We start from the raw sequence: 576,716 nt of genomic DNA on the forward strand, positions 1-576,716 counted from the left end.
GTCTGGCTTGGTTTTGTTCGGTTTAGTATATTCATGGTGTTTTGTGTGGACCATTACTCAGTTACTTGCTGTCATCCTCACTTTTTCTTCATGTTCTTAACTGTTTGTATAGAGGAAGATACTTATTAGCATTAGAAAACATCTGTCTTGGAAACTTGGTATTAATAGCATTTATCTGGAAACCTGGGAAATAAGCGCTGTCTTATTTTACTCTAAGTTGAGGTACTGTTCTAAAATGATTCATTTTAGTCGTTCTACGAACTATACAGTTTTGAAAAAACAAAAAGGAAATAGAAGGAAGTTGAATATTTTGCATTTTGAAATCTTGTCATGATTTGGTAATATTTAATGCTTGTTTATCATGTGGAGCTAGAGACTATTTTCTAAATATTGGTTGGCTGTACAGTGGACAAGAGTCCCTCAGTCTGGGGAAAATAATTTAACTCTACAGTCTGAAGTATTTGGTATCTCTGAAAATGAAATATCTTCTCTGCATATACTTTACTTGTAGAATTAGGTCAAATTCCAATATAATTTTTGAAGTATAAGTCAGAGTAACTTTGATGACTTCAGTCTGGAGACCTGAAAAGTTCTAGTACTTATATAATTTCATGTTTTCTACTGTCATCAACATGACAGCCTTCCCAAAATTTGTATGGATGACAGAATTATATCCCCAGTTACTTCCCCCAAAATGATATTGATCAACTTAATAGATTTTGACACTACGCCCAGAATTTTATTTAATAAATAATTTTCCTACTTTCTAAGGGTTTTTTTGTCTTGAATTTACATAGTTCCTATAACAAGCCTATTTGATTAAAAGCACTATTAAGTATGTTTAAGAATGAATGGAACAAAATTCAAGCAATTCATCATTTTCAATTCCACAAGCCAATATTGGTAAGTATAGAATAGCTCTGACTGTCCTTTACTGAGATATGGGTATTTTTTCAAAGCATAATGCCTGTCCAACCTGGAAAACAGCCACAGGATATGTAATAAAAATTCCATTCACTGGTATTGTTGTAGCTATCATGCTTAATAGGAGTTTGTAGAGGTTGTTGACTGTTCTGTCTAGAGTTCTTCCAGACAGTAAATTATAAGTTTGCCATATCTCTCTCTAAATGACCTTGTTACATTTGCATTTTTTTCACTAATTGTGACTAGATATTTTTTTTCCAGGTAGATATTCCTGAACTCAGACACCAAATGGAACCACAACCTTTAGGGATGAGTATCTGCATACTCAGGTGTGTGGTCCACAAACTCAGAGAAGGCAAATCGCTGTCTTTTCATCCTCACTGTTTTGTCTAGTGTAACCAAGCCACGTGCACCCATTCCATTCTGTGCTTGTGGGTTTTCTCTGAATGGTGTCAGGATTCAAAACTAAAAGATTTCTAAGAGATGGACAGACACAGACAGATAATTATGTCTGTGGTGGCTTAACCTCCATGATTCTATAATATTACAAAATGACAAACAAATAATTACAAAATAATAAATAAAATGGACAGAGAGGTTGTTAAAATACTTCACGAAACAGGTAAAAAATATAAGTACTACTCCCTGTCCTGACAATCTGTATTTTCACTGAAGAACTGCAGCATAGAGAATCATGCTCAATTGCAGACACAACCTGGTTAAAAGTAAGTTCCTTCTTCCATGAATATATATAGGCAGGCTGTCTTCTATTCTTGTAAATAAAAAAAAAGCCAGTGATTGGTTTACTGGCCCTGAATCCTAGCAGCATGGGCTACATTCCCACTGACTAGCATCTGACTCATATTCTCTGGCTTCTACGTGGAGTTTGATTTTCAGTTCTTAGAGACTGTGCTGCCACAATTCAGGTGTTTTTGTAGCATGAGACAAAATGTGTCTCTTTTGCCTCTCTGAGGTAGCAGCATCTGAGTGTACAAAGCTTGCTGGACAGTGCTCAAGGATAATGAAGGGCTGAAGAAAGTAAACCTAAAGCAGCACTGTTCACACAGCATATTGGAAACAGACTCCGGCACATGCTCTTTCCTGGACTGTTCCTGGGCATAATCTCAGAGAGTGCTGGTTGGCACAAACCAAAACAATGTCAGGAGCTAAGGAGAATGAAGGATTAATGACACCGTACTCAATCTCATGTCTTAACCCAGATCTGCTTTCCACCATAGACAAAGCCACAGGCTCTGAAGAAGACCTTCTGCAGCAGAGGAAACAAATGTGGGCTTCTAACGCTATCTAAGATACAGTTTTCCCAGACTGCTACAGCTGCACGGCTAACGAACCATTGGAAAGCAGCTGTTTTGTTGCTAGTGATGAAGACTTATATTGTTGTTGCCAACTGGCAAGTCTTATTTCAAGAAAGTACCTGAAACTAAGTATGGTTTCCAGATAAAGTAGATTTCCAACTGTAGCATAACTCCGATGCATATAGTTTGTGCTTAGACAAAAGCCAAGAGACATGTTAATCAAGAGAAATATAGTGTCATGTGTTTGGGAAAACACATGAACATCACTGCAAAGTAAGGCCAAGTTGCAGCACAGGATTCTGAGAACTTCCAGCGTTCTTACTCTTTGATTTTGCCAACAATGAAGCAAACACGAGGATGCTTTTGACCACCTTTGTTTTGTGACTCTCTCTTTTCTTTCCCAGCTGAGGGCAAAACCCGGTATACAAACCATGTGACTACAAAGAAATTCAAATATGCTTTCAGCATTTGGTGCTGGAACACGTGTTTGAGAGGCTGAAAGAAAAATGGCACTCAATTCAGAAGATAAAATGCAGATATTACAAATCTTGCACAGAACTACAAGTTCACCCCAGGATATCATGTCTACAAAACTAAAGAAAAGTATTTTGCATGCTAAAGTTCACTGTTGTTGAAGCTCTCTTTCACCAGTTCACAGAAGGGGTCTTTCCTGAGCAGTATGGAGCTAAGGTCAAGGAAAATTAAGATGCTGAACAAGAAACATCTAAGCCATATGTGATGGTTATAATGAGTAATCGATTGCTAATGCTTGTACTGTTTATGGATTGTGAAATGCCTTGGGACATGTTTTAATGATATGTTACAGGGTACTGAAATGCCTGTTGTGCTTATTTTTTAGACTCCTGGGGTGAAAGGACTGCCAATCTGCAAGGGTTACGGTATGCTAAATTAATTTTATAGATTGTGTTAGATTGGTAAAGGTCAATTCATTTAGCAAATAAAATATCAGTTAATTGTATCTCTGAACTTGCTCATTAGGGGCATGGTGTGCCATTTAGTTGGTCATGTAAATTACGTGAGCTTCTGTGTGTCTGTGCATATTTTAATAAAAACCTTTTGCAGATTAATGGCTTCTTCTTCCTTCCATTTAAAGCACTGAGAACATGTGCTTAAACATGATGTTGTGGTTTGAATCTTGTTTTCCCCCAGAGGCTAAGAAAAGTGGTAGACCCCGAGGGGTGGAAACCCCTGGTAGTTTTGAAGTTCTGCCCAATGGGCGCTCCTGCAAAAATGTCAATATCCCACAAGCTCACCGGAAGAGATGAGTTGTAGTTTTGATGGAGAGGTGGCCATGTTGTAGAGCCACGAGGAAGGGGCTCTGAGCCCCTCGGGCCCTCTGGGGCCTCCCAGCCCCTGGCTGGGGCGGGGATTGCAGAGACTTGGAACAGTCTTAGACTGGACTAAGCATTTGTAGTATGCCGGGAGATGTTTTCTCCATGGGCACAGAGCAGCAGCCAGCACTGACTAGAGAAACAGTGGCAGAGAGCCAGGCAGGAGATAAGGACCTGAACTGAAGGAGCAGCATGCAGCAACATGCAGCACCAGAGAAAGGACTCCTGGAAGGAGAACCGGGAAAAAGAGAGCCAGCAGCCTGAGAGACAGAGTTCTGGGGGTAAGACTGTACCAGATCCCCAAAACTCCTTTGAGATCCCTCTGAGAAAAGAGGGAGATGGACTCCTATTTTGGAGAGCAGTTTTAGACATGCAGCACCAGAGAGAGAGAGAGAGGAGCTAAGAAGCTCAAAAGATGTCCTGGAGCTGGACCGGGACGGCCAGATGAAATGCAGGGGGAGTTGACCTTGGCTCGCCCCCCTTGCACTGCTGCCACAGTGGCAACCTGAGAGCAGGGCACAGAGGCCCTGCAAGGAGCTGAATCTCCTGGAGATACCAGACCGTCACGAGGACCCCCCTGTGTCTTCGTGATATGACGTGGTGATACGACCTTGTCTGGGGTTACGAAGCCCACGGAAGACCCCTCGGTTGGAGGCGATGGGGCCGAGAGAGAGGCTTGAATACCTCCCTCGTGAGTGCTGGCAGAAAGCCAGCTATCAGCTGCTGCATGTGGAGAAGACAGACAGACTGCTGCCTCAGAAGATGCTGCTGCTTAAGGACTGGAAGGGATCTGTCCTTCTTTCCCTCCTGGACTTTTATTTGGAGGGGAGAAGAGATCTGATCCACTGTAAATACTATATGTCATGGTAGAGATAGTTTGTGATCATGTGTATAATGTGATGTTATAGTTATTTGTACAGTCATTGTAATATATTCCCTTTTCCCCACTTTGAGTCTGGTGTGTTTTGTCTGGAAAAACCCATCTCACATTAGGTTGAGATGTGGGAGGGGGAATGGAACTAGGGAATTGGATTTTGGGGCTATCTCAAACCATGACACATGGTAACTTAGGAAAATCGTGATGACAAGTAAATGTACTTCAATCACTAAATGAGGTTCAACTTGTAATTCAAAAATGAATATGAATTTATCTTTCATAGAGAGAGAGAATGATTTCCCGGTAGATCAGTACCGAATTCAGTAGAAATGGAAATTTTCTGTTTTGCCGGGTGTGTTTGACTTAATTATTCTTCACCTCTTTCCCAACACTGGATTTCCAGCAACACCCATCCCAAGGTGATCACTCTCCACAAAAAAATAAACTGGAAAAAGCACAATCCAAGTACTAAATGTACTGCCACTTCCTAAAAGTAACATCCTTAATGCATCGTAGGCCATTTGGGAATTGTTGTCCACGATCGGATGCTGGGAGTACTGTCAATCACATCTTCAAATTGCACAAATATGAGGCTTTGTTGGATTGCTGGTTTAAGGTTTTGTCCTTCACGATTGTCCATTTGGCACTGTTACCCAAACCTCTGAATGCTCGGCTTAGTGAGATTGCATTACGAATTGTTCTGTTACTGAAGCCAAAATTATGGTGCTTGGCTTATTCTCTTCTTCTGCTCACCAAAGTATAAGATTCCCTTTCTGTGCAATTATCTGTGCAGGAATGCATCCTTAGCTTCCTATAACTGGTGTTAACTGGCCATCAGTAATCGGCAGGTTCTTGCTGGTACTGTGTAGGAAAAAATGGGGCTTTAATGCTGAATAGGGCTTTCTAAAATGCCATCCTTCTTCCAGTAAGTAGATGGACATAGGTCAGAAGACACAGAATCTAGGAACTGCAGGGATGATAAGGGCTGGGGTTGTCCGTCCTTGAGGCCATCACTTTCATCTTAATGACAATCTTATTGCAATCTGAACATGTACAGAAGTGAGAGAGTGGCATGTACTTGAGACTTGAGGAAAAAGCCCAGGACAGAGCCTGAAACATCATTGCTACATTATTGGCATATTTTAAGTGGAATCCAGGCTATTCCTGTGAGAGGTGACTTTGAAGAGGAAAAGAAGCACACAAAACCTTGCAGATAAATTCTTTAAAGAGGTAACTCTAGCAAGTCCCAGGACTTTGGTCTCCTGAGCTTGAAGGGGTGAAGAGATGCATGCAGTCAAAAGTTATTTTTTTAACCTGAACACTAACCCTTTTGATATGTAAATATTTATTACTCTCTTTGTGTTAGATAATTTGAATTCCCTTCTGATGTGGTGAACATTATTTTGTCCACAGTTCTGGGAATTACAGCTGGAATCAATTCACTTTATATAAGAGAAAGGAATCTCTCCATCCTGCAGCCCAGTCTGCTGTCAGGAGTCAACTGTATACAGAAAGAGCCTCAGATCCCTAATTTGTATTTGTGAGAGTAACTTGATGGTTTGGAACCAAAGAATGGTAAAACTTATTTAGGATTGCATCACTACAAAACTTCTGTGAGTATGAGCAAAATCAGTACAGGTATTGCTCTGTGTTTCACACCATTTAGAGAGCCTCAAATCAGAGATGACCCTCAGTCTCTGTATTTAGCATGGTATTCCAACTGTTTTAATATCTCACAGACAGAAAGAGGATGACTAATTCAAGAACCTTCTTTTATTAATGATCTAGATGTTTAATCAGCAGTTGTTTATTTCATCCACCTTTCAGCTATTTAAAAATATTCTTCTTGCTTATCTTTGAAGTTCCTTGTTTACCCCTCACTGTGTGTGACAAGTTTTGACCTACTATGCTAATTTAATTTTGTTTTTCAAGTCTATGGAATGAGAACAGACCTGAAAGCTGATTTTCACTGTATTTTTATATTCTCATGACTGAGAGGTAATCAGCCAGATTCTTCTAGAAGCTCTGGAAGTTGTAGTACTGTCAGCAGAAAGCAGACGGAGCACCGCTGTGCCTCAGAGCATGCAGAGTCCTCACATGGGCTACACCGTGATGGTCTGTAAGTGCTGCATAAGGCAGCTTGACAATCCCTCCACTGCGCTCTCCTGATGTGAATTGCCTTGTTAGAAGTTTGAAATACAGTCATGATATCACCAAACAGCACTGCATATATACCAAGACAATCTTAATAAAGCTTATATTACTAGTCACTGGAGGTAAGAAAGCCTTCAGCTGATGTTTTAACTGCATTTGTTTGGTGAGGAGTAATCAATTATTGCTGCTATGAAGCATGAATATTTTATGGGTGGTGATATTTGTTAAAAATGAAAGTTTGGAAGATTTGGAGTAGCAAGGGGAGAGTTAATGTCAGGGTTTGTAGTGTTGAAACATAAATCAGGTATTTCTTGATGTAAATAAATGGAACAACGCTAACTTTCCCCAGTGAAATGAATCTTACTGACAGTATGACTCTTCTGCTGGTATTCATTATGCTGTGGGATGGAAATATAACTGTTTTGTTTTTTTAAAAAAATTGCTATCTGAAAACCGGGTATTTTGCTGATTGTAACAAATTGCCCATTATGCAGATGATTGACAGGTTTTAATAACGCCGACATCTGAAGTATGCTAATTAGACATATATCAGCAGTACTCTTATATCAGAATTGCAACATTTGTTTAATTCTACCTTGCATGGCAGTGGAATATGCTTGAACACAGAAATATTTTTCAATTTTAGAAGAAAGCATTCAAGCATTAACCTTTAGGGTATCAATCATTATCTGTGATTAATGACCAACTTGTAATAAACAGCTCAAAACATAGACAAAATTAATGTTGTAGCCAAATATCAGAAAAAAAAAATTGTCTGAGCAGCTGTGTTTCTAAATCAATTGTCACCTAAATTGTCACATAATCCATGTGATATTACGAAGGAGATGTTTTGCTCAAAAGAGGATTCAGGGATAAGTACACTATACTGTTAAACTGGAACTGGCCTTCACCTATGAGGATTTCTTTCTTATGCTGACAAGTAGTAGGTCTGCTGGTGAACCTATGCTGAAGTGTTTTCTTTTTTCTATGGATGACAGTTCAGACACTAGGCATTCCTGAAAGACAAAAAGAAACCCAGGATGCAAAGTCCTCATTGCTTATATGACATTTTAATTGAGATAAGCATGATGATACAGAATACTGCCATGTTTTTGGGGTTTTTTTTCTAAGTAAACAGGGAGCAGAAAAGTAAATTTCACCTGATTTCACAGTTTCCCCGAGAATCAGACTAGGGAGAAAGCAGCTGATGCAACTGAAGAACGTGCAAGATTTCTAAAACTCTGCAGTTGACATTAGTTCACTTTCTTCCTTCTCTAAACCTCAACTAACATAGTTGAGTTCCTTTTTGTTGGAAACAAAATACAGAGGGTAATTTTCTTCGGTACAGATGGAAATCTGCCAGAACTTTGAGTTATGTGACTAAGATTCTAGAAAATCATCTTCAAAATCTGAGAAATGTACATTTGTTTCCAGAGCTCATAATTTATATGAATGCCACCATCAAGGAATAAACATAATAAATCACATGCAGGCTCACATGACAGGAAAGCTACTAAGCTGGGCTACTGCCTAGGAATGAGTTCCAGCAGCACCTTGTTACAAACTATTACTTCAGCCACACTGAGCTTCCTTGCGGTGCTGACAGTGAAAAGTACGAAGAAAAGTGTTATATGGAGCAAGACTGACATTAAGAATAAGCCATGTTACGCCCTCCAGTTAGCACCTTCTTAGAGGTATTGGGTTACAGTTTCAGAATTATTTCCACAAGCACAGAAATAGTAAATGTTTTCCTTATAATAAAATAGTCCATAACAGTACCATCATTCCATGGGCTGCAAATTAAATAAGGCATGCTGTCAACAAGGCCTACAGTGTGGTTGGACACATAGTGTGAAAGATATTGCTGTGGCCGTGTTACCTGAAACAGGAAGGTCTATACCACCAGTGAAGCGCTTCCTCACGGGTAGTTAAACTCTGTATGCTACTGTTGCACAAAGTTAATTTGTGCGGCTTGAACTACCGATCAATAATTTTTCCATTAACTTTGCAGTAATGAAAGGTACTGGAGTGAAACTATTGATATATTTGAAAGCTAATTCCCAAATAATAGTTTTGGAAAGGATTTTGGCTGACATTATTTATCGTCTATGAGAAGGTTTAAAGTTTCCAATATTTTAAGTTGCCTGTAGAAGTTACAAAGCAAAACAAGTCCCTCAACCTTTAGTGATATTCAGCCATACTAGTTTCTAAGTCTTTCTTCATTGTGATTCCCATCTGACTGGGTGTTCTCTTTATCTTTTATGATTTTCTTTGACTGGTAAATGTGTAGATTTTGATTATGTGTGAACCAACATGAAAATACCTATTATCTACATGTAATCAGAGCAAAACAGTAAATGTGCCATTTCTCAGATTCCTAAAAAGGGATCAGATTATTGTCTCTTAGAAGAGATCCAAGACCTGATCCTGAATTGCTTGTCCAAATCTTCCACTGATTTCAGAGAGTTTGAGGACTACAAGAAAAAAATGGATGAACAGCCCTAAAAAGACATTATCTCTGTGTTGTCAGGGTTCCTAGTGGTTTACTCATGATGACTTTTCTTTCTGGCTGCTAGTTTTGTCCCACCAAACAGAACAAAAAGTCTCACTTATCCAATACATACAAGTTTTTCATCAGTCTGTAAAACACAAACCACAAATCTTGACTCCTTCCCACACTCAGATACAGATGACAAGCAAGACTCATCTTTGGTTCCGCTTCCACAGGACAAAGGGTAAACTCTCCACTGGTCTAAAAAAAGGTTATTTACATATTTCTCTGTTTAGTCCAATCTGTACAATATGGTCACCTCCATCTTTTTTCCTTTTCTTATGAATTCTCATGAATTCTCTTATGATTCTCTCATCAACTGAGAGAATCACCTTCAGCAAGATACAGCCCACCTTAAAAAAGTCTCTGGCAAAAAGACACTACCAATGGTGGCTGTCCCTAAGCTTTTCCCTGCTTCAGGAACTGGGACAGTCCTTTTAATTCCTATCCAAAGGTCACAGCACAACTGTTAGCTAATTCCCGAAGATTAAAAATTCAGGACTTTCCCAGATTTGGTAAAATCAAATCATATTTCAGGATTGAGAAGAATGAATTCAACTGTTAAGATGCACGTCTAATTTTCAAACTGCAACAATTGTAAAGGTCTTTTACCAAAATCCATTTATATAATGGGAAACAAAAAGAACAGTTGTTGAATTAATAACCTTTGCCCCTGGATTTTAGCTGAATCTGAATTTCCATTTAATATATGGAATGTCCCACATCTCAGGACAAAAATACATAATACAAAAAGAAAAAATTATCATGAGCAAAAGGCAGCATGCAAGGTAATCTCTGCATGTATCTTTCTCAAGAAGACATAAAAATATTGGAAAAGAAGAAGACCATGTTGGAAATTGTTGAAAAAGAAGGTGATTTCCAGAAATGAGAAATCAAATGCCCGAGATCTGTTGCTAGTAACAGTGCATTGCAGAAGTTCATGTGCAAGTTACCCATTTCACTAAGCTGCAGTGGGCTTCTCAAAGTTGGCAAATGGTTTCTTCATAAAGAATGACAGGAGTATGGGGGGGCAGGGGCAAAGGGCAGTAGTTAAGAATATGAGGCACTTATTCTTGGCTTAAAATAAAGACAACACAAAACATGGTGTGCTGGGATCTGACTCATTGCCCTTTTTCAAATTTCAGGAACAGACATCTAAAATAACATCTGAAAGCACCTTACTGAGATACTGGAGGGAGCCTAACCCTGTCTATCTGCAAACTAATATAAAAATCCTTGTTATCTGTTCTCCACAGACCACTTATATTAGTCATTTACGAGTAGTGTTCCTAAGGTCCATTGCATGTTCTTTTAAATATGAGGTCCTAGATAAGAAAAACTGCTGCAAGGAGGCACTGAAGTGTGCAGTCTGACCTGACCTTCACCTACTTCAAGTGCAAAACAGAAAAGTATGTACAAGTAACAGTTAGACAGACATCTTGATGTTTTTTCTTTCCCCATCCCTGTCTTGGATACCACTACCTAAACAAGTGTCTGGATCTAATGTAACTGTATTATACACAGAGCAAAAGTCTCAGAAAAAGCATCTAAACAATTGTATTCGTTTATAACATACCTGATACTTGTATAGCCTGCAATGTGTACATGCACACAAGCAGACACAGAGCAATGACATACATGATTGCTAGCTGGTTCCCATCTATAACTTGCTGTTTGTCCATGCAGTTGTTTTAACTATGAGCAACACCACAGTGATGGTTCTGAAACTTTAGAGCAATGTGCCATCTAGTGACATTGCAGATTATCCTGAAAACCAAACTCAGATTCTGCCATTTTATCTAAAGTAGAAATTGCTGACTCTTGCCACAGGAGACTTATGTTTTCAGGTTTTTACTTGGTGTGCAGGAGAAGCTGTGGACTCTTTAGTCCTGAATTTCCATACAAACCTGTCTATTTTGAGAGAGCACTTGTTTAGCAATGGACAACTCTGTAGCTGCTTTTTCCATCATCTCAAGTTACGTTTAACACCCACATTCTTAGAAAATCCTGCTTTATAGTGGTGCAAGAATCTCACAGGTATTTATGAGGGTATGTCAGATGTGCAGCCCTGAAAGCTGTGCACTTGCAGTCCAGAAAGCCAGCTGGGCTGCAGCAAAAGCAGTGTGGGCAGCAGGTAGAGGGAGGTTATTCTCCCCCTCTACTCTCTTCTGGTGACCCCCTACCTGGAGTGTTGTATCCAGTTCTGGGGTCCCCTGCACAGGACAGATACTGACCTGTTGAAATGAGTCCAGAGGAGGATCACCAAGATGATTAGAGGAATGGAGTATCTCCTTTATGCAGAAAGGCTAAGAGAATTGGGATTGTTCAACCTGAAGAAGAGAAAGCTTCGGGGAGACCTTATAACAGCCTTCCAGTACCTAAAGGGGTCCTAAAAGAGAGCTGGAGAAGGACTTTTTGCATGGGTATGTAGTGATAGGATGAGTAGGGGATGGTCTTAAGATAAAGGAGAGTAGGTTTAGATTAGATATTAGAATGAAATTTTTTACCATGAGAGTGGTGAGGCACTGGAACAGGTTGCCCAGAGAAGTTGTTGATGCTCCATCCCTGGAAGTGTTCAAGGTCAAGTTGGATGGAGCTCTGAGCAACCCAGTCTAGTGGAAGGTATCCCCAGTGTCCCATGGCAAGGGGGTTGGAACTAGATGATCTTTAAGGTCCCTTCCAACTCAAGTCATTCTATGGTTCTCTGACTCTATGATTCTATATTAGAGTCCTTTCCTTTTCTCCTCTTTTTCCTGTCTGCAGTTAGAACAGCTTGATTCGTTTATAATGGTGTTCATTTATATTTGAAAATGTCCTGTTGCCAGGAAGTTGGTGCAGAAAAAGCAGATGAGGAAAGAGAGATTAATACTGTATTCTGAAAAATGTCCTTAATTTAAATATTAGCAAGAGGTGATCATTCAGCAGAGCAATATCATCATCTGCACTGCAGCCATATCTGAAAGACAGTGAAAAGATACCAGGAAGCTGACACAAGTCCATGAGTTTAATTTTGCATTTTTATGACTCGCATGAAACTTTGTTTTAAATAAAACATTTATCAACATAGTTATATATATGAGTTATATATATGTTAAACTTATATACATATATAGATCATATATATGTGTGTGTGTGTGTTCATTTAAAAATAAACACCTGACAAATGACCGTCTAAATAAAGATGAATGACTCACATGAATTCTTGAGTGGAGGTTTCTAGTGATGAAGGCAAGAGTGAGAGTCAGAACATAGTAGTTCAAGGTGCATACCAGTACAAGACAGTTGATGTGGGTCAAAACTGGGATGATACAACACTGGAAAAACGGAATCAACTGTTCTCAGTTGTCTTGTAAGCTGAAGATAATTCCTACTAAAACTTTTTTTTTAATTGAAAAATGAAAATGCTACAAAATAGAGCAGGATCAGAAGAGCTGAGCCAAGCTAAGAGGTACCTGGGAAGCTCAAAAGAGAAACAGATAGTTAATAAGAGAAACAATTACCAGAGAAGCAATAACCAGTCAGTTCTGGTAATCAAAGTGGTCACTATCACTATTACAGCAACACGGTTGTCATTCTAGATGCTGTTTTGCCTAAAGAATAAATTCATTCATCTCAGTTAAGGTCAAAGTCATGTTCTAGAGGCAAGACGTGTACAGTAGTGACCATTACAACTGTTTCTGCCGACACAAAGGTTTTGAGGTGATTAGTGAGTTTGGTTACCTCTAATTTTGGAATACAAACACTCTAGTTTACAGGATGTGCAGGCCCAACTGATACCTGAATGTACTTTGGCCTTGCCATTTTTGAAAATTCACCATGGATCTATATAGCTACTTTTTTAAAATTATTATTATTGTTACGGAGGGCAGTGTACTGATCAGTTCCATTTAATATGCAAGTTTTCCTACAACCTAAATTTAGCTTTGAATACACTAAAAAATCCTCTCTTTTTATATACATTGTCCTTTAAGTCATGTGTCCAATACAAACAGCAAGAGAATTTGTAAATTCACAAGTAATTCTAAAATGATAATAAATAGTAGCTTTAAAAATGGACCTGATGAACTGATGGATCTCTATAACAAACTTCATGGGCCAGACTAGCCTGATTTGTCTGCTTTTTGCTATCATTTCTCAGTTGATACTATCAAACTTCAAATAAAAAAAGGTGCAGAGTGCTGTTTGGAATGACAAGCAATGCCAGTTTCAAGTCTGCAGTTAGATAAGCAATAGATCAGAAGCAAAACTGCTCTCTCACAAGCTTTCATGGGTACAAAATTCATAAAGAAATATTGTTTCATCTTCTGAGTTGAAGTTTCTACACAGAGGATGTTTAGCAGTGAAGATACACAAAGATATTTATAGTCTACAGAGGCACAGTTTTCCCTTCCAAGGATGATTTGGGGCACTAAAAGGGCACTGTATTGACTCAGTCTCTAGTCTGAATACTTCGGATCACCTACTTCAGTCACAGAATGCACAGCTTTACAGACAGGCCCGCGGAAATTCATTTATTCCAGAGCCACAAGAAGAAAAATAGGCAGAAGTGGTCATGATAACACAGTGTTTATCAAGTGTGCAGTACACCATGGCTTCTTATAGGGCTGTGAAGGTCCAGGTCAGCATGAAATCCTCTCTTCCTGCTCTGTGACAGTCTAGAGCTAGCAGTTAGCCAGAGCTATGGGCTCAGCCAGGTCTTTTGCTGGGACTTGGACACAGTGACAGACCAGTCCCTTCCTCGGACCTGATTCACTTTCTCTCAAGGTGTAATAGGATGGAACCGAGTGATAACAGCAAGTTACTAAACTTGATGCAAGCAGTATGCAGTGGTATAACTCATCATAGCTGGTATCTCTCCTAGGAAGGAATTAGATCTGTGAAAATGTACAGCTGCAGGGGAATTTCAGACATTACTGCAGAAAAGAGCAAATATAACAGTGAAAGAGTTGTTCAACCTGCTATGTATCTTTATGCAGATAGACAACAGAGAAGGTCAGATTTGCCTCTATTATCTTTGTTTTCCTTTGGGTAACATCTTTTTCAATAGCAGAGGTCCAGGTAATAACAGCACTCTTTTGTGTTAATATGATTGTAATATCTGCATTTCCAGTAAAGCTGTGGCTCAATTTGTAGTTCTTCAGTTTACAATGCTCCACAAGCTGAAGTAATGCACTCCAAGAAGCATCCTAAGACGCTGAGGGCAACTTGTATGAGGTTGGTGAGATCCTGCTCAGGTTACCCCACATGATTTCTCTTAGCTAAACCTATGAAACTACCGATGCTGTACTGAAGAAAGAGCAGAGGTACCATTGAGTTCACCCGAACACTAATGGAAAAAGTTGGAGTCATTTGTATGTCTGATGCATTTTGGGTAGCTCCCTGCTAGCACAGAGAAAGATAATGATAATGGCTACAGACTGAGCCAGGGCAAGTGCATCAGTAAGGATGAGGGAAAGTCACATAGTGGAGGAGCCTAACTCCACCAATGCACACAGGATTGGAGTATCCCTGACTTGATGACATTTGAGTTTTAGTGCATGTTGCTACACAAACAGCAACTTTAATGGCTCTTATATGCAAGACCTCTTTTAAAGTATTTTGATATCTATTTAAGTCAAGCAAAACAATTTTATAGTCTTTAAAAGCCCAGAACTATCCAGTTGCCAATTGCTAAACCAGGCTGAATCTCTCACTGTATCAGGCTTGATTTTTATAAATAATTATGTGTGAATGTATATAGGACAAAGCACAGTCAGGTCATCTGCCACATAGCTCGATGGCTTGTGTCACACACTGGCTGATTTGAAGGCTGACAGGTGTCGTTTTTGTGAAAGAAAGAAGGAGCAAAAGAGAGAGATGGGGAGCAGGGAAGAAGCATTATTGTGGAGGTCTAAAATCTCCACATTCTTTTCTAGTTAATGTTTATTTTTCTATTCTTCTCAACAATGTGTGATTTCAACACCTCCCAGGTGCTCATTCAGCAGCAGAGCTAGTGCATCTCATGTGTGTAAGACTTGGGTGCTGGCTTTTCTGAGCTCTTTGGTGAGAAATGAGAGCTTGTGTTGGTGAAATGCCCATTATGGAGGGGACAGACACCTGTCAGCTACTGCCACAGACTGCTGACTCCCTCATTTAAGTTACAATGAGTGTTTGAGTTCTAGATATGTTTGTGTTGCAAGGGAAAAAAGTGTAGAAACAGTTGGATAAATATACAAGTATTAAAGAATTCTGTCTGTCTATTTATTCTTTCCCAAGACAACAGCACCTTATTTGGCCACCTGGCGATGTGTAGGGGGTGAGCAAAAGAGTTACTTGCTGGAATTGGGAGAGAAAACTTTCTAGAAGAAATAGCTTCTGAGCAGCGGTAATAGATGGCATAGAAACAAAAAAATCTGAGCATCTGCACTTCTTTTCTAAGGCTTCTCCTCTTTCTGGACTGGGAATGATCAAGAAGCAAGAGACAGCAAAATGTCTATTCCAGGAATCCCAACAACCATTGTCTCAGAGTCTGTACATGGTAAGTAGCCAGGATAACATTACAAATGTTTAGAAAAAGCTCAGTATGGATGTGGGCTGACACAGGTAACATTTGCAGTTGATAGAGTGTAGTGCAGGCACTCAGTCTAGAATAATTGAGTGGATTTTCAGCAGTTCTAATTACCCATATGCCTTGTAATGGAGTGGCAGTGAAGGGCAAACAGGAAAACGTGGCAATGTGAACCCTTGGTTTAAGTACTGGAAGGTAAATCAATATAATCCAAATCTTCCTAATCACTTTGTACTTCAGCTGTGAGCCTCAACATAGTCTCTGGAGATGAGCAGGAGTTACAGGGAAACAAAAAGTGAAGGAAGCTGAAAAATTGCAATTTCTTTGGATCTGAAATGATGATTTCATATCGTATCTGAAATAATGCTTTTAGACATGATCTCACATGTTTTCTCTTAACCACATATGCCATATTTCACATGTCTGTCTATGTAATAAAAATCAGGAGCTTTAAATCACTAAATTGTTACCATTTAAAGTGTGGTGAATGCATTTCACCCCCAGACGTCAGTCACGTGTGAAATGAGTTTGATATGTTCACTTTCTTTTCACAGCTACAAGAAGTCTTGGTTCCTTCCTTAATACCAAAGTATATATGTATGTATGGTTTGCAATCCTATCTCACATTCCAAATTATCATCAAAGCTCATTGGCAAAGCTGGAGTGAATTGCTTATAAAAACATTGCTTCCAAAATGTTACTGGTTGTTATAAGTGTTTTTTTCACTTCAAATTCCTCCTATTAATGAAAAGAATTCATCAAGATAAAGCAAATAGCTATATGCAATGTAAAAAGGAAGCAATATGAAAGAAGGGAGAGGTCCCCTATTCCTCAAGAGATCAATCCTTATTTGCACAATCTGAAGAAACTGGCAGAAATTCCGTGTATATGGAAAGCAGAACTAAATACAAACCAGAGTAAGTTATTGTTTTGTCAATTCACCTTGCATGCCCAAAATAAGCAGCAACAGACACGAGTTATTTTTTATGTCAGCCATTTACATAGCCTCACAATTAATTACCTATGTCTGAACTGCTATATTTGGTTGTGCAGTTGAGATAGGAGAGTTGAAATTTAGCAGGAGCTATTGCAGATGCACTGTGAATCAGGAGGTAGTTTTAATGCCACTGGAGAAAAACCATGTTGTAGTTTGAACTTTAATTTGATATCATTAACTGTATTCTATGACTAATGCTGAAATCCTAAGGGCTGTTTCTCATGGCCTCAAGCTTAATTCCCTAGTGATCAACTAGCAGGTTATATTCTGTCTGCCATTCCTCAAGCGTGCATGGGAAATGTAAATGTTACAATGGTAGATTCAGTCCTTTGGTTGTCTGATGGAAAATGTCTAAGGAGTTACAATGAAAAAAACCCGCAGCTCTCTTACAAACCACTTATCACATTCTTTTCTTCAAGCTCAGGAAAGTGTCATGAGAAGATGAGACAACAAAAAAAGTACCCTGTAGGTGATGAGAGCACAGCACTCAAAGTCAGATAGTGAGCTTCCTTGTGTCACATTGTTCTGAAGTGTAAATGTGAATAGCAGAAATCAAAGGCCACTAATATCAAGATTATAACATTAAGTATCAAATAGGAGAAAGAGGTAACTGTCTCAGTTTTATTGCTCTGATAGCAAAGGTTCCCCTACAAGGTGAAGGGAAGCCAGACTAGGAGTGTGACACAGTACTCTCATCTTCTCATATAAAATGATATCCCTCATTTGCAGAATGCTAAGAGCAGATAGTCCTGCTGACAAGCCACCGTCTATCTAGAACCATTATAGATGGGCTGAAATGTGAAAGAAATACCAGAGCTTATGGTTCAATTGAGTCTAAAAACAAAATGGTTGAGGCAGAGACAAAATCAGTATTAATTGCTGGTGTTCCTTTAGAAGGCTAGAGATGATGTTGTTTTACATGCTTTACCTTTTCATTTCATGGACAGTAAGTATCCTGCCTGCAGCAGACTTCTTTCAAGACTTTCCAGTTCAAATTCCTCCCTCCTCCACCTCTCTGAAGTGCACAAAACCACGGCAACCTGCAGTACTGGGAGTTTTGTTATATGACCTTGCTGGTGACTGCCAGCCTTCCTCCTGCCCACAGCAAAGCCTGACCTTTGCTACAGCTATTTTTCCCTGAGACAGATTTGCTTTAGTCCTCACTAGCTGGTAGTTTACAGGAGCTGACTCTCCACAGCTGCACTGAAACCAAGACAAGTTGTTGTTCAGTCCTTGTAAGCATCTGGCTGTAGCAATAATAATAATAATGGCATTATTTAAGTACTTAATGCACAATCTCTTCCTCCGTTCCACTGCTGAGATTACATAGCACAAATTGCTTATTTATAGTAAGTTATTAAAGCTATCTGAGCTAATTTAAATTAATTCTGCTTGGTCATTCCTCATCTAATAGCTATTTTTCATCACTGCTCAGGTAACTCACAGTCCTGGCAGCAGTCAAATGTGGTAGTCTAACCTTTTCATTTACATAACTTTTTGAAAGCTCAGTTATAGCTCAGTGATTTGCCCTTTGATGTAAATAATAATGCATGTTGCTGAGACCATGACAAATCTGGAACCCAAGACAAGTACCAAGTAGCATTTTGCAGCAAAGGGTTAGCTTCTCAGCATAAGCATTTAATTACACTGCTCAGCACAGCTGACATTTATTAATTAATTCTTATTGATGGTCCCCTGGAAAACATAGAGAATTAGGGAATAAGTACCGGCACAAAAACATCAAGTTAAAATATTTCTTTTGCTTCCTGTGTGGTGTCAGTGGGATGAAGTCTCTCTGACTGTACTTATGTAATGGATGCAGTGAGAGAAGAAATGGTTTGAACAAGAGAAGCACTTATCCTGAGAAAGCTCTGTTTGGGCTTTCTTAGAAGTGACTGACCAGAGAAGCTGCCAGCAACCAGAGAGGCAATGAGAAATAAGGATTTAAGCTGCAAGAAAACACAGAGCCTGAACTGCTGGCAAATGTATCACATAAAAACAACTTTCAAACAGATGAAATGTGTCAAATAAGTGAGGCTCATTGTGGTCAACTCCATAAGAAGATTCGCTTTATACAGCAGATGACAAAGTGAGGAAAGCCCTAGATGCTCATGATTGATCTCAGACTCATAACAAAATAGTAAAAAGTCAGATATTTTTGGGCATGTCAAGTGATAGAAGATGCAGAAGGGAGTGCAACATAGCACTCAAACCTGACCTTCTTCAGAGAGAAAGTGCCATGTCCCAGAAGCTGTCTGCGCCACTGCACACCTTCGTGGCTTCTGCTCTTTTCCTATGTGAATGGAATCAAAACCAGTGGGCCATACAGCTTCTTGAGATGTCTCTGTCATTTATTTATTTAGTTTAGGAGCAAAACAATAACTAATTCATTCAATTTCATTTTAAACATAGAGGCCAGCCTGGCAAACCTGCTCTGAGCTGTCAATATTTGAACACAATTGGAGAGGCAGCGAACTTAAAGGATTCATTGTATAGGATAGAGGAATTCTTGGTTTGTTAAACAATTCCAAAATGTTTATTCTTGACAAGAGAAGCTACTTTTCTGACTCTGTGGAAAGGTTCAGGGACCACCACGCAGTTGGCAGACATATCCAGAATTTGAGGACTGCAGAATTAAGTTACATGCACCTCTATTCTGTGGATAAGCATTGATTTATCTTGGACTCTGCTTTTAGAAACAACTCTTTAAAAACCCAAATGGAAAGACATGATCCTGCTTTGCTCTTTGGAAAGCTGCTTGATAATAAAAGAAAAATAACTAATTTCTGTTTTGCTAAACTATGGCTTAAACGAAAGAAAACCAGCCAAGGAAAGTTCTCCTGAATGTTAAGACAGGAATGTTTAAGACAGGTTTGGCTTTTAGTCATAAGTTCCATCCATTACAAAACACAAGAATCATTAATTATTGTAGACCCAGGTAAAAATACAGTATGTTGAGGAAGATACAGATTCAGTGAAAATCTGGTCAAACTCAACCACATTGTGACAGAGATGGGAAGATTTGCTGGCATACTGTGAAATAGTGTTTTATTGTGCACTCATCCTGCAGCTATTGTGCTTCAGCACTAGAGAGCAGCTGCTTGATATTCCTTCCTACTGAATATCTGCCTCTTGACAGTTCTGACATGAGAACTTTACTTAAAAAAAAAAATAGAAAATTTGAAGGGCAGAAGGATTTTATATTTGGGGAATAAAATTATTTTTGCCAGGCTACATAGAAAGGGCTATCTCCATGCAGGGAATACTCAAGATACCTTTCCATTAATTTTTCTCCAATTACTTCCTGTAATTAAATTCTGACTGGTTGTTAGCACTCAAACAGCTCAGTTAATAAACCTTCTTGCTCAAAGTTCAGAGTCCAGATTTCCGATTTTTAAATCAATTTCCCAGCTATTTTCCCTGTTTGACTCCAAGTGATTGCATCTTGGCTCCTCCCTTTGTTGGCTTTATTTGTAGGGAAAAAAATGTGTTTGAGCCAAACCCCCTGCGCTTCTTGATTCTGTGGATCTATTCACTTAACATTCCAGCTTTAGCAACACCTGACTGATTCTGGTATCTCATTGTAGTGATGACCCTTTCCTCCTCTTGTTTTTGAACCCATTCAAGGGATTGCATAAAGCCCCCTGAATCATTTTTTTTAGTTGCTTCAAGCAACCCTATGTTAGCTTCCCCTGTCCTAGGAAACAGATGTAAGCATTTACTCAAACTTTCAGAAGTGTTCAAAATGTAATGAGCAAGATCAGCACCTTCTTTTTACCCTATAAATTAGATATAGAGGAAGTCTTGCTTTCCAGAGCCCTTGCTGCTACTTCCCTCTTCTTCTGTGTCTCCTGGAAAGGCTGGAAGGACTGCCTGTGTCCCATAAGCAACAAGCCCAAAGCCCCTCTGGCTGCCTTCATTGTCCCTGTGCCCAAGGTCTGATGAACTGCAGAAGTTGCTCGGTCAACTGCTGTCTCCTGCAGTCCTCACTGTTCCTGAGTTAGAAAATTAATGAGTTAGGAAAGCCCAGCCAAAACCAGGACAATGTCATCTTACCTGAGTCCTCCTAGGTGAGGAGAAAGTCTCCTCTGGACATCCTGATTTACCATCCAGGCAATCAACTTCTGCAGAAATCTCTGAAACTGAATTTCTTTGCACCATGACATATTAGTAGAAACCCAGATTGGGAAAGTTGTAGCTGGATTTGCAGGTTTGTCTGAAAATTTGATAGAGGTTGGTCCTCTAAATAATCAAAATAATCAAAGCTTTATTTCCCTCCATTCTTTTGGGAAACCTAAATTCTTTAAAAAAACATTTAGGGGAATTTTATTCAAACCCATTCCCCCCTTTTATTTATTTGAGGAATTTCTAGTACTGATGGTAATGCACTTTGAAAAGCTTTGATTCCAGTGAGACAGTGCATTATTTGCTGTACCTTGGTTCAGCAGGACTACCAGCTTTCCTTAGAAGTTCTGCTGCTATGCACAGCATCACTGCTTTATTATCCACTCATCAGACTTCAGTGCACTGGTTTCTATCAGAGACTATATCAGTGAGACAAATCTAGTATATCCCATGGTGAAATAATCTCACAGTAAGGGGAGGGAGAACTTGATTATCTTGAAATGACCACTGTCTCTCCTGCCTTTGGTTTCTTCTTTGATAGGAATGTTAAAAAAACTTGTACAGAATGTGAGATTATCCACTTAGCTCTGTCCTTCAGGACTCTTAAGTAAAACGAAAGCTTGCAATCCTTTTATCATTAACTTTATATAATTCAGTGGTAGCTGTGACAAAGAAATTAGGAAACTTGTCCACTTTCCAAAGGAAGGCAGATTTAATGGACCCTGTGGCCTTTCTCAGGATAACAACTAACACTTGAATTCTTGGTAAAATGGCAGCTTAACTAGAAAACTTTAGAGGCTTCAGATTATTTTTTTTTCTTTCAGATGTATTCATGTGCTCAACAAGGTCCATCATCATATTTTTCTTTTTTTCTGAAATGCTGACAGGCAGGTGAATTGCTTTAAATCTTTTCTGAACAGTAGGTACTCTAAATACCAGAATCATTTTTGCTGTCATGATCCTGTGGACATTTAACATATATGAACAAAACACATAGAATCAGTAACTGAGGCTCTAGACCAGAGTGTTTCTACAGAACCCTCTAGAAACACCTGGGGTTTACAGCTGTGTACTGTCCTACAGGAAAACTGCTTTGTGACTATCTTTCATATACTGCTGATAGTTTTTGGACAAGTGAACAAAATACACTTGAGTAGATGCCTTTCACTCTGGGCTTCCACAAACATATAGAAAAGGAATCTGTACACTAGAAAACTAAAACAAATGGCTACATCAGTGCTTCTGCAGTGCTCCAAAACTAGCAGGAAATCTAAAGCCCCAAGTACCAGTGGCTGAAAATGTCTATTGATATGATCTCTCTTAGTCCATTAAATCTTAAGATTAAAAAAATTGGACACTTTTGAATATATGCACATAAATCAAAATAATTTGCATGGAGAATTAGAGCCATTCAAGCACAGGCAGACCATACAAATTCAAATAAAACTGTGTGGTGGTTTGAAAAACCTTTTCTCTAAGGTTGTAATGGTTTGCCCCACTGATAATACTGGACCAATCAATAGTCCACGTGCGCCCTGTGGAAATTACATACCCACAGAAACGGAAGAGAAGGTGGTGAAGATAGTGTAGAAGAAGGGTAGCCATGATCTGAGCCAGGAGGAGGCAGGGGGCCAGTGAGCCCCTCTGGGGGCCAAGGGCCCCAGCTGAGGCTACGGGAGACCCAGTATAGTGTCAAAGTTGGACCGGGTCCTGTAATCAAGAGCTAGAAAAGTTTCCTTACTGTCAGCAGCAGCAGAAGACACTGAAAGCGGCAGCGGAGCAGTCCTGAACAGAGGCAGTGATGGCTAAAAGCCAAAACGTAGCCAGTAGCAATGAGATAATGTGAAGCTGGCTGAAAGACGCAGAGATGTTCCTGCAGGAGGGAGAGCTGGCAACAAAACAGAGGCAAACTCAACAGAGCTGGTTTGGGGTAAGACTGTATTATTTTCCCAAAACCAGAGACTCTCTGAAGAGAAGGGGTGGACTTCCAAACCCTTAGGGAGTCCTGAAATGCAGCAGCAGCTAGAGAGAGGGAGAAAGGAGCTGAAAACCCGGAGTTTGTCCTGAGAGCTGAGCCCCGACGGAATGTGGAGGAGGTGGCTGTGCCCTCTGCTGCTGCTGTTGCTGTTTCTATCAAGCTGTCGAGCTGAGACAGAGCAAAAGAGCGTTGGTAAGACTGAACTGAAAGCTGCCTTTAGTGTTCTAACCCAAGAGGAGTGAAGATCTACAAGGAAATCCCCCGAAGGCTCGGGCTCGGGGTTGAAATTTCCGCAAAGTAAGAACAAAAATCCTGACTGCCATACTTAAATCTGCTGCCTCAGGAAAATGAGGACACTAACCAGTGCCACAAAAACTGAAATGAAGGAACTGTGGCCTGAGAAGTGACAGAAAGTCTTTTTTCTTCTTGGACTTTTACTGAAGAAGAGGAGAAATTTAATTTAATGTAAATATATATGTGGGTGTAAATAAACCTTTGAAAATATTTTCCCTTTCCCCCAATAACGAATGGTTGTGTTTTGTCTGAAAACTCTCCACATGGGGTAAAAAAGATATCAAGTCCATACCATCACTAAACCCTCTCACAGGGGCAAACTGTGGGAGGGGGGGGCTTGAACTCAGAAATTAGATTCTTGGGAGTTTCAAACTGCCACAAACTGATACACATCACTGTATCCAGTGGTGTATAGAAATAGGGCCAAACCTGAAAAAGGAATTTTCAGGAGACATGGAAATTCAGAAATATGTACAGCACTAAGGGTTGTGTATGTGACAATTTCATGGTTAACAGAAAGAAGAAACAATCCCACAATGCTGAGATAGCCTCCTGCTCCAACTGACTGCTGGGGACGCTGCCAAGACCAGCTAGCTAATACAGCTCTCTGGGATAGGTACCCACAGCTCACCAGCTCCAAACATGTCAGGAAGGTGCTCTGAGGAAACAGAAGGAGAACTGAGCAAAACTGATCTGGCTGGAAAGACACAGGTCTCTGGCTTGGTCACAGTCACTTGAGAGTTGGGGATAACTTTGATATTAAAAAATGGGCACTGTCAGATCAAATGGTGCACTATTAGTGCCATCAGGCTGTGCCACTTACTGAGATTTCAGTCATGGTAAAGCCTTGCCTCAGCACTTCATAGAGAGGAAACAAGATTTTTCTAAGTCTGTTTTCCCATCTATAAGACCAGAATGAAGTATTTGCTCATAGAAATTTCATAACAGCATGAATATTTGTGAAATGCTTGATGGATTTCAGAAGAAAAGCACCACTGGAAGGTAAAATCTTGTAACTGTTTCTTTGGCTTCAATATTGCAGTGAAAGCGTGCAAGCAATATTGATGTTTATAAAATTATCTGGGCCAATCCTCAGCACTGCTGCCTAGGAGGCTCTGGCTAGTGGTAAGACCAGTTCATGCATTTGCAGTGATTCTCCAAAACTCATTTAGTGTCAAGCTTTTTACTGTGTCTCCCTGGAGAAAATCCTTAATTAGAAATTTCCTTTAGATATGCTTTTTATCATACCTATTGCTTTATGGATTCTTTTTCCTACTATCCCATGCTTGCCATTTGTTGACTCACTGCATTTTAAGCAGCAAGACAAGTTCCCGCATGTTTCCTCATCTGGAGAAATTTAAATATCAATTAAAAGAAATCATTGATGTCAGCCAGGATTTTTTCCTATTAATTTTAAAATCATTGCCTTTGCAATGTCAGGCTAAAGCTTATAATGAACTAATTTTAAAATACTTGTGCTGGGGGCAGCTTTTCTGAATTTTACATAACTGCATATAAGTGGAAATCAAAATGTAGTGACCTGGGTTTGCACTCAGCCAAGCAAGTACATCACTTCAGATACATGAACCTTCCCATTGACTTCAAGGAGATCAGCTCTGCTTAACTTGTAATTCAGTGCTGGAGTGCTAAGGAACAAATGTCTAATTTTATTGAGCAGTTTTCTTCTAGTGACATAAAATCCACATGTTTCCCAAAGCAAATCACTTCATCATTAAAAAGGAAGTGATGTCTTTCTTTATTCATGTCACTTCTAACTGTGAAAATTTTTTTCCTCTCCTATGAGAAAAGGCTAAGATAATTGGGATTGTTCAGCCTGGAGAAGAGAAGGCTCCAGGGTAACCTAAATTGCAGCCTTTTGGTGCCTGAAGGGAGTCTACAAGAAAGATGGAGAGAGACTTTTTACAAGGACGTGTAGTGATAGGACAAGGGGGAATGGCTTTAAATTTAAGATAGTAGATTTAGATTAAATGTTGGGAAGAAATTCTTCACTGTGAGGGTGGTGAGGCCCTGGAAGCTGAGGTTGCTCAGAGTAGTTGTGGATGCCTCATCCCTGGGAGTGTTCAAGGCCAGGCTGGATGGGGCTTGGAGCAACCTGGTCTAGGGGAAGGTGTCCCTGGTGTCCCATGGTTGGACCTAAATGATCTTTAAGGTCCCTTCCAACCCAAACCATTCTGTAATTCTATGATTCTATTCTATGATATGGCCGAAGTTAGGAATTTAGATACTCAAACACCTTGGAAGCCTAAAAACACATTCTAAAAATTCTAAGTAACAAATGCTGCTTGCACCAAAGAGTAAACCCTGCTCATGCAGCTTGAAACACGGCACCAAAGGTCTATAGTCCTGGTGGTAATGCTAGGGCTGAGATAAGGCATTGCATTGTGTTTCAAATTTGGTATCTGAACTTCTGCTGCTCTCAGAGCAATACCTTTGGCAAAGCATAGATGTGATTCGCAGTATAAGCCAGCATTTTTAAACATGTAAAGGTGTTGGAGAGGAGCTATATTTGAGGAGGTTGTACATTTGGAAAATCAACTCAAAGAATCATTAAAGCAACACTTACCTCAGACTTGAGATGGGAAGAAAGCAACTAGTAAGGTGTTAAGAATATTGCGCAAGTTGCATTTTAAAAAGCTGATTTTTATAAACTACCATTTTATCAGCTGTCCATCATACTGGCAGCAGCAATGACATGAGGAGCCTGGTTTGTGTATAACCTTGCATATTTGGAAACAAAGAATGAACATGGCTATGCAGCACTTGAGTTCCCAAGTGTGCTGGTAATAAGATTACAATACTGCACACCTGCATCTTTAGTCAGTTACCTAAATTTCATCTGTGAGGTGCAAAAATGATTTTAGGAAAACAGCATAAAATAAACTGCACTGGAGGATATGAAATTGTTTGGGGGTTTTCATTCCACTGTATGGAAAACACTGTCTATTGTTTCAGTCAGTTTATTTGAGAAACTCCAGCTACTCTGCAGAGTGATTATCAGCACATGCAATAACTCCCCCTTATTTCCAGCTGCCATCCCCGGCCAAGCAGCAGGGTGGCTGTAGTCTCTCACACCTGAGGCATACCTTGGAGCAGGCAGCGTGTTTTCCTGCACAGCTTCCCAACAGCTCCAAAAACACCATTCTCGTGGTCAAATTCTTGTGTGCCACCTGCATCTTCCAACTCTCCTTAACACTAAAGTTGACTTAACTGCATGGTTCAGTAACACCTACTGCCCTGGCTGGGGACACAGTGTTCCCTTCCCACTCCCCTTGACTTCTGTTCATCTGTCATTTGCTTTCTTTCTGAAGATTTTCAAAATGTTTGCTTAGCTTTTTGCACTTCACTGAGCCTCCTAATCTAAGAATGTCTGTTGAGAATATAGTATTCTGCCTGCTCATTTATGTCATACCAGGAAAAACCATTTATGACATTTTCTCCAATATCTTTATTAAGGTATTTAATTTCTTAATACTTTTAAAACCTCCTGAGTTTTATCTGGAGTCATTTCCCTCATCTCTTAATAAAATCAGTCATGGATAACTTGAAGCATAACTCCCATCCATGTCTGTATTACTTCCTCAAGGAATTTTTCTCAACTTATAAGTCACCTCAGAAGTCATGCTGTGAATGAAATGCGAAGTCACCTGGTAACTTTTTTTAAGTTTATATATAAACCTTATTCTTTATGCCTGGCTTCATACAGGTGCATGTGTGCATGGATAGACATATAGAACACAGAAAACTCACGTTACCCATTTTTTAAAAAAAGTCCTTGTTATTAATTCATCTTTTTCTGTTAGGATCACAGTTTGATTGAAAGATAAGTTATGCTGCTAAATTGTTATTTTTTATAAAAAATATTTATAAAAATATATTTTTAATATAAAGATCTCCAGATTCCTGATAGTACTTTTAGCTACTCTATAGTAGCAGAACATCTTATAAACACGTGTATTAGTTTTTAAAACAAGTTTAAAATGCTAGCCCTAAGGAACTGATATGACTAGAGCAACAGAACTTAGTAAGAATACATTAACTGGTAAATGAAAATGTAGGGGTTATCCCTGAAATGAACAAATCTCTGTCCCCTCACTCCACCACTAAGGCCTCAGTGTTTGAATAATTTTTTCAAGTATTACTTGAAAATGTTGCCCTATGCTGCCATGAGGTTATTTATCACCTAAAAGCACCAATTTTAATATAGCTTCCCTAAAAACAGTAACTGCTTGTGAAGCTGTCAGCAAGATAAAGTGAGCATTGGGTTTAGTTTTCCGCTATTTACCCTGGTCTTGTTGGAACAGCAGGCTTCCAGTTTTCTTATCCTGTTTTAAAGTATTTCCAGGGCTGCATTATCCCATTTGTTTGCTAAATGCATCCTTTCCTCCAGATATATATGAATACTGAGAAAAGAATTTGAAAAGGAAATGCCTTGCTTCCCACCAGTGCTCTGTTGGCTGTCACTTGCAGGAACAGCACTGGCTAAGGCTTAGCAAGTTGAAAACAAAAATTGTTTTTACAAGATTACTGAGCTATTGCAGCTGGAAATGTTCTTCAGCATTAGGCTGTTCTTGGGCAATATTGCCAAAACAGATACTGTTGGATGTATTTAATATTCGGCAAGCATGGCTGAACTACTAGTGAAGGACTGCAACCCTGTCAGCATTTAAGATGTGCTGTATTTGAAGTCAAAGGTGACATTCTTGGACTTTAAAAAGTCTGGTTATTCATCAAGACAAAGCTAAGCAACTTGTATGGTGAGCGGCTAAGTTTCTTCCTTGTAATTCACTTCAGATACAAAAGACACGGTGGTATAAAATCTTGGCACATAGCAAGTGTTCTCCTTTTACTGTGCACACCATTTCACTGACTACTTCGCGCATTCCTGCAAACCCTTTCTTTTCATGACTTCATGTCAAAGCAGTAATTATTCACCTTTTTCATGCTTAGAATCTTTCCAGTTCAAATTACAAAGGTCTTCCAAAGGTCACTGGCTGAAATTCAGTTTTTGGTATGAAGCAGCATTCTCTTCTGAGACCGAAGTATCAGCTGGTTAGGTATAATGTACATGATTGTGAAACACCATCGTGGTGTTTTCAGGTCAGGCACCCAGATTACACCCTTTATTTCTCTATGCTACAGCCAGATGTGAGTGTCATGAGCAGTAGTTGTTAGGGGTAGAATTAGAGCAGTGCATGTGGCTAAGGGAAGAACCAAGAGTGCTGAGTAGAAAAGGCTTGAACTCTGCTTTCTCTGTGTCCCAGCAGGCCAGCATCACTTGCTGGCAACTAAAGGAAGCGGAGGACTGATGCAATTTGGCTGGACTTCGTAAAGACTTCTGTATAACAACTCTGCTTAAGCTTGGCTCCAAGCAGAGTAGTCAGATATTGTATGGGAAGGGCTACACTATTGCTTACAGAAATGTTAGTCTGCTGTGCATTCCCCTATCCTCTGCAAAGACAGAGGCAACAAGTGAGGAAACAATGGCAGACAACGAAGCTGGGGAATATGAAAAAATTCTGTGCAAGTGAAAAGCCCTTGTAACTTTTTCATGACTTTGACTATACTAAACTGGCATCTCTGAACATCAGTAAAAATCTCCTGCCCCTCCAGAGCTGAGTGTTACTGAATGTTACTGTGTGCCACTAGTGCAGTCTTAATGCCATCAGACTAGGGATACAAAGGAAAAACAGGGGCACAGAAGCAAGATCTGAGCTGGCTGCTGCCAAGCCATAGCAAAGCTCAGCAACACTGAAATGCGTAACCTAGGAAGAAATTCTTGGAGCTTTATACTAAACTCATGGTTTTGTTCCTGCATGAAGCTAGCTATAAAGAGGCAATTTGGCATCTTGTGGGAAAAGTATGCATAGAGTCAAAGCTGGGACAGAACAAAAAAAGGCACTAGTCTGGAGCCAAATGATAATGTTCAATAAAGTTTTACAATATATGAAGCAAAGGGAAAGCAGTCTGATAACCATCTACCGTTGCACCTGGCAGATGGATTAAAACTCATTTACTTTCATTCTACAAAGAGAAACAGAGTCACTGTTTGGTGACTGCCATAGTGGATTATTTTTGCCTCTAGCTTTGCACACAAAAATCAATTCAAGTGTGGAAATGAATCTGAGTACAGGAAAGTGAGCCAATACTGTCAGCACAGAATAACTGATGCAGCAGCAGCAATAACAGAACTTTTTCCAGAGAAAAGCTATTTATGAAAAAAGTAATTTCCCATTTCAGTAAAGGCAAGTTAGACTGCAGAAAGATCATGTGAACTTCCCAGCTCTCAATTACATATTCACACATTTGTAAAGTTCCAGAAACACTTTATTTAAAAATGGAGTTGTAAATGCATATAACAAAATAACATACATAATAAATGTAACAAAAATAAATAAGGAGAACATGTTCATACAAAATAAGAACAGAGTAATGCAAAATGCTTATTACAGAACACAAAGGTATAAATGCCTGAAAGAACACAAACAGAATCTCGTATGAAGAGCCTGCACCTTTAATCCTTCCTAGCCATCCCCTGCTTTCCACTTGAATTTGCAGAAAAATTATGTTCCCAAGCATTAAAAAAAGAAGGAAATATGGTGATGGTTTGGTACACTCGGTTTTCAACACTTAGCTCTAATTTCCATTTATTTTTGCCCTTCAGCACCTTCAAAAAGTTTTCCCGTAGCCTCTGTAAACCAGTGTCATTCAGGCTCCCAGTTAGCTGGAGTAGAGCATATTGAGTCATACATGAAGACTGTTTGCTTTTATTTTTTTTTTAAAGAAAATACGAAATCCATTATACAACAGATTAGTGGTTTTGTTTTTACAACTCTACAAAAAAAGTTTTTGCATTTTTATTAACTGGTCCAACTTTTACTGATTTCCGAAAGCCTGTACAATTTAAAAGTGTACAGAAAGTAGGTTTTTTTAAAAACAAATGTCATATAGGATTATTGCTGAAATATTAAAGACCATTTCATAAAAGCTGCAAAACTGTATCTTTAACCTTAATATATAGAGACTGATGCAAACATAAGAAAATTCCAGTCTATTAGTTACATTTAACAGAAAAAACATTCCTCCAAATTACAGTGTTCTGGAAATACAAAGTAATTTACTTTTATTCTTACTATTATTTCCGAATGTTAAGTTACTGGGACAACTGATAAGGAAAATAGGCTTATATAGGAAACTTTAAATAGACTTGCTTTTCAGCGGTATAAGCAAAATGTCCATGTTAGCAGTCGTCTTCCAGAATCCTTTTAAATATGTAAGACAGGGACAGCTTTACTAGCAAAACTACAGGAAAATATACAGAAGCAAATAAAATCATTTGCTTGGGAGTGTATCTATTGATTAAGCAAATCATGACAACTCTTATTTCCAAGTCCCCTAAAGAAAATTTTACACCTCATGATCATTCCAAATAAACAGTAATTTCTTCTGTAAGCTTATGCTGCATTTGGATTGGTGAGAGCCCATTTGCCTCAACATACTTTAACGTGTCCCACATTGCTGAGTGTTTAAATTTATTTCCTAGTTTCAACAAATATTTGGACAGAAATGAGATACGAAATACTTCTACTGTCATTAACATCAAAAAGACATTTGAAGATCAAAAAGTGCCAAATAGTCCTTTCAGAAAGTGGATTAAAACACTGTAATGATAATACAAGGACAGTATTATCAGTTTTCTATGTACACCAAAACACTGCTTGCTGTTTAATGATATTGATATGTTCACCTACCACTCCCAGCAAATCTTAGTGCAAACATAATATGTGAACTCATTTGTAAACCCCAAGACAATTTACGCAGCAACAAGGTTATATAAATCACAGAACTGTTTGAGATTTTCCAGTATATGAGAATGAATGCTTTCTGAAATCTGTCTTACTTTTGCAGTAATGTGTCATTGTAGTCAAAGATAATGTTTCCTATATAAATCATCCAATTCAGAATCAAATGTAACTGTTCAACAGTTCTGTATAAGTTTTAGTGGAGGAAGTCCATTCATTAGAGCAGCTTGGCAAAGAGATTTGGGGTTTCCATAACATTAAATGTTAGACCACTTGCATGGCTTTTAAAAAGAAATAAATCTATTAAGGGAAAACTGCTGATATAGTAATTCTTTTGCAAAGCACACAACCACAAAGGGCAAACCTGCCACAATCTGCTTTCCTACACTGGTATCTATGCATAACTTTATGATTTGAAAAGGATTTGTGTGACAATCAAAGCATCACAATTAAAGAAAACTGGTTTAATAAAACAACTGCTGTTTGACCAAGCCTTTTTTTTAATTATAAAAACCAATATTATAATTTTTCCTTGATTTCTAAACATTCCACATGAAAGGTTTTTGTATCAAACACCGAGATGTCACTCACGCAGGGTGGCATCTTCCTCTTCCCCGTCTGGGTTAAACCTATTGAAATGTATGCTGAAATCTGCCTCAGATTCAGCATTTTCAAATTCAGGTGCAACAGGGACGGTGGCAGGTCGAACAGCCCGAGCTTCGGGCTGGCAGTTTGGCTGCGCTTGAGCGCGGGTACCTTGGGAAACAGGACTGGACTTCGGCTTCGGCTGAGCTGGTAAGATGGGGCTGGCGAATCCCAAGTTGCTCAAAGCATCCAGGGTACCATCAGGGTCAATCATAGCATTAATTGCTAAGCAACAAGAAAAAATGAAAAGGATAGGGAAGAAACCATAAAAAATATGATTTTCTGTTACTATACAAATACCGGAATCCTTTTCTCACACTTTTCTTTTTATGATGGCAGACGTGAGTTTTTATGTGTGCTGTCCATGACAAAGCAGGGGCATATCCAACATAGATATAAACTAATCAGTCAGTTAGTATCTATTTAGTCAGTTTATATGGTTTTTTCTCCTAATGTTACCATTATATTATTCTTTGTTCCAAGCCACCCCCTGGAAATAGCCATAGTTGTTAATTCCATGAATGGATGAAATTTGTATAAAAGAGCAGTCATCTATCCATAGTGGGAGCAAACTGAAACAATCTAGTACCATTTAATTTTATTATACTACTAACATATTTGTCACATTTAACAGAACTTCTCTTTTTTATTTCCAAAATTGTACTAACATCTATTTGAACACCACTGCATACACAAGGAAACAATCTGGCCTCCTTTATTTATGTTCTCTAAACACAATATAATTTCTAATGAACTGACATTTTTTAATTATAGTTGAGCATGAAACAAAAACTAATTTGTTTCTAAAGGTGGTTAATGATTCCTCCTGAAACATTCTTTTTTAAAACATGTTTTACAAAAGATTAAATCTGAATACTACAAAAAACAAATATAGGAAATTTACAACTAACATAATAAGGATAAGCATGGACCACTAATCCATTTGACCACCACTGTTACTAAAAAATAAACTAAGTATAAACAATACACAACCTCTAAGTATAAACAAGACTGCAACCTCTTTTTAAAAAATACTCAGTTTTTAAGTTGATTTTGATAAATGGAATATATGTCTAATTAGCAGACCTTTTAAGCAAAACATACTTCTTTCCACTTTACATATAGATAAGACCTTATATGTGAAAAGCGAAATAACTTTTTGATTTTGTAGTCTGCGGGTTCCATAGTTACAACAATTGGATTTTGCAGTGTGAAGGGAAGATGCCAAGAGCCAATTCTAAATTTTCATTTCATCATAATGGAGACAGTTGTGGGGTTTTTTGAGATTTCCTACAGATTACGGTCTCAGTGCATGCCTTATACTGAATTGTGCTACACATGGGGGTATTACTGATGTGCAGAGCCTATTTCATAAAGCCTAATCTCAGGATTCTCTATCACCTACTCTTCAATATTTACAGAAATATTTCTATTAAGAATGTTTCACAAATAATTACTTTGGGATTCTTAAGACTACGCAATTCTTAGTCGAGCCTTTTCTCATCATATAAAAAGATACGATCAAAAAACCAGTGATGTTTGTTTACCAAATGTGCCAGCAATTATATGATATTAATGTATGTAACTGATACTGTGAACATATTTTAATATATCGCAGTAACTTTATTTCATGGTATAGATATACACATATATATTTAACAAATTTGAAGTAAGGAACCACAGAAGAGAAAAAAGATTTGTACCTTGCAGCTGTTTCTCGACTCGTTTCAGTTCCTGTAAGATTGATGATATTTCCTAGAGGAGAAATGATCATGTTTCATTATGGAGAAAGAGACTATCAGTAGTGAAAAATGCCACTCCTCAAGCTTTGCAATTGCAATACGCTATTTGGGTTGACCCTCCTGGCATCAAGAACACCCTTACTGGTGGTGACCCAGTCAAGTCTCCCACAGGTCCTGGGTGGCAGCCCATGAAGCTGGAGAGCCATGTCTCACTCAGAATCTAGAGCTCCTCCACACTGGCTGCCTGCTATGGTCCATAAAACCCCACCCTGTCCCTTGCTCATCTGGCTGTGCCACCTCTGCTCAAGCACAGACTTACAGATACCATGGTTCTGTAGCAACTGGGCACAGCAACAGCAAACTTTTAAAGGAAAGTCACAGGATAAACCCACTATTAAATGGAATCAAGTGACTTATAACCTTGCTCAGATGAGAGTCAGAAAGTGAGATGACTGCATCAGGATTCTGTCTGCAACATTCTATCTGTCCCCTTTGCCCACAAGACCCTGTACAGCACATCAGTGTTGGGGCCTCAGCACTCGTTTGCCTTAGAGCCTTTTCTCCACTGTGCTGCACTACTTGTTAACACAGATGTAGCCACAGCAATGAACTCAGAAACAAAGCAAATGTACTGTACCTTAAACTACAGAATCACAGAATATCCAGAGTTGGAAGGGACCCATCAGGATCATCGAGTCCAACTCCTGGCCCTGCACAGAGCACCCCAAGAATCATACCCTGTGCCTGAGAGTATTGTCTGAACACTTGATATCCGACAGGTTTGGTGCCATGACCACTTCCCTGTGCCATGTAAATCCTACAACTGAAGGATCCTACACTGAATAATAGTGTTAATCCAACTACTGAGGAGAGCTGTCAGTGGTATTCTAAAGCTGAGAATTTTCAAAGGCACTGATTTCAGAAAACCATTTAACCCATTTCAGGAAGCCATTTTGTACTAAGTACTGTGATTTTTGTGTGTGGCAAAGAGATCGATTATCTTGAATTTTACACAGTCATTATGTTTAAGAAGATTCCACATCTGGGCTGGACATCAATGTTCCAAGGATAAAACAAACATCAGTTATAACTGTCCTCCCTTAAAATTTAATAATCATCTGTGGTAGAAATAAGCACTGCATTTGAACAATATATTGCTCTGAAAACTGAGTAGAAACTTGAAAATCATAAACAAAAAAACACCCCGAAGAACCCATTCACTTTCAAACAATGTGAGATGCTTTAATTAATTGAAAAAAATTTGTAGAATGATGAACTTAGGAATAAATATACAACAAACATTTTTTCTTTTTTAAAGAATCAACTGAACCCCCATATTCAGGACAAAAGACTAAATTCGGATCTTATGCTGGACAAGGATAAGAGAAACTCCTTATATTATAATATTTCTAGAATTAGAAACTTCCATGAGGAACCTGCTTAATTAAACTTTAAAAAAATTTAAAAAACCCTATCAGTGAATCTATTAAATTATAACACTGCATTACTAATGATTGCTCTTAATAAATGTACCATTCTGCAGAATTACAGGCCAAGCTTTCCATACTTCCAGGAAAAATCAATCTGGAGGAGTTTAATAACTCACGATGAGCTAACAGAAAAGTGCTAGCCTGTTCAATGCCAGAGGAAATGTATAATTTGACTTCTGCGCAGTCCAGTACAAAGTATGTGAGTAGTTTCCTCTCCCACCTTTCCCTCAGAAAAAAAACCTGCTTCTGTAAGCTGACATTCTTAACAGCATGGTACTGCAGATGGATAATGTAACTAGACTCACTGCCTGCTCTCACATTCAAGGATGTTTTTCAAATGCTACACTCTGTGTTCAGAAGTAAAGGAGAAGTATACTAAGAAATAACACGTGCTCCATCCCCTCACACTGTCACACAGTCTGGTCATGAAATGGCCTGAATTAGGCAGGTATATGAATCAGCTGGAGCTGTAGTGGGTGCCCTATGGTTATCGCTTCCAGACAAAATCAAGAGGATTATTTTTCATTGAGGAGTCCTTTTATTGCCATGCGTCTATGGATTATTTTCATCACGTAGCAAAACACAACAATTTCTCTAAATATTAACAATCAGTGTTAATAGTATTAAGTATTAATGATAAGTAGGTAAAGTAGTTTTTAGACTGTAAAACAAGTTAATTTGAAAGCAATCTAACATTAAAACTAATGGTTGTTACCTTTTGTTAAACAAATGTACTGATGGTCTATACATAGTCTGAATCCCTTTGACTGCATTCTTTATCTGAGAATTTCCCCTGAACAATTCCTTGTTTCTTTATAAGACAGTAAATCTTAGTAATTATTAAAGCAGATTAGGTTTATTCTTGAAATATATGTGGTGTCTAAATAAAACCTTTTAAAATTTTTGTCCTTATGTCACTGAAAACAACACATTCCTCTACTGATTATTTAGATGTTAGATAAGCAGCATAATCAGTCCTAGAAAAGAACTATTCATACCATGCTTGATGTTTTCACAATAGGAACTTCACTTTCAGCTCGCAACTTGTTTTCAATTTCTTCCCAATTTCTATCTTTGTCTTTAAATAATATTCTAGAAGAAAGAAATTTAAGAACACTGTTTAAAAAAACCAAAACACACCCACAAATTAAAACTGAAAGATTAGATAATACAATACGAGAAAGTGGCATAGGGAGCACTGAATAAAAGTAAAATCTGAAATATTGAAACCTGACAGAATCCAATCATACAGTTTAAATTTTCAGGGAAGCATATAGGGTTTCAGCAAAATCATTCTTATTGACATTAAAATGGCAGTTCTGTAGCTAAACACTTGCTTATGGAGTTGAAAAGACATAGATGTTTCTTTCCTCCAGCACGGAGACATTTCTTAAAAAATGCAACTATATTACTGTAGTCAGATAATTCCCCTTTAATACTGCATTTTATAACAACTGCAAAACAAAAGGTAAATAAATGCATCTTTTACATTTCTATTTTATAATAATTTAATACAAAATAAAACCACTTCAGGAAATTAAAAAAATACATTTCACAGAAGAAGTTTTTATTGAAAAGTCTCAACACATAAATTTTATATATATATATATATATATATACATATATATATATGTTTTAGTAGTATGAGTATCACTTGTAGTACATGTTTAAAGAAGTATTTTATATTTGTAAAACCTCAAAGCATACTGTGAGATTTCCTTCTTTAATGTTTTGCTTCCCTGCTTGACAAATAGTTTTTGTTTGCATTGTCATATCACAAATATAATTTAAACTGTCTACACTGGTGCAATTGGAAAAAAAACAAACAAAATAAAAACAGATATTTAAGGTCTGGTATGTGACACCATGATGACATAGAGGAGTCCAAATCCACTTCTTCTCGAATTGGTATTTCAAACAAATAGCTGCAGTAAAACTGCTAAGCAAACAAAACAACCAATTTCAATCATGACCAAAAGTAGTACATTTTAAAGAAATTATTTGTGTAAGTATGTCTCTGAAGAAAAAATTTTTAAGGTGGAAGTTCATGAAATATTTAATCTCATAAAGACTAAGAATTTGAAAGAAAGCTGGGAGACTTGGTACTGCATTTCTGTTCACCTTTCTTCAGTTATTCATACCCTATGGAAAATTCTACTCTCTATTATTATCATCCTGTCAAGAAAGTCTAATTTTGCAAAATATTTACTACCCTGCCTTATTTTATCAGTACACAGATGTCCAGAGACAGCCTATCCAGAAGGTGCTTTAACTCTTCTTCTCTCTTTGAGGTCTTCACTCACTGCTGCTTCAGAACGGGTTTATGTCGGAGGTTTCGCTGAGAGGAAGTGCTACTTTGATGACACAGTGTCATGGGATTGAGGCAAATGACCACTTCTGCCAAGTGACTTGGGTGTATTCAAGTAAGTCAGTTCATTCAAGGGTAAAGATTAATACGCACTTTTTTAGGGGGAAGGAAAAAAATAAAATTATAAGTAATCAAAACCACAGCAAAGAAAACATGAAACCCTTTACGGTCTCAAATAGAGTCATCATCTTTTATAAAAGTTCATCATCAGAGGTCTGGCAAAATTCTCTTATGTTCCTGAAGGGAGTGCAAAACCTTTCAAAGATGTACAACTGCAAACCTGGATACCAGAAAGTCCAATTACAAGGGAAAATTTAGGATTTGCCTGTCACTGAGAAGTTCAAATAAACATGTTAATTAAAAAAAGGCATCAACACACACTGGAAATTAGCAGGAACATAGAAAATAAGGCTTTATTTAGCAGTAAACAACACTAGAAAAAAACCAATATAAGCTATTGTGACATTGTCTGATTTTTCATTTACCTTCTTGCCATGTTATTTTAAAATAATTCTGTCTTGATTCATTGTGATTAGTGCCTTTGCTTGTGTATGTGGTGTTCTCAGTCTTACTCTTTTAGAGATAATGTTCTTACTCCTCTTTTACAATTTGAAAACCTTTCATTTCATAGGTCAATTTATTAAAAAAAGAGGAAAAAAATGAAAGCAGTAATTAAAAATTCTGAAACTGTTATTACTTTGACTACAAAGTGGGAAGGCCAATTTGTTTTTACTATAAATTTAGGAAGCCTATTTGCTTTTTACTTCATCTTTCTGAATTCTTCATTTAGTTCATTTTAACTTCCTGGGGGATCTTAATCTCTTGTCTGCTTTGACCTCTCTAACAGTATTCTTCAAGTTAAAAGAACATATTTATAAATGCCTGCTGCCTTCTGCTCTTGCTTTCCCCTACCTTCTGAGGCAAGTCTTACTTGATTGTGCTCAATCCTCATTTTTCTTTCACAGCACTTTGCAGGATGCACAGCAAACTGCAGAGACCAAACAGTACCTTCACTGACCTGAATGCTTTGCCTAGATTTTGCCTGACTAAAGAGGCACTTGCCTGCTACACGCCAGTAATGCTGCATTCACATTGCAGAGCACTGATAAAACCATGCAGGTCCTCTCACTGAGAAACCTACTTACCTCTTCCCTTCGTAATCTTTGCAAATTTTCTGCAAACTCATTGTAACATATAAAAGCACAAATACAGGCTAGGTAGAGAATGGATTGATAGTAGCCCTAAGGAGAAGGGCTTCGGGTGCTGGTGGATGAGATGCTGGACATGACCCAGCAATGTGCACTCTCAGTCCAGAAGGACAAATGTGTCCTTGGTTGTATCAAAAGCAGCATGGTCAGCAGGTCGAGGAAGAGGATTCTCCCTCCTACTCCGCTCTGGTGAGAACCCACCTGCAGTGCTGCATCCAGCTCTGGGGTCCCCATCACAGGAAGGACATTGACCTTTTGGAGCAAGCCCAGAGCAGGGCCACCAAGATGCTCAGAGAGCTGGAGCACCTCTCTTACGAAAGACAGGTTGAGAGAGTTGGGATTGTTCAGCCTGGAGAAGAGAAGACTCCGGGGAGACCTTGGAGCAGCCTCCTAGTACCTAAGGGGAGCCTGCTAGAGAGCTGGGTAGGGACTTTTTATAAGTGCATGTAGTGATAAGACAATGGAGAATGGTTTCAAACTGAAAGCAAGTAGGATTGGATTAGACTAGATATTAGGAAGAAATTCTTTACTATGAGGGTGGTGAGGTACTGGAACAGGTTTGCCCAGAGAACTTGTGGATGCCTCATCCCTGGAAGTGTTCAAGGCCAGGTTAGATGGGCCTTTGAGCAACCTCATCTGATGTGCTTGACCATCAAGTGTCCTTGACCACAGCAGAGGGGTTTGACCTAAATGACCTTCAAGGTCCCTTCCAACCCAAACCATTCTGTGATTGTATGAAAAGGCAGAAAAGCAAACAAACTGCTTATCTGCTTCCTGAGAATCCTCCACAGTAATCTGTTAGCAAAGAAGGAGTTATAGGATACCTGGCAAGAATGTTGCAGAATTTTAAAATATAATGCAGTTTTGGGTATACTAGGAAGTAAGAACCTGATTATACAGGTTGAAAAACAATTACAGAAAGGTAACTTAGCAATATCCAACCTATGACCTTATCCTGAAGAAAATTACAAATATGCAGAGAAATTGGTGAAAGGAAAGAACCGGGCACTTGAATCTGGTTCAGTCTGTACCCCATGCTAGTACTTGGGAAAAAAAAAACAGTTTGGCCAGCAATGGGAGGATCTAGCTGAGGAATACAGTGTCCAAAGCTTCTCTCAAGCTCATTTCTTAATACTAGGTAGGAACGATGACAGAACTCAGTGGAACTTAGAGCATTACCTATAAATTAGAAACAGCAATGGTAGTGGGGAAGCAGGGAAGAAACTAGTCAAGCAAAAAGATATATTTCATTTTGTCCTCCTACTCATTTATTTTCATGACTGACTTTAGCTCATTTTAATTTCTGATAGATCTGCTTGTCAAGAATCACTGACAATATTTATGTTCTTAATACTTTAGCCAAAGTGAAATTGGTCTTTCAACAGAGCTAACTTTTGCAACTAAAATATGACAGAAAGAAGAGTGTTCACTCTCACAGGATGCATGTCTTTCTCCATTTGGCCCAGATAGAAAGGATGCAATTTTTCAATATATGTGATGCAATTTGTAAGGACTACAATTGCTTTATATTATCTGTGCTCTCCGCTGATAGGTTTACATTGGTAACAAGAAAATTTGAGAAAGGACTTGTAAAACACAGTCAGGCTTGCTGGCTTACTCTTACTGGTGCCTCTAAAACTTTCTCCTCTCCTTTCAGGTTCAAATATTCTGGAAAAAGCCACAACTGCTAGCCTGGTAAATCCTGATGATTCTCATTGTAACTATTCTGAGCAGATATGTTAACTGGCTTAACTCCAGTAAAAACAAAAGAAGCACACCAGTTGGCTGAACTCATGAACACCAAAACAAAGCTAAGGTGAAAATCTGTAATAGGTACCAGCTGCCTTATATGCTCCCTAAAAAACAATTCTAAAACTAATACTGTTTATCTAATTCAAAATACTAATGAAATTATGAATAACATGATGTTATTCAAAATCATTCTGAGTATCAGAAAAAGGAAGTTCTGAACACAGCCCTGAGGAATATACTAAATAATTCCTTATTAATGAAAGTTTACTGCATTTTTATAGAAATAAACCATTCCACTGTTTTCAAATATACATAAAATATTTGTAGGTATGCTTATATTTATAACATCATACATGACCACACCATTATTACATTCATTACAATGTGGCTGACTTATCTTTTAAGCTCAGAAAATTACATCAGAAATGTGTTAGACTTGAATTTAATGTTACCAGTTAGCCATCAGTAAAAAACAGCACACAAAATGCCTTAGAACAGAAATAATAAGAATGGGTTACAGGTTTTTAAAGAATTGATTCTTCACTCAGTGATATTCTTCCTACTAGAAATAGTAGGACTAGAAATGGCAGATAAGCTACAGTTTTTACCAATTTATATAATAAATTTTTTTCTTCTTGATTTCTATGGTCAGATCTTCTTTAGTATTCACATGAGAATACAATCTTCAGATATGTTGTTATTTTGCTGCTTTTACTATTAGCATTGCCCTATGCTGAAATAAGCTTGTGATTTGATGTTTAATCTGTCACTCATGTAATATTTCAATATCTGACACTTCCTTGAAAAACTGATTAATTACAGACCTAGCATTTTCCCACATTCAGAAAATTATGCATGAAGATCAGCCAAATGACTTTGTATTTAGAATTTTCTTTTATTCTTGCCAACCAAAGTGGTCACCAAGTTGTTGTACGCTCACACATTTAAGTTAAATTGAACTGTTGATAGAGCAATATGTTACCGTTTTTGACATGTCTACACTTTCTCTTAGCTACTATGAAATCATATGAAGGAATCTAACTATCTAAGCAGGAATTTTCAATTAAAAATGACAGGTGGCTACATCTGTTGCTTTAGATTTAGAAGTCGATAGTGACTACATCGTTGGTTTTCAAGAACGATTTCAAGTTGTTTTTCAGAACGATTTACTGAAACTGCCCCATTTGTTCTTTCTTCCTAAAATGCGGAGTCCCTACAAGAACTTGGCAAACACACAGGGATCAATTTTACAGTTCAGCAACATTTTAACCGTATCTTTTAAGGAAGGAAGTTTTACAAGACTTGCATAGAGGCCATGTAATTTTTGCATGGCATCTGCATATACTGTAACAGCTCCTCTGCTGGAAGTATGATGGATGTTGTTCTGTCCATGCAAACTTTGCTGATATTTCTCATCATATAATGTGAAATAAACAAAAGGAATAATGGAAAAAGAATTAATTCCAAATCTTTCTGAATGCTAAAAAAGCCACAGGTAACATTGCTTTTTTAAAAGACAAGTTGCTACTAAGTGTATTTGCTCTATTATACATTACTCTTTTACTAGTGGGAATATTAAAGAGAGTAGATATTTTCAGCAATAACAATAATTTTTAAAAACCCACCTGATTTTGCCAGCTGTTTTGTCTATGGATTGTCTTATCTTGCGAGAAAACTGGAAGACTGAGGACAACAGCAAACTGTCCCCCATAACCTGCAATAAGATTTTAATAAAAAAGGATATTATTAGTTTAATGGGAATTAAATACAAACAATTCCATATATTTTGGTATCTTTAACATTAAAAACCCATACTTGTGTTTTAATTAGTATCATATACAATCATATTTGAACATTTTGCAAATAAAATAATATACAGTATTTTCCAATATTAATGCCACCTGCTACTGGTAGGAAAGAAAGAATAGTGTCTAGAATATTAAGTGGGGGGATAATTGTCAAAGCTTAAAATAGACACATTACTGGAGAGAATCCTGTTGTGTACTCACTTCATCTCTGCTCCAAGTCCTTCTCCGGGTAATTGTCGGGGGATCGAGGGCATCTGTTAGCTGAGGTCTAGCATCACTAGGCCGACCATTCCCCTCTGGTGGTTTCGAATGCACTACTGGAGGGATTTTTCTGAAATTGAGACTTTCATCAAATACGCGGTCCACCAACTGGGGGATAAAAGAAAAACGCATTTTATGAAATCTGCTGGGTACCTGCAAAAATCAGATTACTATTTTCTCCTCCTGCAACAGTTTACAAGCTGCCTATCAAATAAAAATCATACTGTTGTCTGGTACAGTACAAAATGACGCATCTCTTATGTAAGAATATCTCGTAAAAATGAATTTTTAGTTTGTTTTTTTTAAATATGAGACATACAAGGCACATTTAGACTACTCACAGAGACTTTGCTTATAGGTAGGTAACATAATAGTTGCCTATAAACTGCTACTAAATAATTTATTCCTTTGATCAATGGATATATCTGTGGAATTAAGTAGAGTTCTCTGAAATGTAAGGTTTTTCTGCAGATTAGTCCTAGTGTTACAGAAAGACCTATACTACCTGAAGGAGATACTGCCATCTGCAGTATGTACACAATGTACCATATTTATTAAAGAGGAGAATAGTTATTTAGTAATATAAAAATGGAAGTGATCTAACTGGTTCTGATAAAATGAGCACTTTGTTTCCTCAAAGTTTAGCCATAGTCCACGAGAATTAAAACCAAAATCTATGTGAGTATATTTATGATTTTTCTGACCACCTGACTCACGGATTTCTCATTACTGTTTATATCTTTTTTTCCACAGAAAAAGACAGTATTAAACTAACTACAGTAAACTAATGTATTAACCAAACTTTATGCACACGAAAATGAATAAAACACATTTTGAAAGGAATACTATGAAGAAAAAATGCAGTAAACATTTACAACACATTACTATGGTGAATTGTAACATAGTAGAAAGTGATGATTTAAATTCAGATTAACATGTGTACCAGCATTAGACCTGTGATGGTTACTAGAACAAGTTAGTCAATATATTCATAGAACAGCACAGCAGAGATAGTCAAAGAATATAAGACTTATTAGAAGCATAATGCAAACTTACTTCAGGGTAGTTTTTGACAATGTTATTAAGAAAGAAGATGATACCTAAGTATTTCAGTGTTCAGAAGATGAAAGTTTTATGTCACCTGTGAAAAGAGTGACTTTTTTGTTTTTAATAGCTATGCAAAGAATTAAATATAGACATTTATATATATTTGAACATATACACTAGTATCTTTAAATGCACTTAGATACTATACAATGGTATCTAAGGCTACAGACAAGTAAGAAGCATAACTACCTTGTTCCTATGTTTTGTGGAAAAAAAGAGACAGACAGATAGTATGCATCCTTTTGACAAGTTGTGTTCATAGAATACCTTCTGGGTTGTTTGTTGAAACAAAGGAACTTTAAATAAAAAAAAAATGTAGAGATCATGCACACGGGTTGAGTGGAAATAACTAAAAAGCTATGCAAAAATGCTAAAAGCAAAAGAAATAAAGAAAAGGAAGAACCTTATGCATTTCTCCATGAAGATCTCCTACCTCTTCTCTAGTGTCTATGGCAGAGCCAGGGGTGGTGGCAGCAGTGCTTACTGTGGTACTGGGGGCAGTGCCTGATGAAGTCACTGAATCTATCTCTCCTGCTACATCGTTGATTTCCCGTGCGATGAGAGCCAGATCTTGACTGATCCTAGTAATAAAGAGAGTGTTACATTCTCCCCTACAAATACTTTTGGGCCAGTAGAGCCCAACCTTGGTAGCCTTTTAGGTTTTGAGTTCCAGTTCCTTACAACTGTGCTATGAAAATGTGAAAGTTTATTTGTAGAACCACACAAGAAAATTTTAACTGAAGCTTGTAACAGCATGCCTCTCTAGAGGAAGAAGGTAGAAGGCAATCTCAAAAGACAGATCATCTTTGTTTTCTTTCTAGGATTCACAGGCAGACGTGTACACAGTATATCTAAGGCAGTGGATGCACTGTAAATATTGCACAGACCTGCATACATGCAGTAAATCTGAAACATTCAGACAGTGTTTAGTTTATACCTTAGTTTACCTGCTTGCAAAAACATATTTTCAAGACCGCTGATTATCTAGCAGCCCTGCAGCTTGCTCATGTGTCTGAAATTCCAGACCAACACCCTAAGTCCTCAAATTTTATCAAGACAAGTTTTCCAGTGGGAAAAACAGAACATATTCGTAAAAACCTTGGCACTACAAAAATACATCTGAATTCTCAGTCAAAGATTCCTTTTCCTTTCTTCTGATTCACCACTTTAAAAAAAATAGCTTTGCTTAGTATTCTGCTCAGCACAGGGAAGAAGCTTGGCTAGCTCAACTTGTGCTACTCCTCCACAGGACACCCCAAAAGGAGGAGGGAACAAGAAAAAAACTCTCACAAAGCAAAAGCTAAAAACCCTTACTAACTATGGCACCCTGAATCTCCAGCTTGGATCACACAGTTCAGAAGACCTAGAATTCAGAGCAGACTGCCAAGTGATCCCCTTTGACACTTCTGGCTGAGAGGACTGAAGGCACAGGAGTCGACAGTGCTACTTCTGCATCGCCACGAGGTGAATTGCACCACCCACCACTCAAGCAGAAGGAGCAGCACAGCCATGTAACAGTGACACACATCAGGTTGGACAGAGATGGATTGTTCAAGGGGAGCTTCCTTCTGCTCTTTATTTTCACTTTGTCTTCAAGTCAAAAAGAACGGACACCACTGACCTAGAGATAGTTTAAGACTAAGTGAGCAGAATTTCAACTTCAAAGGCAAACATAACTAGAGAAATTTCCAGTCAAATTCCTACACTGTATTTTGTGGCTAAACATCAGCAATATGCAATGAAGTGAAACTTTGTGTAGCTTAGGTACATATATAGTTGAGATACGGCTGTAGAAGATTATCTGGCAATTACCCATGACAACTCAAGATAGTATTTCTGATTTTAAACTATCAAAGACTGAAACAGTAAAGCATAAAACAAGTCAATTGTTCATTTAAATAAATTAAAATATGATAAGAACCTATTACTAATTAATTTAACCTAATTACTACATCTTTTGGGTCAATTTTAATTTATATTTCATGTTCTTATATATACATACCATTAAAAATCCAATATTCTAAGTAGTAGAGATACTAAAACACCTAATTCCTTTGTTTCACACAATCATCTAACTATCTCCTTAAAGACAGAAATTGCTAATAATCAGATTTGAATTTCTGGGACAAATTCTGGTATTTAATGAATAGTTGTAAAGAAAATAAAACCCAGGAGATTTCAATTATTACCAAATCCTCCTGAAGAGAAATGTTATTAAACACCATAATAAAAAGTAGAATCAATCAAGACTTAACTCTTCACAGAAATCAGCAATGCTTCAACATGCCACAACCACTTCATTTGAGTTCTTCCCAAGCAATGAATATTACATAAAATGTCAGATATTTATATAAAAATGAATTTAAAATGAATCCTGAGAGTATCAGAATAAACAACTCTAACATGGATGGCAAGTAACTTGGTAGACAATTATCATAGTCAAACATCAGTGCAGTGAACAAAATCTGGAATTATTTTCAATGTGACAGTAAGCTATAGTCAGTACTCAATTAAGTGTCTGCATAGAAACAATACAGGGCACTAAACAAAAACCACTGTGAAAAAGAAAACTAGAAACCAGTTGTGAATAGTCTGACTTTTCAAAAATGAAGTGTTCAAGTAATTCTACATTAACTTTTAGAAACAGAAAGTATTGGTTAAGGAGTATGCTTTGTGTAATCAGGGACAAGAGATTTAGGCTTTAGGTACATGCTTTTACTCTGCTGCAACTGTAGGTTGCCTTGCAGATTTTTACTGCTTCCTGCATCACACCTAGCAATCACAAAAGGCAAATCAATTTATTCGCAGAGGCAAAACTAAAATAAACCTCAAATTCCCTAACCCTCTCAACGTGCTCCACTAAATATTGCTATTAGATTCACTCAGTGAGCAGACTCACGCAGCTACACAGCTACATAGGGAACAGACTCAGTTTTCAACGCACTGGAAAAGGTGAGAACATGGAGCTTGGGATGGGGAGAGCATGACTACCTTTTCAAAAGCCTGGAACTCTAGTTCTTATTTAACTGTAGGGAAAGAATACCCAATATCAGAAAAAAGAAACAGGAATACTTCTAAGATATCTGTAATAGTGCTGAACTGCTGGATTACCAAGAACATTTTTATGCTTAGTCTACTATGTTACACTTCCTATACTGAGTCAGTTGATTTTGTAACAATACTTTAACATCCTTAAATAAAATATATGTGAAGCTCCTGTTATTCCGAAGGTGTATACTCCCTCCATGTCAAAGTGGCTTTAAATCAAATTTACTTATTCCATTAAGTTTTTCTAAACATCTCTCTCAATTTTTCAATTTTATTAACATCTGTAAATTTGGAAGTCTGTGAAAAGTGCAAATTGGTCAGTCAAAGAAGACCAGTTAAAACACAATATGATGGTAACATGGATGCAATGAAATGTTTGTCATACAGTCTCTACAGTACTTTCTGCTGCACATGTATTTTATGAAATGCTTACCCTTACACCTGCCTAATAGAATCAGTTATTCAACAACAAAAAAATAAATCAAACAACTTAAATGAGAGCATGTAATCATCTATTCATTTTTTGAAAACTTTAAATAGAGTTGAAGGGATTCTGATCACAGAGGCTGATCTGAGGGCTGGGATGGAAAAAATCTCCACGGTAGACAACAACAGAGAATATGGTTAGCAAGGCAAAAGGAGCGGAGACAAAAAATCTTATAAAGGACAGAAGTTAAAATTAAAGTCAGAGGAGCAATAACGTGAATCATTACAAAGATATATGGAGGCACAGAAAAGATCAACTAGTGACCTACAGCAGTGGGGCTCAGCAGAGGCTAACCAAGAAAACTGGTATTGGAATCAGTGATGATAGCTGACAGTAATCTGGAATTTCTCAAATGCTGATTGCTAGTTTTCTTAACATTAAATAAGCTTATTTAAAGCAGTTTGTGTGAAATTTCTATATAAACTTGGCAATACTCATTCGAGTCTCTCACTACTTCCACTGAAAATAAAGCTGAAGAGGTAGGGTAACAAAAGGTACACAGCCTTCAAAACAAATTTAAAACCAGTATATCAATGCAGAAAATGGTAAGAATCCCAAGGGAAAAAAAAGCCCTGCAAACCTAACCATCAAGTGAGTTTAGACCGAATCATCAACTACTTCCAGTGTCAATCTCTCCCAGATAAGCAAAACGTACCAAGAAGTTTCACTGAAGTAGAGGTTCATCAGTACTTCTTATAAGGAGGAAGTAATACGCTATGGCTATCAGTTGTTTTTCCCCACATACACACAGTCCTCCCTATAACAATCTCTAACTTTAGATTACTAAAAAGAAAGAGATGTTTTAGGAAGATGATTTTGAAGATGTTTATTTCATGATTTATCTAGATACTATGAAACTTCCTTAGGTATCTTTTGTGTGCCTCTCTGGGCCTCTATATCTTCCCTTTGCACAGATCACACTAGAAAAACAAATGTTGAAAAATATACCAAGAAGAGGAAACAAAAAATAATTAATCACACCAAGTAAAACACCTCCATGGCATTAAGCAAATACTCCACAGTATTAAGAATAATCTTAAAAGGAAAACACTTTTCCTGTTTAGGTTTCCAAATTAAGTTTTTTGAAAAGTTTCGTAACCTGAACACTGACATCGAAGTATTAAATAATATTTACATACTTATTTAGTTTTATTTATTTTGTGCAAGTCATCAGAAGTTTTCACTGCATGAGTGTTGCATGATATGGGAATAACTGGTTACAAGAATGCAGAACTACCTGTTCCTTGGTTCAATTGAAGCAGAGTTGATATTAGCAATAACAGAGGAATTAATATACTAATCTCAGATGCTGGCAACAAAAAAAAAATTACTTTTTGATGAATCCACGACTTGTATCAGAGAGTATCTAACATGAAATAATATTTAGATAAATCAAAAATTAAAATGAGAAAATGGTCTTTTACATTGCCAAAATCACTTTTTTTCTCTCTCTGTCACTTGTGCATTGATCTAAAATTTTACCTCAATATGAATGTAAAGGTAGTACAAAATCACATATACTTCAGCTTCAGGAAACACACTAAGTACCTCTGCAAGTCCAACTAATGCAACTGAAAGTTCATCTTCTGGGACTGGGCTATCTTAAGTCAGAAATTACTATAATTTTCCATTAAAAAGAAATGTGCTGGTAACATGAGTGTTCTGTCTGCCAGTCTCTCATAAGAAGAATTTTAAATTACTCATTCGGTTAGTGAGTGAAAGCAGTAAGTAGAGTGATATAGAATAGAAAATTCATTAGCTCAGCTCTCCTTTATATGCACCTGCATAACTGGTTGGGCACAATTCTTCGTTATTTTAGAGGCATGCCTTTAAAACCAACCTTGCTATCTCTTCTCGGTGAGCTGTCCAGTCACGGATGTAGTCTTCCTGTTCCTTTATTCTGTGCTTGAATGTATTGCTACTTTGAGCTGCTGTCCCAGAGCTCTGCAGTCGTGTGGTTTTCAGGGCTGGAGAGGTACGTAGACGGGTATGTTTAGGGGAATTACGGTTTGATCCGAATTCATCTTCTGAGGTGGAAGCATAATCTGTAGGAAAGCGCCTCCATCTTGCACTTACTAAATTAGTTTAATTGTTAAAAAAGAAATATTATTGCATCTTAAATAAGAAAAAACAAGATTATTTCAGTAACATCACAAAAATGTACAACTATTCATTATCAATCCCCAAATACCTCACAAAAGGTTTATTTACTACATCTTAAAAAGAAAGCTACAAAATTTGTGTTAAATAATAAATACTGATTAATAAAAACACAAAACTGATGCTCTTTGTATAATGATGAGTAAAGTAAGATGTAAAAGTCAGTAACTGTATATAAGCTCAAGCAAACTATTACAAAACAAGGGCCCAATTCATTAACATTAAAGTATATAGTCAAATTGCACTTTTTCTGCAGATTTTTTCCCAAATTTCATTCCAGGTGTATGTGATACACAAAAAAAAAATGAAGAGACATGAAGGAAGGATGGAGCCGGCACCAAGACTGGGATGTATGCTTACATAAGGAAAGCATAAAACTCATAGATGGTGATAAGGTCTTTTCCAACCTTAATGATTCTATGATTATGTCTTTAGTATGGAAATAAAATATGTAAAATTAATATTGTGTTAAAAAAATCAGCTGCACATCTATAAAAAAGGAAGACTCAGAGCGAAAAGCTTCCTTTATTGAAAAGTTCATAGGTATGAAAATACCTATTCTGCAAGTCACATCCTAGAATTATTTTTCAAGAGTTCTTGTGTTTGGTTTTTTTTTTCTTTTCCAATCTGACAATTATTCCCTTTTTAAGCAACAGCCTAAAGACTTCTACATGTAGCACATAAAAGCATTATACAGCTGTGCTGCTGAAGACAGCCTGTAGTACAGGAGAACTGAAATTAAGTTGGAAGCTTTTGTCCCCCTATGAATTACTGAAGCTAAGAAAATGCATTTCAGATATGCTATCCTCAAACATTCTCTGCAGGATGAGATACCATTAAGTGCAAAGGAATCCTCATCATCACAATCTTCTAAATTATTGCAGAGGATTTAGTCCCCCAAACTCATTGACATTCATGAGGCTCTGGAAATACTGTAGAAAATTAAAAAAATGTCTGATCACCTCTTGGTAATTTAAAAATAATACATGCAAATGACATATATTGTTTTTACTATTATAAAATACAAGAAATAATACTGATTTCTCCTGAAACATCTAAAAAAATATTATAAAGGAAGTATACATGAATATGAATTTAAGTAACAAATAATGAAAGTAATTTTTACTTGAGAAAAGATCTGTGTAATGCAGATTACAGTATGTAGAATATAACATCGGTGTATAAGCTTACATCTCTTCCCTCATATAAAGAATGCATTTTTAATTGCTGGAAATAAAAATGTGCTTGTGTAATTTTTTTTTAGGTTTAAATGTGGGCTTCAAATCATGTCCAGTTGTACTTTTTAAAAAAATATTCTAATTTTATTGAAGCAAGTAAAAATGTCTCTCCAATCATTTACTGACCTCTTTTTAGAGGTTTCAAAGTTGTTTGATCTTAGGGAAATAAATATAAGCAGAAAAAGCACATTTCCCCACCAACAGCATGCAAGCAATGTGTGACCGAAGTCCAAAGAACTCTATGAGTTGGGCCCACATTTTATCATCCATTTTTGTTTAAATTTTTTGTCCTGGTTCAAATTATATATATCAAAATAAATATAAAATTTATCTTAAAATCTCTCAAGTGAGCTAGTCCAGCAACTCAGCACTGTACAATGAGCATATGTAATAATATATTTAAAAACTAAAAAATTGAATGAGAAGTGAAATATCAGAAACAGATTTGATTTCTAGTACTCTACCACTGTAAGTTTCAACATCAGGATCTGGGTCTGGGAGAAGCTTGGATTTCTCTGTGTACAAAATAGTGTTTTATCATGTTAATTAGTTTTAAAACATTCAGTTTAGAAGCATTTGCTTAAATAAAATATATTGATGAGATTAGTCTTAGGTCCTCTTTTCCACCCACACTTTTTTAGGAAAAGATTATACATTCAATAAAAAATAAAGAATTTTGTAAAGGCTTAAACATTTCAGAGATACTAACTGAAATGGCATCCATAACAATTGTGTACATAGTATCATAAAAACCCTCTCCATTTTTTAAGACCAATAAATTTTAAGGCCTTAAAATGTTGGTTTTCAAATCATCAATGGGTATTATCAACGGGTTTCTCCTTATTATGAAGAAAACGTTATTGTAGGCCTAGCAGTAAGAATTTCAAGGTTTTATAATTCATAACAAGCAATATCCAAGCACTTTTCCCAGTAAGGTAGCTATACATTTGCAAATATATGCTTTTAACACTATCTATAAATTATGCAGCTTTTAACACTATCTATAAATTATGCAGCCCTGAAAGGTCATTGTAGTTTATGCAGATTCTGAAAGCTATTGTGCAATTACATATCTCAGACACCAAAGACAGTGAATATCGGTACCACTAACTAGAAAATCCTTCAAAACCCTGTCTAAAATAATCAGCATACAAACATAATTTAGTGACTACTCTGTGAGGGGCATAATGTCCTGACAACACATTAAGCTGGCAAGTCTCGTGATTTGGACACCATACTCTCACTTTTAAGATCTGAGGATAAACTTGATTGAATATGTTCCTTAAAAAAATATTCTACTCTCATTGGCACATTGCCTTCTCAAGGTTTATCCGTTTCAAAGATCCTGAAATTTGGTGCTCAGTAGTGCAATAATACTAAAATGTGCTTAATAAGTGTTGTTTTCTCTCCATTACCAAACCTTCCCCCCCCCCCCCCCCCCAGTTATCTCAATAGCTTTGATCAACCTATCTGCCAGCCATCTGCAATCACAGTCAGGTCAGTAAGCCAGCAGAGCTGCTAAACACAACTAGTTGCTCAAGGTGTCTCTGTTCTTACTTGATGTTTAATTTGACAGTGCAGCTTATCAGTTTTGCACTAGGTCTGATCCTGCTGTTTGTTATCCTAGTACATAGCTCCTTCTGTAACACCATCTTCAATTTTCCTTAGTTGTTGTGAAAATAGGTCTTTGGTCTTCTCTGGTTTTATTGATCAAACTCTACTGTTTGATCAGACCTTTCATTGCTTGTGGTATAAAATTACTAATTCTGCTTCACGTGTCTTCCCAGTGTTGTTAGTTATCAAGCCTCCCACCACAGAAACACCCTGGTAATTACTTTAATGCTGGCAATTCTCATCCAAGATGTTCCATTTACTTGTTTGTCCTTTCATATAAAAGTAATCAATACTTCACTGCATCAAATCAGATTTTTGAAATTACAGACTTGCTGACAGTTTTGACAATTTTAATGCTATTATGTTGCAATTCATCCATATGAAGTACAAGACAATAAAAAAACGCCCAGTGAATATATGTTTTTCTTGCCCTCTATTTACAGGCATGTATGTCTGAACATTGACTTGGGAAGTGCAGAAATAACTTTCTCTTTTTAGGCTGGATTTAAGAAGGCATCAGTGTTCAGTGATCTGCAATGTGGTAATAATGTTAGCTGACTTCTGATGAGATAACCCAGAAGAAACATACTTAACACCTTGATAGCAACCAGTCTTCTGGTAAAAGAAACAAAGCTCTAAACCTTATATTAGTAACAATCATTCATTTTCCAGTCTTTCTATGTCCAAGGAGAGAAGAAAATATATCTCTGTTATGCCTCGATTAAATGTGCCTCAAGTAAAACACATTTAAACAGTTGAGGTACTTTTGTCAAGCACTTCATTGGTACTTTCCAAAACTGCTAAAATTAAGTGAATTCTTGACTTTTCTAAAAATAAAATTAAATTCAGGAATTAAATAATTTGGATCAAAAAGGTTCTGCTGTGTTCTACTTTTATATATTGCATACAAGTAACACATTCTACCCAAAGATGATTTGAATACATTAATCTAAGGATAAAATTATAAATAATATCATCAATAACTTGATGCGCTGGTAGTTATTAGCATCATATAGCTAAGGGGAAAATGCAGACATACTAAGTAGTGGTCAATATATCATAGGTGATGTATATATATACACTCCTCTATACACTGGAAGATTACACCACATTCAAAGCAATTCAGATTTTCCTAAAGTATAATCTAAATAAACCAGTAAAAAAAATTACACAGTAAGGTTACTGATACAGACAAAATCCAAAACTCTTAATCCTAAACAGTAGTAATAATAGTTTTTACTTACATAGTAACAAGACTTGATTGATTTGTTAAGCTATGATTTTCTTTCGAAAGTATCTGACTGCTTTATTAATGGCTTTCTGATTTTGGCCTTTACATTGATAAGCTTCTCCCTGATCTTAATATATATTAACTGAAAAATTTTTTTACGATAGAAGTTATTCCTACTGTAGATTTTCTAAGCACAGTTTTTTTAAAATACCTAGCTTATTATGTTGGGGTAGCTCATGAGAAGATGGCATCTTTTCTTTCTTGAAAACAGAGTATTGTGTACAAGCTGCAGTAAACTTTGAGTGTGTAATGCAAGTAAATGAAATGAACATTAAGCAAAGATGACTGTGATAGACTAGTAGACTGGGAAGAGGAAGATACACCCACTCCCCTTAAAAGAAGCAGTAAACCACTTCAATGCAGCAACCTTTAAAAAGTTTAGGAAGCTGGCAAGACTTCACATGGACACAAAACTCAAAATCTATATACAGTTTTGTGAAAAACAAAAGAAGCAGTGAATTGACAACATCCAGGTTTTACCTTTTCAAAAATCAGCAAAATCACAATGTGAACAAGTATTAAGTATTAAAGTAAACATACAGAAGTCTTAACTGACACTCTTCCCTGACCTAACATTGCCACCTTTCAGGCAGCACATATAAATTCAAAACCTCAATTAAAATTGAAAATACGCTACTTTTCCAATTATATCTTACAAGGAAAGACCAAGTTTTTCTTTGAAGTTTAACCTTTCTTTTTTGTACCTTTCTAGACACCTGTCATCGTAGCAAACAGATTCAACTTTACAGTTCAGCAAACACCTCATTTGTATCTCAGTAGAAATTTCTATTCAGCTAATAAATGACACAGCCAAAAGATACCTGCCTGGGGAATACACACTGCTAATAATCCTAACAAGGTCCATTTGTGATATACCAGCAACAAAAGGACAGCAGAAGTGTGGGAATTTAGTATTACAGTTGTTTATATCAACTCTGAGTGGGATGCAGTAAGAGAGACTATAAAATCTCAGTATCAACACACAGCACTGGAAGCTACTCCATTTATTCTGTTCTTTCTTAGACTGTGGATTGGCTGCAAATACAGTAAAGTTGGTAGTATGACAATTCTAAAAGCAAGTAGACAACTATTTTAGATATTCATTCCATGTTAAAGTTCACTTATTTATAATTAACACATTTCAATTTTGGTTGATTTAATATTGCTGCTGAAAAAACCTACCAGCTTTTTACACTGCTTCCACTTAAGAGTGTTGACTTCTAACAGAACAGTAGGTTAAAATTCATTGATTGTACAGATTTTTTCCTTCCACACATAAGGTAACATTATAGTAAAGGAACCACCACACCAAAGAAGACCAATACGATTTGGAAATCATGATAAAATCATAAACTGCCATGATTCGGAACACAGAATGGGAAATAATCCAAGGCAAGGCAAACATTTCAAAAGAAATTACTTAGTTTTATGATATTTAGTTAGGTAGTGCATAATTTTTTCAACTAGTTCCTTCATTGTTATTATTCTTATAAAAAAATCTCACTTTTGTAGTTCTGATTGCATACTTACAAGCCTACCTTACAAATAAGTACTATATCTTCTAGGTAGTAAATAGTGCTTCTGACCTTTTGAAAATCTACTACTAAGACTTGAGCAAAGAGATCTCTGCTCTGTTTTTGCAGTAAAGCAAATTAGTACCGACACATCTGACTGCCCCAATGCATTAACTGGTTTCAAGATGAAAAATATCCAAAGACTTAAAAGATTACAATTTCTTGTCTTTACGATTTTCAGTGAGAAACCTCCCCAAGCCATGAAAAAGAAGCCTCTTACTCCAAAGAGTGCATCAACTGAAACTCAACAAATGTTTCATAAGAACTCTTTCTTAAATCTTTTTTTTTTTTAAATCCACATACTAAAAGCATCTAGTATTGTATAAAATTATTTCAAATAATCTCACGTACCTGAGGGAGAATTATGTGCTGAAGCCAAGGATTTGGATTTTGAATCCGAAAGTCGAGAAATGCTATTGGCTCGAGTTCTAGCAGAAACTTTACCGCCATCTCCTCCTGCTAGCAACCTTGAACCACTTCTGATAATAGCTTCTGGGGTACGAGATGAGGCAGTGCTTCTAGTTATTGTTGCTTCAGAATCACTACGTGCTGATAAAGAGCCAAGTCGATTTCTGCGAGGTTGAGCAAGTAAGTCTATTCTGGAAATATTTCTCCTCCCTGATGGAGGTTTTGACGTAGAACTTGTAGTGGACACTTCGGAAGCCACTGAAGCCTTATCGGCATCAGCAAGCTCGCTATCTGAGACTTCACCAAGCCGTGCTCTGCGCAAGAGAGAAGTCCTTGTGGGACGAGGTCTTGGAAGAGTGGTAGATTTACTAGATTGACCAAGTGCAACAGGAGAGCTTTTTGACTTAGTTGACTTTCCTTCCATCTTGGAATGTAAAAGTTCATCTGCTGAGGCAAAAGGAACTCTTCCATGTGATTTGCCAGAGTAGGTTTCCTGGTCAGATGATAAGATATCAGAAATAGCAGAATGAGGTACACTAGATGTTTGGTCATCATCTGTTAAATCTACTGATGGTTGTCTCATTCTTCCACTGGACTGCACAGTTTTGCGAGCATCAGCTCTAGACCCACCATCTGAAGATCGACTTTTAGTTTTCTTTTCCATCTTTTCCCTGGCACTTGCTGTAGAAGATTTTAAAACATCCTTTGAAGGGGAACCAGTGGAACATCTATCTTTATATAAGGTTGTAAAGCTCTTCCGCTTCTGCGTGGATTTTCTTTCAGTGTCACCAGTAACGAGACTGATTGTGCTGGCTGTATCGACATCTGATTCTGGTGATATGGAATTATCTCTGTTATAACTAGGAGTGTCAGGACCTTCATCAGTTTTATTTTCTTCACGCAATTTAGCTTCAAGGAAAGCCATCACAGCTTCTGTGTCTTTTAAAATGAGTGTTGTATCTAGACTGGAATCAGTGTCCATTGAATCACTTCTGTCACGTATCCTGTTTGCAGATACTAAAGGGGCAGCAGATCCACTTTGCTTATTAATGTGAGGAATAAGTTCTATAGGTATATTTGTGCTAGGCTTATCTATTGTAAAGCTCCCTTGTCTCACTAACGGTTTTGAAGATTCCTTTTTTTCTCCTCCAGGTGTTTTAGGGCTGTGTCCTCTAATAATTTCCTCATTTTTTCTTCTTCTGCCCTCAATCTGTGCCAACTTAATTTCTGCTTTATCTGTAACATGTCCAGGAGGATTGTCTTGATTATCCAAAGTTTTAGGTGACGTAACAGTCTCCTCCCTACCTTTCTCAACCTGATTTACAGCAGATTTTGTAGAGGATAATTTTGTGGGTGTCCAGTGTCCTTGTTCCTTTCTTTCTTGTTGTTGAATTTTTGCTAAAGCTTGTTTCACCACAGAAGTTTCTCTGCCAGTTTCAACTCTCTCTTTACTGGAAGAGCTGGGAAAAGAAAAAACTTTGTCTCCATTAGCTCTGGGTGAAAGACCATTCATTGTTCTGGTTGACTTTGCATCTGAGGTATGACCTGGAGTTTCTTTCTCCTGAAGTTCAGTGTCTTGCTTTTCACCTATTTCTGACCTCTGATGAGATGTAGCTTTTGATTTTGAGTTTTCATTCACTTTCTCCTCTTTGGGAAGCTGAGGAAGTGTCCTCCTCTTTCGCTCACCTTGGCTGGTCATAGAAGCAGCTGAACCAGCGCTTCTAACAGAAATACCAGACTCACTGATGTCTGTGTCTAAAAATGAAAGAGAAAAAAAATCTGATAGGACATTCAATAGCAAGGTAAATAGATTAAATTTTTAAGACTGTGTAAGACTAATGCACCAACATAAAACAGAACTGAAAAAAGTCACCAGTCTATCCTGCTGTTCTACGACAGGATCAATTATACTTAGACAAACACAGGTTTAAAAACATTTAACAAACTCTTTTACCCACCTGTGTAAACTAAGTTTTTATGATCTCACAGTAGGTTAAAATAGGTACATAAGAAATCACTGTTACATTAGCATACCATTACAAGAGGAAGTAGAAAGCAAGTCTTACATTCCTAAACACCTTCAGGACCAAATCTAGCAAACACCTTCAAATCTTCTTCCTCCCTACTTGCCTGTTCTACAGCTCACAGCCTTGTCTCATGGAGAGACTACATCCTCTCCCTGTGAGACCTCCCCTCAGGCAAGAGGCTACAGTGCTGGGAGATACTCAGCAATACTGAAAAGCCCTACTCATGAACAAAGAACTTACTCTGGTTGAGAGAGAAAAAAAATGCTTTTAACCCAAACAAGACACTTTAGTATAGAAATATATAGAAAATGTATAAAAAGTATCAAAAGAATGTAATACTACCGCTAAAGAACTTTCACTGATGCTGAATAACCCTGTTTTAGTAACCAAACTTTATTTTTCTGCAGATGACTGTGCCCTCCTTGCTCATTTAACAAACACAGCAGTTGTGCTGTCAGAAACAATCAGAGATAATATGAATTTCTCTATGAATTGCTCTTACTTTGAATACTTGGATAGAAAAAATTCTTTTTGCAGTTAATTTGCCAGCTGTAGCAATATAATGTCACACACTTATAAACACACATCTGTCAATTCACTTTTTGCCAGGAGAGATCTATGAACAACTGCCCTGCATATCCTGTTGGGATCTTCCTATCATGGCTTGCCACCAACATTGGATGTTCAAGGAATATAAACTGGAGTACAGGGCTTCCCTCTCTGGAAGAATTCTCCAAGCAATTAACTGAATATCAAAAATCACACTGTATGTATAGCTGCTACTTTCTATCTGTGTTCTTCAATCTATCTTTTCTCTTTGCACAGTGTCACATCTTTGATGAAAAATGCAAAATTACTCACACATTTTTTTCTATAATCCATGTTAGGATATTGGTTTTGAGAAGAAGGAGGTATTTCTGAAATCTAAGCAAGGTTTTCTAATGCCTGGACTGTTTTTTTCTTGAAAATTATGAAAAAGTGAAAGTTCAATGAAAATCAATATGATTGCTATCTGTGAAGACTGACTTCTCTCAGACATACCCATCTGATCAAATATTTTATATACACATATAGGTATGTAACTTGCCTCTTGGTGAACTTCAAACAGCCTTTAGTAAAAAAAATGTGTGGAGTTGTTCAGCATTCTATTTGGCTACTAAGGTTTCTAAAGAAGATACAGGCATCCATCTAAGTCAACAAGACATTTTGTGAAGTGGTCTTCTGACATACATATCAAATTTTACTTTTGTTACACCTTTGGTGCTTGAATGCTTTCTTTATCTCTCCTTAAGTATTTTAGAATTTTTGCAGTATGTGTATGTGCTACACAGTAGTTGCTTCACTTTATGTCATAAAGTTCTTATAATGGTAAAAGAAACCCTCATCTCTCCAAAGAAGATCCTAGTTAGTGTCCCATCTGAAAGTGACAGTTTAAAACAATATGGAAAACAAAAGACCACCAAAGCCCCCAATTATTCCACCCAAAGGATCAGTCTCAGTAGCTATGATTTTAAGTGCCCTGTATGTACATCCAATCCTCCCAAACAGTGCAAAATTTGCTTTTGATTTCCATTATTCTATGTATATCAGATAATTTAATTTTTCTCCTTTCCATCTCCTTTGACTTTCACTATCCTAGGCAAAATTCAACGGTTATGAGGGGAGGAAAAGCTACGATACAAGCAGCAGTTACTGGTGAGAATTCTTTCATGCACTGACACAGAGGCTTGCATTATGCAACATCCAAAGCAGAACTTCTTTGCAAAACTTCTCCCAAAGATGATCTTAACCTCTAAAGTGAAACTGGGAGGAAGAAAAAAAGCAGAGAAGTAACGTAAGGTAAGCAACTCCTTTGTAGTCAAGAGTGTAGATGTTAAAAACCAAACTGCTTAAAAATCAGAAATGTGAATAGGTAAACTATGGAGATACATAGCCTGAACATCTGGTGCTACAAGAAAGGGAGATAAAGTTGTTCATTGCTAAGGTTTCTGGCATTTTCAAAAAACACAGAAGGTTTTCTTACTTCCAAGGAAGGATACTACGCTTCAGCTGAACACTGGTCTCTCATGTTGAATTGTTTAATAGTCATTATACTAAAGTATAATTTGGGGCCAGTACCAAGAAAGATGTAAGGAAAGAAACATACTATGCAGACCAACCCCAACCGTAGTCAAGTGAAAGTTTCTCTAATATTAAAGAGTTTTTAACTTTCCTTTTTCAGTAACATTCAGTGTAATCCTGGCACTCATCTGCGATGCCAGACAACACTACCGCTGAGCTTGTTTTTACACTGTTTCTGCTAAGAACTTCAGGTGAAGATGTGGTATTAAGAGTAAGAAAGCTGCTTAAGTAGTGTACATAATCACTTTTTTCTCCCTTTCTTAGGTTTCTTCAGCAGAAATATGACAAGAACAGTTTTTAATACCATTTTCTAATGGAGCAGGCACAGATGACTCCAATCTCATGTCATCTTCATCATGACGTGTGTGATTAGCAGCCAAACTGGCCCACTGCGATACCCAACGTTTACCTCCAGGATTAGTAGAACCTTCCTAAGGAAGAAAAAAAACCAGAAGAAAATTACAACAGTTTGATAAAAAGCATGCCATTCTTTCCAGGTTTTTCCTGAATAAATATGTCAGACACTATTTTCCTGGAGGAAGCTGAAAAAATAGTTTACCTCCATAAATTTTAGAGTTCCCAGCTCTAGAATGGCAAACAAACAAACAAAATCTATATAGTTGCAGAATCAGTACCAAATAAACAACAGTTCCTAGTGCAGTGAACTTTTAAACATCAGAACCTATACAAAATATATCAGAACATTCGCTAGTTCTAAGATCAGGTTATTTCAGTCCTCAGCTCAGAAGTGCAGGAAAAAAACGTGGGGTGTGGGGGTGCATTAAAAAATTAAAAATGTGCTTCAGGAAGACAAGAAAGTGACATTTTACCAGTTTAGAAGACCCTTCTGTCCAGATGAAATATTGTATTTACTTCATTATAGAAAGACTGCCTTAAGGACTGAAAGAGTAAGGTAACTTATGAAGGAAAGGAAAGGAAGCTCAGATTATTTGTTTGGTCTAAACAAAAAAAAGAAGCAAAGACTAGATTTAAACCATCCTTCTGGCTAACAGTGAAGTCACTGTCATTAGTATCTGATAATTTTTTTTGCAGTTAAACTAGAAAGAAAATTAATTTACTTTCTTGCTGGTAAGCCTTTTGAAACCTTGAAAATTTTTTAAATGTAAAAAAGTATAAAATTAAACCATCTTCTTGTGTTCTTATATAATTTTTTTCAAAAACTGATTTTCTAAATATAATGTAACATTACTGTGTTATCAAATATATTAGTCTGTCTTGCTTATATCTCCAAATAAAGACATCTGGCAACTGCCAATGCATATATATCTGCACATGCACGCACACACACACACACACACACGGGCTGTACACTATCAAAGGCTTTACAGAAATTTACATAGTCTAATTTATTGTACTCAAAAGACAAAGTACTGCAAATGACAGAAATCACTGCCTATAGTTCCAAAGGAGTTACATAACCATAAGCAGGCCAAATGAGCAATAAAAGAGATGGGAAAGCTGTGGAGATACAAGTAACTTGCTTAATAAAGACACTTGTAGGAGCTGTTCCAAAGGTCAGCTGGAGCTCTGCTGCCTCTTCAAATCTTCACACTTCTATTCAAAATGCTGATTTTTGCCTAATGCCTTGGTTGCTCTGGGTCTTTGACCAGGAACAAACTCTATATATTTTATAAAATTTATTTAGCAAAAATGGAATGGTGAACAATGTCACCTAGTGTATAATAACTTCTTTCAAATTAAAAGTTACTTAGACTTTTGAAAAACTTGAATTTAGGATCTTGAATTACTCCTGATTAATGCAAACAAGTGCAACATCATGAATCTCTTCCACAATATTATGAATGTAGTAAATCAGAGATGGACCAAGTTATTTGTTTGAACTATTATACAAATTTCCACGTTTTGAATTAATTAGACACAACAAATGAAAAGGAAATACAGTCTCTAAATATCCCACTTCTAAGAAGTAATATAGCAAAATGTTACAAAATTCAAGTCTAATAAAAGCAAAGGAAGGCAATTCAATGTTTGTTATTTATGGGCATTCCTGAACACAATGCAAGGAAAAGGGTGTCAGGAAGAACACTAGAAAAACCCTGTGCATGCAGCATTTATGCACTGACAACTACTGCTGAAACCTGATTTTTCTTTCTTATCTCTAAACTTTCTTTTCTCTATTTCCTGTCGGTACTAGTGAACTTCCATCTTTAATAAAACAATTAACTACAGCCAAATCCAAACATGATAGACATCCCAATTGTCTTTGGTATAGAAAACTCCAACTAGTTCCTTCTGTACCACCTAACCAATTTCAGAGATAGATGTGTCAGAAATGTGAATTCTACTTCAAAATGGGGAAAAATATTAAAGACTTCACAGACTAACTATAGTAAAGCAACATGATAAATTAGTTTTCTCTGAATGTAATTACACTGCCCAAAATGGTTTCTACATTGCAGTGAATGTAAATGTGTGCTTTGCTAACTCCCCACATATACAACAAAGCTATGAACAACATAGCTATGAAAATCAGTTTCTTCTGATAGTAGTTTAAGCACATCAAAAAAGTGTGGTTTATAAAACACACATCTAAAAAGTCACATATAGTTATCCTAATGCTCTTCCTATAATCCATATTAATTTGCACCTTACAGGCTCTCAAGTAAGCATTCCTTGAAATCTTCTCTTGAGTAACAAAAAGAATTTCCTTGGCTTTCAGAAAAGCTGAGTTTACATATCAGCCACCATCCTTTTAACTTCAGGTTAAATCTGCTTTCCCTTATGCTTATTGCACACATAAAATCAACAGGAGTAATAAATCTTTAGAAAATGTACTGACGGATTTCTGTGGACTGATTATTCAGCCTGAAGACTTAGGGTTTCAGGCTCCACATCTGAAAAAAATCCACAGCACACACATTATACCTGGAAGCATCTCTAATATTTGGCATTTCAAAGTAGAATAATATTCTTTTAAAAATAAATTTCAACTAGCTGAAATTAATGAAATTTAAAAAAAAAAATGTAAAGATGTCTTTTCAGATACATAACTCCAGTCAGTTGAAGTTGTAAGAATTGTATTATGTCACCTTTTCAAAAACTGAAGTGCTGTCTTGAAAGCAGTTCTTTTAGTCCCTCCCTACTCCACCTGCTCCAGAACTATATTCCTCCAGGGGTGATGATCTTTTTACAAATTTCCATACATGCTTTATTTAAAGCCAGTGTCTTCAATTTGTTCCTGGAACAACACTGACACCTATCTCAAACAGTTCTATTTCCTTCTGTTACATTTACTCCATTTATATATCAAACCCCAGCAACTGTACCCATCTCTGCTTTGCTAGACTAAATGAACAGCATTCATCTGTTCTTGTAAGGTAAAGCTCCATTCCCTTAATAATCTGAGTAGACTTCTTTGTTCCTTCTCTAGACTTGTATTCACTGTTCTTAACCAAGAATAGTAACAATTCCAGTGCTATTATTACAGAAGAAGCTTCACCATGGCAATAATACTGCTCTTTTGTATTAACAATACATTTCCCAAGCATCCAAAGGTCCTATTTGCCTTTTCACAGCCATATGGTATTGATGACACATCATCCTACATCTCAGTATAGCATCTAAGTTCAAACAAAAAAGTATCAAACTTCAAACTGAATGGTTTGCTCTACAGAAGGACAGGAAATTAGTGTAATTAGACACAACAAATGAAAAGGAAATACAGTCTCTAAATATCCCACTTCTAAGAAGTAATATAGCAAACATTTACATGAATGAACTTATTCAATATTCAGAATGTCAGCAGTACTATTTAGTTTATCTTCAGTGGGAAAGACATGAAATGGGCATTTGAAACTGCAACAGAAACATTGTAGTCAGTGTCACTGACGATCCTGGAGATGAAGAACCAGATTTCTAACTGTGCTTTGGTCTTACAAAATAATAAAAAAACAAACAAACAAAAAAACCACAAACCAAACAAAAAACAGAAGCACATCAAAGACAATGTTGATAAACCATTATTTAAGAGCTGTGGTTAGACAACTGACCACTGAAAATTAAAGGAAGCTGGATGGATAAATGATAGCCCAAATGCCTACAGTATTTTAATTTATCAAGCTCACATAGTAAGAATAAATAATAATAACAACAACAACAACAGTAATACTCTCTTTGTTCTCTACCTTATTTAATTTTTGTTGTTAAATCACACTTACCTTGGTTGGCAAGTGGCAGCTTATAATATAGAAAATAAAAACATTTAAATATTTTAAATAGATGGATTTAGTACTTTTATTGCCTATATCTAATCATCGAAAAGGCAAGAACCAGAGTATTCAGTCTCAATCCAATTGTGTCATGACATTCAGTCTGCATTTTATTTAGTCTTATGACAAACACTACTCCAAAGTACTAAAGATTGTCACATCAAAGGAAAAGCTGAGAATTTCTTTAATAAGAAAAGCAGTTTCTAGGTCTTTTCCAAGCATGTTATTCATGATACTTCACAAGCTCTGTAAAGTTAAGATATTTAAGTTCAGAATAAATTTTCAACCCCCAAAGTGACTCTAGGTGAACCTGCCCTACCTTGGCCATCTTTTCCATCTTCCTTAATTGAAATTTCTTAAATTTCTATTCTTTGTTTTTTCTATGTCAATCACGTTCTGGCTTCACCTCATTCTGCTAAACAATCTACAAGCATAACTGTGATGGGCAGCTGGAATAAGGTCCACCCACAATCTGAGTGGACGCAAGACTGGAACACTGAGCTACCCTGACCGTACCTGACTGTTTAGTCAAGATCTTCAATTAGGTTTATTAACTTATGATCTGCAGCTCAGTAATGCAATAAGTCTTCCAAAACCCACAAGCAGAAAAGTTTGTATATGAGAACATGACACCCACATACTTTACAAATCAAACACATTTGCTTCTCCCTTTCCTAATGACAAAACAAACTGAGAGCAAGTTTTGGCAGTAAGACTTTAGATACAACAATCTTCTCTCAGTAGTTATCCTCATGATTGTTTTTCCATTATTTTCCTACAAAACACAACTCTAATTTTTTGAACTAGCTTCTTTTACTTCTACCTATCTATCAACCAACTTCTATTTTTAACTTTCTCTCACAAGCCTTTCTTCCACCTTCATCTGTCCTTGACTCTTCTTACGCTAATCCTTGCTATATCCACATTGCTTATGTCGGTTTTCCTCCTTGACTTACTAAATAATTTTCATTTTTCCCCACATCATCATAACTTGTAATAGTATTTTAAATTATGCTAATAACCTATTCTATTGTAATATACAAAGACCTTTTAATGCAGCCACAGTAATAAAATGGCATAATTCTTGTAATTTCAACCTAAATCAAAGTGAGTTTTAGTATGTCGTTGCCAACCTGTCCTGTGATTGCAGAAGAAGTCTCAGTCCTCTAAAATCAAAGCCTGTTATTTGCAAAATATGACACCTGGAGATCCCTATTACGTTTATAAAATATATCATATATTCTTCTGCTTATGAAATTATAAAAGTCGAAAAATATCAATACTCTTGAAAACTGATATGGCAGAAAAGAGCTGAATGCTGCAAAAGGCATAAAAAAAGGAGAGAAAGAATGTGATTGCAGATTTGTGTAAAGTAGCAAGGTGAAAGGTAAAGTTTGGCAATTTTTCCACTTGATATGCCTATGCTATATGGTAATAATTGACAAAGTAATAATCTTAGGGAAACTAGTCAAAGACACTCCTCTAGACTTCGTGTCTCAAGACTTCACAGTAACTAGAATACAACCACGATAAACCACACCTTCTCTAGGAGAAGCAGATTTGTAGATACTAAAATCAGTGTATTTGCACAGCAGGCACACTACGTCATACTTTCAGCTCCTGATACATTTTAAAAAAATGTTTAATTATAAAGTTTGCTAATTTATAGGATCATACTTCAGAAACAGTCTCCCAAGGGAAGTAGAAGTTAGTGTGATGTGCTTCATTACTGTTATCAGATTAATTCTGCTCCAGTGTGATCCTGTTCTGTTCCAGACAGATTTCAAGTTACAGTTTAGCCATCACAATGATATCAGAATGTCTCCCAAGATTTCAATATGAAATATCATTAATATCTAGCCTGTGTGCATATTCTGAGCCATATATAAAGCCAGGCATTTTTCTCTGCTTAATCTTTCACTAACTGATTAAATTATACTGCTTCTAAAGCAACTAATATAAGTGACTTGTTATGAGTGGCATCTCACTGAAGAAAAACTGTGAACATAAAAACCTGAAGCCCTCTGGCTTCAGAAAAAGAATCTGAAAAGTATTATCCACCATTTTTTCCTAGCTGACTTTGTATCACACATTAAATGCATACATCTTATTTCTGAATTTTAGTATAATTACTTTTTTTTGGGCTATAAAACATAATAAGCTTTCCTCAGTTCTGTTGCATAATTTACAAGTAGCATATACTGTGCCAATGTATGTTGCAAGGAAACTCCTGCAACACTGGTGTTAGTACACATGGAAAGGTAGCAAAGTTTAAAACACCTTCACAATGTAACGTGCCTTCTCTGATGGAGAAGTTTTGATAATGCAATAAAGGCCAAAGAAAAATAAAATACTTATAGATCTGAGCCAATGTTTTCCAGGCAAGATTTTGTTTGCTGTTTAACACTTACTGGTCAGTTCTTAGTGCTCTCTCTTATTGGAAGAAAAAAGAAGACCGTCAAAAATTAAATTCTACCTCTGTGTCAAGAAATCCAGTTGTACTCAGTGGTCTTTTTTCTTCCAGCACTACTGTAGCAGAATTTATAGCCCAATCTTTTACTAAATCTTTCTGGTTCTCGTTGATAACAGGCCTATTATAATCCTGGCTGTCATCCACTCCAAATACCTGAAAATGAAACAACATTACATTCATTAACCCAATACCATCCTGATACAATGTTCAATGTTAATGGATGGATGGTGGCATGCTGAAGAGTGAACTTAAGTAGGTTTTGTTGTATTATGCTTATCTGTCTTGGTGAATTCTAAAAATTAAATATCAGAAATATCTACAGTAATTAAAAAAAAAGAGTGGAAGTCTATATTAACACCATGAAAATTCAAGGAACTGCTAGTTGGAATGGTCAGATATGAAAAAATGACACTTTAATGAAAGAAACAAAGGGTAAAAGCAAAATCATTAAAAAAAACCATTTTACCAATTAAGGAAAAAAACAATACTGGAACCACAAAATTTCCAATTTTTGCTATTACCTAGTGAAAACAAGAAATACAAATGCTTACATCTGCTACTAATATACTTATTGAATTATTTCTCTAATACAAACAAAATTTCAGTTTTTCATTTGTTAGGGACTTAGCAGATGTTAGAAGTCCACCAGGCCTCATGAACCATGTAGACTCATCTCATTCAATATATGACTTGCCACAGTTCTTTTACTACACTGTTTCCTAATGATGCTTATATTAATCCCTTCCACTTATGACAAAAATAATTTTCCCATGACATTTTAAAACCGTTGTTCAGGAAAAAAATATTGTAGAAAAATGTTATTACAACGGCAATTTAGTAATAAGGACTTAAACAGGAGAGCCAGAATACTATCTGTCAAATTTCTTGTGAGTCACAGATACTAAGGAACATGATTTCAGAATTGATGTATACTTCAGAGATATTTCAGAGAATTTTGTATCTTGGAAACATGTAATTTATAAAATTTTTAAATTTCTGCCTAACAAATTCACTACTCTACTACCAAGGACTTAGACATTAAAAAAAATTTACAGAATAAAATGAACCTCCCACACACATTAAAACTGGAAACTAAAAAGAAACTGTTAACACAGAAAATTGCTTTGTCTTATAGAAAGACAAAGAGAGGGAAAGAAGGAAATGATCTTCACAGATGTTATCCTCCTGTAAAAAATACTACTAGGGCAAAAGAGAAAAAGAAGTTCAGAATTATTTTTTCCCCAAAAGTGTTCTGTAATTCATGTTTGCACAGGAAAGTTTGAGCACTGGTCTACTACAAGGTTAGTGTGTTTAAAAATGGATTCACCACTAGATGGCCACAAACTATAATGTTAGTTTCTGAGAAGCAGACAAAGGAAAAAATAATAATTAAGCACCCTGTCATTCAAATGCTTAATTGTCCAGAAAGACTCTGCTATAGCATTTATACATTTATACCTGAAGAAGCTTTCTCAAATGCATTTGTATTTCACTCTCACAAAAAAAAGCCTGCTTTTCTGCCATTTTACACTGCAGGCATGCTCTCCAATTTTCAATTTATACAAAAATTATGTCTGGATACACTTAATTAGAAAATGCTTAAGAGTACTTAAAAAATGTTTATTTACTTTTTTTTAAAAAAGAATGATATGAAAATTTTTTTATTTAATGATATGATTTGCACAGTTGTAGCAATTTTTGAAGATGCAAACCAATTATCATCCACTGACTCTTTTCTTTTACTATATCACTATTCTGCAGACACTTTCTTTGTGTAGCACAGTTCCACTGATTACAAATTTTACATGTTCTTTTAAATGAAAGGAAATTCTGTTTTTATTGCATAAGCACCTGAAGGAAAATATTAATTCCACACTTCCATATCTAATCAGGGCTACAGGAGCAAATTGCTGCCTGTAAATTGCTTCTTATTATCTGACAGCACATTGATTTACCATTGCAAATTTCTTTACTTGTATCACAAGTAACAGCATCTAATGCAAATTTCTTGTATCACAAGTAACAGCATCTAATGCAAATTTCTTGTATCACAAGTAACAGCATCTAATGCTTCTTTCTTTCAATCTTACTTTTTCTGATACTGAACTCCTGTTTAAGCAAATTGGGTTATTCTTCTGATATTACTGAAATTACAGCAAAACCAAATCTGAATGTTGCCTATTTTTTTTCTGTGAAAGATAATATGGGTAGCAACAAGGCCCATATAATAGATTTACCTCCTAATAGTACCACTAATCAGAAAAGGTAAACAAAATATTTGGGGACAGTATTATTAGACAGGGAAAACATTCGATAAATGTGTATCATTCTGGAAAGTTAAAAGTTTTCTGCCCTGCTTTGCCCAATCATTTATTTTAATGAAATTATATTTTAGCAGGAAGATTACATTACTTCATCCTGAATACTTCAAGTTTCATGAAGTTACAAAACAAAAAAAACCAGGATGACAATTTTCACAGAATCTCTGTAAGCTGACTGATGGAAAAATCTAGACACAGCACCAAGTTGCACCATTACACGGGGTTCCTGCAGGGTCCTGCCACATTTATAATGGTAGAATAGTCAGAAATATGGTATAAATTGTGGTGGTGGTATTTAAAAATGACTATTTTATTGTTATGAAGCATGGAACAATTTCCATTGCAAATCAGGACATTTTGAATGGCAAGGGAATGACAACAACACTTGCTGTAAAAAGTCAAGCCCCATCTAGGAAATGTAGTCAAAATAATTTTGTTTAACCTGCAATCCAGTTGACCTCTTAAGTAAATGGATTAAACAGGTGACAGACTGCATTGGTTTGGTTCCTTCAGTACAAGAGAGACACTGTCTAACCAGAAGAGCTCAGCAGGGACCACCAAGATTGTCAAGACTAGAGCCCTTTACCCGTGGGGAAGAGTCTGGGGAAGCTGGGCTTTAATCAGTTTGGAGAAGGGAAGGTTTTGGGGTTCCCTAATAGCAGCCCCCCGTACCCATGAGGAGTGTATCAAGATGGCAGCCAGGCTCTTCACAGTGGTGCATGGCAGGAAGACATGGGATAACTCGAATAAGTTGAAACAAGCAAGGTTCAGACAGGACAGCCAAGCAAGGTTGCCTAGTCTTTGCCACTGTAGGCTGTGAAGCCCCAAATGGATAAATCCTGGGCAACCTGTCACTCAAAGGTGACTTTACTTTGAGCAGGGGTTTGAACTAGAAATCTCCTAAAGTCTTTTCCAGCTTATGTGATTCTATGATCCTTAATAACAGTGATCTTACATAATAACTTAGCATCTCAGGTCTTTTAGTGCAGAGAGCCAGTACTGAGAGAGCCCCAAATATCATAAATCAGCAGGGAAAAGGGGAGTTCCTAACAGATACTTTTCAATTTCAAAACAGGGAACAGTAAACCCTCCAAAGATCCCCTTTTACATTCTGTGGTTCAACCAGTAAAACAAAGGAACAAAACACTAGGCTAAAACTATAGCAACTCCCTGGTGGTAAAACTATAGCACCATCCTGTTACTGGAATGCAAAGTTGGCCTGAAAAATACAGAGGCAAAGTAAAAATAACTGATGGCAAAATAACTGCACCTTAATGAAGATATACATAAATTCCATCACTTTATGTCAGCAATAGTTTTTCCAATAGTCTGAGAATAAAACTTTATCTCTATAGGCCAGTAATTTTTAAAATTATTTATCGAACCGCAAACAAGAATTAACAAAACCTATGTAAATCAACACAAACAAGATGCAATCATTGCAAAAAGCACTGGCATATTTTTGGAGACAGCATGAGCTACAGGACCAAGTCTGAGCACATGGCTTGCCCTGTTTGGCAAGGGCTAGTTTTGTAGAAAGCAGAGTAATCTGTTTTGGCAGGCCATACACACCTCCCCTGCAAAAACAGATCATGACTCAGAACTCACCTGCTTGTCACCATAGATGAAACACAGCTCTCACACAAGCTAGCTTTAGTGATAGGGATTGTCTCTCCCTTCCCCCACTCCCCTGCCCCCCAGTGAATTAATACTTTTTGTAGCATAGATGAACTATACTTGAGGTGAATATAATGATTTTAGAACTATCAAAAGTGATGATTCTTTAAAACTACAGAGGGCTTTTTTCTCTCTCAGTATATGGAATACCTTCTAGAAACTAAAATAAAAACTGGTCAGAAAAAAATAATGGCAACTATTTTTCTGAATCAAAAATACAATGGGTTAGTTAAAAAAAACCCACACCCAAACTCCCACTTGATGTTTTCCTTACATGCTTTTAAAAAGTTCTTGACTAAGAAAACTTTTTCCAGTTGTATCTCATTCACATGCCTTTCAAAGTTCATAATGCCTAGACTTTATACTTACTTTAATTTTAAACTATTTCATGGCTTATAATTATTCAGTACTTAATGAAAACAGACCTAGTTCCTCATCCAAATCATTACTGAAGATACTGATATCAATGGGAAAAAAAAAGTCATATTTGAGACTTCTAACAGATATGTTCACTCGGTTTTATAGCAAATTATGTATATTAGAATGGGGATTCTACTGTTCTCCACACATACTGACTACACAAAACATTAGAAAGCATTTCTAAGAGCATGAACACAAACTAGTAGCACAAATTTTATTCAAAATACGTATCTGAAGAATCCTATTTAGTTTTAAAATTTTGAGTTACTAAAGTTTCCCCAATAGTCTTACTGCAGTAGCCTTAATGTGAAGGATATGCAGTAATTTCTAATAATATTAATAAAATCACAGAAACCCAACAAATAAATGAGATTCTAGATGCAATTCAGAGAGCTTTAACTAGGAACCTATTTATTAATGATGTTATTTGAAAACTAAAATTATTTCAATAATTCTTTTTCTATTCTTTCAGATCCTAAGGACAGACACAATCTGGAAACATATATTTGAAACAGATATGATTTACATTATATTAATGCTATCAATTTCAGTGCAGGCAATCTGTATAAAAGGAACAGAATAAAACCTAAGGACAAAAAGTGTACAAAAGGGAATTCAAAGATGAACAGTTAAAAAAGAAAAATAAATCAAAGCAGAGCACAGGTAATGGACAAGGGGCTACACTGCACAGTGCATTAATGAAAGGATCATGGCAAAATAAAACAAGGAACAAGTGACTAAATTTGAAATAAGGTATTTGTCATTGTAAAGTAATGAGAATGTGAATTATGATAGCAGTTATGATTCATAACTTTTTAGGTGAAAGGAAGATGATGAGTACATTTGATTGTCAGAGAAGTCAAAAGTAGATTTCAGAAACTGAGGTGTGAACTGATACAGTCAGACAAGTAAGAAACAAACTTAAAAAAAAAAGGGCTAAAAGTATGGGTTTGGAAATACAAGCAGAATTTGAGTGTACTAAGAAAGAAGAAGAAATTGTAAATATGCCACACTCAGAGGATTATTGATTGATTGATGGGAAAAGAGGATTCCAGAGAGCAAGGAAATTGAAGAGGCTTCAGATCCATATCGCAGATCATCTTGGCAATCTTGCACTTAGTGTTGAGACTGAGTTCCTGATAATTCTTCCAAAGAAGGCAGTTCAGACATTCATAATATACAGCAAATTGGTTGTTAAAAGTAGAGTTATTGATCATACAGAAAAAAGGCAAACATTTTTTCCCATCTTTCAGAAAGCGCGATAAGAGTACAGTACCTCAGCTCACTTTGTGTTTAGCTACTGTATGAACTGTGTTTAACCAAGCTGCTTCTCAGGAGTCTGATTTTAATAGTTTTCACTTGTTCTTGGCAGTTATCCTGGCCATCCCAGGCAAAAAGACCGTGTTCTGTGCAGGGCATATCTCATGAATAGCCATGGATTTTCACAGAAGCTGTTTATGCCATTTTAACTACATATTGAAGTTATAGAATCAGATGCAAGATGCTCTGGTATAAAAAAAGCTACATAAGCAAATGAAAAGGATCAGTGTGCCAAGTCTAAGAACTTCCTCTTAACAGACACTAGTTACATATTTACATGCATATATATTTTGTCCCTGTTTGCTACAGTGAAGAATTAATTTTCTTTTCGATTCCAAATTCAAAAGGAGACAATAAGTTTAGAGACTACAAAACTCCTCATAAGAAAAAAAATTATAAATATCCTCTGAACTCTTGACAAAATGTATATGCTCAGATGATTTGACAGACTTCAACTGTTCTATGGCTTTTTAGCATTATATTCATAAAACACACCGACTCTGCAGACAAGACATTCTGTGGGGCTAAAAGGCATTTCTTTCTAGATGAAACTGCTAAAGCAATGCTAACATCAATTAAGCCCAGAGGGTGTAAAAAGACAGAAGACCTGCAAGTCATTTTCTGAAAATTGATATATCTATCTTAGTTCCTTAAACAGTCATTGAAACATGCTGAGATTTTTTTTCTCCTAACTTACTCCTTGCCCATTGATTATTTTCAGTAGTTTTTCCATTTACAATACTGAAAAAAAATTGCCAAGAGGAGTCCATAACATGTATGTTAACTCCATAACAAGAGGAGTTATAATAAAATAACAATCTCCAGGATTATTGATAAAATTTTAACAGAGGAGACAAGATCTGGCATAGAAGCTTTATGAACACTTAAAGCAACAACAAAAATCATTCAAAAGTACACACTCCTTGAAAAACACATCAGCCAGCACTATAATACAGTATGAATAGATATATCCTGGGAGCAAAAAGAATAAGGAGAATCCATTTTATTATATTCATATTTCAGAATAATTTCCATTCTTACTCCAATTAAAAAAAAAGTCAAATCAAACTGAAATAAGTATCATTATGAACAGAAAGACAGAGTAAATAAAATTGGAAAACCTGCTGTCTACAGTGAACACCAACAGTTTTCCCTCCAAAAGTATTATTCCAAATTTTTAAAGGGGAAAAAAAAATCTCTCTCCAGATTGAGTCAATAAAGTAAGATCTTATGTATACTCATTGCATAGTACATAATCAAATAGAATTCAAGATGATAGCCTGCACACTAAAAACAAGGTCATTACTATTATGGTCTATCTATATAAACAAAGACTTTAAACATCTAAAATATGGACTCTGGATTGAAAAGAAAGTGATTAAATGGCCACAGTAAGTCTTTTTGAAGATGGCAGAAGGATGGATTGAGGTTTCATTTTGATACATTTTTTCAAGTCTTACTTCTGCTTGGGAATCAGTATGTTGAATTTGTGATCTAAAATTACTTTGCTGATAAAAAAATTATCTATCAGGAAATCTAAATGAATATAATATAATTGAAGCAAAAAATTTGGGGACCAAAGAAAACTTCATCTAAGCCAAATGTTTCCATATGCATATGAGCTGCTATAACATTCTAGATTCCCTGGTTAGCTAGGCTGATGGGACTTGAAACATAGATATAGCCTCAATTCTATTCCTTCCCTTCCTCCACATGCATAGAAGAGTTTAACTCTGCTACAGTAAGTTGTACAAAATACTTTCATTTTTAAATACCCTAAAATGAAACTGGCTGAAGAAGAAAGACAACAAAAAACCTTACACAAAACAAACAAAAAAAGACCCCTTCATGAAAATCCTCAGGGAACTTGTAAAAAAATCATTGAGTGGCTTTTATTTATTTCAATAGCCTCAAAGTATTTAATATTCCAAACACATCCAGAATTATTTGCACATTCATTTATTAATATTTATTACTGGAAGTACTTCGCTTTATTGAAAAAGAAAAGTCATTAGCATGATAATTTGGTCTCTTTATATCAACAAAAAAGGAAGATGAACCACAGAAGCACCATTCTTAATTCTTTCATCCACTGACAGACTTACCTTTTCTGTGGGCCATAAAGATTTTTTTAACATGATATGACAGCTGAGAACAACTTTCTTCTAATAAATTTATTTCAAAAACATAAAATGGATAGAAAATTTACAGCTCAGAGCTAAATAGAGAGCAATTGCTAAGTGTTAACAAAAGAAAGCACTGCACCTGTCTAAAGAGCAAAATGGCTGGATGTAGAGGAAAAATAAATCCTTTGACTGTGCCCCATTTACTCATGTATTTTATGTGGTAACAGTAACACTGAAAACATGTTCTAAACCAAGTCAAGATGCTGAATTTGTTTTATTTTGCACTTAGTTGCAACAATAAGACCCTTATTCTGCTAGAAAGAGTTGTGGCTTTCTGAAGCTATACAGTAGAGGATATTGTATGCCTGGTATGTTCAAGGTGGTCTTTGTGGTATATAAGAGCAGCTTGTCTTCTCTACACACTGATGAAATTGCTCTCAGCTGTAATTTTAAAAAGAGCTCTGCATGCATAAAAAGAGAGACATCATCTATTATTTTTTTCTCATTATTAACATATTTATTTTCTAAACCGTAGCCTACTAACCAATTCATACTTCTCCATGAATTTAAGTGACCCGGATGCAGAAATATCACTGGCTAATGAAAGGACTTTTAGGAAACAAGGTTTATTGCTATTTTTTAAGTGTTCTCTATCTATAAAGAACATTAAGACACAACCATACATGTTGTTTTAATGTTTACAACTGCAAACTACCTGTATACATACTCTATTTTTTTTTAATTAAAATATTTTTTTTTTTTAAATTCTTGCAAATTTGAAAGTTGTGTAAGACACAAGCGTAATATTTTTGGAATCTTACATTTTAGGTAAGTGACAGACACTCACCCCAAGACAGTCATCACTGCAAATATACGATTACTCCTCTCTGTTAAGGAAGAGTAACAAAATTAAAAAGCTTTTGTCTGTTACTTATGAAATGTCTTCCTCTTTCTTTCTCATAATTCCTCTTTCTCACATTCTCTTCTCAAAAGTCAGGCTTTTAAGTGGTTGAGAAGTAAAGATGGTATCATTTGCTATCCTACATTTCTGCTGTAGTGACAATACTTTTTTTCTTAGAGACTGAAAGAATAGAAGAGGAAGAAATGGATCCATAGCAATCTAAATGAAATCAAGATGCTGAATAAGCAGGACAGCATAGTTTTTGATTTTTCAAAATCAGTTCCCACAAACATCTATTTTTCTTGAGACTATTTCCTAGAATCTTTAATAAAAGGTTATTTTAATTAAGTGAAAATAGTACTTTTGAAGGAAATGGTATAGCTCAACATGAAGGTTTTTCCCCCCCTTTGTTTAGAATTACATAGATATATGGGTTTTTTCCATTTATTTTCAGAGAATTTTAGCTTTAATTTCCTGCATGCCTCTCTTGGATTTTTAACTCAAAGAAGCATTAATAATCCCACCTTCATTTTTGACAAGTTAACACTACTCATGCATTAGTGGTTCTCTCTTACGTTCCTTTCTAGAGAAAAGAGCAGACTCTGCCTACAGAAGTAAGGCTAAGGCTAGGGTTTCCCAAGTGAATGAGTCACACTTGGAAGTAATCTTTGGATATTTTGGTCACTCATCCTATCCTCCAATAAAAGGGAAAAAATACTCAAACCCAGAAGTACTTTATTCCATTGGAAATTCTTTAGGTGAATCAGATCTTAGCACAATTCTAATGTAAGTTGCTACTGACAAGACTGCACTATTTGTGCAAATGTTTTAGAAAGTCATCCTTGTTATTTGTACTGCATTTTCACCCCAGTCCTAGCAAACTAAACTCTTGAATTTCAACTGAACTTTTAACCAAACAGACACTCTTAAATGAGACTCAACTGAGCAGGCATGGTAACAGTTCAGAAAAAGGACTGATTTGCCAACAATGAAAGAGCAGTTATAATGGAATTATTTTTAAAATGTATATCAATAATTCTTGTAAAACCTCAATAAAGAAGCACAGGAGTCAACAGGCTAACAAAAGTCTCTCTTTTATAACTCACTTATGTCCCTTTGGCAAAGTAAGAGTACCCAAGGCATTAGCAATTTAAAACAGGAGGGAAATAAAGCTGAGCTCAACAAGAGGAAGAAATTTTGGCTTCCATTTGGTTTTGATTTTCTTCATTGGCTGTTTTTCTGCACTTCATAAAAATAATACCATACTTCTTTCATATTACCAAATCAAATATGAATTGCATAGCAAGCCTCTTTGAACTGGGTGTAAAATACACTGTTCATAATTCTTCAGTACAGACATGAAATGAAAAGATATGGAAGACCTCGAAGAAAAAACATCTCTGCTTTACTTCATAATAAATCTTTAATTCCTAGTGGTGACACTTTTTAAGTTAGCAGTAAGGGGCATTTATGATATCCAAAAGCTTTTTATACAACACTCAGAATATTAACCAATACTTTACTACCATCCCTAACCCTTAAATTCACCTCCTGTTCCTGAACCTCTCCTCTAACAGGAGAGATTTGTTTCAAACAAAAAACTGCTGATATCCTGAATGCATACTGAAGGTCATCGATAATTTGAAATCTTACTAAATGTTAAACAGTATTAACACTTTTATAAAGTAAATAAATTGTCTATTTCCAAATGGTTTGGAAATTTTTTTCTGGTTTCCAAATAAACTTTTTGAACAACTATGCTTAGCTAAAACCTGACTTACAAATTTTCTGATGCAATTTAATTGAAGATTTATAACTTAAGAATTATATGTAGAAATTTGTAGTCGCTAAGTCAAAGCAATGATGTTCTTTAATATTCACTTACTTCATCTGGAATGCTTGTACTTATCAGTTGTTTCTTGAATACTGACTCAAAGAAGTCAAAAGTTTCCTTTTCAGAATCCATAAAAGGCAAAATCATTAGCAATTTATTGAAAGCAATACCCTTTACTTTAATCCCCCTCCCAAACGCTGCATACACACCCATTATAAAATAAAACCACCTATAATAAAATTTCTCATTTCCCCACTACATCACAATTTTTCTACAAAATCAAACCACTGAAATTTTGCAGAAAATAATTTTCAACATTAGCCAAAGTTAATTCTAAATGTATTAATGTATTTGTTAAGCTATGAAAAAGTTTAGACACGCAAAACAAATCCTTAGTTAATTCTAAGACAAGTAAGTGAAGAATTTCCTGTTAAATTAGCAAAAAACTAGCCTAGAATTGGATGCAGACATTCTACAACAACGGATTATTTAGGAAAACACAACAAAACCTGAAAAAAATCCATCTCAAGAGTCATTTGAAGGCAAACGATCAAAGATAGTTTCTCCTATGCATATCTTCCTGTAGAATCTGAAGAAAGAGCTACTCGCAGTTATATAACACAGATATTTTAATGACACATACTATTTGTATTGTTACTTATATTTCTATTGTTACCAATAACCAAACTAGGAGATTTACATTGCTGTCATATAAACACTTCTGGAAAATGAGAGCATTTTTATACTTACTCTTTATAATGGACACCAAAATTTAAGTTCCTAAAATTATTGAATATACTTTTTTATAAGTATAAAAAACATTTACAACATATGTCTATACAATAATTTGAATAGAACCAATTTATATACTGAAAAATATAGAGACCATAGGCTTTTAAGAACAAGTGACTATTTCCACAGGGAGATACAAATTCATACCTAACAACCCTCATAAAAATACCAGTTAAATGATTTTGTTGCCTAGTATTCTTACAGTATTTAAATCTTCTAAAAACACAGTAAAACTACCAAACTAAGAGAAGAGCACTATCAGACAAGAAAAATTTTTAGCAAATGCATGCTGCTGCTCTTATGACATTCTTTATTTCATCATTATAGACTGGTTTAAAAACTTGTGTTATTGCAGTAGCTTTAATAAGTAGTAGACTGCTGCCCACTTATCACATAACCCTTTACCATCAGTATACATTTTAGGTTTCTCACCTTGTCAATCATTTTACGGGCTTCCATTTCTTCAGAATTGGGATTTTCCAACTCAATAGTGTAAGTACCTTTGTCACTCTGGTCATCCTCATTGTCCTTTTCAGTAGCGACAGAAATATGCTGGCTTTTCAACTTTTTGTCCATCTCCTGGTTCTGATTAGGCCTATGGCCAAGACTTCCCGAACTCCTTAACAACACAGCTTGTAAGGCAGGTAATGCAGCAGAGGGTTCTTCTGATTTTTGTTTTAGAAGTTTGGCATGAACACCATGTACTGCTCTGTGATGTGATGAGCTGGTTTGCACAGATGAAGGGACTGCTTTCTCTCCTGATGTAGGTTTCACTTTTTCAGCTCGTGTGTGAGGTGTTGGAGATGGAGATTCTGGGCACAGAGCTCCTACATTCTGAGAAAAAGAGTAAGAACGTCTCTTTCGAGGATGGTCTTCATCAAAAAACTCAATCATAAAGGCAGTCTGACTCAAACTGCCTTGCTCTTGCTGCTTTTCTGTGGAATGGACTTTCTGGTGTGACTTTTTCAGCTCTGTATGATGATGTCTTAAGTGCTCTTCAAGTGCTGCCCGTTTACTGTAATGCCGGTGTGCACCAATATTTTCTGAATCACTTTGTGTACCATCATCATGCTTATTCCCTACAAGTAAAGCAAAAGAACATATAGCACAATGAAACAAAGAAAGACCCAACCCAACATATACAAAAAAACTCAAGCAGAAAACTAGAAAGGAAACGATTTCAAATTGGACTTCTCTTTCAACTCCAACAGCTTTCAGTACAAATTTCTCAGCAAATTTTGTACAGTTCCTGGAAAGGCAGTCAGTTTGCTGCAAGTCTAACAATGAAACACATTAGAAGCTGACCAGTAACAGGAGTGCATTTGAATTACCGTTTTCACCAATATTCTCATCTGTGAATGCTTATCATTGATACACAAAAGTCAGTATTTTACCAGCTGTAGAACAGCATGTTTTCAAATCATATTAACTTTGTTACACAGTGTGTTGATTACAAATGACTACTGACACATTCTAGGCAGGGTCAAGAGGAAAAAGAAAACCTTAAAATAGCCCTTCTGGCAGCGGAAATAAAACATTGAGAGCCACAGTTCATATTGTTGGATTCCTCCCACATTTACCATAGTTTATCATGAGAAATGTCTACTCAAAACTGAATTCCTTATTACACTTCCCAAGAAGAATAAGTTTTTCCATCATTCACCCCACTCAGTACCTGACATATGCATGTAAAATGGTTATTACTTATTCATTTCACAAACTACTGTGAGATTTATGAATAAGGATTATTTAATAAAACATGTATACTCCTATGAATACACTTTGCAATGATACCTGAAAAGGTAAGCATGGAAGGCTGGAACGTTGTAAGTCACATTTAACACACAGCAACTTCATGTACAATGACAGTGTCTACGCTCCTAAGTCTTTAGCTTAGTTCCTGGAAAGGAACAGTTTCTCATTCTTTGAGCTCTTCTGGATCAAATCTTGCTCATGCATATATAGAATGTACAATTTGTAAATTTTTTTTATTCTCAAGAGGATAGCTTTTTTATGTCTTCTCACTTAAAACAGTTAAGATACACAGCTACTATTCAGTTAAATAGTAATTATATATTGGCAAATAGGAATTATATATTGGCTAATCTTACTTATGAGAATAATAGCACTAAAAACACAGCTGAAATCCCAACTTACATTCCTGTTTTCTAGTTTTTTGAACAGTGCCTACAAAAATTATGGGATGCTTCATATACTTCCAAATAATAATAGTAAACAAAATTAATACCACAGTGAAAGCCATATAATATAATTTTACTACTGGGACTTTATTACAGAATATTGTAAGAAAAAGCTGAGGACAAAAAACCAGTAAGTTTTGTTTTGTTTTGTTTTTTAAATCGAACTTTCAGAGCAGTTAGGTATATTCTTTACTGAAAAATACAAGCAATGAGTGAGAATACAAGCAGCTCATAAAAGATTACGAAATTCACATATTTACTATGGCCATATGCACCCCATAACTTACACCTCTTTCAGATGAAAATTAATCAGACTTTGAGAAGCTTCTGCCAGGAAAAGGATTATAAACAAAGCCTCCTTCCTATTTATCCAGGTGTCATGGCTAATATTTTAAAGAATGTTCATGAATACAATACAGTACCATGAAGACCAAAGAATTCTGTTCTGTGACATACTCTGGAAGAAATAATAAACTATTATTTTAACGCTAGCACATTAATATAATTCTGTTTTCAGAAATTTTTTTAGGTTAATTTGGAAGAGTCAGCCTTAAAAAAGCAGACTTTTGATGAGTAAAAGAAAGCATCTTGTACCAAGTCCTAGTTAGTTTAAGAGCTAGACATGATAATGTTGTAAAATCAAGGAAAATGGGAACTGAAGGGTTAACCCACTGAAATTGAAAACAGAAAATAAGAGACTTGAAAAAATTCTTCAGCAGTTTTCATTTTGAAAGTTCAAATGGCACTGCAGTCTTCATCTGAACACTGAAATTACTTTATTCTCTATTCTGCTAAGTGGTATTCAAAAGAAAATACACTTATCATATTTAACATCTGATTTAATTTTATTTGAAATGTCACTGTCTGCAGTAAATGAACATTTATAATCACTTGGAACTGCATTCAAGAGCAGCACTCTTATAAATACAATATTCCACAAGCTTAGTATAAAAATTGAAGCTCTCGGTTTATTTCAGATTTCTGCCTCAAACTTGACTTCATCAAATACGATCCATTTAAGCAGAGTAACTTCATGATGTATTCTTTGCCATAAATGATTTTCTTAGAGCATATGAATATTCACAGAACATAGGCTATTGAAAGAGTTGCTAAAAGCATAAATTGAACTTCAGAGCTTTGATTCTAAAAAGCAATTCAGCTTTTTAAAGTAATGCATGGGAAAAACTGAAATAAAATTTAACTAAGGTTTGGATTTTTTCCTTTTAATTTTCAAGATCAGTGTTTTAAATAGTTGATGCTTTCAGCTGTACTAGAACATCTCCAACTATTATACTCACTGTAAGAGGATTTAGTGTTTGGTTTCTTATCCTCTTTTTAAGACTTAATACTGCAATAAAATTCCCCAGCCCAGATCCTTGTGCACATGTGGAGTACTCGTCATTTCAACTGAACTCCGCAAGGGCTCAGGGATCCTCTCACTGGCTGCTGGTGAGGAATCGTTGCTTTCAGAAGCAAGCATAGCTGGAATCATTCACTTTACCTTTCAGCCTCTTCAAGTACACTGGAACGTCACTCTTAATACTTTTGGAGTCCTCCTCTGTTGGTTCCCATATCATTCTGGGAGGATTGTTCTGTGCTAGCCAATCTGCTACTTTGCTCTCTGCAGCCATCATCACTGTTTGAAGCCCAGGCAGGTCCTGACCACTGGAGGAAGAAGGTTTTTTTGACTTGTGACGCTGTTCCGATGTGAATTTTGTCACGTGATCTTTGATCTTCACTTTTCCAGGAGTGTTGTCGTCAAATTCAATGGTAAAGGAAGCATGCCCTGTGGCTGCTGCATGGGAGCTTTGGGTGTCTTTTGTTGGAATTTCATGAATAGTGCTCTCTGCTACCTGTGAAGCTTGCTGGAATTCTTTGGTAGGGATTTCAAAATAACTTGGCTCCCTACAGAAAGGATAAAGTTCTTCACTTGCAGATGCAGACTGCTCCTCAGCTTGCTTGGCATCTGTGCTGCCTCCTATTAAGAAAAATAAGAAAATAGATTTCACAATACTTGGGAACTCCAGGTTCTTCAAGAATTTTCTGAACTCCTGTAAAGGCCACTTGGGTAATTTCTGGAATAAACAGTAAGATTGTGTAGAAGACTGAGCAAGGTAGTTCTGGAAAAACAATTCCAGAATTATAAATAAAAAGTTTTAAGGAAAAGACAGTTCAAACTTTACCGGTAAGGCATATAAAGTGGCAAAAATCTCACCTAGAATTTGTCAGAGTGCACTCCAAATATTTTTAAAAGATGCAAAGGTCAGATGAGTTATTTGAACGTGGCAAACAGATAAATCACATCAGATAAATAGTTGAGTTTATCATTATCGCAATTCCAAACTACTGGAGAAAAAAATCAAATCAAGGTGCCCTAAAACAAGTGCTACTGGTCTGGCTTCCATCTCCTGCAGTGGATAGCTAGTATAATTTTGTTTGGTAAAATTCTTCAGAAAAACAATTCACACATTGATGAAAAATAAATATTAATTTTGGTTTGAAAAGTTTAACACTGATAAGCACGGGAAAGTGTTTTGGAATTCAAACACTTATGTTTCTACAAGGGATAAAACCAAAGAATAGAGCTAAATCCTGCTGTCATCTGCTCTTATTTTACTTGTTTCCTAAATTTGTACATGAACAGAAAAAGAAACAATAGCTGGAAACATGCATAATGTTACCAAGCCATGTTCTCAATGGCTAAAGAAAGCAGAATGTGGAAAAAGCACAGGGTAGTAATTCCAAGTTCCACTGTATAGCTGAACTGAACAAAGGTTAACGCTTCCTGTAGTTGCAGTAAAGTTACCAATGTTCCTTTAAGAAAGCACGCCTTCTGGTTGCATTTCATGAACGAGTAAGCCAGCCAAAATATCTAGTATAGAGATGTGATAAAAGCAACACAAGCTGGAGATGTCAGTAGCAATCCAGGTTAGATTGCAATGAAAGAATTCTGAATAGCTCCTATGTGATTTATCATGGACCACATTAAGACGTATAAGAAATCATTTCAGGTTGCCAAGTAAAGAAATAAGACTGCAATTAATAGATTTCTGGCGCTAAAAATAGCCACACTATATCAGCTGAGACAGTTAATATTTTTCTATGAAACTATTGTGCAATAAGGGAGCAACACAAACCTTTATACTGAAGTCAGGAGTTTAAGTGGTAAAGGATGTAGGATGTTGTAATGCACTTATGCTGTTCCTCACAAACACGGGCATTTTGTGAGGATTTAGAAAAAGGTTAAAAATAAAAAAAATAACAAGGATGGCAATTTGATGTAGAGAAATATACTTTTTAAGTGAAAGAATAATAGCTGGAAAAGTTAAAAAAATAATGATGTTATGGAGAGGAAACAAAAATAGTACACATTCTTTATTATTGCCATGTTTGGATACCAACTGGATAAAATACCTCTGATGCAGGTAACATAGCTTTTTTAATTAATTTTTTCTAATAACAGCTGTTGGAAACACAAAAGACATTCATAATTCAGACAGGTTTTTCTATTGTGCTTTTGCATTCTTAGAATTTCCTAGCTAACGCTTTTCACTGCACTATCAGCTACCTTATGTCTGTGGGGCAGTTTTCAGACACTGACAGTACCTCACTACTCCTCTCCCTGGGAAACAGAATGTCTTTTAAGTACCCTTCCTGAATACAATTATGCTGCCAGACACACAATATAGAATGAATCGATTTTATTGATGGAAAGTCCATTAAAAAAGCTTCTGTGTTTATACAGAAAATGTACAGAAATGAACAAAAATCACACCTTGCAGCTCCTAGATTTTAGGTAAAGTACCATCCCTCTCCATTTGTTTTATTTAGCTAACAAGCTGGAATGGATCAAGCTCTAGCAGGATCAAATCTAGAGCCCGGATCCTTACAATATGAAACACTGTGAATGAACAGGAGAGTAATCTAATCCACCACAGAGCCGATTCATAGATATCTTATTTTTTCCCCTGCCATGGTTCTACTCAGACTTTGAGTCTACAATTTCATACAACTCCAATTTAATTCCAATTCCAAATTAAGCAAGTGTTCAGTGCTCCTTCAAAAGATAACTGCTAATATAGCGTGTTTTGAGAAATATTTCTACTTTTGGGCAAGGCAGCAGCAACCTACTGGCCACACAAAAAACATTATTTTTCAGTAAATATTAAACAGAGGTTCATAAACATCTTTTGAAAATCACAAGATTTTAGCCATCTGCATCGGATGTATGGCAATGAGGGGATCTCTAACACTGGTTTATCAGCATTAATGAAGAATTTCATGAAAAAATTTTCCATGTGAAACTTGCCTGCACCAAATTTAACACCTGAAATCAGTTTATACTACGATGACATGCACCGTATTTGATTCCAATATTTTTAATTAAACAGATGCTAGAATACAGTTTGAATCTAAATTACGACAGTTTAATCAAAAGAAGTGAGAAAGTGAACTACAACTAAATTGTAAATTTTACTAAACTAGAAAAGTTCTTAGAAATTATTTAAAGAAAAATACGCAAAGTTAATTTTAAGTACTTAAAAATCCTATTTTCAGTCTGAAGTACTTGCATTTTTAGAAGAGTTAAATACATCAGAATTGATTAGGAATAAGGAATAAGGAACTGAAAACAATGAGGAAAACAAAAAACTAATACAGATCCTAATCTGAACCACCCTTCAGTATTTTTCACCCAAATTCTAAATGCAAGTCCTTACAGCTTTCTAAATATTACAGAGAGTGATCTATAAAATAGCCTTACCTTTGAAATCCTACCATAAAATGTCATCTGCCAAGATGAAGGAAATTATATATTAAATAAATACAGACAACTTTAAGAGAAAACCCTTAAGCAAATACTGAAGATAGCAGTAATCACAGCTCTATAATATTTTAAACAGAATAAGTAGAGTATCTGTACAGCAAAAAAAGCAATTGCATGGAACTGGAAATGTATTTTGGGAAAATGAGGGGACAGCTAGGTTGTGAACTGCAATCTCTTTAGGGACTGAAGAGATTTCTGAACTGGCAAGAGTGAAAGGAAAGAGACAGAAAAAAGTAGCAGGATATCTGTTCATAGAGATCTCTCTAAAAAGACAACTGTGCAACTCTTTCTACAAGGCAAGTAAGGAAGCAATACTGGTAGCTGCTACACAGGTGTAGTCAGACTATTATTGAAACAATGAGTTTGTGTGAGACTAGGAGGGAAACTGTGTAATATTTGAGAAATCATAGGCTTAACCAAAGGGAGATTCAGGGAGATCCTTTACTAGAGAACACGTCTTATGAGGAAAGGCTGAGAGAGCTGAGTTTATTTAATCTCAAGAAGAGGAGGCTCAGGGGGGACCTCATTGCTCTCTACAAACACCTAAAAGGAAGGTTGTACTGAGGTGGGGAGTGGTGTCCTCTACTGTTCCTGCAGTGAGAGGACCAGAGGAAACAGCTGTACGCTGAGACTGGGGAGATCCATATTAGATATTAGAAAAAAAAAATTTCACAGTGTGGACAGGCATTGGAATAGGTTTCCTAGGGAGATGGTGGAGTCACCACCCCTGAAGGTGTTCAAGAAGCATCTGGATCTGGAGCTGGGTGATTTGGTTTAGTGGTTTAGGGGTTACAGTGGTAGTGCTGGGTGGATGATGGGATTGGATGATCTTGAAGGTCTCTTCCAATCTTGAAAATTTGATTTGATTCTATTCTACTCTATCCTAATCAGAGATGATCATCAGCAATATTCACTTTGTGACATTAGCAGAGCTGATTACAATTTGTAGGACTTTCAGGTTTTTTTAAGTCTTATTTCTCAAGTTACACAAGTAGTCAGAATCTGAAAATTTTACTTGCCAACCTGGACAAGAAATATCATAGGTGTCCATGCCATTCAACATAAACTATCAGATATGCAAAAAACTGCCTGTGTATATGAATATATTATCATCTGCAAAAAAGGAAACCTCAGAAAATATTTTTCACAGTCTTCAGATTTTTAGTAGTGCTCTTCTCTTTCTGCCTTAAAAATACAATTTTAAGAATAAAACTTGTAAAAGAAAATGATCTGGAATTCACAGAGCATTTATTGAAAAAATGTCTGTAAACCTGAAGCAATATATTTATTTGCAATAGGTATAAGAAGCAGCCAAGATACCGTATGTACACAAAATCCCAAAATATTTTTAATGTTAGCTTTTTATTTGGCACTGTGCAATGATATGTGTAATGAAAAGAAGCTGAATTTAGTGCTTTCAAGTGCTTAACAGAATTGCTTTTTTTCCCCTTTCTCTTTCTCTTCATATTTTTCTTTCTATTTCCCACTTATCATTCAGGTTCTTTTTTTTTTTTGCTTTAAGGCTGAATCACATTTTTTACTTTTCAGTTAAAGACAAGATTGAAACAAATACATATAATGATTCACATGGTATTAAATAAGATCTTTGTCTTTTAATGTTGTCATAACCAGTCTTATGAAACAATATCAAAATCGGTCTCTCAAAATAAAAATATAAAACAGCATTGTATATTAATTCCCACCTCTCATTATAAATCACTTAACTACCTGCTTTAAAGCAGCTGAAGTGAAAAAAAGGCAGAACTAATTTTACTTAAATATACTGGTGTGACAGCTCTAAAAGGTTCTATAAGCTCCCCATGACATACCACACAGATTTGCTGCTAGAGCTTTGCAAAGCAAGCCTTACATATGCAGCATTTGCAGGTACTCCATGTCAAAACTCAGCAAAATTCTAGAGCAAACTTCTAGAAACTTTACTGTTAACACTAGTGATTAAACATCACACATTACAGTGTGTGTAATCTCCTACACACACTGATTACACTGATATTTCTAAAATAACTCTCAGCCTGCTTTATCTGAAAATGACGCTATTTCTTAAATGTAAGGAATGTTTAATCTGACATATTGTTATGTAACACTGAAATTAAAAGAATACTTCATGTCAAAATGGAAAAAATTACTGCAGATTATTAGGAGTCTGCTTAAAAACTTACTTTTCTCTTCTTAGATTTCTGATAAAGAAATCAGCTACTACTGAGATCAGCACAGAATGTAGTTTTTGCTTTTCCAAGAAGTGAGAGTATAACACATGGCAATAATAATAATTACTCACCCAATAAACTTGCCAATAACATGAACATTTAACAGCTGCAGCATAAAGTCACACCAGAGGTGTGACTTCATTTTAATATGGACTAGTAGATCTATGGATCATTAAATTATAGTAACATGCATGCCAAAAAACTTTTTTCTTTTTAAAGTTTTTCAGGCTATTCTGTTCTGTTTCCAAATAATTTTCATTAGTGAGTTTCTGTTGGGATAGAAATACAGTAACATTGAAATAATCTTATTAACTTGAGACTGTAAAGATTAATTGTCTATAGTTGGCTTAGCAGAAACAAATCTCCCACTTCTATCTCCTCATTAAACCTTGCCCCATCTCTTAGAATTCATGACTATATATATTTGCTTATATTTTAAAAATAACTAAACATGACAGTCTTCTGAAGTTCCTAATTTTCTTTTGTACAAGTGTTTCTTTATAATGATTTCCTATCATTACAATGATCTACATTATAAAACCTAAGTACATGAAGAAAAAACATACTAACTTGTTGACAATAAGTTAGTTTTCATGGCATGTAATTGTAGGTCAAAGGGGCCCAAAAAGCTTATGACTTTATTCCAAAATTGCATGAAAACATTCAAAAAATCTTTTGCCTGCTTCTACACAGACGTTTTGTTCTGAGATTGAGGAAGTGTGTCCATAGAAGCAAATGTCAACTCTTATCAGGTTTGCCTTCTCAGACTCTCTGCCAACACTGTTAAAAAATACCTATACCAGCAACAACCAGACTAGTGGAACATACAACTAATGTCTACTCAGAGATTAAGTGATCAAGATAAATAAATCATTTGTCTATAAAAGTGACTTTAGTTCTACATCCTGGCAAATTAAATGGCTTTACAAAAATACCAGGTTTTGGATTTTTCCCAGCAGTGTCTTCCTATACCATTCCACATAATGCTTTTGTTTAGTATGTGCTTACTCAAGCTGAATTTCATTCTTACAGATTTATGAGTCTTTCAGTTTCAGAAAACAAAAGCTATTCCTACACTCCACTTAGACCAATACTATTCAGAGGAGATAAATTCATGATGAAACAAAAACAAACATAAAAGGGATTTGCAATATTAAAAAAAAAATTGTATTTACCAAGAAGGCTTTGGGCCCAAATTTAATTTTTATAGCATATACACATATATATATATGGAAAATAAACAAATTGAAATAATTTAGAAAACATTAATCCATTTTCTCTGTTCATCATTTAACTTATGCTGACTTAGCTAAGGCAAATCATGTCAAAAATACCCCCAAGGGTCTGTCTAGAACAAACTTATTTTTGTCTACTATTGAAACAGATGGTATCTTTGTGATTAGTTTGAGAGGAAGCCGGAATCTTATTTTTCTTGGACCTCAAGAACTAAGACAGAAGCATTGATCACTTACTGAAAAATCTCTTGATAACATAAATACAAGAGCATGCAAACCATTTGAAATATTGCTTCCGAAAAAGCAATTTAAAATTATAAAAATAATAGATACATTACTATATAGAAGCTGGAATCTTGTGTCATACCTTCTTAATGGCATGGCATTGCATCAAAACCACAGACTTTGGGATAATACTTTTTAATAATCCCATATTTAATGAGGGCAAACAATATGCCTGTTTTTGTAGATAGATACACGTGAGTAAGAAAAACTTGATGAATTCTTACTTTTGTTATATTAGTTTGCTACAGACATCTAAGCAATAAAACCACAGATACTGCAGATTTTACCATCCCTGTTTTGGCATGTACAACAAGATACTTAGTCAAAGGTTTCATAGCCAAAAGTTAATGCTTCCCTGCACTCCGGAAAGCAAGGAAAATCACATGGCTAGCAAGTGTATCAATGACATGACTCAAAGGCAAAAACTTAATTCTTTTTCTTTGTAAATGATGGCATACACACTTTTCCTTTTTGTTGCCAAAAATGGAAGTGGAAAAACATCCAGCAGTCATTGTCTCTCATTATTACTGCCATTAGGAACAAAATTTCTATTCCTTAGGAATGCTCAGAAGTGTTTGAAGAGCACTTTCTAGACAGATTTGAGCTGTAAAGCTATAAATTATTAATGTAGGATATTAAACCTGTAGTTAAAAAGCCCCCACAGGAGCACACAATAGCATACTCTACTCAAGGTGAGTACAGTAGATGTTTATCCTCAAAAAAACAACCAAATAAGAAAATGTTCTATAACTATACTGCATTATGATGCAGTTCTTTTATATGTGAAAAAAATTGTTTAAGTTGTGCAAAAATGGTCACTAATGTAAATTATTTCCTCTGGTTTCCTTCTACCAGTCGTAATGTTAAAGGACTTACTTTACTGTCTGAGTCATGACAGCTTTGGAATATTATGAAAAAGGTCACTAAAGGTCATGACAAAAAGTTAATTCCAAAGACCTTGACTTCACTACATTGAAATATTCATTTAGTTTGATTTTAGATTTTAGACTTTGCTTCAATTTCTGCAAAACATGATTGATGATAACCATGGCAATTACTATGACAGGAAGAGAAAAATTCTCTCCTCAGTTAAAGTACTTTAAAAAACTGCAAACTTAAAAACTGTTGGACCCTGAATGCATGTCTAAAGAGCTACACAAACATAGTTGAATTTTGTCCTAACTTGAGTAAGTTTTAAGGTTGATCTCTTTATTAGAATAGCAGCCACTTTATTTATATGCCTGACGATAGATAAAAGCCTAATTATAGACACAGAGATTGAAGTTTTGGCAATACAAACTGTGTCTAGACAAGCTAACGAATTAAGGGGTCTGTATTATGGGGAAATAAACATCACTAGTTTAACTTCAGACTATACAAATCTTCACTGCAAGAATTATGAAATGCAATTCCCACTAATACAGCACTGTTGAATTACAGAAGATAATGTTAGCACAGATCACCTTATATAGCTAAAAGTCAAACATAAATATAAACCAGCACCATTTATTCTCAGAAACTATTTTGATAAAATATTCCTATGCATATAAAATGACAGATATGGATTAAACTGAAAAAGAAGACATTAGATCAGGCAATGTTATTTGCTATACCTACTATAGAAAATTTTATTATATACTAGAAAACTGACACGCTATATGTGAAATTGGTCTCTGGAAATCCAGTTTCTCACAAAATGTTTTTAAACTAACTTAAAATTTACTTAAAAACTAACTTAAAATTTTTAAGGTTTTCATCTTCCACACTATGAAACTTCCGAACATTAATACATGTTTAGGTCCCTACTTAGGAATATATGCAGTATATATAAATAATAAAGACAAAAAATCCACACAAAAATAAGACAACACTTACCTGAAGCCCCTGCCTCATGCGTTTTTTCTTCATGCTTGCTATCTGGTTTACAGACACTTTTATCATCAGCTTCATCGTCACCCCACCAGGCTGGTTGTCCATACAACGGTGTCCCACGAGGCATGGCAGAAAGATCTATAAAATTAGCCCAAAGCAGAGGAAATTACTCTTCTGTTTACTTGAGATATTTAGGTTAAAGTAACATGAAGAGAAAGTAATTTGCTTGGATCATTTGTCCTGCAAGTTGAAGTGAAATGGTTGCATGCATTTGCCTAAATACAAAACAAACTTGGAGGCTGGATAACTGATCTGGGTTCTAAATATAAAAGCTTACTAACGACCTGATCAAAACTTCTGGCACAAATGTTTCAGCAAAGGCAGCTGACATCTCTTATTGTCACCCTGATATATCTGTAAACATTATTTCTTCTTTCAGTTTGAAGTCATAAGGATAGCAGTACATTCCTAAAAGCTGTTTGCTACTATTTCTGTGAGAAGATTCTCATTCTTACCCACACTGACCTTTCAATGAAATCTGAACGCACTGCATGAAAAACTGATCAAATTTTGCAATGTTGCCAAGGTTCCAAATTGCTGACAGCTACTACACAGTGCTGAAAGTTACCTTGTGTGTAAAACATTACTGAGCACAACCAGGTTTAAAGGTTGGGGGTTTTTTAAAGGTATTAGTTAATTATAGTACAATTAAAAGTGCTGTTTCTGATATAGAATGTATACACATGATTAAATATATTTAAATGCAAAGATTAAATAAGAAAAAAACCTGATATAATGAAGATTTCTACTCTGATGATAAATTGACTGGATTAGGTTTGATCTGATCTCTTGGAAGAACATTTAACTCTATAGAGATTTAGCTATTCTAGCATTGCACAGATGTTCTGAATATACTTCAGAGAGTCTTTATATAAAAAACCATGATCTTTTCAAATCTTGCTTAGGAGTTTGTCTGTTAATTTAGCTATTATGAATTTCAGGGGTTTTTTCAATGTTTTATACACTTGCATTCCAAAGATGCTTTCATAGCCATGCCAAAAGTTTCAATATGATTGACATTAGGTACTTCTGCTTTTGAACAACATTATACTTTAGTCAATACTCAGTTGTTTTTAAGAACTTAATGGTTGTCCAGAGACTTTGTGGATGACCCATCCCTGGAAGTGTTCAAGGACAGTTTGGATGGGGCTTTGAGCAACCTGATCTGGTGAAAGGTGTCTGCACCCATGGCAGGGGAGTGCAACTAAATGATCTTGAAGATGCCCTCCAACCCAAACCATTCTATGATTCTACACCTGTGCGCTGAATTAGCAATAGTAGACAGCTATGCATATATATAGCAACAGTGAGAGAATCAACCCCAAAAAAACTTGTGAGAATTGCACTCAAATATAAATCACTATCATTAAGTTTGACTGTTATTTTTGGAAGAGTGAAAAGAAAAACAGAAGATGAGAAAAAACCCACTGTGCTACTTTATGTAGCCTTAATATGATGCTAGATCAGCCAACAAAGCAAACAGGTTAATTAGTTATACCACAGAATCTTATGTGTGGGGAAGAGAATTTTTTCAAGTGTATCTTCTAGAAGAGTAGATTAAACCTAAAAAAACTGCACAGCCTTGACATAAGAAATGAGACCTAGACAGTTCCATAATAAAGAAACAACAGCACTTGATTCCTTTCTTATTCTTGTGGTTATCTCCACTACATTTCAACCAGCCTCACACTGAAGTTCATCACAGAATGAGAGAATGGTTTGGGTTGGAAGGGACCTGCCATGGGCAGGGATAGGTTGCTCACAGCCTCATCCAACCTGGCCTTGAAAACTGAGATGGATGGGGCATCCACAAACTCTCTGTGCAACCTGTTCCAGTGGCTCAACACTCTCCCAGTAAAATATTTCTTCCAAACATCTAATCAAAATTTCCCCTCTCTAAGTTTAAAATCATTCCCCCTTGTCTTATCACTATCTGCCTGTGTAAAATTTGCTCTCCCTCTTTTTTATAAGTCCCCTTTAGGTAATGGAAGGCTGCTATAAGGTCTCTTCAAAGCCTTTTTTTCTCTAGGCTGAACAACTCCATCTTTCTCAACCTGTCTGCTCTGATCATTTCTGTGGCTCTTCTCTGCACTTGCTCCAACAGGTCCATGTCCTTCTTATATTGGGGGCCCCTGAGCTGGACACAGTACAACCCACACAGAATTAAGACGCCTGCAGAAGAGTCACCATGACACATTACACAAATATGAAAGATGAAGTAGAAACAAGACTGAAGCTACAGCAGTTACAAATTTTTAAACCACAACAGACCGCTTAGGTTCTATCCTGATGCATGCTACTAACTATAAAACAAACACACAAAACTCCCATCCATTTAAAAAGAAAAACAAAAGAAACCAAACCAACCAACTGAACAAAATGGTAGGTGGTAGAAAGTACAAACTGTTTCTGAACAAATACTTTCAGTTAAACTGTAAAAATTAGCAATTTTCTGCCACAAATCCTGTAAGTTTGTGATTTTGGGAAAGAGACATGTAAAAATCTTATAAATGCTGATTAAATCTCTCTTTAAAAGTTTATGTGGATGTTACTGTAAAAAAGGCAGAAATTCAATTCCAAAACTTCTTATTTTAAGTCTGTTTAAAATTTCACATGTGTAAATTTTACTATCTACAGATTTTCACAAGCATCCTACCAAAGCAAATTAACATCCTTTCCAAGTTTTTGTGCTTCTGCAGCTAAGAAATGAACCTTACCCATTGATTTTTCTTCAGATTTCAGTGCTTCTGTAGTTTTGTGGTGCACTTCAGCTGTGGAGTCTGTTACCTTGGACTCCGGGCTTTTGGAGCTGCTTTGCTTCGATCCTTCTGCCTCTGAAGACTTTTGGGATAACTGGAGTTGGCTTGTGAATTTTTCATGCTACATGATGTTAAATAGAGAAAAAAACCCACAAATCCTCAAGAAGTGGGAAAACAACACCTATATTACTAATAACTACACAATGACAGAAGAACATCCAGGAACTGCACATTGTTACCTTAAGTGCTTCTTCAGGGACTCTCATCTCTCCCCTGACAACAGTAAAAAGATTAGTATGTAGGAAATGATAAGGAAAATACTGAAAAATTTATGAATTCACAAGAGGATTTTACCGAAAAGAAAGTTGTGCAGACTATTCTGCCACTGGAATGGTGACAGCTTTTACAAATATGTCACTGTTAGGACTATCATGCACTATCATACTCATCAAAGTAAATGCACGATGAAATTATTTACTACTTGTAAACAGAACACTGACTGGATACCTTAATGTTGTAATAATGTAAATAATTTTTTCATTCTGTACTTTGTTGAATAATTACTAGTAACCTTCTCTGCTCATACACAACTGCATATGATATAAATATTTGTCTATTTGCCTCAAAGAAAATTAATATTTCTTAGCAACACAGAAGATACGCATTAGACTTTAAACTGCAATTGGAAGTTGAGGTTTCTTGCAGTGAGAGACAATGAAATGTACTTTATCAACAGTTCAGACCAAGATACAGTTTTCTAGACTCTGAGATTTTTTCTAATATAGGCATTTTTGTAGTTATGAGAGATAAATATTTCAAAGTTCCTTCTCAAGTAGCATGAGAACCCTTCACTTAACACAACCATAGTTTTAACAAGAAAAGTGTGTCCTGACACTGCATTTCATGGCAAGGATATCATATCCAAATCTCAATTTATCTTCTAACTTCAGAGTGATGTATGTCTGTTCTGGAATCCTTACATCATTCACAAATGTCTACAGAAAAAAAATGAGGAGAGAAAAAAATACTGTTAAATTCCAAAATAATAAAATAACATCAGTTAAATAATTTTATAAGAAAGTTTTCAGCACCACAAATTTTCTACTGGTGATTTGGCAGGGAATTATAAGGTTAAATTGCCATCTGTCTTACAAAATATGACAAAAGAAAGGTTAAACACCAACTGCTAACCAGGTTGCTGACACTACACCACCCTTGAAAAGTTTCTTCCAAGTTTAATCTTGTTAACAATATTTAGTAAATTGTTGATTAATGTTCCCTCAAATTAGCATCTCTACTTATAATTTTTCTTGCAGTCTCTTTTTTCAACCCCAATTAGCTGTCAGAATTGATTGATCACTATATTTGTATGGCATTTTGCATTGGATATGAGAGTTCTGAGGTAGCTTATTTCTAATCACTGTCAAAGGACTTAAAGAAAACATGGACCCAGTTAGTGCATCTGAGTAACTCCAAAAATCAGCTACAAGAATTCAATATATTGCAACTCTTAAAAGAGTAGATATAATAATATTTGTAAGCAAAAATAACATTACTATAACAGCTAGCAGTAAAGCAGAGCAAATTTCATAGCCTTGACAATACCTAGTGAAAATTCAGGTACTGTACAATAAATAATCCTCCCCTCCTTGAAATCACATAGTTGGAGAAAGCTTTCAGTGATTTGGAGAAGGACTTATGTACCTGAAGGTTTGCCCAATTTCACCAGTCATATCAGTTGGTTGTTACAGGCACTACAGATTATCCATCACTGTGATTTCAAGGTCCAGATTAAACAGAACAGTGAAAAACAACAAGGAATTTGAAAAAATTATGGTGGTATAGATTTCAAGAGAACACCTGAGATATAGAATGACTAATTACAGAGGCAGCAAGGACAAATAATACACATTCAAGTCAAAATGGATCTCAGATACAATTCGGAAGAGTCGGAAAACAATTTCATCTCCGTGGGAAAAAAATTAACTGAACATAAGTAGGGCTTAAAATTAGATTATTCAAACCCTAAAGAAAATTGCAGAAAGTCACCTACATAAAAGTCTGAATCAGGCACAAGCCTTTGTAAAGGACCAGGGGGAAAAATGGTTTATTCCTTCATCAGAACTGTCCCGTGTCTTTAAGGACTGATTTACCAGCTTAGGAAGGCAGGCTGTCAGCACCAGGCCAACTACCCAGGTTGAGAACATCAGCAACACTCGAAACTGCTTGTGGTCACTTCAGATACCAGAAATTAAGGATGATGACACACTAAGGTAGGAGTGGGCATCAGGACCTGAGTGTGCTCTTCTCACAACTTGCGCTTTTGCCATTGGAGGGGATCCTTAAATCTTTAGTTAGAGACTTCTACAAGAACTTGCCACCTCACAAAGGCAGATCTCAAAACGACCCTTCTGCTTATCCCAGGTCATATCACTGCTTCTACTACTCTCCAAATGAGGCTGATTCACTACTATGAAAGCGAATTGTTTCTTAAACTGAATTTGTTACCTTCAGAGAAAACTGAATTGTGTCAATATCTTATGGGTTCACTCAGTGAGAGAGAAATATAAAAGGGTAAAGACAAGTTTTGTATAGCAGAATAGAATATTAAGCTCTCAATTAAACAAATTAGAGATCAAGCTACAAAAAAACCCGCAATCAAAACAGTAAATGTAACTCTGTATAATATTTAAGTCATTTTTGGAGATACAGATCCTTGAAGAATCTTTATAGAGTGGGAGATGACAAAAAACTTCTGCACAGCACTTTCGTTAAACTACTCCTCAAGGCTCAATTCAAATCTGCATTAAGAAGCTATAATTTACACTCTAAGCTACTCTCCCCAACATTCTCCCCTGGTTTTCTTGAAATCTTCCCCCTTCTTTTACCTGAAAAGAATGCAACAACTGGACTTATAAGAACACAGTATCTTCCTGGTAAGAAATGTGAATAATTAGGTATATGTCAAAAGTTTCTTTTTCCTCGGTGTGACTTCCTTCATCTTATTTTAATATATAAAATGAAGCTTTAATTTAGGGCAGATTTAAGGCAAATATAATTGTGGATTGGCTGATATGAGACTGTGTGTTATTTTATGAATTATTTATCAGTTTTATATTTTCCCATAACTGACAAAAAATGTACAGCTCATTTTTACTTTTCATAACAACTACATGTTAATACTACAGATAGGACATTAAATATCCAGAGTGCCTTTCTAAGGCATGTCTACTACTGATTTGTGCCAGTTTTGGGGACTCAAAATAATGCAACTCCACGGGATCACCCAACTTAAGAATTCTAAAACAACATGTACATGTTTCTAAAGAATGAAGCAACTGAAATATGCCATTTTATAAGCACTTTGAAATTAGGGATGCACACACACACAAGAAAAGCTTAAATAATTAAACAAGCCAAGAATCTGAATCTTTCAATGGTTGTCTTTCTCATGCAAATCTAGTATTAAATGAAGTCTGGAAAAACAGAAACAATGTCCTTCCCCAAAACAGTAAAAGGAAATTTTATTTCCTTTTGCTAAAGGAAAATAATGCCCATTTCATTACTAAGAAATTACCTACTTCATAGAAAATATTTTCCACAGGAATAAGAATAAAAAGTACAACTATCTACTGGTTTGCAAGCATGAGTAGTGTTTAATGCATATTTATTTCACTTTAACACTTTGAGAGCCCAGGGCAAATACCCATGTGAAGACTATCTTCAAGGCAACCTGAATTTTAGCGAACCAACAAAACTTAGGTCATCTTGCAGACACACATGTATATATGTATGTATGCACTTTTCCTCCCTGGTCAGAGTTCTGAAATTGCACATGCAGTATACTCAACTCAGAGAACTCTGAAGACAGTGTGTGCAGTCCACTGACACCCCCATGACTGAGTCGATGGTATACAACAACCAAGTCTCATTTCCTTTGCCACTGGAGCTTTAAGATCTCACCACATGCTTTGGGATGCAAAACAGAAGCCAGCTTGAGAAAGCTAGTTACAATGTAAATAAGGAATCTGTTTCCCCCTTTTTCCCCTGTTAAATCACTCCATACACATCTTTATATATTCACATGATTTCTAAAGCTTTATTCTTCAAATAATGAGAGTCAAATGTCTTTAGGCCTTCTAAAGTTTGACAAGCTTTTCACAGTGCAGTCCTGAAACATCAGTGTGAAATGACTTTGCTATCCTGTAAATACTCCTGGAAAGAATGTTATTCAACAGGGCCATGGATGTTAATTATTTCTTCTGATAAATTTTTGAGTTCATAAGTCAAAGGAGAAAATACAGTTGATTTCTGTTGATACTAATGAAATAGCAGATTACATCTTAGCAACTGTACACATTTTCTTCAGAAAAGAGGAATTCCTTCATCGTTTTTGTATAAAATAGAAGAAAAATAAGATTGTCTAGAATAAGTCATGATAGACTATCAGAAATAACATTTTATTTCAAGTAAATCTGATTAAAATTTTAGTTTTGCTTTATTTTCAAATCTAGATGTCTAGGACAAAAATATCTAGATCTAGAAGCCCAGGATAAAGACTGCTGTAGCCTTTTCACTGAACTGACTGTGAATCAACCATGCATACAAAAATATTCAGGTATTAGGGCATCAGGTGCAATTACAGTCCAGCTAGTGAAGTTGGTTAAGACTCATAACACTCAAAACAAACGCATTGGTAGCAGCCATCTCCCCTTAAACTCTGAATTATCTTGAGTGCCTAAAGTGCATTACACCAGGAATGGACTAGTCCTGTATACTAAGAAAATCTTATCTTTTGATGAAGTATACAAAATAAGAAAAGGTAGAAGTTGCCGAAGCACTAGACGAGGCATTTGGCTGTGGTGTCCTCAGTGGAAACAGTAGACAGACTAAAAGAATTACTGCCTAGTTAGCAGTTCACTGCATGGTATTGAGGCATTGCATACGCTGTTCTGTCACACAGTTAATTATGGAGTTACAGAAATAATTACTGTGTTTTCTCTTTTAACCTGAAACCGGGTAGGCAGAGGTATGTAAGAAAACCATAGAGGGAAAGCGATAGTAAGGAAAGCACTGTGAAGACAAAGAGCAAGGACTGAACTCTTAAGACTTAATATTCTTTGTCCTAAAACTGTGGGAAGAAAGAGTTCCTTTGATGTCTCTGAGTAAACAGTTAAAGAGTAACTGAAGTTTCACCTCAAACTTGAGAATGAATCAGATCAAGCGAAGCAAATCACAAAAAATATGTATGAAGGTCTTTTAAAATATATTTATTAAATTCCAGTTTTGTGACAAGGCAACAAAAATCTGAAGTTATGCCTATTGACTACAGGAGTTAGAGAATTAGGGAATAAAATCAAATGGTTCAGCAAAAAATCTCTATGTGCTGAATTTATTTTTCATCATTGCCTTGATACAGTGCACCAACTTTGAAAACACAGAGGTATATTAAATATTTAAGGACCAAAGCCTTTGTATGTCTACAACTGTTCAAAGGATATAGCCCTTCAGATTACAGTGGTTTCACATGGAGCTGAGACTCTGACTCCTTGGAAGGCTGCGTTAGTTACCTTAAAGTACAGAAAAGCTAATAGAGACAGACTGACAGGAATTTTATTTTGAAACGCACTTCAAGATGAAAGCACAGTAACTTGAGATTTCTTCATCTATTTTTTTTAAGTATTTGAAAAAGCTATTCGCTATCATTAACTTTCTAAATATTCATTCGAATAAACAATCACAGATGAACTCATGATTTTATTCTGTACACATTCATGACACAGCAAAACATTTAAAGTTAACAACCACAACTAGTGCAAATGAACAGCTCATAAAGAAGTATCTAAAAGGCTACAAAAATATGACAAAGTTACTATATTTTAATTATCTATTGTAATATCAAAAACTTTTATAAAAAGTGATGCTTACCTAGACTGTGGTATACACAATTCCTAGAAAATCTTTAAAATGTAAAATGCCATATGAAACTTTACTTTGCTCATAAAGTTTTTTTTTTCCTGTATTAGTTTGTAATCACTTGACAGAAATTAATCATAGATATTTTTAACCAAAATTACTAAATTACTGAAAAACTAAATAGAGAATTAGTTAAATAGGTTTACATACAACACATACAATGGTTATTGCATATGTAATTTTTTTCCTACATGAAGTACAGTTTAATACTCTTTTCTGTATTATAACAGAAGAAAAAGGAGTAGTATATGAAATAAAACCCATATACTAATGAGACATTTTAGAGATTAAATTTTTTTTTAAACCCATTTGTTTAAATGGTTTTTTTAAGCATATCCAAGATTTTAAATATGTTCAAGATTTTTTTTTCTACAATTCTGAAATACATAAGTATAACATATTCTTTGTTACTGTTCCCATTTTTTTTCCTACTGCCAAGACCCCCTTATTAATGGACTTAACTGCAGTCCTTTAAAAAACATGCAGTGGAAAAACCCTGCAAAGACTACATTTTCCTTCTGAATGTTCCCCCATTTCCAATCTTGCATTAAAAAGATATTAATGTACAATTAATAATTGCTTGAAGAAATTTCAAATAAAACATACAGGAGACCCAGGGAGCTACCAATTTCTGATGTTAACTTACCCCATTCAAGCTGCCCAAATCCTTCACCAAGTGTTCATCCGTAGAGGCATCATAGTTAAGTACAGCATGTTGCTTGTCCACACTCCGTGACTAAATATATATATAAAAAAATAAGGTATGAAGCAAATAGCATTAATGGCTATTTCTTAGAGCAGTGTGATTATTTTCTTTGTACATAGTACATTTATTGAAATTATATAAAAAGTTAGTTGCACATATGAAAAAAGTCACTCTCCAACCCAACTCTGGGTACCCACAGCAGAATCCTAAAATTATTTCAGAATAATTATTTTGTCAGTGTTCTCCAAATACAAGTCAGATCCAGCTATATCTTATCCAAAGATTTTTTTTTCCCAGTTCACCATAGTACCATCAAGTGTTTAATCTAACATCATCATCATCACCTTTATTTCTCTCTCTCAACTACATGCATCTTTCAAAACATGACTATGATTCTAGGGTGTTGCTGTTCTCTCTGAAACACACCATTTCCTGTCACACATCTGGGATAATTACTATAATGTACAAGCATTCAAATTGCTTCTCCTTGATCTCAGTTTCCTGAGCCAATCAGTGATAGCCTCTTCACTAAACATCGGAGCAGTTCCTGAATTACTATTCCCATCAGTTCTGACTCTCCATCCCTTCTTAAGCACTTCAGTATCTATTTATTTAATGAATTCTTTATTTTGCATCCAAACATCAACTCACAGATGAGGAACAATCCTTGTTACCATTTCCTCTAAGAAACAGTTAAGTCCCTCATTCAGCACTTGCTCGTGGCCAAGTGTTGGCAGCCTCAGCTGCTGATGGCAAGCAAGGAAGAGGTGGGGCTGGATGTATGCTTCCTTCACGCATGCATTTGTTGGCACCTTGACATCTACAACAGTTCCCAAGTGAATGGAGCCCACAGCTCATCATCTACAGCTGTACACACTTGATCTCAGTTTGTTTGCCAGTAATTCTGCTAGTGCAGTGTCCCGACATGATGGCATAGCTTCCAACAGCATTCTTTCTAGTTTCAGGTTTGCATCTTCTATCCTTGCTACTCAACTCATTGTTCTATAATATTGCACAGAGAATGGTACATTTCTGTCTAAGACTTCTGTAATTGTTTCTGTACCAGCACCTGTGGTGTGTCAGTTCTAGGAGTCCCAGGTTGCCAGGGCATGAGCCAGTTCAAGGCATCAGAACACACAATTAGTACTCACAAGGAAATGTTTTCACCTTCTCATAATTCCATGTTTATCACCTCATTCCTTCTCCACATCTTCAGACCTCCTATTACTTTCCTTATTTGTTTTCAATTTACTTCCTCATTCTTCCTTTCCATGCCATCTTATGACTGCTCTGCTTTCTCCTCAAAGAAACAAAATCAGTCCTCTTCTGCTTACACTTACTATTTTAGACTTTTCATTTGAGCCAATTTGCTCTGCATTCTTGAGCGGTATGATGGGGCAATGGGGGGGGAAGCAGGATATCAAGGGAGAGGGGAGAATCAAGAAAGAGACAGACAAATGAACAAGTTCCCTGCCAATATGAGCTGCACTAATATACTACATCAGTTGAGTGTTTTTAATGGCATATGAAGATATGGCAGTATAGTTCATTTTCTACTAACTTAGTAACCTTTCAAGTGAAAACAAGTTAGCTCAATACAACCAAATTCACTGGTGTGGGTGTTCTCCTGAGCCTACAATGTCAAGCAAAGATTACACTTTTCCACACTAAAGTGATGCAGCAATACATCAAGAATTACCCTGTTGCTACCTGGGCTCTTGAAAAAAAATCTGAACTTCTTTCAGTGTCGTTCTTCAAATACAGACTGCATTAATAGTAATTTATTTTCTTAACCTTATGTGCTATGTCCTCTTAAAAATACTTCAAAATGGAAATGACAAAAAAAGATCCCCAAAGCTTCATGATACTTTGTCACATCATCTGAAATGTTAAGAATAATTACTCAAGTCTGTGGCTTTTAGAGAAACACTTGAAATTCTGTAGAACTTCTCGGGCTGAGATTACTTGCACATAATTGGACACATTTTTATTAATTGCAGCTGATCTTTACAGGTGCAAAGACTGTGCAAATCTTTTAAATGCCATTTTTCCTTTGGATTTGTTCCTGCAGCCTTCCATTCAAATTTAAGGACTATCAGAATTACTTCTTATAAGACTGTGGTGCTTTGGCTGGCAGCTAAGTACCACACAGCTGCTCACTCACTCTTCCCTCCCCCCACTGGGATGTGGGATAGAACAGGAAGAGCAAAAGCAAAAAAGCTCATGGGTCAAGTTTAAGCAGCGAAAGAAACAGGAAGAGGAAGGAAATAAAACAAACCAAGTGATGCAAAGGCAATCACTCACCACCTCCCACAGGCAGCCCAATGTCCAGACAGTATTTGAGTAGTGGGTACCTTCCCCAGAGCCCCTCTCCCTCAGTTTTTATTGAGAAGCACAACATTATATGGCACGGAACATCCCTTGGGTCAGTTTAGGTCAGCTGTCCTCACTGTGTTGCCTCTCCACTTCTCGTGCATCCCCCCACACCTAAGACACTGGAACACGTTGCCCAGGGAAGCTGTGGATACCTGATCCCTGAAAGTGTTCAAGGCCAGGTTGGATGGGGCTCTGAGCAACCTGGTCTAATGGAAGGTGTCCCTGCCCATGGTACAGGGGTTGGAATGAGATGATCTTTAAAGTCCCTTCCAACTCAAACCATTCTCTGATTAGGAGGAACAGAGCAAGAGAAAATGCCTTAAAACTGTGCACACATTGTTCAGCAATAGCTAAAGTATTGGTGTGTTATCAACAGTCACAAATACAAAACACAGTACTGCCTAAGGGCTTCTATAAGAAACAGCCCAGCCAGATACAGTACAAAGATTTATATATGACTGCAGAATGATAAAAATCACAGAATAACTGTGTTAAGACACTCTTCAATTCAATCCAGACTAGTAATAAAATATTCAGAATACAGAAAATAAATGTAGTCTTCTTTGCAAATAATTACAATATTGTGAATAATGTAGATATTTTTATTTCTTGGAGGTGATTTCCCCATCAAGATGCAAAATTTCCAAACATAATGGTGAAAGAAAATGCGTTATTTATCCACAAGCTAGCTGCACTGGAGCAGTTAGTTAAACACAAAGACTTCTCACTATGTTTGAACATATTTACAAAATAACACATTTAAAGCAAATCTGTATTCCCAGATGTGAACAAAACCTCTTTGAACAACAGTGTTAGGTACAGATCTGAGGTCTATCAAGCATGCAATGGAGTTGAAATGCTTTTTATTAAGGCTTTTATAACATGTTTTCTCTAAAGCAATTATGAATAAAAGCATTAAATTTTGCTTTCTTTATCATGCATTGTCCACATGTTTTGCAGTATGAGAACAACTAAGTTGTCAAGAGTGGAAAGGAAGGTCCTACACAAAGAGCTATACATACAGAACAAGAACACATTATTAGCTTCTCTTTTGGTGGGTTCCTCCCCCTGAAGCACTGTGTGGTGTTACAGTCATGCTGGCATGTAGACCTAACATAATAGCAGGCTAAAGAGAATATTCTTGGAAATCACCAGGCCCTTGATTCTTTTTACTAACTCTGAAGTCAATACACAACAAATAACATTTGTAAATAACTTAAATCTATTCATAATATTAATCAAACAGGCAGCTACCTTTGAAGGTAAAGCTCTGTAACACAAAAGAATAAATGCTTCACTCTAAGGACTAATCAACTACAGATGGCATAGCAGAGAGAGAAGAAAGAAAACAGTTCCTTATTCAGAGACAACAACCCTTTAAAACAAGTTACTAGTAAAATAGAAGTATTTTTTTATTATACCCTACTCAGCAAGAACCAGTGGGGTGAGGTTTTTTGGTTGCTTTTCTTGTGTTGTTATTTTGGATGTTGGTGGGTTTCCCTTTGTGTTCGTCATTTGTTTGGGGTTTTTTAATATTTCCCACATAAATCACCAAGACATCATCCTGCCTGTCTTTAAAGAGAAATCAAGAGTATTTTCAACTGCTTTCTAACATCATCAATAAAACCTCTGGATGCCTTCTGAGGCTGAGTGTCAAATGCAGTTTACTAGAGATATTACATTCTGAGTAATACACATAAAATTAGGTCTCCAGGCACTTCATTTGCAAGTAAGATTCTAATTTGGCCATTAATGGCTGCATACGCAACTTTTGGGAACAAAAAATTCAAAAGAAAGTATTTTATTGAAGGGCTGGAAGGGTTGAGAATATTAGTTTTGAAGTTCAATCTTCTTAAGGGTTCTACAGAAAACAAAGAAAAGAATTTAAGAAGAAACTCCCAAAATGTTACCATTAACCATTTTAAAAACATATTTTAGAAAAAGGCAGCTCAGAGGACAGCTTTGATAGGGCAAAGTGCATGCAACACAGTACATAACAACACAGTTATACACATCTAAAGTTCTGCATAGTGATCCTCAAAGTTGAGGAAGCTACTAAAGTATAAAGCTGTTTTAACTTGTATATTTACAATTCCACTGAAACTGAGTCATTCAACTTCCTTAGGATAGAGAAATACCCGTCTCCACTAATTTCATTTTCCTTTGTATAACACAATCAGGGCACAGGGATAGAGTTACATCAGATCAAGTGACTAAATTAGATTACAAGTTGCAGAAAAATAGGGCTCTTTTCAAAAGCATCCAGAACACTTAACATTGTTACTTTTTATGGAACACTGTACTTTCTGAACTGATCATATTGTGAAATTTATTTCATCTTCCATTCTGAGTAGATGACTTGAAGAAAATGTGATTCTCTGCACTTCAACAGTAACTGTGTGGTCGATGGCAATATATTTAAACTAAATTTTATTCTATGGACAGAAAAAAAATCACAGAAACAACTGCTCCCACAACATCTGGGGAAATTATTTATCAAAAGGAATACATGAAATTGGTGCATTAAGTTCACAATTTGAGCAGTTGCACGTGGAAGGCTGATGCAATTACCTGTAACATCAGCTCACAGTCATCTCTTCCAACAAAAATCATTTCTCGTGGCAGCCTATGCCGGGTGCCTCCACTGCTCACCAAAAACCAGGATGTTAAGCTCATTTTCTGCTTAGCTGATAAATCCCTGGCACAGTTACGTCATCCTGCAGTGAGAAAGAAAGAGAGACAGAGAAATTCATTTTAGTTATTTTTAGCTACAGATTCTGCTCAGCAAACACTGTGAGCAGAATACAAAAAGCCTCTGAAAATACAGCATTCTCAGTAACATGTACCAAATCCAGCAATCACAGGAAGCGGCAGGCTTCAGATTTACATACTCTCAGGCTGCTTCATGCAAGTAGGCAAATTTAATTGGTAACCTTCTGCAAAAGGAACAAGCAGCTAGCTAATGCCAAAGTCATATGTCAAGTTGTCAGAAAGCTTTTAGCATTTGACTGCTTATTATCAAGATAATTGCTACATTAATGCTTTACTACCACAATCAATAAACAACGTGGCAAACATTCACAAAATACAGCAACTAACTTGCATCTGTGTCATTACATTTTCCTGTAAAAAAGAACAACCTCATCTGGTTTTAAACTCAAGTCCTCTGTACAGCACCAAATGAAAGTTTAAATTAAAGGAACTTTTGCTTCTTATTAACCTCAGATTTTCTCAATAAAACTCTTGGAAATTTAACAGTGCACATCTAGTATTGCAAACAAAGCAGAGGAAAATTAAGAAATCAGAAGTTATCTTGAAGTGACAAATCTGAAAAAAGCACTCCTATAGAACTTCACCTTAATTTTCCATTAAAAAACTCAACACACTATATACTTACACGTAAAATAAAATGCATAACAAAACAAAAATTGAAAACCAGATAAAATCTTTCATGGAAAACTTCTTCACACAGTATGACCTACTTGAAACTGGACAAAAATATGATTAAAAGCTCTCTTCAGAGTATTTCAATGGCTGATAGTTGGAAAAACTTTTAAGAAGTATTCCAAATGTCTCTTAAAGGAAATGCAAGTCAAAGCAATTATTTCATTCATTCATAACCACTCTGTACTCATTAAAAGAGAGGTTAAAGAAAATCAAAAGCAACCAGCCTAGATTTCTTGCAGTACCAAAGAGCTGGCATTTCTCTTCTCTTTTATTTATATGTCATTTAGTGAATTTATGCAAGGTTAACAAATGTACCGTAAGTAGACATAAGCCTGTAGTGGACTTGAACACAATGTGTATAATAACAAGAATTCAGCGAGGTCCCCAAAATCGAGACTAACATGGAAGCAGTGACTAAGATAACACTGTTGTGTTAGACCAACTACAATCAAGAAGAGACACAAGTTACTAAAACTTATAAAAAGGACTAAGTCAAAACTGCATGTGAAATGACAAAGCGGATATTTACAAAAGAGTGAGTCAAAAGCACACCATGGCAGGTGCTAAAATGTACCAGCAGAGCTGTCAACAGAATTAAAAAAAAATATTGCAATTCACATAGAAGAATTTAGAATGATTTAATGTGCTAAAGAGTTACTTAATAAAAAAGTAAATACGCATTGCAATAGTGTTCCCTTCTATAATGATACCTATGATAGGATTATCTTTCCACAACTGTATCACAACACATTCTTCAAGTGAAACTTATGTCTACTTATTGTTATCCAACTCAACTAAGGAAGTGATATAGCATCTCTAAAATACTTTATTCCTTGAAACTATAAAGATTAAAAATTACATCTACAATAAGAACTTGCTGAAATAAAATTTAAAGAGATCTAGTTATCAAATAAGTGTTTTAATAATTAAAAGTTTATTCGGCACCTTTAAAGGAATTAATATTTGTATTTTTAATTTTATCTAGTTTAAAACAAGAAGATAAACTGGGTCAATCAAATGACATTTTTCCATTTCCTTTAAGAAAGGAAAAGGAAGTATCAAAAATGGCCAGCCTAGGTTCCAGCTTTTAACAAGTAAATTAAACGGATGTTTGACAGCAAGCATGCTGTTCAATATCAAAGCTCCTCACTGTGTTTATATTTGACTACCTTTTAAAATCTCCCATCTGTTTACCGTAACAACATTTGTACCATTTAGCCTTCCTGCTCTAATTGGAATTTCATATGAAAACCTCCAAGAAGATATAAATAAATTAGAAAACTAGAAAAATTTCTTGGTCAAAGACTATGTTTTAGTTTACACAGGTAGACTGTCTATAAAGGAGAAAAACTATTTTTATTTATAAAACAGACAAGTAGGTCAATAACTAGAGCTAGGGAAAAAAACCCCAAACCCAAACTTCCCACAAATGATAAAGCCTGACAACAAACAGAGTAAATTAAGCTATCCGAAATAATTTTAAAAAATGTATTATACAGAGCAATCATTGCCACATAGCTTGGCAGCACATTTGTAGTTAAAAGCCCATCACCATTTCTATCGAACTTAATAATGTTGTTCTTTTCAAACAGTGCTGTCTCAACTGCGATGAACCATCAACCCAGATACATATTTTATTTTAAAGTATACTTTAGAATAAACCAATGCCTTTGATCAAAGCTATGCTGAAATCTGCATAGCAAAACTGGCTGAAAACAGGATACAGTAGCAACAGTTGCTTAATATCAGAACAAAAAAAGTGCATTAAAAATTGGATATGAAAGTGCACACTTATGAGTAATATAGACAGTATACGGAGAAGTACATTGCACCCCAAAAACTTAATGGAAGCTTACAGCATTTTGAATACACTACTGTGTTAAGTACTCCAGTTGTAGTAGTCTGAACAACACAAAGATGAAAGATGCTTCACTCATTAGGAGATACAAAATGAAATTACTATATGACAGATGCAAAATCATCAGAAGAAGTGGCTCTTTCCACAGTGCTAATTTATGTCATGATAATTCTCCCAGTGAAATGTTACGGATACTAAAAGGTTACACAGGGTTCAAAAAGCAATTTTTTTCTTCCATGAGTGTTTATTATTATGCCTGGTAAATGCACTGACCCCACTAATAGCTCAGGAAGAGCATGTGCTGTGTATTTTGAGAGGCTGGGAATATGCTCTAGTGAGGTTTCACTATCATCCCACTAAATAACCTCTCTTCCTTACCTACCCTTTGTTTACGCATAACGGGATACTGCGGATACTGTCCCAGATGGACTTGTCTTACTCCAGGACAGACTACAGCTTTCAGAGGAAGTATTTACCGAAAATATTTCTACCCTGGAAAAAGCGAATTTTAAATGTTTTATTGAAGCATTTTGTTTTACTAGTCTTTCCTAAAATGTCAGTATTGTCTGGTAATCTTCAAGCAAACTAGAAAATATTTCATCAAGACTCAATCATTCAAAGCAATACTCCATTCTAGATACCTGGAACTTATTTGCTGAGACATCTATTGCAGCTGCAAAGTATTTCCTTTTCTGTAGAAAAAACAGCATTTTATAGTGAAGGACTAAGGATTTCAAAAGGCAGTAACCAGTGTGTAAGAATGTGGGTAATAAGTCATTTGAAGCAGATGATGCAGCAAGAGGAAAATTGGCTGCATCATCCCTGTAAATATAATTCACGCCTAAGAACTGAGGCCCTGCATTATGTGGCCAAAAGATGGGTGTAACCAATTTCAAATGTTCAGAGAAACACTGTCAAGATTATAGTTTTGATACAGTCATGTTATTGTAAATACAAGTCCTTAATGATCTCACATTTGAGTAATCTACAGTTTATGTTTTTTTATTTGCCTGTAACTGAAAATAGTTCCAACTAAACTATTAGCAAATACTGAGGATCCAGGCCTAGAGAGAAACAAAAACCTACGCTTAAAATTTAAATTAAACGTAATATATGTCTGAAATTCCAACTTTTAAGCACTGCAGTCCTCCAAATAAAGGCTGAAAATAGTTTTATTTTAATGGTACACAATTATCCTATTACTGTACAACAAATATTAATAACATTAAAAAAGCCCTGCATCAAGCTGACACACAACAGTGACAAAGTTGGAAGTCCTATGTTTCCAATTATTTGCCCTTGTAAGTTCCTGTTTCCAGCCGCTACAATATTTGCTAAAATTTAGTTTATCTTCTCATACAATTGCCTAGTATATTTGGGGAAATTTCTGAAGAAATGACCGAAACATTTCTATAACAAGGTTAGAGTAAAATATTCTATGTTGCTACCTTTAAAAAATATTAGCAGTACCTCATGTATGTAAATTGGTAATTGAAATGTGGCAGGAGGCCTTAGTATCAATGTGTACCTTGTACTATTGCTCTTGCACAAATCTATCGAAATGCAGACAAACAACAGGCTTTGGAAAGCTTTCCATGTGTGTATCACTTCAATAAGGACAGATGTAAATTCTCTCAATATATCTGCCTACATAGATGTAGTTGAACAAAATTTTGCAGCATGCTGTTTTTAAAGTTATAGTGCCAGTCAGACCCAAAAATAGGGCATCTTTCCCCACCACTCCCAATTCATCTGCTGTTGAACACAAACATGAGAATAGAAGACCCAGAAGAAGAAAACAGCACCACATCTGACAAGACACTTGAGTCGGAGTTAGGCAGACTCTGGAATGAGGAATCAAGAAAGGTAAATGTCAGAGGTAAGCCATGATAAGGGAGAAATCAGAATCAACAGCATTAATGGAGCCAGTAATGACTGGAGGAGACCTGAAGTTGAAACAGGTAATCAAAGAAATGCTGTCAGCAAACACCACCCCCTGGAAAAGTGCCTACCATGACTACTTTACTGATTATTGAATGTAATAAAATATACCCATGCCAGCAGTTCTAATTTTGACTGAAATAGAGAAATCCTTGCCAAAGGAAGAAAAGACCAATCTGAAAGTAACTTCAACCCTGAGAAGATTACTGTATCCATATAATTGATATTAAAAAGTAATTTATAAATATAATTGATTTCAACCTAGGAAATTCTAAGTGGAACACAGCACAATATTGTCTACTCTAGAAAACACTCTGAAGTGGGGTAGTATCACAAAGTGTTCCATGTGCAATCATAACTAACCTACTTACATGCATTAGAAAATAACCTTTAACTACATCACCACATATTTTAATCAGGACTCTATCGTACTCAGGTTAAAACAAAGACCTTAACAGTCAGTTAATCAGTGTGGGGTTTTTTTCCTCTCTTCATCAATTGATTAGCCTGTGTCTTGTTTACTGCACATCACTAAAAACCTTTTGTGAATTATTAACTTCCTACTGACTTCATCTGCCATGCTCATCACCACCACATGAGAATTTCATTAACATTTATGGTAAAATCTCCACAAGTAGCTGTACAGAGGGTTTTATATAAATGGGGAACTGTAGAGAGCACATTTTAACACTAAAGTATCCTAGTCTTGAATATTTAAGTTCCCAAACCATCAGCATTTCATCTTAAAGTACCTAGTTTTACACAACACTATCGGTGTTCAAATGGTCTCATTTATTCCTGGTACAACTCTGAACACCTAATTCTTTTGCAAGTAAGGTTAAAGACACATGTAGAGTGGCTAGAAAATTAAAACCACTTTTCCAGTGTAAGGGTAGATGGCTCCTCTGCCATCATATGACTATAAATACAAGAAAATAAGTCATGATCTAGTATAGCTTCTAAATGTTTAGCCATTAAACTATCCTTGGTGCTTTCACAATTCTCTGATCCTTTCACTGATCACATCGCTTTCAGCCCTGAAATGGAGACAGGGGTCTCCACAGACAACAGTGGAGGAATTCTCTCCAATTCCTATGGCTAGTACATCAAGTGAATTCATTAATAAAGAGAATATCTTGTGCAGGGTAAAAAACCACCCCCACCCCCTCCCAAAAAAATGTGCAGGGCTGAAAAACCTTTCATTGGGAGTTGGAATTCAATCTACATAAGCCATACTTCATGCCACAGTAGTGTGCAATGTTGCTCCCCAAAACCCTTACATAAAAAAACACCCATCTAAATTTAAATTGTTTAGGTTAATGATCAATAAAAATATTTCTGGAAGAATTTATAGACCTTTTGTACACACTCACAATGTACTTCACAAGCTGAAACAAGAAAAACTACAGTGTTGGCCAATGCTTGCCAAGCGACATGGGATACAGCTATAAAAGTATAGCACAGTGAAAAGACACTTCCTGAAGTAATGTTTTGGTTGAGTGAAGTTGTATCAAGTTGTCAAGGGACAATACTTTTCTCTTTGAGGCTTGGTTAATGTCACAACATGGTTAGTGTCATAACAACATCCACAAAGGTAAATCAACATATTCCTTTAAAAGGTTGTTTAAAAAAAAAAGTTAAAGGAAGCATAAGTAAGGTAAATTATGCTTAAAACCATTAAAACTCTTCATCAATATGAGAAGATGATCTCACGTACTTAGGAAAAATGACAAATACGATTCCAGATTTTCAGCAATTGTACAACAAGCCAGAATTGTTATTTTCAAATATTTCACTGACTGGAAAATTCACTCGATCACATCTCTCTAGAAACATTCAAATGCTATATACAGGTCTGAACAAGGAGTTGTTTCCATTTACACTGATATAAAGAAATACTGATATTAGTTATAAACTTCATTAAAATTTTATGCAATTATTTGAGAGCTACACTGACACAACAGAGTAGAACTGAATGGCCAGCATGCAAATGGGTAAAGTGGAAGAAAACAGGTAACCCAAGTGAAAGAAAATTCAATTTAACTTCCTTGCTCAAATAGGGAAGAAGAGTACAATCAGGATGACTGTCCTTATCACTAAACCAAAACATCTTACAAAAATCTCAGTTGCCCTTAATCTGTTGGCTTCTCTTCTAAACTTACTACAGTTTAGCTGACAGGGCAACTGAATGACAGCCTTAGGTATTCATTCTGCTCCTGAAGTATTTGACCTGTTCCACCTCAGTTGAAATATCCAAATTTACCCACCATTTCTTGAAAAACAGATAAGAAAATCATACTGAAGCCTTATACGGCGTTTAAAGTGTCATTTTCAGTGTACACTGAAAGATGTAGCCATGACTAAAGTCTACAGAAAAAGGGAACCACTAAGAGCAAAGAAACCTTCTTATAAACTACTCTTGCACTTAACTCTGCAAAACCATTCTCTTCTACCTTCTTTGCCACTCCATGCTTTTAGTCTTTTTGTTGTTGTTGTTGTACCTAGAGATGGAGGAGGAGAAAAGGCAAAATAAGAATATGTAAATTTCCTTGAATCTTAGTCTGAAAAATCACCTTTTGTTTACAGAGAGGGAAAACTGCTCACTTGCAATGTCTGCTAAATCCAGTATTATACTAGGATTTTTTTAAAAGCTATTTCAAGCTTGAGAAGAAGAAAAAATAGATATTATTCAACAGATGAGAAACAAAAAACAGAGTAAAAAATTGCCTTTATAAAGCATCAGGAGATCAAGCTAAGTCATGCCCCTTGCTTCTTTTAGTACACATCCTACATAGGTAGATAAGCACATTATCTATACTGACTACCATAAAAGACTAACTAAAACAACAAGAGTTGTAGAGTTGTACCAAATCAATAAAGCTACAGCAGTGTATTTCTCAGGCAGTCTGTGGCTAGGAGAAAAAGCGTGAGTGGAAAAAACCCTCAAAAACCCAAACTAAAAAAAAGGCAGGAGAGAGACATACAGCCACACCTTCTGCTTTACAGTGGTGCAACTGGAGGGTACAGTCTGTCCATCTAGCCCTAGGATCAGATTATCACAGCAGACTCCTCAGCATCATTTGAGGGAAGAATCATTTATTCCTTATATTTTAATTACAATAAAATTGTAATTAAATAAATAATAATAATGTAATTAAAATAAAATCCTTCTAGATGTGAATGCTACTAAGGATAGAGAGATATTTTCCTCCTGCATTTAAGGAAATTAAAATCTCTACAGAAGGGACCCAGATACTCTTCTTGCCCTACAGGTCACCCCATACATCTGATGGAATGACAAGAGAGCAGCTCAGGAGGCAGTTGCCCTCCGTCATGCAGCAAATCTGTCCTGTAATGGTGCTGCAGCTCTGGAGCTGCACAAGCATCCTCTCCCTCTGGTCCAGGTCAGAATTAGATCCATGTCTATTTTATTGCTGTGACACACAGGAATAGCTGTCAGAACAGCCACTGAAATAGACTCCTTTTTCTGCCAACAGTGCAGTTGCACTGAAAGTTGCTTTGGGGTTCTGCTTTTTAGGGACAATGACTTAAGAAACCTTATCCTACTCTGTTTTTGATGTAATAATGACTAAAAAAAAAAAGCCTGAGATCTTGTCCTTTGCTATTATATAAATATTGACATACAAATAATGCAAAGAAAGGTACAAAAAATAAGGCTTACTTGATGGCTATCAATCATTTCAGCGCCACAGTATGCAAAAAGATACAGTCCACTGACTATTATCTGCTGCTGTTATTTCAAGAGGGCTCCAGTGATACAGCCAGGAACAGCCTGAGGAGTATCAAGAAGGATCACCAAGCCCTGGGAGCAGTGGTAAGGCACTCAAGCACAGGCAGTTTTTACATCAATCTTCCCAGTTAAAGGGAAGGGTTTGAAAGGGCCAGCTGAATCTGGAAAATCAATAACTGGTGCCACAGCCAGAGGTTTGGCTGCTTAAGACCATGGGACTCCCTTTGAGAAACCTGGTCTGCTGGGGTCCATCTGTTAGAAAAGGAGAAGAACATCTTTGGGCATAGGTTTGCCAAGAAGGTGAAGAAGCCTTTGAACTACAGTTTCCAGGAAGGCATCACAGAGACGTGGTGAGATGGCTTCTCTGACTGCAGTGTTGGAATGGAAGAATATAGGCTCTTTAGGAACAACAGGCCAGGCAGACAAGGAGTCTCAATGACCAGAACAGAGCTCCACCTGGGGATGGATGAGGAGCTGACTAAGAGCTTATGGGTCAGGATTAAACGGAGGGCAGGGTTAGGTGACATTTTAGTGGGGATCGGCTACAGGTAGACCAGGAAGACTGTGGAGATGGGGCTTCTACAGACAGACAGGAGCGTCCTCACATTCAGAAGTCCTGGTCCTCACCCTGGTATCTGTTCGAGGGATAACACAGCAGGGCATAAGCAATCCAAGAGGTTCCTAGAATGCACTGATGATAACTTCCATCTCCAACTGACAGAGGAGCCAAGAAGAAGAGGTCGTACGGTGGATTTTGTTCTCACCAACAAGGAGGAGCTAGTGGGAAATGTAAAGCTCGAGGACAGTCTTGGCTTCAGGGACTCCATGGAGGAGTTTGAGATCCTTAGGGCAGCAAGAAGGGTGGACAGCAAACTCACTATCCTGGACTTCAGGAGAGCAGACTGTGGCCTCTTCAGGGATCTATTCCTTAGATTACCATAGGATACAGCCCCAAAGAGAAGACAGGCCTAAGAAAGCTCATTAGTATTCAAGGATCACCTCCTCCAAGCTCAGAAGTGATGCATCCCAACAAAGAGGAAGTCAGGCAAAAATGCCAGGAGGCCCATGGATGAAAAAGAAGTTCCTGGAAAAATTCAAATACAAAAAGGAAGCCTACAGAGGGTTGAAGTGAGGACAAGTAGCCTGGCAGGAATACTGTATGAGCAGCCAGCGATCAGGTTAGGAAAACTAACACCCTGATAGAATAATCTGGGCAGGGATGTCAAGGGCAACAAAAAAAGTTTCTATAGCTATGCTGAGATAAAAGAAAAACTAGAGAAAACTTAGGCCCTCTCCAGACAGAAAAAAAGGTTACCTGGCATATGGAGATGGCTGAGGCACTCAAGAACTTATTTGCCTCATTCTTCACCAGCAAGTGCTCCAGCAATACTGCCCAAGTCACAGAAGACAATGATGGGGACTGGGAGAATGAAGAACCACCTACTGTACAAGAAGATCAGGTTCAGATCTAAAGAACCTGAAGGTGCACAAGTCCATTGGATCTGAAGAAAGATATCAGCAAGTCCTGAGGAAGCTGGCAGGTGAAGCAGCTAAGCCACTATCCAAAAAACCCCCACCAAACCAAAACCACTAAAACAGAAACCCCAACCAATCTAAAAGCTATCAAGGAGGAAAAGAAACCAAACACCACAATTCCTAGCAGAAGCTAGGAGATCACATTGTATTAAGAACAGCAGATTGAAACAAAGCCTTTGCCAACTTGACAAAAAATAACATACTGTGTTATCTTTACAGAGAATACTGTTAAATAAGCAAATTCTTAAGACTGATTAGAAAACTTTGCACGAGACTGGTACTGTACTTGAATATAGTCCTACGTAGCAATCGTAAGCCTTTTTAGTTTTAAGTTATCCTGTTTAAACAGTAAAAGCATACTCTGTTATTGGCCACTAGGACAAAGCCATTAAGACTTTAAAAAATGTTCCTATTTTATCCTTTGGTAACAGACAGTAAGGATATTTTGCATTTATTAAAGAAGCAGACAGCTCATTTTGCATTCCTAATCTTTACAACCATAGTCAAAAAATCATTTATCATGAATTTTGTTTTCTGCAGCCTTACTACACTGAACGGCAGTACTTTTCAAAAGCTGCTTTCAATAAACAGCTAAAATAAAGGCTAATGACTGCTTATAAGAGTAGCTTAATTTATGTACAAACAATCAAGTGTTCAATTTTGTCCATCACTTTCATTCAGATTAAGGAATTGTGTAAAAGAAACTATTTTGAAGTTTGCCTATTTGACCATGACCAAAGGAGGTCATCTATCAAGAGATTAACATATCAAATATGCTATTAAAACAGCACATCTTATAAGTAGCCTTTAGAAATGATCGTGGCAAGCAGGCCAAAGAAACAATAACCAAACTGTCTTTGGGAAAAAGCTTCCTGTAATGAAAGCTACAGAAATACTTCCTTCCACCCCCACTCCATATCAGACTATACTACTGCCAAGATAAGCAAACAGGGAAATAAATAAATAAATAAATGCAAATCAGGCATTGCATTCAGGCAGAATGCAACCTTAAAAGAAGGAGTTATCCTGCTCTTACACTTCCTATTCTCACTGCCTCCATCGTGGCACATTCCAAGTGATTTTGTAGGCTGTGCGTGATGAGGAGGTTTTATTTGCATTGGCCAAGTGCTGACCACAGCCCTGAGCACTACTGAAAAGACAAAAAGCACTTTGCAAATACAACTGGACCTCCTAACCTCCCAAGGGTGGTGATTTCACTTTCTGCAAAATTGTGAAATATATGGGGTTTAGTCCATGACTCAAGATTAAATTACATTCAAGGCAATGCAAATTTTTTCTTCCTTAACATAAGGAATTATTTATTTTGTGGGTATGAAGATGAGCAAAGAAAAGCATCTACTGAAGTAATTTTAACATCTATCTTTCCACTTTCAATGCAATTTTACTTCCTGACAGAATACATAAGTACACAGGACATGAAAGTGGAAGTGATAAAGGACAGTTCTTGATATCAGTGTTACTGATCTCCACATCCATTCATAGTACTACAGATATACAAATTCAAAAAGGTAGTCAGTAACTATTCTTTGCGACATCTCCACTGTAACATGCAAAACATATTTATCATGCCAATGCAGGCTCCACACAAAATATTTGATACATTCTATCCTCTCCCTTATGGAATGCTTTGGAACTTTTTACAATTACCCTCAACAGCCAAGTCCGCAGATGTATTTTTCTTGGAAATACACTGAGTTGTTTGTTCCAAGATCAGTAACAAAAGCACTCCAGTAAAAAAAGAAAAGAAAAAAAAAAAAGAAAAAGAAAAAAAAGTTGGATGTACTTATTTTACAAAGCAACCAAAGGCTCAAAATTTTGCCTTAAAGTTGTAAGAGATGATTGCTCTAGGCAATCTTTACTGTCTGAAGTGCATGCACAAAGCGTAAAAACAATATAAAAGCTCACTGAAGCTGTGTCATAATTATGTTGATCTACATGGGTATTCTAAAAGTATTTAATATCAGGACAAGCTTAAAACCAAAATTCTTCAAAAACTTGTACGGTAGCTGTGATATAAAGAGATCAGATTTTTTATTCAGCATTTGTCCAACTCAGACAAAAACATAGGACTTGATTTTTAAGATCTATTCCTCTTCCTTGAGATTCACATAAAAATAGAGTAGAACAAGGTTTAAAATGCCTTACATTTTAATTATTTGTTTGGTTCTTTAATAAGAGCCCAAGTCATTCAAAAGAAATCTAGTCTGGAATAAGGAACTTCTTCAATGTCTGTGTCCTCCCATCTCTTTCCTTCCCATGAAATGAAACTGAAAGGTAACAAATGTAACAGAAACACCTTCTCAATGTATGATCACACGAAAACACCTACCAAAAGAAAGTATTAAGAATTTGGCAAGACAGAAAGCAGGATAAAGCATTTGCATAAATGACATGAATACCCTTGGTTTTAATGATTAATACTACTTATTGCCAAGATTTTAAACCAGCCTGTAATTAGTGTCTGGCAAATGGCTTTCCCGCAGAGAAGCTGTTCCACATCTGCTTGTGCTGCCTACTCACTCCTTTCCTGTATGCAGCCAACAAATGGTAATATAGCTACTAGCATGGTAAGTCTTAATTCTCTTTCTTCTACTATCTCTTCTTTACTAAATGTGGTCAAACAGCTTGTGAATTGTAGTATAAACTTTCAGAATTAACACATAGAGTGAATATGTAGCTTGACATATTTATGCAAGGACTTGTAGATTACAACCCCTCAGCTAAATCACAATGAGAAACTCTCACTGCTAAGTAAGTAGACTATTTTCACATGGACCTTTATAAGTTGGTTTAAGAATGACTGGGGATACAAACTTAATTTTGTACTTCAGTGTAAGTTTTGCAGAATGCTACAATAAAAATCTGGTTAACTTCAGAATACTTGGAGACCACCACAAAATGCTTTTATTAGTATCATATGATAGATATTTTTAAAGGCTATTAAATGAATGCAAGAGTGTCTTTCAACAGACAAATATCTCGAATTCCCACCTCGTTCTGTGGGAGGAAATCCATATTTTCCTTTGTAAGTTCAATAATTTTGTTGTCTTAAAAAAAAAAAAATAAAAGGAAGAGATGTGAAAGGGGAGGCTCAATGGGAAGAGCTCCAAACTCTACACACAATTCTCCAGGCACTGAACCAAACATGAGGAAGTGGTATTGTAACCCCATCCACAAAAGGGGATCAGGTCATCCCTTTTTGCCTGCACTTCAGTGAACAAGCTAGGGGGCTTGGATTTTGATTATTTTAAGAACTACCCACAATTACTACACAAGTTACTCACTTTATGTCTCCAACAAAAAGATGTCACTGGAAACTTAGTTAAGCTCACTCAATAAAAAGCAAAAGGTATATTTAAGCAACACTGACCATGCTGCTGCAATAGAGAAATAACCTTCTGGTTTACCAAAAATATTTTAAATCATTTTGAGATGGAACTAAATATGGACAAAAGCATAAGAAGTTGATTAAGACAGATCATTATGAGTTCCCTTTTCAAAGGCTGGAACAATGCACATCCTGAGTTCTTTAAATTACTCTGTGTTTCACAGAATCTCAGAATGAGTAAGGTTGGAAGGGACCACAGTGGTCAAGCAGGGTCATCCTAGACCACACAGCACAGGATTGTGTCCAGACAGTTCTTGAATATCTCCAGTGAAAAAGACTCCACAACCTCTCTGGGCAATCTGTTCTAGTGAGTGGTCACCTGCACAGTAAAAACATTCTGCTTCATGTTATGGTGTTGTTCCTGTGCATTGGGGTTTTTTTAACTGTACCTTCTACCTCACAGATAGCAATTAAAGCTCTTACTGAAACCACTTTTAGTTCCCCAAGGAAGTGATGCTTACAGCCTACTGGCTGACCTGTTCTCACGTTTCCTTTGTGCTCTCTCTGGCCTAGCAGGACATTTGCCACCCAGGTTATTTTTCCCACTGAATATTGCTGGTTCCCAAGCAAGCGCACAAGGGTGAGTACATGTGCACGTTGAGGTTTGGTACAGTTTGGGACACAGGATACATCTGTAAGAAACTAGACATTATTTGTTCTCCTGCATATGTTTTTCTCTCCCTTTTATCTTAATAGAACTGCTTTACTTTGAATCAAAAGCAAAGCGCTTTCCCAATGCTGGGGAAATTCAGAAGTGGTTTTTTCCCCTCAGCCTTGGATGTACAAGCCATGTACTATTACAAGCTAGAGGAAGGAGAGAGAAAATACAAACATATTCCCTGTACTTGATCCCCAAGATGAACAGGTTGAGCACCATCCCATCCAGGCACATGAACATTTTTAACAGTGCATTGTTGTGGCATTGAGAGTATAAACACACAAGCACCATAATGGATTAAAGAGATGTATCAATAATGGTCCAACCACGTCTGCCAATACTGTCACAAAAGTGGAGCTCTACAGTTAGAAACAGCTGCTCTAGAACGTACCAGAAACTACCCATCTACAAATTTTTTTGCAGACAGAAAGGCAGATGAAAAATGACAGAATACTGAATAATCATGACAAAACAATTATCCTTTATTATTTGTATTTTAATTCTGAGTAGTTACAAAAGCTCTATGAACAACAGAGCTCCAAAGACTGGGTTTTATTCAAATTTTATCCTCAACTTCAAAGTGCTTTTCAGATGTTTTTGCAAGTTTGCTGAGAGTGACAAAAAACACATCTTATTTTCAAATTCTCCACAGCTTTTAATATCGGAAAAGTTGATAAAATTCTAGTGTATCCAGAATTTATGATAGTGAAGCAGTCTCTGACCAAGTTCTACTAGCTGAAAAGAGGAAGTCGGCAGCTGAATTAAATTTAAAGTCTAAATATAGGAGCGGTATGGGATGTGAAATTCATAGTGTGGCACGTCTTCCTTATTAGCAGCTCCTGCATACACACTTGAATTGCAGCAAATGTCTAATAGCCTACTTTGTGTGAAGTACCTTGTGTTCCCTGCATGTGCCACACAGCAGGATTTACTTTGCAAAGTTAATACATACAACACTTATACACAGACTACCCTGTCATAAGTTGCTTGCATGTCCAGAACTTCACTGTATTGATTTATTCTCAACCGTAGTGTTGAAGACTCAACTGACAGGCAAATGAGCAGTTTTAAGCCTCATCATATAAATGCTAAAGTGAAGAAGCTGCATTTCCACATCAGCCAAAGCCAGTTTCTCTGCTGTCAGGATCCCAAACCTCTTGCACTGCCCCCACCACAAAGTCACGACTCCTCCCTTTGCCTTGGCTGCAGGACACACGTGGCTGTGCAGCTGAGTGGGGCTATTTCAGTGTTCAACTAGTGACAGAATAACTCTTGTACTCTTCTCCACTCCCATAAACAAATGAATGGTGCCCAGAAGTTACACAGCTATCTAGCACCAAAATAAAAGGAGTGGGGCTGTGCAGTTAGGGGTGGGAGAAAAGGGAAGAACAGGGCAGGACCAGGCCAGCAGCCAGGTCTGCTTAGGCTGCTACAAGAACACACAGTAATTACACCAAATCCATCTAAGTCTTACAGGGTTTCTTATATTTAGACAAGTCTACAGTAACTGTAAGGACTACTAATATAGAATCACTGAATGGTTTGGGTTGGAAGGGACCTTAAAGACAATCTAGTTCCAATCCTGCTGCCATGGACAGGGACACCTTCCACATTGCTCAGGGCCACATCCAGCCTGGTCTTGAACACTTCCAGGGAGAGGGAATCCACAACTTCTCTGGGCAACCAGTTTCAGCGCTTCACCACAATTATTATTCAAATATAAAGTAGTTTTTCATATTTATCCATTACAGACTAAAACTATATACTTCATAAAAAGTTTCAGTGTGTATATTTATTCTATTTTTCACTTGCCTCAACTGTGTTTTATAACACACCCCAATCCAATGATCTAATCTTTAGCCTCTCCCTTCATGATGCATTACTGTAGTCTGTCTTCTATATCTGATTTAGATTAGTGACCCCAAATGTAAACAAGTATCTTAAATAGAAAGAAAGGAAGAATTCCTATGGAAATAACTATACAAATAAAACAATACACGGACATTATTGAATAATTTTTTTTGGTCAATGGCATCGTCCCTCAAAAACCACAATAGACAAAAATAGCAAAGCATAATGCTTTTCTTGGTTTTGGAGAGAAACTGCACCAAAGGAAAGACTCACAAAATCCAGGAACTCAAGGATCTTAATCTTCTAAAACTAGTCTCCTCCCATAATGCTGTTTGAATTAATTTTATTAATTGTACTAAAAATAACATTATGGTTTATTTTGGGAGGTTTTGGTTGTTTTTTTACTAAATTAAAGGTTTCTATTTGCCTCAACTGGACAAGGAATGACTCAGGACTTCCTGGTTCATTCTCATGTCTTAATGGGTCAACTTTTTTTTTCCTGACACCATACAAAAGACTTTACTATATGCTCTAAGCTGCCCAGATAACAACAAAAAGAATTCATCTTGTCAGACATTTAAGTAAATACCCAGTAATATTAATGAAACCAACTGAAAATGGCTGTTGTGTGGGGTACATAAAAGAGGTAAGTAAAATTTGAGATCATAAAAGCAACAACAGAAGCTACAGCAAAAAAAACCTCCTGACTTCTTAACAAACTAGAACTCAAAGCATGATGAAAAAAAAACTCTTTTAAACATTTCAACTATGTGCAGGTTTGAAAGGTGATTGCTGGATAATTTAGTTCTTAGTTCTGCTACAAATGCTGACCTCCTCAAAGCAAGTAAGCAGGCAGCACTCTGAAACAATCTACATGCAATGACAATCCTCCAAGAGTTCAACACAAACCAAATTCTGGAATATCAGTCTGCTCTAAGGGGGAAGTTGACTGTTGCTATTTGCAGTTTCAACAACACAACACCTAACACGTTTAACTTTGACAGTTGAAGGTGCCAGAAAGTATGCTAAAGAAAATGCAATCAGGCCACAAAAATGGAGAAAAGCAAAGGGATGTGTTTGTTTAAGGAATGGTAAAAAAAATACACATGCAGTATGCAAGATAATTATCTGTGATTTAGAAGTTGCAAACACTGGAGAAAGAAATATTTTAGGAAATAAAAAAGAGAGTATTGGTTAATGATAAGCAATAAACTTCCTACAGCAAGCTAAAGAATATAATTATATAGAGAATTATATTGGGCCTTGCATCATTATGTATCAACAGATCCTGTCATACACACAAGTCACCTGTAGTATCTGAAGATCCACTGACTGCACTGAGACCTGGGGCAGCCAGAAATTCACCCATACTTAAGGAAGCCAAAAATAAAATTCTGAATGAGAAAAAGAGACAATGAAACAAATGGTACAAACATTCAGCACAAATTGGCAAAGCATGATTAATGAAACCAGCAATGTTTTCTGCAATGGCTACCTTTTTTCAAATATTGTTACTGCCAAACTTAGAAAAAAAAAATTTGTGATATTTCTGGACTTTCAAGTGATTGACTCTTTCTATGTCCAAGCTTAAGTTCAGCCTGATATTTTTTTTGTGTGTAAATGTAGTTTTCCATTACTCACTCTTGGTGTTCTTTTTTTTAGTTTTGTTTTGGGAAGGGTTTTCTTTTAAATATTTACTCTTTTTTGCAATACTCCTACTGACTATATCCAACTACTCCTTTTCACTAATTCCAGCATTGTGCCAGCAACATTATCTTTCTTACTGTTCTCCAACTAGGACGAAAACTGAAGAGAACAAAACCACACAGTACTGTTTACAAAAGAAGAAAAAAATGTTAAAAATAAAAGCATGTTCATCAGAAGCCTCTCTGTAGCTCCCCACAAAAGAAGTGGAGACAATTCCCTATATCAGGAATCTGTTTTCAACAGATGAAAAATGTCCATATGCTTCCACTCTTCAACTGACATTACAGATCTTGATGAGTTTATGCCTCTTTCGGATATGCTACATAAAATGTATCTGTAGGATCGATATTGGTCATGCAACTGCAACTCTCAAAAGAGCACTGAGCAAGAAAAAGTTACACATAGGATTCCCTGCAATATATTAGGAGTGCAGCTGGTCTGAAAATAATCATAGAATGGTTTGGGTTGGAAAGGACTTTAAAAATCATTTAGTTTCAAACTCCCACCACGGGCAGTGACATCTTTCACCAGACCAGGTTGCTCAGATTCCCTCCAGCCTGGCCTTGAACACTGCCAGGGTTGGGGCAGCTACAGCTTCTCTGGGCTCACCACCCTCACAGTAAAGAATTTTTTCCGAATATCTAATCTAAACCTACTCTCTTTCAGTTTCAATTCCATTCCCTCTTGTCCTGTCAAGAGATAACAAGGTGTATTTAGTAGCAGATTAATTAGGATTCGATTAATTAAAAATATGCTACTGAATTTGTGATCAAAATGGTAACAGACAAAAATAAAAACATTCACTAACAAATAGGCATGAATTATGGCATACTTAGAATTAATTAATCTCACTAAGGTTGCTAAAGATTCAAGTTAGTGTAGACTTCATAGAAATAAAGGCTCTACCCAATTATCACCAGTATGGCCTAATAAAATAATTGGTATGATGTTTAAACAACTATGAGAGCGTGATGACTGAGCAGCATTTAGAAGAAAAACAGCTTTTGAAAAACACCTTTTATTATGTCTACCAACAGGAACTGTGATAGTAAACAAAACAAAAAATGACCACAGAGGGCAGTACCTTCTGTAACATGAAAAAAAATGCAGTGGTTCCATAATTCTTATGTCAACCGGTTGCCATCATTCTTCAAAACTCTGCTAATCCAAAAGCTAAACAATAAGTTCTCAGTGGTTCCTCCAAGGCTTCCTGAATAACTTCTGCTTAAAATTTAAAAAAATATTTGTAATGGCCAGTTTCACAGGCAGCTTAAAGCTAAAATTCAAAATGTGGTTTTGACTTGTGAATCACCTCAAAAAGTCATTCCTAAAGGAAGGGTTTCACCCTCACTTTACATGACTATCCCCTTTAGAAGCCAAGTACAATAAAAAGAATGGGGAGATGAATGAGCGAAAGTATAATCATCATTAATCTCACAAAACTGGGGCAGCATTTTTGTAATAACAAAAATATGTAGAAAAATCAAGATTTTACTTATAAATTAAGCTGATCTATTGCTGAACATGAATAAAAAATGAGGCCATTTTTAGTGAACTGTCTTTTCAAGACACAGCTGAAGAAATGAAGATTAAGTGGAAGGAACAATCCTTAATAGAAACTATACCCGACCCAAAAGTTGCAAGAACCTTAACTCTCCCTTGGCACCAGGCTATATCTATTCTTGGAGAAAAGATACTGGGTATGAGTCAGAAAAAAGGTCCGTCTATGGGGCCATTCTTATGAAAATTCAAAGAAAAAAAAAAAAGAAGTAAAACTACAATATTACCCATTCTCTTTCGTAAATTAAAATTATAAAATTAAGTAGAATAATTCCTGACTTCGAGATTCCTGTGATGGTACAGCTCCATAGGACTAAACAGTCATCTTAAGTCCAAGGGAGCAGAGAAGAGAAGGTAAGATTAATGTAAGCAGGAAAAACGTAAGTTCATGAGAAAACAGAGAAGATATCATGACATTTCAGCTTCCTGTTGCTTTCTTCCTAATTTTGAAATGCAATCCACCACGAGAGGACAAACAAGACATAACTGAAAAGGCTTTGGTTTTGAACACAGAACAGAATGCATATTTAGATGGCCAAATATTTGCAATTCAACAGAAAGACCATCAACAAAATTATTTGCGCATGTAATTTTGTGAGAAAAGTTACAAGTACATCTGATTTAATGCACTGAGTGTATTACTACTTTCAGACCATAATGATTTGCTAATGGATTGATTACAAGTTTTTCATATACCACAGCTGAAGACTAACTAAATACTCTGCGCACAAAGAAACATCTTGGAAATGCCAGGGAGTGGCATCACTTCTGTTATTATGTCTCTGAAAAGCTCAATAATTGCAGTTCTTCCTGGAAAGAAACAAAACGAGCAGAACCAGAATTTCATTTGGAATGAAGTACAGAATGAGATAAGATGACATCTGGAAAAACCACCAAACAGACTTCAGAAGATTCAGCTATTTGTCATGAACAATACCCTCTTAAGTTTCATGGACTAGATCAGAATATAAAACATTTTAGTTCACAAGAACAGAAACAAGCAAAGAAAAGAACCACCAACTGCTGAAAGAAATGCAGCACAACCAACCAAAGAAGGCAATAAGAGGGATGGAACTGAATCAGCCTACTAGGCCCACCAGTGGAGGATGCTGAAGCTCTACAAAGCACCTAGCAAAGGAAAAGTCTTATTTTTTCAGTAACAATTTCTCAGAGGAGAAACAAAGTTGACAGATACGTTGAACTCATATGGGAAAAATTTATCATGTTTTACTGAGAATATATTCTATTCAAGGGATTAAAAGAGAGATTGTGGTTCAATCTCTGTTTTGAATTAATAAAAACAATTTATCTAAACACATACCTAATAGCAGTTTTCTACAATTCACAAAAACCACATGCATCAAAACTAGTAAGTAACAAAGACGAAAACTATGAAAATATTTGAAAATTTACATCCTTAAATTCTGTAAAGGAGAAGACACCAATATTAGTCTGGCACAAAAATCCTGCTTATCCTAGTACAAAGGCCACAAAGCTTAACAGAACCACTTCTAGCCCCTCTTTTAACACTTACTTTACAGAGAAATATTTTTTTCATCCAGTGATACGTTCTGAATGTTTAGTCTGTGGCTGTGGGCATTTTATGTATCAAGGACCGCAAGTAAAGACTAACAACAAGAACAAACCCAGTATCTTATTAATTTTGTTTTCTTGGATTTATGCATAACCCACCTCCTCTCTGATTGCAGTAGCCTACAGTGGCACAAAGGACAACCACGTAGGACAGTAAAGCAGACCACATGTATCTTTGCTACTGGAAAAATGAGTATTCTTCTCCTCCTGGCTTAACACTGCTGTCCCCATTCTGTGTACTTGCTCTGGCACTCATCTGACCACACAATAAGATAATTCAATTTGCTAATTCAAGGGAGGAAGAGAAGAAAAACTAAAAAAAGCAAAACAAAAAGAAAAGAAATAGTGTTCTGCTCAGTTAGTGGAGTGAATTAACTTCTCAGGTACTTAGAAAACTACCAGAGTCACTGCAATAGAGCAGTACAGCCATGCTGTACTGAAACCAGGGAAGAGTGAGTAACTGGGAATACTCCATGCAAAGGCATTAAGATACAAGAACTGCTACTCAGTCTCTTTAATATCCACCTACTCTCTGACTTACTTCTTACCCACATCTAAGAGCCTGCACCACACACTTCAACTTCAGTGATGCAGCAGAGTACAGCACACATATTTGTGGCTTTTATTTGAGACTCCTAGGACAAGCAGGTTTTTACATAATATATGATAGAAATTCACATATATTAATTTAAAATATATGAGGACTTTTGAAGGTCAAACACAATTTTAATTAAAAAGATCATTCTACAAAAAAATGCACCTGTAAAATAAAAACAGCACCCCCGCTTTTTGGTGGTAGAGTCAGAGAAACTAAACTACAGGAGAGAACCAAGCATTTGCAATTTATTTCAATATTTTTTTGCACATATAACTGTACAACAGACAGACATGAAGTAGTGTAAACGAGTAGTTTTTACTCTCTTCCTACTCTAATTTACATGCGTTACGTTACAGTTTAAGTCACTTGATCACATGCTATTTTTCCCCATGACACCTGTCCCATTCAATGCCCTAGATGGACTCTGATCCAGGGAAACATTAGCATTGTGCACTGAGGGAAGCTGCTCTCTGTGGACCAGTCCACTGAAAATGTGTAGATACAGAAGGATCAATAACAGAACGGAAGACATGCAGGCATTCCGTAAGAGCACTAGAAACCCAACAGACAAGGAAGACCCCCACAGGATCAATTAGTGCAGTGAAGACGTGTACCTTTGAAGAGATACACATATCTGACGCAGCTCCAAGCCAGCAGATTTGAACCTCTGTCCCTCAGTAACAAACAACTTCCTTTTCTCAAATTGCAAACAGAATCAATTTTTTTGATGTTATGCAGCATGTTTTTCAAAGAGAGGGAAGTGTATGCCATTGTGTCCTTTTACAACCTTGCACGTGCTAGAGCAGATAGCAGAATTTACTTGTAGCAATTCTCCTATTTTCATGGATTCCATGTGCCTGACTCCCTTGTTCAGAATTTTCTACAGGAAAACCAGAATTTCACAGTTTTTCCTTACTTTCTAGCTAAAGTAAAAACAATATGTTCTATCTCAGTTCCACTCTGCCTGCAAAGCTAAGAAAAGCAGTGTTAACACGGAAACTGTCCTTTTAGGAGGCTCGAGGAGATCTGATGGTATCGATATACATTAAATACCTTTTCCTTGCATTTGCAAAAAGTGGAAATGGTATTGCAAAATCCATGTCTGCAACTACTCATGCCTTGGGTTTCATTCCAGTCATTTGAGGAAGCTTCCAAGCTCCCACCTACAACTGAACATAGCCTTTGACAGTTCACTTTCACAAGCTGGATCTTTTCTGATTGGTATATTATCACTGGAATTTTTAAAAAATTTTGCCTATCAAGTCCATTACAGCCGATGAAGCACAATATAGGAAGAACCCCTTGTTCTTTTCAAAAGAATAGATATGGGGAAAACCTACCACACGGTCAAAAAAACCAAATAAATGTACTACCACGATGAAAAAAGTTTGGTAACAAATGATATGTCAGAATGTTTATTTTTATCTATCTATTACAAATGAGATTTGGACAAAATCCTGTGTATCCCCAGCTGCAATATTCTCTCTATTCAGCTAGCCTTCTTGATCTCCTTCAGACAAGGAAGGGGGAAAAAAGTCAACAACAACAAAACATTTACATGAAGGTGACAAAGAATTTAAGAAAATGATAATCCAAGAGTAAAGGGAGTTTCTTTGTGGTGTTTATGTTTAAATTTTCTCCCCCATTAAATAAAATTTAAAGTTGAGGAGTCTTCATATTAGCAGAGTTCAGTAAGGCAGACTTCTCAGCATCTGGACATAAGGTAATTCCCAGAGGAAATTAATCACAGGAAATCACAGCATATTTAATCATGTCTTAGTTCAGTTTACAAAAACTGTCCCATCCCACACATCACATTATAGACACAAGCCCAAGGCCATGAACACTGTCACAATGCTTTGAATGGCATTTCAAAGCAAAAAAAATGATCATCGCAGCAATAGAACAGGCTTTATTCTTTCAAAGTACTTAAATATTTTATGAGCACCTTTGCTTTTACAGGGAAGAAAATAATTTCCTCCAAGTGCAGATCAGTGGATGCTACCTAATCTCCTGTCACAAGAACGCGATCCTTACGTATCTGCAACTCATCAGCATAAGCATCTACATCCCATTTTTTTCCATCAAGCACTGATGGGCTAATTGTTGGCTCATCTTAACAAGGCCCTCAAAATACCAACGAGGGCAGGCCATCCCCGCTCCCGGCTCGCACGGGCACTGCTGCCCGGCAGCTGCGGGAGCACCGGGAGAGCGGCCCGGGGAGCGCCCTCCGCTCCGCTCCGCTCCGCCCCTCCCTCCCCTCCCCTCCCCTCCCGCTTCCTCCGCTGCGCCGCGCTCTCTGCCGAGAATCGCCATCGGGTTTTTGTTAGCGCAGTAACCCGTTCGGCCCCGCGGCCGCCATACAAAGTGGGCCCCGCGCTGCCCCTCGGCACCGGGGACAAAAACCCGCGATTCCACGTCTTCCCCGGGAAAGCGCCCCGGGAGCGAAAAGCTCACGCCTTCGGGAAGGTGTTTTCGAGCGCAGGGGACCCGCCTGGTGGGGTGAAAATACGCAATAGGAGAAAAGGCAAAACCCGCAGATTTTCTCCATCATCCTTTCCCAGAAGACATTATTTCAAAGGAGACGGGGGGAAACGCCGCATCTCAAATGAAGAGTGTCACTGATTTTTAAATCTGGAGAAACATGCCGCCTCCAGCCCCGGGGCGGTCAGTGAAAGGGGGCAACAAAAAAAAAAAAAAAATTAAACCTCTGGCAAGGTCTCCGCTGGAATCACGGAAATCCGCCCCCGGGAGGGGAGGCAGGAGCGCAGCCCCAGGCCCTGGTGGGTGTGCCGGAGGCGCCCGGCAGGCGGAAAGGTGCAGGGACACGCGGGCAGTGGGATCTGGGGGCGCCGCCCGCATCCCGCCTGAGGCGATGCCCCGTGGCAGCGGCGACATCCCCCGCCCCCGGCCCGAAGGAGAAGGGAAGGCGGGGGCGCGGAGCAATCTCCGGGCCCGGCGGGGACGGGGGAAGGGGAGCTGACAGACTGTTCCCACACCGTGCCGGGTCCCCCTCCGCCGGCCGCAGCCCTCCCGGTCCCGGCGGGCGGGGCCGCCTGGCACAATGGGCACCGGGCGGACCAACAGCGCGATCGCGGCCCCGCTCCCCACCACGGCTCCCGCCCGACCCGCACCCCGGGGCGGCGTCGGCGGCAGCAGCAGCATCCTCACTCACCCCTCCGAGGAGGCTTCGCCGCGCCGGGGAGGGGCCGTCGCTAGCGGGTGCTCAGCGAGCCGGCATCCCGCGGGATGCGGGGGCGGAGCGCTCGGTGTCCCTCTGGCAACGGCCCCGGCGTTATTCCCTGCACATAGCGGCGGGTAACGGGCACTGCGGCGCTGCCCGCACTGCGCATGCGCCGCCGGACGAGCGGCGGCAGGGCCACGCTGCGCTTGCGCGGCCGCAGACAATAGCGCTGCCCGCGCCCCGGGCGCCCCCCGAGCGGGCGATGGCCGGAGGTAAATGCCGCTTCCCGCCCGATCTGCCCCGGCCGCGATGGGACCGGCGCTGCGCCCGCCGCGGGCCCGAGGGCGCGGGCGGGCGGACTTGCGCTGTGCGCAGGCGTGAGCGCGGCCGCGATCCACAACAAAGGGGAGAGAGGATGCGGCGACCACCCTCCCACCGCTGCCGGGGGTGGGCGGGGGGAGGCCGGCGGGGTCCCGCCCCTCGCGGCGCGGTGCATGCCGGGACGTGTAGTCCTGGCGGCGGCATTCCCGCCGCCCGGAGGCGTGGCGGGCTCTCCGCGTTGCCAGGTTGGGCTGCGGCGCGGGGCGGCTGGCGTGAACGGCCGGCGCTCGGGAGCCGCGGGGGTTGCGCAGGTGCTTCCTCTGGGAGCCCTCCCCGGGAAGGCAGGACGAGTGGAACTATTGGGGCTCCGCGGTGTGGGGGGCAGCGCCGGCGGCTCTCCCGGGAGCGGCGGCGTCCCGATGCGGGCGCCCCGCGGGGAGCGCGCCCTGGAGGAGTCCCTGGAGCGGTACCAGAGGCGCCTCCGAGGTGAGCGACCCTGGCGCGGGGTGAGGGCGAGCCGCTCCATCCTGCCCGGCCGCCCCTGCCCTGGTGTGCGCGGCTGGCGCGCCGCCGTCCCGCCGCCTCCCGAGCGGCCGGGCAGGGTGAGGCGGCGCGGCCCCCGGCGGCGGCACTGAAGTTGCTCCTGGTCCTCTCCGGCCGATGGCCGTGGCTGTGAGTGCTGTGACACGTGCTGGTCCCATCGTAACTTGGCTTGGATGGGGCCGCTGCTGCTTCGGGTGGGGTTTTGCTCCCTGTGAGGGCTTTGGCCACCGTTGAGGCATCGGATTGCACGAACTAATTATAATGGGAGTGATTATTTCCCACGTCATTGACTGTTTTTGTACCAGTCGCCTTGTCCATGAAGCAAGGTATATACCCTGGCAGAGAACACTTCAGTCTCTCAGCTGTGACACCTGGGCTTTACTGGCTTTCAGATAATCACTGACTAGTCAGAGGAAGTGTCCAAATTCTGACGAAAGCCTCTAGGTAGTTTGTGGGTGTGACCCCATTTGACGCAAAAAGTTGTGTTCTGGGCACAGTGCCCACACACGACCTGTTGTGATGCTATTTATATTTTTCAATAACTATTCGATTCTTAGCAAGTTCTTGAAATAGCATAGTTCTTTCTGTGGAAGATATGTTTCATTTGTTCCAGAAGATAGAAATTTGAAGAATAATTTCTATTTACTTCACCTGTTGATGAAGTGGGCAGGGTGGTAATGCTGCTTGACACTTGCAGGTGGAACAGCTAAAATGACGATTATCAAGGCTGTTCAACTGTGTGTAAGACTACTATTAGAGCTCATCATATCTAATGGTTGGACATGTATTCTGTTCATACAACTTATTTGCATTTAATCTTTAACTGGATCCCTTTACGCTGGATCCATTATGTTTGTTAAATAATTTCAGCACCTGAACTTCTGGTGATCTGTTTCCCTTTACATTCTTGAAAACAAGGACTTTTTTTTTAAACAATGCCAAGATAGGTTTGATTTCATACATCTAGGGTTGCCTTTCAGTAGAAATCACTCAGGTGTTGCAAACATAACCCCACTGCACGGTGATATAACCTAAGTTCCATTATCTTTCTCAAAGAACCTCTTTATTTCTCAGTGATATGCAATTTTAACTCCTTTGAGCTGTGCAGCATTTTTCACATCATCACTGTTAGAAATTTACTGTAGGACAAACAGATCACTGTTACTCTCAAAGTCTGTCTCCTATTGGCCTCATAAGCCACCAGCGTGTCTGTAACAAATGTGGATAGAGCTTTCCCAAATCTTTGTTCACAAAGCCTAGCCATGATGATGACTCTCAAAGTGGTTAAATCTGATTCTTTACCTATTTTTCTTATATAGTTGTACAGCTTGAGATTCTTCTTCGCACTGCTATTGTTCCTGTCATCTGGATTCTGAAATTTCAGGTGGCATACCTTGGGCGTTATTTGATGGTTTCAAAAAGCAGCGTTCTTAAACTGCCTGTAATGCTTGACATTATCTGGGCCCAGGCTGACACGTGGCAACAGGTTGTCACCACCCATGCTGGACACCAGAAGAATCATTTTACAGCCTTACTCAGTTTGAGGGATGGGTGTATAAGTTCTCAAAGAGCAATTGATTATTTCAGTGCCTTTGTTGCAAAGGGAAATCCCTCAGAAGACAGGGAGCCCAAGTGTTCAGTAAACTGTGTCTTGTGGCCAAAGGGCAGAAAGCTGGACCAAAAAATCTGATTAAGACCTGACTAATCTTAGAACCCAACAGAGTGACTTTGATAAAATAACAAAGATTCTATAATGCAGCTTTTTCTAAATAGTGTAGACTTTGTATAATGAAAGTCTGTAATGCTGTGTGTAGTAATGAGTTAAGAGGGTGGTGTTTTTACAGCTGGGGTTATTAGGTTACTGTGTTAACTTTCACACAGTTGAGATCATTCCAAAAGAACCTTAAAAACTTTAGGAGATAATAACATTTCTAATAAAAAGTTATTCTCAAGGGAGTAGAGGTATTTTGTAAAGGAAAGAAAATGGTGTGCTATAGTATTCATATTAATAACTAAAAATTTACAGGCATAATGTGAATGTACAATGGGCCTTCTACTACACCGCTGCCAAGAGCAGGGTGTGATGCCTTTCTGTTACTTTCTAGTTTTCTCCCAGCAGAATTAAATGGAGAAGACCATGTAGAGCCCACTTCTTTTTTTCTAGCATTTTTCTGGTTCCTCGAATAGAGAACATTTAACTTATTTTTTATGCTGAGTTTTCTGCCTCTTCAGTAAAGAGCACTGGCTCGCTGTTGGGCCAGAGACAGTATAAGAGGAGGGGCAGACCTTCCCTTTTAGGTACAGTCATCTTGTAAATCTGCCCTAAAAAATTGTGGAAATTATGTTCTGTATTCCACTGTGTTACTGAGTGCAGTATCCTATATAATTTCAGAGAACGAAGATGCAAACTGTAAGAGGAACTGATGAAAATATAGGACTTCTACAAATAAACTTTTATGTTGTGGCTGCTTTATGCGACTCCAAAAATAAATCAGGAGAGATGTGAAGGCAAAGTCATCTTAGGAAAAATGAGCATGTGGCCCAGTTACCATCTCTCCAATTTAACTGTGACACTGAACCAGCCAAGAGTTACACTCTAAATGGTAATCTATAATTGCAAAGTTTTTTGCTTAGGCTTTTTATTTTTATTAGGTAGTTGTTTCTAAGTCTTCTTCTGAACATAAAATGTTCATTTAAGGGTGGAGAATCTGGCAGAAGGAACTGGGAAATGCTTGGGAGTCTTTCACACATGAGGGTTTCTATACCTTAGGCAAGTGCTGGTTTAGGAACTCATGGCAATGAATACTGCAGCTCCAGAGAACACTTTTCTCTTAAAGATGGTAATTTGGTAAAACTGTGTTGAAAAACCACCTAGTTCTCATATAATGCAAAGCAGCAATGAAGTCCAAGAAACCAAATTAAAAGGATTCATTATTTTGAAATATCTGAGCATTACACGCATCTTGGGACTTTGAGGCCTAGCTAATGAACAGCCTGGGGTTGCTCATTGTTGCATGTAATATCCTAACAGCACAGGTAGTAATTGATAGGATACTTTTAGTCTCAAAATTGCCATATAGTATGTTACCTAGCATGGTAGCATGCCTATGTTTGGCAACCAATGAAGAAGAATAGCTGCATGTCAGAATGATAAGTAAATTCCAGGATGGAAAAAAAACCAAAAAAACACTTACAAGCAAATTCACTGTTTCAGTATTTTTCAGCATTTGGCTGAAGTGCTATCTCAGAAGAGGTACATGGTCATAATCTTTGTGTTTTCACTAACTTGTCTAATTGTCTGTTTTGTCAGTTAACTGTTTCACATAAGTTTATAATTTTTTTTAAGGCCTAAAGAATTGGTGTAATTCCTTCTTCTTTGACTTTCTAAGACCATTTTCTGATTGGGAACCATGAGATATCAGAAAGCGAAGCTGTTTATTGAATTTATAGCCAGTAACTTCATGTTCCTGTAAACATTACTAGAACTGGACTGTCAGCTTTAGATGACAGACTTATGGCAACTTTTTCATACAGTTGTAGTTTGTTTTCTTTAATTTATGCCGCTTAATGCTTCTACCAGCTGGAGTTATTTTCCATGTCTTTCAGGCAATTCTGTTGTTTTGGATGGTTGGTTCCTTTGCTAAACTCTCCATTAGCTCCCAGAGTATTTTCTATGGCATTTCCGAGTTCATGAATGAGGTAACTTTGGTGCTTTCATTTAAAGGAGTACTCTTTATAAGCAGTCTTGTGCAGTATCTGAAAAAACATCTCTTGTTCAGGCAATGCTAACCCGGTTCAATGCCTTCTCTGGTTTTTTTTCTGTTTTCACTTCAGCGGCAAATTATTCTTACACTGGTTTTTATTTTAATTCTTTTTTTAAAGTATTTTTGTTTCCCCCCAAGCTGATTACTACTTTGGAGGTACAGCTACCTCTTCATGTTATATTTTACTTCAGATTTTTCTGACTTTATCTTCTGTCTTCTTTTTTTTTTTTTTTTTGACAAGTTGAGTGTATCTTTACTGTGCCTCCAATGTAAAAAAATGTTGTTCAGTAGTAGGATTGACATTCCTATATTAAAAAAAAATCTGCCATTTATATTTATACAAAGATACTTCTATGGAAAAAGGATACCTATATTATATTTTCAGGGCGTAATACTTAGATTTTGTAGTTACAATGAGTACAGAAAATAACCGTAGTTATCAATGTTTCTTTTAGGGCAGAGAAGTATCTTTATTCATCATGTAGAATATGTCATGTTGTTTTTGAAGATTAATTAATGTTTCAGTCATGGCTCTATTGGTTTTGTCTAAAGCATTATGCTTAACTGAACTTAATCTAGTCCAGAGTTGCATTCAAGTTTAGATGAATTGAGGAGTAGGAATATCTTTGTACCCGGAATAATAGGCCTTGATCTTGGATTAGGATTGCTGGTTGCTTCTGTCTCTGAAATAATAAGCAGTAATATATTTCTTTCTATATATTGCTAAGGTGTTAGATAAGTTGTCTACCTGTCCATTGTGGCACGTACTGCCTGGGATTCATATATGATAGTTGACAACTTGATAGCATTTTTATGGAGAAATTGGTTTTTGGTTTTTTTTTAATGTATTGAGTTTGATCCCTCAGATTTGGGTGCTAGCTTGCCATTTTTCATAATTGTCTCAGATCCTTTAAACACTGAAAACCAAAGAGTTTTAAAGAAACAAGTGGGTTTTTTTAAGTTTTGACCCACATGAGTCCAATATCTATTATATCCTCAGCTGTTCCTATAGAAAAAAGCACATCAATGATGTTTTATCATAGAACAGGAATACATGTTTGGATTTCATTTGTAGAGTCTTGTTAAGATGTAGAAAAGAAAGATGCTGATTGATTTTGATATGTGAATCGTAGGACTGCATGTGAGCAGTTTTCTGCAGTATGTTTTTACTGAGGTCCTATTTCTGTAAAACGTAGTTTTACAGGAGTAGCCTAAATGAAAAAGTTAAGTTGACTGTGGGAGCACATAAAAATTAATTACTTCTAAATTAATTAAAAATTATCATATTGTCTTTAAGCAAAGGTTCTTTGGTGTCCAGTAGTTTTCATCCACAGAGGTTTTTTCAATTTCTTTCATATTTGAAAAGAATGTTTTTACATTGGCAGAAACAACAAACATAACCTTTCCACTCAATGATGCATCCCTTACTTTGGAAAAAAAAGTGCTTTAATGTGCTTATTCTCTTTTACGCATCCAGTTCCAGTCTTCTTTGTTGTATGTAAAGCCACACCATCGTGAACTCCTTACTCCCAGTTTCTCAGTGGCGAGTGGTTTGCTTATGGCAGCAACATTTGTGATTTGGAAATAGGCAAGCTTTTAAGACATTTAAGCAAATACTTGATAAAGCTTTCAAGAATGTGGTGACATTATTCCAGAGGCAGGAAAGAGTAGTCAAAAAAAAAAAAATAGACATCAGTGTCCCATTGATAATGGTTTTAATGTGTTTCACTGTTACTGACTGCCCTGTATATTTTATGGGAGAAGAGTACATGGTGTAAGAAGATCTATGTTGTCTTTGTGGATCAAGTACTACCTTTGAGTTCAAAAGCTTTGATATTACAAAGACAAAGAGAAGTTTGGGAAAAAACAATATATATGGGTTTGTTTAGTTTTGATGGGTTTGATATATATGGGTTTGATTTGTATTGTTGTTTGTCACTGGCTGTGGAGCAAATATTGATACTCAGGTTCTCTGACAGACATCTACAGTGAATAGGGAAATGAAGGAACTTTATTGCTATCAGATATCACACCACAAAATATGACATTGAACATTTCTTGGCAACAACTAGTTGCAACATAGTTTGCTAAATATCTAAGCCATTGCATCAGTGAGATACTTCTGGCATTTCTCAATTAGCCCTCCCACCCTCATAGTATCTTGGAATGCTTAAGAAAGGATGAATAGCACAAATATGCCAAAAGAGAAATATTTGACCTTAACCCCTCTTTTTTGAGTCATTGCCTTGTGAACTGTGTTGGGGGTTTGTTACACTAAATTATGACTGTTTGAAATGTACCTTTTACGTCTTCTTTTGCATTAAATTTATTAAAGGATGGAGTACCCGAAAATCAAAAGACATGATGTCAGCCACAAGATTACTGGACTTTAAAAATAAATGCTGAGAGAAGATTAATAGGTCAAAAATTGGTCAGGTTTTTATTAAAAATTTGCTTTGCTAAAAGGAGAGTGATGGTTAGCATTCTGGACTGAGAACCATGTTCTTAAATATAATGCTTTTGGGGGGTTATTTATATTTTATAAGCTGTTGGTAAGTTACAACCAAGCAGAGAAGAAGACCGAAAAAGTAGAGAGAATCATTAGAGTGGGCAAAAAAATCAATTTCCAAGCTTCAGTCAGGATGATGTGAACTTGATAGATAAAGTGAAGGCAGAAATACATATCTAGCTTTTGTGTTCTGACTTGAACTGCTATTTACCTTTCCCTTTGGAAGAAAGGAGCTATTAATATTTGTAACCAGCAACATATGTTATACTCTGAGGCATGTCTTCTGAATTCTATCTAACAAATAGATAGAATAACAAATAAACTGTGCTTATTTGTTTAAACTTTTTTTTGCCAGTGACAAAAATATATTTTCAGTTACTTATGCATCATATCAATTTAGAAATTACAAGCATGTAAAAACAAGTTAAGGATGTGTGTTGCAAAGGTTACCATTTTTCTAGATGTAGCAGTTACTCCAGTAGAAGATGTTACCTTATAAACTTGGCTCACAAGAATTAAATTCCTGTTCTGTGGGCACTTATATCTAAATGTTTCATGTATGATAGTCTTAGGGGAGAATAGCCCTCCAAAGAATTTAGGGCTAAATGAAGAAAATGGCTATGATTTTATGTTTCTGAAAGTCAAGTGAGGTTTTGAGAGTGTGGGTTTTTGTTTTGTTTTAAATTAGTAACAGTTAACTATTAATGGAACTTTTCTGATTTAGTGTAGTTTTGATTGGTAGTCGTACGTGACTGTGACATTACTTAGGAGAAATGTAAAAGAAACATGTCTTCCTGTATTCCTGATAAAGTGGCTGTGAATTTTGTTGGAGGACTGTCTCGCCAAGTGTGTACCCTCCGTGACTGATGTACAGGTCATTTTCTTGGTTCACTTGGTACTACAGCAGATCCTGCTTTGCTGAACATTGCATGAAGCCATACTACTTAGGTTACTACTCTGTCTTTTCTAGTTAGTATAATACATTGCTTAAAGGGAAGTGAAATGAAATACTCATCTTCCAACTACACGGGCAGTTGAAAGAAAGAAGTAATAAGTGAGTTGTCTGAGGTCCTGTGGTGTGAACTAGACATGTCATTATCTAAAACCAAGCCCGCATTTTGTGACTTCCAATTCGATTGTCATCTCTCAGCTACAGATCTCTCAAGTCTATTTTCTGGCACATTGGAAATGTTAAACTGTACCAGAGGGATATGACATTTATGATTGGCAAATTTTTGGGTTTTTGTGAAGTCAGCTTAAAAAAGAAATATAAGAAAAAAATATACTGAACATTAGAAAAGACCACTACTGTCAGTAAGTCAGTTCTTGAAAATATTTGTATTTATCTGGAAAGAAGTTTTCTGTTGTGTGTCTTGGGTTTTTTTCCTAGAATAGTGTTGTTATTTATTTTTCCCACTTGTTCAGAAGTCATCAGTCTTTACTAAGTAACTTTTATGTTGGCTCAGTTTGCTGAATTATTATTTTGTATACTTAGGTATTTGTTTTGTTGTGTGATACATTGCTTTGTAATTTGTGGTGGCATCATTAGAAAGCAAAAATATTGTTCCTGGTTCTGACTCCTCCATGTTGTATAAAATATAGCATGAGCTTTAGGTTCATTGAAAAGTATAAAAAATGTGTATGTTAGGAAATGTTTTAGGGTCGGATATATTATTATTTGTGCTGCTGCAGAATCCTAATGTCTTGAGGGGCTAAGATGCTATTTATAGCTGCGTCTTTGAATATTTAGTAAATATTTAGCAAGTATTTTGTAAATATAGTAGTTGTTTTGGCTGTTTGAATTAGGAAATTGCTTTCAATGTCTGAGTTTAGGTCAAGTAGTCAAGCTAGACACATGCTGAAAGCTTTTAGTTCTCTCATGTTTTTTCCAATTAAAATATCAGTCAGTAAATACTTTCTTTTATGTTGCTTATTGTGGCTAATGATGTGATTACTTTTTTTTTTTATTTTCAGAACGTGCTACTGAAAGCATCCATCAACTGAAATATGCCTTGGCAAAGGGTGAGGATGACATTGGATTTGACCAGTCCTCTGTGGACGAGGGCACTGATGATGCGGATGGGGAAAATGATGACTGTGGGAATGCGGCCAGGCAGGAACTGCAGCACAGTCATGCAGGTAAGATTACCCTGAAAGCAAATGATTTAACAATTTTTAGAAATTAAACTAATTTATTTGAAAAAAGTAATTATGTTTTGTTATAATGGTGGGGTTTTTTTTGTCTCTTCCTAGTTAATCAACTTAAAATTTTGCTGCAACATCAAGAGAGAATGGAAAGTGAAGTCTCTCCATCAAGAAGGAAGTCATCATTCTGTGTATGTTTCTTCTGGTTTCCTTTGTGTTGTTTGAATGAATGGCATGCATGTTGAGAACACTTTTATAGCATACAGGGAGAAAAAGAAGCATTGAATCGTTTTTATGTTCTTAAATACAGGAGATTGAGGATGCTATGGCCAGACCTTTGTATGCTTATGACCACAGTGAAAGAAAAAGGAATCTATAATACAGGGTTAGACTTTTCTCCTTTTTTGTTGATCATACAGTGTGGGTTATTCGTCCTTTTTGTTTTGGAAACAGTTGGGATAAACAATGTAGAAAAATTTCTGTAAAAGCAGCCTCTGTTTTCCTTTGACTGTACCTCAAGGATTCTCAATGGCCTTCTTATGCTGCAACTATGCTTTTTCTTTAAAGGATTAGAAGTGTTCATGTAAGAAATGCAGTGCTTTCTGTGTAATTTTGTTTATACCCTTACAAGGGCTTCTAGGTTCTGCTTTCTTGCAGCAGAACTACACAGAAGCTGCTAGTCAATAGCATCTCTATGGGAAAATAATTCAAAGATGTTACAGTTTTATCTTTTGACGGCCTTCACTGGCTACTGTTGGTTTATACTAAGCAAGACAAGCAGCTCTTTGCTGTCAAAGTTGAGGTAACAGCAGAATAATCTAAAGGCTGTGTTCCTGCTGTGTTGCTGTCAGCCTGTGTAAAGAGCCTAGCTCTACTGTCTTGACCCTGAGAAATGTGATTTAAAGTTAACTTCTCTGAATGTTCTAAAATTCATGAGTTTAATATGGTTGTCCTGACAGGTGTTTTGCCTCATAATGGCATAGGAAAGAGTTAGTGTTTTGTAGCTCAAGGGAATGATGGTTGGTTGACCTTGGCATGATGTGAATCAGTATCCGTTTGTATTTAGCCTGGGAGGGGAGGGAAACAATCTTTTATTCCACCTTTGGTCAAGTTTTCTACTTGTATTGGGAAGTTTTAGTAGAGTGGAAAATTCAGAAAACGGAATACTTTTATTTAAGGAACATGGGCTAGTGCTTTCAGGGAGTGGGTTAAAGAATGGATGAATAAACAGAGGAAAAAATGGGAATATACTGTATTGATAGGGCATTGTCTCATTTCTTCCTCTTGAAGTTTCCAGTAAGAGGCATTCTGTGAAGTGGTATCCTTATTCTCCTTTGCAGCTGTTTTCTACCTGCATGCTAGATAGGATGTGAAAGTGTTCTGAAGACAGACGAAGTGTAAAGCTCAAAAAAATGTGAAAGTGCAAAAGCATGCACACACCAAAAAAATCGCAAACCCTTATAAAATACGAGCTTCTCTGGTGATTTACTGGACACTACAGAAATGCTTCTTGTATAAGAAGAACCCAGTTCCCCACAGTTCAAGGAAAGCAAACTTAGATTATCAATAACCTTAACATTTTGCTTTGAGTTACACTGAAATACCTGATGGCTACTGAATACTGTATGATTGCATGATCTGTAGCTAACTATAATATTTCACAGAAAGTATACTGTTTAGTAACCTTTACCACACTTCATACATATAAATTACATTGTCTTAACAAAATTCCCTTTTCTTTCTCATTGATAAGAGTTGCAATAGACATCAAATGAGTTCATCTTTTTGTTGATTACATCCAAACAGTTGGGTGGAAATTTTCCTTTTGCTCTACATTTTTCCACCTGAGGTCAAGGACCAGCACAGTTGCTTTGTACAACAAATGTAGTTCTGCAAGCTGAGTTTTGGTTAACCTAGCTGTTCCTGAAGCTGCTGTTATAGCTGGAGTTTCTGTGATGGATTCCTTTTGTTTCTTGCCAGTTTACAGGGTGGCAGAGTTTCTCTAATTCTGTGGCTTAGATGTTTGAAATTTGGGGCATTCGGGAAAAGTACAAGGTGGGCCAAATTATTTTTGATGTTGGCAAAACTTTGTCACTGTGTAGAATGCTGACTTTTAAAGCTGCTAAACATTTATATTTTATAAATCCTTTTTAATATTAAGTATGCAAATGTGAACAGGATTTCTGAGACTCAGGCATAAATGTTTGGTAATTCATACTGATCATATGTGTCTTTCAGTTCTGATTTTAATGTTCAGCCTAATTTAAATATATGCCTCCCCTGACCATTGTTCTTTTATCCTATAATATGTTACATTATCAGAACATTAATTAAAAAATCCCAAATAAATTTCAAATCAATTTATAACAATTACATTGTAAAAAAGGTTAAAAAAAAAGTCACAAAGAGATGCTCTCTTTATACTGGGAAAATATACTACATGTTATTTTCTTTTTAGTGAAACCATTTCTTACCAGTATTGTTTACAGTACACTGATGTTTCTCAGGTTAAACATTAGCACTGGTTTTCAGTGAAAAATAATTTGTAGAAAAATGTTTCCCAGCACTGCTGTGGTGTAATCTTTTCAGGGAGGCAGCTGGAGGTGTCAGCTGCAAGGTGTTCATTCCACTTTCAGAGAAGAGGGAGGGATGAATAGAAGCCAGAGAAATAGAAAGATGAGTGACAAGTATTATCAGGGCTATATTATATATACTTTAACAAGTGTGGTTCATTTCTTTTAAAATTTATGAAGTAGTTAATATTAACAGACTTTAAATCAAGGTGAATTCTGAGTTAATGGAACATGGGACTTACATGCACTGAGCCGGGTGGAGTACGTTGCAAATTTGGAGTTCCTTCTCTAAATGTTTTTCCAAATGGTTCTAGATATACTCCATTTCTCTCCCCAATCATAGTTCCAGATACCTCATGAGTTCCTGAAAATGAGTTCTATGATCTTCAAGTTTTTAATTATACTTAAGAATATGGAATATTTTTGGACAAAAAGATATGTTTCTGACCTGAGATCACAGATGTTAGGATTGTATCAGTTTCAAACGAGATAGGGATTGGCATAAAGATGCTTGTTTTCATGTAATGCTAGAAATGTACCTGTTGTTCCTCTGAGAGGATTCCATTAACAGCTCTGTGTGCATTTTGAATCCATACCAGAAAAGTGTACATTGTATTCTTTATGCAAGCAATGTCTTATTGCAATAAATGGAAAACTGGAAAATAACACATACTATTCTTTATTTCCTTCAGAAACCCCCAGAAGCTGTACCTGGAGAATCACCAGCCCTTTCTGATCTCATTCCTATAATCAATGATCAATCACAGTACATTAACCATTTGGAAACAGAAGTGAAGTTTTGCAAGGTATCAGACAACATATTTGACCTATTAAAACCCTGATCCCCCAAATATGAATAGCTGCTTTAAAAGCAGCTTAACTTTGACTTTAGATTGCCTGTTGTAATGACCCAAACTGAGCCAAATGCAATTCGGTAGATCCCTTACCATGTGTCTTAGTGTCTCGTGTTTAAGGGTATTTAGGGCATTTTTATGTCCTAATACAAATACAAATAAGCTTTTTTTTTTTTTTTTAAGCAGTTACATGGCAATTCAAGCTGCAAAAATACCATCTATGTTTTGAATATTCTTACTTCCTCTAAAAGGGTTAAAATAGTTGAGAATGTTAATCTAGACTTTGGGTCTCAAGATGTATTCCAATGTTGATAGCTGTCTCAAGGAGCCTTTTACATGCTGACCCTTTATACTATAGGAGGAGTTGTCTGGGATGAAAGATCGAGTACAAGCAGTTGTACTTGAAAATGAGGAACTCCATCAGAAACTGAAATTCTTAACTGCAGAATACACATTGAGAGAACAAACTCTTCTAGATGCCTCGGTAGGTTTTTATTTTTTGTCCTTTTAATCAGTGCTCAGGTACCTGACCTGATTCTTTTTATGGAAGGATATACAAATGGTTATCTGCAAACTGAATTTTAGTCAAAATTTAATGAGAATTTGCAAACATGGATTTCCTTGAGTAACATCATTATCATAGCTTGCTAACCTAATTAACTTGTTTATTGGTTCTTATATTCTACTGAAATTTGTAAGATTCAATACTTGCATAAGTAGCATTTGTTTAAAAAAACAGCCTACATAATTATAACTGAAGCGTTAATATTTTTGTTTTAGGCAGATACTCAGAACTCCTGGCCTGGAGGTGGTAAAGACTTTAGCATGCGTCAGCCTGTCCCCTCATCACCAGCACGTAACAAAGATCAGGCTTTTGTTACAGCAGCTGCTGAAGGCATAGAAAAATGGCCTGTAGAACTGGTTGGTATAAACTTTCTTTGCAGAGTCCTACCTTTGCAAAAACTTTCAGTTCTTTCTTGTTGCTGCAGTTCTGATGATTAATTTTGTAACAGACACAGGAGGAGTTTTGGTTGACTGAACCTTAATCTGAGCTCAAATTTTATGCTCTTAAACCTCATCTTCTCATTATGCCCTAATTAATATTATGCAGTTAGATACAGATGGCAGGTTGTATCTGCAGATGTTGACTTTCCACAGGTAAGTCTTGTTTAAAGATGATGGCTCCACTGTACTTTGGAGATTCTTAGCAGTAAGTCAATGCCCAAGCAGTAAGTCAATGCCCAAGCAGGTGGGAACTAGCTGATGTAATTTATGTAGCCCTCTACACCAGCTCTTTTGTGATGAGTTGTTCTGCTCCTGGAGCAGCACAGGCTCAGTGAGGTACAAAAGTAGCTTCATGCAGTCTGCTTTCCCTAAGCTGAATTACAAGCTTTTTGCTTTTAGACATACAGAGGTATCCTAGTGATTTAGAGATAATGTTGTCTCTATCCTATATTTTTAGTTTGGCAAGATATTAATTTTTCTTTTGCTCTGGAGTAGTAGGGTAGCATTGCTATCTTTGGGGAAAAAAGCTTGGTTAACTGAAAAGTTTTGATATTTTTTATCCGTGTGCATATGTGCACTCTGAAATGGATAGGGTACTATAATACTTCAATTATATGTATTTATTAATTTTTTTCACTGAAAAAATACAGTTTTCTTATTTTCGTGCTAGTATTTTAGAGCTGAAAACCTTCTCAGTGATCCCTAATGCCTGCAGTTGTTTCTAAGCTAAGTTTTACAGTAACTGCATTTTTCTTCATCTGCCACATTTAAAGCAAGAGAATTGTGTTGATTGTGACTTCTTTTTAAGAGTCATAGTGAGCTAAAATTGTAGTGCTTTATCTGGTTTGTTATCAACACTGCATTTAACATGAGTGTGGTTGATTCATATACCTTGTTCTTCACCAGGTAATAAAAGTAACTCGCTGTATTATACACTGTATTATAAATAAATAGCCTGTCTACTTCCAGTTCTTCAGAATTCCTCTTTAATATCTGCTAACTTATGGGAAAGCAAAAGCAAACTCAGGATACGATCATCAACTTGTGTAAATCATTGTAGAGGGCTACAGTTGGAGCTGCAACAGTTTACCATATGAGGTTCTGGCAAGATACATAGAAATAAGAAAATGGGAAGGTTGTTCATTTTGTAGACGTTCAGAAGTGTGAAATATTTAGGTTTCTCTGCCACTAGTATTTCAACAAGTTTATTTCCTCGGGGGAAAACAATGAATGTGGTTAAAGTCTAGGTTTATTTGTAAAGACTATTATGAAGAAAGCAGAAGACACTTCTTTTCTCACATCTTTTCTACAGGAGAATCTAAAACTTCTTTATCAAGAAAAAGTCAATATCCTTGATGATCAAATACAGTCTCTAAGGTAAAGTGAAGTGTTTACTTTTTCCTTAAAATGATTGTTAATAAATTATCACTGCATAACAGCATGAACCACTCTTGATCTGAATTTAACTAGGAGAATGCCTGAATGCCTGAATGTTGTGTTTTCTGACAGTGTCCCTGAAAACTGGTTTTATGGAAAGTTTTCTCAAATACAAATGTAGCAACAAAAAAATTGAATGTACTGCTACTTTATAGTAACAGTAGCAATATAAGATGTCTTTATTCTTTTTACTCTCTTTCCTCAGAGAAACATCATGTCTGCTAAGGTACACCAATCAAAGAAAAAAAAGAGCAGTTAATATTGTATCATGTGTGAGGCCTTCCATAATTACCAATTTTCTACTAATATTTTATATTGCAAATTTTAGAGATCTTAAGCATCAAACTAGTTTTAGGCCATATAATGATTTTGGAGCAGGAAAATATAATTTTGAGGTTTTCAGGCAGTATTTCCAGTTGTGTAACTTGCATATCTTTAAACACAAAAACATTTGAATGTAAGTCCTCATGTACTCCTCAAAATATTCAACGTTTGAATAGGTAGCAAATTATGAAAAAACAGAGGAAGGGGCAACCACTTTAAGATATGGTTTTCAGGACTGAACTTCCCCTTGTACACCTACATTGATGATACTGCTACTGAATCTGTTTATTTATGCTTTTCCCTAAATAGATTGTGGTTTCATATATCTGAAAACTCTAGGCTTTTCTGTCTGTGTAAAAAGAGTTATTGGTAGGGAGACAAGTTCAAATAATACTGTCTGCAGTGGTGAAATCTGAAACATGCAAAGCTAGTTGGTTAGTGAATGTAAATGAGGATCTTAAATTTCAGCTGTTTTTATTTTTTTCCCCACTTGACTTAAAGTGTTATGTATACTCAGAAATAATTATTGGAGGCTAAAGTAGTCTGAAAATTTCCTCAAGTACATTATTCAGCCTCTTGATTTGTTTCTCCTAAGAGGCATGCTCTTTCAAACTTTAAGTTCTGGAAAGCTAAATTTTAATTGAAGTGAGAAATTATATCACTTTCAGTAATATAATAACTGCCTTTAACTTCAAGCATGAATTTACATAGGACTTGCTGATTTCTTTCCAAGGCTTTCCAACAATAGGTCTGTTGCACCATGACTGTCTAAGGATATATGCAGAGCAAATTCTGTTCAGGTTATAGTGGATTATATTTAATAGACCAGCTACTAAAATTGGAAAGTGCACAGAAGATTTTCCAGATGGAAATAAGCATCCATGCAGTGTATATATCATGTGCACAGTAAATCCGATGCAACCAGAATGTGTCAGACTTCCTATGTGTGTGCTGCCCAGATGGCCTGCATAACAAACCAAAAGCTTTGGATTCATTGCACAATTTGTCAAATTGATCTATATATGCACAGTGTACGTTTGTCTGGAACTTCCTGATGTTAGTATTCCTACTGCTTGCAATCTCCCCAGCCTGACACATGCTTGGAAATTCTGGAGAAAATTCGTCAGAGCACCTGGTAAAAATTTTGGAGACAAGCGAAAAACTTGGCCTGTTTTTCTGCACATTTGTTTGACCTCAAGTTCATGTATATCACTGGATCAGAATGAATGTGCTGAATAGATCTGGATTCTTGTCTAGAGAGTAGAGAATAAATGTGAAGTTAGTGATATTATTAATAAAAACAACAGAAAATTGTTAGGATATTGAAATATTTATACAGCTGGTCGTGTTTCTTGCTAATGAGTCTTATACTCTGTTCAGATAATATCTAAGCCTACAAATTTTTAATCTAATTATTTTCTGATACTACAGGGGGAAGGAACAAATTAACATAATATTGTTTTCTCTATTAATAACTTTAAGTGGGCAGTTCAACTGTTATTTCGCTATTAAAGTCTTTCTTAGCCTACTGAAATGTGGAAAATAATTACAGAGATTCTTACAGTTCTTTTTAGTATATTCGATGTGAATATAACTTGTAGAAATGTTTGATTTCACAAATAATATTTTTTATTTCTTCTTTCTAGAAAAGACCTTTCAGAATCTCAGAAGACGTGCAAAGATTTGGAAGGAAGGCTGAAACAGCAGAAGTCACTTGCTTCAGCTGCAAATTGTAGTCGGGTTGGTGGAATGTGCCTGAAATGTGCACAACACGAGGCAGTTCTTGCACAGACTCATTGTAATGTTCATGTGCAGACCATCGAAAGGCTAACAAAGTAGGTTTGGGGGGTATGTACTTTGTCACTGAAAGTATGGATGCTTACATTAAACCATTTCAGTCTCAATACGTTTGGTTGCATTCATAGAGAGGTGTACACTTCTGGAACAGTACACTCCCAAGCTGAAGTCGTAATGCTAAAATCAATGAATTTAGGTCCCGAGCATTTTGAAATGGATAATTCAGTTTTTCTACTTATTTCAACTGGGAAAGAATGCTAGTCACTATCATGTAATTATGGTACCTTTGGCTATCCAGATAATGAGGCTATTTATAGTCTTTTTCCTGCACTTTTTGGGCAGGAAAGTCCTTCTCTCTGTCAGCACAAATATTGTGGAAGTCCATGTATTTTGATTGATTATTTCCTGCAAAAGTTCCTTATCTTTCTGTAGTTGGAATTTTTTCTGACTCCACTTTGTTCTCCTTGCATTTGGGGAACTTTTCAGATACATCAACAGTAGGTCAGGTGCTTGGGGTAGGATGCGTTTCCAACCAAAAACATGTGTAGTAGTTCCTCCCTGACAATAAGTCAGGGAAAAGAAGTTCTATTGGATAAAAATAAATGAAATTATTTGCTGCAACCTTTTTTTAATTCTAGCTTTTATTTAAATATTTTTTTAAAAACAGCTATACAGACTGAATATATGAAATTCAGAAACCCCAACAGCATTAAATTTTTTTTTCATGGGAATTCTGCTAGTCAACCACCTTGAAAAAAATTCTCCCTCTCTACTTGCTAGTAATAATGATAGGACACTGCAACTTTCTCAAACGTGGTTAAACAGCCGCTGATTTGTTGTCAGATGTCTGAAGCTTCTTAGGATTTCTGAAGTTTTAGAATGAGCCTGCTGGAGATGGAATAGTGGGTCAGTTAGAAGCAAGGAGACTGAAGGGACATAGTCCATAGTATGTGTAGTCTGTCAAGTGGATATTATCCCTATGCATTTGATGGCTATTGCCAGGATTCATATATTTTTTTCTAATATCAAGTCCAACAATTTTCTGGAAAAGTTCTGTTGCTGAAAAGTCAGTTTTCAAAATCTACATTTGTAAGAAAAGTAATTATTTGTCACAGATGTTGGAAAATATGAACAAACTATAAATCAGTACATTCTTATCCTCTTGTATTATAAGGCAGCTCAAAGGAAAAGATTTGAGCTAACTTATTTATCTATGTTAAAGCATTATTTCATTCAAGGTTTAACAAAATCTAAAAGCTACATCTGCTTGTTACGCAGTTTATTAAAACCAAAGGTATTTCAGTAGGGATTTTCAAAAGAACTTTGTCCAATTCTTGTCGAAATTAAATTTCAAAATATGACTGTTAGTTCTCCGACAAATACAGAAAAATATGTTATCGTTTCATACAATGTGAAGAAAAGAAAGAACGAAACCCAAACACAACAGTTTTCAACCAGAATCTCAAGTTGCACCTCAACTACAGATAGTTAAAACTCTTAATGTAAAAGTTTTTAACATGACAAAATAATGAAAAGGTGAAGTTAAGTATTAGAGTTTTACCAACTCCACTGTTTAGTATAGATCTTAGTTTCTTTGTTAACAAAATTCGTAGGAGATGTAGAATCAAGGTGGCTTATTGATTAATTTAGTTCCAGTTTGTGGCAAAGGGATACAGATTTTCATTTTATATACTTAGTGATCTGAATTACTTGTTGAACCTAATCCTTTCTTTTAACATTTTTCCCCTTTTTTACCTTTAATGACAGTGTAATTCCATATTGCATCAATCTGCTTTTTCAGAAACAGGCTTTTATTTTTTTTTTTTTAGCATGGGATCCCCATTTTGTAATGCCAACAGAATGCGCTCAGCTTCAGTACATTAATGACTTGAGACCTGCTCTCATTATTGGCATTTTCTCTAATGGTCCATCCTTCTGAAGTGAAGGACAGGTCATCAAGCAAGTGATATTTTCAATATCTGCTAAGCTAGCAGTATGTGTGGTCTTTCACTCTTAACCCATGAGTTTTAGTCTTGCTTCACTTACCACCATCCTTATGTGTCATATCTGTTAATATTTTATATTTTATATACATGATGTTAGGTTTTTTTCTCTTAAGATATAGAGGAAATATCTTGTTTTTCTTTATATGCAGGGAAAGAGATGACTTGATGGATGCACTTGTTTCACTGCGACAAAACATGAAAGAGATGCAGCAAAGAGAATCTGATGCTTGTAAGCAAGTTGAACATGCTGTGCAAATGGCAGAAGAGGCCAATTTGGAAAAAATAAAGGTAAATTAATCCAGAAATTAGAGCTTTTCAGTGTTCAGTTTTACTGCAAATGTTAGTTTTCATGCTAATGAACAAGTATGTGTTAGACCTTTGTCATATGTCGATACGATGTAGTAGATTTAAAACAATTGCACTGTGTGACTGTTTCTGAGCAGTAACATGAACTCTGTATTTGAGTTCTTGAATTTTCGTCAATACTGTAGGGAGTGTTGAATTTTTAAATTCTGATATAGCTTCACAGCTAGAGGATATAAATTCAAAGAATTTTCAAAGGCATTCATAACATGTAGCAGGATAATTTTCTCATCGTATGTCTGACATACTCTGGAAAGAATAGTTAAAATGCTTACAAACAACTCTTTTTTGCCTCAGATAAGAGCAGTGCAAGAACTGATTAATTATCAGAGCTCTTTGAAGATGAGAAGTCCTGTCTAATTTTACCTGCAGGAAGCTTTTGGTGTTATGTAAATGATAATCTTAAAACCAGTTTTGATCTAATGCTTGTGTTAGCTCTAGTTCTATACACAGTCTATATTGACCTAAATTATTTTCTTGATAGGTAGTGACATCTACTGTATTATTAGTGAATTACTATGGAATTGAGAGAGTGTTGTTTTGTTTTGTTTTTTTGAACTAAATGCATACAAGATTTATATAAATGCTCTGTTGATCAAATTGGTATTATTCATCCAGTGCTACAAGAGAAGTGAACGTGTGTGTAGGGTCTTGTGAAGTGCTATCTGCTTGTGTACAAGTCAAAATAGTAGTCTGATTTTTTTTGATAGTTAAAAACTTTTTTAATATGAAGGAACAGGAAGAAATTTTTTACTTATGATGCATTAATTTAGCATTTTTACATGTACTGGTATGTTTTGGTAACTACAGTCTTTTTTTTCCCAGTCCTATTCTACTCTTCAGCACTGTTTTTGTTGATAATTAGCATGTAATCCAGTAGAACAGTCCGTATAAGAAAAGTGAGGGGTTAACACATTAAGCTTCCAAATCCTACAATTGCGGTTTCATGATTTTGTTGATCAAAAGTCCAGCCTCTGATGCTTATCACTTAAAACCACCATTTCTTTTTGTCTTTTGGTTGTCTGTAGTTTGTGGTCTCTTGCCTGTTGTGTAGGGCAAGGAGGAGGTCTGTTAAGGTTGATTTTACATAGTTGAAGGAAAATCAGGAATGTATTTTCAACATAAATGTCATAAACGAATAATTGTTTGATTGCTCACTGTGTAGTCAAAACAATGGTACCTCACCAAGGTAGACTGGTGATATGAAAAGGGATCCTGTGGAGAGTCTCACAGAATTGACATAAAACTAATGGAGACCGTTAGAGCATTTTTTTAAAAATTATGGCTTAACTTGCTTCCCTCATGAACAGCCCAATGCCATGAAAACTGAATGCAGGGGATTGGCTTCAAGTAAAAGAAAAATACAGTTTAATACAGTAGGATTCCTAAAAGGAGGTTACTCTAGCTTCTTTGAAACAGGATATCCTGAATATCAAATATCAAATCCTGAATATCTGAATAGCAAAACGATGAAATGAGATCTAGTTTACTTGTCGACTAGCATAGCTGCCTTTAGGGTGCTTTGAATACTTGGATTTACTTTTAATAGAGGAGGGTATTTCTGATTTAAACTGACGTAACATTCATTCTATCACTTTGGCAGAAATACGGCAGCAAACATTGATAAATATATTTTTTCCCCTAGCTTTTTTAGAAGATAGTGTTTTGAGAGTGTTCTTCAACTTATGTTTCTTCTTTTTTGATAGAAAACACATCCATAACCTGTTGTTTTAGCACCTCAAATTGAGCAGTGCTTTTATGAGGTTTTTAGTAGAATTAATTTTTTACAAACCTGAAACTTAAAAAAGTTTTAAAAGTTGTATTTATCTTTACTTACTGCTTTCAGGTTTCTTCTTAGTGTTCTGCACTCAGTAATTCACTTCAGGGGGAGGATAGGTGAAAGTGCATACATTTAATTAATTTTTCCATATCTTTTTCCTAAGTTATGCACTTAGGCAGTAACCACAGTATTTGCAAGGAGTCAAATATTGGAGGCTGATTCTAGTGATGTGCATTCAAGAATTTTAAATGCAAGGCAAATAATCATAGTTTTTAGAAGAACAGCTACTTATTTGGAAAATGCTTCTGTCTTTGCCATAACTCTTAAAAGCAATTAGATTTGTATGTATATACAGTAGGACATGTATATACATACAAACATATACATCTATTTTCATTTTCTTAGTCCTATTTTAGATGTTAACACAATAGGGTATGTATAAACATAATAATAACTACATAAAAAATAAAAATATTATCTTCTAGCAAATTGGTTTCTCTGACAGCATTAGATAAATACTGTATTTGTTCAAAAATTTTCATTTTCTTCCACTTAAGAAAACAGTTGGGTTTTTTTAGGCTCTAGTCCACTGTGAGCAGCTGAAAAGTGAGGTGGAACGGCAGAAGAATTGTCTTGAAAGGGAGTTGGCTGCCCAGCTAAATGAGAGGGCTAATGAAAAAGAAGCAGTGCGGGAAGAAATGAAGAAAGAAAGGGAGGACTTGGCAGCAATGGTATGAATTGGTTCTTTTCCTGTTTATGTGTTACAATGAGCGCATCATCCTCTTTAAACTTTCTGTTTGCTTGTCGTTCATTTTCGGTTTTGGATTTGAGGGCTCACTAAGTCACTTCTACCATTGTTTTAAAGCAGTGGTAGATAAGTGATCCTTTGAATTTGAATGACTGGGTTTTATGCTATGTTACTATGTACATACTAGGTTATTTATAGGTTATTTATGTTATGCTCTTTATTTTAGTTTGCATAATATTTTCTGATGCACACTGTCGAAGTAGGAAAGGGTTAAGTAATGTGTGACGCAGGGTTTGTACGTATCTCTTTTATAAAAATTGTTATTTAACTTGGCAAGTCAAACATTGAGAAGTTAGCACATGTCAAATTTAGGATTTTTTGCTACTTTGATCTTACATATACATTAATGTTATGGTATCAAAATTTCAGAGTGATCTTATCATATGCTTAGTTTTCCCACCTGCAGAAATGTGTTGGAATCTCTTTTCTCACTTTTACTGATGTTTATAAACTCTCTGAGACAGAATCTGTCTTACCATTTATGCTGTGACCATTGTGGTAGTCTTGATAACCTTTTCTGGATGCTAGTTCAATTTGAGTATAAAACATAAGGATTTTCTGCCCAGTGGAGTCTACAGAGGAAACCTCATGCTAACAGCAGTAAGCCTGAGAGACGTGATAGAGAAGGCACTTCTAAGGTGATTGAAAAGGAAAGAAAATGTAGAGAGAGAAATACTTCATGAATTAGTGGTTTTCATGCTTGCTTGACATGCAACCTCTTCAACTATTTTCTAGTGGAGATTTGGAAACACTAGAGTGAATTTCTCTGCTGACTGTAAGCTTTTTCCATATTTTGGGGCTCTTTTATAAACTGTATGGCTTATTTCTAAAAATTCAGAGAGCTGAACAGGATAAACTAGTTAAGTGTGTTTAAAAAAAAAGGGGGGGAACGTTCTTTAGCAGTGTTGTTGCTTGTAAAATGACTGGAAAGCCACTAACATAAACAGGGAGCCAAGATGATCTGGTGATATTTCTGGTATTATGAGATGGTGGAATAATATCTTAAGCTGCTACAGGAAGTCAAAGCCTTTGACTCCAGTTCCAGATATAAAAACAGGAATTAAGCACAGTGATAGGGACTAAGTGTTATTTAAGTAAGTGAACTGATCATCAGAAATCTGTTGCCAGGGAAACTGAAATTAAAAAAAATAAGCTTACACTGGAGACAGTGAAACATTATTAAGCAATTCCTTGTTTGACTCCCTGCTATCTATCATGTTATCCCTCTTATGAAATCAATTATTTAGCTACAGAGTTGCTTTAGAGCAGAGTATTCACTCCAAAATACAGCCTATTAGATAAGCATTTCATACTTTTTTTTGGTAGAATGTTTCACTCTGTGTCATCACATTACTTTAAATTTCATCACTCACTGAGATGTGTTTTACTGAAACTGATTCCCACTTTGAGTAGTTGTAGTCCTTTTTTAAAATCCTGAATACACATCAGAAACATATAGTGACACTATGATGACATCATGCTTGGTAATTAAAGATATGGGATGATTTGGTAGAAAGCTATGGTCTATATTAATGATACACACCTACGTATTATTAGCTACTTTTATGTTTCAGGATTAATGAGATAGTAGAAATGGTATACTGTGCATCAAGTCAACCTTCATATGAATATTTTATCACTCACTTTATGAAATTATTTGTTTGAAGGGAAGAATTAGCATGATACATAAATCAGGTGGAGGTATAAGGAGTGAAAAATAGTTATGAATATATAATCCTCTGGATTTGGCTTTGAATTTCTGCAAGTTAACCTAGAACTGTCAGACACCATTATTTCCACTTATATTAGTAAGCTTCAGGGCTAAATAGCTGAAGGTTCACTATCTCTGTTTTATTGTTACATTTTTCTACCATTCAGCAAAACTTTATCTGGATTACATTAGAATTTTTAATATACTGTTTTTATATGGGTTTTGTACGACATCATGCTTTGATCTATATGCTGAAATGTTTTCTGAAATTGAAAATTAATTTGAAGTCTGTGGTTGCAATGAGAGTTTTCTTTAGCTGGGAGAACATGATTTGGTTTAAAACAGTCTACATAAGGATGCATAAGAAGGTGTTCAATAGTACTCTTACAGCTGCAAAACTAATGCAGCCAGCTGCTTTTGACACTTTGTTCATACTTTAAATTCCTGGAGACTAGTCCAGTTGATGAAAAGTTTCAAATAAACTACTGTGTCATAAATTAATTCAAAATTACGAACCTATTGTTAAAATAATTTAACCATATTCTATTATTAATAATACCTGATAAATTTTATTGTACATGCTTATTTTTTATTGTATTTTTAATTCTATGCATTTTGTCTACATATGGTTGCTTTTGAGGAGAGTGTCCCACAAGATTTAGGTCTGTGGTTGGTCAAATTGTCATTACAGTGTCCTTGGACTTTTTGCAGGTGACAGCCTTGTCTGAGAATGTGGCCATTTTGGAGGCTCAAATAAAGAAAACTACAAGTGAAAAGAACTCTCTAGTTAACCAGTTAGAACAATCACAGGATCAACTTGCATCTCATGAAACGGAGATGAATAAGGTAAGCACATTTATAAATGAGTATTGAGCTTGGTTCTCCCTATCATTGTGACCTGAAAGATGAGAATTTTTTCTTTCTCCGTTTTTCTGTTTTGGTAAAGAACGTGTGATAAATATAGACTTCATCTGACTATCCCACAGGCACAGCTGTAGGAGTAAAAAGATAACTTTTTCAGCCTGCCTAGTCACCTTATCGTGCAAAAGCTAACTCTTCTACTTTGCAATCTATGCAAATCACTATTTAATACTATTTAAAACTATTTAAAAATTCAGTAAAAATTGCATTCGTTCTGAATGAGACAACATAGTACTCAACAGTGTCCTTAATGGCTACCTCTGGGACATGCAGTGCTAAAATAAGGGAGCTGTATCAAATCACTGTCAAATACTTTCCTTTAGACTTTGTGTAGTATACTGCTTTATTCATTAACATTGATTGTATGTCCCTTACAAAGAAATCTTTCTTATAACTAAGAATTATAGCTTAACATCTCTCTAGTGTAGGTATATCACTTTTGGGTTCTTTATTTTGCACATTTCTCAATCTATTAGAGCCTTAATATGGGTTAACATGAGAATGAAAAAACACTTTGTTACAGCCTCTTGAAATGTTTATATATCTTACCAATAATCTTTAGGGCCCATCCTACCTCCCCAGCTGTTAAGTGCAAGGTTTTGGCTAACAATTAGTTCTTTAGGCCTCCAGAGATTTCTGGAGAGGTTTTCAACAGTTTCTGTCTTCCCCTGCTTCCCCAGCTGGTAGTAATAGGTGAAAGTATTGCAGAAAATTCACAGCAAACACTCATTGCAACTTACTAGAAATTTTAATTCCATTTCAGATGAATGAGTATTTTAAGAATGTCAGAATGGTTTGATTTACCATTTCTGAAACACACTTTTGGTCTTTCAGGCTGTGTTTACAGATGACTAGCACCACTTACAGGGGTGAAGACCAGGTAGTAGGTATAAATATTCATTGGTCTGAAAAGGACAATTTTGTAGCCTGCTGATTTGAAGCTGTCTCTCAGGAGAGTGATGCTGCGGTTCGTCCCTGCTTCAGTTAAGGTTAATCAGTATGAAGTTGAACAGGTGGTCACCTTGCAGTAGCCTATACTCTTGCAAGTAGCCTTGCACGATCCTGAGAGATTGGAAGGCTTCATTTGTGTCACCGTACTAAACTGAGAAGTCTCAAAAATCCTGAAGGAACCCTCTGACCATTGAACTGGCAGGACTATGTGGATCACCCTGACATTTTCCATTGGCCATGTAAACGACATCTTTGTCTGTTATGAATCTGACTCCTTGTTTCCAAACTGAGTTTGCCATTATTAAAAACAACAAATAGCAACACTTTTGTTTTGAGTTTTAGCTGAAATATTTTTTTCCTCATGTACCAGAAGTCAGAGGGAGAAAAATTTCCTTCATTCCTGAGGAGGCTGAAAAATCTGTTATTAGGACAGCACCATCTGCTGATTCTTCTGTGTTATTCACTTTATACACTCAATGGAAAAGCTGAAGGCGAGGATTGCTGTATTTCTTTAATTTTACTTGGAGGAAGTGACATATTGCATTTTGTTACACTCTTCATGTAAAGGAAGGAAGAGGTAGAAAGAGACAGGGTTTGCAAGCTATGCAGTTGCATATTATGATTTTTTTAGTTGCATATGATATTTTAGTGTTTAAAAAAACACTTTAGAAATTTGCCATTCTTTAGAGTGTTTGCTGCTTTGCATTATTTGCAGTGGCTAAATTCACAGGCTGTCCTTTGCATTTATAAGTCATGCTACTTCTTAAAAGTTACGACAGTTGGCTTCATTTTTTCCTAGAGTGATTTCATTATAGTATGCATATTTACTTTTTCCCTAACTTTAAGAAGAAGGAGAAAAAAATAGTGAAAATGAGAAGAGGTATAAGACTGAAAACAGAAATTAGTTTGGGTTGTAGAATATGTGAGAGCGTTTTTGAGAAGCACAGAGGATTGTAGCAGCAAATTAAAGGGTGCACATTTAGGAAGCAAGTCTGCTGAAAGAATATGAGCAAGGCAGGAAAACAGAGTGAGTTGGAAAGAAAGTTGTCTAAGAGGAGCTGTGAATAAACACATTTGCATTCTCATTAGGAAATGTGCATGTATTTATGTTTGGTTAATTAAGGTGACATGAACAGGCACAAACTGGAGGTGATGGCACAAAAAGGGGATTGAGAAACTGAAGAAATCCCTGCATAGCAGTAAAGAAAGTTATGTGGGAGGAATTTTTTTATTTTGTTTTGTTCTTTTTTTGTTTCTTTTTCACTTTTTCCTAACCCCTCCCCAGACCCTCTGAAGATGACCAGCCTTCAGGTGGAAAGGACTGAGGAGGCAATATGACAAACACTCCAACAGCAGAGAATAGTTGTCCTGTGGGGAAGTGATTTCTTTAAATGTTGCTTTGATCCATTTCTTCTGGACTATGGCTATATTTAAATTATATTTAAATTGTTTTCTAAAGAATTTATATTCAGTTTGCCATAATTCTGTAAAGCTCTGATCAAACTTTGAAAATTATTGTAGTAACATCTAAATTTCTTTCTTAACAGTGAAAAATTGGCAAGTTAAGAAAATACACCCTTACGTAGGAGTGCGATCCATCCTTTGCTTCTAGGTTTTCAAGTGTTGACATAGATTTTCTTGGGATTTTACAGAGAATAGAAGAAGAATATAAAACCTGCAACTGTATTTTAACTGTATTTAGTGACATATATTTACAACATAAATATTTATACCTAGCAAAATTTTGACTCAAATATATTTGAATCTAGAAGACACTGCATATTTCAAAGTTAGTGACTATATAGAGAATTCATGTAGCAGTTCATATTCAGATCCACCTTTTTATATAAAAACATTTACCACAGTAGTCTTAAGATATCTGTAAATGTAAAATATGTTGCATTTCAATGACCTGTAGAGGGCACCAAAAGATCTAATTGCAAACCCTGGTCTACCCTTCAAGCTACAGATCATGTTGTCTGTGTAATCTAACAGGTGTGTGGAGAAATGCGCTATCAGTTGAATCAAACCAAAATGAAGAAGGATGAGGCAGAAAAGGAGCTCAGAGAGTACAGAACAAAAACTATAAGGGAGCTTGAAATTAAGGACCAGGTAAGAGATAATACTGCTATAACTTTGCAGTTACTAGTAGCCTAAGTAGGGTTATTTCAGAAGCTGGAATGATTCATTTTTCTAATAGTGGTCATTTATTAGTGTTAAATGGTTTCTAAATTAATGGCAAAAAGCCAGCTATTACTGCTAAATAAATACCTCTTGGTTGTCTTAATCTTGTTTTCAGCCCTAGTATGTTCAGTTTTGCGTATTACTCATCCCATGCTTTCATATAGAATTACTCTATCATATGTATTCATACGAAGTACTTAAATTGTATGTACTGTATACATATGTTTATACACTTTTTCTCACAAATAAATCCACACATAATTACCTACATATGCAGCCTGACAGAACATTAAAGACTTTAAGCATAACATAATGATACCAAAAATGAAAATAATTTATCTTCCAATTTCTCTGAAGATTCAAGGTTAATGAATGCTGGGATTCATAGAAGTTTAAAAAAAAAAAACAAAACCAAAACAAAAGTAACCTTCTAGAAAAAAGTAACTGTAGAAAAATTCCACTTGGCGTTAACTATTGCTTATCTAAAACTGGGTTTTATAATAATACAAAAACCAATGTATGCCTTACAGGTAGTCTCTGAGAAAACATCCCATGCAGTAAGAAGGATTATTAGAGTAACCTGCAACATACTTGGCAAACAGCTTGAACAGGTGTAATCTGTATCTTTTGAAGTGCCCTTTTTGTTGAAGTTCTATCCATTTTTTCTCTAGGACTTCAAACTTTCAGTTATTCCTTCATAGTTGTGATTTGCACATGAATGGATATCTTCTGAATACACAGGTATATAAGATGCACATGAGGATAATTTTTTTAATGTGCATTTTGTTATTAGGGCAGCCTATCCAACAGGTTTTGAATCATTCTTTTTCTTGTAAATAACTGAACACATCATTCCCTGTGTATAAATATATGTAGGGAAAAATGCAGTATTTCTAAAATTATATTTTTATTTATCAGTTCCCCTAAAGTTTTGTATAGGACAGTAAGTTTACTTAATAAAGTGCAAGCATAGTCAGGAAGCAATTATTAATTCAAATTAGAATGAAAGGATAATAAAGTCCAAAGGAGGAGCTTATTGGAGAAAATAATCCTTCAACATGTATAGAAATTCCTACAGCACAGAAAAATAGAGGTCTTAAAGCATTTTCTTTTCAGGGTTGTTATTTTTTTATTTGGGTTTTTTTTTTCACTCCTGCATCCTTTAGGCCTAAGGACACTGAGAAACAAAAAACAAGCTTGTCGTCTGTGCCTTGACAGATATCACAGATAAAAAGAGTTGGCATAATCTTGGCATACAAATAAAACAGGATGTGTTTAATAAGATACTTGAAGAAGTATCTTGGATTTTATATCCTGTTCTCCAGCCTGCTTCAGGATTGCCTTTTGAACAAATTGCAAAATTTAACAAAATATTTTAACCTCATGTATTGACATACTGGTATTTTAATCAGCGTGGGTATGAGTGCACCAAAATGTGGTGATTTAAAATTTGATGTAAAGTGAAGTGATGTGAGAGGGAGTTCCTATCAGCAAAGATTATTAGATAATTAGATAAAGATTAGATAATTCAGTAATTATGTAATTATATTGTTCAAATATGATTGTTGATTCCTGAAAAAAAGGGAAAACAAACCATTTTGAAATTCTCAGGCTCAGTATCTAGCAGCTGTTTTATAGCTGTGGTTCTAGGAACCCAGATAGCTCTGTATAAGTCCTAGTATTATTTAACATGTTCAAAGGCAGCCCAAGAAGAGCGTTCATTCATTTTTGCCTTGTTCTGTTGTTGTTGCTGTGGTTTTTTTAAATCAAATTTTAACGAATGTTAATAAGTAACTGCAAACTATTTCATGTAAATGAAATGAAAACAGCTCAATCACATCTAGCTTTGTATTTGAAGAAAAACCTGAAATGTTTTATCTTATATGGCACTGAATAGCAAATAGTAATTGTTCTTTGGTCTCTCAGCCATGACCTGACCTTCTGGCTAAGAGACAGAGCTGATACCTTCCTTGGCCACCATCTGTTCATAATAAATGCTTTTTTTTTTTTTTTTTAAGTAGAGAGACAATAATGTATGACTATTTTCTTGCTATTCTGTATTAAATGATGCTTTTTTCTGTTTTAAAAGCAAAGAATCATGTTTCATATTGAGAGTAAGTTTACTGTTTCTTGGGGAATAATTGTATTTTTAATTGTGGTGTGGATAAATTTTAGTTTTGAAGATATTTTTTAGTTTATATGTAGTGACTTTTAAAAAGGGATTAAAATTATTCAGGTGTGTCAGAATAGGCAGAAATCCCCACATGTATGATTTAGGATCACCACATACATATATGTCGAATAAATGCAGGTATGTATTTATCATATGCTGGTATTTATAAAGCTCTTAAAGAATGAACTTGCATCATTTAGGGAATTTACAGAGAGTGTATATATTCTTATTCTCTTTTAACTTACATCTCTTTCCTATCTTTATTGCTCGGTTAGGACTAGTATCGAGATGTCAGTATTTCTTACGACTACCTGTTATTAACATTTTATATGAATATTTCTTAAATTAAATATTAAGAAGCAATGAGCAATGTTTCCATTTAAATTGAATAGCTGTTTTGTAATATCATCCATCATGATCCTGATTAACATCAGGATTTTGGAGGGAGGTGGGAGGAAAGACATGTACCATACAGTTTCTCTACACAAAAACCACATCTGTTCATCTGGCCCAGTGTGTTGTAAAGTAGCATCACCTACTGCCCTCTCTTTTTCTCTCTCAGCCCTCCCATTGTGGATGTAGCTGTGCTAAAATAACAGTGCATTACTTAATACTTTACTGCTTAGGAACAAGCTTTATAAATTGTATGAATATAATACCTTCATGGCAGTAAACTGTGTCCACACTAGGGGTTGTACTAGCACAGCTATATCAGAGAAAAGTCACGCCCTAACCTAAATAGCTATTATCAGAACAAAAATTGTGTGGCATATTTGACACAGCAGGACTTCACTTTTATAATACTTTTTTTGTTAATTTATAAGCACTGCATGGCATAATTTGTGCATTTCTAACAGAAATCATACTTCTGACACGCTACGAAATTGTTCCTCAGATTAGTCTCACTTGTTCTTTTCTGCTCTGCCTTATAAAAATGAAGTTCACTATTAATAATTTGCTTTTTGTTTGTCTGAAATAATTTATATTTGGTTTATAAAATCTGGCAAGCTTCAGCATGTAGAAGTGAAAACAGTTTTTAGTATTGGTTTATGCAGTCAAAGCCAATTTGGGCATCATCCTTATTAGATCTTAACAGTAGCATTGCTCCACTGGGAGTTGTGGTATCCTTGTAATAAAGTAATAGGACATTATAAATTCAACTTCAGAAACTAACTGCAGCTTTTAAATTTTGGTTTACCCTATTTTGAGGAATCAGATAAATACTTTGATGTAGAAATAAATCCAAACTGGTAATCCTAACCTGTAAAAAAATCTTTAAATTTGGGCAGGCACAGTTTGAAGTGGAGAGTTACAGAATTCTGCTACCTATTTGCGGCAATTCCTGTGACAGAATAAAAAGCTTCAGAAATATTATACTAAAACCTACAGACTTTTAAGAGTTTTCTGCATGGCAGTTCATCAGCCCAAATACAAAAAAAGTTGGAGACTCACTGATATGCACAACCTGTACAAATAGGAAGAGCTACACATCAAAGCATTTTTGTGCAATATGACAGAACCTAAATGATGCCTCTGTACACTATAGACTGACAATTTTGCAGACAAATAAAAATCTGGCAAAATGGCAGTCCAAAAGCATTTTGCCAAAGGGTATTTTGGGAATGTTTATCTCATTTGTCATAAATCCGTGATTTATAGTAACCTAATGTAGACATTATAAGAGGAGAGATTACTGACTCTGTCTTCATCAAAAATAATTCAGGCCAAGAATTTGGGTATATATCCTGGAAATGCTGCAGAGTGTCCGATGCAAGATCAGTAATACCTTCTGAAGCCCCTGATTCACTGAAAATGTCTTTTTATTTATAGATATCAGGCTTTCATAAGTCAGCCTTTTAAATACTAGAGTTTTCACAAGCTATGACATTCAGAATATCACCAGATGTTTTGAAACTTCCAAGTTTTAATAGCAGTGGTGAAGATGGGTTAGGATTATGTGTTATATGTATTCTTGTGACAGTCCTATATCTGACATTTTCTTACCTCATTAGTTCTAAAGATGCTCTGCAAGTCCTATTTTGAAAAGAAATTCTGTTAAATCAGTGAACATATACTTGAGTAATATTTGGCAAGAAAACATAAGAAAATGTGATAACCTTTACTGTAACTGAACTCTTTCCAAGGAATCATTTTGTGTTTTGGGCACTCAGTGCATTAATTTGAAGATGAGTAAATAAGGATAAAATGGCAGTACTTTATGCCTTGCTTTGATATGAATTTTCTGACCTGCTCAGGAGGAACATCACTCTTTTTTATAGCTGAACTTACTAGCTCATCTCAAGATTTTTGAGGAAGACTTTGACCTACAACCCTGCAATATGTAACAAAAATGTTTAATTACAATTATAATATGTCTGCTGCTGCTCTGCAATGGCATTGCTTTCCTCTGCCAGCCATCCATTCCTTAAGGATCAGTGGTATGAGCAGCCTGCATTAAATTCTTTGTCATCTTTCCATAAGAAAAATCCTAGAGACCATGATTCCTTGTCACAGAATTTTCTGTAATGACTGGTCTGCATTTCTGTATGAGTCTGCTGCTTCCCCTAAGCAGCTGGCCTGCTAAGAGGAACACAGCTGGTAAATCAGGATTTTATTGTTCATAGGTGTAGTTGGCCCATGTAATCTGGATCCGTGTTCTGTCATCCAGAGTGATGTCACTCCATAGTATATGGAAAGAGAAAATAATTTATCTGCATTAAACATTATTCAAAGTAGGAAAAGAATTGCACATCTCTTGATAAATTGGGTATATATACTTAAATAAGTAGTTGTTTTCTTTTGGTTTTTTTTCTTCTTCTCTGACTAGAAAAAATGGTTGTTTTATCAACAGTCATTGTGTCAAAAGTCAGAAGAAAAAGACTGTAAAAGTCCCTATCACTTGTCAGTTGTTACTGCATAGGTTTTCTTTCCAGTTATTCCTTAATGCTGTCCAGGAGGAAAGAACCTATCTCACATCAGTAGTCTCAAATAGTGTTTCAAAGAATAAAACGAGCAGGGTTTTTTCTCTCCTGTTTTTCAATAATGAAGTAGGAGTAATATTCCTCTTCTTTCTTTCTACATGCATCTCTCCTTTTCTGAAATTCTATTATCAGCAAGAAAACTCACCACCTCATTCTCCCCTGTCCCCCTCAGTGCAATCCATTTATTAAAAAAACCCCAAATATTATGTTCCACTGTGAACAAAATCACTTTCTTATCTCTGCTGGTGGCTACTGAGCTAATCTGTAGTACAGCAATGTTCCCTGTTAAAATGTGACTGTAATAATCTCTATGGGATTGGAAGTTTTGTTCCTGAAATAGTATTGCAGTTCAGATATTTTGTCAAATTAGAAAGCAAATATTTTCATGGAAATAATGAGGTAAAATCCTTGTATAATATGTTTCAGCCATTTACTCCTGTCTGTTTCCCAGGGTATTTATCCACAGGGACCATATTGCTCTTTCAGAGTTTGCACAAGGACAGGCCTTTAAGGTTATTTCTTAATTAAAAAATTGCATGTGTGTACTCATAAATATATACTTTGCAACATAAATTTTTTCATGCCCCAGATATCAATTGCAGGTATAAAGTTTACTTCGATGACATTTAGAATGTGTGATTTTAAGAGTATCCACCCTCCATGCTATTCCCCTGCTCTTTCTAGCAAAGTGCAGGGTCCTGTCTCTCTTAATTCTCAGTCAGTTTGGAAGCAGAGGGTTTGTGGCTGATGGCCTTTGCTTAGGTAATGGCTCTCCTCTTGAGGCTCTGCCTTTTAGTGGAGCACACAAGGTAGTGCTAGGTGCTGTTACAACTGATAAAGTGGTCACAAAACTACCTGGTTTTGAGGAATTCAAAAGTTCCACCAGATGAGGTTAGAATAGTAGCTATCCAACTAATTGCAGCCTGCATTACTTATCTAGGCTGTCTTTGCTTGTTCCTCTGGTCTTTAGAGATCAACTGATTTGTGAGCCAGCCATACAGAAAAAACTTTTTGAAAGAACCACGTGTGTTTATTGAGGTTACTTATTGTTTTTCTGCTCACATTACTTGCCTTTCATGTCAAGAAAGGTTTTCAGATTGCTATTTTGGGCTAGATGTTTTGTAGAATTTGCAGTAGTCTTGTGGTTTTTGTGAATTAACCTCTTAGAAAAAGGTGGTCCTTGTGAATTCTTCTAAGCCTTGTGTACATGGGATTTGTATATTCTCACAGCTTTATAATAAATCTACTTCCAGAAAGGAGGTTTCCCCTATGAACCCAAATTTAGTTTTCATAACTGCTTTGTATCTTCATTCAGATTTGAATGGAAAGCAGCAGTAAGTCATACAGAGTGTAAAAGGAAGAAAGACATTGTTTGGATGTGGCAGGAGTTAACCTTGTGATGGCCCTAACTCTCTTTACAAAGTTGGATAGTTCTTCAGGTGCAATATGCTATGTCAGATGGCCATGCCTGGGAGGTCTGAGGCTTAGAGACCACTCCAAACCTAGAGTTGCTTGATTGATATCAGGATTAGGATAGAAATGAATGCAAGTGACCCCTGCTGCATATGGACTGATAGTATCTTTTCTCTAAGTAAAATACTCAAAATCTTCCTACAAAACCAGTCTTGTTTTGTTGTTTCTTTTTAAATTTAAAAATAAATAAATAAAAAAATACCCAATTAGTTCTGTCCCTGATTAATTAATACATTAATAAGGATAGAAAGCAACATGGCTTGAGATCATTGTTAAGTAGTTCAAAAACTTCCTGTCACTGGTACATGTAATATTTAAATGCCTGTGAATGGCCATGCTGGGGTCACCTCTTTCAAAGACCATGATTATAGCCTTGGTCCTGTGCACTATCACTGGTCTCATTGCTTTGAAGGGCTGCTTTAGTAAATGAAACTAAGCTCGTGAGCATCAGGGCCTGTAGAAGTGTATGTGTTTTTATAGGTGTTGATCGCCTCTGGGGGATGTACCTGCAAATACCAACCACCATAGTAATTATATTTCACTTTTTATTACTTTATATTTGTTCTTTTATTTTTGGCTCTACATTATGCCCCTTTAATCTTTAATAATAACAATAATAACAATAACAGAAGTTAATAAAATAAATTAATAAATTAAAATTAATACTAATGGTGGAGAATGAAGTATGAAACAAAAAGCTTGTGCTGTAAATTCACATAAATATTTTCCTCTCCAGAATTATTTTACTGCAGAATTTGTGCAATGATATAGTCAGTGCAAAATTTTTTTTTACGTTATACTGTGTATTTTCTTACCTGATGTGTGAGCATACTGGTACAACAGTAAATGTAATAAATCACTTGTGAATTAATTTGATTTTAGTTTATTTTTTATGTTCTAGAACTCTTCTAAAGTTTCTACATTTACTTCAGAATACGAGTTCTTTTATCACCACTTAATCATTCTCATTTGTTTAAAAAGAAAAAGTATTTGTCTTTTCTGTCAGTTGGCTGCTATTTAAAATTCTGTGAAAAACATCTGCTAGTTTGAAATTTAAAGTTGCATTTTTGCATGCAATAGAATCAGCATCAGTATGAAAAGAATCAATTACTTTAATCTTTAATTTGACTTGTTTTGAATGAAACTGTTATTTCCTTTAATCAGATTTTGTAGAAATAAAGAGATGTCTAGTTAATTAAAAAGTACATTTTTACAATAGACATAAGTATTGTTAGATGCAGATAATTTCAGATACGTTATGAAGAGGATATTTGAGGACTGATTCAGTGTTTGAGAAATCATCTTTTATGTTTTCCAGTAAGTTGAATTTATGTCACTGAATAAGCATCTCCAGTGTGTTCCCCTAAAAATGAGTTGTGAAAGTCTGAAGATAATTTGTAAATACATCATAAACTAAGGAAGGAGAAGTGAAACACTTAAGCGCTTCAAGAAAAGATATAGGAGGGTCCTATATACTTCTAAGTGAAAAACTTAAAATATAAAAGGTGGTTGATGGTAATACTGAAAAAAGAATAATTGATATAGAATTAAATTTTACTGCTGTGATATTTCACCAATGTTTTAATTTTTGTTTAATTAAAACTTCTTTCGTGTAACTGAATATGTATGTGAAATGGTGTTAATGTGTTTCAGCTTACTAATAATGGTGTTTCTCTTACTGAAATTTAACCTGCCATCTTTCAATGGCAAAGTGCCTGTTGATATTCCTGGGAGTTTGGGCAACTGCAGAGCAAGACAGATTAAACAGTACTTTTGAAATTATGTGCAGAAGTAATAAGAACATTAAAGTTGCGGAGTTAAGCACCAGAAGTTGCCTGTTCTAACCTTAATGTAGTCTTGTTGTACATATACATTATGATAATTCTGTTCCTTGTTATACTGAAAATCTGTTTCAGATTTTCTTAAATGCAAGATTGTCATCTGTCTTTTTGCAGTTCTGTGCTCCATCTCTTGTCTCTCATATACATTGAAAAGTTAAGTACCTTGAAGAAATAACTTTCTGATCATGTTGTAAAAAGCTGTATCACAGGTGATAGGCACTGAGGGATCAAATTAACACTGCATAAGAAACAGAGCTGTCAGCAAAATGCTTTAGTTGGTGGTTTGCTTCTGTTTCTGTCCCTACAATTACACTTGGACCCGGATAGCAGCTACAGAACTGCTTGCAGCTTCCCAGTAGAAATGGTAACTAAAGTAGTGCAAAAACTAGTTTGAGTCCAAATAGTTTTGGAAAAATGCTCCTGATAAGGTTTCCTGCAGGAACAGTGAGAAAGATTCATCGATTCTTTAATTTGCCTGTAGATTAAATCCTGATTATATTGTGGTGACCTAATGGTGGACTAGACTTGACATATTTCAGTATAGACGGTGTTTGTGAGACTGTTATTGTTTGCAGGAGAGAGAAGAGGGTGTATTTTTATTGTATGGGCACGTCTCAAGTTTTGAGGTTTTATGTCTCAAACTCTTATCTGAGTTTTTAAACCAAACTAACATGTAGCATTTAGAGTGTGGTCTGTTTTCAGCATGATGATGCATGACTCCTACCAAATTATTTTCAACTAGCATTTTCTGGTGTTTCAAAAGAATAATTTAGTTGATAACTCTAACTATAACTGGATTAGATATTTCTGATTTCTGAGTTGCTGCTAATGTGTTTTCTCAGGTAGCATTTTTCTGTCATCCCTTTCTCATGAGGTTGTCTGCCGTTTCTGCCATGGTCATTACCAGAATTCTTGTGTAGAATTCCTGCTCTTCATATAGGTCCATGCTGCGAGTACCTCCAAATATTGGTAATTTAAGATGTTTATATATATATAAATATCTGTATATACCTACACACATGAACAAACACATGTGTACATGTGTGTATGAGTGTAAAAGGAGCTGATACCAAATTTTTGAATTACTGATGAAAGTAGCACAAGTAAAATTGTTCTTCAAACCCCATGTTTGCTTTCTTGATATTTTTAATAGAAATTATAATACACCTGTGAATCTCTAAAGATCCTGTCATGAAGTGACACTTCTGTGTCTGAAAATTTCTCTCTACGCTTTCATGACAACTGAAATCTATGGATGTGTTCTTGGGTTCAGCCCTGAAGGTTCAACATCTGGCCAATGGAAATGAAACATTTTCACCAGAGGTTCTTGCACTTGGAATTTGTTTCCTTCTGTAGGTCTGTGTCAAAACCTGACTGAGCCTGTTTAACTTGAGGCAATGGTGTAAAGCCCATCTGTTCCTTGAAACTTTTCCCCGAAGGAGTCATCTACAGTGTATTTATATTCTCAGCTGTGGTTGTGCTTTTTCAAATACTTAGTTGATGTTTTTTGACTAATTTGTGGTTTGAGTTTGTTTAAAGGCATACTGAATGGATGTATTTTTGAAGCAAATTTTAAGAATGTTGCAGAACTTCCCTGTCTTTAACAGTGAAGAGCTTGTGTCTCTGCTTACTGTGGATGGAGAAATAACATTTATGAACTGCTACTGTTAAGAATAGAGAACCCACTGAGACTTCTGTTCTATTTAACATATGCAAAAGTCCATGAAAATAAGTACAAATGCAAAGCATATGTAACCTAATATCTCTGAACACCTGGTTTAAAAATATATTGACAATGCAATAGGTTGTTACATTCTTTAGAAGGAAAGAGTACTAACGATTTTGTATATAGTTTTATTGTCTTTGCATTTGAACTTGGAATTGTTGATTTAATTTGATAGGAAGTCCATGTGATAAAGCAAGGTTTTAATCAAAATTTCCTTCATGAGCCTTTGTTGAGTGCTCTTGGGGGGGAAAGTGTACAGTTAAGTAATTAGCAAAATTAAAAATTTAAAAAACCCAACATTATGAAATGTTTTTTTGGATGAAGAGGTTGTATTTGTCTGACATCGTGATTTAATGTAAGTAGTTTAGGTTAACATTTTTGTGAGAGGAAAAGAGACAATATCGTTATGAAGGTGCTTCAAATGTAAATACTGGGACAGAGTTACAATAATTTGTTCTTGTAGGATATTTGAATGAATAATTTCATTAATTAAAGAAGATAGAGTCTTGTCTACATGAGGAAATTATCACAAATAAGCTATGGTATGACTTTAAGGTATAATTGCTATTCAGCACTAACTTCTTATATGAACAATTTTATTCTGTACTACAAATGACCTTTCACAGTTTAGTTGACTGAAAAACATGCAAGTTCCCTCCAGCCCCAATGACAAATAAATATTTATGTCAGGAGTTAGTGCAGAACAGTTACTACATGATAAAATTACACTGTCAGCTTATTCTATATCCTACTGGCCTTCTTAAAAGCATTCTTAGGACAAAGTATAATACTGCGTTACAGATGTACTCCTACGGGTACTTGTATATTATATATGGACTTACAGCAAAATATATTATTTCTAAGAATATCTATATTCATCTATATATTCTGAGATATCAGAAGTCTATCATGCTTTGCTGGAATCAAAGACGATGGTCATGCAAACTAGACTATTGTAAAATAAATTATAAATTCATCAACTTTAGTTACTATGTTGACATATAAGGACTAATGATGTTACTAAAACAATAGGATTAACAGCAGCTGGTGTGATTAGGGTTCAGATATAAGTCATAAATTACTTCTTTTCGATAATAGTAAAATCACAAAATTACCTTTATTATCATGTGTAATATTAGATGACAAAGCTATATGCCTACTTGTCATTGCTTATGTGATAGGCATTAAAAAAAGAAAAGTAAATGACCACAAGAGTTATCCCAGGTCAATCAGCTTCTGAAAATCGTCACTATTCCACTACCTTTCTGGCTTTCTAATACAGCGAATTCAGGACACAAATATGGAAGCTTTCATATGAGAAAATCAGGACATGTTTCAATTCCTGTAACTCTTAAACCACATGAAGACAATAACGTCGCTTGCATATTAGTGTATTGAAACATGTTATGCATTTTGACTTTTAATAAGAATGTAATTTCAAATACTTTGCTTATTTTGCAGTTTTTATCAACTAACTCCTTTTGTTCTAAAACAGAAGTTTGCATTGTCTTTCAGGTGCTTTGATTACCTTTTTTTTGTCTTCAAATGTATCTCTATGTATTTCTTAAATATATTTTCTTTGGTTCTATAATTTTCTAAGAAAATAGAAAAACTGGGATTAGAGCTGAATGGAAGCAAACAGCGTTTGGAACAAGCCCAGCAGGATGTGACAGGAGCCAGAGAGGAGTGTCTAAAACTGGCAGAACTGCTGAGTAAATCTGAACACCAACTGCACCTCACCAGGTACCCCTTATCCTATTACATGCTGTAGTACCAATTTCATTCTGCTAATTTTTGCCACAGGCTTCCCCACAGTTGTTGTAGATCCTTGCAGTCATTGACTGCATGGGCAGCCCTCAGTCAGGTTAGAAGCGGAGATTGGAATAAGTGAGTTATGAACTACAAAGTGAGTTATGAACCATGTAGAAGTGAATTACTAGTGTAGTAGAAAAGGCAATGTTCAGCCCTGGTGATGAAGTGGCATGCTTCTAGGCAGGAAGAAGAGTAGGGGAGACTGCAGAAGCGTTCTTCTTGTTGTTGCTGTGTTTGGTAGAACAAAGATATTTGAAATGTTTAAGACTAGTCTACAGCAGCACCTTTAAGCATAGGAGTTCTCAGATTAATAACCTGAAATTTCTGCAGCAGAATGACCGGGAATATATAAATGAACATAATTGTGTCTATAGGAGATAAACTCAAGTAAGTGAGGAGGGTGTTTAAGTCAATGAAGATATAGTACAACGCAATGTGTGATGAGCTCCCTGAGTTTATTCCATCCTTGGGTATAGTTCCCAATGTCATTTAATGTACTACTCATTTCTAGAAAACTCCAGAAGGTTGACATGCCAACTATTCATTGCAGCTTGAGTTTTGGTAATTGCAGGATTGTTTCCTTTTGCCTCAGAAAATGCTAATGTCTGACTGTTTGCAGACTTTTGGTTGTGTGTATGGTTATTGCATTGTTCTGCCACCCTGCTCTCCCCAAGAGTGAACATCCAGAAACAAATCTGGCAGCTTTTTTTGCTCAATCCTTAAAGAAAAAAGTTAAGTTAGTTTAAATTTTTCATGGGGGGGGAAAAAAAGCCCAAATTTTTAGCACTTAACAGAAGTCTGTGTGTTTATCCAACTCTTGTACATTTTGGGCTTTGTGAGAATTTTGCCATTGAGTAAATGGAAATAAAATAGAGCCTTGTCTAAACTATTGAATTCATTGAATCTTTTTTTTTTTTATTCAGCTAAATTTCTGTGTAATTCAGAGCACGGTTGTTTAACAGATGGAAGAAAGTACCACTCTAACAGCCTGTATTTAGAGAAAAAAATATGCTAGAGGTTAATGAACTTGAAAAAAGTTTTGGGTGAGTTGTTAAGATATCTAAAGTTTGGATTTAGCAGAACTTTATTAATAATGATTTGTTGTGATAGTTAACCAAATGGCTTACCGTGCTCCTTTTAGCAAAAGGCTGATTATATGCAATAAAGCTCTGGATATCTTGGAGGAAATCTGAGTAGTGAATTTATAATTTATTTTTTTTTTTTTGTGCAAATACTCAAAATGTAAAAACGAGGACTGTAGCCTACTTTTACACTGCAAGGTAATTAAAGCTGAATACCTAGCTTACAGAAGATTCAGATAGCTTTTCAGCGTATCGTCTCTGACTCGGAAGGTTTCTGAGATCCAAATCACTGGATGCTGGGAATTGTATTTTGGGCAAGTAATGCTCTGTGCTGGCCCCGTTCTCCTACAATTTCACACACGCCTGCTTTTTAAGACAGATGCTGAACTGCCGCGGCTTCTTTGTCTGACCTAGTGCAGACACTCTTCTGCAAGGGGCTGATCTCTTGGGGGTTTGGGGGTTTTTTGTTACTACTTTGTGTTCACATTATAGCTTCTGCGTATAAGTATTGAAATGTTTTCTATGCTGACATGTATTTGTTGGAAAAAGATATATGCTGAGGCATGGGAAATAGGTTCCAATCTTTCTTCTTGACGTTCCCCAAATTCTATAATACTTCGTAGATTTTTGTGTCCTCTGTATATTTGGACTGTCTGTCTGCTTTCCAGGAATACATTAGGTGATGTTGCTGTCAGGGGTGAAGGAGGGAGCAAAAGAGATGAGCGATTCATTGCTCCTGGACTGTTACCCATTTTCCCCTTGTACTTAAATTGGTAGGGCAGTGTTAGAGGTGTTCTCACAGAGTTGCCTGTTTTCCCTGAGTTGCAGAGGAAAACATCCCCTACTCAAATGAAACTTGTCCTTAGCCTGTACTCCTTTTCTTCCTCTCAGATCACTTCCAGGCAGAACAGATTATCTGTGTTAGTGAAGATATAAAGGTTCCATGCCTCTAGTTGCATCAGTTTTGCCTTTTTAAACTTAGTATGTTTTTCATGGATTGGTACATCCATAGTTGTTGAATGTGAATTTTATTCGCTCATGCTTTGCCTTCTTGCATTAATTCCCTTCGTCTCAAATGGCAACCATGTCAGTGAAAATAGTCACTTGAAGGGTTGGGGTAATAGCAATCTTGGGGGGGTTATAGACCCATTCACTGTGGCACTTGCCAAGGAAAACAGATTTTAAGCTCTAGAGTCCTGGCTGTGGGAGGTTGCTGCAGAAATTGCACTGATTTAGTGCATCTCTTGGGTATTCTGGCCTTGGCCTTGTCTTCCTGATTCTCTTCTTTTCAGGAGAGGACCAGCTGGTCCGCTCCAAGTCTTCTCACAACGCTGGATTTGAAGGAGGCTGTACTGCTGTTACTGTTGCGGATGGTCTTTCTGTTGCCTTGCATGACCTGTCTGTGCTGTTCTGGCAGAAACCTGAGGTAGCTGAGGAGATACAGAAATAATTCTTTATTTTCTATGAATTATTATATTACTAAGGAGAGAAGTTCTTCACTAATCCAATGATTCTGTGTTTGGATATTGTAAATAAATAGGATAATAAAATGAATACCAGAACTTGGGATTTTAATGTACAAAAATGAGATGATAAATGTATATGAATGGATTAAATGAGAAAAAAAGCATGCAGTCTGTCTCTTAATGAGAAAAAGAAAGTGCTCTGCAGAGCAACACTCTTCTCCACAAGTCCCACTTCTTTGCTGCATCCTAGTTTTCAGACATTGTTGATTGATTACCAACTAAACAGCTTCTAAGTTAACAAAATGTACTTGTTAAAAATGAAGAAAAAAAGGTTACAATTAGCTATTCTAAACCATTGCCACAGAGTTTAAAATTGCCTTTTCCTGTCACCTTTCTTCCTGGAGCAATATGTTGCTTAGAAATCCTTGCTATTAACATGCATTTTCTGCTATTGAATCTAGTTAGTAATTCTAATATGTATATCTTCAAAAGACTGGAAAAATACAGAATTTTTACTGTGTAGTTTTGCTTGTCAGTCATGTAACTTTGCAGATGTCACCATGCTATGAGACTGACCATGATTGTTTAAAGTTTTCTTGGGGTATTTTTGCCCTAGTTTCAGCTTTATTTTTATTTGTATTAGAATTATTGTAGTAGGAGAATCTTATGAAACTAGTTCTTAAGTCAATGTTAAATTGCCATTACTTTGTCAAGGTTAGGTCTTGCTAATGAATCTTACCTGAATCCATTCTTCAGAGAGTAGAAAACATATAAATCTATTGTTCTTAGATGATGAAAGAATAGTCATTAAAAATCATGTCAGTATGCTCATGGAAAAGATCATGTAGAAGATGCAAGATGTTAACAACTTGTCCAGATCTTAGTGTGCCATCTAATTTAATAAAATTTTTAACTATTCTTGCATAACAGAATCATCATTGAAAAACTTTCCTCTTTCTCTTTCAAACCAGATCTGAAGTTATTATTTGTTTCAGTTGCAGTCAGATGTAATTCCTGTTTACATATGCCAAAGAAGTTAAATAAATCTTAAGAAGTGAGGGAATCACTGAGTTTCAAAATTGAATTTTTTCTGTGCCATCATGTATTTTCTCAGGTCAGAGGTAGGTAGATGGCTTGAGATACTTTAGACTGAAATGTCATCTAAAATTTGCTGGAAAATATAATGGAGTAGAATTGAAGCAGATTTAGTTTAGTTTAATTTTTTATTATTCTTGTTTGCTTATATGAAACATTATAAGCACTAGTGAAGGTCAACTAGTGAGGTCAAGGTGAGGAAGAATTACTAAATGAACCCATGCTTTCAGGTTCAGGTGACCCACCAAGGTGCCCTAAATCCCTGTGTCATTCTCTTGAAGGACTAAAGTCTATATTACAGTGAGTCAGTGGGTGTTGAGTTTCTTGATTATTGTTTTTCCCCATTATGGGATATTCCTTTTCTCCCCTCTTTTTGATGATGATATGATCTCTAGAAAGCAGCAGATCTAAGAAAGTGGCAATTAGGTCTTAGCAGTGCTATAGCCATCCTACTGTGCATTGGTCCTTCTTGCTAGTTTCAGTGACTCCATTAAGGCTAGCTTCTATTACATGCAAAATAAATCAAGCACATATCCTTCCAGCTTAATGTGGCATTAGCACAGTCTCTGAAGCTTTGGTGTTGAGCTGTATGTCGTCATCAGTGTTCCTTGTTAGACAGGCAGCATGCCTCATACAGTGATTTCCCTATTTAAACTATACTATTAAATGATAAAATTGTACATTAACTTCTTGGTGGTTATACATAGCCTTCTAGGGAGTTGCACACTACTTAATATTTATTGTTTTCTTCCTAGCAGTATCTATCAGTTAGCAGCATACTTACTGCGATGCTTTTTCCAACAATTTCAGCATGTCAGAGTCCATAATCTATGCTGGAAAGGAGTTTTAAAGAAATGCTTTTACTAATATTACATGACTGAGATGTGCTTTATGTTCTCAGACTAACTGATGAAAGGACCAATAACACTTGAATTGGGGGGGTTGGGGAGAAGCATAAATAAGATGTAAGCAGTGATTGATTTCTAATTTTTTTATATTCTGCTCATCTTGTACAAAACCATTATTTTAAAATGCGAGGAGGGGTGATAACATGAAACAACTCTGACAACTAATAAACTTTTTAGATTATGCTTCATATGTTTACTTTTCATTAAATTTAGGGACAGTTGCGACTATGTTGTTGTGATTCAGTCAACATTTACTTCTATCTGTTTTTCATATACAAAGGCATCGGGGTGCCAGAAAATAAACTGTTAACGGAGAATTAACTTCTTTGGCACGCTTTCATACTTATCTTCCAAATTAAAGAAAATGAAATGGGCAGAAGCAGAGTGTAGATTACCTCCTTTTTGTCAAAAATGGTGGGAATTTGAAAATTAATAATAAAAAAGGGAACAGATGCAGTAACATGCCAGAGGGAGATTAATGTGGAGAGTAAAATCTGTGAGCAACAAAACTGAAGCAAACTGAATCAGTGGGAGGTGGTTGTACAATCAAAATCAGGATAAAAGAGAAATTACAAACAACCCTGCACTTGTCAAAGTAGTAGTAATGAAATCCTGACTCTGCCAGCAGCGAGAACCTGTGTTAGCACTTTGGGGTAAGGCCGGGAGCCGGGTGCCAGGTAGGAGGGCAGCGCGAGGCTGCTGGGCGGCAGCCATCGCGTGTGGAACAGATGGCGGGGAAAGCTGGCCGGGGAGGGGCTCCTTCGCAGAGCTAATCAGACAGTAACGGATAGGGCAGCTGGGAGGACTGACCACCGAGAGGCGAGCGGCGGGGTAGCCGCAGCCTTCCTCGATGTGTGCAGTGGTGTGCCCGCCGGCCGGAGAGAAGACCTTGCAACGTCTTTTCTCTGCTGCAACCGCACAAACTTTGGAGGTGGGCGGTGGGCATCGCCCCTTGCCAGGGAATGGGGGCACGTGCTGGCACCAGGCTCCCTCTGCGGCCTCCAGGGCCTCGAGCGCGTCCCACCTCGGGGTATCGCGCCCCTCCTACCTCAAAAATACCTGTCTTTGCTCTGTGTCCTGTTGTGTGATCAGGTTATGTGGTTTTGTGTTTTATTGTAGCAGTATAGTGAACGTAGAATTTGGCGATTGACAGAAACGCTAAAGCATATGGGTCCAGGGACTGATCCAGCAAACCGATATGGAAACTTTGGTCCTGTTGAAAGGTGGGAGGGAGAGCTGTAGGTCAGCACCTTCCCACAGGGCTGTGCCCCTCCAATGAATGGAACCAGTTTTCTGATGTTTTATTTTTGCTCGGAGGAGTCACTTCCCTCTTCATAAATGAGAGCTTGTGAGGAATGAATGGAGGTCCGAGCCTTCTGATCTTGAGTCACATGAATAATTTGATTCACGTAAGAAGTAAAGATCAATAGGATTTCTTGTGCAAGTAAGAGGTAGTCATGTGTGAGAGGATTACAAGGTCATGCCCTGTGTTGATGACTGTCAGCTTGAAAGAGAAATGAAAACAAAATTTTATCAAGGAAAGGGGGAAATAAAATCCTGAAGTGTAGCAAGCGGGACCTGACCCATTACTATCCAGTTTTGTTTGATCTGGATATGTGATACTTTTTTAGACAATTTCAACAAAGAAAGCTACATGTCCTGCATCTGCTTTCTGAACTTGTATATACCTTGTCTGCAGAAGGTTTATAGCTTGGCTCAAGTATTCATTTTGAGCAGGGAGGGGAGGAAACATTACAGGGATTTGAAATAGGTGGTATAACATAGCCATATGCTATTTATGCAGCAGTTTCTGCAATAAATCTAATTTGGTGCTGTCAAAAAAAATTAGACTTATTTGGTATAGCAGCACATTAGTAAATGATTGTGGTAGCTTTGAAAGTTGTCATTCACTCTGCTTTACTTGCAATAGAATCTTGCAGAGCTTTTTTTTTTTGCCTGAGAAACTCTGTGAAAATTCTCAGTTCTTTGTCCTGCAGCTGTAAAAACTGCAAATATTTCCACCACTGAAAAGGAGGTCTTGCTTTAAGGTAATTGAAGAAGGAGATGGAAAAAAGAATAGCCTGCATTGTTAACAATCATATGAATGTATAGGGGGATAAATTTCTCCCTTGCCTACAGGTTTTCATAGTGCAGCTGAAATTGTTTATCTGATTATACAGCATGTAGATAAATTAGTTGCTCTGCGTTATTATAGAAGGTAAAATATTTTACCTGCCATGATAAGACCATATGCTGCTTTATGAAGACTGATACTGAGTGATTTGAAATAAATTGGTTCTGTCGTCTCTGGCAGTGTGTTGTAAAATTTTCGAAGCTGATATACTTTGTGTCAAGATAACACACAATTATTTAAATATCTTTCTATTTAATATTTTAAACATATTTAAGTTATTGTACAGACGTATAAAAGCCAATGATGAATTTTGTAGGGGAAAGAAAGAAATTCTAAGTAAAGGAATAAAGAACAGATCCAAAATCATATATTAATTTTGAATATGAAAGTATTTATAAATCACCTTTTTTCATTTTTAAAGAGTTTTAACATGGTTGACAATTTTATTTATTGTCCTACTATACAAATTTCTCAAGGAAAAGTCACTAATACGTTTCCAATTTTTAGTCTTAGATTCATCTAAATTTTTCTTCACGGCATTTCAACTGCAACTGGTCACATAGAATTTCTCTAATGATTGCATCAGGTTGTTGAGGCAGCCAAATTGCTGCTGCATGTAGAGTGTGGTTCAGGAGCAGTGACAGTACTTAAAGCACTTTGGAGTGAGTAGTGAATTCAGATGAAATACAGAAGAGACTAACTACTGTAGAAAACAAATGTCTTTATAAGGTCTTTGTTTTGAGCAGTTATTATTCAGCACTAACAGTAATAAGTTTATGAGTGTGTATCAAATATTTACTTTGATCTTATTCAAATTAGGTTTTCTATTTGTGTGACTAATGACAACAGGATAATGATTTATTTTTTTGAACCATAAAAGTCTTTTAGATACATGTATTCACGGCTGCTGGATTTTTTGCTGAATTTGCTACTGGAAAAATGGTTCTGATTTTTATCTTTATCTTTGACTTGTTCTAAGGCTTTTCTCTCAAGTACATCTGAAAGTTTGTTTTTACAATAGGCTAAAATGTACTTTTTCAGTCAGCGCTTGGTATTTGTGAACTTAAACAATTTTAAAAGCTGTCTTGTGCTTTCAGAAGTATATTCGAAGTTGTTTATTTTGTTCAGTCACAGTGGTTGTTCATTTTTTGGTATTTTTTTTTTTTCTGTGCAAGATTCTGCTCCTGAAATTCTTGCCTAGAAAAAAAATCCAGCAGAGAACCCAAAAGGTCCTGAACTGGACACTTTGTCCAACTTGACTTTGAAGAGCATCAGCCTGTGGGTTATCACCTCTGGAGAAGGTAGCTGGTGGACAGAGGAATGGAGAAAAAAAAAAATCACCTGAACACATCATCTTTGGCTGCCTGGCTGCTCTCCTTGCCCCCGTGCTCCACACCCTTGTGCTGGTGATTGGTCAGGAAAGAGTGTGAGCTGGGAGATGCCTCTCCTGGGTGAGCAGATGAGCACAGCCTCTGCTGTGGGCTACTTAACAGGGCTGAACTCCTTCCCCTGGTTGTGCCGGCAGCATGGCAAGGTTAATAGCATGCTGCTGTTGGTTGACCCTGCATTCTTGGTGGTTTCAGTATCAAACTGCATTTTTGTAGAAACAGGAAAAACTGTTCTTCATTAGCTTCTCCTTGTTGGTCAGTTGCCTTCTACAGGACTTAAATCAAACTGGAGAATGAAGTGTATTCTTCTTCTACCAGAGTTCCTCTTCTATTTCCACTGCATTTGTTCACCTGCATTTGTTCATATAGCTTCTTGTGGAAGAAGATCATAGCATCATAAAATATTCCCTTGCAAATGCCTCATATAAGGTATATATCAGTATTAAGTTATTATTCAGCTAAACTTGTGCCATGTTTGTCAATCTGATTTTCATTAGAAACAAATTCAGACCTAACGTGAGTATAAATGCATTTCTGCTAATGAGGTTGGATTACCTCCTGGATTTGATCCCAGAAAGCTTTACTTTAAATTCATTTTTGGTGAAATGATAATAAAACGGGTGGTTCATTATAATTGCTTAGAAAACTTAAAATATGTATTTTATTTTTTGGTACTGTATTTAATCATGGGGAAGGTTATCTTTTTTTAAAGGATACCCAAGGTAAGCAGTGAAATTGAAAGGTATTTCTTATTTTTGAAGAACGAAACTGTCAGGTTAGTTTTAACTAACTAAGGAGGTTAGTTAATAATTCAGAAACTTTTCATTGTCAGTGTGTATTCCAGGAACTGCTAAAAATGATGTATCCTGTTGACAGTATGAATTTAGTCTCAGCCCTGACAAAGAATCTTTACAATTTGCCTCAGTGTGGAAAGCAGTATTCTAACAAAGAGTTGCATCTGTGTGTTTTACAAAGCTTGAAAACAAGAAAAAATATTAAGAAATTTTTCCCTTAATAGCATTGCATTTGAAGCATCGATAGGTAAGGTAAAAAAAGAATACTGAAAATTAAATAATTTGCAGCGAATGCTGTTGGCTGCTTTAAGGTTTTACTGTAAACTCACTCATTCAGCTGTTCCCATTTTCTCTTTGTATTTTTTGTTCAATATCTCTATTACATGGTGTTAAAACAAGTCAAAAGCTTTCATTTATTTTATTTGTAATATTCTTCCACTTCTTTACATAGCTCTGCAAAGTCTTTCTCAGATTCTGCTAGTCTTAGCAAGAAGGAATAGATATACGTATATGAAAAAAACCACATTAGCTCTTGGAGTTAACAAATAATGATTAAAAGCTATTCTTTTGCTTCTGTATTATTTCTCCTATACACCAAACTGATCTTCACAAATACAGGACTGTAAAGAACTTCATCTGCTGCTGGTTAGCAGGAGTGGATTTAAATCTACACCGACAGTTCATTTGACAATGACCTTGAGGGGCTTTGCTTCTTGAAGAAGAAAGCAGAAGCTTGCGGTAAACAAAGTTCACTTCTGACAGATGGATTGAATGACAGAAAGGTTGCGAGTGCCAGAATAGCCCTGGCAGAGGAGGAAATGTTCAGTGGAATCCAACAGGAGAGGAGGTGTGAACAGGTGCAGGGTTGCTGACGGAAGGGGAACCAGATGGAAGGAGCCAGAGCCAGTTTATTTAAAGGAAAAGGCAGAAAACACTGAAAGGCTGTGCGATCAGTGGCTAAAAGTGTGCATGGAAGAAGGTAAAAATTCACAAAGCAAAACTGCACAGTGGGATATCTAGCACTTAACATAATGGTAGTAATTTGTGAGTTTCATTTTAAAGTTGCTATTGAAATATGTTTCTCCCTTATTCTTGACAGCATAAAGAAGAGAGATTTATAACCTGTCCAAAAAAACCCCAAAACAAAGCACCAACAAAACACTCAACTGTTATATTGCCTGTCCATTATTTCTAATAATAATGTGCAGTTACAATCAGGATAATACAAAAATTATGCCACACTTGACCAAATGAATAAAAGGCACATAAGGCTGGATTTTTATTTTTTGACTCACCTTTTTGTATCTAGCTCCTGTGATAAGTGGACAGATAAACATGCATTTCACTGGAGTGTTTCTGTAACATCTAGAGCAGATCAACAACAGTAAAGTACAGTGTAATGTAAGCACAGTATTTTTCATCTTTTGTGCTTTTGGTTGTAAGCCTGTCAGTTTGCTGGAATATGTGGTATTCCTCTGTAGGATGGGGTAGAAGTCTAGCTCACCCTAGATCAAATTCCCTGAAAATGAAATACTGTCTTTCAAATTGTCATCCTGAAGAATTCTTTGTTCTGTCAAACGGTTCAGCCTCTTCCTAAGATGGGCTTGTGAGGCTTGGTCCTTTGGAGGGAATTAAAAAACATTCCTCACCTTCTAAGCTTCAGCAATAGTTGGAGAGCATTAGCAACTTCCACGTATCAGGCCTGTGGCAGTTTAGCTGCAGGTTGGGTGTCCAAACGTAGTGTCCATGAAAGATGCAGGTAACTGTTCAGCGGTCATTCATGGTGCATCTGTGATCTACTGGATCATTCAGCTGTGCTGATCTGATCCAGATCAGGTGTGAGCACACAGTCACTTTCCTTTTGAATTAGCTAGAGCATGCAATGCAGTGTTTATGCTGACTTTATGCCAGCTGCAGGAAGGACAGATGAGACCTGATTCAGCATAAAGCTTGCTGGTACAAAGTTAACGTACCAAAAACATTGGGTTTTTGAACAAATTTAAATTGGCAGAGTGGGTTCATAGCAGATCAGGTCTCTGCATCATTTAGCTGCATCATTTTTTGATTCAATGGTAGGAGCCTGATGGTTGGATTTACTGTATTTACAAGCTGAGCCTTGGAGTACAGAGTCACAGTTGTTTGAAGCTGGTCTAAGTCTATGCTGTTACTGAAAAGGCAAATCCCTAGAGTGGTAATATTTGACTATGTCTGGCCTCATATTGCCAGACCCTTGCTTCTGCTGACACTGGAAGGAAGACACCTGTGTGATCAGGTTGTTCAGGGAGTTAATCAGATTGAAAAAGAATAATTTCTTGAAGAATAAGTTGTGTGAGTGCTAATTTTAAGAGGATGAAAGGAGGACTACACCTCTTACACTGACAGTATTGCCTTAGACTGGCTTAAATGTGTCCTGAAGCTACATTGTAAGAGACTGCTGGTGCCAAATTCAAGAACGACCATAAATCAGGAAAATTATTCCTTTATTTTAAATACAGTGAAAATAATTTAAATAAGTTTGTGTATACAGAGTACATGCCTGTAAAAATGTTCTGTGTTAAGCAATTATTTCAACAAACAGTAATTTGTAAAAGGGGCTTGTGGAACGAAGATAGAAAGAATATTCCAGATAAAGGCGTGCAGTACTGTGAAGCGCTAGGGCTACATACTAAGACTTGACAAAAATCATATCTTCTCATGTTCCATGCAACTTGTACTCTGTATTTAATTGTCTGTTTCTATAGGGACTTATCAACCAAATATTTCACAATCTGATGGTAATAGTCACAGGAGTATTGGTGTTTACTTACAAGGTATGTATCTTGCTGGCAAGGCTTATAGATGTGCCAGAAAAATCAGATCTTGATTCCAAGTCAGTGTATTTGACCTAATATGAGATGTTCATTACTGCTAGAGATACTTTTCTCTAACAATGAAATAGAGGGCAGTTGATGATATTTGGCTGTGACTTGGGATACAGAGTACTGTTCAGATTGAAAATAAGTTATTGTCTACATTGAGGAACTGGTAGCTTTTTGTATATATCTTGAAGGCATAATGGCAAAAGAGTAAAATCACATTATAGTCTAGGTGTTTGCAAATTCTTCCTTCTGTGCTGAATTTAAAGTAAGAAACCCAGTCCTTTCATTTTGTTAACTGACCCGGTAAGTAGAAGCAGAGATGGAATATATCATCAGTCATGTATATGCCCAAGTTAACTATATCCAAGATTCTTTATTTCAGTAAACTTTCATAGGACTAACACTGTGTGGCTCTCTGTTCCTATGCCCCTACAGCTTTTCATTTTTTTCACGCCCATTAATATCAGTTACTGGAGATAATTTTTAAGTAGTTTTGATGTACGACAAGTGCGAAAAAATAGAGTAGGAATTTTTTTCATTTGCAGCCATTAATGTATAATGTCTTCTGATGCCTCAGTAGGGCTTAAAGGGCAAAGTGGAAATTTTAGACTTAGTGTTTAATTGTTGCTATAGACCTCATTATTATATAAAGTGTAAATATATGTAAAAGTTATAAGGCAGTTCCAATGGTGTAACTGCATTCTAAATAGAGAAAGATGGAAAAACTTTCCAGATCCATATTTAAAGAGCTGAATCAGTTTGAATGCTTAATTTTTTACCCCTTGACCTTCACATAACTTTTCTAATTGCCTGTAGTAGCTTCCGCTCCTGGTGATTTTGAGGAGAAAGCTCTGACATTTCATTATTTTAGGGAACTTTTTATTTCTCAACTATTGTAAAAAACAGTAACTAAGATTATTTTTAATTAGCCTTAGTTCTCATGAATAGGCCCACAGGTGTCCTGAACAATGATGCAGTCCTTCAGTTCTACCAATTATATTAATAGTCAGGTCTCTTCAAGAAAATTTGACCATGCGAATACAGATTTTACTGAGGCTCACCAAACACAGTGTGCTGACTGGGGCAGTTTCCAGAAACTTGAGCTTTCTGCTGAGAAGACCTGGCAACCTGCTCCAGAATCAGCATCCAGTCAGCTCTCAGAAACAGACAAAAAGAGCAACTCAGTGGGTAATTCCCTCAATGGGATACAGGAAGGGCAAGTTTTCAGCTCCTTGGAGAGGTTTAAAGAAATGACCTGATCATGATGCTTTTAAAAGGTATTTCTATATAATTCTTGCACAAGCACGCACGTGTGCTTCTTTTTTTATTTATTTTTTTACATAAGAACATACGTTTCATGCCTTCTGCCCTGTAAAAGCATCAAGAACCGTAAAATCCAGTCTAGGTGGATTTACACATGCACAGAAAAAATCAAAACCTTTAGTACAAAAATTCAGATGGCAGAAAAAAACGAACAGTGTTTTAGAAGAGGAAACCACCAAACGCTGTCCAACTATGTCCTTGTTCACAGCAACCATATGTATTTGCAGTTACCTATTAGATGAAAATTTGTAGGCCTTACAAAGGAAGATAACCAAAACAATCCATGCCAAACAAAAGGTTGCTAGAAGCCTGACTTAAGGGAAGGGGAGAAATCTTGTGACCACGAACCTTCTTATGGAGTTGATCCAAACATATGAGCAAGGCACACGCTCTAGAGCTCCGTTAATTTAGAAGGTTTGGAAAGTAATAATTTTGAATCATGGCTACACTTGAAACCATCATGTACCTATTTACCTGCAGAATTAAGGGTCTTACTGTGTTGCATTTCCTTACTTAAATGTTCGAAAATACTAAGACCAGATAGCATATGATAAAATGCAGTAAGCACACTCTCCATTATAAATGGCTGAATAGGATACTGCAGTGCTGTTAAATTGAAAGGCAGGTCTGAAAGGAGTTTTAGGAGTTTTACATTAAGAGAAAGAATTATTTATGACTATTCTTTGGAAGAATGACTTCTTGGTAAACTATATTTTTTTTTTCATATTTACAGACCAACCTCTAGGCTTGTCTGCTGACCTGAAAAAAAATAAAAAAATGACCCCTTATTCTTCTGTGTATGACATACTTACAAAGATAAATATGGAATACAGAGGGAAGAAGTTCGTGAAGTGTGATCTTACTCTGTATACATTCTTTTATGACCTTAGTCATTGTGGTTTTTGAATAGTTTCTGATAGTAAAGTAAGAGATGGGAAAAATTGTTATCATGTTTCCCTTTACAGAATAGGGCAAATATTGTGACCTCTTGTTTCAGCTTTTATTCTTCTGGGTTTTTTGTTAGTCATGAATTTTTGATTTGGTTGGTTGGGGTTTTTTTCCTCCTGTAGCCTGTGAGAAGAGCAAGGATATACTCTAATTTTTCCATTCTTCCCTTGACACTTGTAGCTGAAATAATAAGATGAAATAACCTATTAGAAGGTGGTTCAGAAACCTGTTTGTAACAGACACTCCAGTATACTTATATAGTGGAAAGCTTGCAATGTAGACTGCTAAAACGTTGTTGAGCCTTTGTATCCAAAGCTATTGGTCTTTAGGGTTCCTAATACACGTGAGCTTTCAAGTTCTACTTTCAATAGTGCTTTAGTTGATTTGAGAGCCTTCATGCCAGATTTTATTAAAGATACTGGGAATAAAATGCTTGAGTAACTCCTCAAAACTTTTTTAATTTGGTAGAAAAGCTTTTGCATACATTGATTTTCAAAAATACTGGGAGAAAAAGCTCATTTCCTCTGAAAGAGCTGAGGGAGCCTTCAGCCAAGTTCTTTCCCTCTTCTGAGGTGATTTGTTGTGCACTCGCTCACAGTGCTGGCCCACTTGGCTCTGTGTTATGTAGGAAAGAGATCTGTGCTCGACCACTGAGGCATGTGGTAGAAGCATCAGTGTTCGGCTTGACTGGTCCTCTTGCTGCCCAAGAATGAGTGTTGGTACAGAGTTCCAGGACTGGTCATCATTTAGACGACAGTCTTGTTAGTTCAGATAGCTCAAACATTTGGAAGACTAAATGCTAGCTACTCCTTAATGAATGATGAAGTTCAGTTTAAAGCAAGTATATCTGAAAGCTGAAATATTTTATAGCTACATTTTTAACTATAATTAATATGAACCGAAGATGTCAAAAATAATGTTATGATAACCTCTTGTGTGTCACTGAACTAATTACTAGAGTATTTTAATTTGTCCAGTTAAGTTCATAGTCCTTACTAATGGATCCATTAGCTTTTTACAAAATGACACATGTTGATCTCATGGAAAAATCAAATAGTCACTATAGTAAGCATGATTGCTTCAAATCATAGTTGCTTTGTCAGAAGACTTACTGACAACTTCCAGTCAGATGCCTAATTCTACATCGAGAACCATCCTGTACTTTTTCTTTTTGTGTTTTTACAGTTACCAAACTGAAAAGACTTTCAAAAATACCTACTGTTGAACTCTGTTGTGAAAGTCAAAGTTTTATCAATCTAAATTCTTTTCCTTTACAGTAAAAAATAGACAAGCTATTATTTATGTCAAATATGACTTTTTTATCAGTAGTCTTTACATCCTTCATTTTTCTTTACTGCAAAGCCATTTGGTGGAGAGTAGTCTTCTACTGAAAATGGATCTGTGATCCAGTTTTTCTTTGTTAGTGGTGGGAAAGGTGTTTTGGGGTTTGGAGTTTTTATGTACATGTTTGTTTTTATTAAATTTGGTGGGTCAAATTCAGCCACATACTTTTATGTTAACTTTGAGGTCGAAGTGAATTTTCACTTCATTTTTAGCAAGGATTCTTTTAAGGTTTGCCAGTGATGGCAATATTCTTCTTCCTGTGCTGTAAGCTACAGTTTACGCAGTGCTTTTTGTTTTGCTTTGTTTTGTGCTTTCAAGCACTGCAAACCAATATCCAGTTCATTGAGATATGAGTTAACTTAGGTTACCTATGGCTCTTTGCATCGATAACACACGCTCAAAACAGTCAATGTTTAGAACTAAAATCACTGTGGAAAATGTGCTTCAGAACAGGGCTCGGGAAGAGCTTGAGCTTGTCTCAATGGTTGCTTCTGACTTCAATGGCACAAAAATGAAAGTCACCATGAGTTCAATGCTTCTGCTTTAGTAAAACTGATCAGTGTTACAACCAAATGCAGACTTATTATCAGATGGACATTTGCTTAGTGTTTTGCAAAGTGTACTGTTTGAAAGAACAGTAACTGTTGCTGCTGTCTCCAGTTTTGAGTCAGTATTTGCATTTGAGTATAGAACAGGCTGTTGCACTTTAACCACTCTTTCCCCCGTTTTTGATCTCTGTAGATGAAGTTTTAAAGAGTTCTGGAATAATTAATCTTTAGTTGACATTTCTGATTCAGATCTTACCTGTGTCATCAAATTAGTCTGTTGTGGCTTCTCTTTACGTGTGTCTGTGCTTTCCTTTAGTGAATATGAGAAATTCTGAAGTCTTTGTAAGAGGAGACTTCTTAAATCTTCACACTAATGCTGGAGAGACTAAGGACTGTTTCCTTCTGTATGCAGTCTATAGACTTTCTTAAATCAAGCACCCCTTCTTTCACAATTCAGAGTAATTGCAAATAATCAGTGTCAGACCTTCTAAAACTCCTGCAGTATTTGCTGGTCATAGCAGGAATACCAATAGATCCTGAAATCTCTTAGGTTGCCTTCTGCATGTTTTATACTTTTTTTTTTCTTATTTTCTTATTTCTCTGTATATGCGTTGGGGAAATTTTCAGTAGGGGGGGGCAGAGAGATTGAACTTACGAGACCAGGGAAGGTGCCAACTCAAGGTGTGGGTGAAAGACTTGCAACTCTGTTTAGACAGCTTTGGCTCCAGGAATTTTTTTCATTCCTCGGCAGCTCTAGGCACCTCAGATATTGTTCTTTATGTGCCACTGGATGTGTTTTAATCCCATTATTTTCTAGGTTCTAAGAAGCTACCCTTCTGTGTAACAATTACATGTGTTCTCCTAGTCTTACAATTGAGCTTTGATCCACTGTATAAACTCATTTTCAACCACTCCATATACATTTCAGCTGTAGGGAACTCACACACATCTGTTATTTCTGAGCTCTTGAAAGTTTGCTCTATGCAGTAAGTAAATCAGGTGAATGGCTCTTTTGGATGGGCCCCCTTAACAAGAGAGTGTTTCTGGTGGCAGTAGATTCTCCATTTATTTTGAACGTGAACATCAGCACGTGTTTGTCAGAAGGGACCTTAGCAATGAAGAATGGACCTCTCTACAGGCTTGTTTTGGTGGCTTCAGCTGTGCAGCTTGATACATGCTGAAGGCTACCCCCAGCAGAATGCTAGCCAGCCAACCGTGTGCCAGATGAAGCACAGCACCCAACTGTACACAGCCATCTCACATGAGACACTATTAAATAAAATACTGTACTACTGACATTTTCTTTAGCTGAAAGCGTTGGGGGGATGTGTGAAGTGCTGGTGTTGGGGTTTTTTATTTGTTTGTTTGGGTTTTTTTGAGCAGTCTGTTGCTCATTGCAACTGTTTGAAGGTAAAAAATGTTTGTAAAAGGGAAGGAGTTTGCATAGACTGGTTTCCAGCAAATATGGAAAAAATTTTCCTAGTAATGCTTTCCATATTTGGAACTTACACTTAGGAAATGATGTGAGCATTGCTCCTTAGGATAGCCACAATATGGTTGTGAAGTAATGCTGAGAGTGATGTGATAAAGTGCAATTCAATGTATGAAATTTCCTTTAAAAATGTGCTTTGTTTCCTTAATGCTCTAATATTCTTGCAATATAAATGTATTCTCTGTCTTACCTCAGAAGAAACTGCCTGTGATTTCCAAGGGAGTTTTGCCTAAGGTAGGGCTTGCAACATCAGGACCAGGAATTAGTGTAATGTGACCCACCATTTGTATTGCTTTGGGGTAAATTTGAGAGAGAAAATTTAACATTGTGTGTGTCATGCTGAGATATTGCAATATCTCGGATGGGTTATTAGGCACCAATCCAAAGGTTAAGTGCAGCAACCACATGAGATGTGGCTTTATCCTTACATGATCTATGCCTGTGTTCTGTTTTGGAGTCCTCTGAATTAGGTATTATCCCTAGAATAAAACCTGTTTATAAGATTTTATTGAAACCTATCCCAAGCTATTAAATGTTGTTTCAGTAGAAAGATGTGTGCTTACGTGTCATTTGAAATCTAGAAATCAATCCTTGTATGTGTGAACTCACTGACATTTTGAACCTGGATCCCAATGTGCATCAGATAAATATTCACGACCTTTGGGAAAGTCTAGGTATGAATTTGCAGTTTAGGACCTTTTCTAATTTATATACATATATCTTTTTGGGGTTTTATTTTCCATGCTGTTTTTGCTTGGCTTGCATTAAATAAAATGCTTCAATGGAGTGTGGTAGTCTAGCATTTGTTTTGCCTCAGGAGTAAATTGCCCCATCTTGCATATCTGGTCAAGTAAATTGCTCTCTTGCCTGCGTACTTCGATAATAATACTGGGCTTTAGACCTTCCTATACAACCCCCTAGTGAGCAGAACCACAAGAGGCTGGGCCTATGTGTTGCTAGCAGTCTTCTCTATTGTAATGGATGCATTCATCTCCTATTTACATAAATTAATAGTTAAAACTTGTTTGGTTGCTTAAGAAAACTCATTAAGCTTTCAGAGTAGCTGTATTATGAGCACTGTGGCAATCGCTCCCATTGACTTATCTCCTGCTGGTTCACTGGGAAGCAGTCCATCTCAGGGTCAGGTCCCTAAGCTTCATTACAGAATTAAACAAATAGCATTTAAAAGAAAAATACAAATAATATGTTCCATGCAAAGTGAATGTTGGTAAGCTTCCATATGAAAAAGAGGTCACATTTAAAATTTTTAAAAATAAAATCCTATTTTTGTCTGCAAGGCCAATTTTCTCTCAGGAAATAGATCATATTTTTTATCCGTTTTCTAGTAGTCACTGGAGAATGTTTGACATTGTAAGAGAAAGGTCAGTTTGTATCACCTGAAGTGGGAGGAGAATGTTTGATGTGAAAAGCTTGGCCAGATTTTTTGTTATTATTATTTGAATGTTCTGCTTTACCTTTTTAATTTATCATCTTCAGTATATGATTTTTATTTTTATTTATTTCCTATTTGGTTTTTTTTATAGATTGGAGAAAGAGAGCATTCAGCACAGCATTAGCAACGAAGCAAAGGCCCGAGCCCTTCAGGCCCAGCAAAGAGAGCAGGAGCTGACACAGAAGATGCAGCAAATGGAGGCCCAGCATGAGAAAACTGGTAGGTGGTAGGGAAAGATTAGAGCCTGGGCACTCACTCACAAGCCAGGCCCACGCCTTACTGTGAAATGACATCAGGAACACCTGTAACCTTTGGCTGGCCGAAGGGAGCAGATGCTAACTACACCGGAGATTCCGAATTACATATTAGTTAGCGTTTAAAAGAGAAAATGGAAAGTATTGCCCACTGTCTGTTGATTTCAGAGTGCTGCTCTCACATCTGTTGCACCATCTGGATTATGAGTTTATTTACCTGTGTTCAAGAAACGTAAAGCTGAGAGAGACCACAACAAAGTAGAAAAACAAAGGGCTTGTTTTTGGCTGGATTTTCAGGCACACATGTTATATAAAGAAAATAGCATCAGAAGCTCTGCGGGAAATGCTCTGAGCTTACAGTTAAAGTCTCCTGAATAGCATTGAACAGTTCCCACAGTACACACATTATAGCTACTCTAAAAGCTTAATGAGTTTGCTTCGGCATCCAAACTGGAGAAAAGCTTTAGCCATTAATCGGTTCTTAATTCACTGTCGCAGCTGGATGTAATTCACTGGCTCCAAATTGATATGTTCCTTTATTTAATCTTTGCAGCCTCAAACATTTTTAGCATTACCATGTGCCCCCCCCACATCCTCAATCTAGAAGAAAGATGTTTAATCCCTTGCATACTTCAGGTTCTCATAATAGGAGACTTCATTGCATTGACTTAGCCGATCAATAACTTCTAACTTTAATCTGGAAATAAAAAGGGGTTTTCCAAACAAACAAAAAAAACCCTTTTGTTATTGCAAAGTACTATGCCAACAACATTAATAAAAGTAAATATTATAAATAAAACAAAACAAAAATTTTTTAAAAAGGGATTTTTTTAGAGAGGAAATCTCTAACCCCTGAGCATAGAAAGAAGGAGGAGCTTCAGCTCTTATGGAACATGATATATTCATGTGTTTAATAGAGTATCATTTGTACACATCAGTCCTGCAATGCCTTTAGGAAAACCATGTAACATATTAATCCTAAGCAGCATTGGATAATACCTGAGGAGCAGGCATGTTTATATCTGCTGTCTGATTTTATGCCTTTTTTTCAGCATTATCACAGTACTAGAGGACTTTTCCATGTGTTCAGGGAATGCAAACAGCTTCATTATGGCTGCTGTCTACACTGTAAGAAAAGAAAAGGAGCTCTCAGAATCATCTTTCCCTCCTTTAGCCAGCACATCTGCATATGACCATGTGTAATTTTGCACAAGAGAGATGTAATTTACCCTCCTGGTGCATGAATTGTCCCAGTATACAAAAATGAAACAACATTATATCTGGGTTTGGTTTTTTATATCTCTAGTAGGATTAGAAGGAGTTGAAAATTATAGTCATTTATTATGTGTATAAAGAATCCTTTGGTTATTATGACCCTCCACACATACAAGGAATTTGGTTAAGAATAGTCTCGCTTTCTCCAATTTTAAAAGCAAAACTGAAGAAACATCATTTTGTAGTATCTTCCTTTTGAAAGAATAAAGATGCCTGAATGCTAGGTCATGAGTTTTGGTGCAGCCCAAACTCACAGTAACTAAAAATTAATTTATAAAATGGTTTCACTCCAGCTGTCACTGGAGAATAAGTCTATATCTTATCATTTAAGAAAAAGAAATTACGTTAATTATAATAAGCTCAAGACCTGATAAATAAAAGAACTGCTTTTTTAAGGAGATACTGAATAAGTCTACAGTTGTAGACTCAAATGAGTTTGGGTTGTCAGTGTATCCTCTGTACCAGTAGAGCAAGCAAAAGTCTGCTAAAGCATTGCTTGCCAATTTTATTCCTCCTGGAAATGTCAATTAGCTTCTAGCTAAAAGGCAAAATTACCAGATTAGATATCCAGTCTTCATGGTGACTCTTCTCTTACAAGACCAGATTCAGTGGCAACATTGCTTTAACACTTTAGCTAATTATGACATAGAGCTTTAATTTGGTAAATGATGCTGTCTTGATTCCATACCCAAGTAGCTGAAGTTTAAAAAACATTTCAAAACTAGAAGGATCTAGAAGAAAGAAATTACGAATATATAAAATTGTTTCTAAATTATCTATAAATTTATATAATTAGAAAGGAACTTCATAGTTTCATAATTTTATGATTTCTAGTAGAAGAACTGGATTCATTGCTGACTTCCCAGAATACATTCATAGCAAAATTGAAGGAAGAATGTTGTATGTTGGCAAGAAAGTTGGAACAAATGTCAGAAAAATACAGGTTAGTATATTTTTCTTAAATTGCCCCTTTTATTACTAGGACATTATTTTTTTTTATTTGTATTTTAATATTTATTATTATTCATTTTGTTCCAGGTATTACACATCATATCAATGTAATATATGCCCTTTAAGCAGTGGCCCTTTAAGTGGCTGAAGCTGGGAGATGAATCCCATCCAGAGTGTTTGGGGAAGAAATGAGAAACTTGCTGAACTGTAGGCAGTCTTCCCTTGCAAATGTTGTGATGGGTACTTGAGAGAGAAGAAAACAGAATTTTTCTTCTGAAAAAGCAGAGCTCTTCTGCTAAAGTAATGCAAAATCTAAATAGATTCAAATCATATTATTATTCCAGCAATAAAAATGCACACAGACTTTGTTGCTAGAGCTCACAGTCACAGACTAGTAACTGTAAAGGATGAAGGAAAGACAGAAAACATACTGTGAAAACACATTATTCTCTGAAAATAAATACTAGAGATTGCCAAGTGTTTCTCCACCTAGCAGCATTAGCTGACTATGTCAGGAACCTGAAAAAGGGAAAAGGAGCCCTCTTGCATCTCCAGAAAGTGGTATATTTTACACAGGAAACTGTAAGGAAGAATACATGAAAGTCGTTCTGAGAAGTGGCCCTAAAATAGCTTGAACTTGCCTTCATTGGAGCTGGAGCTGCTGCAGTCAGTAACAAGAATGGAGAAATGGGTAGGGACGAAGAAAGAATGTAAAAATGAGAAGAGAAAGGTAGAACTGGAGATGGTGGGAAATGAGTCTAATACAGATGACTGCAGAGAGTGATATGATCAGGTGCAGAAAATTACTTTGGCCAAGTTTTAAGTGCGTGATCAGCATGTATCTTTCAGTAGCACCTCTCCAAAAGGCAATCTTTGTTCTCAATGTCACTGGATATAGTGTAAAACTACAATTCTGGGACAGAATGCTGTAGGTTTGTCTTCTGAAAAAAAAATAGTAATTTGGGGAAGATTTTATAACTTATTTCTTAAGTCTATTAATAAAAGCAGATCATGAAGCAGCACTGTGCCCAATTTGCATGGAAAATATATTTTCCATTTATGGTTTTTTACATATTTTTGACCTTACCATAAACTGAATTTTGGACCTGGATGTGTATTTTCTTGCTATACTTGTAGAATCTTTGTGCCTTAGTTTCCGTGGGTTTAAGAAATAACTGGTATACCACCAGTACCATTATTTAATTGGTGAAACACTCAAACTCTTTTAATAACAGATGTAATAATAAGTTTTATTTGAATATTTTTGCTTTTGATGGAAAGTGCTCATTTGTAATAAGAGACATTTCAAAACTATCTGTGACAACTACATATTTGCACAATTTCGGTGGGATGCATCCGAATGGCACATATATTTTTATATTTAATGTGAGTTTTCTGAGAAATCTAAACTGAAGTTTATGTGTTTATATGTAAGCTGGAACCATTCTTGTGAGCTAGTCCCTATACAGAAATGTTTCAGAAAGACAATGTCAGACGAATTATAAACCCCTCAAGCTGTGCAGAAAGAAGATAGTGTCTGTTAAGATTTTCGTGTACATAGGCATGTTTAAAAATATAGTCCTTTGTTGATTTCTTCTCTTGTTTTATTCTTTTTTTTTTCCCTCTGATTGTCACTGTCTGAGTTTCTAGGTTGTAGATTAATGCTCAACACTACCCACTGTGTATTTGTGATTTGCGTTTTGTAATTAAGGGGAACAATGGGAGTCCATTGGGTCTCGTTATATATAATGGTTGGTTTAATTTGTTTCACTTCTATCTTGTTAATTGTAAATTGATCATTAAGATTTGAATTCTAATCTGTCACCAGGGTTATGAGTATTGAAGCTAGAGCAATGATCCTGGTTTTAATCACTGATGATGAGAAACAAATTTTATAATTTTGGTACATATTGCAGTTCATATATTTTAACACTGTATTTTATGGTGTTATAAATATTGTTAAATGACTTTTAGTGTAGTTTTACTGTTTGGACTATAATGTATAAATTATATTACCGGTTTGGCAACAGTAGGCATCCAACTGTGTGAGTTTAATTGAAGTAAAGAACACATACCCGGCTGAACTATTTTTCTGCATGTTTGGTTGACTGCAGTCATTGCACTCAATACCAGGAGTGAAATGTTTGTTGAAGGTAGCTGTATGAAGATTGGAAACAGTCTGTCTGAAGGTTCAATCGTTAAAATTATATGCAACAATACTTCATCAGCAGAAAATATTTTAGAGCATGTATTTAATTTCCATACAAGTAAAGAATTGGTTTTAAGAGCAGGAAAAGGCAGTGTTTAAAAAGCACTGCAATGCAAAAGGTAGCTCAAAGGAGTAAAGGCAGGATTGCCACTTTAGTGTTCAAAAACTAGCACATCCAACTGACTTTGAATTGTGACTATTTAACGGTTGTGCATTTTCTTGCCTCTTGTATTTGAGTGTTTTGGAGAAACTTGTTTGGTTTTTCTTCCAAGACTCCTCCAGTGGGGATGGTAAATAAAACCTTAAATTGCTTTTTAAATAGGTAGTTGAGGTAGTTGAATGGATCCAGAAGAATAGAATATGCTCCTGCCCCATATCAATTATTTTTAATATACTGACAAATAAATGAGATTTGGCAAAATCTATTATGCATTTAATTACAAGCATGCATTTTATATTTCATTTTCATGTGGTGATGTAGCTTTGCTCAGTGCAGTCAAAATAATATTGATTTTATACAGGTCTTCTAAGTCTATCAGATCTCTGAGGCACACACAAGATACATGACTGCATGACTTGTAGGGCCAGCCTGAGTCTGCAGAAGTGCACCTTCGTGCAGAGTTCAGCCTAGATGGCGGCACTCCAAATGTCTGCATGCTGCAGTTTCTACTAACTCCACCACATCTTACTGCTCAGACTGTTAAACTCAGAGTAGGTCTTGTGGAGCACCATCAGCACATCCATGCTGTGTCCTTTAGTTGTGCTGAATCCATCTGACATAGTGTTTAGCACATAGATATTTCTAACTTGTCTCTGTCCCTGGCGTTATGAGTGGGCTATCTCTGAAGCTCAGCACTGTGTACTTTGATTCTTGTTCCTCTCTCTCTCTTGCACCCCTGCTGTGATACCCTGGGAGCAGAGTAATTCGAAAGCATTTACGTAGAACTGGTCCTGCCCCTGCCTCCTATATAAATGTGCTATCCCATTCAGTACAGTCATCAGGCTTATTACAGTGTGGTTGGTTTTGGAGGGGGGGGGTTGTGGTGTTTTTTTTACCCCAACAATTTGTCAAGTTATTTAAATATCAAACAGAATTAGCTGTTCTGTCTTTGGAAACTGAGGTGGATGAAAAGTATATTTAAAGATGTAGAGGGAAACTTTGACAAGTGATGATGAAGACTCTTAGTGTGCAGTATTGCGCTGGGACTGGTGTTCTCTGATGCTGACACATGTGAACCTTTTAACATTGACCTTAATAGGCATTCTGCCCTTCATATGTACTGTCCTTCAAAACGTCAGTGTCATTAAATATTTGAATCTTGGTGGTGAGACTCTTAGATATTTACATGGAAAAGGCATTGTGTAAATAATGTCTTAATAGGCTGCTTTTTTCTTTTTCCCCCTGAGTTCAACTGTAATTACAAGAGATGTTTTAGGAGTAGACAACACTAATATCGTGGTTCAAAGCATGAGGCATTTATGGCTGTATTTTACAGATTATGCTACTCATGTTACTTTTGTTTCATTAATTGTAATATTCAGTAGCATTTTAGTTTTGGTTGATTTGAATTCCTTGATCTTTCCAGAAAGACTTCAGGCACCCTCAAATATGATGGGGATGAATAAGTCCTTGAAAACTATAGGGACTTCTGTCACCTTGAATGCTGCTTCTGCTGTTTCCATGAATGAGACAATCACATATAAATGGAGAAAAAGAAGCAGGATCCCCCAGTTGGGAAACCCTAAAACCATGGTGATTTACAGTATTCCTACATGGCAAATTCAGTTGCTGAATTTTGCTGATAAAAAAAGGAATGCAGTATTGAACTTAGTCCCTGTTACCACTTGGTTGGGTTTTGTCACATCAGGTCTCTGTTGAGCTGCTCTGCAGTGGACCTTTGCTTTTATCCACTGATTGTCTGTCTTACAGTATCAGTATCAAGTACAGACTGCATTCACATTGTGTGATAACAGTTGGTCCAGTTGGCAATGCTTTGTTAATGCTGACATTTAAGTTACTAGTATTTCTGTTAAATGACCAGTGTACAAATTCAATTTCTGCTACCTTTCTATAACATCCTGCCCACTGTTACGTGTACCTATCCAGGAAACTCCTGGGCACTGAAGTTTGATGTACAAATATATCAGCACAATTCTGATGTATTCATCTGTGATGTTCCTTAACAGAGCTGTAACTCCCTATCTAAATTTAATTACATACAGTCTTTGTCCAAAGTTTCCCTTGCTAAGTTCTTTTGGATTCACAGATGATACCATGCATTGTTCTCTATTTAAACATGAAAAGATTATGTTGTCATTTCTAGATTTGACTTGTCAATGTAACAACATGATTTTGAGGGAGGAGTATTCCTTCCCCCCTGCACTTTGTTGTATTTTTCAGAATGTCAGTTGTTGTTGCATTCTATAACAGCCAAGAAGGTAAAGTATCTTTCTGCTGTAATTACAGCATATTTAAGTTTATGATTTAAAGATATATCTGAAGCTTTTTAATCTCGAGATCTGGAGTGGCAGATGCCATAAATCAAATTTGTTTGCTTTTGATTCGTACTTTTTGATGGTATTGCAGATTCTGACATGTTCTCATTAACCTTTTCCAAAGAGTTAAAATTGTACAAGTGCATCATGTATATTTTATCACAATTTAATCTGAGCTCTTTTCCTGATATTAAGAAACAGCTCATGCCTGTTTCTCCATGGGCTGATGGTTAGAGATGTAGCAAGTAGCAGTCCCAGGTCATTCATGGACCTGGTGTCTTTGCTCACCCGTGAAGAATAAGAATTGCTTAGAAGTGACTGTGCTGAGTTTTATGTAGGTTAGTGTGTGCCTGTATGATTTGTCCCTCGTTTCCTAAGGTTTTATTAATTTTCCTCTTAACGTGGCTTTGGTTTTTGGGGGTTTTTTTTGATTTCTTTTTCTTGGGGGGGGGCGGAGGCTGGAAGGGTTTGTGGGGTTTTGTTTTTGTTGGTTTTTTTGTTGTTTTTTTCTTAAAATATGTGTAATGTGTTCATAGCATATGAGGTTAAATAAAGTTACTGAAACAGTACCAGTATTTAGAGTTTGACCTGTGCAGTGGAGTAAAGGTTGAAGTTTTTAATAGATGTTTTTTTAAACTAAATGTTAGCTTTTGCTAATAAAGAAGTTGAAATGTGTTTTCAAAGTGCTAGCCAAATTCTTGCTTAACAAGTATGAATTTACATTTATTGATCTTATTTAACATCATGCATAATGCCAAGTGACATGCCTGTTTAAATGAGGCTGAAATTAGCTTAGCCAACCTATGACTGGGTGATTGCCATTGGCATATTTACCAGATACCCTTCAGCATCATGTTCTTTTGTCTCAAGATTTTCTGAAACAGAGTTTTGTTTCTGTACATTCTAGTAATAGCTTGTTTATGCATTACATATACATGTATGAAATTTTGTAAATGCTGAAGCCACATATTGATGGCACGCTGCAGGATGAAATCTGACAACATCCATCATCGCTTTGTTTTACTTCTGTAGATCTGAAGTCAACCAGCTTAGTCAGGAAAAAGAGTATCTTCATGGCAGATTGGAGAAGATGCAGAAACGGAATGATGAATTGGACCAACAATGTATCCAGCATGGGAGAATGCATGAGAGGATGAAGTCAAGGTAGGAGGTCCTGTTAATCTGTCGGTATGTGATATGCTCAACTGTAATGGTTGTGTTGTGTAAACATAAAAATGACACTAGGTTGTGTGAAAGGCATTTTCCTTATGAAAATGACCATTCCTTCTCCCTCCCCAAGCATTCTGTCAAGTTTTTTTATAACATCTTTTGCTTGTGCCATTTTAGATAAATAAAAGGAAAGCTTGAACAACATAGTCTTCCAAAGAATTTAAGCCTAGTACATATGTGTGTGGGCTGCTTCGGCTGTTCTCTGCTCTAACTTGGATGAATAGTCTTACCATATCAAAAAAAAAAAAAAGGGAGGGAATAGGGGGGAGGTGGGGAGGAAAGACAGAGGAGGTTATTCAGTGATACAAATGTAGAGTACAGATGTGGATTCAATTATGCCATGTAATAGTTGTATTTTTGAGGTTTACCATCATTGAACTTGCATAAACAGACAAATCTTAGTGAAGATCTCAGTAACCAGAGAAATGCTAACAGCTTCCAGGCACCACTAGCCTTTCAGACAAGCAGTGACTTCCTCAGGAAGAGCTGGAAGCAGCTGCAGCAAGACTAGTATGAAATATTTCCACCAGTATCAATTGACTCTTCTGTCCAGAGTGTCCAGACTGATAATACCTTGTGCTGTGATATGGATTAGTTGTCCTCAGAGATTGCTGTGGATTCTTTTCCTTTTTGTTCCAGAAACTTCATCTATGCTCTCTTGTTCTGTTTTCCACTCTACATTTAGTATAACAGGCACTGAAAGAGCTTAAGCATGCTTGTGGAGGTAGAGGATGAAGTAAGGAGGAGGCTGAGTAGCAACTCTGCAAATCCAATCAGCCAGGCTACCTCTTGTCAGTACTGAAAGGCAAAATGCAGTTTAACTTCATTTAGACTAGACAGTCCTTACTGTGAGAGATTGTTTCCTTTTTTGATCACTGACCTACTGACAGGAACAGAGCTTGCATGCATTGAAGCAGGCAGTCCTTTATGCTCATTTTTTTTAAAGTATTGATTTTTAATTTTTTTCTTTTTTTGCTGCTATCCCTTTATTCTCTGTCTATGTAAGCTTCTTCCTTCCAAGCACTTCATGTGTCCATTTCAGTTGCCCAGACCCCCTTCTTTCCTCTTCCTTTTCAGATTTCTGTTTGTTCCTCATCCTGTTCTTCTGTAACCCTGGACTGTCATCCTCATTTATATCTCGAAGAACAAAGTAATTCAAAATGCTGCAACTATGTCCCTAATCTGTGTGACCATTTAATCTTTCCTTTTATCTCACCTTCCTTTCGGTTTCTTTACTCGTGGTGGATTCTTACCATATGGAGAAATGAGGACTGAAGGTTACTTCCAGGAGAAAAAAAAAAAATTCCCCCCCTCTTTTTCCTCCTAGCTGTTCTTCTGTAGAATTATTAGTATCTAGTTGAATTTAAGACTGCTTTGTAAGTTTTTGAGAAAATCTTTCCTCTGTCAGAACCAAATAAAATTGATCTACTGGAAAATGTTGCTTATTCTTTGCTGCAGCAGCAATGATTTATACACTAGAAAAGACTTAAAGCATTAATCCAGAAAAGAAAAGTGGTTTGAAAGCAGAGTGGCCATGCTGCAGGCAATGCCTTACCTTCTGCTGCTGTTTTGCTGACAAGGAGAGAAAACAGGACAGTAATAGCATTTGTCTTATTTAATATTTTAAAATATGTAAATATGGAAGAAATTATCAATTATTTGAAACATGAGCAGTATACTTTGCCAACATTTTAAGAGGGGGCTCTTTTAACGTATTTTTAATTGTGATCTTGCACTGTATTAATTTAAAATCCAGGTAATAAAGGAGAAAGTATAACTACTACAACAAATAAATCTCCCAGTTCCTTATATTTATGTTGAGAGACTTCCACCAAATCAAAACATCCAATTTTGAAAATAGAGATCTGACTATGCTACTCAGTAAAAGCAGAACAACAAATAATAATAATTATAATGTATTTTGCCTCAGATTTTCATCCATCCCTTAGATACTAATAATCACAGCAAAATACTATTAACACGTTAACACATTTCCCCTTTGTATGTAGCTACAAATAACTGATCTTTTTGCAACACAGTCCCACAAAGTGCATTCCTGCCTAATTTTCTAGCTGCTGTTTTTCTGGCTCTCTTTAGAAAGTTTCTTGTATCAAAATGATTTTGGCTAAACTTGGGACCTAACATTTACATTTGAATAATGAGGAATTGTTGTATTTGTTTAAGAAAAAATCTTTGTCAATACTTGTGTTCTCCAAGGAGAATATGATAGGCCCTGATATAACTATTTTGTGGAAGAAGCAAGATCTAATTGATCAGTCAGAATTTCTTTTTGAGAAAAACACTGTTTTGGCAGTCATAATAGTTGCATTCCTGAAAGTGAACAAGAAGATAACTCTTTTACTGCCTTTCCTATCTTTCAGTATAAATACATGCTGCAAATGAATACAGTCCAAAATTATGTAAGCAAGTTTTAAAGAAAGAGATTGCAGTCATTAAAGAGGATATTGAATCAGCCTTTTCAATGTAATGGAAATTTCCAGCCCTTTCAGTGTGTTTTTCCTTAGTGAAATATGGCATTAAAAGAAGTAGATGTCCATCTTAAATGATACAGCTGTCACATGCTACTGAGGCAAACTTGAATTGAAAGATGTATAGGTTGCAGGACTAGGGTGACATGTTAAGAGTGCAGTGGAGCTCATAAAAAGATGTCCATTTAATGTTTTTAACCTAGCAACACTCTGGATCTTTGTTTAGATACATGTATGGGGCTTTTACATTAGTTTTTTTATTGTTTTTATATGGATTTTGCAGCTATCCACTTTATCATTTTAGGCAATGATTTGTTTAACTAAGTAGATCATCTCAAAAGTATTCATTAACGTGTCATAGAGTCACCTATGAGTCACTGAAAGTGGTCATCATGTGTGACTATGGATCTGAATCTTGGTGAAATAAATTCTTGTCTATTATGTAGCAAAGAGTCTGTTTGTAGAAATTTTCAACGTCACAGCAAATTATGTTATTAAATTCTTCAAATTCCCATTCTGTAGACTCGAGTTCATAGTAGAAATTAGCAGGTTGCAGAAAGTACAGAATTTTTTATAAGGCAACTGTAAAGATAGAAACTAGCCAAGAGTAAAAAGAAGATGAAGTAAAAATAAAAGGTGGTTTTTTTGGGTTTTTTTGGTGCTCCACTCCACGTAAAGTGAATAGATTCCAAATGAGGGAAAATTCAAAACCAAAGGAATTGTGTAACTGTACACGTAAAGTAGGTTCATTCTCTCCTTAATCTGGTTTCAAATGAGCATGTGTTTACACTTCTGTAGTTAGACCAGTTCTGTAAATGCAGATCCACTTTCTCATGAGCTCTTTTCTCTCCCAATTTGGGGGGTAAGAAGAAAAAGACAAGAATCTGCCTAGATCTTATTACTGCTGGAATGTATTTATAAATAAGTATTATTTGCCCAAGCTGCCATGGGTCAGGATTTCATCAAGCTATTTAAGCTCCCACTGAACTCCTGTAGTTACCATGTTCAATTAACTTGTCTGCATCTATTCTTCTCACAAAGCAGGCATTTGATTGTGAGTCAGCTATTTAGAGAATTTTTTCTGTGGACAGCCAGTGTCTAAAATGGGAAGCATTTAATTAAATATAGCTTAGCTCTTTCCTGTGTATGTTTCCTGTTAAAGACCCTGGTGATATGTGGAAATACAGCAAATATGGAGTAGTATCTTCAAGCAGGAGAAGAAAATCTTAGACAATTTCTTTCATTTTTTCAAGATGAGCTGGCCGTACCTTTACTTTTTATCAAACAGCTAAAGAAAAAAAAAAAAAGCATTTGGATAGTAGTTTATTTGAAGTGGAAGTCTCTTTTGAAATCTTTTTAATAGAACATGTATTTAGAAGCTTCTAATGAGTTTTTTCCCAAACATTTTTTCAAACTAAGTTCAGCATATGGAATTTGGGGCTATGAATTTTCTCTGTTTTGGTGATTAGAGTTGGTATTACTGTTATTTTTGCTGTAAGGTGTGTGATCGCTGTTCAATCTGTGTAACATTAACAATAATCATACATTTTATGCAAATTTGTATGGGGCTTTTTGTTGTGGTAGCTTTTGGGGGTGACACTGTTAGATGTATTCCAACTGTATTTTTGCTAGCTAAAGTTAAAAAGAAGAGCCTACAGGACTGGCAGTTTGGGGCAGATGTGTGTCTATTCCTTAGGCATCAGTGGTTGTAAGTTAACTATAAAAATGTTACAACCATCTGTGTAACAAGACGGCAGAGATCTGCTCTCGCCTGTTACTATAAATAAGAAGGAGATTTGTTTGACTTCATAGACATTGGATTTATAAAGACTATATGTGTCAAATTGTAACTGTGTGCCATGTTGCTGAGATATGTCTGCAGCCAACTACCTGGGGTGTCTTCCCCTTCAGACATTCTAGTGTAGTGCAGCAACTGTGCAGAAATGTCTGTATAGCACAACATGTGACAAATTATATTTGTTTTCTACCTATGGCGAAATGTATGATTCTTATGGATAAGCTTATCTGGAAGAGTAGCTAAAATGGATTTTTAAATGGACCACTCAAGGAGTGAAAATGCAATATTCAGTTTGACAAGGATTTTAAAGGCTTTTTGCCACCATTAGGTTTATTTTTTTGTTTTGCTTTCTTCTTAAATAATAGTGTATGCAAGATCATGTGTGCATGAGAGAGCACATATCTGTGAGAATTGAGACAGAGAGAGAGAATACACCAGCATTTTCAAGTAACTGATTTGTAAAATCACAATAACTAGTTTGCTGTCACTATTACACTTCTGAATAGAAATTTTTGATTTCTTGGCAAATCTTCAGTAGAACAATTGATTAAAATTATTTCTTGATAACTGGAGCAATCAAGTTGCATTTGAAATTTTACATTTTCTGTCTAAAGCTCTGGTATTTTGTGTGTATGTGTTTTCAAGAAATAATGATGAATAGAAGAACTCAGGTTAGGTCATGACCTAAAAGACATTTATTTTTTTTCCAATCCAGTTCATTCTCAGTTGAATATATTGTCTTCCTTATTCTGCTGATAGATTAGTGTATTTTTTTAAAGTAACAGGGAGGCAATTGTTACTATAGTTTTACTAGACCAATCATCTAGTTTGAAATGCAATTATAAAATAAAAATGCACTGTATTATGGCTTTTTAGTTTAAAATGTATTCATTTCTATATTAAAAGTAGAGATTAACATACATAGTATCCATAACATCTTTGATATTAAAGATATAAAGATATTCACATTGTCTCAATGTGTAAAGAGCATTATGCTTTGCTTTTTCCTGAGCATCATTACTCATACCCACGTATCTTTGGTGTGGTTTTGCTGTAATGGGATAGCTGTAACAACTGGAGACATATAAATTTTTGTATAGCCTTTCATGCAAGGAGATTGTAAAAGGCTTTTTTGTCAGTGTGTCAGCATTGCAGTTCAGACAGATAAAACTCTCAGCTCATCCAGAATTTGGGGTTATCACTATGACTTAATTTTTTATTTCTCTATAATGCTCATGTTCTACATTGAGAAATGGATACTCCAGAGAAGTGCTATTAGGAAATAATGAACAGATAATGTGTATACACATATACATATATATGTTGAAAATCCTGTCAGAGTCTGAAAGTGTAATTGGCTTTTGTTTATTTTTGGGGTGTTTGCACACAGTTAAATGCTCTGGAATAGAAACTGGATGTTAAATATCTCTCCCTCCTTCTTCCTCTGCAGTTCACTATTTGTCTATTTCCTATATATTTATTCAACTATTTTTCCCCTTCTCACTTTAAATAGATGTCTATATATAGTTTACATACATATATATTTCTTTGAGAATGTATTGAGCTCCTTTGTAAAAATCATTAATCCTCACTGTTCCAATTTGGACAACTGTTTCCACCAGCACCGATTTTCTCATTGGGATCTTATTTTTGGTCTGAATTAATTTCTGTTTGGTTTGTACCTATGTGTCTTGGAGCCAAAATTAGGACAGGTGGTTCTTTTGTTCAAAAGAATCTGCATTGGTAATGCAAATACTTCTGTTTATAAGTAAAGAGTTGGACTTAATGATCCCTGTGGGTCCCTTCCAACTCTGCATATTCTGTGATTCTGTGAAGCCTTCCACTTTTGTTAGTTTTGCAATAGCTCTTCATCATCCTCAGTGTTCTGACTGTTGATCATTTTTGAATCTGGGCAGTCAAAACTGCTTACATGGTCTTGGATAAGGATATTTGAATATATGGAATTAATATATTTAGTAGAAATTCCTTGACCAATAAATCCTACAGTCACATTTGCCTTTTTGACAGCTGCATCAAGAAGTGTGTGCAGGATCTCTTCCTCCCAAGTAAATTCAAGTTTTCTGCAGAGACTTTTGCTATGAACTGCAAATGCATTAAGTCCCCAGCGTAAGGCTTTGTACTATAAAATTTCATCCTGTGTCTGCTGTTCCAGTCGTCTGAGTCATCTGTTTCTTTCTGTGCAGTATCCCAGACCTTCTCTAAGCTGATAGCATGTCTTAAATTTATCAGCCCACTCCTATTTTTTTGTACTGAGTCATAATTCAGAATATTCAAAAATCTGTTTAAATGCAAAGAAATACAGTTAGAATTCTTCCTTCCCTTCAGTTGTTCCCGTTGACTGTGTGCTTTGTTTTAGTCAGTTACTTGTCAACAACAGCTTACTTAACTATTGCTGATGGAATATGATATTTAATGTTTTGCTGAAGTTAATGTAGGTAATATTTATTGCATTTCCTTTATCAAAGAATGAGCTGTCAAAGATGTGCCTGAATCTACTTGTTCTAACTTACATTTTAGTTTCTCATGTTCCATCTACCTTTATGTCCTTATATATTCTTTTTCTTTCAGAATGTATTGTACACTTTTTTGTGTATTTATGGTCATGTTAATTATCTGCATTACCTTCTTTAAGGATTAGTTAATGCTGCATTTGGTTTAACTGCATAACAATATAGTTAATGTGAGGAGAAGGTGTAGAGGGGAAGTGATAGTGTCTGTTCACTTTGCTGACCACCACAACTTTATTTTTTTAGACACTGGAGAATAATATCTGGGAAAGTGATACCAGTTGATGTCTCAAAGAAAAGCTATTTGGAAAAATAGCCAGGTTTGCTTGCTCCTGTGTTGAGCAGCTACCAACACTCTGACTAACTCTCCCTCTACTAAGAATCTGGTAATTGTCCACTTCTGAGAATATCTTCTACTCTACAGCTTTGATATATTCTGCCTTCTCCAAAACAGAAACAGGGATAGCTCTTATTCATGCCATCATGAACTGAGTCAAAGCCTTTAGCTCACTAATAGTAAACTTGTGTCCTTGTCTACCAGGAATGTAAAAAGCCCTGAAATATGTGTGACATAAAACAGCACAACATAAGGTTCCAGGCTGTTCTTGTTACTTTCTGTTGTCAGCACAGTTGTTAGTTTTCAAATTTAAATGTTAATTTAGCATTAGCGAATCATTCTTGATTCCTCTAAAATGGAGGTGGATAAAGGTGATGTCTTTGACAGCTCAGCCCAGACTCTCCTTGATACGGCAAGATCTAGAAACTCTTGGCGCTGTGCAGATCATAACACTGACAGTGAAAAATATGTGCATCATGAGACAGAAGTATACCCATGGTTTTCCAGGGGAACCCCATTTTTTTCTCCTAGCTTTGCTACAAATCTGCAGCTGTTGTAATTTTGGTTAGGGGTTGCTTCTGGTGGTGATATATGATTGTGTTAATCCACCAATTTATCCCTTCAGCGCCACAACATCTTCTATGAAACACTTTGCCTTCAGTTCCTGGTAGCAGCATCTCTGGTCCATGGTAGTAGTCAAGGACCAGTCTTCCTCACCACCTTCCCCAGAGATGTGAAATAAAAAGTGAGCAAGTGAGGTCAACGTCCTCTTTTTCTGTCTCGTGCATAAAAAAATGTAGATGTTTAATGGCAAGAAATAGCACCAAAAAGCATGTCACTCATGTTCATTCAAGTTATCTGAAGTTCATTTAAGGTCCCCAGAACTACAGAATAAAGGTTTCTACCCAGGGTAATAGCCTTTCCAATGTAGTATAAATTACTAGTATAAAAATTAAATTGTTGAAGTCCCTGACTGTTATACTCACCTGCTTTTCTTTCTTCCATATCGTGTTTCATCTGCATTTTTCAAGTTCATTTTCATATACTGTATTTCTGTGTTATCATTGTGGTGTGTCAGAACAATATAAAAAAATAAACATTTTTAAATAGCCACTGTGAGACTACCACTGTGCAGTAGTTCAGCAGCAAATATCTAGTTGGGATATTTAACAGTAATCGAGATCTTCCTATTGGGCCTTCACTGAACTCACAATAATAGTAAAATCTAAATATTAACCCATTTGGCAAATTACTTTAAGCAGTAGCAGATCTTCTTCCAGTTTTGATCTCTGTGTATAACTGAGATTTTCAAACTAAGGCTATTTAAAACCTTCCATTCCCATTTAGTGGGGAATGAAAATGAAGACAGATGAATAACATTTAAAGAGCTTTGCAAGTGTGTCATGAAAATTTACCAGCTCTGTAACAAAATCTGTTCACCTGCCTGCTTTCAAGGTTATTTTTGTAAGAGGAGACCCAAACTAATGATAATTTATGTTTTAATAAGTGAGTAGAGTTTTGCAAGGTTATTGTAAGAGTATTTTTTTCTGGATAACTTTAGTGTTTTGATTGCTTCTGCAGGGTCCTGGCCTGCTCCTATGGAAGTTGATGTGGATGTTTTCATTTTCCACATATAAATCTAACCTTTCCTTAAATCTTTAAAATGTTTAGCCACTTAGTGTTGTCTCTTGTTCCAGTAGCTCCATAACCAATGTTGCACTTGAAGGTGGGGTATTATCCCATCATGCTTTTTCCATCTTTCAAGCTAGTAACTACTTAGTTTATGCACTATGAGACTAACAATCTGTTTTTCCACTGGTTTTGTCCTCTAAAACACAGATAGAACTTCCTTTTGCGTATTTCTTGTCTAAGTTAAACTATCATTCTCTTCCAGAGCTCCAGTCATTCGTTATCAATTTCTGAGTGCACTCTAAAAAAATTGCCATCCTAAAAAAATTAAGTGCTAAAAGGTAATTGTGTTTATTGTGCCTTGTGATAGTGCTAGTTGGTAGTAGTGTAATAGTAACAGGCATTGGGCTAATTTCTGGAAATATGGTCTTAAATGTGTTATCCTTCAACTGCTGATAGCACAACTTGTAGTGAACTAGATTATGGAAGTGGCTATAAGGAAGGACACTATGGTAAGACCCGCTTAGCATCCATATTTCTAGGGTACTCAAGTCAGCATTGTGTGTGCTTCTCAGCAGGGCTTCTCAGTTTGGTTCTGAAGTAAAGTAGTGATGATGGAAAATATGAAAGAAGTGGAAGAGGACGGTAAGATTATTCTGTGTTTAACTTGTTCTTTGTGAACGGTAAAGTCATGTATTGAGGGAAAGAAAGGAGAAATGAGATTTTTAATATTTTTTAAGTTCTTTTTAACCTCAGAGAGCCAGATTCCACCTTTAGTTGTACATATGGAAATACATCCTTGTCCCAAATACATCTCGTTACTTGGGACTTGATCCTGAATGATCTTTAGAATTCTGATTAGATTCAAGTCAAGGTTGCTAAATACTTCCAGGTCTCCAGTATCCAAAAGTTGTCTCAGTGGCATGGCTGAAATGACAGTAAACTTTTCTCTGCTTATGTAAAGCAGTGTAATCTTTTTGAGTGCTACACTAGCACTTCCCACACTACCAGGGATATAGCCTTAGTTTAGCTATGTGACTTGCATGAAATCAAAAACAACTTACAGGGTTTTGGTGGGGTTTGGGTTGGTTTTTTTGTTTTGGGGTTTTTGTCTTATTGCTTGGATCATTCGAGTGACTGACCTTTTATATATATATTAAAAAATACAGGTGTATGTGTGTATATATATGTATATACATACACACAGTTTCAGAACTAAAAAAAGCTCATCTGTAAATTGACACCAAACATGGACAAATGCACAGAAATATTTGGAAGCATGTAACTTAAAAAGCACTTTTACTTAACTTTTACTATTGTGAAGGCTATTATAATTTTCTGTGCCTTGTCATGCATGTGTTAGATGACGCAAATACTTGTGCTTCTCAAATATGTTGTATGAATAAAATGCACAAACAAACTGAGCAGAGGCATAGGTATCCTTGGGAAAGGACTTTCTGTCATGTTAACCCATGTCAATAAAATCCACAGGAAATGTGTCTAGCATTTTGTTCTTTTCAGATTTCCATTTTTAATAGCAAGAAGACACTCCAGGCAGTGCATTTCTGAGGGATTATTACATTTCTCGGGTGGCTGAAGTCACTCACCCTTCAGCCTTGTGCCTCGCAACACACCCGAGGCGAGCAATAATCCCCAGCAAGGCACTGCCTGTCTTATTGCTTAATTATTTTACCTATTTAATGCTGCTTAGAACATTGTCAGCTGTTGAGAAAAGGTAATTATCACTAGTCAAATGAAAAACACTTTTTTGGCTGCCTTACGGATACACATTTTACTGGTACCTTGATACATAATGAAGCCTGATAGCAAAACTTTTGCTTGTCTCTTCTTCAAGCCACAGCTGTTTCCCTGCTAAATTCATCCCATCTGTCTCCCCTTCCGTAAGGCTGTAGGCAGTATAGCATAAGTACAGAAGCAGTTCAGTGCTATTTTGGATAAACATAGCTGAAATTTGAATCTTTGCCATTTGCAATGCACACATTTTGTTTTACTGCTGTAAAGAGAGCTGTCAAAATAAAAACTACATGGATAATTTACTGAAATGCAGTCAAATAAAGGGATGATCAAAGGGAAAAAATGAAGATATAATATAGGGTCACTCTTACATGCATGGTGTATTCTGAACAATTTAATTGTTCACCTCTTGACATTGCTGGATGCAGAGAAATTGGTAGTGAATAACAAAAGTAGAAGCCACTGAATTAGCATAGAACATGAAGTCCAAACTTCTTGTCAAAAAGGGTAGCAGGCAATTATTTGCGATAGTGCCCTATTGAACTATCTGACCAAGGTATCAGTTCTTTGCTCATTTTATAAGGAGTATATAATTATGTAAGATAATACAGCTTGGAAATTAAATCCATCATTTTTGTATATGACACTGTCTCTGAAAATGTAAGGACACCATAATGATCACAATGGGGCAACAGTCATTACACTCTCCTTTACTCTTTGCATTTCTGATTGACATAGAAAAGTATATATTAATGCTGAGTACAGTTATCTTCATTGAGTTTGTTGTTCTAAAATGGATTGATGGTTAGTTACCCAAGGCTTGTGTTTGAAATTCCAGGTTTTCTGGAACAGAAGATCCAAATGACAGTAAGGTCTGCCTGCCTTGAATACATTGAGTACTGTGCAACATAAAATATTTGACAGTCTTTCAGGCAAAACCCTTTTGAAAAAAGTCCTCTATTCTGCTGAAGTGTTAGAAAAATCCTATGGCACCTCTAGTAAGAGAAAGGTTTTGACCTTTGACCAAGGTATCCTATCTTGGATATATTTTCCTTTCACCATGTTATTGTGTTCTATGTGGTCCATCTCAGAGAAAGATCATGGCTAGTAAGTCCTTCTAAGTCTGTTGTAGGAGAATCTTGAAAACTGTTTCTAGGTTAACCCTGACATGTATTTGGTATAGTTCCATGTTCTGTGGAAGTTAATTCTCAAAGGCTATTGCTTCCAAATTTGTATTGCATTAGGCAAAGGTGAACAAAACCATGTTTGTCCTAACCTAGATGTTCGTATTGACAAAGAAAGAAATAGATGGTGAACTTAATGTTAGTGGACAATGAAATAATCTCAATATCATCATTATCATGGCTAGGCTTTGTGAACAAAGATTTGGGAAGGGCTCTGCCCACATTTGCTACAAGCACGCTGGTGGCTAAAAAGGCCAATACGAGATAGGCAAGTCCAGTTGCAAAAGGCACAGCAGAAGGACTCCTTAGGTGGTATCAGCAAGACATGATTCTTTCTGCGTTGTCTAATCTCAATATAATACTGATCTAAATGTTATGAGCATAAAGTTCCTCTGGGAAAAAGCACCTCATGCAGTTCACTACTAAAATACTGATTTCAGTGTTCTGTGTTGAGGTAGAGAAGGGGGAAAGAGGATATTAAGTTGTTAGCTGCTTCTGTATTTACAGGACTGTTTTCAAGCTGTATCAAAAGAAATGGTCTTTTGTAATATTACCAAGAAAAGCAGTGTTATGTGAAAAGCTTACAAAGTGGTTTTCTTACAAGTATATTTAAAATCAATAGTCTGTGACAAGAATCAAGACTGCGTTACTCCTCCATATTTACAGGATAAGGATTTCTCTGTCTTTGTAGACACTAAATTGAAATATATTCAAAGATTTCAAAACACTATTAGTTTTGATCCATAATATAAATAAGGATGTTATAATCTGTGAGACTGAATGTTGGTATTTAGTCCTCTGTAACTAGTCCAGGAGCTGGTAACACAGCTACTGCACCAGAACTAGTGCCCTCATGTATCAGTTTTAATGAAGAAAGGCTCTGCTGTTTTTTAAAGGAGGCCCAGTTCTTCAAAGACTCCACCATATGTAAAGGCATCTCCCCTCTGCCTCCCTTTGAGCTTGACTGAAAGAGTAGTTGTATAGACTTCTTTGTGGTCACCAGAGTATTGCAGTGAATGTCCAGGTACTAGGACCATCTTGGAACAACTGCTTTTATGGTAAATATGTTGTGATAATTCTTTAAAATCCTATTAATGTCTGACCTTATATTATAAAAATAGTGTCTATGGTGTGGTCATCCAGCTTTGTATACCACGCATCCGATGGAACATGTGCATGTACCAACATAGTATTTCAAGAAATGTAAGCTTTTTTTTTTTTCTCCAAAAGGAGAGATTTACTTTTGTATTGCTACATATTGAAAATGGTTGGCCTCTGTTAGAGTCATTTAGGTAGCTACTATACATTGAAGGGGGAGGCCTGTACCTTCATGCATAGCAATTTTGAAAGCTTCACTGCATTTTTCCAAATGATCCCAATTCCAATTTTTCCAATGATTCCAAAACCGCAAGTACCTAAAGAAAATTAGATTTTTGCAAAGGGTTTTACCCTCTTACAGGGTTGCACAATTGAGATTTGGGGATAGAGCAGTGGACAACATCAAGGGCAAAACAAGTTACAATTACTCTCTTGCCATGTGCAAAGTATTAAGAAAGCTGTCAATATTATGCTTTTCACATATATTCATTACACTTTATTTTTGCAGTCTAGAATACCTTACCATAAGTATGTGCATTTGTTGATGTGATCAAAACCCCAAGAGTATGTGAATTCCTGGTGATTCTTCATCTACAGTTTTGAGTGTGCTCCCACTGTTGGGACTGTTAATGGTGATCTGGCTCTACTAAGGTGTTTTTGGTTTGTTTTTTTTTCAAATCTAGCACTTCAAACATCTACTTGTTTTTGTCTGACCATCGCCTTTTTACTTACATCCAGGATTTTTTTTTTTCTACCTATCAGTTTTCAGATCAGACAGAAGGCCCTATATTTTCACTCATTCCTTCTGCAGGTAGTGTAAGGACAAAAAATTCCATTAGGTAATATGGAAGCAAAAAAAAGCTTTAAAGACAACAGAAGAAAAACACTTTTTACAGTACTGTTTTCTGTTATTTTACCTTTTCATGCTTTTCTTGGTTTAAGGTAATTTTAGGTATTCCATCTCTACATTTAGAAGGAATGGTTTCTGCCAAAAATGTTCTGAAGATTTCTCAGTCTTCTGAAAAAAATTTGGGTTTGAATGTACACAGTGAACAAAAACCTCTGCTTGTTCAAAATTTTTCATGCAATTTACTTGTTTGCTCAGTTGCCTTGTGAGTTATACAATCAGAACTGAAAGCCAGTACAATATTTACAGAATATTACAGAATATTACTACTTTCACTCTATCTTAGCTCTCTGCTCCCACTTTCAACTGCCTCTATTTTGGCAAATTTTAGACTTAGTTGTTGTTGTTGTTATTATTAATGTTTAAATATTCTGACTAGATATCATTAGCAAGCTCCACAATTTAAAATAAATTTTTTAATACCAACATGACATAAACTGGACAATACATTATATCTGTATGGTACATAAATGTTTTTCTTCTTTTTGCCTAGGTTGTCACAAACTGAGAAATAATAGCAACTATTTTAAGTGCTTGCAGGTCATCTATAACCCAAAATTAAAATCCCTTTCATTCAGCGATAATGCAGGGCTTTGGTTTATTTTGGGTTTTTTTTCTATTAACAGTGCATGGGCAAAGCTTACCAGATATTTTTGTGTTCAAATGCTTCCCTCTGAACTGTTCTTCTTTGAATTGTCTCTGGACCCAGCACCACCCTGTTTTTTTTGAACCCCCTCAGTGTACAGAAGCAATCCCAAACAAAGTTTTAAACAACAGGGATTATTTATGCAAAGACAGAGTTTAAATTAATTTTGGTAAAAACCAGAACTGATTAGAATCCTGATAGTTCAATTCATTAGCAGAGTTCCACTTCTGTTAAAGCAGTGTTGCAAGATAAATGAGTGATCCTTCCCATGCTACTTTTTTTCGTTTTCAGTGGAACTTTGATTCCTGGAAACATCTGAATTCATTTGGTCCCTTAAACACAGCAGATAACTGTAGAGCAGAATTAAAAATAGGAATTACTTGAGATGTCAGTGTTGTTTGTGTGAAAATAGCATCCTAAAAATCCTGTTCCACTAAAATGTATTCTATTTAGCTAATTTCTATTCATATTTCAAATAGCACAGTTGGGGATTCTTTCCTTTGTAATCTTTTTGGGAAGGAATTTTTTTCCTAATACTTCAGTGACTTTCTGCATCAGATTGCAGGGTAATGTTACAGTCAGTAATGTTTACATCAACAAATGTAAATTCAAATTAAATCTATTATTTAAATAGCATAATGGAAACACATGGTGCTTTGTAGTCATGTAATTAAAGAAGATCTGTGCCTCCAGGAGTTTATGATCTAAAGATCAAAACCAGTTCCACATGCAGCAGACCTCTTCTAAGTATCAGTCTACAGTTTGGGGATTTTGTCTTGTATCTACTTCAGCATAAATTTTACTCCAGAGCAGAGATTTCAACCAGGCCAGTGCAGTAATGTCTGAGATGTAATGCATAAGTTTCATACTTGACGCTTAGTGTAGAGACAGTTCCCTGCTTAGCACCGAAAAGCTTCGTGTTTCGATTTATACCTTGCTTATTTAACAGTAACACTGTGAACTAAACTTCATGAATTATACTAGTTTAGTTAGGGGGGGGAAATCAAATTCTTATGTTTAACAAGGAGTCTGACTAGCCATGCTTTTTTTTGCCTTTTTTTTTCCAGTTGTGAAAGTAATTTTGTGCAAAATTGCGTTTGAGTTAAATTATTCACTCATCCTGGGGCAGTAGCCTGTATACACTTTCCAGCTGAGCCAACTTAAAATATGGGAAACAGACCAGCCTAACATTCCATTGTTGCCTTATATAATGTGGTGTTTTGGAAATGATGATGAAGGCAACCTGGATATTTCATGGATGAATTAGTAGATTCATAAACTGAAAGCTTTGCTTGCCATTTGTAATGGTGTTTTCTCCCTTCCTTTCAAAATTCTGTGCTCACAAATTGGAGATGTTGCTTTTATTTCAAAAGAAAAGAGGAGGACTGAAAAAAAGGAAAAAAAATCAAGCCTCTTTTCTCTTTTGAAGAAGTCTTTGCCTGAATTGCTGGCTGAGTTCCCTCAAAAGGCCTGGACTCCTTCAAAACTTGGAACCAAGTTCAGAACCCAGCTAGGTAAGGTAGAGTACTTTGTTCAGTTTACTTAGTTTTCTCCCTACAATATGCTACAAAAGAATCTGGGTGTAAACACATAGGTTGTTATTGTCAAGTGTGATAGTCTGGGATTTCTTCCAATTATCATCCTAATTAGGTCTCTGAATTAAAAAGAATTTTTCTTTTGGGCATGGGGAGCTAAATGAAGATCAGTCTGTGAACCCTGTGACTCATAGATAGCTACAAACCATTAAGCCCCTTTGTTGCTGTAATGACTTAACTGCAAAATAATTTTGCAACCTTAAGAGGCAACTTTTGCCTTCAACCTCTTTGTCTGAGAACTTTTCCTAAATTAAGGTAAGCTTGGGCATCGCCTCTTGCACATCCACACGTTTTGTTCTATTCCAGTGCTTTTTTTCTTAGTCGATGCTGTTGCTTAGGGTTGCACAGCTTGGAGGTGCTGCTGTGTTTGGTTTTCCTCTATTATTTAAATCCTTAAAACGTGAGTTCTGGTCATTTCCTGATCTTATGAATGCTTTGAGTTCTGGCAGCTAACGGAGACTTCTCAGCACTTTGTTTTGAACTATGGCAGTTTTTCTCCAAGCGCTGTGTTTCACTTTTACCCACACTGTGCTACAGATCGTGACATTGCTGGTTCCAGGTCATCTCTGTGCTGTGTGGAAATAACGCTGTACCGATCTTTTTCTAATGTCATATTAGATTAGATAAAGCTGTGAAATGATTCTGTGTTATGAGTAGTAGTCATTAATGAATGTTGGCATTTTTCATTCAAACCTGTTTGAGCAATGTTTTTGTACTTTAGGTCCATGGTGATCAGAGTAAAGGAAAAGATTTCCCCACAATGAGCAATGGTACAAGTCCTACCTTCTTTCAAAGGATTTCCTTCTTACTGTACTTTTGGGTTTGTTTTTTTTTTTAACTAAACTGTAGCTTTCTGAGCCTTTAGGTCATATGGTGTGTGGCTTCACACAAACGTTTACTACATGACAGGCTAACTTAGATTTGTTTTCATCTTCTTCCTACTCAGTGCTTTTGTCTTGTGCTGACATATTGGATTCTGTGCTGTACAAAAGGAAACCCTAAATGACAACTGGTGTAACATTGTGCATGAGACCTGTGTTTTTGGATCTAGACTCAGATGATGGACTTGTAGTCAAAAACATTCAATACTTGCCAATACCAAATACCAAATTTCTTTTGAAATACTTGAATCAGTGGTAATCTCATGATTCTAACACATCACTGAAAAAAATTAAATTTAAAAAAGTCCTTTATCAGTTTTGGGGAAGAATAAGCAAGAAGAATAAGATTTCCTAAGAGAGTGTAGCATTGGTAGTCTTAAACAAACAACCCACCTCAAAAAACCCCTGAAAACAACAGAAAAACTATAGCCCCAAACTACAGAGGTTCTGTGAAAACACACAATAATTCTGACATCAGGCAGTTAGATAGCAGACTCTGATGCGGAAAACTGTCCCAGATTCCCACATTCCTTTCAGCTGACATTAGAAAACAAGGTAGACTTAGCATGAGAAATAGTGTCTTTATATGAAGAGATTGCTCTTGTTGGGCCCATATGTGAACCATATATCCAGATTCTCTCTACATCCGCTCACTTGTCTCCCTGTCAGCATCTGAAGAGAGATCCCCAAATGTTCAAATGCACCTTTCATATCAGAGTTTAATTTTAGAAGACTATCTTGGCTTATTAATTTTGATTATAACAGTGCTGTGGTGGCAGAGACATCAAACTGGAAGTAAAATTTCAGAAATCAGAATGCTCCAAAGCTGTAGAAAAAAAATACAAGTGCAATTTGCAGTAATAGGTCACAATAATTGTCTCTGGTAAAATGTATATCATTATTGAAGAAGTGATAATTCATCAAGGCATGTATTGTTCATGTTCACTTTGTATGTTACAAACTGCAACATGGAGACTGAACACTTCCATGATCTGTGTGTGTTGGATGAGGAGGGTAAAGTTTAAGAGGCCAAAAAAATGGCTTCAGAGGTGGCACTTATAGAAATTTGGAACTTAAGAACTGAAGAGCATCTTGGACATTTTTGCAATTTCTTTGTTTTCTTATATCTATAAATTTTCTTTTCATTTGAAAAACAAGCTTTAGAATATGCAAGTGAAACCAAACTTATTTGACTTCTTAAAAAAAGGAGGGGTGAGCAAAAAGCTTACCAGTTGGGATTGTTTAATGCACTGAGCAAAGTAAGTTCCTAGGCAATTCAGAGGAATCACTCTCATTATTAAAATAATATTGAGTAATACCTAAGAGTCAGATTAATAACAACTGATTACATTAGAGTAGTTTGCATACCATGAAACTTCTCAAAATGTTGATTGAAATCTTTCATATACCTGATTTGTTACTTATTTTCCCTGTAAGGTATACTTGCTTACTGTATTCTTAAAATTAAGTACATGAAGTCACCATCCAGAACTAGAATTTATACTAAAACAGGAGTTGCAAAATTAAAAATGCCAATATGAAGTGACGCAATTTTTTCAGCGATTCTGTGTTTTCTGTTTTGATTATGGATGTCTAATGGCATTCATTTGGTTATGAAGGAAGAAATTCATTCCCTTGCTAATATCCCCACTTTCCCATGTAGTCCTCTTCAAATTGAAGGGGTTTTGCTTTCAATTTCCTTTTCTCTTTGTCTCAAAAGAGGAAAAGCATTCTGTTATTTCTATAAATGATTGTAGAAATTCTGATGCTTCTACAAGTTACAAACCAGGTAGATGATTTACAATTATTATATCAAACATCTCAGGTTACCTAGAATGTGAATGCAAGAACCTTTAAAACTATTTTTATAGTCATTATTATTCCATATAAAAGTAACTGTCTTTTCTTTAAAAACTTAAAAGAAACTCTACTCCCCACCTCCCAAGAAAACCCACCCAAACAAACCCCAGAAGATCTGACCAAGATATGATAGTGGAGTCTTTATCAGACCCAAGCTGTTCTAAAGTGGTCCAGGGTGGGCATGTGTAAGCAGCAGTGCCGTTACCCTCTGGGGTTGAGGGAGAAGCTTTTGCATTATTTCTACAGTAGTCAGTTTGCAGCAGGTCTTGGCAAAGACTTCACACATGGTTTCTTTTATTCACCTGTTCTTGGACAAGAAGACATAGCCCATATACAAAGTTCATTTTCTCTCTCATACTCAAATCTAGGGCCATACTTTTTGCCTAAACAGTAAATTTAAATTCTGAAGTGCTTAATCGAATCCATGTTTCACATGTGCAAAGGACCTCTGTTGGCCAGGCCTTCTATTTCTGAAATTCTGTTTCTGATGTTTGTACGGGCTCTTATTGAAGGGAGGGCAGTACTGGACATTGCCAGTGAGGGACTGGGGTAGGGAAGAGCCTGTGTGACAGCTCTCCAAGCACACCCTCTTCTGGAACTCCAGTCATAGCTAATGCTGAGACCAAATGTGGTCATAGACAATGGTTTTGACCTCATCAGTTCTGAAGACAACCTGCTGGGTTGATTATTGCTTTGCTATCCAAAGCAACACAATGGGTAAAATAGGCATTTTTCAACTAAGTGCTGTTGAGTTATTTAGAATCTTTTAGGAAAATGCAAAGACACACACACACACAACCCCTTAACTAGGAAAATAAAGGAATTGAATATTTGCAATCAGATAATTGGAAACTATTTTCTCTCTCATCTTCCAGAGTCCTCTGAGATTGGGGTAAGTGGGCCAAGCTTGGGCATTAACACTTGAAATGAAAATTTGATTACAGATCAGAAACAGTGTTTTGCCTTATATGAAAACACACAAGGTCTGAAAGGGATTAGTTCAAGAGATTCAGGGGGGGTTTGTTGATTTTATTCTATATATATAGGCATAATTTCATAGTTTGCAAGTTTGGAACATTATGCATAGAACTAACTGAAATCTTAATCTCTAGTATTTATAAACATGTCTTGTTACTGTAAACAACCTCTATACAGTTCTTTATTTATTATAGCTGGTAAATCAAGCCCTATCAAATTTAAACTGAGCTAAATTGCTACATTATTGAATACATTCCCACATTTTACATTTTGAAATCCGAGTGTGTTTTGAACTTCTGTCATCTTTCTCTTGATGAAAAGAGGAAAAAATGTAATTATGGGAGGAGAAAGTGGCTTTTTAATTTCAGTTTTGTATAAAACTATTTAAAGCCATTTTGATGAAATTTGAAATAGCCTTGAGACAGAGTACTGGGTGAAAGGAAAGTACTAGCCATAAATAAACAGCTTGGATACCTAGTATTGTGTCCTCAAAAATGGCTTCAACCAAAGCCTCACCATTGGTATTCTCTTTCTGTGAAGGTCGAACACAGTCTACCCATCATTTGTTTAGGAACTCTAACTCTTAAATAGCTGAGGGGGAAAACAATTTGTATACTATCTAGTTGAACATAAGCATTCCAGCATTCCCATATTGTAAGGAAAACTGTTTTCATGAAGGCAGAGGAATGTTCTGTGCTCATTGCAATGGAAACTTGAAGCAGGGAAACTATTTGGAAACTATTTGGATACATGTCTAGTTTCTGTTCTTGAAAAATGCTAGAACACAGACATGTGCTTCGTGTTCCTTATTCTGCACACTGCTTCTCTCTGCTCAGATAATCACACAATACATGTGAGCAGCATTTGAGGTAGGACTGTTATCTTTTATCTCTTTGATGTCTTATTTTACTGACGCAGGAAAAGTTCAACAAGGAAATAGTGTTTCTGAACAAAAGGTACTGCAAATCCTCAGCAGGCAGAATTGCGACATTGTGCCATTTGTCCTTACACATTTCCATCTCTGCCTGTCCTTCATTAACTGAGATGGTTATTCATCACAGAGTGGTCGATGGGAGTTTTATAGGAGCATTTATTTATATTTTCTATGTTCTAGATTTTTTTCTTTTAATTTCAGGCTCCAAAGTGTACTTTTTTTCTGTTTTAGTCCATTACGCCATAAATGGGGAAATTATAACTCATCACAAACAAAATTATTTTTGCAGCCTGTCTTCCTGGCGTCTGGATTCTAAAGAGACAACCTGGATGCCTGCATGCCAGTGCAACCAGGATTTCAACAGTGTCAATAATCTTTGCTCATCACACCAAAAAAATCAGTGTGTCAGTGTATTCCTGCAGAGTCATTAGCATACAGACTCACTCTGCTTGCTTAACAAAGCATGATTTGGTGTATTATAGTTTCCTAGTCTGCTTGTCTGATTCACCTCTGACAAAAGCAGAGAGCAAATTCAGTCCCTTCTTTAGTGGCACACTAATGTGGGAAATAAATCTTCGGGCATAAGGTCTGAATGGCAGTCATTTAAATAATTCAAATACAGCGATCATTTTGCCCATGTGCCTTTCATTTCTTTGTTTTGTTTCTCTGTATTTCCCAAATCGCTGAGAGACAAATGACCTTCTGCGACAATCTATATTTTTAAAATATCTAGAGCTAAATAATCCTCGTCCTGTTTAAATGCAGTTTAATTGGTTACATGTAAAATAATTATTTGCTCTCTCTTTTGTGGTGTGGAGGGGGGGAGTTGGAGGGGAGAAGTAACATACAAGCAGATGTGCTGCTAGATCTACAGGCTTCTGCCAACCATATGGCATCTTAAAGAAAGATGGTTGGAGCGTCTGGATTAGCAAAGAGTCGGGATGGAAAGCCATGTGTCGTGTTGGTACAGGCAGTTGTTTTAGCTCTCTGTAAAAGGCTTCAGGAGATTGTGTAATGGAACAAATGGTACTGCAAGCCTAGTAACAGCCTTACCGCTGCTGGAGAGGCAATTGGCCCCCAGGCGAGTACTGCTTCATCCTTGCTTGTTGGTTTTCTGTGAAGGATTTTTAGATCGTTATTTTGTGTTCTTTTAACATGCAGGAAACTTGGGAGATGCAATTCTGAACTTTATACTTGAAAGAAAGCTATTGTCTCGTTAGGATTTTTTCACACTCTCATTTTTTATTATGAAAACATACAGTTTCTTTCTCTTTGAAATTAAATGTTCATGCCCTTCTGCAAATTTCCTGCATCCTTCGTGAACACTTTGAGACATCAGTTCATTGAATTTGTAGCTGATGCCCAGATTTTGGGGGAAAACTGCTCTCTCTAGGATTTGCTTAGTTAAAATCAAGATTGGGGCTATTATGCTTGTGGCTATAACGTACCAGCTTGGCATTTGTATTCTATTTGACAAGTTGTTCTTTATGCAAACAAGGGACCTGCCCCTATTAAAGGCAAAACTCCTTTTGTTTTTAGCAGAATTGGGCATTTTGTGGGGTTTTATTGGCTTTACAGGAGTCTATAGTTCACATTACAGCTCATGGGAGTTATTCTGGATTGGGGTGCAAAAAGCTACTGTATCGAGATCTGTAACAGAAATAGGTTTTAATCATTTCTCTATTGTCACATAGAACTCTAAATTCCTCTGTATGTCTAGGCCTCTTAGAAGACCTATAAATGCAGTTTTCTCTCCTTGATACCATTTGTTTCAAAGGAAGTTAAAAATCTGATGTTGCAGTACAGAAGTTTAATAAAATTAGGTTTATTTTATTTGAAGAGATTTTAAGTACATTATGATCTCAATATCGTGATTTTTATGTAAGGAGATAACACGAGGGATGCCCAGACATTCATTTGTAGGTAAATACTTGCTGAGCAGGTACTTTTATGGTTTCAGAGACATTAGAGACAAACCACTAACTGCAGAAGCATCTTCCTACTGAGGATCTCTGCTGAAAAAGAAAACTAGGACACTATCTTAAACTGAGACAAATGCTGCTCTAACATAGCCTAGATCCACAATAATTTAAAAGTAAAAGTACAATTACTGCTCTTATTTTCACTTTAGGTTTTTTCAAACTCTCCAGAAGGCTCCTTATCTGGAGCTTAGGAAACAGCAGTCCTCAGCTTAATCTGCAGTTTAGTTACAGCAGTGCCCACTTTTTCCTGAGCTGCCTGCATGCCCCCTGCTCAAGCCTGCATATGTTGCTCAACCCTGATCAAAAGTAGCGTCCCTTGGGAGGGAGGCTTGGGTTCATTATGTCTGCCTGTTCATTACCTTGTCTCAGCCAAGGCTGAGCCAGGTGTGAGGTGGACAGTTGTCCACCAGGAGTGGTGCCAAGACCACCAGCATGAATCTGGAAGGCTCTTGTGATGGCTGCTGAGTAGTTGAGTCAGACCAGTGAGCCCCAGTGGGGACCTTGGGCTCTCTTGGGGCACGTGCTGAGCTTTCACGGACTTTCAGAAACCCAGGCTGCTTTCTGAGCCATGTTAGTGTGCAAGTTCGCCAACATGGTGCTGCATATTAGCAAAAAGTGTGCATTTCATTCAGAAATGTGCATTTCTCTGGGTAGGTTTTCCAGGTAGGAATTTTGAGTAATGATGTATTTGTGCTGTGGCAACAGTTTCAGTGGTGGTTACCAAGTCTACAGAAACAAGTAATGGACTAATAGTAGTAGGTGGATCTCTTACTTCTCATTTTGCATATGTTCATCTTCCATATCCCTACTTAGAAGAACAAACCCCATGGTTGTATTTTTAACCAAGAGACACACCTTGTTTTTTAATTTACTGCTAGTGATTTAAGGCACTTAATTTTCATTTATGTAAGTGAGAATGTTCAGCTTCCAAAAGTGTAACAAGGCTTCTAAGCCTTCTTGTTGAAATGTCTGTTTCATAAAACTGTTACCATTGCTTACCACTGAAAGATGAGAACATGGGGAAGTAATATAAGAAAAGCATACTTTACCTAACAAAACTAAACAAGACCTTTTAATGTATTCTCTTACAGTTACATTGAAAATGTGTCAAGAAAGTTATTAACATTTATTTCAAGTTATAGCAAAGAAAAGACTGATAGCTTTGCTAGAATTTTTTCCCTTATTTTACATGTGGTGGCAACAGAAGAGTGTGCTTGCATGTGCACAGTTGTGGACAGAACGAATCCTTCTGCTGGAAGGTGCGGGTAGTCTTACCATGTTGGGATGTCTGTGCAGGGTCCAATAAGCGCTCACTGATGTGCCAAACTGACATGGGAGAGCCGGGCTAGAGCCACCTTTGTGCTTGTTTTGTGTGGTACTCCTGGCAGCACTGGGCTGCTATTGCAGGGACACTAGAGCTGCTATTCTCATCTGCAAACTATGCTGCTGTCACCAGAAAGGCATAATCGACTTTTCACACTGGCTGTGATCTGGGTGTATTGATACTCATCTCCAAACTGCTCGGTTGCAGTCAGATTCCTTATTGTAGAGGGGTTAATGGTTTTTCTGAAGATGACTGTAATGATATTTGCCTCTAAAGCAGCAATAAAATTCCTCTATTTCATAGCACCGATGAAGTTCACCTTGCAGTAAATTTAGAGCGCAGTTAGACTAATACACATATACATTATGAAATAGCCGCTCTCTTACAGAGAGTATAATACTGTCTATAATGTACTAATACATTTTTAAGATGTATTTTCTGTGAAATGCTTCCCTTCAGTGCTGCTAAGCAATTGCAGGTTTCAACTTCACATGCGGTTTCCTATTCATAATATAGCCCAAAACAAAACACCAAATGGACTCTGTAATCACAAGAGCTGAGCTCTGTGAAGGTAGGCTGGCAATACTGCTCAGATCCTCCATCTTTTCTCATTTTTCTGAAAAACTTCTGGTTTCTCAGGATGAAAATTATTTCCCTTCAGCCTTTCTCAATGCAAAAATATCTCATCACCTCCCCTATGTTTGCTCTACCACATTACATCCCCCCCGCTCCTGTTTCCTTGATGCTGTGACTCCCTTCAGCCTCCACAGAACTGGTTTGTGAGTGTATTGGGGGATATGGGGAGACTGGGGCTGGTCCCAGGTGGGTGCAGCCCTGGTCCAAAGTGCTGTGTTGCGTGACAGCAGCAGCTCCCTGTGAGATGGGAGCTTGCTTGGCCAACCACTGCAAACAGAGGCTGAAGCCTCTTCAGGTCCCTTGGGTATATCTGTGCATTTCTGAGCCCACATCTGTCTTACCTCTCACGCACATCCGTGGCTCCTCTGCCCACCTTAACCTCTCTCCCAGCTATTTCTCTAGATCCTTATTCAGTATGTATCCCCTATTCTTCTTTTTGTTTCCTAGGCAGAGTGAGTTTGGAAAAAGAGCTGTATTTGTAGGGGAGTAGGCCAAACCTGGGGTAAGTTCACAAATGGAAGCAATCTGCTCTGTGTGGAGAGAGCAATGGACCTTGTATGTAAGACGTCTATCTGAATATGCTGCACAGAAAAATTATGTCTGTCATCAATATAGTCATATTCCTCCTTTTCTATGTCACAAACATGAAACTATACTCCATACAAATCTTACAACGATCATTAGTTTGACTGTAATTTATGCAAACCACAATAACCATGTGTGAACCCTGAAAAATAAGCAAATGTGTGTCACCTGCCAGAGCTTACAGGCAAAATCATTTGTTTGAAATGAACTGGAAAGGGGCATATTTGTACCTCTAGTGTGGAAAATAAGGGTAAGGGGGTTTAAGAAAAGCAGCTGATGAGTGATGCCTACATAGATATTTAACACTGATATTTTTAGAGCTTATTTTCATAATGGTCAATTTATGCAATACAGCAGCCTTAGGTTTTATGCTGAAGAACAGTTTTGAAGGACTATGTTAGATAGATCTTAAACTGGGAAGAATCCCTTGTAGATAACCAAAGGAGAAGAACTGTACCCAGCACTACTGACCTCTTGTTTGCAAGGTCACTAGTGAGAAACATTTTACCTTTCAAACACAGGTACTAATGGCTAGATACATAAACAGAAGCTGTATGCTCTGTACCTCAGTGCCTGCACTCCTTGGTGGTTGCAGCCAGGATCTGGGCTCAGTGAGGACAGCAGGACTGAACTCAAAGCTGTTCTGTTAGCCTGCAATTGGGACTGTCAGAACAACTGAAGCAGTTGTAGCTCAGCTGCACTACCCTTTCTAGCAGTAGTTTTTTTTAATTAAGACAATATCTGACAAAGTAAATTAACAAAAGCTGATGCTTTTAGCAGGTTTTTTGCTTCAAATGCCTGATGTCAGCTTGGGCCACATGTACATTCTGCACATGCCATGGGATAGAAAAAGTGAAGACTTCTTTTTCAATTCTCTGTTGCCTGCCCAAACACCACATGTACTGTCTGTTACATGTCGCTTCTGATGAGGTTCATGCTGGGAATTTCTTTTTAAAGGCAAAGTGTTTGTGAAGGAAAGAGTTCAGATTGGGTGGATTGCATTAAAAATTCTCAGTGTCTCTGACTCAAATGCAGTGATTGCTTTATGTGGACACCAACGAGCAGTTTGTGAAGGTTCAAGTTTGTCTGTTAATAAAAGAAATAAGAGGAATCAGAGTAAGCAGTGGGGAAAATGAAGCATACATTTATAAAAAGTAAGCCAGCCACAAAAATTGTTGTAACTAGTAAGACAAACACAAGAAAAATTATTTCAGTAATACAAATATGTATAATCTTATAAACATGAGGAGGCCACTTTTGAAACCTTAATATGATATGTGTCTGTTACCATTATCAAGACTCTATTTCCTGATTGAGAAATTGTGCAAAATCTGTTCTGTCTGGCACATAAAATCAAAGAGGTGAACATCTTTAAAAAAAAAAAATTAAAAAAAAATTAGTCTGACTGTAAGATTCAATATATTTCTATAACATTGTCTGCTTCAACCCCTCCCCCCCCTTTTTTTCGTAAGGTATTTTACAGCATTCTAAATTAATAGCCTGAATGATTTGGAGAATTGTTTTACTTAATACTTATCAACTAAAGGCAGAAAATAGTAACCAGAATTACTTTTCCTCCAGAGCAAACCTGATCCAGAGTTCATATTCCTATCACAGATCTTACTATTCTGTATTCCTTTAAAGGAGGAAAAGCCTCATCTTCAGCCAAGGGATTCAGACACAAATAGACATTGGTGAAGCTTTCACTCATATCTCTTCCAGCCTGCCATCCATTCTCTTTCACTGTTTCCTTCCTGTCAAAACCCAGGAGGGCTAAAAGTGGCCATCACAGCAGCTAAGCCCAGCTGCTACACCCCCCTACTAAAGAGCCAGCTGCTAATGTTCTCTCTTCAGCATGTTAGACATGAGCTATTAGAAGCCCAGGAATAGATCCAGGCTCAGGTTTCCTATGTGATCTATTTGTTTAACCTGTTGGGCCAACTGAGAAAGAGAAGATACATTCTATTAGTCAGTGATGACACCTGAAACAAAGGGGAAGCTACTGTTCTATGTAAACTTTTAATTAAACTCTATTTATAATCATTGTTGTGGCATGCAAAGATTGTTATCTTATTGAAGATGATATACTATAGACATTTAATGTGGAAAAATCGAGAGTGCCTTTAGTAAAAGGAAATTTAGTCATTACCCAATAGATATTAAAAAAAAAAAGAAAAGGTTGAGTCATACAAAGCCACCTAGGTCGAGGGGTTCATGGTGAAATGTGGACATTTTCTTCTTAGGTGTCTGATTCCAAACTGTGCAAGGGATATTAACTTCCAGTTACCATCTGTTAACATAAGTTGGATGAGTTTGTTCTGCCTGTAGCATGGGCAAGTGCTTACCTTACTAAGCTAGAAGTGATATAGATCTTCTCTGCCTGAACAAATTAGTGACTTGACCATTTATGTGGCAACAGAATTCTGATAGAAATTCCAGAGGGTGGGAAATTCCACAGAAACTTTTAATATGCCCTGATCTGTCTACTTGTGTCCTGTTAGAAGTCAGGACTTCAAGTGTGACAGAAACAAGGAGGCTTATTCACTACCCTTGGTCCCACTCACTTACTGGGTGGCTTTTTGGTCTGTGTTTTTTCTCTTATGCTTTTTTTAGTTCATTAACATGAGAAGGGTGGATCATAGTGTTTTGCTTTTGAAAGTAGATGAGAGAACAGAGCTGGGTTAAAGGATAGATTGTGTAGATGTTCCTGTTAAAATTCTGGGAGTATGTGGAGACTTCTCTGAGATGCTTATCTCTTAAGGTTGTCTAAAGGCCTTGATATATGGGTCAAGATCTAAAGTAAATAGTAATTTAGGACACTAGTGAAACTTTGGGGTTCAATTTGCTATTTGTTGGCATTTCTAAAATTATAGACTCTAATTTTCCTGCCTCAAAATTTACTGTGTGAATTTGCTGATGCTGTAAGCCACACTGAAGATGCAGGTTGCTCATATGAGAACTAATTTTGCTATTGGTTTCAATGACCTAATTGTCCACAGAGCTGATTCAAGATACAAAGAGGCAGTGAACATAAATTTTTCTGCCTTGAAGAAAATGACAACATTACTTCTGCAATGAAAAGGGAAGACAGAAAAGTAGCAGAATTGAGGTGGAATCATAGAATCATAGAATCAGATGGGTTGGAAGGGACCTCTGAGATCATCAAGTCCAACCCTTGATCCACTACCACCGTGGTTCCTAGACTATGGCACTAAGTGCCACATCCAGTCTCATCTTAAAAACCTCTGGGGATGGGGAATCCACCACCTCACTGGGCAGCCCATTCCAATGCCTGATTACCCTCTCTGTAAAGAATTTCTTCCTAATATCTAACCTAAACCTCCCCTGGCAGAGCTTAAGACCATGGAAAGGAGAGGGGACCCATGCTGCCAACCCTGCAAGAGAGGTGGGGAGTGACAGCAGCTGGGGCAGTTGTGGCTGCAGAAACAAGCTCACCACAAGCACCAGCCATACACCTTAACGCTTTGCCTGGCAGCAAGTCTGGATTTCCAAGATCATCATAGACAAAGCAAAACCTGATCATTGCTCTGTATGTAGGAGGATATGACATTAGGCAGTGCCTGCTCTATCTGTGTCAGGAACTGTGATCATCAGAGTTTGTATTTAAGGGTGTGTGATGCTCCTTATTATAAGGCAGTTCTGAAGTTCTTTGTGATTTCATTAGGCTTGCCAAAAATTGTGGTTTACACTGAAACTGTTTAGCAGGATTGTGGTGGATAACTGCCTCAGGAGGAGATGAGCAAGGCTGGGCAGGGGAACAGCCACGGAGCTGGGAGCCAGGGTGGGAAGGAGTTGCATAGAAAGCCTTTGTTTCTGGCGTTTTCTAACTCTTGACTACTTGAGTATACAAATTTAATATCCTTTAATGGGTTGTAGTACAACTATCTGTTAAGTACCAAAACTTAAACACTTCCTATCATGTGATATTAAATTTGTACAATGTTCTGAAAAAAAATTATAAAAGCAGGTAGAGGTTTGCTGATGGAAAGTTTGCTGGGGTTAGCTTTCTTTTCTAATTGACTTACTCCCTCCTTTTGTAACAAACTTATTCTTAAACCTGCATTTGCTTTTCGAACTCACAGTATGTTAAAAATATTTGAGATTTGCAAATGCCTGATTACAGAATGTGGCACTGCCTTCAGGTTGGGGCACAGCCCCCTTCAGTTGCATCCCTGCAGCATGGCTGAGGTCTGCAACATGGCCCTTGGTTTTCCCACTCAGAACCAGAAGCCACCTCTGTTCACTGTATCTACCTACAGGCAAACAAGCAATGCAGGAGCAACCTTAGAAACTCATAACTTGACACTCTTGCCCTGACAAGGGAAATGCTTTTTAAAGGCAGTTTTCTGCACAGTAACATATTCTCATGGTGTTGAGTTTTCATAATTTTGGGGGGCAGCAGGAGCCACGCCCTGGCACCCCCTCGCTCACAGAGATGTAGCCCCCGTGGGTGGCCAGTGCCCCAGACCTTGCCGTGAGGTGCCCAACAGCCACGGCACCCACTGTTCAGGTGATGGGCTGGCCTGTGTTACCGTGGCAACTGGCAGACGAGGGGCTTCGGCAGGGTCAGCAGGGAGGCAGCCGCAGCAGTGTGCCGGCGAGCTGCTCAACAACAGCCCTTTCAGCTCTGACAGCTCCACTTGGGCTGGCCAGGAGTAGTTATCAGATTACTTGTATTAAAACCTAATTAAGATGTGTGCCAGTAAATGCAGCATGATTATTGGATTTAGTGATTTAGCTGCTGCAGGTTGCTGCAATCCAATCACGCCATTTCAGCAAATCCAGCTCCATGGAGTAAAGTGAAAACGTTTTACATCAGTAACCTGACTATGCTGAAAGAGTAAATAACCTTTTAATGCCTCTACTATGTCAAGGACTGACTGATCCCCATTGCAGGGTGAATGGGCACTGCCCACAGATCCTTGCATATTAATTTCTTTCAAATCAACATTAAAACCTAGAGGGAGGCTGACAGGTTGTATCAGCTTTTTCCATCATTGTGGATTGCCTGCAGATTAATGGACCTTAGTCCCCCAGGGCAGGGAGCTTGCAGCCAGAGTGTTGTGGGTGCCCCTGGTTTAGCAATGTGTCCTTAAAGAAAAGAAGGAAGCTTTTGTTTTTATCTGTAGATAAGGGGATAGCCGAAGTGTAACATTGAGGGTGCTAGTACAGCTTTATGCTGTTGGTTGCAATGGAAATTTATTCTGCTGGTAGAATTCACCTTGGTGCCAAAGCTCTGCTTTGTGTTCAATGTTTCACCTAGTTTCTGCGGGATCTTGCAGTGATTGTCTAGCCATAGCTGTCAAAATATAACAAAACCCTATCTGTCCCTTTTCACTTCATTTCTTGATAGGCTAGGGTAGTCTCAGATCCAAATTTTACTGCTGTGTGAAGTGAGAGATGTCTTCTTCAGATTGTAGCTGCACAAAGAAGCAAGGTAGCTTGTAGCCATACTAACATAAGCTCTGAGGATACTGAGAATCAAATTAAAACATTTACCTTGAAGCATTCATTGCAACTTGTGATGCCTCACTTGTGTTCTCCTTCTGTGGAACCACTTGTCTCATGAAACTCTTTCTTGCTTCCATATACAAGTAAGAACTTTGGTTTAAAGTGGCTAGTGGGAAATTATTTGAATTATTATTTGAATTATTATTTCTACTAAATGGGAGTTTACTCCTTAGTGCCAGGTTGTCCTGTAGGAGTCCAAACATAACATGGTTCAAGAGCTACATGTCTTCACCTTGTTTCTTGAAGTAACATGACAGAGCGTGCAGTCAGTCCCTGTCCATCAACACTCTGAGGCCAAGGGAGAGCAGCTGCATGCCATCCCAACTGGACAGATCTTGGCACTTTGGTGGAAAAATGATCTCTTTTCGGACGGGGAGGCAAGGACCCAGTGGTTACTCATGCTCAGGACACAGTACATGGTTGCCTGGTAGGTGGTGTTGCCAAAGTGAGCGTGGCGACCGTGCAACCTCCCTCACTTGTATTAGCAAAATGTGCAGAAGGTTCTGTCACCCAGTTGTAAAAATGATGGCAGGCATCGATGTGCATTTGTAACATATGGGAAGTACAGTGAATGTGGGTGGAGCTGTTCATTTCTCGTCTTGAATCATTTACAAGATCAGCAGGCAGGCCAGATACAATGCATATGGGAATGTGTGGCTGTGCTGCACATGTCACACATAATAGCAGATACTGTGAGAGGGCCCAGAGCCTGTCCTCAGGAGCTAAATGCACCAGAGCAGGCTGGGAGTCCCAGTGTGTGGACCAAGGGCCAGCTTGGCAGCAATTTTGGGAGAGCAGACTGGCAGACAGAATTTGGGAATTCACAGATCCAGATCTGCACTGACTAGAACTGCTCCCTTTTCATCCATCATGGCCCAGAATTGTAAATTGGAATGTTATTAAACCTGTACTCAAGCACTGGAGATACAGATGATAAAGTTGTGGCCTGCTAGTCAAACCCAGCTTGGTGCCTGTGTCATCTTTCTCCCTCTCCTGAAGGGGACAGTTTAAATGTAACACAGTAGGTGGTGAAGTTACAAACAGAAAAGTCTAACTGAGTAGTATTGCCCTAATTAAAGACTTTTTGTTTACAGTAGTTTATCCCAATCACCCCTTCCATGATTTGAAAGGACACAGAGCTTCACAATAGAGTGCACCACGGCTTGTGTCCAGTAATACGTGTGAAATTTGCACGGGCTACCTGTGATTATCTAGTAAAAAATGTTGTTTTGATGTAAAATTTACATGAGTGGAAATTAATTCTGTCTGGGTGCCAGGAGTAATATGCAGTCACTGGAGACATAATAAGTGATACTCATTTTTGTGATTAAAGAAGTAAATGTGTGCTTGCTCTGTCTTACAGTAGCATTGTCCCATCTTAGGCACTTATTTTTCCAGTGTAAGCAGAAGGCCTCTCCATGTTTTTTCTGATACTGCCAGCTTGTTCCCTCTGTTTTGCACCCCCTGATGAGGAGGACCTTTGGAGTAATAGGCTCTTTACATCTTTCCCCAGGAATCCCTGTTACACTAATAAAGGATCTATGCTGACATACTTAATTAACACTATGCTTACTTGAAATAAATGTATTCTGTAATGAGTTTTGGACATTAACCAGCAAAGAGTAGTAGACAGAAAACTTAAGTTTTTGTCACTTCAGGTCCAGTTTGTCAGGGAGTTTGGGTATTTGGATTTATGATCTGTGTGTGTTTCAGGAAGACAGTTATCGAAGCAACTACAGAATGTGCAGCTTGCTTAGCTACAGGTGTCAAGATGCAATCCTGCAGTCTTTATTGATGTCACAGCAAAGCAAATTTGCTGTCATGTCCACATAAGGCTCCTAAATTAAAAGAGCAGACCTTTAAAAGTGCTTGTTTAAAGTGTGAAAATACATTGAATGCCCATCCTAGGAGTAATACTTCAGTCTCAGCCCAACCACCCGCCTGGACTCTGGCCTCTGGGAGCTGCACCCGCCAGTGCAAACATCAAAGCTTCTACTGTGAACTCCAACTTCAGATGCTCTGCAACCCTTTTATCTGTTTTTTTCCAGGTTACAGCAGCTTGACAAGCACTGTCAGGCCACTGCCCAGCAGTTAGTGGAGTTGCTCAACAAACAGAATCAACTCTTCAAAGAGAAGCAGCTGCTTACAGAAGAGGTGCAGTTTCTGCGAAAACAGGTACTGTGCCAGAAGAAAAGCAAGTCTGAGGGGAATATTCTGCAGCTTTAGCAGAGAGATCTGCCAGCAGTCTCATTTCAGCTGCTGGATTTTGTTGCTGTCATTCTTTTAAATACAGCATTACCTTATAAAAAAAAATAAAGTAAAAACTCATGCAGTTGGAAAGAGACTGGTAGTTGAACCTGAGTCTCACTTAAACCTAAACTAAACGAAGAAAATGTTTTGAAGTGACAATAAAAACGCAGAAGTTATTCTCAGTGACAGTTCCTAGCCTTCTTATCTGAAGATTTTTTGTTCCTTTTTCAGAGAAAAGGGAAATCTGATCTTTACTAGCATTAATGTTTAAACAGTAACTTGATGTTGATAATTTCTTTGAGTTTTTTGCTGCCATTTGTCAGACTTAAGTCCCCCTATCACTTCGTAATTTTTTTTCTTCTTATTTTTAAAAGTCATTTATTTTTCCTGCTGCTCCATGACTATTCCTGGTGAGATTTTTGGGACTGTCATATGCAGGGCCAGGAGTTGGACTTTGATGATCCCAGTGAGTCCCTTCCAACTTGGGATATTTTATGATTTACTCACTTAAATGTAAGATGGTGAATGTACAATCAGTCTTGCCTTAGCACTAATCACTGCACTGCTTCTCTGGCAAGACTGATTCTTGCTTCCAGTGCTCCCTAGGAAGCTGTGGCTACTTAGGGGCTGTTCTTGCTTTCTTTGTTTTGGTCACTGTTCTTCAGTCAGTCAGTGCTTTGGGAATAAGGGAGAGAGCTGCAGGGTTGGGTTTTTTCTTTGGCTTTCTTTTACTTTTTTCAGAAAAAAGAGAACAAGCACAGGATGAGGTTTGCAGTAAACTAGCAGATAATGGAACTCTTGCTTTGTGGCTGAGTAAATGCACTAATTCAACAATATCAATGCTTCCTAACTTGCAAACTAGTGATAGGGAGTTTGCCCAGGATAACTGGAGGTTACTGTTACTGAGGTAACAAAGGAAATTCAGTGTAGGAAATTTAGTCTAGTGACACACCTAGCGGTAAACAGAACGTGAATCATCTTAGAACTTTAAAATATTTAAATCACGCTATTTTTTGTAGGCTTTTCACCTATAGAATTCAGTAAATGTTTAACCTAGGAAATACAGTCTGTACTTTGTTAAGCCTCTAATCATGTTCATGTGTTTGGTTTTACAGGACTTCCTGTTGTAGTAGACAAACTCGGTGGCTCATGATAGTGTAAGGTTATCAGCATGTAGTGACTACTGGCAAATTTTAGGGCAACCATAGTGTTCTGTCTATAAGACAGGTTAAGAAGGTGGTTCAGAAAAGAAATTATGATTTCTGTTTTATGGAAAGCACTCTTTAGTAATATGAACAGCCTTTACATGGTCCACAGGGATTTTGTTATTGATAATCTATTTTTTCTGGAAGTGAGTGTGCTTTTATGAAGTTGGGCAGAAGTACGAAAATCACACAAAAGAGGAAAATATCATTCAGATATTATGCTGCTATCAAGACTTGACTGGCAAAAGCTGCCTTCTTTATGTTTATTACAAGTTAATTGTGCTCCAGAGGATACTTTTTAAGTTGAGAACACTCAGAAGACTGATAAAAAAATTATTAAAAATGAGCCCTAAAAATCTATTTGCAGCTATTTAAAGCAATGGTGGTTCTCTGGGAACTGGAATTCAGCCCAAGAGAGCTGCCTGGAATATCAAACAATTGTTCTAAGAAAACTAAAGGATAGTTCACCATAAATGGAAGCTCTTAACTACAGAAAGATGCATGTAGTTAGTATAGAAATAAATATTAAAATCAAACAATTGCAGATTCAGTGTTGATCAAAGGTGAAAGTGACCTCATATTCCACATTTTACTGTATTGTCCAACAGCTTTCCTTTATAATCAAATTTTTTAATTTTTTTTTGGTGGGGGGGAAGGTAAAAAAAACCAATCATGACCTAATCTTTTAAAGATGACATAAAATACATTAACCTATCTGTGCTGTTGTATCTTGGAACACAAGCCATTAGTAACTTAAGTTGTATATTTCAGGAAAAAAAATGGGATGCAGATCTCAAACAGGACACAGATGGAATCAAGTAAAAACCTGGATGGATGAAAAGAAATGAGCAGAATTAGGTAATTTTTTTTCTATATTCTATATATGGGGTGAGAGGGAGAGGAAAAGAGGACTAAAAGTATTTGCAGATGTGAGTTGAATCTGGCGAACACTTCAAGACAAAAGGAAAAAGGAAGTGTTAGAAACATTTTTGGGTTTGAAATTCTTGGAGCTTTTTGTGCTTTGGTGGTTTGTTTTGGTTTGGTTTTTTAGCACTTAAAAATTTAAGGACAAGCCCTCCACATCAAAGACAGGTTTACCTAACAGAATTAAAAAAAAAATCTTAAAGATTTGAGCAATTAAAGATTGAAGGGCAAGAGAGACATACCACTCTTAGAAAGGTGGGAACTTCTAGAAGATCTCAGATTTTACTATAGGTACTTTTTGATCTGGATAGTCACTGGGTATTTGTATATTGATTTGGAATTGGTTAGTTTTGTTGCTTCCAGTATTTTCCTTCTGAGAAAGCTTGAATCACCTCTTTCTTCAGAAAGGCTACAATTTGTTTTGTAATAAATCATAAAAGTTAGTGTCACATAGAAAGAAACATTATCTAAATAATTGTATTTGCAGCAGTGCTGTAGGACTCACAGTACTGCAACATAGTTCCTGCTGCTTTGTAAGAGTTACTTAATTTAAAAGCCCCAGAATTTAAAATTGGATCATTTATTTGAATCTAGCTAACCTAGAGGAAAGAAAAAAAAAATCAATGAACACTGACAAGCCCTGAGCCTTCATAGGATTTGTTTTCAAAAGTTGGGTTACTTCCACTGTAGTTTTTATTTCTAATGTTAGTGTTTGCTGTATGGGAGGAAAGACAGACAAGCAGAAAGAAAGAAAAGAATGTCTTTAAATCCAGCTACATTTTGGTGTGTTGAGAGTCTGTTTTTCATGGAAAATTCATTTGACATTGTGAGGGAAATGCTGGGTTTTCAAGTGATTGAAAAAAGTCGTGATAAAAGAAGTACCTGATCCTGCTACAATACTGCCTTCCCTTACAGGCCACATGAGCTAAAAGGCTTTTAGAATCCTTGTTGAAGGAGTAACCAGCTTTTGAAAACATATTTCTCATTCTCAACAGTGAATTACATACTTTTAAAACAATGATATTAAATCTCTTACTGAAAGAAGCTCAGTGTTATTTCAGAATAACTACCTATCTATGACATGATGAAGATGCTCACATTGTGATTTTCATTTTCACAGAGTCAAAAAGGACTAGTATGATAATGTGGGCTCTGTATCAGGCCACTACACTAATATCTACTAGGTGGCACTAATACTGTATAATGGGAGACAGCATAACATATTCAGGACCGTGTAAAGGTAGTCAAAAGTTTAATTTGGGATTTACACTTCTCATTTTGAATGTTTTCAGAAGACTCCAGTTCAGAATTTCTGCCTTTGAAAGTCTCTTGTGCATTGGAACTCACCCCCCAAGACAGGAGGATAACAGATACTTAGCTCCCCTCGTACATAGGTACTAAATACAGAATACTAAATAAATGTGCATAGTAGAGCAAACAAATATCTAAACTGAGATTGCTGGAAACCTCAGCCCCGCCCACCAGGTATGTTTGTGAAAGCTGGGATGCCTCTTGCAGGATGTGCCTTGGTGTCTATCAGTTTGACAGAAATCAGTGTTTGTCCCGGTGGACAATCCCCTCACAGACTCTGGCTGCCAGAAGGCATTGCTGGCCAGCTGAGCCAGTGAGAGCACAGACAGGTAGGATTTGGACCTTGAGAATTACCTCCAGGTAGCGCTGTCGTCCAATGCTGCTACTCTGCCTTCCCCCCAAAGATCTCCTTCTGCAAGCCAGCCTCTCCCTGGCAGGAACCTGCGCTATCCCTGTGCTCTCCGTGTGACCCAGCCACTAAACTCTCTCCTCCCTCGTTACAGATGTCTCTTTCACAGGAGTGTGTCTGTGACCAGACCACTTTTCTTCTAAAAGGAAGTTAAAATACACTCACCCGTGCCTATGTTCCCATCCTCACCCCAGTCGCTCAGCAGGAGGTACTGTCAGAATTACAGATGTTCTGGGGCAGTGGTTTTCTTTGCTTTTTTATGTCAGCAGGAATTTTCAATGAGGTCCCAAGTGCCCCATTTGCTTGGTTTTTTCATTGTATGTTACAGAAGGGGAGCCTTGTGTCCGGCAAATAGGTAGCTCATCCATCGCTGATGTCAAAAGTGATTCAGGCTGATCCTTACATGGCCCTCAACTGTTCTTCAGGAGACCTGAAGGCTGCTTAGGTTACTGGGGAAAGAGCTTTTGTTTTTAGTGTAGTCTTAATGCACAAAGATAGCACCTCTCTTGGGTGTTCGTAACAGGCAGTGACATTCCACAGGCAGGGGTTGGTGGTGGTGGTTGTTGTGTGTTTTTTAAGGAGATGAAAATCTTCACCTCTGCTTGGATGGAGTTTTAGTCAGAGGTGATGCAAGTTAAACTACGATAGGAGGGAACAAAGATAGACCTCTACTTGATGTCTGAGTGGCCTGACATGACACTTCAGGTATTCAGCTCTTCAGTGTTTGGGAATCTGCAGCTGTGGGAGGTCTGGTGTCTGGCTGCTGGGCCGCAGGAGCTAAGCCTGGCCCTCCTGAGAGCTCCACTCTGGGTTTTACAGCCAAAGGAGGATTGAGGAACTGAAGCCACCTCAGTGCTTTCTAACCAAACAGGAAGCTAGTGGCTCCTCTCCCCTCAAAGTGTAGCTAACAGCAATAAGTTAAACGATGTCTGTGGTTCCACTCCTACAGACCCTTCCAACTTGTACACCTAAGAATACCCAACCACCCAGTTACAACAGATGCCACTGAGGTGAGAAGGTAATGTCCAGAGGAACCTGGAGAGGTCAGCTCAGTGAATACCAAAGTACTCTTAGGAGGAGGAGAAACTAAGACTGGAAAGGCTCTGCCCCTGACTATCCAGTAACCAATTTGTTTACCAATTATCTGGACATGAGAGTGACAGTTCTGCCCATTTAGTTAGAGATGGCACACCTTAAATAACTGCTTTAGCACCCAGGCCCTTGTATAGTGGGGGTGCTCTGAGACTCTGCCAGTGTTTGCGCTTGGTTGGCAGTTCAGGCTGTAGGCAGGAGGAGACTTGCCCACTTCCTCCATCAAGCTGAGGTTCTGCATCTCACAAAGCATTAACACGGGGTAACTGTGGTGTGGAAAGACACCCACAAAAGCATTTGCCAGGAGATTTCTGCAGGAGTTGAGTGTTTGGGGTCTTTTATTGTCTTTTTGAGCTTCTGCCTGTACTCTTATGCTGGGAGTCACTGCAGCACAGAGAAGGTTTCCTCTTGTTGTCACTAACCAGGTACTGAGAGGGAATTTAAGCCCCAAGGCTTTCCATTGCTATAGTTCATTTTTCCTTGCACTAGCTGCGGACACAACTGTACCAGCTGGTGTTGGTGCATGTATTTGGGGGGGGGAGTACCATATTACTGGTTATAATTCTTTTAATTCTTTAATGAACTACAGCTTCATAAATTCTTTTTTTAACTCAGCCTAACCAACCAAGGGGGGGGAAAAAAAAACAAACCCTTTAGTCTTCTAATGCAAAACCAGCCAAAGTAGAAAGTTTATTTTTATTTCTGAGGTCATGTACATCTCTTAAATTCAATTTTTAGAACTCCAGTGGCTTAATTCGAGGTAGCTCCCCCAGCTCCAATAGTTTGATGTCTCACTCAATTCAGTCAAGTGCTACCAAGGAAGCACAAACAATAGCTATGCAAGAGCTTCAAAACTGCAAATCAGCCTTCCCACCAGAGGTTTCCTACCAGCACCCAGGCAACAGCTTCCTGTTTTGCTACAGCTGCCCACACCGGACACACAGGGTACACTGCACAGAAAACACTCTCTGGCACAAACTCACCGCCTTCTTTCCTGGAAGGAGAAAGGGGCAGGATCTTAGACGTGCCCCAGAACAAGAGCTCAGTTATTTACTGCTAAACAGGAGCCACATTGAAAGCTCATGGAGATCTTGTTTTTCAGAAATCAGATATCTCTTGTTCTTGCTACCTGTAAGACTTCTGAGCTTAGAAAGAGGTGAGGACAGCAGGTCCACAGGAAGCACAGGCTTTGAAACAGCACTTGTTTACTCTGCCTTACTGCAATCTTAACCAGTTCTGTATTTCTCTTCTAAGAACTCGCCTGCAGGCTGAAGTGACACAAATGAGAAACACAGGCACTGCCACACAGACTACCCATCTCTTCCTTTTATCTTTCAGGTCTGCTCTGCACCTGGCTGAAACTTGTCTGAGGCTCACCCAAAGACACCTCTGCAGAAAACAGGCACACTTGCTAGCTAATTTCAGCTGGTTTCTATTTGGTTTTAACTACAGAATCACAAATATTTTGAAGCCTTACCAGCCTATCAGACTTTCTAGGACAACAGCTGAGACTTTTCTGAAAAGACCAGGCTTGCAAGCCAGTTTTAAAAGCTATTATGTGGTATAGACTTTAATAATTTGTACAATTTTTATAAAATGTTTTAATCTATTTTCATAATTGAACATACATGTCTATTTTATTCACAGACTGAAATATCAATAAACCTAATAAGATTCTTAGGTTCTCATTCTGTCCTTCTGAATTCAAGGGAAAGCATGTGCAGGGGGAGGAGGGAGAAGGGGGCTGTTTGCAAGTTCTGCAAAAGCACACTGCCTTCCTGTTTACAAACTCAGTACCAGAATCTACCTGGGAACTTTATTTTACAGGGTATTTGTCACTTTTATATAAAAAGCGAGAGTCCCAACAACTGCTTATTCATCAGAAAAGCATAAGAATGATTGACAAATATTCCACATAATGTGGAAGAATTGCCATGGGGCAGGTTTCCCTTTAAAATGTTGGTGGATAAAGCCTTTAAGAGAAAGGAGCCCTTGGTTTGTACAGATGAGCCATTAAGCAAGTGCCTGGCTCTCGACACTGAAAGTGGTGAAGCTGGACTTTTCCACCCACACATATTCAGCAGTCTCAGGGATGGGCAACAGCTGAACTTGGCTTCAAATTATTGAACTCAAAACACCTGGAGGCTTTTTTTCTGGTTAACGGCGCACTTGTGTTATCCAAGGTTACTCTCCAAATACCACACAGTTTCAGAAAGAATTTATCTGAATCTTTTGCTATCTAGCGTAGAATAAGCTATGCACACAAGAAAAAAGTTTCTACATCTGTTACCTTCAGTGTAGTTGCAGAATTGCACTAGCAAAGGGGGGAAAAAAGGGCAAAGAACAGCCCCCTGTGATAAAGCTACTTCAGCCGGCATGAACACATAAAATGTAACAAAAATAAGAGTAACAGCATATGCAATAAGTTACCATTGGCTGTGGAACACAATCTTTCCTTCCCTTGTATTTTAAGAATTATTAGTGGTACAGCCCTAACATCAAAGTGATTTTTTCCTCCCTATTTCAATTTCCTGCCATATTTAACTGCCAAACACATCTGATCGCCTCCCTGAACTGCTTCACAGATATGACACCAAGCATGCCAAGAATGGCCTCAGGTCCTTAGGGACAAGAAAGCCACATGAAGGAAAGTCCTCTCTAGTCAAACTTGGGGTTTGCCATAGAGTAATCAGGCTGACAGTTTTATAAGTGTCACTACTTTATAGATGGTTACACAGTTAAGAATATACATTTATAAATGTAGGAAAATGCAAACTTTTTAAAATTTATTTTTTATTATTCTGCAGCATAAATCTGTGTTTAAATAGGAGACAGTGCCTACGCACGCAAAGGAACTCGGGCACCTGGTCCCAACACTTAGGCTTCACTGAGACCCTGGAGCTGCCATGCCCTGGGCCAAGGCACAGCGGGACCCTCAACCTTTCTGGACCTGCCTCACCTACCAGGTGGCTTCAGGTGGCCACGTGCAGGGCACCACTGCCAGCCACTCACATGCATGTACGGGTCTGATTCAACAAAGGGTCCTGGGCTGCCAGTATCTATAGCTGGAATTAGGTTTTTCATACTCATCCCAGATGTAGGTGCAACCCATTATGTTGCCAGGAGTCTAGAAGGAATCATTTTCCCTGCAGCAGCTATTCTATTTCAATTAGTCATTAACAGAGACAGCACTAAGCCTATCTGTCTCATGCCCCGCCCCCCTCCCTCCCCTGCTTCTATTTTAGCATAAAATGCTTAGTTTTACAAAGTTTACAAGTGTCAGTTCAGACAATCAAATCCAGGAAACCCCAGGTCAGCAGACTGAGTGTGATTCCACAACACAGGATGCAACCTGACCATACAGTCCTGCCCCTGCCACAGCTGCGTCCTGGTCACTGACATCCTAATATCACTGAACTATGGCTGGCTGTCTCTCTGATGCTCTTTCCTATTACAAGGTGGGGGAGAAAAAAAGGAGGAAAAAAAAAAAGGAAAAAACCTGAGACCTGGATGAAGCACCTCTATTCCTGAGAAGCATTCATGTAAAAGAACAGCTAAAACCCAGATGACCCCCTGCTTTAGGGACACTCAGCCCTCCAGATCGGCTGGTTCAAATGGCCCTGGACCAGCTCATGGGCTTCAAAGGGTCCCACTCTATGGTGCCCTGTAAATCCCACCTTCACTTTTTTCCCTTCTCCTTACCCAAACACATCACCTAGCTGTGGAATATGAGGCCAAGAATTTCATTAGCTGAAAATTACTTAAATCATGGGTGTTCTGATAGGAACATAGCCCTGTGGAATCATTGCTTCAAAAGTGTAACCCAAATTTACTTTTATAAGGACATACACCTCATAGAGTTAACATGAACCACCTGTATGGCAACAGCCTCGGTCCAAAGCACAAATACATCTTGCTTAGTCATAAAAACTTTTTTTTTTGACAATACTGTAACTTAATAATTTACAAGCTGAAACCATTCACCCAGTATTTGAAATATGTCACAGCGAGTTACAGTTATCACTAGGACTTCACAGCAAATAAAACTTGTAACTAAACATGCACAGATCATTATATATACAGTGATAAAAAAATAACGATGTACATTTTCTTGTAAGAAGAAATTAAGTAAATTCTTTGTGCATTTCAGGATTGAAACATCTAACCTATATAAAATTACTTTAAAATATGAAGTAAATATTTAACCCAAAACTTGAGAAATCTTTTGTAATCTGCAATATAGCCTTCTCATTTCCTTTTTTTTTCTCTGACACGGAACAACTTAGGAATTTTATCCCCTAAGATATTTAATAGTAATGTGCAGATATAAAAAATACGTCCTTTGTGGCAAGCTTGAACATATATATATATATATATTTACAAACCTCCAGAACAAATTAGCATTAAAAAACACAGAAGTAGCAGATTGACATAGTGCTTTATTTAAGCTGTCTGTACGAAGGAAAATAATGTGCATCCCTATCATATACGTGTAAAAATACTAAGGATGTACAGTGTACAAAAACAGTTTCTTGTAGTTATTTCACATCCTTGTGGGTCATATACTTAAGGAAATAAACAGTTTAAGTATGACCAACAGTAATACGGTTTCTTGGGTTCATAGTCGTGTCTGCTTAATATCCTTAACCATATGACTAGATCTTGCATGGATCTAATGAAAGAACTAGCAAGGTCAAGAAATGTCACAAACTCTAAAGCTACAGGGAGGTAATTCAATTACCAATTTAGAGGTTTTTATTTAAATAAATACTTTACATTTCATGCTTGCCTGTAATGCACTACCAGGAGCAAGATAAGGAAATTCTACTGTAGACAGTACAAACAGTAGCAGCAAAGTGTGTACATTGAGGTGTAATATATAGACCCTGCAGTTAGTAAGGAAAGACCTTACTTTTGTACTCTAGGAGAAGCACATGGCCCCTGCAAGAACAGTCAGCTTTAAGAAGCCACAAGTAAAGATGGGAAAAAAATGTAAAACAATCCTGGAATAAATGTTCTTTAAGCAACAGGAATGTACTGGAAGATGGATTAGTGTGGAAAGCGAAGCTGTGTGCAAAACTGCCAAAATCCAAACAGAAATGACCTATTTCCTCTGAGATGGCTGCAGTACAAGAGGGCATACTGTATGTCATGGAAGTCAGTACAAGCTGGAGTCAAAGTCTGAAATGTACTGTGCTCAAAAGGCTCGCCAAGACAACCAGCCACCATCTCCTGTCCAAATCCAACCACAACTGCAGACAGCAAAAGAAGAGCTTCAAAAGTTTCTCTCAGCACTGCTTGTCCATTCCTCTGTCACCTGTTTCTAACACTGGTAAGAGAGAATCCCCCAAGCCCAGGCAGCACAAAGTGTCTGCTGACTCTCTGTAGCACAAACTTGATCACTGATGTTTCGAAAGGCAGACAAACACAATGCAAAGTGATGTCTTAAAAGGTTTTCAAATAATTCACTGACAGACACTTACTGCAAACCACACACTAAGTAGCTACGCCATGGTGAGCTAAACCACAGGGCGTCCTCTGCCCGCAAGGAGCGGCTGGCCAGAGGCACGGCCAGTCGGTCATTAGCTAGAGGTGCCCTGTGTCAAGAGACTTATTGCTATTACAAGCTGAAAACACAGGGGAGAAAACACAGGCATGTAACACAGATTTTGAATCACCATAGTTTCAGTCTGTAAGTACGAGACCTTTGCAGAGAACTAATTAATGCCCGTCTGTTAAGTACTTGATTATTTCAGTCACTCGCTCGCTGTGTCAGTGTAGACACCTCTACAGCACCGGTGCAGAACAGACCTGCAACTCATTTGCTGCCCATCTATCTCTCTGCACAGGAACAACAACATCTACACATCTTTAGTGTTACAAGGTGACATAATGACATCGTATGCAGTTACAATATACATCATGACATATTTCTGTTTGATTATCCATCCATTACTAAAGATAAAACACAAAACATGAAAAATTGTCTAAATTACTCTGCGTTTTTAGCTGCCTTGCTAAAATGCCCATCAACCCCTTGACCATCCCAGCACATGCACTGCCAGCAGTGGGCTTCATGCTTGGGCACTCAACTTTCCACATCAAGAGGCTAAGGCATCTGCGTAGAACATCTCTCCTCTCAGACCCATCTACTCACTCACACAACGCAACCAGGAATACTCAGCAATGTCACAGTCTTTGTGGGAGCTAACAAGAGCTGAACGCAGAGATACTTCAAATGATAATCCCATGGAGTTGGGGTTGTCCGATGTTGTTAGCAAGGGTGCGTGCGCTCTGTACGCTGCACGGCGTAACGTCCCAACTCCTAGCACCAAAGGGTTTATTATTAAGATTATCATTGCTGAAGATCAGCGCTAAAGTTTATGCACATGTTCTGTTAGACACAGATCTTAGGAAATGGAAAGACGTTTCCCTATCAGTGGAGCATTTGTCATGATGTTTTAAATTCAGTCAATCAGGTACCACTGTTACATGTAACTTGCTGGATTTCAGGACTCTTTTGGTTGAGGGCAAATCTTCCTTGAGAACGGCTGATCCCAGAAATTTGCTATTTTAATTAATAAAATAAAGTGCTTTTCTTGTAATCACTGTGGTCTCATTGTTCAAATGCAATTCCTTCATATAGAACAGACATTTTTCTCTTGTGCTGTCAGGCTCTTACATTACGTTTATCCTAAATGGAGCACAAGACGTAGCTTTTTTGTCTGTTTGTTTTTAACCCTTTGGCACATGAGGTTGGAATTCCTCACCTCCATTGCCAAACAGTTAAAAGACAGTATTTCATTCACAAAAATCTGATTCTAAGCAGTATGTACAATTTCAGAGCCTTGTTAAAATTTCCACATGGGAGAAAAGTGCATTATTCCCTTCAGCTTGTACAGTCCTTCCATATATTACAAAATTAACTGCTATAAGCCTGTTCTAAGATGTAGCAGCATTTGCAAACATGACACATATAAACCTTATCTCTAAAAATAAATACTAACGCAGTATAACCAAGGGGGGAAAAAAAAAGGAAAGGAAAGCAAAAAAGAATATTCAGAGTTAAACACCTGGAGAAAAAAGCTAATTCACAAACTCAAAATAAAAACAAGTAAGGCAAACACCTGTTTACCTTGGTGCACACATTTTGGTGAAAAGCAATACCATTATGCCTGTCTACATTCTTCAGCCATCAGAGGTGATGCATATCATGAAAGAGAAAAGCATGAGAAAGATGTTATCTGGTGCAAATTATAAGACCCCTTGAACAACTTCAAATGCTGCTTTTATGCCTTCATTTCTTGCATGTATAATGTTCGATTCTCCATGATTGCACATGAACCTGGAAGTTCTAAGTGGCAGGCTGGGCGAGCCCAGCCCTTCTGCTTCTTCTGTAGTATCCAACAGTAATTAAAAAATAATATATATATATTTATATATATCAACAGTTTAAGTCCTTCTTTCAAACATTTCCCAAACAAATTCCAGCCAGATGTTAATGACAGAGACCTGCTTCAAGTAATGATATGCCTAACAGAAACCTTGCATATGTACATCACCACCCCTATGTTTCCTCATTCTAACCAGCACAAACAGATGCAAGAAAATTTTATAGCCTAGTCTGTTTCGACTAATTACAATTTTGATTCGTCTTCTGGAAGAAGATAAGCTGGACCAACACGGTTTTTGTTTAGCCTCCGCTGTGAGGAAAAATAGATGACTACTTGTTCACAAAGTTTACAGTGCTGAAGTCAAGTCATCTACCTTCAAAGAAACTGTTAGTAACTTCTTGACGTTGCTATTATACTGAGACTGTGGGCAGCAGCAACAGCAGGAGAGCGTAGTAGAGAAAAATCTCATATGTCATGCAAAACCAAAACTGATTTTAGGTAGGTCTGGGAAAGAAACTTGTTCAATTTGGAATGGTCTCTGAAAGTGCCCCTGCTATCATAATAGTATCTAGTACTGGTGGTGATGTTCAGGAATCATTTTCAGTGATAAACCTAAGATGACAGTGAAGCAGCAGAACAAAAAGTTATTCTCGTCCACTTGCAGAATAGGAAAACTGAGGGAAATGCGGCCGCCTCTCATTGTCCATGCAGTCCATACCATCCTCGTCATCTGTGTTAAGGGAGAAGTTCAAAACATCATTATATTTGCAACAAAATTTCATTATTCACCTGATATGCAGTATACCTTTCAGGGTTCAATGCTGAAGTTGAAGACTCAAGTTTAAGTAAGACTCTAGTCATGTATGTAAGCTTATGGTCATACAGCAGGATGATGTTCACTGAAGGGATATCACTTCCAAATGTCACTATTTATTTCAGGGTAGGTTGATTTGTTGATTGGTTTTATTATGCCTATGATGTGAGAACTTCAGTCACTACTACCAGTTCTAGGCTAGTCAAAACATGTCAGCATGGAAGCCGACTGCTGACTGGGGCAGAGTTTCCCTTGTTTCTTGAGCTGAGCTCAGGAAATTATAATCTTACTGCAGACATATTTAAATATTCCTCCATTTCAAAGGGAGTTAAAAGGAAAAACAGCTACAAAATGAACAGTTCACGTAGGTTCCATGTGTTTCAATTCTTAGATATTATTTTTTAGTAAACTATTTATTTTTACAGTATTTACTGGGATCAGAAGAAACATGGACTAAGCCAAATTCATAAATATTTTCATTTACATAGTTCCTGCAGTGCCAGTGAAACCAGGCACCAGATGTTACCTAACTCAGAGAATTTGGATGGACATTATCACATGGATTTTTTTAACAGTGCTTGTTCTTAAAGACTCCTACTGAGACTGTTGTTCTAACGACATATTTATATCCAACCTTTCAGAATTATGTATCTTTTGTATCTGCATATATTCTACAAATAAAAACTAGAGTTAATGCAGGTTTGAGCAGTTATTATGATTAGGCTACTTGACTTCAACAATGCCGCTCAGTTCTGTAACTTCAAATACAATCTTGCTTTTACACTATCAGTTTAAAGGAGGTTAATGTACACAGCCTGTTTGTTTTGCTATCAGACTGATTACTGTAGATACAAGACAGAGTTTCAATAAAAATAAATATCTAGAAAAGATCTTTATTTCAGCAGTAACCTCCTGACACCGCTACTCGCCCTCCTTCCCTAAAACACATTTTAACCCCCTTTTGCGTAATCACATCAGACAGAGGTGATACCACACTGTAAATAATACAATTACTTGTAGATTTTAAAATAAAAATAATTAAAAATAATGTCCCAACCACAACAACAGAAAAGGGAAAGCCCCATGTGGTTCTTGAACCACTGCAGTTCACTAAAAATGGCAGCAAATCTACCTGGCACAGGAAAAAAATACACCTCTGTGCTGCTGGCAATGCTGCTCATCGCAGGCTCAGGTGAGGTAGCCCTGCCAGCTCCCTGGAAGGGCTCCCCATGCCAGCAATTCAGCAGCTGATCTCTGCACTGCTGTTGGTCATCACCCCCCCCCTTCATTATTCTTAAGACTCAGTCACCTGCTCTGAATTCAATAAATTTAAAGCTGAAGCCTTGGAGGCATACACGTTTTGTACTGCTTCACCCTTTGATGAACTAATAGCCATTCTCATTGCATAGGTGGGGTTTCAACAGATCAGGACTTTATGATATTGAATCAACAGACTCCAAGTTAATCCAAATTTTAAGTAAAATTTGTTCAAGTTATGACTATGAACAAATTCTTATCAAGCTAGCTAAATGGGAGAAGTAAGGGTTCTCTTTTCACAGTAGAAAGACTTAAAATCACTTAAATTATGAACTTTGAGCAACCTGGTCTAGTGGAAGGTGTCTCTGCCCATGGCAGGAGGCTTGTAACTAGATGATCTTTAAGATCCCTTCCAACCCAAACCTTTCTGCGCTTCTACGACTGTGTTCAAACACTAGAAACGTGAAATCCAGAAAATACACTAGGTCTATATACAAACAGAAAACTGCAGCTAACCTGCGAATCCTAAAACACCAAAAAGTGGGCTAGCTTTAGGAAAGGGTAAGCAACAATAACTACAGCCTTTATTGTCTACTTTTGTGTTCTGCCTTTCTCAGCCTCCAATTTAAAATAAACAAAAACTCACAAATATCCCATTTAGAAAAAAAATTCACTCGAGAACTCAGAAGCAAGATTTTAACTGCTCTGGCTTGGTAAATAACTCTGTTAAGCCCTTGGCTGATCAGATCATACTTGTGCATGTCACAGAAGATGACAAAAATACAAACTGTGGAGAAATTACATTCACTGCAACAAAGAAACTCTGTGCAAGTCCCAGTGCAGTGGTTACATCCTCATTAACAGCTTCTCTAAGAGCTCTGCTGAAGAACGAAACTTGATATGGCATTTCATTTTCAAGTAATTGGTATGTACACAAAGAGAAATCCACTTGTCTCTGGCAGATCTTTTTTTTTTTCTTTTTGTCTTCAAAGTATTTTAAAATATGACTATCTCACTAAAACTAGACAGTGTCCACATGCTTAAAGCAGGGTCCATGTTCCAAGTACTTTGCTGAACTGGGACCTTGACTGCCAACCAGTAAACACCTGAAGCTAGTGCCTTCTCTTATTTAAAAATAAAAAATCCCCAATAGGCAAACAAATGAAAACCCCAAACAAAATCAAAACATGAAAGTTCATACCAAAAATGCCCTCAAAACTCAAATCAGAGTGATCTAGTATTCTAAGTTCTGTAATTGCTCCTTCTTAAAAAGAAAACTGTCATTGAGAGTTACTCTTACACACTTCCATATGAGGATTTTTATTAGTAACACTGAGAACAGCTTTTCCATTCAAATAGAAAAAAACCTTACACAGTGCTTTATTATAAACATTGTTAAGTCATGCTAACGCATCATTTCTGACTTACATTTTTCAGGCGGCGTTATTGTAATAGTCTGAGCTGTAAATTCTTCATCAAAATACCTGGTGTCTGTCTCAGATGTCACTTGAGGTTTAAAAGGAGGTACAAGCTGAAAGGCACCAAGAAACAAAATAAAATTACTATACCTCAAACCAGTCAAATTACTACCAGGAAAACAAGTAAGTTCTTTTTCCCTACACCCCAGATCAAACAAGTAGGTTTGTAGAGAGGCAGCTGAGTCTCTTAACTTCTAGTAAGAGACAGAAGCCATTAGAGTCAATCCCAAAAATATCAGTTCAGGATCCAGTTAATAGCACAACACAGCTAAATTCCAAATATCATTCTCACATGACTTGCAAATAAATTGAGCTGCATAAAGATAATTACCTAGAAACTCTTCAGGCCAATGTAATTACCCGCATAGCTGTGAGGCAAAGGCACCTCTAGATACTTCACCATAACTTGGCTGTATAAACAGCTAAGGAAAAAAAACTACTCAGAGAGTATAATAAGCATGATGGTTTGGTTTGGTTTTTTTTTCACTTTTAAGACCTTCATCTGAACCTACGTTTAAAAGAAATTATGTGATGTGAAAATTAATCTTACATTTGAAAAAAGGCCAGTTCATGCTTAAGTGAGTTCCTGGATCTAATCCTGCCTACTGCTTTTAGAATACAGTGTGGTATTTCCCAACAGCAAATCACTAGTATCTGCTCACAGCCCCCAGGCAGGACTTCCTTGCCCCTCTTTTGAACCAGTCTTGCTCTGCACCTTCTTCACCGGAAGAACTACCTATAGGCCAAAGATTTTAACTGGAAGGCATATTTAGCATGGAATATCACTCTGCATGATGCTAGTCCAAAAATGATACAGCAGTTTAGTATGTACGATATTGCAAATGTGTGTGGGTGTGACATAAATGTGTGTGGGTGTGGTGTGACAATGTTTTTGTTTGTACCTTGGAGCTCTTTGGTGTTATCTTCGCATATGCAATTTAAAACACACCCTGAGAATAGTGTATTGATTTTCCTTTCAATACAACAGATTACATGATGGGTCACTGATATTATCAGTTTGCATGTGGTTTTCACTAGTTTCACGTTACCTCTCTCTTCAACTCCAGAACACTAACACCAAACAATTAATTTGTTCATTTGCCCCACAGCAAAGGAAGCAGAATTGCCGTTAAACGTTAAACTCCTTCCCTTCCCCGTGTTCTAGGCACTAGATGCACAGATACACATGATGTGTACATACTAAGAGACCTGTTTTATCTGATCCAAATCTTCAGTAACAGTGCAAGCAATTATTAAGCAAAACCAAATCTCTCTCTTTCATATACTCAGTACAATAAATCTGATTAATACTTTTATAAAACTAAATTCGGTTTTCCCTTACATTGTCATGAATGGAAAACATACAACAGCAGAGAAGGATTTTGAAGTAAAGGTTTGGAGCGCTGTAGGATAAATGCTGAAAGAGTTAACATATATGAACTCAGTATTGGAAGAATCTTCCAGGTATAAATCCAGTTATATCCGATGTTTAAAACCAAAGTATTCTATTTTATTGCACAAATTTCTACACTTTTTTAAAATCATTTTTGCATGCATTCTGGTTATCCCAAGCAATTCTGCACTATTAAAGCAGATTTCCAAAGTTGTATGTCCCTCCAGCAATGCAGTCACACAATTCCTAAGCACAGAGTTACTCCAGTGGAATATCCCACATTGCCATTTTTTTCTCATTTTTCTGTGTCAAAGAAGAATACTCAGAAAGTCCAATTCCCCCTAAAAAAAATCCAAACAAAACAAGCAAACATGCAAAACCAAACAAAAAAAGGCCACACAAGATTACAGGAAGACAAGTAATGTACTCTAGATAAGGACAAATGTCCATCACGTCCTTTTAAAAAGACACTTTCACAGTTCTCAGCAATAAATTCAGTATGAAAAAAATCCATAAGCTAACAGGTTTATAACAACTTTGCTACTTCCCTGACTGGGATAATTTTTACTGATGAGAAACAGAAAACGCCATTTCACAAAAAATTAAAACATTTCCTTTGAAGATAATTAAAATACAAGCTTAGGAAAAACTTTCTTTTTTCTCAAGGACAAGAAACAATGTCTTTTCAACAGTGCAGCACACATCTCCAGGAGAACAAACTACTCTTGTTACCAAGTACAACAGGGACTGTTCATGCTACAACTACTTTGTGAAGAGAAGGAGAAAACATTCACATTGCAGTCTTTAACAACTGTGATTTAGATTCAAGTAGTTAATGAAAAACAAAAGGTATGGCAAGGTAATATCATTACATGGAGGAATGTGTGGATGTGTAACTGGAGAGGAAAAAGAAAATGCATTAGATGACAACTTTCTTCCTCAAAAACTTACTGGCTAACTACTGGTTTACTCAGGGGTTTTTTACTACTTTTTTTTTTTTTTAATCCACTGAAATGAAGAGGCCTCACTATGACTTTAAACCACTTCCTTGTTCTCCCCATCTATCTGAAACAGGAATGGTTATGGAAAATACTTTGAAAACATCATTTCAGGAAGAGAAGCACAGTACTAAATGATTCCTAAGGAACAAAAAAAATTACAGTAATAATTTTAATCAGGTATGAAAAGCACTATTAAAACAAAATTCATCAAGTTGGCGCTCCAATTTGATGCTCAGTAGCAAAGCTTATTAGAAAACTGTTTATCAGTAACATCCAAAAAGTCAGCTTATGAAAATTTCAGTGATGACAAAAGTCTGGGGAAGTGAAACAACTAGAACACATGAAACTAGCCTGTAATGAGAAGGGAGGAACCAGATGCAAATTTATGTCAATGGTGTTTTAGGATTCATCCATCTTACCGCAGTATCCTTCATATCCTGGAAATAAAAGGTAATTGGAAACTTCAGTGACTGTAGAAACAAACCATCCAGCCATATGGCTCTCAACAACAGCTTACATTAGTGTTTATCCAAGCTGTACCCTAAAGTACACCAGCCATCCCCTACAGCCTTTGGAAATGGGGAAACGGTAGCTGAGATTAGGATGCACAGATACAACTCAACAGAGAGTAGCAGGGAAGTTTCTTAATTCTTCCCATACACTTTGCCTCCTTCCCTCACAGCATCACCTCTACCGGCACAGCTGTGAGGACAGCTGGAACTGGGGATTGCTCCCTTCCGTCTGTTCTATCCCACCTACACCAAACCAACAGGGGCTAAAGTCTTGTGGACATCCCACTCCAGACTCCTGAGCTGACACCAAAGGCACACCTCCCTTTCCCCAAGTAAATTCTTTCTCTGACGTGTATGTAATTGTTGGGATATTCACGAGACACACTCCCAGTTTTAACGGGAGGACCTTTAAAATAATTCTTGTTAAAGAATGAGGAACCAGCATGTAGAGCTTAGGTATCACCTCCAGATGAAAATGAGAGAAACACTGTAAGAAATCCTTCCCCAACAAGCTTTCAGACAAAGCAGAAGCAGAGTGTGGTATAAATTACATGCCCAAGTGTATGCAGAGGGACACATTCAGACCATTCAACACCACGTTCAGAAGACTGCAGACAGAACCATTCAACACAGATTTTGTCACCAACACACCCTGCTACAGAAACCTGGTAATCCTTCTGAAGGGGTGTCACCTTGTCCACCCCTGGACAAGGCTTCATTTAAAAACACGAAGTAAAATGTCCACAAATTTCAGCTGTAATAAAACTATTAGAAAGACAAATAAGGTGCAACTTCTGCAGAGATAAACACTGTGACACTCCAGAAGCTTCGCCATACATCCCAAGGGCGACTGAAGCTGAGGTTTAATGATAAAGATTAAAACAGCCAACATCAACTACCACCCTGATGATCACAACATGAAGATGCCACTCTACAGCCAGTGACATTTCATGTTTGGTTCCACAAGGAAATAGTATCCAGGCGCTACTGCCACGCTATTCCACACTTCTGACATGAGAAGTCAGAAGTCCAAGAGTGATGTGAGTACCCAAAGGCACACTCAGTAACCTGGGCACAAAAGGAGTAAGATGAGCTTTTGATAAGCACAGTCCTTGTCAGTCAGCAAGAGAATCACCCTCCTCAGTCCTGGTTGCCAAGCTGTAGTACAGGATAATTTTCCTCCCCTCATGGCCTGTGCAAATTCAGGAACACACTCCAACCAGACAGGGAACTGCACCTCCTGACAATTTACTCTAAGGAACAGAAATACAGATTTTCAAAGTTTATGCATTACACACACACATATGCATAGATATGTATGTGTCTGTACAAATAAAGAAATAAAAGTCTAAACTCAGTGTGAGTTAAGTGACTTTAAGAGTTGATGTTCAAGACAAAAATCCAATTTCATATCCATCTGTCAAGCTGAATCTGCCCTGGCCATTTCCAAGGCTTGATGTTAGAAATGACAGCAAAAGCAGTACCAAATTCTTAGTGTCTTCATTTTCTCTAAGTGAATGGCATTTCCATTTGGCATCCATCAAGAGCAGCGTGTGAAAAACACCACAGTTTTTCCACGGTTCAAGTCCTGGGAAAGTTGTCACCCATCTCTCAGGGGAAGGAAAGGTGCAGATACAGTCAGATAACAGTCAGATAACCTGACTGTTACAGGTACACTGAGATGAACAGACAGGCTTGATTCTATACCCTGAACTTTCTCACGCTTACTGAACAACTACACAAACACTTCATTATGACAGAAAATTTGCCGAAAAATAATTTACCAGGAATCATTTGACTTGGTATTGTATAGGAAGTGGTTGAAGCTACTTCAAAGTACCTGTGATGCACTTGATCTGCCAAACGAAAAGTATGATGCCTAAGAACATCAATCTGGTCTTCTTTTTTTTTTTAATTTAAAGAGAATTTTACTTTAAATGAACTAAAAATGAATACTACCATAAGAATCTCATCTACCAACAGAGTGCTGCTGAATCGTGCTGGGTAGAAGGGAGAAATACCTGTCCATCCCCCTCAAACTAGAGCTGCCACTTGGAGAAAAGACGGTAATTTGAGTTGGGCTTCAAGCCAGTCTGTAAGCATTCCTGTAGGAACTGGTTCATCCCCATACCTGGCCCTGAAGCAGGCAGCCTGCTGTCCAGTCGGGAGCTAGGAATACCCCACAGACCCTGCATGAGGTGGTCCTAGGCAGGTGGAGGAGGAAGAGCTGGGATTTCAGTGGTAGGAAGAGACACCACACAAATCCACAGAAAACAGGCTTCAGCAGGGAGGTTCACCCATGGATAAGCTGTTTTCCAAGTGATACAGTGCTGTTATCACAGAGAGAGAGAGACCACAAACCCCCAGGACTACAGCAATGTAAGTTTAAGAATCAGACACCCTTATGTATATTTTCCTCCCTGTAAATTCAAGCAGCTGGGGGAAGGACACTAATCAACCTCTAGGTCTGCCCATATAGTTTAAAGTATCAGTGGAAACACAATGAAAAGATCAGACTGGTTAGCAGTTTTCTGATCTTTTTACTACTTCACTTGGCAACAACACAAAAGTAACTAACAAGGGTAATTTCTGCAGGTTTTGTTGCAGTGCAGATAATTGTACAAAAATAGTATGACTCAAATAGCAACGGCCTAAACCCAAATGTTGGTATTTTCCTATTTCCCTCCTGCCTTTTTCCTTCAAAATCTGATACACAGAAGTATTTAAATGTGCATTTAAGATCACAGTTATGTTTTAGATTTTGCCAGGCCTGAACCCAGGGCTTCAATCATGGGATTTCATCATCTACTGGTTTTGTGTCTTGAGGAAAACAAAGGTAGTCACAGCTGAAGGGTAAGGAACAGCTTCTTGCAGCTGTCAGACTTCATGCTGAAAGTCACTGCCTCCATGCTGAGACAGGTGCCTCCACAAGCACTGCACCTGCAGCAAAGTCAGGCATCCCAGCCTTCTCCATTACTGACACTTGTCCCTATTCCCTTCCCAGTACTAACAAATTAATTTTTTAGCACTCCCTAATTTGCTCCAGGAACAATCACAGGTATTACCACAAATCAGAAGAAGAAAGAGATATATATATATATATATATATCTATATATCTCAGCCCAAATTTCCATGTGGTTTCTTTCTTCTTTTATCTATATTATGTGCAGGAGAAAAAACAGGCCTTGCTAAAAGGTCTGGACGTCCTTTGCCATGAGGCTATTTGAGTGCTTCAAGCCTGAAGACATACCCAAATTTCTACCTTTTAATTAATGCCCATGTGGTTTTTGTTCAGTGAAAGACCCTAAACAGAACATCTGACAACTTAAGAATATTTCTGCAACCCAAATAAAAATACGCTAATACAACTCTTAAATGAGAAACAGAGACATTTCAAAAGCTTCCTGATTCCAGCTAAAAATAAAACAAATATTTTTTGAAGTATATGGGCTTTTGAAGTCTTCAGAGTTTGCCAAACTATTCAATTTCTCATACTCAGGCACAGAGATAAAAACTCATCAGGGCTGAGATGATCACAGGAAGAACCTGGCACAGGCTGCTCTCTTTCATATGCCCTCATGGTTTTTCTGCCAAAAATAAATACATCAGATCACAAATGCTAACTATTATACATTTTTCATTTAAAGGCAACGATCTTTCTCTGCTCCAGTGTGCCATACAGTATTTTTTTATCATTGTGTAGTATCAAATTAGGTTAACTAGTTAGCAGTATCAGAAAGCTAATAATTCCATTTGACCATTTGGATCCATTTGACCCGACAGAGCTACTGTCACATGAAATACATGAAATAGTTTACAGATATATAATTCTGGCTTTAACCACACCAGTAAAGTGATAACCTAGTAAGTACAGAGATGCACTTAATATCTGTAAAAATGATAAAATTAGTGGCACACAAGCACAGTGTGAACACGTACAAACTATCACAACTACCTGGAATACACATGATTTTTTTGTTTCCATTACTCCGAAAGTGAACTTCTGTTCTTTCATTGCTAACAGAAACACACTCCTGAAATACAGCCAGAAAATTACAGTGTCATGGTGCATAAAACTCAGGCAAAATTACTCTGAAATATTTTTACTGTGCCAATAATTATATCCACTATCAATTTCATCAAGTGACTCTACTGCTGAAGATTCTACTACTAACAAAAAACAGAAACAGAAGCAAGTATAGGATAAACCTGTTTGAAAATCAATTTGTTTAATGCTCTGAGTTATTTTAGAATACCAAAATACCTCAAGAATATTCATACAAGCATTCCAATAAACATACTCAATGAAAGTTCATTAACAGTGTTATTATCTTTGTAGTTTGTATTTCAGAGCACAGTCTTACACCCTGCATACTTCAGAACCTGTAAGACTGTGTGTGCAGATGGAACAACTGGATATTTTAACCAGCCAGACAAATGGCTTTGTTAGGAACAAATAGGAAAAAAACTATTTTTTAATTAAACAGAAAAACATACTGTCAGAACTCATTTACAAGAGTTATTTTTCCATAAAGAACACACTGTGTGCCAATACTGCACAAAACCAATTCTTACAATCCTTGAAGTTAACCATTCAACTGAGGAAATTCAAATAATTTTTTTACTAGCAAATTTGGTTTCTCAAAGCAACGGTGGCCAGAACAAACAAAGATGGACTACAATTTCTCCAGTTATAATAACCCAATAAGCCATATCCACTTCCATGATCATAAAAGTGAAGTGCCAGCATTTATATATTTTTATATATATATATATGTAACTCTGCAAAATGTCTCCTTTTATTTTAATAGCTTAGAAAAAGATCTTGGCTGAAAGACATTTGCCATGTTCATCTGGAAAGGATCAAAGCGCATGTAATTAGGAGTATCTATATATTCTTAACTAAATATGATGCTGAACACAGTGTAGAATTGAAAGCTCTATTTCTAATGCAAGATAATTAGGAAATCTTTTTCAAGAGAGCAAGAATAATGTAACAGCTTTTTTTTCTCTCACCCACTCCTAGAACATTGCAGTCCAATTGACTGGGATTTTTTTTACTCTAGAAAGGTCCTCGACTTGTATTTTTAGATTGTATCCTCAGAGTGCTTCTCTACAGTGTCCTTACATAACCAACTAGTGGTTGAGCTCGTAAAGTAACCTGATTAATATACTTGCTATGATTATTTAGTGTAAAGTTTCCTGAAACCTTGTGATACTGCCAGGGAAAAATCGCACTTGTATCAAGTAATTTCAGAGTACCATATTTTGTATCATCATATACAGGCTTCTATTTCAATTCCGGTATTTGTCAGAGAAGTACCACACCAACAACCACACATTTTAAAATTCCAGTTCAACAACAACTGAAAAAACAGTTTGTATCACTGACATTGTAGCATAAACATATTCTGCTCAGTCGTATGTCTTCCATTTTCCTTTTATTTGAACAAAGCAAAAAAAGTAGAAAAAAACTATCTTTTAAAATTACACAGCTCAACTGGCAACGTAAAACAGTTGGGGGGAAAAAAGAGAAGTCTTTATCAAAATAGAAGGGGTTTATAGCAACAAGTAAATTCTTACAGAAATACTAAGATAAAATCAGTTTCTGTATATAAAACAACTTCCGTGGAATTGAGTTTCACTACTGAGATAAATTCATTTTCTAAAATCATTCCCAAAGTGTTGATCATTACAGGAACAGGATTGGGTTTAGAGAAAGCTGTTTCAAATGAATTCCCAGCACTCACTTTTTTCTCCACAAGTTGTTTTGGCTCAGTGTTTTAATGCTATTTTAATTTTCTTAGATATCTTTTTAAAAATAAGTTTCAAAAATATTTCTATTTATACACAAACAATTAGAAAGTAGATTTTTGCTATGAGCCCCCTCCAATCCCTTAATCTCCCTTTTCCATAAAACAACTTTTCAATAAAGGGAAGAAATAGAAATACAATTCAGGATAAACTTATATTACATTTTCACATTACCTTGAGTCATACACCTACTTTTCTCTTGAAGGTCCAGGAAGAAAAATGGAAAGGAAAAAATTTGGACATTTACATAATAGAAGAAAAATCTTTGCTGAGTTTAGGTTGGTTTGCAAAATTTATTGCTGGTGAACTGACACATTATTACTGAAAACCCAAAGATTAAGTAAGTACACCTTGTTCAGAATAATTATTCATTTGTAGTAACACAAAAAAGTTGCAAAGAAAAAAATTACTAACTCCAGAGAACAGCAGTCCTATGACTACCAGTTGAAACAACCTTGCAGAAGCTAGATTATTCAATGTCATATAAATATAATAATGACATACCTTTTTATCATATACGTCTTGCCAGTTTACTCCAGCAAAGAAACTATGACGCATGATTTCTTTTGCATCATCTGGGCCTCCACCAAGTCTAAAGAGTGTGAGGGAAAAAACCACATATTAAACAAGCATTATTTTTATAGTGAGATCAAGTTACTGTTATGGTTAGAAAAATGACCATTTCTTTTTGACTATCTGGGAACAATTTTCACCCATTTAATATGTAATTTCCACCTGTTTAATATGAATTCCAATGATCTCTAGAGAAAATGTGATAGCAGAATTATCCATGCCATGGTCTATTCTATTTGATTATTCCAACTACAGTGTTTGTTACTGCCCACGATGAGCTCTTTTAGTAATTCATTAATTTTAAAAACATACTTAAGTTTAGTTTGCTTGAAACACCAACTAACATTCTGGCTAACTATTAAAAACCCAAACCAACCCAATAACGCTGAAATAAAATTTTGCCAAGGAGGTGCCAGCCACTGAATCAGTAATGACTCGCACATCATTTTTGTACAGTGTTCGCTGCTGTTGCATCTGGGTGCTGTAACAATTAACCAATTACCATAAAATAGTCTCAATCTGAGTCAATTAGTATAAATTAATAAATTGTAGGCCTGCTGAGAAGGTTATTTAAAGGCCATTGTAAATAACCACACTATTCACTGTGGCCTGTAGCTTGCCAAAGCCAGACTCTGTCTGTTAAATCATCCTAGGAAGTTAATTTCACCTACTTTGGGTGAACTTGCCCAAGGCGATTTGAGCTACAGAAGTGGCCACTGCTGCCAAAAGAGGAGGGTCCCACCCCTGTCCATACCTCTCCTCTCTCACTTGCATCTATAGCATCAATCTCACTTGATGACTCTGAGCAGAGTCAGCTCACTAACCTGGAAGAAAAGTAACCCCACAATGAGAAGAGAGAGAGGAGACAAGAGAGGAGAGAGAGAAGAGAGGAGCCAGAGGAGAGAGAGAAGAGAGAGAGAAGAGAGAGAGAAGAGAGAGAGAAGAGAGAGAGAAGAGAGAGAGAAGAGAGAGAGAAGAGAGAGAGAAGAGAGAGAGAAGAGAGAGAGAAGACAGAGAGAAGACAGAGAGAAGACAGAGAGAAGACAGAGAGAAGACAGAGAGAAGAGGAGAACTGGCCATTTTTTGTTGCATTAGCAAGTCCAGTTTGACTAAATGAGTTTAGTGAGTTCCTTGAGCTGCTACTGTGGGTGAAGAAAGAACCATACATCCAATCATAGGACCATCTGCCCTTTTCAGCAGCAGAAGTCAACTTTCAGGACTTCTCAGCTCTCATCTAACTTCTCCCTGAGGCTGGCTATCCTACTGCCCTAACAGAAGGAAGCTGCAGCAGAGAAAAAAAGCTAATCTTAACTGAACAAGCAGACCATACGTGTTAAATATTGACAAGAAGACTGACACATACAATTTGTGTTTCATTAAAAGGAACTGCTAAAGATAAAAAGACAAATTTTAAAAGAACCATTTAAGTAAGATAAATTCCTCTCTAAAGCATTTATTGTAAGTAGGAATAATTTCCACAACCAAGAAAAAACATCTTTATTGGTATTACCCTGCTGCCAAATTACTAAAATATTCTGGACTACTATGTCATTCTTGCAATAACTGAGTGTAAAGTTATTCTAATTTCCAAGCTGTATTCCTCCTTGTTTCTCAACTACTTATTGTAAAATTCTCTATATCTTGGCAAAGCATGGCATTTAGCCTGCAGTCTCCAGACTTCTCTCAATATCTTCCTTTCTAGTTGCTCACAAAAAAAGCTGAATTGATGTTACTCTGTGCTCCCACCCTATTTAGCATTAGCTAGCACAAGAACTTGAATATAAGTAAGCTTGTAAATGTAAGTCTGTAATAAACACTCCTGTCTGCAAAGATTAATCACAAGGAAGTATCTCTTCAATTCTAAAGGCAAATATATTTGATGGGTCAGATTGTTTGGAGTTTAAAATGCATTAGGAGCTGCTACAGAAACCCAGTTTTATTCTACTCTCCATGTATTTGGCTGGTTGGTCACAGTTTGTTTGTGCTGCATACAGCAAATTCAGTTAGAGCACTTGTGCTGTCCTGGCTGTAGCACTTGGCTGCATCCAGACAAATCCCTTGAAAAGGCATGAGAACCAGTCCTGCTTGGAGCACCTGCAGGCAATGCTCACTACTGAAGACTTCTTGAGAATAACCAGAGGATGAAGGAGGACTAGAGAAGAGAGACAGACAATATAGAAGAGAGACAGACAATAGAGAAGAGAGACAGACAATGTCTGCAGCCCAAAAACATGCCAAGAGACTCACAAGAATGACAGATATTGGGGGAAAAAAGGTACCTACAAACAAATCCCACTGATTACCAAGGCAGAGATTTCTTTTAGAACCACAGAGGACTGGACACTGCTGGTCCAGTGCTGGAGCCACTGGAAAATGGCTCTCCTAGGCAACAATCCCAGAGGGAAAAGCCCATCACAAAAGGGCACAAACAGCAGCTGGGTGATACTTGCTTTCAAACTACTCTATTTAAATTTCACTCAGAAATTGCACTGTTTAACAAGTTACAAGTTTACATGATCTAACATGTAATTTATGTATGTGCCCTAATATAGCTGTGGCTGTCTATACATGTCTCCTGCCATGATCGGGAAGAACAAGTGCTGTAGTCCCCATGAGACTACACAGTCAACTTAGGGTTAAGTCCTACTGGGAAAAACAAGTGAGAACTTTTACTTTGTTCTGGTACACATTCTAAACCTAAAAAGACCCCTGTATTTGCCGTGCATGATTAAAAAAGTTTCTCCTGCATTTTGTAAATTATTGCTGCATTGAAAAAGTGTAAATCTGAGACTGTATGGCTGCATGTGGCCCTCTCTTGTGATTGACAGATCCTTCAGTCAGAAAGACCAGGCGCCACTGGCCTATTTTTACATTACCCAGTACAATTAGAGTATTTATTATGCCTGTATACCCAATTAATTTCACTTACCGCTTATTTGGATCCTTTATCAGTAGGCCTGATAATAATGATTTTGCATCTGCAGACAGGGTTCGAGGAAATTTTATGTCCTCCATTAGTATCAGTTCAAATAGTTTCTCATGATCTTGGTTGTAGAACGGTAATCTTCCACACATCATTTCATACATGACAACTCCTAATCCCCACCAGTCCACTGCACGACCATAGTCGTTATCTTCTAATACCTGAGATAGAAATCAAAAGCATCTGTAAGACACACACTATTTCATACACAATCATTTCAGTCTGTTTGATGCAACTCTATACGAATGGGTTTCTGAGACTTTATTTTCACAGTGTGCTACAAGGACTCCCAGAACCTAACTCAGTACTTGCAACTGCAGCACTGACTCACACACCTGAGCTCACTGAAATTCCAGGCATACCACAGACTGCACTGCTAAAAGCAAACCAAAAAATTGAGAATGACTTGCTCAAAATGGTCTTGACTGCCTTTTCCCCTCTCCTGTGTCCTCTACCATCCCATTTACATCATACACAGCTTTAGAAAGAGACACTATCTACAGGTACTAATACCTCAGTTAGATGTGATGAAGCACCTCTTTGCTCAGTCACTTGTTCTTTCTTACCCTACCTGTCCAAAGTCTTCAATTTAGTACCACCTTAATCTTACTGAGACAGGTTTAGTTTCTTTATGATCTTCGTTTCTATTAAAAGTCCTCAATGTTTTTCTCCTGACAGCTCCCTTGTATTCCATTAAATAGTCCTAACAGCTGAACTGTGCCAGTGCAAAAAAATACAACCATGTTTATACGATACCATGTTTACTATGATACTATGCTTATAAGACATAAGCATGGAAATGTGATAAAGTCGATATCATTTGTTAACATAATGCCTCCAATGTCATGCACCTAAAAACAGTCTTTCTGCCAGCAGCCCCAGAGAACTGGAGCAAGGAATCTAAGCAGTGTGTCTTAACCTTAATACACCTTCATATTAAACTGCAGAAATGGAGACAACATAAGAGCAGCATACACACAAAAAAAACCCATAAGCAATAAGGAAAATGAAGGTTACTGAATATATAATTCCAATTTCTGTGCATTTCTAGTAGATCGTGCCCGTTCATTCAAAAAAGATGAAACTGTTAGAAGTTAATAAACATTAAAACAGAAGGCACTATGACTGTATGTGTCAAGTCGCCAATATTTCCTACAGAAAGATCTATTAAAAAACCTTAAAACAAGAAATTAGACTTAAATAATAAACAGGTGAAAAGCTCAAAGAAATGCAACGAATACAGTAGAACTATATATATAAAGAAATTTATATAGAATTGTTACTGTATCACTGGAAGGCAGACTCTGAAAGGCAGCACCATGTGACTGATTTAAAAAGAACCCCAACCAACAACAAACTAATTCACAGAAAAGGAAATACTTTTTACAACACACAGACACATGCAATCACCATCACAAAGATCTCATCCAGATTCAAGCTGTAAGCATACAGGAACAGCCCTTTAGATACAAGGTAGTGAAAATCTGGTGATATGTAAAGCCTTCAGTTTTGGGGTAAGAACTGAATCAAGTCCCTCAAAACCCCTTTGAGACCCCTCCTAAGAGGAGGGAGTGGACTCCTACTGGATGGAAGTCCTAAAATGCAACATGTAGCAGAGAGAGAGGAGCTGAAAAGCTCAAGACGTCCTGGAAGCTGGACCGAGACGGCCAGACAGAATGCAGGGGAAGTAGCCTTGTTCCACCCCACCCCCATCCCGGCTGCCAGGTTGGCAGTTTTGAGACAGAGCAAAGGAACTCTGATAGAACACTTAGGGCAAGGACTGAACTGAAAGCTGCCCTAAACGTTCTGACTCGAGGGAACTCAGCCCCTCAAGGAAGGGGACCTTCATGGGGGTCTTACACCCCATGATATGACAAGCTTCTGTCCTGGTTATCGCAGTCCATGGGAGAGAGACCTTTGCTTGGAGACGAAGGGCTGCGAGGGGTGAGAGAAGACCCCCTTGTGTGTAATGGGAAGAGATCCAGCTACAACTTCAGCTACAACTGCTGCATGGAAGATGAGAGACATTGCTGCCCTGAACATGGAAAAGATCTTTCCTTCTTCCCTTCTGGACTTTTATGGGAGGGAGAAGAGATTTGATCCAATGTAAATACTGCTTTATCATAGGAGAGAGTTAAGATTGTGTATATAATGTATTATAATATTTATTTGTGTAGTGATTGTAATATAATTCCTTTCCCCCCATATTGACTCTTGTGTTGTGTCTGGAAAACCCATCTCACACTGGGGTGAGATGTGGGGGGCGGCTTGGACTCGGAAATTGGATTTTGGTGGTTTCAAACCACCACAAATGAATACAGCAACATCTAAAAGATCAGAAATAACTTTTATCCATGAGTACATTATCTTGTGATTGCCTAAAATGTGTAATAATTTCCTCTGAAGCAAGGGCAGACACATTCCTCACCTACCTGGGGACACTAAGCGGCCATGGCCACACACAGGACACACGCACTACCCTAGCCAGCCCTAATGAGGGGTGTTGAGATCATTTATTTGCCTCTCTTTTTTCTCCTACAGTAAATCCAAGCCTGCTCTGAAGTATCTGATGTATGCTATTAGCAGAAACAACATGCAGTCTGATCCAGTATGGCAATTTTGGAAATCCCACAGTAATTAATGCATTCATACTCCTAGTTTTCACTGTCCTTAAGGATTAGTAGCAGAAACACAATGAAAAGAAGTATATTAAAAATCTCTCTTGTGTATATAAGATTAAAAAAAATCATAAATATTAACACATTAACACATACTATTTACAACTGTGCCAAAACAAACAGACTCGTTACATCATTGATATTTCCAAATAGAGGGTGAAATTTTGGAAAGTGTAAAATTCAACAAATTATCTGAATAAGTACATATGACAAAACTAACTAAAATAACTCCCACATTTTAAAATTAATTAAATGTTTTATGAGTTTGAGCATATTGCAAGCTATTTGCTGAAAAACTGTATATAAAATCTGTGACGCTTGTCTTTAAATCACTGTTTTTTCTACCACAGAATAAAAGCATTATGTATTTTTCTACTATATCTATTAGCACTGTTACTATTTCTCTTATCTGTAAAGTTAGCTACTCTTTTCTTTTGAAGCTAGCGAAATATGTAAAATTATGAGATAGTGGTAGATTCTTTTTACAAGTTGAGGTGTGGTTTGCATTTGTGATTTATAAAAGAAGGCAACAGGAAAATAAAACATATTCTCTGAACAAGGCAAGTCACATGGACAATAGCTAAAGAAAATTGTATTTGTGCCTTTACGTAATTTATGCAGGACTTTACCTAATAATAATAAAAAGTATGAACAACCTTTTGCTGCATTCCCACAACAGCAACAAAACAGTGGTACAAAGGAAGTGCCAAATGTGATTTTTAACCTCTTTTTACATAAAATCATAAAAAAGCATAAAAGCTGGATTAACTGCCTCCCAAACCCGCATATCACCAGCCGGGTTCTCATCCCCAGCTGGCAAAACTGGCAACTCTTTATTTTTGTTTAAATACCTGGTTTACAGCCAGCCAGACAAGCAAGAGCATCAAAAGGGTTTTATTCAGGCAAAAGGAAAACAGCCTGAAAACAGTGTAAATAAAGCAAAATGTATCTCAAGTTATTTTAATATAACTGTAATAAAATTGTGCATAATGCATTCACAGTGAAGATGCACTATTATTTCCTTTAAGTCATTTCTAGTCCTCATGGTGTTAAGAAACTCCAGGATTTGTAGGCTGTGACCAGTCAATGGAAGTGAAGTGCTGGAGTCCAGCAGCTCCTACAACCAAATCTATGCAATTAGGGCAGGCATGAGAACATGTCTATACACACTACCCTAGCATTACAGAATCCTTTCCAAATAGTTCATGGATTTGAGGAATTTGTTTTTAATTACACTGAACATAGGTCAAGAAAGCCTCAATTTGGCACTAAAATGAACATGACACACAGCAGCAAGATTTGTACCTAGGAAGAGTTCAATCTTTTGCCTACCGTGAATTGAGTATCTACTTTTAGAAACACCTCTTTTGGTTGTGAGGACTAACATTGCTGTCCTCTCCAGTATTTGTGGGATGTTCTTGTATATGTGGGGCACTAGCCTAAGCACTCACCCAGACACAAACAGTGTGGAAAGTCTGATCTCTTGGACATTGTGTGCTGCCCTTAATAGCTGCCTCCATCAGCCGATTCTTGCTGCTTGCCGTTAAGGACCCCCAAGTCTGTCTTTAACAACCCAGTCCCATCAAGGTCACAGCAGGAAAGGCAGCAGGTCCACCAAAACCACCATAGAGGGCACAAGCTCAACCACTCTGGTATCTGTTGTAAAGTAATGTACTAATATTTTCTAGGAGTACAACACAGAAGGATCACACAGAACTCACGAGCTCAGAAAGAGCACCTTACACTGAGCACATACTCAGGTTCATTTTCATAAAGTAAAGATGAAGTTACATGCTTTCTTTCACAAAGTTTGTTTAAATAGTGAGATCATTCAGATATACGACTTCCCTTCCTCCATCCGCTTCACATACGTTGGGTGCCAGAATCCCAAGCCACCTGTCAAGATCTAGGTGAGGTTTCAGGAGATAAGAGCTCCAGCACGATGTGGATAGCACTGATAGTCACTCATCCCTCACATCATCACAGTACCCAAGTGACTTCCCAGCACTGAGTAAGGCAGACGGTGGACTGACTGCAGTTCTGGATGATACCACAGATCATGGGAAATAAAACTCAAAAAATTACCATCACTTTTATAACTTAGGGGAATCTTACTCAATTTGTTTTCAGGGCTCTAGTTCCACAACTGGTTCTTTCAGAGGCAGTGCCTAATTCAGGGTCTTGTTTCTGTTCTCTCACCACAGTTTCCCTTACCTTGCCAAAATTAGGCAACACACTATATAAGAGAGTAGAAAAAATGGAGGAAAAAAACTTCGCATTGGACTATTTTTCACCTGAATCAAGTTCTCTGATCTAAGCCACCCAACTGCCATGTGAACAGTTCCAGTAGCACAAGTGAGAACACCAGGACAGGCAGCATCAGATATGGCATTGCTGCAGAAAGAAATGCTTGTCAAACTCTGCCCCAAAATTACACCACAGAAATCACACTGACTCTGACAGGTATTCCTGCATGCACAGACAGCTGTAACAGCTGTGCTCACTTAATGGGAAGATTAAGGCCCTGCTTCCCTTCCCAACCAGCATTTCTCTAAAGCACACCAGCAGTGTAACAGGGTTTCAAAGTGGGCATACACTCATAGCTACACCGAAACCACCACAGTTTTTACAGGCATTGTTGCTCCTCTAAAACACTTACACCTGCCTGGGTTTATATGGATGCTTTTAGAAACAGCTGTACAGGTGCCACTGAAGTTTGTATTTTCCAGTCTTATATAAATATGTAAAAGATTAAGTAACATACACACTTTCTAACAATCAAGAAACATCAGGCATCTGCAGGTATTTTAGTGATTTTATGGATGTTTTAGCAGCACCGGACAACATTATAGTTTCAGCTGAGGGAGAGTTATTTATTTACCTTAAAATTTGTCTTCGTATTGTGGTTAAAAGGCAACTCAACTGTTCCTTAAATTTACTGAGATAGCAGGAATAGCCAAATGTAACAAGGGAAAACAAACTATTCTCTAGTGACTCCACTACCTCTGCACACCTTGGGGTTTCTGGAGAGTATTGCTGGCAACGACCAATATATACACAATGGGACAGTGCTTTGTTCATAGAGCAAAGACTGTAAAGCCCTACATACAAAATAAAAAAATTCAGTTCACAGACATAAGTTTTCCTTTATGATGACTAAGACAACACAAACACACTGCAGGGCTGCTAAGATCATGGTAATTCAATTGTGGTTTTCCCTCACACAGAATAATTCACTCTGCTGGCAAGTAATTACAGATTAGTAAAGAAAAATACTCTTGTCCTTACATTTATTGACCAAAAAAAAAAAAAAAAAGCAATCTTCTAATATTATAATACTATTCCCCACTGCTGAAAAGTCCACTGTCTCAGACTTGAATAAAAAGTTGTTAGTACCACTGGAAGTTTTCTCTTTCCCAGAAAATAAAATCCACTGAAAAGACTTCCTCCTCTACTTTAACAGTCGTTACAGATTTTAATCTTTAGGTTTATTAGTTAATACATCTCCAGGTATCCTTTGCTTTACACATGTCACTCCTTTAAAAGCCTAATGTACAGTCCAGAGAATTTGGTGTCCATTTAATTTTATGGTGAAAACCAGTGAAAAGATATCTTTTATTCTCTTTATTACTTCAGTAGCTAGAGCTGGAGGCAACAGCTTGAGATACATCTGCAAACTCCTGTTTACAAGGGCTTGGGGCAGAGACTTAGGAAGCAGACAACTCAGTGCCAAAGGGAAGGTGATACCTGCACAGGCAATGCTTTTACAAGTTTCTGAGAAAAGAAATTTTTTAAGGAGGCCAGCCAGCAGTATAACAGGTGAAGTCTGTGAGCATCTTAATCACATACTTCCCCTCACCTTCAGTGGAACTAGGATTCTCCAATACTTCACTAATCACAGAACACTGAATATAAGGTGTGACTACCTCAGACACAAACTGAGCTGAATCCAGAAAGTCCCTTAATCCTGTCTTTACCGCATTTTCTTGAAAGACAACATCCCTGATGAGCATCCTCTGGAAGACTTTTGGTTGCACAGCAGAAATTCACACAACCAAGATCTGTATTTCCCACAGACCTTTAAATGGTAGGTAGCTGCTGTAACTTCTGGACTCTGCAAACACAGACAGATTTAGCAGTAACCTTGAGCATGAAAGGCTCAATGTAAAAAAATTCATTGTCAATCCTCTACGAAGGGTTGTCAGCATTGGGTTTTACCTTTAAGGGAACAATAACGAAATATTCGACTCACACTTTGTGCTGGATAACCAAGGCAACTTAATGGAAAAGCAATTACATTTTTGACATAGTTATGGTTTCCCTTAATCTATGAGACACAGACCTTCAAATAGGACATTACAAGTAGCTTGTTGCTCAATCAATAATTTTGACAGAACAGATGGGAAAATATTTAAACATCTAAACAAACTGTCTGCACACCTATGTTGTGAAAGAAAACTGAGAACTTGGATACACCAATGTACTGTTAATTTAAGGGGAAAAAAACCCTGTTTTCAATTAACCTTACAGTTCAGGTGGAGTGTATGTTCCCTAAGCATTCCTGGTAACCTTTCACACATTTTTATTGCTACAGTTGCTGGTCTGTTAACAAATATTCACCCACATATTATTCAACAAAAGTTAAAAAGTGTGTTTCCTAGAACTTTCTATCAATTGTGGTAACAACTACAACAATGAGAAAGTTTATTATCCAACACTAGTGAACAAAGAGATACAGACTTTAACCCAGATGTATGAAAATGCATCTGGGTATGTTTGCAAGTATTATACAATTTAATTACTATAACCGTATCTTGGTATGAAGAGTGGAAGTGTTGCTGCGTCAATAGTAAAAAAACCCACTTGAATGAATACTCATTGGTTTTATCAAATACAGCTGAAAAGACAAAACATCAAGGTTATAGACACCCCAGGAAATGGGCACCTGAGATTTTCTACTGCTCTAATTTTTGCAGATAGTTTTGCTCCATTTTCTATATAGTTTGTAATACTGTTTTACTTCTGGTCCTAATGTAAACTATCTTCCCAATACATTTTTGTACTTGAGATTTTGCCCATCTTACCTAGTTTTTTGTTATGTAACCTTAACAAAATAAATAGCCAACTAATTTTTTTTTAATTTGTTGGAACACGTGCTGCATCAGAAATGGTATATTCTGATATAAATGTGAATTAAACAAAATCTCCTAGGGTAAAGAGTGTGCAATACTAATTAATGCATTTAACCTCCTATAAGAGACAGACTTCAGTAGTACTCAAAATCTAGGAAAAAAAAAGGTAGTTAAGCTGTTGCACATGAAAAAAAGTATTCTATCAAAGAGCTGGCCCTGGTGAAAAATAAAGGATAAAAAAAAGCCAAGAAAACAACCACATCATGTTAAAAGACCCTTGAAAAGACACCTTTCATAGAAGGCAGCAAATAAAAGCAAAATATTATTTCAGTCTACAGAAAGATAGCACGTGTCTCTCATAATCCTCTACCCACTCTACCATTAGAAGAAAAACTGCAGACTTGCTCCTATCTTTATTAATTATCACTGCAGTAGCAGTAGTCTCTAAAACATACACTGTCATAAGATGCAAGATGTGTAAGAAGTAATAAATAATGATAATACTGTGATTTTTTTTTCTGGTTGCTCATTCTTCCTGAAATTATTTTGAATATTTACTGATGTTAAACAGCATTTGTTCAGCTTTTGTTTATGCTTCATTACTCTCAGAAAAACTAAAGGCTTTTGCTGAGATGGAAATAATGTTTGTATTGATTAAATGAAAATTAATGAAAAAGGCTTCAAGCATGTCATTGAGACATGTCTTTCTAAGAATTGTCACACTTATTTGTTTTACAAAAAATGTGCATTTTATCAGAAAATAGCTCTGTGTTTTAAAGTTCTGGTTTGAGTACAAAATTTTTTTTATGGGCAGTGTCAAGATAATCTCTTTTCTAGTCTTTTATTTAGTACTTTTGCATATTTGTTACATCTCTCCCCCTTTGAGAAGTCTGATACTGCATGTGGACAATTGGTTTTTGTGTCTGATGAGATTAACCAGATAGCATGAAAATTCAAATTCTTTTTACATTATTGGTTATCTGGCTTCAGGAGGAAGTCTAACTCTTCTGCTAATCTATCTGTTGTTGCAGCAACTCTGCTGTATGTGTAACTGAGCAATGCTTTCCGATTCTTATCTAAATGCTCCCCATCTTTTGACCTTGATACTGGTTATTGCCAATAAATGATGTTCTGCTCTGGATACCCTGCCTTGTCCACATTTCATCACATTCATCTCAGGGGCCCACTGGCAACACCAAGCTGACAAAAATGCACACATTCAAATCACTAGTAAAAAAAATAATTTTTTACTTGTAATTCTAGTGTAAAGAGAAAATTCCATATTGTGAATCTCCCATAAATCAAAAGAGAAAATATTTTCAGGCATAGATGCTATTCTTCCTCACCCCCCTCCACTGGTCCTCACCCAGAAATAAAATGTAGCCAAATATACAGCAGACAGCTGTTCAAGAGCATGTGCCAGCACTAAACCACATTTCCACAGGTAAAATAAATTCTATTGTACCTCTGCTAAGAATCAGATTATGCATGAAGCGTCTAGGTAAACACAAAGTAAACTTCAACTATCCTTTTGAAGCCAAAAGAAAATCAGTTAAGTAAAATACAACAGTATAACTACACTGTTCAGGTACTGAACAACTACTAACTATACATCCAGGAAAATGAGTCCAGGTTATAAGAAATTTTGGCTTTTTGGTTTTAAGCAAAAGTCAACAACCAAAACCAAAGCATTCTGCCTCACCAGGAAACATACTATAGCTTAAGACAAAGACTACTCAAATACAAAACAAAAAAATAATTAAGGCATCAGCGTTGGTAGAAGACTTGGCAATTAATATTTACCAGAATAGATACTTTTTATTTTATGGAGAAAAATACATTTCATCATTGAAGTTTTTTTAAAAGAATTTTTAATTTTTTTATATAACTCGATAGATATGAATGTTAAGACTTCATTATACTAAGGAAAATGAATAAGCAAATGTCCAACTCTCATAGTAGGGTAGGTACTTGGATGTGATGGTTCACACAAAAGACATTTTCTTTTGGTGATTATACCTTCTCTACTTGCTTAGCTTTACATTTGCATATACGACTAAGAGGTAATGTTGCCTGTTAGAGATTAGCTCGTGTCATGCAGATATCCTCATTACACACATAATTTATGTACCATTACAATAAGAGGGTTAAAATCTTTTTGTGACATCAGAAGAAAAATATTATCACAACTGCAACACTACCAATGTATTACTATAAAGAATGACCCTTTTGACACCATTCTTTGAGTATGGAACACAACTGAGTTGAATGCATCATTTTAAAAGAAAGAAAAAATAGTTTACCACCTCTCTGGCTGATAAAAACTACCCTTGGACAAAACAACACTGTATAACATACTTTCCTAAATATATATTGAACACTCATAGGTCCCATTTCTTTTAAAGATTTTGTGGGTTTGTTTGGTTTTGGGGGCTTTTTTGGAGGGCTGGGGGGTGCACTTCATTTTGTTCATTCTAACTTGGCGATCAAAGAATTTTTATTTTTACACTATTACAGAAGTGCATTTTTCTAGGTTTCCAAAACCACCTTATTCAACCTTCCCCATCTGTCACCATCTGCTTCTTTTTAGCATGTACTTTTTGTGTGATCACATAAGCATGTGAAAAATAACTAACATTGAGATGATTGTCTGCTGGTACATTTGAGGACTGGGCATAATAAAAGTGAACTGCCAAAACGTACTTAACACTTCTAATTTTGTTGGGTCTTGCATGTAAGCTACATTTGATTTTCAAACTGTTTTACAGTTGGAAAGTTGATCAGGTACTCTAACTCAACAGTAAAACTGAGACTACATAATTAGCTCAGCACTAAAAAGATTATATTCAAAGGGAGGAACAAAACCCAGAAATATATCCACACGAGTTCACACATCCATCTTGACTGAGTCTGTCTGCACTATATTGCCTGAGGCACAGGATAAGATGCTACAAGAAGCCTACTTCTGGACAGTCACTGCCTGTGTCTTCTTTCCAAGTTACCACAGGGCAAGGAATAAAGGACTCTCATATTTACAAGCACGTAAGAAATCTCACAGAAATCCTTGGAGAAGCAAAGACACTAAGTCGACAGTAGAAATAGAATGGAAAGACAATGCAATTCCTTAACAATGCAGCAGATATTGCTTCTAGTTCTAGGTGAAAAATAATTGGAAAATACCATCAAGGCACAAAACCTGAATGATGGAGGTATCTGTTTCCAGCACTCTATCATGCACAACATAGCATTTCTGCTTGTAAATGCACTTCTTAGTACAGTTTTAACATGAAAAGAACAAACAACAGTAAAGCTATAGAACCAAACTTATCTCCAACCCTTCAAAAATACATTAGCCTCACTTTAAGAGAATTTCATACACAAAATTCTTCTTATCTTTTTGGAGCACCGCCACTACAGACCTCTCAGGTCTTTAGCAAAACCGCTATGAACCAGAATACCAGTATGTTTTTATCAGTGTAGACAATTTGTTCGAGTGTCTCCTTATCCTTTTTCTAAAAAAGGAATTAACAGAAGTGCATAAAATAAAAAGAACCACAATTACAACAGGAACTATCCCCTCCCCTAAATAAACCCTAACAATCAATATTCCTTAGTGCTCACCAGAGGTAAAGAAACATGAGTGAGAACTTGCACTCTAGAGCATGATGGAAGAATGAGACTAACATGAAGTTTCTTCTCCACTGTCTTTTTGGTAGCAATTTCCCAACTCTTAGAAGTTCACACTGGTCCTAAAACCTTGTGAATGCATATGCCATGTAGCAGCATCTTAACAGCAGCTTTCCCTTAATTTGTGGCATTTCCCACAAATTCTCTTTTTCATCCAGTAGTTCTGAAGGTGGAAAATAGTGACTATTATTTATACAAAAGTTGCACAGAATTTTAAAAAGTACGTTAAATTTAAAGAGAAAGGAGATTAAAAGGAAACTGCACAAGCCACAACAAAAATTATTCTGTCCTTCGGTTCCTCTATATTCCTACACAAACAAGTCTTCAGCAAGCTTCTCTTCATTTTTAAGTTGCTCATCAATTTCTCCTGCCGTTTGTGTCTCTTTGCAACACATTCCATTAGTTTTTCCTAATAGAAAATTAACAAAATAACATAGTTGTCTTTAGTCCAAACTCTCTTTCCTGCCTAAAATCACATTTTTCCCCATAAGAAAAAACTTAGTTTCAGTTCATATCAGATGAGCTATGCGGTAGATCATTATATTCGCAGTCCAAAAAATTACCAGACTGGCAAATATCCGGACCCAATCCAAGCAAGCATTAAAAGAATTAAATAAATGTAAAGCTGCAACAGTGACGAAATGGTTTTTCTGAGTCTATCTCAACTTTTTATGATCTGTATATACCACTACATTCTTAGAAAATTCAATTCCTGTAAACACAGGAAAAGTGTGCTTTTTTCTTGCTATAATCACACCTGCAGTACAGGGTAGCCTGCTTCCCCTTGCTGAAACTCACTGAACTTTGATGACCAGGTTCCAGATTATGCCAAAGCCATATCCTTCCCAAAAAGAAAAGCTTTAAGTAAGAAATTACATGAAATGTGAGGAGAAACAGCAGTTCCTTCTTGATAAAAGAGTTCTATCTTTCACTTCTCTGAGACAAAAGTTAGGGCAATAATTGATTACACATGATCTCTCTCAGGCCCATTTTTAAAAGAAAGATCACCAAAAAAATACCGGCCAAACAAGCGTTGTGGAATTGATCATTCTATTTCATTCATCTTCACTGGTCCTACTTTAAAATACGTTATGACATAAACATCTTCTATGCCTATGGATAAAGGCTATGAATCTTATCTATCACATACCTTTAAGTGATAGTAACTGCATAAGCTATATTGAAATATTTGCCTTTATTTTTTTTTAATGAGAGGCAACTGTTCTTATAGGAATATATCCATCTAATCCGGACATATGTACAATCTTGTACATATTCATCTACGAAATCTGTACTTTTTATGCTAATAAAACATAACTATGTCCTACCCTTTTCCCTTTACTAGAACACACCTACATATCACTGATCATCTACATCTTTGAAGAGTTATTTGAACGGCATCCATGAAGTCCCTTACAGACTTGTTCATCATCAAAACGATTTCTCTCCTGTTACTAAATAGATTAAAAGCTTCAAAAGTAATTTCTGGTATTTAAAACTTGTCTCTCCTGTGACATCAGAATTTAGTACCACATTGACTGCTTTCCTATAACGACGATTGTGCACCTAAGTCCTAAGAAATTGAACTTAAATGCAGAGATCCAGAAACTATAATCTAATCTAAGAAAACACCCTTATAAATTTTCAGAATCAAAAGAACTTTTATTTGTCTGCCCAAGTAGCATAATTTCCTGAATGTTCTATTAAAGAAAGTCTGTATCTTTATTAGCAGATCTTTGATCTTCGATGGTGTCTGTCGTGGGTTTACTAGTTCCCCCCCCACCTGGAGCTGAAGATGGTTAGTTCCAGGGCGGACTTCCTGATGCAGACCAAGGAGGAGAACCAATGGAAAGTTTTAGTAACGCCTCTGCGAATGACATATTTAAGAAAGGCGGAAGAGAAGGTTGTTGTGCAGAAGAAATTCCAGCCAGAGAAGAGTTGCCTGGGGGCTCTTTGGGCGGCCTCGCCGCCTCCCCCCACCACGCAGGGGAGGGGCGATGGCAGGCTGGCCGGGCCTCCAACTCAGTTGGGACGGGCCGAAGGGCCCTGCTGCGGCACAGCTGCACCCAGGATGGAACAAGTGGATGCATGAAATGAAGGAGGATTACTATCCTGCTGTGGGAGGCCTAAGAGGGAGTGAAGTCTTTCGGAAAATTTCTAACTCTGAGAGAAAGAGAGAGAGAGAGAAGTCACATTGGAGCAGTTTATTCTGGGTAGGACTATGTAGCCCTGTGGGGAATCCACGCTGGTATAATACCCTCTGTCAGAGACTATATTCCATGAAAAACCATCGGAGTATAGAGACTGAGCTGCACCCGAGAACCTGTGGCCCGGGGGAGGTGTGGACCCAACTTGGAGGGATCCCCCAAGAACTTATTCCCGTGGGAGGGACCCCACAGAGCAGGGGAAGGACTCAGAGCTTTGGCTCCTCTGTAATCTGTGGTGAAGATCATGGTGAGACAGGTTGTCCCCCTGCAGCCCGTGAAGGACCATTGGGGTGCAGAGACCCCCCTGCACCCCACAGAAGAGAGACCTTCAAGTGCGACAGATTTGGAAGAGCTGTCGCCCTGGAGATAATGGAAGAAGGACTCTCAAGTGTGGTAGATTTGGAAGAGCTATCACCCTGAGAGTAAAGAAGGGACTTCTCCTCCTGCACTGATGCAGGGGGACGAGGGGTGGTTAGAAAGTGTGTTTAACACTGTTTATTTTATTACTTTTTAGTTTTTATCCTGTTAGCAATAAATTTTAATATTATCCTCACATCAAGTCTGTCTTGCCTGTGTGACCCCTCCCAACTTTTAGCAATTTTGTAGGGGTTTGAAATCCGGCCAGAGTAAATCCATGACAAATGGTCAACTGAAAACTATCAAAATTCAAACTGCTTTTAAATGTCTCACAGGTATATTACAAGGTATATTTACAAGTACTTTCTCAGTTTTTTCCTTTCTTTATTGAGCAAGTGATACTGTCCTGTCTTTGTCACTGCAAAACTGCAAAAGAAACATGTTTTCTGAAAAAAAGTCAAGAATACATCTCTGTTTCCTAAATGGGATCACAACTCATCTTTTTCTCATTGGATCTATCAATATTTTGTGACACTACAACGATCTTTAATTTTGACAGCTTACTTTGAAGAGTAACAACAGAAACAGACTCCTAAGAAATAGTCTCTTCTTCCCGAAAAACTACTAAGAAGTGAGAAATTACAACATATTTTATACCTTTCAAACAGGGAATACCACAGATTCTTACAGCAGAGAGAAGTATTAAGTATTACCATTACATTTACACACATACACAAAAATGAGGTTTGCATTAGTTCTACTGCAGATGAAAGAGGAATTTCACTATCTATCAGACAGCCAAATTATTCTCAAAAGACTATATGATTTCACAAATAAAAAGTTACTTACTCATTCTTCAATAAGTGTGATAAAAGGTAGATCTGTATGGCAATAAATGTAAGCCCTGCTATTTGACAGTAGCAACTATTTTCTTCTTAGAGGATGTGTTCATACCCTACCATCTTTTATGCTTGACACATAACAATGTAAGATAAACACAGACAATGCTATTTTAGTTTTCTTCAAACTGTAGAACACTGGCGTTGGATAACAGGGAAGGACTAGGAGAGAAGAATAGAAAAGGAATGTACCTATGGACTACATAGCCAGAAGCCCTGCACACCCCAAACAGCACAGTGCATGCTGAAGGCATACATAAACTTCCACATGAGTTCCACAAATGATAAATCAGTGACAGTCTAGAAAATAATTCTATTGCCATAGACAAAAACTGACTCTAACCTGGCAAGTTCATTAGTTTTTTTCTATGCCCTACCATCCATTTGGTCTGTGCACGGGCAGGGGCATTTTTCTGGATCTGCCAATTATCTACACAGTCAGTGTCAGGTCCTATATGAAAGGTCAGGGCCCATCCATAAGAGATGAAAGAGCCTTCTCAACAGGGGGTTGAAAGAATTATTTTGATCTCCAAAACATAAGGTTTGTGAGGAAAACGCAGCAACAGGTATGTTAATTTCCTGATCAAGAGTAATTCTGAAATTGCCTTGGGAAATAATTCTCTATGGATCCACAAGGACACCTTCACCAGAGAGAATGTCATGCAAGAAGGAAATACACCTTACTCTGGCTTAGCTACTTCCCTGTTTTCCTGCTGGAAGCAACTGCAATCTAGTTTTTGCAAAAAGATGGAATATCAAGCAGGACTCTATGCCTCAAACAATGGTGCAAAAGGCATTTGGAGAACCAAGTATTGTTTGGTACCAAATTCACAAAACTGAATTAATACAAAAGAAAATGTTAAGTCAGTTCTCAACCTGGGTATAGATCCCTGCCAGTACAAGGTTCCTGAACAGCTGCTTCCTGGGTGGTGGCAGCCGCCTCAGGCTACCCCTGTATGTTACATCAGCTAACAAGTACATGGGAAGCTGAACTAGCTGAACTAAAAGGCCTGCAGAAGAGATGCACACACCACAACTGACACAGGTGAAAGAAGAGGATGCAAGGGTGTTAGTAAAAGGACAGATGCCAAATGGATTTCTACCCATAAATGGAGAATATCTTGCTTCTAAAGAAAGGCTAAAAGGTATCTACCTTTACACTTACCACAACCAGGCAAAACATAAGTATATGCTGCCATTTGTCTTGGGATAGACAAGCAGGAATTCACCATGGGAACTGGATTAAAGTCCAGTTGTTACATTTGCTTCTCATGATCTGAAGTTTGTCACAAGGTAGTAAATCTTTGCTATCTGGTAATCATTTCTCTGGCATGAACTGCAAAGAGAAGTGATCTTTGCACATTCATTCTCTGAAACACACACACACAAATAGATTGGAGGACCCAGTCTCTTGATGGTCCCTTTATCAGCCAGCTGCTCCATCTATAAAAATGGATACAACTGTCTCAAGTGAGCAACTATCCAGCCAATGCACTGGTACACACTATTGTAGTAGCAGAGAGTACAAAGGGAAAGTTTATTTTTAGCAAGGTTGTTCACATACTGCTAATTTCACTCTTTTACATAAGGATGTGTGGATAAAGATGTTGAGTCGTCTTATGCCGTATCAGTAACCTATCTAGGTTGCTTGCTCTAAACACTTTATCTCTGAGGTAAAAGGGAATGAGTTCTCTTGTTCCCAGGGTTAACAAAGAGTCAATTTCCTTCAAGACAGATTTTTACAAGGTGGGTCTCCAAAAATATTCATAATGGGAGGTGGAGGAGACAAGTGGGACTTCTAGAGGATAGAAAAGCAAACTGGATCGAGTAGCTTGTGGTAAGTGTCTAAAACCCAGAATCAAACTTGCCAAGCTTGATGAAAGAGAGCTAACATGTTTTCAAAAGTGAGAGAAGGAGAAGCAGATGAAAGCAACTGAATGGGATATCTGCACTATTTGAGAATGTTTTCAAGACTGCTGACAAGAAGACAACGGAGGAGCTAAGAGCCAGCACACACAAGAAATGTGGCCACTGTAACCAAGCCAAACAGGCAGATCTGCAACTTCTTCTAAGTAGCCATAAAAGATTCAAAGCAGGCCAAAAATAGTTCTGGAATCCTGAAATGTAGATAACTGTTAAGTGTCTCTGCACTAAACACAAAGGAGAGGTCAGAAATTGCCAAACAGAATAGCAACAATCTGCAAGTAAGTCTCTCTCGGAGTCTAGGGGATGGAATTCTACTAAGGAGGTCAGGTATCAGCAAGTTTATCTTCACAGTTCATGTAGTTGGTGACTCACCAAACAGTTGAAATGAACACATTTAGCCAACCAAAATTATTTAGGTACTTCAAACCTGCAGTGTGAGAGAATGACTGTTCAGATTTCTCTTCACTGCTGAAAGAATTAAGGAAGACAGTACCAGATGGATAAGGAGAAAGTTGGTGGTTCCTGATATTTCCTTTACTGTTGGAGAAAAAGAATGTATCAAAAGATCTTGCTATGATCCAAAATGGTTTCATCAACTCCACATACCATATTGACTCATAACCAACTATCAGCAGTTTCAATTTCTTCCCTGAGTGTAAACTGGAAAAGACTTCAAACTTCAGAGATTTAGAAAGACTCTCAAACATGCAAACATCCTAAAATCTTCATTTCCAGACAGCACTATCCAGAAGGTGATGTATATCAGTTTCTTTGACATCCCTTAATTGTAAGATTTAGAATAAAAATCAAAATGCAATCTAAATTGCTTGTTGAAACAGACTCCAGGGCTTGTGGTTGCTACTCAGGATTCAGTTCTGCTGATAGTAAGAGAATAAAGAGCTACCCTGAATCAGTGCTTCCTCCCTTCAAACTAAGGCATGTTCCCCTTTAAAGACAATATGAAGTTTCTGGTGGTGCTGAGTTGCTGCAAGAGGTGGGAAATCCGTCAGAAAACCCTTCAAATCCTTCTTAAAACAAATGGTAGAACTGAAGGGCCTTTTTAAAGCCCTTTAGGTTGACTTGAAAGTATCTCAGTATCAGGTATGCACTATGTCAATTAGCAATCTTGAACGCTGACAAGAGTAAGAATAAGGGCTAATTCAACATTCACAGAATCCTTGGCATTAAGTAAAAAAAAATTAAGCTGTCTTTCATGTCAACACCGGAGTTGCATTTGGCAGCCCCTGGGGAGAGTCAAAGTTACATTTCCAAGCATCACAATCAGTACTGTTGACTGAAGGCAGACAGGACAAAAACCCAATCTTGGTACTGCTTCCTTTGCTTTCTTTTAGTAGACATCAGTGGCAAAGCTGTCAGCACTAATAATAACAGAGCAGATCATTTGGATGGACTTGGGCTTCTACAACAGATTCTCAAGTGGCCAAACCAGAGCTGCAAGAGGTACCAAAACAATGCCCTCATGTCCATCTTTTTATCAATTCTGGAGAAGTGTGATGCTTGGCACTCCTGGTGCTAGCTAATCATAAAGATGAGGTGACATACCCTGTGATATCCCTTCAGCTTACATACTAGGAAACAGCTCAGTTTTGGTGCCCACCTCAACCTCAGGTTTATACACTGAACTGTTTTCAGCAGAAATATCTAAAATTTCAACTCCCTCTTCCTGCAACTAGGGAGTTCAGATAAAACCCAAACTCAGTACCTTCCTATTTTCCCTTGCCTCCACTGAGGCTATATAAATGCTGGCTATACAGCTCAGTTAGGCAGGATCATATGTTCCAAGTGACAGACAGATGGAAAATTATTTTTTAAGAAATCATCGAAAGATAAAAACTTTAACAGAGGAAGGCAAACATGAGAAGGAAAGTGCACATTAGAGGCCTTTTCAAACACTACAAAGCAAAGCATCAATATACATACAATCACCTCAAAGAACAGCAGCACATTCCATTCTGAATAACAACTGTATAGTATTAATCAGGCAACTGTCAGTCTAAAATTAAATGGAAAAGAAACATTTTGTACTGTATTATAAGAACATATTCTAAATCATACCTCGGGTGCCAGGTATTCTGGAGTACCACAGAATGTTTTCATAGTTGCTGCATCTGTGATTCCTTCTTTGCAAAGTCCAAAATCTGTAATTTTTATGTGTCCATCTTTATCCAACATTAGATTTTCTAACTGTGTATTGGGGAGAAAAATGTTCCCTTAGTATTTCTTAACAGGACAGGTTGATGCATTACACCAATTTTGTAAAAAAGATAGAGTTATCTTTGCAACAGAATGTAATTTGGTTTTAATTAAAAAAAATTACAGCACCTATTATATTACAGTATTTAACAGTGTTTACTGTCATACAGGTTAAATAATTAGTTAATACTTTAATACTTTAATATAGTTTACAATAGTAAATCTCAGGTCAATGAAAGCATGACCCTTTATTCTGAAGTTTTACAAATTTGGTGCATCTTCCATAAAACAAAAGGAAAAGAATTTTCTAAACATTCTGAAGATGCAATCAAGCAATTCAAGGTTGCAACCATGGCTGTCATTTGGTAAGACTTCATAGGTTTCCTTTGCTCTAACATGACCTTCACTTGTCAAGATACAGTTTACTTACTATACAGTCATGAAACAGCATATATCCATAAATCCTTAAAATACCTCCATCTTCCGCAACCTTTTCAATAACAGACAGAAGTAGGGATAAGGCAGCTACTGATAAAAACCAAAACTCTGAAGTAAATTCCTCTTTGTCTACTTGTAAAGGACACTTCTTAAGTGGTCAATATGTACCTCTGCATGCTTTGCACTGCTTTTTAAATACATGATTCTTGCTTTGAAATATGAAATGGCTAATATCACTTTCCAAAACATATTCTGAACAAATTTGCTCAACAAAAAACATTTTTTTTCCAAATTATAAGGTACGTAGTGAAAATACCAATATAGAACAATCATAGCCCTGTCTTTCTAAGTCTGTATAAAGCCTGAAATATAATTCAAAGGTATAGATTTCCTTTTGAGTCTAAGTGTCATACAAAGAAAACTAAAGTAGATGACACCAGAAATAAAAGAGTAATGATATCAAATTTCTCCTTCTTTATTACTTAGAATTTAAATAAAAATTCACCTATCATTCCTTGACCAGACAACTCCATATTTTTCCAAGATGCCACAGCATTTTCTGTTAGTATGACAGATTCTGCTACAAACAGGTAACGCAGTATTTTGTTTTCTGTCTGCCTCCCTGAGCAGAACTTGCCTATCACTGCCTCCTTCTCCTTGGTTCCTGTACAAAGGATTCCATGAATGAATTCCACTAGTGTGCATGTACAGTGGGAAAGTAAAATTTCCCGTACATGAAATTAAAGGCTTGACACAGAAATAAAACAGCCTTACCATGGAATTTAGAGATTTCCCCTACATAAGTTAGAAAATGTTCCTGCTGAACACAGAAGTTATTTTCCATAGAACATGGGCATACAGTGACACAGAGTACCTGGATCAACAGAGTGCCAGGCAACAGAGGATAAACAACTGTATACGCAGGCAAATCTAAGACAAACCATATGCTATTAATATGAATTTTTCCCAAGATACAAAAGACAAAATAATTTTGAAATTAATGCTGAAATTCTTTTCCTATTGAAGTATTCTGAACTGTTTTAAATGTCTTCACATCACATAAAAACACACCTCTTTGCTGAGATAAACAGAATGCAGTCACATTGTCCCAATTCACCATTTCCCTCGTTTGAGGACATTGAGAATTGTATTTGAGATTTGTGTTGAAATCCAAGATAAGTAATAGGGCAGGGGGTAGGGAGGATGAGGATCAGAAGTTTAAATCTTCTTCAGATGTTGTTATTACAGGATTCTGTTTCATTTTTTAATCATTAAAGTCAGGGAATGTACCCATCTAGAGATTACTGTATCAAACAACTTCCTCCAGCACACACAGAACTTAAAACTGAACACAGATTTTTTTTTTTCCCATTAACTCTGAATAGTGCAACCTTATAATTACTTTGTGTTTGTCCCCATAGTCTCTGCAAAAACAAAAATTTGATTAGTTTTTTCCTTTCTTTTTTTACCTTGAGATCACGGTACACAATCTTCCCAGAATGCAGATAGTCCAGGGCAGAGACAATTTCTGCACCATAGAAGCGTGTGCGGTCCTCTGAGAACACCCGCTCTCTCGACAAATGGAAAAACAGCTGCAGGGTAAACAGCAGGGACAGGATTGTAATAATTACTGATTTAGTGGGGGAAATTAACACAAACATAAAACACCTCTCATCACCATATTGTGATGATAGATAGTGTACTCTCAGTGGACACTCAGCACTCTTAGACAGCAGCTGGCTTATCTTTTCCAGGTTTCCAAAGGGAGAAAGCGAGCTGTTAAATCAGCGTTTTAATCAATATACCAATCTTGTTTAAGGCATTCTGCTTGCTACTCATTTAACCTTCAGTTACCAGAGGGAAAAAAAATAGTATGCAACAGTGTCATTCTGTACTTCTCCCTCTACCACTTCCTTGAAATTTTGCTTTAAGCCACTGGAAGATACCACTAAAATATCTAGACTCTGGTTCCGCTTTATGTTTTTCAGTACTTTAGTAACCTTTCTTTGAACTGACAAAAGTCTAGCTCTTCAACAGACTTCGACTGAACAGGTGAACAGGCATTTTACAAAAACAGCACATTCATACTGCTAGCAATATCACAGTCACTAGAAAAAGGAAATAAACAACTGCTTAGAGCTTATAAAAATAAATCTATGTATTTAGTGTATTTCTTTGCTACAATGTAAATATTTCTTTGCAGGTTTTGTCTCTTCTTTAATACTTTATAAGTAACATCACTTCACAGACACTTCTTCAACTGAAGTCTTTCAGCGAAAAATCATTACATATTGCCAGTAATTTCAGCTGCAATGAAAAAGTGTGAGGTGAAGCTCTGTAAGGTTGTCAGCATCTTAATGGATAAAATATCACCCTCAGAACTTGGAACAACATCTAAAAAAGCACAATTGGCTATTTAATCCAAATGTTCTCCAAAATGGTGAGTTTCATTTACTGTGTTAAGAAAGTTTGGGTAAGTCCTCCAGCAAAGATTAGTGAATATATTTCTGTATTCTGCTTAAAAATGGGCCATGTTACAACTTTTTTGGATTCACCACAAGAGCTAACAATCAACGAAACAAAAATACAGACAATGTTATCATTTATAAATTAGACATAGACAGTAAAATCCATAACAACAATGCAGTTTTTTTATTTTCACAGCTAAAAGGATCAAGTAGATTAGAATTCTAAAATGACAAGGTAGGTAAAAAAAAAAAAATCCCAAAAGCTAACCAATCAAAAAAACAATTATGTGATTAATCCATCCTTACTACCACCTACTTTATGTCTGCAGGAAATACACACTCTATTCATGTGGCACAGAACAGCAGAGGAATTACTGCAACTATTTTCAGCAGGTAGACTTCTGGATGTGGTACTCGGGGATATGGTTTAACGGGTGGTTATGGTGGAGCTAGGTTGATGGTTGGACTAAATGGTCTTGCAGCTCTCTTCCAACCTTGATGATTCTGTGACTTTTCAAAATGTAACTAAAAAGTCACTGCTATGAACTAGAACTCAGCTTCTTTCCTGACAGCTGTAATTAAAATAAGTGTATTGCCTTATTCTTAAGCTAAACAAACCTTTCAGTAAACGAAGCCTTTTGGCAGCATATATCTGTATAAGCAGAGACTTCACAGAAAACAGAAACTGCACTATGATATAAAGAAAGTATTTCATTTTTGTTCATTGTATCTGTATTCCCCTTTTAATTTCTTTTCCAATTGTCAAGGCATCCTGTATAAAAATGGCATACCTGCAAGATGAGGAGGATCATTATTTTGTAGGTGTGCCTACTGCTCCTGTTGTTCATTTCCCTGTTTAAGCACCAATCCCTGACGGTGACATCAGCCCTCCCTGTAGTAACTTGCTCTCTGGACTGCACCTACTTAACAGCCAATGCCAACACAAGACCCATCCAGACGAAGCAACTGAGTCTGACTTCGTGATGTCCCTCACATATTACAAAACTGGGAAAAGAACAAACAAATTTCCCAATTTTTGTGGTCTTTTTCACATATTTTTGCAATATTTAAATAAGAGATACCACTAAGTAGAATTTCATCCAAACAAAGAAAAATATAAAAATGTATGTAATTTATGCATTTATGTCTGGTTTGTGATCTCTTTCATAAATAATGGCCTAATGCCACTCATTTTTAAGAGTTTTATTTGTTTTGATGGATTAAAAGTAATTAAAAATAGAGGTCAACACAATCAAAAAATTTATAACTTCCTGTTAGTCCTACATTCATATCTATGCTAAAGGATTATTGCCATTTTCTCTATGAAACAGACTAATCCAGTAGTTGACCAGCAGTCTTAGAAAATTCTAAAACCTCAGGATACTTGTCAGCAATGCAGTTGTATTAGTTTCTACTTAAAGTGTCCCAACTAAAACCTGAGAGTTAATAACCTGAAAAGTTAACATAGGAAAAATTTATTTTCTTTAGTGTTTATTTCCAACAAAACTATTTATTTTAACTAAAAATACTACCTTCAACATAAAATGACCTGCTAGAAAAAACTAACAACCATTCTGTGATTGCCAAAGAAACTATGAGTTCCTGAGTCAGTTTATTTTAATATATATGTGACACTACAGTCACTCTTCTTCATATTATTTTAGCATCTGAGTTGTCACCAAACCATACATCTACCTTTGAATGAAGAATGTACGTTCAGATATAAAAATGTAGGTTTCAAGTGCATTCATACACTCAGATATATACTAAAAATACTAAAGCAGATTCTAAAATTATAATAGGGAGAGCAGGAGATTACATCATTATTTTCAGCTAATTATTTAGTTGGTTCAGTATTTTGGAATAATTCTGTCACCATGTTCTATTTACAACTGTCGAGACTGGAAGATTACGTTTATTAAGTCAGAGAAGGAAAAGAAGAAAGTTGATTGAAGGTTATAAAAAATGTTTCCAACATTTGCACTATTTATTGACTTACAGTTATTAAATATGTGCTATAAAGCAATTGGAATTGCAATAGAAATAGGTTTGGCACAAAGAAAGCCATTTTGCACATAACAGTTTTATGGCATACATGAGGGTGTGATTATTACAGTGAAGACTGGAGCTACGAATTTCCTGGTATGCCTTTAAAAACTGAACAACAATGTTGCCATGAGGTTTTTTCCTAATGAAAAAATTTTAACAAACATCAAACATAAAAGTATATTCACCTGCAGATCCAAGTATGACAAATATATAAAAGACATAACCTTGTATCAATTGATACGTTAAACTTCTACACATGCTAGTGATTTACTTGGCATATTCTAAGTTGTATGTCTGGCTCCTACTCTGGTACTGGGTTTACTTAGCTCTGCATTTTATATTTGACTGTTGATTTTGCAAAGTACTCGCAGTGGCAGCCTTGAAATTTTGAATTATTTTTTTATTGTTTCAGACTTCATATTGCTTCTAGGTACATTCTATACTCAAAGAAATGTAGCACCTTTATCTTGGACTATCATAATTTTAGGCTAAGGAACATTCTCTAATTTATTTATTTTTTGTTAGGTAGCTTGTACATCCTCTGTCTTTTTTTTTCTAGACAGTAACAGCACTTGTTCAATTACAACAAACCATTTAGTTCTCTCCTGCCTAATGAATTGAAGTAAGAGCTGTGAAACAAAAATGCCAAGAGAAACAGAGATTCAGAATTCTCTGAGTGGAGAAACCATCTGAACAAATTTTAGAGTCTAGTTTTGTTATACCCATAATTACCAATTAAGTTGGTTACAAAGTATGGAATCTGGAATTATCCTTAAAATGCAGAGCAAGGAAGTTAATGAACTTATCAGTCGGTTGAACCAGTGTACTCTGCAGAGTAATGTAATAGATTTCATTCCTAAATGTTTCTCAACATTTAAAACAAAGTACTTGAAATAAAAAATGGGAAACATACACTTGAAAATTATTCCCCAACAATAAAGAGCCATTTGGTCATTTCAGCTAAGCCAGATTAATGTTTTTACCCAAAATCAATTTTCAATATCTTAAAGCTACTTTAATGTAATTTCTTCAGTAACAAAGGTATTGAGAAGTAATCACAACGGCAGAAGTATCCTTCTATAGCTCTATACTACAACATAGTTTATGATCAATAGACATAGGTAAACATTTCATCCACAGAGTCCAACAGAAAAACAAAATAAACAAAAAATTTAGCTTTCAGCCCACAATTATTTCAAGACTGGGTCTTAAGTAGGACTTTATGATCCTTGTGGGTCCCTTCCAACTCGGCATATTCTGTGATTCTGTGAAAAAAAGTTGTCAGTATAAAGAAAACATATTTCCATCTGAATAATCCACTTGAAAAAATCCTCTAATGTTTTTCTTTACTGTATTTATGTACATAATATGTTTTGTTTTAAAAAAAAAGGAAGTTAAAAGGGAATTCTTCACTGTAATACTTTGTAGACTGTAAAAAAAGCACACACGCAGACCAGGAAATCTGATGCAGTTCCATTTTCATTGTAACGTGTTCTCTTATTAACTGAGCCTAATTAATTTTAAGTTACATAGGCAAAGTAAAGCAAAGATAACTTTTTACTATTCTAGTGGGATATTAAATTTAACACGGATCTAGATTTTTTATAGATACAGAAGATTCTTGCTTACAATTTCTTCTCCTCCAGAATGACATTTAGTGACCCCTTCTTTGACTGTTTCCTTTCTAGCTATAGCAAGAGGAACTGAAGACTCCTGGTACTGACCACACCTACCTGTACTAGGGCAGAAGCCTAAAATGCGGCATTTAGGTAAGAGTCAAGAATACGTATCAAAACTTCAAGAACTCCTTCGTTTGGAGAACTGTTTGGGTAATAGTGCTCCTGACAGATATAATCCATGAAAATTCCCAACCAACCAACTCAGTCACAGCAGTTTAACTAAAAAGAAATCTTTAATCTAAAGGAATTTTAAACAGAAACACACTGAAGACAGTACAGCACTGGAGAGAATCAAAAGTAACACGGTACAGCCACAGTCAATTTCCTACTGGAAGGATATAACTAAAAGATGAGTTTTCAACACCTTCAACAGTCAGAAAACATTCTAAGGAAATGAAACCTCCTTGGAACACAGGCAGAATAGTAGAGAGAAGCAGCAAAAGAAAAAAGTCTGTGTATCATATAGGTTAAAATGCTGGTTAAACTTTGTGCAGCGTACTTTTAGTAGCTCTGAGTTAATAACAAGGCTGTTTTTACAAATATGAAGTCCTCTGTATTTTTCTTAGCAGACAGTGACTAAAGTCTGAAATTCACAAGAAAATTTGGTAAGATTACAGATTCTGCTATTAGAAAAGAGAGCTTGTCCAACTTACTATTCTAGATCTCTAGTCAAAGAGAAGCACATAAGCAAATCAAGAGAATTTCTTCAAAGAAAACTGCCTATTCTAAAAAGCCATTATTTTCCCACTGTGGTAAAAATCTAGTTAGTTTGCTGAATTAGGGAACCATCAGCAAAGAACATGAGCAAGACTGACATCATACCTGAAGCATCATACCTGGAAAAAAGCAACCCAGTCTTGGAAAAATACATTGCAATTATTCAAATCCCATAAGCAAAAGCAGACTGCCACCGAGAAATTCATGATACAAGATGCTTGCAGCAGTAGCCACAAAGTTGCACCACCCAATCCAGAGAAATGCATTGCTCAAAATACAGTGTCAGAGTATCCTCAGTCATAAGAAAGTAATTGAAAACATCCCCTAGGTGCTCTGCTCTGCATTCAAATAGGACAGAAAGGTACCTTTTAAAAAGATTAATAGCTAAATGATAGGCTGATGTTAAAAACATACAGAGTGTATCCCCAGAGATTACAGAAATACAATAAGGTTTTACACAGAGAAAACTATGAAGAATAGCTAGTTTATAAGGCAACACTTAAAACTCATTGCAGATAGCACTGACTTAGTATTGGTGACATAAATTCAATGTCAAATAAGCCAGCTGAGTGTCCAAGAGAAGGCTGTTATCCCATTACTGCTGAGGGAGATCTTTGTGTCTGGTTCAATGCCTGTGATGTCCAGAATTGGGTTTATACATATTGAGTCAAATAAGCCATCCTGCCATATGAGAACCGTATAGCACCATATTTAGCCATGGCTGGTAGAGGACAGGTAAGAAAAAGTCAGGATCCAAATGGGACTCAGACTGACAAACTGCCAGAGCAACAAGTGCAAGACGGGCATTTTGGGGGTGTTTAGGCGTTAGGGTTATATCTGAAGACAGTTTTATTGCAGGAGAAGACATCAAAAGCATAATGCAAAACATCACACCAAAGAAATTCCTGAATGAAGAAACAGTTTTCTAATATTAGAAAAAAAAAAAAAAAACAACTAGTGAAAACACTTAGTCCTTTAATATTATCATGCAGCATATAGTAGACAAAGTAAGGAAAATCCCCTAGTTCATGTTGTAATGAGACACAATCTGAATAGCAAACAGCATCTAAAAGGTAGATAAAAGTCTTCTTAGATTGCAGTTCTCTAATTCCATTTGCTGGGTATCACTTTTGATATTTCATTCTTTAGTAAACAGCTGGAGGACAGCAACAGTTTAAAAGCTAACAACACTCTAAGAAGTTCAGTGTTGTAGTTGAAATTTCCAGAGTACACAGCAAGTGAAGGGGATAGAAGTACTGAAAAATATGAGTGCTCCACTCTTTTCCGATAGATTTTTGCAATAGCTACAGCAAAGAAAGCACATATTTCATATTAGGACAAAAGTAAAACTAGTCAACGCTGGTTTTGCTTGTTTACACTAGATTATGATTGTTTCATGCCAGAACGTGTTATAACATGCTTAATGAAAAAAAACAATAAGCAAGCTATTTGCAATTATTTCACTACCATGAAGTTATCTTTCACTATACAGGAGTCTAATTTTTCCAAAATAGGAAGTAGTTTTGACAGCAAAGACATAAAACATGTCAACTGTTGTTTTTTACATAAAACAGTTCCAAAATTTTTTTAAAAGCCCTTCAAATTTATCAGAAAGCAAAAAAGGCAAGAAAAATTATAACCTTTAAAGTGTAAGCCAGTGACAGTATTACCATTACAAGCACAAAACATCTTTCTTAAACTTACCTCTCCTCCATTGACATACTCCATCACAAAACACAAACGATCCTTTGTCTGGAAGGAATATTTCAAGGACTTGCAAAGAAAACAGCAAAATCAAACCAATTATCATCTTATATTAACCCAATTTCTTGTACTTAAAACTGTAACAAAATTTAATTTTAACTTTTTAAGTAGAAAATTCTGACTTTAGTGAGAACTTTCAGAGTAATTAAGTGTAATCTCCTATCTGGAATTTGAGATGAATTAATACAAAAACTTTCAAGTCTTTCTTCACCTCTGCCACATGGCCACTGACATGAAAACATCATGCTTGTCATAATAAAATAATAAATGGTTACTAAAACAGACAGTTTTATACTACATTTCTTACTGCCATACATGGTATCAGCTATTCCCACTCATCTTATTTCATGATGCCCACTTCCACAATGCCCACGAAGAGAGAAATTATAACATTCTTTTTAATTTCTCCTAAATGAAATCTTAAAAGTGATCTTAACCTCCAGCCTGCTTTTATTTCCAAAGTAAGGACTCTCCAGTTTCACATACTATGGAATATTAAAAACACTGAGTGCCAAATTAATATATTTATTTACATATCATTTTAAAGTTGTAACAGATGTTAATTAAAATTTTTGACTTATCAATGTTGATTTCATTTTGATTGGAAAAAAATATCATATAAAATCTACCGGTGAAGACAGCCTAAGAGAAAGGAAATTCAGTAGAACTACATGTAAGAAGCATAAGGAGACTCGTGTGACTTAAATGCTGCATTTCTCATTAAAATACTTGTTTTAGAATAACAGAAAGATAAAAAGATACAACTGCAGTTAACATTGTTGCATTATTTGACTGGAGGTAGGGCTACTCCTGCTTACCTTTACACTGTAATTTAAGAAACATTACAGAATCTCTTTTCCCTGGACCGAATTTCCCAGAATATTTTGGCCAAGTAATGTAAATGCAATCCTCTGCTTTCTAAAAGGTTTGTGTTTCTAAAAAGGAAAGCTTCCATGCTATACTTTGACATTTTAATACCAAAAAAAAAAAAAGATATTTCCCTGTCTTAACAATGTGCTAATCATATTTTGAAATAAATGAAAATATTTTCTAATATATTCTCATAGAAGTGGAATGAGAATTAATTCTACAGAAGAAAGCCAGTTGTAAACTTAACCATAATTTCTCATAAGTCTCAAAATTTTCATCTTCTTTTCTGTATTTTCCCTCTGTTAATTATTAACCATGTGAAGACAAAGACAGTGGGGCTAGAACTTGAGCTTTGTGGCTCTGTGGGCTACTTATGTTGAACAAATAGTTATTTTTATTGTTTTGCTGAATTCTTAATTAAGTTTTCTTAGTAAAAATAAATTACACTCTGTGACATCAATAGCTTTTATTTTAAAAGTGTTCATATATAAAAATTGCACAAGTTACATTCTACAATTAAATTTGTTTTCAGTGCAATTAAGCTTTATAAAGTTATTAGAAACATTATTTCTGAACTTTTAATTACATATCCTGATAAAGGATATCATAGGCACCAGATAGCTACTGCTTGTTTACAAATCATCCTGCGAAAGACTTCAAAATTTGTTTGTAAAATACATTCATAATGGATGTTGAAAATGACCTGCTAATGTACTTAAAACTAGTCTCCAATACCTACTGTTAAAAAAGGGTGTCTGGTGTTTTTCAATACTCTGCTTTCTGTAAGTGTATGAGCCACTTCATCCTGAGAAATAGAGAGAAGAAGAAGTAGGTCTGAGTTAAGATACAAAACTGTTATTTAATTAATTACAAGAAAAAGGTCAACACTTCAAAAAGAGAAAGTTACAGTACAGTTTTGAAAAACAAATGAACCTTCACATTTTTTGAGAAAATATTTAAGTTTGACAAAAAAAAATTTAACATTTTTTTTATTTGGTTTTCTTATTTTCTTGTTTTAAAGTGAAGTCTTGATTCAGGGAAGGAAGAAATTATAATATTGTATTTGACATCTTAAAAATATAGTCATCACAACTTCACAGTTCTGGTACGAATCACCTGAACAATGAATCTATAAAGAGACTGAACCAATTTGCAAGATGCATACACATGGAGTACCTGACAGGCAAATATAAAAACCAGTCCTCATTTAGCCCAGTGTCACCCAGAGTCAGTTTTTCTGGTTTTAAACTTTCACTTGGTTTGGTGTTGGTTTTGTTTTTATCCACCCAGGTTGTCCTTAGGAGCCTGGCGGTGAGCAGTGCTCCTCTGACCAGGATGACCTCCTTTCCTGAGGACATTCTCCTCATTCTCAGGAGGTGGGAGATGTCCACACAATCCCCAACTCATTTTCAGCCACACTTGGGGAAAGAGGCAATTTGGAGAGAGACGGTGACACTTGCCTGTCTGTGAGCCTGAAGAGAGAAGATTAAAACAAGCCCTATACCAAAGTGAGAGAAGGAAACTAACCTGGGAAGCTCACCCGCTCTTATCCCCTACGCCTTCCACAGACTCTCTCCTCTCACCATCCCCTTGGGTGGGCACCACACAGGGGGCACGGCTGTGGCCACTCACACCACCAGGTCTACAGAGAGCAGAGCTGTACAGGGGTGAGGGGATGAGGATGATGGGCAGAGGGCTTACCCTGCCCTACAACATGAACAGCTGCCTAAGACTAGGGAGAAAACATAGCTCTAAGGGAGTTCACATTATGAATACACAGCCATTTTATGCAATTCTGCATGTAATACCTACTGTGAATCCCCCTCCCCAGGCTGCCAGGGGTCAGGCCTGAAAAGCCTGAGAGTCACTTGGTTGGTTTAGCCATTTCCTGTAGTGCTAAGCTACCACTGAGCTTTATATTACACAGAAGTAAAGACTAGCCTAGTGTGACTCAAACTTCAACTGTAATCCTGCAAAAGTAAATATATTTAATCAGACTACACTTTATTATTGCCACAAATAATACCAATATAACATTATTGTACTACACATAATTATGAGACGATGCTCTGAAGATAAGGTATTATTAAACTGGAAAGTAAACACAGATGTCAGGAGTTTTAAAATAGACTTTAAAAATTGTCAAAATAGGAAGTTAAACAACAACAGAGTTAGTGGTAATCAATTATGATGCCATTTAGCTGAATAGCAGCGCAACACTGAGTATATACACTACAACCACATACTAGGGGGAAAACAAACAAACAAAAAAAACTTTAAGGAAAAAAGCAAGTTTAAAAGTTTGTTTATTTTTTTATTTTTAAACCTCTGTAGTTCACCAGATATGCAGCATAAAAAGCTGGCAATGGGCAGTCTTTCTGGCATTGCCTCAGGAGTCTGTAATACTGGTAGCAATTTCCTGGTAAGTGTAATATTAATCTGTCATGAAAATTTAGGATCAACAGATTTAGTCTGAACTGGGCAGATGCTATACAGCTGTCAGTGCACCACTTTTCTGCCTCAGTATGCTGTTAGACCTTCTGTAGAGCTACTTTTTGCACAGGCAAGTAGCAATAGGACAAGGGGGGACAGTTTTAAACTAAAAGAGGAGAGATTTAGATTAAACCTTAGGAAGAAATTCTTTACTGTGGGAGTGGTGAGGTACTGGAACAGGTTGCCTAGAGAAGCTGTGGGTGCCCCATCCCTGCAAGTATTCAAGGACAGGTTGGATGGGCTTTGAGCAACCTGGTCTAGAGGAAGGTGTCCCTGTTCATAGGAGGGGTTCTGGAACTAGATGATCTTTTAGGTCCCTTCCAGTGCAAGCCATTCTATGATTCTAGAATGTATATTACATCACCTTATAGGCTGAGTTGGGACTGCAGATCTATTCGCACTGATCTCCAGAATTAAACTGCTAAGTTGATAAATCCCCATGGCATGATCACATGCTGACTGCACGAGATAGCTAAATTCAAACTCAAGTCTGCTTTGTTTTTAGTTTAGGAAGGAGTAGAAAAACTGGTATTTTAGTGACAATAGGGAAAAAAACATGAGCACTTCACTTCTGAAGATCTAAGTATGGTTTAAAAAAAAAACCCTAAAAAAGTCTATTTTTTATTCTTTCATCACTTTCTTATCAATATAGAACCATACTATGGAAAACTTGGGGGACTCCCTTCAAAACAAAATTCCAGTTCTGAGGAAGTAAAATTTCAAAGACTGTGGTGCTTCCATTTTCTTCACAGGATGAAAGGCATCTTTCCTCACATAATCTTCTTTCTAGTCTATAAATAGGCAGAAAAACCTGGTCTGCTTTAGGGAGTGCCAGGTTCTGCTCAATCTAGTCTACCTTACTGTTTTCAAGTAAACAGATCAACAAACAGTTGTATCTCTGATTTCTTCAAAATCACTCTTGCTTTATACATACTTCTATGAACAAGAATTTTTGCTCATCAGAGACGAAGTTATCCAATAACCAGTTTTAACCCTTCTAAAAAGTCCCTGATATTGCAGCAGCCAGAAAAGTAAATGGAAAAACCCTAAAATTCAAACATCTGTTTTGTATGTTATTGATACAAAGCAATAAGCTGAAATGTTCTGAAGGCTGGAAGGACATAAACAAGCAGCAGAAAAGGATGTCACAGGAGTCTGATCTAAGACTCCCCTGAGGACCCCTCAGGTGCCAGGAGTGAGCAGAACACTGGATAAGGATGTCAGGATGGAGACTGGGTCACAGCACACAGCAGCCAAGGAGACTCTCAGACCCACAGGGCAGCCCACAGAGATTGTTGCCATGTCTTAAAAGGAGGACCACTGAGATGCTCCTTCCCATGCAGAATCAAGAGAATGCAGAAGCAATACCCTCTTTTCTTCCTGTATGTCCTGATTATGAAGAAGGACACACTCTGTTCCTGTTAGTCCAAGCCATATACATGCTGACTAGCCTGCCAGCGCACACAACACAGCTGCTAAGGGCACACAGAACTCACAAGTCAGTCTCTTCACTGCTGAAGACTTAAGTCTCTCTGCCTAAAACAGGGCTGGTTTTAATGAAACTCAAGGAAATATAACCGTCTGAGGCTTCTACTCCTCTATCAAATTTAATCAAAACTGATCAACACATTCAAAAGTTACTAGAAAGTGAGTGACAGACAAATGAACATAGAGATAGACTGCAAAACTCTTGTAAGCTCTGTTTTCATAGGTCAATGGGAAAACTAGAAAAATATGAAGGATATTTTAAAATATAATTTATGTAAAACACAGTAGTTCCCATTCACATCCAGTTTTTATGGATACTGATATTGTTAGCCTCAAGCATTCAAAAATCCCAGTCAGATCTGCATCCCTCAAAACCTCCTCACTTAACAAATGGGATTATTTTTAATTGTGTCTCATGTTGATAAATGCATGTAGTTTTCTTGCTTTCAACTTGTTCTGCACAAAAGAACTTCAAAGTTCTTCAAAACTTCAGAATTGCTAGAAACAAAGGTCAGAGTAGATGATCTAAGTTTAAACTTAAGTGATATTATGAGCAAGCACAAGGGCTAGTAACACTTAACAAGTTTAAGTGACTGGACAATGCCAGTTTAAACTACTTCTTCAGACATCAACTTCAGACTTTTCCTTACATTTCAAAAACTGAAAAAATGGAATCGTTAGCCCCATACATAGCAATCTTATATAACATGGCAGGAACAAAGCACAGGCCCATTAAATTAAACGATTTTATCTGAATAAACCTGCAATTAACTTAGAAAAAAAGTATCTAACGTACCCTACAATTCACTTTTTCTTGTTTAAACTTGGATTGCACTATCTTCTTGCCCAGTGAACTCCCTCAGTGTTTTAGCACACTCTGATTATAAAAGACTGGAAAAAGGCATGCAAAATTGGTACACATATTTTTTTTGTATTCTTGTCTTCTGAAAATACAAGCATACTTCTATCAAACTAAGTTACCATCAAAAATCAAATACACCTTATGTATTAAATACTGATTTTTCCATTCTTTAAAATGACCCAATATTAAAACTATAACCTTCCTTACCTTTGCAATAATGACTTCTTTTTTCAAAATCTTCATAGCATAGTATTTGCCACTAGCCTTCTCTCGGACCAGGATAACTTTGCCAAACGTGCCTTTGCCCAGTAGTTTTAAATAGTCAAAATCATTCATTGTCTATAAGGAGCAAAGAACAAGGATTAGCAAGACTTATGCTATCCAGTTCCAATATATAATCAAATGTTGTTCTCAATATAATAAGAACAGTTTACAAAAATAGGTCCACTTCTATTAAGTTCATAATCACAGATTTGTTTGGGTTGAAAAAGACCTTTAAGATCATCAAATCCTACTGTTAACCCAGCACTACCACTAAACCATGTACTTAAGTGCCATACCTTGCCGTGTCTTCTAAATACCTCCAGGGAAGGTGACTTCACCACTTTCCAGGGTAGCCTGTTTCAATGCTTGACAACTCTTTCAGTGGAGAAATTTTTCCTAATATCCAATCTAAACCTCCCCTGGAGCAACTTGAGGCCGTTTTATCTCATCCTATCACTTCTTACTTGGGAGAAGAGATCAACCCCTCCTGGCTACGACCTCCTTTCAGGTAGTTGTAGAGAGCAATAAGGTCCTCTTTGAGACTCTTTTTCTCCAGGTTAAACAATCCCAGTTCCCTCAGCCGCCTCTCATATGACTTTGCTCTAGACACTTCACCAGCTCCATTGCCCCTCTCTGGACACACTACTGCATGTATCAGACCACTGAACATCTCCCCTTAGATTATGAGGGATTCATTCTTCCAGCTCAGGAGGCTGGGTACCCAGAGAACACTGGTCTTGATATTGAAGACTGAGGCAAAGAAGGCAACTAACTGTTGTCATTAAACCATCAGGATAAATTGTTCAATAGTATTATTACAGATCTCTAAAGTCAAGTACTGCACAGTATACTACACACACTTATTTTTACAAAGCGCACACAAAACGAAGTCTCAGCCTATTCCCAGCATTTCGTGAATGTTCCACATCTAAGAAGGTTCATCAGCTCCTGTATTATCAGGGACACACAAACAAATCAGCAGGTTTTGCATAACACCAAACATTGCACTGATGGCTTTTTTGAAGCATACACAATCCTCACTGAAATATTACACCCGTAAGATTCAACAATAGCCACTAGAGGTAGACTTTTTAAAATTTTTGTACAGGTTACATTATTTACATTATATAATAATGCAAATAATGTAAATGGTATTTACATTGTAATGTAAATGGTATTTACATTAATCAATCTGGCTCTGAAAAGGAAGAGATGGCAAATTTTCATCTTTCATGTGACTCTATTATTGCACTAGTTTTCCAGGCTAAACATAGTACATTCAAGAGCTGGTTCCACCAACAGACAATTCGAGTCTAGTAGGTTTACTGATTCAACAGGAGTGTCACACATAGTAAGAATATGACCAGATGATCTCAGATCCCAAAGCAGTTTAGTCACTTTCACGAGCCCAAAGTTTGAGTCAATAATCATCTTAGTTGTACAAGTTCGTTTCACAGCCAGTTCAGAAGCAGCAACTCTTTGGTCCATGCCTTAGATGTAAAGATGAGGAAGTAGAGAAAAACCAGCACAATACTGAGAATGCAGTGACTGCACAAGGTTGCCTTGTACCAGCGGGATTTCTTTGGCCAATCACTGGGTTCCACAGTGTGTTTCTACAGCACATCTTTCAGTGTGCTGTGTTACTGGTTTGGTTGCAGCACCACAAAACCATCGAGTTTTGTGGTGCTGCAACCCAGGAACGTTGAGAAAAGCAGTTAAAAATTCTGAAAAACAATACTCACTTATTCTTTTTAAAGTACTGTCTTGCCATATCAAGAACCTTCCTTCCTTTGTGAATAATATATCTCAAAACATTTGTAAAGAGTAATTATACTCCAAGTCCCAGTTTAGCTAAGTTAAATATACTTAATCCTGTTATATATGAGAAAAAGATCATGCCTTATCTTTCATCTTCTTAGTGTCTCATTCTATCAGTAGTTGTGGCCTCAGGCTGCTTTGTTGAATACTGTTGTTTCAGGTAAACTCCTACTTGTATTTTCCACAATGGAAAATAGTAGTTTCCTCATCTCTACCAGAAATACTTCTACCAGTGCCTACAAAGCTCATACAAATTCCAAGTGTAGAGGTATTGGGCAGATCCCTAGAGTGCAATCACAAATAGTGGCAGCAAAATATCAGTGCTCGTGAGAAAGAATAAAGGGCAAAATTTCCTTCTAAAATTATTTATTCCTTTAAGCTCAAGTGCATGATGCTATTACTGTGGATCTGAATTTGCTGTAGACAAACTGTGAAAATGATTTATGCAGGTTTTCACTCAGAGTCAGTTTGCAATCTGCTCCCTCCCATAAGAGGTAAAACTGAAGTTCCATGAACCACATTAATGCTGTAATTCCTTAGCTTTTAAGTGTTCCACCTGCAAATTCAAAGCTGCAAAAGGTCTTCAACATACTATTTAACACCTGGATAGGCGGGTATTTCAAAGGTTTATTAAGGAGAAGATGCTTTCCATATATGAAGTTCCTGGCTATATCAACAGGAATTAAATCTTTTTCCCGTGTAATGGTTGATTGGTAGATTCTAAGTAAAGTAATCTTGATGCTCACACATAAACATACTTAGAAATTTTGCAGTGACAGATCTTATTTTGCTGCCAAAACTACCTCACATCAGGAAGAACAAAATTGCATTTATCTCTGCAAGAAATATGGGTAACAGAGATTTCAAAGACTCAGTATCATTCTTACCTAAAGCAAACTCACTTTACACAAGTTAAAGTTAAACTTTATTACCATAGACAAATCCTTAAATGGTCAACTTTTCCAAAAACTAGTAAAATGTGTGATAACTCCTGACTCATGGCGTAGTATGTGAATCTGTGACCCACTTGTACTTAATCAACTAAAGGTAAGACTTCTCAAGTATCACGTTCAGTACTTTGGAAAGTCAGGTTATCTATTCGATGGTTCTATGACAACCATCAAGCAGAAAACAACTGCCTTTGAGCAAAAGCAGTGAACATTGACAAAAATCCACAAAAAATCCAAAACACTTTCAAAACACAATTCAGGCAGAAGATGAGTAATTCAGGGCAGAATCCTCCACATCTTCACTCACAAGTGACTGTGTTCCCTGACAAAGAATGGTTGACAGCTTTATTGATAAAGAATACTGAGGTAGTGACTGTGACAACTTATCACTTCTAACAGTCACAAATTTATGGGATCACAAGCACCTTCAGAGGAGTAACTTTTTCCCACACTTCTGATCTTCTCCAAGAGGCTAGACTTAGGAGAGGGACCATCAGAGTCTGAATAAAACCAGCTCAGAAAAGCTGCCCTTTGCCCATACAAAGGAGGAGGATCTTGGCTCAACTGATCACTCACATGGATTTGATGCTAGGGGCACCTATCAGTCAAAGACTCATTCATCCAAAATTTGCTTACATAACATTCAGCAAAGCAGTCAGGAATCTAGATGCAAGCTCAGTGAAAATAAGTTTAAAATATATGTATATTTATAAGAGAAAGGTAATAGGCTTGCAAGATTTTGAGCCATGGCTTAACAGCATGTTATGGCGATAGTGTTAGTTCTAAGAATAAAGTCTTCTGATGCTCTCGTTCTTTAGTAGCTTAGCAGAAGGCTTAGAGATGATATGCAGTGCAGGGTAACTCAAGAAGTCTATCAAAGAATAGAAGACCTTGGGAGATAAAAACACAGATGCCAAAGCTAAGGGTGTACTGAAAACTGGTGGAAAAATGTAAATACTTCCTAAACCTGAGGGATGCTGGTAAGCAACTTTGGAGACTCCCATAAAATTGGACTCTTTCTTCTTCATGTTTTCCCTAGTTTTTCATTCCCACCCTACTCCAAGTTCTAAATCTTTTTCCTCATTATATAACCTTTAGGTTTTCTCTGAAAAATCTCATCCCGCAAATCAAATTTGTAAATGACAACAAAAAAAAAAAACAATGAAGTTAACAAGAGACTACGCTATCCAAAGAAATGTGTGATGTTCAGCCTTCTGTAAAGGCTATTTACTCCTCTACAGGAGTATCTGGTCACCATCTGAACAGACCATCTCCTGTGGGTGATTTGTTCAAAAGAATACACCCTAATACAGGTGTTGAAAATTCCTACCAAGGAACTAATTTTTTTTTTTTAAATTCCTGATGTGCACCATGATTATACCACTCAGAGTTAGCAGTTTGCCAAGAATTTCCAGTGCTATATTCCAGTGCAATTTTAGTGACATTACTGTAAAACTTAAATGGCACATTGACACCATTTAAAAAAGAAAATTGAAAAAAAAAAGGTGCTTTTGGTTCTTCCAGCTAATCTAACCAGGGACATAGCTGTCATGTCTGTTCAAATCAAGTTCCCTGTCCTAAACACTGTTTTCTTTTTGCTACCTTTTTAGAGAAGAACAGGCCCAACTCCTCTCTGTCTTATTTCTTAATCTGATTATGCTCTTCTACTCATATGTATACCATCTGGTGCATGCACAAGCAAAATTCACTGGGCTTAGATGTAAAATCAGGTGACAAAATAAGCTTTTGTCAAGAAAGGACACATCGTGCAAAAATCCCTGAAAGGAAAGAAATTCAATACCAAAAAAAAGCAATAAAAATGCACTAAGTCATTATAACTGAAATGGTTCTGATTATATTAATGCCTATAAAAGCTTAAATAACAGCTTTCAGAAACATTTCTACAAAACAGAAACAGTTCTAAAAAGATATTTTTCAGAATTTCAATCAACAGAGGCAGTGACAACTCCACATCATAATGGTCACCTATTATTTTTTATTCCAAAAACTTCTGAGCACCTTTCACTAAAGTCTTCTGACAGTGGGATCTGCAGTGAGATTCAGAGCTTTGGCTCTAGTTTTTTTACTTTTATTTTTTTAAAGTCTTTTATTGTATTTCTTTTTATCATTATTATTATTATTATATTTCTCTATTATTAGATGTTGAATATCATCGTTTTTCATTTCACCTTTGTATTGTTGAGTTTGCTTTTGGCTTATTGCCAAAGCCATTAAATATACTGTAGCACTGTACATGCACTGTCCCAGCATATTATTTCAGCATTTCTTAAAGCACAAGCAGCAAGACAGAAACAAAATCGATCCTCCTCCTCCTTCTGTTCCCACAGCCCATTTTGTCATATGGGAAAAAGCACTGCACTGTGTACAAGGAAAGCACATTCCAGATAAACTATTTGCATCAGACAGCATTAATTTTGATACCTTGAAAATGCTTGTTGTTATACAGTAGTTCTGTATTCCACTAAAAGAATACACAGGCTTGGAACAGTGCTTAGATCTTTACGAGAGCAAATCCAAATCCTTTCCACATAATCGCACTGCCTCTCACAAGGCTGACACGTCTTAAATGCTGCCTCTGTCTTGCTGTCAACTTATCAACTTTTACCCTGAAGCACAGTCATTAAATATCCATGCCACAAGGCTAAGAGTTCGGTGTCGGCCTGACAATATATGATCAGAGTATTGTTACAGCTGTACATAATTGGTTTTTACCTTTTTCTATAGCAGATAAAGGTTAGAAAACTGCATACAATGAAACCGCATGAAAGAACTCTGTTTTCACTGCAAACTCAAGTTCTCAAAAGTCAGGACATGATAGAACTAAAATTACCTTTGACACCTTTGCTGTATTCATAAAGGGTATAGTTTGCAGCTCCTGATTTTTCTATGATTCTTGCTTCATATAGTGCAACCAAAAAAATATGTTCTATGAGTAAAGACATATTCATGATTTCTTTTAACTGTTCATTATTCAAAGGTATTCAATTATGTGAGTTATAAGACTATTTTGCTCTGTCAGCAGACTTCCACTTAGTTTTCTCCAGGTTTCACTTTAGAAAGACTTAAGTCAGTCCTATAGAAACTGATTATTATTTTTCATGCAATTGCAATGCGTTTCTTGAGTCATGTCAACTCTGCATAGTAAATGAGAGACATCCATTTGAATGATCCATTCTTCAAGAGTAGTCCATACAGAAACACAGGACAAAATGGAAATACATAAGCAAATTTTTGAGTGGCATCAGATCTTTAAAACACGCCCTCAAGTCATGTGTTTAACCTGTTGACTCAGGAGATACAACCACAGGTATGTTATGACCAGCTAAGTTCATGTTCCTATTTAAACCAAAACCTGTGAAAGACAGCAGAAAAAATAAAATGCTGTTTTTTTCTACTTGATTGAAAAGTAAAGTAGAGTTATTTTCCCAGTTAGCAAAAAACAAGGTCATTAAAAGTGAAATTCTGCTAACCTTTCTCATGCAAATTACCTAATTTGTACTGGATATTATTTGCATGAGAAAGGGGGAAAATGTACTTGTCTAAAGAAGATATTTTATTACCATACTTCTAAAAGAGCAAACAAACAAAAGGATGAAATAATGGTCAAACAATAAGCAGAATGTTAACATGTGCCTGAATGGCTGAACTTTGTTTTTCAGAAGTGCTGTATCAGATAGCATAACAAGTAAATAAAACTAGAGCAGTTCAGCTTTATTGAAATAAAACAAGTAAGTACCTTATCCTTGTAATACACTGAAATTTATGTAGAAATACTATTCCCTATATATTGTTTTACCCAACTAGACCATTCTACAAAAGTTAGTTACATATGAGCCCTGTCAGCTATTTTTTAATGTCATTACCTTTCTTTTATGATGAGTTGTTGAAGCATCCATCTCTTCTTCTCCTATATTGTCTATCTGTGAAGTTGGACTACAGTTCATTCGCTCCTCTTCTTGTCTCTGAAGTCTGTCTGCTACAGCCTGGATTGCTTCTGTCCATTCTTCCCTATCATGAATGAGCCAACATCTCTATTAGAAACTCAAAAAATATGTTACATGGTTTATAATGTTTTTCACCTGCTACATTGCTTCTATTTTCAATTTTCATGTTACGCAGCAGAAGACTTTTATAAATTAATCACTTCAATTTCCTTCTAAATTCTGCATTTTGTTAAAGGTGGTGAAGCTGACCAGAAAGGATCACTGTATGGTTAATTTAAAGAATTAGCAGTCTCTAATTTGGTAAGTATTTTACTAGTGGAAACTTGAAAACACTTGTTCCAGGTATAGGAGCAGAGCATAGGATGGCATGCTTGTTCAGAGCATAGGATGGCATCTCTTATGCAATATTATCTGATAATAACTTGCTATTTTAAGAGACTGTTTGGTATTCTCGCTCCCTGCAAGACATTTCCACAGCAAATAAATAAGATCTATTAAACCATATCATGTATTCAACTCTTTGTTTTTCTCCTCTTAAAACTCAACTTAAAGACTTTTTTCCAAATTCCCCTCAAAAAAGGCCCTCAAAGACAACTAAATTCCTACAAGCATCCTAAAAACCAGTGGCTGCACTGAGGGGCAGGCCCAGATGAGGGTTCCTGTGGAAGGACAAGCAGGGCCAGCTGAGCCCATGGCTATTCTGTGTGCTGGCTGACCAGCACAGACACACCAGCCGGCCCATGAGCACACTATAGCCCCACACAAGTGCAGTACCTGCTGATTTTTACTCATCCAGCAAGGGAGACGGGAAGAGTCTGGTGATATTTATTACTTAATAATGATGCAGTGGGAGGTACAGAAGAAAGATAGGGTGGAGAAACAGTACCAAGGTAGAACAAAAAAAATTCTAAGTGAATATACTAATGAAGGAGAAACAACAGAAAAAGCAAAGTTGTTGGTTATTTATTGATAAAAACAATAACAGCCAAATCATAGTACTAGTTTCAACAGGACAGATGTCCACAGAGGGAAGATGCAGTGCCATCATCTAATTAGAGACAGAATATAGAACATTTAGCAAGGTACATCATCCCATATCTTCTACATGCTTTTCGTGCATTAAAAAAGTTAATTCTTAAGAGTTTGTGAATGTTTACTTGAAACAAGAAAAACTAATAAGCAAACACAAAATAAATTATAATAAGCATACTGCTTGCTGTGCCAGAAAGGAGCACACTAGGAAGAGTAAGACAGCGAGGCTGGAAATACTTCAATCCAGGCTTTGGTTGTTCAAAATTCAACACTTCAGAGACGTATCATGACATAGTCTTGGCTTATTTGAACACTCTCATTCCACCTACTTGCAGGCAGCTCTTATGCTAGCTATGAGCTCAGATAATATTTTACAGAAGCTGACTTAAAAATCTTTAACTAACTGCTCAGATGTGCTCAGAATGTCACAGTTCCAAGTGCTGATTGCTGTGCAGGCCCAGCAGAGACTCTGATGAGGCTTTGGCGTAAGGAACATGAAAAGCAAAAACAGAATAAAACCCTCACCGTTCCTCCGGAGTGTCTACGTGGAACGTCCTCTCTATAACAGTGGTCCACTGAAGACATCTGATAATAAATGTGTTTGGCTTTGGTCGCTCTGTTTTCATTAGCTGACATTCTAGAGAAATACATGACATTGCCTTTTTTATACATTGTCAGTTAACGGGTGAAGAGCAAATAAAATTACTTAAATGAAATACATGTAGCTTATGTGTACCCATTTGGGATTTATCCAGCACATACAAGGAAATATAGAACAGCAATATAACCACAGGCTTGAACAAAAGGTAGCAAGTAATAACCATAAGGTGAAGAAAGCAGTCAGAGGAACTGATGAAACTTGTATTCTTGTCCATTTAAAGAGTGCCATCTCCATTTGTGAACTCAGTCTGTGTTATGAGGGTAAGAAGAGTATTAGATCCCAGGTTGCTATAGTATGCCAAGGAAACAGCAGTAGCCACAGGCATATTTTTCCATCTGCACCTGGCAGGAGGAATATGACATTTTCCCTTCAATGGTAACCATGTCACAGTTACTGATAGTACTGTCACTTCAGGATTGGATTTATTGCAAAATACCCTATCTAAGAAAATTCAGACGTTGAAATTAGTCTGATTATTAAATGTAGAACAACCACACATACACACACAGTGAGGCTGCCTCGGGAAATCATCTAGTTCTCTTTATGCCCCAGAGGAGAATCAGGTCTACCTACACTATTTCTCATAACTATTTCTCTACACTCTAAAATCTACAAAAAGTAGTAATTTCAAAACCCCTGTAAGCAAACTACTCCATCCAAGTATAAAGAAATTATTTTTATAGCTGGAAGATTTTTTGTCAGATTTAATGCAACTGTTCCTATAAATTCAGCATATCTGGTTTTGTCCTATTGACTAATACTTTACCTTTTCAGCAGCTATCCCTTTTAGACATTTGAACACTGTTTTATTTCTCTTCAGTCTTCTCCAGCCTAAGTCAGTTAAACCAATCTGTCCTCACAGGTCCAAGATCTTCCTTGTCCCATAGTTCTAGACATACCATAAACCACCTATTACTCTTTGGTTGCAGGACCCCAACACTGGCAATTCAGGCAATGGTTCAACGACACTATGTATTAGTTTTACAATGCAGCATACTGCATTAAACATGACCACTGCAAAACACTGACCAACTAGAACTTCTTATTCATGTAAATATATTTAAACACTTTTCTGGAGTTAAGGTTACTCTATCAAAAGCATAACTTGTTTTCCTGCAGCTACCACAAATAGACACAAACATCACATCTCATCTTCTGGAATGCTATCACTCGTTCAAACCTGATCCAGATCAAACATCTGATCTAAAATGATTCATCTGGTTCACAAATCAATCAATAATGATATGTTCACTTACAATCTGCTTAACTTCCTTTTGATATAGCTACCACCTACCTGTTGACCCACACCTTTTAGCTGACTATTCTATAGCATAAAACCTTGCACTTATTCTTGGTGAATTACATTTTATTTATTACAGTTAATGTCAATACTTTACAAGTCACATGACATGTACCACTTCACAAGGCATGCTTTTCCTTCACAGAAATAAATTATTTTGGCTTGACATAATTTTTTTTCACAAATTCAGGATCCTGAAACCTCAACTATCATCCACTGCAATTTTTTTATTTGCAACAGCCAAGAAGAGTGGAAGTGGGTATGTCTATTGATACTATTTTTCTTCTGCAGAACACCTCAGAAGCTTAATAGACACATGTATAAGGAGTAAAAGAGGAGTAAATATTGCCCTATGCAGATGCATGTTCCTTGATAAACAAACTTAGACACTCACCAAACATCTATAAATTATTACATAAGTCAGACTGCTCACTTGTCAAGGAGACGACAGTCCATTTAACAAACATTTCATTAACAAAGTGAAACAGTAGTTCACCCTCACTGCTCATATACACTTTCCTAAGTCTTGGATGGGATGAGAGCCATCCTCAACATGTAGAGGAAAGAGTTACAGCAGGATGGAAACAGGAAGAGGGAATTTAACACGAAAGCTGGGAGAGAAACAAGGAGGGCAGAAGCACCATGAAGCAGAGCTGCTTAGCCCACTTAACCTAGCTTGTAGCTGGATGCAAATATTACTCATGAGATCAAAGAAACCCCCATATTCAGGGATGTGGTCAAAGTCCAACTGTGATCACAATGACGGTGAATCCAGGGTTAACAGGCTATTTGTTCTTAACTTCCTCAGTCGTAGCTCCAAGGAACACATGGGGCTACCTTCATAACAGAAGAGCCTAAAAGCGTTGTCTGCTCTAAGATTACCTCATCTTACTACTGACAAAACCATCCACTCATCTTTAATCCTATCACACTTCAATCATGTAGGCTGAAATTCTCTTTACTCGGTGTCTGCCCAAGCTGCACACTCCTGGAAAATACTGCTTTTTGGAGATGAGACTTAAAACTTGGCAAACCAAGACCTTTGATATTCTTTCAGTATTCCTGTGAAAATGAAAGGGATTTGGTCACAGTACATGCGGGAAGGATAAGAGTGTAGTGGGAGGAGTGTAAAAAATTACAATTACAATTACTAAAGAATAAAATCACTGAAAATCTATGCATTGAGTATAATCAGAGGCTACAGCTACCTCCTATCTCTACACACGCTAAATGAAAAGCTCTTTCACTTATATTCACAATGTCTCATCCTCTTCCTCAGATAACACGAAAAACAAACTACCTCATTGAGGCAAAATCCAATGTACATAGATGGCACACAGCAAGTTATTTACAGGAAAGATGGCAGGAAAAAAAGACTAGGGAATAAAGGGAGAAAAGTGGAAATGGAACAGGAAAAAGACTGGAACCTATGTGAGAAAGAAAACTATGGAGGATAGTTAGAGTATAACCAAACTAAAACAGCTAGTTTAGAGGAAGGAAGGTAAAAGAAATTGCCAGAGAGAAAAGCGAGGTGACTGCATTAGAACAACCCGAAGGCAAAAAGGTACAGAGACAAACCTGCAGAAAAACCTGTATCAATCAAAAAGCACATCCTCTCCAGTGCCTGTAATGGAACTGAAGACTTTGAATTTGACCATTTATTTTCTCTTCACAAATACATAAAAAATGCATACATTTAAAATGCAGTAATTTAAGTTTTTCAACTCAAGTATGAAAAACCTAGAACTAATAGAATTACATCTGCCTATGTCCAAATGCTATCTATAATACAGTCTTCATCTATATAGAGGGAGTATACTATATATAGTATAAAAAATATTTACATTGTTACATATATTATGTAAATTTGTATCTAATATACTACCTATATTACTTTTTTTCAGTCAGTCCTCAAAGTGATGATGCACATTATTAATAAGAACAAAACATATGGATGTATATAATAAGACCTGGTACTACAAAAGAGTATTTACTCTCTGCATTTGCATTACAGATGATTAACTAAATCAACTAAAGGTAATAAAAAAAAACCCTTAACAATTGAAAATGGCACTGAAAACATAAAAAAAAACCTCCAAACACATAACCCGCAAAATGCCATTTCCCTATGACTGAAGGATATTGTTGAAAAATAAAATCTAGCAAAACTTAATTAGCTTTTGTAATATCCTGTTACAAGTGGCTAAAGACTTGATTTCCTTGTGGAAGGTCAAAAATGAATACGTTCATATCCTTCACTTCTGAAGCAAAAAGAGTTTCGTAAAGAAGTGGAGGGCCAGTGTATTTCTAAAAGTGGTGTGCTACCCATCCTTCTCTAGTAGGTAACAGTAACTGAAGTCTGCTGATACTTAGTAGGCCCACGTTTCATGTGCTGCTGTATACAAATGCATGGGATAAACAGTATTTCTGCCATGACCGCAACAGGAATAAAAACTTCTTTGTGAATGTCTTTCACCTACCACTAGGGGAAAAAAAAAATCTATTAAGATGAGTAAGTGCTGTAATACACAGTTACTGCTAATTATCAAAATATTTTTCTACTCATTAGTGGAAAAACTATAGTAGTTTTAGACAGAGTGAATAGTTTGGAAACTACAAAAGCACAGAAGAAAGAGTGAAACTGGCTACTGAGAGCTGGCTCCGAATGCTCGAGTGATAGTTGGGTCATTACCAAGAGTTGAGAACATTCTACCATAATGTCTTCAAGTTTGCTACTATACATAAACATATGTAATTAAAGGGTTGAATCTCAACTCAAAACAGTTGGAAGTCTAAATTATCATTCAGAAAGATGAGTAAGCCAGTAAACAGACAGACTCAACTTTGTGTTCTTGTATGCTAGCCATCTACGACTTGGAATTACACATTTTAATACTAAAGATTTCTGACTTCCTGGGATGAAACATCAGTCATGAGAATTTTCCCCTTTAAAATTAGAGGGAAGGAAAAACCTTGAGGGAGAACACTTGTTCAAAGCAGTAAAATACAAAATCAGTAACGGGAATAGATAACTCTGTTCCAACAAGTGTGTAACACTGCTTTGGCCACTTCTGGATGTATACAGAAAATGGAAAAAAATTAAACTAAGACAGTATAAAGAAATAAAATGGATGTTTCTCTAGCACTGAATTTCTCTTTTTTAAAAATAACAAAAAAAAAAAAAAAAAAACAAACACAAAGGTCAGGTACATACCAGAGGTTAACTTTCATCTCCATATCTACAACCAACCCAACAATTCTAAAATGTTAGACTATCTTTTTCAAATAACTGCTACTATCTAAATTAAGTAGTTATGCTAGTTAAAACTCTCCTGAACAACTCTAACTACAAACTGTATTTCAAAACGTTCTGTTTACTTTACACCATTCTGAACCACAGATGACAAAGTTTGCTTGAAGCTGTAATTACTCTGCAAAGCTGGGAAGCCAATTAGAGGGCCTGAAACCTGCCAGTTCCAAAAAAAAAAAAAAAAAGCACAGATCATCTGTTCAGATTTTATTAAAAAGTTTAAAGTTTGAATTCTATAACTTTAACCATATAATCACCAGTATAATTTTCCTAAATGTAGTCATTCAGCATAAAAAAAAGAAATAGAAAGAGTACTAATATCATTTTATTATTTCATATATGAAAGGTTTCAACTTCAGCAGAGTGTGTTGATATGGCTAGACAAGAATACTAAATATACAAGCATCCATAAAAAATTGCACTAAAAAATGAACAGAAGGTTGCATATCTGAGAAATTATTTCTAATACAGATTGAGTTTTAGCACAAAGGATAACTTCTTGTGATTAACAAATGATATAAAAAAAGAGTATCAAGGCACTGCTTGTATTGTTTAGAATATATGCACTTTTAAATATATAGAATGCTGTCTATATACAGATCTATATCTATCTATTTGCATTACAATTTAACCTTATTCTTACCTTGGTCTTTCCTTCACAGGATAAACATTTTTGTCCCAACCTTTGCCTATTCAATTGCTGCTCCAATTTTTTTTCTTTCTCATTCAAAATTTAATGAACACACTGTTTAAAAATGTCTTCTTCCATTATTGCTACTCTGCACTCCACACACTTCTCTGATGACCTTTTTTGTTAGACAAGGAGCAGACAACTAGCAGAACTAACACACCATTTTCAAAACACTGACACATGCTTTTGCTTATATACATATGAAAAGCTATGGGTTTTACATATATGTACAAATACATGTGTGTACTCACACACACACCCCCCACCTTAGCTTGATGTCTCTTGACTCTCCCATTTGTTTACCCACTCCATATGGGAAACCTACTTTTCTGAAGCTTTCCTAAAGGCTTTGTTCTTTCTCACTACATCTTATCTAAGGGGAGTATCACCTTAAAAATAAGTTTGGTCACATAGAGATTTATGTGAACAATTTATTATCCCTTCCTTGGCCCCAACAAATGCAGGTTTACCCTAAAAAAGTCATTCCCAAAATTGTTAAACAGCTCATTTTTGTACATCATACCTCTGGTCATATGACTCTTTTCTTGGTAATCCTCATTTCTTACCCAGCTCTATAAACATCAAATATAGGTACCTTGTCAACATGGTCTGTCCCTGCAGCCTACCATCATCCTCGTTATCACCCTTTATTCAGCATCAAAATGCCATCCACCCTTTTACTCTCATAATTTCAGCACCAGTTCTCAAAAGCATTTCTAATTTCTGTTTGCCATACCAGTTCCCTTTTAAACTCTCCTTAAAACTCTCCTTCACCATGCCTTAAAAAACAAGAGTGAAGAAAGGAGGGAGGAAGAAAAAAAGGGAGAAGATAGTAAAAATCTAACCTTGACAATGGATTAGTTGTTGATGTGCTGAGACCACTGCCTGTACTACAGGCTAATACTGTCTCATTGTTTTCTCATACTCCCCCCATCTGCTTACGTCCATCTGCTGTTCCTTGTTTTATATGTGGAATTTTAGTATTTTGGAGCACGGACTGAATTTTTGTTCTGTACGGGTAGAAATCCCACTTCTGCGGGGCTTGGCTCCTGACAAGTACTTATATGTGCTTTGATAATATAACAACATATATGACTGCAAAATAAACATAAAACCCCCTTTAATTATATTCCTTGAAGGCGCAAAAGATCAGACTTGATGCACTTCATCATGCTAGAAAGTCTTTTATTTCTAATACTTCAAAAAGTACCACAGTAGCATCCATTCTTCCTGGCATTACAACTAGTTTGCTATCTGCCCCATCATGCAAAGAGGGAGAATGAAAATAGGAGATTTCTGCATGGGTTTTGCCTGGGCTTTACTTTGTCTTCATGGAAACACCCTGATTTTATTTAAGCAACTGGGTTTATCACACCAGCATGAAATTCCCAGGCCTGGCTATAAACTTAGACCTGCCATGCTTATACCAGGCCCTACACAGAGATAATTGGAAATTACAGGATGCTATAATGGTGTCTGAGAAAGCACTATCTGCTAAAATGGAAGGACGAAACCAAGGAACTCATATTCATTCACGACCCAAGCCAACAACTGAACCCAAACTTCAAAGTCAAATGACAGAATACCAACTATACCACCCAGAAACCATTCATAAAGTAATATGAAAGCCTTCCAAAGAAAATTACTGGTCCAGTTTTCCAGAAAGCTAAACATTTCCCCATCCAACACAGATGGAAATATGTCTTATACACATTAGATTTGAGTCTGAATTTCCATAGATGCATATGCACATACAGTATATTACACAGAGATGCCTTTTTCTCTCCACAAGTGTTTTCAGGGTTGAATGAACATTATTTATTCAATTCCACTATTATTATTTTGGAATAAAATCCACACTGTAATTACAAATATCTACAGTTACATGCTCATCTCTGGGTTCATGTTATCCAGTGTTGTAACAATTAAAAAAAAAAAGACTTAAATTTCATTGAAAAGTTATTTCTGGAGTCGTCCACAAGGTCATGTCTAATGCCAAGGCATATTGATGTATAATTTAATCTCACTTATAACAGACATATATATTTTCCTATTTCTTTAAAGAATGTCTTCAGAACTCTTTAAACTCTTAACATTATTCCCCTGAAACCTTTCAATTTTCATGTTTTGAAGATATTTAAATCCCAAAAATAATAAAATCTCGTCTCTGGTCCACTGAAACATTAAGACTAGGAAAAAGTAGCACAGATTCTCCTTTTACAATAGCCAAGGTAAATCAATAATCACTTCTGCAGAGAAAATAAAATAAAGGGAAGTTTATAAAATTTTACCTTCTCATGATAACTAAAATTTGCTTTTTTTTTCCAAAGACAAGAAAACTGGTAGCTGTACCACAGAGTGCTTAGAAAGCACTATCTTTCAAGATAGGAAAGAAATTCCAGGTGACATCATTTTTGGCCAAAGCTCAAAGGCCACTGAGAAGGGATACAGCTCTTCTCAATTATTCCACACATAAAGATCAAAATGAAGGCAAAGGGCCAATTCTTAGAGATACTTCATCCCAAATGTGCTACGTGATTACCTACATACTCATTGTGTATGTGAGAAGTATTTTTTTTTGATCAGTAAAGTCACACATGTTCCTTAAGTAGAACTGAAGTAGAACTCTTCCCCATTCTGCTTTCCCAAATAACGATGACGATCAAAGACCAAAGCAGTTTACACAAGGCAGCATTGATTCCACTTACACAACAGTGGACCAGCTGAAAACAGTGTTAGGAGGCCACACTGGGGTTTTTTGATGGGATTTTGTTGTTTGGTTTTTTTTAATTGAAGCCAAAGTATTTTTAAACTGGTTCTGACTGCATAAATGCCTAAGCAGAAGCAATTTAAATTAACATATTTTATTTTGCAGTTGAAGTGGGCTAGAAATGCACACCCACACAGTTACCGTGACTCAGTCAATCAGGAGTATCTGTTTAAGCTACAGCAGCTTGATTACTCGCAACTGCTTCTCTCTACCTGAAAAGAGCTGAACTGATTTTGAACCAGCCAATTCAAGTAAGCTCACACTTCTGAATTTATCCCTGAAAACCAGTATCAACTGGTTTTAAGTTTTCACAATGAACTTCCCCCCAGTGTAATTACACCGCCTTCATTTATCTTCAAGTGCATGGTTACATACCACGGCACAGCTTTTTGTGAGTCTCAGTGTCAGGGCGTGAGCATTAAGGGACTAACAGCATACTTCAAATACACAGCTCACTCATCTCCCATTTAAAAGGCGGCAGTTCTGTTTGGTGTAAAATTGGCTGGCTCCACAGGAGAAGAGCCAGAGAGATTCCTAAACACTATCCAGTGTCACCAGATCTGGCTGATTTGTTCACCCCTGCAGTCTTGCAGCAGGTCCAAGATGCAGTGTGGAGTGCACATTGCTGCCTTCCATGTGCACCTGAGGTCGGGAGAGTAAAGTCCATTCAGGACACCTGAGGGCAGTCCTGCATCCTTCCCTGGGGCTCAGCTCCACCCGGCCCCACTCTGTTGCATCCTTCAGTCAACTCTGTTTCATCTTCAGTGCTCTAAGGAGGAGAGATCCCTCACCTCCATTATAGGCCCATGTGGTTCCACTGCACTGAAGGATGTGTGCTGCCTCAGTTTCTCTCTAAGTGAAGTGTCTATCTGTTTATGCACCCACCTCCAAATGCCTTCCCCCCACATTTCCTCACAAAACACTCCAAGGAAAAGGAATGGTCTCTGAACAAACACTACATCCTATGACAAAACACCATCCCCTGAGAAAGGCTTTATTAGCAAAGACACATTTATTACTGAAAGCACTGTTAGTAGTATGTAAAATAACTTCACTCTCCAGCCTTCTTGTCATTCCCAACAGCGTACACAGATGACACAACAGCAGGGAAAGGGTAATGCTCAGGTGCAGAACTTTAGGGAGCCACACTAGGAGAAATGATACAGTGGCTTGGAAAGAAACTTACTTTTGCAAAAGTAAAGCTCATGTCACGGGAGTGGAAGGCAGTGGACACTGGGGGGAAAATATTTATATAACGGAAGTAATTAGCTCGACAGAGCTGGTTATAAAAGTTTTAAACTACAGAACAAGTATCATACAAAGCAGAGCTGTGCAAACTTTCAAGTGTTTAACTCCAACAGTACTATGAAAATAATACTGCAGCCTTGGCCTTTTCTGCTTAAATAACAAGCTGCAAGCAAGAGCCAAAGATGTCTATCATCTGGAGAGCAAAAAGTAGACTGAGACCACATTCTCACTTTACAGATAGCTACAAAGATTACGTGAAGATAGGACTGTAAAGACATATCTTTAAGTCCCTGCCAACCTAATCAAGATGGTATTAACAGTGATCTCACACTCCATCTGCCTGGCTAGTAATTTATGAAAAACGTACTTCACTATTACAGGAAAAATATGTTGCACTGCTTGTGGCCACAAACCTACGGCAGCAGCTCAGGAACTCTTGGATCAGAGGCCATGAGACCAGTTCTTGACATTTACCAGGTACTTCCCATGAGATGTGATTCATTCATATAACAATTCTGTTTGTTTGTTTGTTTGCCCTACTGATGATCTCATCTTCAGACAGATAAAATAGCTGATGAAAAATTTACAGTCCCTTACAATTTAGAGTGCAATACCATACTGTTTTGCTTTTCATCCTGTGAATTCTACATAGGCACTTCATTCAATTTCATGAGATTCTGAGTGATACATCTCCCTATTCTTGCACTGATCAGCAATCATTTCTGATAAAATTACTCCTTTTCCTGCCAGAAAACAGAAAAAGTCATCTTGCTTATCAAAATTGTATTTTTTTCAATTAATATTGCATGCTTGTTCCTTTAGCTTGCATTGCCTTAGAGTCAGACCTACGGGACTTGCTAGTTTCAGAAAGGATTTTTGCGGGGGGAGGAGTGGGAGGAGGGGAGAGGGAGAGGGAAGCAGTGGAGGTGGTGATGATGTCATTTTGGAAAACAATATAAAATCTTTCCATTTACAGTAAGGCAAAGTTCAAGGACAGCATTCTAATACTAGAATCACATAACATGACCTCTAGGTACCAAAAAACTCCCAACCAACACCGACAACAGTATAAACACACTGGAACTAATTGCTAATTATGTATTTCTTTGCTTAGCAGAACTACCATTTGGATCACCCTTTTAGTTGCTGTAGCAAGGGAAGATAGGACATGCAATGAAGAACATGGTAAAGCAGGACAAAAAAACCCCACTGTGTTTCTACAAATAGTCTTTCAGCTCCACACTAGGGAAAAGGTACCTAGAAAACTACTAACTGCATAAAAGAGTAGTGAGAATATGCAGAGCAATAACTAAGGAATAATGACTTATGTCCTAGTCAATACCTACTCATATGAACAACTTAATGACATCACTGCTTTTATGCTGAATAGCAACAAGGCAAAGTGAGCCTCTAATACTATTAGAAGGTTTGCACACTCAATATCATTTTTAAGAATTATACTACAATCAGAATATGCAAAGTTTTCCTCCTCTGGTTGTGAGACGAGACACGCACTTGGAGCATGAGATTATTTTCTTACCAAATAAAATACACAAATTACTTTGTATACACAAAGGCTGAATCAATCTCAAGAACAATTTTATCAAGAAAATAGGAAAATTCAGTCCCAGTAGCATTTGTTCCATCTTCAACAATGCAGATGAAGGGAACCCTTTCCGTAAATACACATACTCTTGCAGCTCCTAGACACCTCTATAAAACTAAACACTGCCACTTACTGTATTACAGTACCTTAATACAATTTTAAAAGAAATTGGGTAAATTTTCTAGTGTTCCTCTGAAAGCTTCTATGTGTGATATCTGCAACTCATACTCCGGGAGATTTTTTTGTCCCCTTAATTTGGCTCCTCAAATACTTCCATTTCTATTCACAAACACCCTTCTATGAATCTCATTCTGCCAGATAAAAAAACCCTACAGATTTGTCTTTTAGAAACATTCTTGGAAAACAAGTAATCTTCACTTTATCCAACAGATACACACTTTGTAGCTTTGTTAATATATATGCAAATTGTCTGATTGCTTGAAATTACTGATTAACAAGGCTGGAGAGCTGATTACCTGATTATCCAAGAGAAAAATAACTTAGCATGATTTTGCGTCATTTGACAGTCTAGATAATTTTCTAATTAGAGTTTTCAAGCGAATTCAGAGATACCAATGAAAAAGAGAGAAGAGGTCAATGATCTTTCTAGGAATTTTCTTCTTACGACAATCATTTGTCAAATGTCATTGTTATTTACAGACACTTCAGACACACACGCACAAAAATGAGAACTTAGATTTCCAAAAACATTCAAAACCCAACCCATGATAAAATCTTTTATGCTATTGCAAAGATATCTTGTAGAGGTGGAGGTAAAATTAGTGGTGCACTAGTATGGCACATAGCAAAAAACTTGCAGTGTTATCAATAAATTCTGAACTATACATGAAGCAATATATAGCAGATAATCTGTCAATATGCTGAGAGAATAAGTACTGGAAATACGTACTTGCCACAGAAAAGTTGTTGAGTGGATATGGCAGATCCACATCCTGGGGCTTCTCCTTATAGCCTATGAAAGAGCCATCTGTCTTTAGCAGGAAATATCTTGGCCGCCAGTTTTTTATATATTCTCCTAAAGTAGAAAAAAAATGTTCATTAGTATTGTAGAAAAAACCTAAACTTGAATATCAAAAAACATAAACATATCAGTGTCTAACATTAGTTATACCAAAATCTTTTAAGATGTTTTCCATTTACAGAGAAAACCTTAACTCCCACCAAAAGAAGAGAAAGTTGAATTGCAATGGTAAGCCTGGACTGTACAACGATACCTCTGGAATAAGAAGCTACAAGTACAGTATAGTAATATTCCATAATTCTAAATTTAATCACACTACACTCTTTGAAAAATCCTACATCTTTACACCTATAAACAATTCAGATTTTTTTCAGAAAAAAAATAAGCACTTCAGCTTGACTTTTGATAACCAAGTGAAATCTAAACTACTATAAGGTAGAACATTTACCCTGCTAAGCCAATGCAAAAGTCATTAATTTCCTCAAAACATACACTAAGCAAATACAAGAAAATTGAGGGTAATTGAAAAACCTAAATAAAATACACTTAACAAATGTAACTGAGAGCAAAAGGAATAAAAAAAATAAGTAGAAGCCAATTACCTTCCAAGAGATAATTCCAGCAATAAACCTACCATCTCCATCTTCCCCCTACCCCAGGCTAAGCAGAAGATTCTGCAAGCTATGAGGTATTTAGGATCAGAAACATACAGAACACAAAGACAATAGCTTAATTAATGCTACTTATTTGCTATTAAGGGAAAAAAAATCTCTTTCATTCTATTATACTTTACAATACCACACCAAAATCCCACCAACAGTTTCAGTTTTAGAGTGCAGTTACTCAGTTAAGTACAGGCTACTTTAGATTTGCCCAATTTTCCCCATCTTTGTTTTCTATATACTCTGCAGAGTAAACAATGAGGACTTATTTAAAATAAGTCACTGTTTCATCATTATACAAGTGAAAATTTTAAGAAGAAAGTGTATTAACAATGCAGAATCTCCAATCACACCTAGGACTTATCATTTGCAAAATGCTCTGAATGAACCATTCCAGGGGCTGCACTGGTCCTGTGCTAAGCCCCAGACAGTTAGTGCTGTTTACCACCTCAGCACCCTGTTAGCTCTAGCTACGTAGCTTTTAGGCAATTCAAAAGTCAGAAGGAAGTTTACATCCACCTAACATGGAGCTTACTTCATTAAAGGGTCATCTAAACATTCATTAATCGCATCTTCACCTTTCCATCACAGCAATCAACTAATTGTCACTGAAGTTCCACATGGGAATCACTGGTATGGCCTTGATGAACGTGATCACAGCTTGTAAGGATTTTGACTATACCCATAGCCTAAAAAAAAAAATCTAACTGCAGCCACTAACATTTCTGATTTTCAACATGTATTTAAGCAGAGAAGGGGGGTTGCAATAGGAGACGGAGAAGAGGAAAGAGAAGAAAAACTAACACTGGACTATTCAGGCTGGCTTATGTTACCTGGCCCTCAGCAGGAAAACTTCCTATTTAGTCCTGCTTCTAGATAGCAGGGTACCTGCTTGAGTTTTTTATATAGGCATTTTCATGTAACTAGAAAGAATTGAAAAGTCAAAGTGTGACTTAATTTGATCACAAAATGAATAGAGCAGATATAGCACTAGTTACATTTGTATTGATGCAGAGCTTTATCTCAGACCTCTGGTACTAGCTGGACTGTGAACATCTCTACTGACACTGCCACTCTGAACTGATTTCACAATGGGAAATCCCAGCTAACAAGAGAGCATGCAATAAAAACCAAACCAAAACAAACAGGTATGAGATACTTTGTAAGTTGAAGAAGAAATGCAAGTGCAGTATAGGAAAACAAATATGTAACTTTAATACCAACAATGCAAACTACATTAGCATTACATAAAAAGGTAAATACTTCTTAAATTAAGTTTGCTGAATACTTGAAAATGAAATAATCATAGGCCTAAGTAAAGGTATGACTCATATTTTAGAACTATTTAAAATATGTCTTGCAACAAATTTGCTGAAATCTGCATGGACTCAAAAGTTGAAGCCAAAACAAAACCTTACATATCAGATCATCCAATATAAGTTTTAAAAATATTAATATCCTAGTTTCTTTGTAAAAGAGATGATAAAGAGAATCTTCTGTATTTTCCTAATAAATGATACCTCATTTCATTGTAAGAGTAAGTGACTGTTTATGAGAGAAAGTGCCAGTTGCTGGGTTTACAATCTATCAAGATCTTACTCTTAGCTATAAGGTGGGTTAACTTCTATGTAGGCAGGCAGCTAAACACACTGATGAATTTGAGGACAGCATGGAGACAGTATCAACATGCCCAAAGCAGTCAACCAGGTTTCAAAGAGAGTCCTCCTTTCTGCAAGGAACAAACTGGAAAGGGAGATAAGCAGACTTGACTCAAGACTCAAGGGTGATAGGGGAAGTACACTTATTAGTCACTCAGAAAAGAACAGAAGCCTTTGTTTACTTACATACACTCTCCAGGACTAAACCTATAGAAAAGGAGACCATTCTAACAGGTATCCTTAGAGACCCAGCACACACTTCTCTGATCACTTACTCCCTCTTCACTGTTTGGGCCAACACTTTAGATGGAGTATCTACTAGCAGCCAAATGCAGAGTCTCTTAACCAGAAAACCAAACAGATTTCTGATCATCTATAGAGTTATGTGCCTGATGTTCTGCCTGGAGAAAAAACATTAGAAGAGTATGACTAGCACTTCCAAGTTCCTCTGAAGAGAGTTAGCAACTTTCAACAAAAGCTAATCATAGGACAGGTAAGTACCAGTTTAACCATGAGAACAGCTGTACCTCTGTCTTTGCTCTGCAAACTATAGCTAGACATAGAAAAAGCAATTTAAAAGCAATTTAAAAGCAATTGTAAAGTAGTATGGCTTCATAAGGATCCATATGTTTCTTTCATAGACATGTTTCTTTAAGGAATATTTCTTCTAAACAGTTTCCCGATATTAATGATGGTCAGACTGCTTTTTCAAGACATCTGTATAAACACACACACATAAAACTCCTAATTTTGTCTTGAAATGACCAATATTCCAATCCCTCTCCAAGCCCTATACTTGAATATTTATCATCTGCCCTACATTTATTTTGTAATTTAATTAACAAATCGGTAACACTTTTGAAGACTAAAGTAAACGGTGGTATCAGTGAACAGTTCACTTAGCTGCTCAAGTGGTTTAATGGCTCTCGAATGCACTCTAGATGCTCTCTTATAACTGCATTCCTTCTACATAATCTGCCTAAAGACAGAAAATCATTTTAGTCCATACTTCTGAACAGACATGTGCTTACTGAACTTCCTTGAAAGAAATACTCCATTAAAAAAAATGCTAGAGCAAAGCAGAGTATTTGAAAAGGAAAAACTTCCATGTCTTCTAACTGAGTAGCTCCACATTAAAAAAAAAAAAAGTACATTTTTTGGTATGAGTAATATTCAATCACTTTGAAGATATTTGGAGTGTATGTTTGTTAAATATCTCAACACAAGAAAACTAGAGGAGATTTACATTTGAAATTCATTAATTCAAGTGAAAAAAAATTCCATGGGAAAGGATAAGTCCAAGCAGGCTAACCAAACCACAAGATATCCTGACAATTTAATGAAATGGAGCTGCAGTACTTAAAAAAGCAGTGAATCTGCCATAGAGAATTAATAGGTTTGTACCCTGCTTCCTGCTGAGTTAATGTAAGTTAAATTATTATTTTGCCTAAATTTATACCCTTCTAAGTTGAAAAACACGTTCTTTTAGGATCTGTTTATTAGACAGTAAGAAGAGGTTTCTAATTGCAACCACTGCAGCAAAGAAAACCAAGTAATTCCTACATCATTTTAATTCTAGGCAAAGTTTTTAAAGCTACTTGAGAAAAGTGGCACTAGAATATGTATCTCGCTGATACATACAGAAAATAAATACATATGCAGACACAAAGCACAAATTTATAATCAATTTTATGGTTTTGGGGTCTGTTTTTTTAATAACTACCGAGAGAATACACGCAGAAGATGAACACAGCAGTATATTCCTGAAGCACATGAAAATGCAATCTGATCTTCATGCAAAAAGCACCCTCGTAACACGCAACTCTTTAATTAACGTTGTATTTAATAATACACTGGCTAACAACAGTAACAAAGAATGCTTAATGAAGGTTTGTTTAGAACATGACCCTCACGGTTGCCTCTTTATTCGCCCCTGTACTGCAGCCTTAATGATTTTTTTTTTTCTGCCTTTGGCAGACAGTAACAAGAATCCTGCCTTCAGGACATTTCACAAACTATGTTTATTCCAGCGATGCAATGTTGGTAGTTTCGATACTGCTGAAGAGCTTCAGAAACAAGAGCTTTCTAAGAAATCATATGAGTAGTCAAAAAAAATCCTTGTTAGACAAATGTGCCACTCAAAGTTTGTAATTTTTTTACTTCACCTCAGAACTCAAACTCTCTTTTCACACTTATTTTTCACCTCAGATTTGACAGTTGCTATTGTTAGCCTCACCACTTGTAATCCTTAAGCATATGGAAATTTAGCCACTATTGAAAAATTAATCTGTAATTTAAAATTAGTCTTGTTATTAAAAATGTATTTTTTAAAATAATCACTTTTGCAAAACATCTACATTTTTCAATATGTAAATGGTTTCAGAGGTGTGAAGGAAATGTCTTTAATATACAGTGCTGATAAGCAACAGAAACCTGAGTTCAAAAACTTGTTTCCTTTAAAGAAGCAACAGCTGCCACACAGACATAAGTGAGATTTAAGGGGAAAAAAAAAACCAACAAAAAAAAAAACCAACAAAAAAAATCAAACCAAAAAAAACCCCACCAAGAACACACCAAAATTCTGCCTCTTGTCTGTTTCACCAATTTATTTAAATGGTTTTAATAGAAATAATACACAAATATTGCTTTCCCTTCTTTTTTGTTAAATCAAACTCCCTACAATAACATTTAATAAACAGAGAGGAAAAAACATGACTTTATCTAAGACCATTAAACAAAATAATTTAAAAGTCAATAAAACATCCATATGCAATTTTTCTTTAAAAGAACCAACTGTAATTAATGTCAGGTCAAATGAAATTATCAGTAGTAATGCCAGTGGTTTTGAGATTGAATTTCCTTACCTTGGCCCTCTGAGGGCAGTGTTACCTAACGCACGATTGGAAGCATCAGCAGACTATTTGATTAAGTCAGTAGACACTAAGTAAATGTAAAGCACTTCTCCTAGAATATTTACTTACTTCTAATTTCAATATAAGAAATATGCTACTGTAAAAAATAAAATAAATGTTTAAAAAAATTAGAAAGTATACCTGTCCTCATAATTTGATATGTCCTTCAATCTAATGTAAATGTGTAATCATACATCATATAAAATATTTTACAAAATCTTATTACATGTCAAAAAATTAAATTAAATTGATTTTTTCTAACATGCTTTAGTGTTTTAAAAGGCATTTTTATCACATACCCTCTCCCAAGTCTTTGCTGGTAGTTCAAAGAAAAGCAGAATTTGGAACTAACACTTTCTGATTCTCTCTTACAGTGAGACAGCGATCATTTATTTATACTAACTGTTTTCCCACAGTTCCCAGTAATGCTGAAAGACATTTTGAGCACATCTGTACTTACATTACTCAAATTAATTTTTCCAGTCCCAACTGAGAAATAGGAAACATTTCATGCTACGTGTGGGCATTGGCTTATACCACAGCTAGGTTTCCATAAAGTTTCTTGCAAATTGGAAAGTTTATGTGAGAAAGTTTGAGTGCCTTTCACTGTGCACGACATTGCAATGATCCAGCACAGTTATCAGTAAGACTGGTCACTTTATGTTCACCTATTTATAGGTATGTGGGCAGAAACCAGTGAAAACCACACAGATGTTAATATTCTGCAGAAGGCAGCGAGTAGCCTCGGGTATGAGCTCTAGAAGTGGTTCAGCTGAGCAAGGGGAAAGGAAAGCAGGGACAACTCTCTGCCCTCCACGCCAGACAAGATGCACCACAGAGCTGGCAAATGGTAGATTCTTTGTTCCTGAGGCAGTACTAAGCAGTGACCAAAGAGAAGGGGTCCTACTAGGAAAGAAGATTTCTCCCAAGCAGAGAAGTGCAGTCAGGGCGAAGACATGGAGGCAGCTCTCCATGGTCTCAGGTGCACCTCCGCAGCTAAAGCGATGGGGAGAACCAATTTCCTCAATGGAAAAATTTTCCCTGCTCTACTTCAGGGGTTTCCTTCCCCCCAAGTTGTGAATGTAACCTACACACATGTTCCAGGGTTCTAGGGTTCAAATGACCAGCCACCATGGCTTTTTCATTTTGCTAGAATCAGTCACTGCCCTATCTTGTATAAATGCAGCAGTACTTCAGCTCCTGCTGTTTATTCAACCCTTTTCTGTTGCATTAATAATCTTTTCTCTAAAATATGCAAAAAAAAATCTAGAGAAAAATATTCAATAACAGAGACATATCACTATTCAAACGTAAATGCAGTTTTCAAACTGGGCATCTACAATATCCATTCAAAATTACTGATGTGTTTTGGCATCTCATGGAAAATAAATGTTCATTTTCACATGCACGAAATTTTGTCCTTTTAAAAAATCATACCAGAAATACTGAGCTAGCTGACATCCTGACAAATTGAGAATTGACCTTTACCATGCCCATTTTGAGCCAACAGGAAGAAAAACTTGCCAGTTTCAACATCACTCTCCCTTCCCTTTCATTCTTGAAGGATAAGAATTAGAACAATAAATAAATTAAATAGCAGTTGATATTACCACATGCTGTCTGGAATAACAGAGTCCTGTATTGCATCAGCATCCCTGAGCAACAAAGGAGATCAATATTTTCTAAATATGCCTGCGATTCAGGAATGGAAAACCAAGGTCTGTATTCTGGAAACATTTAGAGACAGTGTTCACATTTTCTAAATTTCTCTCTTGCACAGGGTTTTATAGCATAAAAGCCCAAAAATGCTACATTTTTTAGCTGCTTCTCAGAGCAGCTTTTTATTTTTTAATAGTGTTGAGCTGTACTTGTGGTAAATGCAAAAAAATTTTGAAATATTGTGTCACGTATTTTTTTTATAGCTAAAACCTTACTGTTCTTAGTAATTTTAAATATTTGTAATTTTTTTTATACAAGGCTATCAGTATCAAGTGGTATTTTGTATACCAGAAAAAATACTACTTTCCTTTCTTCTGGTTTTATCAAGTGCTAGTAGACCAAAGGATCTTTTTTAGATTTTGAAAATATTTTAAAGAGTAGGACGAGTATACTAATATTTATCTATAAATTACAGTGAATGAGACATTCAGCTACAGCAGCAAAAATTTAAATTCATGTACTTGGTAAAAATGTATTAAATCAGATGATTAAAATATAAATGCTTTTTACATGTAGCCAAGGTGAATTAAACATCCTCTTAATACTATCTACATACAAAATTTTCTAAGACAGTTAACACTAGTTTACACTAGGAATTTCAAAATTTCCATTGTTTGCAAAGGAGTATGATAAATTTGACAATAGCATTACCATTCAGCTGAGTTTCTTTAACAGATTAATGCGTTGTCAAAATTATGTGACTTTTCACCCCTTAAAACTTGTACACTTGCTAGCATGTTTTCACAAAGCAAACTGTCTCTCTTCTAGAACCGACACATTGCAACAATTTTAAAATAGCTCCTCTGAACTTTCTCCTTGTCACTAGGTGTGCTCTTAGCCTCAAATCTTGCCAGGTGCCAAAAAAGCCAGCACCAACACCATTCACCTACGTTTCTTCATCAAGCACATCGCTGAAGTCAACCTTTTTGCTTTGTCGCTTAGGCTGCATCACTTGCAAAGAATCAGTACAAGATATACAGATTCCTCAAACTGCTTGAGCTGAAACAGCCCCACTACTGCTGTACACACCAGGAGATCTTTTGGGTTGCAGGAAATGCTTCATGATATACAACAATGCAGCACTACCCAGAGTAACCGAGCTTCGCACCAGTAGTGACAAACACCACAATTCTGTGAAGAAGGACCAACAACGCAACAGGTAAAAAGCAAATCTCAATCTGCAGTGCTGGTGACCTCTGTCTAGACTCAGATGCAGAAATTGGTACTTGGGTAGGAAGCAGACACACCTGAATTTTCAGTTAAAATTGACATAATCCAAAATGGACATCTTCCACTCTGCCACAGTGACAATAGAAAGGCACAGCACATGCTCCCATCAGTAGTTATTGTTACCAATGACCTACAGATGCTTATTAGACCTAGGATGGAAGATACAATAAAAAGGGGTTCCTTCACTTTTGGTGAGGACTTGGTGGGAAGCAGTGGTTAGGTTCATTTCAATAATATTTAAGTCACGGTGTGACTGACCAAAAAACCCTAAAATGTGCTGATAACTGGAAGACATGACTGCAATCCATAGCCACACTGGCTTCAACCACTATTTAATTTTCCATTTTTCAGTTCAATACAGATATCTGAATGCTGAATGTCACATAATATTAGAGAAAAAAAAGTAATTATTTTAAAAGTTTTCATTTTTATCTTTAAAGTAAGAGATCACCTGGACAACAGTGCTTTTGTTTAGCCCTTCTGGGGCTAACTTAATTTCCCCCTATTTATATCCTTTCTCACATTTCTTTCACATTATACTGGAAACTCATCATGACCAGAAATCACTGAACAAGAAATAAGAAAGGATTTTAGTGGAAGAAAGAAGAATGTATTCCTAGAGAGTGATCCAAATTTATTTTATGTGCAACTGTCAAACAGGAAAATATAAGTTATACCTGACCAGCGCCTTGCCTTCAGAGAAAGAACTGAAAATAAGATCAAGTGAAAGAGAAAATTAGTTGCTAATCTCATTCTAACCCCTAGCATTTACTTGCCTACTCTATAATACTAGACAATCACCAATTGGCACTTTCCGCATAAGAAAAGCTCAGGATGCAGAAGTAGGGGTATGCAACCTACTACTCTTGAGGCAGACAGACAAAGCTATGTAAGAACTTGTAAAGCACCTGTCCCCCGAACGTTTGAGACTGAAATAACTGCATTACTCTTTCTACTTCCACAAGTACCAAATTTGTTAAGTCGTTGTTTTGTTTTTTTAAAACCCACCACATGGAGAAATCAAAAGTTTTCTTCCCCACGAGAAAAGGCTCTTTTTAGGAATAAACAACGGAGGGAGGGAAGATATTAAACTCCTGAACTAATTAACAGAAGTAAAGAAGGCGGTGGGGGACAATGATAATTAATACATACCCTCCTCCTAACCAAATCTCCACATACATTCATTCTGTATATGCACACACAACAGCAGCATCATAAACCGTCTCAAGTTCTTGCCATTATTCAGTTCGACATCTGCACATGTTTATGCGTCTCTCCAAACAACCTCTTGAACACCCTGCTGGAGCTGTCATTTTTTTCTTCTCCCTATCTGGCAGATGGCAAGTCAACAATCGGCATCAACAGCAGCCGAATATCTCCCCCCTCCATCCGACCCCCCTAAACAGACACAATAATAACTTCTTTGTGCTTCCCCACAATGCAGCTGCTTAAACCATTTCGCTACAAGGCTGCTTTGCCTTAATAAAAAAAAAAAAAAAAAAAAAAATCCCTTCTGTCAAGTCTAAAAAGCAGCATAATGTTAAGCAAGCTAAAGCCACAGCACAGCTGCAAACGGGCAGACACATTGACAGCTCCTCCCTTAACAAAGCCCTGTGAATTGAAGGGGGTTCATCTGAGGCTCACACAGTAATTAGTATAAAAAAGTCCGACAGCCTCTATTATGCTAGGAAAAAAAAACTGGACAGAACTGGGCTGCTGTTTTGCGTCAAGAGTTCTGCTGCAGAGTAGATAAATCATGTTGGGTTTTTTTCCTCTCTTTTTAAAGACAGTAATAAGGAGGATGAGAGAAGCTAATTTGAAAACTTGGACACAGTAATTGTACCATATGGTGAGCATTTATCCCTTCTGAAATACACGCTAACAGTCACTTACATGCACAGTGCTTTGTTTTACAGTTGTTATTCTCCCTACCATATTCATAAAATGGATCTGAATATCTGATACTCCAGAGAAGTTGTGTGTAATTAGCAGCAAAACTGCCTGAGCTTAATATATTGGCCTAACATAGCAAACCAGTTAATTGCAGAAAATCCCATGCCCCCAAATTTAAATAGTGTCCACTTCAAGGATTTTTTTATTTCTCTCAAACTGGCTAAATATCACACATAATGAAGTTCAGAGGAATTATTTTTTGACACTAATATTCCTTGATACTGTTGGCACTAAAATACGAGTGGGAAGTATTCTTCTTTCCATCCAATGCAGTATAGAGGAATTAATTCAAGAACCATTTAAGAGTAACCACAAAATACTTCACTTCCATCACATTTGGGAAAGAAACTACTCCATAAATACAGGTGAAACCGAACTTCGACATGAGGCACAGGAAACAAAGACTTCAAATCCACTCCCCCACCTTAACCCCCCATTTTCATCCCGGATCATATTTTGCAATGTTTTTGTTAGCAAACCAAATGCTTTGTTCATAAGGACCTGCAAAATTTGGAAAATATACCGCCCAGCCCTCAGGATCTGCTTGCTCTTTACCACATGCTTCCAGCTTTTAACCCTGTTCATATAATTATATCATCATGGAATCACAGAAGATAAGGAATCAGTTGAGTGGAGATGGAAGAATTTAGGTTTCCTTACATAAAAGAAACACTGTAGTTCAATGGGAAAATTATCAAATCTTAAAGTACTGCTTTCAGAAAATAAGATGTAGTAAACTTCCAAGCAGGGAAAATACAAAACTCAAACAGAACGAAAGATGAAAATTTTGTGAAAAATTACTCAGACACAAAATGAAGTCTGCAGCTGAGCATAATGTACTTGCAAAGAATCAGAATGGTTTCTTTCCCTTCGTTTTTACCTCATAAGAGAACAACAGAATCTGCTTCAGGTAAGAGACAAATACTTTCAGTCACTCTAGATCAAAAAGGAGGTACTGGAGCAGAGTGGTAAGTACTAAAGAATGGAACTAGGCAGAATACATCCACAGTTACTCAGAAATTGTAAAGGAAGGTAAAAACTACCGGCAAAAAACAGTTATCCTTCACTGTTAACAGTTCAACTGAAGGATTCTAAATGGAGAATTACACCCAATCCCTCAAGATTAAAAATAATAAAAAAAAAAAGCTTAGAAAGAACCTGAACTTTTCAAGTCAGCCGGTTGGATGGCAATTGAAGAAAACTGTGTATAATTCTGTTTTTAATCACACATTTAAATAACACAAACCGACATAAGATAAACAAAGCAGGACTGCTTTTGAGTAGAAAAACTATGTCCATCATATGGGCTATCTTTAAGAACACCAAGAAAATAAAATGGATAGAGACTGACACAATTTATTTCATCTTGTTTAAAAGCTTTTAATAAGTTTAAAGAAACTAATTGTGTGAGTGAAAAAAGTCGTGTGGTAGAGTCAAACAGAGAAAGGAAACTGGGTAAAAGGAGGAAACCAAAATAGAACAGTCAAATTTTCAAATTTCAGCCCATGAAGCTCTACAGTTCTCTGTTAGGAACACTTTTAATTAATATATACAGCAATGATCTAGAATCACCACTACATATACTGCAGGACAGTAAAACTATTCAAGTTTATTAAGAAAGGGAAGAATTTCAGAGTGGCAAAGCTATGCCAGTGAGCTGAGAAACACCAGATGAAATACAGTGAAGAATTAGTTGAATTAATAAACAGTTACAGGAATAACCTAAAATGCTCATACATTGTGTAGTTCTAAGTTAACCACTAAAAACAATTAGTATAACCTCAGTTTAAGTATGCAGTACTGCAAAAAAAGAAAAATGTTCTCATTTATAAAGTTACAGAATTCTAGGAATACTATAAATATTATTATTCCAAGATAAACAAATCAATTACAGTTTTGATAACTATATTTTTAAAAAATGACATGAGAACAGAAGAGCTTTCAAGACAAAACACACACTCAACACAGTAGTAAGCAGAGTTAGAGAGAAACAGAGTGAGGAAAGACTGGATTAGGATTCACTTTCAAAGGAAGGACTACAACAAAAGGGTTTAACAACGCAAATGGCCAATAGTAGAGTATCAGTCATTTCACAGGAACACACTTTCAGAAAAATTCAGGAAAAGATTTTCAAACATTCTGCATCCACAGTTCTAGTTGAATTCTGTAACATCGCCATGTAACTAGAGCTTTGAGCCATGGCAATGCCAGCCACTCTCCCATTAATTCAGCACTGGACCCTACTAGCACCTTTAGAAAAAGTCAGCCTCTCTTTGAATGCTGCGAGACATCTCCAAACTTGCATGAGCACTTTATTTGAAAAATTAAAATCTCACATTCAAGAAATTGGAGTAAACATTCAACACAGGCATGTTCTGCCCTTACTTGCTATGCATTTTTTGTCCTAGTACAAATCTGGTACTAGCCAGGAAGAATTAATGGTGAATGAAAGTCTCAGTCCTTGGACACTTTGGTTCACTTTAAAGACAATCTACTAGCAGCACAGTCCATTTGGGGAGGTGAGGAACACTTGTGAAGGAAGCATGCAGTGTGTCTCACGTCCCACTCCACTGCATCAGCACTGGCACCCATACAGCTGAGACAGGTCTATGAAAAGCACACTCCAAGAAGATAGGTTGTGATCAGATCAAAACAATTTCAGGTCATTGTGCTGCCAGTATCGGCACAAAGGAAAGATACAGAGTAATTGGCTGGGGGCAAGAAAGATGCAAGGGAGAAGGGGCATCAACACAAACTTAGGCAAGATTAACTACTGACTAATCAGACTGCCTTGTGAGTGCAATTCCTGTTTTCCGGTCAAGTTAGAAAATCAGGTTCAAGTGATTCAAGTTTCTAAGATCAACTGCATCTCTAAGCAATGATGTCATGATAGTTCTGACAAAATATTAAACTAAGAATTTTCCTAATACAATTCCATATTCTATACAACCAAAACAAATCCTGAGACATATGTCAGAATATATTCTGTCATTTACTTTACTCATGTATACAAAAATTAGAGACAAAAAATACGTAAACTGTAAGGAACGTATACAAATCCTTGTGGCAAATAACTGAAAAATCACTTAAAATTCACAATTTGAAAAGCTAGAAATACAATACTTTTACATGTATTTTTTTAATAGTTATTACAATTTAATAATACTACAAAATCTTACCAACTTAGAGATCCTAATATAAATTGATATTTTGAGTTAGTCATGCAATATGTCCCACACCAAGGTAGTGACAAGAAGATAAGAACAACAGACTATAATTAAAGTAATAGAAGTAAAAAAACAAACAAACAAAACCACCAACTCATTTTTAATCTCAGAATTCTACGTATTTCTAAAAGTTTTCACTGCCTTAAAATTAATAAAACAGCTCATAATTCACACAGAAATCATAATACAATTCAATTTTAATATACATATTTTACAGTATTTTAATTTGCAGTATTTTCTTATCTTACAATTGTAATAAATATTCAGGCAAATGAGGTGTTAAGAAGTCCTTTGCTTCAAGTTTTTCCAGTCCTCTTAATTAAAAGAAAGCTTGACTGATAAGCAAAAATGCAAAATTCTCAACCCTGCAGTTTTATTGGCAAAAAATTTTTGCATCATTTTCAGTCACTTTATAAACTTTTAAAACACAGCTATAAAATACGACCCCCAAATTCCAGCCAGAAGACAGAACTGAAAGATGACTGACCTGCATAAGACAAAAATTTATCTAACCAAGCTCAGGATGAAGTTTGCTACTATTTTTCCACTAACAGACACAGATCTTGTGGTTTCTCTGCTATTAGCATACCATTTTTTCCTAATCTGAACTACTGAAAAGTGTTTAATGACTTAGCCTCCAAAATCATCTAACAACTTATAGGAAGACCTTAAATAGATCTCAGCAAACTCTACAATTGGTTTATTCAATGCAGAAGTCAAATTTCATACAAGAGAAAACACTGATTATCTTCTCCTACATTTGGCCTTTCTGAAATTCTGATTATACATACAATAATTAACCGGCACCAAATATTTAACATTTGTGACACCAAAATAACAAGGACCAATAAACAACTGTAATTTACAAAAAAAAATGTATTTGCATTTCCATTTAATTAGGTAAACAAATTTGATATGCTTTTAGTGAACTCTTTTTCCTCTAGAAAATAAATAGCACAATTCTCTAATTAATAAAAACAAAAATGGAAACTGACAACACTGACTTCAAAAGCCTTTTGAAAGTCTGTACAGGTGATGTCACAAACGCTGTCACATCTGAGCGGATATTGTCTGCAGAAAGTTCAGAAATGTCCATTTTAATCAAAACATTTATTAGATTAGAGGTAGTTGTGTGTTTTGTTTTTATTTTTAAAGAATTAGATAATTCCTTAAGAATCGTGGCTGAAAATCCCTTTAAAAATAACAAATTAGGTAAAACCTAAATAGCTGAAATATAAGGATCTGATCTGTAATGGACATAGAAACCCATGTAAGAGTGAGGGGAAATTCTTACTTTATGCTTCCTTCAGCCTTCAATGTTAATGTTTTCATAACACTGATGTAACACTCGCATTTTCTAATTTGCTTTAAATGAACTACAAATTACCCCCTCAGCATACTAAAATGCCAGGGATAAAGTACTAAAAGACAGAAAACACAATATCTCCAAGCTTGCAGTTACTTTTAAATTGAATCTTTTAATTTTGTGATTCTTCAAAACCAGTAATACCTTCTATTTCCCCCCACTGCAAAACACTAACTATTAAACAATTTTTTTTCATGTTAAGGAACCCTCACATCACTGATCCAAACCCTAGAGACAGAGATGAGGACTCTTGATCACTTCAATGCTGGTTTTAATTGTCTGGAAAAAAACCCACTTTTCTTTCTTTTTTCCTAGTGCAATTTGGCAACATGGCACCGTCAAAATGACCAAGCTGTACTTGGGAAGGGATTTGAGCTGCATAGGTGCCCAAAGATCTCTTAACCGTTCATATTCCTATTTAGAGCCTAACTATACACTTAAGCTTCTTTCTATGTTCTACAACCATTTCTTATATGTCCCCAGTAAAGATAACCAAACAAAGAAAGAAGTCTTTCTAATAAAGACTTCCAGTGTGAAAAACTCAGGTATAGAACCTCTTAAAACATCTTTGAAAATGTCATGCCTGTGACATAAGAACTGGAAGAAATGACAACAGAATAAAGCTATGCTTTTATTTCAAATTCCAAAGAGGGAAGAAAAAAAAAATCTCATGCCAGAATGAGGTATGAGGACATATGGCCAGTCTATCACCTGACTACCAAACAGCAGTACTAAAGCTGCCACATGTTTGTTAATCCCGAGAGGTAAAAACGCTGCTTTGCCTTCCGGGGGTCATGCTGCATATGAGTGCCCGTTACAACGCTGATGCATTTTTCCATGTTGACGTTCCCCAAGGAATCCAAGTCCCCCATCAGGGAGAAGTGACAAAAATTTATCATCTACTCTAAGAGTCTTCCATATTTTTGTTTATCAAGTGTGCACACAAGAATACCAAGCATCAGCAGCACAGCTAAAACAATTTTAACAAAAGCTTTTCTTCTGGACATCTACAGTTTAATTCAGTTAAATTTTATACCCAAACTATTTAGTTTGGGTATATAAGGCATATTTAGTCTTACTACTTTGGACTATTGAGTTTTCAGTGACAGCTTGATCTTGTAAAAACAGATAACAGTTTGACAGGGAATAACTGGAAGTTAGTGATAAGATTATTGGTTTACAGACAGCAACTTCTCTTCAGACAATTCATGATTAAAGGGAGGAACATTTCGCAGTGATGTGACCATTCTCTAGTGTACTTATCATTTCTGTATGGGGCAGAAGGTAACATCAAGGGATCAATGATCAGTAAGCTATAGAAAAACTCTAGTCCTATACAAGATTCTCATTTTCCTGAAATAGGTCTGTTTTCAGACTCCTCTAGTTCCAGTAAAACCCCTCAGCGAATTCTAGGTGCAATTTTTCACTATACCTCAACTGATCCAGCTGAGGAGAAACTCTTCCTCCTCCTTGTTCCAGTCCTGCTGCCCAGGTCTTCCTTGTCTGATCTGCCACTCATACAGCTCAATAGGTAAAATAGGTAAAAAAAGAGGGAGTAAAACAATGCAGGAATAGGGCAGTTTCCTGCAAGATCAGATAACTGACCCCATCAACTGGCAAGGCATATTCTTGCTAAATTCATCACAAGGTGTTGTGTTCCAGGCACAGTTCTATCAGAACCTCCTCTTTCATTAGCAGCATACCATTAGATCTGATTGGATATAAAAATGAAAACATCCTCTGGATACTGTTTTCAAAACCCTCCTCTCGCCATGACACAGTGGATATCTGTCTAAAGGACCTGGTTATGTGAGTAACAAGTGGAGGGCTGTATGTGTATCTATTGTCGATTGTACAAGCACCCAAGTAAACAACATATAGCTTCTTGTTGCCCCTCTGTAAAAGAACAGCCATGCTGCCTGGTTTCATTTCTCATGCAAGTTTGCTCCTTAGGTGAAAGTGCAAAAATACTAACACTTCTGCCTTTGTTTAAGGAAAAAAAATTAACAGTGACTTGCACAATACCTTTAGCTCCCTACATTTGTAATTGTGCCACCTCAAAGACAACATTTGTGTTCTTAACTCAGCAAACACACTAGCGAAAGTGCCCTTACAGTGACTTTAAACAACTCTATTTACTTTACATGTCAAAACAATATTAAGAAATTACTTAATTCTAGGAATCAGTACCTTCCCTTAGAATGTAAAAGCCTAATGGGCTTAAATTATTACAATAAGAAAACAAAAATACACAGCAAAAGAGGTATGCTGACACTCCACATTCAGTAAGAGAGCTCTCCCTTTCCATAGGAGAGTAGGAAAGTGCCAAACTTGTGGCAACAGCATACCCAGATAAGAAAGACTATGAAACACACCATGAACTACAGTAATTTTATATTTTAATATTGATGCAGTTTTTCTCAAACAGCATGTCAGAGGGGACTTCAGCAAAGAGCAACTGGATTTTCAGTTTCCTTTGAATAACACTCTGAGCAAGTCTTGGACAAATTCTCACCAAATTTACATTTCATTGCTAATCTGCGTATCTCATGTGCAAATTTGTATAGGACATTTTGTGATTTTTATTCATGGTATCACATATTTTAAGACAAACAGGAACATCTCATCAGTTCAGTATGACCTCTTCAAGGAAACAGGCCACAGAATTTTCTTCCATTATGCATGTACTTGCAAAATTTTTTTCTAATGCTTATCTTCCAAAATGTATTGTCTTGTTTTGAGGGTATCAAAATGCTCTCCTTAGTATTTTTCAGTCTTTTCTCTTAGATTCAGAACCTCATCTTGGTTCTGAATACATCTGGATTCAACCTTCAGTCTTGGAGCTCCATTACTGTTTCAGGCTGTTACAACAAAAAACTCTCATGTTCCCCTACTAAGGTTCTTACTTATGGCAAGGCAATACCATACTCCTCAATAACCACATAGGCTCCCAGAATCTCATGTTCTAAAGGCATTCTCTCCAATGCTGAAAACATTATCATTTTTCTTCTTTATGAGATGTAAATATTCATTTAAATATTAAATATTAAAAGAGAAACTGGAATGGAACTCATGATTTCCATCTCGCTACGCTAATTTACTTCTCTGTATTCTTACTATGCATCTTGAGAGGCTGCGAGGAAACCATTTTCTGCATAACTTGACTAGAAACTCTCAAGAATTACAAGCATTTAAGAACCCAAACACTTTATTTAACTCAAGGAGTTTCAAATATTTTCAGTTCATGGAACTTTAACATTTTCCAGCAGAAAGTCCTAAATACCAAGAGAAGTGCTGTGTCTTACATCCTGGACAAGTCAGCTGTTTTTTTCTCAGTAACCTTTTGTAGACTCTTCCAAAGCAGTTCAGAGATCCCTCAGAATCTACCAACAGGATGGAAACTACTTTATTATTACTTTTAGATACTATTAAATTGTATTTAAAATAATATTACTTCTCTAGTGGAAGATTTCTCCCTCTCCTAGCTTCCTAAGTAGGTTTAGCACCAGACTGGAAGAAACCTGCCCAATTAAATCTGATATGCAAATATTCATCATTACCAGAAAAATATAGGTTAAAATAAGAAAAATAATTTTTAAATGTGGCAAAGGACTAGCTCAAAAGACCTTACAAACAGGGAGGAGACTAGTGAAAATACTAGGATGCCACAAAAAATGGCTGCCATAATGAAAAAAGAAAATAACATAGTTCTGTCTTCTCCCCCTCTCCTTCTCCACCTACCAAAATCCACTTGGATGTCTTAATGGAAAAGTTAAAGGTGATTATAGGGAAAACATCAGTATTAAGCATGAAAAGCTTGCCTAACTAAGGAGGAAAATGGAAGATGATAAAATATGTCAGCATAAGAAAGAGTCAGGAGGTCCCCCAGTGATCCATGCTGGCATCATTTTTATATTACATCTTCCTCAATGACGTGGACAGTGGTGTGATCCATGACATCATACACCTTACTGATGATATTACACTGTAGTGGATAGTCAAATGCCATGTCTATAGCACAGAAGAAGAGAAGGACCTATTCTCATAAAACTGAGTGGGTAAAGGTGACAAATGAACATTGGGTACATACATGTGAAGTAATGTATCTAGGAAAAAATAACACAAACTATGCCTCACAATGTTTACTTTAGAATCACAAGTTATACTTTAGCTGAGTCCTGGATTCATCACTGACAGCTCTATGAAATTGAAAGTTCATGTACAGCAACAGCCAAAAAAACCTGACAAAATGCTGGGCATGTCAGAAAGGATACTGAGAACAAGAGAAAGGATGTCATTTTGCTGATACAGAAAACACTGCTGTGCCCACATCTTCATTACCCTGTACAGTCCTGTCTGCAAGGCTCAGGAAGAATGTAGCAGAATTGTGAGAAAAGATAGAGAGAGGAAATCAAAATGATCCAGGGGATGGAGCAGTCATCTTTTCCAAGACAAAATGAATGACAGGAGCTCATTAGTTTGGAGAGGAGAAGCTTGAGGTTTACAAAATCGTGAAGGCAGAAGGTAAGTGCAGAACTGCTGTTCACCAAATACCACAATACAATATTTAGGACCCTTGGTGAAACACATCCATAGATATCATCATCATCATCATCATCATGGTTGTGCTTCGCAAACGAAGATTTGGGAAGGGCTCTACCCACATTTGCTACAAGCACGCTGGTGGCTAAAGAGGCCAATGCAAGATAGACAAGTCCAGTTGCAAAAGGCACAGCAGAAAGACTCCCTGGATGGTATCTGCAAGACACGATTCTTTCTGCATTGTCTTTTCTCTTCGAGGGTGATCCTGCGTGCGTTCTCAAAGGAAGCAGCAGTGTTATGGATTGTGTGTCTCCAGACCTCCCGATTGGAGGCCAGAGTAGACCAGCAGTGAAGATCAAATAGATATACCACCCAACATTATTAATGCAACAGTTATGGGCACTGGGAAAGTGCAAGGAGAATGAAAGGCAAGAAAAGTATCAAACTTGCAAACTCTCCCTAAAGAACATCTCCTCTGTCACTGCTGCAGACAGAATACTGAGCTAGATGGGCCATTGGTATGACTCAGTAGGCTATTTCTTATGTTATGCTTACTAAAAAAAAGGTTTCCTGTTTTGTAAGCCAAACTGCATTGCAACAGTTTAAAATCAAAACTTCTTCTTCTCTCTGCTGTGCACATGAAGAACACATCATATTATAACTTATCTTTTCTTACTTAGCCTCAGTAATTCCAATTCATTCAACCCATACTCACTCACAGGTCCCTGAATCGCTGATCTCTCTCATTGCTACTCTCTGTTGAATAGTTTTTTATGATCTTGAACTGCATCACTCAGAAATGGATGCAGTTGTCCATCTGAGAACTTACGTGCTCAATGGTGCAGAAAGATGCATCTTATAGGTTCTATCACTGTTTATGCATGCATATGTTTGCTTTCTTCACAACAGCAAGATATAATTAATATCCAGTTTGTGATCCAAGGTACCTACTGGACTTTCTTCTGAAGAGCTGCTTACCTAGCCACTCTTTCCCCATTAATTTCTTTGTAAAGTAGATGATTCTACACTGCACGTCAAACTTGCTCCCCTTGAACAGCTTCCAGCTCCTCACACACACACCACATCTCCACATTAGCAATACCACTCTGAATTCTAATCCCATCCTCCAGCACACCTGCAGTCCTTTTCATTTTGGAGACACCTCAAAATACTAATAACTGTTCTCTTTGCTATTACTCACCACATCAATGAAAGTATTGCCTAGACAGAGGTCAGGAAAGTGCCTAACAAAATTCTAGTCCATATTTACTTCTACTCTGATATCAAACCTTTAATAATTACTCAGCACAGCCTTCTAGCAATTTTGTTCTTAGAAACAAACTTCACAGTTCTTTCATCTAATGTATATCTTTTTTCCTTACAAAAACATTATTCACAGAATATTAGAAGCCTGAATAAATCCAAGATACAACGTTCAAAGCTTCTAACCTATACACAGACTGCTACCTTGTCAATAAAAGAAAATTTGATTAGTTTGATACAATTTAACCTTGCCAAATCCACAGTGACTCATCTAATTTTTTTAGATGTTCATAGTCCATTTGTTCTAGTTTTTTTCCCTTAAGTTAAATTATGTTAAGCATTTTGCCATATTAAAACACATTTTGTTTGAACATAACAAACATGAGAAGCAATCCAAATAATTTTCCCAGTGTTATTTATTAATTACTGTCTGTGTTATCCATAAATTTTTATCATCAATGATTTTGTGTTTGTTTTCTAAAGTACTGAACCCGTCAGAGAACCAGTCGTAACACTGATCACTGCTGAATACAAGAGTATCATCGTACACATTCATCTCCCAAATTTTTAGTCATACTTTCCAATTTGACTTTGGGTTATATAATGAAAAAATGGAATCCAGTTTAGTCTCATAAAATTACGAAGGAAGAAAAAAGAATCCAGCTTAGTCTCAAAAGAAGTAAAGTATTTACTAAAGGTCTTATTCCTTTGTGAACAACAGGCCACATGACTGATCTTTAACTCTGACATTAAAATAACATAGTAAGAGTGTTCCAGAATAATGGTGCAATTAACTCAAAATGCCTACTGCAAATATAAAAGAAAAACACCTTCAAATATTCAACAAATAGCACCTTGCCACGACTATTGTTATCTGCTGCTGCCAATCAGTATTGCTATGGCTGTACAAAGACTCCAGTGCACCAGACTGTCGCTAATTATGTATATTCAAGTGATTAGCAAGCACTTGTTGCCTCGTTCACACCACCCTCCAAACAGCAGCCTTTGAGAGGAGAATAGACTGCAAATTTATTGAGAGAACACTGTTAATCCTTTGGGGAGAATGTAAATGTAAACAGGACTACTCTACATCAAGGTGCTTTGACAACAAAAATCATCTGCATAAACACATGCTCAACAACAAACAGGTGTTCTATTTCACAACTAGCGCCCATTTGATGCTTTCAAGTAAGCATTATGCACAAACTGTTAGAAGTACTTTGAAACCAGCTGCAATTACTATAATTAGCTGTTTTCCTACACTTTGGTGAGGTTTTTTCCTATACCTGTTCAGTATTGTGCTAGTTGCAATTTCTAAACCCAAGTGAAGCTAAGATTCTAGCCTCCTGTTTAAAATTTACTATCCTCTCAGTTCAGCAATCCCCATGGTAAGTTCATACTTATCATTAAAGTGTCACCAGTTAAAAGATGATGTTTGTACTAAGTAACTTAACAGCCCTACAAATCTCAGGTCACTCATCTAACACTGAGCATGAATAGGAAAACAAGGACAATTGCCAAAATAGCACCATAAAAATAGTTAACCTTCAATGTTCAGGATTTCCCTTTTTTACAGAAATGTCCCTAGGAACTAACAAGATTTATTTTTAATAACAAGAACTTTAATTCTAGTCCTATTAGAGAACAGGTGGTGAGAAGTCTTGCTTGTAGACAGCTACTCATTCTAATATGCTCCAAGTATATTATTTAAAATTTTTTTTTGTCAGAATGCACATGCTTCCTTCTGTTCAATGAACACAAAATATCTACAAAGCACCACTACCTCTTTTTTATTCTTATTAAAATGATGTGTTCAAGCATCTTTCTAGCCTATCTCAGCCTTCATGGCATCTATACAGCTCAGTTTTCAGCAGTTCCAAATGCTTCACCACAATGATGCATTTTTATAGATGTGTTCAACACCAACAATGAATAAGTCTAGTGGCCTTTTCTCCAAAGTCAAACCCTAACATCCTAATTTCATAGGCTTGGCAGTGCCACCTATAGATAGCTAAAACTGAACTCTCCTACCTTATGATTTGCCAGATTTTAACCACTGAACTGAATAATTTCATATTCAGCACCTGCTGAGAGAAATTTTTTTTCCCCCACAAATTAAAAGCTTAATAAGCAAACACTGGGACTGCCCAGGGAGTAAGAACATGACTGGGACAAAGGGCTGAAGATGATATATACACAGTAGTAAAAGAAGGACAGGCAATAGAAAGAAAGACGCTCTTTTACCTTGGGTGAAACAGGCAGGAAAATCTATGATCAGCATAGGAAAATCTACAACACAGTACCTTACCAAGACCTGAAGACAGTCTACATTGACAAGTTGACATCCTCCATCAATATCAAAATCTATCTGAAGTCCTTCTAATACTTTTTCCATCTATAACAGAAGACTTCTGGCTTTTTGGACATCCACACTGGGTGATTAAGAGAGCTCTGTACATTTTTAACAGACACTACTTTCTTCCCACCAACTTCTGCTCAGCTGGAAATGATACAAATTCTTCAGTTCTCTTCGGCCAGCCAAGCAATACACACTGTATTCATAGAAATAATTCCCTAAGAGACCAAAGGAATGACCAAAAATATTAGTAAAAAGTTGTAATATTACAAAATGAATAAGATGCAGGGAACACTATCTAGAAAATTCCAGGTAAAGCTAATTTTTGGACTTCTTCCAAAGACACCATCTTTTGCGAAGCCCAAACAGAGGGTAGCAAACCAATAGTTGTTCTCATTTACTCTGTTAGCTCTTATGGCAAAGACATACATAGTGAACTCAGCAGTTTCCATTGTACAAGCAATCTCCACAATCACATGGACAATTCATTTTCTTTGCTGCTTCTTTCTTAACAAACAGGAAAATCTGGCAAATTATCAAAAAAAAAGAAGGATGACTACGTCTACAGCTTGTATATTCAAATATGAAGAAACACCAGATTCGGAGTTATCTTAGGATTTTCATGTAGACTAACATCTTTAAGTTAGAGAACGTTGTCTTGTATTAGTCATCTTTATGATTTGTGTTCCTCGCTCTCACTGTATAATAATCCAAAATGAGATTTCACATTTCCTACAAATGGGTGTACAGAATACAGTAGCACCCAGCCACTGACAAAATGCAAACACTGTGTAACATCAACACCACCATTCATCCAAGCTGCAGTAAGGTCAAAGAAGCTAGACTTCTTTTTAGTATAGGTTATTTTTTTTATGTCAGTTTAATTCCCTGAACCAACACTGCTTGCTCACTTAGGTGAATACTGCTGCCATCCAGAAGATGTAGCTGAAATGCATATGCAAAGGTCGCAGTTTCCCCTTCTAGGGAGAGACAGACATTAGTTTAGCTAATCTCAGTGTATCATAATGTCTCTATCTCAGCACATGAACTGATATGTAACAGTTTAAACTAGCCCTCCTGATTTTGTAGTAAAATATGCTAAGAGCAATTTGTTACGGAAATTCTGATGGGAACAGTAACTTGTACTGTTACCACATGAAGGGGTTAGAAGCGAGGAACAAACAGCTGTGAAATGTTTCCAGAGCTCCAAGCAGATATACAAATATGATTCAGTTATTTTATTGTCAAGTAACTCAGCTATATGCTAAACAGAAAATACAACTATAAGGGTGTTTACTACACATTCATATCATCACCACACAAAGTTACATGCAGACACATCCGCTTTCTGTTTGTTTATTTAAGACTCTTTGTGAGACTCAAAGGCAACTAATTAGGAGAAATAGTGTATTGAATTCGAACATAAGGAGGAGTTTAGAGTCTGGTATCCCATTTACATATACAAGTATGTACTGTTTCTGTGTTTCAAGTAAAAGTTATGAGACAGAGTAAAAGAAGAGTATATAACAGAAACCACTATCAGCAATTGCAGAGAAACGTACATTATTCTTCAAAAGTATTAAAGCTTTACAGATTATTGGCATTCTGAAAAAATCCATGCTTATGTTTACATTCACTTTAATACAGGACATAAATTTAAGCATGCATATGAGATCAATATAACATTTTAAGTAAACGCTTTGAAATTGCAAGTCTTAAGTGCATCAGTCAAAGAAAAAAAAATAATAATAAGCCAGGGACTCCAGAGAAGAAACAAACAATGCTAACTGAGACCATTCTGAGCCTTATAGTATTACAGTTACCTCTGATTTACTGTGTTTCATTACATTCTACTCTTAAAAAACCCTTTTCCATGAATGCTGCATCCAGATTCTTGATTTTTGCATGTGTTCTGACGAAAAGTAAGATCTTCCTGGAAACAGAGTTGGGCAGATGAAAAGGACAAAGTTTTGAAATAAGCTACAGTTCTTAGCTAACGTTCCAAGCAAGTCTCATATCAGACTATAGTTTCAAGACTATATCTTCTTCCTGCAAAACACTATGTAGTGGTTAACATGCACTACATCCCAGAAGGTCAGATCCAACTGCCGAATTTCCTCAGGAAGACTGAGGAACTTTAGGATGGACCAGCGGCTCCTTCCAAAAGCTCAGGTAAGTAAGCAAGATGAAATCTGAAGGGGACAGTCAGCCCTTCCTTTCAGGATTCTAGGAGTTAGCTACCACCCATCAGGAATGAAAAGGTGACCAGCAGGAGCCAAAGTACCACATCTACGCAGACATCACATATATTTCTCATATTATTTTGAAGTCTTCCTCTTAAAGAGAACTAACTTATAATGCCAGAGGAATTATGGTATTTATCAGTATGCTGAAGAAAGCACGAGGAATCTAACAGTGTTCAATATTCTCCAAATTAAGTAATGTAGCCCACAGTCATAGCCTGTAAGCTTTGGTGACTAAACTTTAGCCAAAGGTTTTAATGAGGTACGTGTTTGTTTAATTGTTGGTAAGAAAGGAAAACCTTTTTTCAGAAAGTCCTCCTTTTGTGGCAAGGGCTCCGTACAGATTATATACTTGACTTTCTACTGCAAAAATGAAACACTCGGGGCTGCTACGAGAGGAGATCCAAAACAACAGAGGAGTTGCAGCTAACAGACTGGGTGACAGAACAAGTTGAGGCCTAGGTAAGGGGAGCAGTCAGACACCACCTCGGTTTTGAAAATGGCTAGCAGTGAACAAAGTTAGCAGGAGCAACTAGAAAGGCTTCCAGAAACAACCTGGCATGGACAATGTAGTGTTCAAGTCAAACACTCCAGAGCACCAAAGCCTACAGAAGGGTGACCACTAAACTATTCATACGACCGTGACTACTGGGACGAGTAAACTACCCTGTCCACAAGGCAGGGCACCAACAAAACAAATGAAATATAACTAAAGAAACAGGAACAGTGGCAGGCTACTTTGGCAAGGCCTCATAGCCATAGAAGATTTGGGTTATGGCTACTGCCAACATGTTTTGGGCATGTTTGCTGATAATATCAATGGTTCAGACTTCCCAAATCGATCTTTCATGGTCTTTAACTCCTTTGAATTATTTGCTGCAATGGGGAAAGTGCTGCTTACAGACCAGCTAGAAAATATAATTTAGTGTCTTGGTTTTCTAGGTAAGAAATTAAGTTGGTGATATTTAAGTGTCTCTGTAAGGACCCTTCAAACCCCTAACAGCATACTTCCACACAGACCAAGGCTCTAGAAAGAGTACACTCATCCTATAGAAACATCTGTTGTACGTTATGTTCTCTGGCTGCCTCCATACTTGATGTTCCTCTTAATTTCCTGAAAAAAAAAAAATCTCCAAAGCAAACAAGATCATATGCTTATAGAAAACATACATACTCTCTGAAATCCTTCTTCAGCAGACTGGGTGACAGTACTGTGCTGGTTTGTTGTTTAACAAATAAGCAATGTCTAGTGGTTAAAACGGTATTTAAAGGGATAAGCGAGCAGTACGTGCAAACATTTTAAATAAGTACGCTCTCAAATGAAGTTTGTTAAGCAGGGCCATATTATAAATAAAACACTAATGCATTTACAACTAAGGCGGACTAAATGAAATTTGTTCATGTCAAAACACTCATGGCAGAGCTAGTACATTGAGATGGAGACCAGAGTCCCCTGCACCCCTCTGACCACAGTGTAGTAACTCTTTTTAAGTCACCTTTGTGGTGCTCACTGCCACAGCCCCGATGCAGTCCAAAGGAGTTGCTCCTCTTCTATCCCATTCCCAGCATGGGCAGAGGCTCTGAGTGGCTTTGGGAGCAGTGCTCAGGGCTGATGTCACTCTGGTGCTGCAGGGAGGTACAGTCCTAGGGAGTGTCAAACCCTGGCACTGTGCAAGGGGATCAGCGCAGAGGGCAGGTTGGAAATCTGGCCTGGGACCAGCAAGACTTTAGATCACGATTTCACTCAAGAAGGCAGCTGTAGCAATAAAAACAATGTTCACTTCTGTTCCACGGGATGTCTCAAATGTAAACATTCACTCTATAGCTGAATTCCCAGTTTACATTACACTAAGCACAAAGAAGAAGAAATGCAAATAGCTGACCTCTAGTAAAGCTAATAAATCTCTAAGTGTTGATTCCCAAATACTTTCACATAATTCCCTTCCCCTCTTCCACAAAATACCTTTGGAGTGACATCACTATAGTTTTAAACAGAAAACTACATTTATGACCCTGAGAAGTTAAACAGAAGGAGGAAACAATGAATGAGATCATCCGAGGAGAGGGGGATGTTTCTTTTCACAAATTACCGCCACTTTCTTTTTTCTTTTCTTTTTTTTTAATTTTTACTTTAAAAAAATTTGCATCCTAAAGCTTTTCTCAGTCTCTCCATTATGTAACAGCTCTTTAGGAAACAGCCAGCTACCCTGACAACTGGGATGTTTTGCCAGAGTGGCTTTGTCTAAATCCTAAAGCAGTACTTGGCTATGTGCTGAGCCCAGTGCCTGCCTGTGATCTGAATGCCAATTAAGAGTGCTGCCCTTCTTGTCTGACAAGTCAGAGACTTAAAGGTCCATCTGAGGTCACCAAACTGTCTGGGCTACTTTTGTGAGCTTAAGAGACTAAGAAACACAGCCAGCAACACAGCCCTTTCTGTTAAATGTCACACTGGGCTAAGAGTGTTTCATGTACAATCGACATAGCATTTTGCTTAAAGCAGGAAAAAAAAATCATGTTTTGCTTCTGTTTGCTTGCAAGTCTTACTTTCATTGCCTTCATCACCAATGAAATTCAACTTCCTAGTGGACAGGTAGGGATGAAGACTAAACTATTTGCACTTTGAAATCAATCAAATAAACATCCCAGAGTGCATCAGGAAGAGTGTGGCCAGCAGGTTGAGCGAGGTGATCTTCCCCCTCTACTTGGCACTAGTCAGGCAACATCTGAAATACTGTGTTCAATTCTGGTCTCCACAGTTCAAGACATGCAGCTACTGGAGAGGGTCCAGCAGAGGGCTACAAAGACGGCTAGGGGTCTGGAGCACTTCTCTTATGAGGAGAAACTGTAGGAGCTCAGGGTCTGTTTAGTCTAGAGAAGAGAAGACTGAGAGGGGATCCCATCAATATATAATAAATATCTCAAAGGTGGGTATCAAGAGGATGGTGCCAAACTCTTTTCAGTGGTGCCCAAAAACAGGACCAGGAGTAACGGCCATAAACTCAAACACAAGAAGTTTTGCCTCAGCATGAGGAAGAACTTCTTTACATTGGGGGTGGCAGAGCACTGGAACAGGTTGCCCAGGGAGGTTGTGGAGTCTCATTCTCCGGAGAAATTCAAAACCTATCTGGATGCTTTCCTGTGTCACCTGCTCTAGGTGACCCTGCCTTGGCAGAGGGCTTGGACTAGATGATCTTCAGAGGTCCCTTCCAACCCTAACTATTCTGTGATTCTATGATATCCAAAATTCAATTAACAAAATGAACAAAAATTCCTAGTGAAATACAAAATATTTCCCGTTTGGCATATGCAGACTAACTCTGGTGTACTGGCTCTATATTATTTGTTTTTCTGGCTTTCCTTTGAGTCCCCGTTCAAACAAGCCCTATATCCTATACTCAAAGCTTCTATTTTTTTGTTGTAAATCATGAGAAATAGCGTGGCAGGCCAAAAAGCACTCAAAATGCTGTTTGCCTGGATTTGTTATAAACACCTTCAAATGCTCTTCTTTTGACACTTAAAACAAATCTTTTAAGATAGCAATGGATATATAATTCATCACTATCAGCAGTTATAAGGAAGGAGTAACTTCCTTTCCATTCTTTCACATAGTTTCCACTTTTGGAGGCAGAGACATAATTATCTGCTAGCTACACAAAAGGTTAACTTATTTTATTTCTTACTACTGCTTTTCATATAAACAGTGAAATCTTACTTCATCTTATGAGCTCTACAGAGAATGGCATTTTTTTTGTAAATATTTAGCATGAGCTGAGACAATTTTCTAATCTAAGAAACTGTATAATTTACATTGCCAGTTTTACCACCTTTCCATTGTAATTGGCATTTTAAGCTTCAGTTCTTCTCATGGGAAACTGCAGTTTAAACACTCTGAATTCTTACATATGAGCATCTTTCATTAACCCCCAAAGGAAAGGATACCTTGCTTTCCAGAATTTTGCACAAGGTATTCTTTTCATGAAGGCTTATCCACATTACTGGATATTTACATACAGAATTCTAAGACATGAGATGAAGAAAATTTGCACTGTAGCTCCTGATTTTTACATGGCATTTTAATTTTAGATATTAAAGTTCAAAATTTAATAAAAAAATGCAAAGTTGGTCATTAACTTGTCAGAAAATACTACAAACTAAGAAAGACTTGAAGGAACAGCTTCGCTGAAACTAAGGCTAGATCTCCCACTGAGAAAGGCTGCTAATACATTTTTGAACTTGCAAACTCTTCCTTGTACAGCTACATTTAGTAAAGAACTTTCTGTGATATATTTTTGGCATATGATCTTGAGGGGGTGGTTGCATTTTTACTTTATTTGACTTACAGTAAGTCACTCATTCTGAACGTTACTGTGAGTAAGGGAGAACTGGTACGGAGTAACAGTTACGTAATTGATAAAGCAAAATTCTGTATGATATTTAGAAATACACAGATGTATATTTAAAGATGCATTAAAAATACTGAAATGAGAACTAGATTATAGAGCTGTACCTTTTTACACAAAGAATTTAATGAGGTACATCTCGTATTTTTTCAATTCATCACCTTCATTATAATACCTTAATTTTCCTCATATCTCAAAGTGTTCACCCTAATTCCTCATTAGAAAGGGCATTGCACAGATATATCTCTACATAAAACTTACACAAAATATTCCCAAATCTTTCTCTCAACTTTTAACTCAGAACCCCAGTACTTCTAACACATGTCTACGAAACACAGTATGCATGTATCAAATCAGTGAGCTCCTCTGAAGCCTCTAGCTTGATACAACACATCTCAGAATTCTGTTCACTCTTCCACATTCACAGGCTGTTGAGGTCTTGAGGAAATCTTCCCTCTTAATGAAGTGCTAAAAAAATGCTTAAGTCAGTGTTGTAAAAAAAACCTCAGACCTCAGAGAACAGCAATTGAAATTGCATCATCATTAACGTCAACAGTGGCTCGGGGCCAAAACATCAAATTTCTGCTACGTAAAACTAAGGCATTCTCTACCTCAAATAAATATTCTGACCTTCCAAAGTGATCAAAAAGGCCTTGTATGACTGTGGAAAAATAACCCTTTATCTGATGAATTTCACAACCTCATAAAGAGCAGGAGTGAGTTTATCTAAAAAAAAAAAAAAAAAAAAAAAAAACACAAACAACATGCACCAATTTGTGACTCCAGAGTCTTCAGCCATGCTTTCAGTACTGCTGAAAGGCACATGCCTGACATCCCTTCCACTGCAACACACCTTCGGGCTCACAGTCAGCTGACAAATAACTGACTGATAGCACTGGAAGACAAACTCCTAGAAGAAATTCAAAGCTTCCTCCACAATTTTAAGTAATCGCTTCAGTTATCCAGTGCTCTTGTCTTGGGGTAAATTCCCCATGTTTTTCAGAAAAGTGAGTTTTCAAAGTTTTACAGCTTTTGTATCAGACCAGGACTGTACTACTATTATCTTTATCAGCCCCCTGGTTACTGTTTGGCATCAGGAACAGTCATATTGAGTGACAACTATTAAGAAAAGGAATATGATAAAATTAACTGCTTATTTTGATTTCTCTCTTTTTCTTCTCTCCCAGGATCCATACAGTATCACAGTGGTCGTAGGACATCACTTAAAACGCTCTGAATACACGGCCACAACATCCGCTAACAGATAAAATCATTGTGCTCAGCACTACCCAGCAGCAGTTGGAACACATAACAATTTCAAAAGGATGTCGACCAGCACAGTATCAGCTCATGTCTGAAATACACAGAGGCCATGCAGGTTTCACAAAGTGTTACAGTTACAGTATTTTTTACTTTGGAAAAAAAAAAGAAAACAATAGATTATTACATCTTTGGGATACCTGCTTTGATGAATATTTAAGTATTGAGCATGGCAGAGTAGCAATTTGCTATGTGGAATATAAATTATATAAGTAAGCCATCTTATCTAGGCAACTTCATCTGGATTCATTTTTTTAGGAAGTAAGAAACAACTCCAACTCCTTTCTTCTCCCTTTGTTATTCTCCAGTCTTTGTCGTTCTGTAATTTAGCCCTTATCTTACATTTCTTCTATTTCACCCTGCTGCTATATTTAAATCTCCTTTTACTCACTACATATAAGTGCAAAGCTACTGTTCTTTCAACAATTAAAGAATTGCCTCTAAAATAACCCCCCAAACTCATTCAAGCCTAAAAACCAAAAACTAAAACTTTGCAGAATAAACTTCTGCAACATTAAAAGTCAATGTGTGTCATGGTTTGAGATAGCCCCAAAATCCAATTCCCTAGCTCTATCCCCCCTCCCACATCTCAACCTAATGTGAGATGGGTTTTTCCAGACAAAACACACCAGACTCAAAGTGGGGGAAAGGGAATATATTACAATGACTGTACAAATAAATACCATATCACATTATACACACGATCACAATTATCTCTACCATGACATATAGTATTTACAGTGGATCAGATCTCTTCTCCCCTCCAAATAAAAGTCCAGGAGGGAAAGAAGGACAGATCCCTTCCAGTCCTTAAGCAGCAGCATCTTCTGAGGCAGCAGTCTGTCTGTCTTCTCCACATGCAGCAGCTGATAGCTGGCTTTCTGCCAGCACTCACGAGGGAGGTATTCAAGCCTCTCTCGGCCCCATCGCCTCCAACCGAGGGGTCTTCCGTGGGCTTCGTAACCCCAGACAAGGTCGTATCACCACGTCATATCACGAAGACACAGGGGGGTCTTCGTGACGGTCTGGTATCTCCAGGAGACTCAGCTCCTTGCAGGGCCTCTGTGCCCTGTCTCTCAGGCTGCCACCGTGGCAGCAGTGCAAGGGGGGAGCCAAGGTCAACTCCCCCTGCATTCCATCTGGCCGTCCCGGTCTAGCTACGGGACGCTCTGAGCTTCTTAGCTCCTCTCTCACTCTGGTGCTGCATGTCCAAAACTGCTCTCCAAAATAGGAGTCCATCTCCCTCTTCTCCAAGAGGGATCTCACGGGAGTTTTAGGGGATCTGGTACAGTCTTACCCCCAGAACTCTGTCTCTCAGGCTGCTGGCTCTCTTTCTCCCGGCTCTCCTTCCAGGAGTCCTTTCTCTGGTGCTGCATGTTGCTTCTGCTGCTCCTCCAGTTCAGGTCTTATCTCTGGCTCTCTGCCACCGTTTCTCCGGTCAGTGTCGGCTGCTGCTCTGCGCCCATGGAGAAAACATCTCCCGGCATAACTACAGGCACCTAGCCCAGCTTTATGCTGTTCCAGGTCCCCACAGCCCCTGCTGGGGGCTGGGGGCCAAAGCCCCCCTGTGGGGCTCCGAGCCCCTTCCTCGTGGCTCTACAACATGGCCACCTCTCCTACAACAACCAAACTACAACTCATCTTTTCCGGTGAGCTTGTGATATGTTTACATTTCTGCAGGAGCGCCCATTGGGCAGAACTTCAAAACTTCCAGGGGTTTCCACCCCTTGGGGTCTACCACTTAATTTAGCCTCTGGGGGAAAACAAGATTCAAACCACGACAATGTGCCACATTTTCTTCCAATGTGATGCAATCCACTTCGTGAATCTATAAGAAGAAATTGCAAAGAAAGAGACTATCCTTGACATAATGTACACCATATGTATGAGTAAAAAAATCCCCTCAAATCTGGGTTCACAACTGAATCACATTACTTTTCTTTTGCTAAAAACTTTGGATATGATAAGGGAATAAAAGGTAAAGTACTGAGAAAAAAAAAGGCTGACTAAAGATGTGTTTCAACATTCTGGACAATTGCAAGATTTTGAGAACTTCTTACATGTCTTGACAAGAAATTCTATAAATGTTTGATATTGATCACCACTGCTCCATTCTGATAACTTCTGGCCTTTCACACTAAGCCACATGTGTACATTCACTGTCTCCTTTTCAGACAACTCTGACTTTAAAAGGATTTTAATTACTATAGATTTACAAGTTTGATCATGTTTCTCAGGATTTTCACCCAAGTGGCTATGCCAGAAAAGTATGCCAGTAAACTTCTTTAGGTGTATATGCTGATACAGGAAATCAGATCAAGTCCTTTATCATGTCTTTTCCTGCTAAAAGACAAATGAGTTAAGCAATGTAAAAGCCAACAGCTCTCCTTCAAAGCAAATGCTCTTTGCTATCTTGACTATCTTTTCAAACCTTTGGTATTTCTGAAAGGATGGTCTGCCTTTGCATGTGTTTACACGTATGGATAATTCAAGAAGTGTTACCTAGGTAGACTTCCTGAGCCACTCTGATTTCCTCCCCCCTCTTCCAATATTAATATGGCTTTAAGAAGTCTATTCTGAGTTCCAAATGAGATCTAGAAAAACTAATAACCAAAAAGCTTGACATCTGAATTGAGCAAATTAGTATAAACTACTCTCAAGAACAGAATCAGTGGACAGAAAAACAAGCTTGGAAAAACTGTCAAAACAGCCTCTGTAAAAAAAAAAAAAAAAACACATCTCAAAAATCTGGAGGTTCTTTTTAAAGAATTAGCAAGAATTTAGATCAAAAAATATTCCAATTGATATAGACTCTATAGGTTTCCAAACACTGAACAAAATCCTTAACCTAAAAATCCTAAACTTCCACAGGACAAAAGGGATGTCCTAACAATACAAATACATACATTTTAAAAGGTTAGAGAACAGGTATAAAAAGGCAAAGGAATTGGTCCCTTTGATGAAAATCAAGATCATCACTGGAAACCTGCAATGACCTATCCTTGGGTCCAATATAGTTATAAATGACCGGTAAAAGAAGGTAAGAGGTGGTGAACCAAAGATGGTGATTATACATAGTTGTCCTGGCTAGTAAAGAGGACAGTCAACTGTAAAGAACTGCAGAAGGCCTTAACATCTTTCCCTGGTTTTTTCACTCTTCTTTAGCATAAAATGTTAGCTACTGTCAGAGATAGGATACACATTAGTGACCACTAGTGCTATTCTTAGTTTGTTGTTAATTTGTAGGAGAACAGGTCACTTCTGTAGACAGAGCCAAACTGAGTGAACAGTCAGCTCCTCAGTGAGTGAGTTCATGCACACATACCAGGACTTCCACTGTCATGACATCTAGTTTGGATGTTGATAAATGGCTTATGTTTGCTTCTCCTAAATGATACTCCTAGGCAGGAGTCTTCTATTCAGTATCAAAACATTGTAGAGATTCTTTCTCAAATTCTAGTGTTTATCTACAGATAGACCTATAAACCCTTGGAAACACAAGTCTCTCGAAAAATAGAATTCGAGCATTTTAACTTTTGGACACAAATGCTGTAACCATGAGTACTGTTTATTTCAAAGGTAGATGGAGAGAAGAAGAATCATTTCCCTCCACGAATCTTAGCTCTCACACACTGAGAGCTGGTCACACTTAAGCTACATTCACTTCAAAATGCAATTTTCAAATTACATCAGGTGCTCAACTCCTATGTTTGTTGTATCAAGCGGACAGTTGTAAAAAGACCAAAAAATATTCTGGTACGTAGGATGTCATGTAATTTTCAGACAATTTGGATTTCAGTATCTGACCAATAGAAGAATATACCTGTAAAATATACATATTGGGTGAGAGTAGAAAACTACTGGTACTTTTCACATTGGGATAAATGCACTACAGAATTCTGAATGAGGCAATGGGGCAGCAAGTGATAAAAAGCACAAGCTGGCCAGTCGGCAAGTGGATGGCTAGAACATTTAGAAGTTGAAAGAAATTCAAAATTGTCATAGGAATTAGCTGGGAGCATGGAACAAGAGCTGGGACACACAACGGTCTGAGAAGACACAGAGGAAGAAGAGGGCCAGATCTATATAGTGTACGTGCAAATGAACAGTAGCAGGGCAAACAAAAGAAGATAATATGAATCTTGAAGGAAAGGGAAGATTAGGGTTTGTTACAGCCACCAATTGTATGTTTCAAGTGCAAATGTCTATTCTAACCCAAACTGAGAGACATTAAAACTCAGTTATAACATGATACAGTTACTTTTTCATTGGCTTCTAAATAGGAAGTCACATTCAAAGTAAACTCCTTTAAAAGGCTAACCAGTTAGATACCAAGTAAAGTATTCAAAAACTTTAAAAAATGCCAGAGCTAAAGCTGACTGACTACACAGGTTTCATTTCAGGTACATTAGCATGTGAACTCTGCTCCCATCACTAAGCAGGAAGCTACTCAGTTATTTCCTTTATTCTTTATTTAGAAGTTGGCTTCAACTTTGTTTCATACTGCCTGTTCTAATTCTCCAGGAGATGTACTGAATTTAAGGACCTTGATACACACAGTTACTTATTAGAAAGTTTACTGTCTATGAATATTAAATATAGTCTTAATTCTACATGTATATATTTGACAATGATCTTTCCATGATTATTTACCTGCATTTTAATTTATGTTTTTATTTCAGAGAGTAATTGTTGGCATACCATATTTTTTCTTGAATTGCTGTCTAGAGACCTCCCCCTCAAAAAAACCCTCACACACAACACTCCATTAAAAAAAATAAAGAAAATACCTCAATGGCAGCTGCAGTAACAGTAATCAATCACAGTATCAAATACTGTAAAGCAAGAGAAATTGTTTAGCAAGAAAAATTCTTCCAGCTCATATATCATAAAAAAATATATGAGTGCATCTTTCATAGTTTTGAACTGCTGAGGTAAACTTAAAAAGAAAATGAGCAATTTTCCTTATTTATCTTCTGCAATTGCATATTTTTACAACAAGTAGCAAAGAGCTAGAGTAGAAAAATTCCTATAATTTTTTTGAAAATGAAAACAAAACTTGCAAATGGTTCACATTTCAGCCCCAGCCTCAAGAAAAACCCCAAACCACAGAAAATTATAAACACAGATATATTCCTCAATGAAAAATGTCATATGTCAAATGTGATATTTTAACATTTGAGTGTTTGGAATTATTTCAATACTCAAAGCTGAAAGACTGTTTTAAAGAGAAAGCAAACAAACGAATATAAAAATCACAGTTTCTCACTTTCTGCTCTTCTGAATTCCTTTAAAAAAATCCATTATGGGGCTCATATCAGGCAAATGAAGTTTATGCTGCGATCTAACACCTCTAAAAAAGTTATCAGCAACACAACAGGAATCTATTCTAAATTTTGTCAGTCTCCCATATGAAACTATGAGGATCTTTCTTTAATGTCTCTTCATAAACTAGTGCTCGCTCTGCGTGTTACAGAACCTAATTGGTATGATGTACATTCTTAATAAAACACACTTTATCTTCTTAAACAAATGCAGAGGGAAAATCTGTTTGTCAGAACAAATTTGTAAACCCCTTTGTGTTTATTATTAGTTTCATAACTTAAGATGACTAAATAATGCTACTGCAAAAATTCAAAGTTTTAAGCAGAAAAGTTTTTTGTCCATATTGTTTTTTACAATGTTTCAACTCAGAAGAGAAACTGCATGAAAAGTAAAGTGTCTGATGGCGACTCATTTTAAATTTAATTCATCAAGATTTTCCTGCCTCCTATGATTTATACAGCTATCAGAAACCACTAAGAGAAACTCAGCCTTTCATTGTAGCATATCATTTGTGTTCTTTATACAGTATGCTCTTATTACCATCCATTGAAAAAAATTGGTTGTATCATTTGGTTAATATATCAGAGTATTTTGCAGTTAAAATGGTATCCGGTGAAGAAAGAAATGTATCAGAATGATCTCTTTTATCTGGTTGATACATAATCAATGATCCTTCCCCTACACATGGCTATGAAAGCATCCAAAAATGCTTAGATGTGAGAGTTCATCATGTGCCACAAGATGCCTTTCTTCTTAATTAGATTTTTAACACACATCCTTTGCCCTGATCACTAGTCCATTCTGGGCTTTGGTGATTTTTAACAATAAATAATGAAATATGTGAATAGCTGAAGTCCTGACCTCCTCACGACTGGCACCAAAATTGATGCATAACAAGTATACTACTGATGATTTCAGATGCAAGCACTCCAGAAACAAACACACCTACTTGTAGGCAAACAGGCTAAAATAAAAACATACAAATGTCACTTGTAGGAAACAGTTAAAACAAAAATATAAGCTTATCAGGATTGAACAATAAGTGTGAACTGAATGAATATTAAGTCTGCCTCCTCACACATATCGGTCTACCCATATTGTCACTTGGTACTTGACCACTTTCTATTAATGAAAGAATAACTTACTCAAGGTTAATTTAGGGAAAACTATCAATTAAAGATTACAGAAATATTTCTAAATTAACAAAAAGCAGTATCATCAAGTGCTAAACCAAGCAAGACTTCCAGACTTTAAACTCTTTCCACTTATTTCATCTGTGATCATGCTCTTAATGCTTCAGTAAAATGCAGAAATAAATATTTAAATAAATAAATAGTTTGATCAGATGGACTGTTCAGGGGGGAGGTCAGCTGTGAGAAACAACTCAGTCTGAAATTTACTATACCATTAGAAATGTTTTCATGTAGTACATGTTACCAGTGCCGGGTATAACCAAAAGAAAGCAAAGAGCAAAACACAGTTTCATTGGTAAAAACTATGATTTGGTTCTCTTCTCTAGCCAAAAAGACTGCCAGAAAATACTACCTGAGCATGTTATACATAAAAAAACAACAACAAGAAGCATATTAAAGCTCCCTTTTTACAAAAATTACCTAAAAGAGGAATTTAATCACTGTAGGAAAGAATGTCCAAACAACATTGTACATACTGCTGGACATCTTGGCTGCATGAACATGGCACTCCCATGGTACTAAGGAAGTCTTATCTTCCTTAGGCTGTTTTCCTCTCCATTAATACCATAGATAACAAGACATAATTCTCCATTCACTCCTTCCCAGCAGTATGAGATTTTCTCGCTTTTTCTAAGTATCAGTACAGTTTTTACATTTTGCTGTAAGAAAAAGATGGCCACATTCAAGTAATAATCACTACTATGCTTCTACTAATAGTTAAAACCCCTTCAACCCCTTCATTTTGTAACCACAGTTAAAAGCTGTATGACAAGGCTTCAAAACTGAAGCTGCAGCTACTCTGTAATAATCCAGCATCCTCTCCAGCAAGACAGAATTTGTGAGCAATAGAGTTCCTTTCAAACCAAATTAACTGTCATTTTTATAGAAAAAAAAGAAAAACCACATCTTGCATTTCATTTGATACTGATATACAAAAATATGACTTGCAAAAAAATTCTTATTCAACTCAGATACAATTCCTACGCATACTTACCCTCCACCAATATGCATCCTTTATCTTCTCCCACCACAAATAGCAGCTTTCTCATGCATCCTTTACTTTCTCCATCCCCCCCAAAAACCCCCCACCTTTCTCCTTCCATTTTGTTCCTCATTTTCACCTGAAACATTTTTATTTCCTTCCATATTCATGTGTCACTATCACTAAATTATATATTAAGTCGCTCATTCCGCTTGTTGATGCTGAAATAATAAAGCTTGAAATTTGCTCTAGATTATAATAATAGATAAATGAAACTTAAAACTAGGTAAAGCTTCTGATTACTTTAATTACAAAAGAAAACATTTATTTATTCTAATACAATCTTTACATACAGCCTTCCTTTAACGCCTCCTAAGGAAGGGCAGAACCACCTCTCAAGAAACATAATACAGTTTATTATGACTATGTAGACTGAATGAGAAAGTGTTCCAAAAATACCTCTGTCCTCCTTTTTATAACATAATAAATTACAATAGCTTATTCATGTAAGTTTCAATATATTAATACAGGGGGAGCAACATGCATTTTCTACCCATCTCTCAAAAATGTTTTCATTCCTACTTTGAGGATACACATCTAAACATTCTGCGGCAACTTTCACATTTTACAAAGTACAGGTCAAAATGTACATAATCTCAATTAATGCTACCAAAATCAGAAGGCTATGACAGCGATGAACTGTCCACCTCAGTAAATTTCACCGAGGTACAGCACTGTGTTAGTAGTATTTTTAAAATTTCTTACAAACATATAAAGAATCCTATTTCATGCACAACAGAAAATAAGAGGAGTTTAAATTATAGTAACAAAGAACCACTAATAGAAGAAGTGAAAAACTGGAAAGTCTATATTTAACTTGGTGCTCAGTCATTAGAAAGGTGCCCCATAACGACCATATGTTACTCAAATATGTTATCACACCTACAATTTCATCATATGTCTCCCAAGAAATTAATTAGCTCTAACTTTTTCAACTTTGACAAAAATGTCTGCAGTAAGTCAGATTACTAGCTGTTGCAAATGCTTCAAAATTCAAAGCTTGCCTCAGCTTTTATTTAACCTTTTAATTACAATCATTGAATAACATTTGGAAGGCAGATGTTCCTTTTTTTGCATATGTGGTTATTAATAAAAAAGACCATTTATTTTAAATTAATATTACTTTTTCAAGTACAAAAATGCTACAAAGACAATCTTTATACAGCAGTGGATGGATACATCAGCAACATTAAAATACCTGTTACCTTAATTGGAGTAACCTGGAGAGAATGATTTCCAACAAAAATCACACAGTGTGATTCATTCACACTAAACACTGGGAGCAAATCAGGAATCTCTGCTGATCTGAATATATTGAAGCAACACAGAAGAGCTCACCTTTCAGCTGCCACCTCAGTTGAGAAAAAAACAGCGAGAATTATGTTCAAGTTTAACATGAGCATGAGAATTGAGTCATTCCATGTTTTTCTTATATTCTATATAATAGAATATAATATTTCTTTATAATCTATAAAATATAAGGGGAAAGTTGCAAGGATACAGCACCAAAAAGCAATGTTATAGAACCTAAACTAATAGACATACTAAACTGCCAGGTTTAGTGTGTCCCATACAAGATCAAGCCCATCTCACAAAAACTGTAGTAATCTTGGTAGACGCTGTTCACAAATCTGATTTCTGTTGCTGTGATAGCTAGAGAAAATCTGCAAAATTTATTCTAACAACTTTTTAAGTCTAAAAATTACCCAATAAATCATTACCTATGGAAGAAATAAAGTTGTTTTAACACAGGCATACAAACATTCTAAATGTTTTTATCACAAAACACTCAAGTTTCAGACAAAAAATATAAAAAATAATAAAAAACAAATTCACTTTCCAACCTATGCTTCCTCAATTCTTAAAAAGAAGTATTAGGTACAAAAGTATAGAGCTCCTTGAAGAAAATTTGTAGTTCATCATAAAATCATCAAATGTATGAAAATAAAGAGGTTACATCCCTCCTGAAGGCTTGTGTTTAAAGTTTCTTGAGGAAAGACACTGTAAAGTTATTAACTTTTCGCAAAATTAACAATTAAAGGTTCAATGAACAATCAACACTTTCATTAAATAGGGTGAAAAAAATAATGTTTTGACCACCTTTTTCTTAAGGTACCGTGACATAATATGTCCCCATTAACAGTAAAAAAAGTAATTCAATACCCAATTATTTACTCCTCCAAACTCCGAGGAAGGTTCCTATCACTTCATCCATTGTCCAAACTACCCTTTATTATGAGAGTGTAGATTTAAGCACGCACACACACGCCTGAGCACACATATGGAAACAGTAAAACACATTTTTGAACAGTTCTGAAGATGGCTGTTATTCCTGTGATTGTTTTACTAACCGATTATAAAAGTTAAGCTGAAACTTAAGATGAAGCCACTCTTCTCAAATTACAGAGGACAAATAAAAAATAAGAAAGTAATTGCATTTAACAAACCCTAACTTTGTGCGCAATGATACCATAAGTAATTTAAACTAATTGGGGAGAAAGGGGAACAGGTAAAGAAAAAAATCCTTGTTACTTCTATCAAGAAAAAAATTTGATCGGGGAAAAGAAGGGAGAAAAGGATGCTGAGCTTTGATTCTATCATCTGCTACTTTTCTCTAGATATATTTATATTACTAAAGTACAAAGTGTCATATGTAGTATTTCTAGCTAAATCTGCTACTCTATAGTTTGGTATACAAAATATTATGGGCCAATTATAGTAAATAGTATGGGCCAATTATAGTAAACCATGATCATATCCAAACAATTTCTATAGCATCAAACATACAGGGACAATATGAGACTAGAAAATTGACTTTAAAATAAGTATTGAAAATACAACCCAGAAAGAAAAATTCATGCATGACAATTCATGAGTACACTGTACTATAAATAAAATTTCAAAAATCACACTTAAAAATTAAAAGAAAAAAATACTGTCTAGATAAGCTTGCTAAAAGCAGCAAACCATCAGTATCACCCACCCCATAACTCACTGAATGCTATATTATAATTTCAAGTAGCTTTTCTACATCTTCTTCACAGCAACTAAATCAAAATGCAAGTTTTATCTTTGTCTAGAAGAAGCCCGGAAAATATTAAATTTAGAAATATTGCTGTTGTGTCTCAGGGAAACTGCATTTCAGCCAACATATGCTCCAATTTTTTCTTTGAGACAGCTTCTGCAGTAAAATTACATATTTCATAAGGCAGCACAATGGATGAGCAAGAGGCAAATGAGGTGAATTACAGGAAACACTTTTGCCAGAAAGCCTGGCCAACAACAGAGACGAAGGAAATCAGGAGCTCAAATAACAACTCTACTTCTTTCCCCTACACCTTTTAAAACCAGCAGCTGATATCATCTCAGTGTGACAAAGAATAGGTACCTCCGATAAATTCCCATAAAATTTGTGAAAGAGGACACCCATATCAAAGGGAAGAAGGGAGATAGGCGTAACCAGTTGGGTAGGAGGAAAATCCCCAGTAGATGAGATATTAATGGACAATAGAAGATTCAGCACAGGAGAGGTCAAAAGCAGACACAAGTGCAGGAACAAGCTTTAAACCAGCCCCAGTTGCCAGCCAGGCACAAGACTGCAGGGAGCAGAGTCTCATCCACTGCAGCCCTGGGGGCTTAGCAGCCACTCTACCCTGCTCCACCCAGCAACTGGAGAAACCTGGAGCCCACAGTGATTTGGGGTAACTGTCCTCAACATCAAAAGCCAAACTAACTGGACCATCTGCAGGCAGTGCTTCAGCATAAGCAGACTACTAATTGTTAAGTATGCATCCTACACATTTCGCATAACAAAGTTTCCAATTAAAGAAAAAAAAAGTCTGGTATGACAATCATGCACCTATGCGCATTTCTACTTGAAATATAAAAATAAGTTCACAATATTTTTTCAAATAACCAGCCTACAAACACTTGAGTGTAGGTATAAAGATAGGAAAGTTGCTTCCTTGTCCTCAATGGGCAGGTGATTGATTCACATCTCCTTAAGAATGTTCTAAAGAAGCAGATGACACAAATCATACCTACCTTCAACAGAAATCCCTACAAAGGCATGTTTTATTTCCTTAAAAGTACTTTGAAGACAACACAAATAGCTGTGCAAATTTAAAAAAAAAATTCCTTTTAATAAACTTATTTTACAACTGAAATTGCATGTGCTAGGAATACCCACATACTTTTAAAAAAGCAAATTTTAATGTTTGCCATGATCATCTAGTTCTCTTTTTTTGAGGTCAGTCAAACAAAGACATGAAATAAAAAGCCATAGAAAACTACCTGTAATTCAGACTGCTGTAAGTGTACAAATGAACAAACCAAAGCCAGTATGAAAACCACGTGTTTTAAATGGTAGCACAAAATTTTGTGCTATTTTCAAGCAACAATCCTTACACTTCTGCATCAGTGATCTTATGACAACCATCAGCAAACGCTGTCCAGATTTTTAGTGGCCAAAGACATTTTTTACATTAGCAATTTAAATTAACCATTTTCTTTATGATATACAACCCTTCCAAAGTTTTCACAATTCTGATTTTTATTTTTAAAAAAGAACAACAAACAAAATCCAGAAAGTTCCTTCACTACAAATAACAATGTATTCACCTTTCTTGCCCTCACAGAAGACCCACTTGCCAGTACAGATGTAACTGAAAGGAAAATGCCAGGCCACTATAAGAAACATTTTCAAGAAACACTCCTCACCTCATACTGGAAACCAATATCCTTGAGAGCAAGATCATTAGAAATTGTCTGTTTTAATTTCAACCAGTATCTACAAAACCCAAGAAAACCCCAAAGATACCATGCCGTTATCAGCATAGCAAAAGAATGACTACAGAGGGAGCAAATAAACCTAGAAATATTCACCCTGCTCGTCAAGTACTGAGCACCTTAATACAGATCCGTGCAGCTATTCCCCCTTTCCACAGGAAAGCCATCATTTTTCCAGTGTCCCTAAATACAGCACAAATAGAATTTCTAATGAACAGAGTGCACTGAGAGGAAAGGATTCCGTTCTGCTTGCAGGCCAGGTGAATACAGATATTACCAGGAGTTTTGCTAAAGACAGACCAGACTTCTCTCCAGCATGGGGGCAAAACGACACATTTCACCAGAAAGTTTCTGAAACTGCCCCAGTTAAACTCTCCAGATGTAATTTCTTTTGTAGCAATCAGACTTTACTTGTTAGTTCATATCCTAATCAAAACAACACAGGCAAAAATAATTTGCTTACTGATGACACTTTTTTTTTCTTAAAAACTGTCTTTTTCATGCTCTTCCTCTCCCACTTTCGTGTCATTGAAATAGCGACTGACATCAGAAAGCAGCTGTGCTGCACACACCCCGCCACCACACCACAACTGCACAAGAGCCTTCCAGCCTCCCTCTGAAAAGCTGAAACCTAATTAGGATGCTTAAGATAGCTTTATGGATATTGCAAATGATAAATAACTAACCCAAACATATAAGCTATCACAAACGCAATGGATAATTTTTTAATCTTTTTCATCTAAAAATATTCTGGTGCTCCTACATATTGCAGAGAAAACAATCGATGCCACTTGAAAAAATGCTTGCTTTTCCATTTTTGCACCTGCACTCTTCTGCTGTGAAAGTGTGTTTCACATCAACATTTTTATCACCAGCTCTCAAGGTGGGCTGAATTAGAGCAACAGTATTTCTGGAAAACACACCACCAATATACTGTGAGATTCCTTTGCAGATATAAGTAAACAGTAAATTGTCCTCTTCACATTTTTAAGAATATTTTGTGGTTTTGTCTCTATTCTAGGAGTTTGCAATTATGTGAAAAGCAGACTTTAAAATACTTCTCCATTTTTAACAATAAATTATGCATATAAATAATCACATAACTTCGTTATTTTGTAAGATACATAAGCTTACTTCTATAATAATTGTGTAATAATACTATCTTAATAATTTTGTATTATTTGAGATTAGACCCTAACTCTTTACTCAGGCACCTGCATAGTTAGAGACATTCCAAGGTGTAAATAGCACAGGCTCCACAAAAAGTTAATACATTCAACAGGGAGCAGTATCTTCAAAAATAGGGAGCCCTAACCTTAGGGATGTAAAATTCTGGTATTGATGTTTCAACATCCTGGTGACTAGAGAGAGGAGAGAAAAAGAGAGAGAAAACACAAAATGCATTACTAACAAAGATTTTACTAATTCAGGTAGAACAACAGCAGAAGACTGGTAAAAACAATAGATACGCCTGATCCATCACACTTATCTCTAGTTAGAGAACTTAAAAGTTCTCTAACTACCCACTAGCACAGGTCACCTAGGATGACTTCAAGCAAAACTGCTGAGCTGAAGGGATCTGTATGGCTCTTTCGTCCATGAGATGTATCAGCCAGAGACGGGAGGCATCCATAAGAAGCCCTAGGAAAGCCAGTAGCAATCAGAAGGCAGAGCCTGTGCTCATTTGTGAGGTCCAAGCCTTGTTCAGTCTTCTGGTTTTATTTCTCACCCTAAAAATCTAAAAGTATGTGTATTTAAAATGCAGTGTCATATTAGCTTGGAATATATAATTTTAAGGAGAATTACCATTTTAAGAAGTAAGGCTGTAACAGGCCAGAGAAAGGTACTGGCAGTGATTCAAATTCATCTCAACAGGGCTCAGTACAGACATCAAAGACCTGCACAGGCAAAACCTCCCACAGAACATAAGCATTCAATTACATTATACAGGTTTGATTCAACTTTAGCTATGCAATGTTTCACTGCACATGTAAAAATGTTAAGATACACTTGCAGTTTCACATATCACAATACTACAGATTTCTGCAAGAGCTCTCAGGTATTTAAAAATATTTCCTGTCTGCTCTTAGAAACCTCATTTCAATATTTGAAGCTAAATAAAGAACTTCTTAAATGTATTCACTAGCAAATTTTTATCATTACAGATATATTAAATATTTAATAGTTATCAGTATCCCTTACACTCCCTTAATGCAGTGCTAGTCAAAATTTGTGCTTCAGATGTGAACTGAAATGATTCAATTCACAAGTCTTTATCCAGGTCTTTCCTCCCCACCCCAAACATTGACAACTTAAATTGTAAGGGTTTTACCTCCTATTTGTGTCTATCATCACAATTCCATCGGCTTTCAAGTAAGTCTTTCAAATCTAATGGCAACGAAGAAAAAAATTAAGGTACTACAGCATAACTACGAAAAATATTTCTCTGTACAAGGATCATATTCGTAGTCCAAACATTCTTGCCAAACCACAAAGAATCTTTCAGGTATGATAAAACAAGTGAATATCTGAAAGTATAATTTACTTTCAGATTACTTTCCAATTATTTTCCAATTTGTACTTTGTGCAAGTGTACTAATTCACAAACACAATCTTCATATTCCGTTAAGCAAACATTATTTTATAGAAGGGAGGTAAAATATGCATCTCATCCCATATCTACGTTTTCTGAAGAAATCACATCTATCAAAATGAGTTCTAAAAGCAGAAAAGGCAAAATTTGCTCCTGCAAAATTAAAGTGAATTAGGCCAAGATTCAACCTTGCTCCAGTATCACCATTTTATACTACTTTAGTGGTGTTTTATATACCAGTGTGCTTATGTTCTGCAGAAAAAAAAATCTACAATGTTAAACTGCAAGAAAAGACTATTCAAGTAAGGTTTTTTCATCCAAAAAAGTAATTTATGCAATGTACAGCAAAACCACACACTAAAGAGAAGTATTATCTAGATCGCTGAAAACAATGCCAACTGGGCCACTGGACAGTCATTTCCAATAAAAACAATTTGATTTTGAAATAAGTTTATGAAAATTTAAAAATACATTATCAGCAAAGTTTGCAGCCCTGTTTCTTCTATCGTCATGTTTCAAGCTTCTCAGAGAAGTGACTTCAAAATTGACAAGTAGGTCTCAAAGCTGATTCACACTCCCAAAACATTTGATTTGTTTGGAAAAGCATGATTATGGAGTCCTTATTTTGTCTGACACTAAACAAAGCATCCAACTACATCCATAGGTAAGAATAAAACAGAAAAAAAAACGTTTTTAGGCTACTTGCAGCAACTGAAAAAAATTTCTAAGCATTTAAGGGCTGTAAGAACAAAGAACAGAAAAGGAAATTACTACTTTACACAGAACAAACAAAATAAAAATCTCTGCTGGCTAGCTTTCTCAAATTTAAAAAAAAAAGAAATTTAAAAATCAAAAAACGGAGAAATAATGATCAGCTGTTGGAAAAATAGCTTTAATGAGCACTTGTAGCACCACATTAAAACACCCAATTTGCTTAATAAGTAGGGAATGTGAGTCTAAAACTACAAAAGGAGTGTGAAATCCCATGCTACAATAAAAACGGTATCAGAAAAGGACAGAGTGCACTGAATTTAAGTATAATTCTACATGGAAATATACAATAACTTCCTAGGAAAAGCACAGTAAGCTTCATATATCCATTTTAGAACTACATGGCATTTGCCACCTTTAAAATGATTCAAGCCCTCAAAAGTATGTGCTTACCAACATATTCTGTCTGAAGTCCTAGATGATGGAGATCAGGCAAAGCTGGGGGCTGGGAGTGGGAGGAGCAAGAAAGGAAATCAGAACAAACGTCTATCAGAAACAGTGTTTACTGTTGGCTACATTTTCCTAGGCACCCATTTATTAGGGCACTTCTGATCAGCAAGTTAAACCTGACTGTCCTGGCCTGGGGGCTGGGATCCCAAACATTTCTGCAGATACCCAAAGGCTGAAACTCTGTCAGCATCAAAAATTACTGCTTTATGGAAATAACAGTTTCTTTTAAAAAGCAAAGTCTCCACATGTCCACATTTAGGTTTCAACTGCCGTGCAAATTCCTGCTAATGTAGGTGTCTTACTGGAGAAATGCCTACCCATTGCAGGAAGTCCCCACCTTTTAATAGGGCAGAACCTGGAGAAATCCTCCTTCAGCAAGGGATTTGTTCTGGGTTGTAAGAAGATTATCTCGTCTTCAGTGGCCTCAGGTGCTACAATCAGTCTGACTGCTAAATGGAGCAAGGTGAACTACTGTGCTACAGCAACACGTGTGGCTGCTCTCCTAGGAATTACCTTGCTTGAGCTCTAAAATATGAGGTGTCTGGCAGAGATGTCAGTGAGAAGACCCTGCAAGGTTCCCAAAAAAATGAGGTGTATCTGCTGAATGTTCAGGACACAGGCAGCAAACTTTTATCACACTACCATTTAGGAATGTGGATATACCGAGAGCTCAGTACTCTCTTTTGTTAGAGGCAAGCAAAAGGGAAGGAGGGAACCACTCCAGAAATTTATTTCCTATATAAACACATTTACAACCTGCTGATACAAAAGGAACAGCCAAGGAGACCAGAGAACCAGAACAGCTCTCCTAGATCATCAACTCTACTCCCAGGCATAGAGCCCCTATTTTGCAAACAAAGATGGAAATGGGGGGGGAAGGTGGTGGGCAGAGGGAGAAACAAGAAAAAAACAAAACAAAACAAAACCCAAACAAAAACAACACACAAATACATATACCCCCACATAAAAAAAAGCCTGGAAGATGCCATTTTCTCTTTAAAATTAGCACTAGCACAAACCTGAAAGGAAACTTTTCAAACAGAAGCAAATGCACTGAAATACTATCCCACCTAAGCACAGACTCACTTGCAAAGACATTTAGTAATCCTCACACAATAGTAAGAGTCACAAGTAAAGACCATCTAATCTTTTGTCAAAGTAAGATTTCTGCAGTGATCACTGCTCAAAGATTTTGTAAATCATTGCTCAAGGTATCTTCACCACCTGCGACAATTTAGAAGATCACTATATTTATTTTCCTCAGGTGAAATCAGTAGGCTTTCTATAAGCAAACCAAAAAATATTTTATTTTCTCTGAGAGTAAAACATAAAAAAATACATTATTTTGATTTTAAAAGGTTATCTGTCTCTTCAGAAAAGACTAAAAAGACTAATTACTAAAACATCCCAAATACAAACAAATATTAGAAAAAAACAGTCAAATACTATTTCCAACTCTCTTTATAATACATCAAAGCAAACAAGCAAAAAAATCCTTAGCACAAAAAAGTCAGAGGCAAATTTAAATTTAAAAGGATGTCTTAATAAAAGATAAGATTATAGTAACACTACCACAGTTAATGGAAATCAACAGATTAAAAAAAGGATTTGAGTATTATTCATCCAGCTTCCCAGAATAAACAAAATATTCTGGATCACTCTTATGTCACCACTCATTAAAAGCCAATCTAACTAATCAGCGTCAGATGTTTTTTTTCCCCTTCAAACATTTTAAATCATAGAAGGAAGAATAATTCTCCACTTCTTATTTCCTTGAAATCTGTTTTTACTGATCAGTGAGCTGAATGTCACAGGCACACCAAAGAGATCATTTATCTGGGTATAATAAAAAACCACCACAGAACAAATTAGTACATCTCAATAAAACACCTTTGGAGTAAGGATGTTTTTAGTAAATCAGATACAGAACAATAAAGATCATTTTATTTTTTAAAATAATACATATTTTATTAATAAATAATAAAAATTAATCCAGTTACAAATCAGTCACAGTAGATGCCCATAAGCAAGAGTTCTTTACAAAAGTAGTCCAGATTTAGAAATCTGATTGTCTTAGAAAAAATCTGTGAAGAACAATCAATGCAACGTTACAAAAGAGGCAAGTAACATAGGAGATAAATATCATTATGCTACATATTAAGAAAGATTTTGTATGTAAATCAAGGAAAAACAAACTAAAATAAGAAATTATTCCTTCTATCAGGCAAAGATAAGTGCCCTGAAATATCAGCATTTACAAATATTGAGCACTAACAAATTAAAAAAGGGGGTAACAGGGGAGCTAAACTGAGAAAGATCCTGAGAGAACAAGATGATATAGTTTTTATTTTGTTTTTAAGAAAATACCAAGTTTGAAATACACTTAAAATAACTGGCTAGCCTTAGCCTAAAACAGAGAATATGGCAGGGAATAAAAGGAAGGTGGAATATAATAATCTTAAAATATGCAAGTCTCATAAGGAGGACAGTGATTAATTGTGCTTCACATCTACAGATGGCAGTACAAAAACTGATCAGCAGGGAAATTTAGAATACATATTGTTATAAAGTTGATCCAAATAAAGTTTGTTAAGTTGCAGAACAACTTTGTGTCAAAAAGTCACTGGAGCTTTCAAGAACATTCAAGACAAACATTGTGCATGGACTTATTTTGGTTTTGACTCAGCATAAAAATGGGGGACAGACAATTTTAACACTGAAAATCTCTTCTAATATTACATGTTTAAGTCCAATAAATATGTATCAATACCCCATCTGAGTTGGCAGCCTTGATGAAAACACAGGCCAATATTTTTGAACTTATCTTGTTATTTTAGTAGGTAGTTTATAACATACGGACAACTGTAGTAATTTTCCCAGCTTAGTGAGGTTAATGAGAAAGTGATACACTCCTCCATTTTCCCACTAAGACTTTTATCTGCACTGCAAGTCTCCATTTGTTCAATAAATAGTTTTTATACAGAGAAAGCACTCTCATCATCAGAAGTTCAACACTGATAAAAGTCATGGATCACCATCAAACAAGATTACCTAGATTTTAAGAAAAGCGTGTTTGGAGAGGAATTTTTATTTTATTTTAAACAGTTTCTGGGAGGAGGGAGTGACTACATTCAGCAGTACATCCAAAGGGAAAGTGGAATGAAATGCCAGTCCTTCATGGGCAATTCCCAAAACAACATCTCAAAGCAGCAATGAAAGGAATAAAGTTGAGTCAGGGACAAGGCATGGTGACCATACAGAATAGAAAGACAAAGACTGAAACATTCCAATTTTATTATGGAACTGATTTAGTAAAAAATCTGGCATAAACTCAGTATGTGGGAACCCACATACTCTCATCCATGCAAACCAGAGAATCACTCATTCAAGATCACTAACCCGGCAAACCCTCTCAGTCAAAACTATTACCCTGTATGTCTAGTTTGATTTTGACTCTGCATCAAAATGGGGGGATGAAGTCTTCGGTCTTTGACAAATTCACCAAGGATCTCCTTTCATCCTATTGGAGATTCTCTGCATGAAGGGTTGTCTCTCTTTCTTAGTGATCAAGATTCTGTTAAATTAAGGTTTTGTAGCATATTGTAACAAAACACTGCAAGGAAAATGCACAGAAATATACACAATTTCAATAAACAACCACTTCCTCAATAACTGGAATTCAAAGTAAGATTTAAACAATGTTTTCTTTTTGCTCCTACTTTGTTTAATGCAATCTAACTTAATGCTTAAAACCCCCCATTCTTCAAGATGTGTTTTTAATCCTCTGTTCCTGAAAAATAATATGTCAATATTTTTAATGATCATCCTATAATTGTTCTCTTCAAACAAACCTTGAACAAACAATACAAGGCTACTCCTGCCAACTCACTGATCACAGGTCAAAGAATGTAGTAATCCTGTATTTTTAGCTCTTGAAGATTTTTTATTGTTACATACTGTACAACAAAAATCTTTAGCAGTAAGCACGGGACAGCTGTATTTCAAACCATTAGGCAACACATAACTTGAAACAGTATACGACACAATGTCTTTTCACTTCTTGTATTTCCAGAGGCATTATTTATAAGCCTGCCTTCAATACTACTGAAAGTACTTTATTACAAACTGAATACATAGAAATTTCAGTTGCCAAGCATACAAAAGAGCAAACGGCCATGGAAACAAACAGAGAAGAGATATTCAATGGTGTGCTGGATTTATTTTTTCATATAACATAACCAAAATCTGCTCTGAATTTGGTGGAATGGACAACATCTGACAAAATTTATTAAAGTTTTACCTGCAATCCTAAGTGGACTTAATCACACAAAAAATCAGATGTAGAATTTGCTGAAGTAGAAAACTGTGACCATGTAGGCTCTGCAGGACCAACACTAGCTAAATGCCTTACCTCCAACACATCGGAGGAAGGCATCTGAACTGAGCTCCATCAACACCAAATGTGTAAAGTGGATAAAAATACAACCTGTAAATATTTTAAAAGTAAAACCAAATTGTGTTTCCTGAACATTGAGCCTGTATGTGCAGCTGAACAGCCTTTGCAAGCTTTTCTCCCCTTTATGAGGCATTAAGAAATAATCAGTATAACACTGTAAGTGGAAGAAACAGAAAAGCTGCAGCTATCAATAAACCTTTAAAATGTTTGAGGAGTTATTTATGTTGCCTAAATCTGTTATCCTCCTAAATGGAACTAACAGTCTTAGTTCACTATTTAGAATCAAAAGATGCATCTAGAAGGTGAATGAGTTGTTCAAACTTCTCACAGGACACATTGATCTCCCCATGTTAGATTGGGAGTTAGTGAGATGGTCCAATGAGGGGAAAAAACACCAAACAACTCAAATTAAAAAAAAAAAAAAAAAGCCATAATACATACACACACTTGCTTGGGAGTCCCTGCATGTTCCTGAATGAAGATTTTTTTTTTCACCTACAATATCATTAGGGGAAAAAAGAACACAAACCAATTCTATCAACCAGGTCTAAGACATTACTGAATGCTTACTTTGGACAAACTTTGTTCAGATTGTTACATTTTAATAAAATGTTTTGTATAACAGAAGATAAAGAGACAGATTGAGATAACAGATTTGAAAGCTACATTTCAACTATAAGTCTTTCATAAAATTTAAATTCTGCTGTTTCCAACACAAACCTTTAAAATGTTAGGCTCATACTAGGGCAAGTTAAAAGACTGTGTATTGCATAGAGATGCTGGTTCAGAAATTCCAGAACTCCTGTAAAATTAAAAAAGTAGGAAAACATAAGAGTAAGTGTTCTCAGATAAAAAGAAATCCATAGTACTGTCATTAACTGTAGGTTACTTGGATAAATTAAGTCTGGATTTTTATCCAAGTAATCCTGAATGCTCTATTATATATTAAGCTAATCAGTGGGAATGCATCTGAAGATTTATTTAATTACACAATCTTCTTTCTCTTTTCAAAGAAATTATATACGAATTCTAAAATACATTAAAATATATTACAATTAAGTACTGTAATTAATCTCTGCTTTTTAATTCCGACCTTCAATTTTTAATCACTATTTGCAATATTAGCAGAAAACAACTCAAAAACCTTCAGTTTATACATACTGAAAACAAACCCATGAAAAGCCAAAAAGCCCTGTGCAGTTTTTCTCTACTCTGAGCCATTCCTTATGCATCCAGTGCAATGTCCCACAACTTTTTTACCTTAGGTGTTTTTCAATGGAGAGACTCTTTCAGTTGGTGCTTTTTGTGTGCTCCTCCAGCTGCCCAGTGGCATGCTTTCCATGACAGATGCTCTGGCTTCATTCTTAACATATGTTCCAGATGATAATTCCATCTTCTTTTCTGGATAACTTTAGAGCCAAGGGGTTTTTGAGCTGTCTAATGAATCTTGGCATCTGTTATAAATTCATTCCATTTAATACATAGTATTTTTCTAAGGCATTTGCTTTCAAAGGCATTTAGATGTCTGTACCTTTGTTGGATTTCCAGCTTTCACATCCATATGTTGAGATGGAAAGCAATATCTGAGTTGAAGTTTCACACCCTGGTCTTTAAAACATGGATTTTTATGACCATATCTTATTTAGTTCATAAATGAAACTGTTGCCTTGCCAATTTGTAATACTAGTTCCTTACTGAAATCCCCAGATGACAGGCACTTTACTACCGAAACACATAAATTTATTTTTTTCTTGTACTTCCTTACTTTCCAGTGTAGAATTTGAGCTTAGAGTTTCCAGGGATTAATTTTATTTTTCTTTTTTTTCCTCTTATAATTACATAATAGGATTGTAAACAAAGCAAATAAAAAGCCCAAACAAAAAAATAATAGTTTTCATTTAATTTCATTTTCTAATCAGTGTAAGACAAGGATGTGTTGCAGCATTAGAGAAGCTACTGAAATTACCACGGAATTCTTCTTTGTTATCGAGACTTTTCATGTGTTTTAAAGTAATTAAAAATTACCAGTCTCTCCAATGTGAACTTTCAGTATTTTTTTTCCAAAACCCTATCTTTACATTAAACTTTCTCTATTTTTTTATTTTTTGATGCTGCACCTAGTGACACAGTTACTTCATTTCCACACCAAAGTTGCTCACTTTCCCAGCCTATCTAAGCCATCTTTTAAACATCTCCATCCTCTGTATACTTCCTATTTTATCAAGTGCTCTACTCTTGACAGGTTCATCAGCTGCTTAGAACCATGAAAAAATAGTAGCTTTTACCAGGGACTCTTTCAAACAAGACCAGGGTACAACTGTATCCGAGGCAGATGTAGCAAAACTAATGACAGACTTTTACACTAGGAATATCCAGTAAGAGTTAAAGTATGAACCAAAAGGAAAATATCTGTAAAGCATTTCAATTCTTCCATTTTTATCATTTCAAACTAGGAACAGAATCTCTCACTATGGTAGAAGCTGAAACCATCAATGCATATTTTTCTTTCAGAAAGAAAAGTGCTCTTCTCCATGGCATGAGCATGAAAGGCTATTTCCTTGAGGACTGTCCTTACAACAGGCTCTGAGAAAGCCCTCCTGATCTTTACTGCTCTTGGTACCTGCTCCATATACCAGGCTCCACAGCAGCTCACACCGTTCCACAGTCAAAAAGAAACAGCAACACAGTTAAAACTGACAAAAAAGATATCTCTTCTCATAATGAGGACTTAAGGAAACTGCCAACTTCACATGCTTTGTTGAGTTCTATCTTTCTGATTTTAAGCCACTGTAAGGCTTTATGTGCACTAAAACCTTTTGTATTTCAGATGGTGCACTTTTAAACACCATTCTCTTCCTATATGGTGTGCTCTAAACAGCATTCAATACTGTGTAACACTGGTTAAATCACTATGTCTCAAATTTCTCAGTAGAGAGTAATTACTAATATTTATCTATTCTAAGGAAAGATTAAAATGTTAATAAATGGATTAATTTCTTGGTTTGTGTATTAAAAAATACACACCCTAAGTGAAGAAATACAAACAGATTTTCAAGGAACTCCAAAGATGAGAAGTTATTTGGAGCATTTTTAAATATGTCAATTGGCAAAAGAGAGATCATGGTAAGCCACCCTTTTTATAAACCATGTATCTAATCAGTATAAAGTTTTCCTCTATGCTAAAGCTTCAAATACATTGACAGGAACAGTCTACCAGCCACAGATGGCTTTTAGGGAATATAGCACATTGCAAGAAAGGAAAGGCTATTAATATGCTAGAACTATAATGCAAGACTCTATTTACTACCAAAATACAAATGCCTATTGTGAGGTAATTTACCAGTGACAATTATTTCACTGAATATGATGACCTGTGATCTTCTATCCAGCAAAACTCACTTTATTATAGAGATACTTTTCTTCTGTAAGGAAAAGTCAGACACACTATGGGTGACTAGACAGTGACGCTTCGGTACTCATGTTGCCTCTCAATAAAAAACTTTTTTCCCCTCATTTATTTTACCCAGCTCTAGCGCACCAACTTGTTACCTTCTTTACAGCAAAACTCATTAAAAGAAACAAACACAAATTCACTTCTTATATAAGAATAAGTTAAATTATTGAAGTATGTTCTTCAAAAGCACACAAAATACCTATTAATGTTAGAATTTTCTAGAATGTGACCTTGTTTGAGTGGGTCAAGTTTTTATTATCAAAGGCAAATAACAATAATAAATATTACCTATTTATGGTAGATTATTTAAAACCTCATTACCAATACATTCAACATTTGTGTCCTTATCTGTTAATGACTACACTGATACTTGGGAGGCTGGTACAAAATACATATCTCACTGAGACTAATACATACATGTGTATTACACAGCTATTATATACCACAAAAAATGCACTATCACCATAACTGTTTCTCTAAGTCTTCATTTGTAGACTGAATACTACCTGCAGCTATCTTCTTCTCTACCCTGGAGAGGGTGCAGGGGAACACAAAATGTTCGAAAGGATCCTTAAAAACAGCAGGGCTGGGTTGGGTTGGTTTGGGGCTTTTGGCTCTTTTTTGTTTGTTTCATTTGCCATGAAATTTATCCATTTCATCTAATATCATCTATTACCAGCATGTTTGTCCACAGAGCTGCATATAACAGCAATTTCTTGTCTCCTTTGGAGAAAGGATGATTGGATCAGGTGAGGGAAAAGTTCATCATCTCTACATAAACCACTTTGTGCCAATTGTAGTTCCACACAAAATCCTATGCACATGGCGTAAATTAAACTTGTAAGATCCTCACTGTGACTGAAAATTGCCCAAAGGGATCCCAAATACAAATGCTTACAACAAAAAATTTATTTAAAATATCCACTTTGCAAGCTGAAATCTTAAAGAGCTTGATTATTCTCCAAATTTTTGTATATAAACAAGCAAACTCAGCAGTAGGTTTGCAAAGAATGAATTTCAGACAAAATCTACTTCACAGGAATTCTACCAAATGTAGCAGAAAGTCTACAGAAACTCCATAAGAAAACTCAAGAGGCTTACAAATTAACATTACCCAAAGTTTCACTGATTGTCCACCAAGACAGTGCGTATATTCTGAACTCTGAGAACCACTGAGTATAACTTTAATCTTGAGTAATACCTAGAAGCCAACAACTCACTAGCCTCAGAAAGGTATCTATCTGTCATAAGCTCTGGGGTTTTTTTTTGGTTAAAATACTGTTTTTAAACAGCTTTCAAACTCTAAACAGAAAAGGATTACATAGCTACTGTATCACTTGGATTAAGGAACCACTTCAGACATTAGCCAAGTCACTATTCTGCCAAAAAACTATGTTTGTTTAAAAACCAAAACCACACAGGAATAGGAACTAGCTAACCTCCTGGTGGCATTTTTTAATTCCATCACATTTAGGACTAGCACAGAGAGTAAATCAGTGGTCCTTTTCTAAACAAGAACTTCAAAGAAAAACATCTTGAAATACAAACTAGTTGTGCCAGAGTCTGGTGGTAGTGATAATCTAAATTCTAGGTGCAGTTCTGTAGCCAGTTTACCCTTGCAAAGAAGGAACTGCCACCAGGAGGGAGATGCCCTGCCCCTCCACGTGGCCGCTCGCCCATTCCCATGTGTGCCAGCACTACTGTTCATGCAGCTACACAGTGAGTCAGGTCAGGGAAATGATCCATCTGAAAGTTAGCTGGGAAAATAAAAATAGATTCCTTTTCATCCAGATAAATTTCCTGGCATGATTCACCATGTCACCATTATGAGCACAAGTGACAACACAACAGAGCAAGAAGAGAACATGACACTTTCCCCATTTCAGCAACAGATTCCACTTAACATAAATTTCAAGCAAACATGGAACAGCATCTATCAGGGGCAAGTCCACAAGTTTCTAATTAAAATACAGTAGTTGCTGCTGTTTCTCAAGAATAAACTTGTTCAGAAAAGTATCCAATGTGTTAGTCAGCATACATAGACTGGCATGATATTATAAAAGCCAGCACAGTTCAAAACAAAGTGAGTGAATACTAGATTTAAAGTAAAGCAAAAGATGCTACATGAAAGCACAATATTTTGTAAGTATTTTCATGTGCATAGAAATTATATCACTAATCCATCTACACAGTTTCATCGGGTCAAAAGTGTGCAAGCATAGGTAGAGATGTTGTCATGTTCCTATGGATTACTCTTTCCCAGTGATCATTGTTCAGTAGTTTCCTCCAGTCTCTCTGGAAGACACGCCACAAAAGAACTAACCTTAAGATTTTTCCATCTTCTTAACAACTCCTCCCTTCGTATGACCTAAGTGATTTAACCTCTTCCTCTGCAACATGTCAGGAGGATAAACAAAACCCAAAAAATCTACTGCTTCTCCTTCAGGCTGAACTTCAACTATTAGATTCATTTTACTTCCTATATAAAAATTATATTTTAATTACATAAAATCATATTTTAAAAAGCTTGAATACCATAATGTAAGGCACTCAAAAGTTTCTCAAGGATAAACAAACTCACATTCAGGAAGTCTCTGAGGTGAAGTAACAATACTATTTCCATTTTATCTGAGGGAAACTGTGACTTGGACAAATTTAGGTTCCCACAACACTGAGTGCCAAATTTAAGACACTGTTGGCCCAATTTTTTACATAATTTACCATCTTACATGTCTTTCTTCATTACAAACACAGTTGTCCCCAAGTTTATCTCAACGAAAAGCACAGAGCACTTGTATCCAGTAGCACTCAAATCTCTTGCTGATGGTGTGGTTCTCAGTATCTAGGCCCAGTTAGCAGCCATTTATGAAGACTATTCTGTTTCAGTAACTTTCTTAGCATGACAATGTTGATTAAAGCCCATTAGGAAGTTATGCTCACTAAAATATTTTACACTTCAACTGTTCAAATACGAATAACTTGGGATTATAGAGTTTCGAATTTCAATGTAAAAATGGTAACAACTAATGAAACTGGATGCTACTATATTGTAATTAAATATTTTTGGGAAGACTACCCTCAAAGTCAAGACAGTCATCAATTTGAAAACGAACTTCTACATCTATCTAGAAAAAAGGAACATGTATTTGCAAAACGGTTCCTCAAATTCTTCCCCAACATTGGACATTTGCTGGGCATGCGGTACTGCCAAGCCAAAAGGGTTGTGAGCAGGATAAGGGCAACGAATTGTTAACATCTTGCTTCCCTCATCCCTGCAACAGAGAATATTTTAACCTTGCTTCTTTAGAAGTATTGCCCTCATGGGTAACAAACTGGTATGAATAAGAGAAACCTGTACGAATGGAAAAAACCTTCAGAACATGAGCAACCAGGCAGCATTCATTATACAGGAAATGGAACAGACATACAAGAACATGTAAGGCCAGTGTGTCCAGGATACTCAAAAACACCCATTGCCTAGGTATTTTCCCTATGTAACAAGCAACCTGTTCTTGTCAGGAATAGCACTTTTCTACCATAAAACTCAGGATTTGAGAAAGCTCAAAGTCATAAGTATGTTCCACATTAATAATACCCTGTTGTGCAAGACATTGCACACTTCCTCCCTTTGAATATATTACTGTATCTTCTATCTGATGTATTAGTGGCAGGAACTAATACAAGCAATCAAAGAACAGGCACAGAATTTTACCCACTGTCATCTACAATACAGTTGCATCTAGAAGAGCACCATATTTACCAATGAGAATCACAACTGTACAACCATTTAGAAACTGAAAACAGTCTGTATTATAGGTAAAATGAAACAAAAACAATTTTAGAAATTTAAAAATCGATCAACCACATACTATTATCTAAACTGGCATTCAGCAAGGATATTGCAGAGAAAATTTTGAGACTGTTTAAAATACTCTGCATTTCAATTACTATAGCAAACCACCTTTAACCACAGAAACTAGTAATAATACAATGTGGAGAGCTGCAAAAACTACACTCATTTATTACCTAAAAAGTACCTGTAATAAAGTTCTCTTTAGCAAAGAGAACACCCCACACTCAGGTTACTTACATCAAGTTTAGGATTTTTATACGGTTCTGATCCTCTTTCAAGGACAAGTATGGTTAAAAAGGTTGTAATTATTTCAAAAAGACCTTGGTAGCCAACTACAGAGTGAGTGGGACAGAGGAAGCGCCCAAGGCCCTTCTCTCCCAGTGGGGTAGCTGCAGGAAAACAGTCTCTAAATACAGAGATCTCTGCTCAAAGTGTATGTGGAAGCAAAGAAAAAAAAACCTGTGTATGAGGTTCCCCTGACTGCAAGCAACTTTACAGTTTTACCTAAATCCATTTCTACACTGAGTGCATGATACAGCAATCTCTTAATTATTTGGAATTAAAAAAAAAAAAAATCTAGCTTACATATATGGATATTAGAAAGCTTGCACTGTGAATTTTTCTCTCTTTGGTCCACGTGGAACCGTCTGTTCTACATTCATATATTTTATTGGAACTATACAGTAACTCACATTTTCTATTAATTACACAGAATTAGAGTAAAACAATTACAATATGAAAGGCTTATTTAGTTTCAAGTGGTTCATCAATTAAGACTTCACCTTAAACTACTATTTGCTAAGATAATTAGAAAAAAAACTGTTTAAATTTCTTCTACTTTGTGTACCAGATGTTCAACATAGTCTATTTAGACTTGTCTTTCTTAGAGGTGTGTTAAACTGCTCAAATAATTTAGACAATCTGCAAACAAGATTTCTGACAGGTTGTGAATAACACTCAATTAATAACATAACTTCTGAGATTAATTTTTCAATCAAGGCATTTATGCCCCTCCAAAAAAAAAAAAAAAAAAAAACAAAAAACCCAAAACAAAATGAAACAAAAAAACAAACCACACACACACACACACACACACACACACACACACACAAAAAAACCAAAACACACCACACCCAACATCATATCACATGAACTCAGTCTCCACTGTGTATTTCCAAAATTAACATCTGTTTGGTCTTGGTTCAACTGTAAAACTCAATGTTCATTAAATGAAATAATACAGTTCTTTTTCTGGTTTTGAGCCAGGGGGAGGAGGGGAAAAGACATGTTACCCTAAGACTATTAAAAATCAGTACTTTAAAGAACAATTGTATTCCTATTTGGAACAACAGATTTATTCCACTACACTATGTATTCTTCTTGATAGTAGATATAACAACAGAAAATATTTTCCACATGGTTATTTCTTAAAATCCCATGATACCTGCATCGTATCCTGAATCGCAAAAATGAAAACAGACCAGCAGTTGAGTGAATCTCATCATAGTAAATCAAACACATCTTATCCTACAAACTGTATAGGTTTAGAAATATTAACACTACTTCAAGTTTAGATACTAAGAAGTTACAAATGGCTGTATTATTAAAAAAAAGAAAAACAAAAAAAAATTGAGTGAAAATTATATTACAGTATTTCAGTGATCCATTATTTACAGAACAATCTCATTACAGGAAAGCTTCATGACATCTGTTTTTTTACCACCATCTCATTACATCAAACTTCTTAAGTTATTATGGTTAAGCCACAGCAATTTTGTACTTCAGTTCCCTCTGAACACTAGTACTTCTGTACTTCAGGTGAGTGTTGAAAGATAAAATGAGGACATTGAAAACTGCAGGATTATATTAAATTCACTCCCAAACCCAAGTCAGATACATTATCTATTCAATAAAATTTGGGTAAAAATAAATGATGTAACCCATGCAAAGATTGCCACAACAAACAGCATTATCTAGTGTAACACACTGGAACAGAGAAACCCAAACAGAGGTATGGTAATTGAAGTATGACAACACAAGCAGTAACTTAAACAGACACCATTTTGCTTCATCTTTAAATAATGATTTAGCCATCTTGTTATGCAACACACACTAGGTACGTCCTCCCAAAAAACCTTACTCATTCAATTAAAGAAAAAGTTAGTTGACACATTAAATTTAAAACTGGGTTCTTTAAAAAGTTGGCATCTTTGTCAATTTTTCCTTTGTCCCAAATGATCTTTCAATAACATGATAACGAAGACTCTTAAACCTTTTCATATGTTTAAATTAATTGAAGTCTTGTGCACAGTTTATATATAAAGAAATTAGGTTGCAATTAACCATAGTTGTTAATGATTCTTAAATCTAATCGTTGTGACTATTATAGACCACAGACAAGGTCAACTCTACAACTTGGGAAACTGTGGTTTTAAAGAAAAAAATATCAGCTGAATTATATGCATAAAATTCACTTTTGTAATAACATAGCTTAATTATACTAAGCATGTTCATCCATGTAAAAAACCAGCTGTTTCCAAATTGATAAATTAAAAACATATCCCCCTAATAAAACACTAAATTTTAATTAGTAAATACAGTGAAAGCATGTTAAGTAAAATTAAAAATACTAGCTCTTACAATAATATAAAAAAAAAAAAACCACTGCAAAACACTGCACTTATAAGCAAATCCAAAATGTAAAAGTCATTTCAGCAATTACTGCACAGTGCTTACACTAACTGCATAAATGCCAAATGTTTAATTTCTGCATCTCAGCAGCAACGTTCAGGTCACTGTATTTAGGAGTTTTAGCCAAAATCACTTCCCTTTCATCTGTATGCCTTACAAAGAAAAACGTTAGTGTCATCTAAAAAGTAAATTCATAAGGGAAGACAACCCCTCTCTCTCCTAATCTGGCTACAAGAATAAGGGGAGAACAGAAAAAAAAGAAAAATTATTAACCTCACTGAGATGGTGAATTGCAAGAATATCTTTGCAGCAGCACACATGCACGCAGGCCATGAGATACCTGGTTCTTATCTCTAGATCTAAGATTGTAAGTTACAACCATAAAACCATCCATACAAAACACATTCCTACCCCTCTCTTGCCTGAGCAGAGACTCAGCTCTAAGGATACTGCTCCACTGGCTCTCCGCTTGTACAAGTTCTGACATCTCACAGGGTACATCTGAATTAACACTTTAGTTCAGATAAGGAGAGCACTTGTGCAACAAATCTTCCCATCACCATAGTTATGCACTTCCAGTTGCTGCATGAAGCAGTCCCAGAGTGCACAAACCTGGTTCCTTCGAGATGAAATTAAAAGTCACACGATGCACTCCAGGAGCACTACCAGTGCCAAAGGGGCACAGGAGCAAACAGGAGATGGTCCAAAGTAACACCCACTTCACTTTGCAAATGCATTCACTGTTGATAGGTATCAAATCCTTATTACCAATTATTTCATTCTCTGAATCTGCTCTCATTGGGCTGCATTACTTGCTCAGGGAAGTCCAGCCACTGTGCTTCAGGGTCTCCTTTTATCTGTGAGATGGGACCTGACTGCACCTGAGGTTCACCAAGCTTCTCAGGCATTGCTTCCTTTTGGGTTTTCTGTCCTCTGTTGTCCAAAGTTCTCACCTCCAGCCTGTCATCTCTGCCCATTTGACCTTTCACACATAACAGTATACTCTTCCTCAGTATCATCTTGTCTCACCACACTGAAACATCTTTCCCTAAAGACTACTCAAAGCCCAACTATGATCATAAATAAATTTAACTCTGGCATTTTCTTAACATTGAGTAAAACAGTAATACCTCAATGGGTTCCTCATTTAAACACACATAGAAAAACAGGGTTCTGAAGCCAACTATGTAGCATCACATAGGATTCTTCAGTGCTCAACAGCAGGGTTAAAAGCCTACAAGCATATAGCCCTCGGCCCTCTATTACTGGCATGGATACAGCACTAAGGATAATAATGCAAACATTTTCTTACTGCATTTCGCAGACATTAAGAATTGTATTGCAGTGCCCTAAACATACCCTATCTTCTCTAGCCTCTCTCTAGCAGAATCTCAATTCAGAGAGAGATCCCCAGCTCAACTTTTAGTCCTCCCCTCTCATTCCTACATTCAGTTCGCTTAACTCGCCTTTGTAATGACCTATCTCATTAGACAGCTCCTCAGAACCATTCTTCATCCCCATACTTGCAAGTCATCCTAATACTCTTTGACTGGGCTGTGAATCACAAAGAGGGATTGAGTTTTTTTCTTGCATCACAGACCATTCTGACTGCTGAAAGGGACAATTTTAAAAAGTCCAAGGCTACATCCACACGACCAAGTAATTTGGCAAAATAGAAACAGATCAGTCAACTGAAGCAGCTGATGCTCAGATCCCTATGTTCCCAGCAGGTAGGGTTTACAAGATTTATTTCAAGGTAAATTCAGTCTGGAGTCTCAGATTGAATGGTGCACCATATGTGGTTCAGGGCAGTCCAAAGGACTGGTCACTGGGGCTGGAGTTCACTTGGTGTCCGCCTGGAGAAGAGATCCCATGCTCCCCTTCCTTCAGGTGGAACCAAGTTTGTACCTACCAAAACAACTCTGGGAACTGAGCCAATGAGTATCAAGTGCTGATGATCAGAGAATTCACTTTAAAACTGTAATAGCATGTTAGCTTATGGAAGCAAGGCAGCTTTACCCAATTCCATGATGCTTCTTAGTACAGAGAGAATATGTAGCTACCAAAATAAGAAGTGTCTACTGAGCATATTCCAATTTTAAGAATTAAGATTAAAGTTAGATACTTTGTCTTGGTAACATTTAAAAAAATGCACTTAACAACTTCGATTCTCTTGCTCCAGAGCAAGGTCAAAGTTGTAATTACATGAAATGTATAACCATTGAATTAAATGCTTACAAATTCTTTACATTGTAAAACACACTGCACTTTTCTTTTTGTTTTCAGAAACAATCAAAACAAACACTTTGACCCATCAACAACCAGAATAAGTCAGACACAGAAAATTAAGGACAATATTAGATCTAAATAAAAAAAATAATTAAACCACTAAAACCCTACAGTTATCTATTGCAAGAAATTAAAAAAAAAACAAGCCCACAACCATAAATTCACTCAAAGTTATTTAAGATAAAGAAAAATACATTTCAAGAAATGTCTTTTATTAGAAAAGAAAACAATTACCAACAAAACTAACATGAAAATGGGAACTCAGTGGGTTTTTCTTCAATTAATAGACAATAAAACAGCATAAGGAGAAAAAGTTTATTTTACATTTCAGAATTTCAAATATTAAGACATTGAGTTTCATTGTACATTGTCCTTTTCTGGCCCCTGGTGATTAATATATGCATATCCAGTGCTCACAGAGTTGATACCAGGGTGTAATAAGAATAAGCGATAAGACTTGAAGGAATGGATGTCACGTAAAAGGAAATTAGTTGAAGCATTCTAGTTATTTGAAAGAAACTTATATGAAACAATTGAAAAAGGAAATCAGATCCCCAAACTGAGTAAACAACAACAAGATAGAAAGGAAAAATAATTGAAAATTTTATATAGTTCCTGCCACGTAAAATTTTATGTGTTATAAATATAAGCATATACTCCAAAATAGGAAGTAGGCCTTAAGCTTCACAGTTTAGCTCATTTTCATCTACAATACCCACAATGCAGCCTGAAATACAATTTATGTAGGAACAATAAAAGAATAATAAACTTATTCTCTTATTCTCTTGGCTTCTTGACATTTAATGTCAATCTGCAATAACAAAGCTAATAATGATTTTTGTCTTCACACATTGCTATTGAAACAAAGCATTTCTTTGTAAATTAAAGGGTAATTTTGTATCCACTACTTCAATCTAAATCTTTCTGGGCTAGAATCACAGAAACTCATGGCATAAGTCACCCTAAAATCCAGATCACCTTCTCTCTGCGAGAGAGATTGTGGTTCTTTTGGAAATAATTATATGTGCAACCACAACCTAAAGCAGAGCAGCATGAAGCATGGAAGATTTCATTCAAAGTTCATTACATGTACAAATGCCAGGTATTTCTAGAAGTTTCCCATTCAAAGCTTAACATACAGCAACCTTCCCAAATGTGTAAATCACATGCGGACACATTATAAAGTGACATCTCAAGAATTCACAGGAATTCAAAAATAAGAGAAAACCATAGTTTAGACTAGTTTATAATTATTCTTTAATCATATGACTTCCAGGTCTGTGAAGTAATTAGGTGCATGCTAAGCTTTATGTAAGTACTATGTGGATTTTATTGAGACTACTTGCATTTGTAATACAAGCTGAAACACACTGAATGATTTTGGCATGTAGGAAATTTCACACAAAGTAGCACATCTGCAGCAGCTTCCAGGCAAGTGCCTACTGGCACCTGTATTACTACCTCTTTCAGCTGCCACAACAGCCTATTTAGTTTGATACACAGGTAACAGCAGCTGTAACAACAAGGTTAAGTGGGAATTACTGAGCCCAACTTCCTCTTCACTGTGAGTTACCCCTATAAACAGAGGCAGTGCTGAGGGTTAAGTATTAACAACACCAAGGCCTTAATGGCCGCTAATTCCATATGGTCAGATTAACTTGCTGCAGACCTGAAGAAAAATCAAGAGTGTTCATATGTGTAACCATGTAATACCATTGCTCACAGTGTACGATACATCAGAAGAACCTTCCATTAAAAGGTAGAACTTACCCCTCTTCTGTACCCAGCCTTCCTTCACAATGGTAACATCGCTCATGATGACTCCACTCTGAACCCCCAACTCAAAAGAGTATTTCTTTGAGTTATCAGCTTGTCGGTTTGGCTTCTTTTCTACAGCTTTTCACAATTTCTACTGATGAGTCAGCCTGGAAGGAAATATTAGAGAAAGCATTTAAGTCTTTTCTGTTTTTCTCACTTGACAGCCAACAAAAAAAGTCTTTGTTGATGTATTGCACTGACTGAGCTCGCATTAAAAATCTGCCTTTTTTTTAATTAACCATATAACAGAATCAAGTTTTGAGTCTTACAGCACATTTTCCATGAACACTGCAACACTAAAAAGAAGCAGAATGTGTTAAAATTTAAGTCATACGGCACTTTCATAAATTGCGCACAACAGAATTCTCTCCCACTAACACACAGGATGCTCTTAAATTAAAGGCTGCTAGTACTCATCCACAGGTCCAACTCTGAACACACAGGAGCTTCACCCATTCCAACATTTGTCAGAATCTGTGCAATGGACAAGTGGTTCCTTTATTATGGGTACACTGATCCTATCAAGAGTGCAAGAAAGTGGAAGGAAAAGTCCTGTAAAGAAGCTTAAAAACAAACAAACAAAAAAAAGGCTACAGAATTACAACATTCTTCCTACTTCCACTATAACTTCCTTATAGCCAATACAAATCCTTAATTTACATGAGTTTTTAAAAAATCATCATAATGTCTAAGTACACAAACCAGAAAAAAAAACAAACCAATGTTTAGTTTATGAAAAGAAGGAGCACACATTCAAAAGCTTTAAGCCAGGCAGTGACAGGAGTGCTCTTTCCCCTACAAAGCTCAGTTTGCAGAACACAGAAGGGAAGTTAGTCCTGGAACAGGACATACCACTCTCAGAAGCCACAACTCTCTCTTTTGACCACCACATTCCCAGAGTACCTAACAGCTGTGAAGAAGAGATAAATAGCACTAAAATCAAGTAGGAAAAGATGCCAGAGGGCAGGAGAGGTTTCCTTTTGGCAGCAAACTGCCTTTCCCCTCCATCCTTCAAAATAAACAGAAGCATTCAAATTATGCTCATCCAAAAAAGGGTGGGAAAACAAGAAATGGGATTTTTCTGATGGTGGAGCAACACCCTTCTACAGCTGTATACACAGGAGCATGCATGTACACAGTGCTAGCACAGAACAGGAACCTACAAGTTCAGTGTTATGAAATGCAGCCCATAAATATCCATTTAGCAGACGGACCAACAAATATAAACACAACAGAAACAAATATGGCTGTGCTAGAACCTATCTGTGCAACAAATGAATGAAGAAAGGACTGGGAAATAAGCTGTTTTAATGCTATCAATTACAAGCTAAAAACTGAACCATTACTGACATGCGGGTTATTTCTTATTTATCATTTGAAGAATGTGTATTTGCACCACACAGCAGCTAGATGGAAGGCTACTTCTGTATGGATGCTGTAGCATGCAAAATAAAACTTGGTATAAGTATTTTTTCAAGTGATATGCAACAAAAAAAATACAGCACAACCTGACTTTACAGAAACACTGAAGGGTGTCTTTTTCAGTCTCTTTCACTGAACTATTGTTTGAAAACACACAGTATTTCAGCTGCATAAAAGTAAATAAAAACCACAATGCTAAACTCGTTAATACTGCAAAGTTGAAGTAGCACTGACTACAGTGTCTCTAAGACACCCCCACGGCACTGGCAGATATGACAGTAACACCTGTGCAGGTGACACACAACCTCTCGCATTGGCATCATACCCTGTTGTCTCTAGAAGGACACCAGACTCTGCATTCATGCAACTATACCCTCCCTTAAGACTTAAATACTGTTTAAGCTTTCATAAGAGTTAAAAGAAGATGTTATATACAAGTTTTTGGAAGGACATGAAACTGCTTTACTGATGTTAATTGAGCTGACTAACTTTATCTGTTAAAACATCCTATTATATGCAAGCTGGTATGGTAGAAATAATTAGAGGATACATTTCCACATCCTTCACCTTACTAATGTGAGAGTTAATTTCTGGTTCATACGTTATCAGAACTTTTGTTTGCATGCTTCAAACGAGATAAGCAAGTCTATCAGCTGTGCATGAAAAGAGATCTGACAGATTAAGACATGTGCCTGAAAGCAGGTTGCTGTTTCGCTGTTCTGGATCATTGCGGCACAGTATCAGCTCTTATTACAAACACATAAATCTTTACAAAGCCCAGAGGTGGGTATCAAACAACTGTGACCTAGGAGCAGCTGTTCTGTGAAGGAAGCGTAGGCACATCAGTTTCCAAATACGCAGCTTAAGTTCAGTTTTCTACAAGACTTTCACTGCATTCTTTAAGAAGCAATCACAATTGAATTTTTTTTTCCACCTATAAAAATACATGAAGCAATGTAGCATTCAGTACTTAGTTTGGGCTGGTATATGCTGCAATATGTTTTACTCTTTTGGCAAATTTAATGTCCTTTCCAATTATGGTGTGCACTTGTGAAAAGTGAAATAATTTATTGTTATTGGTAGAGACACAGTGATAAGAAATTAACCTCCGTACTAAGGAGCAATAATCTTGTCTGCCCACATACTGATCATTCATGTCCACATACTGATCAATCAGTTCATGATTTCAGTAGATACACAGTTTTAATGAATTAATTTATGTTTGAAGCTCTCTATTTACCCACTGATTTAGTGTTACATAACGAAAATTTGATCTATGACATGATTTTCATGTCAGACAGCGTCCCAACAACCTCAAGTGTATGTCTGTAGACTTGCATGCCACCCATCACATTTACTACTTTACTGAATTTTGAACAAAATCCCACAAAGTACAAAAATCACATATATATGGTGACAAAATTAACTACATTATCTCCAATTTAGTTTCACAGTATTACCAGAAACAACTTTAGAATTATCAACAGTTGTACGATTGTACCAATTGCTCCATTAATGGGTAATTAAAAGTCAAGCTGAATTACAATGGAAGTTGAAGGAGATAAATCAAAGCACTAAAGGACTAATGAAAGTAAAGGTTCTATGTTCACACTACACTTTCAAGAAGCCATTTGTGAGCATCTGTCATATTATCCCTTATTAAATTCCTTTGAGACTTTCTAAAAGCTGTACTCCTTTACTCTGAAAGTCACTCAGCAAAGCTCAAGAAGAGCGGAATTGTAAGAAATATTTCTTATGACAAAAACTGACCTTAATGAAAAATAGTCATACAGAAACCTTCTTTCTTGAAGATGTACTAAAAAATTGTGTATAAATGTAAAGAAGTTGTCTGAAACACGTGGAACAAGAACTCTCACATGAAAATAGTATTTCAACTATAGTTTAACTACTTCAAGAAGACATGTTTATTCTGCACATCTGACATAGAACTTAAATACTGGTTAGCAATCAACTCTGCTCTCCCAATGTACTTCAAGTTTCAGTGGCTTGTATGTAGTAATTTCTACAGTTTACCTTACTGCTTTATAGGATGAACCCACAGAAACGGGGGAAAAAAAATATATAAGAACTGAAGTTGAACATATTTTGCATTACAGATGTTTCCTACAGGGAAGAACTTAATTTGGTTTTTTATATGTTCCAGCAACTAAAGAACAGGTTGGATTGCTTTTTTTTTTTTTTATCCCGCATGTTATCAGACAGAACTCGGATGGAAGACACTTTTCCAACAGTATATTGTCTGGATTCTGGGGACAGTATCAGACAGTCACGTACATGCATAATACATACAACAACCTACCGCCTGCGCTCATGCAGGTGTAAAAATTTACTCCATTACAGTCAGTGATGTGAAGAATTTAGGGACATGGTTTAGTTGTGGAGTTGGCAGTGTTAGGTTAATGGCTGGACTTGATCTTACAGGTCTTTTCCAACCTAAGAGATTCTATGCACACACCTGCTGGTTTGGGTTTTCTTTTTTAAATCTCAAAAAAAATGTAAAACTTCCCCTTTCTGCTTTGGGAAGTTATTAAGCCACTTCTATAGTGTTAGATAAAACAATTCAGCACACTTCTAAAGAGTTAGTATTATAAGTTTCTAGTTGTAGAGGTTGCAAAGGCAACTTTCTGACCAAAGATTAAGCAGAAACTATTACATGCAACAGAGTTCCAGATCCCTCAGCTGAGGCTCACAGTTTTCCCAAGCTGTGGTTAAAACTATCCCACACCACCTCAGTTTTCATCTTGTACTTTAGGAATAAGAGCAATATGGAGAAGAACCAGCTCACTTCATGATGCTACCATATCAGAACTGTAAGATCAACAATTAAAATGAGCAATGGACCATTCAGAAGGAAGATGGCTTTTCCTCAATTTCTACTTTAAATTCGAGGAGGCTCTCATGCCCATCACTCCAGTCAGGTACCTACATAGACATGGTAGATGGTTAGAAGGAAGGAAAATACCTTCCAAGCAAAAGAACTAAAAACTGTGGTTCAGGTCTACACTCAACAACAACTATGTGCAAGGGAATTGTCACTGAGATTCATAAGAACAGACAACACTCTCTTGGAGTCTGGGCATCTTCCCATTTCCCCTACAATACGAGACAGCTGAGTAAAGAAGACAGCACCCATAAATTCAGTGTAAATTGTATGATTCAGGTCTCTGTTTTAAGAACTTCCATAAACACAGGCTTCTACTTTCAACAATTTTGGAGCTGAGAAAAAACAGATACTCTCACATTCACAAACTCAAGTTACCAGAGAGAATACCAACAGGATCAGTTTCAGTGCTTCCAGAGATGATCCCCATAACTTCTTATGCCATTATCAACAAAGTGAATCATCCAACCTCATTCTCTTAATATATAAGAAAACTACCAATTTCCCTTTTTACAAGTAATCATTTGTTTAGTAAAATGTTTGGGGAAAAAACAGCAAGTGATTCTTTCTGATTCACTTTGCCTGACTCATTGAGATTCTTTGGTCCCCCATGTAAGCAGAGCCAAATTTCGTCATCTCTATCTTCTTATTTCTCAGAAAGTTAACTGAAAAATTCTGTGCATGCACCCACAAAACACACATCAACAAAAAAAACAGTTCTCAGTCATCCTCTAGTGGCTTTCATCACACACACATTTGTTTCCTTGCTTTGGGGGCTTTTTTTTTTTTTTTGTAGCAGATCAAGCTCTTAAGAGGTGTTCTCAAATTTGAGTTTGAATCCTCCAAAACAACCAAGCAGGCTGTAACTGTTTCCAGTGCTGGTTGCAATCACAGAGCAAGGAATTCAAAAAGACAAGGCTCTAAAATAAAAAGAGAGTTGCCTTTAGGAATGGAACTGAGATCCAGGTTTTATTTATATGAAAAATGCATGCATATCCTCTTCCCTTAGCAAAGCTGTTATCTAAAAGTCTGGCCAAACAATTAGAGGATATATTGCACATCATCAAAAATTACACAAAAGACTACGTTGCAGAACAGAGATTGTTACAAAACATGCTAAATCAAGTTAGACTATATTGTTAATGAAAGAATCACATTCAGGTGAGTGCTTTATCTAAAAAGTTTATAGTATTTACACAGACTTTTACAAACTACCTGTAGAATTCTGGTTATACAGACTGATTTAAATATTACCACTGCTTAAACTGAGAAAAAGAAACCTCTAAACCAACAGCATTTGTCCAACTTATTAGAGTCAATAAAAAAAAAAGTTTTAAAAAATAAACAAGTAAAAAAACCCCCCACAATACTTAACCAACACAAAACAAAGGATGAACTAATTTGACAAAACAGAGAAATAAAAAATTAGATTATTATAAGAAAATAGATGCTAAATTTATAAAATGGTAATCTTTATGTACATACAATTAAGATGCTTAAAGATAAATACATTCTAAGTAGACATGCTCATACTTTACAGATTTTAAAACAAATATAAAAATTTCAAAAATATCTCCATGATAGGCATTGCAAATACCTTTTAAACTATATTTTATACTAGAAGCCTCAGTATCTTTAAGAATGTTAGTATAAAAACTTACTCCTAACAACTTGATTTTGTAAGTTTTGATTTGGAATATTGAGGAGCGTAATATGAAAATGGCACTGCCTACATCTTGTGGTAAGGAAAAACAACATAATTTAGAAAAGATAAATAGCTCTTTTTAAAGCATGCTTACGTGTACGCTCAATATTTTCAGTGTTCTATTTTCACTTTCAGTATGTCAAAAAGCTGCACATAACTAATATATTCTCAGATAAGCCTAGTTAGGAGACTACAGGCACACTAAAATATTAATATACAAGTTAGATGTTTTATTTAGGTTCTGTAACTGAATAAGTTTATCAGGGAAGAAACTATCATTCTGTATTTCATTTCCTATTATAATGACAAAGCAAGTTATTTTAAGGGGCAAAGGTATAATTAAAGTAAGGTGAACAAAGCCACCCTTGCCTTTGTTTACCAAGGTATAAAGGAAGTTTCTAAATGTAACTAAATTGTTTCTTTAGAATCCCACGTGAAATGTTAACAACCCATTGTTTTGCCTTGTGTTTACCCACAAAAATGCTTTAAATCCTTTCTGTCTCCTCCAATCACATGAAACAATAGCTAAAAAGCAGACAGAAGCAGTGATAGAATTTACTAAAGCACGTCTGAAATTTAACCAAACAATAATTTTCAAGTAGAAAATTTAACCAAAGAATACATTTCAAGAAGGGAGGGCTAAAATTATGCATCAAAAAAAGTTACTAAGACAACGAGCCTGGGAGAGTCTTGAGCTCAGAGGAAGTCAAATCAAGTATTACCTGAGCTGAGTGTCACAACTATCGCAATGTTACTCCACTCAACCCTTCAAAATACATGTAATAAGTTTAATGTGCCAAGGATTAATGTAGGAATACTCATTCTTGTCTTTTTAAACAAAGTTCCTATGCCCTTTAAAAAAACAGTTTAGAAATTACTCAAGAAATGAAGAAAAATTGAACTTAAGTTCCACATTTTTAAAACAAACTAAAATTGGGTTTCGATGTCTAAAAGACTCAGAAAAAAAAAAGTAACCTAATTTTCAAAAGTTCAAAGAACCTGGAAATTCCTAGTCATTCTGGAACGAGAGATTTTAAAATATATCTTTCAAGAGATACAATACAAAGTTTCATTAAACTCACATATTTAATTATTTCTATGATAGTAACTTTTCTGCAGCACAACTTCATATTGTGTGCAAAACACCAAGCACACTGTTGAATAGATACCAGAAATATGTGAAGTGCTGTGAGTAACAAGAAAGTACTGAGGGAAAAAAAATGTTCTTGAACCATTAACATAAAAGATGGGAAAAGTTCAATGACTTGTCTACCAAGCAGCTTTCTTTTAAACTCTTACATAGTAGGTTTTATTTATTATCTCTATATTGAACAAATCAAATTCTGAATTGTCTTGCAACAATAGGAATGAAGTTTGTGATTTCTTCCTACAGAGCAATCAAACATTGCTGAACCTACTAACTGTTAAATACTGACACTGCAACATGACTAGAACATAATCAATTTCTAACCTAAACCTTTGAACTTTCTTCTTCACCTTCAAAAAGCATTATTCTCATCAGCTTGAGATCTGAATTTCCTAAGGACAGAAGGAATTCTCTACAACCTTAAATGAAGATTGTGTATTTTTCAAGGGTATACTGTTGCTTATACACAGATGCAGAGCTCATTAGATTGAAGGTCTTTGGCAAATGTTATATGAAAAGCCAGATTACATGAAACTCACATGTACAACCTTAATTCTCTGTCTCAAAATGTATCAATACATTTAGAAAAGGATATCATAATTTCAATAAAAGTTCATGAGGCAAGCTGCACCAATTACATATCTCAAGAAGTACACTTAATGCTTAGAGAAAGAAATAAATGTGTGCTAGTAGAAATTGTTTTGCAAGATTGCTGGGACTCAACTGAAAAACAATGTATTAATTATGTGGTGTTAAATCAGCTGTACAAGAAGGTTTAGACTGTTAGACACTGCCACTCCACAGCTACAAAAAGGCAGTGGTCAGACCTTCATTGATCTCAGTAAAGCTAAAACAGGCTCTTCATTTCTGGTCCTGCTATAGGAGGCAATCAAACAACTTTACCACATGGAGAATGCAGGAAAGTCTGGCAAACCATGTTGTCAAGTAATTCAAACATGCACATGAAATATTGAAGTCCCAGTTGCATCTTTAAGGGAATTTAAAAATCACTACTGTTCTTTAGTCAGGATATTACAAAGAAAAACGTCACAGTGCAACAATGTATTCTTAATGCCATTTTTGATCAGTATGACTCACACTTAGACACTCACATAGAAATACGTGGAAAAAGAGGATTGGTTAAGATGGATTCAACATGTATTAATTTATTTAACCTAAATATGACAAGTGTTGACACAAATAGTATCAAAAATCAAAGGAACATTTAAAGTGAGCAAAAGTAAGTACCTTCATATACCCAAGCCAAAAATGCTCACTCTCCTTGAAAGCAACATCTAATGTTATTAAACCTTGGGGGATTTTTTTGGAAGCATTAACTTTGCCACAGCTTCCTACTACACCTGAACATCTTTAATAATAAGGCAAAAATAAGGTGTTTAAAATCCATGGCATGCATCAAAACTACCTGAATGTCCACACTTAACATTGATCTAGAATTACAGAACAAGGAAAAAATGCCAAATAATCGCCCACTACACCCCTGCATTTTTGCAGTGTTTTTATTAGTATATACTAGTGATTTGTCTAAATAAGTTTCTTTTATAAATTCTCTTCATGTAGGTAGCCGGAATGTTGTTCATACAATTAGTACATAAGCATATAAACCCAAACTTTAAAGATGAATTTTTTTTTTACTGCTAAGTAAAACACTGAGAAGTTAACTTTCACATTCAGTGTTTGATTATTTGCTGGTAGTTTTTTGGGTTGGGTTGAGGTTTTTTGGTTTGTTGGTTTCGGGGGTTTTTTTGGGGGGGGGTGTCTCTAACAGAATATTTTTTAAACACTTTGAATCAGTTTTTCCAGTTATTGTATAACTTATCTTTAGAAAGTAATCTTTGCTACACCACACCAACTTGTTCCAAAGAAGAGTGACTAGTGCAACACATCTATTTACCAAGGAGACCCTGTGCTCCTGTGAAGTCTCTTCTGTACAGCAAAGAGGAAATGTATTGGTGAATAAGCAAGATTCTCACTGAAAACACACCTTTCCTCCCAAGCAACACAAAACTCCCTGAACTACATGCTGTGCTAGAAAGTATCCCCTATCCCTTCCATGGTATTCTTATTAGGTATATCCTAATGAAATGAGAATTCAGGATGACACAAATTAATCTAATATTCTAGAATTATTTTAAAGGCCATTTAAGTTGGCAATTTTTTCTTATGTAAGACAGTATTTAAACAAGAAGTGGGTTATAAATTTCATACAAATACTGAAAATAAAAGCAGCCTTTTAACCTTAAACAAAACTTTCGGCTGCACACATTTACCTGTTTCCCTGGTTTTGAATTCCTACTGTGGTTTGCAAGGGGAATATAGTGCGTATTTTGAACAGAATGTTTATTTTATTAGTTGGAAAATGAGAACAGAGGACTTTTGTTAGATATAAAACTAAAACACCTACAAAGCATGAAGTTACAATACGGTGCACTACTTTCATAGCAAAACAATTCTTTTATGCATTATCCACATCAAAATGGAAGTACAGTACAACAAAATTTTCACTCAGTATATATCCATGTCTTTCCACTCTCCAATGTGGATTAAAGCATGCCCAAGCCATAGAAGATGCCAAAGAATATTGAGTCTCTGTTACAAAAACTGAAGGAAAGCTAGGCTACCATGTTACCAAGTCCATCACACCTGTTGCATTAACAGCACAAAATGAAACTGTAACCACACAGTTACAAGAAACTGTGTCATCCTTATACTAAGCACAGAAATTTCAAATGTGTTTTAACACTAACTGTTCTAGTAATGGTTCACACCTTCCAAAACAATTGAGTATTTCAAAGTTATTTAGCAAATAATATTTTGGGGGTATAGGAATGGGAAAATGTGCACCCAGAAAGTGAAAGAATACGCGATCAGTCGGTGTTACACAAACTCCAAGTAGCCTGAAGGATCTTTCAGTTATTATACAAACTTCAGACACACGTTGTTTCAAACTGTAGTAGGAAGCCAAGATATGGTTTCTGAGTAGCATCTTGCAAACAGAAGCTTGGGTTACAAACAACTGCAGAGCTCTAGTAAGTGGTTTGGGGTTAAGCTTAAAAAACAAACAAAAACACACCAAAGTATTTTCTCTTTCACAAAGCATTTGTTACAATGTCAAAAAGTCAACAATTTCTAGTGCATATTAATGCCCCAAAATGAAGAACAAGTGACAGAGCAAGACACTGAAATACTGTTTTCTGTGAACCTATTCACAAAACCAAGGAGATTACTGAATCCACTCTACCTAGTTAGAGTAAGTAGTAATACGCCACAAACTGTCTAAAATAAGACAGTCTTGCTAATATTATCTGTGTATACACACACACCACACACTCACAGTGGATAAAAACCATGAGTTATTCAAATATTACGTGTAGCCTTCTAGGAAACAAGAGACGTTTTCTTATCTCTGAAGTTTTTCTTCAGCCCTTATTTGAACTTGACTTACTAGTTGCATCCAACCAAAATATATCTACATGGTCTTTAATTAGCAATCCAATCCAACTAAAGATATTGGGGTCAACTTATGGGCTCCTGCCAAAAAAACAAACAAACAAAACAAAACAAACAGCCCTACAAACAGAATCTTCTTATGTAGTACCCTTACTTCAAAAGTCAAAATAAGGTTCCTTCCCTATCTCATGTACAGTCTTTCCATATTCCTATGCAGAACAGCCAGAACTAGTCTATAGAGAAGCTGGCAGAAACAGCAGATCATGCTTAAAATGTTACTTGTCATAAGTTAAGGTCTACTTATCTGCATGCTTCTTGCCTTGAGAAATAAAGACCTCTATGTGCAAAATGCAGGGAACCACGTTTGCCTGTTAGCAAAGTTTTAGGAAAATCTAAACAAGCATTAGCAGAAGTGATTGCTGAGTGTTTCTTCCGTACTGAAAAAAGTTGGCAGTGCAGGTATCAGGGACATCATAATTTTTGTAATAAAACTCTTAAACAGAGGCTAAGCGAATCAAGTCAGTGACATGTTTTCATAAAAATGATGAGATGATGTAGATATATACAAGGAACCAGTCAACTAATAACTACATTAAAGAAAAAAAGAAACTAGAATAAAGGTCAAGAGCGATTAAATTGTTTATCCTTTTCAGCTGCAAGAAAACAAGATTTCTTTTCTTCATGTTTTAAATAACGTATCATGGGAGAACGTGAAAGAAACAGTCCTGGCTATTTCACGCCTCTTGGATTCCTATCCAGAAGTAAACTAAGTGGTGCCCATACAGAACAGCCCCACAGCCTATGAACCCAGTACTGCTCGTTACATCACGATCATTTGCATTTAAACTACAATATATAGCACTGCGCTCTCGTTCCCGCGGGGCGCCGCGCTGACCTCCCGCCAGACAGACCCCACGGCGCATCCGCACCGTTCCGGAGGGGGGGTCGCGCACAGGCAGCCCCGGCGCGTCCCCGCACCTACGGAGGGGTGCGCGCGGCCACGTGCGGCGCTCCCGGCCCACGGCGGCACCTGCCGGGACCCCGCCCGGGCACAGGCCGCCCGGGCAGACCCCGTCGCGGGCCCGGCCCGGCCCAGCGGAGCCGCCGGTCGCCCGGGGCAGCCGGCTGCGCATCAACTTTTGCATGCGGGCTGCGGCCTCCATGATGGCCGGGGCGGGCGCGGGCGGGCGGGGGGGCCGGTTTGTTTACTTGCAGCCGGAGCCGCCGCCGGCGGCAGCAGCATCATCATCATCAGCCCTTGTGCGAGGCGCTGCCGCCGGCGGCCCGCCGGGCGCGGTGCTATTCTTAGCGCAGGGGCAGCGCGGGCACACGCGCGGGCACACACACGCACGCACACGCTCACGCACTTAAGTTCCCAGCGGATAAATCCCGCGCTACTCCCGGCACCGGCCGCAGGGACGCGGCGCGGGGGCAGGCGGGGAGGGACCGGGACCGCCGCCGCTGCCGCCGCTGCCGCCGCGTGGGAACGGCCCCGCGCATCCCGCACCCCCCGGGCGCGCACCCGGCCCCGGCCCCGCCGCCCCCCCTCCCCCGTTACATAACCGCTCCCGCCGGAACGCCCCCGCCCCGCCCTTCCCCACCCCGGCCCCGCGCCCCCGCCGGGGCGACCCCCGCCCCTCCGCCCCGCTCCTGCCCAGCCGCCGGCGCTAGGCCACGGGCGCCCCCGCCCCGCGCTCCCCGCCGCCCCGGCCCCGCCGCGCCGCCGCCCCGCATCCCCCCCGCCCCGAGCGCCCCCGCCGCCGCCCGAGCGCCCCTACCGCCGCCCGGCCCCTCCCGCCCCGTACCTGCAGAGGCGGCGGCGCCGCGGGCGCTGCTGCGGAGCCCGAGGGCGGCGGCGGCGGCGGCTTCGGGGGGAGAAGGGGAGGGAGGGCGCCGCTGCCTCCTCCCCTGTCCCCCCGCCGGGCTCGGCGGTCCCTGACGGCCGGTGTCTCCGCGGGGGCGGGAGGAGGCGGCTCCGGCCCCAGGGCGCTGGCGGCGGCGGCTACATGGAGCTGCGCGCCCCGCTACGCAGGGAGGCGCCCGGGCGGGCAGCGCGGCCGCAGCATCGATGCGCGGGGTCAGGAGGGCGGCGGCGGCGGCGGCTCCCCCCCGGCGCACTCACCCCGGAGCCGCCCGGGCCCCGCTCTCGGCTCCTCCCGCCGCCTCCGCCGGGCTCGTTATTGACTTTCAGGAAAACTCCCGACGTCACCGGCTCCCCCCGAGTGTCTCCCCCTCCGCGGCGGCGGCGGCGGCGGCGGCATCCCCGGCTCTCGCGAGAAGCGCGGCGGGCACGGGGGGGCCGCCAGACAGGGCGGGGGGAGCCAGACAGAGGGGGGCGGCTGAGGTGAGGGTGGGGGGGCGGCGGCAGGCAGCGAGGGAGGGAGGGAAGAGGGAGCGGCGGAGGGAGGAGGGAGGACGGGGTAGGCGAGGCAGCCCGCCCGCCCGGCGGGCAGGCAGGGGCGGGAGCCGAGCAGAGCGGCGTGTCCCGTCCCGCCGCCGGGCCGCGAGTGGGAGCGGGAGGATGGATGGATGGATGCAGGCAGGCAGCAAGGCAGCGGCGTCCGCCGGCACCGGGCGCTGCGACGCGCCGCTCCTGGGTTTTTCCTTTCGGCATCGCGGCCCCTCGCCAGCCCCGCTTGCGTGTCCCGGGGTTTGTTCCCTTTGTTCTCGCACTCTGCAGTTACACAGCCCCCCTCCATGAGCTTGCCCCGGTACCCGGAGTGGTCCACTGCTCTCTGCAGACTCCTCCAGGAATAGAACTACCAGTTACGCCGCGGGAAGCTGTAATTCATCCTCCGTTGAAGTGTTTAGTGGGTGCGCCAGCCTTAGTATGGCAAAATTGTCTGCAGGCTTCGCCTTATCCCTGCGGGTAAATAAACATCTAAAGAACCGTACACCACCGTTCATCCGCTCCCGACTCTGACATTTCCCGCGGCCGCAGGCACTGTAGGAGCCGAGCTGGTGTCAGCAGGGCCAGCAGCGTTGCAGAGTGCTGAGCACGGCGTTCTCCTGCCTCGGCAGTGGTGCCTGTGGGGCTGCGCAGGCCGGGAATCCCTGGCCTGCTGCGCCTTGCTACAGCTACCGCCGAGCGTGGTCCTGCAACCCTAATCAGTGCCCGAGGTTCGTAGGTGCGGTGCCCTCGGCGCTTTGTTTCACAGCTAAGCGGCTGTGTGTATGTGGGTATGTACAGGAGTTTAGTGCACATAAATATGTCTTCTATCATTCATGGTTTGAATAATGCGCACAGATTAATTTGCTGTATAAATGCATCTATTATATATGCAGTTCACATTGACTTGTGTCAGAGGCTGTTACTGCAAAAGGGAAACAGATATTTTTGATTGCTTGAAATATAACTCTTCGCTCTGTTTCATCAGTGCAGAGTTTTTTATAAAAATGGCCATGAAAACTTTCATCAAAATTACATTTAAAAACCAAAACATGTTTCTTTAGCACGTACCCCATCTTTATTTTTAAAATTTTCCTTTCTTTCATATCCCACCTTCTTCTGCAACTGTTTGAAACATCAGACCTCATGTTCCCTGTGCCACTACAGGGCTTCAGAGAGACTTTTTTTTGAGAATCTGAATAATCATATGAGTTGGCACAGGACTGGAAATTTGCCTTCGGGGGCAGTGAATCCTTTCCCTGCTGTGGCAAGCAACCACACCAATAATCCCATTCATAAATATGCTGAATTTCCTCTTAGAACTATGAAGTTTGTTTGCCACACTGTTCTTACTACCAGGCTGCAGCTCTCTGTTCCCCTAATTCTGAAGAAAAGCAAAATTTATAACGTATTAGATTAATGCATCTTTTTGAAAAAGAAGTTAAAAAGGAGCTTGCCAAGCATTACTTCCTTTCCCAGAATTTACCATTCTGTCTTTCTCAGAAACACTTCAGTAAAGTATCTTATTAACTACAGATATTCACAGGGAGCCATAGTATCAATTATTAAAATATGTTTACTCCCTAATGTGTCCTTTGATCGTTGCTGGTATGTTGCTCCTGAAAAACTAAAGATGTAATACTTGGAACGTGCCTTCTGTCTGCTGCAATTCCTCCAAAGGGTTCAGAACCTGAGGCAGCATGAAATCTGCATGGGCAGTAGCTGATAGACTGCCAATCAACTCTTCAAGTGCCAAATGCTGAGTGTGAAATCCAGGCCCACAGAAACTCCTGGTATTTGATATCAGTCAGGTCAGGAATTTGTGTTACATTCTTGCTATATGTTAATCCCTGCCACTAACAGTTGCAAATTTCTTATTAAAAAATTATATTTGTGTGATTGGTCACCCTACTTGATTTCTCCAAATTTTCAAAAGCCACCTATGAAATATTCCCTTTATGATGACAATAAGTTTGCTTACATTTATAAACAGATACTTGGTGTAAATCAACCCAGAAAATCAGATCTAAACACACATTCACTTACATTTTAAAAGAAAAAAAAAAAACCTTGCACTGTGGTAAAAAAAAATTATTACTGTGGATAACATTTACCTACAAGGAGAGATAGTCTTCTACACTTTTATTTTGTTACAAATTGTTGAAAATGAAACAGTGGGCTGAAATCTATCATACTGATGTGGAGATTAGACTTGTGTTTTTCAGCAATACCTGATTAGGACAATTTTGATCTGTCTGTATAATATGGACAACTATTCATGGGAAAATAATTTTTTTACTCAGTATGACTTCGAAAGAGATTCAGTATCATCTTACTTCTTATAAATCAAAAGCCAGTGCTCTGGACATTCACAGTTTCTAGCTACTCCTAAGTTTTTGATCCTGCTCGGCTTTATATGTTGACCCTGGTGTGCTGAATATAACCAAATACTTTTTGTATGGATTATTAAAAGTACTAAATAAATAAGTGCTCCTATGCAATATTTTTTTTCTCTGTATAGAATATAATAATTTTTTTCCTTACTATTGTACTCCAAGGCTTCAAAATGATTTCTTCTAAAGAGTTAATCACTGTAAATTGGGCAGAAATGACCCCTTGATTAATAACCAAATTAAGGCATACCTTATTCAGAAATGAAATGGCTGTGATATACATACTGTGAACATAATGAGGTTGTAGGTTCTGCAGAAATGACATAATTTTCAGATTAATTACAATGTGACATGAATTTAATGAACATATTGACGGCATATGCTAATGAAGAAAGTATTGCAGTTCACGTGAGAAGAAGAATAGGTCTGCATGTAAATTTAGGAGAAAATGGGTACCTCTGACATTGCATGCTCCATATATAGTCATGAAACAAAACAAATAATACCCATTCATTGTCATCTATTTGGCACCACCAAACAGGTTGATAAACTTTTATATGATCACTTGTAATCGTTATTTCAACAGAAACAAAAGCAAAAACCTGCAGATAATCTCTATATGAATCCTGTCCATTCTGAGGCAATAAAAGATGTACTCTTTTTTCACTTAACATACTCATGTTAAGTGTTATCACTACCAAAGTGATACGATCTAAGATTACAGAGATATATATCCTGAAAACAAATCATTAAATAGGAGAAAAGATTCTGCCTGTAGAACACCAGTTCTCTCTACTTCTGTGTTTTACATTGCCTTCTGTTTAATTTCATTCCTTGTTTCTCCGGTCATCTAATAATCTTGCTTCCATCTAAGAATGCATTTTAAAAAAACAAACAAAACAAACAAACAAACAAACAAAAAACAGAGAAAAACCCTAAACATTGAAGTGTAGCAATTTAATAAAAAAAAAAAAGACGATGAAAAGAATGACAGTGGATTAGATGACAGTCTCTGGTATTAAATTCCCTCTTACTGTCTGCTTTGCTCTTGTTTGAAAAGCACACACCAATATCAGTGGAAACTGACAGGAGAGCAACGAAATTTGCTCTACAGAAAATGATGCTTAAAATCTATATTAGGCATTTTTTTTACGGTGAAGTTAAGGTGTTGCCTGCAAAAGTTGTGGCTTATTTGTTACATATATGTATAGCTCTTAAAAAGCTTAAACACATCTATTAGTTAGCTCAAGCTCAGCTACTACAAAGAGTGAACCTGTCCGGCTAATGTTGAGCTCTGACTCTGATTCTCTGTACTGTTGTAGGCACACAGACACTTCAGGACTTTAACCACTGCTGTCTGTATTGTAGTTTTCTCATTACAATTGGATTTCTCACAACAAGAAACAGCTCATTGTAAAGCTGCAGAATTCAGATAAGACCTGTAGGAAAAACACGGTCAGGGGATGTTGCAATCCACTGGACACTAGGAGGAAACAGAACTTACTTGAGGTCAGTTGGATTTTACAGTGTGTATCTTTTTTTCCTTTCTGTTACATTCACTTCTAAACAACTTTATTGCTTTAATCTTTTGCTTCCTTTTCTTTACTCTCTTGGAGTTTCAGTTCACTTATTTTTGTCATTTCTACCTCTGAAGCTGTCTCAGAGGGCAATATTCCATTGCATGTCCTCAGACATCTGCGATATATTTGGGTAAAAAAAAAAATCAGAGAGTAATTTATTAATTTAATACATAAAGAGTTAAGAAATAAACCTAGACTCTCGATTTGACCCCTGCAGGCTGTTTTGCTACATGTCACTAGTTCCATAAAACTGCTTCAGCCCAGTTGGCTGGACTGACCCTCGTTGCTGGCTGTCTCTTACACAAAATTGTCTGGATACAGAAAGCTCTCCTCTCCTCAGATGGTCCCATTTCATTAGTGCTTACAAAAAGTAAGCACTGATGAACTCATACAGACATGTATAGAGACTCATACTATTCTTATTATTTAAAACCTGCAAGTTGTAGGCTATCGGTGAATACACAGTAAAGCAGGATAGCAATAAAGAAATCATTCTGTCCACATATATTTGCCTGAGCAGCACTATAATTATGCTGAACACAGTAGAGACTGTAGATAAAAGACTGTGTAAATATCAGTTGATTACATTTATTTTACAGCATGTTATTATTGCCTTATTCTTTATCCTCCAAAGATCTAAGAAGGTGTTTTCCTTCCCCTTCTTTCCCATACTCCCACACACTGGAGGTCTACAAACACTGTGAAAGGCGCACGCCCTACTGCAGTGACCTTAACCTGCTTTGAAACCAGATATGACAGTAAGGATGACAAACAACGGGAGGGAAGGATGGGAAGAGGGCAGTAAGATTACACAGTTGTACAGTTTAGCTATATGCTTAACTTGATGTATAGGCCTTCAGCTGAACTTGGAAATTTTTCCTCGGTGAGAAAATAGTTTCCATGGTGCACAGATTTATCTGAGGGAGGTCAATCTACTACAGAAACAACCTGAAAAAAATTAAAATGCCAGCCTTTCCGCCTGAGCTTTTTTCTTCCTCTTCCTATCCTATTTTAATTTCATCAACACAGATAAAATATGTCTTTGAATAAAATTCTGCAATTACTAGAATACAGTGATTTCTCACGCAGAACCTTATCTGTGTCCTGGTCTCACTTAATTGAAGTCAATGATAAAATGTTGGTTGAAGCAAGTTAGGAGGGTCAAGTCTGTAATGCATGAGCAAAATCAAGGAGTATAAAGCTTAACAGAGAGGAACAGGATTTTAAACAAATGTCTTCTCTTTGGAGGTTTTGTGACTAGGAACACTTTCCCCATGTGGTCCTTAGAAGCCCACAGCTTCAAGGCAGCCTGAAGAGTTAGGAAGAAACAACTGAGGAGAAAGCTGGCTGTTAAAGGAGGGAGAGAAAGCCATCTATTGCCAGGTTTAGTCCAGATCTTTGCCTTTATTTAGAACATTCCTCTGTCTTTGGCAAATAATTGAGTTATCAGTGGTACAGTGTACCTTCCATTTCTAGTGTGTTGCTTGGAGCACCTTTCGGTGCCCCTTGCTACCATGCAGACTTAACACTGTGATTTGCTTGACGGCTTTCTACTGTATCAACAACGTTGATTGTAGCTGAGAGCCCTCCATCTTTTCAATCTGTAAGAGCGGCTGAAGTATAACTAAACAGTTTTAGTGTCAACAAAAAAACTATTCCACAAGATTAGGCTGCTGGCTATTCTCATTCCCAAATGCTACCCTTGATCCGTTATGTGTCAGAATGTGCCTGCACTTTCTGGAAACTAAGCTGTAACATGAAATCAAAGAATTAGCACGAAAGTTTAGAAAATGAAGACAGATTGGGGTTGCGATAACAAGGACCTCTGTAGATCTCATAAGTATGTTCTTGTTAATAATGAAAAAGAATGAGGTAGTAAAATATTAATGGAGCATTCATTAATAGTCTTCAGAAATGAAGGACAGATTGCCTTGAAGACTTCAGTTACTTTACACTACTTTGGTTGGTTTAGCTGAATATAGGCCTGCTTTGTACAAGGCAAAGAAAACAAAGGATATTGCTGAATCTGTCCCTTCATACATGCTTATGGAATTAGTACAGGAATCTGGTATGAAATAAGAGGAATGGCTACAGTAAAGATTTTCTGACAAATTTGTTAGCAATCTGTTTAGTAGAACTTCATGATAACAGAAATCTGATCAATTATCGACCTCTTTATAACTTTATTTACCATGAGCTAAAGGAAAAAAAATGTGCATTAGCAAAGAATGGCAAGTTGTGACTAAGTGCAAGAGACAAAAGTATTCATCCATCCTCTCCTAATGCCAAGATTTGAGCAGGGTGCTCCTGAGCAGATGGTTTAACAGACTAAAGCATTAGTTTGCTGATCCTCCGTGCTTGCTAATTAATTCTTCAGTTTACTAGGATTTAAGATGATTGTTAAAAACAAAGCTTCTCTTAAAATAAACTTTAGGTAAATGTTATAAAATGGTGGTTAAAATTATAATGTCTGCAACAAGAATGTGGTGTATTTTCTAGAAGAGATGTTCATTATCTAAATGCCCTAAGAACAATCCTTAACAATTCTGTCTCTGAAATTTTCTTCTTAAAAGAATTTACTTTTGTTTTCCTAGCTAATTAATCATCTGACTTCTTGTTGACACTCTTCTGTCAAGATTATGTCCTCGACTTTTTTGAGAATGGCATATACACAACCATGGAATGATTTAATTTTTTGTAACAAATTTGTCCCCTCCCCATTGTTTTAAACCCATTATAATGAAAAATATGAAAATTGTAATATTTTCTTTGTGTTTTTTAAAGCCATTGTTGTTCTAAATGTCAGAGTTTCATGTAGTAGTTTATTTCAGGTTAACATTAAAATTATGAATCTCAATAAATTTATTAAAATGCAGTGTTGTAGAGTAGCTTGCTCTCTATTAGATTTAGACAGTGGGCAAATAATTCATTTATTTTAGATTTCATTTTTGTAGCAGTTTTATAAACTGGATACCAATTTGGTCACAGAACTCCACCCAATGGAAATTATGGAAATTATAGCACAGAAATGGAAAAAATAATCAAAGAAAAATATTATGATAAAATCACATTTATAAACAAAGTAAAACAAAAACAAAATAGCACTAGGAAAACAAGATCTTAACTTACTAAGGCTAAGGTATAAATTTTGAAGCCCCATCTGTTGCTTGCAAAGGGGTGATCCATGCCAGTATTGGTGGATTTCAAAAATTGTGGGTGGACTGAGAGGTCTCTTCAGTCAGTTCATGATGGCTTAAAAGAAGCTCCTCTTCTGTGGTCTTGCTTTGACACAGGAGATGCTGTGAAACTCTGCATTTAATTTTCTTGTCCCATTTTGTTACATGTGTGTTTTTATGTGTTTTGTGATATCTTCCTTCAGGTGGGGCTTGGATTTACTGGTGAGAATTTAGATATTTATGTTATCTCTGTAACTCTTCTTTCTGTCAAAAATATTATTGGTTGCTTGTTACGTTAAAGACTCTTGGCAATTCCCCTTTCAGAATAGCAGATAAGAATTCTTATTACTATTGTAAGGAATTCATAACTTGCCTTGTTCTATAATCTCTCCATCTTGTAAACCAAGAAAAACCTATTATTACAGATGATTCAAGGCTGAACTTTTTAGTAAGCTGTCAGTATGCCATCTTCATAGAACCAGTCTTCAGCTCTTCTCAAAAAGTAATATTTTTATCCAGAATAACTGCAAGGAATTTTGAAATAGTTTTAATATATCCTTAACAGGGAATCTACACTGAGGCCACTGAGAATACAACATATTTGTTTATATGACATATGTATTGAAATGAAAGTAACACAATAAACTGCTCAGGGTGAATTAATTTCACTGCTAGTAAAATTGCAGTATTAATTTCAATAATTTTAGATAGGTGGGTTATTACCACATCAATTATACCAATACTAGAATACTATGTCCAGTCAATGCTCATATTTTAAAAACAGTTGAGAAAATTAAAAAGACTTTAAAAATTAATGAAATTATGTTGAAACCTTACTTTATATTGAAAGATGATATTGAAAGAGTCTGATCTCTTTAAGAAAGGAAAAATTAATATTTTTTACCATGTAGAGTGTTTTTTTTTCTTTGTAATGAATTATAGCAGAGTAATGAGAGTACTCTATGGGGTGCTCTATAATTCATCATACAAAGGCAAAGGCCTTTTGGAAGATCTGGTGAATGAAAACTGACAACTGACAAACTAAAAATGCAGTGAGGAATATGAATTTTATAATAATATTTAATTGGAACAATTTAAGTAATGAGTGCTAAATTCTCTGTTACTTTAGATCACAATTAAATATCCTTGTTCAGCTCACCTGAAATTATAGACTTGCTAAATAAATTAGGAAAATGCTGAGGTTTGCCTTAACTTAATAGTCCAGATTGATGATCATAGCAGTGTGTTCTGGTCCTAAAACCTGAACTTGTGAACAATTTGGTTTTTTTCCTTTGAACAGAAGTATCATGATCTGGAGACAAATATTGGCTGTTAAGCATGGACAAGTACGAATAAAAAATAAGATGTCCCATGAGTAGTGGAACTGAAGAAGTGGGATTCTTTACAGATTAATTCTGCCCTATTTCCCACATCATTACATTGCTTGACATCAGCTGCCTTGCAGATCCCTAAAATCTCACCTCTTCAAGAATAGATTAAGTCCTTCCTATGTGCCCAAGACCACTGTGATTACTCTAGTTAATATTTCAGACTTTGCTCTATGGAAAATGCTAACAATAGAGAGATCTTCCACTCAGTGACCAGTTTTAATGAGAATTTTAGTAGTTTATTCTCTCTGAGACTTTTACCTCTCTTCGAAACTTTTTTGGAAGGTTTAACATGGATAAAAAGTTATTGGAAGAGAAAGGACAGGCAGGGAGGCAGATGGGCATAAAGACAGTGCAAGAATTTACTTTGTTACCAGGGTGAAAACAATCAGAAGAATTGTCCTTATGTATATACTTGACTTACCACAAATTTTAATGAAAACTTCAAGGGGCTGAGACGGCTTTGTTATTTATCAATTCTAGGAAAGATCATATTGTTCTACCCTTTGCTTTACACTAGTACAGGACAGTATTGGAGTATTAAATGTAATTTTACTCGTAAACCGAATCCAATCTTCTCCAAATTGAACAAGACAGCTCGCTTTACTGCACACAGCAATGCTACACAACAGTTTGGGGAGGAAGGGGGGAAAGAACAGAAGAAGATTATATTTAGAACTCTAAGAATATTTAGGGAGTCAAAATCTGATTGCCAACCTTGTAACTTGATCTACAAATCTGAAATGCACATATGGTTGATATTTTTCTATTACATAGCATTTATTTCTGGAAGTATTTTCACTTTTGTCCCTTTTTGATCTGAAAAAAAAAAACAACCAAAAAAAACATTTTTGGCATGGTCTTAAACTGAAATTTCAAATTAACATGCAACATTTAACTCCTTTTACTAGCCAATAGGGATGGCTATCAGTGGGCGCTCCAAATATAATATCGCCTTATGAATCATTGCTATGGAATTGTAATTATAGTAGAATCTTTTTACTTTTTAACACACAAAAAAAGATATTGTGAACTGAGAAAGCACTTTGTACCATTTATTTCATTGGTGTTATCTGTTTGTGAGTGACTTTTTAACCATAGCTAATTATAAATTATTCATCAGAAAGTTTAAAATCCTACAGAAATTATTAAATAACTGTATATTTAAAGTACTGCATAGTACTGCTTTAGAATATTAGGCTTGTCTTAAAACAGAAGAATAAATACACTTGCAACTTCATAGAATTGTTATAATTTCTCGTTTTTAATTTATTTATTCCTCACTATCCTTCATTTGTGCAAATCAATTCTATGCAAATGAGCCTACCACTCCCACAGCTTTTTATTTCCCAGTTTCCAGTTGTGAACAAAGCCAGAAAACTTTCAAAATCATACTTAAGGCCAAGGCTTAGTTCTACATAGGGTAGAGGTGAAGATTCATAGTTTTTTCCACTGTCTTTTTCCTTACAGGCATTGGTATGTTTATTTATTTCAAAAGGGTTGTAATCAAGAATTACTGTAATAACTCCTGAGCCTGGCTATAGGTTACAGATAATCATGGGAATAAGATGAAAAAGGATTTCAGATCTTCATTCTTGATTAAACTGCACATTTAGAAGCGTAAGTTATGTTACTAGTTGGCGAATTCCCTGAGGGTTTCTATGTTGTTAATGGAGTCCTGCCCTGAATCACCTTCTACAAGAACCTGTCTGTCTCTGTTCACTTTGTGGTGGTCTCAGCAAATTTGCTTTTTAATTCAAAAATGTAGGGTTTTTTAATTAAAAAATGGATGTCTAAATTTACACAAGATGAATATTGCTTTACTTCTGCATGTCAATTCCACAGTAATTTCTTTAATTTTTATGGAATAATTTGATATTTTTTCTGATACAGAAGTAAAGATTGTTTTGGTACTGTGCTAATTACCATCTTGATTTGTTTCTTAGATTATATTGAACCAAAATAAATGTCATTTGTTTCTTTTAGGGCAAAGGAGAAAAAGTTGATTATTAGAGAAGTGCCCTATCCTGACAAAAAAACACTATCTAGGTTAGAAGTGACAAACCTTTTATTCTTAATCCCTTTCAGAATTTCCCACTGTGTGTGAGATGCTTCCCAAATGTTTACTAAATGTGTGCTCCAAAGAAATTCAAATCTTGCAGCAATTGAATGGAAATAAGTCAGAAAACTGGGAATAATGATAAAAAATGTTTGTACGGGTCCACAAGAGAGAAGGCAGGTTTTCATAAGACTTAAATTTGAACTAACTTGGTCTTTAGATGAGTTTGTGAAAATCATAAAGTTGATACAAATACATTTTCAGCTTGGAAACAGAATGGGACAGATAATTACTGAATTCAATTTTAGGGGTTTTTTCCCTTGGAGGGGGTGAGGAAGCATTTATTTGTTTCTCCTCCCTGCCTAACTACATATTTTCACAATGTTTGTAGAAACATAATACCTTCGAGATTTCTATATCCCTGTCAACTTTGACTGGAATTGGATAATGATTCAAAAGTTATTAGGAAGAACTGGAAGATGAAGATACAGTGACAGCATAAGACAACTTTGTACCCTCATGAAATTGGGCTAAAACCTGAGAAATTTGTTGCCCTCAGGTTTAAAGAGTAGTGGAGCAGCACAGCTCTTCAGCATGCCACTTAATACTTGTAAATACCATTGTCTTCTCTGCATCTTGCTTCTCACAGTAGATGAAGTGTAAACATAAGTTTTCCCAGCTTCAGCACAGGGGACCACATGCAACATCTGGTAAGAGTATTCTTAATTCCTTAGGAGTGGAGCAGCACAGGCTTTATGAGCAACATTCAATATCTTTTTATCTTCTTGTGGAAATCTGTTTTATTTTATAAACAAAGAAGGATATCATTAGGATCATTAGATTTCTTTAGGAAACAACACAAAAGTAGATGTAGATATAGCTGTTGCTGCTGGCACTAAAAAGCTACAGATACAAACACTCGATCTTTGCCTTCTAAATCTCAAGTAATACTGACTTAAATCTTTACCTTGCTACCCTGGAGACTGAATTGCATCATCTCTGTATAATCTGTGCACAGTATTTCTCAACCTTCAAACATGAAGTCCAAATCTTGATTTAAAACAGTCAGCTGGGATAGGAGATTCATTGACATATCCAATGAATAAACCTACAATAGGATTTCAACACCTCTCTGTGGTGATTATGCAAATATTTTATTCCATATCTCCCTTTCACAATTAAGTGGTTGATGAACTTGCTGATTGCCAGACTCCCTTTTCTAAGTATTCCTAAGATGATGGGAAATCTGTCTCTGGCTGAAAGAGACCAGTTTTTTGGTGGTACATCTCCTGTCCATGAGGTATGCTCCTGAAGCTACAGAGATCCCCAGAGAGGGATAATAGTTTCATTTTGTTCACACTTTTGAACCTCACATTACTTTTTGAACCTCTATACATTTGCCAAATTATGTTTGATTTGTGGTACTAATTCATAAGGATCTTCATAAAGATCATCAACTTATTCAGTAGAGAAGGTGATCTGAGAACTACCCACAAGGGCAGTAAAATTTTTTGGAACTGCTAAAATCAACAAGAAGAATATTCTTAAAGTTCAGTTTCAAGTTCCTGTGCTTGCTTTAGGCATGCTTGCAAGAAGTCTTCAGTGTAGTCTTTATTAGTATTTTAATTAAATTCTATATTTAAGAAGTCTTTCTTTAAATAGATCGTGTAAGTTTGTTTCAGTGTTTTTTGAAAATCTTGTAATTCTTGTTTTCTGTGTTTCCCATTATAATGAATGGTCTTTTAATTGCACTTTGGCCTGATTATGCTGACTCTGATAATGAACTCTTGTGTCTTCCAGGCCAGAAATGCCTTTCCACTTTGTTAACTGCTCTTCTTGATGAAGTACCTGGAGAATTGCATGTTGATTAAATTAATTCTTCCTTTATACAGTCTCTTGAATCAGGTGTCCAAAACAGTAATTAAATGAGAAAGACTTGAAGAGATATTTTTTGTAATTTTTTTTCTCCTGTAAAATGATTCCTTTTTGTGACAACTCTGTCACTGGTCTGGGAGTTTTGTGTTTGTTTGTGTTTGTCTGTTTGTTTGTTATTTTTCTTAAACTATAATTCTGGTAGAAGTATCTTCATATTACTTCATGATTTAAAATATTTCCTGACACTTTATGTTGACATACTGCATTGTCTTCAGTCATCCTGATTTTCAGTGGTTTAAAAACTATGCATTCTCTGCTTCTGTGTGATCTTAATATAGTTTAGAAAACAGTAAAAATTGAAGAAGGCATTGTAAATAAATTACCTCTCAGAGGTTGCAGTGAGAAGACTTTAGTCATAAATTCTTCCTGAAATTTGAGGTAGTGGAGTAGTATAGTACAAGTTTAATTTATACCATGTTATTCATTTTAATTAGGTTAGTGGACAAGAAAATTCAAATTAAAGGTAGGTTAAAAAAATGCCATTTAGTTACCCATGAAAAAGACATAAATGGATCAGTAGAGCAAGCTTTTCTGAGCAACATGGCCTTTTTTTTTTTTTTTTCTGAGCTGTGATACAGAGAACGGCACGGAAGTGCAGACAGACAGCTCAGTCAATGCTAACATTCAGTCCTTAGACTCTTCATCTAGGCTGCAAGATTGTGAGATGGTTATATGTTTAGATACATATTTCCACAAAGAGACCATCATAATTTACAGAAAATATACATTATATGTTGAGTAACTTGGACAATTTATTCAAAGCTTGAATTGGTTTTTCACAGTATCAGCTCCTGCAGCTCAGAACTGTTATACAGGAATGCACATGTAATCTCTAGTATCCTGAATTTACATTATGTGACAACTTTGGACAATAAATCTAAAAATAAACTAGTTCATTACACCATTCTTTCACATAAAAAGCTAGTGCTAAAAAGGAATGGAAAATAAGGGCAATGCCTGAATTTTCAGGACAAATGCTCATGACATTTCTTCTATTACATTTCTTCTGAGTAAAAAACCCACTGCCAAGCTAAAGAATGTTGGAGCATGTATGTAAAGGAAGAACAACAATGTTTATTAATAATGAGCATACTAATAGCTCAGGGCTCAGCAAGAACTTTAGATTATTCAGCTTGCCTGGCAAATCTCAGCAACTTTGTTTTCCAGGAATTCAACATCCATGAATTCCGAAATATTTTAAATGGGGATGATATTTTACATTTGCTTTCTTTCTCATTTGTACTCTGTAGAATCTAAATGTGATCTAAATATAAGTATATATTTAAACCAAAGTTCTCTGTTCCAAGACTGATCTTATTAGTTTTGAGTTTAAATATTTAGACTTCAAATAAATATTTTTTCACCCATTGAAGATGTTGATTTAAAACATTATTGCTACTGATTAGTAACAAAACGTTCTGAAGCCCAGTCCGATCTTTCAGGACCCTGGAGAGCGCCCGCGGTTCCATCGTGCACTCACGAGGTGTGCACCAAAGAAAAACCAACCCCAAGACAAAAAGACGACAGCAAAGTGGCTGGTTTTTAATGAGATTGCTAATAATGTCTGGAGTCTTGAAACGTTATGAGATCCATCTCTTGAAAGAAAAACTGTTAAATTACTTTGAGAATATCATACATGAAATCAGGTTTTGCATGTTCTGGATAATCTGCTGGCTTTGTCTGTTTGCTCAGCTGACATAAACCCAAAAAAATTTTATCCTAATAAGAATTTATTGATATTTCACAGTTTGGTGTGAAGACCATTGTCTATGACTTGGTCTAATTGCAAAAGTTACGGGGCAAACCTTATTTTGATAAAACCACAGCATAGAATTTACGGGAATGTTCTGTTTTAGTAAAGAAAATAGATTCGGCAGAAATGAAGCAATAGGTCTGCCTATTGAGGCAGATCTGGACTAACTTGGCCTTTGTTTCAGAAATGGCCAAGAAGAAGTCATTATTTTACATCAATAACAGTCTGTCTTTTCATCCTCATGCAACAACTACTTTTCTAAATGAACAAGAGGAGAATTTTCAGAAAACATTAGCTATAGTCTAGACCTAGACTTTTCTATTTGTTTCTACAATTGCAAAGCTTGTTTGAGATTGAAAATGGGCTGATACAGGGGGAAAGTAGCAGCATTCATTCTGTGGCAGACAGGTAAAGCAGCTTGATTTGATAGCAAGTTGAAGGAAGAATGTCTCTGGTTATAGTCTCTGGGTATCTAGCACCATTTAAGATCCACAAGATTTTTGAAGTATGCATGGAACCTGAAGATCTCTACTTTTCTAGAGTGGCAGCATACCAGGGACATCTAAAATGGATCAGTACCCATGGTATCTGAATACCATCCTTGAAGGTTCATGGCAAATAGATACTTCATTTCAGAAATATGGAAGTGGAGGGGGGTAAGGAGTTGTACACAATTAGGAATCAGTGTTACTTTGAACATGTGACAACTAGAACTCTTTTAGGGCTTTAAACGTTATACATTGCAATAAATCAGTGTTTATTTAAATCATTGTGGTTATAGCAGAAAAATCATACCTAACCCATATCTCAGAATATCTTTTTTTGCCTCTTGGTTTCTGTCACATTAGAAGATTCTAATCCCAAAATATCAGGTCTATTTTGTTTTGTTTTCTGCATTATGTAGGAAGCAGTTTAACCATAATGCCTTTATTGATGAAACCTACCTCTGTACATGGATCCTTAGATTTCTGGTTTTTCATGGGACAGTGGGAAATGTTGTCCTGTGATTTGGTCCATGACCTGGATGACAAACTCATGGTCATGGGCAGACCAGAATAAGAGATCAATCCAGGTTCAAACAACACAATCAGAAAGCTTGAGATATAAATTGAACCAAGTACATGAAGCAAAGATCAGTAAGTCACAATAGGGAAACCATAGGTAATGCTATAGTATAGTTAGAGAGAAACCAATATCAATGTCCAAAGCAGGTTGTAAGGAATAAAGCTGATGATCTGAAACACATCTCTGGATACTCTCTAGCTCAGCAGGGGCCTGCATAGACTTGAGCCCATGAACAATGTCTGCACCTCTCGCATGAAATCAGTGACAAAATTTTCAGGTATTTTTCTTGGGTGTTTGGACAGTGTTCTCCAAGGACACAAGAAAGCATTCAAATAATAGAGAAGGTGGGATGCAAGACTTTCAGACTGAAAGTTATATTTTTTAATATTTTTTTTGCTGTTCAATTAATGATTGCAACAACAAGCCAAGCAAAATCCTGACACAGACAACTGCTATCTCTGAGGCAGTGTTTGTATCTGTAAGGGCAGGAGCCAATAGCTGCCTGCCGGAAGGATGATTCAGTCCCAGGTGCTGAGGGGATGATTCATCATCATTTGGGCAATGACTCATTACAACTTTCTGCAGTGGTTTGTGTCCAGCCCTTAAACATATATGTTTACATGTTTGTTTAGATGTTTGACATCACCCGCTGCTGCTACATGTAAGAGAATTTTCTGAAAGATTGTAAATGGGTATCAAATTTAAAAATTCTCAGGCAACTTCTCTGAACTTGAATCCAGAGAAGGTTGCTACATAAAGATGCGAAACTGCAGAACTATGGTGAAAGAATTATTGCAAACGAGAAAAAAAAAGATATATAATATACTGCTTGTTTTCAACCAAACTTAATGGATTTTCACAACAATTTGGAATTAAATTTACATAAAGCTGAGCTTAAAATGGGAAGTTGATGAAAGAATGTGATTATAAAAGGACCGTTGCTGTTCTTCACAAAGAACAAATCTGAAGTTGCTTACATCTCATGAAAAGAAATAAAAAGGTATTTCTTGGAGTCCAAAATGCATCATACCTAGAAGCTTTGAGGGGCCTTTTTGTTCTCTGAAACAACACCTGGAGTTTGTTCTCATGTGATGATTTTTCAATTAAAGATGTACTGGAAAAAACAAGCAAAGACGTAAAAAACTGCTGTGTCTATATGTTAATTATTATTCTTCTGTCTCCTTATCTAGCAATTGAAAGTAATAAGATAGGTCTCTTAGTGAGTAGCCACTGGGGTTTTTTTTCCCATTTCCCTGTAACTCAAGGGAACATAAACAAAAGTAAGTAGACAGATTTTGCTTCATGTTTTTGTTAGTGTTTAGATGCCAGTCTTTCTTTCATAAACAGTGTAACATGTCTTGATTTCTTTTGTGACCTTCCTCCTATGCATTTCTTTTCTTCACCTTTTTATGTTAGTTAAATGTGTACTAGTTATTTGTACACTTTTTCCTTTACTGTACATGCATCTCTATCTGGAACAACAATATCCCCCTATTTATTAATATGAACATCTTCACAACTAATATACACTTTATATGTCTGTGTATATTTTAAAATACCCTTAAATTCTTACACAAAAGTGAATCAGTGTGTAAAGCAGTGTATAAAATAATGTGCATGTATGTACACACTGATACATTTGGGTTATCAGGGAGTAGAACAGGGCAGCTGAAATCTTTATAAAGTCCCATACCTACAGTTGTTGACAAAAAAATAAGATATGTTTTATGAGAGTTCTATCATGGAGATATAGCAGAAAACTGAGGAGGAATTAACACATTCAGACTCAGTTAATACAAAATTAGGGTAAGGGAAAAACCCATCATGCCTTTATAGTTAATCTGGAAAAGCAAGCCTTTTATTTTAACTACATCTTACCTTTTTGCTGGCTTCCTTTATGTTACTGAATTTCAGCATAAACTCCTCTGTGAACATTTGTGAATATCAAATTAATCTCATAACTCATATACCTATTTAAAGTTCCTTTAAATTTACCTGTATTAATATAAAGTTGGTGAAAAACACTCATATTCATTGCTTTCTCTATGCAAAAAAACTCAGAATCACGGTTCTTAGTATTATTCAAACAAAACTCAGCCCTTCCAAGTCACTTCCTTAGAGATAAATTGGTATTAAAAGTACCCCCCTTCATTCACAAACGTTATCTGTAAAATGTTTATCTGTCAGTAGAGACAGAGCCTTGCAAAAGTTTACTGCTGGTGGTCACCCAACTCGACCCCTGAGTTAGAGGCAGTCTCCTGGCCGTGCACCCCCTGATCCAGAGAGACTCAGAGTGAGAGGCTGACTCTCCTCTGGCTTCACCCAGCCTACCCCATTACCCAGCACTTGCCTGGCCATCACTGGCCCCAGCCTGAACTTGGTTATTGTCTCTGGACTTGCCCCGGCTTTGCTGAACAGCAAAAGCAGGCTGGTGTGGGGTGCAGGGTCTCTCCTGTTGACCACCTCTGTGGGCTCCCCTCCCACCCAGCCTGTGCCTCAGCCACTCATCACACTCATCCTCCTCTCTTCGTACTAAATGACCCTCCTGCTGTTATTCCCCACCCTCTGAATCATATCAACCCTTTCCTGTCCAAACGTGTAAATCGTTATCTTTAAGAAAATAATTTAAATGCCTCTGATTTATCTAAAATCCACTTGCCTCTCAAGTATTCCATCCTTCAGGGGAGGGGACTTAACCCTAATGGCTTGAAGCAACAACAGTTTGGTCCTTGCTGTCCCATCTCTTGTATGAGTAGTCCCACTTGGAAGTAAAGTAATTGCAAACCTTTTGAATGAGGAAGGTTTTTGTTGTACTTTGATGATGTGTATTTTAAACACTGGGATTTTTTTTTGCATCTTTTGACCACCACGTTGACTTTTTAATCTGTACAGGAATTTGACTATTTCCATGTTTTTCACTATCTAACTACTTAATACTCTTTTACTCTTCCTTTCCACTATAGCTGAAGAAAAAAATCATAAACAGAAAAATCATTAAAGAAGATACTAAAGAAATATAAGAAATTATTTAAGATAGAGGGAAAATAGTAATGAAGAAATAAAAGCCATAAAAAAAAGCTTGTCATGGAAAATCAATTAAAAATATCCAAAGAACTTATAAAAATTATTTAGTAAGCCACTGCATTTTTTTCCATTTTATATTGATCCTGCTTCCTTTAGAAGTTAAAAAAATAGACTGGCTCTAAGCTAACTATAAAAAATCAACATGGCATCTTGGGGTTGGGTATAAACTCATACTACATTCAAGGCAGAATTTGGAATGTGAAATTCAGACTCTAAAAAATATCTGTGCTGCTACAATCTTCATGAGTCTGAGCCAAATTGCATGAAGTGGATGAAAAGAAGGTATTTCAGCAGGATTCAAATCAGGCCACAAAAGGAAAAATTCTGAAGATCTGGCACAAATATAATTCATCAAAACTGAGGAAAGTGATCTATTGATGAGGCACCATGTTTCTGTAGTCCGAACACAAACAAACAGCACTAAAGTCATTGTCTTTAAAGCAAACACGTGTCTGACACATCTGACTGCTGAGCAAAAAGCTACCACTTTCAACCATTGATTTTCATTGTAGGGTCATACTTAGAAACAACTTTTTTTCCAGGCTGTCTTCATCAGCTTCAAATTTCTTGAGGATTGTTAACTTTTTATACCGACTTCAAAACGCACTGTTTTTCCTTATAAGAAACTACTGAGTTCACAGATTTTTTTAAAAAAAAGAAAGGGAGAAAATTGTCCTAATATAGGTTAGCTTGCATGATTTTCAGCTGGAAGCCGAACTATTTAGTCATTCAGCTGATTGCATCCTTGTCAGCAGAAAAGCCCACCTCACCATTCAGGATGACACTTTTCAAGGTGATGCTTAATGGGAGCGACTTCCAGCCAAGTCTCGGAGGGGCCTCCTGCCACAGCCCTAAGCACAGAGCTCAGGTGATTCTTAATCTGTGTGCTTGGCAAGAGTCTGATGCTGAGGTATTCCTATTAAAAATTTACAAGTGCTATATAAATCTGTGTGGGGGTATCTGCAGTGAATGTGTGTATATTTACATGCTTGCAAACTCCCTCTTTTTATTATCTTGGAGGTTTTACTTTTCTTTTTCTTTTCCATTCACTCCTCATTCCTATTTATTTACCATTTGTATTCTTTTTTTTCCTCCTTCTGAGATATTTTCTTTGTTTTTCCCTTTATAAGTTCAGTACCTACTACCTTTATAAAATACAACTCTTGGGATCTTTTTTCCCTGTGTTAGTAGTTATGGAAGCACTGTGAGACAAATGGTAGCAAGGTCACTGCAATTCCTCTATGCCCTACTTACTCTACCTACAACAAGGAGAAGAAATTTTATCCATTCTTATTACATACTTTGAGATCTATGAATAAAAAGATGTGCTACATATGTCCCAAATAGTAATAACTTACATTTTTTTCCTTGCAATTTCACCTATTTAATATTGGAAGTCAGCCTGCTTTCCATTGCTGTCAGTGCTGATTTACAACTCGTAACTATTTGTGCTATTTTTTTCTCTCAAGGGTAGCAGTGCCCATCCTCTTACCTTTGGAAGTGCAGTGACTCTTCTGGCCTTGTTTGGATTATGTACCACCTACTTCTAATAATTTTTGGCTTTTTTGAAGGAAATAGATCCATGAGGAAGGTTCTGTTTTCCTGGGCTTTTTGATTTCTTTTGGATAATGTGAATGCAAATGTCCACACATGTTTTGCCTTATTCAAAAAAACCACCAGTTTGCCTTAATCTACCCGCAACTATTGGCCAATATTGATCTTGATATTCAAGTTCCATAATTCTGCACAGACTATATACACATTTCAGTCTGTGCTGGTCCACTGAGGAGATGAGGTTTTGCATGCCACTGCAATAAAAGACTGATTTTCTAGTTTGTACTGACAGCTACCTTTTTGGTCTCAGAGTTGAGGGTTTATTTCCCATTATATCAGTCAAGAGATGCTTGACACGAGGCATTGACATAGCACTGTGAGCAGACATGCAAGTAGTGAGTTAGCTCTGATACAACTCACATTATCAATATAAAATTCAGAAAGTCATATTTTCCTAGTTTGTTTGTTTGGGTTTTTTTCCGAGAGAAGAATTTGAACCAGATTCTCTAAGGTATTTACAGAAGATTGTTCCAGTTTTTTTTATTTTATATGTTCCTAACATAAGAAGTATGCTGTCTCAGGTGCTTTGTAGTACAGATTTTTATGTAAGAGAGTCTCTACAAGAGTAAACCACCTAAATAGACCTTTGAGGGTCTGGGACTTTGCTGTGTACCTCCTGCATTAAACCTTTTATTACTCTGTAGAAAAGTTCAAGAGTTTACTGGGACTGAGGTAATCATTTTTGGCTGAGAGTCTTTTGCGAAGACAGATGGCCATTGCTCATCACATTAGTAAGAAGGCTAATATTTTTGGTCTTCAGCTGTTAACAGTAGTGTATTTGGAGTAATTCTAGATAATTCTAACTTCAGGTATCTACTGTGTTACTCCTGTTTATTCAATCCAACAATTTATAATAATGTACTTAAATTAGGAATGTAAGGCACTACAGATCATCAGATTTTCGTGAGATTAAAAATCAAGAATAATGTCTTTTCAACAAAAAAGTGATACCTCTGAAATAGTTTTTATGAGACTAGGGAGTTAGACATAGGTTTTAAATTATTTTTCTGAAGGTTTTCTCAAGGTTTTAAAAATTAATTTCTTTTTCCAGGTTATTTGTTAGAACATTCATAAAAAAATTGTTGTCTTTTACTTCCATCTTTTCATCAAAAAGCAAAGGAAATTTCTACTCCTTTGATTTCTGGTGCGACCTTTGAAATTTGTGCATAATTGTTTGTAATTTTGACAACTCCAAAAGCACTTCTGTACAAGTAGCTCAAGACAATAAACCTTGCTCTTTTCAATCTGTTCTTCAGCACCAGCAAGAGGGGCTCAACAAAGTGTAATAGTTTACATTTAGCCCAAGAAAAAGAAGCATGCTTACTTGTGATGACAGCTCACAGGCACTATTTTAATATGCTAAAACTAGGTTTTAGGAAGAATAAAAAATTTAGGATCTGTTAACAAATGGAAACTTAAGCGATGCCCTGAGACTGCCATGAGCCCACCAAGCAAAGTTCAGGCTTTACAATGTTTTTTTAGTGCAATCCTGCTCATTTCTGCTTGTTATACAGATAAGCAAATGGCTTGCCAAGTTATTTTGGGTATTGTCTGTGTTTTTCTGTTGAAGGTTGTGCAGAAGTGAAAGAAAATTATGAATTACTTTGTGCATGCTGGCTACAGATTACTGGTGCTCACAAAGAGAGGATTATTACTTTAAGTGAAGAATGGGGGTTATTCTGTTGATAATGCACTACAGTAACCTCTGTTCATTCCTTTCATTCCTGTGAAGAAGCTCAAAATATGATTGCGCACCATCACAACCCCTGCCAAGCAACATTGACTACAGCAGCCACAGGCATCCCACACCTGCTGCCTGCTAAGCCTTTCGCTGAACAGCAGCGTGGAGTGGCCCTTACAAGCAAAGGCTCAGACAATCCCTCTCCTGGCTCAACCACCTTCTGGAAGTTCACCAAATCTCTCTTCATTTTAGGGCTTTAAGACCATTCTGTCATGTAAGGCAGTGTCTTCAGCCTACCAATGTGCTGAGGGCTCTGTTCTAGGATTTTTCTGCCTTTAACACTCATGCTAAAGTGGTAAACATTCACATATTTCCCTTGATTAAGGGAGAGGAGATAAGTGTCTGAAGTTAAAAGAGACACTGTTGAATATGCAGAACAAGTAAAACAACAGATATTTCTCTTACAGTGGATGGTGCTTATTTCAATCACTGGCATACCAAGTCACAGTGTTCACATTTCTTTGATAAATTATTCTTTGACCTTACAGATAATAGATGTCTTGGTACCATAACTTGCCATCGCCCTGAGTTCTATTTACAGCTCCTTTTACTCACACAATACTTCCAGTGATTCATCGTGGAAGTTTGCTCTCCCTTTAGTATTTCCACTGAAGTTCCTAGGAAAAGAAAAGAAAAAGGAGTTTTGGAGACCTCTGTGATCAAGCCGCTGTGATTTGAATTTATGTCTGTCCAACAGATTATAATGGGGTAAAGCTTCAGCAGACACAGGTCAGTGCAACTCTGCTGAAATCAATGATGGCATTTGAATATGTTAAAGACAAGTTATAGCTGCAAAGTCAAATAAGAACAGTTAGGAAGGAGGAACCCTACTATTGCCCACGAGACCACCTAAAAGGAGCTTGTAGTGAGGTGGGGACCAGTCTCTTCTGCCATGTCTCAAGTGAAAGGACGAGAGGAAATGGCCTTAATTTTCACCAGAGAAGGTTCAGATTAGATATTAGAAATTATTTTTTTTTTCACTGAAAGAGTGGGTTAGGCATTGGAATAAGCTGCTCAGGGAGGTGGCGGAGTCACCACCTCGGGAAGTGCTCAAGAGGCATCTGGATGTGGCACTTGCGTATGTGGTTTAGGGGTGATTATGGTGTTGCTAGGTTGATGGCTGGACTAGATGATCTTGAAAGTCTCTTCCAACCTTGATGATTCTGTGATTCTCTGAAACTTTGATTTGCCCCACTCCAGTGGGAATCAAACTCTGAATATTAAATTTTTAATGTCACCATTTTCTCTGCAGGACTCTAGCTGTGGATTCTGACTGTCCTATACAACACTCGTGACCATGAGCAGTTGGATTGGAATGTTATAGAGAGGATATGAGACAAGGCAATTCAAGCCAACATCTTTTACTGACCATTTGTTTAGAGCTCCCACTGTAAAACATTTAGCTCTTGTTTTCAAACACAGAGAACATTTTTGTAATTCCCCGAAATTTTGCCATACTTCCTGTGTGTTCAAAGCAGGAGTTGTGTAGAGAGCAAGCTGGAACATGAGAAGGCAGTTGCCCTGAAGCACCTGAGCACCCTGTACCCTGAGGAAAGCCCAACTGGCCAACACAATGCCATCCAACACTCAGAGGATGCACAAGCTACTGAAATGTTAGTGAAGGTCGTGGGTTTGCAGGATGTAGCACCTATTACTTACACAACATACTGGATGCATCTACACTACACCTGAAATGCTGGGATTAGAGACCCTCTCAAAAGTAAAGGCAGCCCAAGGATCCACACTCATCACTGCCGTGGATTGAAGGCCCCCTTGAACCCACTTCAGACTCCAACAGATCTCTTTCACCCTCCAGGTTAGCAGATGGAGTCTGGTTGCACGCAGGGAACTACAGCAGAGGAAGGCGTGAAGTTTTCCTCGAAGTGAGATGGGCACAGACTGATAGGTGCTGAGGGATTTCAGTTTTGCAGGTGGCCTACCTTGCTTCCAGGTAGTATGACAGAAACTGGACAGAAGAGAATCATAGTCTAATCTACCTGCTGCAAACTTTCCTCAAGGCCATATAGCACAGACAATAAGGGAAATGATGAATTCCAAGATTAATAAATAGATGCACTTTCCATAAACCTATTGTTTCCAAGGATGTAATTGTGATAGTATTTTTCCTCTAGCAGAGCTATGCAAAGGCAGATTATACTTGTTAGGCCCCTGGTAAATTTCTAGCAAATTGGTTTTGAACTTGGAGCTACCAAAAGAAGAGTTTGCATCATTACCCCGTCCTCTGCACCTGCACTACCATAACATCTCCTGATAAAGCCAACCCATCCTTTGCACCAGAGGGACCATCTCCACTGCAACAAGAGGTGTGGGAGCAGTATTTCAGCAAAGGAAAGTCAAATGACAAACCAGCAATCTGGTTTATGAATACTAAAATGGTACCCATGATCATATCTTTCAGTGTAAGACCCTTGCAATTTCCCTGTGGAGAAATGATGATCTCGCTCAAGTTCATTGGTACAGTCAGTTCCCTGAAACCAAATTTCTCATGTTCCCTCTTCGACTCCTTTATGTTCTCTTTGCCATCTCATCAGATGACAAGCTTTGAGTTTTCCTGGTCAAACTCTGAGCCTCTAGAGGTCCAAGCCTTCTGCCAGCATTTCTCCATACCACAGTTTCTTTGGCACTTTTATTTCTTGCCATCCCAGACCACTCAGGCACTCCTTTTCTTAAAGACAATTGGATTAGGTATCACTCCTGATTTGAAGTTTTTGAAGAGTTCTTCTTCTCTACGGGCGGAAGAAGAAGCATTCAACATAAATTATAGGATATTTCTGATGTTAGTGAACAGTATAATTTATGTTCAGCTTCCAAAAGGATCATGATTATTGGTAAATCACAACATCATTATCACTTTGTAGAAAGCAATATTTCAAGGAAACTCCTATTTGTAAAAACCAGGTGATACAACCTGGCTTCCAAATCATTGCTGCAATTTTTTCCCTGTAATTCCTATTCATGTTACAAGTTTTATTGAAGCTGGTGCTTGCATATTGAAACCCTTTTTAAAAGCGGTGGAAAACTGAAGAAAAAAATGCAGTCTTTTAGAAACATATGATGAGAATAGAACAAAATTATGTATTTTTTGAAAACTGTCATAATAAATATAGTCATAAATATGCACTTCTGACCCAATACTTCTTTCATTTAGGATGAAAAATCATCCCTATATAATATGCACAGCATGAGTCTTATGTACCATGACAACTCCACTGATAAAGTGATCAAGGACTTTAAACTCCATTTGACTTGTGCTGGTCTACTGCATGGGGATAGCTTTCTCTGACAGTGTATAATTATATACAGCTTCAGTGTTTCAGCCTTCAGAAATTTCTTTGGTGATGAATAGTTTTGATGTCAGAATCTTTTTTGATCTTTCACCAGTTTTGTCATTACAAAGCCAGCATTTAAATCAGGAGATAAAGTCTCTTCTCTATATCTGTACGAAAGCATGTCTTTGAATGGATTAAGGAATTCAATAAATGTCTCTGGTTGTGCCCTTATTAGGCAATCATGCCTTTAATTCTCTGCCTAAGTGGAGAAAACCCAATACTAGCACTGACTGTGTGTTGTCATGTACCTTACCTTACTTATATCTAAGTGAAGAACTTAAACTATTAGAGATGCCCATCCCTACCGTTGAAACAGGTTAGAAGGAGCAATTTGGATGTGGTTGCAAATTTGTGCTTTAAATGTTGGCAGGCTTCTCCTCTCACCACCGTGCTTGTTCTTCTATTATCACCTTCTCTCACGGTTCAACTTCAGTGGATGTCTAAATAATGTCACTGCACCAGTGACAGCACAAGTCTAGAGATATTAAGCATCTCAAATAGGACAGCAAATCCAACGTGCAAATAGTTTCTTTCTTCTCTGTTGACTGTATTCAGCAATGTGTACTAAGTGCTGCACGATCCCCCCATTTAAGTCCCATCAAGTCAGTAAATCATTGCTCACCCTGAATACAGGCCTAGGCATTTGGCCCTAAATAACTGGAAACAGAGCAGATAAATGTGATCTCACTGCAGAAATATTTCCTTCCAAAAGACACTTTGGCTTTCCACCCTGGCAGCTGACCATGAGCAGTGGCAAGAGAGAAGAGTCTTGACCAAACACCAGGTCACTTACCAGAGCCCCACATTGTATCAGACAACAGGTTATGAAGGGCAAAACACAATGATCAACATAATTCAAATTGGACTGGAGAGTCTAATGACCCCCTTAGTGCTGACGGGCACTATACTGAGCCAAATGTGAGTAAAAATCTACAGGGTGAAAACGAATACAGGCATTTTAATGCATACTTCTGACCTAATATATAATTTTTACAATAATGGTCTTTGAGAAGACCACTCTCCAAATATTTTCTTTCTATTTAATTATGAATTGAATCTGTACTTTTGATTTTACCAGACCTGATGAGATGATAAAATTGAAGAGTCACCAATTAATCATTATGAGTCTTTGTTGTAAAGTCAAACAGAAAGAAAAGTCAACCAGTAAGGATGCAAGTTCTTATTTTCACACAAAACAACTGTAGTGGTTTGCAAGGAAGAGGAATAACCAGGCAAGGCAGACTAATAGTCTGGTAACAGCAGTAAAAACTTTCTCACCAATTTATGAAGGTATAGACTCAAAGCCATGTCAGAAAATAACTGACTATGAGTTCAATACACCTGTGATCATATTCCACAAAGCTTTAAATTATGAAAACCTGCAGCTATTACATTTCAAAGGGATCTATTGGTTTTACATTTACTTACTGTTTTTTTATTTCAGTTTATAGAAGCTTCAAGAAATGGAAAGTATAGAAAAGTAAATAAATAGGCGTTAATGATTTTAAGCAGACATGTCATGCCCAAAATTTATGTTCATAAGTTGAATTATGCGGGTATTTAACAGAAGCTTGAGATTTCAAATAAATTGGATGTCCGAAGGGAGCTGGTGGGTTTTGATAGGGACTATATCCTGTACATCTTAGAACATCCAAGCCCTTATAAGTATATATTAAATGTGAATGAGCTATTGGATTAGCATTTATTGAGTACTGAGAAAGCTAAAGAAAAACGGACTTGGCCAAGTTCTATATTTAAGCCAAATTATAATTGTCCACAGTGAAAAGCTTTAAAACAGCTTTTAAAGCTTCTCCAAATTTCAAATAGTAAAGTCTAAAATCAGAAAACAGAGCATCTGGAAAAGCCTACTTTGAGATGGTCACTATCTGTAAGTAAATGTATACACACATGAACAAATAAATAATACATACGCAGATAAATACAACATGGAAGACATAAAATAGAGCACATATAGGTTTCATTTTATTTCTCCATGTAGTTTAAACTGGAAGTTACAATGACTGTAGGTAAAATGAAAAAAAGTCATATTTTCTAGTTCTTGAAATCCAAGACACCATATCTGTGAATGTTTTAAGTTTCCAGAGACATGTAAAGAGCACAGAGGGACTTTCATTTGGCTTTTTCCTATTGGGGGAATGCAAAGGAAAATAAAAATAAATATTACCAGTAAGAGTTTTAATGAAATGCATCTAGTTGAATGCAACAACAGTATCTCTAAATATTTGCAAAGGTGGTGGAATCAAGTGAATAGAGTTAGAAGGAGTTTTCTGTTCCCCATGACATCAAATAAGACAATTAGAGGAAGAAGACAAACTTTTCATTAGAAGTATTGAGCAGATGCTTGCAAAGTATGAGCCTTCTTCCTTCTTGCACTATTTTTTTTTTAATAGAGAAGGGCTACCAATAAACTAACAATGAAATAAATTTACTTCATTTTAATCAGTTGTTATCTTTTCTCATTAACCTCTGGCATGGTATCCAACAAGCGTAGTTTTGAAGGATTTTTACCATGATGAAAAACTTTTTAGGGATAAATAAATGTGCATTTTGAAACATATAAGAAATTAGCGGAAGCTACAAGTGGGCTGTAGGAGGAACGAGAGATCCAACCAGTATCTGTGAGTTTATCACCTCAATTAAACAGGAGATTGAGTTAAGATAAAGGATTCCTAAGAGGCTCTATATGAAACATGGGCAACCCTGGTTGACCCCTGGCCTGAAAGAGGGAGGACTCATCCCTCAAGGCTCCACTTCTTTCCAGTGACCTTCCAACAACAGTTCTGTCCTGAAATCATTTCTATCTCTTGCAATTTTGCGCTTTAGCTGTATTTGACATAAAATGCCAAGTACCGTGACTGAGATTTACTCATGCTTGCAAACATTGCTTTTATTTGCATTGACTGAATCCCCCCGGGCTTCTTTTATTTTGTCTGTAACAGGACAAAGTAAAATTATAAATATTCATGCTACTGAAAGGTATACCAAGAGGGAAAGAATAGTGCGTGAGACCTCAAACAGCCCCATCCACGTTTTTCAATGACTTTTGGTTGTACCATGTCTTGGGTTGGAAAGATAATTCGATCTTTTGCTCCTTGGTTCCTGCCTAACGAGACTGCCAACAGGAGCGTGCCAGTGACGGTGATTTGCTTTAGCGCATGGACACTTGTCCAATGGAAATGCTGCGAAATTACCAGCACATTTTACATAAGCCACTGAATAGCGAGTAGAAAAAGGATGCTGCGACACGATCGGTAAATAAGTAGGTAAAATTCTGTCTTGTCTGTAGAGATGTTGGAAGTGAAATCTGCTGCACAGCTTGCGGGTTTATATGAACAGTTTGCTAATTAGAGTTGTATAAAATGACAATTTTTCAAGAAAATTTCCACCCTTCATAGCAGCCCAGTGTGAAATCTGATATTTTTTGAAAACCGAACAAATTAGCTATTCTCATATTTTTTAAAAAGTTTCTACAGGCAATCCAATACCACTGCTCAATGCTGCAAATTTTTCAGTACCACCTAAACATTTTTTGCTGCATAGATATTCACTGCTTTTTGGCATCCTTCAGCTGCTTTCCTCCTCTCTCCCCTGCCTATTTCAGTTGCCCACCAGAATATTGAAAAAAGTATCAGGAGAGCTCATACAAGCTTGCTGTCATTTCAGAAGCTGCAAGTAATGACATTCGTTTAATGAATGCAATAAAAACTAAAAATACCGAAGTGGGTTCATTCTACTTGAAAGCCTGGGTGTTTGCTGCTGCAAGGAAAAAAATCCTTTTCAGTCACACCCATTGGGGTGTTCATGTGTGGAGTTTGCTGTGGAAATTAATTTTTTTTTAGAAGTTCTTCTAGAAGACTTCTCTGTCTTTGTCACCATCTCCCAGATGAAACCAGAAAGGTGCAAAAAAGCTGAGAAAGAACAGAAGCCTTATAAAATTCTTCAGTGCAATCCCTTTTCCATAGGTCTGTTGAGCTCTGCTGACTGAGAATTTTCCCTGTAGGGGCAGCCAGAATAGGAGAGTCTCTTGATAAAGCATCTCTCTCCATAGAGTGAGCTGCCAAGTGTGGATCTGGGAGGAGGACTGTTTTGACCTTTGGCCAGTCTCAAAATCTGGCCAGCCAGAGAAGATAATTGGGATGGAGCACATTGTTTTGCCCAGTGTGCAAACACTCCCTCTAAGTCAATCTATCCCCCTGTTGGAAGAACAGAAAATAAAACCTTTTCAATTCCTCATACTTTTAATTCTTTTGTTTATTTATAAAGTGCTATAAAAAAAGTACATATCCTGAATGTGCTTTATGTCCAGTGAACTCAAGAGATGGACTTTAATGGGAACTGGCCTGTGCTACCTACTAACATAGTAGTAAAGACACAGTCATCTAGGGGGGTGTGAATGTGTGCACATTGATGTCAATGTTATTGGTAGTGGTGTCAAGGAGAAAAATAAGTATTTTTAAATAGGTATTGTACCACAATGCTGGGTTTTAACACACAGCCCCCTCAGCCAATTTCTTTTTTTAAGTGTACAAACTGAACTCGCAGTTGCACTGTATTCCCAGTATTTTATTTTATTTTATTTTATTTTATTTTATATAAATAAAAGTGACCTAAATTTGCTAGCTAGGTGACAAACAGAGTGATTAAAGGGTCAGCTGTGCTCCTTGGGACAAGGAGGGGGAGATCCATGTAATTCAAGAAGGGTTGAAAGGGAGGAAGAGATGGCCTTTAGGGAAAAAGGGAATAAATCTCTTCAGGACACAAGTAAAAGCTGAGAATATCCCCAGGGCTCTGCCACAACACCTTCTTGTAAAGGAAAGGCTGGTTCTCCATCTCCCTGGCCTCCAAAATGTCTTAATTTTTTACAGTGAAATAAGGAAAGAATCCCACATGTGGCATCAGGATTCTTGAAACAGTGGGGGTGACAAGTCCCTTTTCACTGCTCTTCCCTTAGGAAAGAGGCCATAGGGGCCAGTGAAGATGTCTGAGACACCTTCAGACGTGGGTGGGATGGTGCTGCTAGCAGGGACTACCTGTGCTGCCGAAGCCAACTGCAGCAACCACTAAGGAATTAACTAGTTCCTGCCACCACACAGCAGTGATCACCAAAAGCAACCCAGTGCCCTGCAGTAACCACCAAAAAGCCAGCAGAAAACCAACAGAGCAGGAGATAAGCTGTTCCACCTTCTGGGCTATGAGAAAATCTCCGGGATGGTTGCAGGAAGTAAAGAGTTTGACAGAAAGAGGCAAAAAGCACCCCAAAGTTCCTAGCCAACCTGCCTTGGAGAAATAAAGTTCCTTTTGATGCACAGAACTAAGTTTTTTTAGCTTGGCTTTTGAGAAAGACAGCCTTAGAAATGCCTTCTGAGAACACCTCCACAAGCCCTGCTAAGGAGGCAGGGGTGAGCTGAAGCCCATGCACTGCTTCACAGCAGTGCAGTGATGTGATGGCCTACGCATGGGACTTTGTAGGATTATTTGGTTATTACTCTCAGGAGGTGCTTTTGGCAGTCAGAGTGAAGACCAGGGACCTACTGTTGTAAACACCAGAGAAATAAATAGTTCCTGACTCAAGGCATTTGCCGTATGAGTAAAGACAACGCCTGGCAGGTGGCCGCTGACCACAATGGCAGAGCTCTCAGACTGGGGCACGGGGTGTCTTCCAGCTGCACAATTTGGAAATCCAAGGAATTTCTAAAGTAATGAATCACAGATTTCAGCCAGAGTTTTGCCTGAGAAGCTACAGGAGCTATTTCTTAATTAGAAATCTGTCCCTCTCATTGACTGCCAATTCAGTTACACAAGCCAGACACAGAAAACCTTTCTTATTTTCTCGCTCAATTTTCTCCTTATTTCTTATTCCTATGAAAGAAAGTGACAAACATATCAGATGGTACTGTACTTTGGAGCCCTTGCATGCAGTAAAGTCCTCGAGCTCAAGGACATTTTAGGATTAAATATGTTGTGACAGCTGCAGGACAGGCTCAAAGTGGTCTGCAGCATCACTGGGATACTCTCCCCCCATAGCTCCCCACTGCCAGTGGGACAGGTCCCCGGCATGCACATCTCCAGGGTGCTGCTTGAACTCCAGCCTCCTTCTACACCTACTGCCTTCCTCTCTGTTAAATGCCTCTTTTCCCTCTGCCTCAGTCCCATTTCCTAAATTAACTCACTCGCTATTTTTTAATCTGTACCTTCCTTTGACGAGGAGCTGTCAGCTCTGCGCATTTCAATAGCTCGGAGTGGCAGACTGAGTTTATGCAAACCTGTTTTCTGGTTCTCCACATGGCAAAGCAGCGTCTCTCCGGTGCCATGCTGCTGTCTGTGGTGGGGATGAGTAATTCCGCCACAGCGGGATGGGGGCGGGCCACGGATGGGACCACAGGCGACACCTCCAGCACTGCGGGTCCAGGACTCCGGGATGCCGCGTATGGTTCCCAAGCTGTTGAGCACGCTTGCACCCACACAGGGCTGTAGGTGGTGGCAGTGCCTGGTTCCTCATGTGCAGCAGCTTGCAAGTTGGACCACAGCACCAAGAGTTCATGTGGCAGCCACTGGGGCAGAGTTGGGACCCACAGGGATTGGATCTGGTCTTGTCACTTGTGCTGAACAAACACCCATACAGACACGGTCAGCTACAGACCTTGGACCAGCACAGTACAACAGCTACATGTCCTACATACATTTTATTGTGAAAGCTATTTTGAGCAGTAATAGACAGGGATGCAAAACCTGGGCTTATTCCCTTAATCAGGAATTAACTCTATTTTGGGATACCTGAGAGCAGCAAATTTTGACTTTTCTTGCTGACTCAGAGTGCTAAATTCCAGAGGATATGATGCACCCAAAAGTCCCACCACCTTCACTGGATACAGTGTGATTTTTCTGGATGTGCCCAGGGATGCAAATGGGGACAGTCCTGTGAGTAAATGATGAGTCCAAAAAAATAGTGACTCATGGTTTAGACTTTCTGATATTATGTCATTAGTGAAGCACAGACGAGGCAGACCACATGTCACCCAAATCAATACAGGTTACACTTTCCAACAGAAAGGTTATTGAGACTGAGTGCAGCCACAGGATGGTTGTAAGGGGGCAGCAGCAGTGCAGAGGCAGCACAGTGGCTCCCTCTCTCCTCAGGACAGTCATGAGGAGAGCAGACCTTTAGCACAGCCCTGTTGAACCTGCCTATGGTCAATACACACCCAGAGCTTCGTTTTCCTCTGTCCCTCACAGCTTAATGCACTTGACACAACTAAACTGACATCACATGGGCTTCTCCTTATCTGCAGTGGTGGAATAAGGGATTGGGACCAGGGCTTTCTCAGTCAGTACCTCAAATGTGTGGGCAATTTTTACTGTAACCATGGGGATTATTTACAGCCTGGATACCATGACCCTTGTCTTTATCTGTTCATTTCTCTGCAGCTACATGCTCTACAGGAAAAAAATAATCTTGACATTAAGGCAGAACTTGAATCATCACACTTGATTTAATAAGATCAAAATAATTTTGACCAAACACAGGATGACAAACAAAGTTTTGTTTATGGCGAGATAGATGTAAAGCAGTTGTAGTGGTGATTTAGAATTGATTCGATCTAAGTGCATCTCAAAAAATTGTGAAATAGAATCTACCAGCTAAAACTAATGAGCACAAAACTACATTGATTTGGCCCAGGGTGGACAAATAGAACATCTGGCATATTTGGCACCGATGACACAGCTGGCATTGTTGGACCCGTTTCTGCAGAAGGTACAGATGCAGAAATGGGAGAATTGGTACAAACAGTGCAGATGGAACAGTTGGAACAGATGACAGTGGGCAGAGCTGGCGATGCTGGCACAGGTGTCATAACCTCAACAGCTGGCACAAGTTGTGACAATCCTGGGATTTCTTAGTGCAAGGCACATGTTCATTTTGGCTTTGGCTGCAGAGAGATAAGAGCATTTTATAATTAGTAAATGTGCCATTTAAAAAAGAACTTTTTTTCCCATCCTTAAGGACATCCACCTCCAACTGTTACAGCCTGGAATGTGGAGCATTTCTGAAAATTACAATTTCCCAGAGAAAGCCACGATTGATAAATACAGATTTAATATAAGGTAATTAGACATTTTTATTCTCATATAGATAATAATCATGAATAGGATTTCTTCATAAGAGGTTTGTTAAAAAACATGGTCAGATCTGTAGCCTGATCATGGAGATTAAAATAAGCTTTGTCTTAAAGCCAAGGCTTGTTTGCCACCAAATTGGTGGGCTATATTTTCCAAAAGTGCAATGCTTCACAATGAAATGGAGTTTGACAGAAGCCACTGGGAAGAGCGGGGCATTGGGTGAGCACCACAGAAATAGTTAATTCTTTGGCTGAAATATGAACCATACTTAGGGCAAGAATGAAAAAACAGAGAAGCTACAATATTGCCTTTTCTTTAGCAATGCAGCTTTGTTAAACGTTATTGAAAATACTACCGGTCAGAGTCTGATTTTCATCTGAGAAAGCAAATACCTTGCCCTCCCTCGAGCCTTTGCTCTGTTAGTAGCTGTAACGAGGCAGGATCTTTGAATCCCATGAAAAGATAAGCAACGAGATGAAGTTGCTTGCCAAGAATTTAAAACAGAAATTAATTCCTTCTTTTATTTTGGCTGTTAAATGCTATGGAGAGCAGGCAGGAAGCAAGTTTTGCTGAACTCTGGGGCCTGATCCTGTGAAACCTTATTCATAGCTGTCTTCAATAGCAACACAAGCCCACAGTGGAAGGGCTTGGAGGATTCAGCTTCCCTTTTCAGAAGACTTACACCCTGCAGAGCTTACTTGTTAGATATATTTCTGAATGCACCTTTTATCATGCTGCTTGCACAAAACCAGTTTTCACCAACCTGATTTCACCGCACAAAGAGACCGTTGGTTGGTATTTTTAGTAATGAGAATTTACAGGAAAGAGGATTTAAAAAAAAAAAAAAGGACAAGACCCAGGACAAACCAATAAAATACCGAATTGAAAAATATTTAACAGCTTGAAAAACCTCAAATGAGTACGCACTGTCACGGCTGGAGAGGTTTTTAGTACTCAGCCATTTTAAGCAATTCTTTGTCCTCTATTTAGTCATGTGCTCCCCTAACCTGTGCTGTACAGTATAAAACCACTAGTTAGTCAGCCACACTTTATATCAAGCGATAACTACAATCTAAATCCTCATAAAACAAAAAAAGAAACAGTTTGGAGCAGAGGAAGTTAGAGCTGTGTTGCTCAGCTTTAGTTCCAGCTATATCACGAGGAAGAGTGATATTGAAAGCAAGACCCAAATTTCCTGTCCCTCCATTTCCAACATAGATAGCTATTGGTCTTAGCAGACTGCTACAAAACCCACCCTATAAATGTTTATAAAATCAGGAGTAGGCCCTTTATACTGGCACAGCTGCAATAAATTTTCTTTTCTAAGTTACCTAGCTGATGAGCTGACCCTGGCAAATTAAAACAGGTTTGTTTCCTTCAAGTCAAGTTCAAGTAATAGCCATAGCTCTCCTGTTTTCCCAGATGTGGCCACGCAGCCAGAACCACCATCAGCTCCCGATGGGGACCAGGACCATCCTCCACAGCTGGTCGCACAGCCATCCTTTCAAAGCTGTCAACCACCACTGCTTGGTCACTACCTGTCACCCACAAATGGTGGATGCACAACAGGAACGGACCTAAATGCTTGATACGAGGAGAGGCAGATGAGGACTTCACCTGGGCTGCTGCCTCACTGCTTTCTGGGCTTCTCGAGGAGAAATAAACATGCGGTTTCCTGTGTTTTGTGAGTGCTTTGCTCTTTACCTTTTATTTAATAGCTGTCTGCACACCCAGTGCTTCATAACCTCTGGATGTCTCATGAAAACATTCCTCTCTTGCTTCTGGCCACAAACTTTTATGATGTGCTTTAATCCCCCCTTCAAACAGTTGCTGCACATGCTGTCTCACTGTTGTCCCTGGAGAGCTGCTGCCAGGGTGTGATATTCCAGCTGGAGTGGCAACTGGGGCAGGCAACAGCTACTCCCCCTCTGTACACCAGCAGATACACCCCAAAGAAAATTTCTACTGACCTTGGGGTTGAGCTTCCTGCTTCTGGCAAGTCCTAGAGTAAAATACAGCCATTTGTTCATGGAAAAAAGGTAATGATGGATGTCTTTTTTTTCCCCTTCTGCTTTGTATAAGCAGTGGTTTTCCCTTCGTGATACAGAGAGGCCTTTTGCTTTTGTGTTAGGTGTTTCATTTTTATTTGGTCTTTGCACATTTATTGCCTGAGTCCACCATGTTCTAAAGACAATAAAGCTTACTCATAAAATTAACTTCTATGCACCATTTTTTATTCCGTTTAAATCTTCAAAATAAAGGTTACATGGGATTTAATTACTGTATATGACAGGTGTCGCCTCTCTGTACAGAGACCATATTTCACCCAACCCCCCAGAAAGGAAGCCTGTTAATCATTCTCAAGATGCTGCTCTGTCATCACAGCTCAACGTTTTCTCTCGTCTCAACATTCCGTGATTGAGGATCAGTTCCCCAGCAGATATGAATCATTTCATCTTCTCCAAAGTCAACACAACTCTGCTGTTTGCCTTATTGAGGATCCAGCCCTGTATATTATGGAAGCAACATCTTCATGAAATTGATTTTGGAAGCAGAAATCTGAGTTTCCTAATATGACTAAAGCACACGCTGTTATGACAGCAGTTACAGGTTGGACATGGAGTTAGTAAATAATGAGTAATGGCCCTTTGTATGCTTAAGCACCACTCTCGGTGATCCCTTCCTTTAGCCAATCCAGATGTGGCCCACTATGTGTGGCATGCTATCCCAGTACCATGTAAATCTGGTTTTCTGGGTACTGGTTTAGGATCAAGAAGCCTGCTCTATCACAGATTCCTTGTGTAAACTGGAGCAAGTCTTTTGTCTCCCTGCCATTCCTGAGTCTGCCTGGGTACCCCAACCCACTTGCACAGGACACCAATACCCACTTGTCCTCTTGTCTTTGCTGCACTTCTGCAAAGCAGTCACAAGGAGCCATGGTGTGCTCTGGCCAAGTGGCTGACCCTGCCTGCCTCAACAGCCGGGGAGACTGGCTTTCCAATTTCCAAAAAACGCCATGCATAGCTTTCATTAAACCATCAAAATAATCCTGTGCCCCCACTGTCATCTTATACCTTCTATCTCTTTCTCATACCTTTGCTACACTAAGTCTAGCCCCCAGAATAAAAAGGAGTAGTGAAGTGCCATGAAGTGCCCAGAGCCTGGGAGGCACTGCAGTCACAGTAAGCTAAACAGTCACTGATCATTTATGAACAGAGTACCACTAGTTTTTGCTGCAATTCCATACCTTACCTTGAATTGATTCCTATGTTAATGGAGTTAATCCAACTTTCTAAATTAATTTTTAACTTGATTTCTGTTCACTGAAATGATGAACACTCCTTCATTTACACTATAACTTCTTTGCTATGTCAGAAAACTGTCTAGGTGGGGGTTTTCCCCCCAGTATTTTATGTAGCTCTTAAATTCAAATCTGGATCTTGCTCTTGCAGGCTCTGATCCAAAACTCAATTAGGTCAATGGAAGTCTCTCCTTGGGCTCTAAATCAGGGTATTTTCAAGATTACCTGCTCCCCACATCATTCCCCCAGGACTTGTCTAGGTGTTTCAGCTGTATGCTGGGGATCTTCTTGGGGGCCTGGAAAGAGGAAGATGCCTCCCTTTTTTTTGGTTCAACATTAATGCACGTTATTTGCACTTTCATCCAGAGGTCCTAAATAATCAGGAATTAACAGCCTGTGCCCTGAAACTCACTCTTTTAGTCCACAGGGCAAGTGTGCTTTTGCAGAAAAATCCCAGATTCTGGAGGTCCCTTGCAGAATGTTTCTCTGCAGGCTTCAATGGGAGTCAGACAGGCAGCTCTACCTCCTCTTTTCTTGTCCTGGTTAATCATCTAGATCTATTAGCAGAGCACCTGCACATGTGAATAACCTCCAGAAGTGAGTTGCATCACTGGAGTTAGCACTACGCAAATGTTCAGGAAACAAATGCTGGTGTCTTTACACTGTGCAAATTTATCTCCATAAATTGCCTCAAATACTTCGCTGGTGCTGTTTGCTGAGCACAGTACTGTTCTTCTGCATGCTATCAGAATACAGCCCTAAGTGCTTTCCTGGACTAGGTCCCAATACCTGTACATTTGCCTTGGAAGATAAAATAAGTAATGATATATAGGGCTGGGTGAGAGTCATCTCATTACATTGTCTGCTTTTTCTTGACTACTGCAGGTTTTCTGATGTGACTGTGGCTGAGAGAGGACAAATGTCTCTGTAGGTTCTGTCTTTGGGATTTACTGTGCTTCGCACACTCAGGAAGTGTACAGTATTTTTTTCCAGACTAGATTAAACCTTCCTTTCCCATCCAAATATGAAATTTCAGTATTGGATCCATCTACTCAGAAGAACCACGTGTCCAGGTTCTTCAGAGGTCTAATTATGTCTCACAGTAGCTGTAATCACTATGGAAAAGACAGCCTTACTTTTGCCTCAGCATTGGATCATCTTTGTCGTCTTGAGCCTGTGCGACCACCCTTCACTTTCATTCTAGGTGTCCCTTTTCACTTGTAGTCTGAGACTACAAACTTGTGAAATGAAAAGCCTTCTCCAGCACTCTCTCAGTCTTTTAAGACACCAGACACAGCTCTGTATTTCATCTCAGCTGATGAGCCTGGGCAGGGTTTGCACAACCTTTCTTCCCTGGACCCTGAAAAGGAACCTTCTCCAATGTGGAAATGCACTTGCTATTATAAATGGCAATGCAGAACATGACAAAAAACGATGATGCTCGTTTTGTCTCACTGAGATATTCTTTTCTTCACTTTCTGGTACCCTGCACACCAGGATCTTGGATGAAGCACAGTTTATTGAAATTTCTAGCACTAATATCACTGAATTATGTTTAATTCAGCTCTTCAGCCAGAAACCCTCAGTGCTGAAGGGCTACATATCAGGCTTCACTGCCTTCTGTAGGTTTCTATGTTTTTCTCTTTTTTCATCTGCAATGCTTCCTTAAAAGTCACTGATGTTCAGTCAGTGTGGGAATTATTAGAATCATCTCTTTGGGGCTACTCATCTTCAGTGTTTTGGTAGCCACTCTGCAGTGGAGTTGCTTCTTGTGTTGGTTCTTGTGTTTTGTCAGGTGTTCATGTACTTTCAAACAATTCTAGATAAAAGTCCTGATTCTGGGCCAAATATTTCTCCAACATGTGTTGCACAGTTACTATTAACAATACTATTAACACAGTTACTAGTAACAATAATCTCCATACTAAAAGCCTGCCACTGAAGGGGAAATGAGTTCCACATTCTGTCAGTATTAGAAAAGGGGACTGCTCATTTCTTGTAGCTATGTTGATTTTGTAACCAGCATAAAAGAGTAGATTTCCTGGAAGGAAAAGGTGATGCACTGGAGGGGATCTAGAATTTGACAGGAAAGTCTGAGGGGAAGACTTTCCTAGTCTGAAAAAAGACAACTGAAAATCAGCCCTGTTTTGAGGGAGAGGAAGAGGGAGGAGAAGAGGGAGGGAGAGAGAGAGGAAAAGAAAAAGGAAACAGAAAGGGAAAGGGGAAAAGTGATAGGGGAAACACAGGAAAAGCAGCTTGCTAACAAAAAGTGTATTTTACACCATTTTTTGCAGGATTACTCCTTGAAGTCAAGGAGATTGACTGATCAAGAGACAGCTATCTACTTCACAAGACCACGACCCAGAAGCTGGCAGCTTAAGAAACCAGAGGTTAAGGGGAAGCAAGCATTTGGATAAGAAGGAGAAGGAACAGCTGTCTCCTACGTGGGAGGTGATCAGCACATAAAAATGTTTGGTCAAGGAGCACAACACCCACACCTGGCAGGGGCATATCCTCCTTAATCCCTGCCAGCAGCTGGCTGCCCGCATCGCCCTGGCCTTGGGCATGCCTTGCTGCGGTCAGGGCTTCCTGGTGCTGCCAGCCGGGAAATTTAAAAGGCACTTGTGACCCTTCCAAAGGGCCCATGGAAACATTTGCCTCTGCAGCCTGAGGCCCTGCAAACTTTCCCTATACAGCTGAGTTATTCCTATCATCTTTCACTATGAGCAGAGATAACACGGTTCAGTTTTGTCATATCTTTTGGTAATTATGTAAATAGACCATCTAATTTACTTCTGTCATAACCACCCACTAGTCAATATGTGTGCCAGTCTTAGAGATTTAATTCGTGAGACTGGAAGGACAAGACTGCACTCGACATGCAAGTGTTTCATTCTTCCACTCGTGCCTGTTGTGCATCCTTAACTTGCAGTGCAGGACATACACTGCCTTGGCAGCAGTCTTGATTTGCACCACCAAAAAGCGGGACCAACTGACTTTGCATGCAAAAATATATAATCATATGATTTTATATCTTCAGTTACCTTATTACCAAAGTTTCTAAGTTCTCAAACACCAGAAGGCAAGGATTGCACTGCAGAAGAGTTCGGCATTAAATAACACTTGCACTCTCTTATCACCCCTGCCTGCTTTCACAGAACAGGAGCTTTCTTTCCAGCTTTCACAGGTGATCACATCCAGTGGTGTACCCTGGCTCTCTATTCAGCAAACCTGACAAAAACCTGTGCACTGATCCTAGACTTTCATTGCAGTCTGTGTATATTCCACATATGCACACACAGGATCTCCAGAGCCCTCACTGAGTTTATGTAATGCTTTCCTTCATCACACTTTGAAACCACCAAGGATGTCTCCTGTGAGACATCTCCCCTCATGGAGGGAAATGACGATGAGATTTTGTATTAAAAAGGAAAGGTCTTCTGTGAATCCAGCTGAAGTATTCAGAGCAGTCACACTCCAGGTATCAGCAAAAAAAAAAAAAAAATTAACAATAAACTAGTGTCTGCACAGTTTCTGTTATTTGTAATATATAAGAAGAAACAAATCAAACCTTCATCTCTTTTAGGCCTGGTTGAGCTTAAGGTGTAATAAGTAGCTAGAGAAAAGCTCAGCAATTCTGATATGGTTTTTACTGAAGAAAAGCCAGTACAGAACCCAGTGAATTGTTGAGGCAATTCTGTATCCATAACCAATGCCATCATGCTGGCAGGCAAGTTTTTGTTAGGCTGTCACATCTACGTCAGTTCAGAAGTGGTGTCAGATATTGCCACAACAAATTCTCTTGTTATAAAAAATTGGGGTGCATATTTTTATAACATTAATATATAATACATAAAATGGTTGGAATTCATACCAGTTGGCATTCAGTATAAGAGTCTTGTTTTGGCTGATATATACAGCATATTGGGAGAGGAGGAAATTTGCTTTCTCTGCAAACATGATGACTTTCCACAAATCAGAATTCTTCCTCTCCTGTTGAATATTGCGGGGGCTTTTCACAATTGAGCAGAACAAATTTAGGGCTATAAGTAATTGAGAGTTGGCTGCTTGCACACAGGAAAAAAAGAAGACAAACAAAATGTCACAGTGATTATTTTTATCTCTGTAAAGTGTGTGAAATTAATTTATGAAAGCAACATTTTTGCCCTTTGGAAGTATATGTACACAAGTTAGAAGTCTGGGTGGTTCTCTCCAGGCTATCAGGAAAGCAAAACATCTACTGTATATCTGCCCTTTAATCTAGCAGATCTTTATTTGCAGATCTGGCTGTGCACCACGTTTCTGTATCTGTGCTTCTGCCAAGTGCAGAACCAGATTTGGTTCTTAGATATACTGGTTCAAAACTGGAGGAATCTCACTGGCTCCAACACACACTGATGAAGGAGGAGAGGAGAAGCGGGCATATTCTCTGTTTCACCCCAATCTTTTCTGTCTGTGGGGATGTCCCTGTCTACACGGAATTTTGCTACTTAGGTATTATTTATTTTAGATATTATTATGTATTCTGTCTGTGGTTGGACAGATAGGAAGAAATGAGGTAATGCTCACAGGAGCTGAACCCTCTCACCTTGAACTGGGGTGGTCCCTGGCATGGGATGGTTCACTGTAGCTTGTCACTCCACTTTGATAAAGCTGTGGAAGTAGAGCTGTTGCTCAATACCATGTCAGCCCTGCATGCTGCCAGTCACCACACTAAACCATCCTAATCAAGGTCATTAGGAAGACCCAAAATTCAGGGATCAAATGAAGTAAAACAGACAAAAGCAGCAGATGAGTCAGTCTGTATGAGCTTGGTTTGTGCAAAGTTAAATTGACATTGGTTATACAGGGAAGGAAATGTTCTGAAAGCCAGTTTGCACAGCATGGAATCCAGAAAGGGCCACAATGGACAGCAGTGAGGAAGCAAGGAACCTCCTTGCTGGGAATGCTGAGCTTCCTTATGTCCTCCTTGGAGACTGCCCTGAGCTGCTGCTGGTTTTACATACTCCTCCAGTCATTGCCCTTGGAATAATGTAGGCTTTTAAGGTCAAACACAAGCAGAAGTGTTAGGGGAGAGATTTTAGCTCGGCTGTTTAAATGGCAGATTGACACAGGGGAGGGGTGGGAGAAGAGGTTGCATTTTTAGGTGAAGATCCAGCAGTTCAGCCCACAGAGAGAATACAAGATGTGCTCCTCTTGGGAAGAAAAACTAAATTACAGTGCAGCATAATACCCCTCTTTTTCCTCTTTTCCCAATCCCATCTCATCCTTGGCTTGGCTTAATTAATTTCCCTAGTCCATAAAATTTCCTGTAGTTCCTCATCTTTCTCTAGACTTATATAGTTCTTCAACCCTCCCTTGACCCTTGAAAAAATCTTTTTTTTTAATTACTTCTGCCATGCCCCTAATGCTACTTCTTCGCATCTCTTATAAAGGAGGCTTCAAACTCTACAGAAACCCCATTGTAATTTTGATGCATTCGTACAGTCATTGGTGGCTCTAACACTTTTTAGATGGTAGGGAATATCAGAATAGCAGAAAATTTTGTAATAGGCTTGGGTAAATGTGTATGTACATATATTACCAAAGGTTTAAGAAAGCAGTGTCATTCAGAACAAGACTGACATGAAGTATTCATTATCAGTGTAACACTGTCAAGGTGAGAACGTTAATTGTATGATGGAAAACAGAAAAAGTGGACATTATTTTGTAAAGGACCTTGTAGCTTTCTCCTGACTGCCCCTTTTCAGGCTTGCCTTATGCCTGTGAGCTCCAGAGTAGTCAGTGGAAATCCCCACTGAGGGCTACTATGTACCTTCCCTGTGTCTCCTCTGCCCCACTGTATGGCCTCTCCTGGTGGGTCTCGATGCTGAACTTGACTCTAGCAGGGCAAACATCTTCACTTTATGCATAAGGAATATATGTCTCATAAATATTTTACCAAAGGCTGTGAAGTTCTGGTAGAGGTGGACCAACTGTCTCCATGGTAAGAGCACAGACACTTGTCTGTTTAAACAGTGGGGTAAGGCGCGTAAGTCGGACCCAAAGGTAGCATCAGCTGCAGGCAAGGGAAGGAGCTGGTTGTCACCAAGGTGCTAGGGAGAGGCCTTAATTCCTTGCAAGATCCATGAGCTGCAATTTCTGGCAGTTAGAAACTCATAGAGATGGGGATGGGGATGGGGTGGGAGCGATTAAGAAGACTCGCTAAACCTGCATAATCTAGGTGGCAAAAATACACTGCTTGCACAATGACCTTCAGATCCCCTTTCTCACTCTAGTTAGTGCTCCCTCCAGGAACAACTCCACTGAGACCAATTCACTGACCATGTCATTATTCCAAGTGATTCAGGGCACAAGAATCCAGCCCATCAGGAGATCAGTATTACCATTTATTCATGCCTGTGTCAGAATGCTTTCTTGCTCTCAACATTTTAAGAAAGCATGGGGGAAGCTTTACAAGAATACTGTTCATCTTTCAGGGCTACTGGTTGGAGGATTGCTCCTGCCACTGGTTTGCACCATGAGTTTGGTTACATTTCCTAAACCTTTTGCATGCTCATTCCACCACTGGTAAAGTGAAACCACCAATACTGGCCCATCTGCTCTATCAATAGGCACAGGGTGCAGTAAACACATGAAGACTGTAACATAAATCCAACTCCTCATGTGAAAGCTCTGTAAACATTAGTTATTAGTGGTTTAAAATATTAACCAAAGAAATGTAATCCCAATGCTAAGGGGGATAAATCTGTCTAGGTGTGGAGATTATGCCAAGATTCCTAATATTTTCTAAATATGGCTAAAATGTGGAGCTTCAGTTTGCTGTCTTAATTTACAGGTCTATTGAGTAATAAAATGCAGGAAGGCCTTGCCAGGAGCAACCACCAGTTACAGAAGGGCATGTTACATTAGGGAATCAGATGAGGAAGTTGGGTACCCTGGAAGCACTCCTGCATGTCATGGCATTTGATCAAAGCAGGTTATAAACGTTCTGTTTCATCAAATGATAGCTTCAACAGAAAGCAATCAACACAGCAGGAGAGACAACCAGTATAGATTTCTCTATTTGTTATTTCTCTTTTTATATTTGTTATTTCTTTTGTGTTTGTTTTTGAGAGCGAGGGGTTGAGAAAGCCTGTAAAATGAAACGAACTTGATGGTGTGGTTTCTGAACCATGATTTAGGTTTTGGCTACTTGTTTTCCAAGAATATGAGTGAATTCTTTCTTCAGTCCCATTTCTTTCAGCTAGAGGTATCTCCAAAAACTTACCAGGGGAAGAAATGCCCCTTAAATAAGGTAGTCTATTTTTAGTAACATGTTTCCAAATATAACATCCCTATTGTCTTAATTGCATTACTACAGTGGCCAATTTGGAATGGGATGGAAAAGCTCTTGGAGCTTTTCCATGCCAGATTCCCTGCCTTGAGTATGGAGCAAGTTTAATTTGCTAATTACAGCTGAAGGCTTATCCAGACACCGTGCCCCTTCAAGCCAGAAGGGGTACAGTGTCAGAGTTTCAATGGGCATGACCTCATCTTGACTGATGCCACACGTTTCTTCCAAGGTGAACCTTTTACGTTCCTGGATGTGAGCAGTGTGTAAACAGGTTTATGCCAATGCCGTAGATGTTCTAACAACAGAGGAAATGTATCAGATGTAATAATTATGAGTCATCTCACTCTTAATAATAATAATTGAAGCTGAAGTATTAAGGTACTCACAAGGTGAACCTATGTATGATTTTGAGCTGTTGGGTTTGGTTGGGGGTTTTTCACATGAAAAATGTAATTTAATTTACCCCTCATGGATGAACCTATTACACTCTTCTACAGCCCAAATCCTGCCATCCCTACTTGCAAGGCTGCTCTCTGATTCCAGGTTTCTACTGAACCCAAGCTGCCAGTTGCTTTGCCCAGCTAGTTTGCGCTCCACACGAGCCAGGGTTATAACACAGGGTAATATGTGGACTGATACTCTGAGATCCAATAGCATCTTGAAGAGTCAGATTACAAGCATATGTAAGGCCACAGACCCTGATTTTTCACAACTTGTTCACCTAAAGCCTTTCCTACCTCTCAGACACTTGCCATTACTCATGTTCTTGTGATTAACCCAAATTGTTTTGATGCAGATTTAGTCACATCAAATGAAATCACCACCACTACTGATTTGTGCTCACTTACTTCCAGGGCAGAAGGAGGAGTACTAGCTTTTCCACCCCTCTCAAAGAAAAGAAGTTGGAAGCAACCAGCAAGAACTGATTATATTTCTTACCTTTTGCAAGGTAAATGTGGGGCTGTGGTCATCTGACTTTGGTAAGCTCAGCTTTGGCTGAGGCACACAGCTTTCCTCAAGGAGAAGGTTAATTCCCTACTGAAAACAGTAGGGAAGATTAGAGCTTAGTTCAATGATGCAACTTCTCACCATTATTAAGACCTCTCTCAAAAGAATCTGACAAGTTTTGCCCCAAGGTAATAATCCTACTAGAAGGACTTAGAAATGTTCATTATCACTGAAAGTACATTTAACTGAAACATAGAGGTTTCTTGTTGCAGAAAATGAAGATGATTTTATCAAAGTTACTACAGGATATATAGAATGTATGAAGGAGCTTTTTTGTTTCATTGGGGTTTTTTAAGTGGTGTTTGTCTACCAACAGTTGCAACTATGTCCTTTACAATACATAATGTAATGTGCTGCTGCTGGAGCCCTGGTACTTCAGTTATTTTAGGGCAGTTATGTCAGAATGAAAGGGAAAAAAAACCCCTTCTCAGTGCTTTACATTTAAAAACTACTGGCATGACATGTGCTAATTCATTAAAAAAAATCCCATTCATCAAAACAATTCATTTTTTGTTTGAACAGGCTGAATAAACAATTTCTTACTGATTTAATCCTGGCAGCCTTTCGAGCGACAAGTGCCTCCAGTTCATGTACAAGCACCACAGTGTCCTTAAGTATCAAGAACAAATTGGGTACATAAAGGACATTTAGTGATCACCTCTGCATGACTGCCCAGCATTCCCACTCGCCTTTTTCTCCCCCTCTTTTAATTATTTTTCTATTGTAGCAAATGCCATTAAAATCTTGAGTTTATCAGAACATTCTGAGAAACATCTGGGTTGGATCCTTTCTTTTCTTTCTCCTGCCAATGATGGGCTGACATGGCATGAAACATTGTCCTGAATCAGCACTAGATTGTGTACTTTCAAAAAAGGTCACAGAATAGTGCTGGAACACTGAACAGCCCCTTGGAAATGCATTTAACTGTAGAGCTCACTCTTGTGAAAATAGAGGAAAACTTACAATATTTTCAATACTTTGAAATGTATACTTTCATTTTGATTATTATCTCCTTTTTCAATCTTACAGTAAGCATAAAGGCAAAACCTTTGTGCACCATGATGAAGAATATGTGCTGATATCCAACAATCACATAAGTGTGTCACAAAATAATAAATACATGAAAAATAGATCAACAACTAATCCACTTGCCATGAATGAATCAGATAGTTGGACTAAATGATTGTTGTATGCCCTTTCAAACTGAAATATTCTATTCTATTCTATTCTACTCTACTCTAAGTCACTTGGTTCTTCTCTGAGTCAGGTCCAGTCAATCTGAGATGAAATTCCTCTCACACTAAGTCGCTGTCTGTCTCTACACTCTGAACTTCAGAATGGGTCTCTCAGTTCAGCACTATTTGACTACTCTTTGAAACATCTTTCAGAACAGTTTTGCCTTGCAACTGCTAGGAAAAAATGGCACCCTCTTATGCTTGAGTTCTCTTTCTTTTTCAGATTTAGTCACACTACCATTTCAGCAATGAACATATTTTTTTCCTGGTTTTTGTAGGAGCAAGTTCTGAAGAGTGACAGCTTTCATGCACCCAGGTTGTTTTCCCTTTCATGCACCAGCCATACCACCACTAACCTTCTAACTCCACAAGATGCCTAATTCTGACTGTGAAATACACTCAGACCATTCCACAGTGACCGTGAGCCAATACAGGGAGAAGCAAGGAGACCTCTTCTACCTGATTGGTAGTACACACAGAGAAATGGGAACCAGAAGATGCTGAAATAGAAAGCCAGCTTATTTCAGCTAAGGAGAACCAGGGAAAAAGATGATCTCTTCTTTTATATTCTAGGCTATTTTTCAGACTTGACTACTAACAATGAACTTTTTTTTATCTTATCAGTTATGTTTTACCAGTATGGGTGAATACAAGAGCTTTTTATATCCACCTTTTTCATCAGTTTTCATCAGAAGATTCCACACAGCAGCTTATGAGGACACTGATAGGTAGAAATATTAACCTTGCAGTTGCACTCGCACTTAATTTTCCCCTCACAGACTGAGAATCAGGACTTTCCCAACTGGAAACATATCAGCTTAAACATAGGTTGCCAACAACAGAAAAAATTAAGTTACAATTTGAAGAATTAAAATAATTTTCCTTCAAAATCAGATGTGAAAGTAATATTTTTTTTAAACCTTCCTCATGTGTCCTTGTTGCATATGACCTGAAAGCTACATGACCTTGATCTGAGCAGTTGGTACTTTTATTAGTCAGTACTTCCAACTATAATTCTCATCTTTATGAAGAAATCCCACCCTATTTAAATGGAACAAATTGAAAAACTAAATAAAAAGAAAAAAAACCCCTTGAGACAGCTCAGCTCTGCCACTCCTGGGCATGCTGTAAGCATAGAACTCCTCTTCTCCTCTTCCAGGTGCACACAAGGAAAGAAGGGAGCCTGGCAGTTACTGAGTGATTCACTGGAAATCAAATTGACACATGAGAGTTTCCAGAGACTTTTAGTTGCATATGTTCAAATGAAAGCCCATGCAGGGTTTTGGGGGTTTGGCTGATTGATTTTTCCATGGAAGTAATTTAAAGCTGACGGTTTGAGCCACTTTCATTCTTTAATTAAAGCTTAATGATGGTGGAAGGAATGGAGGACTATGCCAGCCTGATTAAAGTAGCATGGATAAGTCTGTCTGGAAGATACTCATCACAGCATAAAAGCTGCATGCACTGGGCAGCCTGCAGCACACGTAGAGAGGTTGTCACCATCATATAGCCACTAATTTCATATGGGGAAACCCCCAGGACTGATTTTGACCTTACAGTCTCCAGTGGCCTCCAAGCAGGAATTTAGCCAGGGGAGAATGGAACAGCGAAGACGCCAAGGCAGATGGAGGAATGGAGTCAAGCAGTCCAAGTTCTTACACCCAGGAAGGAAATACATAAGCTTTAAATCTCATGTCTTACGGATTCATGGCATAAACCCATATTTTCAGGGAATATTGATGGAGGACTGGCTGCAGCATTTTGAACTCTTGAGAAAAAAAAATGTTAGGAGAGAGATCCGAGCAGCCTGCCTCCAGCTGCTCCTCTCCTTAGTGTCCCCAGCAAGAGGATGAGCACATATTGTACCTTCCAGGGGATCTGTAAGCAGAAGGTAAGCAAGGCTCTGGAGCATTGTTGTTACTATTAGGAAGACATTTTTAATGCAGCCAGAAAGATTCCACCATTTCAGAATTAAAAAGTGTCTCCCACACCTGGATGGGATAAGATTCACATTCCTGTTTCCCCATCTCTTTCCTCTCTGACGTTCCTCCTCTGAACAGGATTGATTCCTTATCTCACAGTCAGCTTTGCATGCAACACTTACTCTTCCAGTTTGCATTCTTTTGTCCTCCTCTTCTTTTACTCTCAAGCTTCCCCTTCAGCTCCAGCTTGCTTCCTGTCCCATATCACCTTCCCCCATCTCCCACATCCTCCATGCAGTCCCCAGCTCCTTCTGCTGCTGCAGGACCAAGCAGTGCTGGAAAACGTCCTCCTCTGCCTTGGGATAGAAAATGTCAGGTTTAGGAGGGCTGGTGGGCCCTGGAGAAATTTGCAGGAGCAACTCGTGCATGCCTGCCTGTGGGTGCAGAGAGACCCAGAGCCATGAATCTGTACTCCCTCTGGATTTGGAAGATTTTTGGGGTAATCTTGGGAGAAATTAATTGCTTAGAAAACATCTGTTGCCATACAATATCAGAATAGAGCAGGGAAAAAGGAAGCTACTCACCTCAAATTGTGTCATTTTATAAGCTGCCACTCCCAGTTTTTGCAGCAAAACAAAGAAAGTCTTGTTGGGGCAGTGGGCACCACTTCCCCTGCAGCTGGTGCTGGAGGTGGAATAGCTTTCCTTGCCAGTTGTGGGCTACTTCACAGATGTCCTTTTGTTCCCCTTTCACACTAGCCACAATTTCCTCTTAAACTTTAATCCTCTCTCCATTTTAATGTATGTAAATATATGCCAAAAATCAAGTCAGAGTTACAAGACAGAGCAAGTTACTGGGGTGGGGGTGGGAGGGAGGGATAGAGGCAAGGAGACAGTGGAATTTCTTTGTTAGTACAAATGTTTCATGGATCAAAATAGTTTAGAAAAATATCCAAAAGCAAAGAGTGAAGTGCCTTTATTATCCATGCTAACCTGTGGGAAAAGGGAACAGCTGAATTTTCTGTTCTGCACTATTTACATGGAAAGGGCTCTCAAAGCAAGGAAGAAAACATCTGCTTGTCCTGCCCATATACCAGGTTTCAACCAATGTGCTGATGGAGGAGAGACTTTCCCTCTCCTGGGATTCCTCAGTATTCCCATTTTGGCTCTCCTAGGTCCAGGCCTGCATCAAACCACAATTCCCACGGCTGCTCAAGTTCCATGAGCAAATGCTTGGAGAACCAGTTATCAAAAGAAGCAGATGCACATAATATTCTCCAGTAACAGATGAGGCCCATAACCTCTATCTTTCCCACTTCTGAATGGAAACTATTTCCTATTGCCTCAAGTATATCAGCCAAAACTCACTGCCACCATAAGTGGGTGCAAAGTCATTGCATTCAACGAGTTTCTGTCCCCTCATCTTTGTGTAGTGCTTAGCTTTTTTCACAAAAATGAAAACTAAGATAACTGCTGGGATTTGAGGCTCTTGGAAATCTTACTGTGCAGTTCACATGCATCTACTCTGTCCTTTGTCTCCTTTCCTTTTAATGACACCTAGTTGTCTCTGTCATCCACACTTCCCCCTCACCTCCCTTTTCTCCTTTGGTCGATACCCTCATAGCCACTTCTGCCATCATGTTCTACTATCCTACTGTCTACTGGTCTTTCTCTTTCCCTCAGTCCCTTAAGTCCTGCTCATTTGTGAATATCATGTAAAAAAAAAATCTCAGTGTTACCTAAATTGTAATTTTGAAAACCTCAGTAGTAACTTTTTGATAGAAAGGGATATTCTGGTCCCAGAAATGTTGGGTTCTACTAGAGAATAGGGAAGAAGAGGGGGAGATGAAAAGCATGGTTTAAATAGGTTGTTTGTTGGTTCAAACTGAAAAACATACACCAGGAGATCTTCTGGGTCCTTTGTGTAGAGCTCAGCATAGCAGAGGATTTTCTTTATGAAGTGGTGCATACCTTTATAAAGAAATACAACCATGCCACTGTGCTGTTTTGGTCTCACTGTCTGCCAGGTTTACCCCTGTAGTTCCATCACATATAGATCTGCTACAGTTCCCTCTTGTTCCTCTCCTGCTACTCCCCTGGGCCGTCAAGATTGGAGCATGAACACCCACTGCTAGCAGGTTGGGAGTGCTGGTTCAGTCTCTATAGGGCTGACACAGCAGTTGTCACTGATATGGTATCATCTGACCTTTAAAGTCCTGGGGGCCTTGGGCATTCAGCATATGCTTTTGCTGGCCAAAGGAAACCTGAAGTCTGCTAGCCAGGATGTATCTTACTAATCTCCTTTTAACAAATTTGTGGATTACATTAAGATTTTTGAGTAGGTGCATCAGATGATATCTGAATGTCTCAGCATCTTTTAACATAGTCATTCGCTGTGAATGCCTCAGTGAGGTAAACCAGGGCTATCACTTCTCCTATTCAGAAATGGAGAATAAAAGTGTGGAAGGTTAAACTGGTTGCCTGATTTAATCACCCATAGGAAGTCTCTAACAGGGCCTGAAGTAAGAGACAGCTCTATGAATTGCTCTGCCACCTCTTTCATGAATCCATTGTGATTTCTTAGACAAAAAGCACAGGCAGACCTTCTGGATGCAAAAATAAAATGATGCCTTTTCAAAAAGTACAGATATGAAAAAATTTTTACATAATGATAACATAGGGGGAAGGGTCCCAGCCAAACTACGAATGCCCAATCTGGGGGAAAAAATGCCATAATTTAAAAAAAAAAAACAACAAAACAAACAAACAAACAAAACCACCAAAAACTAAAACAAAAAACAAACCCCCAAACAAACAAAAAACCCCAGAACAAAAACAAACAAACAAAAAAAACCACCAAAACCAACCACAACAACAACGAAAAAACAACCAGTCTGACAAACTATTTCAAGTATGTGTCTATCATGTCTATAGGTATCAACATGCTGTTCTGTCAGACTTCTCCAATATCGCACACTGTAACTTCTGATTTTGGGTCACTCACTTGTTCTGAGTGACCCGAGCTTGTGAGAAGATATTTTTGAGGTAGACCAGGTTAGGAAGACAGGCAGGGTTGCTGTTTGGGTGTTCCTGACTCCTGCTCCGATGTTCCCCTAACCCTGTTATGGGATAATGCCTTTCAGAACAACTATGGTCTTGTAAAAACCATCTTCACTCTATTTGGGAACGAAAACTATATATCCAAGACTTCCATAAAGAAGCCTATAAACAACTTTAATGAAGGCTTGGTAGCTGCAAGGCTATGTAAATGAGTTACATTTGCATATAAAGGCCATGCATAAAGCCAAGACCCAGGAAGCAAATATTCTCATCTTGAAGCTCGCTCACAACAAACTTCAGATTCTGGAGTGAGATTTCTGATGCTGGTACAAAAAAGTGCTGAGCCCAGTTCTTTGTTGGAAGATCAACTCCAGAGCCCCACCGAAACCCTAGTAAACATCTCTGAAGAAACAAAGGTGTGTGGGATAGGTCTTGATGCTATTCTTGACGGGTGGATGAGCAGTTTCTAAGGTAGTTGTTGCATGAAGTATAAGATCAGTGACATGCATCCAGTAGTTGCACTCCTCGGTAGCCCTGGATATGTTCTGCAATTCAAAGAGAAGTAACTGCAGATGGACTTATGCATACCCATGGAGCAAGGTATAGCGTTCAAACTATAGGCACAGTATACGTGCATGCCTGCTGTTCCAAAAGTTCTGTCACTTGACCTACACAGAATATTTTTAAACTTTAGTTTTTGGCTGATAAGTATTTCAATTTTGGTTTTTGCTGAGAGAACCTCTTTTTTTATTTTATTTTTCAGCAGGAAGGCAAATCATCTTTGAATACTGCCAAATATAACAAACATCTACAGATGGGTTGGTCTGCAGCTGGAGGCTTTAACTTCATAGTATTTATTTGAAATATCAAAGCCAGCAGAGCAAGGCTAAAACATAGTGGGCACAATTCACAATGTTTTGGCTCTTGAGCAAATAGCAGTTGAACTTAGAGGTTGAGGTTTTTTTCTTGCTGAAATGAAATTTATGCAGATGTGCTTTGCACTAAATTCATTAACAATTACATCCTGGTGCGGTTTTCATATTTTTGTAAGGGATCTGCATAAGCACTAATTAGATCTAAAACAATGTTACTGTGCAAATTACAGTGCTGATTGTTCAAGTCGCCTTACATTCTGCATCTGCTTTGCGACGATGATAACATAGGTGCATGCAGTACAAATGCCAGCTTTTTACATTTAGTAGGACTATTGATTTAAAAGATAACATTTAAATATCTCAGAGATGCTTTTAGGTAATATTGTAAAGTAAAATAAATACTAATGCTAATAAGTTGCATAAACTAATCGCTATTTCATTAGTCCAGAGTGATCTTCTCTGAGGCACATCCATATTCCATTTGGCAACAAGTACCAACTGGGTATAGCTAAATGAAAGCAGTGCTTTGCAAAGATTTCATTCTTATTTGAATGGGGGATGTACAAGAGAAAACATCTCAGTTCTGTTGCTTCAAACCATGGAAATGAAATCATTGACTTGCTTATTCAACCTCAGTTCCAGATAACACATGGTGGTGAAAGGCCACTAAGAATACAACCTATTTTTAAGGAAACACTAGTACTTCATCACTCCATCTGTAATGCCTCCAAGTGTGATAAGGCAGCATTAAGCTTTAAATTCAGTCATTGTGCTGCTCTCTTTATTAATTTCAGTGTAATTTGAAAAAGCAGTACAATAGAATGAGGTTCAAGATGTCATGATGATATTCATGTACACAATGAATGTGATCAGGCCAAATTCAATTTCAGGAGAACTCATCTATGATTGTCAAGTATTGGAAGGGCCTGCCCAGGGAAGTGGAAGGTATTTAAAAGATGTGTAGATGTGACAGGAACATGGTTTAGTGGTGGAGTTGGCAGTGTCGGGTTAATGTTTGGACTCAGTGATCTCAAGGATCTTTTTCCAATCTCAATGACTGTGATTCTGTCATAAATATCTTGCCTCCCAACCAGCTACACCTTCACTCAGAATACTAACCAAGCACCTGGACATGCCAGCAGTGTCCCGGTATGCCTGTCTACCCCAGCCTTCCTTGCAGGTGGAAGCGGTACTACTAGACCAGTGCATGTGTGTGAACTCAAAGGCACTATACTCAAACTCACTGTCTTAATCACAATTTTCTGTGAGAGCAACAGTTCCTTATTGATTAGTTGAAGCCTTTTGGAGGGGCAGGGTAAACTGCAATAAATTTTCCAGTTTACATCCCTTACAGAAGAAACCAGGAAGAAGCCATGGTTTAGGGGGTGAAAGAGTTTCCTGTCACAGCTACTAGAGCCCTCTCACTGGGCTTTCTACAGCATTGATGGGAAAACAGCATAAGTGGAAAACTTATGAGGGTTTGCTTTTTATGGTAAATACTGGAGGGATGTTGGCAGCCCAAGAGAATTACCCGAGGGACTGAGGCAGAAGTTATGCCTCACTGTGGGAGATCCACAGGATAGAAGTACCACGTGTACCAAAGCGTAACAATTTTCCTGGTTCCTTATTTACTTGCACTTAAGTGTTCCTGTTCATCTATCCATTCTAGCTCTTCTTGAACAAAACAATTTAGCTTTCATCTAACTTATAGATTCATGCACCTCACATCAAGAATGACAAAGTAGAACAGAACTCTGGAAAAGAAGGGGAGACGGTAAAAGCAAAAAAAATTAATGGTGTAAAAGAGGCTAAATAGGGATGGTCTCTTCTGAAATAAGACTACACTGTTAGATGGCAGGTACAAAACACATGAAAAAAGATTTACTGCCTTGACACATAGCATGTAGTTTAGCTAGAGATGGTCTGCCACGGGAGGCTGAAAGTTTATGTAGGCTTATGAAGCAACTGGACAAAATCATATCAAAAAATAAAATGCACTGAGGACTCCAAGATACCACCTCTGGCTCAGAAGGTCACTGAGCTACAAATTGCTGAATGCTAGGGAACTGTTATGTGGGGATGTTTCACTATATGCTTCTCTTGCTCTTATAGTCTTCCCACAATGTATTTTGGTCACTGCTCAGTGCAGAATATTTGTCGAGATGGACACTTAATCTGACACAGCATGGCTCTTCTCGTGTCCATCATACCCTCTGTCAACCATGGAACTTGCACTACTGAACTTCAAACATTTACTGCACAGTGACTTTTGTCTCATTTCCTTGGATACATACATGCTTTAGCCATAAAAAACAGGTATTGTTTTGAACACACTATGGAGAGGACTCATGCTAGCCCCTTCTAAATACTTCCATCAAATATGTTGCTCAGCAGATATTCTCTGCTTCATTTCCCCTACGTCCTGGACCATAAGTTGGGCAGGACTCTGGAGTGCAGATCTAATGAAGATATCTCAGGGAGTACCTCGCTCTTTACTGATTAGAAAGAGAGTTTTGGGAGCCTTTTAAAATCAAATTAAAGTTAGTATTAGTGGACAACCCTCAGTTTTATATTTAGAACTGTCTTAAATGCCTGAGTCCTACAGATTTTCATGAGTAGGGCTATCAACATGCCTAATCTCTTTGGATTTAGGTTCTGCAATCACTCACATGCAAATCTTGTATGTATGTTTGAAATAAAAGAAGTTGGAAAATATTAAAAATAAAATTAAATATAGTAGCATGCCTAGATGGTAGGCATTTTTCTGCTTATTTTATGAAAGTGCAGTAGTCTCCTAAATTTAATTAAGCCAGTCTAAGGACATGATGAAAGGGTTCTTTAACATAAAAGACTTTGAAGTTTCTAGAAAAGAGTGAGGTATATAACTCTGAATAAGGGAATCCCATAAGATTTCTCCGTGCTGAAATTAAAGTGCAAGCTCTTACCTCAAGGATGCTATTTCCATCATCTCCAGGGTATTATTAGCTTTTGCAGCACATGCTGCTGTGAATTACACTGCATTGCCCACACAGGCCGAAAGGACAGAGAAAGAGAGAGGATCCAAGTAATCCGTAGGAACATGTTGATGTAAGGCTGGGGGTATGTGCATCACAGTCTCTCTCTACCCATGTACCAGAGGACGTTTTTATTGTGTGGTCTCACCTCCTACCTTAAACATAAGCTGGCTATTCTTTCCTTCATTTCACAATTTACACGAGGTCAGTGTTAATAGAGGTGGGAGACAAATTCTGGCTTCTCACATGACACATTTAGCCATTTTTTCAAGCTCTGAGACTCCAGCAGCTGCTTTCCTTTAATCAAGAAAAGACTTGTGAGTCTGGTTCTCCAGTAAGTTATTGATGCATTGCCAGATACTTGCGGAATCTATCACTTAATTCTCTGTCAGATTCTCTTCAGTAGCTAGCCTATATAAAATACATTAGTTGCTTCCCTAAGTAGTATTTATCTGCTAAGGTAACATGATGACATGTGCTCTTGTCTTCTTTTCAGTTTTCCTTTTTTAAACCTTCCTGCTTACATAATGAAATAGCATCCTTCACACAATTTTTGCTACTAACCCCATGCAAATCTAAGAGTTTGGTTCATTGGGGAGGAGAACTGAAGCTGGTGGCAGTTTGGTCCTTTGTCACATGTTCCAATTGCTGGTGTTACACCTTGACAAAGCTGAAAGGTGAGAAGCAGATTTTTTCCTACTACATGGGGCACATTTATGCTCCAAGTCTCCTGCAGTTGCTCCTGACTTGCTTTATCTAAAACTTAATGATTTCTGGAGGATTATCCTAGCTCAAGAAATCTTCTTGAGACCTAATTACTGTAATGGCATTGGGGTGCTTTCACTGGCTCCCTGGAAAAATCCATTTATTACCACCAAGCAGCAACAGCACGCACATATTGCAAGGTGGCAGAACTCTTGTGTCATGAATGTAATACAGAAACATTTGCCTCCAGCTCAGACACATTCTGTCAGAGCATCCTCGACGCATCTCTCCCGAGGAGTCAGATCTGACACTTGGAATGGCTGGCTGTCTACTCATCCACCCACTTCTTCTCAGGGTTTCTCTTTGCCTAGCAGGAGTGGGTACAGGGTTCACTGAGAACCCTGAAAGTAGGCTATTAAGTGACCTAGATTATTGCAGGGGGGATGCTATTTCTGTGCTTCTCGGCCTATGTGCTTATGTTAGTCCCTTTGTCTCTGGGGCAGTCTCTACCTAGCAGGAAATCTGGTAGGGGGAGTAGAAGATGTATTAGGGAGAGCAGGCTATCTAGAGAGAGGAGAGGAGATGATGGTGAATAAAAATAATGGACCTGAGGAATAACTGAGATACAAAAAATGCAGTTGAAATCCAATCCTTTCTTATGTTTGTGGCTTAACATGTGTCAGTTGGCACATTAACAGTAGCATATGGGTTGCTCTGATGTGAGTTACTGCATACAGTATGTTATGTTCAGGCCTAAAATGTGTAATTCTTTTGGATTAGTGTTGGCAGATTTCAGTGTGCAGCATACAGTAAATGTTCATAAATTTAATATATTTATAAGCTCTTCTGTGGAGCTCATTGTCGTCTGATCTGAGAACGGCGCAAGCAGCTCTGCAAAGCACAGCGCTGGTAACTCGAACTTCCTTTACCGAGGTAAGGGATGCCACAGGGTGTCTGCTGCAGGGCTGAGGGCAGAGCCTAGACTACCTCCCGAGTTCAAGCCAAATGACTAAAATTACTTGATCTCTCTCCTTGAGATTCCTACAGGGAAACCCCCATATCGCTAAAGAAAACACACGTTTGACAGCGAGCTGGTGGCAGGTAATGTAGATTTAGTGCTTTCCACCATGCTTTTCCTCTTGGCGCTACAGTTAAAACAGAGAACCTTCCAGGTCACTTCCTTGCAGCTCATCTCACCATTCCTACAAAAGCCAGTCTGAACACAGAGGATGCTGTCTGAGAATGTCAATTTTTGTGGAACATATCAACAAATAAGCACACTCCACATGAGCTCTGTCCAGCAGGACAGGAGCCAGTGCTTCTCTGGAAATGAGGCTGACAAGTTAAATTTTGCTTCCTGGTTCCCACTCTAGGGAGGGTGGCAGGTGGTAGGGAGAGGGTGCATGCAATCACTCTCCCTAACCAAGGCTGAGTAAGGTCTCATTAGATGTGCGAGTATCTAATGGTTTTGAAATAAAGGAATGCAGACAAATTCTGTATTTCTTTAAAGCTCATTTTAACAGAGTCTCTTTGTTCATTCCTTGCCCTGAAATTATTGGTAGCCCCATGTTCTCGGTGAAGTGGGAAAGCTCTGGCTGTGGCCAGTTCCCATGGGTCTTTGTCTCATCAGCAGAAGGTCTAAGTATCATCAGGAGAACAAAATCTTTGGCAGAGAATATCTAGAAAGTGCAACGCTATTGCTCAGCGTTGCAATATGTTTGTTCATTTGGCTTGGGCAAGGAATATTTTCTAGAGATGTGCACAATGTTTTTTCAGCCTTTAGCTAAAACTGGTCAATCTGAATTTTGTGCTTTGAAAAACATATAACTCCCTGTCAAACTGGCTGCTAGTAGGGACAGATACACAAGAAACTTATACATCGTGGTACTTCTAACATTCTGTGATGACTAGAGACAAAATAGGACCAACTAGTAGAAAAAAAGGATGAAAATCATTTTTGTTAGCAAGAAAATGCAATCAAAGAATGAAAAATCACCACATAAATCTGTAAGAAATGCTAGAATTGAGCATTTTGTCCTGGCTCTGGGCCACAGTCCAGCCTCTTCACTAAGAGCTGCTTTGGTGAATGTGAGCTCTTTGTGTCACACAGGAAGACCTGGAAGGTTTCCCCACCTGCCCTGGTGCCAGATGCCTAAGTCCAGAACAGTGCCAGAGACTGAGCAAGCAGATAGAGAAAACAGTAAATCCCCAGAGGCACTTCCCACCTGGCCTACTGGGGAACACTGTACTCAGGGGCTGCAACCAGCACTCTCCCCCAAGGGTAGCCCAGGTGAGGCTGTGACTTGATCAGGCACCTGCCCATTTCCAGGATCCCCAGGATCTAGAGAGCAGGCTAGCATACAGCCATCCCTCTGCATCCTCAGCTGCACCTATGGAGCAAGTAAAGCCCTGCAGCAGTTGTGGTAAATATACAAGACAAAAAGAAGAGAAAACCAAAAACAAAAAGCAAACAAATTCGTTTCTAAAAATGTGGTATGTTACCAATATTTTCAGTACTGATTTGAATCTGTAAATCAGGTATGAAGATGGTAGTGGACAAGGTTATGTAGCTGGATAGTCTGCTCACTTTCCCCCAGTACTTTGATTTTTGGCAGAGTTTGTTTATATTTTTACAGTGATTAAATGCATGCTTTTTCTTCTGAAGCCCACTTGTACCTGTTCCTCCTCAAAGCCTCACTGTGACTGTCTTAACAGTTCTGAAAACAGATTTCTCACTTTTGGTTCTTATCTTGAAAAAAAAAAAATTAAAAAATACCAGCAATGATTTTTTAACAATGAAAACTTGCACTTTTCTTGGTATTAGTAACTAAAACCTGCTTATCCATATCAAGTCAGACAAATATTCAATCTATGACTGAAAAAAACAGTGTTAACAGGGCTAGTTTTTAAACCTGTGGCCCACTAGCTAGCCTTCAATCCTCTTTAAACTGGAAAAAAAGCTATAATATCTTCAAAAAAATGGGTGTGATTGAAGAGGAGAAGAATTATTACCCAAAACAGCCAAGTGCTACTGAAAGAATAAAGTGTACCTGCACAGCATGTACTGCATTGCATGGCACAAGATGGCTTTGTTAAACAGGAAGCAAACTTCAACTTTCCTTCTTCCTCAAAGGAACGGAGAGGTAGGGCAAAGTGAAAGCAACTGAGAAGCCAGAGGAAGCACTGGCTGCCTATGGGGCAGTGCAGCTCCCTGCCTGGATGAGGGAATGACATCGACCCCCCTGGGCTGAGGAAACTTTTGTTTGCTATGCTTTTTGCTTGCTTTACCTGGTTTTAATTGCAAAAGGTCTCCCCAGGCAAACACACTTTCTGGTGTGGTTTGTTCCTGTTTGTTTATCTCCTCATCCAACCAGCATCTGCTGTATCCTCAGGAGTGTGTGGCAGCTAGTGGGCATAGAGGAAGCTGCTTCAGAGCCAGGATGAATACAGCTGTCTGGAAACAGGCAGCCCTTGCTTTCTAATTGTTAGTCTTGCTACCTCACGTTGCTGACTGGACTTAAGTAACACTGGCCAGCTCCTGACAGACACCCAAAGCAGCAGGTCTTTGTAGTGGAAGTACAAACACAATGAGTTGGCACCTGTTCTCATTTTCTAGTTTTCTCCCCTCCTCCAACTGAGGCTTCACTTGCTCCTCTCTGATGATATTCACTAAGCTCACTTCTTCCATCATGAGTGGAAGTCTTCAAGGCCAGGTTGGATGGAGCTCTGAGTAATCTGGTCTAGTGGCATGGTGTTTAGAACTAGATGATTTTTAAGGTCCCTTCCAACCCAAGCCATTCTATGATTCTATGATTCTATGATCCTATGATTCTATGATTCTATGATGATTCTATGATCATTTCTCAGTGGATTAGAATATGAAACCTACCTGAGAATGGACTGGGCTCACTAGGCACAGACCTGGCATGAGCAGCCATATAAACCACATTGGGATGAATCTTGCATGCCTGGTTGGGGTCTGGTGACTACAGCACTAGACACCTTCCACTTCACCTCCTTAGTTCTGGGGAGGAGCTGTGAAAACAGCACCCTAAAGCCTCTGCACATCTACAAACCCACTTTTCTAGTAGTGTTGTGTAAAAGGGTGATGTGTAATGCTAACAACAGCAGTCTGCCGTCACATTTGCCTGAGTACACTGGAAGTGTTCTCCTCGTTTCTTGTGGTTGCATCACTCAGTGTTAGATATGAGTTCACAATGTGACATAGGAGCAAAACATCCCCAGCGACACCAAGACCAGAACAGACCAGATAAACTGCTGCTGGCTCTGAAGTGAGCTCCTGAAACTCTAGGTACGTAACTGAGGCTAAACATCAAAGAACTGATAAACCAGAGAAGAACCTACAACTGCTCACAGGCTTGGAAGACCTAATTCTGGGGGAAATACTGAAGAGAAAAGTGGAAAAGTGCAATATGCTGATTAAATTTAGGGCATAAACCTGCTAATGTTTTAAAAATATATGGGTAAGAGAAAAAGGAAAGGGATTCTTGGCTCAGCAAGACCCAAACTAATGACATGACACTAAGAGAAAAAGTATTTTCACCAAAAATCTGACAAAACCCTTTTTATTTTTACTTAAAAAATCACCCAACAAAGAGCCAGCAACTTAGATTGGGCAAAACACTAAAAATTAACTACACCTCCATCTGCAACAGGAGGGTTGGGAGAATTCAATACATCTTTCTAGCTTTATTTTATTACTCAAACAGTAGCAAATCAAATTAAGTTACTGCTGAAGTAGTTATTTGAACAATAATATTCCATTTCCATTACTTTCGACTTTTCAGAAATTTCTGCTCTGGATTGAAGCTTGCTGTGATGATCATTAAACCAAAACAACTTGTTTGAAAACCCGAGCAAACCCTCCTTTCAGACAACAGAATTGGAGGAAAATAGGCACTTTTCCTGGTACACCTACACCTGCACCCATACCAAAAGTGGTTGAAATGGCAAGTAAAAAGGTGTTCTGATGTGCAAACTTAAGAGCATTTTTGAGGACAGAGCAGGGGGTGATGTGGAGGGGTGTCTGTAGATGGAAGAAAGTGCTGTGTGCCTGTTTAAAGATCCCAAGTGTTGCATCAGGTCTACTTGTAGGACATTAAAGCATAGCCAAGAGATTTGTGTGGATGTATTTTGGGAAAAAAAGGGTAACCATTTTAATGGGATGATCTCCCATATATATAGGAGTGGGTAGCACTAACACAGAAGACTGGAGTATCAGACAAAGCTCATGAAGCACATGTGTGTTCACAGGCACATTCACGAGGCAGAATAAGTGTTTGTGGATGAGGATGTAAAACGTAAAGCTTTTGCTTATGGTAGTGTGGTTTCAGGATTTTAGCCTGTAAGTAAGAACTTAGGAAGGTTGCATTTTTTCCCCCTTCCCTTAAATGAAGGGAAGAAACTTGGGTCAATTTGTGATGAGGTAAGGGAACAGATTAAGTCTGCAGTGGGTTTTCTCTCCCCTCCTTTTCTCCTGAGTGGCATAAAAAGGAGCCTCCATATTCCTCTCCCACATGCTGTCCTGAATTTCTCTCCTTTCCTCAACACTTAACTTTTTCTTGGAATGCCTTTACGTGCCAGATGACAGCAAGTTACTGTGCTAATTGCTTTATTCTTCAATAAGGACATTTACTATACCAAACTCCTACAATACTTATGTGTAAATTAGAATTTGGCCTTGGAACAGCCCTCTTTCAACAATTAAAAAGCTTTCTTGAATGGATAGCTTTATAGATTAAAAAAAGCTTTGTCTTGGATAGATTTTTTTTTCCCCTTTTTCTTTCTTTTTTCAGCATTAGTTCCTGTTTTCACCCTTATGTACCCTTATCAGCCAAGACTAGTAAGTCTTACAAAATTTCTCTTATTTATGAATAAATCTGCATTCACATCTATTCTGTGATATGGAATTATGGAGCCTGCGTACAAATTCCCTTCTCTAAATCACAGTTGTCTTCAAATTTATAAGCTGAAGTTTTAGACAAATATTTATCAACCTGTCAGCTATTCTGAACAGGGTTGCAGCTGCATGGTGAGCACAGAGAGCCGTGGGGAATAAAAGAGGAACTTACCACTTAGTAGTTCTTTTTGCCCAGAGAAGAAAGGATAATTTTAGTTATACTTTGATCGCTTGCAACAATAAAAACAAAATGAAGCCACAGAAGAAAACTGTCATGTTACACCCCTTCCATCTGGCCTGTGCTACACACCCACATATCCCGTCATTCTACAAATTAATCTTTCACACATTTTTAACAAAAAAAGTGTTAATGTTATAGAAGAGAAAATAAGGTAAACAGAGAGCTGTGTAAAAATACATTAACATTAAAATATGGTGGCAGTTATGGATTTTCTTAATTGAATAGGAGAGTAAATATTCACATCAAATCAATGCCAATGGCATGCAAATTAAAGCTGCATTAGGGCAGCCTTGATATAGGCATTACCATTTTTGACACTTCTGTGATTTAAAATAATGTGTAGTCTTTATTCGTGAATTTTTTTCTCTTTTTTTTTTATGTTATCTTTGAGTGGGTAATTTGCCATTACAGAGCAAAATCCTTCTCCTGTGCCCTCTTATGTTACACTACCTTATTTTTTTCTTCTGCCTGGACAGCCCTGTGAACATTGGCTCAGCTTAATTTAGGGTTAATATTGAAGCCTCCCCATGGCAGGACAGAATTCCTTGAGCAGTTGCCTTCAAACCATATCTGGCCCCACAACACAGCTAAATAACCTGTTGAAAGAGTCAGAGGAAAGGTGCTTTTGATTCACTGTGCCAGGTCCTACAGGCATCCTCCTCTCCTAAGCTCCGCGCCTACCTCTTCCCCAAGATCTTTCTGCCATGTTCTGTTCAAAAATTGTTTTAAAAGAGGAGAAAAAAAGCTAGGCCCCTAGCAGCTCAACGAGGAGAAACCTCACAGGGCTATATGGCTCCAGAGGTGAAAGTAGGAGCTATGAAACTTGCTGCATGGCACAAAAATCAACTCCACTCTGCAAGGAAGTGGGACCGATGGATCTATATGGGACAGAGATGAAGGAGTACACAGTCAGTGTGATGGCAGCAGCTGGTGAGTAGAAGTTGTACCATACTGTGGACTATGCAGATATTTCCTCCTGAACGACCAGAGGCAGCAGCAGACATGTGCAGCCTCCACTCCTATAGCACTTCCCTTCATTTGGAAGCTTCTCACTTCCTTGGCACTTTTCCAGTCCTCGTCAATCACTAATGCTTCTGCATGCTGCCTCCAGATTCTATATAGATGGCTCCACAATCACAGCACCGTGCCCCCAGAAGAAGTTACATGCACAGGCCTGCTCACACATCAAGTGCCAGTCTGTGGCCCAAAGTGCTCTCTTTCCCCTCACAGGGAAGGAGAGGGGTCTGATGGACCACAGAAAGCAAGTGCAGGAGGAAAACAAAGAACAATGCTATATCACCAATTTGACTGTCCACTGTCAATCCATACAGACTCAGGAGGGGACTAGCTTCTTCTACAGTGTACATGCCCAGCTAAAAGCTCTAAAGCTTAAGAAAGACTTACAAGAAATTTGAACTTTTCAAAACACAAAGTCCCAATAAAGAGTCTGTAGCAGAACTCATGCGACTGAATGTTATACAAAGCTAAGAGCCAGCATTCAGGTTTTCTTTCTGCTCTTCAATGCATTCCAGGAAAATCAGGTACAAGTCATTTGCAGGGTCACACTGCCAGTGTTACCTGTCTCAGATGTTGCTCATCAGAGTCCACACAAAAGGGGCAGCAAAACTGCCACAGTTTAGGAGATTTTAACTCAAAAGAGAGTCTGAGAACCTTTGTTTCACAGGGCATCATGCTAACTTGGATGACCAGCAAGATTAGGACAGAGGAGTCTGTGAGGAGCCTTTTCTGCTTTGGTCTGGTGAGCCCTATTTCATTCACCAGTGCCGATGTGACTGGAGAGGAAGGGAACAGGGGCTGTGAGGGCATATGTTTTCGGTTTCAGTGGTTGTCTTGTACCGAAGCAGAGAGCTCTGAAGGTTGTCTCTAAGTTTCTCACAGGCACTGAAGACCTGATTTATACACATAAACCAATTTCCTCCCTTTTACTGCCTAATTTCTTCTAACCTCAGCTTTACCTCTGACTCCCACTTTCCTTTTATTTCTCCTCAACTCTCTTTCCACCTCTCTCCCTTATCTTTTTCTTTCTCTTTTACAGTTTTTTCTTCCCCATACATTCCCAGGTGGTGGGGACTGAGCATGTTGTTTTGGGGGTTTTCTTTCTTTGTTACAGGGAAATAGGGAACTTCAGAGTTAGAACACCAAGATTCTGAGTTCTTATAGCAGCCTGACTCCTATTTACTGCCTAAAAAAATCCACCTCATGGTCCCGTCTCTGCTTTTTAATCTGAAGAGCTGAGAGGATAAATGCCAATTTCAAAGACAGTTGGCTGTAATAGTTAATGTTTGTGCAACACTTCACACGTCTAACTATTGTATCCAATCTTCACCACCAGAAAGATGCAGAGCTGCTGCCACTGCCTCCCAGACTGTCTGTGAGCGTGATGATTAATGAGCTCACAGCCCTATTTTGCTGTTGAAGTTAATGTTGCTTCCTGAGGGCAACACGCCTGATGAGAGAATTTGCAGCAGTCCATACGCTATATTGATTCAAAATGCCACTGTATGTTTTAATTAGCTTTTAACCATTAAAAAGTGGGGTTGGAAATTGAAATGGCACATATGCTTATGCAGCACATGTCTGTATCCAAAAGGTGAGCATTAGGTCGAGTTATCGACCTGTGTGCTGAACCACAGCTGGCAGTTAAACCCCATTTTTTGTAGCAGTTAATACATTTCCATGGCTTTTCTTTTTGTTAGCTTTATGCCAAATATCCACTTACATCTATTTTCAAGCCTTGAGGAATGCATTTTTCACCCACCCACACTATCTTTTGAGAGTTATAACACGCTAGGAAAGTTTAATTTTGTGAAGCTGCAGTTTAAGAGCTAACGTGAGGGAGTGGGCTCTGCTCAGGCTGGTGAGAAAGTGGTGTGTTGGGATGAAAGGCTGCACTGCAACTCCTCTTTTGCACCACCAAAGAGTTTTGATTAAGTCATTGATAAAGTGCTCATTATTTCCTAGCTTATACTGTACTTATCCTTCATCCTCTTGATAGCACAGGGCTGGTTGAAATCATATCCTGATCAGTGGGATTTTTTTTTGAGAGCTCATGGAGGACAAGTAGTGTATTTTTTCCTTCAAAGGGGATGAAAAGAGAATTATGGGCCAATTACCAAACTTAATGATTAAACATATTAAACCACCTAGAAGAAAACAAGGAGATGAACATCAGTCCACACTGATTTATCACAAATGAAACATGTTAAACAAATCCAGTTCCTCTCTGAAATAGGTTAAGAGGTCTTGAAAGAAGGGGAGGTAATTGACACTATGTCTTGCCTTCAGCCAGATTGTTTGCCTTGCCCTACTTGATACACTTGACTAAACCAGGGAACATGCTCAAGCCAAAACTAATCAGTGGTGGCAAGAGTGGCTGAAAAGCCAGGCCCAAGGGATTGCTACCAAAAATTCACTGCCAAACTGAAGGACTATATTGAGTCCAGTTCTCTAGATAGCTGACCTAGATTTGATACAACTCAGTCTTTTTGTTAATGATACAGATAAACAGATTAAAAGTATAACTCTTAAATTTGCAGATGAACCAGCTTGGAATGAGCTACAAGTGCACCGAAGGAAAGAACCATTCAAAATGGTTGTGGTATATTGGAAAATGGACCAAAGATGCTGGGTGCATGGCAGATAGGTTGAATGCAAAATTTTCTGCTTTGGTAGGAATAATAAATGGTGTAAATGCAGGATCCATAGCCAGGACATGGTTGTGAAGGATGTGGACCAACCAGAAGATGAAAAATATGCAATACAACATGACAAACATGACCTACAAGGAGCGTGGAGGGCTGTGTAATCTAAAGAAGACAAGGCTGGACAAGGTATGATGGCTGACCTCCAGTACATGAGCTATTAATGTATGAAAGAAATAAACTCTTCTACATGATCACCATGGGTAGGACAGAAGTGAGCTTCTTACGACAATACTTGCAAGAAGACACCAGGAAAAATATTATCTCTGGAAAGACTAATGGAGCAGTGGGAATGATTGCCTGGGTGGATGGTGGGATCTCCTTCACTGGAGACTTCCGAGAACAGGGTGGACCAGCATTTGTCAGAAACAGCCCAGATACAGATGATCCTGACAGTGATATGGGCAGGGAGATGAACTAAGTGACCTCTTGAAATCCATTCAATCCTTTTTTTTTTTAATTTTATTTCTATATTACCCATGGGAGGTACAGAACTGCTTTGTGCTTCAACTCTGCGCCAGTGAAACAGAAGCGTCAGGGGCCAAATTAAACAAATCAATGAAAATTACTCGCATTGAGCTTGGCTGTCTCAAACTGGTTAATCACTTGGGGTTTGCAGCTCATACAATGTATCATCTGTGCCTGCTTTATCATCAAAAGCAGATATTTGCCAATCATTGTGTAGAGAAAATCTGACATTGTTGTCATGACTGAATGCTCTTAAACACATTTAAAAATTTACAGACTAGTTAGATGTAATGTATATTTAAAATTCTTGAAACCAGCAAAAGATCAGACTGAAGAAGGAGAGAAAGACGGTAGAACAGTGACACTGTGCAAGTTAGTTTAAATAAAGAATCTTATCAAATCTACTGACTACTTGTTCACATCTGTCCAAATATAACTTATGCCATATGTCCTACTATATAAGTCAGCTTGGAGGTAGGACACTTCCCTAAGCAGCAATTCACTTCCTGAGTCTGCTCTATCTTCTGGAGAATAAAGAGGAGGGGGAAATGGTACATCACAGAAAAATCTAAGAAACAATCAAAGTAACCTTCTAAAAGCCTCTGGGAAATAAAAATCCTTTCTCTATCCTGACAGTATGGTTAGCTGAATCTCTTGTCTTCTTCTGTATTAGGAAAGGTATCATAGCTGATCTTACCACAAGCCATAAGCTGCCTTGGAGGAAATCAGATGCCTCAGTTTTACCTCCCCTTGCCAAGGTGGTAATTACTGTCTTGCCAGTCACCTCAGTGACCATCCTCACAACACAGAAACACAGCTCAGGTCAGACTCCCAGATCTGTCCAGTCAATCTTTCTACCATTTAGGGGTCTCCAAGGGCTGAGATGCTACACCAAGCAGCAGGCAGGGGAGGGCAGACTCAGCCCTGCCCTGCCATGGGGTTTCCCAGTGAAATGCTTCCTCATGGGAGCTTTCAGCTGGTAGGGTCAGATAAAAATATTGTCATTGAAATCCCGTTTCAGATTCCAGAAGCCTCCTTATGGCTCTAAGAGTTTAATTTTCATTTAAACATCAGTAAATAGAGGCGTAAGGGTTTAAGATTAATTATGTAACCATTTTAGCCATAGCCATTACATTCTGCCACAAAAATGAGCTGCTGTTCTCACTTTGTTTTATGGGTTCATTGTAGCCTGTTGTTATTGTTGCTGCCAAATAAAAGCTATCAAAGCGTGCAAATGAAAATACAATCTTTTATGCTTTCACAGTCTTAGGATAAACTGGTAAGTGCAGTTTTAGAGGGAGGGATTATTTCACAGTGTTATGTAGCATTACGCCCCTGTCCTGGGAGCCTCTACAAGTGGAGAGCAACAATAACTTCTTGACTGGGCTGCTCTTCCATCTCCAGCTGCAGCACTGTCACAGACTCAAAAGCAAGGGAAAGCACAGTAGCTTCTGGAAAGTATGAAGAAAGTGTGGATTACAGATCCTTTCATAAAACTGGAAAGTCTCCTTGCTTTAAAGATAAAAGATTTTCCACCTCTAACTTCTCTTAAGCCTTCTCGTTCCCTGACGGGAGCACATACCCCAGGACTTGCTCTGAGTCATGTGTTTCCTGAGGGTCTGTCACCCAGCAAATGTGCCAAGAGAAAAAGCCACATACACAAAGTAATCGTGACAGGGAACAGCAGCTGAAGCTGAGTGGCAAAAGCACATGACTCCACACAAAAATACCTGGGACAAAATGTGCACCAGTACACAGAGAGAGAGAAGAAGAGCTAAGAGGGAACCAGGTCAGGGACAGGGTCTTATTTGTGCAATGTGAAAAATGGGACTTTAAGCACGAGTTAATGCGCTTTCAAGTTAATTAGAGCTGAGCGCTATATTAATGGCAGAATAAGAGCACATAAATAAATATGCAACATTTAGTCCATAACTTTTCCATCCAGAATTTATATTCAAATATTATTTCCTTCATCTTTGCAATGCCTTATCTCTTTCTTTTGTCTGTCTTGGTTTATTTTCATAGTCACATTCACTGGTGATAACATTTTATATTTTGTGCTTCCTAGTGGGAGCTATGCTGGATGCTGACACCCACTCTTGTGCAGAGATTTTTGCATATTTTTTTTCCTTTCCACCCATTTTACACAAGATGGTAACATATGGCCTTGGGTGATTAAATGATTTAGTGAATGAACTGAGCAGAAAGAGCAGGCTGATTGGAAGAAGACAGCTTCTGTTTAGGCATAAATGTCTTTGTAATCTGTAATGATAGGAAAGAAATTGCAGAAAAAGCAGAAGACAATTTAACAGGGTTTTGGCTAAATACTATATTTTTCAGGTCTGCTTTAAATACACTGAAATAATAGTATAGCAGCTATTACTTATTTTATTTCTACAGCATGTCCTTGTAGAAGGGGCACCCCATAAGTGTATACAGAAGCATACACCTACATGCAGCATATAAAGAGAGAAAAATTAACCCAACAGTTTTGTAAAACTAAGTTGGCATTTTATTTATTAATTTCCGAACAAGGAAGTCCTGCAGAACTTGGAGTGGGCTACACTACTAGCTGAAAAGGCTTCAAATACCTTCAAACTTTCTCAGAATTACTCCAACTACAATAACCAGTTGCACCTGTGCAACTTCATCAGAAACCTCAGAAGGTTTTGTGAAAGGAAGACATCTAGGTACCCTCTGGGCAGTCCCACCCAGTCTGCCACTGCAGGAGCTCAGGGCACAAGTTAACAACCACTCCCACCCTCTTCCTTTTGGAGCATCATGATTTGTCTCTTTTAACTCTAGGTTTTGTGTTTGTTTTATATCTTTGGGATAATACTTGAGTGTTCTCATGAGCATGCAGCAGCTCATGGTGTAGGTCTGTTCTGAACTAAGCATCTGTTCATGGTTGGCCAGGGTTGTGGGAGACTGGACTCCAGCAGCCAGGTGTTCCTAGGATAGAAATTTGAAGCCAATTTCTTTGTATCCAAAACAACAGGACTTTAGAGAGAAAACATTTCAATTTCTGGTTCCAGTGATGGTGTGCATATTATTAACAGTCAACAAACAAAGCCAACTGAATTCCAGTTCACATCTCCACCCACAAGTCCAATTCCATTCTTTATGATCAAATTGAAATTTCTTGGGACATCACAAAGAAAACCCTGTCCCCAGCAATAATCCCCATGTGAAGCAGAAGCTGTAGCTTAAAGCTAGACAAACCTGTACCGCACAGGACAGCTGGACATAAAGAAAGTTTATCAGTGGTGTCTGACCTCAGCTTGCACCATGAATGCTAGCAGCCACCTCGGGGATAAACCTCGATGCATGGCACTCCTTCTCCATGACAGTATTTGAGAGGAGAGAGGTTTTTGGCCCAAGTGCTAAGAAAAGCTCTTAGATGAGCAAATCCTGATGCCTTACCCAGCATAGCTAGGGCTGATAAGAATTACTGATCCAGTCAGTCTCTGGCACAATAAGATGTGCATTTAGCCAAACCATGTAAAGGCTGTATTATATTACCTTGGCACTTCCTCAGCAATGGTTCCCCAGAGAGAAAACTACGTTCCATGGTGACATCAGCTGAACCTCAAATGCGGTGACAGCTTCAGAAACTACTTACCTTTTAATTTTTCTGAAAACCAGACTGACATCAAGTCACATTACAATTTAAAAAGAAATATATTAAAAAAAAAAAATTAAAAAGTCAAGGGTGCCATGATCACAAATCCTAATTTTCACTTCTCTGGGATACATAATACTGGCGATATTTGCAGCTTTACCTCCAGTCTTATTAGTCAAAACTTTCTGGGAGAGTTTTAATTTACCAGGAGGGTATCCACTTTCTATTGTCCTATCAATGAAAACAGTAGCAATGCATATGGGTGACAGTATGTGGTTCAAAATAACCCATAGAGCATAAGTCTGGGATATATGATGACAAATGAGCAGTTTTCATTGCCAGTTTCTTTTTTGTCATGGAGAACAAAACGGATGGTATGTACAGTAATTTGCACAGACTAGTCTACAATTTGATGAAAATGTAGAACATTCTGTGACAGCAGGTCATAAGAAAGTATGAAGGGCCAAATTTTCAGCTGGTTCCACGGTATAGCTGTGTTGTGTTAGCACCTACATCTGTGGCTCTGGACTCAAATATCACACAGGAACCTTTGACCCTTGTCAGCTCAGGCTCTTCTGCTTGATTGCCCTCAAGAAGAGTTTCCAAGAGCATATAGCTCCATTCAAGCTCCTGAAACAAATGCAACAAACACTTTTAATGCTTGCAGGCAAAGCTGGCATCTGCAAAGCAGTTCCCTGCGTATTAATCAATCTTGAGCAGCAACAAACAATATTGGGAGATTCACCACACAAACTGTTTTAGAAAAGACGCCAGGAAACCTCAATGTTCTCAGATCAGAGGCAAGCAGGGAGGCTCTACCCGAGCTCCTGTAACAGCATGCTGCAACGTCAGCATTGGTTATGAGCCAAAGGCCTTCAGGCCTGCTTGTTGCCTGGAGGATATAAATGAAAGTCAGCAAGTGCAAAGGTGCAAGAAGTGCAAAATTGCATCATGTCTTTCCAAACTGTGTTTGTGCAGTAAATGAGACTCATTTCTTTCCATGCTATATTGAGTTCATTTTTATTTTCCTTGGCTTATGAATGTTCTTAGTTCAATTTTTGTGTGTGTGTTCTATACGGTACCTTGGGATGCCTGAGGTGATTTATAAATATGTGTAGAGACCAGGTGTACTGCCAGATGTTTATGTCCCTTTACAACAGGGCTTCACCATCCCTTCCAAAGAAACACCCGTTTTATATTATTTTTCCTAATAGAGGATCAACTGGACTGTTGGGTATTTGTGAGTTTTCCCCTCTGTTGTTTTTTTTTCTTAATTCACTTTTCTATCATCTTGTTTCTATATTCAAAATAACATAAAGTCTTTAAACCTCTCCGAGTACTCTCTTGAAAAATTAGAGTTCCTTTCACATTAAAAAAATCGCAGATAAATGTCAACAGTTCCAGGTTTAAATCAATGAAGTCTGACTAACTGCCAAAAAAGATTTTTAATCTTAAAGTGTACCTACACTCACTTTGTCTCTCTTCATCTCCTATTTAGAAATAGAAAAAAAAGTGGTTTATTATAATAGCTGTACAAGTGGTAATTGCAGATAATTTTCTTAAATATAACCGTAGTAAGAGATAACCTGTAGCCCCAGGGTGAACCAGTGTGAATACGCAAAAAAGACAAAGTGATGTGCTGAAGGTCATATTGCCAAATGACAGAAGGCAAAAGAAAATACAACCTGACTTAATTAGGAGTCAGCATTGTAAATACTAGGTGAGGGGCAGTAATTTTTTTCTCAGTACATTTTAGAACATAAGGAGGCAGGTTCATGTCTATGACAAGGAAATAACAAATGAATAGAATGTACAGTTACGTCCCATTAAATTTTATTTAAAGTTTATTTTTAAATTCCAGGTCCAGCAAAAGTCTGTAAAAACCTGAGAAAGTCCACTTGCTAAATGTCATCTTTAGCAAATAAATTCTTTGAATTTCTTCACATTAAGCAGCCCCGTTTTGCACAGAGTTTTATATTATGATAATGACTAAACTGCTTCCTTCAGTAAAGCTGTACTTGTATAAGCAAGTATTCACAAACTGAGGTCTTACTAACCAACCCTGAGCAGCTGGTGAGATGGCTTATATTAGGAAGCATGAGGCAGGATGAAGTTTAGAGATCTAGGACAACAGAGTTAATGTTATCATTTCAGGCACATTCACTGACAGTCTGAATATATGTAACTGCATAAGTTATTTGTACATTTTAGATTAAAAAAAAACCAAACAGACCAGACTTTAGAAATATTTTCAACAGTATTTCCATTAAAATACTTTAAACATTTATTTTTGCAACTGAAAGAAAATGTAATTTAGTACTTATAGGGAAGATGTTCAAAAAATGACAGGCAGCAGGGAATAGAGTACTGATTTTTCTCAGATGAAGTGATTATTAGCACTAAGGAAACAATCAGGAAGAGTCAGCATATTAGCTGGTGTATCCTGAAGACAAGGACAAAACCCTGTTGAGTTCCAGGTATAATGGCATATGGAATACGATGCCAATGGAGAAAAAAAAGCCAAACCCTTGAAGATGGAATTGTATCAGTATCTAAGAGAGGCTGAAAGTTAATAATTAAAAAATCCCAAACCAGGTCTGCATGAGCAATCAGTTCACTGAAGGATAGTGAGAAGTCTTTTCTTTTGTATATCTCTATATTTTATATTTTCATATATGCACGTATGTAATGCTTGAAGCATATGGACACCTAGATGCTAGCTGCTGTGTGATATACATAGCAGTGCTGTCAAATAAACTAGGCACAGCTAGAATTCAGTATGTTTCTTTAGAATAGTTTCATATTACTGAAGAGACGAAGTACGTGTCTTCAGCTTTTATATCTACGCAATCAATTTTGGTTATTAATACATAACCAAGTTCTTTCTCTTCAGACTCTGAGGTTCTGTTGGTGAGCCTTGTTCTCTTTAAAATACTGCCCTGTATTATCCCTTTACCTGAATCCAAAGGGGAGATGGGGAAATACCCATCTCCTCGGATTAGTCTTTTGCTAAGGAAGACCTTAGCTCTTCAAACCTGGCCTCCACTGCCCTGTCCTAACACACCATTAAGCCACAGTATTCTCCAAAGCCGTTGACCTCAATCTGCCTGTGAACCATGATGAGGTCTGGAGAGCTCAGCTTCCCCTCAGGCACCATCCTTCCCAGCACTGCCCAGGAATGCACAGACCTGGGCACATACACCCCCCCAAACAACACCAACTTGCTGATGCAGCTCCTTGTAACATGCCCTGCCCTGGTGGGAAGCGCAAAGATTGCCCGCAGTAACTCAGAGCTTGAGGTGGAAGCTGTAGTCCAGGGCACAGCAGCTCATTAAAAGAGAGAGAAGCATGTTCCCATCACACCATTGTTATGAATTCACAGCTGGTTCATGCCAACCAAGAGAGGCTGGGACACAAGCCACAGAAACTATAAAAGTAAATATTTATTCGTGTCCATAAGGTGCCCAAGCCAAACTGGGCACACCCCAGAGATTTTTCTTTAGGGGTTTTATACAAGGGAATGACATGAACCACCTAATTACCCACTAGTGCACATTTCTAATTATCCAGTCATACATGTGGTAGGGCAAAGCAACTCTATTTTTGTATGTCTTGCAGCAGCAGCATCCATCACCATCTTTGTGACTTGCGTTAATCCAGATGTTCCTACAGTCAACTTCTGCAAGGCTAACAGGCACCAGCAATTTGTGTTTGTCTTAGATACGGATCACTCAGTGAATTTCGGCAAAAAGTTTCCTTATGCTAGTCAACTGTGTTGTGTTCCTGGCAGGAGTAGGTGACATCTCTTGGGACTGGAGATAATACTGCAATATACACTATACATATACACACACGCACAACATATACATACACGATATAGTTATATACACACACAGTACACACGTACACATATACAACAGACATACATACATACATACACAATACACTAGTGATGCTCTTGGCTCCCAACGACTGCATGGTCTCAGTACTTTATACCACACTCTCCATCCCGACCGGCCCCGAGGCAGCGCAGTAGTGCCCAGACGGGCGGACACAGGAGCACACCGGAGGCGGCCCGGCCTGGCCCGGCCTTCCGGCGGGCCATTCCCAGTCCCGTTCCCGTTCCCGATGCCTCCCGCTCTGCGCCGCACCTGCCTCGCCCGCACCGTCCCGCCATGCACCGCGACACCCCCCCGCGACACAGCCCCGCCCCCAGGACCCGCCCCAGCGCTCGCCCCGCCCCCGGGCTCTACTCGGCCCCGCCCCCTTCCGCCTCGGCTCCCCGCCGGGTCACGCCCCCTCTGCCCCTCCGCACGCCGCGATTGGCGGTGCCGCCGGCCTTCCCGGGCCGCCCTGCTCCAATGAGCGGCCGCGGCGGCCCGTCAGTCAGCGGCGGCCGCTGGCGGCGGTTGGCGGCGGCGGCGGCGCGGGCGGGCCGCGCTGTCAGTCAGAGCGGAGTCCGAAGTGGGGAGCGGGAGGGAGGGGGCGAACATCTGTCTGCCGCAGCCGGGCCCGGCTGTGCCGCCGCCGCCGCCGCCGTGCGTGCGCCCCGCGCCCCCGCCCGCCCCCGACCCCCGCCCGCCCCCGCGCCCCGCCGGTGCCATGGGGAGCCGCTGAGCCCGGGGCCCGCTTCGCTCCGCCGGCTGCCCCGCTCGCTCCTCAGCCGCCGGCAGGGGGGAGCCCGGGGGGGGCGGCGGCCAGCGGGCGCGGGGGGCGGGCGGGGGGCGAGGCGCGATCCCGGAGCGGCAAGTGAGCGAAGAGGAGCCGGCGGGCGGCGGCGGGAGCGCGGGGACTTCGGGCCGCCGCGCAGTGTGAGTCCCGCTGCCCTCATCCCCACACACCCGGGGCCGGGGCCGCTGCGGCCCCGCGGGGCGGGCGGAGTTGGCGGCGGGTCCGGCGGGGGGTGGGCGGAGGGGCGGGGGCAGCGCTCCCCGGGCGGCGGGACTGGCCGCCCAGGCGCCGCTCCCGGTTACTTTTCTTTTGTTGCCGCCGTGACCCGGGGGCGGCTTTTCCTGCGCGCCGGGCAGCTGCTTCCTTCCCCGCGGGGCGGCTGCCGGCGCGCTCGGCCACGGCCCGGCCCCAGGCGGGGGCGGCGCTGCCTGCGGGACCGGGTCCCCGGACGGGGGTGTCGGGGCCGGGGGGGGGAACACACACAGCCCCGGCCAAAAGTTGCCGCCGCCCGGCGGGGAAGAGGGGTCTAGGCCCGCGGGGAACTTGGTGCGCGCCGCCGCCTCCCCGCCCGTCCCGTCCCGGGGGGCGCCGGGCTGTCCCTGCCCGGCAGCGGGCAGCTGGCCCGCCCCCCTTGGGACACGCGTGAGTGTCACAGGGGGGGCCGGCGGGGCTCGGGGCTCCCGCTCGGGCGGGGTGGCCACTCGCAGGCTGCGGGGCCGGGGACCCGCGTCCCGGGGCCGCTGCGGTCACAGAGATGGCCAGCCCCGGCCCCCGCGGGGCGAGAGCGGTGCGGGAGCCGAGCCGAGCGCTCGCAGTAGAGCCCCGGCCGGGGGAGCTGCTCCGCGGCTCCGAAGGAGCCCGAGTTGGTGCTCGGTGTCACTTGCGCTGTCTTAAACGCTGGAACTGCAAGGACCGGCTGCGAAGCGGGGAGCCGTGAGGTGATAAATGGGTCCGGTTAATTTCTGCTTGTAACCCCAGGACTCAGTAAAACCGAGCCGGTGTGGATTTCTGGGGTAACCCCGTGGCTGGGGTACGCTGTCAGCACATAAAGCGGTCCTCCAACTTAAGGCAGAAGTGTTGCTATGCTGCACATACAGCAGAGCCCCATATGTTTAGGATTTTCTTTTTTTTTTTTCCTCCCTGTTAGAAAGTTTGAAAAAAAGAGACTTTGAAGTATTTTGTTTATACTAACAGAAGAGAAAAGTTCTCCTAAGAAAAAGCTGGTGGCAGGAGTGTAGAGGAGTAGCATATGGCATTAAAAGGAGCACAGCTGGAGGTAGCATTTCCATCTGAACATGATGTCAGAGCAGCTGACAGCCTGCCATCCCTCAGCCTTTTATTCTAACACACAGACAGGGAGTTAGTGTGTGCAGATCTGTGTGTGGAGAAGGTATCTCATTCCTCTCTAACATCATCTCCACTTTGCATCTGTCTCTCCTAGTCTGCTTTTTTTCCACCGATCTAACAGACCTGGAGCCAGCAAGACTCAGAGGAAAGGACTTAATCAGGTTTATGTGTACTAAAGGTAGGAGTAGCAATAGATTAGATACAGCATATTTCTGTTTTGGTGTGTTGTTTATTGAATTTCAGAAAAAAAATCACATTACTTTTCTAACCAAGTTTAGAGGTAATATATGAAATTGAGTGTTAAATAGATAAGTGGACTTAGTCAAAAGGCTTGGGCTGCAGTTGCATAGTATCAGTTCTTGGGCACATTGTTAGCATTAACTTTAATACATATTGTGAGAATGTCTTGGTTTGGAAGAAGGAGAGAGCAAGTTCATTCTTCATTTCTGAGACCAAAACTGCAGTGGATTTAGTGGCAAGACTAAAGAGAGTTCTGCTTTATGTTCTTGTCTTGCATCTTTTAGATGACTTTGCGGGGGTTTTAGTGAAATATACAAAAGTGTGCTTTTTTACAAAAGGACCGTTCTGGCTAAAATCTGTTTCTGGGCAAGTCTTTCATTAAACTTCACGGTTAAATATCCAGCAGCTCAGAAACATAGTAGCATACAGCTGTAGTGCTTCTGAAAGATAGAAATCAGTTATGTGTTTAAAAACTTTTGTACCCGGGAGAATGGCTTGACTGGTTTCCTCTTTTCTTTCTTGCATGTAGCATTTGAAATCTTTTATTTAGCGTAACAATAATTATTTGAAGGAGTTTTTGTATTTGCGACTAATTTAGAACTTGTAGATTTGAGCTGCCTGAATTGGCCAGACAGCTGTAATCGCACTCCTCTATTCTTAATCTCTTTATCTGGGCAGCAGCTGCCATATGGCCACAGTCAGCTGGATCAGATGTTTATAAGCTTCCTTCTTCGTCCCTCTCTGTCCTTTCAGCCTCCTAATTTGATCACAGCTACCTTGTGAGCTGCCCTCCAATCTTTATTTTTAGCCCTCTTAAGGATTAGGATTGATGTTGGCTGTGGGGCACTTAAAGTGATTGTATTGTAAATCTTCGTGCTTTACTCTAGCAATGGTATTTTACAGAATATAGTAGGGGTTGTGTTGTAAGTTTTAGTACATCTTGGTTTGTGAGGGATGGGGGTTTTTCAGTAATATCTGCCAGCCTAAGAGTCACGATCTGCTTAGATGATTTGGGAGACCATTGCTATCAATCACAGAAGAATAGATTAAGACAGGTTTTTAAGAGATTTTACTTTTCTTTTGAATTTTGACTTCTCTACTTCTTTTTTAAGTTTAATTTTTCTTTATCATCAAGGAAGGCAAATAGAAAGACACTTGGGTAAGAATAGTACTTGGGATACTGATTTTAGACCTGTGCACATGCACACACGCTCACGTTGAATGACTTTTTTTTTTTTCTTTGAGCTTGGTACTGCGAACTGCCTGGTGTGGGAGGGGAGGGAAATTTCTGTCCTTCTGCACAGGGAAAGTGGTGTTCGTTGGCGTTTTGGTTGTTAGCTTTCTTTTGTGTATTCTGCATGTTGGCAAAAATGTTCATGTTATATTGTACAGTATGGAAAAGGTCTAAAACCTTAAAAAAACCTGTACTTACTACAAGAAGAAAACCATGCAAACTAAATTTCTAAAAACTTTTATTTTTGCTGTTGATATAAGTTGACACATGTAAATAATTTTTCTAGCTTTTGAGTGTTAGATCATCAGATTTGGGTATATTAGCATTTCTTCATGTATGAACCTCTTCTCTTACTACAGTTTGACTTAAAAAGAAGGTAGATTATCTGATTTTTTTTTTTCTTCCGCTTCTGTGATCTCTCAAACTTAGTGTTAAAAAAAAAATTTTTTTTGGGTCTGCCCTCCTAGGGATGCAATCTGGAAGAAGTTCCCTAAAAAAAACCCCACAAAACTGTTGAACAGATTTGATGAACAGCAGTGATACTTTGAAAAAATTACAGATGTACCTTTGCGCTTAATAGACTGGCTTATTTACCACAGAAGGGAAATCATAGCTGTGGTGGTAAGTCGGGGAAAGAGTTGCCATTGTACATGCGTGTTAAGTAATCTTCGTGTGGTGTCAGTACCAGAATTTCGGCAATATAAATACGGGATTTTAGAGTGGAATTACTTGGATTCGTAAGTTCTGTGATTCCAACCTACATTTAATTTTTAAAAATCTTGTTGCTTATAGGTTATGAAGACAGTATGGAGTTTCCTGACCACAGTAGACATTTGCTGCAGTGTCTGAGTGAGCAGAGACATCAGGGTTTTCTTTGTGATTGCACTGTTCTGGTAGGAGATGCCCAGTTCCGAGCGCACAGAGCTGTTCTGGCTTCATGCAGCATGTATTTCCACCTCTTTTACAAGGACCAGCTGGACAAAAGGGACATTGTTCATCTGAACAGCGACATTGTTACAGCCCCAGCTTTCGCTCTCCTGCTTGAATTCATGTACGAAGGAAAGCTCCAGTTCAAAGACTTGCCCATTGAAGACGTGCTAGCAGCTGCCAGTTATCTCCACATGTATGACATTGTCAAAGTCTGCAAAAAGAAGCTGAAAGAGAAAGCAACCACGGAGGCAGACAGTACAAAAAAGGAGGAAGATGCCTCAAGTTGTTCAGACAAAGTGGAGAGCCTCTCCGACGGCAGCAGCCACATGCCAGGAGACTTGCCCAGCGATGAAGACGACGGAGAAGATGAAAAATTGAACATCCTGCCTAGCAAAAGGGACTTGGCGGCTGAGCCTGGGAACATGTGGATGAGATTGCCCTCAGACTCAGCAGGCATTCCCCAGACTGGCGGAGAGGCAGAGACGCACACAGCAGCAGCTGGAAAAACAGTAGCCAGCCCCTGCAGCTCAACAGAGTCTTTGTCCCAGAGGTCTGTCACCTCCGTGAGGGATTCAGCAGATGTTGACTGCGTGCTGGACCTGTCTGTCAAGTCCAGCCTTTCAGGAGTTGAAAATTTGAACAGTTCTTATTTCTCTTCACAGGACATGCTTAGAAGCAGCCTGGTTCAGGTGAAGGTGGAGAAAGAGGCTTCCTGTGATGAGAGTGATGTTGGCACTAATGACTATGATATGGAACATAGCACTGTGAAAGAAAGTGTGAGCACTAATAACAGGGTACAGTACGAGCCGGCCCACCTGGCTCCAATGAGGGAAGATTCGGTCTTGAGGGAGCTAGATAGAGAGGACAAGGCAAGCGATGATGAAATGATAACTCCAGAGAATGAGAGAGTCCAGGTGGAAGGAAACATGGACAGCAGCTTGCTCCCTTATGTGTCAAACATACTTAGCCCCGCTGGCCAAATTTTCATGTGTCCTCTCTGCAACAAGGTCTTTCCTAGCCCCCACATCCTGCAAATTCATTTAAGCACGCACTTTCGAGAGCAGGACGGGATCCGCAGCAAGCCTGCTACCGATGTCAATGTCCCAACCTGCTCGTTGTGTGGTAAGACTTTTTCTTGCATGTACACCTTGAAACGTCATGAGAGGACTCATTCAGGTGAAAAGCCCTACACTTGCACCCAGTGTGGAAAGAGCTTCCAGTACTCCCACAACCTGAGCCGCCACGCAGTGGTTCACACGCGGGAGAAGCCTCATGCTTGTAAGTGGTGTGAACGCAGGTTCACACAGTCTGGAGACCTTTACAGACACATTCGGAAGTTTCACTGTGAGTTGGTGAACTCATTGTCTGTCAAAAGTGAAGCACTGAGCTTACCTACTGTCAGAGACTGGACCTTAGAAGATAGCTCACAAGAACTTTGGAAATAAAATTTTTATATATATAAATAATATATATATAAATCTATATAGTTGTGGTACAGTCTAAAAGCAATCTTGTTTCCTTGAACTGAAAGTTTGGCTATTAGCTTGTTTTTGCACTTTAAGGCAGCATGAATATTTCACTAATTTAGCACTCCGATAAAAATGAACTGTAGAGGTAATCCGACAAAGTAACTAACTGCGAAGCGTATTTTTCCCCCTTTTCGGAATAGAAGCCAGCGGATACTTTACTTCTAAGGAATCTCCAATTCAAAAAATTTGGATGTGGCTTTATTCTCCCTAAAACACTGCGTTCTTTTAAGCTCTTGATCTTTTTCCCTCTTAAAATCTGAATGTAGAAATCCTCTCTCAATTTTGTCAGTTCCTTTACATTTCTATAATTGCATGAGTCCTTTCTAGCTGTTGGAAACCTGAATGCTTTTAGACCCAAATGGAAAATTTCTGAAATGCTGGATTATCTATTTTTAAACAAGCGGTTGACTTAAAACTTATTATGGCAACTTCTGGATTTCTGACAGTTCCCACTGGAAAAAAAAAAAAACACAAAAAAAACCAACACAAAAAACATAAAACAAAAACCCTGAGAGTACACTGGGATCACTGGGACTCTGTCTTACGTGAAGGTTTGCTTGGGATGAAAAAGGATATTGCAGCTTCAGCAGTGATGAACTGTGTGTTTAAAAAATGTGAATTACTGTTATTGTATACTGTAATTGATTACATGGGCCGGGGGGAGGTATCAAAGAACTTGGCAGGTTGTGTTGATGCTCTTAGTTGAGTCTTGAAAAGTAAATATTAACGCTACAGAAATGCATGATTTTCAGTATATTTTTGTCTTTGTTTGCATTGTATAACTTTAACGAGTGAGTTGAAAATTATTTAATTTCCTTAGGAAAAAACCCGACACCGTTGAAAATGCCAGTGTTACGAAGAAGAGAAATGCACTGTTTTTATTTTATCTAATTTAAATTTATTTTCCCACTGTCTTTAAGTTGAGAAGAACTTAAGCTACGAGTCGCCGATTTAGCTATGTTCACAAGGAAAAAAAAATTGAATGTTTACAACCAGGCTTCGAGATTTGCATGTGCGGTGTGCATTTACTAACCCCAGACCCCTTCTAATTGCACAGACCCCACGCCAGCTCCAACTGAGGTGCGTCCATTTCCCCAGATGAGCATTTGTAGGATTCCTGCTGCACCACTCCACCACAATAGGTCCTTCTTTTTTTTTTTTTTTTTTCCCCCGCGTTGAAAAGAGGCTGTGGACTGAAAAAAAAAAAAAAAAAGGCAAAAAAAGCCCCAGGCTGAAAGGCCTGGGCAGGCCTGAGTGACAGGGGGGGCCGGGGGGGCCGGGGAAGGACTATGCGTATCCAAGCAGCAGAGACTGCAGCCTGACGTGTGGTTTTAATGACCAACACGCAGGTCAAAAGCATTTTGCACAGTGTTTGTTTTCCTGTCTTGCACTTACAAATAAGGTCTATGGGAGTAGCATGGAAAACGTTTGCTGTTTTTTCCTTTTTTTTTTTCTTTTTTTTTTTCTCTCTGCTTTTGTTTAAAATTTGATCGCCTTAACTACTGTAAACATAGCCTATTTTTGTGCTTAAGATACTGAATGGAAAACTCCATTGTGTATTGCTGGACTGTTTTGGAAATATTTGGTCAAATGTGTGTTAATTTGGCTGTAATGGCATTTAAAACAAAAAAAAAGCTGTGAAAATGGCCTTGGAGCGTTATCTTTAGTTACTTGAATAGTTTCTAGGTTTTAAAACTACATTCTTTTCTTAAGTTAGAGAAGACAATCAGTGTCTGAGGAAAATGGACTTTCTCTTGGATTTTTTTGTGGTCCTCGTGAGTGATTGCTTTTTTCCTTTCCTTAGTTTCACATTCTTCTTTTGTTCTAAAACTTAGACTGACATCTAGCTTTGACAATCATAGTATGTTTTATTTTCCTGAGGAGGGAATAACTTATAATGCTGTTTAGTTTTGTACTATTGGTGTGTTGGTGAATTTTTAAACTGTGTGCTAACTGCAATAAATTATATGAACTGAGAAATCAATTCCCTTGTCTTTTTTCCCTCTTTTAAATTATAGTTATGGAGTATTTTTTATAATGTGTAACTTTATTACTTTTGTACAGACTTCTATTGCTAACTGTGTATGGAATATGTTTTCAGTATGCTTTTGAGCACTTTGTTGCTAACGTACATATTTACATCTCACTTAACATTTAAAAAAATTAAATGCTTGTGTTTTGAAAGCATTTCTCTGTGTGTAGCTCTCGATCATTCTGTAGAGGTATTTTTTTATAATATTTTTTTTTTCTTCCCCAAAGACTTTTGCAGAAGCAATCTATTCCATTCCAGAAATTTTGCTACCATGCAAACATCTATCTATGCAGGCACACAATTCCTTTTCTGGGCTTAATTTCACTCCAAGGAGCTCTCTTGGGCTCACTCTTTTATATATTGGTCTCTGCCAGAACAGTAGAGCAAAAGGCAACAACTTAATCTGAAGCATTGTCCAGGTACTGACTGGCCGTCAATGTTACAGTAGGCAGTCAAAATGTCCAAACCACCGGTAACACTTTAAAACTGTCTGGACTGCAGATAAAAATTGAAATAATCCTAAATCCTTTGGGGGATTTCTTTTACAGACTAAATGTTTCTTTAAAAAAAATTAAATGAAGCTCAGTGAAACCTTTGAAAAAGACCTGGTTTAGATGCTTGTTGCAGGATATACCCAGAATTCTTGTTTGAGGCCGCTTCATCCTAGGAATGAGACCAGCACTGCAGAGCCCAATGGGAATACAAAAGTAGAGCTAAATTAGAAGGCTTGGAACAGAGACAGCAGGACCAACCCGAAGGGGGGAAAATAATTTAAACATTTCATTACATTTGTCATCTGTGTAGGTACAACTGAAGTTGTGCAGTGATCAAGTGAATCTCGGTGCCTAAGCTATTCTGCTGTCGTCCTACATCAACGGTAATTTGTATGTACGCAAAACGATCTTTTTCACTGTTTTATTATTCATAACAATTTTCAATCATCCTTTGCTGTGTTCGGGGTGTGGATTTTTTTGAGTTATTACAGATATTCTGAAAACATTTCCTTTTGTCAATGTTAGTGTCTTCAGCTGCATAGAACTCTCTTGTTCTAGCAGCAGACCTTTTCTGTAGGCTTTCATATGGTAGAATATTATGTGTAGTTAAGACAGTTTAAAGTGTCGTCAAGACTGAAAGACAGCTAATATTGCAGCGCAGAAATCCATGCAGCTGATGAGCTTTGGCTGTAGCTCCAGGCAGATTCACCATTTGTTCTTCAACATTAAGATTTTCAAGGATTGTAGATTCCCAGATAAAACTCAACTTAGAAGTAGCCCTTCTTCAGAAAGGAACAGAAAACATAACTTAGCCATCAATGACAAAATAATTCAAAATATTCTTTATACTTTGGAGTTTATCTAGACATGATTTATATGTGTGCAGCACAGGCTTGTGGCTGTCAAAGTGTTTCTTAAATGAAAAGATGAAACATACTCCTGTGTGTTGCTGCTCTCCATAAGGTTTAATGTACTGACATATCTAAATAGCTGTAACTTTTTCCTTTTTTTTTTTTTTTTTAATACAGTCCCTAGATAATGAAGCATGAGTGAGCATTTTATTCGGCTTGAGGATACTGTGGTAACAAAATCCTCACTGTCTGTGTTGCCATGATGGTTGAAGGCAAGGTGCAGGAATGGAAACTGTGCACTCTAAACTTCACGGGTTCAGACGACTTTCTCTGACCAGTGATAGCTGTCAGTTTTTAACTGTGAGTACTTCTAGCCCAAGACTCACAGGGAACATGCTAAATATATAATTTGGCCATTTTTTTTAACCACTGCCTGTGGCAGCTTAATATTCTCTTAATTTTGTGTTTTCTCTAAACTCAAGCTTAGAGGTTTGGTGTAACAGAGACTTTTGAATCAGGCACAACATTCTACAGATCATCTACTTACTGAGATATTTGTGTGTTTTAGGAGCAATTTGAAGAAATTGGTAAGAGTTTAAAACAAAACTTTCTGGCCAAGGAAGGGAAGGGATCTTCATTGTTTCTCCTGCTCTCCTGCCTCAGGGTAAAAGCAAGTGCTAAACAATCCCATGTACTTTTGTTGAACCTGAATGAAACCAGTATATTCCCTCAAAACTTGCATCGCTTTGTTGGAAGCCTCAATAAAATTTTAAAACTAATTTGCAGAGATGCAGATTCCTCTTTGCCCCTGTGCTACTCCACCCCAGCAGCCGTGCTGGCTCACCTGCTCGGGCAGGGCACCACTGTTTTCTCTCCCTGCGGCAGCATAACTCTGCTTTCCTTCTGCAAATAATGGATCAAGTGATTTGTTGGAGGTGGACTGACTACCTCCCCCTGCAATTAAATCTACAATAATCAAATGTTTTAACTTTTTAATGGATTCCTAATATACAACTTTGAAAATACATCCTACTCAGAAATGAAACCCTGAGCCCTCTGTTTTATGACCAGCAATGCTGCAGCGATTTCTGGCCGAGGCAAACTTGGAAGGGGAGAAAATTACCTGCTCCCTCACCTCACTTTGAAGCAATGCAAATTCCTTTAGAATGAAGGTGTAATGTGTTTCAACCCTGCAAAAATACCCTAAAATCAGAAAAGTGATTCTAAAATGTTGTCATGTAGTTCTCCGTGGCCAGGTTCTCAAACTTATATGTTATTAATACTATTTGTCCATGTGATTTCTAAACTGAAATATATCCACAAAGGTGGTCTTTTATTAAAGAAATCTAACCAAAGCATTAAGGTTTTTTTACTGACATGGTAAATGTGAATTTTAACAGAACTGCCTTATATTTTTTTAAAAAAACACGCACCAATCTTCGGGGCTCTTTCAAAATATTCTAGGTCAGGAGTCCTTGTGAAATTTTCGTTGACTTCATTCATATTTTAATTGTGTCGTTAAATGTAGCGAGTTTGGTAGTAAAAAGTATTTTCTAGATGGTAAGAGAGGAGTTATTTGTACAAATGCTTTTGGACAGAAGATGGAAATGTTCCCTTTTGCCGGCAAATGTGGACAGACAGAGGAAGAAGAGTCCTACTCCTTAAAACCTACAGTCAGCAGTTCCTGCTAGTGTGATAAAATTCAGCTAAATCTGTTAATGGGTCTTAGTGATGAGAGATTATGTCCTTTTTGGAAAGATTATCCATTTTATTCCCATACGCTAAAAAAGAAGCATTACTTTTAACCAGTTGTCAAATTGAAATGCTCTTGGTGCAAACAACCTGCAGCTTACCCAGCTCTGCTGTAGCAAGAGAGGGGTGAGCCTTCTGCATGGCCAGGCAGCAGGAAAGCCAAAGGTGGTACAGGCTGAACTCTGACAGTGACGGCAAATGCTGCAGATGTTTCCAGTGATAGAGATTGTTGCAAATAAAAAAAAAAAAAGCAAAACATATTTTTGTTTTTAGAAATAATCCATGTTTGAGGTGGAATATTTATCTTACATTGGAGCTTCTTCGTTAGTTAATTTTTTGGACCAACAGAACTTTTTAAAGTCGTCTGCTTATAATCCTCAGGTTAATTTTGCTTTAATTTAGTATCTTGCTTTCAGGCTTTTTTTCCTTAGAAGACAGTCGCTCCACTAATGCACCGTTGTCTTCATACAGAACATACACAGTTCATTCTCGGTAACTCCTTAACATCAGCCATTTGTAGCAGGGGGGCACAAGTACTCAACCCTGTGCGAAACACTCCCCTTGCTGGGACAGACTTCATGCCTGTCCTGTACTGACTGTTACCATGGGGCCAAATTTTCTTTCTTTTCGAGACTTTACAACCTGGCTTTAACATGCTTTTGCTTGGGGCTGCAAGGAGAGAAGGTATGCAGTCTAGCCTTGGAACTGAAATTAACATGCAATTGGGTATTTTTGGGATTGCAGGAAACAAGTAAATGATTGAATGCAAAATACAGCTGGTGAATATTTTTTGGGACATTTTAATGTGCACCGTTTTGGTATTTCTTAAACTCAGTGTTGTACTTTAAAATGCGTATTGTGTATGAACATATGTGTGTGCATGTGAGAAAGTAATTAAAAATAACTTGCTAATTTTTACTTAGGTGTGCATCGAAATCATAGCCTCAGTGCTTCCTTAAAGATCTTTAAAAGACGTGTTTAGCGTTCATGTGTAGCAGCCAGTGTGATGTGGTCTTGTGCAACCTATTGCTTGTGATTCCTGCAGTTATCAGCGCTAATCTGAGCACCAAGAAGGATTTTTTATGCCACGTCCAGAATATGCCAGATAGGGATTTACTCAGCACATCCCCAGCCATAACAACCCAGTCCAGGAAACCCAGCTTTAAATTAGTAAAATATTTAGAGAGCAAGTTACATGTACATCATGACTTCCGAAAGGATTTAAGTGGTAAAGCAATATGTTACTGCCTCAGTACTACAGGAGGTATATTAAAAGGCTTAACTGTCTCAAAACAGCTCTATGGCATGGTATACGCTGTATCTGGATGTAAATCCAGATAGGGATTTAAATATTTCTTTCACAACCTTCCCAAAATACAGTTTGGTTAAGTCTTATTTACATCTATTAAGAAAATAAAAATTACTCTCAATGCTATATTTTATGCTTTTGTCAAATTGTCTTCAATTTTAGCATTAAAGCTACTTTTTATAAACTTTTGGATGTGTTCCCAATATACATCTTACAATTTTTTTTACAATTTTAAAAATGTACTTTATCTATAAATAAAACCCCTTGAAACTGATAGAGGTTTATCATACAAGATATAATTTATTTTCAACTACATTTGCCACGTATTCACACTTAGTGAGGATTCGTGTCGAGATAATTTTGGAAATTCATACCAAGATAAAAAATATAGTTAAGATCTTAATGAAACATATCCTGTCTTCACAGGCTATAGCTACCAGGTCTTAATTTTCTGTAGCTTACTCTCTCTTTTTAAAGTAGTTTGACTGGCACCATCTATCCAGAATATGATTTCTGTTCGTAGATGATTTTCAGGCTTAAATATATGACAGCTTGAAAACACTGTAAATACCAGTATTTCATTATTCTCAAATGACTGAGTGATTTTTAAGAAAGATCTGTGTCTTAACAAACTAACTAGGCAATTCTTAATTTTTGAAGAGTTGTACATCTCTGTATTAATTATGAGGATGTAATTTAATGGACATGTGAACGTGGGGCTCCCTGTTGACAGAGAGACCAATGTACCTGTCCAAGTGTTGGATAACTCATAGCAACATACTTCTGAGGCTTTCTCAAGGATGCTACTCAAAGCTTAAAAGGAAAAGCTCCTGAGAGGAAAACAAAATTGTGTTTTGTCCAATTCAGTATGATAAACATAAATTATTTCTTTTTCGTTAATGATTGGAAAAGTCTCACAAAGAGAAAACTTCAAAAAAAGTGAGGAAAAAAAGAGTGGTAAATAGCAGTACTTGACTTGGGAAATTTGTTATTCTTAGGCTAAATCTGGATCAAGAAACCCATGAATTTTAAAATCTCAGTTAGGAAACCTTTCACGCCCTTAGCCAGTAGTTAAAAATGAGAGATTAAGCTTTTTTCTTTCCTTTTTTTTTAATGTGCTCTTTTATTTTCTCGAATATATAACATGAAGTTTGCAGCATGAAGGAAAAGGTGGGATTTCTGCTGAGCAGAGAATATACAGCAGAGCCATATTCACCTTCCAGCCTGAGGGTGTTGTGTCAGGGTGAGGGCACAAGGCAAACACTGGGGCTGTCAGGCAGTTCCCAACTCTCACCAGCGAGCCTGCTGGAGGTCAGCTTCTTGTGGCAAATTGTACCTTCATTCCCCAAACACCAGCAGGTTTGTAGGCATGCTTCTGCCAGAGGGATTGAAAACGCCTGAAGTATTGCTTCTGGAAAGACGTTGGATAACGTGGATTCAAACAAGGCATTAAAACAACTGTGCTCACCCTTTCTCAGCAGAGGATGGACATGGAAGTGTTCACTGCCTGCCCTGCACCAATGGACGAGCAATTCACAGAAGTACTTGGCGGTATGAGCTGATTTTAAAATGCTCTGAACTAACAATGCTTCTGGATGCTCTGGACCTGGATACCTGAGTGCTGTATTGCAATGCTATTTAAAAAAAAAAGTATGACAAATACAAGGGTCTGATCTCTCAATCCTTCTTCATGGAATACAAGCCTCAGGGTGAGCAGAGATGTTAATTTTTGGGACCTACCTGACATGAGCTACATATGAGTCACTTTCAAGACAGTGAGTAGATGACTAGCACTCATCCTAATGTTAGCCTACTATTTTAGGTTGACACTCCAGATTCAGGGCTCCCCCACATGAAAGCACAACCATTTAGCATGTTGGGATTTTTTTTAACAAGAGCCTTTGATAGGTCCTACAGTCGTTCGTGGTTGAGCCAGATTCTTTCAGTCCAACACTGCCTGTACTTATGGCAGCCAAAATTTTGCTTTTGGGAATACCCACCTCCTCTGGGTAGCTATTGTTACTGCCAGAATAGGGTAGGAATATGCCTGGAGCAGAAAAAAATTATTTACAAAGACATCAGTTTAGCATGTATTGCTAAAAATTATTATTGATGCTCACCTTTTGAAACAATCTTATCTCCTTTTATTTAGAAGAAGAAGAAGGAGCCTGTGCTTTGGACTGTGGTGAGAAGACAGGCAACATCTGTAAAGAATGGCTTTTTCTTTTTTTTTTAGAAGAGGGATAAGCACATTGTTAAAAGAATGAAGGAAATTACAGAAAAATGAGGTTTAAGGGAAAGCACATGTTGAAAGACAGAGCACATTAATCAGGCTATGGGAATGGGAGGTATAAAGTCTCTTTTCTACACCACTTTGATTCTTAGTAAGGACAAAAGCCTTATGAGGTTTTTTCCTTTTTTTTTCATGCTGACTTTTAGGAAGGAAGCAATATACCATGGGAGCCTCACTCCCGGTGCAGTCCTGGAGGATGAAACATTTTTAATTCATCTCAAAGCCACCTTCTTTTTTTTATTTTGAACAAAGACGGGAAAGTCTCCTCCTCATAACTTTACAGATGTCAGAATTACAATTTTCAAACCCACACTTGAAGTCTCATTGTTGGGTCAGTGCAAGACCCCATCCATGAAGCAGAGGTCTGTGGCTTTCTCCTGCCCTCCTACTGAATGATGCATTGGGGATGGGGAGTCCATGGCTAACACTTCTTGGTAAAATGATGCAGCTCATTCAAAACCAGTGAACTTATTGAAGAAGGATGAAGGTTTGATATTTCGGAGTGTTTTCATCACATCTTCTGTGCTACCTCTCCAGCCCCTTTGTACACCATGTTTGCTGCCTGATGTTAGGCTTGGCTCCACGCCTTTCTGCTGTCAGCAGATCCAATCTGAATGCATTTTCCCAGAGTTATTTGTTGCTAAGAGAAAACAATTTTCAAGTCCTCTGGAGAACACCGGAGGAGTATGGTTAAATAAAAGTTCATCCCTGGGTTCTGGGCAGAAATTAAGCTAATTATGGAAGTGTTCGTTTCATCACAAATCCTTCTGAGGTGCTTGCTGGTCTTAAGTGGGCACTTGCTGAAAACGCTGGTTTGTGTCTATACTGTTTATTTAGAAACCTAAGAAAGGGCTAGTGACTTCAGCTGTAGCATTTTCCCAGGTTATGTGGATACTCCTGCAACTGACCTGTTTCCTTCCCACATCCCCAACCTCATTTTCCCTGGACCATTTGCCATCTCAGGCACATACCACAAAGGAGGCTTTCGCCCGTTTTGCCGAGTGGAAGTGGGCTGTGAATTTCAGCAGTCGGCACTGTGGCTGTGAGCACACAGCCTGGTGCCTGTCAAGCATCTTGTTAGCACAGCATCCACAAGACAAATACTCTGAGAAGTACAGCTGGGGGGTTGAAAATCACTGCAAAATCTCCCCCCCCCCATTTTCAGACGTGGTTCTTCTGCTTGACTGATGGGGGGGGTGGTGAGGAGAATGAGGGAACAGAGAGGGGAGTTTGCTCCTAAAATTGGGGTTCACTTTCATCACAGCCCTATGGAAAGCCTTGCTGCTTCCTGAGCCTGCAGCAGCCACGTAGGACAGGGGTCAGCATGGCCAGACAAGTCAGGACAGAGGATGGTGACAACTCCGTAGTTCTGTTCCTCTCCTCATGGGGAAGGAGAGGGAAGTGCTCCTGGCCCCACAGGGTGGCAGCAATGCAGGGAGGTCCCTTCATCACTACCTTTCCCAGCCCTTTGGTGAAGGATGGGGATGCTGCAGCAGCAGTGCTGGGTGGTTTGGCCCTCAGTGCAGCTGGGCTTTCCCATACTGTAGCCACAGGGTGCATTTCTCCAGGCCGTGTGCTGCTCCTGCACAAAGGCTCCCCCTCCACGGTCAGCTCCAAACTCCAGATTCTACCCTACACCTTGGGCAGAGAGAGAGACACAGCAGCTCTCATCTCTTTGGGGTTTGGGACACACTCTAGTATTTTGGAAGCTCTTGCCTTATGATGGTCTCAGGGCAATTTCAGTCTGTAGCTGTCCATCTTTCTGGGGCCTCGGCTTGGGCACATTTGTGAGGCAACCAACACAACAAAAACATCCGAGTGCGATCTATTTTTTCCTTCTCCTTTGTTGCTTAATGGATGACTCAACTTTCTTTTGTGACTGGATAGCTTTAATTTATAGTTTTTAGGCGAACGATCATTCCTCTCATTATTTTGGGTTAAATATTCTTATTTGTTGATTATTTAATAGTTTGTTTGGATAAAGACGGGGGAAAAAAAAAACCAGCTTGGTGCCATAGACTGAGTCCAAAAGAAATTAACTGCTCTGCTGCACATATTGGAGCAGGGAGTTTGTGGAGAATGCAGCCCCGCTAATGGACTGGCAAACTGATAAAGGCTTTAAAGATTCCATATAACCCCACGCTGCCTCGTTTTATTAATTAACTCTCCTTGCTTTGTAGCAAGGTTGTCCTGGCTATGGAATAAATGAGTGAAAGGACTGGCCAGTATACATTAAACATGATTTTATGCTTAGCCTTGTGGAGGATTAGGGTTTGCAAGGATTTTGGGGTGGGTTTTTTCCCAAATATCCTTCCTCTGCGGAGGTTTTTCTCTGGGCTGGAGGGGGGAATAAGGTGAGGGACTGCACCTGTGGCCCCTCAATGCTGTCCCACAGCTCTCACGCCCATGGGTCTACACATAATCCACTGGCAGAGGGAAAAAGGGGGGGCTGGGGTACCGGCAAGGTGATTGTAGTTATTCCAGTAAGGGGAGGGGAAGGAACCACAAAAAACAAGGCACCGCTTGCAGCAGTGGTGAACGATCATTCTCAAACAGCGATTGACTCTTCAGTTCGGCGTCCTGGAGAACAGGCGCTGTTTTGATGGACTGCTTCATTTAATCACTGTTTAACTGGAGAACGGCTCCGCTAAGGCATTAAATATTTCCATCAAATAAAGGTCATTGTGATTTAAGTTTTTAAATGATTCACTAAATATTAAAGCTGGTTTTTCTTTTGCTGCATTAATTTTCTAATATTCCCTCTGTATGTTTTCTTTTATAGAACATTCAGGTTATTGTAAAACCTGTCAATAAAAAAGGGGCAAGAGTTGAGACAAAAAACATTTATTTATTTATTCATCTAAACTACTGTGATTCATGGGACAAAGTTCATTGATGCATCACACCATCCACTCTCTGTCTGGACCAACGCAGGGGTTTTTTGTGCAGTTTTTTTATGGTGTGTTTTTTTTTTTCTAAAACATTACTTCTTGGCAAACTAGATATGCAAATGCCAGAATACACTAAAACCACATTTAATTGGACCCACTTGCCAACTTCTTGAACACAGCTTGGATTATTTCACTGGAGGCTGCTTCTGTTAAAAGATGGGGGAGGAGGAAGTGGCATATTGACAGGGCTTCAGATAATTTTTTTTCCACTAGAAGTACAACGATGCCATGAGCCAAGTTTGGAAGTATTTTACTATGTTTAATAATAATTATTATTAAAGGATATTGTAAACATATGCATTTAAGTGGAATGTAATGGGAATACAATCATGTCACTGTTTTAGCTTTGGATTAATTTTCAACATTTTTATTGAGGGGTATCTGACTCCTGCAGTAACTGGAACCCACGCGGTGCTGTGAAATGCTAGTTTAGGGAGCAGACACATATTCTTTTCCCTAGCTAAATGAGCTGATTAACAATACCCATTCCTTTAGAAGATCTGTGAAATTTTCATCTCTCTCTAACAACCAATTAAATATAAACCATATAATGGGATTAAAATTACAAAGTTTACGGAGTTCCCAGAAATTTCAAGTACATGTATGGATGCATATGTTAATACTTCAGTATTTCAAAGAGAAACAGAAATTATAAAAAATTATTGCCCCATTAACACTGATGCTATGAAAAGCTAATAGAAGGGGGTTACAGACTCTTTCCAGAGCCCCTTTTGTACACTGATGGCTGCTTGTAAATGTGGGTAAGTTGTGAGGCACCAGACAGCCAATTTGCTGATGCTAGTGGCAGCCAGGAGCCTGGATAAGGGTAGGCACAAATGCTTTTGGGGGGCTCAGTTCAAACTTTGCCTTTACCATGTATTGCCCCCAGGTGATGGGAGTGGCCCCGGGGTGCTGCAGCCACCCTGCTCACAGCAATTTGATGGATGCCCTTTTGGCCCAGGGACTAATTCCGCCTGATGCACCCGGGCATGAAAGAAGATTTGTTTCCACCTTTATCCCTACAGGAAGAAAAGCCTCCGTACAGGCAGGCTGCGCCCCTGCCTGCCGTGGTGGCTGGGTAGGGATGCTGTCAGCCTCCCTTGTGCCTAAATCCTCACGGTGACGGCAAACCTCCCAGATTTCTCAGCCCGTGAACTATCGCATCGCCTGGCTCACGGCGATCGGGAGCCACGGCTGCTCCCCTCCGGCGGAGTGCCCTATCCCACCGGGACAGGACATGTGGCCAGGCCCTGGCACGACACCAGGGGCTGAACGAACAGGAGGAGCGGGAGCCGAAGCAAACAAACAAACGTTTTTTGGTGTGTGCAAGTTGTCAGAGATGTTGGTTTTCAGTGTCAGCCTCAGTTTTTTCTGCAACCGCCTCCCAGTCGAGGGTTTTGTGCTTCTTTTTATTCCCATTTGCGATTTGGGGCAGCAGATTGGATGTGGCGGGGTGAGGCGAGGACAGGAGCAGAGCAGTCCTTGCAGCACGGCACAGGCAGCCATCGGGGGGGGGGACCCACACCTGCCCCCATCTCAGTTAGCAAGCAGTACCTCTCCAAGCAAGGCTCGCTCCTGAGGTTAAAACGTGGTTTTACTGTCTACAAGGGTTTGGGAAAAAAATTAATCTCGCATAATAGTGGCACTGCAATTAGGGAAGAGGCGTTACTTTAGATAATGAACATCTTTTCAAGGTACTTATGCAATCTGAAAAATCATAGCTGGGCTGGTTGTTCTTTAATCTTACCATCTACCCAAAGCAAATTTGTGGAAGACGGGGTTTATTGTTATTAGAGGAATTCTTTCAGCTATCAGAGGAGAGAACAGTTTCTTTGTCATTAGCAAAATCCCTGGCTTTCCTTCAGCACATAAACAGTTTACACGATGCAGTTTTAAAATGTGCTTGTCTGTAAGCCTTCGCAGGAGCCTGAATTGTGAACATTTCAGCGTTTGGATGTAAAATCTGGGATCTCAATTTAGCCTTCTGTAAATGCAAGGATGAAGGGCAAAGCACAGATCTGGGCATGAATTTTTAAATTAAGGGTATTCAGTTTCACAGTTTTAGGATGGCACCTATATGCAGTCGACAACCAAGATGTCTGAGCAGCTCACAGTCTGGAGTTTATTCTTAAATAGTCTGTGAGGCCTGGAGTGCCTATTGTCCCTCGTACATAAGGTTCGGAGATGCATTGGCCCAGGCTACGCCAGCAAAACTTCTCCATGCAAACCTGGCAAGCAACAGCAGTAGAAAAGCTTTGAAATAGTTTGTGTGCCTCATCACGATACCTGTGCTGATGGAAGTATAATGGGGGCTGCATTTGGAGGGGTAAAACTTTCCTTCTGTGTATTAGGTCATTACACTTGGGGAGCAGGTTTTCTTTTAAGGAAGTCCGAGGAAAAGTTGTCGCTGCAATGGACTGTAATTGTTTTTCAGTGGTGGAACTGTCCTGGCAAGCCCTTTCTGGGGCACTCAGAGCCAAAGAGATCAAGTGACTATTCCAAGCCTTGTGGGAAGCCGGTGCCAGAAAAGAGATTGCAGCACGGTCCCTTGTGTTTCCTCTTGGTGTCCTGAGCACTGAACCATTCCCCCTCTAGTCCTAACCCTGTTTAAAAACAGCAAAGGGATGGTGTTGAACCAGAGCTTTGTGTCAGAGCTCAGCGATCAGCCCCTCAGAAAAGAGATCAAAACCTTTCAATACCATACAAATCAGTTGCCTGAATATAAAGACGAACGTAAGCCAGTGACTGTGGCAATCTGTGGCCAGGAAAAGTGAATACAATGTATTTTAATTAATACAGAATTCTTCTTTCTGGAAGAGCAAATGAGTTTCTACCATGGAGCTGGTGGACTGGTGTGTGAAGAAGATGGAGGTAATCGGTATGAGTAGGGTGCAGGGCCAAGACAAGTGGGAAATAAATCCATTGGTGTGTGAAATGTAAAAGGACCCAACAGGTAGAGGCTCTGAAGGGGATGAAATGATACAAGGGACTTTTTACATTCAGGCTGCATGAAAGTCAGGGTGGGTTACACTGCAGAGTACGTGGAGAACTAGGACATGGAAAACCTCCTAGGTTTGGATAGTTTTTGTCTTATGCTGATCTGAACATTGGGGTCACAGGAAACAGAGTGATGAATGTGCAACCTCAGTGAAGGGAGGCACATTCTAACCCCTCATGGTTAACGATAGAAGTAAAGGGAGATTGATGTCTGACCACGGCACCACAGTGTGTGCGGACCCAGGCAAAGCTACACTCACAGCAGTTCAACTTTTTCACCTGTATGTAACTCTGAAATGTGTCAGGCTCAGCAATAACAGTTTTTCAGCTAAGGGTGTGACGTGTTGTTTCTTTCTGGCCCAGACGTGCAGACCTGCAGTAAATCCTGTGTGCCCTCCCTGGTCCAGAGGGGGAGTGGCTATCCCAGCAACCCTGCAGAGGCTGAGCCTGAGCCCATAGCAGGACCCAGGCCACAGCTCTCCTCCCTGCGGGCAACTTTTTCTGCAGACCCACGCTGGCTCTACAGCATGAATGGCCCTACAGCACTGGTGAGTGATTAAGTTGCTGTGACTGGCCAAGTGGGGGAGGCTGATGTGTTACCACAGAGTCAGAGATCACAGAAGGCTTGAAGTTGGAAGAGACAGGGCCACCTAGAGCATGCTGCCCAGGACCAGATCCAGGCAGCTTTTGGGTATCTCCAGTTGCAAACACGAAGCAAGACAGATGCCATTTTGCCTGGCCAGTTTTCCACAGAGAGTTGAGTTTGTGCATAGGACCAGAAATGCCATAGCTCCACCTGCACTGAACATCAAGTTTAGTGGAAGCCCAGTAGCAGCAGGGAGAACCCAGCTGCCCACCTCGGCATCTCCCGTGCTACCTAGTGAGGGGCTGCCAATAGCTCTTCTAACACTGCAAGGCAACCGCTTTGCACTGCAGAAGTGTGACATCTGAAGTGGCTTTGGAAACATCTGATATGAAGGTGGTATTTTGGAAAGGGCAGTGGCCAGTTTGTCTGCTTTTAAATGAACTGTGATCCAGGGAAATGGCAAGATGTTTCTAAGCTGCAAACACATCAGTGTTTATCTGACTTTTAAAGAGCTGAACAAAGTTGCTGTTGATAATAATCTTGAATTTGAACCAAATGTGAAAGCTTGAGGTCAAATCTGACTTGAAAGCAATACTAGCAATCTCTGATTAAGAGGTGGTCAGATAGCATTTGATAAGTCAAAATCGGATCCAGATTTTCAAAAAGGCAGGCAGATTTCAAAGGCTGGGTCATTGCAGAACATGAGATTTCTGTGAATCAGCATGTTACATGGTCTGATGTATTGAGACTCAAACAAATGTTAGACATATGGAAAGACCTCTCTATATAATGAGAGATGTGAAAAACAGAATGACTGTTTAATTTAGAAATAGGATTAGGAAGAAGGGCACATTAGAGGTATATAAGGCAGTGAATAGCACAGCAGAGATAAGTCGGTGCTTCTGTTCACTCTCTGCAAGACTGTAATTTCTATTTACTGACACACAATCAGCACTAGAAAATTTTCTTGAAGCATGGGTAATATACCATTGGATCTCTGTGCCACAAGGTACCTGTCCTTGGAAGAGCATATGAAGAATCTAAAAAAAATACATATTTATATGGATAATAAACTATAAATCATGCTTTAGGAAGCAAGCCAACTAAAGGTTGGGGAAAAGTGTCCCCAGTGTTTCCCAAACTGTCCAAATGGGATTCTCGTACCTCGTTGTCAAGGACCTGTGGCTGTTGGCAAGAGCAGCAGGTGAGACAGGTCATTGATCTGCCCTGTGGTCTGAAAAATTATTATGTTTTTTTCAGTAGTAACTGCATCCAAGATGTCCTTCCACACCTGGAAAGAGCCACTCCAAATATGGCCCAAGAGAGTTGGAGATGGAAATCCCAGGGCCCTAGCAAACACAAAACGATCAGTTGAACAACTCTCCTGCCCTGGAGATTGCATTTGGTGTGGCTTGAAAAGGGACTATGGACAGCCCATGCCAAGTGTATGCTGGCCCTTAAATTGGTGGCCACTCGATCACACTTCCCATGTCTGATTTGGCTGGTGACCTGTGTCTGACTGCAGCATGGTGGCACTGGCTGAGGGGCCGGGCAGGTAGGGTGGGGCTCACCCACAAGCTTTGCATCTCCGTGGGGTTTGGTTGGTGCTAGTGCAATTCATAGCATCCTTCACAAGGCTGGTAAGGACTAGCACTCTCACTCACAAGTGGGAATGCAATCAGCCTCCTCCCTGCTGGATGGGAACTGTGCTCGGAACCGGGTTGGCTCCATGAGACTGCTTTTCTGGGAGAAAAAGCAATGTGGCAAGAAATGTACATGCTCAGACCAAATGGCAGCAAACTTATGGTAAAGCTCCTACACATAATCTATATTCTAATTAATACTCTGCATCATCTAATCAACAGAAATCTTCTGGCATGCACAGTCCAGTTTGCAAACTATTCAGCAGAGAGGCTTTTCTAGCCTCTCCATAAAACAGAGTAATTAAACAAAGCTGCTGGAGGGGCTTCCCTCCATAGCTTCTGGAACACTGGGAAGGGGGAACAGCGCTTGAAAAAAAAAGGCAACCTCTGGCAACCTCCCTTAGCCCTGGAAGGCTCTCTGGAACAGAAAGGGATAAAAAATTGCCTTCCTTTGCTGCTGCTGTTGAGCTGGTCTCGCTCCCATTGTCGCGGTGCCAGTGCCGAAAGCCCATCCTGCTTCCCTCGCTCTAAGTGTACTGTCCGTCCTAGAGCAGATGCAAAGGAGGCAGTGGGACCGCTCAACTTCAGTGCCTCTCCAGCAGCCTCCGAAGTAGAAGAGCACAGCTCTCCTCACAATATGCTGTGGGGGAGGAGGAAGGAAGGACTTTGGCCCTGTTTGCTTGTGCTAATTGATGGCTTCTGTTGCAGCTATTCACACTTTTAAAAGATGGTAACAAGTCTACTGATTTAGAAGCAAAGAATAAAAACCCAACAGCCTCAGGAGTGTGTTTGGCGCAGACAAAGCTGCATTGAAGAGCATTTAGCAGAAGCGCAGCAAGGGGCTGGGCAGAAGAAACTACCCACCTGCAAACACTGAGCTCTGCACAGATGCACAAAAATGCTAAAATATGCCTTTTTGTTGGGATACACAGGGATAACCTGCTCTGCAGCTTGCAAGTCAGGGCTCAGCCCTGCCACTGGCCTGCTCTGTGCTCCACCTCCCTGCCAGACTCACCTTGCTCAGCTGTGGTGGCTTCTGCCTCCTTTATAAAGCACATTCTATGACTCTGACTTTAGTGCTCTCCAGGTAGGAAATGTCTTTCTTCATGTAGCCTTCTCTCTGTGTGCTGGGTCTCCTGTTTGGAGAAAGGTTCTGCATTCCCACTCTCCTACCTTTTTCTTTTCGAGCAGGCATTGTCTTCTCCTGCTGGGAGAGCACTGTACCTTGCTTAGCAGTTTACATGGTAAGTCTATATTGCAAGTTGGAGGTGTGATCACAACATGCCTGGGTGAAACCCTGCTTGCTTTAATTTAGCGAGCTGAGATATTAATTTCAGAGGAAGAGGCAGCAGTATGCACTTTGGAGCCTATGGTCTGGGTGGGCTTGCGGAGCCTGCAGTGTTTCAGCTTCTCTGGCATCGGTACCCAGGCAGCTAGACGGAGCGAGCTGGGATATGTGAATAAGCAGCACAGCAAGAGACAACTGTGCTGAGCAGAGGGAGCTGGGCTCCAGCCACACACCACAGGCTGAGTGGGGTGAAGCCTGGGCATTTAACAAAGCCCTGCCACTCTCATCTCTTCTCCTTCCTGGGGACCTACTAAATGCAGCTCCCTACCCAGCAACTCCGTAATTCTGCTTTAAGGAAGACAGACCTGATTCTCACAGGGAATTTATCTCTGCCAGAGAGACCCCTGGCAGCTGCCGAGGTGAGTCAGCTGCTGCTGGCTGCTCAGCGGGTGCCTCTGCAGTGGCCGGGGAGGGGGAGAGGCTACGTCCTCTCACCCTGCTTCCCTTTCCTCAGTCTTCAGCAGCATCTGCACAGTGGCCTTTGCTTACTTTTGCATACTCCTTGTGATTCACATCTGGGTGCATTCAGCCTGGTAATTTCTTATTCTGAGAAGGTCACCCGAAATATGTATTTAACAGAAGCGTTCTCTATTTTTAACATAGAGAAACCTCATAAAAACTCAGAAGACTAACGCAAAATAATAAATGAGATATTTAGTCATAGGTCTCCATCACATTCACATTATAAAGAGTTCAGAAATTATTTCCACTTGTGAGATAAGATTTAACTGTAAATCATGGGAAATGGTGAGATATATATTGTCTGGAGCAGGGCGGTAAACATATTTCTGGGTCTGAAGGGAGAACATAAAGCAAAATGTGTGTAGTAGCCAGACTGGACCCCGAGCACATTTAAACCAAACTGCATGTCAGCCCAGGTAGTGGCTGCTATTCTCTAGAGCAGGACCACCAGTGTTCTACTGAAGGCTCTTTCTTCTTAGCTACACCGAGGGGCACCTTTCTGCTGCAATTTCGTGGTACCCAAGGCTTTGTTACTGCTTTCTTCCCATGAAGCCGCTTTTATTCCAACTTAAGCAGCATGAAACCATCTCACAACTTAAATGGCAAATGCACGGCAGTAACTTCTCTAGCTGCAGAAGGTGATATAGACAAATCTGTTGCTGATACCAGCAAGTACTGAGCCGAGCCCCTGCTTTTCATTTGGAGTGCATTGCTGTGTCTCCTCTGACATGTTTCTTCATAGCACTGAAAAAGAGGCACTTGGAGAAACAGCTTTTCCACTCAGAGAAAGCTTTGACTCCAGGGTTGTAACTTGAGTGCTGTAGTAAGTAATCAGCAGAAATCAAAGCGCTTACGTGTTTTTCCAATGCAGAAGGAGGAAAGATCAATTTATTTTAAATAGTGGAATCTGATTTTTCAGTTGGCTAACCTGTTAGCTTGCTCCTGTAGGATGAAACCTATGTAGGGCAAACACTTGGATTTATTGTCCATTTATTTGTGGGTTTCAGCCATTCAGTCAAATCAGTACTGCTGGTGGAGTGGCCAGTGGTCCTCCTGTGTGTGCTTCTCTTGTTGACTGCCCACCCTGAGACTTAGCTACTGTCCTTCAACAAACAGTGCTGTGGTTGTGTCTTCTCTGTGTGATGCCAGAGAAAGGGAGCAATGTGCTTCAGTTGGTACCCTTCTTACCCAGTGAATAAAACAGGGAGGAAACAGCAGCACCTTTGAAAGAGGGGCAGCCCCAGCCTGAGAGCAAGCAGCTTTCCTGGTGCTGAAAACAAATATGATGAGGAGAAGAGAAAGAAGCTGTTAGGTTGTGCCTCGCCAGAGAGAGTTGAGGGTCTGCCTGGTTGAAAGCTTTACAGGTGATAAGAAATAGACACTTTTTAGACCTTTTACCCTACTTTTCCAGGGTAGTTTGCTGGTCTCCCCATGCTGCTTCATGCTGCAGTTTTCTTGAGAGTTCACATATATAATGTTTGACAACTGAAATATTATATTGTAACTTAGGGCAATTTTAAACTTAGTGTTTACAATACAATACAACTGTTTTCCAGCATTTGGGAGATTTGAAGACTGAAGTGGAGCGGCTCTAACCTCACCATGTCCACCTGAACATCCAAGCAGTGCTGCAGAACTGCATCCCCCTTTGCCGCCCTCCTGCCTCTCCTCTCCCGGGCTTACCCGGCTCCAGACAACATTGCCTTGAGATGCACATAATTTTTTCACTAACTGGAAATAGGAATCTTACTCTATCCATTAGTTACTGTATATGCGGTTTGTATATATAATATTTATATTTTTCCCCAAAGTTGTGAAATATATAAAATATAATTCCTCTAGCTGAGAGCTCATCATTCCCATGACAAGGTGCAATCAATAAATTATGCACCACTTGTGGTTATTCTGCATGTCAACTCATATTTCCATGTCGCTGTCCTGACTGTTACTGAGTGTTTGTGTTGTCGTACCTTTCCACCTCCTCAGTGTTGATTTAGGAGTTATTATTCTGGGCTCATAGTAACTGCAAGAAAATCAAGTTCCAAGTGTTTCTGCCAAAAGAAGGAAATGAAATGAGCAAGTCAACAGAAAATTCCACTTGTCAAACACCATTTGCTTACGACTACGGTTTTGTTACGGAAACTTGCATTCGGACAAGTTACCCAGAGGAAACAATTCGCCTTTGCAGTGGGATAACCCCCATGCCCAGCAAGGACTCTTGGTCGCGACAGCTGTGGTCCTCAAATGAGCGAACAGGAAAAAAAACCAAAGCCACTTCTGACACTTACAAATTATATCTCCTGAATAATGCATGACTCATCCAGATTGGCTACAGGAGGGGGGTTTGGGGGGGATGCTTTTTCAATGGACAACCAGACGGATAAGGATTGTATTATAAGAAGAGTTTGACATACCAAGAAGGGAAAAAAAAAAAGCAAAAAAAAAAAGCCCAAGTACTCACACACACTTCGAGATTGACTGTCAAATCATTTCACATCTGTACCTAAAGCAAACAGACATAATGCTAACAGCTTGCTGGAGCTCAGAAATGCCACCCACTAATCAGTCCACCTGTGGAATTCTCAGTCCATCTTGCAAGTCGTGTACCCGATTGCCAAGACGCCTGACAAGAAAATGTATATTAAAACGTTGAGTAAGACTAGAAATACAATGTGGTGTAGTATAAACAGAATGCATTTGCTGGGCGGGAAAAAAGAGATGCCTTTTAATTCCTCTCGCCGTGACCCGGTGCGGCTCGCTCCTGCCTTCTCTGGTGCCGGATGGTGGGGACTGTTCACTACCTGAAAGGCACGTTCACCTCCCGTGCATGATTGTGTCTCCCTCTGCTTTTGTGTAAAAGAATAAATAAATAAATAAATAAATACCCCCTCCTTGAAGTCTTTATCCATCTTAATTATTTTTCTCTTTTTTTTTTCGCATGGGTATAATTAACAATCGCTTAAATATAGGCGTTGGCAAGATAAGTCTCAGCAAAAAAATTAGTAAGAAATAATCTCTTCTGAGTAATGAATGCACCCTTCGGGGTAAAACAAAGAGGTAATTCAAAGGAATGGTTTGTTGAGATGGTATGTTGCAGGAGCACAATTCTTCCAGGTTAAATTACATCGAGGATTACAGCACCGGATTGTCAGTCGCTGTTTAACGTGCTAGCAAAATGATAATTTTGCTCTTTTCATCTCCAAAAGGAATATAAAGGAATGAAAGGAGAAAGTTTACTGGGATTGTAAGAGGATGCAAGAAAGGATGGGGAATGCCCCGGGGGAGGATAATTATTCTGTACAAGGCACCATCAGAAGGTTACGGGGTTTGCAGTGTAGCAGGAGGCGGCGTGGCACAATTAGATGCTTTAGCTTCGCTTTTCTACACATCCTGAGCTTTTCCATTTTCACGGTAGCCGTTTTCTCTCTCTGAGTACAAAATGCTATTTTAACATCTGTTCTTTTAAGGCTATTTGCTCAGGGAAGGCAGTGTGTTTTGCCATAAATTTAGGTCATTAATTTGTATCTGTTCTTTGTTTATTTAAGAAACAGGACAAAAGGGCAGCTGCTGAAACATTTGGCTGTGCCGAGGGGTAGTGGAGTCGGCATGCTGGAGTTGTGTGAGCGACCAGCTTGAGTTTGCATCCGCAGCTAGAGGAAAGATCTTTATGGGAAACCCTTGCCAAGGCATGCGGTGCTCCCCTCTCCGGTGGAGCCCTGCCCTCCCTATTACCTGCATGTGGAGAGGCGGCTGCATGCAGGGATGGGGCAAGGGGGACACGTATGAGGGCCACGTGCTGATGGCAAAGCAGAAACCTGGAGAGTTGTACGGGAACTCCGGTGTTGCTGTTGTTTCTGTGAGAGGTTTATAAAGGAATTGTTTTTTACAGTGTTGAGTCAGAAGTCTGCAGTTGGCTACTGAAGGTAACAGGCTACAAGCAAGTCTGACCTATATAATTAGACATTTATAAACAGAAGCACAATAATACCCAGCAAATTGATTGTTCACAGCATTTAATGCTCTTAAATTGCTCATTAAGTGCAGACTAATTTCAAGGGTATTATTGATATTATGAAGCATTAAGAGCGGTTTTATTTATTCTCGTAAGCCTAATGGACTCAAACAAATTGAATGTGTTTGGAAAGGTCATTTTTTGCTTCTTGATTCTGTAACATCTTCTAATCTGTTTAATCAGATCAAACAGAAACAATCACTCAAGTATCCTGAAGCATCTTTCGTTTCCACCTTCCCATTAGATACAAATGGGTTGTATTTCAAAGAGCCCGGCATTACAATCTAGGTGTGAAAGCCCAAGCTCACAGTTAAAGCCAAAGGCTGAAGAAGTGCTGGTGTGCACACTGACTGGCACACAGAGCCTGCTGTACAGCTGGAATCCAGCTCTTTGCTGCTTATGATGTCTTACTTCTCCCCTGAGCCCACAGAAACCAGAGAAGACACTTCTCAAATAAGTCACTGCAATGTGTCACTGAGTAAGTCATTTAGATCTGGTCTGGCTTCTGCTGTGACAACAGTTGGTCTCATGCTAGCAGCATAAGACCCAATTTGCAGAACTGGTCCCCAAACTCAGACTCAGTATATTCTTCACTGACACTGATCTTCAGATAAGAAAATGAAAGGCAGTACTTCTGACGGTTCAAAGTTTGTCTCATTGCCCTTTGTGTTTGGCAAAGAATTTCTCTGATTTTCACTGCATATTTATACACCATAAATCTTAAAGTGCTTCGGGTGCCCAGACACAATGGTAGCTCCCAAAAGTAGGTTTTTAAACCAGTTTAGGCTTTTACTTCCTTAATCAGTGAGGAGCACATAAATATCTTTATAAATCTGGCTTTGAATCAGGCATCACTGAGGAGCATACTATTCAGCAAAATCCCCGTGTAACTATTATAAAGTGAATGAAACTAAGAGTGTTTCATAGGAATATTTGGAGTTAATCCATCCGTTTGTGGCAGATCCACCATTTTAAATGCTGAGACTGAGCAACACTTTTTAGTTTGCTCGTATTAAAACCTTAATCTTGCCACAAGATTAAGGTCTGTTCTCCCTGACCCCACTACCACCCATCCTTTAGAAGATTTTTCCTCCTGTACACCCTTAGGGCAGTCCTGCCAGCCCCTTTATCTGCTGTGTCTTTCCAAGGCTCCAGCCATGTTTATCCCACATGTGGACATGACTCAAGAGAGGTGGGCTGGGAGCCAGAAAGAAACAGAGTTGACTGGGAGAAGGAGTCTGGAAACAAATAATGGGCAGCAATGGTGAACAGGAGAGCAGCCCAGGCTGAAGCTCATAGAAGCAAACAGCAGAGGGAGGGACAGGTTCGAGGGCTGAAGGGGTCAAGTTCAGGGGAACTGAGACTTTAGCTTCGTCCTCAGCAGACCTTGAGTTCCACTACAGACTTCAGCGTGCATCCCTACCCTGTCCCAGCCACCCCAACTGGGAGGGAAGTAAAGCTCAACATGGGCCTGGAGTCCAAGGCAGCAGCTGCTCAACCACAGAAGCTGCACTGCTGTGAACCATAGATCATCCAGAAGAGAAATCTGTAACAGTGTTTGCTTTATGATGTGATGGAGAAACAGTTAAAATTAAATTTCTCCAAGAGCATTTTTGGTGTGAAAGAGGAAGAAGGAAGAGGGAGACAAGGGGGGTCTGCCAGGGTTTCACGCTCTACAGCAAAGGCAGTCCATATGGGTAACGGAGAGATTTTCCTTTATCGCTGTTCCCCAGCCATTGCTGGCAGAGAATGTGCAAACTTGTGTCTTAAAACTGGACTCCTCAGTGGACCACTGAGCAGATCAGTTATATGAAAATGTACAGATTTTGATGTATAAAAGCTTGGGTGGGAGGGGATGCCGGCTCTGCAGCCCTGTGATTTTGGAGGGCTTCTTACTACATACATGCTCCAGAACAGGCCATCTATGTAAGACAGAGCATTTTTTTCTTTTCAGGTGATTTGATAAAAGAAAGCAAGAGGCAAAATAAATCAGAGAAAGAAAAGTAAACGAACAGTTCAGGGAATCAAACTACAGTTGTCCAACCTTTGTAAAATCAGGACATTCAGGAACACAGAAGTGTTTTGTGAAAGATGTGGATGATGGTTGACATATGTTTTAAATTTAATTTTCACTGAAAAATATTATTTCCCTCTTTCAAATAATGCAACATATTGTGAGTGCAAACTATTTCATCGCTGTAACTCAAAGGCTAAAGCCTACAGCTCTTGCTCATTCCTTACTCAAATAACACTCCTACTTACTTGTGGATAAAGAAGGGATTTAGAAAACGAATTAAATGCTGCATGGGTGAGAAGCAGGACTTGGAGTTAGATATGGGAAATGAATGGTGTGTACCACATGAGGTTGGGCTTCTTCTTTTTAAACAACAGGATGGTCTGTTTGAAATTCACTTCTTTGTGGCTTTTGCTATCTTCAGGTAGAGTGAAAACTAGCAGCTGGAATGGGAAAACGAAACGTTTGAACCAAAATGGCTAATTCTCCATTCAAAAGCAACAGGTGGCTTGCTGAAGGTGGCAGAGGCACTTCCTCTGCTAGCTGGGAACTCATTTACTGGTTATTACATTCAAGAAAGCAATGTGCTTTGCACGTGTAACCTCTCTGCACTTTAACATCCCCATCTGAAAAATAAGAGCAGCAAAACACAATACTCAGCTTTCTGAAATGTTTTAGAGTCTTCAAACGAAAACGTTGCATAGCTACATCAATGTGTGTGTACATGTATATGTGCAAATACATATGTGAGATTTTTTTCTGAATTGCATGTATTACATGCTTATATTTATATTTATACTTATATTTAATACAATGGTATTTATATTCAATTCCAGGTTTACTCATGTCATTTCCATATAAATGCTCCTTTCTACCTATATCTCACCATCTTTTCTCAATCATTTTAAAGTGCTGAAATGTCTGAGTAGCTTATTCATTTCATGCAAAAGTCACCTCCTTGATTACAAAACTTAAAAATGTCTAGTTGGAAAATATTTGAAGGAAGAAGGATTATGATAGCAATAAAGACTGATTTCACTAAATTCTGCATCATTCTGATTACAGAAGAGATACATTTGCAGGAAGTATCCTGCCTTTTTTCTTTTCTGCTAACACCCTGAACTTCCTTGCGGTAGCATCAGGGGATTATTCTGTAGGAGCTTATTTTGTGGTTTTTTACTATTTTAAACCAATTTAATTGTATTTGAAGAACAGTACCCTACCCTGTTTACATATGCAGCTCTCTCTGAAACATGAGTGAATTTGGCTAGCTGCTTTGGGAATAGGTCATGCTCCTATGTAATTTTTTTTTTCTTCAAACTAGTATATTTTTCATCAGCGACACTTCACAACAGGGAAGAACGAGTGTCAGGTTTCAGTCTCATATGTTCTGCAGTTTTACATTCTGTGGCAATGCCCACGGTGCTGGAATAATTTGAAACAGAACTACAATCTTTCCAAGTTTTGTAGAATAAATGTTTAGAATTGGTAAGAGTTTTGAAATGCAAATGTCAATTTTTTTTTTCGAACAGTATGTGATTAATTCTTACAGTACTAACAATGCTTGTCTGTGCATGGAATTAGCAATGGGTATGGAGATAAGATAACTGCAGGTAAAAGAAATGTGGGTGCAATTTTGGACTGTGAACATGCAGTGCTCATTATTTAAAAGCCGAGACACAGCCTCTGAGAAAGTGAGGACAAGTCTTGCCAGTTAAGGAGCATCCCCACATCCCTGACCTCCCCGATAAAATGCTCCCCAGGACTATTACCATAAACCCAGCTCTTCCTGACCTCCATAGGGTGACTTCTGCAGACAGGGAGCCCACAGAAACAAGGGTCTTCCCAGGAGGGTGACTTCTGCAGACAGGGAGCTCCCAGGGACCACCTTACTGTTAAATTGCAAGTCATATGGGGTCATTGCCACCAGAACCACCACATTCCAGCTTCAGTCAGGGCTGTGGAAAGGCAGAGAGGCACAGGCAAGGTGAGGTCTTGTCAAGAGCTTTGCCTCACCCCACTGCAGATGATCCCAGTGATGTGGGAATTGCCACTTAGGGTTTTGATCCACACAAAGCGTAGAGAGGCCACCAGCCTCCTCCCCTTCCTCAATTAGAGGCACTACTTGAACTATAAGCTGCCTCAGATCATCTGGCAGCAATAGAATGGGCCAAGAGCATCCAGCATTGAACAGATTGCTTTTCTATCTGGTAGACTTGAGGAGAATCACCACAAAGGTGGGGAGCTTGATAGCCCTTTCCCTGCCTGCAGTAGCTGGGTTCCACTCCCCTCCACCACCTGGCTTTGCTTACCAAGACTCCAGGAAAAGGAGGAGTCCCCTGGCCCCAGCTGCCAAGTGGGTGGCCGGGGAATCAAGCTATGTGCTAAGGACTGGTGATACACAGGTTGCACACAATAGAAAGACAGGAAATGAAACATGAAGGGCAATAAGACTTCCTGGACATGAAGTATTGGAGTGGATTCCCTGCTGTCCATGTGTTGTGACATGTCCAACCACAAGACTGGGAAGGCCCTGTTCTAACACAGATGCCCAGAATGTTCGGAGCTGAAAGACTGAGGAGCAATCAAAGATGGCACCAGTGATCACAACAGGTTTCAAACTCCTTTTTAGCTTGACTGCTGCCATCAGTCTTCATAGGAAACAAGGAGTCACAGGTATGGCTTTCATATGTGGACTCCTTTTAACCTTTCTTCCTTCTCCTCCTTCCTTCCACTGCAACAGAAGAAAGTCTCTCTCACTGTTCTTCAAATATTGCCACTATGGTTTTTGTAGCAACTGTCACTTCAAAGAGTACCCCATTGTATCTTCTTGGGAAGAGTACTCAGCCTCCAAGAGCCACATCTAAGCCACCTGAGTGCTTGTGCTTGTGCTCTCTGGAGACACTGCTGCAGCAACTTGCTCTCCTGAGTGACCACATGCAGGAGGCTATTAGACAGAAAGAGTGAGGTACCCTTCAGTTCCTCCACTGTGAAGTCTTCCCATTCCTATCCCCTCTCCCATCCCTCACATTTGGCGATCGTGTTTAAAACAGACACAGACCTGAGTCTGAAAACTTGCCTTTGGATCTCCCATTTGGGTTTGTCAGTTTGAAGAAAGAGGGGGCAGGCAGCAAAAATCATATACAAATTTCCACCAAGTGTATTGGTATGTGGATTTCAGAACTTGTTTTAATCCTAGTTCTATTTTGGCCTGATAATTTCTCCATTTCATACTTACTATGGCTGTAAAAACAAAAAGGGCTGTGTGGCAGGCAGAAATGTGAACTTTTGGGCTTTTTTCCACAATGTTTAAATAAAAATCTAATCATATCTATGTAGATTGCAAGCTAGTGATGGGTCTTGCTGTGGCTAATCCACACAGCTGTAGTGGCTGCTCTGAATATTGACTCCCAGATATCAGGGCTGGAGTCCCTTTGTAACCAACCTGCTACATAGCAGTAAGCTTGGCTCTACCTGAATATTTTCCCTTGGAGATGATTCCAGTTAATGCAGCTCTCAAATACAGAGATCATAATCTGTAAATGTAACATTCCTAACTGAAAGACTTCAAAAAACCTTTTTTTTTTCCTGTAAAGAATGTTCAGTGTAAGAATAAAGAGAGATATATTAAAGCTCTTGGTATTATTATATACAAATATTAGCTTAAATGAATAATCTTTATTGAAATCCACTGCAAATATGCTCCAAACCATGCTTTCTAGATTAAAAAAATTTAAAAAATTGGTTTTTTCATGTTTAAGTTGAAATTAGTATATTTCATATTTGAAAGTCCTTCTATGTTTTACATGGGGATTTTTCTTGATGACTTTCTTGATACTTGCAAGGAGTAAAGAATCTGTCTCTCTGCTTATAAAGAGAAAACAGTTTATGTGAAATGAAGCTTTGTCATACACATAAAAAAGCTGCCTGGATTAATTACTCTACTTTTAGGTAACACACAAAATGAGTGATTTCAACTGCTTCTTTAAAGTACAAAGAAGGTGAAAAAAAGGTTCAAATAAAATACTGCTGTAATTCTATATCTGTATGACTACAGTGTCATAGAATGGGATTTCACTGAAACAAGGAGGAGTTCTAACTATAACTACAGACATTGAAATGTCTTCAATGAAGACATTTTCAGCAGTATAGGTTATTTCCAACCACAATATAAGTGCAGGATAATTTAAATTAATATAAAAGATCCTTTGGGGGGTTATATTTTTAATTGCAATTACACAATGAATATTTGATACCTATATTTGACATATAATGAGGATTAAAATTATATTCCCCAAACAGAGGTTTAATAACAACGTAAACTACTGAGAACTTCATTAGAGTGTCTAAGGTATTAGAAATTAGATTTAAAGGTGGCCAAGGGGAAAATCAGAAACTTCAAACACCTCTCCTAATACAAATTGCAATATCTAATATAAAACATGAGGAATTGATATGAGTCAAAGTGCTGTTACTAGCAGCACAGTGTTGCTACTACGAGCACAGTCAAAGCTGCCTTTGAAATCGAGCCATCCTTGAATGAAAACGCTGTAGTTAGAGACCCTGCTCTCACCCCAAAGATTAGTGTGTGAAAGCCCAGCTCCGCTGGGAGCCCTGCATAGGGATCTGTGCTGGCCCCGTGGCTGGGCTCCTGCCTGCAGCTGGGGAACACACAGAGCGGCTCAGGGTGGCGTCAGCGCTGCCAGGCATCCCCGCCAAGGCCGGGGATTGCACCACAGACCTTCTCAGCATAAGCCTCCACAGCTTTCGCTAAAGAGCATGTCTCTTGGGTTGAGAACAAGAGCAGACTCCTACTTTGCAGCGCAGCCGTAGAGCAGGATGTGCGATGCTCACTGACCTGTGGGTATATTATGTATTATGCAGAGTGTTCCTGTTTGCTCCTTCTCCCAACTCAGCTGTAAGCCAAAAACCTGCTCTGATCCAACAGAGATGGTAGAAAGCCCAGGGTAGAAAGCTCAGACGCTACTGCTCCATCTCTGGGAGGGTCCTGTGTACATGGCACTGCGCAAACGTGCCAAATGCTCTCTGTTGTGGGAAAGCACAACATATCCTTTGCCTTACCTCATTTTACAGAGGCAATTGCAACACCTATGGCACTGGTGCTGAATTGAGGCAGGAAGCTGGGAGGTCCTAAACATTCATGTTAGGATTTCAGTCATTCAGAATGAAGAGTCATGATTTTCAAAAAAGGATTCTCTCACAAGGCTCCTAAGCCAGTCTTTGGGCTCTAGATAGGTATTAGAGAGCATAAAATAATTGGCAACTCCCTTAAGGTTCAGTGGCCTTTCCAGCCTCAGGCTACATATTTTCATAAACACGCCTACATGCCAGAGTCCAGTGTCAGGTGCCTTCTTCTGCCCATCTCAGGTAAAACAGACAGAGCAGCTCACCTCCTTCCAACCAGAAAAGTCTTCTCCACCCCATATGGGGGATTCCTGTGCATCATGATGAGGGCGTGGGGCACATATTCCTACCTGCCTGAATCTCATCCTGCAGCAAGAGGTCCCCCTCCCGGTATTTCACATCAGGATCAGTCTTACAGAAAATAATTATTCCCAGACCCAAATGCAGCCAAGGTATCTCACATGTTCCTACCCCTCTCCTCTGACAAAGGCTTTGAGACAGCTCACATCCCTTGAACACATTTTCTACCACATAAATAAGTCTAAGTACATGCCTGTCTTTCCATGAGTAGACTGTTATTTCCAGCTGCAGCAGTTTGCGTCACTTGACTAAGAAGCTATATATACTTATCTATACATCTATATGTATGGACGTGTGTATATATGTGAGTATATACTTATGCTATATATGGATGCAGATAGATCTATATGTATGCAATTGTGTGTATTTATGTAGATATGTGTCTGTCTGCACTCACCTCTGTGCTGGCCAGGGCAGGTGGTTCAGAGCATGCATCCTGTCCCACTTTAGCAAATGGTATCATCTGGGTGATGCCTGTCTTGTGTCACATCTAGAAATTAATTATGTACCTGCAAAGTGCAAAGTAGTGCCTTCTCTGAGCTCCAGTTGCTTTTGTTTTTACTTCTTTATTAATCATCTTCTGCTGATATGTGGAAGGAGATTCTTATGACGAATATGTGTTAAATAATTTGCAAGCACTCATTTTTTTGTCCTGGTTTTTCAATGTACCAAACTGACATAAATATTGGCAAAATTTCCTTTAATCCTCCAAGGGATCTGTGCCTTGCTTTACAGTCTGAGTCCTAATCTCCCTAATATGTTGTTGGGTCAGTTATCCAAGATGGAGTGCATACATCCTTTCCTCACTAATTTTGTTTCCCTTTTGCTAACGTTGCCTTTGACAGGAGAATTGCCCCCTCCCTCACTGCTCATCAGACAAATCTGCATCCTACCCTATGCAGAGGGGAGAATGAATAGAGTAGCTAGATTTCTTAAATGTGAAGTGGTACCTTTGCAGGTCCCTAATTCACCCTTCCAAGTTTCGTAATTGCTAACAGAGGTCTTTTTTCCTTCTCATAATGTACAAAATGATCTGCCCTTTTATGATTGCCTTGAGAATATCCCACAAAGCTGACGGTGAGGGAGCAGATGCCTCATTCAATTCCAAATAGAAGGAAATCTGTTGTCTCAAATAATCCCTAAATTCAGACACTTTCAGCCAGCTATTATCAAGAGACCACATTTTAAGAGCAGATGTGTTATTAAGGCTGAGAAATGTTATGAGTACTTCGTGATCTGACAAATGAATTCAGGCTATCCAGCATTCCAACATTTGATCTTTTAATAATTCAAAAAATGAAATGGAAACTGCTGAGAGGGGAGGGGGGGGGGTCCCTTCAACAAGACGCTGACCTGGAATTTTAGGGCTCGCTTACATTTTCTGGAGAATATTGCCAGTGGATATCTGGGGCACCTGATGCCTACACCAATATTATAATTTCTGCCCTGTGATGGCTAGACCTCTGCCTTGTGAGTCAATCTCATATTTTTGCCACCCAGTTTTGTTCTGCACACCCATCTAATGAAAGGGTTCATTTGGATATGGCAGCATTTAGAGCCTACAAAAAGACAGGTCTGGTTCTCATCTCACTTCGATGTGTGTGACTGTGCTGCCTGTTATAGCACTTCTGCTTCCCACATGTGTGAGGGAGGTTAGACACGGGGCCGAGGTCGTGTCCAAAGGGCGTGAACAGCCCATAAAAGTTTCCCTTGCCAGTGTAACAGCTAACTTGCATTTCACCGGGCAGCACATGAAAATCGCTATAACTGTCTTCAAGGGGTGTCTGGAGAAACTGCTCATTTTCTCTCCTGACATCAAGTTCCTTCCTCCAGCTGATGTTTGAGCTGGTGTCCTTGGGGGCAAACAAAGCCTGGCTGCCTACATGGGCGGCAGGCGAGGAGTGAGCAGCACCGCGGTCCCGCGCAATGGGGAAGTACACAAGAGAACGTGTGCAAGAAGGGCAGGAAGGCACAGTGGTAGGAGCGGCCGGGGCACTGCCGTCTAGACAGCAACCAAATGAGCAGTCTGGGTCTGTGGAGAAGCGTGTGTGGCTGTTTACCTGGCTGCAGTACTTCAGCTCACTCGTCGCTGGCACTGCCCACAGAACAGCTTGCTGTGGGTTACTTGGCTCCAGGCTGGCACCAGGAATGTTTTGTCCTACTCACAGACACAAAAGTGAGGAAGTCTCTCCCTCACCACTTAGTCGCTGGGCTTGGTAGCATTGACTTCACAGGTTCCCCTTCCCCTCCTGAGTCATTTGAGCTTCCAGTACTCTATAGCTGCTATGTGGGGAGATGAGCAAGCTGTGGCGGACATACTGAGCCTTTTCAGCACTCACAAACTCACCACTCCTGTTTGTGCAGCTCCAAGATGATGAAAAAGTCTGCTGATTTTGAAACTTTCTCCAACTCTGCTGAGGTCACTCTACAGAAAAGGACAAATATGTGCCTCCATTCTGAGTGTGCAGACAAAGAAACCACAGGTCTGAGAGGGTTAGTGATTTCTCCAAGAAAGAAGTACCAGAGTCTGAAACCAGAGGCACTCTTGCATCACCTGGGTTGCACTGCCACTCCACAAAACCACAAAATACGCAGAGTCCTTTCTCATCACATGTCCTGAGCTACACACCCCCCTAGGTACTTGCAATGGGAGATCCTCAGAGATGAAGGCAGATAAACCTCTGAAAAAAATAAAAATTCCAGCCAGAAAATGCATTGCCAGGGACCAAGCCAAGAGCACAAAAGCTGCAGACAACATTTTCAAAGATGCCCAAGTGACACAGGTGCTCAGACTAAAAACAATTTTGTGCACTTCTGTAATTCCTGATCAGTATTCCCACAGAAAACCTTTCAGATTTTCCTCAATACCCCCTTTAGTGTTTTCTATTAACTTTGACACTTGTATATTTGAGGATAGAGAAGTGACCCCAAATGAGGCAGGGGTGCAATGATTTTGGGGAGTATTTAGGAATGTCTTGCAGCACCCCCATCTCTATTAGACTGGATTTGCCACTACCAGCAGCAAGAACATGCTGCATTGGTCCAGGAACCAAAGCCAAGCCCTGCTCAGACATGCCATCTGTAAAAAATAATTATACCCTCCTCCCCATCATTCTGGGATTTTTACTTCAATTTGGTAATTCTGAGATTTTCTGATCAATAGAGAAATCTTCCTGCCTCTAAGCAGGTTTGTGCAAAAAGCATATTTTGACATCTTTTACTTCTGAGCTGGAAAAGAAGCAGCCTGCATAGAAACCTAGTTTTCCTCACTCAGATGTACCAGATTTTAAATTCAGAAACAAAGAAATGCACATGGGTAAGTGAAAGCACATCTTGCAGAGATCATCCAAGAGCTCCTACATCTTTCAGACTACCACCACAATCACAACTTGCCGACCACTTCATCCGAGAGAAGAAATGAGAAATTATGAGGGTCACCAAGCACTCCATGTATCTCCAAGTGCTGCAGTTATTTAACAAGATGTTTATTGTAGTGGTGACCCCAGGAGAAGGGATGTGCTCCTCAGTGGGCTCCACATATTCAGCTGCCTGTGCACTGAGGTGGCTCGGCCATCACGGAGAGGACGAGTTAGCAAACCCCCCCAAACAGAGACTGTTTCCCGACAGCCGGGACTGGGGTGTTATCCTCATGTTTGTGATTCTTTTTCACAGGAAGATTGCAATGTGTGGGGTTTTTTTTTCCTTTCTTTTTAAATGCACATTTAGTCTGAGCAGTAATGCAGGAGATCTGAGGTGCTAATATATGATGTGAGGAAGGACTGAAGTCTCCTGGGGGGGGGTCTTTTTGGCAATGACTTGCCTCTAGTGAGACATTTGAATGAGGAATGCTACATGCACCAAAAATCACTCACAGGACACATGCACACAGAGGTGAAAGCTTGGTTGATGCACAGAAGGAGCTTCTCCTTATGCCCCTTTTCCCCATCCCAGGGATACTCGTCCCATCCTGCATTTCCCTCTCCTCTTCTCAGCAGCCACTCAATGCTTCCCCAGGAAATTCTTCTGCAGGTCAGAACTGCTGGTACATGTGGTGCTGTAGGGACAGGACTGGCATACATCCAGGTCATAGCCCAAACAGATATGATTTAATATGTGCATGAGGCTGGATTTGTGGGTAGAGGTTAGAAAAGCTATGATTTTCCAAACTGGATTCTTTATTCCTCAGGACAAGCAAAGATGCCAGCTTTTCTGCTGCAGAAGTAACCGTTGTGCTGTTGGCACAAGCAGCCCCACCAGGTTGTATCAGTTCTAAATCAGTTGCTAAAATAAATAGCAGTATTAGTTAAATTAGTTATTTCTGGTCAGAAAATGAAGATGAAATTAGTGAAACCAAACCAAATAGAGAAAAAATCTCCACCCTGACATTTTAAATTAGGACTTTTTTTTTCAAGTCAAGATTCTGAAATGGAAACTAAAGGTTTTAAAAAAGCAAGCAGTAGACATTTTTAAAAGTGGTTGAGCCCACACACACTAACTTTTCCCCCATATTCTACCATAATAGAAGACATCTCTGTGATCAAAGCTGATTCCATCATGAGTGTTATGATAGATGTCCTTGTAGCCTGCATATACTCTCTTTACAATATGAAAGACCAAAATCTTTTTAATTGCTTTGGAGGTTCACAAATGCTAGACTTCTTGGTCAGGATTTATTTAAAATTTAAAATCAGGGCAATGGTTCAATTGCAAGGTAGTATATTTTACAAAGACAAGTTGGTTTTGGTGTGGTACAAAATGCCCAGAGGTTTCTGGATAGGCATGAGAAAGGGATGTGAGGAAAGGATACTTCTAGTCAGTAGGCTTAAACTTGGTGCTTGGCATGTTTAGTAGTATCACAGAATCACAGAACAGTTGAGGTTGAAAGGGACCTCTGAAGGTCATCTTGTCCACACCCACTCTTCAAGCAGCGTCATCCAGAGCTGGTTTCCCAGGACCACATCCTGATGGCTTTTGAGTACCTCTAAGGATGGAGACTCCATAGTCTCTCTGGGAAGCCTATGCCAGTGCTCAGCCATCCTTACAGTAAAGACATTCTTCCTCATGTTCAGACATTACCTCCTGTGTTTCAGTTCGTGCCCATTGCCCGTGGTCTTGTCACTGGACACCACTGGAAGTAGCCCAGCTCCATCTTCTTTACACCATCCCCTCAGATATTTGTACACACTGATGAGAACCTTCTCTGAGCCTTCTCTTCTCTGGACTGAACTGTCATAGCTCTTTCAGCCTTTTCTCATAGGACAGATACTCCAGCTCCTTAATCATCTTTATGTCCTTTTGCTTGATCACTTCCAGTAACTCCATCTTTCTTCTACACTGGGGAGCCAAGACCTGGACACAGAACTCCAGCTGTGGCCTGCACTAACTAGAGAGGAAGGATCACCTCCCTCAACCTGATGGCAAGACTCCTCCTAATGCAGCCCAAGATATCGCCATCTGCCTCTGCTGCAGGCACACAATGCTGTTGCCCTGGGTATCAATCAGGTGTCCCAGGTCCTTTTCTGTAAAGCTGCCTTGCAGCCAGTGGGACCATGTATGAAACATGTAGAGGGTTGTAGAGTATGAATCTAGGAGGCAGTTCACTGTATGTAGAAGGGTTTTATCAATCATAATGTACTGTGATACCTCAAATAGGTAGTGTCCTCAGCAGTAGGGATACAAGCTCTCTATAGTGATATGTAGGTCAGTCTGCTATCAGCAGTGGTCAGAGTCATGGTTCACAGAGCTCTAAGGCAGAATCTTTCAAGCATATTTTGAAATATCTTGAAAACTTTGTCTTAGTTTAGAATTTCCAAACTGAATACGAAATAGACTCAACATAGGAGACTATTTTTTCCTTGTAGTACATATCTGCATTTACAGCCCAAGTGTGTTAATTAAGCATTTGATATACAATTTTTTAGGGATTCCTTCATCTACATTTTCTTCAAAATGGTCTTGGGTAAATCTTACTTGTGAAGGGAGACCATCTTTATTCTAGGCAAAAAAATAAGGGAAAAAAGTCTGTTCTGTGCAGAGCTTATGCGCTCTGCAGGAGTTTATTTGTGGCAGTAACAATCACAGAAGGAGTTCTGGGTGATAAATATGTCCAAGCCTTCAGCAGCAGAGCTTTATCGGTACTGTAATGCTACATGGTAATAATACTGCATTGTCAAAGCATCTGGGTTTTCATATGGATGGTGTTCCTTCATCTGTGAACTCCCAAGTTATGCCAACCCTGTGGCTACTTGTTTCAATAAGCAATAAAATTTGGCTACTTTAAGGTATACTGAAGGTATACACTTCCTTGAAATTTAAAATTTCAGTGTCACTATAGTGCCATCCAAAAGTCAGAGTGCTAGTAGGCAAAAAGGCCAATATAAATGAGAACATTTCCATCTCTTAGAACAAGAAAAAATTAAAAAAGGCATCAGAAAAAAAATACTTTTTAAACCTTCACCTCCTCAGGAAGGTAGGTCTTTTTTTAACACTGTTTTTAAAAACAAAGCAAAACATCTAGCAAAAAAGTAAATCTATAAGCTCATAAACCTGATTATTTAGGTCAGTCATTTAAGGTTAGACAGTGCTAAGGCAACAGAAATTGCTTTTTTGCCAGCAACTGTTATTGTACATAGTTACCTACAGAGATTTTACCATCTCCCCATAGTAACGTCCCATCTCTAGAAGTACACTTATTCCTTAAAAACAATCAGTTGCAAATTTGAATATAACCAAATTATGTAGGGAAACATTTTATCTAAGTATATTTTCCAGTATTGCTCCCTTCTCTCTTTCCTGTTGGTGATGGGTGAATTGCTGTAAAACCACACCAGGCAGCTGGACCTCTCTGCACTTTACCACAGACTCCTTATTACACTGGGTTTGCACCTTTTTTTGTGTGAAGAGGAGAACTTGCCTTCACAGCTTTGCATGCAGAAAGGCCTGTCTACAGCAAATCAAGTTACAATTTTGAGCCACATTCTGCTTTCCATGTTTGCATAAAACTCCCACTGACATGAATAAGAGTGCTGTGTATATCATGCTGTGTAATAAATAGCATTCAAAACAGAACCTATGCAAAGCTTTCTCACTGTTTTGGGCTACCAATTTATCCTTGTATTTACAGAATATTGATGTAAGCAGATGCCCAAACTGCCTGTCATTTTTAAAATATGCACAGATGACTGGTGCAGTGGCTACTGACTGCAAAACCACCTCAAAGTTTCTGGGGCTGCAGTCTTGCTGGTCTCTCTGCTCAGCTCCTCCAGGCCATGGCAGAAGATGCTCTTGCCCTGAATCAGCTCCATGCACACACATACACACTCACGCACTTAGCAAGTGATGCACAACTGAGCTCACCCTTGCCTTCACTGGCACATCAACATCCTCACAGTTATATTGTCTCTAAATTGGGGATGGGGGCGGAAAAAGAACCACAATTCCTGATCCACCCAGTTTTATGTGGAGGAATTTAATACGGTTCTATCTGCCTGTGAACCAAAAGCAGAGCAGCAGTTCCCACAGTGATCAGAGATGCAACAGAGCTGTTCCCTCTTCCCACAACACATAGACCTCTGACTCTTCCTTATTTCTAGCATCAGAGGGACAACTTTTTCTTTCTCCCATCTACAGTGTTCTCCCAAAGTTTCTGGGTCTTAATAAGGCAATTGATGAATACCATCAACACAGCATAAATCAAATGCTAAATATTTATGTGCCATGTGAATGTCAGGAAATGCTGTCATCTTTTGTCTACCCGTTTCAGAGCCTTAGCATGCCCATTACGTGTGCTAGGGGGACCAGGGAGAAAATAAGTAACTAAGCTGGTTACAACTGCAACTTTCCTTATGAAGGTATAATACAAACAGAATGAGAGGCGAGTGGGGCGCACAGATTTATGTATGGAGGTTGTCATCAGAAAGTACTTTGCCTGGAAACGTTGGGATGGCTCTGCTCGGTATAATACCCAGATTTCTGCATTTTTGTGAATATTATCCTTTGATAAATGCTCTCCCCAGACAGTTTTGGCCTTGGGCATGAGTTCATGCTAGCTGCCACTCTCACTTCCTGGAGACCAGCGCAACACACAGTGCATTGCTGGCACCTTCCCGTGCACAGAATCCAATGGGGGATGCCAGTCCTGGCCATTCTCGCCCTGCCTGCCCTGCTGGGCAGTGGCAGGGGAGCAGAGGGCAGGGCAGGACTGCTCTTCCCAACTGTGACACACCCCCAGAACAGAAAAATGGAGAAACACTATTCATCCTGGTAGCAGGCAGCAGCTCATTGACTAGTGTCCTCTAACACTTGACTTCTTCTAAGCCAGCAAAATAGAATAGCTCTGTGCCTGCAGTCCATGTGTGTGTGTGTGTGCCTGCAGTCCTGGGTGCATGCAAATAAGATTTCCAAAAGTACCCTGTCCTTACTGAGTGTGTTTTGGAGGTGTGCCACTCCACAAATATTGGAAAAGCCCTGCAGAGCTATTTTATTTTATTTTTGAGCCTTGCTAATATATGACAACATCATTTCCACCCTTTGCAATTTTCCACAGATGATTTCTATGTTATTTCATGTTGATTCTAAAGCCATTTAATAGGGTTTCCACAGAACTCAACCATCTCATGAAGAAAATAAGTGGTTCTTCTGCCCTGGAGAAGTCAGAGGAGACAACTCTCAAAAGATATCTGAATCCACACTTTGTATTGAGGAAATAAGATCACTGAGACAAGAGCAAAAAATTGTAGCTAGTAAATCAGAAATTAAAATTCAATTCTCTGCACAGAAAGAGCCACTTCCAAGTCAATGAAGTTTCGCCTGTACAACATCTGTGTCAAGGCACCAAATGACAACACACTGCACCAAGAGTGTAAAGGTACTGCCACACAGCTGTAATGCTGTCATTGATGGCACTTAAAATTTTAACAACTGGACACTTTCATATAGGGACTACTGAGTGATAATGGGTCCTCTGCACAAAACTGATTCCCATAAAACTTCTTCATACTCAAATTTTTACATTTTTAGCTGTTTTGGATGTGGCAAATAATTTCAGAGCCATGAAGACACTCCTGTGCATTTCCATGAAAATAAGTCACTTTTTGTATGTTTACTCAGATCGGGATGAAAAATATTTAGCAATTTTCTACACCTCAGTTATTGATTGTACATCTTAGAAATCTGACATTTGTGAGGTGTATTTGTGGAATGAAAAACCAGTAAATTCCCAGTCTAATTTTTTGTTTTGTAATTTTGATTTTTGTTTTTGAAAGTAAAAGCATAGTTCCTACTTTTTTGCATATTTCAATGTGATGTGTTGACCTTAAAAGATCTTTTAGGATGCATGACAATCTGTTCTAACTTGTAAGCAACATGTGAAGACAGAAGCATACAAAAAGTTAAAGGGGATATAATAATGATTACAAGTGATTTGGGTCTAGGTTTTTTGTTATAAAAACTGCCCACAGCTTTGTATTACAAGACCATGGTTTTGGCAACTTTGGGCTGTGCCAAATATTAATGATTTGAACTTAAATTTGCCATACTGTTCAGGTTGATTGATTTATTTTGGGGGAAAAATTTCTAATCCATCAGCTTTGACTTTTCCAAGAACAAGGTTTGGGAAAATATGTTGTTTTGCCCAAATTTAAATGTTCTGGCAACTTTTTCTTGGAACCATTGCATCATTCCCATGCTTCGACGCAGGGCTTGAAATATGTCAGGGGTTTGGCCTTGAATTCAGGGATATGCCTTGTACCATCTTTCTGAAAATCCACCTAATTTGGCCAACACATGCTTTCCAGGGAAAAACAAAAATCTCACTTCGTAGCTGCTCAGTGGAGACTCTATAGATGTTAACAGATAAAACCCCCAAGATTGTCACTGTCATGGCCCACGTTCCATCTCATCATTATCTCCAAGAGAATATAGACACTGAACACGTTCCTCTCCATGAAATAGCAGAGCATGCCTGAGGCCAGCATTACAGGACAGAAGCCAGTCTTTCCATGTAATAGCTGTTCTAGGCTGAGTTAGAGCCAGCACTGAGAAGAGAGGCCATATCTGTAGTGTACAGGACTATATCCATGATACCCTTAGGTTATGTTTGAGCTGGTGGACCTGCAAATGTGTCCAACTTCTTGTAGTGGGTGGGTATTCAGCAGGTTACCCCTCAACTGGCTTCCAGAGGGATGGGCAGAGGCTCTGTCAAGGTTTCAGGCCAAGGTGACCCAGGAACTGGGACTGCAAATCACAAAACCCTGAGTACTTTCCGCCTAGTCAACTTACTGCCTCAGTGACGCTCCTGGTAGGTTTTGTTTAAGTAGGAAACTTCAGATGAAGAGGACACAGCAACTAGAATAAGGATGGGAAAAGGGATTGAAAGACTGAAGCAAGGGATCTGTTGACAACAGAGCTAAGAGAGCAAGATGAACTGGGGTTGGAATTAGCTGCACAAGTAGGATGGGAATGGGAGCCAGGGACAGGAAGGAACAGAGTATTGAAGTGAGCAAGCACAAGAGAGGAACTGTGGACAGGCAATGGGATCACTTGTTTCTGGGGCATGATTAAGGCTGGGTCACAGGGAATGATGAGACTGGTGGATGTGAAGAACAAAACGAGGGAAGGAAGACAAATGTGGTAAGAAAGTGGTTATAGAGGATGACCTGGGAATAAGAAGTAAAAGTGTCAAAGCAGAGATGGATAGGAGGACCAGAATTGAACAGAAAGCTCAGGAAAGCTTAACTAGGCCTATTGGCCAGTATGAAAAAACGTTCAGACCATAAATCAGAGAGCAAACTGTCAGAGAGAAACTGTATCTAGTGAGGTAAGAGGCTAAATAAGTTTGAAGCCTAGAAGGCAAGACAAACAAGAAGGCAAGAATAGGGACCAGAGAGGCTGGGGCATAAATAATGTAGAGGGAAGGAGGCAGAACAGGCCAAAACATGAAGAGGAATGGGCAGACCAACCACAACCAGCAAAGAGCATTTCATAGTGACTTTCCTACAGCATCTGGAATGAACTGTATTATTGTAGGGGATCCCAATGGATTTCCAATTTGGAGACATATGTTCACAGGAGAGCACTGTACATGAGAATTCTTTGACACAAGAGATGTGGAAGTCAGAATGAGGGAATTCTGGTTTGGATTTGCTTATGATGTGTGAAGATAGATGACTGGAAGTTGATGGTTGCTTAGGGACATTTTTCATCATCTAACTGCACTCACTACACCAGAGACAGTATTGACGGTAGTACATACACTTGACATTTGAGAAGGGCTAATACCTCAGGGTGGTAAGAAACGTGAGGAAAACTAGGAGTAAAAATTTGCAAAGACATCAAGAAAGGTGTGTAAGAACACTGAGGTCAAGTGGTGAAGTGGTCAAGCGGTCAAGCTTTCACAATTAAGGGTAGATTTGCCTGACAAGTTAGTTTGTTTGCAAGGCAGAGAGGAGTCATCTCTTAAGGGGACAAAATGCAAACAGAAGGGCAAGAGAGACCAAACAAACAGTATTATAACTTAACAAATTTTAACAAAAACAAAGTAGGTTCAAAGAGCAGGGGAAACAGCAGACTGAAAGGATCAAGAATGATTTATTTAATATAGTAGAAGGAAAAAAGAATTGGCATCAACCTATTATTGGTAGAAATGGGGTTGCCAACATTGTTAATGATGCAGAAACACTCAGTGCATACTTTTGTTCTACTTGGAAAGAAGTTAGGCAACATGTCAGCATCAGATGAAGATGTGAAAGTTCTTTTCAATCTACAAATAACTGAAGGATATATCAAATGACTCCTAGAGAGGTTAATATTTTAAAATTAGCTGGTTCAGATATCTAGCATGCAAGAGTTGTAAAAAATTTGCTGAGAGAATTTCCTTGCCACTATTATTTCTGGCAAATATTTGTATATGAAGGAAATCCTAGAAGGCTCCAGAAGATCCTATATGATATAAGACAAATCACTGAAATTGATAGATGAGTGGATAGATGAGATTGCCTACTATAGTCTTTAATGCAGCATTATGAAGCTTCCATATGCAGGTGGAATCCCATGTATGAAGCACAGGAAACCCAGGAGACCCACAGGAGTCACCTTGAAGAATGGACCCCTCTCATCTCCCTGTGTAATTGACCATCTATAAGTGGGAATAATTCCACCTCCTTATCTCCAAAAAGTGTTATGAAACTGAAACTCACCGGGACAACATTGGTAAGTACACTAGAATCATAGAATGGTTTGAGTTGGAAGGGACTCTAAAGATCACCTAGTTCCAACCTCCCTGACATGGGCAGGGACACCTTCCACCAGACCAATTTGCTCTGAGCCCTGTCCAACCTGGCCTTGAACACTTTCAGGGACGGGACATCCACAGCCTCTCTTGGGCAAACTGTTACAGTACCTCATCCATCACCCTCACTGTAAAGAATTTCTTCCTAATATCTAATCTAAACCTCCTGTCTTTCAGTTTGAAGACATCGCCCCTTGTCCTATCACCACATGCCCTTGTAAAAAGTCTCTCTTCAACTTTCTTGAAGGTACTGGAATACTGCTTTGAGATCTCTCTAGGCCTTCTCTTCTCCAGGCTGAACAGCCCCAGCTCTCTCAGCTTGTCTTCACAGGACAGAAGAGCCTTCAGGGAAGCGAATCAGTCCATATTCACACTGGAGGCTGAACAGTGTTCGGTGAACAAGGCATGGGGTCTTGTGTTGAGTACAGACCCAGTATAAATAGCTGCTCATTAATTGAGCACCACCTGTTCCATGAGCTGGATGAGGCAGGGGCTCTGTGGGACAAACAGTGCAGAATTATACTCATGTAATTAAAGACTGCTTCAACGTGTGTATGCACAGAGAGGCCAAACTGAAGCTCTGCAAGCCAGCTCAGCACTGGCCTTTTCTATCTTTCAGTGCTTGATTTTGCCACCCTTAGTAATGACCTTTCACTGTAGGTTGTGTAATGTCACGGTGTACCCTTTGGTAAAGGACCAAAGCTGATGGGGCACTGTGGAACTCAGTGGAACTGCTTTTAATTGCCTCCAAGACATCACTGATGTGAAGCAAGACAAAGGGTGGTAGCAGGAGTAGACAAAAGTAACTATGAGACCTTTCATATTCCAGAAGACATCCAGCAAGAACGTGGGAAGGAAAAAAGATAGAAGAAATGCCAAATGCAATGCTTGTGTGCAAATGCAAACAAACCCTTCTTTGTCTCCCTAAAACCCCAAACTTCGGGGAAGTTTGCCTTCTGATCACGGTTCCAGCTTTGTGACTCAAGCATCACTCTCCAGTTCTGCAGTGTATCTTCCCATTTATCTCTAAGACAATTTCTGAGTCCTATATGAGTCATCAGTGTGTTTTATATAGAAACCAAAGAAGGTTCTTCCAGTCTCTCAGTAAGATATGCCGTGCTGCCAGGGAAGCACTTTTGGTTGTTCTGACAAGCAATTGTGACTGCTTTGAATTGCCAGATATACTGTCTGAAGAGCAAAAGGATCATTTGCCATCTAAATCCAGAAGGGTTTATAATGCAATCTTTGTGTCGCCTGAATGCATTGATCCCACCTTGCAATCACTGATATTAGGCTTTGCAGACTGGCCAGATCCCAGGGGGTATAATTTTCAGGCTGGCTAACTCACAGGGTTCGAGTGATGCCACTCAGGGGCTCAGAGCCAGCGGAGCAGAGGGGGCGGGCGTGCAACACACAGGAAGGGGTCTGAGTCAGGGCTCCTGAGAGCAAGGAGACCTGCCTCCTCCCTTCTTCCTGCTTCTGGAAACCACTCCTTGCAAGCCAGGTCCATTCGCTGACAGCCACCTACCCTGCAGTTAGGTCCTGTCCTTTCTCAGCTGAGACAGGAGGGACAGGTGGCCCATGCCGGAAGCAGTGGCTGCGGCACAGGAGCAAGGGGGGGTTCCTGGTCCAGAGCCCAGAGCTGCCATGTGACAAACAGGAGGCCAGGTATTAACAGGTGGGTGAGAAGACAGGGGCTGGCTGCCTGCTCGGGGAAGCGGCCCTTTTAAAACCAAGGCGGCAAGGATCACAGGGAGAGCATGCACGGTGGGGAGGGCATATTTTGAAGAGGAGGAGGAAGGAGCTGTTTTGGAATTGGGTGTAAAGCCATTTGTTTGGAGGGATGCCAGGGTAGCAGTAGGTGCCCAGAACAAACGCGCGCAGCCATCCCAGCACTCAGAGCCTGCATGCTCGTCCTTCGCAGTACCTAAGTAGGTCAGCCCGTTTCTTCAACCTTTCCTCTTCCCTTTCTCACTTGCTCTCTTTGTGGGAGGTGGCGGTGGCGGTAGCAGAGGGGCTACACCCGTTTTCACTGATCTCCAACACTGTCTACGTGTGAACAAGAGAAGCGGGGAGAAGCTAAAGCTGCTTTCTTATTAACAGCTGGTGACAGTCCCTTTACACAGTGCGTGTCGCATTTCTTAGCTGAGGTAGAAAGGAATGAAAGAGGAAGGCAGTTATTTAAAGTTTAACATTACAGACGAATTACAAGGATATTCTGAGGCTCACAGTCCCCCTCAGCAATCCTGCGAGCCCCAAGGCTGGCCTCACCACACCTTTGCAAGTGACTATTTTAAGCAAGTGTGCTCATCAGGTTCGGGAGGACAACTGCTCCAAGTAATTCTGGGATGCAGGTTTCGCACCACAGGATGCCAGCGGGATCCAGTGAAGGTTATGGACTGTCTAGCCTGAACTCCATCTGTGCCCTGAAGTTTCCTCTTGGCTGGGCACCGCTGAAGGACCAGAAGCAGCCAGTAGGAAGCAGTAGGCACAGGGGCTCTTGGGGAATTTAAGCCATCTGAATGTGGCACTCGGTTTTTGAAGACAACATTTTTTTTAATGCTGTGAACATATTGCACCCAATTATAACTGCATTATGTACTCCATGCCGTGCTATGAGTGCATGCCTCCTCTTAGCTATGGAGGGGCAAATCTGACACATATACAACAAGTGCCCTGTTTTCTCCTATGAAGCTTCTCCCAGGCTGTGTGTCACGATAGTATTTGCATGCCTCCCAGTAGGGCACTGAACTGTGTGGCTAACATCTGCCACGTGTTGTTTGTTCTGTCCTCCTCTCCCACGGAAGGAGGTGAGTGTAGTGGAGCATCTTGTTTTTGCAGTACATTTGTTTGGCTTTTGCCTTCCCTGCATGGAGAGCTATGTATTTGCATTAGTGAAAAGTAGAGAGCACAGAAATGTGTCCTGCGATTGGAAATTCCTTTATTTCGGTAAGGGGAATTATGGCTAATTAAGTCAAATTAAAAAGGGAAGGGAGACTTGATTTTCTTTATTCTCAGCATACTCTGTTTGATAAATGGGTCTTAACCACAGATGACAGTATTAGCTTCAGCCTTTCAGACAAGGAAATCTTGGCTGCTATTCCCTCTACCCATTTATCTGTGATAAATTTAAAGACACATGTCTTCCCTTCCTGGACAAACACTCTTCAACTCTTTTTTTTTTTTCCATCTAACAGTAAAATTTCTTTATATATGTTTTTTTTCTCTTCTTTAAATGGGTAGCCTTCTACATGATAGTCTCCGTGGATCTTGCCAAACAATAATGCTGGCTCTGGACACAGCTCTATTTCATGGCAGTTTGGGTCTGCACCTAATTTAGTGGCAGGGGCACTTCTGAAGCCTAGGACCATGACCTATATGTGCTTCTATCTCTAGAGTTTTATTTTAAATATTTTCACCTTTGAGTTATGTCAGGGTTTATTAATAATCCCTAATCAAGCAAATAACTAGTATTATTCTAACAACAGTTCTGGTATTCTAGGGGGCACCGGAACTGACATTTCAGAACTGGAGGCTTTTTGAGCCCAAAGGCAATGTCCTATGCACTGGGTTGTGTGTTTTTTCAGCTCTTACAGGCTGATGGGTTTTTATTCAAGTCAACTTTACTTTTCTTGCTATCAGTATAAAAGCAAAAATGTATCCGTGTCACTGATTGACACTTTTTTTTTTTTTTTGTATTTTGAGATGACCTTACTTTAAAGGGTCAGAGTGATAATTTCTTTGCTTTAAATTCTAGTAAAATGCTCTGTTCCTTATAATCTTTGCCACTGCCTTCCAGGCGCTCTGTCTCATCCTACACTTGCTGCCTTGCTGTTACGATGAAAAACAAACGCAGGTTCACAAAAGCATTACAGGAAGCAAATGCTGCCTTTAATCCTGGAGGTGTGCCAGCCCAGCCGTATCAAAGTTGAGCCTTCCCTGACCTCTGTCACTGAGGTGGGTCAAGATCCAGCCTGAACTGACGAGGCTAGGACTCAGTGCTTTGGGGACATGTGCTGGTAAGGTCTGTGCCTCTCTGAAATACAGCATAGCATATAGCATTTCTCTGCACTCAGCACCCATTAAAAAACTCCATCCCTGGACTTTATATGAACATAAGACTGCAGTTTCCTCTCTATGACTGATCTTTAAATGATAAAGTGATTTTTAGAGGAGGAAAAAGTCACAGTAACAGTGAATATCCTGAATACCAGGACAGGGCAGTATGAAGCCCACCCTATATTTTACCAGGGGCTGATGGAGGAGTGGCCATTGAGCCCAGCCACAGGCATGCTGCGAGATGGGCTTCTGCACTGGCCCAGTGCCTTTGGGACAGACTTTCACTACTGGACACCCCTCTGGGTACAGCTGGGCACAGCCCTGGCTGCAATGCACTGCACAGGCTCTTCTTGGCTGCCCAGCCCAGCCCCGAACATCACTGTGCGCAGCTGTGCTCCTGGCCAAGGGCAGGAATCAGCTCCGTGTTTGGACGGGTTAGATGGTGTCCACTCCTCCCTGCCTCCCCTACAAACACTTGTTTATCTTAAGTTGAGACTTTTTTCCCTTAGGCTGCCACAGATTTTCCACCTCAGGGGCCAACCAACAGCAAGTGAGGGAGGTTCATTAGCGGCCACGAGGGCTGCCGTCTCTCCCAGTGCCAGGCCTTTCTGGTGAGGGAGGTGGGCGGCAGCTTTGCGTAAAATGCCAAACAACCGTCCTTGTTTTCCTTGGTTGTCAGGGTAGGAACTGACATTGTCCCCAGCGGAGCACAAGGACTCCTCGTGACATGGCAGGGACAATGGGAAGGTATGTTTTCTTGACCCGCTTCAGGAAATCCTGTGCGTCTTGCCAGGGAACGCAGCATTTTCCTGCCCTGTCCATGGCTGGGCTGCGGCGCTGGGAGCCCACGGCAGCCTGCTTGGACCTGCCGTGCTTTGACCCTCTCCTAAATTCTAACAGAATTGGCTTGACTCAGTGCTCAGGCAGACCTGTGCCTGGAGCTGGGTGCTGGGTGGGCAGTCCAGCCCCCTCCCTCCAGGGCTGGCAGAGGACAGTACATGCTGAAAACAACACTGAGCTTTGCAGCTATTACCTGACACCAGCCCTAGGAGCCATGCTGTCTCTCCTGGCTGGAGCGAAGCCGATGATTTCCAGTCGGCATTACTGCTGCTGTTGATTAACAGATTTCGGTTGTTGTTTTTTTTTTAAAAAAAAAACAATTCAGAAAGTGACGCATTATTTCTGCCTGTGGACAGAGAGAACAGCTGAAACGTGGGAGTCCAGACTACAGCTGTGTGACTACAGCTTTTTTAAAAAAGAAAAAAACACGACACGTATTTTAGTGAATAAAAACTACTGATTCCCTCTGCTGGTGTTTTGGACCTTATTTACTTCCCAAGATTGCGGTGGTGGTAGTTGTAGTCACCAGATTGTCTGTGAAAGGAAAAGTAAGACAAGTAGGAGAAGCCATGACTTCTTCACAACTGGAGGGTGTTTAAACCACAGCAGTCACCCTGTTTGGCCTCCTTCCCCTGCTCCACCCGTACATCTCCTATCCTCTTGGTCATCACTTAGAATCCTGTCATGCAAAGCAGCTTAGCTGCCACAGATGATTGCATCCATTGGGGTAATGGTGTCATTGCTAGGAAATAGATATTCACCTGGATAAATTAGCCTCAGAAGGGCTTCTGCAGCCGTTTGAAAAATCCACCCATTTCAAGACCTATCAAATGTTTAGGGAATGTGGGGAAAATGGAACAAAACAAATTTTTTCCTATGGTGGCCACACACAGAGACAATGACATGAAGATTGAGTGATATCCATCACAGAAAATGATTAGCCAAAACTCCAAATAACCCATTTACTGACAAACCTGGGGGTGGCATTTTTATGTTTCTCTTTTTTTACCCTAATTCCTTGCCAGGCATCTATGAACAGGGGCATGACCATGAACTTGATGCCCCCTGTGTGCAAAATTCATGTTGTGAGGAGAAGCTTGCGTTTGTTAGAGAGTTCATTTGCAAAAGTTAATACAGCTGGCTGGAAGTCTCCCTCTACCTTTTCTCTTTTTCTTTTCCCTTTTGGAAGAGATGCAGGAAGAGCGACATCTGGAAACATTCGTACCAGAATTGTGTGATTCCTTGCACTTCCAAAATAACCTCTCTTGCACTAATGCCTGTAATGGGTAATGCCATTAGAGCATGAGGGACACCTCCTTGCCTACATGCTGTCTCTCAGCAGCAGTGCAACACAGCAACTACCACAAGCCTAATCTTACCATTAATCTGTGAATCAGGGACACATGCAGACACAGGCTGCTAGAGAAGGAGAGTGCATGTTAGCAGGACCTCATGTAAACAGCTCCACAAAAAAGGTTTTGATACACAATCTGCTAGTGGACCTCAACATGGGAAACTTTTACCCTACCTCAGGTGGGGCTGGCTTCTGGTCCCATGATCAAACACAAGAAAATGTGTGCCACCATTCTGGACATCAGCAGCTAGAGAGTGAGAGAACACAGAAGTCAGGACTTTCCTCAAGCATTTCTACTGGTGTGGTGTACAAGAGCACATCCTCTGACACAGCATCTAACCATCTACTTCTCCAGCTGTCCTTCCTACTGACTCTGCACTCATCCCTGTACCTGGGAGATGAAGTAGCTCTGGGAAGAAATGTTTGCACAGGGAACATACAAATACATTGAAGTAGAGTTAGAAATGCTGAGAGATTTTGTTATCTGGCTTTTTGTCCCCCATCTGGTGAATCTTCCCCTCTCTACACTTCCTCACTTGCTCTCATTCCTCATCTGTGATTTGTTTCCCTCCTCACTGTGTGCCTTTGTTCATACCTCCCTGCACTTGCCCTCTCTTTCCCTTCTCAGTTTTTCTGCCTACTTCTGTAGTCCTGTGGCCTCTTCCTAGTGTTTGGAAAATGAATATAAAAACTGCAATCTCAACAGGAAAAGAAAGCAAATAGTTGCAATAAGTAACTCTTCTTGGGAGCCGTCTGACCAGTGAGTCATTCCCAGGGTTTTTGAAACGACAACAGGCATCTCCTGTCTTTGCTGTTTCTGCCGTTGTGTTCCTCACAGCAATGCTTACCAGTCAGTGGAGAATGGGGCCCCCTTATGCTTGGTGCTGCATAAATCATTTCTTTAGCCTGGGGGAAAAGGAAAAAAAAAAAACCTAAAGAAGATGAATGCGTGATTCAAGGATTTACTGCTCAGATTGCTTTGGGTGTCTTTTATTCCTCAACCTTTCCTGCATTTCTCTCCCATGCTGCCTCTCCTGCTGGCCTAGCCCTTCACCCCATCCCATCAGTCTCTCTTATGTCTGGCTGCCCCCATCTGATTTACCTTCCATTTCACTTTGTCCCCTCCTTTGTCCACAAGCATGCTTCTGTTGCTGTCACTTACTCTGTCTCCCGTGTGGCCAGATCCCCTGATTGCCTTCTCCATTCTGCGATACTGGGTAGCTTTTCATCACCTTGCTGGTGGAATCAAGAGATGCAAAATATTCAGTGTGAGGTAGACACTGAATGGTTAAAACTTGGCAAAGTTATAGAAAACTGAAAACAGGCTCTCATAGCAGAAAGTGTCAGGTACCACCAGCTCCAGCTAAATTAAATTCTGTCCCTGTAGTGTGTATGCACAGAGACATTTATATTCATATTTTTAACAGCCTTCTAAACTCTGCATTTCACTGACAAACCCTTCATGAAGCTATCATTCCTTTTTTAACACCTGAACTTTAAAATGTCACATATAGCATTTAAAAGGACAGGCAAATAACCAAGGAAACAATCCTAGCATGCATTTTGCTTCCCCTCCTTATGGTTGATCTAAAGTCCATGGAAATCAGTGGCAGCCTTTCCGTCTAGTTCAGCAGAGTTCAAGCAGGTAAGTTGTTTCCTCCTAAAATTTCAGACAAAAAAGACCCCACACAAACTTTTGAGTTTCCTTTTACTCGTATATCTAGCAAGACTGATGTGCTGTCAAATGATCTTTTCAGTGCTAAATATACACCATTAACTACTAATAAAAAAAAATCCAGGCTTTAAACATTCATCTCTTTTTGGCATCTGTACAGAGCATTCCACTTGATCTCACAAGATGTATGGTTTGCACTAGGATTGCAGTCACAGTTTTCTTGTTAAAGCTGTCAGCCATTCCAGTGTCTATCTTTACAATGCAATTCAAACCTCAGTTAGGAAAACAGGCGGTTTTGCTTGAACTATGATATTAAGATCCTTTACCAGACCTCTTCTGTATCCATTTGCAGGCTACACCTCCTGTTAAACTAGGTTGCAATGTGAAAACAAGAGAGGGAAGAGGCTGATCCCTTCTGTTTGAGACACTTCCCCTCAGTGGCAGAGATACTGTGGACATCTAATGCTTCCTTAAACATGCTATTTTTTGGAAAAAAGCATTTTGTTAGAACCACTTACAAGGCAAAACTTCCTTGTCTCATCTTGTTAGAGTTACAAAGGTAACTCCAGGACAGAACACTGCATTTTGACTCTCTTAAAAATTCTCCTGAACATTAGATGACTTACCATAGCATTGCATTGGTATCCAACTGGACTCATTAGCAGATATTTGTTAGTGGCATGGGGAGGCGGAATCAAGTTGATCATTGTTTTCTTGTGAAAACTGATCATCTTCTAAAGGTGAATGCCTAGAGCATTTCTGACAAGCCCGTGTAAATCTTCAGTCAATATTGCATGAAGTGACTTAAACGTAATAACACAAAGTAAAGAGAGAATATAGGTATGGGATAAACATATGTCTTCTAATGCTTAGGCGCAATGGGGAGCCCCCTTATCTGCTTCCATAATGCGCCTTATTGTGCTTAAGTAATGGGTATTAGAAGCCAAGCAGTATGTTACATCTCCTCCTACATGGTACATTCCCATACTGCCTAGATACATACAAATCCTGCATGTCACATGTCATTACATTTTCTGAGACTATATCTCCATCCATGCTAAAAATACACAGAGAGAAAGAGAGAGAACTTCAGCGTAAGCAACAGATACTTATGCACAGACCCTTGGCAATACCAAAGACTGAGAGATTTATACATGTGTTTATTATTCATCATTGTTTGAAGAAGCGCATTTGTGAAGATAACCAGCCCTGGGGGTTTTCATAGCAAGCGGCTGCTAGGTGCTTATTCCCATCCCTTTCCAAGCTGGATACACCCAAGTGAAGCCCTCTCCACCTGCCTTTTAACCTACATGGTGGCCTGCTTTTTTTCTGAAATGCTTAGTTACAGAGCCATTCCTGTAAAAATAACTCCAGAGCCATCCATAAATACTCTCACTCAGAAATTCCAAGCAGTGAACAAATCTGTGAAACTCGTGACCTGCTGGTGTCCTGCTCCCCTGCTATCAAAATACAGAGCCCTAAGCCTGCTGTGAGGGTGAGCCATGTTCCAGCAACCTCTGCACTGCGACCTCTCCTCTCTGCCAGAGAGGGTCCCCCCCACCCAGCCACCCACTAGCAGCGTGGGATAACCTCCAGGAGTCCACGTTGCAGTAGGGATGCAAAACAGATCTTTTGGACCAGACCCCACTCCCCTCCACCCAAAACCCAGGAAAATCACTAGTGGCCTAAAACCTCGCTTTTGAACCTTCATCACTGGCCCTCTGGGGTTGGATTTGGTCTTACATATGAGAAACAGGGGAGGAGCAGCAGTCCCCTGGTGACATGTGTCAGGCAGGAACATGGCACATGCTTGAAGTACCCCCAGTGTCCCGGGCTTTTGCACTTCTGCGTGAACAGCCGAATGGGCATACCCCTCCTACTCGGCTGCAGCAGATGGAATAGTGAGGCAGGCTGTGTGTCTGCAGGGCTGGGCAGCAGAGCTGTGCTCTCAAGCTCCAACTAATGAAGCTGATTTGATGAGCTGATTATTCTTGTGTATTAGTGCATCGCTGACATGGTGCTCCATGCTGTACCAGACACAGAAGGAAGGGTACAACATGGGCCCCCTACCGAGCTTTCCACCTAGGCGAATGGAGCAGACAATCCAGAAAGACAGGGTTCTGGATGATGAGGAGGAGACGGAGCCCCTCTTTGTAACAGAGCACTGCAGCTTTCTGAGCTGGAATGTAGCAGCATTCCTAATTTAGATACTCCGTTTGAATTTTAAGTGGAAGTGAACAAAACATTTGAAAAGCTGTCCCTGTTCTCTCAGCAGAGAGATTTCGAGAATTTTCTGGGTTTGAGGAAGAAATACTGGCACAGAACCGGCCAGAGTTTTCCCAGGTAGAGATGTGATTCCTGGAAGCAAGTGCATGTTTTATAAATGTGATGAATGTAAACAAAGAAGGGATTGGTTATCAGGGGGTCATTCATGATGGAAGGGATAATAATGAATAGGTGTTATGACAACAACTGTTCTGCAGCTGTAGCTCTCTTCTCTGCCACAAAGCGCCAAAACCTTACCAGCTTTCTCCTGGGACCTTCTAATGACAGTAAACAAGGCTTGACAGTGTCCAACACAGAAGGTACATGACTGTTGACCTCGTCATAGCAGGAGAAAATTGGCTAAATAACATCAAGATGTGGAATTGCAAGTACCTGTTAGGTCTCTGTTTTTGCAGACAGCAAAACATCCCTCAGAAAACATTATTCCTGGCTTACATAAGCTATTAATTTTGCTAATAATGTTTCTACCTATGCAATTTCACCAATTTTAACCCAATATTCCTCCCTCAAAATGCAGAAAATTAGCCTTTGGAAACACAAGGATGGCTTTTTATATGTTTTTGTTCATTTCTACTCCAAATTGAACAAGAACAAGCCACAGCAGATTTTTTTTCAGGCAGAGTGGCAGTTCTGCTCTTGCTGAATCATCTGTGACAATGATTAGGCAAGAATACAAAAATAAACATTTCTTGGCAGCCAGGCTCCAATCTCCCCTACAAAGTATCAAACTCACCATTTAGAGATCAGACGCAGAGTTTGAACAATACTGCACTAGGTGAGTTGATCTGTGTTTGGCACAGTGAACAAGCTGTACTGAACGAGGGGAAGCTCAGCACAGTCCAGAGAAGGGACCAGCTAAACATTGGTGATCAGGTGCTTGAACAGAGGCAACTGTGTAGTCTCCTCCACGGTATATGGACACAAGCAGAATAAACAGGAGAGATTTTCTAGAAGGTGAGGCTGAATGCATACAGAGGTCTGCTGGAAAGCAAAGCTGACATAATGATAAGTGTTGCTCATAATATTTATGTATTCGTATATATTTGAATATCTCTTCCAGATTCCCTTGCTTCAAGTGCCTTATTCATGTGAGTCCCACGCTTCACCCGATTCAGGTGGTTTCTGCTTGTCAACTCCTCATCTCTGTCATTCCTCATTACAACAGTCACCTATGAGAATAGGTAGAGAAACAAAAGGCCAGATGCACAGCTGCACAGATGAGTGGAGCACACTGTAACAAAAGAGAGCAACTCTCTTTGGACATAACTAACATGTGTGAACTTGCTTGCTTGTTTGTAATCCCATTTCTTGTTGTCTGTTTTCACAGCTATGCTGAATTTAAACATACAGCATTTTCCAATCATGTGTCCTCTTCTCCATAAGGCCCACTTAATCTATATGTTGAAGCATTAAAAAGAATGGGGATGCAGGGAGGAGGAAGGATGAAGAAGAAGGAGGAGTGAGGGTTAGGGCAAGGAACTTCAAGCCAAAGTTACTGAGTTCTTTTCTCAGTTCTACTGGAAATTTTTCTGCACACTGTTGGACATGCCACTTTGCCAACATGTGCCTCAACAGGGAAATCTGTCAAATGATGACACCCCACAGCACCCATGATGAGGTCTTGTTGGGTTGTCTTGATGCACATTTGTGGGTTTCTGTGATCCCACTTAGGCTAGCACCATAGATAAGCTTTTAACTAACCACATAGCAAGGAAGCATAGGCTCTGAGACCTGTAAACATCGGTCTGAGGATTCCCATCTGGCTATTGTCAATGTTATTGCCAGGTGTATTCTTTCTGTGAGGTTACTCTTCTCATGTCTACACAATAGAAAATATCCCACAAGGTGTGAAAGATGACTGATATTTACCTGCACATTTTCACTGCAAACCAAAGTACTCATTGATTAAAATTTCAGAGACATCATGGCATGGTGCAAGGAGTGGTGATTTCAAGGATCAAGAGGAAGGGAAAATTCCAGTTTCCTGCACTATTCTCAATCACTTCTACAGCCTTTGTAGATCCAGTGGCTTTATAGCTGGAAAGTTGTGTTGCACAGAAAGGCTGAGTTTCCTACCCAGTGTCTACAAATCAGAACCTTGTTCATGGCAGAGAACCAGCGGACACTGCCTCCCTACCTTGTGCCTTGGAAAGCTGAGATAAGAATGAGGTGCCCAAGCAGGAGACAATACTTGCTGTCTAGGGACCCCTCAGCTCTGTAATGAGATGGGATTGGGTTGGGCATGCAGTCAGTCTTCATAAGTTCATGGTGCAGGCCTTTCTGGCTCTCCTACTTTCAGAAGCAGAAGTCTGGATTTCACAGACAGTCCTCTGGCTCAAGAGCTCTGCTGCCAGTCCTGAGCTATCGGCCCAGCACAGGAGCTATGCAGGGGAGTAACAGAGACAGAGGATGCCTCCCCCGCAGAGCCACCATCACCACCTGCCTATGATATGATCCAGGAGCTCCTATTCCACTCAGCTTCTGCTAGATATTTTGTGATTGTCCGTCTCATGAGGATTTTAATTGAAACTTCCTGAGCCAGGGAAGTTGGCTGCCTGCTCCATATCTGTGCATTTGTGACAGGGCAGGACAGACACTTTTCAAGGCTGGACAGAAAGAGATAGATAGATAGATAGCTCCAGGAGACACTCTTATCCAAGGCTTATTGAACTGTCTTATTAAATTGCTGCCCTCCAACCTATCTGTCCATTGCCTTCATAGGTTACCTAAGGTATGTCTCAGGGAGGTGCCTCAGGCCACCTCCCAAAGCTTTGGTAATGACCTGAATGTGCAGTGCCCTCCACAGTAGCGGTTAATAAGCTGGCTGTACTGTGCCTGTCTCCTTGTGCCTTCAGCCTCCTTGTACCTCTGTTTGTTGTGGATCACTCTTCCCCTCCTTCTCCCTCTCGAGCTCCTGTTTTTCATCCTGTCTTTCAGGGATGAATACCTAACTCCCCCTTTTTTTTAAGGAGGTTATACAACACCTAGAGCAACACCCACACATGCAATGTTCTCTGGTCCATGCTGGAGACCTCTCAGTGCTCCTGCAGTCCCTTAAATCTGACCATCCAGAAGTACCAACAGCTTGCTCTGAGTCAGCTTCCTCTACCATCATGTGCATGCCAATTAGCCATATTTTTTTCTGCACAGGCCACGGAGAATAACGAGTGCTTATTTTCTGAGCCATACTATAGCTGTCTTCTTGGTAAAACATAGACAGTTACAAAAAATAATCATGCTCACTTTAATTGACTACTGAAGGAATGCCTAATGGATAAATTAGGCATATCTTGGCTGTGAAGATGGCACCTTTCAGCGACATCCCCCGATGAAAGCTTTTGGAGTGATGACCTGATATGGTGGCACGTTAATGTGAACAGCTTCTCTCAGTTACACATTTTATGACAGGATCTGAAGAGTGACAGATTAAGAATATATTAGTTATCAACTGCTTTTCGGATGAGTTTCTTAATACAATAAAGCCTTAAAGGCAAGCTGGTACAGCACTGTGAAATCTGCAGATATTTATGAAACAGTGAACAAACCTAAAAGGCTGCATTTTTTGAATGTGATTCGGTAATTTTCTATCAGAGCTACAAAACAGAAAAGATTTACATTTGGATCATTGTTTTGAAAACTTGTTGCTTACCCAAATCTTGAGCCAAATTGTTTCTGGCATGGAAGTTGGGTGGGAGAAAATTCTCCTACACCCTGTTTGCGCTCCCTGTGCCCTGCACTGGAGGTGAGGTGTTGGTGAGAGTTGCCAGGAAAATGAGTGGCAGCATTTGGGGATGAAGAGGCAGAAACCTAAGCCAGGACACCTGGGAGGTGCTCTGATCCAGCACATGCACCTCCCTGTCAGGGTGAACCAACATATCAGGAACATATTCACGCCTCATGTTTACATCATCTTCTTCATTCTTCAAAACCCCAAGTTTTGTCATAAGTGCACAGCCAAGCCCTAGAAAAGTTTGCTCTGATACCCTAATTCTAAATATTGGGGGGTTTTTCTAGGAAAGGAGGATAAACACAATGGAACATGGAGGAGACTACTACCCCACTACAGCGTAAGTGGGGTAGAAGCTTGTGTAAGAGAAGATTAACTCTGTCTAGGAAGGGGCCAGCATAAATCCAGCATAAATCCTCAGAAAATTAAGCATATGCAAGGAGTAGCAGACAGTGACTATGGGAAAACCTGTCAGAACAAAGTAGCAGTTTTCCACCCTCTCCTACCTACAGATGCAGTCAAACACACAAGAATGGGGTTGGGGGTTGTTCATAAATAGTCTGGCTGCTGTTTGTCAGAGGCAACTGTTGAAATGTCTCTGCACAATTGCTACTTTAGCATGTGCTAAAAATGACAATGGCGTCCAGTCGCAATGGCCCCGCTGAGAACTGTCGTTCCAAGTCACAGTCATAAAACTACTGGTGGGTGGTCTTCATCTCCGCTTGTCCTCATTATCATTTCATTGTGTTGCTGTGGCCCACTGCACCATGGCACTCCCTGCATTTTAAAGCATTTCATTGATGGGGCAGTTTGACATTCATATTTATATGTCCTTGTTGTATTGCAGTGGTTTCTTCTATTCTTGGGATCCAAGCCTTTTGTGAAATGGTGCGAGGAAGATCTGTATTCAAATGTTGGACCAATGAATTGGGTATTGTCAGGAAATAACAGAAAGTATTGAGGATTTAAACATCCTGGATCTTATCCTGCTGCTGTGGAACCTAACAGAAAGGGTTTTCTTGCCAGGGACTGAAAGCAGGGGTGTGGAAGAGGTCAGATGGGCGGCACATACCTGGTTTGGGGTTCAAGAGCAAACTCACGGGGTTACAATGTTAACTGGAGGCAGTCTGCTCTCTCTGCTCCTCTAAATTGAGAACAAAGCTCCCATTGACTCCAAAATCAGAAAGTCCAAACCCTTATAATATCTCTTTTATTTCCTAATTCTTGTTTAATACGCAAGTCAAAAGCTAAGCAAAGCCTATTTGCAGCTCAGTGACTGGGCAAAGCTCGAGCTGTAAAAGCAAAATGTTTGCCAAACCTGTGGAAAACAAAAACAAGAGACAGCTTACACAGTAGAAAAGGGGTAAAGAAAACAACAAAAACCCCAAAGAAACTACTGAAACCTGAAGATTTACTTCAATTGTTTCACTTGTGCTCTTGGCTGGTGGCTCCTCTTCTTCAGGAACCCAGGCCCAGCAGAGACTCAATGCATGCCGGGCTGCCTTGCCCTAGCTGGGAAGCAGAGTAAAATGGGGACGCACAGGAAGCACGTAGGGCTTCTGCCATTTTGCGGGGCCAACACACACATGGCTGGCTTGCTGTGCGGCAAATACCCCAGTTCTGCATACATCGGGCCGCACTACACGGCTCTTCCCACTTTCCAAGTTTTGCTTGTTCCAGGCACATAAAGGAGCAGATGCTGCTCATGTGTGCATGTGTTGTTGCCCAGTGAGGAGTTGAGGATGTGTCTTGGCAAATGGCAAGAGCCTTAAGTTTGCAGGTAAAACACCACGGAAGGGAAATGAAAAAGATAGACCCAACTGTAAATGTAAGGAGGGGGTTAAACACTCTATGGATGACTTTTCAAAGCAGGGCAAAGCACAGCTTGCAAATCAACCTAAAGAATGAATAAAATATCTGACATGGGCTTTTTCCAAATCTTCCCTCCACCAAAAAAACTACCTGTGGACAAGAAACCAAGAGGATGCTTTTAGCCTCAAGACCATTCTGCTCCAGAAGTTCCTCTTCCTGGAGTATGGTTTTTACATCTTACCACCTTCTCAAACCATTATCAAGAATGCCAAAATTGTTAGAAGAACCCACAGCCCTAGAGGATATTAATTTCTTTGTTTACCTAGAGAATAGGATGATGTAGGAAAAACGTGTGCAGGCATCTCGCATTGTTCTTCTAACTCACCCCAGCCCTGATCTGCAAGCTTTCAAAGCAGGATTCATCTCCTGTGCTCATTCAGTCCTTTGCCTCAGCTGTTAGTGCCAAAAATGAGAGCAAGGAGAGCCAAGTGGGATGACAGCTTTTGTACTGTGCTCTTTGGCCCACTAGAAACTGGACAGTAAGACAGCAATAAAGATGCCTTGCTCAACCATTGTGCCTAAATCCACAACAAGCCACCAGCAAAAATAACCGAATCCTGTACTTTTTCGCTTTTATAACAATGACCTGAGGTGGGAGAGGTGGCTCTGGACATGCAGCATGGTCTAGCAGGCATCTCTGAGGAGCATCTCTGACATGTTCTAAACTTAGGACAGGACATCTCTGCCTGACCCTCCTCTGCCAGACAGCAGTCACGCACAACAGAGCTAGTAACAGTAATACTATTGTTTAAATATTATTTGCCATGGTTGTAGCACTTCTGTTGGTGAATGACTGATGGACCAGCTGGAACTGCATTGAGCATATTCGTGAAGTTTTTGGTATATTTTTACTTTTGGCTGTCAATGGTTTAGACTCATGATTTTCATCTTGTGCCTTATTTATGAGCTGTTTGAGCTGACGGTTTCTTATTTGCCATTCACCCCTCATAATATTGAGTTGATCACCTAAACCACACAGTACCCTTTCTGTTTCTCTCTGGGTAGGTGAAACTTGTCAAAGAGAACAGTAAACAAGGAAATACCACAAACTCATAAACAATCATGTTTTTTATGTGAAGAAGGACATTACAAAGAGCAACTAACCGCTCCAACAATAGTCAATCCTAACTTCCCTAAGGAAATATCCAGAAGACACAGCATGGAGTGAGAATTCAAATGGCATTTAAACAAATATTCACCAGGCCTGTTTTTCAGCACTTAACCTGCTCTGTTATTTGGATTCTCAATCTTCGGTCATGTTGGAGTCTTTTTTTGAGATAATGTCAGCTTTTATTCTTAGTGCTAGTGTGTACTTTCCTTACGAATTCTGTTACTAGTCATGCAGGAGAGAGGAGAGGTTCACATTAAGGAGACTAACCGATTACTTGGTTATTATTTTGATCTGTAATGTATGCTCTTAGCAGCCAAAAAAAGAAATTAACTTTAGACAAGGTTCTGACCTACATGTAAAAATGAGACCTGACATTTGAAACTTATTAAGCGCTTTAATTTAAAAGGCAAGTAATTTCATCAAATGCAGGTAGCTTCCTCCCTTATTTGGAACTGCACGGATGCTTAAGCCTTCCACCAGACCAAGAGCATCACTCATTTTAAAGGTGAATTGCTTCCCTTCCTCAAATAACCTGCAAAAGAGAATCTGTAACAATTTTGTTGTGATTTAACGTTTTTACATTCTGCCTTGATGCATTTAAGAAAGACTGCAAGAACATAAGATTGTAAGAAAGATTGTGACAAAGGATTGTGAAAAGATGAATCTTGAAGAGACTTCACAAGAAAGATTGCTATAAATCATATGCAGAGACTGCCTATAGACTACAGGGCAGTGTGGAAAGGAAAGAATCTTTTTTCCTAAGTACAGAAAAGATAGGTTTAAAAACGGAAGCAAGGGACACCAGAAATGCTGCTACTGCTTTGAATGTTGCATTATGTTTAGCTGGATTTCATGTAACATTATGTGTCACTGACATGAGTCCTTCAGCATATATTCATAGGCATAAAATTTTGTGCACTGGCATTTTACATTGCATATAGCAAAAAGAAAAGTAGAAACAGCCTTTTGAAAAAGTGCTGCTGGGTTTTTTTACTCTAATTTTCTTCTGTCATTATCGGTACTGAAACTTCTGCCTGTGGATCCTCCTGTAATTAGGAGAGGTTTTGCTGTGCATTGTCCCCAGTGCCTGGCTGGCTGCTCAGAGCTCACTTAGAAGCACTCAGCAGGGAAGCAGGGTCATGTTGGGAATCAGCACAGACAGCTGTGACCCAGCATTGCCCAATATCTGGCATTACTGAAAGGGCCCGGTTGTAGACAGGGGAAATGCCCTGTTCCCCAAGCACCGTCACCTGTATTGCCGTATGTACATCCTGACAGGGTGCCAGCAAACACCTCACGCTCCCCTGCTCCCTCCAACCCCATCCCACCCACTTCTCTGGGATGTCTGGTCTTTGCATATCCCCTGACTCAGCAGAAATGTTGCTCCCCAAAAGAATCAAGGTGCCTTAAAGGCACCCATCCCAAGATGACTGAAAGCAGCCGTCCCTGGTCCGGCTGTGCATGCACAAGCACTGAAGTCTGGTGTCCAGGAAGGTTCCTTCCAAAATGCTAGGAGTCACATCGTGTTTTGAAGGCTTAATTTGGTAATTGGGCAGACCCCCCTGGCCATCTGTGCTGAGCAGTATCCACACTCGCTGGCTGGGCAGAGGCACTTGGCTCCCCCCTGACAACAGCCTGACACCTCCGATTAGGGAGCACAGCCTTCCCACACCCTGCTAATCCCCCCATACTCTCCAGGAGAGGTGGCTCCTGCCAGAGGGGCATTTAGGTTCCCAAATCCAGGCCAAAGGGTGGCCAGACTGGGTCTTACTATCAACACCTCGAGCACGGCAGGAGCTGATAGCAGGGGCTCAAGCAGGAGATGGGTACAGTGCTTCCCTGCTGCACCTCTCCCAGCCTTTGGGGGTCTGCAGTTCAGACAGGCAGCAAGGTTTTGTTCACAGCCACAGATCCCTCGATGTCCACCAAGTCTCTGATTTCAAAGTTTTTCTTCCAGGCCTAGGCACTGTTCCTGTAAGTGGCTCTGAAACTGTATTGAACCTCAGCACCCAGAAACATCAGCAAGAAGCATTTTTTTTGCCGTACTGAGGTTTTTGAACGTATGCTTGATGTTAGACTGTTGCATCTTCAAAACCATCCCCTGGCAGGAAGGGAAAGTGAGTGTGGGAATGCCTAGGTAGTCTGAAAAAACCTCTGGTGTTGTTTTGATACAAGTGGCCGCATTGCATTTCATTCTGGGAGGAATATTCATGGCTAAGCTCTAAGCCTCTGATTTATAATGGAAATACTGATAGATCCAGATCCATTTGCAGATGCTATTATAATGTTTCATCCTGGGGAGGGGGAAGGGAGACAGCCTCCTTCCCTTTTCATTTTAAATATCAGTACACTCTGATATTGGTTTCATGAAGCATTTGGATGGGTCCTTATTCACAAATGAATAAAAATGAGTAAAGTCCTTAGAATCAAAGGTAAGCCAAAACTGGCACCCATAAGCACAAGGCAACCCAGAGAGCCCATCTGCAGCCAAACCATGCAGCAGACCCAGACACAGCTTAAAGGCTGGCAACAAGACCGCCTGCAGAATCTGCCAAGGAGCCAGATGCTGTTGCTTCCCAAGCTTGGCATGAGGGTTCCTGATTGCCATCCAACAAAGAGGAAAAAGAGGAATGATATAATGTGGTGGGATAAAACACATCCCACCTCAACCTCCTTTATTGCTCATTGAAAAAAAATTGTGGAAGATACTACTGGAAATGTATCATTGTTTTCAGAAATACATACATTAGCCACAACAATGGCCTTGCCAAATGGGAAAAGTAGGAGCTATTTAAATGTATGTGCCATTTAAAAAAAAATTAAATCTTCATATGCTGTTTTGGGTATGGATGTCTTTGTGTCTTTTGTTAACTGTTACAGTGATAACCACTAAAATGAATACAAGTGTGGCAAAAAGCTTCCAGTTTTTTACAGTAATATTTCAAAATCCCTTGTCTCGGCACAGCTGTCTCAATCAGATAGACCACAGTGATGGCTATTGAATGTAAAGAAGTCAGGTTTGTAAAATGAGGTGCAGAGAAATAAAAAATGAAACTGTAAATAAAGATATGTGATGAGAAAGACATTATGAAAGAAAAAATATATCAGGGCATTATACTGATAAGGGCTCTGCCTTTTCCATGGTTGCACAAGTCTGTTGATGCAAGTTGATTTCATTGGCATCACACCTGAGAAAAACTGGAGTAACACTGTGGAGGATTTGGCCCAGGCAATATAAAAAGAAGTTATGGGTCGTGTGGCTGTGCACCTGAGGATACATAAAGCCATGAGGGCACCATCAAGTATTGCAGTGGAGAGGAGGAAGCAAAATAGATAGGAAAATATATGTAAAATAATATGTTGCAGGTATGTAAAGAAATAGGAAGCAGTAAAAAAGTTATGTACAAGAAGAAATAAGAAAATGCTCATAGTTACCTGAACAATAACAGCTGTTATCATTACTCTTATCATCATCATATCATATTTTGGAAAATAGCAGGTGTTTCCATAAATTATGTTTCAGGGCAGCTCAAACATATTTACAAATTCAAGTCATTTTTGCCAGAGACTTTCAGCTGAAAGAAGTACATCAGAACATGGTAGACAAACCAGTCCCATAATTTTCATTGCTAGCTGTTTTAGTATGGTCAAAAGATTCACGCATCTGTTAAAAGGGAGAAGGCTTCCTATAAAATCAAGGGCAAGGGATCCACTTTCATTCAGCAGCACAGTGGATAGTCTAGTCACTGAGGACAAGGGGACTCAGCTTCAATGAAACCTGTAGGGTTTCACATTTCCCGCGTCAGAGTGTTGTCTGAACAGGGCTGTGGTGCAGCTTCACATCTCTTCTGGGCACGGGAGAACACTGGATATTAGAGTCCTCCACATTAACAAAACTACTCTGGCTGCTGCAATACTGGCTCACTTCTCTCCCATTCTGTCTTCCCAGCTTTTACATCCCTTAGTTTTAATTAATATTTTTTATTGTAGATATTTTATTGCAATTTTTTCATCTTAGGAAGACATTTCATTTTCTTTACCTGAATCATATAATTTTTAGATTTTCTATTTTAATTCTTGTCTTGTCTGGTTTAGACTAAGTAATTTTAGTGCTTTATCAAATACATTATTCATACTTTCAATAAACACATTCAATAACCCCATTAGATGCAATCCTTACAACATTTTCAACAGATTAAGTTAAAAAGACTTGGTGAAATATGGGGTATGGAAATATGCTTATTGTAAAGAAAGAATATACAATAGTGAGAAATATACTGTAAAGTGTTACATGCTAAAGGATATGAGGTTGTTCTTGGTGCATCCATCTAAGTTTCATGTTTATATTTACAGACCACTATATGTGATTAATCTATTGTATGTGTAAAATCCCAGCTGTTAAAAATTCTACTGACAACCATGTTTGTACACTGGGAGCTGAAGAAATGTGATACCATGACAAGTTGTATCTCAAATGGTTTCTCTCACCTTTGCAAGCCACTGGGAGATGTTTCCCTTCCTGGATTCGTATATTTAAGTATATTTTAGTAATAAGGAAGGTTTCGGTTTGAAAGGATGCTATATGCTTTTATACCTGATCACTCCAGAGTATATGGCCTAAAAAGTATATTTACAATACATTTGCTTCTTGCTCAATGTAACTTTCTTCCTAGGGGACAGCTATTGCCTACTGAAACAGTATCATATCATAATATCATATTGGAGAATTAATTACAGCATTACTGAAAACACAGGCACTAATGAGTACAGAAGACTATAAACAGCATTGCCCAAGATTTTCTATTGTAAATTCATCCTTTGTTATATTCTAACTTGGCTGAACATTCAACATTTGAGGTAAAATTTTCCATGATGCTTGGCTGTCTAAGGCTGATAATTACAGTTCTTGTTTTCCTAAGTTTTACAAAAAAAAAAAAAAAAAAAAAAAGAAGAAGAAAGGAAAACCAAAAAACACTCCTTCCTTAAATAGGGCCCTATTCTCCTGTGAAATGAGTTGAGTTCTTACATTAATCGACTAGCTTAGGACTTCTTTGATGGAAGAAACAGGAAAAAATATCAGTTCTCTGAGATTTAATACCAATATGGTGTATCAACAAAATGCTGCTGAGTCTGACCATGTTACAGCTTTGAAGAAATCAGGTTGGTATTGTCTGGCAGAGATGGACTAGAGGCAAGCACCAAAATTCTCTGGGCAGACCTGAGCAGATGTCACTTTGGGGTGGTGCGCCTATCTCGTGCTCCCTCACCTTTGCCGCTGCCTGCAAGATCTCCCCTTCCCAATTCGGAGACTGGGGTTCACCTCCCCAGGCTCCAGCACTACACTGAAATGGTAGGAAATTTTCTTCCTGAGGGTGCTGAGGTTGCACAGTGAAAAGAGTGGCCTTCACGACAAGATGCTGTGTGTTCCTCCAGCTGCCTCAACCACGACGTGAGGCTCATGTCGAGAGCCCTGCTGTTGTGCTGAACAGTGGCCTGGGGGTCACGGAACACCCTGTCCAACTCTTGCAGCCGGGAAGAAGCTGCAAGGAGGGTCGTACAGATCCTGGAGCCGATCCCCAGCCCTCCGTGAGACAGTCTGCTGCTTCGGCACAGCAAGCGTGCCGGGTGCCGGCGCAGGTCCCTCCGCCGAGGACTTCTTGGCCATTGGGGTGTCTCCAGCCGGTGGAGCACCTGGAGAGCTGGCGGCCGGCGGCAGCAGCTGTGGCAGAGGGGGGCTGGCGAGCCAGCAGGCTGGGCAGCGAGCGGCGGGGAGCACCCCGAGGGGCCCCGTCCCTGCGAGCAGAGGGGAAAGCAGGCTCTGAGTTATTAACAGCTTCCCTGGAAGCCGCGCCGGGGCCGGGGCCAGGACAGGCAGCCAGCCAGCCAGCATCCCGGGAGGCTTCCTCGGCTGTCTTCGCCCACCTCTTTTGCTCCATCCAGTGGTGACGAGCCATCTTGGAGCCTCCAGGCTTTGAGAATGAAGCCGAGGGGGACGGGGCGCCTCAGGCGCCCTGCCTGAGTTTCCTGTAGCCCTCAAAGCAGATGCCTTCACCTGCTCCCGCTCCTCCCTGGGTACCAGAGTGCCGGGAACGCACACGGCCCCACTGTGCAGCCGTCACCCCCACAAAGAACGGCGGGCTTAGAGCTCCAGCACCTCTCCGGCTGCAGGATACCATCGCTGCCTTATAGTCCTGGCTTTTTGTTTGACCAGCTGCCTGTCCAAGTTCTCCCTGGAGTGGGGGCAGGGAGGAAGGGGCGGCTGATTTCTCTGTCGCTTCTGGGATGAGGCAGAACACCAGAAGCCGAGGACAGGAGGGGCCCCTTCACTTCAGTGTGAATCCAAGGGGGAGCTCCGGCTGCTGGAGTGAGCCCTTGGCCCCAGGTTTACAGCAGTGTCCAAGGTGAAGCCTGCAGGGCTCCTCGACTACAGCCAGAGCAGCTCATCAGGTGCTCAAGGTGCTCATCACCAAGGGCAGCATTTGGCCTTGTGTCATCCGTAATTTTCTTTCTTTTTTTTTTTCCATTCTTCTCTCTCTTTTCTTCTTGGTGCCTTTGACTTTCATGTCTATTTTGTCAACCTGTATTTTCACAATAATCTATATGTTGCCTAAAAGAAATGTACTTTGTCTCAGCAGCAGGGACCCAGCAGTGAAGAGTGAGAACCTTCATCACCCCCTCCCCATTCTGTCCTCTCTTACCAGGGGCGTTTTGATGCCACAGGATAAAAATAAATAAACGCAAGTACTTCCACTTCCTCGGAGCGGAGCTGATATGGCAGTAGCTCACTGGATGAGAGCAGCTCAGACCTGAAACGCTTTCTTCTCTGTTGGGATCACAGCTTGAGCGTAGGCTTGTTGTGTCGGAATGGGCCTACTGTACCCAAACATCTGAGCTTGCTCCAGCTCCTAGAGGAACATTTTATACTCATTATACATGCAGCAGAATTTCAAAATATGTCCCTGGGACCAGAATGCAGGAGGAGGACATTAAAGGTTAGGAGGTAGTAGGGGAAAAGCAAAAGGAATGAGTAATCCGGAGTTGCCTCGATAACCCTTAGAGGCTTAGCCAAAATTAACCATATCAAGATGTCGTGAAAAGGGGAGACGAGATACTTGACGTACTGGTAACAAAGAGAGGGTTTTATTGCTAGGTACCTTTATGAAGTAAAAAGCAAAGGATCAGCTCCACATCCTAGGTTTCAAAATGTTATGATCTAAGTGCAGAATTCATCACTGCCACCACTAAGAGATCATACATCCTGGAGTGTCATGAGCCATCCGTGATTTGTGTCATTGCAGAGGATGATAAATCACTGCTAAAGACATAACAAGCAGCATCATCACTGCAACACAATAGATCATGATGCATCAAGATCTTTGCTAAAATATTATTTACAGTTAGCAGGGGCTTGGAATGGCAAAGCAGAAGCTAATATTAATCTTCCTTACATTGTGCCTTTGCGCACGCTAAGGGCCCTTCCCTGCCCTGGGAAAAACGGGATCTGTAACATTCACTGATGCAATAGCCACTGGTTGTACACACTGGGGCTGAGAGGAATTAAGTGTATATATACATATATATATGTATATATATCCTTATGGAGAAAAGGAGTGATGGCAAGAGCAAGTGAAGTCCCGTTCTTCAGAGCATTGAGAACACTGTGCTTACGCCGTTCAGAACCCATCTGTAAATGCAGACATGTAAAGGTCTCTGTTCCTTACAGTAATGCTGGGGAGAGAAGCAACTTACATGTTTTCAAAAAAGCTCTAAAGGTCTGGAAGAGTCTGAGGAATTCTTCCAGCTCTCATTCTATTCAGCATATGCAAAGGCTTAATCAAATTAAGCTTTGCTCCTAAAACTACTTTGGGAATCACTTTAAGGGAGGTGCTAAATTAAAAACAACACTGCTGACACAATCAATGTTTTGGGGGTTTTACCTTAAAAATAAAATTGTTCAAAAATCCCATATTCCCTTGCCCCCCCCCTCGAACCCCAAAGAAACCCAAATCCAGACAATTCAAACTTCTGAAAACTACTACCAGCTATTTTTATAGGAGACTCTCTGGAAACAGACTCTCACTCTGTCAATCCAGACAAGTGTTTCTGAGGCACTGGGGACTGTGCATTATTTCTCTTTCTTATGCAGGACACTGCTGATTTAGGTCACATCAACAGGACTAACAGTTCCTTTTAAAGAAATGCTGAGATGGGTAGAAAGTTGTTTTAAAAAAAAATACTTCCTGCTGGAAGGAAATGTGCATTTCCAAGCTGTTGATGACCTTTTTGACAACAAAAAAATCCATAATGCTTTACAAGAGTCTGCCCAGCTCCAGCCTTACCCTGTCAGTGCAGGAATATTATCCCCCTCCTGCCATCCTAAAGACAAAAGACACAAGTAAAGTGCCTTTCAGTTTTATATCAGTTACTCATCCTGTGTTTGCTTCATGATGTGAATCTGAACCCTCCCACAGACTTTAATTGAGTTAAATCATTGCCAGAACCTTTTAGGCTCCCTCTCATGTACCCTTCAATGTGTGCATCTCTGATGAGACATGTGAACAGGGACATGCTCCCAGGACATCTGGGCAGCAAGCCACCTACCTATGGGCTCCAAATATTTCCATGAACTATATTTCACTTGAACATTTCTTTCCTGTTTAGACAATCACCAAAGTTGAGGAGGAGAATAGGGAGGAGCCATGAGCAATTTACTGGAATATATACAGGCATTCCCCAGATTTCCCATCCTCCTCCTTAATTGGATATTATCCCTCACTAATGACTCTGTGAGAGCCTGTAGAGTACTAATTGTCTGCAGTTCCTCTCTCTTTCCCTCCCCTCTCCCCTCACAGAGATTAGTCTTTTGTTCAAGTTCATGAAGTTTAATTTCTGTTCCTCTCATAGAGATGGGCAGCACATCCAACCTTTGTTCCACCAGAGACCTCAGAACCTGGTGTCACCTCTCTGGGATGGTGTTTTAGAATAAGGGGAAGACCCAGACCCTCCTGCCTCCTTCATTATCAGTCACCAAAGCCCAGCTATGCCAATGGTCTCACTGTGGTCCAGAATAGCTGTGAGGTTGTTGCCACCTTGTGCACCCACAAAGTTCTTGTTACACATCTTGGGCAGGTCGAAACCCAGAAAGAGAGTCAGAAGTCATATAAGCCTTTCAAAAAAAGCAGAGGCTGGGTGAACATTTGCTGCATGTCACCTCCATTTATCTTTCGAGGGGCTTGTGTTCTTTCAAAGTGAAACAGCTAATCCCAGAAGAACAAACAAACAAACAAACAAACCTTAATTTAAGTGCCTATTAATCAAGGGCTGATGTGAAAAAGGAATGGTTTTGAATGGCTAAATTATTTTGCATTGCTGACTGCCTTGGTAAGCTTTTGGCCAGTTTTTGGCATTTTTCTGACTGCTATCTTGCTAGGATATTTTCGGTCCATATATTTAAAGGATGAAACTCAGTAAGGCTTCCACTGGCTCTAACAAATCTCCTGACATGATTTTCTGTGTGATAGCCTGTTTTGACTTCCAGTCTACTTGGTCGAGGCCAGGGAGCGTTCCTGCTATTGTCTTCCTCGTTGCTCTGGAGATGCTGGTCCCCGAGGGTTGTCCTTGTTAGCACACAACACTGCCGCGAGCCATGGGGCTGTGACCCCCGCCAGGTCCGGCCATTCCCGCAGCCCTGTCCAGGCATGGCAGGCACTCAGGGAGATGGGTAGCCTCTCTCTTAGACCTTGTCTAGGACTTCTGCCATACTTTTGAAGCACAGCCCTCCTGTCCTTGCTGTTTTTTATGATGGGGTCGCTGGAGCCAAAGCCTGGGCTGTGTGGGCAGACAGGGGGACTTTAGCTGGTGTCTTCAGCAGAGTTAAAGTGTCACTGCCTGCTTTCTGCTGTCCTGGGGACCTGCTAGCACAAATCACAAATACACTGCCTATGCTTCCTTTTTCCCTCTCCTATAACTCTCCTGCTACTACAGCCACAGGCTGACTTGCTACTGCCTGCAGCCAGCACTGAGCAGTACAGACCTTGGCAGTACGCAGAGAATATGACAGCGTCTTTTAACCACTGCTACCCAGGGAAGTCTCACTTTCCAACAAGCATCAGATGACTTGAAGGCAATTCTTCAGGAAGACCCTCTATAAGAGGAAATTACTACTTGAAAAAAGAGCAAACCTTTAAAAAAAAAAACCAACAAACCCACAGAATTTAGCTTTCTGCTAGCAAAACCGAACAGGTGAAGGTGATGGTAAGCTATTTGTCACAGCAACTACAGGCTCTCCAGCCACTGAGTCAGCCTGAAGTGGTTCAGTGTCCAGGTCATCCCAGGACACTGACAAGGTGATGGCAAATGATCTGGCTCCCATCCGGAGGCCTCACGTTTCAGGCTAGTCTGTCTGTCAGGGAGGTCCTGCCGGTGCCTCGTGGCTATCCATCCATTCCACCTCAGCCAAGGTCAGCCCTGCCCAGGCTGCAGGTTCAACCTGCCACTTGGCCCCCGGTTTCCAGCCCCAGCATGGCTCCCACCCCAGCTGCCAGGTCTGTGCTCCACCCCTAGTGTTGAACAGCTCTCATGGGTCTTCCTCCTCACCTTCCAGCCCCTGGCCACAGGGTAACACTACAACCAGAGCACTCGCAGATGCCTGGGCTTCGTCCCACACTTCCTGGGATCTGTTTGCTCCCCAAACTCTCATTCTTAGGACAGCGATATCTGGGCTGACCATTCATTTGCCTGATTCAGATGTGGAGACAGCTTATTTTTCTGAAGATGACAGACGGAAAGGCAGACCTTCCTCTCAAATACACCGGTGCTGCCTCGGTTCCAGGGGTTTGGGACACGTGCAGCAGGAGCGTTAGTGTTCCCTACTCTCATCCTGAGAAATATAGGACAACAGAGACTACACAGTGGTTAGAAACTCTGCTATAAGGTCTGACCCATTTTTGTCCTCTAAAAGCAATCTAACATCTGCTCTCAGTATTTCTGTGTGCCATTTCAGAAATATATTTGGAAGAGCACTGCTAATTCATGCCCTGTCTACTTTCAAATTCAAAGAGGCTGTATTATTGCAGCCTCTAGTTTATATATGCTTGGGGATGGATCTTTATATAAACTCAAACTTCCACAGAATATTATCTTGGGCATAAATTCAGTAGCAAAATGGATTTGTACCTGGCACTTAAACTGCAGCTCTGTCCAGCTGTCCTGCAGATCCTGCTGCAACTAAGTGGGAAAAGATGTTTGTTGCTCTGCGCTGAGGCAGCTTTTTAGAGGCTCTTGGGACTTTACTTCTGCAGGCAGTGAGGAGAAAGGGCTTGGAAAGGCATTCCCCACAGCTCTCCAGCCAGTGTAGGGAGCAGGCAAGCCAGATCTATCAGCTTACTGAGGTAAGGGAAGGAGAAGCAATGGAGATCCCAGAGGCTGCAGCTCCCAGGTTCCCTGTGCTTCAGTGTCAAGACCCAGAAATGATGAACAGAAATCCCTGCGGTTATTCATCAAGGGAGCCCCTTCAGCACTGCACAGTCAAGAAGAGGCAGAAGGGCTTGGTTCCATGTATCAGGTGGTCTTTCATGCCCTGAAAGAAGAGAGCAAAATCTCTGTGTATCCTCTGTGCCAGCCTGAGGTCTGGGAGACCTGATGGTTCCCAGAGGTCCAGGCCATTCCTAAAACTCTTCCCTTGTTCCTGAGCAAGAAGCTTTTGTTCTGCAGATATTATCTGCCAATAAATATTCCTCTCATTTGAGACCCATCAAAAATGCTGGCTCCACTTATTTTAGAGTCCATCTTTGACCTTTACTGCTGTGAAATACTTCTAGTGATATTCCACCAGAGGCTATAAAACATCTGGCCTGACTGCACACCAAATAGCTGGAATTTTCTAACCATTTCAGTCTGTGGCATTGACCCCAAATGACAATTTATCTGCACCACTTCTGAGTCCCCTGGAAACCCATGTGGCCTGAAATGCTGGGAGAAACTTGATCCATTAAGTAAACCCAGCCCATGCCTGGGTAAATGAAGAAGATCTGATTTTGAAGGAAGAGCCCTGGTCTCACACAGCATCATGCAGCAGCCTTCAAGGCAAGGCAACGAGACTAAAGGATGCCTGCTCTTGCACACACCCTTCCTGCACACAGTGTCACCACTGGGTGGCAAAACAATAGGAAAAGTCAGGAGAGGGGTAGATGGCCAGGCAGGGTGACACCAGTTCCCCCTCAGAGCCTGGGTTTCACCACCATTGTGGCTGTGCTTCTGCACCTCCAAAGCCCCCAGGGGCCCCGAGCAGTACAGAAAGGAGACAGGTGCAGTGGTTATTTACTTGGACAAACAAAAGCAGTGACTTTGGCAGGCCTGGGAACAGAGGCAGGGAGAAGACACCTGCGTGTTGGCAGGTGGGCTCAGCTGCTGAGGTGCTGCACTTGCTGCAGCTGCGAAAAGCACAGCAATACCTCAGCTCAGGGTATCCACGAAATTTGCAATCAGCAGATGATGCCTTGCCCTACACCCTCGGTTTCTGACTCTGTCCCTTTCCCTGTCTCTTCTCCACAAACCATGGGGCTGCTGGCTGGTGAGGCTGGAGAGGACAGGACATAATTTTGATGTAATTTTCTTGGAGAGCAAACAGCACTTGACCTTGTGTCTCTTTTGGTGGGGCGCCAGGAAGGTCAGCTGCCCAGCGGCATTTTTGGTGGTGGCAACCATAGCAGTGAGGCATCTTCAAACTCACATCTAATTCCCTGTGTTTTCTGCTACAGATGAATAGACAAAAGACCTCCCGGGCAGGAAGGGGGGCCTTGCTCCACCAGAATTTGGATTTTTCACTGTCAGCCAAGCAGAGGATCCAAACTCCAACAATGAGCTCCCTGCTCCAGACGAAACACATTTATAACCTCTCCAAGCTGGGCTCTGGCAGGGCGATACAAACTGTGAGCTCCACAAGCTAATGACCTTGAAAGTATCCATTTATCTTGGCCTTTCCCCCCAGCTTGAGATGCCACAGAAAATGTGAGACTTGCTTTCTTCTTCTTTCCTTTATTTTTTTCTTTTACTTTTTGAGCAAGAGGGATGAACATTCAGGGAATGCCAACAACATGGAAATTGCTCAGTTTCACCTCTCTGGCTGGAGCTCAGTGCTGAGACCCCAGTGGAAATCAAGAGTGAGGGGCAATTGGTCCTCCTGTCCCTTGTATTGTGGGAAGGCAGCCTGTCGGGAAGGGACATCCTGCCCTGCCTCCACTCCTCCACTACCTTATTGCTCTGCACTGCCTGTTTCTTCATTAATCTTCATCAATAAACAATATTTACAAACATCAAAACTAAATCCTTTGAGCCCATTGCTCTTACTCACTAAAGGTAGCTCATAGCTTGGTGTGATGTGACAGCCTGAACTGCATTAAAATCCAGACAACAGGTTAGAAATGTTCCTGAAACAAATGGAGCTGGTGCACCATAAATGTTATTTCCTCAGGGAGAGCAGTGACTCCCTGGAGTGTTTTATTTTCAAAGTCAGTGTCTGTTTTCTATGCATTGCCACTGTATGGAAGCCATTGCTTGCCACAGCAGGGTGCTCCCTTTTTTATGGGTTATACAACTTAGGTGTAAAATAATCCCACATCATTTCCTTTGGTGTTCAGTACAGACAGCTTAGAGGGAAAAGGGAAGTCACACAAAGCAGCTGACAATGGACACAGGCAGAAGCTGCTACTAAGAAACATCTTTCTACTTAAAATAAAAAAAGAAATACTTGCCAAGATGTTTTCTGATTGCTGCAGGTTTTAGTCCTCTTATAGTGGGATCCAACCACTTTATTTGCAGATATCCTGCAGTGTACAGCTGGATGTAGCTGCTGCTCTGCAGATGCTCTAGCACCTGAGGGCTGGGATCTGCCGCTCACCTTTGCTCTCAGTCAGTATGGTGGGCTGTCTGCTGAGACCAGCATTTGGGCTCCAGAGAGAATTTTTTGGCTGCTGCCTTTGAAACAAGCACCAGCTCGTGTTTCCATTTTAGGCATACATGTAATGTACATCTTTGCTTATTGGGCACACTGCAGTGCAATCCAGCCTTCAGGAATTCTTGGCGTCCCTCTGGATTGTGATGACTTTATAAGAGGTAGTGTTGTACTGAAGGGGTCCATGGTAGTCATCTCCTGTCTCACTGCCAGCAGGATGGAGACTTACAGAATAGAATGCCAGCAGGATGGAGACTTACATGAAGACTTACAGAATAGAATTATTATTCCAGGAGATGCACACCCTGAGCTGCCTGCCCAGTGCCATCACTGGAGATGTGCTGGAGGACCAAACATACCAAGGAGACAAGACTCAGTGTGACTCTGCACTGCAGGTGAAGGCTTCCTATGGATCTATGGGTCAGATCTGTCCTTTTTGGTGGGTCAGGGAGGTTGAGCCAACGCCTTGTACTTCCTCTGTTCTACCTCCTCAAGTGCCTGGCTCTCCAGATGCTAAGCAAACACCCTTGATCAGTGGATAAGGCCTCAGTTCAGACAGATACTTCAGCATCAGCTTTAAGCAAGCTATTAAAAGTTTGTCAGTATTCAGGGGACTGGCACAACCAGATAGTATTTAGCTTGAATACAGCTATCGGAGTCAGGCCGCTTTAAAAATACCTTTATGATATGCAGGGTTAACTATTTCTTTAAAAATAAAAATCTCATCACAGAAAAAGAAATGCCAAAGCCTTTTCGAAGCTCCTTAACACAGTGAATAAGAAATCAGAGTTGATTTACATAACAGAGATATACATACGTATGTATACGTGCGTGTACATTTGCATGAAAAGCATTTGCAGGGAATTCTAAAAATAGAAGACAGAGGTTTTCAGGCAAGTAAATCTTTACATGCTTTTATGTTTTATTGCTTCCCTCCAATTAATATTTTAAATTAAGACCCAGTCCTCCTGTCTTCTACAATTGTAAGCCAGTGAACTATGGACTTTCCTACAAACACCTCCCTCTCATTCCTCCATTGAAGGAACAACCAAGAACACCAAAATGAAGGTCAGTAAAGGAGAGATGCCTTTGTCTCCAGTCTTGCAGTTCCCCTAAAATAAAATTCACCCCTTAATTTGGAGGGCAATTTTCCTTCAAGGAAGGTAGGAAAATTATAATAGTTCCCTGTGAAATACTCACTATTTTATGATGAAAATGTTTGGAGGTTTGAGGCATCCAAGCAAAAATGGGATGAGGTTGGAAACCAGCTCTTGTGAACTGTGTGCTCCAACTACTTGAAACAATGCTTAACCTAAAGCTTAGGCATACCCTTACTGACTCAGGTGGAGAGGCTCTCCTATCTCACACTAAGTGTATATGCTTAACTGCTCCTCTGGGTCAGGGCCCCAATTAGCACACCAAGATCTAATTTTATTCTTGGTTACAGCTGCATAAGACTATATTAAGCAAACCACTTTATACCAGTAACAAAAATTAGATTAAGCTTTGGCTCAGTATGATAGAAAGGGAGAACACGACACAGAAAAAGGTATCTTGTTCTTGGATGTTGCCGCCTCTGTTACATATGTTCGTACTCTGATAGCTCTTTGTCCTCTTAAAACATCTCTGCTCCAACCTCATCTCATTCAGACCGGTCTAATTTCTTCTGTAGAACAGCCTCTCAGCAGAAAGTATTTGTGAGCCAGCAAGATAATGCCGTGCCCAAGGATCCCCCAATTTCTAAAACAAAGCCTCCTAGCTAAAATCTACACAAATCCATAGGTAAAATGCATGCCCATGCATTAAACCTTCACCTGTGTCCTTGAGTAACCACATGCTGATGTCACTGTAATCTCTTACGTCTTCATCAAGCCCTTTAGACCCTGATCTTGGTGCTTCAGGCACCAGATCACGTTATTCAGAAGTAAAGCCCACTGACTTCAGCTTAGCTTAAGTGTGTTCTTATAGTTCCTGCTTAGGGAAGCACCCTTTTTAGATGAGCTACACTAAATTATCCAGAATTACACTAAATTATCCACTTACAGATAAATACATGCTTTGCTGTTTTCCTGAACAAAATGAACATAAACATGAACTCAAGACCAGCTTGAAAGATCAACCCTTAAATTGTGTGTACCCTGGTACAGGCAACTGCCTTCTGCATGCCAGCTTCAAAACACCTCACACGCTGCTGGATCTGCAAACATCAGCTAGTGCTAAAGTATTTAGTTTGCCTGTTATTTGCACTTGTAAAAATCAGAGATAAATCCAGGACAAATCAGTAACGGGAAGAGAGGCTGGCCAGTTCAGTGGTCCCAGCTTTCCTGCTTGCTGGAAGCCGTGGCAGGACTGGAAGATCCCCTCAGCATAGCAAGGCCACAAGGTTTGGCCCCAGAAGGCTTGGGGTTGGCTCTGGTCAAGCATCCAGGATATGATCTGTGGGGTGCAGTGTCAAACAGATCCCGGTGACTCCCGGTGGCTGAGAGGTGACAAATGACAAAGTCAAACCCAGACGTGGTTTACCCCAATCTGTAGCAGAAGCCACTCTGATTTTTAAAAAGACAATTTTGTCTTCATACAGGGGAAGTAGGAAAAAGCAGCATGAACAGAGGCACACTTCAAGTTGAACAAAGCAGAGCTCTTGTTTGAAGCACTGGCAGGAGCCCAGCATCTCTCAGGGGCAGGCACTGGGGTCAGTCTTGTCTGGTTGTCCCTGCCAGGGAAGGACAAGGAGCTTAAAATTTTATTAAATGTGGTTAAATTTTATTTTTTTTTTTCAGTTAGTGGCTTACCTTTTTTTTTTTTTTTGAAATTGTGTAGTGGTTGTGCTATGCAATATAAGCCAGAGGGTTTGTAGAATTACTGGTAGGACAGCGTCGATATGGCAAGCCAAAAGTTTGAAGAAAATTCATGCATGCAGGCTCCTAAATATGGATCTACATGGTTATTTTCATCCAGAGTCTTGCACATCCATAGTTCTGGGTTAGAAAACATAAGCCCCAGGTGAAATGCATTTGGAAGATCTCTGCCATCTGATGTGAATGAAGACCCCTGTCACAAAGTCATCTGTATGACCTACTTGCTTCTCGCCGCTAAGGAATTGTCCAGGACTCATGTAACAACTTCAAACTCAGGCACATTCCTCGAGCTGTGTGAGGAAGCTTGCACATTGCCTGACCACATTATATCTGCCTCTAGGCAGTGTTATCACTCCTTCCCTTCCATATGCTTAAGCAGAATTTTTACAAAAATAAATGAAATACATATGTACATTATGCAAAGAGTGTTCTTGAGCCGTGCTATATTTGGTTTTGCATGATACGTATCCAGCGTGTAGACCATTGGCACTCGTTTTTTAACTGTTAGAGATAAGCAGAGTCACAGTAAGCTATAAAAGAGTGTAAAATATGCAGGGCCTGATTCTCCGGCTCGCGGAGGCCCCTTTACATCACGCTGGCACTGCACTGGAGTCTAAAAGCAAGTGCACATGTGACTGGAATCCACTTTCAGGCCCTTTTATACTGCCAAAAGAGCTTAAAGTTGCCTGAATTCAAATGAGATTCAGATGCTTGTAGTACAAGCCGGTAGCCATCATTAAAATCTTCATTAATACTGCTGCCCCTCTGCCCCCCAGCAGTGGGGTGACCAGCAGCAGTCACCCCTGGACATGAGGAGCTACTGAAGGATTGGGGAGCACTGTCCCTCTCACCATCCCAGTGGGGAATAGGGGCATTCCTGGGACCAGGCACAGCAAGATGGATTCAGTGGGTGCCACCACAGGCAGGAGGATGTGGAGGCAGACAAACGGGGGGGGGGCGGGGGGGGGGCAGAGGGGGGGTGCAGCTAAACAGGGAGGAGTATTTGAGGCTGAGAATCCCGCTTCTCCCAGCTGGTTCCCTGCCCAAACAGGAATCCGCATTACCCAAGTCTCCCTTTTCATAGCTGGTTTTTCTCCCAACAAAGAGCTGACATAGAACAAGCTGTATGTACAAGTGCAGGTACACCCGCCCTTGGTTTTAATCATTCAGCGCCAGCCAAAGAGGGAGGGACAGGAAGGCTCTGCCACCTTTCCGCTTTCCCTACGGCAGCCGCCTCCACCTTGGCCCAGGTTGGATCCAGCCACCCACCGTGCAGGCTCTGGCTCTGAGTGTCTTGCCCAAGGGCCCAGACTCAGCTGCTTCTGCATCCAGAAGGGAAACCAGAGCTGCTGGCTCGTGACTGGCGCTCAGATCACCAGTTCATGACTCTCTCCTGTGAAAAAAAAAAAGTTAGTTTGCATTTAAAGTGTTGGGGAAAAGGATTTTTTTTCTTTTTTTTTTTTTTCCTTTTTCAATCCCAAAAATCACATGGCCAGACTATTTTAAACATTCCTGGCTATTCCCCCATGCACCAGCTCCCTTGGCTGGCACTGGGGTATTCTCAAAGCTCGGGTAGGAGAGTAAACTCTGCATGTATAATTTATCCATTGTAAAGGATGCAAAATCTACTGGGAACAGGAGGGGATAAGAAAGAGCGAAGACACTTGTGGATGCCAAGAATTCCAAGTGCCAGACCTTGCTAGCGCTCTTCCAAAATGGAGGGTCCTACACGGCTCCCGTTTAGCTAGAGCTGAGCCTAGCCTTGCCTGCTGTGTTGAGATTTGGCAGGCTGCAGCTCGCCATTGTTGCGAGCTCTCATCCAGGCGGCGGTGCCAAGCCTTCCCTCCGGCTGCAGCCCTTCCAGTGCTGTGCGCTAATCCCCTAGTATCTGCCTCTCCCAGATCCGGCGGGGGGCACCCTTTGGAGCTGGGAAGGGAGAGGAGAGAACCCTCTCTGCAGAGACCCCTCTCCCAGCAAGCTTCATGAAGAAGCCCAATTTGTTAACCTTAACAAATTGCCACTATTCAGCATAGCAGAGACATTACAAAAAAGCGGGAAATCCGCTTGCCCCGTGCTCCAGAGCTGGGCAGGTCAGTGCCAGCTCTCTCATTGGGGAAAGCAAGGGATTGCGCAGCAAAGCTTAACTTCTCACGCTATTTTTAGTTTCCAGTTTCTCCCCTGTTAGCCTGCCTACATCTTGAAAGCTCACGGGAGACACAGGTCACTCGCTCTGCCCAGCAGTCCCTCGGACAGCGTTGAAGTAGTGATGGATGAGCTGATGAGGGCTGTTCATCCCAGCATTCCCAACAAGACCAGGCCAGCAGCTCTGCACCACCAGGCAGCCCCACAGTACTTGAGCCCCTCTCCCCTTCAGCACCTGCACCTGGGACAAGCACAGGCGCCAGCTGCCCCTTCCCCTCGGTAGAAGCACTCCGGGCCCATGAAGTTCTCCTGCAGGGCAGGAGTGAAGGAGGCCACAGCCCCCAGGCACCCATAGAGGGGCCACCGTGCAGCCCCCAGTCCACAGCTGAGGCCAGCCCTCTCTGGGGCTCAGCCTTCATAGCCAGGGGAGTTCCAATGCCATGGCCGTGCCATTGCTGTAGCTATGTAGGTTTTCACTTTTAACACCATTTAACACTGGGGTTGAACAGTATTTTGCAAAATGTGAATTTTGCAAAAGCAAGAACTAAGCTCCAGATGCTGTCCCCCCACCTGGCTGCCATCCTAAAGAAATCCCTGAGGGAGGGGATGCAGCAAGCCTCCACTGCACTGGAGCAAAACTGGGTCCAAGGCACTTGACCCTCCTGCCAAGTCTTCTGCTTATTCCTGCAGAGAGGTCTGAGCTTGGCCCTCTTTGCAAGCCACAACAGGGTCTTGCCTATGGTGTGGGAAAGAATGGGCTGCCTGACATCTCAACACAAGGAAGCAAAGGGCCAGTCATGGGTGCCACACTGTTGCAGTGGCTCCAACCCTGAGTGGGGATAACCAACATCTGGTTACATTAGAACAGCTTTGGGAGCTGATGACGAGCCCCCAGGGAAGAGACTCCTCTGCACCATCAAAACCCTTGACCAGAATGGAAACTGCCCATGTGAGTGATTTTCATAGAAAAGGACTGCTTTTGGAAAAGGGGTATTTTCTCAGAGCAGGCTGCGCCAACCTGCATCCACAGATGTTTGAAATTATAAGACCAGACTGCTGTTGGTCTGACCACAGAGGCTGGTCAACACAGGGAGCAGCTCCAAGCCATCAGTGGCTTCCCTCCTGGAGAGGCAGGGAAGCAGTGCAACCTCTCTGTCCTATCAGGGGTAAAAAATGCCTTTTTCATCAATATGATCATCACCTCCCTTCAGCAAAGCATCTGTTTTTTCTAGCACCACCATCAAGATTCCCCAGCTAGGTGTGAAGGGGTGGCTTTGGCCACAGCTGTGCTCCATAGGCCTGCCTGTCAGCATGTGCCTGGGTGTTTTAGACAGTTCACAGCAATCTGTGCCGAAAACGAAGACGTGCTGCACCCCCTCACCCCTGCACACGTGGCCCAAGATTTATCTCAATGTCTCCATCCCTGCCAAGTTGCTGGTGCCAGGGTGCTTCGCCCTGCCCCCAGATCGTGAGGAGGGGACTCCGCTTCACAGGGTGCCAAGGAGAGCAGGAGACACCCTGCTCCAAGCCACTCACTGCAGGGCCACCCTCCAGCCTTGCTGTTCTTACCATGCCACTGGGAAAGCCTTCCCGCAGGTTTCTGCTTAGTTGCTTCAAAGAGCTTTACCATAATGTCCCCTGGTTGCACTTACTGTGGGAGTCAGTATTTCTGGCCTATGCGCGTCTGTCCTGTGCTTACTGGGAAGGCAGGGCAAGGCAAGAAAATGATTCTTTATTGTCCTATGTCAATCTGGTAATCGGTAGTAAATCTGTGAAAGAAGCAAAGCAGCACCTCTGATGCGAAATTCTTCAGTAACTTGCTTTAGTCCAGCTTCCATCAGGACAGAAAGAGGAGCTTAGCAATCAAAAAAGAACCTGTTCCATAAAGAAAAACAAATAAAAGCAATCTGAAGGAGTCAAATAGCCCTCTGGAAGGAAGGCAGTCTGTATCCTTCAGGAAGGGCAAAGCGCTATCACATACAGCCCAGCTGAACCCTTAATTGCAGGCTGTCAGGTACCATACATCTCCAAACTTTCTGAAGTGCAGGGAGTGGTGTGATGGGAATAGATAACACACAAACATCACAGACTGGGCAGCACAATGGAAAGACAATGTGTAAGTGCTCGGCTCAGCACTGAAATATTCCTGTGTTTTCAGGCTGAGAGGCCGTAGCATGCAGGATGTCAGCAGAGCAAAGTGATTGTGCAGAAGGTGTACTGGGTTCACAGCTAAGGCAAGTTAATTTCATCTAATGGTTAGGAGCCAACTAACTAAACTTAAGTTCCCTTATAATTCCCATTAATAGCTTATAAGAAATCAAAAAGCTCCAACAGCCTCTTTAAAAAGAGAAGGACTAACCAATGAAATGACAAATTAGACCAGTCTAGAGAAATGCGCCTTTGCTTGCTGACTCAATGGAAGCCAATTGAGCATCTTCTTGAGCAGAAAACAGATAATAAATGTCATCTTGAGAGATTCTCCCAGATGTTGGTTAAAGTTGAGTCTGTAGCAGAAGCTACTGAAATCTCTGTCGTAACTGTTTATGGTACAAGCTGCATTTCAGAAAAAAAACTGCACTGAGGGTCCCATGAATGTAATGACTCACAGTAAAAGCAGTTAGTGAGCACAGAGAGAGAGACAGCTCCCAGACGGCTGCCTCTAAATGGTATGCAGCCCCAGGTTGGTGAAAGCAGCCTCACCAACTGCAGGATTAGCTGACCTAGGGAAATTTGTCACATTGTGAAAGGTCTGTGGGGTTTTGTGCAGGCAAGATGGGGAGGAAGCAGGATGGACAGCCCTCCAAAGCAGGGATCCCCTGCTGTCACCAGGGACCCTCTCCAGCAGGTCTGTGACAGCCCGGCTTGACAAAATATACAAAGAGGGACAGAGGGCAGGACTTGTTCTGGGCAGGGTGTGTGTGTTTTTTGTAGCCCATCACAGGGGACAGGCATGGAGATGGTGTGATTACAGCAACAGTTTCCAGGGAAGGCTTTGTCCAAAGTCCTCATTACCCTGCAGAGCTCTATGCTGCCCTGGAGCCCTGAGGAGGCAGAGCCAACATGGAGCTGGAAAACCAGGCATACTCATCATTGTCATCTTCTTGGGATGCAAATATAGCGTATGTTCATTCCCAAATGTACAAGAGGAATATTTACTGATTGCAAAGCCTTTTTGTATAATGTTTGACTGACAGTTTATAATTTCCATTTAGCGACACACTGTTATTCAGATTGCCTGTCTACTAATATGCTTTAAAAAACTCCACATTAATTGCCCTTAACTGTAACTTTGTATAATGGTAAGCCATTATTTTTTATTTTACCCTTTCTATGCTGTTCTTTGCTTCTAGACAATATTCATTGCAACTCACTTCCCATCCTACTATAGGTGTATGGAACTCCATGTAACACAAACACTGAGACTCCCAGACACATCGTGATCAATGTGGAAGTGACAGAAGTTGGAAGGAAGCCATGAAGCCTACCTCTCCTGTTGGCCATTCCTGAAGGCCACTGGCATGCTCATCCAGTGTCCAGGGAACACTCCACAGCATCTTGTCCCTTACTAGTGGATTTTCATCTTCATTTATTTGCACATGCATTCATATGTAGGCACACTCCACACATAACCCTCACAAACACGTATTTCTTTATAAATATATACATATAACTTCAGTTAGTTTTATTCCCTTCTAATCAGCTTGGGCAAAATGTCTCAGTCCTTTGAGTTTAGGAATTTGGGCATTTAAGAGAATATCTTTCATCAAGAACAATTAACATTTTTCTTGTTCTCTGTGCCAGGTTATTCAGCCCATAATCGCTACCAATGTAAGCACCAAATGTCCCTAATTAGTACTGGGTTTTAACTTTTCTTCTTGCACCAAAAAAATGAGGCCATGATAATTTTGTACATAACTGCCAAATTTTATTTCCATTATTCATTTCCATCTCTCAAGATGGCACTCAATGCAGGACCTCTTTGGGAGCAGCAGGCAGCAAAGCCACCTGACTTAGGAGATGGTCTTTTCCAATGCTCAGACTGCCCACCTCCATGACAGATGTAGCAGGAGAGCACCTGTGGAGATGTCCCCCATGCTCACGGTTGTGCTCAGCCATGGCCATGCCCAGTCAGTTCAGCAGTGCCCGTGGGGCTGCCAGTTGTCACTCGATTTTCAAGGCAGCAGCCGCCACGTCAAGCCCTGGAACCCTCCATGTCCTCACTAGCAGGGCAATCTAGCCCCAAGGATCTTTGTGAGAAGGGTTTGCTGCCTTTAGCCCACTCCCCAGCGTGGCTGCCTCCCTCACTGTGCTCCAAGTGAGGAGTGAGACTCCTCTCCCCTTTCATCACTCGGCCACAAATATCTGTGGGCTGCTGGGCAGCTGGCAGGCACTGGACTGACACCTGTGTGCCAGATCCGTCCAGCTGTGCCTGTGACACACCATCCATCTGCAGCACTTCTCACGTGCTGCCGCCAGTTGCTTTCCCTGGGGCCAGCTGGGAAAGGAGCCGGGGCCAGTGTGAGGGAGGGAATTATAGCAAAATTTTCAAATAATGCTTTACCTCCAAACTGATTTCCTCCTGTCATCTTCTTGCAAGGGACAGGGTTTGCTGCTATTGTGACCCGAGGGTGCCTAGCCCAATAGGGCCAGGTGTTGCTTAGATACTTGCTCCAGGGCCTGGGGCTGGGAGCATCCCAGTGTCACAGTGCTGGGACATCCCTGGTGGCTCCTTCCAGGCTGGCAAGGGCTTCTCACACAGATAATATGGTTGAGTCATTGGTGCAGCTACCCGATCTTTGCGTGGCTTAGGCACTTGAGGGGTCTGCTGTACACTTTGTTTTCCCTCCCTTGACCCAGGACAGTCGATGCCAGCAGCAGAACTTTCCCTGACTTTGCAGGGACTGGGGCTGGGCTCTGGGTAGGCGGCAAGGGAGAAGCAGACCATAGATCTTCTGAACTAATTTTGGGGTCTATCACACACTGGAAACTGAGACCTACGTGATTTTCTCATTTTCAAAGTCTCTATCTATAACAACAGTTTTGCAGGAAATTAAACAGTACTTGAGCAGGAGTGTGCTCATGGAGATTTGATGCAAAAACTTTTTGTGATGCGGTTGAAGGCACAGGGGAACCACCTTATCTGCTCTTCTCCAGTTGCTAACCATCTCCCCAGAGGCTCCTCAGCAACTCTGAGCCTGCATGTGGCTGTCCAGCTCCAGCTGTCCAGCCCCACTTCTGTGCGCCCTGCCACACCAGATAAAAACAAGGCAAACGTATAAAAGACCTGACTGAAAAAGAAACTTTTAAAAAATACACCTCAAGAAATACCAGCCAGGGAAGAGGTTAGTTAACCTTGGTTAGCATGAGATATGGCATTCCCAGTGTGAGGCCCAACCACAAAGATGGCCAACCTCCTGCATTGTGGATCCCTGGCCCACCACCTGGCATGCACAGGGCCACTCTATTGGCACGTGGCTCCCAGGGTGGCCACTCTCTGAATGTGCACCTCTCACTTAGGCACATGTCCAGGCAGCCACAAAGGACCCTGTGGAGAAAGCAGGATACTCCCAGAAAAGTGCAAGATGTGGATACCTTGGTGGGAGCCAGGCGAGCAGTCACAGCACGTACTGGCAGTGGCGTCATGGCCTTGCTTAACCCCTCTCGAGCAAAGGCTGGATGGTAATTAAAGGGATGCCGGGTGCCAGTGAAGCTGGCAAAGTTGCTGCTGATCTGCATCAGTTCAGTGGTGGAAGATTTCACAAAGAAAACATCCATCACTGCATTTGTTGCAGCAGAGGGGTTCACCCATTGCTGCCATGACCCATTGTTCCATCGCTCACCACATGCCAGGGGACAGCAAGGCACCTGCAGGTACGAGGGCCCTAGGAAGGACAACTGGGAGCAGCCAGAGCAGCACGTAGAAGCTGTTTTTCCCCAGTGCTTTTCCACAAACTCATCCACCACCCAAAAGCTCTGCATCCTGCTTCTGCTTTTACTTTGCAATCAAAAGGCAGGAAAATTCTCCCACTACTCTCCCTGCCCTGAATGGAAAAGTTCCTTCCCCCGTGTTCTCTGCTATACTGCCCAAATTACTTTTGCATTTTTCCTTTTCTTTAAGTACTTGCCCCAGTTGACTTGTGTGGGTCAAACAAGAGCCCACTGGCGCCCACGTCATTACGCTCCCAGATCAGCACATCCTTCTCCTCATTGTCATGCAGAGCATAATTTTCACCTGTTATTGAAAATTCAATATTGGGAGTTTTTAATTCCAAAGATTTTGATTTTTCAATAAAAAAGTGAAAATGAATCTCGGCGGGATTGCAGCAGAAATGTTGCAAATGAGCTGCTCACATAAGGCAGAGAGGGAAGAAAAACACGGAGAAAGAGAAGGACAGAGTGAAGGAGAAGAATACACAGAGAAAGCCCATCCAAAAAAGAGCTTAAATAATTCAGGTGAAAAATATGACCCTTAGCAGAGATGTAGTTTTTTGGGCTGCCATGCACAATGGAAAGTACTGCTGCTCTGCTCACTGCCCCATCAGTTGGATGGACCGCATCCCACTGCAGCATCCCTGATTGCCCTGCTTACTTCAGTGCTCATGTGCCTACAGCTCAGTTTAGGCCACTCGTGTATCAGGGCCCCCCAGATTTTGTAGCCATTCTATCACATCTCTGTAAGTCTTTGTCAATGTCGTCCTTATTAAATTGAATGGGACTTTTCTATCAGGGTTAATTGGATGGTTAAAACAACAGAAAAGTGGTGTTTAAAAAAAAAAAGAATCTAATAACCAAACTTAACTATGAGCCTGTTTTCCCTATTATTTCTAATAAAATAGCTGTATTAAATATTAATAGATTGCTTTTTGATCTTCTGTGTAGTTGGAAATCTCAGTGTACGAAGGGGATGGTGTTAGTCCTTCATTAGCCATGAGAATATGTTATTTTGTCTCCTAGATCCAGTGCTTTACTTGAAGACCTGTCTCCTACCTACATCTAAATCTGAAGTTTCTCAGCTTTGCATGGACAAGCATGAATCACCTTGCACATAGCAAGGTTAAAACACAGTTTCCTGTCTTTTGCCTCTCCCTTCTGCAGATGGATCCCTGTTTCTGATAGCTCTGCACAACCCCATCCCTCCACCCAGACACCCACCCATCCCTCCATCCACCCCTCCATTCATCCTTCCATCCATCTCTCCTCACTATCTCTCCACAGAGTCACCTGGGCAGCGGCTCCTGTGGGTGCCTCCCCCAGGCTCACATCCAAGTTTGCTCTCTGCTGCTTGCAGATTCTTTCTGCATAACATCTCTGAGATATGGCCTTCCTTACCCATCTGTACAGCTAAAACTCTTGTCAAGACTCTCAGCATTTCACATCTCAATTACTGTAAAATCCTTCTCCTTGCTTGGCAAATGCAGCTTCATCCAGCGCTTCCTACTCCATCTCCCTGCCCAGCCACTACCATACCCGCCAACCACAGCTTAAAATCATTTATGCTCAAAAGGATCACACACAAACACCTCTTGTGATTTATTTTTCTTGCTGGCAATCACAAAACAACAGTGAAGGTGCATCCAGGCTCCCACCTGGATGTGATATTAGAGGTACAGCCCTTGACATTGGGAATGGTGAGCAGGAGCTGGCTTACACATCTCACCATCACGCTGAGATCAAATAAAGCACCTGGGGCCGAACTCGGCCGTGAAGTATCACTGCCTTTAGTTCCCCTGGCAATGCTTGAGGGCACCAGCTCTAGCCCAGAAACCCCACGTCCTGCAGTGGCATGTGCCATCCCCCAGCACTGACCTGTCTCCAAACCAACGTAAGCTTATGCCTTCTGCCATACCGGTGTGTTTAATACTTACAAATCCTTCTGCTGTTGCTGTGTAGATTCTCCTTTTTTTTCTCCCTCATCCTCTCTTTGCTGAGCTGCTTTTCTTCTTCCTTCTCCTCCTGCTGCTTCTTTCTTCCCCTTCATCTCCCCTCCACCTTGCAAGGAAGCATGGAGCTGGCTCCCCCATTTCACTCCTATTTATTCTCAGGTCTGTGTGGCTTTTACTTGGTGTTCTCTGTTATGAAGACAGCACACTGAGAGTTTAAACAAATTTGGCTTTAGGTGCTTTAATGAAAAATTAACGGGTTTAATACTGGCTTCACCATCAAAAGAAGAACATTAATGTTTAATATTTAAACAATGCATCTTCACAATAATTCCATCACATTTCACACAGAGAACCCACAGTAAATGCCTGGGGTAAGGCAATAAAAATACCAAACTGGAACACTATTTACTATTTTAACCATGTCCTTCACAGTTTATACAATGCTTCTTTACAAAAAGAATTGAATCATTTTTTAATGACAATTCCCCCTGTCCTCTGCCACTGCAATAGGTAAAAATATTAGATTTCAGATCATAGTCCCAGCTGCTTAAGCCTTTTCAAGACTGAGGATATGAAAGTGTTATGCAAACTAGTTGGCCTTTAAATGCATCTTTAGGAAAAAAAATGCAACAACATCTCACTGAAGAATGATTGAGTTGACATTTCATCTTCAGCGCATACTGTCCAGGTACAGGTCTCAAAGAAAAGCTTCAAATGATAGAGTGGCTTCAGCATCCATAAATTTGTGATGTCTCCTCAAATTACTGTACTAAAGGGATTTCTTGCCTTAAAATGGAATTCTGCCTTTCACTGTGGCCAGAGCATCACTCCACATGGGTTCGGATTCCCCATGCTCAGGAGCACCTTCCCTGGAAAGCGCAAATCCATCATGAGCGCCAGCACTTTGGAGCAGATGTTGATGGTGACACCTGGCCTCAGGAGGAGCTGTGGGCTTGTTCACTCTCCATTTTCCCTTCGGCCGAGGGCCAAGACTTCCGTATGCTCATTATTTATGCATAACCTTTTGACTACACAGTGCTCTCCCTAATACAACATAAACAACTAGAAAAAAAACCCACCTCACAAAGGAGGAAACATCAATTACCTTGTATTGCCTGGATTGGCTTCAAGATCCTTTTGCACGTAAAATAAGAATGATTTCTTAAACTGAGAGTATTTAACTGGAGAAAAGATTCTCACTTCAGTAAACATCCATCTATAAAAGAGCATGATCCAGTTGGATAGCAAGAAAACAAATCACATACGCTATAATAGAAAGGAAAGAAACTACAATGCTTCCAGATGCATACTACAGGAAAATAATTAAATAGCAGCCTTGGTAAGAGACATCATGTTTGAAGTAGATAAAGAAGAAAATTCTGTTGACATTTACCCAGAAATAAAGCAGAGGAGGAAAGCACTTAAATATAAAAAGTAATCAAAGAAGTTACTTGTCTGCCTTGATGGTGCATCCAGAAAGTTTCTGGGTCATCTGTCCATGAAGTTTTCCTGCTTTCAAATCTAAATTCTGTAGCATAACAACTATTAGGCAGGAAAAGACGGACAGTGAAACAGAATGCAGACACGGCTTCTCAAGCCAAGGCAAGAAACATCTCCTTACAATCCTGATTAAAATGTCTCAGTGCATTTTACCCAGTGCACATAAGAAGGTAAATATATCATTAGAAAAAACACTGGAATGACTTCCTCAGCCACAGAGCAGGGACCCCTGCTTTCACAAACTCCCTCCTATCCCATATGCCATGAGGTCATACGTTAAGGTGTTTTGATTCCCCAGATAATAAAACGTTAAGATCAAAAATGTTTTTCTAAGAGCTGCCATGTCCAAACAGTCGTGGATTATGTGTACTGAAGGTTAATGCTGCTTTTAATCATCTGTCTTCCTGAAGCAGCTTGGACAACTGTTCATATGAAGCCTAACAGCTTCCAGGTGTCACACCCAAAGTCCTGATGTCCCCACACAGCCAAAGTCTTCTTACTGATGGCTACCACATGCCCTCAGTCTGTGAGGCTGTGAGCAGTCTAACATAAGAGCCAACACCCTCCAGTCCTGTTCCTTGCAGTGTTACCCTTTACCCAACTGCCCTTCTGGTTCTGCAGTCTTCTGTGATACCCTTAAAACTGGGAGCACTTCTTCCTGCTCTTCTCCCCCGTGAATTGTGCCCTCCGCTCCCAGTGGAGCCAGTTTCCCTCCCCCAGGCAGGCTGATGGGCTTTGGCTGGGGGCCATTTTGGCGGGATGCGAGGAAGCACCCTGCTCAGATTGCAATCAAGTGTAGAACATGCTGTCCTGTAATTATGCAGTTGTGCATGGCGCAGTGCAGAGTCCTGCAATTCAAACTGCAGCTGCAATTCATATCACAAGCAAAATGAGTATATTTCCGAAGGGGAAACAGTGACACATAAGCCCTGTCTTAACTATGGCTAATTCCACTTTTCTTGGCTATCATTTACTCCCCTGGCAATCACTGCCCCATCTGTGAGGTCTTCAGCAAGAGGAAAACCTCATATCGAGGACCTCAGAAGAGCAATGTGGGGACACATTGTGATGCTCAAGAAACTTGCTTCCATGCTGAATGGCAGTTTTGTAACAGGTTCAGATTTTCGATGGTCTGTATCACATTCAGCAGCAGCATTCCATGTGCAAGATAAAGCCTTTTAACTCAGCTTTCTCACTTGTTTCCAGAAATTTTCACTTGTGGCAAGTACTAGGAGAGGGAGATGCTGCTTCCCTGCAGGGGCAGGTGATACCTGCTAGTTTAGGACGGTTTCCATTAGCATACAGGGCCAGGAAAATGTCAAACTAGGAAGGAGAAGAGGAATGGCCTCAGATGCACTCGCTGAACTACTCCGGTAGGAAAAGCATTTACTTCATTCAGTTGCTTGTCACAGCTTTTTCGTGTTGGTGCCATACACAAATATGCACTCAGAGCCAATTTTTGCACACCCTTGCAGTCCCTTTGCCTTGGGTACAGGAACCTGGACCTGCTGTCGGTGTGCAATGCAAATAAACAGGGTTTAGTCCAAGAACTTTTTACTGTTTTGTAAGTTTGCAAAGAGCTTCACATGAAAGCCTACATTGTTTTGAAGTGCTAGACATTTTCCTGCTCTAAAGTTTCTAACAGGGAACTTCTGCTTGGTTTTGGATTCAGGTCTTGTCGGTTCCTTGGCTGCCAAAATGACTTTTGTGAGGCAGATAAAACTTGGAATAGATCTGGTTCAACCTTTGCAGCCAGCTCCTACGCCTAAGAAGTTTCTGAAACAAAACCCAGAGTCTCTGCGGGAAGAAAAAAAAAAAATCCACCTCCACTTTCGATTGCGGTTCGGTTCTCAGCCGGGTTTTATGGTTTGGTCTTGTCGCTGCCCTAAAATCGGTCAGTGAAACTGCCTTTTGCGCTGGCCATTGCTTTAATCCTTTCTCCCTTTAGAGGTGCGAGCCCCTCGCAGCGCGGGCAGGGCGTGCGCGCCGCTAACAAAAGAGCGAGCGGTGGCCGGGGCTGGCCGGGAGCCGCTCCGGCGGGCACACCCGGCATTCCTCCAGCCGTCCCGGCACCGGGCATCCGCCTGCGCCGCTGGGAAAATTACCTGCGGAGCATGGCAAAGAAGAAAAAGAAATAAAAAGACAAAGGCGAGCTAATGCCCGGGGTGCTAACTTTCTCTGAAAGCCCTGTTCGCCCCCCCCCGGCCCCTCTCCCTGGTCCCCGCTGGCCGCGCTCTGGCGGTGACTCCGAGCGGCAGGAGCGGGCCGGGCCGCCCTGCGGGGCTGGCGGGCGGCGGAGCGGCGGCGCTGCCCCGGGGGCGGAGGGGAAGGGGAAGGCGGCGGCGGGGCTCCCGGGAGCCGCCGTTCCCCGGCGCCCGCCCGCTCCCCGCCCGGCGCGGTCCCGCCGCCGCTGCCGCCGCAACCGTGAGCGGAGAGGGACCCCTGGCGGCCGCGCCCGCCCCGCGCCGCCGCTCCGCTGCCCCCGCCCCGCCACCGCCGCCCGCAGCCGGGGCAGTCGGGGGTCATCCCTGCGCGGCGGGATTCGGGGCGTCGGCGGCCCTGTGAGGCGGGAAGGAGCCCTCGCGTCCCCCTGCGACGGGGCGCAGGTTCCCCCCCCTGCCCTCGCGTTGGGCCCTTCGCCCTCGACGGGAAACGTCAAACAAAAATAAATAAGCGTGAGCGGGTGTTGGCGTTGGTGTCAGTCCCCGGGGATGTCTCCCAGCCCCGCAGAGCCGAACCCTCAGCGCCGCCCTCGGGCGAGGGGCAGCCTGGGCCGTTCCCCCCCGGGCTGCGCGTCCACACCCAGCTCCTTCCGCGGGGCGCGGAGAGCGTACGGGATGCGCATTCCTGAGCCGCGCCGCGCCTTGCCCTGGAGGGGCGGCGGGAGAGTTTGTGCTTGGGCGACCTCCGGCACTTTGCAAAACTTTTAAGACTCAGCCCATGCCCAGAAATACAAAATACAAAAAATACAAAGCGTATGTGCAAGTACAAATAAATATGTAATAAAAATAAATACTGTACGTAAATATTAAACAGACTTTTGTATGGGAGCAGTTCTGGAGGCCTCTTGGCTTTTTCCTCTGCACTTTCAGCATCTTGTGTGGTCATGGGCTTCCCTATCCACACATCTATCTCTGCCCCTGCTCCCTGCTGCATCTCCCTCCCTGGCCTTGTATCCTTTGAGGAAAACCCAAAAGTGTCCTTAAAGAGTAGAAAGGTTGCATTTGTGTAACTGCGCATGAACTACAGAGATGATGCTGCAGCAACCACCCCACTCCCTCTCTCTGGCACATGCCTCGCTCCATCGTGCAGGCACAAGCACCTCACTTTTCCCAAAACTCAGCCCAAGACTCGGCCACAGCTGTCCTCGGTGTGGGGGTTGATACCACCTTCACACTGAGCCTCCACCAGTGAGCAGCCACAACTTATCAGGAATGGTCAATGGCATTGCGTTTGTCTGCTTCAGAAATGAGAAGATGGAGGGAGGACATGGCAATGAGGAAAGAAAGAGGCAGTTTTTCATTCTGGCTGGAAGCAGAGAGGGGAGCACCACTCACAGACATCTGCAAAAGAGGGTATAACTGGGAGAGGTGCTGCTTCTTGGCTCAGCAAGCAGGCATTTACTGTGTTCACTCTTTTTCTCAGAAAGGGCTTTGTTTTGAACCTTTTGACCTGGGAAGCAAATGTGCTGGTGCTCTTTGTGCGTTTCCCTGCCTTCCACAAGGATTACCAGCAGTGTTTGGACACCCACACACCTATGGACAGCACCTGAGTGAACGAGGTTTACTAGTTATCTGGGGGGACCACAAAGTGTGTGCATTTTCAGATTTGGGAGTCCAAGGAAAGCAGTGGCCTGGCCCAAGTCCCCAGTTGCCTCAGCAAAATAGACATCAGAGCTGCAGAACCAGCAACAACCACAATGCCAGAGCCAGAGCCACTGTACAGGCCGATGCCCAGCATCCCGAGCCTCAGGGCTCTGGCATTCAGCATCCTTTGAGCAGGAACCATCCCACTGCCCCTTCTACTCTCTACTACTGGCCTCTACTCCCTCTACCCAAAATCATTGCCCCTTGTTCTCAGCCTGCAGGCAGCCAATGTTTGCCCTCCAAGGAAACCATCCACAAGCAGCTGTTGAGTACACAGTGACAGCACCACACCTATTTCTGGGTGTTTATGCACTCTTTTACTGCTCTTGTCCTTCCCCTGCTGAAACACTCAACACTTCAATAAAGCTATTTATGATTCCTGCTCTTTGTCTCCTCTTGTTTGAGCTCCCAGATTCAGATGCTGATGTACAAATACATGGATAATGTTGTATTCGTTGTTTTGTGCGAAAGAGAACAAGAAAAATTCACCTACAATACAAAGTGGTGTCAATTTGTTTTCCCACCATACAAGGTAATGTCTGTCTTGCCCTGCATTTTTTCTTGGAAGCCTGGATGGATGACATGGGAGCTTGTCAGATTGAGACAGAGGAGGAAAAAAAGCAGGTGAAAATTGATTTGCAAGGAAGTTACTTAATCATATTTTTGTACTTTTGGTTGTGCCTTGAGCTTTTGTTTATATCTGCATATATTTGAGAGATGCTTGAGGCACATGACAGCCCTGTTGATGCATCAATTAAGGGACACAATGACAAGTGCCATGCTCTCTGAGATGCCCAATGAGCTCTCCAAGACAAGAATCAATGTTTCTGGAAAACAAACCTCAGAGGGAAAACAAATGTCTTGTCCAGGATATCTTATTTCATTTTATCTAGAAAAATAAAAAAACGCTTTGTCCTAGCAGCTATACATCATGAGCAATGAAACAAGTGTGTCCTTTTATTTCTTTCCACAGAAAGTTTCTTCCAAAACAAGCAAAGAAGAGCTGAAAAAAATGAGTATAGAGGAGGAGAAGCAGAGCTGTGCATGCCAATGCCATTGCACCCCAACCAATCTTCCCACAATTGTACAGAAAGATGCAGACATGCACACATGGCCACCTCTGAGCCAAGTACATCCTGAGTTATGCAGAGCCCCTGTGTCCTCCCTGCCATGGAAGTTGTGCTAGACCCACAGTGCTCATAGCCTGGAAAATATCATCTTAAACACAAGGCAGTGTGATGCCCTCTGGGACTGAAAGCTGCTGGAGGCCCTTTGGGGATGGGGACATGTCAGCTGTCCTGAGATAACGTCCACCAGTTCCCATGAGGTGGTCTCCCAGGATCAACAGCAGACAGGCAGGGGGACCATGTGCAGGGACAGGCTTGTGGTGAGGCCTGTAGACCATTCCCAAATCAACAGTGCCAAAAACTGTGAGGCCCCATCAGCTGAGTTGTGGAGGAGGGAAAACAAAGGAGGTAGAAGTACAGGAGAGGTATGGAATCCAGGAGAGGAGGAAACAGCTGAGGGTACTGCAAGAGAATGCAACTAAGACATGATCTCTACAGTGACATCATGACCCAAGAAGTTTGCATGGGAGACTGAGTGACCTGGGAGAAGAAAATAAGTCACTCAAGGGCTGATCCATGCAAAGTCACCAATGCTGGCTCCATCCCTGAGCTGCCAGGGAACGTGCATAAGGGAAGCATTGCAAGGTAGCTGCTTGCCACCTGTCTCCCAGTATTGGAGAGACAGGCTGGAGAGCTGTGTGGACCACTCTGCTCCAGCACAGCCTTATTCTGGCTAGGTATCACACCACCTTAAAAACGCCAGGACCAGGGTCAGGAGGAGCAGGGAAACGCTATTGCTGGAGACGAACAGAGCCAGACTGCAGGGGAGATGGCAGTGGGTGAGGTTCAGCTTGCATCGTGAGGGAGTGCTGGGCTTCTTGTTAGCTCCACGTTTTCCTTTCCTCTCCCTGCTGGTGTGAGAAAACGCACGCTGCATTTGTTCGGCTGCCAGGAATATGGCAGCTCAAGCACCATCTTGTTAGCTTTGCTGTGTGTCTTTTCCCACAGCATTGCTTTAAATAATGAAGGGAGTCATGATCCACCAGCTGGATTAGACGTTATGAACTTATCTGGCTCAAATCCAATGGTGATATATTTGGCCTCATTATTTTATGCACAAATGCCACAAAACAGCACAAGATTTTTTTTTTTTCTTTTCCTAAATATTCTTTTTCTTTTAGCACTGACATTTCTCTTATTTGCATTAAGATTTGCAATGAACAGTCTGTGCCAGACCAAATTTGTCAGATACTTCTGCTTTTATGGCTGGTTTGTTCCAGGAAATCAGGGTTGGAATTGTATCCCCTGACCTCAGGGATGGGCCAACGAGTGCTCCCAGGGTGGGGAACATCTCGCCTTCAGGGACCGGCTGTGTGAGGAAATGGGGGAACTGGTGCCTTGGCCAGGACATCAGTTCAGGAAAATTGAAATCGAGTTCCTCATGTGTTGTGGCTTTTAGCAAGCATCTGAGCTGTAGTTTCCCTAGCTGTATGGGGAATATGATAACATTCAGCCTGCTTTATAAAGTACTCAGGGGCTTACAAGACTTTTATTAAATGAAGATCTAGATGGAAGTGATGGGAAGTGCTGTTACATGAACTTCACTTATGCTCTTGCTATTTCCAGTGCAGGTACCCAACAGTATGCATGCAGAGTGATAGATGCAATGGGGCAGGGAAGCAGACACGCTTGCTGTGGAGTGCAAGATTTCCCCCTGCAGAGGGAATCAGCCTCCCTGTCACTCGGGAGACAGAGACAGGGAAAGTTTTGCACAGGAGGACAGAAAACTGCCTGCAAAAGCCAGAGATACAAGAAGATCAGAGGTCAGGGATGGATAAGAAATGCTTTGAGCATAGAAAGATTAGAGGGCAAAAGCCTTCACTGTGGATACTTTGATCTTGCAGCAGTACAGATCCTACAGAGTTTGGCCCTACCTAAAAAGCATGAAATTGCCTCAGACCAGGGTCTCGTGTCCTTTGCTATTCCAGCAAAGTAAAATAAAAAATTCACAAAGAGATGTGAGCCACCTGGGATAGGAATGCCCATCAGCTTCTAAATTATGATTTCTTAGTGATTAAAGTGCAAGAAACGAGGGTGTTGTGTGGGATGCTTTACCTAGCCATCCTGGCATGGTTACAATTCAATTCAGCCTTCAGGCAATGCACTCCTGCTCTGCTTCCGGAACCAGACAATGTCTGCTCTGAGTATTTCATCTGACAATCCAGAGAGAAAGGAAGATTAGAGAACCAGAAACCTACAACATTTTGGGGGGGGGGGAAGTCTTTTTCCCCCCATTTGTTTTCTGTTTCACGTAGTGTTAGTTCAGTATGTGCCGTTGTGCTGAGTCTGCTATTTGAAGTAGTTTCTGCAAAGTCAAGACCAAGTTTGGGAGAATCTGGAAATAACGTAAACACCCTGAATCTGAAAAGCAAAATCAGACTCTCCTCATTTTGTTTTTCATTAAGCAGAGAAAGGGAAGAGTGTGCTCCATGTATTCAGCCATTCAAGTGCTATGTACTCGGATACCGTCTGGGTGAGCCGAAGCATTGCTCTGCAAATATTGACAGTCTCTTCATTCAAGCAAGAGCTCTCAGAGTCTAATTTTAAGTGCTCATTTTGTGTATTCCTCAATAAAAGTCAGGCAATTAGGGGAAGAACAAGCCTGAGTGTGGTTGGTGTCTTTTCCAGACATTTCTACCCTATGCCACGAAGCTCCTACTCAACGATTCATCTGCATCATTGCTGTTGTCAAAGCTGAGCCTGATCCCCAACAGTTCAGCTCCTACATGGATGTTTAAATCTTTCATATGAATCCAATGATTTAAGGTGAATTTTAAAAGGTGAAGTTTAAAAGTGCATTCAAAAATTTTTAAATTTATTTTTGGCTAATATTTCAGTCTTTAGCAGACTCAGGGACATTTTACAGCCTCATAAAAATGCCTGCAGGGATGAAGATTTCTTCTCGAGGCAGTAAGCACTGTTCCCAAGCACTTCACAAGCTGAAATGACAGGTTTGGATCTCCTGAATTCACAGTAGAAATATTCCCAGCTCTGGGACAATATGCAGTAACTATTTGATTGCCTACAGTTTAATAACATAACTCAGGGCAGGAAGGAGATGCTGCCTCTTTCTTGCAATTTAGTCAGGAAGTAGGATTTAGAAAGCTGGAGTGTATTTCCACCTGCGCACACACACACACCCACACCCATGCAGACCCCTCCTTGAATGTGCTCAGGATGTGGGTGTTAGTCCTGCAAAAAGCACCACTGGATGTTAAATGGCCACAGGTGGCTGGGATTTTAACTACACATCATTTGCAGACAGTTCAATAAAAGAAAGGCTAGTGAGCTTTCTCTGCTGGGACAGTCCCTAATCCCATGGCTCCTGATGTAAATCGCAGGCCATCTGTGCATTAAGATGGCCCTCTCTCTTTTCCTGGGTTACAGAAATGAGATACAATAATTGGATCCTTCGAGCTGAAAGGACATAGGGCTAGTGCTTACTCCTTAATGCAATTATATGAGGCGACAGGCAGAGGTTTCAGCAGCATTTTAAAACCGCCAGATAATCAATACAGAGGCCAAGTAGGAGTGGTGGGGTTTCCAGCTAAACAGATAAGGTGTCGCATCACGTTTGACCTATTTCCCAGCATAAGCATCACTTCTGCCCCAGTTGTCTTTTAAAAGATATCAGTGGATACTGCTACCACTGCAGAACAAGAGGTAAACATCACAGTCTTCCAACAAGGTGTTAAATGGGCTCCATCAAAGGTTAAATCAGCAACCCCCAGTGCAATTCTTTTGTAATATTTCTTTAACATTGAAAACAAAAATGAATGGCCCAATGGTTCAGAGCAGGCTTGTGGCTTTCACATACCCATAGGTACACCCAGCCAGCATCAAGTGTATGTAGGTCCTTGTCAGGCAGCCTCATCCCTGAGGTAGAATGGGGCAGCATCTCCCATTCCCACCTTCCTGCAGTCACTACAGGCTGACTATTGCCAAATTCAGGACCCTACCAACCTACCAAGCTGGAGCAGGCAGGCAAAGTAGGCAGGCACAACAATGCAGGAGTGCAATCATCCTAGTTCATCCTGTAAAATGAGTCCATGTTACTGGAAAAACAAAGCTGTGCTCATCAGCAGGTGTGTCAAGGATCCTGCCCCAAAGAGATGCGTTGGCTCACAAGCCTCCTGCCCCATCACCTGTAGAAAGTCAGTCCCAAATGCCATCACATGCCACAAGACTCATGCCAGTATCCTACGAGTGTTGTATTGGAGGTATTAGGCCACTAGGTCAACGAAGGGGTAGGCACTGAGGAACTGGTCTGGGTGTATCTGGGGAGAAGGCAAAAGCAGCCATAAGGACTCTTTTCCAGGCTATCCCAGTACCTGAATGACTGGCACTCTATGACTGCCCCCAGATTTTTTATGTTTCAGTGTACAGAAATACACAGATGATAGATGGTTCTTGTTCCCAGTGAGGGCACAGATGAAATCTGGGTGAAGTCCAAGTGCATGCAAAAGCAGGACCATCCCTGACAAGGCACAATGTGCTTTTCACCACTTCAACTCCATGCACAAATAATTTCCTCCTCAGCAAGTTGATCTTACACTGTGCTTCCAGGATCCCTTGCTGCAGGGCAAAGTTAAGGCCTCAGACAAGATATTTAGAAATGAAGGCAGCAATTTGCATCCCTCCTTTAACATGCAGAGCCAGTACCTCGCATGCTAGGTTGAAACATGAATGACATGGTTTAGATCCTCATCTGTCATTTAGTGGACTCTGCTCCCTGTGCTACTGGCCAGGAACAAGGACATTTTGGATATATGCTGTTTCAGTTCTATACCAGATTCATAGCTAGCAGGGCTGGAAGTGCCTCAGGAGGACTGAAGAGTGGTGAAGATGGGAGGAGAGAGCTCCACCTGCTTTCGAGTTTGTGCACCTCTCCATCATCTTCTCCCATGCTGACTGGGCACTGCCATTCAGTATCTCTCAGTTCAGCTCAGTACAGCTCTGATGTCCCCTAAACTCCTCGAGTGTGGGGGCTTGGGTTGAGTCTTGTGCTCAGGACATGCATCCCCTTGTCGATTTCGAAGTCCACAAATGAGTTTCAGTCCCTGGATGGAGATGCTCATGGGAAAATCAGATTCAGTTTGAAATTAATTACAAATAGGTACTGCCGGGCAGATGAATGTCTGAAGCTTGGATCCCTGCAACCACATGTCCTGCTCCCAGATTACCTCACATCTAATGTGCTCTCTTTAGCAATTTCTCCCATTTTGTGCTGCAGAAGGCAGAGATCTGCGGCTTCAGTGCTTGTAAATCCCCTTTTCCTCATGGCACCTGGCTAACACTGCTCCTGAGCTCCTGCAGGTCTGAGTTTGTGTTTTCTTCTCAGGTGCTTGTTTAGACAAAGGAACTGAACTACAGAGACTGAACATCTTTGAGAACATCACCTTCACCAAGCTGGCCAGAAAGTTTGGGAGTTATCTGGAGGGAGCTAACAGAATGATTGCCTAGGCCTTGTTTCTACATGAAACAAGATTAAAGAAAAGCCCCACGGACCCAAATTTACAGATGCCTCTTTCAGCCTTAGTAGTGTCCTTTGCCTGTAATCTCCAATACAGCCAGTTGGTGCTCTCACCCTTCCTCTTTCCCCCTCACAAAAGTGTGCCAGACACCAAGACCTAGCTCTCTGACCTCTGTCTCTTGGCACTGAAATAGTCTCAGTATTTAGACTTCCTTCCCAGCCATCGTGTGTCCCCAAGGGGGACCATAGTCTTATTTTACAGTTACAGACTAATTTGATCTGGTTTTCAAGTTGCTTCCAGTTCCTAGGTGCTTTCCCCTTGCTGCAGAAACAAACAGAAAGCCAGACAGGTTTCTCTGAGGTGAGAGCTGACTTCTTGCACCCTGTTTGCTCCTGCTTCTGCCTCACTGATCCCCCTCCAGCATAGAGCTACTATCCTAGCGTCTTTCCTTTCTGTGATAAGAGCAGCATATGTCTGGATCATATATCTGGATCAAAAATCCAAGTTGTATCTTTATGAATCGCCAAGAAAAGAATACTCCTTGATCCAACCCATGTGTTGCTTCTCCCCCCTGGTGCCAGAGCATATGATTTGAACAAGGCACCCAGTTTACCTCTTCTGGGGAGAGCTCTGCACAAAGTTACACTCGTGCACGAGAGCTTAGAGCCGTACAGTGCTGCTCCTCTTCCTCTCTTTAAATGTTAGATCCAGGCCGTCACTCTCCTTCACTTTTTTTACTATTGCAGGTCAGTCCGTCTTGCAGTGGTGGGGGCTTGTCCCTGGCGTTAGGGGAGGGGGAGATAGCAGCATCTCCAGGTGTGCCTGGATGACATCTGGTGCAGAGCTGTGGGACCGGGACCATTCTGCCTCTGGGTGAGCCTCTAAGAGCAGTTTTCCCAGAGCCACTGTTTGTGTTAAACCACTTACTCTGTTATCTTCCAGAGGGAAATTATTTTATTTTTTCCACAGATGAAGAACATTAATGCCATTAAAATAATAAGAGATTTAGAGCATCCCTTTGTTTATACAGTGACATGCCACAGTGACAGGCACAATGTAAATAGCTAAACACTGAGATAACCAAACACTTAGACTGATGTAAAAACCCCAGCATTTTTCCCATTCCAAATTCTTTAGAGTAATCTGATTTGACTTCCAGCACAATGCATACTTTAATGATGCCTGAATAATGACTAGGCAAGGAATTAACTCCCACAGTGGGTTAATGCACTCACTTTCACCCAGAAGACCTAGGCTCAAATCCCAAATAAATCAAATGGATTTGGTGATCTCATTCCAATTCCTCATGGTCCTTTGTTCACACTCTGCAATTTGATAGAGCCGGCGGCCCCTGCCTGCCTCCTGCAGAGAGGGGCCAGCCTTTGGGGAACAGAGATGGTGTGGGCTGGGGGTGGGGGGAGCATAGCAAAAACCAGCATGTCCCTCTAATCCAGGGATCTCAGCTGCTGAAACAACAGGGGTAGGGTGGGGAGGGCTTTCACAGATCGACAGCGTTGCCACACCACCTCCTGGGTGTTGGACATTCACTGCTGTCAAACACCTTGATGTCAAAAAAAAGCGTTTTTAACTGCATGACAGATGCTCGAATATAAACTGCCTAAGTGTGACCAACTGCAGGTTTGTCTCTCCAGGTTTATGCGCGGGAGAGCAAACATAATTCACTTGGCCTCTGGCAGGGTCGAGGGAGGTCTTCAGTAGGTGACTGTGCTGACAGCATTTATGTGTCCTATGAAGGTGGTAGTGCCAGCAGGGTGGGATGAAACCATGCACCTATCAAACAGGGAACATGGAGATAAAAATCTTCTTTCTGCTGTCTGATATTTTCTGCATTACTTTTGTGATCGTTGCTAGGGTCACTTGGCTGACAATGGGAACCTTTCAGTGGCATTTCCAAATCCTGTTACTGAAAGCTAGATTCCTGGCACCCATATTGGAGCCTGCAGATCACACTGGTGAAAGCTGAAGTTCTCCACAGCTATGAAAATTACATCACTCCTGCCTCGGTGCTCCACTTTGGTTAAAAAAAATTGAAAGGCTTCTTTGTCTTCTTCTATTGTTTTTTATTTAATTTATTCTGCTAAGACTGTACCGAAATCACAACCACTAACACTACAGACAAATGCCAAGGAAATAGCTGAGTCAGAATACTCTATTATTTTACCTTTCCAAATGGGGGGTGCAAAACAAGAAGGTCGATGAAACAAAGCGCATGTATCCATGCAAATGTAACTGGTATTAAAAACACCATGCAGGTAGTGCTTCATCCCAAAGAAGACAGAAAGAGAAACATTAAAAGTTTTCCATGAAGACTGAGTCATCATGTAAATCTACAAGGACTAAGTGCTTTTTAAAATGTTAATATGGACAAGTTTTAACGAGTTTAACTGTGTTTTTCTTCTCCTCAAAGTGCCATTGACTGCAACCCAGAAGCCCACAAAGTGATGTGAAGATAGCTTGTGACAGCTGAGTAGCAATGGTTGATGAAATTCTGGTCACACCAGCATCCATGAGAGCACATGCCATCATTTAAATAGTGACAGGACGTCATCCCATCTTTTCAAATTCCTGATGCTCATATTAATAAGGAAGTCTTTGTGATGATGCACATTACTGAAATACTTAGAAAATAGTTTAGGTTTCAGTTAGGAAACCAGAGGAATGTTGCTGGTACCAAGCAGGATATCCTTCCTGTGCTGACTTGACAGAAAGAAGCTTTATTTCACATGTGAAACATATGGGACAAATCAATGCAGTTGAATTATGGAGCCCACATGATGTCTACCAACTTCAGCAGGCACAGTCCTCAGCCTTTGTAGCATCAATCCTATTTATTAGCAGTGGCAGAGGGGGCTCACGGCTCTTTCCAAGTTGCAGCTCAGCAATTAGTGCCTTCTGGGCTTAGCTCAGTATTTGTGAGCTGTACCTGAGGCACAGATGCTGCTGAGGTGTGTAAGCTGAAGCACGGAGCGATAACATGGCCCCTGAGCATGATCTCTGGAAGGAGTCACTGCTGGGGAGCAGAGCTGGAAGGCAGTCCCAGTCCTCTTCCTACCCACTGAGCACCAATGGCTCTTGCCTTAGAAGGGCTGGGAAATTCAGGCTGTCTCTCAAGGTATGGAAAACCACACCCACCCTGTCACAGCTCTCTATCCTAAACCAGCACAGCCAGTCACCAAGTCCTGGTTACAGGCAGGAAGCAGGAGCAGGAAACCACTGAGGTGGGCTGGAATGGTGGTGAAACCCAAGCACCCAAGTGAATCCACAAACACCCTGACCTTCTTAGTACTCACTAAGGAAAACTTAGCAACACTCGAAGTCCACAGCAGCTCCTAGGAAATGACTCCTGCAATCCAGAGGAAGGCTGCAGCAGCAGAGGGAGCAGACGTTTTGAAAATATCACATAGACCTGCAGCAGCCAGACAGGGAGAGCACAGCCAGAGAGAGGACAGAGGGGACACAGACGGGCAGTGTGTGCTACCTCCACCCCTTCCCTCGCTTTGCTCCTGCCAGCCGAGAGTGATGAAGTCATGAAAGTGGATGGTGAAAGACCAAGCAAAATTAATCTCAGTACACTCAGCACACACAACAGGGGCTTGTGCTCTCACACAGGCCGGGAGTCAGGAGTGAGACGCTCTTGAAAACGTTTCTCTGTGAGGAGGGCTTTGCAGCGCTGGGCAACGCTGAGCCCTGCAGCTCGAGGTAAAACCCCTGGGCGGGAGGTTTGTGGCAGGGTCTGCTAAAGCTCTCTGCTTCCCCGAGGGATTTCCAGAGGCCACCACGGGCAGGTAGGCTGGCAGCCACTGAGCCTTTCCCTTCGCCCCGTGCCTCCTGGGACAGGCATCGCGGCCCCGGGAGCCACACACGCCGCACTGTTTGTGCTCGCGCTGTTTACACACACGAATTTAAAGCATCTCCCCCGGTTTCTCCGCAAATTGCTGCATTCAGATGAAGTGGCAGCTGCTGTAATTAAGACACAGTTAATTACATATCCCCTTAATTGCAATGATAGGATTTTGCCAATTTGGTAAATAAGAATTGTTAGGTTTCTTCCGGCAAGTGCAGCCTCAGCATGGCTCAGATGTGGCTCCCTTTGTCTCCGGGCAAGTGGCGAGCTGACCGGCGCTGGGCCGGGACGGCAGCTCTCAGGTGCCAGAGGTGCTCACTTTCGGCTGCCCAGCAAATTTCAGTTCACGAGCTGCCTCTGTCTAAAAAGCCTTTGCAGAGGGCAGCATCTGAAGGGAAACGTTTAGCCTGAGTTTCAATGCAAGTGTGGTGTTGGGAAACTTAGGGGGCAGGGGGGTAAGTTGAAAGGAGAGGAAAATGTTCTCAGTCCTTTCCTTTTATTTAAGAAATGAGTTGATAATTGAAATGAGTTGGATTCCTTACAATAAGGAATGAAATCTCTCAGCCCCCTGCTACTGGGCACAGACCATGGCTGTCGCAACCTTTTAAATTCCAGCTCTGCCCTCTAGAATGACTATAAAAAAAACTTTGCAAGTTTCTTTATTTACTGTATCTATTTTTCTCCCTTACTGACTGTGCTGAATTTGGAAATTGCTCTTCTAAACAGCCAACCAAGCAAAGCCCATGACCAGCTCAAGCCAGTGCACTCTGTCCCATCAGTTTCTAGCTCTCGTCTCCCATGCAGCCCCACCACTGCTCTTCCAGGAACAAGTCTCCACCTGCCTGCACCAAAATTACCACCTTGACACAATTTTGCCTGAAGGGAGAAAACAGGAAGACAGAAGGGTTGCAAAATGCCAGGGCTGAATCTGACCATCGTTGCTTGTTTCTGAATGAGAGTGAACTGGGCTCCCACAGGGACGGCCAAAGCCTGGAGTGAGCAGAGTGGTCAATGTGAAGAAAATCCGTCTTTCCATTCTGCTCTGGAAGCAGCTTGATACTAATGAGATTATGTCCTTTTTGGAATTTCTTTTTGGTGCTTCAGTAGACAGAGCTGTCATCCATATTAATGAATGAATTGCGGTTGACTGAACAAGTATGTTCAGAGTACTCTCACAAAAAAAGTGGCACAAAAATCATCCATTTACAGCCAATTTTCTAAGATCACTCTAAACTTAATAATTATTAAGTAACTTAATAAGTTATGATTAGCTAGGAATTAGTGAAAATATTGTTTGTATTTGCCTCTCACTTCTTTATCCAACAGGTAAACTCAAGCTTTCTCCTCATGGGAAGCAGCAAGTACCACCTCCAGGTGAGCAAGGCAAACTGGTTTGGCACAAGACTCAGCAACCACAAACTCAAGATCAGGTTATTTTCTTGACAGCATTAGCAAGCTGTTGGTATCAGCTCGAATTGTGACATATTCAGACTTGTAGGATGTTTGCAGAAACAAACAAAGGAATGTGGTCTAGATAAAACTGCTTTGGGTTAGGTGCAGACTCGGTCAGGGGGAAAAAAAAAAAAATTACACCCTGGAAAAGGGTTCATCAACAAACCAGCAAAATCTTTTCAGTGAATGGTCTCTGCTTTCATATAATTTAAGATTTTCATTGGTGAAGTCAGCGATGGGATAAAGTGTGTCCTCAGTAAACGTGCAGGTGATGCAAAGCTGAAAGCAACCAAAAGTACAATAGAAAACACACTGAGAGTTCAAAATTACTTTAACATTGGAGAAAGGGTCTGAGAAAGATAGGCTACAATGCAGTAAGGCTGTGGACAAGTTTCTACACCTAAGCAAAAAAATATCAATAAAGCAAATGGAAAATGGACCAAAATATGAATCAGCAAACCTGTGACATTAAAAAGCTGGGAAACATCATACTAGAATCCATAATTAAGTTTCCTGAAGCAAGATACATTATGTCATCCATCCCTTTCACTCAGCACAGCAAACATCAGCGGAAAAACTGTGACCATTTTCAGGTCTCAACTCCTCAGTCACAGAGAAAAATAAACCAAAGAGACAGCCTTGGAGATCTCTAAAAATTATGTCCAAGCAGAGCTTCAGAGAACTGGTCGGTCTGGGGAAAAAACAGGGACACAGCAAATACCCAAAACATTGCTGCAGAAAAAGAGGGAATGATCTGTCCTCCCTATCCATAGCAAAGACCACCAAACAGCAAGCTTGAACTGCAGCAGGAAGGATCTGAGTGGCTGGTAGCAGAAACTTTCTAAGAGTGAAACACCAGAGCAGATCACCACAGAGGCTGTGAGGTCTCAGGTTAGGCAAGTGCCTGTCTGTATCACTGAAGGCAGAGACCATCCGCTCATACCAGACCCTCATGGCCCCTCCTGGCTCCAGGAGTCTGTGTGTCAGAAGCAAAGCTCTTCCTTCTTCCCTGCCCCACCTCATTTTTCCTGGTCTCCCTATTTCAGTGCTGAGATGTAGGTCGTAGCTCATATGACAGAAGGGTGCATAAAAAAAATCTACTCAAATTACGCCTACATTTCTAATTCCAGAAAGGTTAAAGAAAGCTTTACTTTCTGTCTACAGCAAGTAAGATGTACTGGAGAGCATGTCCAATAAGACATCAGAAAAAAATTTACCCTTTAAGACCAACCCTGGACTCCCTCCTGTGCCAGATCATAGTTTTTGTTTCTTCTCCCTTCGACTTTCTTCTTTAAAATTCACCAGTTAGGAGATGTTCCTACACGCAGACCTAGGAGTAACTTGAAGAGAATGCAACCTGAGGATTAGCAGACACTACAGTTTAATTTACCAAAGTGCAGCAGCACTCCGGAGGGTGGCTCGGGTGTGCAGGGGCACAAGTTTCCAAGTGATTTGTTGACAGATTAATTTTTCCCCTCTCCTGTCCAGCTCTTAAGTCTCCCAAGACACCACTCCATTTTATTGTGTATAGTCAACTGCAACATTGCTAGTAAATTGGCTCAAACAGCACTCCAAAATACACTCACACAAGGCTGACACTGGTGGGACTGCTCCCCTTGCCCCTTCCAAAGTCAATATGGAAAGTAGGAACTATCAAAAAAACAGGCCTAGAGAGGCAGAGGGACTTGCTCACACCATCTTAGCAAGGGAAAGGGAGCTCAGGCAGACAGTGCCTGTGACTGTGCCTGCAAGCTTTGCCTTTCCTGATTTTAATTCCATAATTTATTGAAGTCTGTAACCTCATTGCATGAAAGGTAAGCTAACATTGCAGCCTCGGTCTTTGTCCAGTCTGTAAGCAGAAATACCACGTAGTTAAACTTTACTGGTATGAGTTTTCTTGGTTTTCAAAAGCAGTATGGATTTCACATTGGAAAAATAATTTTTTTTTCTGTGTTAAGTTACACAGGGTTCAAAAGCAAGATTAGGCTATTTTTTAAATGGATTATTACTATTTAGCACAAGCAAGTAGATTACAGATGGTCCTGCAATTTTAACTGTATGGCTGGAGCATTTGGACATGCTGCTTCCCCTTGCCTCCACAGGCTCCCTGCAGGTCCCTACATGAACCATTTATCTTCTGCCTTAGGCCTCTCTCCTATGGGGCTGTCTGTTAAATCCAAAGCCACATTCACTCAGAGCATGGTGAGGTTTTTTAATACAGCATGTTTCAAAAGCTTCTGAAACTTGTAACTAAAGTTTTACGGGCAAAGTTAAAGAGAAAGATGTAACCTAAACATTCCAATGGCAAATTTCAAAACTATTTCTGGGTGTATGTCCAGGCGAAGGATAAATTCTGACATGAGGGCCCTTGAAATGTACACCAGGAGACAGACAAGCTACTCAGGGTTTGGGAGAAACCTTGTAAATTCTGTGGTAGACATGGTTGCTACTGGCACTCTCTCAGGTAGCTGGGTTGGCAACCCAAATACAGAATTCCTGCTGGAGAAAGGAAGATGCAACATCCCCCACTTCCCAAAGACGAGGGATGAAGAACGCTTCCCGCTGAAGCCATGCCAGGGTAAAACTGGAGAAGAAGAATCACCCCCGGGGACGAGTTGGGGAGAGGAGAGGAATCTCTGTTGGTGCTGCTGACTATGATGAGGACAACAGTTGTGCAGAACTGGCTGACAGGGATATGGAAATGTTGGTAAATATAACAGTGATTCTCAACAGCTCATATTGTGTGTGAGTGTTGGAGTTGTCACTTTTGTATGTTGTATAGCTACATTTTCCAAGATTGACTGAAATTATCTAAAGCATGAAAATACATTCTTTTGTAGACTGAATTAGATAAGGAGGTTTTACATCATGCTCTACAACTAAGTGGAAGATGCGATGGTCTTAGTTTTAGGAAAAAAAAAATTAACTGTGGATGTATTTGAGTAGTTTCTAAGATGGCTGTGTCATGACACTATTCAAAACAATAGTCTGACTA

The 576,716-nt window shown here is 38.8% G+C and overlaps 4 protein-coding genes across 28 annotated transcripts; 2 read left to right on the plus strand and 2 right to left on the minus strand.

Annotated features, from left to right (window-relative positions):
- Positions 1 to 29,438: 29,438 nt before the first annotated feature.
- Positions 29,439 to 129,148, minus strand: CEP170 (centrosomal protein 170). Of its 12 annotated transcripts, XM_051783788.1 has the most exons (21): positions 129,006 to 129,128; positions 111,621 to 111,668; positions 104,493 to 104,638; positions 99,486 to 99,575; positions 93,777 to 93,858; positions 93,103 to 93,158; positions 92,822 to 92,984; positions 90,048 to 90,182; positions 81,101 to 81,577; positions 77,831 to 78,477; positions 66,011 to 66,160; positions 59,589 to 59,715; positions 55,080 to 56,891; positions 50,714 to 50,764; positions 48,692 to 48,926; positions 43,720 to 43,897; positions 42,150 to 42,317; positions 41,766 to 41,854; positions 35,811 to 35,904; positions 33,284 to 33,335; positions 29,439 to 31,805 (listed from the first exon to the last, which is right to left on the minus strand). In XM_051783788.1, exons 3-21 carry the CDS (start codon positions 104,595 to 104,597, stop codon positions 31,519 to 31,521), a joined length of 4,998 nt encoding a protein of 1,665 aa, XP_051639748.1. In that variant the 5' UTR covers positions 104,598 to 104,638; positions 111,621 to 111,668; positions 129,006 to 129,128; the 3' UTR covers positions 29,439 to 31,518. The 12 variants fall into 12 exon arrangements, 11 of the variants coding, with proteins under 11 accessions (XP_051639748.1, XP_051639754.1, XP_051639753.1 ...); XM_051783794.1 differs by lacking the exon at positions 111,621 to 111,668 and having other exon boundaries at positions 48,692 to 48,818; positions 129,006 to 129,148; XM_051783793.1 differs by lacking the exon at positions 111,621 to 111,668 and having other exon boundaries at positions 43,801 to 43,897; positions 129,006 to 129,148.
- Positions 129,149 to 129,200: 52 nt separating this feature from the next.
- Positions 129,201 to 235,813, plus strand: SDCCAG8 (SHH signaling and ciliogenesis regulator SDCCAG8). 8 transcript variants are annotated; one of them, XM_051783322.1, is made up of 21 exons: positions 129,214 to 129,286; positions 132,271 to 132,481; positions 133,485 to 133,577; positions 138,126 to 138,290; positions 138,405 to 138,487; positions 141,562 to 141,675; positions 142,082 to 142,207; positions 142,504 to 142,644; positions 144,041 to 144,105; positions 146,136 to 146,324; positions 148,442 to 148,580; positions 151,014 to 151,166; positions 153,666 to 153,800; positions 156,822 to 156,938; positions 168,805 to 168,947; positions 187,941 to 188,068; positions 190,213 to 190,321; positions 196,067 to 196,198; positions 228,991 to 229,117; positions 231,169 to 231,251; positions 235,472 to 235,813. In XM_051783322.1, the coding sequence occupies exons 5-20, from the start codon at positions 138,443 to 138,445 to the stop codon at positions 231,217 to 231,219; spliced, it is 1,914 nt and encodes a 637-aa protein (XP_051639282.1). In that variant the 5' UTR covers positions 129,214 to 129,286; positions 132,271 to 132,481; positions 133,485 to 133,577; positions 138,126 to 138,290; positions 138,405 to 138,442; the 3' UTR covers positions 231,220 to 231,251; positions 235,472 to 235,813. The 8 variants fall into 8 exon arrangements, with proteins under 8 accessions (XP_051639279.1, XP_051639282.1, XP_051639280.1 ...); XM_051783319.1 differs by lacking the exons at positions 132,271 to 132,481; positions 133,485 to 133,577 and having other exon boundaries at positions 129,201 to 129,286; XM_051783325.1 differs by lacking the exons at positions 129,214 to 129,286; positions 132,271 to 132,481; positions 133,485 to 133,577 and adding an exon at positions 129,579 to 129,821 and having other exon boundaries at positions 228,991 to 229,122.
- Positions 235,814 to 238,552: 2,739 nt separating this feature from the next.
- Positions 238,553 to 390,358, minus strand: AKT3 (AKT serine/threonine kinase 3). 3 transcript variants are annotated; one of them, XM_051783344.1, is made up of 16 exons: positions 390,222 to 390,354; positions 377,405 to 377,559; positions 364,608 to 364,801; positions 364,068 to 364,149; positions 311,807 to 311,932; positions 299,836 to 299,947; positions 298,198 to 298,342; positions 291,489 to 291,620; positions 287,178 to 287,243; positions 285,509 to 285,577; positions 278,361 to 278,483; positions 276,316 to 276,444; positions 257,300 to 257,514; positions 254,302 to 254,389; positions 245,027 to 245,129; positions 238,553 to 242,257 (listed from the first exon to the last, which is right to left on the minus strand). In XM_051783344.1, the coding sequence occupies exons 6-16, from the start codon at positions 299,934 to 299,936 to the stop codon at positions 242,172 to 242,174; spliced, it is 1,257 nt and encodes a 418-aa protein (XP_051639304.1). In that variant the 5' UTR covers positions 299,937 to 299,947; positions 311,807 to 311,932; positions 364,068 to 364,149; positions 364,608 to 364,801; positions 377,405 to 377,559; positions 390,222 to 390,354; the 3' UTR covers positions 238,553 to 242,171. The 3 variants fall into 3 exon arrangements, with proteins under 3 accessions (XP_051639304.1, XP_051639302.1, XP_051639303.1); XM_051783342.1 differs by lacking the exons at positions 364,068 to 364,149; positions 364,608 to 364,801 and having other exon boundaries at positions 389,905 to 390,358; XM_051783343.1 differs by lacking the exons at positions 364,068 to 364,149; positions 364,608 to 364,801 and having other exon boundaries at positions 390,222 to 390,355.
- A 74,546-nt stretch (positions 390,359 to 464,904) lies between these two features.
- On the plus strand, positions 464,905 to 472,128 carry ZBTB18 (zinc finger and BTB domain containing 18). 5 transcript variants are annotated; one of them, XM_051783337.1, is made up of 3 exons: positions 464,906 to 465,004; positions 466,306 to 466,389; positions 468,478 to 472,128. In XM_051783337.1, the coding sequence occupies exons 2-3, from the start codon at positions 466,377 to 466,379 to the stop codon at positions 470,058 to 470,060; spliced, it is 1,596 nt and encodes a 531-aa protein (XP_051639297.1). In that variant the 5' UTR covers positions 464,906 to 465,004; positions 466,306 to 466,376; the 3' UTR covers positions 470,061 to 472,128. The 5 variants fall into 5 exon arrangements, with proteins under 5 accessions (XP_051639300.1, XP_051639297.1, XP_051639301.1 ...); XM_051783339.1 differs by lacking the exon at positions 464,906 to 465,004 and adding an exon at positions 465,207 to 465,802; XM_051783340.1 differs by lacking the exon at positions 466,306 to 466,389 and having other exon boundaries at positions 464,905 to 465,004.
- The last annotated feature ends 104,588 nt before the right edge of the window (positions 472,129 to 576,716 follow it).

This window comes from Manacus candei, unplaced genomic scaffold, assembly GCF_025592945.1.
Source record: "Manacus candei isolate 608988 ecotype Guabito, Panama unplaced genomic scaffold, ASM2559294v1 h1tg000017l, whole genome shotgun sequence".
NCBI classification, from domain to species: domain Eukaryota; kingdom Metazoa; phylum Chordata; class Aves; order Passeriformes; family Pipridae; genus Manacus; species Manacus candei.

Bases quoted from the DNA above. Each gene is read 5' to 3' on its own strand.
- CEP170 (XM_051783787.1), bottom strand. From the start codon at position 104,597: ATGAGCTTAACATCCTGGTTTTTGGTGAGCAGTGGAGGCACCCGGCAT. The intron at 43,898-48,691 runs GTTGGTTTTAAA...CTTTATTACTAG, and splicing joins CACCGAGAAGAGATAGCAAG to GATCAGTCAAGATCTGGCTC. The intron at 31,806-33,283 runs GTACAAATCTTT...CTTGTTGCTTAG, and splicing joins AGTCGAGAAACAGCTGCAAG to CAATTAATGCTATGATTGAC.
- SDCCAG8 (XM_051783325.1), top strand. From the start codon at position 129,755: ATGCGGGCGCCCCGCGGGGAGCGCGCCCTGGAGGAGTCCCTGGAGCGG. The intron at 151,167-153,665 runs GTATGAATTGGT...GACTTTTTGCAG, and splicing joins GGGAGGACTTGGCAGCAATG to GTGACAGCCTTGTCTGAGAA. The intron at 153,801-156,821 runs GTAAGCACATTT...GTAATCTAACAG, and splicing joins ATGAAACGGAGATGAATAAG to GTGTGTGGAGAAATGCGCTA.
- AKT3 (XM_051783342.1), bottom strand. From the start codon at position 377,450: ATGAGCGATGTTACCATTGTGAAGGAAGGCTGGGTACAGAAGAGGG. The intron at 291,621-298,197 runs GTAATGACATTA...TGCTCCTTATAG, and splicing joins CAACTCATCATAAAAGAAAG to ACAATGAATGATTTTGACTA. The intron at 254,390-257,299 runs GTAAGTGAAATT...CACACTCTTTAG, and splicing joins ATAAAGGATCCAAATAAGCG to ACTTGGTGGAGGCCCAGATG.